The following is a 576,716-nucleotide window of genomic DNA, read 5'->3' as shown; positions in this document are numbered from 1 at the left end:
TAGTAAATGCTCAATGAACACTGAATATTTGAAGAATATGAGAAAGATTAACCATTCAGAAATTTTGGATCTAAAGAGTTGATACCATTACATGTTTGTTTCCAAAAATGTTTATGCAGTATCTATTAAATATCAGGGGGTCCCACAGTGCTGGGAAACTGAATTTTTTTTAAAAAATCAGCAAGACAGGAACACTGTACTCAAGTAATAAACTATATAGAGTGCTATGCAAAATACAACTAAGTTTAAAGCAGTGGGAACTCAGGCTGAATTCAGAGAACACCTGAACCAGATCTTAGAAGTTAATTAGAATTAGAACAAGCATGAAAGAAGAAATAGAGGGACTTTCCTGGTGGCCCAGTGGCTAAGACTCCATGCTCCCAGTGCAGGGGGACTGAGTTTGATCTCTGGTCAGGGAACTAGATTCCGAATGCCACAACAAAGATCGAAAATCCTGTGTGCCACAATTAAGACCTGACAGAACCAAATAAATAAATATTTTTAAAATAAAAGTATCAATTAAAAGAAGAAGAAGAAGAAATAGAGATTCTAAGAAGGTGAAATCTCAGCAGTAAAGCAAGGCAAGCAAGATTTATCAAAAACAGGAGATAAGGAATAAGTAATAGAAACACCAGACTTTAAATCTTTAAAAAACTGTAACACTTTATTTAAAGATTTGCTTATTTGTTTGTTTCCTTAATGTGGGATGGGCAATACTGCCTGTACCATTCAAGGATAAAAAGAAGTAAAGCAGGTTTGTGAAAGTGTTAGTCACTCAGTTGTGTATGACGCTTTGTGGCCCCATAGACTGTAGCCCACCAGGCTTCTCTGTCCATGGAATTTTCCAGACAAGAATACGGGAGTGGGTTTCCATTCACTTCTCCAGGGGATCAAACCCGGATCTTCCACATTGCAGGCAGATTCTTTACCTTCTGAGTCACCAAGGAATCCCAAAGAAGGTTTAAATAATATGTAATCTGATGAAAAATATTGTTTAGTGGTTTAGATTTTATATTAATTTGCTAGGGCTGCCTGAACAAAGTACCACAGACTGGAGAATTTAAACAACACTTATATTCTCACAATTCTGGAGGCTAGAAGTCCAAGATCTATATTTTAGCACGGTTGATTTCTTCTGAGATCTCTCTGGTTTATAGGTGACTGTCTTCTCCCTGTGATCTTCCTACTGTGTGTATCTATGTCCTAATCTCTTTTTATGAGGACAACAGCCATATTGGATGAAAGTGAAAGTGAAAATATTAGTCGATCAGTTGAGTCAACAGTTTGTGACCTCAGGGGTTGTAACCCACCAGTCTCCTCTGTCCTTGGAATTTTCCAGGCATGAATACTGGAGTTGGTTACCATTCCCTTATCCAGGGGATCCTCCTGATACACACACAATCTATAGACAGAAAACAGCAGCAAGTCAAGAAAAATGTATTCTTGATTTCTCCCTGTTCTGCCTTAACGTGGGGTGGGCAATGTGCCTGAACATTTTCAGGGAGGGAAAGAAATGTAAAGAAGGTACTTTAAGTACCTAGAAACAATATAAATGTAAATCATAAAGCAGTAAAGCTGGGGAAAACTTAAAGGTTATGGGGCCACATTCCTTCTCATTCTACTGAGGAAAATAAAGCCCTAAAGGCTCAGGGTCTCCTCTTGAATGACTCATTTAATGATCACTACCCCAGTTAACTGGGACTTCCCAGGTGGCACAGTTGGTAAAGAATCCACCTGCCAATGCTGGAAATGCGAGCAAAGCAAGTTCGATCCCTGGGATGAGAAGATCCCCTGGAGGAGGAAATGGCAACCACTCCAGCATTCTTGCCTGGAGAATTCCATGGACAGAGGAGCTTACAAGGTAACAGGCCTTGGAGTCCAAAATGTCAGACAAGACTGAGCACACACGCATGCAGTCCAGTTAACTATATTTTAAAGAAACATGAAGTTTTTAAAGAACTTTGAATTTTGTGTGGGCTTAGTTTATGTGGGCTTCCCTTGTGTGGGCTTCCCTTGTGTGGGCTTCCCTGGTGGCTCAGCTGGCAAAGAATCGTCCTGCAATGCGGGAGACCTGGGTTTGATCCCTGGGTTGGGAAGATCCCCTGGAGAAGGGAAAGGCTGCCCATTCCAGTATTCTGGCCTGGAGAATTCCATGAACTGTATAGTCCATGGGGTCGCAAAGAGTCGGACACAACTGATCAACTTTCACTTTCTTTCACACTTTCGTAGTGTATGTAACTTTAAAGTATTGGATTGGCCTAAAAGTTCGTTTGGGTTTTTCCATAATGGAAATACTATAGTACCATTTTTCCATAATGCATGTTCTGGCCAACCCAATATAAGGCTGTAGATGAATTCTGAATATATTTACCTAGACCTGCGCAGTCCATTTCAGCAGCTATTAGTTGATAGGTCTACTTGGATTTAAATTATTAACATTAACGTTAAATAAAATTAAAAATTCAGTGCCCCTATCACACTTCAAGAACAAGTATGGTTAGTAGCTACTATATTGTGCAGTGTAGATACAGAATAGTTGTGCCATTACACAAAGTTCTGTTGGACAGTGGCAGTCCAGAATATTCTGGAAATCAGGTAGCAACTTCTTCTAAAATGTCTAAGGAAGCTCAGCTTTATAATTCTCTGAAATTATAAAATATAACAGGTGGCTCATTTCAATTACAAACACTTCATGTATTTTCTGGCAGAAAGAAGCTCCTTTTAAATTTTACTTTCACATTTTTCAGTTTCCCTTTGACCTTCATCAAAGTCAAATTAAACTTGATTTTTGAAAGACAAAAAAAAGTCACATTACTAAATTTAATCAATGTATAACATTTTTTAACAATCCAAAATGGCCCCACATAAATTCTAGATTATTCCAAAAACTTTCCTTTCCTAAAGAAACTCTGTGAATTTTCCTCCATTTCTGAAATACTGTGGTCAAGTCTGTGAATGGAAGGAGATTATTTACTATTTTATCTAAATTTGACTTATCCATGAGAAATTCCTTTACTTGCATGCAAATTTTAAACTAAGAAATTAAAATCATGAAGACTGCTCCTAAATTTATGAAGAATTATAGAACAACATGAAACACACAAAAATGAATCACTTTATTTTTTAGCAAGAATATTATTCGATGAAGTTTACATTTTCATAGAGGAAAAGAATGTTATGAGAGGTAAGAGGTGTATTGAAACAATGATCAGGTGAGATTTGCCTTAAGAGCAGGTTTGAGAGCCCAGATGTTGTTCAGTTGCTCAGTCTGTCCAACTCTTTGTGACCCCATAGACTGCAGCACGCTAGGTTTCCCTCTCCTCACCATCTCCCAGAGTTTACTCAAACTCATGTCCATTGAATCGGTGATGCCATCCAACTGTCTCATTCTCTGTTGCCCCTTCTCCTCCCGCCTTCAGTCTTTCCCAGCATCAGGGTCTTTCCTAATAAGTCACCTCTTAGCATCAGGTGGCCAAAGTATTGGAGATTCAGCTTCAGCATCAGTCCTTCTAACGAATATTCAGGGTTAATTTCCTTGAGTATTCCTCAAAGGGGAGTATTCGTGTCCTCAGCAACAGCTGAAGATACAGACCCCAGAACCAGACCTACAAGACCACAGTCTCTGTGGAAGAAGCACGGGAATTTGAATTTTTAAGTGCTCCCAGGGTAATTCTTCCATCTAACAAAATTTGAGAGGAATGTGAATGTTGAAATCTAACTGAAGTCTCTTATATTTGGCTTAATATCTACAGAAGTAATTAGCTATTCTGGTCATATGAGTTTTGTATCCAGGCATGAAGAGTCCCTTATAGAGCAGATATTATTAAATGTATTGTTTTTCTTTTTGGAAACAGGAATAGTAACTTTAGCTTTCAGTATAATTAGAAAGTTGGAATATCCTACACACTGCTGATTGCTATATAACTGCATGCCCAATTACGTGATCCTTTTGGAGCATCTAAATGTCACTCTGTTGTACTTCTGCAACGGTTAAAAAAAAAAAAGACCCTAAAGGGATATCAATCAAGGATACACCCTGTAGCCTCCCATGAGGGCTAAATGAGTGCCTACTATGTGCCTGGAACTCATCCACATTTAGGAATGCATTTCATTGCATTCCTAAAACCCAGCCAATGCAACACTGAGCCCCACGTTGCACCGGTGAGCAAGGAAGCAAGAAGTCCCCAGAGAATCTCATTAACATCCTGAGATATGGTCACTGTCTGAGTCATCATCTACTCTCAGGGAAAAAGGGGTGGATATTGCACTTAGAACTTCCTTCCACCTGCTAAATCATTTTACTTAAAAGTGCCCTCAGTGTTTCTGGCAGAGTCCAAAGACTGCTGAGTAACAAGTACTTTTCTTCCCTTTTTTTTCCCAGAAGCCTGAGCCCTCTTCATCTGTTGATTGCTGTTCAAATAAAGTGAAATGATGACAGGAGTAGGCTAAGTGAGCTCATTCTATTCTCTTTTTTAAATACTAAGGAGAGGATCTATCACCCATTTGAAAGACATTCAATCCCTGAAAACAGGATCTTAACGCTTCATCAAAGCTTGAAGAAGCCTAAGGAAATTTTGGAAAGTAGCCAATTAGGTGTGTCTGTTCAGTTTGATGGTTTCCCCTTCTCTCTCCTTCACTTCTTTTATCCTCAGCTGTCTGACTTTCTTTATCGTTAGCGAAACAGCAGCCAAGGAGCCTGAGGCTATAAGTAGGATCTAAGAGATACCCTTGAAAACAACTGGAGACCAACTCCTTGACATAGATTGCACATCACAGACTTTACCCTGATCCTGGTCAGTCAGATTACTAAGCACTATTAAGCACAATGCAGGAGATGCAAGAGATGTGGTTTCCATCCCTGGGTGGGGAAGATTCCCTGGGGTAGGAAATGGCAACCCACTCCAGTATTCTTGCTGGGAGTTTCCAAGGACCGAGGAATCTAGTGGGCTACAGTCCAGGGGGTCGCAAAGAATTGGAGACAACTGAATGACTGAGCACACATACACATTAAGCACAAACCCAAGGGGAAAATTGAGGATTATCAGAGAAAACTTTTGTCACTACCAGAAGGGGAAAAAAATCCTCTGAATGCATGCAAGTATTGGGTTGTTGTTTGTTTTATTTTTTTCCTCCCTTCTTAGACCATAAGCTTCTTGGAGGTAAAAATATTTCATGCATCTCTTCAACCTTGGTAGACACAGGGATGGCTCATGGTAAATGTTCAAAAACGACACAAGGAATAAATGGGAACTCATTAATGCACGCAAGTGTTGTCCTTACGCTACTTTAAAGAGTCCTTTTTAAATTTTTGTTTGTTTGATTGTGGTTCCAGAGCCAGAAATGTCAATTTCTATTTCAGTTTATCCTTCCGTACCTCGCAATTAGACTATTGCAATTTTCCTCTAGTTAAGTGCTCAGAGTCTTTTATCCTCAGTACTACATACAACACTGAATTGATCTTCTCTAAAGTATTGCTTTAATCATGCTAATTCTCTGCAGAGAAACCTTGTTTGACTCCTCGTTCTGTGGCAAATAAAGTCTGAAACTCCACATCCAACATTCAAGACATCTTATTCATCAGCCAAATTTCTCCTTTCACCTTTGTTCCCTCATTTAGCCAGTGTTCTTCCAGACGGAGGCAGTGATTTTGCATCAGTCTACAAACATGCCCTCAGATATCCATTTCATGATATTTGTTCATCAACAAAAATTTACCCAAGGCCTCTTGCTAGCAAAGAATTGTGCTAGATGTCCTGTAAACTTATACTTGCTTTGTTTTCCTCAGTAAAACAATATGGCATTTCTCTAGTGTTAATTTAAAGGGGATCTACTGTGAGTCTCATTATAGACAGAAGGTTCCCTTTGTATCCATTCTTATTTCCCTATGTGCATATCTCTCCTTTTTTCAACATAATAATGTTTTGCTTGTGATTTGCTATAAGAAAAATCATTGTGAGATAGATGTTGTTTAGAGCGCTAGGAAATTGAAACTGCTTCCATACTGAAAACTGACTGTGAATCAATAAAAATAGAAATCTATAAAAACATAAAGTGGAAACAAAAGGAGATAGAGATGACATTTTCCAAAAATTTTGCATCAGGACATACTATATCAGGTTTCATGATGTGTAACTTTTGGAACATTTTACACCATATTTAAAATTACAATCATGTCAGAAATAAAAATCTTTAGAACTCACTGAACAAGAGAGTTTTCAGTGTTGAATCACTCGGAATTCAAAAACATAAATATGTATCAGCAGAGGGTATTGGATATATCAAACACCAAAGAAAATTTTAATATCTTTTCTTATAACAATTATTGTCTACTTATCTCTAGGTGAAACAAAATGAGTATTTATCTCAGAAATAGTGGAAAGTCCCATATAGCAGTTATAATCATATGAGTAATAGCAATAATTATTGTAAAGAAATATTAGTGATTCCAATTATTTTCCTGCCAACTTTTCCCTCATTCAGTGGTTTTCAGAGGTCTTTGTTGGACTTAGAAAAACTCTAAATATTAGAATATATATTCACCAAAGACCAACACTTCCAAAAATTCAAAATATGCTTTATTTGTGAGTTTCAAAAGGCTCTAAGGGATGTTTATCCATCCAATTCATTTAATAAATATTTATTTGATACCTATTATAGTCCAGGTATTAAGCTAAAACTCTTTGCAACCCCATGGACTGTAGCCACCAGGCTCCTCTGTCCATGGGATCCTCCAGGCAAGAATACTGGAGTGGGTTGCCAGGGGATTTTCCTGACTCAGGGATTGAGCCTGGGTCTCCTGAATCACAGGCAGATTCTTTACAGTCTGAGTCACCAAGGAAGCCCCTATATTTTGAAACAGCTTACTAAATCATGTGAAAATTAGAAACTGATGAGGTAGTATCTATGGCATATTTGAACAATGAGCTTTTGGCCACTGAGAACATTTGTACATCAGAGAACTGTAGTTAAAACCATCAGCTTTACACTCAGTCATATGGGGTTCAAACAGATTCTTAGTCTTACTCTCTGCGTGACCTAAGCAGGTCATTTAACCTCTCTGGTCTACTAAGTTTCTTCCCCTGAAGAGTAAGAATTTAAGGACATAGACCTTGTGAGATTGTTTTGATGATAAAACATTTTCTGACACAAGCTAATCGCTCTGTAAATAATTTTGTTGGGTTTTTGCTGTTGTTGTTGCTGCTACTGTTAGCAGTGGAAGTGACTGCATTTCAAAAGTAGTGCTGAGGACTTCCCTGGTGGTTCAGTGGTGAAGAATCTGGCTTGCAATGCAGGGGAAGTGAGTTCAATTCCTGGTCAAGGACTAAGATCTCACAGGCCTCAGAGCAGTTAAGCCCATGCACCACAATGACAAACTCACTTGCCACAACTAGAGTCCATACACTACAAGAGAAGATCCCGATGACACAACAGAAGATCCTGCATACTGCAGCTAAGACCCGATGCAGCCAAAAAAGAGGAGCACTGAGTTCTGAAGTACCTCCTACCAAGAGGAGAAGGACCTGTATGTCAGCTAAATGGAACAGTAAGCAAGTGAAAAGAGGTTTGAAAGAGTTTATATTTTTTTAAAAAGGTAATTCTCTCTTCTCCTATTGGTTCCCTATTGGGACACTGGCCTGAGAAGAGATGGAAGATAAGGCAAGGTTGGGAAAATTAAAATTGTAATACTCTCCATCCAATACAGACTGGGATTTTCAGTTCTTAGACTAGAAAGACCGTGGTGTCTAGAAACAATGCTGAATTCAAGTACAAGCAGCAAAAACTTTACTGTGGGGGGAAAGTACATATCAACTCTATTTCTCCAGGTTTGATTCACATGTACTGAGCATCTCAGCAATTTTGAAGAGTCTCTCTCTCTCTCACACACACACAATACACCTATTCTCTATACCAAAGGGAACCAGTAAACTAAGGAGTTCTTTTGCAAAATGAGGGGATATTTTTTCCTTTTTCAATAATTAAAATCTATTCCAGACTCATTATTTTATTCTTCAGAATTGTCATTACTGTTGACCAGAGATTAAAAATTTTAAAGAAAATCACTTTTATCTGGTTGATGGAGCTCTGTAGACAGAAGTGTTAGTTCATATTCATTTGAGCAACTAACAATTCAAATAAAAAATACACTGTGCCAGTATATTTCATCTACTCTATGTCAATACTCTGAAAAATGTAGAGATCAAAATGACTATGTTGAAATCCTTAGGTGATTCTATCCATTTTCTTTTCTTCCATCTTTATTGAGATATAATTGACAAATAACACTGTGTGAGTATAAAGTATATAGGGTGTTGATTTGATACATTCATATATTGTGAACTGATTACTACCATAGCATTAGCTAACATCTCCATCATATCACATAATTACCAGTTCTTTCTTATGGTGAGAACGTTTAAGATCTACTCCCTTAGCTACTGGCAAGTATGTAATATAGTATTGTTGACTATAATTACCATGTCCTACATTAGATCCTCAGAACTTATTCATCTTACAACTGGAAATTTGTACACTTTGACCAATCTCTCTCCATTTCCCCCACTCCTCAGCCCCTGTGAACTACCATTCAAGTTACCTATTTCTGTGAGTTTGGCTTCTTAGATTCTGCATAATTGTGAGACCATACAGTATTTGTCTTTCTCTGGCTTATTTCACTCAGCACAATGCTCTCAAGGTCAATCTATATCATAGCAAATGGAAGGACTTCCTTCTTTCTTGTGGCTGAGTAATATTTCACCATGCTATGTATGAATATATACCACATGTGTGTGCTAAGTTGCTTCAGTCATGTCTGATTCTGTGCAACCCCTTGGACTGTAGCCCATCAGGCTCTTCTGTCCATGGGGTTCTCCAGGCAAGAGTATTGGAGTGGGTTGCCATGCCATCTTCCCAATCCATGGAATGAACCCAGATCTCTAGTGTCCCCTGCATTGGCTGGCAGGTTCTTTACCACTGTTCATCTGGGAAAACTCATCAATATATACCGCATCTTCTCTATCCACTGTTCCATTGATGGACCCTTAGGTTATTTCCATATCTTAGATGTTATGAATAATGTTGCAATAAACATGGGAGTGCATATGTCTCTTTGAGATACTGAGTTCATTTCCTTCAGATATATATCCATAAGTGCAACTTATCTATCTTGTGGTAATTCTATTTTCAGTTTTTTGAGGAACTTCCATTTTGTTTTCCATCGCTGCACCAACAGTGCACAAGAGTTTGTTCACCTTCAAAACTGACATATTCCAAATGATACTGGCCAGACAAGCCATGCTCAAAGAACCAAATATCCAAGATGTAAGGTCTCTTAGCTAAGATTTGAGTAACCAAGAAACAAACAAACTAAAGCAAATCCCCCAGGTGTGTGAAGCTTCACGAGGTAAGAAAGGAGAAGAACATTCACCTAGCATCATTACTTACAGATATTTTACATAAATGTCCCTAATATCCAGAAAAGTTGAGTGTAGACTTGATTTCCAGCTCTGTTAAGTGAATTTAAGCTAATCATCTCATATTGCCAAGCACTGTTTCTCAATTTTAGGCCACCTACAACAGAATCACCTAGAATACTTATTAAAAATGAAAGTTTATGGGCCCCACCCTGGAATAACTGAAGTAGAATGTCCGCAGAGTAGCCCCCATAAATCTGAATTTTTGGCAGACTTCCTTTGATAATTCTCATGTACAAGAAATTTGAGAACAAACATGTTTGGATTTCAATTCCACGTTCCAAAAGATAAAGCATTTCAATGTAAAAATAGTTGTTGAGCATCTGCCATGCACCTTATTTTGTGCTAAGTGGTATTGGCCCAATTTTTACCCTCGAGAAGCTTACAACAGTATGAGAATGAAAATCCAGGATGCAGTCAAGCCAAGAAGTAATGTATTGGTGGCAACAGGGATGCAGCAAGACAGAATGGGTAAGAAAGACACTGCAGAGGTAGATTTTACATGATGTGGTAGTTGCTTGGGTATAGGAAGCTCAGAAAGGTCAAAGATGACTGAAGTATAGAACTGGTGCACTAGAAAAACAACAGCCTCAGGGTGAGAGGTTAAATATTCCAGGAAGACACTATTTGCAACTTGACTAAGGGCACTCAACACACATCAGGGCTAGAGATTTGGAAGATTTAATATAATAATAGAGATAATAAATAAAGTTGTCGTTACAAATGAGACCTCAAAAGGAGAAAGAAAACAAAGGTTGAAGGACAAAATGTTAGTCAATGTTTACGTTTAAGGGGACGTGGAAAACTTCAGCTGAGAAGACTTCTATGATGCGCAGATGGTGTTAAACATTTTCTTTGTGCCCCATTATATCTTTAATCTCTACCATAGTGCCTGCCAAACGGTTTCACTTTTTCTTATTTACCTGCCTGTCTCCATTATTAGACTATGAGCTTTTTAATGGCTGAGTTAAGCACTATATTCATCTCTCAATCGCCAGCCCTAGTTTTGAAACTTAGACATCATGGGTTCCCAAAGGGTAAAGGGATTAAAAGATGGCGAGGTGGATGAATGGATGGAAAGATGAGTGATGGATATACTGTGACGGAGACAGGGTGGAGGGTGAGAGAGAGAGAGCAAGCCAGAACAGGGCTATAAAGGTAAGGAAAGAAAGAATTTAAATTTTACAACATGTTGATAAAATAAAATTAACACAAAAAACCTACAATATCTCTCCTCACCTCTAAAATGTTATAAATTTACATTATAGGGTTCAAAGCACAAGCTGGAATCAAGATTGCTGGGAAAAATATCAATAACCTCAGATATGCAGATGACACCACCCTTATGGCAGAAAGCAAAGAGGAACTAAAGAGCCTCTTGATGAAAATGAAAGAGAGTGAACAGCTGGCTTAAAACTCAACATACAAAAAACTAAGATCATGACATCCAGTCCCATCACTTCATGGCAAATAGATGGGAAAACAATGGAAACTGACAGACTTTTTCTTGGGCTCCAGAATCACTGCAGATGGTGACTGCAGTCACACAGTTAAAAGACACTTGCTCCTTTGAAGAAAAGCTATGACAAATCTAGACAGCATATTAAAAAGCAGAGACATTACTTTGCCAACAAACATCATCTAATCAAAGCTATGGTTTTTCCAGTAGTCATGTATGGATGTGGCAGTTGAACTATAAAGAAGGCTGAGGGCCAAAAAAATTTATTCTTTTGAACTGTGGTGTTGGAGAAGACTCTTGAGAGTCCCTTGAGCTGCAAGGAGATCAAACCAGTCAATCCTAAAGGAAATCAGTCCTGAATAGTCACTGGAAGGACTAACACTGAAGCTAAAGCTCCAATACTTTGGCTACCTGATGCGAAGAGCCAGCTCTTTGAAAAAGACCCTGATGCTGGGAAACATTGAAGACAGGAGGAGGAGGGGACGACAGACGATGAGATGGTTGGATGGCATCACCAACTCAACATGAGTTTGAGCAAGCTCCGGGAGATGGGGAAGGACAGGGAAGCCTGGTGTGCTGCAGTCCATGGGGTCACAAAAAGTTGGCCATGACCGAGCAACTGAACAACACAGGGTTCAGAAGTTAACTGTCTTAAAAGTACCTCATGAGTTTATTGTTTATGTATGATTTTTCCTGATAATTCTAAATATATCCAGAATTTCAGAATCCAAACTCTTCTCACTTCTAATATTTTGCTTCAAGACACCATCAGTTCTCTCACCTGAGTTGTTGCAAATTTCCCCTACATGATTTCTCTGCTTCTACCCTTGGCTCTCTATAGGCTCTTTCTCAAAACAGCGTCCAGAACAGTCCTTGGCAAACAGAAGTCAACTCTTCCCATTCCTCTACTCAAACCCTTCGATGATTTCCCATCTCACTTAACGTTAAGCCAAAGTCTTTAAAATGGAACACAATGCCCCACCTGATTTCCCACTCTTCTCAAACCCCACCCCAAAATACTGCATCTCCATCCTCATCTCCTTCACCTCTCCCCACTGCTGTGTCTTCCAGTCCCACTGACCTCCTCGTTATTTCTCCAGCATTCCAAGCATGCTTCTGCTTCAGGAACTCTGCACTTGGAGTTTACTCAGCCTGGAATTCTCTCTCCCCAGATATCCACCTGGTTCACCCCCTCATCTCCTTTGCTCAATTGGTAACTTCTCCTGAGGACTTCTCAGTGAAGTCTTCCCTTTCACCCCCATTTAAAATCGTAACCTGTCCAGCACTCCCTCTGCTCCTTCTCTGTTATTTTTCTCCATAGCACATTTCATTATTTAACATACTTTTTTCTCTTTAAAAAATGTTTTTTATTTTGTATTGGAGTATAGTTGATTAACCCAGTGTCGTATTAGTTCCAGGTGTAAACAAAAGTGATTCAGTTATACAGATAGGTGTATCTACTTATTTAAATTATTTTCCCATTTAGGTTGTTACATAATATCAAGCAGAGTTCCCTGTGCTATACAGTGGGTCCTTGTTGGTTCTCCATTTTAAATATAGCTGACATCCTTTATATTTGTCCATTTCGGTCCCTACATCTGCAAATCCTATTCATCCTCCAAAACCCTCCAGAACTTTGCTACAGGTCCTCCCTTACAGCGGTGACCCCCAACGTTCTCTCCAGTTTCTGAAATCTCTCAGACTTGACTATGTACGATATCTGTTGTTTTTTTTTTTTTACAAACACTCAGTTACAGACACATTGCTACTCTAAGTGACCAGGTTTTCACTTGCTTCTCCCCCTTCAGCAGAGCTGTTAGTGCCTTGAAAGCAAACACCATCAGATGATTCTTTGTAGAATCTCTCTTACCACTCAACACAGGCCTAAACAGATAGCAGGGTTTAGTTTCAATAAATATTTTAAGGAAAGCATAGATACTATGAACAATGCTGATTACCAGTTACAGAATTATTCCCACATGGCAGGCATAGTAACTGAGGAAATGATGTGGCATTATCACCACTTTACAGGTGAGAATTGAGTGACCGGCCCAAAATCTTCAGTCTGTAGGAGGTGAGCAAAGTACAGGACCTAGACCTAGTTCTGTTTAACTCCTCTGTCCACCTTCCAGTCCTCCTCCATCACTTCTCCAAAACTAGTAACTTCTGTTCATTAAGTACTACTATGAACCAAGTACAATGCCGGCCACTACACATGTTTTCTCACTTCACTCTCAAAACTGCACCATGGGGTAGATATCATCAACCTTGTCTCACAAATGAGAAAACTGTAGCGCAGCGTGTTAAGCACCTTGGCTAAGAACCTACCCTAAGTGACAGTGTGACAGTGCTAAATAGTCAACTCAACTAAAATAATCTTATCAATTATGCAGGTGCTGCTTTGCCATTTGGACGTACACCAGTTGGAAGGAAGAATTACACCCTGAATTCTCAGGGGCTTGTTGGAGCTTATGTAGCTCCTATCAGTAATTTCCAGTAATCTCAGAAATTGCCTCACTCTGTAGCCTATTCCTGTCTCTTAATCTTTTATCGACTCCTGGCATTTAACTTCTGCAACAGGAGAAAAATGAATCAACAGGGTGATGACAAACTCAAAGGAGATGTTCATAACCCCGTTTGTTTTGGCAAGGTTTAATTTTCAACTAGAATAAGTGTGTTTCCTTCTCTCCTTTGTATGTTTGTGGTATTTTGTGTGTATGTGAGAGAGGGAGAGAGAACAGAGAGAAGGACGGATAGACGGAGGGTTGGCTCCTGTTCGATTTCTTTATTTCCGAATCTGAAATTGGCTCAGTGGTAAAGAATCCACCTGCCAGTGCAGGAAACTTGGGTTCAATCCTAGGGTTGGGAAGATGCCCTGGAGGAGGAAATGGCAACTCACTCCAGTATTCTTGCCTGGAGAATCCCATGGACAGAGGAGCCTGGCGGGCTATAGTCCATGAGGTCACAAAGAGTCAGACATGACTTAATCGCTACACAACAACAACAACAGACCTTGTAAAACCCCAACTTACCAGTACGGTGATAGTCAAGGAGTACCCCATGAGGTGTTGCTTCAGGAGGCTCTCTGAAGCCTGTTTCTGACTGATTGAGAGATTGGGGGACAAAATTCAAATTCTGCACTTAAGAAATCAGAACCCTAGTCTTCAAAAGGGGATGCCTTTGAGAAGAGAAAAAATTTAGAATGAAAGGAAGATTTGCTGAGCAAAGAACAATGACTCCAAGACAGAGAGAGAGAGAGAACCTAATTACATCTCTCAAACTTGCAATTCAGTTGCCTGGCTGTTAATTCAAACTGATGAACTTTCCTCCATTGAGCGCTGTGAGTACTGAGCCAGTTCAGTCGTGTCTGACTCTTTGGGACCCCATGGACTGCAGCCCACCAGGCTCCTCAGTCCGTGGGATTCTCCAGGCAAGAATGCTGCAGTGGGTTACCATGCCCTTCTCCAGGGGATCTTCCCGACCCAGGGATTGAACCAGCGTCTCTTGTGTCTCCTGCTTTGGCAGGTGGGCTCTTTACCACTAGTGCCACCAAAGTATTAGTAAAACTAGGTCATTCCTCAAGTCCTGCCTATGGCCAGGTTGTGGTGTTTTGGGGGTTTGGGGATTGTGTGTGTGTGTGTGTGTGTGTGTGTGTGTGTGTGTGTGTGTTTGCACGCGTGCACGCGCTTAGAATAGCTTCAGCACAGCACTTTGATCATATCAAACCACCCCTTTGATAGTATCACAGAAAAGTAATACAGCTTATTTGTTTACACAACACTCCAAAGGTCTTAGGGCCCCTCCCTTCTATTCTTCCAACCTTGTTTTTCTGCACACCACTACTCCCTCCCCTGCCAGGGTGAGAGGATCGGACTGAAACAGGAGGATTTCTGAAGCCTCTTTATCCTCAGATCAAGTGGAAGCAGTTATAAAAGACCTCTTGAATTAGAAAAAAATAGTTTTTGCTTTAGTGTTCAAATTATAAGTACATGAGGGCAGCCTGCTTTTCAGATTTGATTCTTTAGAATCAGTTACATGACTCTTGAGAATCTGTTAGTTAAAATTGTAACTAGAAATACAAATACAATAAAATAGAAGAAAAGGAGAGGAATGATGGAAGACAGGAGATTATAAAAGGGAAAGAGAGAGAGGAGATGAATAACAAGTTCTTTCTGTTAGAAGGCAGGTTGTACTTTTTATGTTGTTCACTCCTGCCATCTCGTGGTTACTATGCAGTAATGCGTGCATCAGATGTGTGAAATCACAAAACAATAGAACTTCTGAAATAAAAACGTGATAGATTCACCCAACCTCTGTGACAAGTTCCACCCCTTTCTCTGGTCTAGACATGACTGTGAATGGTCTGTATCTGTTAACGTCCACTGCATTTCACTACAGAGCCAAGGCTCCAAAGATGAAATCAAGTCTAAGAAGTTTCATGATTTCCACTTTGCCAGTGTCTCACATTGAGCAAGTTCCCAGAAAAGTTAGATTCCGGAATTCTAGGATTTCAAAAAGTTCCTTTTTCTAAATACTGAGTGAACCAATAAAACTCCATTCCTTACAAAATAATATTAAGCTCAAGAGAAAATATACGAATAAAACAGAACTGTAGTTTCTAGTCACTGATTCAATAATCAAAAATAACCCCTGCCTTTTTCATGCTTGATAGAAAAAATACCTCAATCATACTTAATATCATCTTTACTTTTAATTTTTTTTCAATTTTTCTTTTTAATAATCTTGCTTCAAAACTTTGTTCTGGAGGTCAAGCCTTTTCCATTGCAGGAGAGGCTCCTCTGTCCTCTACCTTCTGAGGCTCTTGGTTAAGACACTCCCTACCCACCCAAATCTGTAATAAAAAACAGATTAATAAAAGAACATGCTGTGCTAAGTCATGTCCAACTCTTTGCAGCCCACCAGGTTCCTCTGTCCATGGGGTTGTCCAAGCAAGAATACTGGAGTGGGTTGCCGTTTCCTTCTCCAGGGGATCTTCCCAACCCAGGGATCGAACTCGGGTCTCCTGCATTGCAGGCAGATTCTTTACTGTCTGAACCACCAGAAAAGCCCAAAGGGAGAACAAGCACAGGTTTAAAACATGCACACCGCCTGTACACACAAGAGATTCTCAGGAAAACTAAGTGACTCCCCAAAATGGCCCAAGCTAACGCCTTAAATACCACCTCTGAAGAAGAAGTGAAGTCGCTCAGTCGTGTACGACTCTTTGCGACCCCGTGGACTGTAGCCTACCAGGCTCCTCCATCCATGGGATTCTCCAGGGAAGAATATTGGAGTGGGCTGCCATTTCCTTCTCCAGGGGATCTTCCCGACCCAGGGATCGAACCCGGGTCTCCCACATTGGAGACAGACGCTTTAACCTCTAAGCCACCAGGGACAAAAGAAGACCTTGGGGTAGGGTGTGGTTATGGGAGATTACTAGGAAAAGCACAACAAACAAGGATAAGTTTGTTATGCAGATTTAAGTTGATGCCTTCTCCATTGAAAAGAGTTTCTGGAGATTTAGATCATCCTCTCCTCCTGGTGGACTTCCCTGGTGGCTCAGATGGTAAAGCATCTGCCCACAGTGTGGGAGACCCAGGTTTAATCCCTGGGTCAGGAAGATCTCCTGGAGGAGGAAATGGCAACCCACTCCAGTATTCTTGCATGGAAAACTCCAAAGATGGAGACGCCTGGTAGGCTACAGTCCATGGGGTTGCAAAGAGTTGGACACAACTGAGCGTCTTCATTTTCTTTCCTTTTTCTCTTCCTGGTAGAAAGAGGGAAATGAAAGTGAAACTGTTAGTCACTCAGTCCAGTCTGACTGTTTGCAACCCCATGGACTGTAGCCTTCCAGGCTCCTCTGTCCATGGGATTCTCCAGGCAAAATACTGGAATGGGTTGTCATACCCGGTGGCTCAGATGATAAAGCATCTGCCTGTAATGCGGGAGACCCGAGTTCGATCCCTGGGTTGGGAAGATCCCCTGGAGAAGGAAATGGCAACCCACTCCAGTACCTTTGCCTGGAAAATTCCATGGATGGAGGAGCCTGGTAGGCTACAATCCATGAGGTCGCAGAGTCAGACATGACTGGGCGACTTCAATAAGTCACTAAGTCACTACCCTTCTCCAGGGGATCTTTGCGACCCAGAAACTGTACCTGGGTCTCCTGCATTGCAGGCAGATTCTTTACCATCTGAGCCACCAGGGAAGCCCCAGAAAGAGGGAGGTATTCTTAAAATGGACATTTCCCTTAGAAATGTAAATGTCTCCTACAAAAGGATAACTTCTACTCAGATTGCCGAGTTTCACTTGTGTCTGCGGTTTCTTAAAAAGAACCAACTCAAAGTAATCCATATGCCACAGAGATCTATTTAGGGGTAGGGTGTATTTTGCTCCCTTCCACCATATTAGTGGTCATCAGGCCATTGTAGGACATTCTGTTGCAAAGTCAGATGTGCAGACTCAGCTGCTTTGTTGGAGGCTTGAGTAGCGCTGTGAAGATAGTCAGCACACTGCAGAAACAGCTGAGGGGCCATGAGATAGTCTTACCAGAGTTGGATACCCATGGTGAGGAGCCTGATCTTTGCAAACAAGGTACTAGAAGCACTGTTTCTACCTTTTTAAGGGGGAAAAACACAAGGAAAGCTAGACTGAGAAGTAATGAGCTGCAAGCATGACTGACTCGCTCTCTGAAAGAGTTTTGAAAAGGCATAAACCATTCCCAGGTTTAGACATGTGGATGACAAGCACAGAGATGGAAAGTGACAGGCTGAACCAGAGAAGCTCAAGGCACATTTTTAAAAAGAGAATTTGGGGAGGGGTTCGGGGTATTTGACTTAGATGTTGTCAACCAAGAACCCCAGAAGGCTGCAAATAAGAGTTTATTTGGAGTCTTAGGAATTGCAATTCGGGAGACACAGATTCGGGTAAAACCCAGAGTGTTGAGCAAAGGGAAAGAGGCAGAGGTTTATAAAGGCAAAGGCCACAAGGTTGTTAAAGCTTCTGGCAGGAATTATTCTGGCTGATTCTGGCTCAAGAAAGGAAATGATATCCTTAAGGGATAGGCTGTCACAAGTTATTCAGGTCTAAGGACTTCTCTGGTTGCTCAGATAGTAAAGAATCTGCCTGCAATGTGGGAGACCCAGGTTCTATCCCCGGGTCAGGAAGATCCCCTGCAATGGCTACCCACTCCAGTATTCTTGCCTGGAGAATTCCATGACAGGGGAGCCTGACGGGCTACCATCCATAGGGTTGCAAAAAGCTGGACATGACTGAGCAACTAACATATACACACACAACAAGGGGACCAATAAGTACTTTGAGTTCTGAAAAATTGGATACATATTCTGGATGCCTGGGTTAAGACCAGATGTGGTCAAATTTCAGATTCCAACCAGCTGAAGTGTGCCAAGGTCACACTTCCTCAGTAGCTTTGCAAGTTCATTTTAGAGAACTTTCTTAGCAACACTGACTAATGGAAGCCTATCTGAGATATTAGGTTGTGGGCATCAAAATTGGAAGAAGTAAAGGCGCATACATTAGAAAACAGAGCAGGCAGTTTATTAATATTTCATAGGCACCCCTATAAGGTTTCACAGTTCACAAAGAGCTTTGCATGCACTTCCTCATTCAACCTCAAAGTCTCCTGGGCAAATGACAAACTATGTTCTTATTTTATAGATGAGGGGAAATTGCCTTAGCAAAGTTAAGTGTCTTGCCCAAGGTCACATGGCTGGCCAGAACAAGCATTCAAACATAGAGGGGGAAAAAAAAAGAAAGGAAAATTTTAGATACAAAATTCCTTTAAAAGATGTGGGAGATAAGGCTGACAGAGTTTAAAGAAAGACTTAATTCTGATCAAGAGTTTTAATGAATTGTTATTCCACTCTCTCGCAGTAATTGCCTACTCTTGTGAGAGTTTTAAACCAAGTATTTTAGTCTGCAAAGCAAAAACAAAATTAAGCAGACAACATGAAAGGAGGAAAAGTCAAGAAGCTGGAAAATCTGTCAGATTAATATAAATCCTAGAGAAATGACACCTAAATAATCAGACTGTTTCTAAAACAATTGTTCTTTTTCCTATAACCTCTCAGCTTTTTTTTAAATGCACAATGTAAGAACTGTGAACTGGGTGTTTTTCAGTGTCTCACTGAGGACTCTAGCACATGAGGCAACCTCTCAGAGAGCTCCTAGGAACTGCTCTGAAGTGGTAAAGGAGAAGCCAGTGTATTTATGTATAGCCGAGTCTCCTGCATTGGAGGCAGATTCTTTACCTGTCTGAGCCATTGGGGAAGCACCAAGGTGTAGGTCCCGGGCCAGGAGTCTTCCTGCCAATTCAGGAGCCACAGGAGAAGCAGGTTCAATCCCTGGGCTGGGAAGACCTGTTAGAGGAGGAAATGGCAATTCACTCCAGTATTCTTGCCAGGATAATGCCATGGACAGAGGAGCTCAGCAGGCTAAAGTTCATGGGGTCAGAGTCAGGCACAACTGAAGTGACTGAGCGCATGCACACACACACACACACACACGTGTATATATATATGTGTGTGTGTGCGTATGTATATATATGTGAATTTTGGCTTTGGAGAACGTACTGTCAAGATCTCAGTGAAGAGTTATTGGTAGTCATGAGGATCAGATATCTTAGTCAATGATTTTAGTGCTTTTCTAGGTAAGGGAAGATGCAGCAATCTGAGCTTGTTGAAATTATTCCTTATATACACATTTTAGCCATCAAGGGGCCCATATATCCAAAACAGAATGCTTTATCTTGAATTCTTTTCAGGGTATACTTGTAGGTCAGGACTGTAGTGGCTAACAACCTGATCCTTGTAGAACTGGAATGGCAGGCAGCACTGTTTGCTTATAAACTTTGGCCTTGCTCTAAATCTTGGCCTGGGGATATAAGGTAAGGTACACAGAGTTCATCTTAAGTGATAGCAATCGAAGGGGAGCAGAATAGAACACCCCAAACTATGTCACTTTGGCACATGAGTTACTTTGAGCTAAAGGCAATTGACCCAACAGACTCAGGGAAAGCTTTTATCTCTTGCTTAACTGCCTAAAAGATTTCAGGGACTTCCCTGATGGTCCAGTGGTTAAGAATCCGTCTGCCAAGGCAGAGAACCCCAGTACAATCTCTGATCCAGGAAAATCCCATGTGCTGCAGGGCAACAAAGCCCGTGTGCCACAGCTGCTGAGTCCAGGCTCTAGAGCCTGTGCTCTGCAATGAGGAGAAGCCACTGCAATGAGAAGCCTACGCACTGCAGCTAGAGAGGAGCTGCTGTCGCTGCAACTAGGGAAAGCCCACGTGCAACAAGGAAGCACCGCGCGTGCACCACAACAAGGGCCCAGCACAGCCAAAAGTGTTTAAAAATTAATGAGAAGAAGAATAATAATTATGAATCCTAGACCAGAAAAAGAGCTATTAAAGTAGCTTTCTTTTCCCCAAAAAAACTTATATGTCTAGGGGGGTAAACTTCTGATTACCAAAAGTCTAGTCTTTTCATCTGTGAGTTACCCTCCACCCCTTTGAGGCCCCAGGCCCTTTACCATTCCTTAACTCGGGATAGAATACAAGCTTCAATTGCCCAACTTGAGTCATTGCCCTGGAGTCATATCTTTTGAACTCCTGCTTGTATAAAATTTGTTTTTCTCCTATTTATCTGCTCTATGTCTGTGTGTGTATATATATGATGTATGTATGTACTTTATAAAATAAGGCTTTTCCTTCTCAATCATTATATGCTGGAATTCTGAACTAGCAGAGGCTGAGCAATGAAAGAGAAAATTCACTTTTAATTACTTGTGTTCATTCACCTCATAATAGATTTAATCTTTTTCTTCATTATTTTACCATAAAGGCACAAGGTTTCTTTCATATGCTAGCTGTAGAAGAAATGTAGAATTGTCTTACTAAAAATAAGAGTGATTAGCCCCTATAGACAAGTTTGAGCACTCCTGTGTACATTTTGGCAGATATAATGAAGCCCAGGAAGAGTTCTAGAAAACCTGGATGAGAACAAGTTTCTGGATATTCTGAAAGCAGTGGTAATGAGCCATGTTCTCAGACACAACAATTAAAATATGATCTCAGGAGCAGCCTCAATCAGTCCTAGACTTCTTGAACCAGACTGGCAGTGCTAGATTTGGATTTTAATGCACCGGTGTTATGGTGTGAGATGTACTCAAACACTGAGCCACCAGTAAAAGACACTTATGTGGCTATTACTGAATGATTAAAAAAAAAAAAAAACCCAACTAGCATTATTAAATGCCTTTTCTTTTAGCTGGAGATAAATCCTTGAGGATAGTGTTTAAAACTTACTTTTGAAAGGACCCAATGAAAGTGTTTTCCCATGAATAAAGCAGAATCCGACTTGCATTATTCAAAGTACTCTATCATAATTAATCTGAAATCCTTGATCTCTATGTAAACTTAACAGCAATGGAATAAAACAACAGGAAAATGAATCTCTCACTTTATTATTCAGGAGCGGCAATACATAGTCATTATTCACAGATCAGTTTCTTCTGAGACCAAAACAATTAAGTCTGTAGAAACTCAGTTCTGCAGAGTGTGCGGCAGAAATAAATAATCTACCCTAAAAATGAGCAACATCACAATATTGGCTTGGCTGCTCAATTTCTTTACAACAGAGGCAGATCCTTTTGTCCCCCAGCCTTCCAAACTACTAAATGAGGATGACTTGACACACAGAATCTTCTGTACCTCATACAGGAGCTGACAGAATTAACTGTGCGCCCAGTAGATTGACGACTTTCAGGTGCTGCTATTAGAGGCATGGCTGTTCCCCTGTCTTGGGTTGCCTCATCTCACTGGCATGGGGGCTCTAGGAGAAAGCTTTGGGTTTGAACATGATTCGGGATTAAAAACCTCTAGTAATTACCAGCTGTGTGATTTGGAAAACTTTCTTTTTAGTCTTAGCCTTAATCTCTTCACCTGTAAAAAGAGGGTAATAATATCCTCAGCTCCCTGGCTGACTGGGGAGGGAGCGAGAATAAAAGAATGTGTGTAAAACGTGTGGGTCAGAGCCTGGCATGTGGTCCACCCTCAGAGCGCATGGGCTGGATATATCTCCCAGCACACTGGGTTGGTGGGCCAAGCTTACTGCTCCTCCTCCGTGACCTGTGTAGGACTGCAAGGAAACTATCCCGCCACTTGTCATCTTTGCTCCCTCTACTCCACACACCACCTGTAGTCCACCAGCTTCCTCTGTCTGTGGGTTTCCCAGGCAAGAGTACTAGAGTGGGAAGCCATCCCCTTCTCCAGGGGATCTTCCCAACTCAGGGACTGAACCCAGGTCTTCTGCCTTGCAGGCAGATTCCTTACCTTCTGAGTCACCAGGGAAGCCCTAGGAGTAGAAGATACCACAGAAGATAAATCAGCTTCAACTTAAAGTGGATATTGGAGTTCCCAGAATGTATCTGCCATTACCCATCTCCATAGGGAATTCTTCTCTGGTCTTGACCTTCTGTCGTCTCTCCAGTGCGATTCATCTTAGGTGCCTATCTACCCCTCCCCTTCACCATTACCCTGCTACTTACGTACACACTTCCCAATTCCTCATTTTTATTCAGAACAGTAGCAATTTAAGTTCACTCCTCCCACCATCCAGGTCAATCTTTGTAGACCCAAAAAATTATCAACAGGCCCTGCTAAACAAAGAAGCATCTATTTTGTAGGGGTTTTTCCAGCTTTATTGAGATATAATTGACATACAACACTGTGTAAATTCAGGGTGTATAATTTGATGATTCAGTATATGTATTATTGTGAAATGATTATCACCATAGGGCTAGATAACACCTCCATTACCTGATGTAATCACTATTATTTTGTGTGTGTGGTTTAGAACACTTAAGATTTACTCTCTTAGTAACATTCAAGTATATAATACAGTACTGTTAACTATAGTCACCATACTCTCTGTCTCTCTTTGACTTTTTATTTTACTTAGTAAAATGTCCCCATGACCCATATAAATTGACACAAATAGAGGATTTCTTTCTTTCTCATGGCTGAATACTTCACTGTACAACCAGTCAGGCCTCTGTATCCATGTATTTCGCATCTGGGAATTCAACTAACTGCATATTGAAAATATCCAAAAAATAATCATTCTAAAATTCAAAACAAGGAAGCCTGGAGTTTGCTTCATGCTGGAAATTATTTACATAGCATTTATACTATAAATGCTTCTTTGCAATCCTGACACTCAGCAAGTATTAGTTGACTTTTGAATGAAAAAAGAATCTCTGCTATTGAGAAAGGAAAGATTGCTGGCATTATCTCTTTCACCACCACTAGGACTAAGTAGAAAGCAAATTAAATATTTACTCTTCTGTTGCAACCATTACTTTCTTTTGAAAATCTTGGACTCTCAATGAAGTCACATTGTAGCTTGTCTAAGAAGCTCTGGTGAGACCTTCTCCTGGTTTCCAGTAGAAGACAGACGAATGCAAAAGAGAGATGACACAGCGTGTTGTGTAGTAACCAGAAAATGGGCTTCTAGACTGAGCACTGGGTGAGCCATCAAAGTGGTTTAAGGAGACAGTGGTTTAAGGAGCCTGGTGGGCTACAGTGCTTGGGGTCACAAAGAGTACAACACGACTGAAGCAGCTTAGCACGGGGCAAGGAGGCCGCAAGGAGTCAGGCGACCGTCAGGTTGCCTGGGGTCAAGCCCTGGATCTGCCATTTACATCTTTGTGACCACAGTAAGTTACTTAACCTCCCTAGGCCTCAGGTTCCTCATCTGTAAAATTAGATTAAAACGATCAATAGAATCTACTTCATAGGGTAGTTATGGGAACCGAAAGAGTTAGTATATGTTGAGCACTAAGGTAGGGTAACAGGCACATGATGGTAACAATTCTAGCTTCAGCACCGTGCCAAGCTCTTCGTATATGGTAGCTAAGCGTGGTCTGTAAGTTGAAAGGACTGAACAAGATACTTTTAAAAAGCCTTTTGAGCTCCACCACTTCTAGTGATTTTAAGTAGACTAATTGAGATTACAGACAATAAGAACTCATGATTTTATTTTCATCCCTAGTTTGAAGATGAGAAAAATCGACACTTTGGGAAGTTATGTGACTTGTTCGTCCAAGACACAAGATAGTGAAGTCACAAACCTAGGGGTTATGAATGCAAGATAGCTTTCTTAATTCAAATTGCACTGCCTCTCTACTATATCTCCTAATAATTCTGCTTCCTGGTATTTGTACTGATTATTTCTCAAAGCATGTCCTGTATATTTTCCCATTTGGTGCTCACTCACAACTTTCTGAAGATACCTGATGGTAAGCCCATGCGGTGAAGCTCCAAAGGCCAGTGCTGACCAGATGCCCATAGGCACTGTGCGATTTACTGCATGTTTTTTGGGAGGAAAGCCATTTAAGTGCCCTGATCCTCAGTGTCCTCAATTGTAAACTAAAATAATTGGGCTAGACAATCTCTACTGTTTCTTCTGGATTAAAAAAATATTTTTTTCTCAGTGCTCAATTGCATATTGTCACTTCCTTAAATCATCATTATGGACCAAGCCCTTCAGAAGATTGCCCCCCAGGTCATACCACCAATTAGCTAATCAAATAGAACAAGAATTGACCCGCTCCTATATGGATGTATTTTAAGGTGATTGCTTTATTAATAATGTGGACTTCAAGTCCAAACCATTCTCATTCTTTGAGTCAGTACAACTATTATCAAAATCCATACATTGTGTTTGTAAAGACCAGTGGCTGATGAGAACGCTTTCTGCAACAACATTCTAAAAATAGCCCTGGGGTGAGCACAAGCTTGCCCTGAAATTTTAAGATTTACCACAAGAGGGCAGAGCTGATTCAATCCTGGATCTCTCTCTCTCTCTCTCTCTCTCTCTCTCTCTCTCTCTCTCTTTCTCTCTCTGTCTTTTTTTTAAGGTGTTAAAAGGGTCACACAGTAGCAGTGTAGACAATAGCATAAATTGGTAAAATTTGTTTTCAAAAACAGCATGTTCCTTTTGCAAGAGTCATGAAAATTTTCATGTGTAATTCATCTCATTAAAATGTTTCCATAAAGTAGGAATCCTTAAAAAAAGTAAAAAGCAATACACAGGAAAATGGTCTTTGTGACATTTCCTACACTAGCTTTTTAAAGTAGAAATAATCTAAATGTCTTTGTAGACTTAGTGAAATAAATAAATCGTATATCAAGCTGGTGGAATACAGTGCAGCTCTTTTATGAATATTTAGATGACTAAGGTATTAACATACTTATGCTAGATTAAGTAAAAAGCAAAGAATATAAAGTTTAATTTATTCTGGATTGAAGGTATGTAAAAATCATGATTGCTTATTCAGTGGGACCAGAATGAGCCAAAGAAAAATGAAAACCATCCTTTTTATTGGAAGGTAGAATTATAGGTAATTTCTTATATACAGTATTATTTATAGTGTCATGTATGCCATTATTTTAATCCTTTTGCCTGTAACAGAATCAGCGTTGAGTATTCCACATTTTTAGGGTTTTCTTCAAAACATTTTCACCTGAATTGCCAAGAATAGCAGACAAGGCTAGTTTCTACTTAATCTCCATTAAGGATGAAAGAGACAGACATGAAAAGGATAATTGAGCAGGAAGACAAAGGGAGCCCAGGTCTTTAAAGGTGTGAACTGTTCTGCCTGCCCTGGATGATGGCCTCTGGACTAGTTGAGTGAACAAATTGAACACATTTGTGTAAGACCCTACAGTTATGAAGCCAAGCAGAACCATAATTGTTACACCATGAAAGGAAACTACAGAAATATGAAGCCATCCCAGGAATGTGAAGAATAGCACAATCAGCTTGAAGGACAGTCATGCACATGCAAGGACTGGAAAGGTAATTCTGGGAGACACTCCTCAAGGAGCCTCTTTATAAAGTACAACTACCAGGAGACTTCTTTTATTTCACATTATGATGCAGAGTTGAAAACTTTTAAGATCTCAGAGTAGCTTCCTCCTTTGATTGGTGCCAATTTTTCCATTTTTGGTGTAGTAGAAAAAGTGCATCCCTTTAAAAAATCCACTCCTAATTTATAGCTGCATGAACACTCAAGTGACATTTAAATAATGCTCCTTATAGTATTGTTACAATAACACGCAAGCAACATGTAAGTGTCCAATAAGGGAATAAAGACATTATGGTATTATATACCAAAGCTTTGGGATACTATACAACTTTTTTAGGTTCTAACCTGTAGATTGGAGAAGGAAATGGCAACCCACTCCATTATTCTTGCCTGGAGAATTCCACGAACAGAGGAGCCTGGCAGGCTACAGCCCATGGGGTCATAAAGGGTTGGACAGGACTGAGCGACTATCATTCACTCACTCAACCTGTAGATGCCTCCAAGGTTCATTGTTAATGTTAAAGAGCAAGTAGCCAAGATATGACCCCACTTACTGAAAATAAATTGATTAGCTATGTCTCTTAAAAAGCATAAAGAGAAGACTGAAATTATTCACCATTCATAGGGCTTACTTCTGAGAGAGGAATGCTCTGCCTGCATTTCTACTGTTTGATTATGTACAATTGTGACTTGTGTGGTTTGAGGATTTTTCATAGACACATTCTGCACTCTCCTCAAATGGGCTTGTTTTGACAGTGTTTTGACCCCACTTTGTTAAATACAAACATGTTGTATATATTTCTATAAAACTTGGTTTTGAACATGATGCCTTTGAGAAACATTTTTGAAAAGGGGAAAGCATGATTGTATGAGAAAAGTAAGTAATCTAAAAAGTTGTTTGTATTTAAATAAAATCCAATGGAGTGAACACTTCTTGCTACAATCCTGGTCCCCTAGTAGAAATTCTAGCATAGAAGCTGGGTCACCAGGGGACATATGTTTACCTATGGCTGATCCATGTTGGTGTATGGCAGAAACCAACACAATATCATAAAACAATTATCCTCCCATTAAAAATAATTTTTTAAAGTAAAAAGAAAGAAAGAAAACGCTTAGCCAATGTTAAATGATATAACCCAGAATTTGAGAAGATGTGAATAAACAGACTATCCCCTTTATACTGGAAAAAAAAAAAAAAAAAAACTGGGTTGCCACACCATCCCTGATCCTGAGCCCCCACCCTCTTGCATTTCCAAAGGAAGACACTGGGTTGGGGTGTTTTTGCCCCATGCCTCCTAGGCAGAGGGCTTTCTTAGTGGCTCAGATGGTAAAAACTCTGCCTGCAATGCAGCAGACCCGGGTTTAATCCCTGGGTTGGAAAGATCCCCTGGAGAAGGGAATGGCAACCCACTCCAGTATTCTTTCTTGGAGAATTCCATGAACAGTGGAGCCTGGCAGGCTACAGCCCACGGGGTCACAAAGAGTTGGACACGACTGAGCTACTAACCTTTTTTCCCTAGGCAGAAGGGGCACTTGCTAGCTGAGGTCCCTGACACACCAGCTGAGAGTCCGCAGCAGCCAAGGTAATGAGATGCTGATCCATCCCCCAGGAGCCCAGCATCTCCGTCAGCCTTCCCTCCCCACCACCCCGCTGCCTGCTTCAACAATAAAGGAAATCAATGCATGTGTTGCACAAACCTCGAGTGTTCTGTGTCACCAGTAATTTCTGTCTATATTGCTTGCCCTTCGAATCCTGAACTCAGGAGTTTTATAATTAACCTTGACTCAGAATAAGACAGCCACACAAATGTCATTTGATATTACTGATTATTTAGGGATAAAGAGAGGAACGAAGGGACAGATGGACTCCAGGATCAAAAAAATGCAGCTTCAAATCCAGGCTTAATGCCTGTGGTCCTCTGGCAACTAAATCCTTTGGTTCCCTATCCGTAAAGTGTAGTATGGTGGCCTGAAAAGTGCACTCCCCTCCCAAAGACATCCACGTCTGAATGCCTGGACATATTTATTACTTTATAGGGCAAAATATAAGATGATGAAATAATGTGACCAACCTTCCATTTTAGTGTGGTTACCACAATCATATTTTGGAGACTTGCTTAAAGGTGGGAAAGGGATGAGATCTGATGATGTTAAGCTATTCTTGAAGTAATCTGCCTGAATGACCTCAAGGCACTGGTAATAGTCACCTGACACTCTTTCGGTTCCAACTAGAGTAACTTGTATGAAAAACATTCACTACTGTGCTGAGACGAAGCAGTCATTCAGTAATGAACGGCGTGTCCAAGCCTTCTTCTATTTTGCCCTCATAGCAATCACACAAGGGGTTATTTTAAAGATACTGTAGATGAAGACATAGAGGCTCAGGATGCTTAAGTGACTTATCTAAGGACTCAAGGCTAATACATGGCAGTCAAGTCCGATCCAGATTGGTGTGTCTTCCATATCGGGCCCTCTGAACCATTGCCCCATACTGCTCGCAGTCTCTGAAAATTCAATTGGGATCCAGACATCCGGATGGCAGAGATGCAGAGGGAATTCAAACGCAGGAGAACAAATGCCTTCCAAACCTTCAATTCTATGTTGCTCATTCATTTCAATTCAATTCATTGTTCTCCAAAATAGGGCAAACCTATGGAACCAGAGCTAACTCAGGGTAAATCTGACAGCAGGGAGTGAGCGAGGTGACATGGGCACTGCGGATCCCTGAGATACTTGACTTCCATTCCCATTCACAGGCAGTGTCTACCACATTATTTAGGATAATTAACTATGAGTCCCAAAGGATTATGATCATTCCAACTCTTTTGCCTCTCTGATGCGGTGAGGATGAGTTTGGGAGAAATGATGAAGTATCTCTGTGAAAATGAATTCCTCAGGCCAAGTTCCCACTATGCATCCACCTTTAATTCTATTTTTCTCTCCCATCCTCCTTGATAATGTCATCATTTTAATAAGATTTCTGAGGATAAAGATCTCCAGAGGAACTTGTATTAAGCAATTACCCCAGGGACCAGCAAACACAAGCCCATGATATTTACTTAAACTTCTCAATTCCGTGGATATGTCAAGGTCTTTATAAACAGAACTGACTTTTTCAGGGTTGGTAAATTAGTGCCGTGTCCAGAATAATTATTTTCACAAGGGAAATGATATGCCCTTATTTTTCATACTGTTCGTTGGTGACAGGGGCCATTTCAAGTAATTTACAAAATAAATTCTGAAAATTGTATGGAAATAGTGTCTAGGTGAAATTATTATTTCTCTTTCACTATATCTCTTTCATGCAGTAAAAATTTATTTTTGTGTCATGAATATTGAACAAAGAATAAGATCTACAGGACCTATGCTCAAGATAAAAATAACTATCTTCCTCTTTGATGGATTTTGTTTCCAAGTGTTTAACAAGGCAAGAACATGAGAAAAGGACTTGCAATTGGAAAGTGGGGTGATTGCAAAGATACCCATGTGGGTTCATATCACTTATAGCAAACTGAATAGGGAATAACAACTGATTTTGGATAATTCTGTGGCAAAAGTTTTGCTTGGTGGTGAAAAGAAGAAACTACTTTTAGATTTTTTATTCAGAAAAAGAGATCTTATCCACAAATCTCATTCCTAGGTATAAATCCAAAATAATAAAAGTAGGAACTCAAACCAATGTCCATAGCAACATTATTCACAATAGTCAAAAGGTGGAAACAACACAAATGTCCATCAAGAGATGATTGGATTACAAAATGTGCTACATATACACACCAGAATGTTAATCAGCATTAAAAATGAGTGAAATTTTCATAAATGCTACAACACAGAGGGACCGTGAAAATACTACTCTTGGTGAAGAAAGTCAGACATATAAGGGTAAATATTGCTTTATTCAACTTATATGAGGTAACTAGAATACGGAAATTCATGAAGACAGAAAGTAGAACAGAGGTTAACAGGTTCTGAGAGGAGTGTAGGGAGGGAGTTACTATTTAATGGTTACAGGGAAGTGATGATTGTTATATATTGTTAACGTATTTCAGTTCAGTCGCTCAGTCCTGTCGGACTCTGCAACCCCATGAATCGCAGCACACCAGGCCTCCCTATCCATCACCAACTCCCAGAGCTTACCCAAACTCACGTCCATCGAGTCGGTGATGCCATCCAGTCCTCTCATCCTCTGTCACCCCTTCTCCTTCTGCCCCCGATCCCTCCCAGCATCAGGGTCTTTTCCAATGAGTCAACTCTTCGCATGAGGTGGTCAAAGTATTGGAGTTTCAGCTTAGCGTCAGTCCTTCCAATGAACACTCAGGACTCATCTCCTTTAGGATGAACTGGTTGAATCTCCTTGCAGTCCAAGGAACTCTCAAGAGTCTTCGCCAACACCACAGTTCAAAAGTATCAATTTTTCGGTGCTCAGCTTTCTTCACAGTCCAACTCTCATATCCGTACATGACCACTGGAAAAACCATAGCCTTGACTAGATGGACCTTTGTTGGCAAAGGAATGTCTCTGCTTTTCAATATGCTGTCTAGGTTGGTCACAACTTTCCTTCCAAGGAGAAAGCGTCTTTTAATTTCATGGCTGCAGTCACCATCTGCAGTGATTTTGGAGTTCGAAAAAGTAAAGTCAGCTACTGTTTCCATTGTTTCCCCATCTATTTGCCATGAGGTGTTGGGACCAGATGCCATGATTTTAGTTTTCTGAATGTTGAGTTGTAAGCCAAATTTTTCACTCTCCTCTTTCACTTTCATCAAGAGGTTAATGTTTTTAGTGCCACTGAATTATGAACTTACAGTTAAAATGAAAAATATTGCGTTGTGTATATTTCACCATGATAGATTTTTTTAAAAGAGATCTTATCTATTTCACCCTGAAAAGATTTAGACTCTACATAATGTAGAGGCAGTTGCTCTGGGACTATGAATTGCAACAAAGTGAGTCATGAATGCTTGCATGCTCAGTCATGCCAGACTCTTTGCAACCTCATGAACGGTAGCCTGTCTGCCAAGCTCTTCTGTTCATGGGACTCTCGAGGCAATAATTCTGGGGTGGGTCCCCATTTCCTTCTCTAGGGGATCTTCCTGACCCTAGGGATCAAATCAGCATCCCCTGCGTCCCCTGCATGGGCAAGCAAATTCTTCACCACTGTGCCACCTGGGCAGCTCCTGGTTATAGAGGCATTGAAGGACCAGCTTACAGCTTTTTAAAATTAATGAATCCTTGAAGAATCTTCTGGAAGTGATGTGCTCCTCCCAGGTCAGGGCAGAGCAGACAACACTGTGTGCAATTTGTGGGACAGGGATTGTGGCTTCCTGAAGTCTCCCCATTGACCTCTCTGAGATAGCAGTCATGAGACTCAAAGAACTCTGGAGCCAGCTATGGAGGAAGTCACATGACTTTCAGTAAAGGAAGGGGAGTCTCACTGGCACGTGACCCCCCCAGTTCTCTTAAGGTCTAGAGAAACTCTGAAATCACAGATGGGACAACAGAACAGAAGAACCACTATCAGTCCAACAGCTCATGGACTCATGAGTGCAATCTCAGCTTCGTCTAAACTAAGCCTCTTTCTCGTAACCTAGGATCACAAACAGTGAATGGTAATCAAATCAGCACGAAGGCTAAAGAATTAAATGATATGACTTCATCTCTTGAAAATATTGAATCATGTTAATAAGCTATTTCATTCATCTTTGGGTCCATTTTTGAGACGTGTCTGCACAGAGCTCTTTTTTTTTTTTTTAAGGAAAACTTAATAATATCCTTTCTGAATAAAAAGAGGATTTTGTTTTGTATCCGGTTATAATTTGAAAAGGAACAATGAAAATTATACATTTGGAATAATGTAGGAAATAAACACCCCTTCATTACTGGTCACAAAGTTCTATTTTTATACGACTAGTTAATGCTTACTATTCTCTCTGAAATTTCTAGAGTTGGCAGCACTTTCATGTATTTAGTAGAAATTGGTACTTTATAATCTTGGGATGAGAAGTGTAACAAATTTGAAAAGTTTTAAATAATAATTTTCTTTGTTTCCGCCTCTCATCTTATTAAGCGTCCAGCTTCTATGTTGATTCATTCTTAACAGATCAAATAATAAAAGCATCTGAATGCAGACTATTCCTATTGCATTTCTTTTAAACATACAAATCAGCATCTAGAGACGAAAAGAAAAAGAAAAAGAAAATCCAACATGACTTGTATATTTAAACTGTTAAGATAAATAATGGATCCCTTTGAGATTTTTGTGAATATAGAGTGCCACCAAGTCAAATGACACGTGTAATTAAGCCTAGTCTAGCCACAGTCTTTGACCATTCCCAAATCTAAAGAAAATGCTGTGTTTTATTGTAAGTTCATAGTCATCCTTTCATAGACTCTAATAAATCCAGCCTGACAGAGGTTGTGGTAAGAACATTTAGCCCTCCAAGCACAACATCCCATATTCATTGTCCTGCTGATCTCATTTTTAAATAGTCTGTGTGTAGTACTTTCTTTCCCTCCTGAGTTAAAGACCATAGGAAAGATGGTCTAAGAAACACTTCGAAAGTTTTCCATCACACTTTGTTTAGAATTCAGTGAGTGCATAGTCAACCAAGATTTGGTGCATTTATACTAAGATAAGACTGACACTTTTTACTGTGACAACAACTAGAAATCAATGTGATCGTTTACAGTTTTATTTAACTCCTTGCTGTCTCTTTTATAAGCTATAATTGTAGTACGATCTGTAGATCTTCTTCAGAAAAATCTTTAAACGCCTCCCTTTGGATAATCTGAGAGGTGGTACAATTGAGCAGTACTTTCCAAAAAGTAGCGTGTGTTCCACTGCTGAGGTGCAAGCTGATTTCACAGGAGCATAGTCAGATTTCTATAGTAGTCGTGTTTTCATTTTCATGGTTTTCTTATCTCTACACTGCATCTCCATTTATAGTAGAAATACAACTTCCTGAATTTGCTTCTTAATAGTTTTATGTGAATTAAGAATGGATATAGGAGCTTCTCTTATGGTCCAGTGGCTAAGAGTCTGCCTTGCAATGCAAGGAACACTGGTTTGATCCCTGGTCCAGGAAGATCCCAGAAAAATCTCTGTTATTTCTAAGACCAGTCCATCTGAGACATTTTGTTATAGCCGCCTAGATAGACCAAGACACGCACTATGAAGGTGTCTGAGGGGTGGCCTCCCAGACCCAAGTCCGGGCTCAGACTGAGGGAGTGTCCGTCCCTCAGCCAGCCCAACCTGGATAAACCCAGACCTTTGATTTGCCACTCTGGTGGCCAGTGGGAGCCTGAGACTGTGCATATAGACCCCTCATCCCTGCTAGAAAACATGTGTGAATGAAGGTGAGCCAACACATCATCTTTGCCTGACTTGGAGAATGTATCCTTATTTCCAGAGGAAGAGAGGACACTGTTCCTAAGGCAAAGCTTTGCAGCCCAGCAACCACGTGAGTATTGAGTCCACAAATCCCTTCTCCACCGGATCCAGATGCAAAGAAGCTGGGAGGAGAATAGTCATCTCTCCTTTCTCATATATTATTGAGCAGTCTATGCCCTTCTGCATACACACACACAAATGATCATATTAGTCCAATTGGATTAGTTCAATGCATATCATTTTTAAACCTCTGGGAAAAGACGGGGAATACTTCCCCTTTGTTTTCAGAAAATCTGATTGAAGCAGATCATACATATGTTTGCAAAGGATAAAGAGCCAGATTAATTTAAATAGATGAAGCTACAGGGAGCATTAGTCACAGACATCATTCATTAACAAAAGCCATCTGAAAAAATGAGAATAAAAAGTCGTCAATGGGTAGTTGAAATTCATTAAAATATATACCCTAATCTACAGTCCTTACATAGCAAATCCCAAGGTAAACCTAGTTATAAAATCAAATCCTATTGTACCATTTTTTAATACTAAATCCCAGGATAAATTTATTAATAGTTGTAAAATTCAAACTCTAGTGTAAAAGAAAATTATTAAATATGTTAAAAATTAAGTATAAATTTAATAAATACAGAATGGCATGAGTAACAGAAATGAAATCAAATATTCTGACCATTCCTTTATTTATATATATTTTCTGTTCTTGAAAATAAAAACCAAATTTTTATGAATCTCACATTCATTAGTAGTTGTTGTTAAATTAAGTAGCACTTCCAAATGAATATGTTAGCCTTAGAACCACTGGGTCTGTATATAGTCTTTTTTAGTGAATTACAGCAAAACCATAACCACAGAATCTTAAATTGGCTGGGTCATTGGATGGGACTCTGAAATCTTTTACTACCAGGGTTATTTGTTGTGATGCTCTTAATTATAACTGTACTTAATGTGTTTATAACTGTACTTAATGTGCTTCAGTGCTTCCTTAAAACTAAGATTATTCTTTATTTAGGAGCATACCGAAATTTCAGTTTCAATTATACAGTTTGCTTTGTTTTGTTTTTTTTCCTCAGAACACAGATATAGAGTATCTTTAACCCTGTTAAACCGAGACAATGCAATATTGCTACATTTCCAGAAGGGAAGACAATAGATTTCCATCCATGATGGATGACATTTAAAAATCTCTGTGTCCTCTCGGCCTTCTAAATACATGTGGCTAACAACATGAAAGAAAAGAGGCAGAGAAGAAATAAAGACTAAGGGAAAGAATTGAGGCAGAATGACAGGCTCATTAAAATGTGCAGAAAGCATCTCAGACTCCCTCGAGAAAGCTGTTATCATGAAATAATCACATTGACGAACATGGAAAGAGTGGACTCCGGCAGGGGCCTTCTATTGCACCCAAGAAGTTGGTGATTATATCCTGGAAATATGACCTTGTGAAAGCCTGGCTGTTTTGTTGCTTAATAGAGTTCACAGAGAATGCTTGTCTCCAAAATGAGATTTCTCCCCTATTCACTGTGCGGCCTGGGCATCTTGACAGGATGAGCAGGGGGCCATTTCTCCTAATCAAGGGAGGGGTGGCAACCCCTGGGGGCAGAAATTGTAAGCAATCAAGCTCAACTTTTGCAGGAAGAGCTCTTGCCTTCTGCTCAGATGTCAAATGGTCATAAAAGAAGGGATAAGGGAAGCTACTAGAATTTGGTGGAAATAGCATAATAAGTCAGATAGACCCATTTTTCTTAGCAATTACCCCATTTCTCTCTCTGAGGCTGTGAGAAATATTCCTTTGCTGCTTGAGCAACCTATCTATGTAGACTCTTCAGCTCTTTAAATTGAAATCTTTGTTGGTCATTCCAATTTCTCCCTCTGTTAGTTCAAAAATCTTACATATAGTTTAATCCAAAAACACAGACAAGGCTTTCTGAATTGTTGCACTGAATGAAGTGTTTTTCCTCTTGTTGCAGCAGGACTGTAAGACAATGGAAAAGACAATGGGGCTGGCGGAGGGTGGGGGCGGGTAGTAAATGAAATAGTACAGCCCACGTGTGAGGGGGCCTTTGGAAAACTCCAGTTCTGAGTTTGTAAACAGGGACAACAGTAAACAATCCCAAACACTAATGGTTTCTGGTTTAACATAATCTATTTTTTAAATGAAAAAGTAAATAGAAAAAAAAAAAGTACTCTAGGATTCCTTTACTATTTTCTCAACTATGTATTTGTATGTGCTCATACATATAAATATAAATGCATTAAAAAGATCAGAAAATGATATTCTGCTATTAATAATGACTACTTTTAGGATACAGTCAGCTGGAGTGGAATTAGAGGAGGAGTGAAAACAGACTAACTTAATAATCCTGATTATAGTTCTTCCTTGCTTGAAATACTCCCGCAGGAGTATACTCTTGTATTACCTGTGAAAACTAATCAGTACTTTTAAAAAATGGAAAAAATGTGGTTCATCCACAACAGAATCTGGGTATGACTGTGAAATAGAATGCTATATAGACTCAAGGATTCCCCTTTAACCACGGGGAACTCTAAATTGAACATTCCCACCACGGAGGTTCTATCCGCATAGAGAGTTTCTCGGAGGGTAAGTCAGAGATCCATACATGCTTCAAGACCACAGATCTTGGATATTTGTTTATCAAAATGAAAGTGTTAGTCACTCAGTCGTGTCTGACTCTGCAAACCCATGGACTATAGTTCACCAGGCTCCTCTGTCCATAGAATTCTCCAGGCAAGAATACTGGACTGGGTTGCCATTCCCTCCTCCAGGAGATTGTCCCAATCCAGGAATTGAATTCAAGTCGCCTGCATTGCAGGCAGATTCTTTACCATCTGAGCCATAATCAAATAATATTTTCTCAGGAAGCTCCCAAAATATTCCCACGACAATATTACAAGAGGTCTTCCAGTGCCTTCTAACTCTGTTAATTGCATGCCAACCCCACTGAACTATGAAAATTCAGGACAATTTTGATTGACAGACCTGGTGTGATTTCCCTGTTGTGGGTTATACACCCTGTGTATTAGAGATCTAAGAAAAGACTCATTTGAACCGTCATATTTCTTCATACCAAAACTTCGACAGTCTTCAGTGTGGGACCTATATATTGAGCAGTTCAGGACATGTCCTGGGGATTAACACAGCACACTTTCTAACATAAGACTAAAAAGCTGCCTAATGAATCTCCTAGAGCACTTGCAAACACAAGTTAAGAAACAACTAAAACAAGAAAAAAAAAGAAACCCACTGAAAATATTGGCAATTGTGGGTTTTCAGCCTGAGAATTAAGCTCCAGATTTTAGTGCACCCTGGAGTCAGTAAGGTCCTGCGGATATTTTTGTTTGTTACAGGCCTGTGTTATACTAGCGATGTAGTGTTGGGTGGCAAGAAAGACAGGAAACATTCCTAACTAAAGCCAGGCATCCAAGGTTCTCTCATCATCCTCTCGTCAAATTCAAGGGGCAAATTCATACCATGCATGCCATGTGCAGCTTCTAGAACAGAGGGACAAATTGTCCCAAATGTTTAAAATCCTTTCAGCTGAATCCATTATATGAATATCTGACAATTATGAACTAAGTCTCATTTAGCATGCTCGGATGCTCTCACTTAAGGCAATAATTACTGAAAAGAATGAGTTGTATAAACCTCTTTCCCAGCACGTTGGTTGACAGGACACCCCACTGGCTATAATGCAACCCTCAGGCAGAGCTTTTTATATTCAATGTTGAAAAATTATCCCTTGTAAATGGCAGATTGAGAATTTTCACTGTCAATCTTGCTTTCCACTCAGCTACATTTCCATTTCACAGAACATCTTGGATCTAACTCAGGGAGGTCCCTAAAAATATAGAGCAAGAATAAATCCAAAAAGCGGAACAAAGTCTGATGACAAGAACCTCTCTGCTAGATCAATGACAGGAAAATCTCCTTTCGGCGAAAATTGTTTCAAAGGGTGTCTTTCAAACCCTAAGGTAATACCCTGCATCCAGGGCAAGAATATCAAGAGCAGTGAGGGTTGGAAGGATTTCACCTCCAGGACAAGAACTGTGTTTGCACTATACATCAGGGGTCACATTGCAGAAATACATAGAGTTTAAAGCTGCAAGGTACTGTTCCAAGTCATCTAATCTGACCCACTGTGGATATTTCCATCCAAATGGAAATTCAAACTCCATGTGATTACTCTTCATAATGTGTCATTCACAGCCTCCTGAAAGGTGTCTTTAATGTTGGGCAGCTGTCACCCCATTTTCTTAATCATGAGCCACAACTTGAAGCCTTTTAATTTCGACCCATTTTCCCCTCCAGAGCCACATAACCCAGCTGATTTTGAGGTATAAACTTCCCCAGCTAAGCTATATAATCACATTCTTTTTGCATACATGCTCAGTCGTGTCCAACTCTTTGTGATCCCACGGACTGTAGCTTCCCTGGCTTTTCTGTCCATAAAATTTTTGAGGCAAGAATACTGGAGTGGGTTGCTATTTCCTTCTCCAGGGGATACTTCCGGTCCAGGGATCAAACCTGCAACTCTGCATCTCCTGCATCAGCAGGTGGATTCCATAAAATCACACAACTCCCCCTTAAAAATGTTATAAGTCATGGCATTGTTTGATGTGGAATAAGTTAAAAGCAATTTTAAATGACTTTCATTTTTATATATTATTAAATATTCTATTAGAAAGTTTATTATCCTCATGAATAACAAGTAAACATGCAAAAATAAATTCTTATTTTTCCTTGCTTATCAAATCCTATAAACTAGGTAGTTTACTTTAATCATGTGAGAAAATGCATTTAAATTGTACTAGGTATATATATATACATGGTTTGGTGAAAGACTGAATCTTGAACTAAAGATTAAATTTTAAATACCTGTTTCAGTTAAGAAGCATGTTATTTAGGCACTTGGGATAGAATGATGAAGAGTATGCAGAGTCAGTCCCCACCTCTGGGATTCTGATTCATTTTTTCAGGAATAAGTCTCTAGAGTTGTATTTTGTTAAATCCACTCAGGAGAGTCAACTGCACACCAGGCTGACACCACCAGTAGTTGGTAAGTGCAGGGTGTCTACACTGAACGAACTGCAGATTTAAATTATTCACGCAGCATATTTGCAATACCTATATCTGACAAGGAACCCATATCCAGAATATACAAAGAATTCTTACAGAAAATTTTAAATGAGACAAGCACAGTTAGAAAACTTGCAAAATCCCCCATGGACATAAAAGAGAATATCCAAGTAGCCAATAAAAGGGTTGCCACTTCATTAGTCATCACAGGAATGCAATCTAAAGCACATTGTAATAACACCTCATAGCCACCAGAATGGCCAAAATGAATAAGCCAGACAACACCAAGTCCTGTTCTAGAATGAAGAATAACTCGAATTTTCATCTGCTGTTGATGGAAACATAAGTCTTCTTCGGAAGACAGTTTGGCAGCATCAGGTAGAGCTGACTGGATCTATGTCCTATAGCAATTCCTCTTCTGTGAGTATGTACCTTCCTCTGTGAGTACATATTTTCACCATAAAACACGTGGAATAATATTATGTACTATTCACTATAGCCAAAAACTGCAAATAACTCAGTCCCTCAGCAGTAAAAAGGATAAATAAACTGAAGTATATTCATTTATGGAGATACCGTATAGCAATGAAAATGAGCAAACTATTACTGCATCCAAAAACATGAATAAATCTCACAATGTCGAGCAGATGTGAGACAGAAAAAGAGTATATTCTGTCATGGTTCAATTTTATGAAAATCAAAAGCAAGCAAAACACATCTACAGTGTCAGAAGTCGAGACAGTGGTTAGCCCTGGGGGAGAAAGTGACTGGGAGAGGGCATAAGAGAGGTCTCTGCACTGTTGGTTAGATTTTGGTTTTTTATTTGGGGGCTAATTATATGAGTTTGCTCATTTTTTGGAAATTCACACTTAGGATCTTATATTTTTCTGAAGGCAGTCACAGTTCAAAAACATTTATTGATGACTCCTGATAGTAAAAATAATAGCCCAGGGGGGAGGACTATAGCTATGAAGCTGCTTCATCTGTAACCAGGCGGGTAAGCTCAGTTCAGGAGGATACTGGGCCCAAGGTGCCTCTTCCAATTCCACTTTGCTCATAACAAAGTTGGTCCCATGAATCCCTGATTCCTATAGCTCTTCCTCAATTGCTTCAAAATCTGGAAAACTGAGGTGCTCTTCATATGACCCTCAAATCCCAATACAAAGGCATTTTATTGTTTCAGAGTTTGTGTGTTACCAAAAACATGGGAAATTCAGCATGATCACGGTATACAGGAAATGACAGATCGTGAAGACAGAACTGAAGGGGCAACTGGAAGATGGATTGTGAAGGATATTTTACACCATAATAAAGAAGGTTTATTCTTTATGGTTGGCAGTGAGAAGACTATGGAAATCCATAAGCAAGGTAATGAGATAATTGGATTTCTTTTGAACTTATTCACTCTAGTAATAAAGCTATGGATTAAATAATAATTGTACCATTTATAAGGAAATTCAGTCAATGAGCTATATTATGCCATATAGTACAATATTTAAGCATAAAGAAGACTTGGATTTAAATTCTTACACTGCAATTAGTTATCCAACCTTCGTCCTCTCATGTTTAATCATCTTCTATGCAATAATTCCTGGCTCAAAATGTTGACTTGAAGGCTAATTAAATGAGAAACTAGATGCAAACAGGTAGCAATGAATAATAATGGTATTTGTTAGTCGTCAAACATTTGAGATATTCATTGTCACGTCCAATATATGATGTTTAGGGTAATCATTAGTATAGCAATGCTGTTCAACTTCAACCCGTGCTGTCCATCAAAATGATTCATGAAGTTTCTGAAAATAAATCTGTCCAGGTCCCTTGTCAAGATTCTGATTCAGTGATTCTGTGGGGGCCCTAAGCATCTGTGTGTACTTTAGATTCCACAGATATTCCACAGATGCACAGACACAGTCACAAGAATACTTAATTAGCATGTGGGAGATTAAACACTACTTTCAGATCCCCTGGAGAAGGAAATGACAACCCACTCCAGTATTCTTGCCTGGAGAATCCCATGGACAGAGGAATCTGGCAGGCTACGGTCCATGGGGTTGCAAAGATTTGGACACAACTGAGTGACTAACACACTTCAGATTCATTAGTGATATGTCTTGTATATAAATATGTATATATATATATATATATATACACATAAATAACATAGCAGTTGGCTTAGAGTTCATGTCTCTGTACCTCAGCTTCCATAATCACAATGTGAAGAAATATGAATAGCAGTTTTGTTCAAAACAAATACCATGACAGAGGCAGACCTGTAGCTTAATATAATAACACATGCATGTAAGACCAGGAAGGCTAAGGTGTGTTCAGAGGAAGGGATCCTGGTGAGGCGATGAAACAGTATCTATACAGGTTAGTCCATAATTCACACATATAAATGAGTCAGAGGTCAAGATGTTCCGGTCAGTCAGGAACCAAGAAGAAAAGGAAAAATTGGTGCCTTCCTGGAGGATCAGAGCAAACAGAAGGCGAGTGAGAGACAAGGAGGAATGGATGACCTGAAGATTCCCAAAGCTGGAAGTCAAGGTAGATGGTCAAAAGCCAGGCAGGTCAGCAGGAACCAGATGACTTACAAGTAAGATGAGCAGAACAGATACGAGGTATGAGCAAAAAGGAGAGCTGGCAGGAAGCCTCCTATACTCTTCCTGTTGTAGCAGGAACCAATCTAGGCTTGAAGGTGAAAGCAAGTGAATGCATGAAAATAGAGGAGGCAAAGTTTATGGAAGCAGGAATAATACAAAATCTCTGATGAATAACACTAGACATCTACAAAGATGCAAAAACATGGAGAGATGCTATTAGCATTCAATACTACTAAAACAAATTTATATTCAAGAAGCTATGACACATGACGAAATATATCAGAGTAATGTGATTTAAAAAGAAAAATGGACCCCACACTCCCCCAGGGTGAGCCAGCCGCCGCCCCAGAGTGACCCTCCCGGGGCAGGAAGCGCCAGATGAGCCCACTGTGAGGCCGCCGTGGGGGAAGCGAGGGTTCCCAATCCCACCTCCCCTCCTAAGTGAAGGAGCTGAGGCCCCAAGACTAGTGGAGAAAGGAACCCAGCCAGCAAGCAAGCTCACACCGCGTGCAGGACGTGCAGGGCTCGGGGCGCCGCATGTCCCACCATCGTGAAAGTCGCTCAGTCATGTCCAACTCATTGCGACCCCATGGACTTCTCCAGGCCATGGAATTCTCCAAGCCAGAATACTGGAGCTGGTAGCCTTTCCCTTCTCCGGGGTATCCTGGGTATCTTCCCAACCCGGGGATCGAACCCACGTCTCCCTCATTGCAGGCGGATTCTTTACCAGCTGAGCCACAAGGGAAGCCCAAGGATACTGGAGTGGGTAGCCTATCCCTCCCCTCCAGCAGATCTTCCCGACCCAGGAATCGAACCGGCGTCTCCTGCATTGCAGGCGGATTCTTTACCAATTGAGCTATCAGGGAAGCCACACCATGGTAGCTGACAGCGAAGATGAGGAACCTGAAGTCTTCTTCATCCGGGACTCCTTGGTCCAGCTCACCGATCTGGCGGTGGGACTATCTGGCGGGAGCTCTTTTCCGCTCTGCACGCACTTACCTTTGGCATTGGCGGTGACAGCACGCAGCATGGGCTGTGGTGTCGGGGGAACGGAACCGGGAGCTGGAACACCTCCGCCCCTAGACGGTGGTGGTCTGCGTGGGTACCAACAACCGCCGGCGCACCGCAGAGCAGGTGACTGGCGGCATCAAGGTCATAGTGCAACTGGTGAACCCGGCGGCAGCCCCAGGCATGGACTCACGGTGCTGGGCCTGCTTACTCGGGGCCAGCGCCCCAACCCACTTCAAGAGAAAAACCGACGGGTGATTGAGCCCGTACTGGGCAGCTCTGGTTGGCCACCTACGGGCCCACTTCCTGGATGCAGATCCTGGCTTGGTGCACCCAGATGGTACCATCAGCCACCGTGACACGTATGACTACCTGCACCTGAGCTTTCTGGGGTACACACCTGTGTGCCGGGCCCTGCACTCCTTGCTTCTGCATTGCTAGCCCAAGACCAGGAACAGGGTGGTGCCCCGCTGCTGGAATCCACCCCCTAAGCATCTTCTTTTCCTGCAACATTAAATTTTCATTTTTCAGTCCCACCCCCAAAAAATGGAACACAGAGAGTAATTTCACTCATTCATTCAACCAAATAACAATAATTGAAAGTCTTCCATTGTCAAGTCTTGTGCTAAGCACTAGGTATATGAGGACAAAAACAGAGCCTTTGGGACTTCCCTGGTGGTCCAGCGGTTAAGATTCTGCCTGCAGGGGACACAGGTTCGATTCCTGGTCTGGGAAGATTCCACATGCTCTGGGGCAACTAAACCTGTGAGCTGCAGCTACTGAAGCCCATGCGCGCTGGAGCCTGTGCTCCGCAACAAGAGAAGCCACTGCACTGCGAAGGTGGAGCACATCGATTGGACTGTAGCCCACAAGCAGCAACGAAGACCCAGCATGGCCAAAAATGAATAAATATAATTTTTTAAAATACAGTATTCAAGGATCTTACTATCTAGCAGGAGCAACAAAGATGGAATTATGTGACATATTCAGTTCTATGACACAGTTAATATCAGAGTGTCAGGGAGGACTTCCCAGTGTGAAGCTTTGAAGAACTCACAGGCATTAGTTATATAACCCACTGTGAATGAACAGCATGTTCAAGAACAAGACGGCAAGGAGGGTGCGGCATGTTTGAGGGCTTGGAAGTAATTCAATGTGGCTGCAACATATGCTGTGAGGTTGGGAGGAATGGAAAGTTGAGGCTGCAGAGATAGACAGGGGACCACTAATGAAAGGCCATGTTAAAATGTTTGGATTTTCTCCAAAATATAATTTTCTCTGACTTTGTCATTTTAAGTATCATATCCAAGGATCTTGCAGCAGACAAAATGAAATGGAAAACCAAATAACATATGAATTCAGCCATGCAATTATCCGTGTGTGGTCAAATAGGAATTCTAGTTAAAAATAAACTAGTTTAGACCCAGTCCTGAAAATATAAAGGAGCCTCTTTTGGGGGGAGTCAGATACAGCTGCAATGCATACATCAAACTTATTTCGTCGCTTCAGGATTTGGTGTTGCAAAGTCATCTTAAGAAAGTCTACAGATATCACACTTAGGCCTCTAGACAAATCTAACTCTATTTGGCATTAATTTTTAAAAATAAATACAGACTTTATAACATCTTTGAAAATGAAGGATGGGGAGAATAAAGAATTATTATATCAAACAAGAAGAATGTGTTGATTTAACAACAAAATGGTTAGAGGTCAGTGTTTTTTGACAGGCATACCTTTTCAACTATCTTAAGATATGTCAGTTGAGGGAACAGTCCCAGTTAAGACTATAATGAAATTATTTAGGAATTTTACCCTCTTTTTTAGCCACACATTCACTAATCAATTTTTTTCTCTCTTATTCTTAGGATGCTGGGGGGAAAATCTACAACTGCGTGGTTTGAAGACACCACAAATTTAAGATCTGCAGCTTCGACTGGGCTCCATGCCCTGACCAGCATTTCTTAGTCTGCTCTTTTTCTTATTTCTCCCAGCACCTACGCTAAACATTCACCTCTTTCCCAAGTCTTCCTGCTCACTTATGGCAAACTGTCTTGTTCTTACTGGATGTAGGAACTGAGTATGAGAGATTACATACACAGTTGACTAAAGATTGTGAGATCAGCAGATATCCAAGGAAAACTCCCACATTGAGAGATAACTGACAGGGCTGACAAGGAGCCTTAGAGAAGGCTGAAAAAAGGAAAATTAGGAGGCAACCAGAAATTTTAGTGTTACAAAGCCCATACAAAGCCCACTTGATACTGAGAGATCAAATATGTTAAGTGTCAAAGGGTTCACTGAATGTAGCAATATAATGATCATGGTAAATAGTGACCTTATTTCAAATAATTTCAATGGAGCAATGAGAATAGAAATCAGATTCTAGTTGACTGAACAGCAAATGAGAGAGACAGGAAAAAGCAAGTACATAATCTTCCTTCAAGAAGTTTGTCTGTGGGGACTTCCCTGGTGGTCCAGTGGTTGGGAGCCTGCCTGCCAATATGGGGGACATGGGTTCAATCCCTGGTCTGGCGGGATTCCACTTGCTGAGAAGCAGCTGAGCCTGTGTGCCTCAACTACTGAACTGGTGCTCTAGAGCCCACCAGTCCTGAAACCTAGAGCCCATGCTCCACAACAAGAGAAGCCACCACAATGAGATGCCCGTGCACCACAGTGAAGAGTAGCCCCTTCTCACCACAACTAGAGAGAGCCCGCATATAGCAATAAAGACCCAGTGCAGCCAAAAATAATACATATAAATAAATAGGTGTATAATTTTTTTAATGGCATTTCATCATGAAAAAGAAGGTTGTCTATGAAACAGAAAGATGTCATGACTGATTTAAAAGGACAGAGGACTAAAGGAAGCTTTCACTGTGGATACGGCGATGGTGGTGAAGGTAAGCAGAGGTGATTAGGAGGTGGCAGAGGTGATGGTGAAGATGGTAGATGTGAAGAGGGTAGAGTGTAGCAGTCGTGGTGGGCTTGGAGATGATGAAAATGGTGGAGGTGGCAGAGGCAGCAAAGGTGGTGATGTAGATAGATGCTGAGGCAGTGGTGGTGGTGGTGTAAGTGATGATGGATGTGGGGATGGTGGTTTTAGTTAAGATGGTGATGGTTGTGGTAGCAGTGACAGTAGAAACGGAAACGGTAGTTTTAAATATAGAAAATCCTTGAGCATGTTTATCTACTAAGATGAAAGAACCAGTAGGAGAGAGAATATAAAAAAAAAAAAAGAAAAAGGATGGAGCTGGTTCCGAAGAATAATAGGACAAGGAGGTTAGAGCGCAGGTGGAGGAACTAAATTGCAACACCATCTTCCAGAGGTAAAATTCCCATAAGGAACTACCTCAGGTCTCCAAATGTGTCATAGATTTCCATGCCTCTCGGCCTCTGCACAGGTGCTATTCCTTTAGCCGAGAACACCCTTTCCCTCCCTCATCTTCTGCATATTACTTCTATTTTTCTTTTCCTTCAAAATGGAATTTCATATCTATCCCTTTCAGGAAGACTTTTCTAATCCCCTCCTCCAGTTTCATAGGATTCCAAATCTCTGGGCTTCCATAATATGTGGGACTTTTCATACTATTTGTAATTGTTCTAGTTCCTGCTAGAATGTAAGATTCATGACAGCAGATACCATATTTCATTAGATTTTCATTTATTAATTCAACTAAATTAATATACCACTACTACTAATAATAAAAATCTGTTGAGCACTGACCACATGCCAAACAATAGTGGGCAAATTTCAACCCATCTCCTGTTTTCATGAACACAGTCATACCCAATCAGCTGCTTTCACACTCCATCAGCAAGTTGAGCAGTTGAAACAGAAACTGTATGATCCTCAGATCCTAGTGTTTTACAAGCTGATCCAAAGTAGAAAAAATTTGACAACCTCTGGTTTAATCAACAGAGATGTTATACTGAATCAGCCTTGTCCCACGGGAGTCTGCACTTCAGTTGGAGATATAGGCAAAGATAGCACAATGCGGTAAGTATTTTATTTTATTTTTTTATTATTATTTTTTAATTAGTTGGAGACTAATTACTTCACAATATTTCAGTGGGTTTTGTCATACATTGACATGAATCAGCCATAGAGTTACACGTATTCCCCATCCCGATCCCCCCTCCCACCTCCCTCTCCACCCGACTCCTCTGGGTCTTCCCAGCCCACCAGGCCCGAGCACTTGTCTCATGCATTCAACCTGGGCTGGTGATCTGTTTCACCATAGATAATATACATGTTTCGATGCTATTCTCTCGAAACATCCCACCCTTGCCTTCTCCCATAGAGTCCAAAAGTCTGTTCTGTACATCTGTGTCTCTTTTTCTGTTTTGCATATAGGGTTATCATTACCATCTTTCTAAATTCCGTATATATGTGTTAGTAAGCTGTAATGTTCTTTATCTTTCTGGCTTACTTCACTCTGTATAATGGGCTCCAGTTTCATCCATCTCATTAGAACTGATTCAAATGAATTCTTTTTAACGGCTGAGTAATATTCCATGGTGTATAGGTACCACAGCTTCCTTATCCATTCGTCTGCTTATGGGCATCTGGGTTGCTTCCATGTCCTGGCTATTATAAACAGTGCTGCGATGAACATTGGGGTGCATGTGTCTCTTTCAGATCTGGATTCCTCAGTGTGTATGCCCAGAAGTGGTATTGCTGGGTCATATGGCAGTTCTATTTCCAGTTTTTTAAGAAATCTCCACACTGTTTTCCATAGTGGCTGTACTAGTTTGCATTCCCACCAAGAGTGTAAGAGGGTTCCCTTTTCTCCACACCCTCTCCAGCATTTATTGCGTGTAGACTTTTGGATAGCAGCCATCCTGACTGGCGTGTAATGGTACCTCATTGTGGTTTTGATTTGCATTTCTCTAATAATGAGTGATGTTGAGCATCTTTTCATGTGTTTGTTTATTAGCCATCTGTATGTCTTCTTTGGAGAAATGTCTGTTTAGATCTTTGGCCCATTTTTTGATTGGGTCGTTTATTTTTCTGGAATTGAGTTTCAGGAGTTGCTTGTATATTTTTGAGATTAATCCTTTGTCTGTTTCTTCATTTGCTATTATTTTCTCCCAATCTGAAGGCTGTCTTTTCACCTTACTTATAGTTTCCTTTGTAGTACAGAAGCTTTTAAGTTTCATTAGGTCCTATTTGTTTAGTTTTGCTTTTATTTCCAATATTCTGGGAGGTGGGTCATAGAAGATCCTGCTGAGATTTATATACATAAATCTCAGCAGGATCCTCTATGTGGTAAGTATTTTAATAGTGGAAATGAAGTGTACTATGGGAGCACCTTGGAGAAATACTTATCTAAAGTTTGGGAGATCAGGGATTCTGCATATCTAATATCTAACACTAGTTAGCAAATTAATAGTGGACCAGTTTTTCGTTTTTTGTTTTGAAGGGAAGAAATCACTTAGGACATGAAATATTCCAGTATAATACTAAGGGATATGGTTGAGACAGCATTCCAAAAGACTGCTGATATTTCCACTATAAGGGAACTAAATTAAGATCTCATTTAATCACTACATCCAGCTCACTACAAAGCTCAATTATCCAAGTCTTTCAGACTCGTATCCTGTTCCAAAGAGGTAAGACTCCAGCTAGGGTCTCCCCAGTAATAAAATAGAAACTCTGGTTTAGCTACTGAGACTGAAACTTTAGTTATAACATTTGCTGAGACTTGAGAGACCTACATAAAATTTTTAGTCTTCTTTTGATTCCTTCCAGAAGATTTTATTGTGATTTTTCAAGGCCTAACCTAAAAACATGACCTTAATAGCCTCTTGATCTCTCTTTCTTTTACACACACACACACACACACACTCACTCACACTCCTATGTTATACTCAGTATTATCTCACACATGATACATACATCTATATATATATATATATGTATATATATATATATACTATATACACACAATATACAATGTATGTATGTCTACATCCTTCTCTTATACAAGATAATCTCATATCTTTAAGAAATACGTTCATATTCAAATCTAATAGTACAAATTTTTATATAGATTTATCCTATATCAGAGAGGGCGAACAGGTTCTCTGGAAGGGCTGCTGTGGCACTGTGCTGAGAAACTTGTGAGGTCACCTTTGAGCACATAAGAACTAGGGAACAATAATCCTTTAGCGATGTTGACCTTGGATACCAGAGGTGAAATGTGAACATGGGTCAATTTATTTGCCATCCCTGTCCCTTAAGAATTTCAAACAGGAGCTTCCCCGGTGGCTCAGTGGTAAAGAATCCACCTGTAGGAGACACGGGTTCGATCCCTGGTCCAGGAAGATCCCACATGCCTCGGAGCTACTAAGCCCATGCACCACAATTGAGCTGTGTTCTAGAGCCTGGGAGCCACGTGACAAACCACTGAAGCCCATGTGTCCTAGAGCCTGTGCTCCTCAACAAAAGAAGCCTTCACAGAGTAACCTGAGCACCGCAGCTAGAGAGTAGCCTCCACTTGCTGCAAGCAGAGAAAAGCTTGCACAGCAATAAAGATCCAGCACACCCAAAAGACAAACAAATAGCATCATAAAAAAAGAATTTCAAACATTCATAAATTTGTTAAAATGCAATCTTGCTCGAGCTTGCCACAGGGAAATGAGCAGTGGCTTGCTCTCCCAAGAACTGAGGCAGGTGGAAAAGTTCTTGTTTGAGACAACCTTGATGGAGAAGATAAGAATGATAACTTACATTTGCAAAGTACTTAATTGATTCCAAAGTAACTTCATGGATCTTATCTCACTGAATCTCACAACTTCCTTTACTTTATAGATTTCAAAGCTGAAGACAGTAGGGCTAAGCAGTGGTTCACTCATGGACATGTGGAAATTTTGACATATATTAAACACAGAGAGTTTGACCCCCAGTTTTGATACTTTCAGGGACAAAGGGCACCATACTAGGTTATTAGTGGTACTCACTATTCTGAAGTTAAGGATGATTAGGTGTAACTACACATTATTTTACTCATTCACGAAATCAACATTCATCAAGTTCCTACTGTATGCAAGTCATGATCACAGAGATTATGAAAATTTATTTGAAATGTTGTCAAAAGATGGTTTGCAGAAACATATTATAGTATAAGGCAAGAACTTATTACAAGTGTTTGTTTAAATGGTCAGTGAAGGAAAGTTACAAGGCCCAAAAGAGCCTGGAGTTAAAACTCCCCTTCAGGTCCTCCCCACCATTCTATGCAAAACAAAGAACTCTCACCTGAAGAAAAAAATGGACATTAAGGTTGATTATGCCCAGGTCCCAGCTAGTCCAGCCTCTGGTTTATCTCCAAAATTCCTTGCCCCAGCCATTTAAGAGATAACTACTCCAAACAACCTTGGAAAAGAACTGGCCCCCTTAAGACAGTAACTTTCCACATACATGCCTATATACACTTACTCTTTTCTTGGATAACCACAGCAGCTCGCTAATCTGACTTCTGCCCCTTCTCGCCTCAGTAAAGGTGATCTGTTCCTGTAAAGTGCCAATCTCCCTTCTTCTGAACCTCGCCTTCTCTCTCTTACCTTACAGTCAATGTAATAAACGTATAACTATCACCTCCCATGGGCACTGTTCTAGGTGCCAGAGACACAAATAAGGAAAAAAAAAAAATCCCTAATGCTCGAAGGCATTTTTTTTCTTCATTTGCTTAATTCCCAGTCATTCTAATACTGCTTTGACTTCCATACACATCACCTGGGCAGTGTGTTACACCTGAGAATTTGAGTTATTTGATTTAGAATAGGCTCCAGAAACCCAAAGTTTTAACAAGTCCCAAAATATCTCTGTGGCAGTTGGTACTGCTCCATGAGCTTCACCATGAAAAAGGCATCATTAAGCCTCTCAAAGAATCATACTATTGTGTAAAATGCAGGACCCTGGCTTGCTGGTTTCCAGTCTGCTAGTCTCCAAATAAATGAATACCTAGGGTGTTCTTCCATTCAGGCCTCTATGATCAGTGCCAGTTTGAAATAGTTCGTACACTGAAAATATGAACTCCATAAACCTTAAAAATTTGGTGATGATGGTCTATATCTATACCTGAGTCTGTTCTAATGTGTTATCTATAAATATGTGTGTAAAACCACATGGTACAAAATACACAGTGCTTTCACATTTTTCAACACTTCTCAAATAATCTTTAAATATAATGCCTTGATTACACTCTTACACTCACATATGCATAATCAACAATCTTGGGAACTGCTCTAATCCTTTCACACCTGTATCTTAAAAACTTGCTATTTTCCTACTTATTTTTCCTTTAACAATGAACTTGATAGCCCTATCTTATTGATTTACTTTGCAGAAAATTTTAAAAGATAATCATTTTAATTTCATGTAAAATTAAAAAGGTCTTTTGCATGAAACCATGCACTGCACATAAATACTTACATCCTAGCAGACAACTGCATATTGCAGCCATATGATATAATGCCACAAAGCTGTTAAAATGATTGTGTAGCAGAATAATCAATAACAGATAAAATCACATAATGAGAGGGTAACAGGTAGGAAGGCCAGAGGTCCCCAAGCGGCAGGAGGAAATAAGCTGCAAGTGGCAGACATTTTTTTTCCCTTCTCTGTTGGTTAAACCAGTTCTGTCTAAGACTAGCCTTTATTTCCTCTTCTCAAACCTTGGGCTGATAATGGCTCAACAAACCAGCATTCACGCCAATTGTTTTATGTTTGGGGATGACATATCTTGTGCCATTCTATCTCAAAAATGCATATTGTGGGAGAGGGGCCTGGTGAAACGCCCTCAGCCTTGAGGTGCCTCTCTTATCTGATTAGCAGCTTGCTAACAGACATAAAGGATCTGCCTGCAATGCAGGAGCTACAGGAGACACAGGTTTGATCCATGGGTCAAGGAAGATCCCCTGGAGAAGGGCATGGCAACCCACTCCAGTACTCTTGCCTGGAGAATCCCAAGGACAGAGGAGACTGCTGGGCTACAGTCCATGGGGTCGCAAAGAGTCAGACACGACTGAAGCAACTTTAGCACGCACGCACAACTGACATAAAATGCCTTGCTAAAAACTAGCAAGAGGGCATTTTACTGTCCCCTTCTGGTGTCAGAAGCTTTCCCTATCCCTGTTATACTTTAATAAAACTTTGCTACACCAAAAGCTCCAAGTACTCAAGCCTCATCTTTGACCCCAGATTGAAATTCTCTCCTTCAGTGATCACAACTCCCAGCGTAACACATGGCTCGCAGCAGTAACCTTTCAAAATGAAGTTCTGTGGAAAAATCAAGTTGCAAAGCGTTAACAAAAATTGCATAATTAGGGAATTCCATGGAAATGGCAACCACTCCAGTACTCTAGCCTGGAAAATCCCATGGGTGGAGGAGACTGGTAGGCTACAGTCCATTGGATCGCAAAGAGTCGGATACGATGAGCAGCTTCACTGGGCTGGTGGCTTCCTGTGGCTAAGATTCTGCGCTCCCATTGCAGGGGACGTTGAGTCCAATCCTTTATCTCATCAGAGAACTAAGATCCCATATGTCTCGTGATAAGGTCAAAAAAAAAAAAAAAAAAGCCACAAACCATATAACATACAGATGTAAACATATATAATACAGACGTTCATTAAAAATGTAGTAAAATTTATAATAATAGTCACCTCAGAAAATGGGATACAAGTGATTTTAATTTTTCTGGGTTTTTTTTTTTTTTTGCACTTATGAATTTTCTAAATTTTCTGTAGTATATTTGTGATCAGAAAAAGGTACTATTTAAGAAGACAGTATATTCAATAGTTTTATTTTATTTTAAAAGTTACATAAGATGAATATTCACGTGAATGTTATTTATCTTTGAGTGAGAGATTACAAATGATTTTTTTTTCTCCTTGGTGATTTTCTATATTTTTAACTTTTCTATAATATGCTTGTATATTTTTACTGTAAAGAATAAAATAAAAAAGAAAGAATAAAATAAAAAAGAATTACAAGGAAAATCCAGCATTGAACTAACAAATTATTCTCCAAAGGTAGAAACATTAAAACATTGGGTATTTGGGGGCAATAAGAGCTTTTAGGGCACACACAGACTTCACTTTGAGTATCTGAAGTCAGTAATCTCTGGCCTCACTATTTCTTCCCTTAAATTAAAAGAATTTTTTATCTAAGAACAAATTCCTTTGGGAAAGATATAGTAATTGCTCCCAGAGTACTAAGTAAAGATTATTGTGAAAGCAATAAAAAATAAATTTTCTAAAACACAAAAATTAAAAGATACACAAAAATAGGCTCCCAATATAATTTTGATAAGAAAATCTAAATTGAATAATGGCTTTACAGAACTAAAATATAGACTTATGAAGCCACTGTCAAATCTAAGTTCAACTGGGAAGTTGGGGGTATTTGGACACATCATGCATTAATGAAAACCCATTTCTGCAAAGAGGCCACTAGGCCCTTCTCACTGCAAAGGTTATTGAATGGATTTGACGCACACATTTGGGCCTTAATAAAAGTAATAACTTTGATCTCTGGGTTGGGAAGATCCCCTGAAGAAGGGAAATGCTACCCACGCCAGTATCTGGCCTGGAGAATTCCAAGGACTGTATTAGTTCCTGGGGTCGCAAAGAGTTGGACACGACTGAGTGACTTTCACTGTCATTTTCAGGTGGCTCTAGCGGTAAAGAACCCGCCTGCCAACGCAGGAGATGTAAGAGATGTGATTCGGAAGATCCCCTGGAGAAGGGATAGGCTACCCACTCCAATATTCTTGGGCTTCCCTGGTGCCTCAGACTGTAAAGAATCCTCCTGCAATGAGGGAGACTTGGGTTTACTCCCTGGGTTGGGAAGATCCCCTGGAGATGGGCATGGCAACCCATTCCATTATTCTTGCCTGGAGAATCCCATGGACAGAGGAGCCTGCTGGGTTACAGTCCATGGGGTCGCAAAAAAGTCAGACACGATTAGAAATGACTTAGCACAGCACACAGCAAAAGGAATAACAGTGTGGTCATGAGGACCTTCATATTAAACTGGCAGACATGACTGAAGCCTCAAAATGAGAAGAGATTCCCTGTCCCCTTTGACAAGACACTGTTGCTTTGGTGATGGTTTGCTGGCCTCTGGCTGAGCATCTTCAGATGGCTTTAGTTTGTGGGGACAAGCTAAGACATGTTGGAACCACTCTCCTCACACAGCAACCTGACTAAAGAAAACCCCTTACATTTAAGAACAAATTATCCACTTTTTTACAAAAAAAAAAAAAAAAAACCCAAAAAACAAAAAACTCCGTGGCTTGGAAGCTGTCTATGTGATGAAAACTCTCAAATGTTTACCTCCAACCTCTAACCTTCAGACTTCAACTCCATAGCACCATTTAGATGCCTGATTATTATTTAACATTTCACATGACCAAAACAGGAACTAACCATTTCTTTCCATTCTCATCCCAACCATCACAATCACATCTTGACCTATCAAAGAAAATTATACCCCTGTTCACTCAGTTATTCAGATCAAAATCCTTGGCATCCTCACCACATTGCCTATTTTAACTTCTCTAAGACACTTAGCACCTGACTGGTTTGTTTGTTTATACATCTCTTTATCTGACCCCACTTGCTGTGCTGTGCTTACTCGCTCAGTACCACTCTTTGGGACTCCACGGACTGTAACCCAGCAGGCTCCTCTGTCCATGGGATTCTCCAGGCAAGAATACTGGAGTGGGTTGCCATGCCCTCCTCCAGGGGATCTTCCCAACCCAGGGAGTGAATACAGGTCTCCCTCATTGCAGGAGAATTCAGTCTGAACCACCAGGGAAGCCCAAGAATACTGAAGTGGGTAGCCTATCCCTTCTTCGGGGGCTTTTCCCGACCTAGGAGTCGAATCAGGGTCTCCTGCATCGCAGGCGGGTTCTTTACCAGCTAAGCTACCCAGTAAGCCCCTGACCCCATTAGAGTATCAGATTTTGCACAGTAGAAATGAAAACTATTTCGTTCACCGCCACACTTCTAGCACCTAAAACAGTGCCTGATATACAATAGGTACTCAAAGAAAAGTTAGTCACTGATCCTGTCTCATCCTATGGCACCAGATTCTTATTTTAGAATTTTCAACAATATTCTGAAGAATGTGATGTGGTTGTAGACTACTTACTTCCCCTGGGCATTTGGTTCTTCATTTATAAGATGAAGGATGTTAAATAACCTGCACATTTCCATTTATGCTAAAACTTCATAACTGTGATTCAAGCTTACATGAATTATAAACTAATCCTCTTCCACTCAATTCACTATTGATTTCCACTTAGCTCCTTCTTGCTGTCATAAATAAGACTATACATAGTCATAGTTCTCAAAGCACTTCTGTTTCCAATATTTCCTTTGACACCTCAGACTCCGGGAGCTATACTTATTACTTATGTTTAACCAGTGAAGAAGTACAGGTTCGGAGATGGTATACATGTTGTTCAAACTCACCATGCATCTCCTCTCACTAAACCAATCTGTTGTGAATAAAAGTTGCTGGCTTGGCTAAGACTTTAAACATTCTATAGTCTCACTGTAGACCTAGGAATTATAATAAATAATTTTTCTTCAAAATATTTTAAATAAATATTCATCAGCATGTATGTGGCTTGAGGGAATCTAACACAGGTTTCCAATCTTCCCAAGGATTTTGATTAGGCTTTCTATAAGAGAAGACAAAGTTACTGGTATGTTTGAGTTGAGTGACAAAAGTTGAGCGGATCCACTCCCTGTCTACCTTGCCATAGCATCTAATATTTCTCCTATTTGACTATTTCTTTGAATAAAGGCATTGCCTCCAGAAAGTCCCAGCAGTGAATAGGAACACAGAATAACCAGAAATACTTGGGTCCAAATCCACACTCCACCATTTACTAGTGCTGTTATTGTAAACAAGTCATGGACTTTCTTTTCTTCATCAGTAAAGAATGACAGCTTAAGGAAAATGTAACAATTATATTAGATGACATAAACTGGTGTCTGGCACATAATATACACAGCAAAAGTGAGTTCCTCTCCGTTCAGGTAACTTAGAGGAGTTACAGCAACCTAATCAAACTTTAACAAACATGCCTTAAGGAAATGGAAAGAGGAAAAGGAAAAACAAATTAAGTCTCAAATGTGGTACTGAGTAAATGCTGCTCAATGAATAAATAAATTATAATCAAGTTCTAGCCCTATATATTTAAGGCAGTGAAGAACTGAACTTCAAATATTCTTAGCACAAGACAATTACAGTTTATCTCCATAAAAGAAAAGCTGGCATTTCTTTGCAATCACTTTAACTGAATTTGTTTTCCTTTAATTCTGGGTTCCTGAAAGGACCATGTGGCTTCTGTGCATCATTTGAAACTTCCCAACTTGTAAGCTGGTTATTTAACATTATTCTTAAGTCTAGAGAAACCAAACAAGAATTTTCTTTAGTTTCGCACCTGCCTGGATGCCCGCACTGGTCTCTATTTAAATCTAGAATCTAGGAAGAAACAAGTAGGTCAGGGAGAAAGACTTTTTTTTTTAAACCCAAGAACAGAGGAAGCATGACTGACACATCTCAAAGGCTGGTAAGTAGGCGATCTTTTAAAGTCCTTTCCATCTCCACGATTCTATAAACCTCCAGGAGGTTTCTTCTAAAATGAATTCTACAACACTTTCTATAATTACACTGCATTCTTGCAACATGTCCAGGGAAGTGTGAGTTCAGAGGTTTGTGCTTTGATGTTGGTCGAAAGGTATTTATTGTATTCTTTGGATCCCCAAGGAATGAATCTCCAATCACTTTACCCTGGGGGCCCATCTGCCTCTGCCTCAGAAAGATGTAACCAGTTCCATGGTGAAGATCTTTAGTAGAGCTGAACGTTCTTGATGGGGCTGCACGGGGCTCTTGGAACGTCGGAGGGAAGAGAAACTTCCCACCAGTCGCTGCCAAGTCCCACCTTCCCAGGAAAGCAGGTAGTGGGGCTGATGGATTAGTTTTGCATTTGGACCGACCCACGAATTGGAAGGGCTTTCTTCCTTGTGCCGCCGTTTCCTTCCGCCTTACCTAAAATCAGTGCGAATTTTCTCTCTATTGCACTGCTGCCGCTGGGGCATTTTACTTGGTTTTTAAAGCCCAATCGCTATTATCTCCTGAGAGGTAGAAAGTGACCACGTTTATCCTCGGGGTCAGGAAATTCGGACACTGACACCTTGTTTAGACGAGGCGCCCAAGGTCGAGGAGAGGCTGCAGGTAAGTCTTGGCCCTGAATTTTGGGCAGTGTTTCCTTAGCTGCTTCACACAGGCTGCGGTCGCGAGAGGAAATTTTCCCCGGTAGAGGCGGTCCTCAAGGGCACCTCAGGGCCACGCCGCGGGGTTCAAAGGTTTGCATCTCCCGCGCGGGGACCGGGTATTGCTTCACCCGGTGAGTGAAGAGCGCGAGGCGGACTCCAGCCTCAGTGACCCCGGGCATCCGCTCGCGCGCGAGAAGGAGGTCGCGCAGCGCACACCTTCCCGCCCTTGGCCCGGCCTCCCTTCGCCGGCGAGAAGCCGCAGCCTCCGCAGTGCACCGCCCCAGCGGCTTCGGGAAACGAGCCCGCGGCGAAGGCGGCTGGGGGCCTGGGCGACCGAGCCCGAGCCTGCGGGTCGGCGGTCGCCGGAGCAGGAGCCCGCCGCCGCGCCCCTCCTACTGGTCCCCAGCCCACTGGTGCCCGCCCTTCTCCCCACGCGGTTCGCGGCCCGGCGGCTGCAGAGGCCGAGGGGCCGCCGCCCGGATCCCAGCGCGCGGGCGGCGAAGGCACCACGTGTCCGGCCCGGGCAGGCGCGGGCGGAGCGGGCAGTGCCCGGCTCCCGGAGCCCGAGCGCACACCCGCGGCGGCGCCGGGTCCCGTCCGCACCCGACGCCGGCCCAGCCGCGCCCCGGCCTCCCGGGCGCGTGCGGATGCCTCCTCCTGGACGGCGCGATGGGGCCTTTCTGGGAGAGAAAGGGTAAGAATGGACATCTGTGAGGGCTCTGCAGGCAGTGCCTACCGGCGCCGGAGGGCGACTGATGCTCTGTGGTCCAGAGCGGGCGGAGATGGATGCTCGGGCCCCGGGCGCCGCCCCTTCCAGTGGTGGGGGCGGGGCGCGGGTGGTATCCAGGGTGCTCGGGCACCCGCCGAGAAGGTGGTGGAAAATGCGAACTTTCGGCAGAGGAAGGCAGCTGGGACAGCGTCCCGGTTTGATTGGTTTTTGAGATGATTGAGCTGGACTTCTTGTTGAAACAGGAGAGGCTGACCAGGCGGTCGGTTGGGCGGGGGGGTGGGTGGGGGGGTGTTCCTTTAGTAATTGTTGGCAGAAGTGGGGCTTGAAAAGGGTGCCTTTTGATAAAGAAGATTCAGTAAAGAATTGATGGTATCCAGAAAGAAAGCCTCAGGCGATCTCTCCAGCGGCACGGGTGGGTGCAGAGTCCCCAGAGCACACTTGTCAAGTTTCTCCTCCCTTGGGGATTTTCACGAGATTATTTGGTGAGGAGGGAGGACATTTTTCATCAGTGTGTTAGAAGGGCTCAGTTGATGAGCTCAAAAAATCCTCATACTGGATGGCATCTTCTTGCTGGGTGAATTTAAAATAGGAGTGAATTGTAGAGAGCTGGAAGGTTGAATTGGTGCGTGGGAGAAGATTTTTAAAGCTTTAAGTGGAAGAAGCCACTTGGTGTAAACCGCTTTCCTATTGTCTTTCTCTGGTTCTTCAGTGTTGAGCAAGTAGTGACATCAGGGAAAGCGGGAAAGTCCACTGCTAGGTTCCTGGAAGGTTCTATGGTTCTGACCCCAGACCCTGGGCAGCAGAAGCAAAGAGCCGTTTCAGGGTCCTGAGTCTTGCTTCTCAGAAAAGAGCCAAATTTGAACCCCGCAGTTCAAAATTTTCAGCTTTAAGTTTCTGCTGCAGCACTTGGCTGGGCATATATTACAGATGTTTGCTTCTTCTTCTTCAAAAGATGTTTTAGAGGCAAAGGAAGTCAAGTCATCACAGTGCCAAGTTTTCTCCACTTGTGCTTTTGGGAGAGCAGCAACATTTGTCCCCTTGAGAGATGAGGGAAATCGTGTTTTTTACTTGCCACACTTTAGAGCAGCAGTGTATTATCATAATGCAACATTTGGTTTCCTAATTTATGAGACAATGACACTATTTTAATGCAAAATACTTTATAACACACCGTTCAATCCTTGTTGATCTCCACATATTTAAATCAAATTTTATTAACTTGATTTGCATGCAGTAGTCTTTAAAATGGTATTATAATTGAGTCCAAGTAATTATATGGGTACTTAAATGCTGGTGTCCTATAAAATAGTTCAGATCTTCTCTTTTATAGATGAGCTGCTGAGTCTGGCAGAGAGTAAGTAAGTAGTCCAAGACTATGAATTATGGCAAACTTAGAACCAGCCATCTCCTAGCACCCAGTCCTGTGGTTTTCTCACATTTTAGTAAAAGTGTGTAAGAGATAAGCTTAAAAGAGTAATCTTACAATTGGCCTGATGGGCAGTGCTTAGAGATGGGGGTGAAAGGGTCTGTGACTATAACTAGGTAGCATGAAGGAAATCTTTGTCATGATGGAAAGGTTATGTATCTTGATTGTGATGATGGTTATATAACCATGGTTATATATATATGTGTGTGTGTGTGTGTGTGTGTGTGTGTGTGTGTGTGGTGTATATATATATATATGTACATAGATATATATACATGAAAGTGAAAGTGTTAGTCACTCAGTCATGTCCGACTCTTTGGGACACACCAAGTTCCTCTGTCCATGGAATTCTTCAGACAAGAATACTGGAGTCAGTAGCCATTCCCTTCTCTGGGGGAATCTTCCCAACCCTGGGATCAAACCTGGGTCTCCTGCATTGCAAGCAGATTCTTTTTTGTCTGAGCCACCAGGGAAGCCTATATATATGACTCTTTATCCCATATATATATATATATAGGATTAAGTGTCATAGAGCTGTGAACACACATTGCACTAACTCAGTCTCCTACTTTTGATATTGTACTGTACTATGTAAGATAGACTCACTGGGGGAAATTGGACAAAAGGCATATAGGAATTCTCTGTACTATCTTTACAACATCCCATGAATCTATCATTATTTCAAAATAAAAGCATTTTTAAAAAGTCATTTTGTAAGTACATCAAATTCCAAAGCATGTTTCTCCATGGGAGAAGGCATGATTTCCAGAATTTCAGTTACTCTGGTGTCCTTGACAATGTTTATTATTTCTAAATACAAATTGTAATTCTCTTAATACTATCATTTAAATTGACACACTTCTTTTTTTTTTTCACTTGAGCCTTCATCTAAGGAGTAATATCCATGTAATATCAGGTTGAGGTATTATGTTGCATGTCCCAAAATATGTAAAAATAGAAATATAACTTTATTTTATTTTATTTAGAAATATAACTTTAAAGAGACTTATCCACCTAAATCACCACCACCCTGGGAATGCTGTGTAATGTTAAGGCTTTGAGAAGTGTTCCAGGGAGTGATGAGGGAGGCAAGCCCAGCTCTGCAGAACAGCTCATGATCGGTGCTGCAGAGGGAGAGAGAACTAGGTTGCCCCACATCCATTTGAGAAATGGCCTCTCATTACTTCTAGAAAAAGACAGTTTTCATTAAGCTTTTTAAATTATAAAATATTCCTAAAATAACTTCAAGTCTTTACCAGAGTGGAGCATCTCAGCAAGAAAATAGCAGTTAGAAGCTATATTTGGTTTTCATTTCTATAATTTATGATAATAATTATTCAAGTTGTCTCCCAGGCTTAATCACCAAGTCATCAGTATGTGGGATTTTTCTGTCTCTCTTTTCAGATCGTGTTAACTCATTTTGCTTAAACTGTGTGGCCTTTGGTTTGCTATAGAGCTGTCTTTGAAAACAACCCATGGATTGGAAAACCTTGGCGTACTCAAAGTGAATTTTTAAAAATGGTATGAAAAAAGATAGGTACTTAAGTGTGTCAGAATCGCAACAGTATTATTAAAATGCATCCCTAAAAAAATGCTTTTAAGGAACTTTAACTCATTGTGCCTTTGCTAATTCTAAAATCAACTTTGTGCAAAGTCACTTCAGTTGTGTCTGACTCCTTCCAACCCCATGGATTTTAGCCAGCCAACCTCCTCTGTTCATGGGATTTTCCAGGCAAGAGTACTGAAGTGGGTTGCCACGCCCTTCTCCAAAATGAACTTTGGTGATCATAAAACTTCAGTGAGAATGTTCACTCATCAGGAAGGAAAAAAAAAAAAGCATTTTCTTTTAACAAAAGCATTCTTCAGGGCCATGATTTTTTTATTTAAATAATCTGTCTTCAAACATTAAAATGATCTATTGCCTTGTTCTTAACTTTGCTTCTCAAGAAACATAAGCATATCTCTTGGACAACTTAAAAAAATCTTCCTGAACCTTCCAGCCAACAACTTCCAGATTTGAGAGGAAGCAATATTGATTCTTCGACTGTGACTGAATCAACATAAGGAGAAATAAACTCAGTCGTATCCCAACTCCCGCAGTTATTTCTGACCCTTTGTTTTTTAAAATTTTTAATTACCTACAAAATCAGATGGGATTATTTTGAATACATGGCAATTTTTCAAAATCATTTTTCTTACCCCTCCACCAATATGGATAGAAAAGTCAGAAATTGTATTAGAATAGATTCATTCATAGGTCTATACTAGACTTCACCATGCTTGCCGCCTCATTTTAGAATTAGTTTGCCACAGCATTCAGTTCAGTTCAGTTCAGTCGCTCAGTCGTGTCCGACTCTTTGCGACCCCATGAATCGCAGCACGCCAGGCCTCCCTGTCCATCACCAGCTCCCGGAGTTTACTCAAACTCATGCCCATCGAGTCAGTGATGCCATCCAGCCCTCTCATCCTCTGTCGTCCCCTTCTCCTCCTGCCCCCAATCCCTCCCAGCATCAGGGTCTTTTCCAATGAGTCAACTCTTCCCATGAGGTGGCCAAAATACTGGAGTTTCAGCTTCAGCATCAGTCCTTCCAATGAACACCCAGGACTGATCTCCTTTAGGATGGACTGGTTGGATCTCCTTGGAGTCCAAGGGACTCTCAAGAGTCTTCTCCAACACCACAGTTCAAAAGCGTCAATTTTTCAGTGCTCAGCTTTCTTCACAGTCCAACTCTCACATCCATACATGACCATTGGAAAAACCATAGCCTTGACCAGATGGACCTTTGTTGGCAAAGTAAAGTCTCTGCTTTTTAATATGCTATCTAGGTTGGTCATAACTTTCCTTCCAAGGAGAAAGTGTCTTTTAATTTCATGGTTGCAGTCACCATCTGCAGTGATTTTGGAGCCCAAAAAAATAAAGTCTGACACTGTTTCCAATGTCTCCACATCTATTTCCCATGAGGTGATGGGACCAGATGCCATGATCTTAGTTTTCTGAATGTTGAGCTTTAAGCCAACTTTTTCACTTTCCTCTTTCACTTTCATCAAGAGGCTTTTTAGTTCCTCTTCACTTTCTGCCATAAGGGTGCTGTCATTTGCATATCTGAGGTTATTGATATTTCTCCCGGCAATCTTGATTCCAGCTTATGCTTCTTTCAGCCAAGCGTTTCTCATTATGTACTCTGCATATCAGTTAAATAAGCAGGGTGACAATATACAGCCTTGACGTACTCCTTTTCCTATTTGGAACCAGTCTGTTGTTCCATGCCCATTTCCAACTGTTGCTTCCTGACCTGCATACAGGTTTCTCAAGAGGCAGGTCAGATGGTCTGGTATTCCCATCTCTTTCAGAATTTTCTACAGTTTATTGTGATCCACAAAGTCGAAGTCTTTGGCATAGTCAATAAAGCAGAAATAGATGTTTTTCTGGAACTCTCTTGCTTTTTCGATGATCCAGCAGATATTGGCAATTTGATCCCTGGTTCCTCTGCCTTTTCTAAAACCAACTTGAACATTTGGAAGTTCTCGGTTCACGTATTGCTGAAGCCTGGCTTGGAGAATTTTGAGCATTACTTTACTAGAGTGTGAGATGAGTGCAGTTGTGCGGTAGTTTGAGCATTCTTTCGGATTGCCTTTCTTAGGGATTGCCACAGTGTGATGGGATTTAAAAACAAAGATGAGGTGTTTCTCCTTCTATACTGATGTTGGAACAATCGCTGCCACGTGTCCGATGATTTCATCCTCATCTCTAATTTCTTTAGTTTGTGGAAAGTTGATCAAAGATAAGGCAGAGTATCTGGCTTATTTGAATACCAAAGTATTCAAAATGTTGATCTATGTGGAGTGTGATCATATCCCAACCTATACTCATTGACTCTATATCATATCTAGTTCAGTATTTTGCCCTAGCTGCATGGCAGGCACACAGTAAACATTTTAAAAAGAAAATTTAAAAGAATAATTAAAACTGTTAGCTAAAAAACCCATGTGTCACAGTGTAATGTGTTTTTCACTGATAATTTCATGTCCTACGCTGAATGCTGAGCAGAACTTCAGAATGCATTTAGCACACAAAAATATGCATTTATAAAGTGCCCCTATAACTTAATGTCCAAATAGGATAAATGCAGTGTGCAAACTCCATAAGAGCAAAGATTTTTGTTCCTATTTCACTCCCAGCACCTAGAACAGTACTTGGCAACAGCATGTTTCTAATAAATGTTTTCAAATGAATGAGTAAATGATACAAGACATGTATATATACACATAAGTGTATTCACATTTTTGAGAATATATTAACATTAATTTCAAAATTCAGCTCTAGGTTATTTCCCCATATGGTCTTTTGAATTGCCAGATTGTGGTTAAAGTGAGTACTTCTAGTGTAAGGGCTGCCCATGCCTTCATTGGGATTTTCCTTATATTGAGATAAAATTTGAACTCATCTAATTGTAATGTCTGACTGTCACCTAGTCAGAAATTCTCAGCAGTGATATGTGAAACCTTGTCAGATGCCTCACCCAAGGTCACATGTCCCAGGCTGGCACCCAGTGGGTCAGATTCATTCTAAAATTGTATTTTGTTTTGTTTTAAAATCAGGAATGTGTGTGTATGTGCTCAGTTATGTCTGACTTTTTGCGACCCCATGGGCTGTAGCCCGCTAGGCTCTACTGATCATGGAATTTTCCAGGCAAGAATACTGGGGTGGATTGCCAGCTCCTTCTCCAGGGAATCTTCTGACCCAGGGAGCAAACCTGAGTCTCCTGAGTCTTCTGCACTGGCAGGTGGATTCTTTACCACTGAGCCACCTTCAACCCAGGAGAGTATTCATTAACAAAAAGTTGCAGTTAAATTTTTTAAAGTCACAATGATTCACATAAAAATCCCAGATTTCTGACTTCCCTGGGAAAATAACATCATTTAGAGCTGAGAAGTGGCAGCTGGGGCACAACCTTCTCTATTCACAGTGCTCCTTACCATTCCGTTTGATAGTATACTGGGCCATTTGGCTTATTTGTGTTAAGTGCCTGGTCTAAGTAAACTTCTGTATTTGCAACATCTGATAATGTCTCAGATTTACTAATTTTAACCCTATTTGTAAAAAAAAAAAAAAAAAAGACTAGACTTGCTAAGTTATTCTTTGGAGACCAAGCTAATTTCTGAATATTCTTTGCTTTTTCAAGTGCTCAGAAGCCATCTTTTTATTAATTTGTTTCAGAATATTGTCTAATATTTTATGTTGGTTTTAGAGACTATTCCTTCTAATTTGTGAAAATCAAAACTATGTATTTTATTTCTAGATTTTTATGCTCTTCACATCTCTCTTCATCTCCAGATTCTTCAATGGCACTAAAAATATTATAATCCTGTTTGTAAAAGGTGAGATTATAATGTCCAGGACATAGTTTGTCAAATGAACTAAATGCCTTATGAGAAGCTAGTAGCATTAATTTGCTTGAGTTTTAGTATCCTTTCCAAATTTTATTCTGTGATTTTTAGTTTGGAGATCATTTTACTTGACAGAAAAGCAAAAGAGTAGCTATAAACTTCCATCTTCTCATAGCTATCCATCATCCACCAATATTAAAAGAACTGTAACAAGTAGTGACTGTACATTTTTCTGTCTCTTCTCCCTTCCAACATAATTAAAGAGAATATTTTTCTCATTCTTAATATTTTTGCAAGTCACAGTTCAAAATTAGATTCCAGTCTTTCTGTTACTTGGAGAAGGACATGGCAACCTATTCCAGTATTCCTGCTGGGAAAATCCCATGAACAGAAGAGCCTGGTGGGCTACAGTCCATGGGGTCGCAACGAGTCGGACAACTGAAGTGATTTAGCACACTTCCTGATACTACGGAAGTATTGCTGCATCAAGTGTGCCTGGGAGCATAACCTTGGATTTTTCAATTTTTCACATAATAATAATAGTATGTATTATCATAATATTTAGCTCAGATTTTAAACTGAGCCATTTTGTCTGATACATGGTGATGATGTAAGGGAAAGATTACAAAATAAATATTCTGAGTGACCCTCTGAATTGAATCTGTAAGATGAATACAGGAAGGAAAGGGCGTGACAAGTTATTTAATTCTCTGAAACTATGGAATAAAATATGAACTTACTCTCAGAAGTGCATGTATTTTCTTATTCCCTGAAGAAAACTTCAAACCTTTGGTAACCCAACCACAGTCAGTTACCTGAGTTTAAAACCATAAAAATCAATTTAAGTTCAACTTGCTAACACTGAGCATTTCCTTCCCAAGGGCAGAGCTGACATCCTTTGTAGAACAAATGAAGAATGGGTTGAAAGGTAATATTAACCTGTCCTCTCCCTTCTTTCTTGGTTTAACCTATGCCCAGGGAAACTCAAATCATAATTCCATCAATTTCACACCATTAATACGCATTAAATTAACTTTAAAAGGTAGGGTATAATAGTTTGAATGAGTTGGAACCATTAAACCTAATGACACTTAAATGCATTTATCAGAGTGATGCATGTCTTTAAAAGGGCCATTATGTTTTTCCATAAGATAGAAGGGGTTTGAAAGTGTAAACTTTATTTTATCCAGCTGAACATTTGTGCAGGGTATTCACTTGACCCTTAAAACATATGAAAATGGAAGATCGCTCCCATTAAGTTATTTCTTGCATTTCAGCCTAAGCGGGATGTTTCCTGTACCTCCCAAAAGGCTGAGTGCGTTCGGCGCTTTGTCCATGGTGCTGAAACTGGCGGTACCTTTAGGGGCCTCACCACAGGATGAGATAGAAAGGGGGAAAAAAGAATTGACATTTCTTCCAGTTAAGGACTTATAAAAATAAAAATATTGACTTAGAAATGAACCCATTGTTCAACTTTATAATCAGCATAGCAAGAAAATTTGCACATCTTTACAAGTTTATGTATTTGAACAGTGAGCAAAATGAAGGCTGAATTAGCAAATATTTGTTTTTAACTAATTTGAAGTACAGCTTGGGAATTTCTGCCATTTTTTCCCACACTTCTTTTATTCATTAAAGTATGCCTATAGCTATAATATTTGACTTTTGTCCATCTCTATTTGTTTTTCAAAAACTCTTAATTTTGGATCTTCGTAAGCCCATAATGTTGTTTTGTCTCTGTGACTTTTATTACAATAAATACTTTGGGCATTCTCCCTATAATTTTAAGGGCTTCCCTGGTGGCTCAGGGGTAAAGAATCCACCTGCAGTGCAAAAGATGTGGGTTTGATTCCTGGATCCGGAAGATCTCCAGTACTCCTGCCTGGAGAATCCCATGGACAGAGGAGCCTGGCAGGCTACAGTCCATAGGATTGCAAAGAGTTGGATGTGACTGAAACAACTGAGCATGCACTCACATACAATTTTAAACCACAGGACAGCCATACATCTTCAAATAGCAGACCAATATTTGAATGGGCCAGTATTTGAATTGTAGTATAGAGAACACTTATTATCAGTTACAGTTTAAGTCAGTGAATGTTATTGTTGTTGTTCAATCCCCAAGTTGTGTCTGACTCTCTGCAACCCCATGGACACACCAGGCCTCCCTGTCCCTCATGATCTACTGGAGTTTGCCCAAGTTCATGTCCATTGTATCGCGAATGCCATCCAACCCTCTTATCCTCTGTCACCCTCTTCTTCTGCCTTCAACAAAAAATTCGGATATATGCCTCTGACCCTGAAAAACCTAAAATTGAATAATTATTGTGTGTACTTGTAAAATAACACAAGCAGTATATATCTTTAAAATTTAAGCTCATTGAGGGACTGGATCTGCTTGCCATTTTCACTACTTTGTTAAATGAATTAGAATATGAGTGAATGATTAACTGCAAAGCTGGCTAGAATTGGTGGCACCATTCAAATGTCATTGATTTACAGTTACTTTCTTTAGAGGAGGCATGCATGCTCTAGTTACCAAGTTATAGAAATTGATATACATTTGTCTATTTGTCTCAGTGCGCTAAATTACCAAGAGTAAAATTAATGGCTAATATCATTTTAAATATGAGGCATTTTTAATGTTTATCTGTGTCACTTCACTACAACTATTATAATTCTCTTTTTATAAATGAGGAAAGTTAAATGACTTTAAGTAATCCAGGCAACAGTAATGCAGGATCCGAACTCAGAACTATGCCTGAACTTTTAGCCATGACTTTACCAAAACCCCAACATATTTTTGAGCATTCTGGCACCTTTGTAAATTCCATGTCATCATACAGATTCTAGCTCTTGGGAAATCTTTCTCTTGACCTGTTTATGAAAGGTTTCTTACCTTCACAACCTTCCTTTTTTAGCTAGCAGTAAAGAAATCACTTTTTCCCGTCTTTATAGCTGCAAAAGGAAGGTTTATTTATAGTGAAGAGCACAAAAGCCCAGATCCAGAGGAGTCCTTTGAGTTTATATGGAAGTAGAGAAAAAAGTGACAAAGTTGTAAAAGAATAGTTAGGCTCCCAGTTGAGAATTTTTTGGGGGGAGTTACAGGGGGCTAGCTACAGAGCAATAATAATTTTCTGGCTGTTGATTTGTTCTCTCTTCTTTTTGGAGTGAAATAGCTGTGGCATGAGTTTCAGCCAAAGTCTTGAGGAAAAATGTTCCAGACAAAGTGACATTTTTTTCCCCTAACAAGACCAATATCAAACTGAGGGTGTAGACCAATTCTTTTTTATGCAATCATATTAGACTTATTTATAGAAGTTTCTTTAAGAAATCTGCTAGGTCACTTTTTCACACTGTTTCCCAATCTGATATTTCTTGTATTTATGTTGCATTTTTAAGATAAAAAACTTTTAAATCCATCATCTATTGTTTAGCTGTCACCACTGATCAATACTGAATTTTGTCCATAAAATTCATCAATAATCTTGAACTCAATTAAAAAGTCATAGTATTGGTCACATTCCATAAAAGAGTACTAAGAAAATAGACTTGGTAGAGTGGTTGTTTTAAGCACATACAATTGTTACCATTCATAAATTTGCATTCTGATATCCAGCTGAGAAACTTTAAAATGGAAAATAAATGAAACCCAGTAGAGCTGAAAACATTCCGTGTCCTGGCAATACATAAACATTTATTTCCCTCATTGGAAAAGGCAAAAGCAGTCTGATTATCTGATTTTCCTTGCTGAAATAATGATAAAGTTATGTGTTAGGTGAAGTGACTGATATATTATTTATGTGCTCATCAATAAATATCTACAGAGACTTATAAATTAAAGATAGGAAGGGTTGATCACTGCTCTAAAGCCTTTGGCCCCAGTCATTCATTGAATTGTGTAATCTGTTATATAATTTTCCCATATAAAGAGGAAAGAAAACTTCGTCATAAAGTTTGAGGAAAACAAACTTCATCAACTGTATAGATAGTGATAATATGAGATATTTTTAGATTTTTTTAAATTAAGATTAAATAGTAATCATCTGCTTTATAATGAAAAATCATCTCCTGTGTAATGAAAATCAGCATTAAAAATGATTTGAAATTAAATTTCTCCTATACTTTAAAACATAGGCTAACATATGAATAAGTCACATTGTTAGGTTTTTTCCTCTTCATGTCCTTAACTTCATTGCATTTTTCATTCCATTGTGCTCTGCCTTGATCTATATTTCACTGCCCTAAGGAATTTCTTTCTTTCTTTGCCTTCCTGCTTTCATCTGCCAGTGAAAATTCTGTACACTAGGGAGAAGAAAGAGGTGGAAAAAATTCAAAGACATATCCTTGACTTCCTTAATGGACATTCACAAGAAGTGGAAATTTTCTTTTCGCAATGCCTCTAATATATTTTCAAAGGAGATGAGAGAGCGTTAATGTGACCACAAATTTTGAACCGTTCAAATTTACACATTCACCTTGTGGCTTGTTTTACTGGTACACAGGGGAGGTCCCACCTCTGGGACTTATTTTTTTCCCCATCAGGGTATTTTAAGCTTTGTCAGACTGCATCAGTGTTTTCTAGAGCTAGCAGGAATGCAAACTGCACTTTTAGCATTAGCATTCTACTTAGAACAAAGGGAGGCGCCTGGAAGCCCTACACCCCAGTGCAGATTCCTCTGGTTTCCGTAGAAAGGGTGGTAGCCGAAAGGGTGGTAGCCGTGGCCATCTAACCCTTGGGTTCATTTAAACACTCTTGGCTCCAGAAGCCTCCAGAGCTCTTTACATTTGCCTGAGCCAGTGCTTTTGATTATTTCTCCTTACTGATAGGTAAGTTTGCTTGTGGTGATGAAGGAGGAATATTGGTTTTGCTAGGGGGTTATATTTTGGGCCAAAGATTTGTCAAAAAGTATTAAGGAAGGTGTGGTTAACTTAACCACATTTCACAAAATGTTGGTGATTTTTCCAGAGAAGCCTAGTTTTACCGTTGTAAGGAATCTGAAGAAATTCTAAGATTCCAAGTGAAGAATTTACACTGCCTGATTTATGATTCTTGCAAAGAAATTACAAATGTCTTAAGAAAATATTAACCTTTGTTGTCATTTCGGTAGAAGGTAGCTTTCTTTTTATCAAGCCATAATAAAATAACTTCCTGTGTTCTTCATCATGAGTGTCTCTGATCTGTTGACAGGAAGGAACTGCTAATGAGAGTGGCATATTGTCATTCCTACAATTGCCAAATAGACAGCAGTTGAGTGATTGAGTTTCAGTGAATTTCTATCCAGAGTTTATGACAGACTCCATAATTTTATCCTGCAGGCTTTGTTTTAGAATGTAACTGAGTAATAATACTCTTGATCTAGAAGCATTTTAATTAAACTATTTTGAATGTGACATGTTAGTTGTTTTGAGGTTGTGCAAATTGAATGCTTCTGTAGCATATGAGAGTTTACACATGCTGTCCTGACTAGGAGCTGTCAGAGATTATGGCTAAAGTGTCTTCCTGCTGTTAAGTAGAAATGCTGTATTATTTGTTGCTAGACTATCTAGTATGCAGATTTAAAAAAATAATGACCATGAATTTAATAATCTGATTTACAAGTTGATGGAGACTCTTGCAAGAGAAATGTAAATTCAAATATAGCCGTTTTATTATAGGTTCCAGTCCCAGCTGACTAAGTGAATGTCAGTTGAGCCCCCAACTCAGCAAGGAAAGTGAAAGTGAAAGTCGCTGAGTCGTGTCCAACTCTTTGCGACCCCGTGGACTACGCAGTCCATGGGATTCTCTAGGTCAGAATACTGGAGTGGGTAGCCGTTCCCTTCTCCAAGGGATCATCCCAACCCAGGGATTGAACCCAGGTCTCCCGCATTGCAGGTGCATTCTTTACCAGCTGAGCCACCAGGGAAGCCAGTCTCAGCAAGGAAGAGAGGGTTATTTCCTGCTGAAATAAGGCAGCTTTCTTTCCAGTAAGACTTACACTGTTTTTGCAGACGTTAAGAAATCTGTCACAAAGATGATGATGATTGTTACCATCCGAGTCATCTCTTTGCTAAGAACATAAACCGCTATCATACTTGTGCTGTGCCTAATTCTTCACACTCAGCCAGTACCCTGAACTTCATCTTATGTGAAGTTGTGTGTGTGCATGCGTGTGTGTATGTGCGCTTAGGTGGTCTGTTGTGTCTGACTTTGGACCCCATGGACTGTAGCCCTCCAGGCTCCTCTGTCCATGGGGATTCTCCAAGCAAGAATACTGGAGTGGGCTGCCATTCTCTCCTCTATGTGAAGTTACATTCTTTTGCAACTGCAAAAGAATAATGCCCTCTTTGTGGATGGAAACAAACTAAATGTTTTCCAACCTTAGCTGCAGAGTAGAATCATAGAAGCCCCAGGCCTTCTTTTTTTTTAAGTTTCTCAAGTAATTCAAAGATGTAGTCAAGGCTGAGAACCACCACTTTGAAAAGAATTATCTTCCTGCATAATTTTTTCAAATCTTTTGAAAATGGTCTCCCATCTACCCTAGGCAGCAATAGCAGATACTAAAGTGATTTATCTAGTTTTGAGGAGTGAGCAGGAGCAGGGGATTATCAAATTTAATCTAATAATCTTGAGTTCAGAGCATGTCAAATTTAAGCTCATAAGGCTGTAAATGTATTTAGCCTTGAGAATGCAAAGTAAGATGTTTTATCTAAATGCTGGTTTTTTTGAAGTCAGATGTGGAAAAGTAAAATTAAAAAGTGTTCAATTTTACTTTTCTGTGTCCATATCTGTAATTAAGTATACAAAACAGTGTTTTGAGTTGTTCAGTAGCATTAATCACACTTTTATCCCTGAGACCCATTTCAGTCTGTAGTTTGGAAACACCCAAGCCAGTTTCTGTATCTAGAACAAATGTCTAGAGGGCAACTGAAAGAGTTCAAGAGGTAGTGCATGTTAAAATGTCTAGTAAGGTGCCTGACACACAGCGAATGGTTAATCTAAATTAGTTTTCCCCTTCCTTCTTCAGATTATTAATATTAACATTAAAATATCCAGATTAACCTTTAGACAATAACTATGGAAAAACTATTATGTCACCTATAGTAGGTTAATTCTTCTCTGTTTTTTTCTTTTAAGTGGGTTAATTCAAAGCTTTGCCTGGAATAAGATGTGTATTTCTTTATAATTTATTTTATAATAAAGAAAGGAATTCAGAGTAGCTAAGAAGTCACGCATAAAGTGCAAGGTTTATTAATTTGCCCATATGTTATTAAAAAAAGGAAAAGGAAGTGATTAAAATTCACCTTTATTTTGGTATAATGGCAAACATGCTGTTATTTGTTTTACAATTTGCAATTATGTGAGTGCTCTCATCATTTTTGTTGTTGAAAAGGTTCTGGGGATTAATTTATGTATATTGTTTTCTTTTTTTCTTTTTAAGTGTCATGAATTCTTTTAGTTTTGTGAACAACCCTTGCTATTTATTGGCACAAGTTCTTTAAAGGGCTTCCCACTCAAATCTTAAGTCATGTGTGCACTACTTGCCTGTATCCAGTGAAATACACATTTTTGCTCTGTTTTCCTTTATCTTCCTTAATAGAGAAGGGGAAGAGAGAGAGAGGTATTTTCCTACAACATATGCTGTGAGATCTCAATCAATTTAAATGTTGATAACAATGAGCTGCTGCCAAAGCAATCCACTCAATGCCAACCTGACATGCTCTTAACTACACAGAAAATCTCATTCTCTCTTGGGTACCCTGTATACAACTCAATTTATTAAGAAAATATTTGTCATTTTTAATCATATGATTTCGAGACATCAAGCTGTAAATCTTTTTTTTTTTTTTAAGCTGTAAATCTTAATACAGAAATTGCTTTTTCTATTTCAGTTGAATTCTCAAAGTTGTATATCAAAAACCTGACTGTATTGTGAAATTGGTGGAGAAGGAAATGGCCACCCACTCCAGTATTCTTGCCTGGAGAATTCCATGAACAGAGGAGCCTGGCAGGCTACATACAGTCCATGGGGTTGCAAAGAGTCAGACATGACTGAGTGACGAAGATTACATTACATTACATTACATTACATTATTATTGTGAAATTGGAGTCAGCTGCTGTTGAGACAGAGAATCCAGAATCTAAGTTGCTCAACTACAGTTTATTAAATACACAGCAACCTTGAACTCACAGACATTCTTGATATCTGTTCTCATAATCATACCTAACTACAGGAGAACTTAATTTGTTAATGTCAGTAACTGTTGTCCTGAGATAACTGACTATGAATCCATCTCAGACATATGCAGAAGTGGGTACAGGAAGAGTTACTTCTAAAATTCATTTTTGTTTCTTTGTTTAATTTTTTAATATTCAGGACTGATATTAAATAGATGGTGCAGGGGAAAAGTGCAATCTGATATTTAAAAAAATGTTTTCATTCCTATTCTTAAATTACATAGCACATTTTAACACCCAATTTATTAGTTTATTTTGACTTCATCAATGAGTTTTTCAAAAAGGTTTACACTAATGGCTCCTTTTTATTAATAATTCAAGTAGGGGAGGAATACCCTATGCTCATTTTAAAAATTAAATATTAATAAAGTCCCCACAGCATCTTGAATGCATATTAACTCATAAGCCTAAATCAGCCTCTTCATGCAAGAAGCATAAACTAATTTATATAAGTAAATAAATGTGACATGAACTCTCCCTAAATTGAATTAGAGAAGGTTTTATTTTCATGTTTCAGAAAATAATATTTCTGAAATGTGTAAGACTAGTTGGAAACTTTTCAAGCGTTGTAATTATTCTTCAGTTGTTTTAGGGTAAAGTGCAATTGGCCTAATTCATGTGGCCAAAAAGTAAATTGCAGTGGAACTGGGTACCCACTGGAGCATCGCTGTAAGAATATGTCTGAAGAAGGCCATCTGCCGTCTTCATTGAGCTTCCTTCCAGCCCCCAGGAAAGGAGATTCTTTGAGGTTTAGGCTGAGTGTACTTCTCAGAGGACACATCTAAGAAAATGCTCTGTGTGTATATATTCCTTCTATCTCTAATGGTATGAATAATGAATAAGAAGCTTATGAAATATGCACTCACATAGCTTTCCTCTCTTTTATTAAAAAAAAAAAACTCTGCCACACCCCTGAGAAATTTGAAATAAAATTTGTTTTGAACTTAATATGACTTTACAATAAAGAATGGTTTTCTACCTATAAATTTGAGTTCACTATATCAAAAGGAATAATTGTGAAGGGAAAAACCAACATTACACTTGAAGTCAGTATTTTCATACTTAATTACTATGCTATAAATTGCAAAAAGCCAGTAGCTCATTCAGAAGATTTATAATTTGGGACATGTTACCTCAATCAGTTCATTAAAAGGAATCTGTAGATTCATTTATTCATTTATCATTTATTCATTTAACCTTACAGCATAAAAAGGAGAAATTCTATATTAAGATTCCTTTTGATACCTACATAAAGTAAAGAAATTCTCTCTCACTCGCTCTTTTTAGAGAAAAATAGAAATAAAATAATTGCATTATACCTAGAATGATATTATATATGGAAGGAAAGGAGAGGGAGACAAAGGAAGAAAAGAAAGGAAGGAAACAAGGTGTTTGCTAAAAACTGATATCCTGGCAGGGATAGGGCAGATGTTCTTTAATTTAAAATTTCATTTAGAGATAGTCTACTTAAACACCAATGATAGAAGTGAATCACCATTTTTATGTTCACCCAATAGTACTCGCATAACCAAAAATAATTTCACAATAGCCTCATTAAAAATAGTATTATAGGGAAAAAATCATACTAAGGTTCAAGAGGTGTTTAGAAATTAAATGAGCTAATAAACATGAAAATGATTTGTAAAACTAAACTTTATATGCTAATATTATTATGGTTATCTTTTCCTGGAATTTTCATTTTGTAAGTGTGAAAAGTCTGACTTTTTAAATTTCTTTAAAATAGAATCTTACCTTTTTAATATTCAGTTCAATAATTATTGTAATTATTATTGATGTATACATAGAGATGTTGGTAGTAGCCAATAACAAGTTATTTCTACATCATGTTTCTTTGATGCAGAATTTTATTTATTAGAGTTCTGTTCATAATTCCATTACTATAACTAATTTTTCTTTCATTTAGCCTAATCCTCTATGTTTATACTGAAAATAGATGTACTTTTGATAAACATTCATCAGCTATTAAAGGTTTAAATAAAGTCTTTGCACAAGCTTGTATGGATTGCCCATATTTTAAACCTGTAGTTAGGATCCAGGCTCATTCTACAGTACTTACGGAAAGACAGTGGTAATCAAGGCATACACACTTATTTAGGCTAATAAACAAATGTTCTTTATATAGAAACTGTAAAGTCAATGGATATGCCCTTCTCTTGAGTCAGTAATAGCCTCTGGCTGCCTTTCATTTTCTTGGGCAGGTTGGGCAAGAGAACCAGGAAAAGGAACCAACCCAAAGAAGTTTCTGCTGGTACAATCTCTAACTTGCACTCCAGAAATCAAAATATATGGTGTTTGAATAAAACATCATATTGTATTAAATCAGAAGTGACAGTGTTTTCCACTTAAAATTCAACACATTGGTATGTTTTATAGAATACTGCTGCATGAATATAATCTACTTAATCAGATTTTATAAGCATTTTTGCCACGACCAATAAATATCTTCATTCTCATAGATCAGTTGCTTCATAGAGTAATTACATAAGTAAGGGAAATAAACCTACATTTCCATTACCTGATAAAACTTTTGCTCTGTTTTCAATGTCTCCTCTTCTCTAGGCACTCAAATATTTGTCATGCGGATGAATTTCAGTCCATTTGTACCTAAAATCTAACATAACTGAATTAAATGCACACATTTCCTATGTTCACAAAATGCACATAATAAAAATTGAGGAGGATTTCAAGTTATAAGTTACTGAGCTTGAGTTTTCAGCACAGTCCTTTCCACTGTAACTTTTTCAAAGGACTATCCAATTTGGAAATAAAATATTTACCATTCATTGTTGCCCTAGCATAGTCTGAGCTGGGAAATGAACTGCATACATCTTGAGAATCTCTAAAACATATTCGTCTTTGCCAGAAGTGGTCTGAAAGAGCAGGATATTCTTGCCATTTTAAATAATTCCATGAAGTCTGTGATTGTGGCTTCATTTTTCTTGTTGGAAAATTATGGAGTGACATTGCCCCCAAAACCACCTCTTACCCCCTATTCTCCTAGCACATATATGCACATACAAAGGTGGTAGAATCACACTGTATGCTGGGTTGAGGTTTTCAAGAAAGCATGCAGAGTAATATTTTATGCAGAGTAATAGTATGCACCTAGAGCCAGGCATCCTGGAATGCAAAGTCAAGTGGATCTTAGGAAGCATCACTACGAATAAAGCTAGTGGAGGTGATGGAATTCCAGTGATGCACTCAATATGCCAGCAAATTTGGAAAACTCAGCAGTGGCCACAGGACTGGAAAAGGTCAGTTTTCACTCCAATCCCAAAGAAAGGCAATGCCAAAGGATGCTCAAACTACCGCACAATTGCACTCATCTCACATGCTAATAAAGTAATACTCAAAATTCTCCAAGCCAAGATTCAACAGTACATGAACTGTGAACTTCCAAATGTTCAAGCTGGATTTAGAAAAGGCAGAGGAACCAGAGATCTAATTGCCAACATCCATTGGATCATCGAAAAAGCAATAGTGCCAGAAAAACATCTACTTCTGCTTTATTGACTATGCCAAAGTCTTTGACTGTGTGGACCACAACAAACTGGAAAATTCTTGAAAAGATGGGAATACCAGACCACCTGACCTGCCTCTTGAGAAATCTGTATGCAGGTCAGGAAGCAACAGTTAGAACTGGATATGGGACAATAGACTGGTTCCAAATTGGGAAAGGAGTACATCAAGGCTGTATATTGTCACCCTGCTTATTTAACTTATATGCAGAGTACATCGTGAGAAATGCTGGGCCGGATGAAGCACAAGTTGGAATCAAGATTGCTGGGAAACATATCAATAATCTTAGATATGCAGATGACACCACACTTTATGGCAGAAAGCAAAGAACTAAAGGGTCTTACGATGAAAGTGAAAGAGGAGAGTGAAAAAGTTGGCTTAAAACTCAACTTTCAGAAAATTAAGATCATGGCATCTGGTCCCATCACGTCATGGCAAATAGATGGGGAAACAATGGAAACCGTGAAAGACTTTATTTTGGGGGCTCCAAAATCACCGCAGCTGGTGATTGCAACCATGAAATTAAAAGACACTTGCTCCTTGGAAGAGAAGTTATGACCAACCTAGACAGCATATTAAAAAGCAGAGACATTACTTTGAAAAAAGGTCCATTTTGTCAAAGCTGTGGTTTTTCCAGTAATCATGTATGGATGTGAGAGTTGCACTATAAAGAAAGCTGAGCGCCGAAGAATTGATGCTTTTGAACTGTGGTGTTAGAGGACTGTTGAGAGTCCCTTGGACTGCAAGGAGATCCAACCAGTCCATCCTAAAGGAGATCAGTCCTGAATATTCAGTGAAAGGACTGATGCTGAAGCTGCAACTTCAATTCTTTGGCCACCTGACGTGAAGAGCTGACTCATTTGAAAAGACTCTGATGCTGGGAAAGATTGAAGGCAGGAGAAGAAGGGGACGACAGAAGATGAGATGGTTGGACAGCATCACCGACTCGATGGACATGAGTTTGAGTAAACTCCGGAAGTTGGTGATGGACAGGGAAGCCCGGTGTGCTGCAGTCCATGGGATCGCAGAGTCGGACACGACTGAGAGACTGTACTGAACTGAACTGATGCAGGGTAAACAACAAACAATAATAATAAAGCTCAGATTATCTTTGAAAATTCTTTAAAATGACTGTAGGTTCACCATTTAGCCAGTTTCCTTTTAACATCGGAACAGGTCATGTTTTTACAATTAGTTAAATAGCAGATGAACTTCTTCGTTTATAGTTAGAACCCTTGTATAAAAATATTTGTGTCTTCAGACCCTAGAAACACACATGATTCAGTGAGTTGTGAGAACTAAAGAATAGCAAATTCACATCTCCCATTTCATTTTAACTCCCAGGCCTAAGCTGGAAAATGCCTACACTATTAAAACTTTCTCTCCCTCTTTCTCAAATTGGATAGCTGAGTTTGATTGATTTAAATGAGAATGTGACAAGACAGGATTCTTTTGCCAAAAAGTCCATTAACCTCCTAGGATTACAGAGCTCATGGTGTCAGACAAACTCTCACTTAAGGGTTTCCTGGGAAGCATTAACACATGCAATGCACTTGCGCCTTGGCATAAAAATGATATGAACTGGAGTGCCATTTCTACCAGATATGTCAATTTGGACAAGATAACTTTAAGACTTTGAGCTTCAGTTTTCTTAATTTTCAATTGTATATGAATTATAATACCCACTTGAGGCATCTGTTTAGGGTTAAATGAGAGAATTTTTAATAAATGTACTGTAGTGTGTACCATAAATGTTAGCTATTGATATAATCAGGGGATAAGAATAAGGATTCCTTAAGGCCTTTTTTTTTTTAAAGCTGTTACCTTTTTTTAAACAAACCACCAGAGGGTGGTAGAGAACAAATAGTCTGTATACATTGTTCCAGGTGCTATCTCTGTGAAATTACCACGATCTTGTCCTCGTATTACATCTATCTACCTGTTCTATCCCGTTTCCCAGGTGACTCGGTGGTAAAGAAGCCACCCGCTAGGCAGGAGACACAGGCTTGATCCCTGAGTGGGGAGGATCCCCTGGAGAAGGAAATGACACCCTATTCCTGGCAAGTATTCTTTCCCAAGGGATCTTCCCGACCCAGGGATAGAACCTGGGTCTCCTGCATTGCAGGCAGATTCTTTATGGTCTGAGCCACCAGGGAAGCCTATGTAGTGTTTTAAGTGATGGGAAATATTTCAGGTTCTATGTAAAACACAAATGGATGCATCTTTGTGATACTGTCAAAAGATACCAAATGGATGGTAGTGAAGTTTTAGTGCGTTTCTTGTTTATTTAGGGAGTGCAGGTCATTACGCATGCCTGCTCAGTTGCTCGGTCGGTCTGACTTTTTGCAACCACAGGGACTGTAGCCCACTAGGCTCCTCTCTCCCTGGGACTCTCCAGTCAATACTACTGGAGTGAGTGGCCATTTCCTCCTATGGGCCATTGTAAAAACAATTTAAGTAAACACACTTGAAATATATCTAAGGAGTTTCAAGCTGCTACATCTTTTTACTCTCTGTTTTATGCAAGGATTGTGTATGAAAGTCAACATTATCATTATAGCATATGAATTCTGGGTAACAATGAGCTGGGATGTGTAACTTAGAGAGTAAGCTGGAAATTCCCTGGTGGCCCAGTGGTTAGGACTCTGCTCCTCCACTGCTGCGAGCCTGGGTTCGATCCCTGGAGAGTGAACTAAGATCCTCTGGTATGGCCCCCCCAAAAAAATTTATAGAGAGTAAGTTAAAACAAGATCATTGAGATTGAGGAGAAGGAACACAAGATATTATGTGATTCTAATCTATTTGGCTCAGCAATAAAGAATCCGCCTGCAATGCAGCAGATACAAGAGACACAGGTTTGATCCTTGGATTGGGAAGATCCCCTGGAAGAGGAAATGGCAATCCACTCCAGTATTCTTTCCTGAAAGATCTCATGGACAGAGGAGGAGCCTGGTGGGCTCCAGTCCCCCAAATCCACTCTTTGGGGTCACAAAGAGTTAGACACAGCTGACCACAGAGGAGGAGAATCTATTTTCCAAAGGTTACAAGTTCATAAAAAATGTAGATAATAATATTAATGGATTTGTACCCAAAATTAGAGTTCATGCTATATTTGCAAACATATAATGTTCAGACTTTATAGAGCAATGGTTCTCAATCAGGGACAATTTTGTGCTCCATGGGGCATTTGGGAATGTCTGGAGACATTTTTGATTTGTCAAAAGGTGGATAAGGACAGTCGTGGGGGTGATGCTACTAGAATCTAGTGAGTAGAGGGTGGAGATGCTGCTAAATGTCATACAATGAAAGGACAGGCCCCACAGCAGAGAATTACCAGGCCAAATATGTTAATAGTGCCGCTGTTCAGAAACCCTGGAAGAAAGCCATGGACTTTCAAAGACTCTTGGTGCATCACTGGATGTTTTCCATTTCTATCCCAAGTCCACACTGGTAGTGTCAAGAAGAGCTCTCTACTGAGAAGCACAGCAGTTGGCTTGGCGTTCATCTTCCATTTCTAAAGCAGCAGATTTTCCAATGTTTCCATTTAAAGATTGTGCCATTTTCACTCAGTTTGTGATGGGTATTAAATGTGCTTTGGAAACTTACAAGCTCTCAGTAAAGACAATTAGCAGAAAACAAAAACAAGAGAGCAGGTGTCTAGCTTTTCTTCCCCCCAAATGACTTTAATGCAATCAAAAATGGGAAGTGTGAATAAAGCTGCTTTGTGTTTCAAGTAGGAGCATTTGGAAGTATTGGTATAATGCCTTCGGGACATGAAGTCTTCAGTTACACGATCACTTACTTAGAAATGTGATGAAGTGTGAAGAAACTGAACCAGCAGGAGGAATCATTTAAATTTTTAAAAAATCTCAAAAATAGTTTCATAGAGCATGTATGTGGCTACAAATCAGCTGGCATATGTAGGAGAGACTTTGAGTTTAACTGTCACAAATCCACTGACTTCTCTTATTAGTAGCTAAAAGAGAGCCATAGGAGAAGAAGGTAATTTATCTACGTTATTGAGCTGATTTGGAGGGAAAATGGAAGTTCTCACTTTTAAACTATAATTACACTTGATTTGCCTATTTCCAATCCAACCAAAAAATAAAACATAAATTTCAAAAATGGGTAAAGCAAATCTGTCTTCCCAATTGAATCTTCAATACTTGAAAACCTTCGATTGTAATTACATTTACTAGGAAACTGTTCAGATTGACTACTTTATCCAGCTAATTTATGCTGGTGTAGAGACCTATCCTGTCCAATATGGTAGTATTAACCATGTGGTTATAATGAAGCCCTTGAAGTGTGGCTGGGCTAAATTGAGATCTGTTGTAGTTGTGAAGTACAAACTGGAATGTGAAGACTTTTCCAAAAGAGAAAACTTTCATTAACGATTTTTATATGGATGATATGCTTTTTTGGGGGTTTTGTCCCATGCCACACAGCTTGCTGTATCTTAGTTCTCTGATCAGGGGTTGAACCTGGGCCCTCAGCAGTAAAAGCTCAGAGTCCTAAACCACTGGATTCCAAGGAATTCCTGACATGTTGATGTGACAATATTTTGGATATGCTGAGTTGAATTAAATATATTTTAAAGTCAAATTACTCTTTTTTAATGCTGCTGCTAGAAGATTTAAAGTACATTTATAATACTGTATATAAAAGTATATTTATAATACTGATTATTTTTATTGAACACTGCTGGCCTAGACCATTCAGGTTTTAATTGAGTAATCACTTGAGCTTCCCTGGTGGCTCAGACTATAAAGAATATGCCTGCAGTGTGGGAGACCTGGGTGTGATCCCTGGGTCAGGGAAGATTCCCTGGAGAAGGAAATGGTAACCGACTCCAGTGTTCTTGCCTGGAGAATTCCATGAACAGAGGAGCCTGGTGGGCTATAGTCTAGGAGGTCGCAAAGAGCCGGACATAACTGAGCAACTAACACTTCATGATTAAATGAGCATGTGAGAAATTATGACTATATGAGAGGGAAATGCATAAGAATACATGGGTTGCTAATCATTCTACTACGCAGTACCATCTTCCTAGTGTTAACGACCATTTGCAGCCTACAGGAACCTTCTGCTTTCACCAGACAGGCTCTTCCCAACCTTCCTTCCTACAGCTAGTGCTCTCTCTGTTTTTCAGCTTACAAGGCTCCCTTTGTCTGAGATACCTCCCCTGCCTCATCTTTACTTCATTCTTCAAGATCTAACTCAAAAACACTCCTTCTTCATAGGTGGTTTTCCCCAAATGCAAGTGGCCTTCTCCATTTCTGAACTCTTCAGCATCTAACCTGTACCAGCCTTCCTCGAAGTATGCTTCTTCTAACACTGGAATTGCCAGAGTTATGTTTTCTAAGAAAAAACGTTCCATGGTTAAATAAATGAGTTAGGGAAACACTGACTTAAATGAAGTCAATTGGTGTCTTTTACTGCAGGATTTCTCAGGGCCCTTAATGGCTTAATATGTTTTGAGAATTTTTAAAGAGCCACTTGGTATATAGCATTTCCTAGTCCTTGTTGAGGATGGACTATATTTTTTTCACCAAGAATTTTATAGGACTGAGTTACTAGCAACACATTTTGAGAAGTAATGCATATACCGCTAATCAGCACATATTCCATTGTGGCTTTTTTTCCTCCTTTGATTCCAGCCATTACATATATTGTGTGCCTTTAAATTTTCAAATTTTTATTTGTTGTTTCCTAACATATATTGTATGTGATTCATTGAAGCCAGAAATAATCTTGGTTAGCCCTTTGCAAAATTACTGAATTACTTCAGTAATTGTTGATTTAACTTAATATATTAAGTGATCATACTTAATACTTACTTTGCACAATATTTGCACATTACTTTCAAATTTAAACCGTTAGGTAGTGGTGCAGGACAGTCTAACCTGTTCAGTGTGGAAAAGCATCAGCAACACGAAACAAAGCCAATAAACACATGCAGGATTTATTTGAGGACAAAGGGTGTAGAATCTTGAGAGTATGAGCTGGGAGTCAAATCAAAGACTAGAAAATGGGAGCAGAAAAGAGAATTCTAAGTAAAAAAAAATACATGGTGAAGGAAAGACAAAGATGGATAATAAAGTATCACCAAAAATATTTTTGGACTTCCCTGTAGCTCAGATAGTAAAGAATCTGTCTGCAATGCAGAAGACCCTGATTTGATCCCTGGGTCAGGAAGACCCTCAGAAGAAGGGAATGGCAACCCACTCTAGTATTCTTGCCTGGAGAATCCTGTGGACAGAGGAGCCTGGCAGGCTACAGGGCTACAGTCCGTGGGGTCACAAAGAGTCGGATAGGACTGAGCGATTAACATTACACTACTACACTACAGAGATATTTTAATTGTGATGTAAAAAGCACCTCCATCAGATGTTGGTTTGCCTTATGTTAACTGTGACTCATTTTTTCAAAAATATGCCCTCAGTGACCAAATTTAAAAGCCTAATTGATTCATTACAATTATATACATATGCATTGACTAATCAAAATTAGAATATTTTAAGCCAGCCATAAGAGTTAAATGGGATACCTAATAAATGTCACATTAGGTGTGATCCAGAGACTTTTCTATTCTATTCTGTCCTTTATTGTTCCTATCTCTGCCCTAATGTTCTTGTTTTATTCATATATATTTATGAACGTGACCTTCCCACCCCCAGGTAGAGTATGAGTGAGGGAGACTGAGAAGGTTTTATACCTGTTTATATTTCTGATGCCTGGCCTAATTCATTTATATTTGTGGACCGCCTGACAGTGGCTTTATGCATCATGTTGAAGAAGGGGGTAGCTATTTGCTTGATTTCCTCCTAAAAAATCAAGAGTATCTCAGGATCCAAATTCTCCTTAATAACCCCCTGATAAATGTCATCCATGACTTTTCTGTATGGCAGATGTCTTAATCAATTTTTATCAATAAGTGTATATTTATAATCTGTTTACAATATTTGACACAGGTGCTTTGGAAGGGTAAAAAGAAAGTAAAATACATATTTCTTTGCTTTTAGGATTGAGAGGAAAATGCAAACAGATAAATAGAAAACAAATGGAGAATGGGTGCTAAATTCTGTGGCGCATATACTTCAGAAAGGGGGGAACTGAAAGCAGGTTGGGATACAAAGAAATTTTGCAAAGTAACGAAAAAATTTGCTTGCAAATTTTGCAAGGTAACAAATTTGCTTGCAAATTTTTGCAGGCAGAAAGTAAAGTCCACTTTCTGCCTGCCAGTGCAGGAGATGCAAGTTCTATCCCTGGGTTGGAAAGATCCCCTGGAGAAGGAAATGGCAACTTGCTCCAGTATTCTTGCCTGGAGAAGAGGAGCCTGGTGGGGTGGCAAAAGAATCTGACCTGATTAAGTGACCAAATGACAGTGAAGCCAAGGCCATGAGAGACCAGAGGGCCCAAGAAGATTTTTGAGGAGGGGATCTACAGGACAAATCCTATGCTAATAAATCCTGTTCTAGAGTCCTATATAGACTAAATTCGTATAGAGAGGCAGATATAGATTATAGTGAAGGAGAGGCTACATAAGGAAGACCACGTAGGAGACCATCGGCTTTAGCCTACATTGCGACCCCATGGACTAGCTGACCAGGCTTCTCTGTCCATGGGATTCCCCAGGCAAGAGTATTGGAGTGGGTTGCAATTTCTTTCTCTAGGGGATCTTACGAATCATAGATATTTGTAAATATTTATGCAGGCAGAGGTGAAGAGCTCTTATGAATCTGGCAATGGGGTTGTGATTGGTAAAACTTACTGTTCTCTGTGTACAAAAGAGCAAATTCAAAATGGGCCATTGTGAAATAACAGTGCTGCTTTTATTGACTGTGTGGGCTCCTCGTTGAAAACAGACAATATAAGTAAACATGTAGGCAGTGAAATGCACCAAAGAGCTATCCGATTTCACAGCCTCTACCCTTGTTACCCTGGAGAACCTCAAACTGCAGTCATTACTAGAAGTCTTATAGGTGCTGGGGCAACCAAGAAGTGACCGATTGTCAAGCTGTTTGTTATCTCCTATACAATGGCCAAACTGGAAATTCCCTTGGCTAGTTTTCTCTCATTGCCCAAATGGAAGTCCATTGTGGAGTAGACTTGGGCAATACTCTGTTACTGAAAGTAAACATAAGGCTCACCCACATCATTGGGAAAGTTGGCAAACAGGATCTAATAATCACTGTTTGGTAAACCCAGTATTTTTCCATCCTTACAAATGGATCTGAAAACACAAGTGCTTGGTGACCACAAAATGACATATACATTCTGTGTGGGTAGGACTCCTTTGCCAAATGTTAAGCTATTGTGTTTAAAAGAGGTCAAGCAGGTGAATACAAGGTTCAAAGAAAATGTAGTTCTTCACAACGTCTATGAGCTTGGAGTGGATGTAAATAACAAGCATATTGGTTTAATGGGTAATAGTATTAGCGCTAATCTCCAAATGAAGAGAGAAGTTCCTGACCTGCCCAAGCAGGAAATGCCCCCTCTGAGTTTCAGTACCTCCATCTTAATTGCCATTGAGAGAGCCAGCAGCTTCAGTTAAAACCTTGGCTTTTTTGACATTTTTGCCACACTTACCTCTCTTTACAACATATCAAACAACCCCCTTTGTCTTTGTGAATTAAAAACTTCAGCAGATTTTGTGGAAGACTGCTTAATAGCACTGAAGAAAGCAGATGAAATGCACTGGTTGGAGCATTAAACAGGGCAGACACGGCCCTCCTTCGTGGGTTACCTGTGTAAGAGCCTGTTTAAAAGCTTGGTCAGTGAGAACATCACAGGTTCAGGCCTATAAGTGAGAATCCAGAGAGACCTGAAGATGTTGTTTAGCCATTTAGTCGTGTCCCATTCTTTTGCGACCCCATGGACTGTAGCCCGCCAGGCTCCTCTGTTCATGGGATTTCGCAGGCAAATACTAGAGCGGGTTGCCGTTTCCTTCTCCAGGGGATCTTCCCAACCCAAGAATCGAACACGCGTCTCCTCCGTTGGCAGGTGGGTTCTTTACCTCTGAGCCACCTGGGAAGCCCACCTGAAGGTGTTAATTAGCCTTAAATTTGTCCTGCACCTCTGCATCATTGAGATGTTAGACCTACTCTCCAAACGGCATTATTTTCCACTCTGACTTACTGGTGAGTGCAGAAAGAAACCCAAAGGTAGCATCCTTCAGTAGGATCAGACAAAATGAGGGATAGTATTGTGATGGAGAATTTTAGGGAAAGTCTTTTCATTTATTATAATAATGTTATTTAAAACTGCGTATATCACGTTTGGGGATATTCGTAAAGAAGGTGCATCCCAGAGTTTAAAATTATTGGATATAAATATAGACCCAACAATGAACATGCCTTAAAAGCATATGAAGTCAAAGAACCTGACATGTTTATTAATCCCTTTGGAGGGCTGCTGCAGTAAAATCCTGCGGATGCTTCCCAGTTGGCTGGAGAATAGGATTGCGCCAAGGTTTCAGGTTGAAAAGCCTCACACAGCTCTCTAGGCAAGGAAGTTTGGCACTGGTGCTGAAAAACTACAAAGACATATTCCCCAATATTTATCATATGATTTATATTCTGCAGTGATTTCCAGTTTCAATGGCAACAGTGGAAAGGAATAGATGAAGTCAGGTTATAGGAATAGAATGCTGGAGAAAGGGCTTGAATATCTAATGCACATTTCTATGGACGGCCCAATGCCAGGAGTATATAACGGCAGACCTGCTGTCAACCTTTTCTTTTTAAAACTCCCCAGAATAAACACATTACCCTTTGGCAAAAAGAACATCAGAAAACCTCAGCTTTGAAGGAGAACCATATTCCTTCTGATAAAAAATGAAACAGGATTTTCTGTTCAAACCACTTCTATAAATCACCATGATCTCTGGCTGTGTTTGTAAATGATGGATAAGTGATTAGTCTGCAGTAAAGTGTCAAACTAGAACTACTATAGCAAAATAAAGTGAAGGGAATAGATTTCCCACCGTTCACGGCTGTTGTTCCTTCCTTTAGTTTGTGATGCTTATAGAAACAGCAGCACTCTGGAAAGTAATTCAAGGGATTCAACCAAGGGGAAAAAGACTTGTTTGATTCTCACTTGACCGTATTTCTTATTTTAAAGAAAAAATACAGCATATGTTCTATATCAACAGGTAGAATTCTTTTGCCTTTTTTTTTTTCTGTGTTTTTATTCTTGCTTTATCTTAAAATGTGCTTCCCTTGTGGCTCAGCTGGTAAAGAATCCGCCTGCAATGCGGAAGAACTGGGTTTGATCCCTGGTTTTGGGAAGATCCCCTGGAGAAGGGAAAGGCTACCCACTCCAGTATTCCGGCCTGGAGAATTCCATGGACTGTGTAGTCCACGGGGTCAAAAAGAGTCAGACATGACTGAGTGACTTCACTTTTCACTATCTTAAAATATAGCTTAAAGCTAGAAATTGAAGTATGAATATTAAACAGGTCATGTTGTTATCCTATAAGTGTTAAAATGATCATATTTTATTTTGCTATTTAAAAGTTGCTCCAAAGGATGCAGTATGACTTAATATTTGAATGGAGTTCTTCATTCTACCTTTATTCTCCATGGCCATGTAACAGTCTAAACACTGCTTAGGACAGTGTGCAAGGGCAGAGTGAAATAAAAAATCACACCTGCTACCAAGGCAAACTATTTAAATTTCTCCCAATATTTACAGAAGTTCTTGGTACACAGCCAAGAAAGGCTCAATGAATATTTATTGAATAAATAAAATCAGTTATTTATAAAAAGTCTGGAATTCACAGGATAGGATTCTCAGCCGTAAAAGTAATACCCTGTAAGGCAGTTTTTAGATGGACTTACAGAAACTGCCTAATTATTATTTTCTTTGGCTCCATTGTATTTAGTGATGAATAATTTTCTTATTTTAAAACAATATTTTTCAGATACCCATTACTGCATAGTGAAAAGCCAAAAATAAGAACTAGAAGGTTCTTAAGCCTATATTTATTCCCCATTTGCAATATTTCACAGTTCTTTTCTTTAGGAATACTTCTAAATTTAGGACTCTGTGGAGAGAGATTCTGACATTAGCGCAGGGAGGGGGAAAAAAAGCAATTTATATGCAAAGAAAAACAGTTGTTTACCATGGGAGATGGTAAACAGCTTATGCATACTAGTTTTAACAAATTCACACTTCTATACTTAGTATTTCTTTACTTAGTATTTTTATATACTTAGGAAACTGGCTGCTCTCAAGTGTGTTTTAAAAGGATTTATCATGTGGAGTTTTCTAATATTCTCTTCCCAATTAACTATTTATTAAAAATCTTTCTAAGTTCCAAAATAGATCTGCTAAAATCCTATATTTATTTGAAAAAGTTGCATTTTCCTGAGTTTATTGTAACAATAAAAATATAGCAATGCAAATGTATGAATATTTTAAAGTATAAATGCCACTGTCTTTTAAAAAAATAAATCCTAATCTAGAATTATTTTCAGTTTTAATACTAAAAGTCAAATAATTGGTAGGGAAAAGCAAGAGAAAAACTGTAAGGAAGAATCATGGGAATACTTTTGCAAAGGCAATTCTTTGAATTCTTACTCAAGAGAAGTGAGTTCATTAAAATAATGAAGCTAACTAAGCTTATTATTTTATAATGAATAAGATAAAATATATGTTTTTTCTGTGGCAGAAGTTTTCAAGTTCTACCAGTTTGGAAGTCACTATTTCACTTGATCATTAAATTCTTCTGAATTGCCCTTCAATTCATGTTACAAACCCGAAAGCTAACATAGCTCTGTGTTCACCATATCTTTAATATGGCTTTATCTTTCCATAATACTAGCCACCCGTATAGTTCCAGCAGAAACTATTTCAAAGCCAAAAATCATTTTGTTCTACTTCACACCCAAGATGAAATTCCATGACTCTAACAAAGTCGATTTTTCAATGAATACATCTGGAGGGCAACAGGAACTGGATGGTGGTTGGAGAGATGGAAGTTAGAGATTGAGAAATGTTGTAAAGAGAAGGAGCAACAGTGGAGAAAGTCAAAGGTAGAATGCAAGGATTAGACCACGTGAGATCTTGTAAGTCAAAAGTAAGTGTATGAACTTTATCTCGAGGGCGTGGTGAGCACCGAAGTGTTTCAACTGGGGCTGGGGGATACAGGGTAGGGGCTGATGAGATTTGTCAAAAACATCATTCTGGCTATTTTAAAATGGACCGAAGGGACAAGTCTGCGCACTTGGTTAGAAATCCAGGCAGTCAGAAATGGTAGAAAAATGAACACATTTTAAGGATAATTACGAGATAGAGCAGATGTGAGTTAAGTTCCAGTTCGTTGTAAAGGTGATGGTGAGAGAAGAGCTGAGAGTTCGTCCAGCTTCCTGAGTCTGCACAATGATATCATTTATTAATTTCAGGAACTCAGGAAAAAAAGTTCCACCTTAAGAGGAAGTACGATGGATTCAATTTGGAATATAGTGAGTTTTGGACCCTGAGATATCCAGATGGGATAGTTATGGAATAAAAAATTTATAAAATTTATGGAAGATCTGTGTATAAATAGTAATTGAAGCAATTGAAAAGAAAGTTATTACCTGGGGAACAGTAGGATGAAAGAGTAAGAGGATCAGGGCTAGGCTGAGGAACACCAATATTTAAGAAACAGACTAAAAGGATACTGGGTCAATAGGTAAAAACAGGAGGTTCTGTTATGGAAGGAAAGTGGGTTTCAAAAATGCAGGAGCGTTTAATTGTGCCAGAGACTGATGAGAGATGAAGATTAAGGTAAAAACCAGTCATTAGAATTAACCACACAGGAATGATTTGTGACTTTGGGCAAGAGCTGTTTGGTAGAATGGTGGGTATAAGTGCATTAGTGGGTTAGGTGAAGAAGCAAGAAAGGTATGAGACCTGGGAATATCTACTTTTTTTAAAGAAGTTTTATGATGAATGGGGAGAACCAATGGGTAATACTAGAATGATACAAAAGTTCAGAGAGTTGTTTCCTTGGGAAAGGTTTCAGGATGTTTAAATGCTGATGTGAAGTGTCTGATAGAAAAGTAGGTTACAGTTATCCAAAAAAAGAAGCAAGTATAATAGCTAGTAATAACAGCTAACACTCACTGAATGCTTCATATATACTAGGCACTCTTCCAAGTTCTTCATATGTAGTAACTCCTCTGACGCTCTCCAGTAGGCACTGTGATTATTCCATTTTGTAGATAAGGAAATAGAAACCTGGAGAGTTAGAAGGACTAACTGATGGAATAACTTTGCTTAAGAAGTGGAAAAGCCCAGCTAAAGGAATTACCCTTGTACAGAAGAGAGACAGACCCGGACATGGGAAGAATGGGGTGGCGGCAGGTGAATTTATAGGTCTGGAAGCAGGAGATTGAGCGAGTTCTCTGAATAGCTTCTAATTTGTCAGTCAACCAGGATGGAAGGGTATTTGCACAGCAGGAGATGGAGTAGTAGACTGGTAGGTTTGAAGCACCAAAAAGATGTCAGATAGACTCTATAAAGATTAAGAGGGGATGCAGTGCTATTAAGACCATCCAAGAAGATCCAGAAGACTTGGTGTTGAGTCAGCCATGGAGATTTAGAAGACTTCAGGAAAAAACCAAATGGGTCAGGGGCATAGGGAAGGACAGGGGATGAGTAAGAGGTGTCCAGCCATTTGATGGGGACTTGAACCTTCTTTAGAAGTAGGGTATGCTGCTGCTGCTGCTGCTAAGTCGCTTCAGTCGTGTCCGACTCTGTGCGACCCCATAGACGGCAGCCTACCAGGCTCCCCCATCCCTGGGATTCTCCAGGCAAGAACACCGGAGTGGGTTGCCATGAAGTAGGGTATAAATATACTTAATTAATTAGGTAGACAGGGGATGGATGGTGTCCAAAGATAAAAAGTTAAAGAATAGATCTTGCCTCTCTTGGTAAACGTCACATTGCACTTTAAAGTATGTGGGTTATTTTCAAGTATTATTTGATACTGATTTCAAACATAATTCCACATTGATAAGAGAACAGACTCTGTATGATTTCAATACCTTTAGGCCATGAAATTTTTGCACCATGTTTTATGTCCCTGGATAGGTTCCAGTGCCTCCTGGTTTACGGCCTATGGGAACTTGAATAGAATTTGTATCCTGCTATTTTGTGAAAATTGTATAAATCTGAATTATGTTGAATTGGTTCATAGTGCTTTTCAGGTCTACTGGGTCCTTCTACTTTTCTGTCTATTCATTCTATTAATTTCTGAGAGCTTTCATGTTGAAACTCCAACTAAAAATCTTATCTACTTAAAAATAATTGTAATATATAGTGGAACTATATGTAACTTTGCATTTTCCAAGTCTCCTGTAAATGTGTTGTCATATTTTCATAATTTAAAAAATAAAAATGGAGAAAAAATAGATCTTGGTAAAGTGGTATATGGCAACTGTACCTCTGCTTAGCTTTTCTGTAGACTAAGAAACTGCTCAAGAAGTCTATTAATTTCAAAAATACACCTTGGAATATATAAGGTAGGACTATCAGAACATGACTTTACCATATGACTGCCGATGACTTACCTTGCTTGTCTACAGTGACTCAGCAGGTAAAGAGGTGAAAGGAGCTTGGAACTATTGTCTTTTGAACCACAAAAGTGAGTATTATTCTATACCCACTGAGTACCGATTCTATTCATTGGCATTCAGTTACGTGTAGCCTTAAACTATGAAAGTTTTCTGAAAGTGCTCAAAGTTTCAATAAACGCAATACTAAGGCAATCCCAAAGAATGCTCAAACTACCTCACAATTGCACTCATCTCACACGCTAGTAAAGTAATGCTCAAAATTCTCCAAGCCAGGCTTCAGCAATATGTGAACCGAGAACTTCCAGATGTTCAAGCTGGATTTAGAAAAGGCAGAGGAACCAGAGATCAAATTGCCAACATCTGCTGGATCATCGAAAAAGCAAGAGAATTTCAGAAACACATCTATTTCTGCTTTATTGACTATGCCAAAGCCTTTGACTGTGTGGACCACAACAAACTGTGGAAAATTCTGAAAGAGATGGGAATATCAGACCACCTGACCTGCCTCTTGAGAAACCTACATGCAGGTCAGAAAGCAACAGTTAGAACTGGACATGGAACAACAGACTGGTTCCGGACAGGAAAAGGAGTACATCAAGGCTGTATATTGTCACCCTGCTCATTTAACTCATACACAGAGTACATCATAAGAAACGCTGGGCTGGAAGAAGCACAAGCTGGAGGCAAGATTGCCAGGAGAAATATCAATAACCTCAGATATGCAGATGACACCACCCTTATGGCAGAAAGTGAAGAGGAACTAAAAAACCTCTTGATGAAAGTAAAAGAGAAGAGTGAAAAAGTTGGCTTAAAGCTCAGCATTCAGAAAACTAAGATCATGGCATCTGGTCCCATCACCTCAATGGAAACAGATGCGGAAACAGAGGAAACAATGTCAGACTATTTTGGGGGGCTCCAAAATCATTGCATGTGGTGATTGAAGCCATGAAATTAAAAGACGCTTACTCCTTGGAAGGAAAGTTACGACCAACCTAGATAGCATATTAAAAAGTAGAGATATTACTTTGCCAACAAAGGTCCATCTGGTCAAGGCTATGGTTTTTCCAGTGGTCATATATGGATGTGAGAGTTGGACTGTGAAGAAAGCTGAGCGCCGAAGAATTGATGCTTTTGAACTGTGGTGTTGGAGAAGACTGTTGAGAGTCCCTTGGACTGCAAGGAGATCCAACCAGTCCGTCCTAAAGGAGATCAGTCCTGAGTGTTCATTGGAAGGACTGATGCTGAAGCTGAAACTCCAGTACTTTGGCCACCTCATGCGAAGAGTTGACTCATTGGAAAAGACCCTGATGCTGGGAGGGATTGGGGGCAGGAGGAGAAGGGGGCGAGAGAGGATAAGATGGCTGGATGGCATCACCGACTCGATGCACATGTGTTTGCGTAAACTCCGGGAGTTGGTCTTGGACAGGGAGGCCTGGCGAGCTGCGATTCATGGGGTCACAAAGTTGGACACGACTGAGTGACTGAACTGAACTGGTTTGTTTTATGAAGACAACTTTGTTGCAAACCAAAGAAACTTGAGGTATCAGAATAGAAATTTACCAGTGAACCAACAGGTGGCAGTATAATACAGTGTTCTTGAATTTTTAAATAATTTAATTAACAATTAAGGCTGCAGAAGTCTTTCAAACTGGACAAAAGGTGGAGGCAGAAGGTAGACAAAGTGAGGGAGGGGAAGGGAGTGGAAAGAAGGGAGGAGAGAGCAAGAGGAAGGAATTCTGAAGGAGCCAAAATTGCAATAGTACTTATTCATCCCCAAAAATTCACCCCTGGAAGTCTCAGAGTCCAGTCTGATTCACATGCTGGCAAGCCCTGGGGACTGTCATCTTTCATGGTGTTAACACAGTAACAGTGTAACAGCTGATGGCTGTATCCATATCTTTGTTAACTAGACTGTGAGATACTTGAAGACAGGTAACACTGTTAATTTTTTAATGCTCTGGAACCAGTGCCTAAGCTAGTGTCTGACTCAGAATAGGAATAAAATAAACATCAATGGGTGAATGAATGTATGACTGAATGAATGATAGATATCTGGCCATTTATCATGCCGTCGGCTCTAACCTTTCCCAGCCACCTTTGGGAAGAAAAGTCCTGTCATCTTCTTTTCTAATGAAAAGTTGTTTCTCACTTTATATCTCATAAATCATCTGGGTGAAATTTATCATTTTCCTTTAATAACATTAAAATAAAAATCATTAGGATGAGCATGCAAATCAAGCAGGAGGCAACAGTAGTGTTGGAATGGCTTGGTCCTAAGGGAAAGAAGATATCTATGAAATCCCAACCGTGTGCTACATAAATGATAGAGTTTGCATGGATTCTTATCTGATCCTTACAACAGTAGTATGAACAAATTATTGTTATTAAGTCCTCTTATAGGTGAGAAAATGAGGATGAGAAAAGTTAATTTGTCCAGAAACACTAACAGGTGCAACTTGATCTTTCTTCTTTCCTTCCTTCCTTCCTCCCTTCCTTCTTTTTTTGAACTAACATTAGTCAAAGGTTTATTACCTGCTGAGTCCCAGAGGGGTTAAAAACTTGTCTAAGGTCATGCAGTGAGAAAGAGGCAGAGGACTCAAATCTGACCTCTAGGACTTGAGAATTCATGTCCTTTATTAAAGTGCATTTTTCCATCACAAATCTCTTTGCAGACTTTGGGAACCTCATTTCACATTCTTGCTCTCCTTTGAATTAGCATCACGTTATGGCAAGCTAGTACCTATGCTTTTGGATAGAAAAGGACACAATGTTTCTACCAGCCTACCAACCTGGAGTCATTTCTCCAGTCTGGACTTCCTAACTTTCCCCTATCAGCTCTTCCTGAAACTTTTGGCTAGTGTAATTGACACCAGGGACTTGAGAAGCCAGGCTTGTGCTCTGAACTTCCAGCAGCAGCCCCAGCTGTTAGTCAACAAGCTGAGAGCATCCTATCTCAGAGGATTCGTGCCCAATCAGAAGACAAACAGCAGGTATTCTATGAGAGAACAGTCGGTATTAGCCTACCACAGTCATCCAAAAATAGCCAGATATGATGGCATTGAAGGCCTAAAATGCCATATGTCACTTAGAATTATATTCTCATTTTAACAGTGCTATTTTTGATGCACAGTAGATCAGCCTGAAAGCAAATACACGAAAATGCTAACAGAAGGAATATGGATAATTGATGTTGGGGCAATGAGATGATGAGTAATATTTTTCTTTTATTTGTCAAAATTTTGACTGTGTGGTTTTAGTACCTTTAAAAATAAAACATTAAATTTATCTTTTTAAAAGCATTCTTTTCTCTCTGATGAAATAGCTAGAGAGGACAGATGAAACATAGGCAGGTGAAACAACACAGACCAGATTCCCAATTCTGGATTTATCTTTCTACAGACTTTTCTGCAGTGGATTGGAAAAGAGCTGCAACTACATTGTTGTTGTTTAGTCACTACGTCGTGTCTGACTCTTTGTGACCCCCTGGACTGTACCCTACCAGGCTCCTCTGTCCATGAAATTCTCCAGGCAGGAATACTGGAGTGGGTTTCCATTTCCTTCTCCAGGGGATCTTCCCCACCTAGGGATCCATCCCAGGTCTCCTACATACCACTGAACCACCAGGGCAGCTACATAGCAAGGACTGAGTTTATTCACTAGATCACATGATTTCTGGTGGTTAAGGAAAATGGTTCATAGGAATGGCCTAGGAGGTGGAAATAGAGCAGAAATCAAATGTGTCCTCAGCTCCACAACTGCAGAAGTAATCCCTCCAACCCCCTCCAGCCAGCAGTGTAGCTGGCAGGAGTTTCCAGGTTTCCCCTGGGCTCCTGTAGCTGCCATTATAGTAGTTGGCCTCTAGGGGCGCTCTGCTCCATTTTGCAATACCGCTCTTGTCCTTCGAGTAGACAATCTCAAAATCCTCCTCTTTCCCCCCAGTCTTTTAGCAGAAATAAAGGCAGAATTATTGTTAAAAAATATAAAAGCGCATTTGCTAGAAAACTGAAGGGAAAGCAAATTCAAGGAAATAAATGATATAAGGGAGAACAGATTATTTTATCTTAATGTAACAACTCTAACCACAGACCTGCTTTCTGAGAGTCCAGATTATAACATTTTCTTCTAAGCCTAGACTGCTGTGGATGCTGAATGAGTCCATCAGTGCTGCTCAGCTGAGGGACCTGTTCTGCCCCTGCCAGGTCTGAGGAGAATCTCAGCCTTCACTCCTCATCTCTCTAGGTAATCCCAAGTGGGTTCAGGCAGCTTTTTTAAAGGCCCCGTCCTGATCACACTTTCTGGTTTTCCTTGGTCTCCTAGGAAAGAAAGACCCAGAATTCAGCCTCTGGATTTAGGCCTTCCTATGTCGACCTCACAGATAACTTCCTCCGCCTTTTCTGGAAGTCTGGAGATCCACGCATCTCCCTGTCTTGTCCCATCATTTGAAGCATCTCAAAGCTCAGTTTGTCCTATCTGAGTGGCATCCTTGACGCTCATACTTTCTGGGCATCTTAATCTCCATCATTCTAATCTACTGTCCCAATAAGCATACAACTACTTGTCCATCTATGTTTCCCCAGTTTGTTCGATACAATCATCATACCTGTGTCTTTGGCTAATATCGTCCTCTATTCTCACAAGTGGACAAAAGGCCACAAACAGCAGACAGCTTTGGGGAGGATTACCTCATGTCTGCTGCCCCACCAGGCAAGCAGAAGACTGTATCCTTACCACCCTTCAGAGCCTCCAACCCCCAGCCTCTGCCTCCCCACCTGGACTTTCCCTGCATGCCTGTTCTTCACCTGAGAGCTCCCTCTGACTGAAGACTCCTTTGCAGGGCCGAGATAACTGACACACTCTGAACCCAGCGAATGTTCCAGCCAGCCTTGCCTCAGGTACCCGCTCCCCCGATTGCTCCAGATACTCTCTGGACCCCCTCCTCAGGGAGCGACCTCGCAGAATTCTACCCATTACAGTTTCACAACATCAAAATCCCTTAACCGTATAGTAACAACAACACATACGAGAAGAGGAGGGTTGAATCACTCACACAGGCTCTTACGGGAAAGCAGGCAGCTCTCTCCCTGGTTAAGAAAAATATGGGTCTCCACCCCACCACAAAAAAAAAAAAAGAAGAAAAATCCCAGGATGCCCCAGAATGCAGTTTCTTTTCTCCATGACGTGTTGTAAAGCACGTCAGCTGCTCCTTGTTGCCGTGCAGATCACCCAACATCGGGTCACGGAGACAGCCGGCGGCGCTGGCTCACCCCGCCGACAGGATTAGGAGCGTGCTTTGTCAGCCCTGACTGAGGCCGAGGGAGCCCCCAGCACACGCAGGTGAGCTCAGAGGCAGAGCGAGCGAATGAATGTGGGGGACCGGGAGGTGTCTTGGTTGAATGGTACAGACATTTTTTTTCTTTTCCTCTGTGGCCGTGCATTTGTACATTTGTATTGTCATTTCTGTGAAGTTTGCAGTCTGGGGGCTTCCTGTCAAGAAAAACCTGTCCTTTATGACTTATCTGGTTTCAGAGATTGATGAACGACATGCACATCTCAGGATTTTTGGCGGGAGGGGGGGGGCGTCAAATAAGATTATACATGTGAAAGAGCTCGGAAAATAGAAAGTTGTGTGCACATGAAAGGTACGAATCATTTAATTGCAAATTTCACATAAGCCAAGCAGCAATTAATTTACCCCAGATTTGGGCACATAATTACATAAACACATCCCTTGTCTCCCAATCTGCCATACCCTATCTCCTGTTCTTCCTAGGTCTGGGCAGGGGTATTATTTATAATCTCGAAGGATTCCAACCTTCGAAGTAGTTATTTTCTTTAAAAAAATCAGCATTCTAGTCATTTCTAAAGGAAAAGCCACAAAATTCGAAAACCAGAGGATAAGTATTGAAGTAGAGGATATTTTTGAGCAGATCAGAGCTGACTATATTATACTGTATTAGATTATCTCTCTTTGATGGTATGATCCTAATGTTATAAGACACTTCTCTTAATGACGTGAGAAACACTTGAGTGAAATTAAAGGCAAGACAGATATTAGCATTTGTAAAACTCGCCTTTTAGAACAGCATAAAAACAGGCTTGGGTTCCAAAAGTACAGAGCTAAGAGGCGTTTGAACACTAAATCACCAGCCTTTCCCTCAGCAGGTTGCTATGGTGACAGCAGGACTACAGCCCAGCCTCTCAAGGCCTGCACTTCTGCAGGAAAAGGCTTTCACTGAACACATGTTGGATTTTTTTAAGGCACACACCCCATCATCAAATACAAAGCCATATTGGAGGCAGCTTTATCTGAGTCATTTTCTAAACAGAAGTTGTATCAATGTTCTCTATCTTGTACTGTTGGGCCCCTTAAGGGGTTAGAGAATTCACTCATTCATGATTCATTCATTTGACTGTTAAATATGGAGTGCCTACGGTGTCAGGTGGAGAAGGAGATGGTAACCCACTCCAGTATTCTTGCCTGGAGAATTCCATGGACAGAGGAGCCTGGCAGGCAAGAGTCCACAGGGTCACAAAGAGTCAGACACGACTGAACGACTTTCACTCACTCATGGCGTCAGGACCTGTACTAGGCACTGCTTACATCCCTGGTGAAGACAGACAAATATGTAGGGGATTCTGATACAAAATCATAACAGCTCTTCCGGGGTGAATTGCGTACAGGTGTCCTGGAAGTATGTAAGGACTTATCTTTTGGGGAGATCAAGGGAGGTTTCCTGAAAGAAGGTGTTTCTAAAATGAAAGTTAATGTATCTTTAGGAGTTGAGGAGGATGGGTAGTGGGGTACAAGAAATGCTCTAGACAAAAGGACCAACTCTGTGCAGTAGTCTGGAGGGAAAAGAGAACATGATACTTGCTGAGAACTGCAAGTTCTACAATTTGAGGGGTATCCATTTGTATGTGGAGGGGGAGTGGCAGGGGCAGTGGATGGAGGGGGTGGTGGTGGTAGGACTGGTGAGGGGAGGAGGGATCTCTGAAGAGCTGTGGAAAGAAATGAGATGGGAGACATACACAAAGCCAGACCATGAAAGGCCTTTATGCCACATTAAGGAGTTTGAATATTACTTGGAGGACAACTGGGAAATCATTAGTGAGTTGTAATAAAGAAGCATGGCTAGAAAGGCCTTGTGGAAAAATTGCAAAACTGGCAAGAGAGAAATGAGAGGCAAAGTTGGAAGGAAGACAACTTTAGTTAGACCACTATTGTAATAATCCAGGACATTTGTGGTTTCGTCTCTAAGTGAAGATAATGCAGTCAAACAGAGGCTAGAAGTAATCAGATCCAAGACATTATTTCTAGGGTAGCATGAAGATCATTTGTGGTTTCTGCTATTGGGGGCCATAGGAAGGAGAAGTCAAGAATGTAAAGTTCTGACTTGTACAACTCAGTGGAGGGTGTTTCTGCTTTCATGCTCCCAGATTTAATTCTCAAGAGGGACCTCAGAAACACCTTAATAGTTTGACATTAACAGTTCGATCCTATCTCACAGTGTATGTCCTTGGGCTCAGAATTTGGGCTCAGAATTGTAGGAATGATTCTGGAATGTCACTTTCCTGAAGCCTGTATCTGAGACAGCTATGAGCTGTATAAAAGTATGAATTAATCACCCCTCTCTGACAAAATAAGGAATCTTAAGATTATCAACTTCACTGCTTAAGAGAGCCAAGTAAATCGAAAAGACACGAAGATGTAAGTAATAAAACTTCTTTATGGATATAGAGGAGGCAAATTGATTTCATTAATCCTCTGATTTCAAGCTTTTTCTGGACTCACTGTACATTCCTAGACTTGAAAGTTGAAGACTCAGAAAAAATACTTTTTGGAGGACAAACAAGATGGTTCAGGTTCCGATACCATCTTCAAGGATCATGGCCCTCCCGTCCTCCCTAGAACACTGGGTGTAACACCCAGACTCTTCTCCATCCACATTGCTACTTAGAATATTCTCCAATTCTGAAATAAAGGGCCTCTAAATTATTATATGCAGACTTGCGTTATCAGATAAAACTGAAGTGTAATAAGTCAAGGCCCAGGACCCACACGATGGATGATCCTTATTCGAGGTCCTCAGTTGGACAGGTTTTAGAGCTTTTTTTTTTTTTTTAAACATATTTGTCTTTCTCAAATGGTTTTTCTGTCATGTAAGAGGATGCAGCAAATACTGAATGTAAGAGCTGGATGAGACTTCACTGCCCTTTGGAAAGTTCTGTTCAAACAGTAGGTATAGCTGGGTTTTTTTAATCCTCTTAGCTATACTTGACGAGGGTGTTATTATTATTACCCCTCAAATTTAATGAGCATAAATTTGTAGTTGAGAGAGGTCAAGAACTGTAGGCATATAAGCACTTCGCTAGAAGGGAGAGGAGTGCTGCCCCGAACCGGTTTTCTAAGTTCGAGTGAGGCGTCGCCAGAGCCGCGCGCGGAGCACTGATTGCCGGCAGGCGGGCGGCGGTGGTTCGGAGCTGGAGAGGGGGGCAGCCCGGCTTCCCAAGCCAGCGGTTCCTTCCCTGCGGCTGCGCCGCGCCGCCAACGCCAGGCCCTTCTGATGCAAACCCCCCGAGGAGGAGCGCAGCCTCCGAGAGCCTGGAACCCAGATGCGGTGTCAGGCCTGCAGCACTGGCTTGCCGGGGGTCCGGGTGGAGGGCGACCCACCCCGTCTCTCCGGCGAGGTAATTGTGCTGGAAGCTGGACGCGGACAGAAAACCCGGAGGGCGGGGAGGGGCCGCGAGGCAAAAACTTTCCCCTGGTACAGGTTGGTTCTCCGTGATGTCACAGCTCTTCTGGGCTCTCCTCTCCCACGAGCCCCCCCCTTTGAACCTTATACCAGGCGCCCAAAGCGGGGTGTTGGGCTTCTCCGGGCTGAAGGATGCTCGGAGCCTCTGTCCGCGACCCCTCTTAGGGTCGGGCTCGGCCGAGCGGGAGAGGCGCGCAGACCTGGGAGGAGAGCCCGCGGCCAGTCGGGCTGGCGGGACGCGCCGAGGAGTCTCCTCAGGGGCCGGCAGGTGAGGGAGGTCGCGGGAGAGGGCGGCGTGACGGCAGCCGCGGTGGCACCACGTGTCCGGCCGGGGCGGGGCGGGGGGCCGGGCGCGCCCTCCGAGCCCAGCGCGAGCGGCGGCGGCGGCGCGTCGGCCCCGCTGCAGCGGCCGCCCGCGGCGCGCTCCGGCTCAGCATCGTCTCCTCGACCCCGGTGCCCGCAGGTGCCACCTCCTGGACGGCGGCAGCGGCGGCGCGAGGAGCCGGCGGGCGGCAGCGCGATGGGACCCCTTCGGGAGACCAAGGTAAGGAGGGCACGTCCGGAGGGCTCGATGGCTGTGTCAGCGAGCGCCGGAGGGAGAGGAGAGGTGGGCACTGCGGGGAGGGACGTGGATCAGGTGAGAGCTGGAGGGGTGACCTTTAGGATTGCGGTGGACGGGGACGAGGGGGTGGCGGGCGCGATAAGAAGGCAGGGACTGTCGCCCAGGTGATGAGATCCGAGACCCGGGAGATGGGGAGGTAGTACTGTGTTTGGAGGGTTGACACTGAGGATTAAAAAGATGGACTCCGAAGGGTTAATCCCATCCCCTGAAATTGGAGATTTGGGATCTAGCTCTCAATCGTCGTCCTCCGTGTGTGATGTGACTAAAAAGGATTTGATGTATTGGTGAGTGAGAAATAAGGGCTCCAGCATCGGTTCAGGGTCCGCCTGGTGCCCAGCGGAGCGGCTGGCGTCTGATACCCGCCGGGTGACAGCAGAGATTCCAGGCTGGGTGCGGCTTTCGCCCCTGGATAGGGCGGGTGCCTGAGCGACCTGGGGAGTTACCCACGGCTGGGACTTCCCCTTCAATTCCTGCACTGTGAGGGCCTCCCAGAGGTGTTTACTTTGGCAGCGACCCTTCCTGGTAAGCCGCGTGGAAATGAGCAGGAGGTCACGTTTCCACACAGTATTCGTTACCTAATCCAAAGCCCTTTTTCAGTTGCAGAGGTTGGAGGGAGCGGTGGGTTTTTTCCTGCAGAGAGCTCGTCCTGGGAATCCATTTTCATGAGGAAGGGTGGGGGTGACCCTGACCGACCAGCTCTTGACTGCAGGCCCCCGTTCTGCATCTAGGTGAGGTGCAGCAGTCTTGGCTGAGCATCTCTGCCTCTTTTAGCTTCAGTTTCCTCATCTGTAAATAGGGACTCAAATTAGTGTTCTCTCTGTGGCCTCCGTTGTTGGAAAGATTAAACAAAATGATGCCTGGGAAAGCACTTTGAAAATGGGAAAATATTGCTGAAATACTGCTTTGGGGGCATTTTCAAAGCCCTCTGCATTTGATGCTGTGTTTTGAAGGAGAGAGAGGGAGAAAAAATGTCTTCATCTGAGTGTCCTGTAAGGAAAACAAAAGCTAAACATGATGAGAAAGGCGGAGCCATCTTACCCGGTATTGAATTTTTGTTTGCTTTTCTGTTGGCAACAAGCCTTGTGTACCAGGATATTAATGAATAATTAAAATCCTGGCCGGAAAAGGGGGGGCATTTGAAAGATAAGGCTGCATGATCTATCTGCGGAAAACTGTTTCAGGTGTAGGGGTCTGCTTTGTCAGGAGACAGGAAAACAGAAGTCAGATTGTCACAGCTAATTCAGGGAAAGCAAAATGGAAGTCTGGAGGAAATCAAGTAATAGTCGGAGTGTGCTGTGAGTTATAAAGAGCCTTTGAGAGAGCTGAAAGCTTGAATGTGCTAGGCAAAGCCAGAGTGGCAAGGTGAGTTAGGCGTGGGAGAAAGGAATAGCTTTCCTGCTAGCAGCTGAAAGTGTGTGTGTGTGTGTGTGTGTGTGTGTGTGTGTATACACACATCCATGCTGCAGTGTGTGATCTTCAATAAATTACAAGGCTTAGCTCAGTAGAAGAGTTTTGGAGCTCATTTGAGCTACTGAAACAAGGACTGCTCTGTGAAGATTTAATATTCAGAAATGTGGCTCTGCAGACGCTGAGCCCAGAAGGAGCAGACTGGAGTTCAGAGGGGGCAACAAGTGTCCTTTTGTTTTCTCTCTGATGTCCGACTTGGAGAAGGAGCTGAGAGTACAGCATCACGAGAAGGAGATTGCCCGAAGCCGGATTCCCCGCTTGATTCTTCGGCCCCATCTGCCTCAGCAGCAGTACAAGGTGTCCCCAGCTTCTGAGTCTCCCTTCTCGGAGGAAGAGAGCAGAGAGTTCAACCCCAGCAGCTCTGGGCGCTCAGCGAGGACCGTGAGCAGCAACAGCTTCTGCTCAGGTACGATACCCACGGGAACGGCGGCCGGAAGTGAGCGCACTGCGCTGCGTTGTGAGGGGACCTGGAGCGGGCCCCTTAGAGTCTCAGAGCAGATGTCTGTTATTAGGATGAATAGTATGAGGTTGCATCTTTTTGACTCTTTTGACCTACGGATACAGCAGTTTCAAACGGTTCAACAGGTTCAACAGGTTCAAATGGTTCAAATTCGACGGAATGTCATCCCTGTTTTTATGTTATTCTAATTGATAATTTTCTTTTTGAAATCCTAACTTCTTTTCTCTATGACTATTTGTAAATTGTATTTCTTGGTTAAATCTGGAAAACTTAGCTTACATTTTGTGCAAGCAATCTTTGTAAGCCTGGGTACTTCTGTTTCTGAAATTCCCAAAGATAAAGCAAGTCCTAATGAATGAGGTCAAGATCAAGGTGGTTTATATTCCAGTACTGGCTTGACCTGTATTTTAGAGGGAAAGAACACAGGCTTTGAACTTACAGACCTGGCCTTTCTACGAACCCTTACAAGGTGTGGGACTTTGGGCAAGTTGCTTAACCTCCTTAAGCCTCAGTTGTTACATCCATAAAATGGGATGATAATACCTACCTTGTAGAGTAGCTGAGAGGTTGAAAGAGACTATGTACTTATATGTATTCCTAGCGCAGGGCCTGCCCTGCAGAGTTGCTTGAGAAATGATGATTCTTAATACAAGAACACATGTCAGTTTTGATACATGTTTAAGGAAGTTTCCTTAGAGCTGTGAGCATATTTGGTAAAGGCACAGATCCCTTGCAGCTCCTAGAGCTGCTGCCATTTATCGATCGACAGAGTCTGTTATACAAACTGAAGCACATGACCTAGAAGGACTTATAGTCTTTGAAAAGCATTAGGAATTTGGGTAAAATTTAAAGGAGTGACTGTCTTATGATTCATGAAGAATGTTTCACAAAGGATAACTCTTAGAATTTATTTAGGGAAAATGTAATCTGAAGATTAACACATGCATGAAAAGGGACAGTTGATTCAAGGTGCTATGATTAATGCCCTAATGAAGCAGGATACAATATTCCATTGTAGTTAGTACCGGTGATTACATTTTCAGGGATTTTAGAAGTGTAACTTTAGATTTATTATATACTTTCACTAAATAATTCCACCCAGTACATAAGTTGTATATTAGAAATACTGTGCTGCCTATTTTTAAATCCTTTTCTCCATAATGCCTCAGATTCTCTGTTTGATTTTGAAAATATTATATCAAAACATTATATTTTAAAACTGATTATTGCTGAATCCAGTGTAAAATGGAGACCCACTGATGGTTTGCTTGACCTTCTCCCAGGAAGAAAACAAAAGGAAAACTATTGGAGCTGTAAAGATTCCTGGAACTCAAAGTGGTGTTTGCAGAATGTAATGCTGTTTACTTTCACTCCCTTTTCAAACTCAGGAATCATTCTTGCTGGATGTGGATGAACCCAAGGGACTATCATTTCATACTGACACAGCTTTGTTTGAGTAACTCAAGTCCACATTTATTCCTGAAATTCTCTCCACATCATCACCTTCTGTCTGACTGACTTTAGCATGAGCAGTGTTACCAGCAAAAAAGAAAAAGTTGGTCAAAACAAAAGAAAGAGCCCCAGTCAGATCTTCAAAAATATATTTGGCAAACAGATAAAGTTGTTAATTTCAGCCATGAATCATTCTTTCCAAGACCCACTTCCTGGATCAACCCTTCTTCCCAGGAGCCCTGTCTCCCACTAAGGCCATAATGCTGTACATGAAAATCGAAAGTAAATATTGATCCTTCTGCCATTAACTAGCTGAGAATTGAGTGGCACAAGTGTCTAATGACTGGTGTCTATAAACCTACCTTTTGATCTTCAGTCTTGCATCTTGCCTCCAGATAAGACTCTCTCTGTTCTGAGGTCTCATCTTCCTGCTTGGCAGTTCCCCAAGGTTTGGGTTGGTGCCTTGTCATTCTTTACTTTCCTCTCCTAAGAGCCCTGGTAGAACCCCATGATGACTTTTGAGTGCTTTGTGCTGACTAAAATTGACAGGAGCAAGGTCTTTGGGGGGGCGTGTTAATGATGCTTTCAGAGGTCAGTTAGTGGATGAGAAATAAATGGGTTTAGTGCTATGGGGAGTATTAAAGCTGCAGGCAGTGAAGTTGAGAATGTAAAACACATCCAACCAGCAGGGGGAAATAGCTGGTTTTAATCCAGCCACTTTAATGCTGAAGCTACAAAATATGTTGGTTTTCATGGCAGTTAAGTCAGAGACCGAAGTACATGCAAATCATAAAAATACCATCCCTTGCTACAATGAAACTCAAATAACATAGAGATATCATCTGTTACTGCCATAACTTCCTAACTTTACTGTGATCATTCTGCATTAGTTTGTTTTCTTTATTATAAATCATCACCTTCCACTAACGTGAAAGAGGGCAAGCAGTTAGAGGGATTCTTGCAATCTGGTGGTGAAATGAGAGAGAACGTTGTTGCTCGAACACAATGCAATTTAATTTGAAAATTACAGTTTTAAAACTGCAAACTAGATTCTTTCTCTAAATCTGTATCAAAGGTTGTATAAATTATGAAGAGCATCAGATATCCTAAGATACTCAGTTTTTAAAAAAATAGTTCATTGAGTTTATATAAAGTTAAATTTACTTATTATAAAGGATTATCCTTTATTTTGAGAGTCTGGCTTTCCTATCATTTGTATTATAACAAAAAATCCTGACAGTGGTTGGAGTCATACTTCAGCAAAATAAATGACAACTCCATGTTGAAATGTCCTCCACCTCCACCCTCACGTTTTTCCTTTAATTTTGCTGATCTATGAAATTAAAAGCCAAGCACTATTTTCCGAGTGACCTGTCCATTTTTTACCTACTTTCTTCCTTCCCTCTCTCGACTGCCTTCTCCCTTTTCTTCCCACGGGAGCCTTGACAGGAACATTTAATGATTTGATATTCTCTATGCTAATTTGTCTGTTGTCTCTATCTCATTTCAGAGGGAAGAAGTTGTATGTGACCTTTCGCAATTCATTTGGGGTGTGTCCCCAAAGAGCTCTTCTCTTAATAGCTTCTTATTAGCAGAATTTCTCTGAAGAGATGCATGTGCTTTGTGCGTTTCATCAGCACGTGTGTTTCTGCACTTGGACATCATCCTCCTGTTAAACGAGTTTATTCTTTTATTCTATTCAGTCTATTACAGTTTGTATTTGAACTTCGTGGGGTCGCAAAGAGTCGGATACGACTGAGCGAGTGAACTGAACTGAACTGTGACCTCAGGTGGGCGCAGTTAAGCTTATATTGTGTTGGAGGCCAGGCCCTCTTTTGTGTGTATGGCAAAGAAAAACCTGCATTCTTAAAAAATGTTGACTAATGCTTTCGTAAAAAAAATACCTAAGGAAGTACTGTTTAAAAAGTTAATAGGAAAAAAAAAAAAAAACCTGCTTTCATGTCCTCTCTTTTATTTTTTGTCAGTTTTTTTAACCAATGTTCTCTCATAAAATCACCCTGTCTTCCTTCCATCTCCCTCCCCTCCCCGCGTCTCTTGTTTTAACATGCCCATGAGAAGTGACAAAACCCATGTCTGTGATTTGTGGCCTGGGTGTGGCCCACTGAACCTAGGCCTCTGTCCGTTTTTCTCCTCCCCCACCTCCCCGCCTTTTTTGTTGTTGCTAGTGCATTGCGTTTGTGTGTTTATCCTTGTGGCCACAACTCCGGCCACTATTAGGAGCTCTGATGACCTGGGTGTCACTTATAGCAGTCACCTGACGTGATCAGCAGCATGCCACGCAGTTCTCTTTGCTTAGTTGAGGCAGTAATTACCCCGTGGAACTGGGAGGCAGATGGATTGCTGGGCTTTAGGCTAGTTCTCCTTGGGGTGCCTTGTAAACATGGCAGGTGGGGGAAATGATGCATACAGTACCCTGATGGTTTTATGGGAGACCAGTGATTGCTCTGAGTTATTTCCGTGTTTCTAATGTGCACACACATACACAGTCAAGTGTATGGCCTAACCCATTAAGCATGTGCCAGATCAATCAGCTGAATGGACAGCATCTGAGAAACTGATTCTTTGCAGTCTAATCCTGAGTAAGGTGTTTGCAGAAATAACTTTGGTAGTTATAGTGGCTGAGAAGAACTCCGCCTTTGGGCGCAGTGACCTAGAGGTAATCATTGTGGCTGTTTGTGGGAAGAACAATTACAGCAAATTACAACCTGACTAGTGCCCTGCCAAGGCATGATAATGCCTCCAAAAATCTGCTTGGCCTTGCCAAACAGAAATATTTCTGCTATGCTTTTGTCCAGTTGAGGAAACTTGGCATCTGGATAGAGTGAGCCTTTGAATATAATGATCAGAATTGAGATGAACTGATTAAACTGAAGTGAGCTGCAGTACTGAATAACACTATAATTGAATGACTGTCAACCTGCTGTGAAGAAAAAAAAAACTAAAACCCTAAGAATTTGGTATCATTTTAATGAGAATGGGACCTCGGCTCTGTTGCATGATACATGTTTCTGATGCTTAGCTGCCTCAGCATCAGGAGTAAGTATCTAATGAAATAGGTTGCAAATGAAGGGCACATAGACAGTGCTTCTTTGAGGATGCAGTAACTGCAGTTAGGGGGACAGGAGCAAAATTTTTTTGTCATTTAATAAAAAAAAATTATTTAGTGTGAACAGTAAAATGTTGGAGTTGGACCATGCCTGAGAGCAAATCATGGTACTTCCTGTGAACATCTTTTATGCTGTAGAATTCTCATGTCTGTGACATTGTTTATCACTTCAAAGTGTGGTGTTTGTCTACTGTCAGATCACTATGAAAGCTGGTTTAAAATGCAGATGCCTTGGCACTACCCTAGCTTGTTATTCCAGGATGGAAGGACCCAGGAATCTGTATTTATAGATTTTCTGGATGAGTTTTACCTTATGACGTCTGAGTCTCTCTATTTTGTGGTCTGTGTGTGTTTAGGGATTTTGTATGAGGGATGTGAGGGATATGCCCCAGTGGCATCCCAAGATGAACAAGGATCAAAAAAGCAGAAGTGGTGGCCAGCCAAGCTGTTTAAACCCATGGCATGGGACAAGGAAAATGCTTCCACAGTTCCTGGAAATTACAACTTCTCAGTCTGTATTTACAATTCCCATGCCAATAGTCTTAGCGATAGTATTGTTTATGTCTACAAAGTAGCTTAGCTTGTGTTCAGTTGGTAGAGAAGCTAAAGGGAGGAGAAAGCAGTTCCTCCCTCTATTTTCCTGGATAACCCTCCTTCTGGATATACTATCTGTGGCCAGACTTTTAATTCTTTTGCATTTACTTATTTTGGCATTAGGATGATTTGAGGTACATCGGAAGCAGTTGTACTGGGTACATCATGAATGTGCCCTAAACACCCAGTAGGTTCACTGAGAGAGATGGAAAAAAAAAAAGAGAAACTGAGGCCTGGGAGTAGCAAGACATTCAGCTTTTTGCAAGCTTCCATAAAAACGTATTAATCTAATAAGCATTTATTCCGTGCCTGCTAAGGATCAGGCTACGGGTACAGAGATGAATAAAACACAGGGATTGGAAAAATCAAGTATTTTACTGCCTTCACCCTAATAAAATATCAATAAATGGGATGACATGTTTGGAGGCATTTCCCACACAGCTGCCTTTATCTCAGTAATTTTGTATCTGGTCATTTTTACCCACACCCACTTGACACACAACCACTCCTTCCTTGTAATTTGAGTTTGTTGTTCTGTTTATTATCTGCACTGGCCTCTCACAGTTCATAAGCTCAAGGGTTCAAAGAAGCAGCATTTGTTAGTGTGGTGTAGTAGATAAACATGAGCCTTGGCATCAGCAGACCTGAGTTAAAAGCATGAAATAAGATTAGAAAGGTGAGCAGGGCCAGAGCAGGAAAGGCTTTATTCACCTAGTGAAAAGCTTGATCCCTGAGGTCCAAGGTCCACACAGGAAGTGGACCAATAACATAAAGAGTGAGGCCACTTGGATAGATGACAATTGGTTTGGACTCTAGAACTGGACAGTGTGTGCCCCTTCTAACAATAGTCAGAGTTTTAAAATTCAGCGCTTTTTCCCCTCCCAGTATATGGATCAAATAACATACATAAGTAGCTGGATTTGGCTCTTGGACTGCCATTTTGCGATTCCTTAAAAGCCTCCAGAGCCACTGAAGGGCTTTCCCCAGGGAAGGGTTTTCTGGTTTATGACTAGATTTATAATTTAGAAAAATCTTTCTGATTACATGTGGGAGATTGGATAGGAGGAGACAGGGAATGATGGTGAGAGCCTGCCTGGTTTGAAGGCCATTATGGTGACAGTCTAAGTGAAAAATGATAAAATAATAAGTGTGAGGACTGAAGCCAGAATGTATGTGTCTTAGTCACCAGTTTCAAGTGGAATGGGTCTAAATTTCCACTGGATGAACCCAAATGAAGTAGCAGGGCTGGGGAGGAGGATGAGTCAGGTGAATGGACTCAGATTAGGCTTTGCTGCACTGGAGATAAAGGTCTGGAGCTATGAAGAGAAGTCAGAGATGTTCATAGCTGAAGTCAGGCAAGGGATTTAACAGCTTTCCCTGCCATCTTAAAGTAAAGCATCGTGTGAAACCTTTTGTGAACAGACACGGCATAAAGCGAAGAAGCGGTCACCTTAGGACATGTCCTGCTAATGGAAGTTGTTAGTCACTCAGTCGTGTCCGACTCTTTGTGACCCCTTGGACTGTAGCCCTCCAGGGTCCTCTGTCCACGGAATTCTCCAGGCAAAAATACTGGGCTGGGTTGCCATGCCCTCATCCAGGGGATATAATCGGTTTATTACATGAAAGAAACATTCCTGTCCAGAAGAGTTCAGTGTCTCTAATTATCAGAAGGAGTCATCAGTGTAAGAGGACAGACCCCCAGTGCTGTGACAGCTAGAGGAGAGCTCTCTTGCTAAGAAAGTCAGAAAATATCCCACTCCAGAGTTGGTACTTGGAAGCCAGGAGAAAAAAATAGCCATCCAGTTTATGTTTTCTTTGTGTGTGTATATGTAAGTGTGCGAAGTGTGTGTGAGGTGCGTGTGTGTGGTAACTGGTATGTGTATGTGTATATATCTGTACAGACAAGACTGCTGGGTGCGCCTGTACTGTTAGCTGGCTTTGCTTTCACCCGCACGAGGTAACGGCACCAAACCTCCGCTGCCCTCGGGCTTGGACTGTGGCATCTCCTGCTTTGGAGACAGTCGGGCCCCACGTCTCCCGGAGCAGAGACCCTCCCAGCTGCTCCGCGCACTGCTGGGTGGTCAAGGTGCCCGCCCTCTGCTCATCGCCTGGGTTATACTGCTCCCGCTCCAGGAGGCCAGTCATGTCAGGCTGACTGCTGTCTCTTTTTAGAGAACCCGAACCAAACTTCCCAGTGCTTATGATGGGAGGTCACCCAGCTCTCACCCACAGCTGGTAGAAACCCATCCTTCAGCTTTTACCTGCTTAACCTGAATCTTCCCAGCACGCCTTCTCTTCCCAGCTGGCCCTGCTTCATTCTCTTCTCTTTAGCGTGGGAGTCCCTGAAGATAGGATTCCTCTTAGATGTTGACCCAGCCCTCAGAATTCTTGAGACCCTGTGGACCCTAACCTGCCCTTCTAGTTATCCTGAGGTGTGTTTGAGGGTTATCTTTTCTTTAATGCTAATGATTATATGTTTTCAATTCAAAACTAAGATCCACGTGCAAACACATATGTCAGAGTAGATATAGTCACATTTATATTGCTTTTTGCCAAAGTGAGATCCTGCTTTAGTGACCCGTGATCCTTTCTAAGGAAGTATTTATCAAACACCTATTGTGGACAAGGTGCTATCCTGGGAGCTGAACAAGAGTGATGAACAGCCCTGACAGGACTCCTGCCCTCCAAGAGTGTGTATTCTAGGCAGTACCTGTGCCTGTGACTGCTTTTCAGTCCAGAGAGGTGCCCCCATTCACTGTACTGACAGCTCGTGTTCCACCGGACGGAGGGCTTCATTTATTCAGCCCTTTTTCTGTGGATGGACATTTCATCTCTGAGGCTAACTTTTCAAAATTCAGAGTTTCATTTACTGAATGTCACTGAAACTAACTTTATTCCTGAGCATCTCTCTCTTTTCTGTGTTTGTATCTTTTGTTAAAACGAATACCCTGATTCATATATATTCTCTAAAACAAAATCTTTCTTTTTCCCCAAATAGATCAAGATGTAGAAATTAGACTGTGTGATAAGCATTGTTTTTTCCTTAACGTGCTTCAACACTTCTCCATTGTAATGCCTTACTGCTTCTTGACTGACACCATCTTCAAATGCTCAATGTGGGAAAAAACAGAAAGGATGGGGAAAAGATTCGCCTTGCTACGAGAGTGTCTGCCTCTGTCCATGGAAGTTTTCCAGGCAAGAAATACTAGAGTGGGCTGCCGTTTCCTTCTGCAGGGGATCTTCCCAACCCCGGGATTGAACCCGCATCCCTTACATCTCCTGCATTGGCAGGAAGGCTGTTTACCACTTGTGCCACCTGGAAAGGGGTTTGCTGCAAGAGAGCTCACTGTAATTCAGGTGTCCTAAGAGTGGTTTCCCTGGTGGCTCAGACGGTAAAGCGTCTGCCTGCAGTGCGGGAGACCCGGGTTCGACCCCTCGGTCAGAAGGATCCCCTGGAGCAGGAAATGGCAACCCTCTCCAGTGTTCTTGCCTGGAAAATCCCATGGACAGAAGAACCTGGTAGGTTACAGTCCATGGCGTCCCAAAGAGTTGAACACGACTGAGCGACTTCACTTTCTTTCTTAAGAGTGGTTTGGGGTTTCCTTGTTATAAGGTTTTCAAAAGATCAAAAGATAGCTTCTCTGCCTGACTCTGTGCGTGTCTTCTTTCCTTAATATCTGCCAGCTCCCTTCCCACCCTGCCTTTCCCTCTCTGCTATCTTCTCCCAACAAAGAAGCTTTAAAAAAACAGTCTTTATAAATGCATAGTTTAGAAGCTGCAAATAAACTCATGTTACTAAGGAGAGGGAAGATCAGAAGCATTAATAACATCCCTATTTTGGAAAGATCATAACCCTGTGAAAGAAAGAGCAGGAGAAATAAAAGCTTGAGAGACAGAAGAATTCCCCACCCACCTCCTGGGGCTCACCTGTCTCCTGGCAGTGACTGAGCCACCCTGGTTCCCAATTTCAGCCTTGGCTGCTCCCTCACCAAAACGCCTAGCTAAATGTGTCATTATGCTATGCTGACTGTTTGGACCAACTTGTTTTCCCTTCTGAAATCCCCCCGTGGTTGCTCCTACAAACGAGACAATTTGGCGCTTGGTGGAAAACCAAGTAGAAGCCTTTGTTTCAGAGAAAGCACAGGTCCCGTGAAGAGACCGACTCGCCTCACCTTGCTTCACTACAGATCCTCTTTTGCTGCCCAGGGCTGCACCAGAATGACTTTTATGGGAGCACTCGAGGCTCCAAAATAGCTCAGAAATCCCGGGAATGTTTATATGGGAAATGATTATTTTGTCTCCAAGAAACCAGGGAAACTTTGATTAAATAATTTCTCCGCTCTCTGCTTGGTTTTTGTAGACGTAGGTTACGTGTCTTAGCGGAGGTGTCACTCCAATTGCTCTAACAAGTTCCCCTCCATCAGCACGTACATATGCTCGTGTTTACACATCCTTCAGAGTAAATAAGCGCCCTTTGACCCCCTCATCGCCTTGCAGCTGCCGTTCTACTTCCCTGTTCCTCTTCACGAGCAAAACTTCATCACATCCTATCTCCGTAATCTGTCCTTGTCAAGCCTGGGAGTGACCACGTTAGCAGATCTGACATTCTCTTGTCCGCCTTCATTTTCCTTGATTTTCCAGTGTGACTCAGTACAGCTGAACAAGCCTCTTTCTTAGGAGAGATTTTCCTCCTTGGCTCCTTTGGTTCCCCCCTTTGAGTGCCCCTGTTGGCTGTGTCCTGCCCCTTCCCGCCTCACAGTGCCCCTGTGCCTCAGTTCCCAGGCCTCTCCTCTTCCTGCCCTCCCCAAGGGCTCGGCTCTTTAAATCCCTCACTTGTAGGAAGGTGATGCTCTCCAGTCCAACCTCTCCTCTGAGACTTGTGTGCGCACAAAGTCACTTCAGTCATGTCTGACTCTGTGCAACCCCATGGGCTGCAGCCCGCCAGGCTCCTTATCCATGGGATTCTCCAGGCAAGAATACTGGAGTGGGTTGCCACACTCTCCTCTAGGGGATTTTCCCCCACCCAGGGCTTGAACTCACGTCTCTCAAGTCTCTTGCATTGGCAGTGGTGTTCTTCACTGCTAGTGCCACCTGGGAAGCACCCTCTAGGCTTTAGGCTCACATATCCAGCTGCCTATTTGATATCTCCAGTGTCCCAGTTAATTTGTGCCTCAGATTTAACATATATCAAAAGCAGAATTCCTTTTTGTGGAGGGAGGGTGAGCTGGGTCTTTCTTGTAGCACGTGGACTCTTCATCGACCCTTCGTTGTGGCATGCATGTTCAATAGTTGTGGTACACGTGTTTGGTAGTTGTTATATGTGGACTCTCTATTTGTGGCACATAGGCTTAATTACCCTGCAGCATGTTGGGTATTAGTTCCCTGCCTAGGGATGGAACCTGCATCTCCTGCATTGGAAGGCATATTCCTAGCCACTGGACCACCAGGGAAGTCCCATCAGAAACAGAGTTCTTAATTTCACCCTCTGTAAACTCATAAACCCATTTTTCTCCAACTCAGAAATGACCATCGTATTCTCTGTTGCTTAAGCAAAGAACCTGGAAGGTATTCTTGACCTCCTACTTTTCATTGTCATAACCAATGTATCCCCTATCCATCTCCTTTTCTCAATTTTCACTACTACCGCCTCAGTCAAACCACTGTCATCTCTCATTGCTACTATGCAGTGGTCTCTGTGTGAGTTTACTGCTTCCATGCCTTCATTCCTAAAGGGGTTACACAGCATAGGTGTCCAGGAGAAGACTCTGGAATTGACCTCTTTGAATTCATGCCCACGGCTTACTGTGGCCTCAGGGAGGTGGCTTTGTAGTGCGAGTTTTGTACGCCCGTCTAATTCAGTTCAGTTCAGTTACTCAGTCGTGTCCGACTCTTTGCAACCCCATGGACTGCAGTACATCTTGCTAGTGCCTGTCTCAAAGAGGATATTAGATTAAGTTAATTAAATTGCATTAAAGGTTTAGTGTTCTAAACATGCCTGATACTTAGTAGGCACTCAATAAATATTAGTGAGACCTAATATCACTAATATAGTCTGTTCTCCACAGGCTAAATGGTTGTCCTTTCTTGCTTAATGCACATGATAGCTTCCATTGCACTTGAGATAAACGTAGGGTTCTGGCCTATAGTCCTGCTCATGCTTGGACTTCCGCCTCCCTTCATCCTTATCATCAGTCCTCTGTCCTCACATTTTGCTGGCCTCTTCTTAATTTCTTCGGTGTACCAGACTCCTTGTTGTTCCCTCTTCCTGGGCTTTTCTCTTCCCTGCCTTTTCCATGATTGATTCCTTCTCACTTTTTTGATCTCAGTTCGAATTACCTCTTTACGACCTTCCATGACAACCTGTCTAATGAAACACCTTCCCATCTCCCACCCAGCTACTCTAAATCACCTAGTTTGTTTTGTTAACAGTACATCACAATCAAAATTTCATCCCTATGTTGTTTTTTTTCACTTGCTTATTAACTGTCTCTACCACTAGAATGTGAACTCCTTGAGGACAAGGATCTTAGAGTCTTGGTTATCATTACATTTTCAATATCTTGGGGACTATCTGCCATGCAATAGGAAATCAGTAATTATTTGTGGGATGGATGGATGGATGAATGAGATTCTTACACTTTAACATTGGCAATTGTGTAGGGTCACATTGTATAATGCTGAAGCAAAATTAGGGTGGAGCCTTGTACACTTATGAATTCTCACTCCAAAAAATGCTGAAATTAGGTGAGGGACTAGAATTGCAAATTTTGCTACTGAAAACCTACAGTGCAAAATTATCTGAGCAGCATGCATTAAACAGTCACTGTATTGAAGCAAAAACTGAAAACAAGTAAGAGTTTCTTGTCTCAAATCTTATGGTCTGTTTATAATGAGATGGCTTCTTTCTAACAGCTTCCTTTGTCTGTTTTTAATTTGAGCATTCCCCAAATTTCTGCTGTTTCCTCTTGGAACAAACGTAGGTAGAAAAATTTAGAAAACAGCTCATGGTGGTAAGAAAAACAGGGACTGCAGAGTCAGACAAACCTGAGTTTGAATCTTTGAATTCATCCCTTACTAGCTGTGTGACTGGATTTCTTACCTGTCCAAGCCTTAGTTTTCCCACGTATAAAAATGAGATATTATTAAAATTATATGATAAACCTAGTATTCTTGCCACATGATAGCTATGCAATAAATGTTACTTTATCTTACCTACATCCTTTCAGAGCATTTGAATAGTTTTTAGTAAGAATTTCACAGGGTTCAGATTAACCATGAGTTTAAACTATGACATTTTACTTGTCTCCCATCAGACTATCTTCAGAAATGTCAATGTCTGGAGCAGTAAATTATTGTTCAGTTGCTCAGTCATGTCTGACTCTTTTCAACCCCATGGACTGCAGCATGCCAGGCTCCTCTGTCCTCCACTGTCTCCTGGAGTTTGCTCAAATTTATATCCATTGAGTTTTTGATGCCATCCAACCATCTCATCCTCTGTCACCCCCTTCTCCTCCTGCCTGACCAGTAAACAGTAAATATTTCCTGAGCAGTAAATAGTAACACCTATAACAGTGTCTGGCACATGGTAGATACTCAGTAAGTATTTGTTGAGCAAATGAGTAAGCTGTCTGTAAAAACTTTTGCCATTCATGAGAATCAACTAGATTTCTATATAGTTTGATGTTTCTTTAAAATGGAAATGATTCTTCCTCCAAATTATTCAGCTGAACACTGAACAGCATCAAACCATAACTGAATGTTTCAAGACCTTATGGCACAAAACCACATTTTCCTCCGCCTGCTGTTATTTTTAAGTTCTTCTGGAATTGTTTAGTTCAGCATTTTGGAAAACCAATGAGCTCTGAGAACTAAATTCAAAAATGAACAAGAAGTTTTAGAGATGTTTCTTGGACTTTGAAGACATATTTTATCAGTAATCTTTAGATTACAAGGAAGTTGAAGTTGGGACTTGGTCATCATAATTGTCACCAAATGTGTTGGATAGCACTGGTTGTTAGGCACCTTAAATATCAGTAAATATGCACACCATTGGGCAATCCTAATATTTTAAAATGTGGGTTAAATATATATAACCCTGGCTTCCCTGGTAGCTTAGCTGGTAAAGAATCTGCCCGCAATTCAGGAGACCCAGGTTTGGTTTCTGGGTCAGGAAGATCCCCTGGAGAAGGGATCGGCTACCTACTCCAGTATTCATGGGCTTCCCTGGTGGCTTAGACGGTAAAGAATCTGCCTGCAATGTGGGAGACCTGGGTTTGATCGCTGGATTGGGAAGATCCCCTGGAGGAGGGCATGGCAATCCACTCCAGTATTCTTGCCTGGAGAATCCCCATGGACAAAGGGTCTTGGCGGGTTACAGTCCAGGGAGTGGCAAAGAGTTGGACATGACTAAGCGATTAAACACAGCACAGCACATGTATATGTATAGGGGCTTCCCAAATGGTGCTAGTGGTAAAGAACCTGCCTGGCAATGCCGGAGACAGGCGCAGGTTTGAGCCCTGAGTCGGAAAGATCCCCGGGAGGAGAGCTTGGCAACCCACTCCAGTATTCTTGCCTGGGGAATCCCGTAGACAAAGGAGCCTGGTAGGCTACAGTCCATAGGGTCTCAAAGAGTTGGACATAATATAGCACACACACACACATATACATATATGTATATATTCACTTTGCAGAAAATATTCATTGCTTTCAAATTTTCATCAGAAAAGCATTAACAAGTAATATGGAAAGGATAGATTTCCTAAAAATTAAGAAAACAATAACAGCATCTAACCTTACACTGCATTTTAAAATGAATTGCAGATGGATTTAATATGTATGAAAACTGAAATTATAACAATCTAGAAGAAAGTATGAAAGTTGCTCAGTTGTGTCCAACTCTTTGTGACCCCATGGACTATAGTCAATGGAATTGTCTAGGCCAGAATACTAGTGTGGTTAGCCTTTCCCTTCTCCAACAGAAGAAAGTATAGGTAATATTTAATTGATCCTGGAGTTAATAATGACATTCTAAGCATTAAGGCATTGATAGAAATCACAAAGGAAAATGTGGAGAGATTTGACAACTAGAAATAGAAAAGGTTGGTTGTCAAAAACATTTTAAACTAAAAGCCAACAATAAATTCGGTGAACTATGCTGAAGGACTGTGCCTTCCATATGTAAGAATTTCTTACAGATCAATAAGAATTCCTGGATACCTTAATAGAAAAATTTTCAAAAACATGCACAATACATAGGATAAGTAAAAAAAAGACCAGCAAACATATGAGAGACATTAAGCCTCACTGATAAATACATGCAAGCTAAAACATCAGAAATACATTTTTCATATTAACTTGGCAAAAATGCAAACAAACTAGTATTCATTACTAGCATGAATTTAATAAGTAGGGTACTCTCATATGATAATAATAGGAATATAAATTGCCTGAAATTTCTCAGAAGTCTTAGTAATTTTGCTTTTAGAGATATGTTCTATGACGTAATAAAAAAATGTGACCAGAGATTTATCTGTAAAATATGTTATTAAAACAATTTCAATGATAGAAAATTGCAAACAACCTAAAAAAACCCTTCAAGAGGGAATTGATTTTTGGAAATACTGTGTTCCTGTTTTAAACAGTTACTCATTTAAAAATAATATTTTTGAGAAATTAAATAACATATTTTGAAACTTTTAGAAACATACCCAAAGAAAGATGAATACTATAGTAAATCCTAAGATGCTGCTTGTCCGTTCTATCTAGATTAAGTAATAGCAAGATGTTGTCGTATTTGCTGCATCTATCTCTTTCTTTTTTACTTTGCTGAAACATTTTAAAGCTTATATCCAGACATCATGCCATTTCATGTCCATACCTTAGCACTCATTTCTCTAAAAAATGAACATTTTCTTGCAAAAATTAGGCCATTTTCATTACTAACACATTTAACATAATTCCTTGGTACTATCGAGAACACTGAAATAGCCCCAGTCATCTCAAAAGTGTCTGTTTCCTTCCTCATGGCATTATTTAAACCAGAAGCCAACAAACTTTTCTGAAAAGGACCAGATAGTAAATAATTTCAGCTTTGCTGGCCAGATGATCTCTGTTGTAATTATTCACCTCTGTTTTTGTGCTTGAAAGCCACAGTCCATACCATGTAAAGGATTGGGCTGTTTTCCAGTAACATTTGATTTACAAAAGCAGGCAGCGAACAGGATTTGACCTTCAGGCTGCGGTTTGCCAACCCCTGATTTAACTCATTCCTGTTCTCCATATTGTGCGGTGGACATTAGCTTTAAAGCTTGATTAGATTCAGGGGCAGTTCTTTTGTGGCAAGAATCCTTCATGGGGAATGCCACGTGCTTCATCTCATAGCCCATCAGAAGGAACATAGTGTCCATTGCCCCACTGTCAGTCATGCTAAGGATACTCAGTGGGTACAAATGGATAAGACTTGATCCCTCTACTACAGGCTCTCCATCTGCCTTTTGTCTAATGGTTTCATCCATTGTGTTTGTTGCCTAAATCTGTTATTCCATTAGAAATAATTGCAAAATTCACCCTTGTGCAACATGGGTTTGAACTGCATGAGTTCACTTATACTCAGACTTTTTAAAATAAATATGTACTGTGAACTAAGATTTATTGAATCCTTGAATGTAGAACTGCATACATGGTAGATCAACTGCTACGTTTTACTTGGGTTTTCTACTGCATGGGGTCTGCACCCCCAACCACCAACCACCCATGTGTTCAAGGGTCAACCATAGTAACTTTCTATCATTCCATCTTACTTTCATTAACCAGAATGCTTCTGTAAGAAAGAACTTTCCAATATCAGTGAGTTAAGTTATCCTAAAATACAGATTGTCCAGTAACAGCTTTTACAATCAGGATATTTTTTGTTTCCTCTTAATTGTCAAATTTAAGTATAAAAATTGGCCCCTTGGTCACTTCCAATGATTTCAGCAGGTTGAGATTTTGGGGGTGTTTAAATGACCTTTCTTTTTTGGGGGGTTTATTTTGTAAGATTATGAACTCATAGATTTTTAAAATATATCCAATGATTATCAGTCATTTGCATTTATTATTATTTCTGATGCTCCAATTATTCCATCTTTGGCCAATGGGACCCCTTTGTTTTGGTTCCTACTAGTCTTAAAAGCTTCTTTCTGTCTAACCTAACAAATTCCAGGGAAAATTTTTCAATTAACAGAGTAAAGAAACTATAATGTATGTTGAAATTTTTAAAAAACAGAAAACAAGCAAGCAAGTAAATAATATGCAGAAAAAATCAGTAAGAAATATACCAAATAGTTAAATATTTCTTATTGGCAGTACAATTCTAGGAAACTATTATCTCTTTATTTTTTTTTACTTCTTTGTACTTTTCTGTATGCTAGATGTTTTGCATTAAAGAGTATTACTTTTATAATGTAAAAACCCAACAGAATATTTTCTTTAACTTAACAAGTTTCTTTAGTACATTTAAAATAATATACAAATTATTTTAAAAGGTGCTTTTATGAACTTTCTTTGGAATTGTAAGTAGAGTAATTGTACAATTTTTAGCTGTATCCCATATTCTCAAAGAGCTTATAATATAAAGAGAGAAGAAAATGGATTAAAAAATCATTATTTAACAACCTCCAAGCTCTAAAACTACATTAGATATTTGTTTCTCCCATCTGTCTTTATAGACCTTAAAATTTTTTTCCCTTAAAATCAATTTGGAAACGAGTTAGTAGTATATTTCTTACAGCACTTGAGGTGGGTCACAACTTCTGGAGGTTCCTAGATCTGTAAATATTTTTCTATTATCCTTAATTCTGTGGGTTGACATATTCAAAGAAAATAAACAGGAACAAATCAATGAAAGAACTTATTCCTCAGTATAAATAAAAGTGAATATTCATTGGAAGGATTGATGCTGAACCTGAAGCTTCAATACTTTGGCCACCTGAATTGAATAACCAATTGCAGGGAAAGATTGAAGACAAAAAGAGAAGGGGACGGCAGAGGTTGAGATGGTTAGATAACATCACCAACTCAATGGACATGAATCTGAGCAAACTCTGGGAGATAGTGGAGGACAGAGGAGCTTGGTATGCTGTAGTTCATGGGGTCGCAAAGAGTTGAACACAACTTGGGGACACAACCACAGCAGCAAAAATAAGTGAAAGGGGACATATAAATTAGTCTCCTTCACTGCAGGTGGTGATCATTTGGCCTTGTCAAGGGTCACTTTACCCTGAGATCCACTGGGGGCCATCCTGGACTTATTTAAGTGGAATTTTAAATTGTTGACCCCGGAAGGAAATCTTCTCAAATGGATCACGCTGTAAAACATGGAAAGTGCTCCTGTTGCATGTCTATTCTTAAAATGAAATTATACTTACCATGAATAATGCCATGAGAAAGAAACGTAAATGCTTAACTATGTAAGAGCTGGTGTGGGTGTATGTTTAAGCGTGTTTTAAGAGAAAAACCCCTTTTCAGTAGAAGTGACAATCTCCTCCACTCTCTTTCTAAAGCCTTGGAGCAAAGCTTTTCTTAAAACCAAGTTGAAATGTTCTTACTTTTCTCAGGCATTCTGGAAATTTAAAACAACCCACACTTTTCTGGGTAAATCATTCAGGATTTCTGCCATTTCCTGCCCAGAAACAGTTTCTTCGTGGTATCCTCTTAGAAATTTCTGTCACTGATAATTCCTTTATACTAACATAAGTAATGAGAGCTGTACTTCTACAAGACAGATTTAACAGTCAAAATCACAGCAGGAAATAGAAGCATGAAGTATTTACTGAAGCAGGTTTAATAAATAAATCTATTTATTTATTAGATAAATAAATGTGCTGGATCCACATGTAGTTTGGCACGTAGTAAGATTAGACTTGAACAACCAAAGAACGTCAACTTGACTGTTCTTAGAATCTTGGAATAAATGTGAACTAAGACTATTTTACATAGAATTTTGGAAAGGAAGGACTGGTGGTCTGCTTCCAGCTATGATCATGAAGTTAAAAAGGAAGAGAGGAAGAGGAGGGAAGGGGAAGGGGAGGAAAGGAAGGGCCCTAAACAAGACCTGTGGAAAAAAAGAACCACTTCTTCAGTGCTGTGCAGAGGAAAACACCTCAGGTGCCACAGTTAACCAGGTGACTCTGATACTGAATTTCTGTTGTTTTTGCTTGGGTCTTAGTTTGCATAACTTAAAGTGTAGTCTCTGCAGTAGGAAAATTAATGGCCCCACCCTTTCCAAAACTAGATTCCTTTGTCAGTATTGGTTCCATTAGACAAAACAGGCAAATACCCCAAACTTCTCTCATAACTCGGTTTTTCTGGGGTATGGATTTGCCTTAACAGGCTTACCAATTTATAAGAACTGTGCGCTGAGAGTGATATTTACCAACTCCCTTTATTTGCTTATAAGCTCCATCAGTATGGGGGCTGAGTACATTCCTGTGGCTGATTCAGTGCCAAGACTCGACATATATTTGTTTAACTAATGAGAGACGATGTCTCATATTCCCATCATTTCCCCCTCAATATGAAGTGTAATACCAGACAGTTAAGAGATGATAAATGAATACTAGTTTACTAGGTGGTGATTCAAATGCTATATGAGGTACCCAAAGTTAAAGATTTATTTAGGTATTCATCTTCTCAATCCCTGCCCTGGAGATAACGGCTGTAAATTTTGATGACAGTTGAGACATACATGCCAGGTGAAAAACTGCTGCTGCCTTCCATAAACTGCTACCATTCTGAATAATTTTGGTCCCTAATTTTTAATCAGATCTGTAGTCCTTGAAATGACTAGTACTGAAAACATGGCATGCACACGTTCCTTCTTGTTTAATTCTGGCTAAATGATAGTAGAACGAACAAAACACATTCGTTTTCTATTTAAATTACAGTTTTGACAGTGTTTCTCAGTACTGGAAATTGTTTAATTTTGTCCCTTGGAGTCAGAGTTCTCAAGAAAAATTGCTTTCGAGGGTAGAGAATCTGAAGCGTGATTTTCGTTCATTTGGGCCATCTCTCTTTCAAAAGAAGTAACTTATGGAACTGCCTCATAAGCTTTTAAAGACAATAGGTAATTTTGGATGATTAGACTTCATTCGTTTGGGTTTATCTGCTTTGGGATAGGAATCAGGAAGCAGGCTCTCCTGAGGCCATGTGCAGATCTGTGGAGCCTTGTAAAAGTACTGGAAACTGTCTTTGCACCTTAAGAAAGGAGCTCAGATTTCTTTGGACCGAAGCATGGGACAGGCAAAGGTAAGAAGCCAAGGACAATAGTGAAATAGCTGAGCTGTAGCAGCCAAGAGGATTCTCATCACTTTGTGATTCAGAGCCACCATTTCTTCAATTCAAGAACATAGCACATTTAAAAGAGCAGCAAAGACAGAAGGTATGAACTGTGCACTAAAAACCATTTACTTCCAGAAATGGACCACTGAGATCCGATATAGACTATTATGTCCAAAAGTCTAAAAGGATACATCATTTTACTAATGCCAAGTTCACTTTGTTCTAGAAGTTGGGATATTTCATAACAAAAATTGAAATAAAAGCCAAAAATGAAACAATGGTAATTGCTTTTTAGATGGATTCTCTAGTCATGTTAATTCAGGCAACCAGTATATTTTTTTCAGTCCTAGTTCTGTTTCTGTCTTCATTCAATCCATGAAGTTTTATGATAGTCTTTGATAGATGGCAAATTATTTTAGTTCCTTTAATATTTATAAAAGTATAATAGTCCTAAAAGTTATTAGTACCAAATTCATTTAGTAGTATTCATTAGTACTATTCATTTTTTTGCCTACTTAGTTACTAAAATAGCTCTGATGTCAAAATATTTCCATATAATAAAGAATTTTTCAGCAATGAAAATTTACCACTAATTGATTATTTTGAGTAGACATACTTTTAAGTAACGCTGATTGGCTTTACATTCCATGCACTTCTCCTCAACACAGTATAAATGAATTAATCAACCACTATAAACATTTAATAGATATGGAAAGAACTTACAGGAATCAGCAATGTAGCTTTCTTGTTTGCTTACTAAGCATTTACAAGGTCACTGCATATTATGCATATTAACTTATAATAATAACTATGGTAGTTAATATATAGCTTGAAAGTTAAGGGAACATTTCTGATTTGAATATTATTTTTATTTTACCCATTTATCCCAGACAGCAAGCTATCTGATTGATGTCCTTTTGGTTTGGATAGGTGCGTTCGATGATAAAACAGAATCACTGCCTTCTGCTTCCTTGAACCCCTGAAATCAGCTGTCTTCTCCTTCAAACTCTGGCAACCAACTGATGGGTCCAGTCATTGAAAACTGGGCGTGGTCGATAACATTCAAGCAGCTTTCTCCTAATACAGAAAACCCTGAGGAATTCATATCAATAATTCTGAATTGCTCTGACAAATGTTTTGTTACTAACCCCATCAGAAATCTGTGGATGAATTTAAACCAGAAGTATACTGCCTAAAGCCCTAAAACAGACAGGCATAATTTAGGTTTGGACAACAGGAATGTCACAGAAATATTTGTGATCCAAAAGTCTTAACAGGGTTTTGCCTTAGAAACTGTTCTTTGATTGTTGATATTTCCTTTGTTAACGTGATTGGCCAGAATATGGAAAATAAAAGGCAAGTCATCCACAGGAGTTAGCCTGCGCCTCCTGAGCAGAGAACGTGCGTGTGAGCGCGCGTGGGCATGGCTCGCTGCCTGGCTCCCCTGCACCACCATTGATTTCCTCTTCCTCATTAAACACTCGTCGATTCCTGTCTTCCAGATGACACAGGCTGCCCTAGTAGCCAGTCAGTATCGCCTGTGAAGACGCCCTCCGATGCTGGGAACAGCCCCATTGGCTTTTGCCCTGGAAGTGATGAAGACTTTACCAGAAAGAAATGCACAGTTGGAATGGTTGGTGAGGGAAGCCTCCAGTCAGCGCGACACAAGAAGGAACCGAAGTCAGGCCTTGTAAAGCCAGGTAAGTGGCCTTACTCTTCATGTTCTCATCAGAGCCGCATGACTGGAGTGATTTCACATGAAATTTGAAATGAAGCCCCTGGATATCAGCATGAGGAACACTAATGCAGTACCTAATACCCAGAAATCTCTCTCTCTCTCTTTTTTTTTTAAATAAAGAGGTGGAGCAGAGAGTGGAATCTTTCCTATACTAGTTGTTAATTGAGAATGCATAGTGACATATGTGTCTACTATAAAGACATGTTAAAAAGGGAGGAAATTTGAAGAAATGTTAACTGAATGGTCTAACAGACATTTAAACTATATAATTAAGTCTAGCATAAATTATACTAAGAAATTACTTGGTATCATCTAAAGTATGCACAGCTTATGAAAAGAACAGGTTACCTTGAGGCAGATCTGTAAGGCTGGGAGTGCTTGCTGACCTAGCTATTTTATTTGCTTTTTTTAAGACTGAAATATGAGTATGCTGCTGTATGTGTGTGTGTGTGTATGTATATATATAGAATGTTCAATAATGACAAAATAGTAAAAGCTTTGAGATGAAATGGAGATCATTATTACAGTGAATAAGATGCCATGAACATCAGAACAGTTCTCAGAATTTGCAATATATCAATAATATTTTACATCTCAAAAATATATACAGTGTATGAGCAAATAAAGTTTTAGTGAAACTAAAGTTATAACTTGAAAGTAAAAGGACCTGAATATTGGCATTAAGAGACAACCCCCTATTGCCTTATTTTCTTCAATATCACCAGTTGTGCTATACATATTAATGAGCCTGAAAAGACAGATTAATGGCTTGCATGAGTTCCATTCTTTACATTTGTCTTCTAATTTCTGTTTGGTGATGACATTTTTGTGCAAGGAGCTGTAGGTGGCTTTATTTCAATGGAGTCAAAGCTTGGTCCTTGTCTGCTTCCATTGGAAGGTCCTACATCTACTTCCTCTCTCTCTGCTTTTGTTCTTCATGAATAATTGATATGCAGAGCATATCTTAATGAATTATTCTTCATCTTGCTTTTGGTCAATCAAAGAAAATGTCGTTTAGTCTGAGAGCAAAATTTAAATTGTGTGAGGAAGAAATCCTTTATTTCCTGTTGGTTCCTGGTAAATGTCAGTCAAGTGTTGAATTTGTTAGTTGTCTTTTGCTTTGGTGTAATATGAAAAAGAAAGGAAATGATACACAGTGGAGAAGACAGCATAGGAGAAGATGGGTATTATAAAAAAGATGTTGAGTACCCCTTTTTATGCTTTTTATGCTCTTTTATATACTTAAGACAGAGACAGTGAGTTAAAGAACGTCACATAGTTATTGTATTGTTGTTGTTATTAAGTCGCTAAGTTGTGTCCGAATGTAATTATAGTCAAGAAATAAACCATTACCTTGTGTATTCAGAAACTAGAATGTCCTTCCTCTCTTCCCCAGCTCAGCTGTCCTTTTAAAAAATTAAGATAATTCACATACTATAAAATTCACCCCTTTAAAGTATACATTTCCATGGTATTTAGTATATTCAAAAGATTGTACAAACATCACCACTGTCCAATTTCAGGGCATTTTTATATCCCTCCAAAGAAACCCATACCCATGAGATGTCACTGTCCACTCTTCCTTTCTCCCAGCCCCTGGCAACCACTTACTTGCCCTCTGTCTGATTTGCCTGTTCTGGACATCACATATAATGGCATCATACAATCTATGGCCTTTTGTGTTCGGCTTCTTTTGCTTAGCATGATGTTTTCAAGGTTCATGCACTAGCCCGTCATTCTTTTTATGGCTCAGTAATATTCTGTTGTATGAATATACCACATTTTAAAGTAGACTTTTGGTGAGTGATTTTGGGCATACAGAAAAATTGAGCACCCAGTACAGGGTTCCCCTATCCCCTACCATATCTCATATCTCGTACCACTACCTCCAGCTTCCCCTGTTATTAACATCTTGGCTTAGTGTGGTGGCACACCATGCTTTGCTTATCCGTTCACAGTTGACAGATATTTGGGTTGTTTCTACTTTGGACCTATTGTGAATAATGGTGGCATGAAGAGTCACATACAAGTTTTTGTACAGACTTTCAGTTCTCTTGGGTGTATACCTAAGACTGAAATTTCAAAGTCATATGGTAACTCTATGTTTAACCCTTTGAGGAACTGCCAAACTTTTTCCCCTAATGGCTGTACCACTTTACATACCACCAGCAATGTCTAAGGGTTTCAATTTCTCCACATCCTTATCAACAGTTGTTATTGTCTATCCTTTTGGTTATACTTACTCTAGTGAGTGTGGAGCAGTATTTCATTGTGCTTTTGATTTCCATTTCCCCGCTGGCTAAAGATGACGAGCTCCTTTTCATGTGCGTATTGACTGTTCGTGTATCTTCCTTGGAGAAATGTTCTCAGTTTTCTTCTAGCCAGTTGGGAGCAGTCACCAATAGATTCTGCTTCTGCAGCATACAGGATGTGAGTTTAAGAACAGAAGCCCTGTCATCCTCTTTTTGTATTCCTAGCACACAGGGTCCGGTGTGTATCGAGGGCACAGTCGACATTGGTTGACCTCAACAGCAAAGGTAGGCTATGGCATTGAGAATGCAAAATGCTGCAGGAAAGAGTGTCAGCTTCAGGGATTGCAAAGAAAAAATAGATTTTTATTGTGAAGATATTGTAGGATTTGAATGCAACTTGAAATTATTTTATTTCCGTTATTCACCACCCGCCACCTCCCCTGATCCCCACCTCATTCTCTAAACTTTTTACAGTGGTGACTATACAAATAAACAGTGAAACAAGAGACGAGTGTGGTGAAGCAAGAACAAACTAAGTTAAATGGCCGTTAAGATTATCCTGGCCTTCCCTGGTGGCTCAGATGGTAAAGAATTCGCCTGTGATGTGGGAGACCTGGGTTCGATCCCTGGGTTGGGAAGATCCTCTGGTGGAGGGCACGGCAACCCACTCCAGTATTCTTGCTTGGAGAATCCCAAGGACAGAGGAGCCTGGCAGACTACAATGCATGGGATCACGAAGAGTCGGACACGACTGAGTGACTAACACTTTCACTTTCATTTCAAGATTATTCTTGCCCTTCCTTGTTTCAGTGATCACCATGGGCTCGGTCACTTCAGTCATGTCTGACTCTTTGTGGCTATATGCACTGTAGTCCTCCAGGCTTCCTGTCCATGGGATTCTCCAAGCAAGAATGCTGGAGTGGGTTGCCATTTCCTCCTCCAGGGGATCTTCCCGATCCAGGGATAGAACTCATGTCTCCTGCACTGCAGGCGGATTCTTCACTGCTAAGGTCCAGAGGAAGCCTTGTTTCAATAATCATCATAAGAATAATCATATCTTAATGTAAGGTTAAAAACCCTATGTGTATGCACGGAATTCACCCTGAGCAAGTCTTGGTTCCTACAGAAGATACTTGTTGAAGATCAGCTACTTGTCTTGCTGAGGATGTTTAAGTAGAAAGTACAAGCAAAAAGCCTAAAAAGGAGGGGGGAGGGAGGGAGGAAGGGAGGGAGGAAAAGAAGGAAGGAGGAAAGAAAGGAAACACGAGTTGTTTATGCTATTTCGATAATAATGGATCCTTTGAGAATCCTGAAGGCCATGGACCCATACTCAAGAAAAATATGCACAAAATATCACATACTATTTCTGAGGTTTTATGGGCCCCCTTTATTAGGATTTTTGACTCCTAGTTAATAACCCCTGCCCAGAGGCAGAGCCTGAAATAGCACCTTTGTCAACTGCTTTGTCAACTGCTAAGCAGTGCTGACCTCATGATCTTTTGATTTATTTGCATTTGGTCAAGGTCACAAGGGTCCCCAAAGTGTATTTTTTAGTTGCCTGAGATTTCTAATGTCATCACTAAAAGGAGTTGCTTGAGCTTTTGAATGGGTCCCTATCTGTACAGTGGTGTGGTGGTTTAGTCGTGTCCGACTCTTGCGACCCAATGGACTGTAGCCTGCCAAGCTCCTCTGTCCATGGGATACTCCAGGCAAGGATACTGGAGTGGGTGGCCATCTCCTTCTCCAATCTGTAGGGTAAGCTCTTTGTATTTAAAACAGTCTGCACTGGTACCTATAGCTCTCTGACCTTTCAGCAGAATAAACCTGTCAGTCTCATAATTAAGAAGAGAGGAAATTCTGGACACAAGGGTCTTGGGTTACTCCAAAATGTATAAAATGCAGAGAATGTGTCGTTTAAACCACAAGAAGATACTGCTCACTGGTTATTAAAATGGCCCATCTCCTCCGCAGCCCCAGGTGACCATCTCCCCTCAGCCTAAACTCATCTTCCACTCTTGATGTGCGCTCTACTTTTTTAAAATAAATCAACTCATTAGAACCAATACCAGTTTATTAAAATAGCAAGCAATTAGTGTCTCCTACACAGATGCTCCAGGGCCCTTTAACATTAACCTGGGCCCATTTAATTTTAGGTCTGTTGTTCTAGATTCTGGAAACTGCTGTTCACCTTGGAAAGGAGTTATTGAAATGCCCCCTTTGGTCATTCAGATAAAGAGCTAGTAATGTTGTATGTGTGTGTGTGTTCTTAGTCACTCAGTCCTGTCCAACTCTTTGCAACTTCATGGACTGTAGCCCCCCAAACTCCTCTGTCCATGGGGATTCTCCAGGCAAGAACACTGGAGTGGGTTGCCATTCCCTCCTCCAGGGATCATCCCAACCCAGGGATCAAACCCGCATCTCCTGCATTGACAGGCAGATTCTTTACCACTGAGCCACCTGGGAAGCTCCATAGTAATGTTGACTGGGTACCTAATGCAGAAGGAGAAGGAATTGTGTCACACGATGCCAGGAAGAGCTTAGTAAGGTAAGCTGAGCATGCCCGCACTCCCCAGCAGGGCACCATGACATGCACAGCATGAAAGCCCTGCCTTCTTCTAGGCAGGACTCGTGCTGGAACTTCTTGGAGGCAGTGCGCCTTCTGTCATTTTGGCTTCTATCACTTAATGCAGGTTTAATTATAAGTTGTCACCAAAGAGCAAAAGAAAACAACCCTGCGGTCAGTTGGATAATGGCTTTGCCTTTTCCATGTTTTCATGAGTCAACTCAGCAGACGTTCAAGACTGCATCTCTAGAACGTAATACAATTGTCTGTCATGACACAGGTGTGCAGGAAATCCTTCAATGAGAATGGAATTATTTTTAGTGTGGGAGGAGCGTGGGAAAGATAGGCAGAGGTGACCTCAGCATCATCCTTGCTCTTGGGAACCTTATCATTCAAGACAGGTAACTGTACAATAAAGCTGAGCTATAGTACAGATTAAAAGGAAGGGAATGAAGGCATGCTGATAGGGAACTTTTTATAATAATGAGTTTTTATTGGAATATACTTGATTTACAATGTTGTGCTAGCTTCTGCTGTACGGCTGAGTGAATTATTTATACATATACATGCTGTGCTATGCTAAGTCGCTTCGTTTGTGTCTGACTCTGCAACCCTATGGACTATAGCCCCTCCCCCAGCTCCTCTGTCCATGGGATTCTCCGGGCAAGAACACTGGAGTGGGTTGCTGTGCCCTCCTCCAGGGGATCTTCCTGGCCCAGGAATCGAACCCGCGTCTCTTATGTCTCCTGCATTGGCAGGCAGGTTCTTTACCACTGGTGCCACCTGGGAAGCCCATGCATATACATATATTCTCTCTTTTTCAGATTCTTTTCCTATATAGGTCATTACAATGTGCTGAGTAGAATTCCCTGTGCTGTAGAGTAGGTAGGTCCTTTTTAGTTATCTATTTTATGTGTGTAAATAGTAGTGTATGGGCTTCCCAGGTGGCATTAGTGGTAAAGAATCCGCCTGCCAATGCAGGAGACATAAGAGACGTGGGTTCCATCCCTGGGTCTGGAAGATCCCCTGGAGTAGGAAATGGCAATCAACTCCAGTATTGTTGCCTGGAGAATCCTATGGACAGAGGAGCCTGGCAGGCTACAGTCCACAGGGTCACAAAAAGTTGGACATGACTGAAGCAGCTTAGCACACGTGCCTGCAATAGTAGTGTGTATATGTCAATCCCAATACTTTTTGAGAGATCTGCATTGTTAGCGTTCCTTCTCTCAGATGCTTATCCTGATTTTAGTCCACAGTCAGTTTTCCTGATGAGATTGTTGTCACCCAGAAAGGAAAGTTTTTAATTGGATTTCTGCGCTAGAACATTAAATGATTTCCCTGGGCCCCTTTAATGCTTGATTGTCTACTTGGGGAGCATCTTAGCCCAAAGGAGAAAAAGACCCAGTCGGTACCTGTTCTACAAATGCAAGGACTAAATCCTTCCTACACAAGGCTTGTGGGAGAGCTGGGGAAACAACTACACAATTTGAACAAATAATTAGAAAAAGTGAAAGGGAGGGGAAAAAAAACACCTGCTGTTTAAGGAGGTAGATCAAGAGCAAATGGTTAGGGTCACTATAATTGAAAAGAAATCCACATTTAGAAACTGAAATGTTGAAATCTGCATGTGAAGGATGTCACCGCCGCCACCAGCATTCAGACTCGGTTGGTATTCCCCTGTCATCAGACACCACCCAGGCTATTGAAATCAGAAACCTGGCCAGATGAACTGTTATAACCTCACCGCAGTAACAGAGGATGGGTGACTTTAAAAAGACAATTTCCCACTTTCAGAGGCATTTGCTAGAAAACTCAGAAGGCACCAACTGGATTGGTGATTAATCAACACTGGTTTCGGTAGACAGAGGCTCTTTCGCAGACAGCCAATGGCCTGCAGGTGTCCCCGTGCTTATCAGGGGCATCGTCCCTTTGACTTCAAAGTTAGTCCTGTCAAATAAAAGGGTCAATGTACAGGGTGGGGCGTGAGCAGGGCATATGTTCTTACAATAACTTGACTACAAAGAGGAGACTCAAGAACTTAGCTTACAGTTCTCCGCAGGTTACTCAGCTTGTGATTTCTTGGGGGGGAGGGTGTGAATGGATGGCGGGGCGGGGCTGCGGGGACACTTACTAAGCACCAGACTCAGGAGTCCAGCATACCGAGTTCACACTTTCATACCACCTCTTTGTAACTGTGCACTCTTCAGCTACCTGTAATCTTCCAGAAACTTTGTGTTTGGCATCTTCAGAATGGGTTATTGTGTCCATTAAACAGATTAAAGAATGCAAAATGCCCAGCGTTCCATCTGGCACAAAGCAATGCCTTAGTAAATGTTCATAACTGTCATTCGTTGCTCTTAAAATAGTTATCAGAGATTCCTTGTACTTTGTTTACAGGAAAATCCTTGAAACTATCACACAGAACTTACATTTATTAAAACAAAATTCTAGCATGTTCTCCCAGTTCACATAAAACAGGAGGAGTGTTTGCTATTGGAGGACACTGGAGAGAGCATGAGTTGATTGACAGATGATGGTTTGACAATGAGAAAAGAGAAAATATGAAAGGGAAAATATGAAAAAAGCAAACAGAAGACCACTAAAATGCATAATGGCCTATTAAATGTTTTGTAGCACTTGTGTGTGTATATATGTGCTCAGTTGTATCCGACTCTTTGTGACCCCATGGGCTGTTGCCTGCCAGGCTCCTCTGTCCCGTGGGATTTCCCAGGCAAGAATACTGAAGTGAGTTGCCATTCCCTACTCCAGGAAATCTTCCTGACCCCGCATCTCTTGCATCTCCTGCATTGGCAGGCACATTCTTTATCACTGGCACCACATGAGAGGCTTCTTGTAGCACTAATGCAATAGTTAATGTTCTAGAAACAGACTGAGTCATTGTGATGGTGTAGTTGGCAGAAAATGATGTGTATGAAGGCAGGAAAATTCCTGAAGCATTTTAGAAATATTTTCATAGAATGGAAAAATTAAAATTTTAGTGTTAAAAGAGATTTGGGTTATATGGAAACATTCTGCATTCTTTGGCGGGCAGTGCTTTTCTAATAGCTTTTAGTTTCAATCAAAGCTCTTTCAGCTGCAAAGCCCAATCTCAAATAAAGTCTTTAGTCTGTTTCAGATGCTAAACATATCTGGAAGACTATATTAGATGTAATCGTGTGCTTGCATGACTCTGAAATTTGATTAAAAATTGTTGTAGCTCATATTTATTGAGCCTTGACTGTCCCAGGCAAAATTCCAAGGACTTCACTCATTTAATCCTCATATCAGTGTGAGAAGGGGGTATCATTGTCCCCTCTTTTACAGATGGAGAAACTGTGCCATAGAGACACTAATTCATGCGAGGTCACAGTCTGTAAATGGATTCTAAACAGGATAGTTTTGCTTTTGACTCTTAACTACCACACTGGTTTGTAAGGTCCAACGTCAAAGGAATAATTTTAATTGTAACAGGGAAGTATGACAATTGAGAAAGATGAGTTGATATGAGACAGGGATTTTTTTAAAAAATATCTGTGGAGCCCTATAGATTAGCTGGTATAGTCCATATACATATTATGCTGGCTGCTGCTAACCAAATCAATGAACCTCAATGTAACTTCAATGAAATACAGAAAACTGAACACAGGAGGCTATTTGGATGCAGATCAGGAAAATAAACCATGAAGATGTCACCATCAAAGAATGTTAAGGTCTTCAGAGTTTTCCCCTTAATCATGACCTACTTCTTTCTCTACTTGTCACAGTGTTTTATGTGCCGCCCTGTGTGTCGTCAATAGTTTCATAAACAATGATTACGTTTTGCCAACTTACACAGGAGCTTTTGCACTGATACCGAAGTGGATCTCTGAAACTTTCACTCTGAGAGAAAAAATGTTCCCCTAGGAATCAGCACAAAATGTTTTACGATGAACTGCTGTATAATCTCCCTCTTCTCTCCAGCAGAGACCAGACCGGTAGGGAAAAAAAGCTTAACTGTGATGAGGAGCCCTGGGTGTTTATCTTTATGGCAGGGTTACTTACATATTTACTGTCATGCCTTTCTCCCATCTGTGCCTTTGATGGTACACCCAATCAATGTAATGGGGCCAAATGGTCTGCTAATGGTTTTCCCATAAGAATTAGTGAGTTATAATCCTCTTCTTCTCAGAGGTGACTGCTGTCCATATCCCAGGTCTACTGGGATTTATTACACCTACAGTGTTATAGCTACCAATTTGGGGGCCCGCCAGATGCTTCCTAAGTGCTCTAATGTGTTGAGAACAAAGCGTTAGTGGTATCTCACACATAGCAGATGCCCCAGAAGACCACACACCCACCATTAAAGGTTTTTATCGACTACCAGCCCAACAGAAATAAACCTGAAAATTTCTTTTACACACAAACCTATAAACTAAGAGTTATAAATCATACAGATATATGCTTTAGGTTGGGCTTCGCCCCCGCCCCCTGCCAATTGAGAAGAGTTTATTGAGGCGACTGCATGCACAGAAATGGGCTTAATTAAGGAAACCCAACCAGTATGGGGCTTCCCAAGTGGCGCTAGGGGTAAAGAACTCGCTTGCCAATGCAGGAGACATAAGAGACATGAGTTTGATCCCTGGGTCGGCAAGATCCCCTGGAGGAGGGCATGGCGACCCACTCCAGTATTCTCGCCTGGAGAATCCCAGGGACAGGGGAGCCTGAAGCGTTATAGTTCAAAGGATTGCAAAGAGTCAGATACGACTGAAGCAACTTAGCACCTAGCACAACCAGTACGGGGATGGAGCAGCTTGGAGCCCTTCCCTGTTGTGAAGAGGCCAGAGGAAGGTCGAGATACCAGAGCCCAGAGCCAGAGAATTCGCAGGCTGCATGTGAGGGAACCATGCACTTTGGTAGCAAAGTGTTAGTCGCTTAGTCGTGTCTGACTCTTTGCAACGCTGTGGACTGTAGTCCATGGCATGCTGCAGTCCACGAGGTCAAAAAGAGACACGACTGAGCTGACTGGCTGGACTGTAGTCTACTAGGCCCCTCTGTCCATGGGATTTCCAAGGCAACGTTACTGGATTGGGTTGCCATGCCCCCTCCAGGGAAGCTTCACGACTCAGGGATCGAACCCGGGTCTCCCACATTGTGGGCAGATTCTTTACCATCTGAGCCACTAGGGAAATCCAGCAAAACAATGCCTCTAACAAGAGAGGAGGTGGAGGGGACTTCTGACTTCTCTGTCTTCTTTGTGTATAATTAGGTGGGTGGCGTTTGGGTGGACTGGGCTACTGATGAAAGTTATGTGTTGAACCAAACTTATGTAAGTTTGTTGGGGTGATTCAGTGAGTTACGGTCTTCTACCACCTGAACCTGTGTCTAACAACAGCCAAGGTTCAGCAGTAGGCACTGTGGATGCCGGCCATGTTTAAGTGAGGTGAGCTTCAGGAAACTAGCTACGGTGGACTTACAATCCAAGCCATTTTGAATTCAAGTCCATTACATGGACTGGAATGTTTGTGGCTTTGCAGGAAGGTGATTGCTGTGTAGGAGTCTAAAAGGCAGCAATCCTCACTTCACCACCTGTAAGGATTCTGCTCAGCTTCAGTTTGAATCCCGGCTATACACTGATGAACCAGCTTTCACTCATTCACTCAACAAGTATTGATAAAGCATTTATTCTGTGCTGACACCATTGTTCCAGGCTTTTGGGACAGAGGAGGGGACAAACAGACAAGATGCCTGTTCTCTTGGAACCTGCCTGATATAGGGAGATGGCTGATACACAAGCAGACAAACAAGATAAGTTCAGATAGTGACACGTAAAACAAGGTAATGCTATAGCCGGTGATGAGCGTTGGGCTGGGAGAGTCTGGGGAGGTGACATTTGAGCTGAGAACTTAGTCATATTCCTTTGCACTTGTGGAGGGTTTGCGGGGACAGTGAGCGAAGCGGTGAGCTAGGAAGAGGAAAGAGTAGTTGCAAGTGAAGTCTGCATCAAGCAATGGGAACCTACTGGCCAGTTTTAAGAGAGACATAATTTAATATATGGGTTTCCCAGGTGGCTCAGTGATGAAGAATCTGCCCGCCAATGCAGGAGTCACAGGAGACGTGGGTTCGATCCCTAGGTCAGGAAAATTCCCTGGACAGAGGAGCCTGGTGGGCTACAGTCCATAGAGCACAGAGTCAGACACAACTGAGCATGCTCTCAACGCAACACAATTTAGTGTGTATGTTCAAGGCCCTTTTGGTTGCTGTGTGGAGCTTGCATTATCAATAGGTGAAACTGGAAGCAGGTTAATGAAGGAGAGGCAGTGAAAACAGAGCCAAGTGTAGGAGACAGTGTATATGAGTGAATACAAGGTCCTGCATTTTCCTAATGAGATTAAAAACATTTTATTTGCTCACCTGAGTAAACCTTTAGAGATGGATGAAATAGTCAATAGCTGGTAGGTTTTTTAAATTTATTTTTTTAGTTAAACATACAAATGTATACTCTGTTATTTATTTAGAAGTAGGGATCTTGTTATTCATCATTAATATAAAAAATTTATGACCCTCCTCCTCCCTGGAGCTAGTTTTCAACTCGGGTGTCTTTTCTAGAGCAAGTTATCTTCACTTCTGCCCAATTTGTTTGATACAAAGCCATTTTGAATTCATATCTGGAGCTCTCATTGGACATTATTTTTGAGCCTGCGAGTACTGTGAGGGTAACTGTTAAGTTAATGTATAAGAGGCTCCCAGCCAGAGGTTAAAAACTAGACAGAAGCTGATCTTCATCATAAAACAGTCCCTAGGTGTTTGGAAGACCGAGGCCGGTAGGCAGCATGTCAGGTCGGCTGTCCTCCTCCAGGAAGAAGGAAGGGAGAGAGGGACCAGGGGATACTCACCCAATCATTTTAGGGTCAGGGCACAGAAGTGGCACATGTCATTTCCAATTATATCCCAGGACATCTTGGTCAGCTGGGCATCTATTATTATGGAAGAAGGAAAGAATGGGGCTGGACATGGGAGGACAGCTAGCAGACCATCACAGCACCCACGGGGAGCATGGGGGCAGGTGGTTTTTCTGTTCCCCTGTAGAGGCAATGTCAGTATCAGTCAATACCCAAAGCTATTCAGTTACTAAGTCCAGTTAGCAAAGAGAGTACAGTTTTTTTTCAATCTCCATAACTTAACCTTTGACTATTGCTATTTAATAGCAGAGGCAGCAGAGCATGAGATTGTTGGATGGCATCACCGATTCAGTGGCCATGAACTTGGGCAGACTCAGGGAGACAGTGAGGGACAAGGGAGACCTGGCGTGCTGCGGTCCACGGGATTGCAAATAGTCAGACACGACTTATCGACTGAACAGCATTGCTATTTAAATTGATCTTTAAAAAAGGCTGGAGGAGTCATACCACAGGAATAATGACAAAATCTGACTTTGATTTCTTGGCCCCCTCCATTTTAAACAATTCCGTCAGTCGACCCCTGAAGGCAGCCCAAAACAATACTGATTGAGGTCGATTCAGTCCCATGTGTCTTTTTCAAATGACACTTTTTGTTCAAAGAAGGTAATTATAAGAGAGAGCTCTATAATAAGAGGCTTTGGAAAGACTTTAAAATAAGGAGCTTTCTTTTGTGTGAGGTAATTGTGGGAAGGGAGTGCCTCACCTTATATTTAGGTATTGAATAGGGTGTACCACGTCACTTGCCAAGCAGTGGGAGGCAGGGGAGTTCACATGCTGGATAGTTTCTTTTGTAAATATGAGGAAATGGTTTCTCTTTTGTCATATAGAGAAACAATTAATACTTATCTTTCTCATGTTGATGTGAGAATCATAACATGTTACGTATGTAACGAAGTACAGGCCTACCTTAGAGATTTTATGGATTTGGTTCCAGACCACTGCAGTCAAGTGAATATTGCAATGAAGTGAGTCACATGAATTTTTTGGTTTCCTAGAGTATATAAAAGTTATATTTACACTCTACTGTAGTATATGAAATGTGCAATAGCATTGGGTCTAAAAATATATACATTTAAAAATACTTTATGCTATCATATGCAGATCATCATCTGACAACTCACAGTACCACATACCTTCAATTTTTTTTAAAAAAGGCAGTATCTGCGAAGTACAATACAGTAAAACACAGTAAGGTGAGATATGCCTGTATGTGTATCGAGTAAATACTGCACGACGCTGAGAGGTAAACGTGCATGTCCTATACCTTTGGAAAAATCAGTGTCAGCATTTGGCAAGTGTTTGTAGTTACAGTATCTTCCTGTTGTGCAGTGTGTGCTCAGTAAATGATCATTGCAGTTATTAAATGAGCAAAGTTTACAAATAGCACAACTTTAAGGTATTTGAATGGTCGCTTACCATCTTGTTTGCATTGGTCCTATTTTACCACCATTACCTTCTTAGTAAGAATTATTCTAATATAATAAATGGCTTTTCTGGAAGCTTAATAAACATCTTTGCTCTAAGCAAACTCCTGTTTGGAAACACTGTGCCAACAGTTGTCTTAGACAGCCTTCAATTCCATTTTCTCCCTTCAGAACAGCGATTGTCTCCTGGTCCTCCCTCCCCGGGAGGACTGTGAAGTGCTTTGCATATTTAAATAGTTGGAAGTCAGGAAGTACACTGAGTATTTTCCTCAAAGTGTCACGTGCTTGCCATTACCATGTAGGAATGTGTTGGGTTTTGATGTGATTTCTTCCTCGCTCTTTGGGATATAATCACTGTCGAAAGACTCGTAAGTGTTGCTCCATAATTGTCAAAGATTAGCCTTGACTGTTCTGTAAGCCTTTACCTCTGTTTGACAGTTTGATGCTTCCTTAAATGCTTTGTGTCCATTCATGAGGGTGATGGTTTCATTTGAAATGCTGCAGTCACCAAGGAGAAGCTCTTGTGCTCTCTCCTGATTGGCCAGCCTCCCCTCTGCCTCCTGTTGCTATGGTGCCCAGCAGAGTAACTTCCTTGCCCTGTACAAGTAGGAGGCTCGGTCTCCATGGATACCCCACTCTGAGACTGTACTCCACGGAGAGATGAGCTGAGCTGCACATACTGTATTTCTGCACAAGACATACCCCAGCCTGAGGTGGGAGGCTGTTTGCAGAGGCAGTGTTTGCCATGAAAGTCTACGGAGCTTATCTTCTAAGTAAGTCATATTAGTCACAGTAAGTAAATAATTATATTGGATCCCAGAGGATATGTTCTTTGTGTATATGTGTGTGTCAAGTTACTTGTGGTAGGCTAAAAATGTAGTCTGGAAACAAATTTTCAACTCTGTCTACCTTTCAGATATCCTGAATGCAGAGTCTGAAACTAAACTTTGAAAACACACACCTATATTGTTTTAAATACCCCTTGACATTTGTGAATCTGTCATTTGTGAATCTGCCATTTGAGGCAAAGGGGAAAAGATGGACATGGATGATTACATTTTAGAATGCTCTCCTAACTCTGAGCCTTGCATGCTGCATTTGTAAATGCAGAGCTTGTCCTTCCCCAGTGACGTGCTATGGGAATAGACGAACGAAGGCACAATTAATGCTAATTGGCCCTGCAGAGAGTGTGCGATGGGGCCTCTGTGTCGGCTGAGACTCAATGTATTTATTATCAAGAATGATCTTGCTTATGTGCTCATCTCTGCCAGTTCACCATGGAAATTACTCAGAGACCATCTCTCTAACCAGTTTTAATTTATTTTTCTCATATAGTGTTCAGAAAAAATTCAGAAACTCTTCAGGTCCATGGAATTGGGATGGGGAAGAATTTTGTTTTTATTAATGATTTGCTCTAACACTTCCGCTTTATTGTACCTTCCAAAAACATAAGGGTTGGGTTTGCAATGTTTAAAGCACATGAGTCATCTTAGAGCAGTTTTCATCTGTTGGGTGAATGATTAATGCCTGTGGTGCTAAAATTAATGAGTGGAAACAAAAGACTATATGTATGGTCACCCCAACTTTAGTTCAATAATTCTAAAATTACATTAAATTAGATCTTCAGACTGTCCACAGTAGGTAGCTGGCTCTAGACAAAAAGCAGAATATACACTGTATTGGTATAAGAGTGATTCACTTTTAGTATATAGAACAGTGAGCACAGAATGTCACATTAGATTGTAAATGTCTCTTATTTTCTGTACTCATGACTAACCATTCATGCAGAGGAGAACCAGTGTAATGTCATCTCTTCCAGCTGTTAGTCATGGTTCAATTTTAATTCCCTCAAATGGTGAAAAGTTACCACCCTTTGAGGATGTGAATGTCCTGGTGACACCTCTGGCTCTGATTTTGTCACTGAGGTCAGGCTTTAGGTCACTGTCTTAATATTTTATAAATATAATTTCCACTCATCAAAGGGGCAGCAGACAAATAAAGGTTCATGATACACTCTGTAGTGATCATGGCTTTAAAGACATGGAAACAATGTCCACGACACTTTCTGCAAAGTTTTTCACCTCCTTAGTTGTGGCTCAGTTGGTAAAGAATCTGCTTGCAATGAGAGACCTGGGTTCAATCCCTGGGTTGGGAAGATCCCCTGGAGAAGGGAAAGGCTACCCACTCCAGTATTCTGGCCTGGAGAATTCTATGGACTTTATAGTCCGTGGGGTTACAAAGAGTCGCACACAACTGAGCGACTTTCACTTTCACTTCCGGTATTATAGGTTCCACTTCCTGTTTTCAGTGTGCCTGTGACAAATTCTCCTGCCCATCTCTGCAAACCAGCAGAGTATGGGATTTTTTTCAACCTCAAAATATCGGAATTTGCTCTCTGTTTCCTCATCTATATCAGTTCAGTTTAGTCCAGGTCAGTCGTTCAGTCATGTCCGACTCTTTTGGACCCCATGAACCTCAGCATGCCAGACCTCCCTGTCCCTCATCTATATAGTGAACTAATAATAGTACCTATGACATTAGGCTGCTTTTGAAAATTCAGTGACATCATCAGTAGCCCATGACATATACTAAATAGTCACTGCTGTTGTATTATGATTACTGTAAGCATCATTATCATTTCTACAATGGCTTGTAGTTAAGGGAGGGTGTATCGAAGAGCCTGAACAGTTCTTTGGTTTGATTCCATTCAGCTTATCAGATTTCCTGGCAAATGCTAAGAACCTAACCATGCTCTTGGTGCTCGGTTTTCTGATGGGAATTATGACATTCAGTGCACTTGAAAATGTAGACAACAAAACAAAACGTGCGATGTGCAGTAGTTTTTTCTTTTCAGATGTGTGGCTTTCTGTTTTTGTCAGATGGCCGTATCTAGATCTACATAATGAAATGTTTGCCAATTCATTTTGCTGCCACTAACAGATATGTAAGATTCCACGACAGATATGTAAGCTAAAAGGGGCTGGGCCGTAGCTAAGTGTAGTTAATATTTATACCTTGTATTAAAAATGTGACATTTAAAAACTTAGGTTCCGATTCTAAGCTCACTTCCTTTCCTGAAAGGCTTTCCATTCAGTGTGCGATAAATGACATATTTTGAATGAGAGCTGTTTCATTAAGTTGAGTTTTGGGAGTGATGAGAAAGGAAAGGAAGGGAAATGATTGATTAATCTGTACAAAAATAGGCCCCATGCTGGGGTTTTTCTTTTTGCACTAATCCTCTGTGACATCTGAACCAAAAAAAAGAGTAAAACCAATGCCATATGTGCCGAGCCTGCTGGTGCTGATTTTAAAGCGCATGAAGAGTTGACCCAGATAATATTTTGCAGTTTTATTTTCATTACAATGTCATTTTCATTTTCCATTTCTTCTTTCTGGCCTGTTCTCTTCCTTCCATCTGTTTGCCCTGGAAAGAACGTGGCATGTGGAATAAGGGCTATACCAATTTTGCTTGAATGGAGAAAAAGGGGAGGACATTTGTAGAAGGCAATTTAATAGGTCTCTAGAGGGTGGGGATCTGGGACTCACTATATTTCCAAACACAGAGCTAAATATATTTTGCTAAACCTAATTTCAGATGCAATATCACTCAAGTAATGAAGCTAGAATAAGCCTTCTCTTGGAATATTTCAAGGCAAAAATCAAATCCATAGCAACATCCCACTAGCACAGCGACCTTTTATCTGTATGACACTGGTCTGTGACCAACATAATCCCCGCTTTCCTTTTCCATTGACTTCAGTCAGACAGGCACACGCTCCGATGATGCACAATTTGTCGAGCGTTTGTTAGGTGACCAGTGCTGCTGTCATGAGTTGGGGATCACGTCCTTCTGTTGACATCTGAGGAGCATTCTGAGGTCTCAGTGGCAGTTCTGTTTCCTGAGTCCTTTTGTATCCAAGAGAGTTTACAGCAGTTTCAGAGGGAGGGGTGTTCCCTCGTCCTGTGTGGTGGCAATATTATTCAGGGAAATGATCTTCCCGCAGTTTTGGCTTCTTGTGCTCACCCCTGTGGCTGAGATAACGCAGGCTCTGCAAGCCTCTGCCAGGAAGATCTGATTTCTGCCCAGGCGACTGGCGGGCCTGACCGTTCTTGAGAGATGGAGGCTGTGCCTGAACCTGATCCTGGGTTCCTACCTGACTTCAGTGCTTCCCCCTGGCGTTTGTAGAGGAGGCAGAGGATACAGGCTGAAAGGCTCTGGCGCGTCTTAGTGCAGTGGAGAGCAGTAATTCAGGGTCTGTGGGCAATGCCGTGGTCTCCTGCATGGCTGAGCCCGGCTTACCAGGGGTGGTGGAGGGGTTTTGTCTGTGCGGAGCTGGGGCCTTCTTGAGTTTGGGATGAGATTCTCCAGCTTTGCATTTCCATCCTTTCTTTTCTCTCCTGCCTCAGTCACCACTTACAGATGTGGACCCAGTGTGTGCATACGTGCTAAGTTGCTTCAGTCGTGTCCAACTCTGTGCGATCCCACGGACTGTAGCCCGTCAGGCTCCTCAGTCCATGGGCTTCTCCAGGCAGCCCAGTCACGCTCCTCATTTGTCGCTTCAGCAACTCTTTATCGATGTGCCAGCCAGTGAGCCAGGCACCGGGATACAACAGTAAGCCAGGGGCTCCACATACGTGTGTGTTTCTGGGGAAAGAGCTGAGTCCTCTGAGTACACGGAGGAGGACCATGGAACCCAGACTTTGGGGTTCTGGGAAGTAATGCTAGATTGACACTTATAAATGGTAAAACCAGGTTTTTAAGTGTGAAGACGCTCAGGGATCTGAATTTTACATACCATTGCTGTTAACTTTATTACTATGTACTTCCTTGTTGTGTTTTACCTGCTAAGTCACGTCCCATTCTTTTAAGACCCCCAGGGACTGTAGCCCGCCAGGCTCCTCTGTCCATGGGACTTCCCAAGCAAGAATAACGGAGTAGGTCGCCATTTCCTTCTCCAGGGAATCTTCCTGACCCAGGGCTCCAACCCAAGTCTCCTGCATTGGCAGGTGGATTCTTTACTGCTGAGTCACCAGGGAAGCCCCGTGTACTTCCTCTGAAGGTTTTAAAAAGTTCTATTGTCATGGTTCCCATGTTGTAGTTAACATGACTCTTTCCTCTACTAGGATGTGAGCCTCTTTAGGATGTGGACCATGTTTTTTCCCCATCTTTCCTTCCTTTCATTCTTTCCATCCTCCACATTTGTTTCTTATTTTAAATTATTTATGCTGCCTTATTTCTTTCCTTTTAATTATTATGTATTTAACATACTGCCCATAAAGAACAGATATAACATGTAAGCTATGCCGTGCTGTGCCATGCTGAGTTGCCCAGTCGTGTCAGACTCTCTGTGACCCCATGGACTATAGCCCCCCAGGCTCCTCTGTCCATGGGATTCTTCAGGCAAGAATGCTGGAGTGGATTTCTGTTCCCTCCTCCAAGGGATCTTCCCGACCTAGAAAGCTAATCCACATGTCTTACATCTCCTGCATTGGCAGGTGGGTTCTTTTCCGCTAGTGCCACTTGGAAAGCCCATATGCAAGCTACAGAGAATGATAAAGCAGGCACTGTGACCCGCCTTCCACTCTAAGAATTACTACCACTGAAGCTGCCTACAGGCTCTTCCAGATCCCATTCTTGGCCTTTCCCCAGAGGTAACCACTACATTGAAATGTGTGTTTTATCAATTCCTTTCATTTTAAAGCTAATTTCTACCACCTTAGGTATGTGCCCCTACAAATATGTTGGAGCCCAAGGGTAAAATTCAAACATGGAGCCATTTGCCTTTGTGCTCTCCCTAAGTTGCACAGGGCCTGGAACTTAAGAGGTCCTCATTGGATGTTTGTGGACAGATGGATATGCCCTCCTAGAGCCTGGAAGATATCTTTGTGATGCTATACACCAAGGAGATACTGGAATTCAGTTTTAGTCAGTTTATTCCTTTTGAGCCGTGTTGATTTTCTTCCTTTGGGATGCTTATGGATGTAGGTCACAGAAATGAGTCACATACTGTTTAATTGTTTGGGGAGACTTCCTACTTGGGCTTCCCTGGGGGCTCAGTGGTAAAGAATCCACCTGCCAATGCAGGAGATGTGGGTTATATCCCTGAGTCAGGAATCTCCCCTAGAGAAGGAAATGGCAACCCACTCCAGTATTCTTGCCTGGGAAATCCCATGGACAGAGAAGCCTCGTGGGCTATAGTCCATGGGGTTGCAAAGACTCAGACACAACTTAGCAACTAAACAACAAACAACTTCCTACTTATCCTCTTCATTTCACTGCCATGCAGACAACTGTCCAGTGGTCCTAAAGAGAGTGGCCTTAATGTTCTTTTCATAATCTGCTTTGCTTTTCCATTCCATTGTGGCTTTTCTTAGAACAGTGTGGAAAGGGGAGGAGAGAGGTGGAGAGACTCAGGAACACTGAGTACACTTGAATTAAAAGTTAACTTGCATCGGGGGGATGGGGCAGAGGAGCCGGGCAAGCAAAGGGTTGGCCAGGGAACGCGTGCTCCGTGCCAGACGTCACTTTGAGTTGAGAGCCTGGGGAAGGTTCCATTAAACAAATCCATGGAAATGCAGAGCATAATTTGTGTGCAGAGCATAATCTGATGGTGAGAGAGCTTCATTCTTTTTAAATGCCAGGCACCACACAAGAACCAGCAGAGAACATTTTCAGGGAGACATTCAAAAACATTTTGTTCAGAAGCTTGAGAGTCTCGGTAGTTTTCAGTGGGTTAAACAATGGGGTGAGGTGACCTTTGGAGCTTGCTGCTAGGAGCTCAGCTTGTTTGCAGAATGCCTGGCCTCTGCCCAGGAAGCACCCAGCTCTGAAGGCGCAGTGGGAGCATGGCGTCTGGGTGAAGTCCCCTCCCCGGAGGTGCCAGGCTCTGCTGGCCTTGATCAGGTGTCCCAGGGCAAGAGTGCAAGAGCTGGTTCACCTGCCTCACACCTGCTTTCCTCCTAGCCCGTCCCTCCGCTCATCCAGATATCCTCTTTTGTGTTGCCAGATCCTTGCCCAGGAACATGCCCACGTGACTTCATTTTTCCCTCTCTCCCGGATTTTCACTTTAATTTCTTGAACACACGTCTGAATTTAAACAAACCCCATGAGACCTTCCATTGCTCCATTTGCTTGCTTTTGTTCTAAGACTCTGTACAGATGCCAGGAATTGCCAGAATTTACCCAGCTTGTTTTAATTTTGTTGACATTTGTGCTTGCAAATAAAAAATATTTGCGTTAAAGATTGATCGCGTGTTCCGTTGCTCAGTCATGTCTGATTCTTTGTGACCCCATGGACTGTAGCCTGCCAGGCTCCTCTGACCATGGAATTTTCCAGGGAAGAATACTGGAGTGGGTTGCCATTTCCTTCTCCAGGGGATCTTCCTGACCCAGGGATCAAACCCCGGTCTCCTGCATGGACAGGTGGATTCTTTACTACTGCACCACCTGGGAAGCCCACTTACAGCCTACTCTCCAGAAAATATCACACAGTGGTCAAGGTGGCATTGATCTTGGAGCATGTCAATCCATCCTGATTAGAGAATTCAATTTTTCACATGGTCCTCGAGCCATATGAGAAACATTTTTTCCTTTCACTTGGCAGAGATAATTACTGGTTTTTTCCCTCTTTTTGGTTGTGTGGAAAACATACAGGTGGCCATTTCAGTTGTTCGTTTGTGTGGGTAGCACTGCAAGTGTGTAACATAAGATCAATCTGAACATGTTAGTCGCTCAGTCGTGTCCGATTCTTTGTCATCCCGTGGACTATAGCCCACCAGACTCCTCTGTCCATGTAATTCTCCAGGCAAAAGTACTAGAGTGGGTTTCCATTCCCTTTTCCAGGGGATCCTCCCAACCCAGGGATTAAACCTGGGTCTTCTGCATTGCAGGCAAATTCTTTACCATCTGAGCCACCAGGGAAGCCCAGTGTAAGATGAGGTATCTCTTAATATTTAACTTGCTTTGTGCTTTTCCTGTTTTAAATCCTTTTGTATAACTAGGGTTTTAAATGATTTTGAATCTATGCAGTTACCTTTGTGAACCTAAGAGCTGTGTGGAGAGAAACTCTGTAGGCAGGCTCTTTCCCCCTCAGATACAGCCCAGCTCCAAACTGTAATAGTCACCTTCCTGGCCTTCCCACCTCCGTCCCTCCTGCAGACTTCACTGCTGCAAGATCTCCATAAAACATCACTCTGTTCATAATAACACCCTGTTCAAAACTCGCCATGGCTCCTTCTTGCCTTCAGAGTAAAGGACCTTGTTGTTCAGTCGCTAAGTCAGGTCCAACTTTCTGCAGCACGCCAGGCTTTCCTGTCCTTCACTATCTCCCAGAGTTAGCTCAAACACATGTCCATTGAGTCAGTGATGCTATTCAACCATCTCATCCTCTCCTCCCTCTTTTCCTTTTGCCTTCAGTCTTTCCCAGCATAGGCCCTTAGCATAGCTTTACATTCTTCAACTCTCTTCACCTCACCTCTTTGGCTGCATTTTCTCATCTGATCAGTATATCCCAGCCAAAGAAGGAGTTCGATATATTCTAAATATGCCCTGTGTTTTCCTTCCTCTGGGTTTCAGTTCATACCACCTGCTTCACCGCAAGTCTGCTCCCTTCTGCACCCCCAGCACTTGATCGTGTTCTCCCGACTGCTCAAGGCATCTCTCCCTTGACATTGTCCCTGCCTTCTTCTGCTCACACAGCCGAGAGGATTTCCTCCTCCTCTGTGGCCCCCTAATGCCCTCTCTCCGTCTTGCACTCAGCATGTCATCTCATCTCCTAGTTGTGTGTCTCTGAACCGTGTTTCCTCCTGAGAAGAGCCTTGAGCCCTGGAACATACTTCTCCTTGTTTCTTCCCCCAGTGCCTGTGCACTGCTCAACACACATTTGAATTGAATGCTATCATTTTGGTTTCCAGTTCTTAGATCATTGTGAATTCTGATGACAAGGTCCCAAGCAGAGTGGACAAAGAAGAAAGCCAACTCTGGAGTCAGACTGACCAGCTCTGCTGTTACCAGCTCCGTGACTTGGAGCAAGTTTCATCACCACTCAGAACCTCAGTTTCTTCTTTTACACCCTGTGTCTCTTTAGATTCAAGAAAATATCAGAGGTAGATGAAGTAGGCTTTTAGTACACAGCAGCTAGTAACATTCGTGTCTGACCCTGTGATCTGTTGTATTAGTTATCCCTTCAAGGTCTGTGTAATCTCTAGTCTGCCATCAGCACCAGGCCATCCATGCTTTCATCTGTGTCATTAATAAAGCATGTTAAATAGGGTAAGGGCAGATGCAAAGCCAGGTGACCCGTTACTAGAGATTTCCCTCGAGGTTGGCAGGCAATCCATTAGTCAGCATCCTTTGGGTCCTGAACCTTACTATCATCCAGTTCCCATGGCAGCCTTGCTCATAAGATTTTGCGAAGTGTTGTGACCAGTCGCCTGCTGAATTCCAGGTAACCCATTTATGCGGCCGCCCCAAATCATAACTCTGTCAGGAAAAGAATGAAAAAAAATTATTTTAAGACAGAGGTCTTCCCAAACTGCATGGGTTTTGCATGCTTAATTTGAGGCTGAAAACTTAAATTTTAAGAAATTTAGGCATATGGGTAGGTAGGCATACGTGTGTACACAGTTACTTCCGTTGTATCTGACTCTATGCAACCCTATAAACCGTAGCCCACCAGGCTCCTCTGTCCATGGGATTCTCCAGGCAAGAATACTAAAGTTGGTTGCCATGCCCCGCTCCAGGGGACTTTCCCAACCCAGGGATCAAACCCACATCTCCTGCATTGCAGGTGGATTCCTTACCACTGCCACCACCTCGGAAGCCCTATTGGTAGGTAGGATTGGAGGGAATATTTATCCTAACTGTAAATAACAATGGACTGTCAACCCAAACTGGAAGGAGAGAAAGAGGAAGGTAACTCAGTCGAGAGCCTTTCCAGGCGCCCTTGCTGAATACTGAGTACGGAGGAACTTTCAGTGTTATGAAATCTTTCAAGGCCACAGCAGCTACTGTGTATTCAGCGCTGCATTAGACACGGGTGCAGTCATAGAGGAGCCCTCAAGGAGCTGACAATGGGCTGGGGAATTACAGACGGTTGCCGAGCAATGAAATGAGTGCTCATTAAAATTCTGGGTGGGGTGAGAGCATAAAGAAAGGGCTTCTGATCTCTTTCCTGAAGGAGTTAAAGGTCAAGGCTAAGCTGAGACCTGAAGAACAGGTAGTAGTTAGCCAGGCCCAGAGGGAAAGAAAAATCGTCCATCTAGGTGAAGGGAATGGTTTTTGTGAAAATTGGGAGTCCAGAGATGGTTGTGCTGCCTTCCAGAAATGTCGATGGTTCCACCAGCCGTGGTGCAGTTGTGGCAGTCAGGACGGATTCTACGGACGGCTTGTAGATCATGCATTGAAGTTTGGACTTTATCTTCAGGACACGAGCACCATTACGGGTTTCAACAGGGGAAGCACCTAATGAGATTTATGCTCTGGAGCAGCGTTGGAAGATGGAGTGCTCAGGGCCACGATGAGCAGCTGGATCACAGTGGGTGGTGGTGTCATAATTCTGGCAAGAAATGATCATGGCCTGGGGTGGAGCATTTAGGATGTGAAGAAGCAGACAGATCACGGAAGTTACTACAGACAGATTCGAGTAGATGGCTGCAATCTATAGTTAAATATTGAAAACCAGAGTCATTTACTGTAGTGGTTCTCAGACTTTAGCATGCATAAAAGATCGCCTGGGCGTTTGTAAAAATGTGTGTTACAGGAATGACTTGAGGAAATGTTAGTGGGCAGATTTGGGATGTGAGTCAAGAATCTGTGTTTTCAGCAAGTATCCAGGTGACCCTGATGCAGACGGGCCTTAGTCCACACCGTCAAAACCTCCTCTCTATGAGAGGTTTTAAACTGGCAGTCTCTTAAGTGTATCCATGATATGTTAACTTCTCATTTAAGAATGAAGAGTCGATCCTATTTTTAAAAATTTATTCATTTAATTTTTTATTTTTGGCTGTGCTGGGCCTTTGTTGCTGCACCGGCTTTTTCTCTGGTTGCCGTGAGCTGGCCTCTCGTTGTGCTGGCTTCTCTTGCTGTGGAGCACAGACTCTAGGGCGCTGGGGCTTCAGTAGCCGCGGCCCTTTGAGTTATTGCAATCCCAGGCGCTGAAGCAGGGGCTCTTAGTTGTAGCTCACAGGCTTAACTGCTCTGAGGCATGTGGGATCCTCCCGAATCAAGGATGGAACCCGTGTCTCCTGCATTGGCAGGCAGATTCTTTACCACTGCACCATCAGGAAAGCCCCAATCCTATTATTTTTGTTGAGAATAGGTGATGGGTTCAGGTGCTAAAAAAAATTTTAAAAGAGCTGTCTCCTGGCCAGTGTGGTCTGTGTTCACTAATTCTTTGCTCTCTGGTAAGGGATGCAGGGCTTCCCAGGTAGCTCGGTGGTAAGGAATCCACCTTCAATGCAGGAGATGCAGGTTTGATCCCTGAGTTGGGAAGATCTCCGGAGGAGCAAATGGCAACCCACTTCATTATTCTTGCCTGGGAAATCCCATGGACAGAGGAGCCTGGTGGGCTACGGTTCATGGAGTTGCAAAGAGTCAGACACGATTTAGTGACTAAAACAAGGGAGACAGAACAAAGGGTGATAATCTGATTAAGACCTCCTACAGCAGATGGTTTGTAAATGAATTTTCAAAGGTTTCAGCAAGCCCTTTGCTTGAGCAAGCCAGCAACCACTTATGAGGAAAATAAAATGTCCCCAGCTCTTACTGAAGGTGTGCATTCTTAGTGTTCAGGGCATATTTTGATGCCTGTTATTGTGGTATTTCTCAAGCTTAAATGTCCACCTTCAAATTCCAGCTTCACTATATACAAGCTGTGTAATCTTGAGCAAGTTACCTGTTCTCTCCTTCTGTCATCTGTAAAATGGGAGTAAAATTGTACCTATCTCAGAGACTTGATATGTATTAGATGAGAATATGTGTACAGCACATTGACAGCATATGAACATAATAAGCCATTTCTAACCACTACTGAGATCTGTAATAAATTCATCACTTGAATTAAGAATTTCATCATGTAATAAAGTCTTCACCTTCTTATTTAAGTCATGGTGCTTTTAAAAAAACACATTTATGGAGCCCATAGGCAAGAATGCTTCAAGAAACTTAATATTTAGCAACACATCCCAAACATGGAGTTAAGTCAGCCAATAAGTAATAATGCTGAATATTAATACATGAATAGTAATATTAATGCACTTATCACAGTCCCCATTATGTCACTGAATCCTTATAATGGTCCCATACGACCAGCATGGGATGCCTTTTTAGAGTGAAGAAACTGAGTCGTAAAGAGGTTAATCAGTCACCAAGGTCACACTGGCATTAAGTGAAAGATCAGATATCTTCTCTCAGAACCAGCAATGCTAGACTCTGCTTTTAACCACAGACGTTAAATACGTACTGTCAGTTACATGAAGCACAGTTAGTAACACTCAGTATTATGCCAAGTAAAATCAGAAATTGACTCATTTTGAGTGTGAGATATTTAGAAAATTATTCCCAAAATGTATGCTGTGGTGTGTAGCTATATTTTAAATCAGAGGCAAGCCGGCTGCTCTGTTTCTCAGAGGCAGCCATTCAGGAAGCCAATACATGTGATCTCAGTCAGAGGGTGTATTAGAATGATTCCCAAGCTTTAGTGTTCAGATACCTGAAGGGCTTGTTAAAATAGGAGCTTCCCAGGTGGCTCACCAGGTTCAGAGTCTGCCTGCAATGGAAAAGACACAGGAGACGTGGGTTCGATCCCTGGGTTGGGAAGATCCCTGGGAGGAGGGCACAGCAGCCCCCTCCAGTATTCTTACCTGGAGAATCCCATGAACTGTGGAGCCTGGTGGGCTAAGGTCCATGGGGTTGCTAAGAGTTGGAGACAACTGAAGCGACTGAGCACGCACCCCTGCAGAGGCAGGGTTGCTGACTGAGTAGGCAGGTCTGAGTTGCTGACTCTGTAGGTCTGGGGTGGGGCCTGAGAATCTGCATTCCTGGTAAGTTCCCAGGTGATGCTGCTGCTGCTGGTTTGGAACCACACTGTGAAAACCACTGTCTTAGAGGAATGGGAAGACGGTTGGTGACTTTAGGGGCAGAGGGTGGTTTAAAGTCTACCCTATAATCACCAGACCTGCTTCACCAGCCTAATTACTTAAATTCACAAAGATGTTCTGAAGCAACAGAATGTCAGCTCTAGCATGTAGATGCTTAGATGCAAATCAGAAGATGGTCTTCTTTACTTCGGTTTTAACATTTCTAGAGCAGAGTAGTTGCTTTCTAATATAGAGACTTTTGTATAGTAGCTCCCCTGTCTCTTGGAGAAGGAAATGACAACCCACTCCAGTATTATTGTCTGGAGAATCCCATGGGCAGATGAACCTGGCTAGCTACAGTCCATGGCGTCACAAGAGTCAGACACGACTTAGTGACTAAACCACCACCCCCTTCTCTAAAACAGCAGGACCTGATTTAAGACTCAGTTATGTATTCAGATGGAGAAGGAAATGGCAACCCACTCCAGTACTCTTGCCTGGACAATCCCATGAATGGAGGAGCCTGGTAGGCTACAGTGCATGGGGTTGCAAAGAGTTGGACACGACTGAGCGACATCCCTTCACTTACATGTGCAGAACTTCACCTGTGATGCAAACCCATCATTTGGTCTTAAAACTAGTTACTTAACTATTAATAAGTTCTGGGCTGTGTTAAGCCATTACCTGTCCCCCTCCTCTGCCCTTTGAGGGGCAAGGGCTTTCTCCCTTTATGGGGTTGTATGCACAGTCTAGTAAACTCAGTCGGTTTCTCACATTCATGGACTGGTCTCATTGTCTAAGCTAAGGGGCGGGGTCATAGCTAAACCCAGTAGGACATCAGGTAATTCTTGAGATTTTAGGGTTGCTCCAGGTCAGAATGACACCAGGGCAAAGAATCACCTTGGGCATGTTGTATCCTAAAAATGAGGTAGGGTAAAGCAGAATCTGGTTTTATGTTTAACTCTTGATTCTTCTTAACAATGAGAGGGAAGGGATATGAAGATAAACGTGTAAGCATAAATGACCCACAGAGCATTTTCTTTTGTCCGTAGACTATATAACAAAGAAGTAGATTTACTCTTTTGATATTTTTCTTTGGAGGATTTGAGCCTCTGGAAATGCAAGTGGATGCTTATCAGAATGCAAAACCTAGCTAGATGAGTAACTGGAATTAACTGAACTAATTTTCTCATCATCAGAAGAATTAAGACATAAATTATGGAATAAGTCATACAGTAGACTATTATACAGTTGTCAAATGAACGTACTATAACTATATGGAGTATTTTAGCAACATAATTTTGAGTGGAAAATTTCCCAAATATTGTACATATCATGATAACTTGTTTATTAAAAAGTGAAAAATAGATGAAACAAGAAAAAAAATTTGCCATTTGGAAATTCAAATAGATGTGATCGCTCTTTGAAAAAATGAAAACCAGGAAATGGTGAACAGGCAATAGGAAGAAGAAGTAGATGTAAGTTGGTGTCAACAATCTAGTGTTTGTGATGAGGATGGTTTCTTCATTTATTATATTAACTGTGAAGAAATAAACAAAAACATAAATAAAGAAACTAGTTAGTAAATAAAAATAAAGGTAGTCTTGCATGAGTCAATGAGGAGTGTGTGTCAAGAACAAAGGAATTTGATTAATCCAGTTCTGTGCCTCTGAGACTCATATTTCAATGCGGACAGCAGATGGGAAAATAGCTTTCTGGGTTGCAGAGAAAATAACGCAGCCCCACTCTCCAGGTCCAGGCTTGAGTCTCTGCAGCGCTCTGTGACCCCAAGTCTCGGCCACTGCCTCTCCCCTTGTCTCAGTCTGTACAGCTTATCAGCAGAGATCACTCAGGAGCGGGGGAGATCAGTAGATCATCGAAGATTGTCAGTAGAGTCACTTCAGACAAACCTAAAGGCTATAGTGTCCCTGGAGTAGGAAAAACATAGATGTTTCCTTTTCTTTCCTATCCACCTGCCTGAGAAAGGTCACATTTACATGTTTTCTCAGAGAAGCAAAGGTAGGAGTTCTAGAAATGGAAAAGATCTGTATCCCACCAAACTTTGGCACTGTGCCTTAGAAGGATTTTCAACTCACCTGGGTCTAAACTGCCTTGATGGCCTCGTTCCCGATGCTGCCTCCCCTCCCGCTGCAGCGCTGCTGTCTCCTTCTGCCGCCCCTTCACCCCGGACGCGTCTCCACACTCCTCCTGCTGCAGTCTCCAGAGAGTCGAGAATGGTTTCCAGAGCTCGCTGGTTCACTGAGCATCTCCTGGGACTGCAATCCTTCCAGGAGGGAACAGTGTTTTCCTTTGTTGAGCTCTTTTAGCACCTAATGTATCTCCCTCCTAAGACTCCTGCCTCTTTCTGAAGAAAGAGGTTCAGCATCTCAACACGACATTTACTAGGTGTGCAGAGGAGCTGACGAAATCTCACCCCCGTGGAGATGCTGCATCCTGAGTGTGTATTTGTGAGCCCCCCGGCCCTGCAGGAAGGTTCGATGGTTAGCTGTCTGTTGTTTAATGTGCTTGAGGCTGTCCTGTGAAATTGGAAGATTCAGTCAATACAGCCAGGTCTGAGGATTTCCTCAATTTAGAATCTAAAGGGAGGAGGCAGAATCTTTACCATCCTCTGGGAGAATCTTCTCTTTATTTTCTTGCTTGTTTTGAATCCTTGCTCATGACTACACCCCACACTAAAGCCTCACCTCACTCCTGCTCTGTGCTCCCCACCTCACTCTTGGTCCGTGCTCCCCGCCTCACTCCCGCTCCGGGCTCCCCGCCTCACTCCCGGTCGGTGCTCCCCACCTCACTCTTGGTCCGTGCTCCCCGCCTCACTCCCGCTCCGGGCTCCCCGCCTCACTCCCGGTCGGGGCTCCCCGCCTCACTCCCGGTCGGTGCTCCCCGCCTCACTCCCGCTCCGGGCTCCCCTCCTCACTCCCGGTCGGTGCTCCCCACCTCACTCCCGGTCGGTGCTCCCCGCCTCACTCCCGGTCGGGGCTCCCCACCTCACTCCCGCTCCGGGCTCCCCTCCTCACTCCCGGTCGGTGCTCCCCGCCTCACTCCCGGTCTGTGCTCCCCGCCTCACTCCCGGTCGGGGCTCCCCGCCTCACTCCCGCTCCGGGCTCCCCTCCTCACTCCCAGTCGGTGCTCCCCACCTCACTCCCGCTCCGGGCTCCTCTCCTCACTCCCGGTCGGTGCTCCCCGCCTCACTCCCGGTCGGTGCTCCCCACCTCATTCCCGGTCGGTGCTCCCCACCTCACTCCCGCTCCGGGCTCCCCTCCTCACTCCCAGTCGGTGCTCCCCGCCTCACTCCCGGTCGGTGCTCCCCACCTCACTCCCGGTCGGTGCTCCCCACCTCACTCCCTGTCTGTGCTCCCCACCTCACTCCCGCTCCGGGCTCCCCACCTCACTCCCGGTCGGTGCTCCCCGCCTCACTCCCGCTCCGGGCTCCCCTCCTCACTCCCGGTCGGTGCTACCCACCTCACTCCCGGTCGGTGCTCCCCACCTCACTCCCTGTCTGTGCTCCCCACCTCACTCCCGCTCCGGGCTCCCCACCTCACTCCCGGTCGGTGCTCCCCGCCTCACTCCCGCTCCGGGCTCCCCTCCTCACTCCCGGTCGGTGCTACCCACCTCACTCCCGGTCGGTGCTCCCCACCTCACTCCCTGTCTGTGCTCCCCACCTCACTCCCGCTCCGGGCTCCCCACCTCACTCCCGGTCGGTGCTCCCCACCTCACTCCCGCTCCGGGCTCCCCACCTCACTCCCGCTCCGGGCTCCCCGCCTCACTCCCGGTCGGTGCTCCCCACCTCACTCCTGCTCCGGGCTCCCCACCTCACTCCCCCTCTGGGCCCCAAGTCCTCTCCGACTGGGCCCATTATGTATTGGGACCCAGATGTGATTCAGAGAGGGAGATCATGAGAAGAAAAATCAAAATCATAGCAGTATTTGTAAGTTCTTACCAAGCACCTGGCCCTCCTTTTTACGTGCTTTACCTATACTAGTTTACATAACCCTTTCAACAACTCCGTAAGACAGCTGCCATTACCATTCTCTGTCCACAGAAGGCACAGAGCGGCCAAGTGCCATTCCCAAGGTCACAGCTAGTGACAGGCTACTGAACTGTGTTACCTCATAGAAAGTGAAGAGAGACAACTTCATGGGGATTGAAAATGCTAGAGAGAGAGAGGATAAATTATTCAGGAATCAAGGTGAAAGGATGTCACAGTATTCGAAGTGGAGCAAGGCCAACGTGCTGACAGGATCCAGTGATGTAGTTCCCGAGGCAGACGGGTTAGATGGAGTGAAGAGAAGGGTCAGGGCTGCTGCGACCTCAGGAGAGCGGAGGGTGAGCCGGCCTCCGGGGTGCTGGGCGGCGGGCTCCCCGCGGCTGGGAGCGGCTGGGAGCGGAGAGCGGACCCCGATCGGTGGCCCCGTCTCACGTGGCGGCGCCCGTGAGGAAGAGGCCGGGAGGCCGTGGAGACCTTTCGGTCTTGGAGTTTATTTTAGAAACTGTGCTTAAAGACAGAGTGAGGTTTAGAAAGAAAGAAAGAAATGCTGTTTTAGCAGCCTGCTGTGCGTCTCTGCAGCAAATTGTAAATTATGTCATCTTCTTCCTTAGCAAGTGGGTGATTTTGTTCCATTCATGGTCTCGGACTGCTTGCGGAGAGCAGGGCCTTGCTAAGCGTGGAAAGTCAGGGGACTCTGAACAAGACCCATCGCTCATCCTTCCCCCTTATATCCTGCAGCCCAGACAAGGATCCGAGCCCTGCTCTGCTCTGTAGCCTTAGTGACACGCCAGTCCCCAGTTCTCCGCCCCACACACCCCTTCACCACCTCCTTCCTCCCCGTCAGCTGTCTCCACAGCGACACCCCTGCTCCGAACCCACCACTGCCACCTTGAGTCCTGCTTTTTCCCTGATTTAGGTTTTCCTGCCAGACACGGAGGGCAGGCACCTCATTTCGGTAAACACTGGATAAACACGTCTCCTTAAATAGAAGCAGCAGGCTCACCAGCTGGCTTTTTTTCCCTAAGTGGCAGCAACTCAGTTGAATAAACTTGACAAGTCAAAGATGAGGAACATGTAAGAGTGAAAAATTCTTCAAGGAGGATTGGCTTGTGTTGTTCCCAGGCCCGCAGGATAATCGGTGTGGATGCAGTTCATGGCCCGTGTGGAGGCCGCCCTTCCCAGACCTGCTTAGCGGAAGGCCGTGTGGCCGAGGGTTGCCCTTCAAGCCCCTCCTCTTAAGGGCCTGCGCCCGACGCTGCTTCATTGTGGGAGGCTCTGCATGCATGTGTGTTTCCTTGGTTTCACTTGGCATGTCAGCCAGGGACAACTCGAGCCTCCCAGAGGGTTGGGGCTGATGGGATGACCCAGTGGAGAGCTGGCTGGGCTGTGAGCTGTCTCAGTGTTGGATGATTGCTGATACCCCCAAGTCCAAAGTGCTCAGCCCTTCCTCTTTAAAACTGGATTATGAGGACTTCAAAGCATGGATAAACTGCTAAGTGTCCCACTGGCTTTATAAACCGACTTGTGTGCACATGAGCTTGGCTGGAACTGGTGCCTTCTATATGTCCCCCTTTCCTTCCAATCCCCTGAGAATGCATCTAGCTCAGGAACGTGCTTCTGGAGGGCTGCGAGGGCAGAGATCACTCTGTAAGTTTGACTCCTCTCTCCTGTCTGCCTTGCCCTCGAGTGAAGCCCTCTTCTGCTCACTTGCCTTCCACTTGCCATGGAAGAAAGCTCTTGAGTTTGACCAAACTGGAGAGAGATTCCCTGCTCTCTGTATCTTTGGAGATCTCCTCCTCACAGTGTGGTCCATGACCATCTGCTGCACAATCATCTATGGTAATTACTTAAAATGCTGATTCCTGGGTCACCCTCCTTCCCAGCCTTCTAAAGGAATTTCTGAATGAGGCCCAGAAATCACTTCCCAGGTCACCCTTATGCACAGTAAGTTTTAGAAATCATAGCATTATTAATAATTATTATCAGATTAATATTTATGAGCATGTCAAGCACTTACCATGTATTTCACTTCCCATTCATTTCAACTTCACCACAACTCTACAGGGTAGAAATCACCACCTAGAGCAGGGCCTGACACATGGCACACAGCAGATGCTCCATACATTTTTATTAAACAATAAGTTAACCTTAAATATATGTGTGTGTGTGTGTACATATATATCTCAGTTCAGTTCAGTTCAGTCACTCAGTTGTGCTCAACTCTTCATGACTCCATGGACTGCATTTTGCCAGGCTTTCCTTCTAAATTATTCAGTTCAGTTATGTTCAGTCATGCAGTCATGTCTGACTCTTTGCAAGTCCATGGACTGCAGCATGCCAGGCCTCCCTGTCCAACACCAGCTCCCGGAATCTAATCAAACTCATGTCCATGAATGATGGACAGTGATGCCATCTAACCATTTCATCCTCTGTTGTCCCCTTCTCCTGCCTTCAATCTTTCCCAGAATCAGGGTCTTTTCAAACTGGTTAGTTCTTTGCATCAGGTGGCCAAAGTATTGGAGTTTCAGCTTCAGCATCAGTCCTTCCAATGAATATTCAGGACTGATTTCCTTTAAGATGGACTGATTGGATCTCCTTGCAGTCCAAGGGACTCTCAAGAGTCTTCTCCAATACCACAGTTCAAAAGCATCAATTTTTCAGCACTCAACTTTATAGTCCAACTCTCACATCCATACATGACTTCTGAAAAAACCATAGCTTTGACTAGATGGACCTTTGTTGGTAAAGTAATGTCTCTGCTTTTTAATATGCTCTCTAGGTTGGTCATAACTTTTCTTCCAAGGAGCAATCATCTTTTAATTTCATGGCTGCAGTCACCATCTGTAGTGATTTTAGAGCCCCCAAAAATAAAGTCTCTCACCTGTTTCCATTGTTTCCCCATCTATTTGCCATGAAGTGATGGGACCAGATGCCATGATCTGAGTTCTCTGAATGTTGAGTTTTAAGCCAACATTTTCATTCTCCTCTTTCACTTTCATCAAGAGACTCTTTAGTTCTTCTTTACTTTCTGCCATAAGAGTGGTGTTATCTGCATATCTGATGTTATTGATATTTCTTCCGGCAATCTTGATTCCAGTTTGTGCTTCATCCAGCCCCGCATTTCGCATGATGTACTCTGCATATAAGTTAAATAAGCAGGGTGACAATATACAGCCTTAGCGTACTCCTTTCCCGATTTGAAACCAGTCCATCGTTCCATGTCCAGTTCTAACTGTTGCTTCCTGACCTGCATACAGATTTCTCAGGAGGCAGGTCAGGTGGTCTGGTATTTCCGTCTCTTTAAGAATTTTCCACAGTTTTTTGTGATCCACACAGTCAAAGGCTTTGGCATAGTCAATAAAGCAGAAGTAGATGTTTTTCTGGCACTCATCCAACAGATGTTTTACACACACACACACACACACACACACACACACACACACATATGCCTACTTCCTACCTGCTAAGTCATTTCAGTCATGTCAGATTCTTTGCAATATGGCTTATAACTTACCAGGCTCCTCTGTTCATGGGCTTCTCTGGGCAAGAACACTGGAGCAAGTAGCCATACCCTCCTCCAGGGGATTTTTCCAACCCAGGCATCGAGCCCTAGTCTGTTACGTCACATCCTACATTTAGGTTCTTTACCACTAGTGCCATCTATGAAGCCCATATACATACACACAGACACACACATATCCTCCATAAATAAATAAGGAAACTAAGGTTTACAGAGGTTAAAAACACTTGGCCAAGAGCACATGGCTAGTGAGAGGTGGAGCCAGGCTTTGTAAAGCCTTCTTTGGGTATAGTTTGTTGGTGTGTGAACTTACAGGCTGGCGCCCCCTTCTGGGCATGCTGAGCTGTGCATGGCAGTGGTGCCAGAGGACCCCAGGGGCATCTGATTGGCCTTAGATTGAACTGATTGATCTCTATCATTCACCTCTTGGCCATCTCTGATAAATCGGCAGGATCACATTTATTAGTAATGAAGATAACAGGCCCAGGGAACTTGGATGATTGTTCACGAAGCCAAACGGACCCATTCTCCTGCCCTGTACTCTGCTGAAGTTGACCAATGCAGTGTCTTAATTTTCCTGGGAGGTGAGTTAGAAGGATGCTAGTTATATCCTCAGGCCCTGTGGGAGATTAATAAGCTTTTTGCCCTGGTCAGAAATGTTCACTTTCTCTTCCCTTCTGGAAGTTTATTTATACTCTGCTCTTTGCTTATCATTTCTTCCATCCACTTTTCTTGGTTGGCAGGTAGATTGTATTTCTGCCAAATACAGGTAGCTGAGCCAGGCCAAGATAAAGGAGCGAACCTGATGGTGTTATCCTTGACCTGTTGGCCCTCTATGCCTCCTCTCCCATTCTCCCCCCCTCCCTTTCTCAGGGGACTGGCCTTTGCCAAGACATGAGCTGTTGTAAAGTTGTGTGCATTCTCCCTGGGCTTTTCTGAAAGCAGGCTTCTAATGCAGGAGCAACTCTAGAGATTTTTGGAGGCCATCCATGAGGAGTTTGTTTTAGGACCATGGATTTTTTTTTGTAATATAATCTGATTTATTTATTTATTTTTGGCTGTGCTGGGTCCTCGTTGCTGTGTGGGCTTTTTCTCTAGTTGTAATGAGCGGGAGCTACTCCTCATTGCAGGGCGCAGGGTTCTCATTTCTGTGGCTTCTTTTGTTACACAGCACAGGCTCCAGGGGTCTGGCCTTCAGTTGCTGTGGCACATGGGCTCTAGAGCACAGACTCAGTAGTTGTGATGCACTGACTTAGTTGCTTCTCGGCATGTGGGATCTTCCTGGACCAGGGATCGAACCAGTGTCCCTTGCATTTCGAGGCAGATTCTTAACCACTGGACCACCAGGGAAGCTCAGGACTGTGGATCTTTATTACATACTCTATTGTGTACACACACGCGTACACACATACGGTTAAAAATAGAAACATGCTCTCCACTGAGGGAAGACCACCACTTGTAAAGAGTGACTATAAAAATGCCTGACTCAAGTGAGATAAAGCATTTCCTGTTGTGGGGGCTTTTTAAGGGAACGATGCCTGAAAAAGCCCTCTTCCAGTCCTCAAGCCACGGTACCAGTAATTCTAGTTAGAAATAATTCTAGCTAGTAATAATAATTCTACTTAGAAATATTAATAGCTTTCCTGTAATGAGTGCTTGCTGTGTGCCAGGTACTGTCTTCATTTCTTTTCCTGCTTCACCTAATCCCCACAGTCCCTTAGCACTACCTACTCTTAATATTTTCATCCCTGTTTTACAGATGAGGAAACTGAGGCAGAGAGAGGGTAAACAGCTTGCTCGAGGCTCCACGGAGTTAACGGAAGAGCCATAATTCAAACCCAAGTGTCTTGACTCCCAAACCCTCATAATACTGCATTATATGGTGTGATTACTTTTATTATGATGATTTGCCTTCAAAGTCTTAGACTTTCAAGGAGAAAATCAATTGTCCATAATTGTACTATTCCCCTACCTATAATTTTTATAACAAGAGTAATACATGCACGTGGTTAGAAAAACCAGATGGCCCAGGAAGTTATAAAATGAAAATAAGAGTCTCTTTATATCCTCATTGTCCTATTTTCAAGGGAAACCATTATTACCAGATCTCTTTTTGTTCCTCAAGAAAAATGTTCTATACATGTAGCAGGTTATACATGATTTAAAGATTTATTTACAGAGAAGCAAGTATGCCACACCCACACTTCTGTATCTTGCTTTTCTGGTCGAGTAATAGATCTTTTCATCTCAGCACACACAGGTGCATGTCACCCCTTTTCATGATTGTAGAGTATCCATTTAGTTTGCTGTACTGCCTGACTTAAGCTGTCAGTATTAATGGACAATTCACTTGTCTTTTGGGATGCTTATGTGCAGGATAAGTTCCCAGCAGTCAGTTTTCTTTTCCATGCACATTGCGCCAATTCACACTAGTGTTTTGCCCCAAACCCTTAACAGAACCAGTGTTATCAAACTCTTGACATTTTTTTTTCCAATCTGATAAAAAAAATCTTTTTTATTTCCATTCTTAATTTTATAAGTGAGATTGTATGGCATTTCAGGTGTATCGGTTGTTTGTTTTTCTCTGTCTACCATCTGACTGTTCATGTCCTTTGCTCATTTTTCTGTTCTTTTTTTCTCTCTTTTTTTCCTAATTTGTTTGAGCTTTTGGTAAATTAAGAAAATTAGCCCTTTATCTATAAATATGTTATAAATATTTTCATTCAGTTTATTTATCTTTGACTCTGCCATTTTATTTTCATGTAGTTAGATTTATGTTTATAGTTATGTAGTTAGATTTATCAATACAAAATTGTTCACTTCTACATCAGACGTGATCTGATATATCAGATCATGTCTTCCTGAAAGGTTGTAAGTACCTTTTCCATTTTATAATTACAGAAAGGATTTATCTTCATTCTGATTGATGTTCGTATGAAACTGCCATATATTTAAAAGCATATATAAACATTTATAAACAGAAGTTCAAATTTCAAGTATGTAGAAGTGAATAATTTTGTATTGATAAATCTAACTACATAACTATAAACATAAAGTCTTAGTACATAAAAATACAATAGACTCAAAGACAAATAATAAACTGGAAGAAAATATTTATAACATATTTATAGATATATTTCAATCAATTTGTTGATCTTTAGATCAAATATTCCCTTTCTGACACAAATACCTATGGAAGTTTTGGGATTAGTTTGCAATAACTAAAACAAAACTCCTTTTTCGGCTGTGAAGCATGTTTTGGATTCCTTGGCTGGGCCCCCAGAGCTAGGCTCTGCAGCTGAGAGTCAGTGCTGCTGAACAGACTTGGAGTAGCTTCATCTGTAATTACACATGTCCACTGCTCCAGCTGCTCCTTAATAGCGTGCTTGGCCTTAGTGAAAATGGCTCCTCTCCCTTCCCTAGAGACCTTTAAATAGAAGATCTGTGTATCTGTGTGTGGGGACAGGGGATGGGAAGATGAATTGATGGGAGTCTGGGTTTTTTTTTAATTTGCTGATTCTGTTTGAGGTGGAGATATAGGTGGCCAATCTGAATTAATCTGATTGTTTTGTGATAACAAAGGATAAAGGAAGGTTTGGGGTTGCTTGAAGGAGTGGTTTAGGATGGCGTTATTACCACTTCGTAGACGTTAGGAGTTCTCTGTTCTCAGAGGCCTGTGTGATATTCTGATGAATGAGGAATCCACAGTGTCCTGAAAGCAGGCAAAAATAATAATGTCCTAAGAGACTGGATCACAGACAGTGTTTAAAAAAAAATACATCTAGTTATCGGTAAATTTTGCCCATATTTTTTGTTTCCATTTTCCCTTCCTTCTCTAATTCCCAGCCTTACCATCACATGCACAGAATGCTCATTACCCTAAGGTTATGAATAAAAGTAAGGCCTCTCAAGAGGATCCAGCAGCACCACTGAACAAAAGCCCACAGAGCTTCTGCAGGCCGGCTAGCGCAGCTCCTTTATGGCCGGGAGGCGCTGTCTGCTGCCCAGTGTGTGTGATCACCGGACATCAGCCTTGCAGGGCATCTCAAAGGCCATCAAGTGCATCCTCCCTTTCAGTCCTGGGGTCCTGCTCCACCTATCCCGGTACCTGATCGAAGACAGTATTGATGAGGATATTGACTTGGATATGCACATTTTAAAATTCCCTTCAGCTTTTCAAGCACAGCTCTTCAGTGGCCAAATATTTTTCCCTGTGCTTTGCTGAAGCAGTCCGTGTGACATCAGAGATTTACCAATAGGTGTCTACATACCAGCAGATGGGGGCAAATACTTCCTTGTCCCTCAAAACTGCTTTAGGCTCATGCCATCCAAAAGATTCCTATGGAATATATATTAAAAGTCTTAAAATGAGTATACACTTTGGTTTAAATGTTCTACTTTTAGGAATTTATTCTAAGGAAATAATCAAACAAGAATGTAAATCTGTATGCTCCAGGGTACCCATTAAGCCCACGTGGATTTAAGAGCAGGCGCTCTGGGGTTAGGCGGCTTGGTTTCCCTCTTGGATCCATTTCTTATTGTGTCACCTGCTATGTGTCACTCAGCTTCTCTCCCTTATCTCTAAAATGGACTGATAGCTGTCCCTACCACATAGAGTCTGTCCTGTCATGAAAAATAAGTGACTTAACATGTAAAAGATGCTCAGGATGGTTTCTGGTACATAATGTTTGCTATTAATGATAGAAAAATGGACGTGGCCTGCATATTCATTGATTCAATAAAACAAAATGTGCCATGTTGTAAAGTTATTCATATATTAAAAGAAAAACAATTAGGTTACATAATAATGTATTAAGTATGAATGCTGAATAGTTATATACCAAAAGGTTATTTTTTGGTGATGGAATTACAGACTATATTTTCCCCTCTGGATCATTGCCGTTTTCTAAATCTTCCACAAAAGAAATGCATAGTATAATAAAAGTTGTCTTTTTAAGTCCTGCAGAGTAATAATAACAGCTAACATTTATTGGGTGCTTACAACAGATCAGGTGTTTTTCTGAGACAGGAGGTAGATACTTATTGCTTACAATAACCCCATGAGGTGGGTGCTATGATTATCAATCTCCATTTACAGATTAAGAAATCAAGGCAGAGTGAGGTGAAGTAATGTGCCTACTATGTCTTCCATCTCATAAGCAGTAGAGGTGGGATTTAAACCTGGGCTGCCTGACTCAGGGCTTTTGTTTTTAGGTTAGGAACTCTCTTTGTATGATTCTAGTAACCCACAAGAGCATTGAACTACATACCCCCTGCAATCACCTAGTTGTATACACGGTTTAAAGGGAATACATAAAGAGTGCCTGTCCTTCTTGGTATCTTTGTTGCAGCTAATAGATACATAAGAGGTTTTCAGGTCTCCAGCTGTCCTCTTAGTTATCCTGTTTAGTAAATGGGGAGAATATATTCAGATGCCATAGTAAAATTGATTTTTCTGTATATACCTTTTTTAAAAAGAGTGCATTGATTTTACATAACAATAAGCAAACTGTAAATAGTTTATATTTTTAAAAGTCATCAACAGAAATAGATAAGTAGCATTTACATTCCTCACTATAATATTACTCAGATAGTCCTGAATACAGTTGTACCCTGGATGGGCCTTCTCAGTATCTTTCTGATGTGCACAAGATAAGTTAGAAAAACACAGAATCAAAGTGCCCTAAGGCCTTGCAAACACTAACAAGTCAATATATTGAGTACCAGTAGCAATAAATTTAGAACAAGGTGGTCCCTTCAGTTCAGGGTACATAATTACTGCAGAGGGGCTTCCCTGGTGGTGCCAGTGGTAAAGAACCCACCTGCCAGTGCAGGAGACATAAGAGAAGCGGGTTTGATCCTGGGGCAAGAAGATGCCCTGCAGGAGGGCATGACAACCCACTCTAGTTTTATTGCCCAGAGAATCCCATGGACAGAGGAGCCTGGTAGACTACAGTCCATGGGGTCAGGGTTACAAACAGCCAGACAAGACTGAAGCAACTTAGCACACACACACACACACACACACACACACACACACACACACATTTCAGGTCAGAGGCATCGTTAAATAACAATGGATTTTCAGCAAACGTCTGTTTCTGTTCTAGAATTTCCATTCTTATGCAGGCAGTTAAATTATATTGATGGGTCTTTGCATACCTTTTAAAGAATGAAAATTGGGTGTCTCAGAGTAATAATTTTACATCAGAAAATAATATCTTACCCCTGATGGCTGCAACCACAGGACCTATTTTTGAAAATCATCCACCTTTATCATTTTATAACCAACCTGGTAATTTGCTAGCAGACAAAGTTGGAGTAGACTGTCAGGACTACTGTGTTCCTGGGTAGCGTTACCAATCATGAGTCCTTGAAACTGTGAAATACTATAGTTTAGCCAACGCATTACTCAGAGGCAACTAATTAAGTTCAAGGAGCTTCTGGGAGTTCATTACATCATTAGACAAAGTCTCTGAAATCCAGAAGGAATAGCCAGCCCCGGTTCTGATAAACTGCTACCTTAATCCTCCCAGAATTCTGCTGGGAGCTGGGATTCACAGCTGTCATCTGCCCTAAGGGGTCCTTCCTGATCTCTTTTCCAGAAGAGGCTGACCTTCCCAAGAGGTCGTAGAAACGAGACAAGGGATCTTTCTCTTTGCCTTGCTGTTACTTGCTTCCCCCTTCAGCAAAACTAAAACACGCCGTCAGTAACAGCATCTGTTCACCAGTGGGCTGCTCTGACCGCCTCTTGTCCTCGTGGCTCATCTTGGCTGTCGGGGAGATGGTAGTTTATTCAAGAACCTCCCCAGCTCCCGCTTCTTTTACGGTCTTCTTGGGACATGTTATCATGGGGGTAGCATGGGGATTTGGTCCTGGACAGAATTCATCACCCACAAGCCTTAGGCAAATAAATCAGCTTTTGTTTCCTCAACAGTAGAAGACAAGATTAATATCTGCCTTACAAAGATGTCAAGATTAATAGGTCAAGGAATAGAAAGAATCTTGAACAAGGGCCTGGAACCTAGTAGGTTCTCAATAAAGAGTCACAATCATCAGGACTTCGGTGGTTAAAGTTCTGTGCATCCAAAGCAGGGGGCATGGGTTTGACCCCTGGTTGGGGAACTAAGCTCCTACATGCACACAATGCAGCCTAAAAAATAAAATTAAATTAAAAATAAATGATTACTAGTCACTGCCTATCAGAAACTCAAGGGATTTCGATTATTCATATTTTCCTCAATCAGAAATGTGATCTGGTTCTGAGTTCTAGGCCAGAAGAGTCACAAATTGTGGCATAGGAGTTGAGAAACAAGATCAAATAAAATTGTGTACCTCGATTGATTTTTCCAAAAGCATTTGGAATTTCATCTTAAAAAAAAAAATCTCTTTTTTTTCTTCCTGTTGTCCTGTTACCTCTTCCAAGCCCCTGAACTTTCAGGCAATCCATGAAATGTTTTTATTACTACTATTTCAAAACTTTGTTTTGTTAAAAATGAATTTATGTTAATTATTCCACCACACAGCATGTTTTCAATTATACACTGAACCCTAGTCTGTACTTAAAACGTACTGTGATCTTTGTAAACTAATAAACAACCCTTCCACCCACCCCCAAAAACTGTGGTTTCAAATTTCAATTATCATTCACAGGTTCCATCACTGGTCACTGTGAACTTTTTTCGCAGCTCTCTGGAAATGTTAAGTTCCTGCTGTTCTGTTAAGGTTGTGTTCTTCATAGAAAAGCTGCAGCTGCGGTCAGAGAAGTGGAGGATCAGATAGCGGGGCCTGGAGCTGTTATCTGGAGCGCTGGCTTTCCTCCTATTTCGAGCCGGTTGATTATCTCCAGACACTAACGTGCCAAATTCAAGTATGGCTAGCCGACTGCAAAGCCGAAAGATAAACTCTCCTGGAAAAACCGCTCTGGGGCTGACAAGCATGCTTTTCATGCTGCCGAAACGTTGGGGTCGGGGCGTTCCTGTTCCGGGCGCGCCGGGGGAACCGGGAGGGAGCGGCGGGCGCTGTCTCCCGACCGGGTGACCGCAGCTCGTCCGCGGGAAGCCCGGCATCTATGAAACCGGCCTCCCGGTGCTTCCAGGCTGTGTTTAGGCGGCGCCGTCGTCATGCCTGCGCCTCCTCTCGTCGGCTTTGAGGAAAACGCTGGGAGCCTGGGAGCGCTGGAACCCCGCCACGGGCTGCGTCCGTGTGCAAACGCGGGAGCCGGGGACCTCAGAGGGCAGGGCATCGGCCGGCGGGCTCTCGGGTTGCGAGCTTCCTGCCCTTCATGCTTCTCCCCCGCCTTTGTTTTTTCAGGTAGTGAAGCCGATTTTAGCTCCTCGAGCAGCACCGGCAGCATCTCGGCTCCTGAGGTCCCCATGTCTGCCGCCGGGAGCAAGCGGTCCTCTTTCTCACGCAAGTAGGCCCGCCTCCAGCTCCCGCTCTGCCCTCGTTAAGACGCGATGCGCGGGTGGCTTACCTGCCCGTAACCTGTTTTCCTAGACACCTGGCTTTACTGCTGTCTATTTCCGTTTCATGGTTCTTCAGTGAGTGGGGTTGGGGTTGGTGGCGGTTTCCAGTGATTCACGGTTGGTACTTTGCCCAGCCTGACCTGCCGTGGTCACGTGGCTGGCCCCACGTGCGCCCATGCGGGGCTCCCCCCTCATCCCGTCCCCGTCCGGCCCCCAGCCGTGTGCTCACCTGGGGATCAGGCTGGCTGTCTCCCACTTCCCACCCAGCCTACCGCTTCCTGAATCTGTCCTCTTGGCTGCAAAGCCTCTGACTTCACCCTTTCTTGCCTCTAGTTGAGCTTCCATTTTGTGAAAGAAGCATGGTGACCCTCTGGGCCACCCCCAATATTCACTTGGGGAAGGGGTGAAGAAGGTATAAAGTTCATAGGTCGCGATGCCCCCCACCTCCCAAAAGAAGAAGTCTAACACAATAGTGACCTGTGTGGGCTCTTGGTTGGAATGCCGGCACCACCAACCCCAGTCAGCTTCTCTATGCCTGAGTGTCCTCCTCTGGAAAGTAGGGTAACAGTCATACCCACATTGTAGGGTTTATTTGTTGTTGTTTAGTTGCTGAGTCGTGTCTGATTCTTTTGTGACCCCATGGACTGAAGCCTGCCAGGCTCCTCTGTCCATGAGATTTCCCAGGCAAGAATACTGGAGTGGGTTGCCATTTCCTTCTCCAGAGGATCTTCCCCATCCTAGGTATTGAACCCTCATCTCCTTCTTTGGCAAGCCGGTTCTTTACTGCTGAGCCCCCTGGGAAGCCCTGTAGGGTTTATAGTTAGGGTTAAATTAGTTAATTGAGTGAAGTGTGTTTACTGTGTTTGAAGCACAGTAAACATCAGCTTGCCATCGGTGCTGTTTGGATTGGGGGAGAGAAGGACCATGAGGAAAAAGGGGGCCACCGTTCACATTTGGTGGGACAGGTTGTCAGCCCCAGGATTCTCTGCTGCCATCTGTAGCTTCATTTATTCAATTAGAATTTATTGAGCATCTATTATGAGGCAGTTTCTAGAGATATGGCAGTAAACAAAACTTAGGAGAACTATATTTGTTCTAGGAGAGAAAGATTATGCATGTAAATAATATAAATATTTTTTTAAAAACATGCAGAAAAGGGACACAGAGACCCACAGTGTGTGGTATATTCTGAACAGGCTGGTTCTGGGAGACTCTGTGATGAGGTGAGCTCTGGGCAGAGACCTGAACAAAGCGATGGAGTGAGTCACATGACCCTGGGGGTGACTGGTCCCTTGACTGTCCTGGGCCACAGTGTCCAAATGTGTAAGAAGGAGGTTGGACCACATGATTCTTAAGGTCCCTTTTCTGGAGAAAAGCTGTTTAGTTTCTAACTGCTTGCATTTCCAGGACTGAGCAAGCAAATGTTTCCCACTTCTCTTGGGTGAGCAGAAGATGTAGCTAATATTTATAAAGGGATCTGAGGGCCACAGTGCAGAGTTTTATTGTTAAAAACAAAGCTGAAGCCAGACAAACTTGTAACTAAATAGTGAAGTCTGCAGTGAAGAATAATTGTTCTATCTCCAAATACCATGTAATTTGGAAATAAAGTGCCTCTGGGATCACAGGATGAGAATATAAACATTCTCTGTACAGATCAGATGTGGCTTGCTCTGAGAATAAGCCATTTACCTCACCCATTCAAGGAGTTAGCACATACCCATGGTGCAAGGCATCAAAGAACAGAGAAGCAAAAGAAAAAAGAAATGGCCTGAGGAGCAAACCAATTTTAATAAGCATTTCAAAGGGATTTGAGTCTGTCGTTAAATTCCAATGTCAGGTATACTGACTGACTTAGAGAAAATATTCTAGTCTGGAACCCATGAATTCCCTCAGTGATGAAAAATTGATGTTTTAAACATAAAATAGCTTAATATAATTATGTGCAAATCAGATACATGCTTAATAGACAGGAAATTGAAATAGGCAAGTGTTCTGTCCATTATGCTCACTTTTTTAAAATCTGACCCAGGAACAGACAGAGCACCATCAGTAGATTTCTGGGATGGAATGGTGCGGGTGTTTCATGTAATCTGTGTGTTCTAGAAGACCACGTGTTGAGGACAACTCCTCTGGATGGGCTGGTTCAGTTCAGTTCAGTTCAGTTGCTCAGTCGTGTCCCACTCTTTGTGATCCCATGGACTGCAGCATGCCAGGCCTCCCTGTCCATCACCAACTTCTGTAGCTTACTCAAACTCATGTCCATTGAGTCGGAGATGCCATCCAACTATCTCATCCTCTGTCGTCCCCTTCTCCTCCCACCTTCAATCTTTCCCGGTATCCACACTAAACTTTTAAAGAGCTTATGATCCTTTTGGACTTCCCAGGTGGCGGCAGTGGTCAAGAATCCGCCTGCCAATGCAGGAGTTATAAGAGAAGCAGGTGCCATCACTGGGTCAGGATCCCCTGGAGGAGGGCATGGCAACCCACTTCAGTATTCTTGCCTGGAGAATCCCATGGACAGAGGAGCCTGGTGGGCCATAATCCATTGGGTCACAAAGAGTCGGGCGTGACTAAAGCAACGTAGTGCCTGCACACACACACACACACACACACACACACACACACACACACACACACACACACACACACACACACACACACACACACACACACTCCTTTTAATTGATTCACGCCTCCTGTAATAAATGAATTTTCTCTGTGGAGAATTAGATCCTGGGAGGAAGGCTAGCGGGAACATTTGGTGAAGAGGTGGGGGAAATGAGGGATAGGTGGAGCTGGAGAGAATTCTTTTTTTTTAATTTATGGGCTGTGCTGGGTCTTGGTTGTGGCACACAGGATCTTCATTGCCATGTATGGGATCTTAAGTTGCAGCATGCGGGATCTAGTTCCCTGACTAGGAATTGAAGTGGTAAAGAGCCTTCCTGCCAATGTGGGAGACATAAGAGATGTGGGTTTGATCCCTGGTTTGGGCAGATTCCCTGGAGGAGGGCACAGCAACCCACTCCAGTATTCTTGTCTGGAGAATCCCATGGACAGAGGAGCCTGGCAGGCCACAGTCCATGGGGTGGCAAAAATTCAGCTACAACGGAAGTGACTTAGCACGCAGCACATCCCTGCCTTAGGATCGAGGCATCTCAGCCACTCAAGCACCAGGAAGTCCTGAAGAGAATATTTTTGACAGGTGATTTCACAAACAAAGGAAACGGCAACCCACAGAGGAGTCTGGCAGGCTGCAGTCTACGGGGTCACCGCACAACTGGAGGACCAGCACTTTCACACTTCACAAACAAAACTTGGAAGATTTACAGACGACCTCCTCTTCGAAGAAGCCAACTCGCTGGTCTTTCTGAGAAATTCTCCTTCTTAAGCCAAAACTCTAATCTGACTAGAGGCACCTAGAAGTGAAAAGAAAAAAAAAAAAAAGCTCAGGATTTGGAGTCAGATGGACCTGGGTTTGACTTGAGCATCTATCATTTATTAGGTACAAGAAAGACCCAGAACTCCCAGCCTCAGTTTCCTGTTCTGGAAAATGGGGTGATAATGGCATTTACCTTCCTGATTTAAATGAACTGAGAGATCTTTGCTACCCTGTGGACTAGCCCGCCAGGCTCCTCTGTCCATGGGGGTTCTCCAGAAAAGAATACTGCAGTGGGATGCCATGCCCTTCTCTAAGGGATCCTCTTGACACAGGGATTGAATCTGTGTCTCTTACGTCCCTGTATTGGCCGGCAGTTTCTTTACCACCAGCGCCACCTGAGAAGCCTCTTAACACACTGCCCAGAACTCAGGAAAAGAGTCATTAGATGGTTATTTTTAGTCAGTAGTGACAAAAATAATACTAGTGAACGGGCAAGATGCTGGTGCTGCTGTGGCCGACGGTGGTGGTGGTGGTGGCGATGGTGATTATTGTATCAGTTTGCTCAGGCTGTTATAACAAAAAAACACAGACTGAGGAGCTCTAAACAGCAGAGATCCACTTTCCACTATTGCGGAGGCTGGAAATCCAAGATCAAGCTGTTGGCGGGACCGGCTTCTTGCGGCAGCCCCTCTCCTTGACTTGTAGATGCCCATCTCGTCCTTCTCTCCTCATAGTCTTTTCTCTGTGTCTGTGTCCAAATTCCCTCTTCCTATAAGCACACTAGTCAAACTGGATTGAGGCCCACCCTAGCACATTGTTTTAACAGAAATACCCTTTTTAAAGCCCTATTTCCAAATAGTCACATTCTTAGGTGCTGGGAGTCAGAGCTTCCACCTGTGAATTGGAGGGGGACACTGTTCAGCCTGTAACAATGGTGATGGAGATGGTGAGGGCAAGGGTGAGGATGTTACCTGAAGGAAAGGGCAAGGGCTGGGGAAGGGAGATTTCCCTGGGCACCTTATGAGGATCCCGTCTTCACCTCCCCGTTTCTCTCATTTCCAGTTACTGGTTCAGGTTTGCAGGAAGGGGCATGTGGTAGCAGAATTCTCTCTCTCTGTGGACTGCATTCGTCTTGTCCACCAAACCAAGGGACTTGGGGAGGGCTACGAAGGTGGCATCAAATTTGCCTGTGCACGGCCTTGACAAGCATGGAATCCTGTTTCTCCCTTGAAATGTTTTTTGTTTTTTTTCTTATCATCATCCATGATGAGTTTGTACCCACATAAGTTAGCATTTGAACTAAACTAAATGTAAGGGACAGAATTGATCATTTAAGGCATGCAGTTTCTTTTTTAAATGTTAGCTCTTACAAACAGTCTAGTAACTCATTTCCTGAAATATATTTCAAGACTCGATTGTACTTGAGTAGTGTTTGATAGCTTGAAGAGTTTTTGCTTTATTTTGTATAGCAGATGAGTTCTTACAAAATCCTCACCTTATTTAATTTGTATGTCACTAATCATACATCTTAGTGCAAGCACCAAGTTGGTGGTGAATTCTTCAGGTTATTAACCACATACCTAGCCAGTAGCTAGTATACCTGTTTACAAACCTAAAACAATATATTCCATTTGTGGAAAGCTGGAGACATATCTGTAGAGTTAAGAGACCTGGATTTAAATCCCAGTTGAGTTGTGAGTTCTTGGACCAGTTTTTTTCTTTTTTCCCCTGCTTGCATGTGTGCTAAGTTGCTTCAGCCGAGTCCAACTCTTTGTGACCCCTTGGAGTGTAGCCTGCCAGGCTCTTCTGTCCATGGGATTCTCCAGGCAAGAATATTGAAGTGGGTTGCTATGCACTCCCCCAGGGGATCTTCCCAACCTAGGGATAGAAAATGAGTCTCTTTCATCTCTTGCATTAGCAGGCGGGTTCTTTACTACTAGCATCACCTGGAAAGCCCTTTCCCCCCTGCTGAGCTTCATTTATTTCTCATAACTTGAGTACTTCCCATACTTCACGTAATATAAAAAAGAAAGTGATCATCTGACTAGCCTTACTGTCATAAATCTTGTTGCTGTGATGGTCAAAGTTAAGTGAAACAATGTTCATAACACCCTTGCAACAGAGCTTGGGTTGCAGAAGGTTCTTGGTGAAGAATTCCCTGGATCAACATGAGGGGTACCGCTTTACTTTTTCTCCTAACTTGTAATGGTTAACCCTCTACATTTCTCATAGTCACATGAAAAAATAGTCAGGCCAGTTGGTGCCAGACTTAGAAGTAAAGCAGAGAGAAGCACCTCCCAAGGCAGAGAACATGTTCTTTCCTGCCCCACCCCTACCACAGAGTTGCTGAAGTTGGTTTGTCACAAAGCCATCAGCCCATCTGTTCCATATAAAGTGTCCCCTTTCACAAAAAAAAAAGGAGGCAGAGTCCATTTGGATGATTTCAAAAGGAAAGAACTTTTTAACTTTAGAATTTCATGATGTTTCATTTATATGTGATTTACTGGGTTGAGTGCTAGTTCAAATTGTATTAGATTTTAAGTAATTGCAGTTTTGGAGCCAAGTAGACCCCAAGTGCACACACTTATACTGACATTCATTCGTGTTTCTTAGTGAGATGTGTCTGTTGGATACACTTGCAATCAAAATTGCAAAGAGAGACTGTCAAAAAGCAGCCCTGCTCTATGAAGAGTATCGTTTTCCCTTTTACTTCCTTGTAACGTCATCAAGATATATTCCTGACATAGATGTACTATCCTATTTAAGTAATTTCTACATTCTTAAGATGCTTCCTTACTTTGCATTGTTGTTGTTGTTTAGTCACTGTGTCCGACTCTTTGTGACCCCATGGACTCTAGTCCGCCAGGCCCCTCTGTCTATGGGATTTCCCAGGCAAGAATACTGGAGTGGGTTGCCATTTCCTTCTCCAAGGGATCTTCCTGACCCAGGGATCAAACTCATGTTTCCTGCATTGGCAGGCAGATTCTTTACCACTGAGCCACCAAGAAAGCCCATCCCTTACACTGTTTTGTATGTATACTCAGTCATGTCCAACTCTTCGCTACCCCATGGACTGTAGCCCGCTAGGCTCCTCTGTCCATGGAATTCTCCAGGCATGAATACTGGAGTGTGTTGCCATTTCCTTCTTCAGGGGATCTTCCCGACCCAGGGATCAGACCCACATCTCTTGCATCTCCTGCATTGACAGGCAGATTCTTTACCACTGTGCCACCTGGGAAGCCCCATTCCTAACACTAGGGAGTGTCAAATCTATGGAACTAGATTCACAGGAAAGTTCAAACAAGATTATCCAAATATAGTACCTTGCAGTTGAATTGCCCTTAACAGCTTATCCAGTGTATTGAACATGCATTCTTTATTTCCACATCACCTCTGTGAAAGTTATCATATCTCCCCAATAGTAAGTGGCTTACTTGCTAAGTTCCTAGTAAGTGGCAGTGCCAGGACTTCAACCCAGTTCATTCACTTAGCAGTCATTTAGGGAGAACCTACCTGTGCTGGGAGGTAGTGGGGATGTAAGAGCACAAGCTATATTTCTGCCCTCAGGATGCCCTAGTCTGGTGGGAAGGACAGACAAGCCCACCATGGTGATGCACTGTGATAAGTTCCATGGTGAAGTCTGCACAGCGGGGTGGGAAGCACCAGGCGATGGCAACTACACCAGCCTAGAGAAGGAAGAGTCCAGAGAAGGCTGCTTGGAGAAGGTTCCCATTCATCTTGAAGTAGGAGGTATCCAGAGGCTCAGAATAGGGAGCAGAAGAACATTCTAGATAGAGAAAATAAATTCAAAATTAAAAGGATGATGGAGAGTATGGACCATCAGGAAATTAAATTGTCTGGAATGCAGGGGAAGGGGGGAAGAGGGGCAGAGAGCGGATGGGTTGAATGCCGTGGTGTGGGGATGGGATCAGACCTTGTGAGCTGTATTAAATAGTCTGGATGCTTTTCTGGAAGCTGAATGGCTATGAAGAGGCCAGTGACACTCAAGTTGCGCATTGGAAAAGCTGCTTTCACCGCAGGGACAGCCTCCTTGCTGAGAGGGCAAGACAAGAGGCAGGGAAAGAAAAGGGGTAATATTTCAGCAGTCCAGTGATAAAGATTTTCGTGCTAAGTCACTGGGGGCTTCCCAGGTGGCTCAGTGGTGAAGAACCCACCTGCCAATGCCAATTCAGGAGATGTGGGTGCCATCCCTGGGTTGGGAAGATCCCCTGGAGGAGGAAATGGCAACCCATTCTAGTATTCTTGCTGGGAAATCCCATGAACAGAGGAGCCTGGTGGGCTTCAGTCCACAGCATCCAAAAGAGTTGGACACAACTCAGCAACTAAAAGAACCACAAGTCATTGGGAGTAGAAAGAAAAAGAAAGCATATAGGTGGTTAAAATTATAGACTATACATTTATGTGGGTTATATTTATCTGTCCTGATTTTTCCTTCTTCCTTCTGGGTGATCTCCTTCTCCCTGATCCTCCAAATGATCCACCCCAGTTTTCTGACCCAACATGAACAAAACCCGAATATTTTAAAGTAGAAACAGGTATACTGAAATAGACGCCACATCTTTAAAACAGCCTCTGGAACAGAAACTAAACCAAAGCAACCTTTTACATGGTTTGTGTTCTTAGCAGGCAGCTGGGTTTAATCCAAAACAAGCTTTATGGTCAGAAACTATTTGAAAGAACAGCAGAGGGAGGGAGCCCTGTGCTGACAACACAGGAGAGAAAATATCTCGGGCAGGTGGGAAGGAGGCACTCATAAAGCCAAGTTGCTCTAGTTGACCCCTTTCAACCCTATAGGTTGGATTTCCTCGGTGGTGACTAGGTTTAAGAAGGAATAGAACGTTCGCACCTGGGTGTCCCCGGCCCCAGGGATTCTAACAAGCTTCATGCTTCTCTCCCAGTCGAGGTCCCCACGGGCGGAGCAATGGAGCTTCGTCCTACAAGTCTGGCAACAGCCCACCGTCCCCGCGGGAGAAGGACCTTCTGGCCATGCTTTGCAGGAACCAGCTGAGTCCCGTGAACATCCACCCCAGTTATGCGCCTTCTTCCCCCAGCAGCAGCAACTCCGGCTCCTACAAAGGAAGCGACTGTAGTCCTGTCATGAGGTGAGTGCCGTCTGTCTCCCGGCCCATGGTTCTTAGTTTGTCCTACTTGTAAGCCTCTCTTTAAGAAAAGAAAAAGGAAAAAAAAAAAAAAAATATATATATATATATATATATATATATATATATATAACTAGCGATGACTTCCCTGGTGGCTCAGTGGTAAAGAATTCTGCCTGCCAAGCAGGAGAGTCAGATTCGATTCCTGAGTCGGGAAGATCCCCTGGCGGAGGGCATGGCAACCCACTCCAGTACTCTTGCCTGGCGAATCCACCAGGACAGAGGAGCCGTGGGGTTGCAGAGAGTCGGACACGACTGAGAGACTGAGCGTGCACGCATCCAGCTCTCAATCCCCTGCCTTGTTCTGCAATATGACACATCTCTTTCCTTTCCCACACTCAGTAACAGTCCTTCAAGGGCTGCTGCAGGAAGGACAGGAGCCACAGTTTCTAATAAGGTTCAGCAGTCCCAGGAATTACTGGCTAGGCAGGAGAAATGGTCCAGCAGCAGTAGGATGGTCCTATGCATTTCCCTCCGAATGGGGAAGGGTCATTCGTATGTTTGCCGGTTCATTCAAACACCAGATGTTTATTGAGTACCATGCTGTGTCCAGTGCTGTGTGAAGCACTGGGAATAGAGCCATAAACAACAGAGGTCCCTGTGCTGATGCTCAGAGGAGAAGAAAAACAGTAGCCATCTACTGACAGAAATGCATTAGGATTATTCTGCAAATACCTGTCATTCTGTGTAAAAGCTGGGAACTGGGAATTCCTTGGCGGTCCAGTGGTTAAAGACTTTGCCTTCCAGTGCAGGGGAGTGCAGGGTCAGTCCCTGGTCAGGGAGCTAAGATCCCACATGCCTTGCAGCCAAAACATAAAAACAGAAGCAATACTGTAATGAATTCAATAGTGACTTTTAAAACAGTCTGCATTAAAAAAAAAAGTCTTAAAAAAAGGTGGACACGGGATCCATTTGGCGGGGTCAAAGGAGGCCTCTCTGAAAAAGCGAAATTGAAATGAGATCTGAAGGTCAAGCAAGGAATGAATTAGTCCCTGGAAGGCACGAGGTTGCAGAAAAAAGGACCTGCACATCCAGATGGGCCCGAGCAGGCCAGTTGGGAACTGGATGCTGGGCATGGGCCATCCTGGATGGAGCGCAGGCTCAGGGCCAGCAGGGCGAATGCGGGGGCTTGGCGCGGGTCCCGAATTAGGGAAGAAGCTGCCAGCCCTCCTTCTTCCGTCTTCCTCCTCCGGGGCGTCCAGGTCTCATAGTCAGCTCTCTTAGAGCAGGAGGGATGCCCCACTCTCGGCCAGGCCTGACAGGGGCCAGGTTCCAGTGAAGGAAGCTTCACAGAGCACCGGACGCCTCTCTTACAAACCCTATCTGGTGCAAGTAGACCAGCCCTTTTCCCTTAAAAAGAAGGAAACTTTCTACCAAATCAGCACACTCACATCAGGGACTGATTTCAGAACAATCTGAATTCAACCAACAACAATCAAGATCTTTAGGCAAGTGGCACATTGTGTGGAACCAAGGTCATCTCGCTCCCTTCCTGCCCCCACTCATTGTCCTTTAACATAGCAGCCTCTTACTCTGAACTGACAGGCGGGTCTCCGGACAATTGTGCATTATTTTACAGGAGTTCGTCCCTAAACCACAGAAAATCGCCCACTCCTGGCCCCACCCCTTTGACAAAGCCCCGCCCCCAATCTTCCCAGTTTTGCGCAGTCCTAAGAGTGGCAGGTGGGTGACTATCCCCCTTCTGAAGTGAAGGGAAGAGAAGTGAAAGTCGCTCAGTCATGTCTGACTCTGCGACCCCATGGACTGTAGCCTGCCAGGCTCTTCTGTCCACGGAATTTTCCAGGCAAGAATACTGGAGTGGGTAGCTGTTCCCTTCTCCAGGGGATCTTCCGAACTCAGGGATTGAACCCAGTTCTCTGCCGCACTGTAGGTGGATTCTTTACTGTCTGAACCAGCAGGGAAGCCCAAGAAGACTGGAGTGGGTAGCTTATCCCTTCTCCAGAGGATCTTCCCAACCCAGGGATCAAAGTGAGGCTTTAAGATCCCAGCACACAGCTGCCATTTCTTCTCAAGCTGTTTAAGCTGTGCCTTGACTTTTCTTTTTTATAGAAAAAGTAATATTTCATTTACTTGGATTGTTTCAGGCGGTCTGGAAGGTACATGTCCTGTGGTGAAAATCATGGTGTCAAAGCCCCAAATCCAGAGCAGTACTTGACTCCTCTGCAGCAGAAAGAGGTTACGGTGAGACACCTGAAGACCAAGCTCAAGGAGTCTGAGCGCCGACTGCACGAGAGGTGAATGCGCATTCCTTGCAGGCCGTGGTTTAGAACGCTTTCTTTTTCCATAAAGTGAAATGTGAACCCACGCTATAGAAAAGAAGAAAAATGACTTCATTTAATTTTTGTCGAATTTCTTAAATCAGTCTCTCAGAAGAGTCATTTGATAATCCTGAGTGATTTGACTCTTTCAGGAGTTCAGGGAACCCTCCTGGGTTGGAAGGGACCCTCTGCTTTTTCTGGGTGTGTCTAGCTTTGACGTGAAGAGCTGGGTGTGTGTGGAGCTATTTTTAAAGGACAGAACACTTGCAGGAACAATGCCGTACTTCCAGTAGAGTGGGTCACACACAGTTGGCCCCTATGAAGCCCTGTTTATCTGTGTCAGAGAGTAGATGGCCCTGTGTATTGTGATTCCTGCAAGCTATTTCTGTGCTGAAGGAAAAGGTTCATTATTCTTGGCCAAGTGTTACGGTAGTTTAAAAAAAGAAAAACAACAGCCCAAGCTTAAGAGATCTTATCTCACAGAGAAAAGACCTTTGACATCTTGGGACAGGCCAGATTTTCTGCTTGTGATGGTTTTCTTGGTGGTTTTTCTGAGAGCTCTGACCAGGGTTGACGGTGACATGAGTCAGATCCTACTTTCTGGAAGTCTTGGTTTATGTTTTGAGGAATCTTTGGGACGGTTTGAATCTTTGGGAGGGAGGTGTGGAAAGGCAGTGAAACTAGAGAATAATCAAACCTAAACTTAAAGAAGCAATACACACAACATCTTTTCACATATTTCAGGATCCTGACTATGTGCTCTTGTCATATTCACTGAGAGAATGAGGACTTACATTTATATTGATTAGGAAGAAACTGTATGTAAGGAAAAAAATTTTTTGACAAATATCTAGAAATACTGTCCTGTGAAGAAACTAAGCGTTCCCTTCAGTGTAGGATGAATCTAATGTCATCCTGCCTGAGAAGAGAGAGAATTATCAACATTTCATAAAGTCCTTGCAACATGTAACATTTTATGATTTAAAAAAAAATTTAAGTCATCATTGGAATATGATCAGAACTGTTTTGCAGTGCTAAAGCTTATCAGTCTGGCTTCTGCCTTTGACACATAATTAAAAGTGATATGGACTTTCCTTCCACAAATTATTTTGTGGACATACAAAAGAATAGGCTATGGAGATTAAAGCAGGCTAAGAGACTCTAATGTGTTCTAATAAAATAATTTCCAATATTAAGTACAGGACTGCCTTGGAGATATTGCAGGTTTGGTTCCAGACCACTGCAATAAAGCAAATTGCTATAAAGTGAGTTATATGAAATTTTTCACTTCTTAACACATATAAAAGTTGTTTTACTACTTTTAAGTAGAGTCTATTAAGTGTGCAATAGCATTATACCTAAAAAAAAATGTACAAACCTTAATTTAAAAATATCCTAATTGCTAAAAAATGCTAACCAGTGTCTGACAAAGCAGGGTTGCCACAAACCTTCAATTGTAAAAGACATAGTATCTACAAAGCATGATAAGGCAAAGTGCAATAAAACTAGTCTGTCTGAATTAAACAGAGGATAATGCTTGAAAGATGGCTCAGACCATAAAGAATATGCCTGCAATGCGGGAGACCTGGGTTCAGTCCCTGGGTTGGGAAGTTTTCCTGGACGAGGGCATGGCAACCCACTCCAGTGTTCTTCCCTGGAGAATCCCATGGACAGAGGAGCCTGGTGGGTTACAGTCTATGGGGGTCACAAAGAGTCAGACACGACTGAGTGACTAAGCACGATGCTTGAAAAAGGAGAGAAAAACAATCATAGCAAAATTTTTATTCTGATTCTATTTACTGTTATTATTTTAGCTATTTTACAATTAAAAGGGGGCAGTTCTGGGCTAATATCTTCAAAAGAAAGAAAAAAAAAAAAAAAACCCGAAACTTACCTAACCTGTGTGCTTGCAGTGGGAAAGCATGGGCTGCAGGCGGGGTGTCAGAGTTGGCCTTTTTTTTTTCTCCTGAGCCTCGCTTGTCTTCCGGCTCTAGGGAGAGTGAGATCGTGGAGCTTAAGTCCCAGCTGGCCCGAATGCGCGAGGACTGGATCGAGGAGGAGTGCCACCGGGTGGAGGCCCAGCTGGCCCTCAAGGAGGCCCGGAAGGAGATCAAGCAGCTCAAACAGGTCATCGAAACGATGCGGAGCAGCCTGGCCGATAAAGACAAAGGCATTCAGAAATATTTTGTGGACATCAACATTCAGAACAAGAAGCTGGAGTCGCTCCTCCAGAGCATGGAGATGGCGCACAGCGGCTCGCTGAGGGACGAGCTGTGCCTCGACTTCCCCTGTGAGTCCCCGGAGAAGGGCTTGGTCCTCGGCGCGGCCTTGGGGCCGACGGAGGATGCTCTGTCCTCGGAGGAGCCGGCCACGGAGGAAGGGGCCGACAGCGAGCTGCTGGGGGCAGACGGCGCGGCCCCCGTCGAGGATGTGTTGGAGGAGCTGGTGACAGGCGCCATCCCGGAGCCGGAGCTGCCCGGCGCCGAGGTCGTGGCGCTGGGCGGCGAGGCGGCGGCGGTGGGCCGCGGAGGGCGCCGCGCGGTGGCGGAGCGGGCGGTGCAGACCGACGTGGTGCCCTACAGCCCGGCCTTCTCCGAGCTCCTCCGGCACGTGCTCCGGCTGCAGGACCCCTGTCCCTCCTCCAGCGCCGCGACGCCCGACGAGGAGTCCGGGGACGACTCGACCGATAGCTTCCCGGAGCCCATCTCCGCCTTCGTGGTCGATTTAACTCCCCGGAATCCCAACTCGGCCATCCTGTTGTCTCCTGTGGAGACCCCGTCCCCCGCGGCCGGTCCCGAGGAGCGTGGGAACCGCCTCATGAGAGAGCTGGATTTTGCGGGCTCGGAAGCAGCGGCAGTGGAGGAGGTGAGGCCAGACGGCCCGGGCCCACTGGCCCGCGCGGGGGGCATGGCCGGGCGCTACTGGAGCCGCAGCTTCCTGGTGGATCTGCTGGCCGTGGGGGCCCCCGTGGTCCCCACGGTGCTGTGGGCGTTCAGTACTCAGAGGGGGGGCACGGATCCCCTGTACAACATCGGGGCCCTGCTGCGGGGCTGCTGCGCCGTGGCCCTGCACTCGCTCCGCCGCACCACCGAGCACATCAGAACCTAAAGAGACGATGTGGCTTCGGGGGCCGGGGGGGGGGGTGCCGCCTGCCCCGCCCGGTGCGGAAGGTGCCCGGTGGAGAAGCCGCGGGGTCGACCGGTGGCGGGCCTGGGTTCTGTCGTTCTTTGCTCCTCGGTATTTGATTTGCACTATATTTAGTTGAAAGCCTGTTCCCTGTTGAAAACCGGAGGTATCTTCAAAGGCGTGGAGGCCTGGTTCGAGTCAATGTCCCACCGGTGTGATAGAGAAAGCATGTTCGTGACCCTGCCCTTGTTGTCCGAGGTACCCGTGCTTATTATCCTAGTGGTTCAGGAAGAGAAAATGCAGAGTTTGCACTTTCAAGACAGCTTCTGTAAGGCTGGCATGCTATCTCCTTGCTTCGCTTTGTGCCGTTCTTCAAAAATGTGTATTTGTTAACAGCATTCCAGTGGTCTTGTGCATAGCAGGGGACTGTAACCAAAAATAAAAATGTATTTGTGTAATGGGTTTGAAGAAGTCTTGAATAGCTCTTTAGTGTCTTACTTGGGGTTGATAAGGTTTGAGTGTTTGCAGTTGTTTATTTTTAATTAAGTGTAGCTCCAGAGTCTGAAATGGCTTGTGTGTTCCTAAACCTGGTAATTGATGAAACTGTATGTAAGGTTTACATTGTATTAACTTATTTTTTTGCTTATTCTATATAGTGTTTTGTTGAAAATCGTTTGTAACCACACACTTCAGCATGATGAAAATAAAGATTAGTGTTTCCATTGAAATAAATGTTCTATCCTCCTATAAAATAACTCTCTCTGTGATTTTACTTCTGCATATGGTAAGAAAGACTATATGGATGGCACACCCTTCCATCTTTAACAGTAGGAGCTGTAAAAGTGGAATTAAATGATAAAGAGGGGGAAATAATTGTTCAAAAAAGGTGAGGACTTCCCACTCTTATCTTTTAAAAAGCATTATTTTCTGGGCTTCCCTGGTGGCTCAGTGGTAAAGAATCTGCCTGCCAATGCAGGAGACACGGGTTCGATCCCTGATCTGGGACGATCCCACAAGCCATGGAGCAGTTAAGTCCTTGTGCCACAACTATTGAGCCTCTGCTCTAGATCCTGGAAACTGCAACTACTGAGCCGAAGCCCTATAACTACCGAAGCTCGAGAGCCCTAGAATCCCATGCTCTGCCACAAGAGAAGCCACTACAAGGTGAAGTCTAAGTACTGCAGCGCAGCTGTAGAGTAGCCCCTGCTTGCCACAACCAGAGAAAAGCATGTGAAGCAATGAAGACCCAGCACAGCCAAAAATAGAAATAAATGAAAACTACAATTAGAAAAATGTTTACAAAGCATTATTTCTGAGTAAAAGTAGCTTTGATTGTCTGCTCTGAAGTTATCCGGACACTTGTTTGCCCCCATGTTGGGTTGGCCACAAAGTTGTTCATGTTTTTTCATAAGATGTAACAGAAGAAACCAATCGAACTTTTGGCCAACCCTGTACTTATTCAGATATACTGAGTGTTTTCAGGAATTTGGGTTGATTTTGTTTGAAAGCATGCTAGGGGTTCAGAAAGGGAGGAGATACCGCACCATTTGGCTCCTGCCCTTGGAGTAATAGGGTGAGGGTGGGTGGCTGGAAGGGGTGAGATAGTATCAAATCTGTATTATTTCATTTGTTCTTTACACCAGCCTTGAGAGGTGGGTATTATTCCATTTTACAGTTAAGGGAGCTGAGCCTTAAAAGAGGTAAATTGCTCAGAATGTCATCATTCATCTCTAGAAGCCAAGGTTTCAAGTGTGCAAAGCACATGCCTTTTCCACTTTGCACACGAAGGGAAGAGACTGGAGAATATCCTAAGTTTTCACCCAGAAACAATTCTTCCATGGCACTCAATCAGCTTTGTGGGCTAAGTTGCTTCAGTCATGTCCGACTCTTTGCGACCCCATGGTCACATGTAACCCACCAGGCTCCTCTGTCCATGGGATTCTCCTGGCAAGAATACTGGAGTGGGTTGCCATGCCCTCAGACATACTATATTTTTGCTGACTATGTCTCAGTGCCCATCTCCCCCACTAAGATATTAGGGATCTGTGTTCTGTTTTATTCACAGACAAATGTCAAGAACTTAGAACGGTAGGTGGCACATAGTAGGGAGTTCTAATCAGAGCTGTTGAATGAATTCATCAAACAAATACTTATTGGGTGCTCTCATCCTAGACACCTTGCTAGGTCTACTATCAATAGTGAAGGGGACAGACAAGGATTCTGCCCTCAGGGAGCTTACATTCTATCTGTGAAAGACACAGAACATGCCATCGGATGAACAAGTTAACTGAATAATGGTAAGTGCTTCCAAGAAAATAAGATGTTTTGACCAAGAGGTTTGGGGGTAAAGGCAGGGAACACATATCTGAAGGAATACCAACAATGTTAGTGTTAATGGATGAAAGAGAGCCAATCAGTGAAGATATGGGAGGTAATGTTGCAGAAAGAACAGAGGCAAAGTTCCTGAGGCAGAAAAGGGCTTGATATGTTAGAGGGACATCAAGGAGGCCAATGTGTCTAAAGCAGAGTGAGGGGGAAAGAGGTGGTTGAGAATTGGAAGACAAGCTAGTTCATACGGGGCCATGCAAACCGTGGGAGGGTTGCTTTAAATTTATTCCCAGAGCAGTGAGAAATATTAACAGACTTTATACAGGGCAATGATATAATCTGATTTTTCTCATTCTTTTTTTAAATAAACTCTGCGTCTGCTCTGTGCAGGATGTTCAGGAGCAGGAGTGGCAGCAGGAAGACCATTGTGATAGTCCGTGTGAGTGATGATGACAATTTGGAGGTAGAAGTGGATACAGAGATTAAGTTGAACAATTAAAGATATATCTTGAAAACTGATGTGATTTGCTGATAGGTGGAATATGGGGAGGAGATGAGGTAGGGTTTAAGGAAGAGAAATTAAGGATGTCTCACAGGTGTTTGACTTGAACATCTGGCTCAAAAGTGGTGTCATTTACTGAGAATGGAAAAGTTCAAGAGAAACAAGTTTAGAACAATAAATTTGAGATGTCTATTAAATATCTGTGTGGAAATGTCAAGAGAGCAATTGCATGTATGAATGTGAAAATCACAGGCGTCATCAGGACCAGAGTTCTTCAGCGTTCACATACTATGTAAAACCGTGGGATGGATGAAATCATCCAGGGAGAGTGTAAAGAGGAGAAGGCTGGGAACTGAGTCCTGTGGTGCTTCCACATCTACATAGAGGTAGAGGATGAAGGACCAACAAAACATCTGGAGAGAGGCAGCCCAAAGGCAGGAGGAAAACTTGGTGAAGGCAGGATCCTGAAAACCAAGAGCAGAGAATGGTCAACTGTGTTGAAGTCCTATTGGAAGCTGAGTAGCATGAGAACAGATAGATGTCCACTGGCTTTGACAACTAAGTGACTTAGTGACTGTGGAGATTATTTTCTTTGCAAAAATGGGAATTGAAGCCGGATGGGAGTAGGTTGGAAAGTGAATGGAAGAGAGGAAGAATCAATGTGTGCAGCTAACTTATTTTGAAGTTTTACTGTGAAGAAGAGGAGGGCTGTGGGTAGTAATTATAAGGGGATATGAGTTGCAAGGATTTTTTTTTTTTCCAAAACAGAGAAGAAATAATTTTTGTACACTTTTGTGATTGAGCCAATGAAGAAAGAAACTGATGACCTAGGAGAGAAAGAATTAACTGAAGGAGGGAAGTCCTTGGGAAGTGAGAAGGGATAGGATGGAGCCATGGAGAGAAGTGGGCTGTCTTGGATAGTCAGTCCATTTCTTCCGTGGGACACACATACGCCTCAGGGACACACGTGGGCTCTCACACAGCACACGCTCAGTAGCAGAGGGACTTGGCAGAAATGAAAGGAAAGCTGTTTCTGGAAGTGAATAATCGGAAGCCTCCCAAAATAATGAACCATGCTGACTCAGGTCCCTTCCTGCAGCCCAGCCCAGACCAACACCTAGATACAGTCATCTTCCTTACAATCCCTCCCTCTGTTGTTTATTTTTTGTCATTGCCAAGTTAAGCATTTTTAAGAAAAATTACAAGAGTGCTTTTGGTATCCACGTGTTGCTACAGAAACGAATAGAACCACATAAACTCAGCACTGTCCTCCTTCATCAGTTCAAGATGGATGGAAAGATGGGTTCTGGTGAAGGAGAATTCTCCATGAACTACAAATGTTCATGTTGATTATCACATTGGAGGCAGCTAATCACAAACAGCAACTTGTTTTGTTGTCTTAATGACCTGTATGTTTTTAAAATGTAAACCAGAAGACTCACAGAAAGTTAATTCATTGAAACACTGGACACTGTACAACATGTGTTATACACATGGAAACAAATTTGTGCAAAGGTAAAACAGGAGAACTTGGAACAGTTATTTGGGTTATTCCATTTTTTTTTTCTCCCCACTTCCTTCCTCCACCATCTCCTCCTCCTCCTTTTCCAGGGTTTCACTATGTATAGTCTATGGAAAATTACTGCTTTTATTCAGAACAAAGTGTCTTACAAATGAGTCCCTCAGAGTAAATAAAAGATGGAACACAGCCTGCGTTTCGGAAGTCCAAGGCGTTGGCCAGTTTTGTGGACAGGATCATCTGACCCCACAGAAAAAAGCACCTCAAAGTTGCTTTCCATAATTTGGGTGCCTGTGATGTACACACAGGAAAATGGAAAAAGGAGAATAATTCTACTCTATTGAACAAACTGCTGCCCCATCAAAGCAAATGTTAAACATTTCCTACAGTTTTGTGTGCAAACATTTCAATTTACAAGAAATGATTTTTCCCAAAGGGATAGGCTGACCTTTCCAATTTGAGCTGTTCAGAAAGGAGGAAAAAAAAAAATGCAATACACTCAGATGCCAAGCGTTTCTGACATTTGTGGCAGAAGAAAAAGGAAGTCTGTGATTTGTGTTTGTCTTAGGCCCTGCCTTAGTAGTGGTTGGGTCGGATATGTTTTTCTCTTGAGGATTTTTCATTTTAAAAGTTTTGGGGTGGTTTCTGACTTCCATTTTGGCTCAGTGAGCTCTTTTACAAAATTCACTTATTCCCAGTGTTGCCAGGCAAAATGTGTACAATGAAGCAGTAACCTGGGCCATTAGAAACCGCAGTTTACAGAAATCAAGTCTTGAAAGAATGTCAACAAACCCCCAATGGTCCTGGAAAATCAATTAGAAATCCAAATAGAATACAAGTTTCTATCAGGTAGTTTTCCCGTCCTCTTCCCTGGAGGATAATTGCTTTACAATGAACCCAGATCCTATTTTACAGAGTGAAGTAAGTCAGGTAGTTATTTTTAAACCACAGGAAGGCAGGTTCCACTTTGACCGCTGATTCTCCCTCAGTCACAATGATTTTGGTAGCTAATGGTTATACAAAGATCTCAAAGAATTTTAAAATTTAAAAAAGGTTTAGATGCTACTCAAAAGAGTTTGTGATAAAATGCTGGAATATTTCAGCAATGTTTATGTTCTGCATGGCATGTCTCTCTCAAAATAATTTTTCAACATTAAAGAAAACCTAATACACAGAACACACAAAAGTGCAGATCTGGGAACAGGACACCAGGCCTGGAGACCTCCCATTTGCCTCTCTCTCATCTCCTGCGGTGGTTCCAGGGTCACCTCTGAGAACAGTTTGAAAGCCAGTTCACCATATACCAGCTTTTTGAAAACTGCCAGTTCATCTAAGAGTTCCTGGGGGTAACCCTCAGTTCATTGGAAGAGTAAGTACCCTGGATAACGCTGAAGGACTCCATCCTCTACTGCCCTAAACAATTGAATGCCTAATGTCGATGTTTCCTGCTTAATGGCAATGTTTTCTAACCATTTCTCACAGAACTTTGTTGGCATTCTCCGTTGATTTGACTGGGAAGAGGATCTCTCGTTCCATCTACAGAGGCCATGGAGGCATCTGGGATTATGGATGTGAAATGATGATGTAAAACCACAGTCCAGGCTCCCCTGTGTCTGTGTGTGTGTTAGTCAGTCAGTCACGTCTGACTGTTCGACTATAATCCGCCAGGCTCCTCTGTCCATGGAATTCTCCAGGCAAGAATACTGGAATGGGTTGCCTTTCCCTTCTCCAGGAGACTTTCCCCACCCAGTGATGGAATCCAGGTCTGCCGCATTGCAGGCATATTCTTTACCATCTGAGCCGCCGGAGAAGCCCAGGCTCCCCTACTGAATGCTATTAAAGGCAGGTATCAGAATTTTTCTCCTCGTGGCCACAGAGTTCCTCCCTGTGGCAATCTTACCTGACTCACCTTCAGAGATATTTTCACTCTTGTTCCTTGAAAATTATCACTTCTGATCAAAGCTATTTGAATAACTGAAAAATTAAGTTTGCTAGACCATAGCTTTAATAGACTATGAACAACTGCATTAACAACCATTAACAACAGCAATATTTCACTAATTTGATGGTGAATAAGATCCTTCCTCTCTTTCCTTGCAATCAAATAGCTAACAGTGTTTTAAGTAGTTTGGTAGCCTCACTTTCTACAGTAAACAATAGGTGTTGGCATTTTAAACTGACGTTTAATTTTTCTGAACCAGGATGTTATTTCTGACTTGGTTGTATGGAGAAAATGCAAAATGAAAGCAGTCTTAATAATTTTCACACTGTGCTGTGCGGCGCTGTCTCTCGGTCGTGTACGACTCTTTGTGACCCCATGGACTGTAGCCTGCCAGGCTCCTCTATCCGTGGGATTTTCCAGGCAAGATTACTGGAGTGGGTTAACATGCCTTCCTCCAAGGAATCTTCCTGACCTAGGGATAGAATCCACATCTTGTACGCCTCCTGCTTTGGCAGACATGTTCTTGCCACTAGCGCCATTTAAGTAAGAACTAGATAGGAATTCCTAAAAGCTCACTCTTTGGCAGCTCAGTTTCATCAAGAGAAGAGAGGCTTTGGAAATCATAGTCCACTTAGAAGGTTGACTAACCACTAAAAACCTGCTCTCAAAGCTTACTGTTCTCTTTTAAATTAAGCTGGCACACAATGCCTTTCTAAGCTTTAGTTTCCTTACACAGGCAGTGGGGATAATGTTCACCTTCCTGGATTACGAGGAGTCGTTCACTGACAGTTAAAATTCATAGGTGGTGCCGAGCACCAGGGAAATGTGTCTTCTTACTATAGGTCAACTTAAAGGTGTCTAAGAGTGAACTCATTTAAGATCAGTCAGCTTTCCCCTCTGCTCAGGGAAAGGGCTGCAACATCAATGGGTGGTGTGATGTACGGGAGGTGTGCCCAGGATCCCACGAGGAAGTGTGTGCAGGGGCTCGTAAAGAAGCGTGTAGAGGAGCCCACAACACCTACCACTGCCGAGCACCTGTTATGTGTGCATCAGGCACTGAACTGAACACTGTCTCGGCTAATCCTTAAATCCACTCCTCCATTTAAAAGATTTGCAACTGCAGGAACTTTAACACTGCTGCATCTCTATAGCAGCTGGAGAACTCTGAGACGCTCTCAAAATGGATGTGATCAGAGTGGTAAATAGGCAAAGTCCCTGCAGAAACAGCCATGGAAGTTCCCTGATAAGGGAAGGTGGAGATTGACTTGGGTCAGCACAGACTTCTGGCAAGAGTTTCTCTATAACACTCCAGCTTGTGATTACAGTGTCCACAGCAGCTCTGCAAGGGTAGAAATCTGTTGTATGGGGTGGAGGACAGGCAGGCTCCTAGAAAATTGTCTCTTTCTAGCCCTAGGAGATTGAGGCTTCTGGTAAAAAAGCATCTGATACTCCCGAAACTTACTCTGGTTACTGAGCAGTCCAATGGCCGTGACAAACGGACCCTGAAGATAAAAGGTAGAAAGCCAAGCAAACAAACTATTGCTAGCTGTTGATATAACCTTGGAGCAGCCTTGGGTGCATTAAAGAAAATGGAAGTAAATGACACAAAGGAAAAAGGCTGTCTTTGATATGAGGGGAGAGCAACTTAAATTTTAAAAATCTGTGTAAATGGGAAAAACAACTTACTAGCTACCAAAATAAACCCTTCATGGACCTACCATCTTCTTTACAACTTGGCTGTTAGGCACAAGGAGGCCTAGTTTTGGCCTATTCTCAGCTTTCAGTGGGCGTTTCTCACAACTAAAATCATTTCTAGCTTTTTGATTTAGAGAAAGAGTTGTGTCACTCTTCCTTTCTTTTGAGCATTCAGAGGAGCCATTGTAGTTTTAAACTTGCCTAGTTTCAATATTCCCATGTCACAGGAAATAGGGAGGTGGGAGGAGAGGGAGAAAGGCAGTGGAAGGGCTAGTCGGGGAAGCAGGCAGAACACACACACTCATCCATTAAATTTGCTGTCTTATATGGGTGTGGTTCACACCCCTAAAACACAACAAATATAATAATGAAACAGTTTGAAATATTGTGAAAATACTGAAATGTAAAAGAGGTGAGCAAAGGCTATTGGAAAAATGGCGCTGATGAACTTGTTCAGCACACGGTTGCCACAAGCCTTCAATTTGTTAAAAATACACTATCTGCAAAGCGCAATAAAGCAAAGTGTAATAAAACAAGGTGCACCTATACTGACAAAACTTCGGCTTTTTGGAACATTTTAGCTGTGGTTAGATTTATCCCGTTGTAGTAGCTTGTAGAGTGGTGCTGAAGATCAATCCAGACGCCAGTTTCCATAGCTACCACCTGCTTCCCAAGCACCAATCTTCATCCAGGAATGGTCACTGCCCCGGCAAGTGCATGTCAAAAATGAGGAATTCAGATGCTGAGTATTGACTCAAAGATGCCACTAAAACAGAGCCAGGATTCAACTAGAGGATGAATCCTGAATTTTTTACTTCTACTAATAAGCTCCTAAAACTGATAATCCTTTGCTAAAATTAAGGAAACAAAAACAGAAACCATAAACTTAGAAGCTAAAGGAACCAGTTTGCTACTATAAAGGGCTTATCATATGTCTGGCTTCTATTGGGACAATATACCCAGTTTAATACAAGAATCTAGTTTACACCAACAGAGGTCCAAAAATATAAGAATTCAATCTATTCTTTCCATGAGAAAAATCTCTTTCTTCCTAATTAATCATACGGACTGTGACTTCTATCCAGTCATTACTTCTAAATAAAAATTAAAAAACAAAAAAAGTCACACATGAAAATCATGAACAAAGCAGATTTCAATACTTGTCCACTCTGCAGAAAAGCAGTAAAAACCAATTGTACTAAGGGAAAATTAGCCTTTATGAACCTCCAATTTAGAGAAATCACGTAGCATTCCCATAATAACTAAAAATAAATAAATGCAAAAGACATAAAATAATTCATTTTTATTACAAATTTGAGTCTAATTCTATTTAATTGGGAGTTCACTGGCAAAAACTCTCTAATAACCATAACTGAAAATAGAGCTTGGGACTCTAACAGGAAGCTTTTAACCAAAGTTAAATTTCCACCAATTTCACTCTGCTGTACATCTGAAACTTACACAACATTGTAAATGAACAGTACTCCAATAAAAATTTTAAGAAAATAAAAAAACAACTGCATTTAGTCTAGATGCTTAGGCTAAGAACTTAAGGAGTTTATTGTATAGTTTGTGATTTTACTATGAAATATCACTTTAATTCCAATGAATTAGCAGTATTTGGCCTGTATTTATGACATTTAAAAAACTCACAAAATGTTAATTTTGGGCAGCAACTTTTAAGAAAGTAAAAATCTTTTAATTCCAAAGCCAAAGAAGGTCAGGCTGGATGTATTTTAATTGAGGAGACAAAATTAATGAGATTTTAAACTATCAAATCTACATTTTTCCCTATGAACACAGTCTATATCTATTTCCTGAAAACTATTTTGGAGCTTGTCAACATCCAAAAATAGAAGTATTATTATTCCTATCTTGGTTTAATAAATCAACGTTACCTTAGTCAACAACACAGGTAACTTGCATTATGTCATATTATACAAAACTGATACAGAAATCATCTAAAAGCTTTGAAACGGTAGAACTGAAGGCTTTGTGCATTTGTAAATTAATGGCTTTTGGCAGAGAGGAGCTAAGTTACTTAAAGATACCATAACATCGTAAAATCTACAATGACAGGGGAAAACTACAAATACTAGCTTTTAAAACTCACAAATTATAATAATGTAAAACAAATTTGCCATTTTAGCTGATTTTCAGTATGTTTATACATGCAATATAAATTACAAATAAGTAAAACATTACAACACCATCTAAAAGAAAACGATGTATAAAATGTTTGTGATAAATAAAATTATTGCATTTAATGTCATTTTCTTGAAAACTGAAATGACCAGATGCCTTAATGAACGCCAGTTGAAGTCAGAGCAAATATATGCCAACACCAGCTTCTGACAATAGAAATAAGTCAAAGCCCTGCAAGTCTGTCTGATTTAGGTTGGGTAATCAAGGAAACAAACAAATAGTTAAAATTATTTATTTTAACATTATGCACATTGAAGGAAAGTACTATAGACAGCAGAATTCTTTCCCATCACAGAATTATTTACACCCACTGAATTAGCTAGAAACACTAGCTTGAAGAGGTACTGATATATTCCATTTGTAATAATTTCTCTACAACAAACAACTGTCTTACACTTGGAACACGTTGAAGAAAATATGGTCTCATAAGTCCTTTTTGTTCTCTGAGTCTCAATCACTAAGAGTTCAGGGGACTTTGAGAGAATCCTGGTGTCCTGGCTGGCTGATGAATGCATTAAAATCAAGCAGGGTATTTGTATTCTGAAAATACTCTTGGCTCCATACAAATGCTGCTTGGGTTGTAGAGCTCACATTTCTCCCACTGGCACTATGACATCTGAAGAACATTGGTTATGAAAGTTTCACACCAATTTTATTTTGTTCCTTCTTCATTAGCCGCTGGGCTTCCTTTTCCATTTTCTTCCTTTGCTGTTCTGCTGCTCTCTTTTCTCTGTCTGCTATCTTCTGCTGCCTGAAAAGAAGCATATTTTTACTTTTAGAGAACACTACACAGGTAAAATGGCAAATAAGGTCCAGAAAGAAACAGCACTTCCCTTCTACTATCATCAAATGTAAGTTTAAAAAGTCTTCATTCTTCTCACTGCTTTGAAAATTTCAAGGATTTTCAAAATAGTACTTTTAATCCTTAGAACATGACTTACAAAATAAAAAAGGTATTATCTCTGTTTTAAGAATAACTAAAATGGGGCATTCAGGCTAAGTAAAACGGCCAAAGTCATAAGATTAAGTATAAGGCTAAGAACCTATATCTCCTGACTCCTTTTCAGGTTATTTTCACTAAAACACTGTTTCCATTGGACCACATCTCCTTTTGTGGATTTAGGATTAAATATCCTGCTATGATAATAGTTAAAAGCTTGTCAGCTCAAGGATATCAAGAACACAGATGTACAGAGCACAATGCAAAAAGAAAACGCAAAGACATACCTTCCAACTAGAAACTAGAATTCTAAGCATTAAAATTTAACTAGCTCTACTAATGAAGGGCTTCCCTCATAGCTCAGTTGGTAAAGAATCCGCCTGCAATGCAGGAAACCCCAGTTCGATTCCTAGGTCAGGAAGATCTGCTGAGAAGGGATAGGCTACCCACTCCAGTATTCTCGGGCTTCCCTTGTGGCTCAGCTGGTAAAGAATCTGCCTGCAATGCGGGAGACCTGGGTTTGATTGCTGGGTTGGGAAGATCCCCTGGAGAAGGAAATGGCAACCCACTCCAGTATTCTGGCCTGGAGAATCCCATGGACTGTGTAGGCCACGGGGTCGCAAAGAGTGAGACATGACTGAGCGACTTTCACTTCACTTCACTCATGAAGGGACAGACGGTGAAAATTTAATAATTACACTTGTGAAGTGTCTTCCCCCAGTCTCTCCCTAACTCCAATGATACAGAACCACTAAACACTTCTATCTTTATTGATTTGTTTAATTGAACTATAGTTGATTTACAATGTTGTTAATCTCTACTGTTCAGCAAAGTGATTTAGTTACATATACGCACATATATATACTTTTTAATATTCTTTTCCATTATGGTTTATCACAGGATACTGAATGTAGTCTGTGTACTATACAGGGGACCTTATTGTTTACCCATTCTATATAATAGTTTCCATCTGCTGATCTCAGACTCCCGATCCACACCCCACTCCAGCACCAAAGTCTGTTCTTTATGTCTGTGAGTCTGTTTCTACTTCGTAGGTGGGTTCATTTGTGTCATATTTTATTTGTTATTTAAATGATGTTTTGATGTGTACCACTGTTAGTCATTACTGAATTTGTTACAACATTGCTTGCTTTGCGTTTTGGTTTTCTGGCCACATCGAGCCCACATCCCTGCATAGGAAGGCCAAGTGTTAACCTCGGGACCAGCAGGGAAGCCCCTGTGTTACACTTCAGATTCCACATGTAAGTGCACTCTTTATTGACTGACTTGTATGGAAAGTGGGGACAGGAATAGGGTAATGAAAGAGGAGAAAGGAGGACAGAAGCTGGTGCTGGACCTGAAGGCTCGGGGTCTGAGACAGGAGGTCAAGCAGCACGCGAGGTGAGGGAGGAGGCTGCAGGGCACAGAATAGGCAGCACTGGGCTGCACACGGAAAGCCTGCCGTGGGTTACCCACGCGGGAGCTCAAAGCCGGCTGCAGCGAGTCAGAGGTACATATGTGACTCTCAGTCACACTTATAAACGGGAGTAAGCAGAGGCACGGATGACCAAAATTCAACAAAGTAGACAGACTTATTTTAGGCAACATTTTGACCATCACCACCACCTAATTAAAATTTCAAAAGAATAGTTTTAAAAAATCTACTTTTCACTAGCTCTGTTTACTTTCAAGCAAAGCTGATAATACGCACTAAAAACATCAAAATGTCAGTGGCAGAAAAAAGAAAAAGAATTATAAAAGGCTTGCTAGGTTACAAACAAATAAGATAATCCAGCTCAGACCTAGTTACCAGCCGAAATATAAGCATCAACAATTAATCTTCCTGGTACCAGAGGCAACTTGGACATTACTGCTGACAAAATATGTTTTTCTTGTCCAGATACATGTCTGGAATGACTAAAGTACCAGAATCTTTTTCCTTAATGATACCGATGATGGTACTGGTAGTATTTGAAGTAGCAATGGGAAACAGGCTAGGTGAGAAGCCATGGATTACTTTTAAAATTCTCAGTGTTCTCCTGGGGGTGGTAACAACATATGGAAGCCTCCAGGTGTCGTTGGCTCTACTTATGCAACTTGCAGCATGAAGCATGTCTATTACTGACTAATAGTCTCCGCCTCCCAAGCTGTCGTTTCAAAAGCATGGAGTTTGCAGGGGGGGTTTGTCTTGTTTTGTTCAGGGTGCAAGATGACAGGGTGAAAAAGAGATGGTTTTTATACCGTGAATGTTCAGCTATGATCAGTGAACTGACAAACTCTACAGTGCTGTCATTAAGATGATTGGATTCAAAATGAATAGCCCTTTTCTTTATCCTTGTTGTTGATAAACCAATCATCACTAGAATCCTAATTCCAAAATGTTCTAAAAATACTCAGACTTCTATGATATATCCAAAAGAAACAGAGTTTAAAAAAGTGACATCTTTTTTTGACAATTCATGGAACATAAATGTTGCTGTTTCCAATTTTAAAACTGAATGATTATCCTTTATACTGAATGATTATCAAACAGGAACTAAATATTTAAAACTTTCACACCTTTACTGACTTTTATAATGTGACCTCCTTCTGTTTAAAAAAAAAAAAAAATGCTGAAAAAAGTACTGACAAGACCAAAAAAAGTCAGTCTTAACTCTCAGTTACTTAACTGCACCCTCTGCTGGCTACTCAAGGTAATTATAATTTATTGGTAAACACAGGAAAGGAAAATACAAAAATGAAATCAGTTGTTTTAAGATGGTCAGATAAGGGTAATTCATTTTCTATCCCAATTATAAAAACCATATTTGAAGAAAACATACTGCTATATTTTACTTTATCATCTTTAAAATGCAAAAGTAATTCAGATACATTTACACAGAGTTTATATCGATGATAAACAGTCACAAACTCTCAAGGTAAATTTTCTTTTTACTTTTGGATCTAATGTGCTAGTAGCAAGGATTAAGTTTACTGTTCACAAAAACAAAGAAAAAAAGAACATAACCAACAAAAACAAACTTGTAAACCTCCAGAAAAAGTATCTTCTGTAGAGTAGGCTGTAAGTATTATGACTTACGTTATCTACCTCAGGGTTTTCAAGTACCTCAGGTGAAACACACAGACAAATGTAGAGAGTAACACAAATTATTTTCAAATAGCAGTGCTGGGGACTTTTCTGGTGGTCCAGTGGTTACGAATCTGCCTGCCAATGCAGGAGACTTGGGTTTGATCCTGGGTTGGAAAGATGCCCTGGAGAAGGAAATGGCAACACACTCCAGTGTTCTTGCCTGGGAAATCTCATGGATGGAGGAGCTTGACAGGCTACAGTCCTTGGGATCGAAAAGAGCTGGAGACAACTTAGCGACTGAGCACACAGCACGGGGAACTAAGATCCCACATGCCCCGGGGCAACTAAACCCGAGTACTGCAACAGAGTCCAACCGCTGCAAGCAGAGATCCCGCATGCAGCAGCTACGACCGGACACAACCAGAAAAACACAGCGGTGCTATTCACTAGTATGCTTGAATGAGCAGTGCTGGTCTATGCTAGACCACGGGGAAACAAAACTAAAGGTATAATTTCTGACCTAGAGAAAATATTCATATATAGTCGTGACTCACATTTCATAGCAGGACATTTCAAGAGATATACATTATAGGGAATGAAGCATAAAGCATATACTACAATATGGTGTCTGTATGTAGACAATCTCCTTCTTCGTTAGTAAATTATTCTTTTGTATCTATAATGCTTTAAATTGTTGGTTTCCATGAGGTTTTAATCATATAAAATAGCACATGTAGTCTGAAATACAAAAAAACTATCCAAGATTATCTAGGGTTCAAATGAGAAGGAAGAAAAATAGAACATTTGGCAAAAGATACTTTCTTGACCTTAAGTGTAACATGAACAAAACCGGTTCTACTCTGGCGGCAGTGCAAATATTACTCAGATACCTCAGAACTTCTTCGGCTTGCCAGGCCGCATCTTCTTCTTCTTCCCAAGCATTGGTGTTTTCCTGCCAGGTATCTAAGTCACCTAATTCAGGCTACAATAAAACAAAACAAAACAAAATTACAACAATCAAGAGCCATTCTTGCTGGCTTACACGGAAAACAGTCTACCTGCAGTCTGGAGTGCAGAAGACCCAGGTTCGATCCCCGGGTCAGGAAGATCTCCCGGAAAAGGAAACAGTAACCTGCTCCAGTATTCTTGCCTGGAGAATCCCACAGACAGACGAGCCTGGCGAGCCCCAGTCCATGGGGTCACAAAGAGTCAGACACGACTGAGTGGACTAACTTCGCTTCATCCTTTTTCCACTCAGTGGTCAAGAAGAGTATATATTTTAAAGCATAACTCAGACCTCATCACTGACCTGTGTCTTCTTCACTTTCTTATCACATCCTCTCCAGGATCAAATGACTGCCCCTGGTGTGCCTGGAACCAAGGGGCTTCCTGAGACGCATGACCTTCCATACGAAGTCTTAGCAAGTCCAGCTTTCTTCCTGTTTCATGTTTTAAAGGATATTCCTTTAACATACTAACTTCTCCTTTACTTTACTTTCCTTAACTTCCCCTTTGCTTTCCTAACTTTTCCTTTACTTTCTCCTACTTTAGTTTGGAAAAAGTAAGAATAGGACATTTCTTCTGTTTCTCTCTCTTGAGTAAGAAGAAGGAGTGTGTAAGTGGGGGAAAGAGGAGAGGCTGACCCCACACGGGATTAGAGATGCTTGACTGAACTACTCTTGTGCTGGGGAGGTGAACTGGAAGAACCTACGTTTCCAACCTAGTACAGTCATCTCCCTTTAAGCGCAAGTAATTTTCTAGACTTCTGAACCGCACCTATTGTCTGACAAAAATGACAAGTCTGGAAAAGTTTACTCTTTACTGGAGTACTTTTGTATTGCGCTTCCTTCTGCCTGTCTTACTGTCTTCCCTGACACCATTAGGCTGGCCACACTACCTTCCACTATTCCCCAGGCCAGGCCTCTAAGTTCACTTTTTCCTTCCACAAACCATTGAAAATGCTCATTCTGGAATGTTTAGTTAGTGAGGAAATAATTAAATGCATAAGATAACTGCATAAAATAAGCTGTGCATAAAATAATCAAAACATATCAATACTGGGGATGGGTTTGGATAGTGATGCGTTTTAAAAATTTCAAAGCTGGATCTGATGGCCTCCAAGGTTGAAAACATAAACCTTCACTACTTTTGTCCTTAAAAGTGTTGTATTTAAGTCAAATCCATTTTAAGTTAAACCACACTTTAAATGTACATACAAGTCTTTAACTTAACAATTCATAATTTACTTAAAAATAAGCTGTTATTAAGGTTAAATTTTAGTAATCTCTTTAAAGGTCATATTTTTATATTTTCACATTTTGTCTCCATCTTTTATGTGTGCAATGGACTCTGATCTTAGTATCTGATGTAATTTAGAGTCTCATAAAAGGACAGGGTTGGCAACTGCTCTTGATCTGCTAAACCAGTTTCAAAGTCATACAAATACTATGTTCAAGTCATTTTAATTTTTTTCTTTTTCCTTAAAGGAAACAGAAATGAAAAAAAAAGCTCTTGTCTAGATACCATTAACACACTTACAGATTGATGAATGAAAGGCATATCTTGTGTAGCTGCTAGTCTACTAGAGAAGCCTGTGCTACCATCTGGGATGCCAAAATTTAATGGTTCTCGCTTCTTAATGATGATCTGAAAGAGTAATTGAAATAGAATTACAGAAACATTTTACACACCATTCTATAAAAAGAGACAAATGAATTAACTGACCAAAGCATTTTATAATTAAATATGTTCTACCTTTCTTTCCTGTTCTATACTTTCTTAAAGCATATCCTCTGGTAGGATAGGGTACACTACCATAGGGTCCTACCATAAGTATAACCAGTTCTCTAAGCATGTGGCTATCTATGAACATATTAACTCTTTCAAGCTACTAGTATTACCTTTGTACTTTAAAAGTACTTTCATTTTAATTTATTAAGGTATTACTTGTAATATACTAAGTTCCTATTAAGAGCAGCAAAAGACTTTCAAAGCAAAAAGCATTCATCTACTAAGAAATTCACTTAAAACTCCTTGAAAAATATACAACCCAATGCTTTTCAGCACTGAGACATTTGGACAACTCAATAAAAACAACTATGTTGTTATTATACTATGTCAATGTTATCAGCCTTGAACATCTAAAAATAAAGGCACAGCTGAAACTGACTGGAAGGTGGAAGAGGGTGAAAACCCTATTAGAGAAATACAGAATAAACAGTGTCCTCATTTTATGAAATATATTCATAAGAAACATTTTCAATGCTTGATTGAATAAGAAATGGCACTTCGAGTAATTTTTTTTTTTTTTGGAAACAGCAGGATGACTGATGAGGTAGACTGGACTAACACCATTATGTTATGAAATGGGCGTAAGGGTGGTATGAAATAAACCCCCATTACCACAGTGTGAAGTTGGTAGACAATACCTGTGACTGGCCTAGGAATAGCAAGATAAGAATACTGTATACAGATAAACAGAAAAAGTTTTGAGTGGCTGCTTCTAGTAGAACTGGTTTGAAGAACGATGGGGCAGAAGTCTATTGCTTTTCATTATAAGCTCTTCTATACTCTTTAATTTAAAAATAAATTTTAAATGTACATGTACTATTTTGATAAAAAGAAAGAAAAATGCTTAGCCATTGTTCTTTTTCTAATTCCCTGCATATTGAAGTGACTGTCCACATTCAATTCAAAAGGGATAAAATAAAGTGTGAATGACTACGCAAACCCACAGTTACCCTAAATTCTCAGAGCCCTGCATCAGTTCGATAATGTTATAAACAATGGATACTATCAGTATTATCAGTTTGTAGATATCACTATCTATGAATTCTTCTAAGACTAGAACTGTATCTTATTCAGTTTAGTCCCCACAGCAGAGACTGGAGTCTAGAATCTGACATACAGGAGGATTTCTATGAACGCTTAGATACAATTTTAAAAGATGTGGGGGTACAATTTACCAGATTTATGGCCAGCTCACTTGAATATATAAACTTCTCTAATATGACAGAAAACACAATTGATAGTTAGAAATAGGCTTTCTATCAAATACTAAGTAGACTGTCTAGTTTTAATTGTAGGAATCTGAAGAGCAGTTTAACAGTTTAATTTCCAAGAGCACACATCTTTAACGTACCTTCTGGGTTTTCCTTATAGTTGGTGTCATGTCCTTAAAATAGTCAGGTTCCAGTGGTTCTAAAGCATTTTGTTGTGTTGCCACATTCCCATTCCCTCCTTCAATCTTGACACTTGTGGGTGCATCCTCATCCCAGGAAGTCCACTCTTCTACATCTGTCTAAATTTAAATGATCAGCACTGTCAGTCAAAAATTTCATCATTCATTACAAAAATGAGCTTTCTAAAACAGTGGTTTTTTCAAAATTTTTTGACCAATGGGAAAATATACATTTTATGCCAGATAGCAAAACTTGATCAAAAGTTAAGAAAGAAACACTCTGTGAATTAGACATTCTGTTTCAACCATTAAAATAAAAAAAAGCCAAACAAAGCAAAAGAAAATGCTTCGAAAACTGAACTGACATGAGAACTACAGCCCACAGAAAGAGGACTGGAACTTACAATCTATCCCTAACTAGGTTTACTGCCTGATAAAACAATAAATAACAATATTTCTTATAGGATTTAAATAAGATAGAGTCCCAAACATAACATTCAAAAAAATCCATGAAATAACTTGAAATTATTCAGCAAAAAAGGAATCAACAAATTTCAACTTGAATGGAAAAAGTCAAGCGACAGACACCAATCCCAAGATGATACAAATGATGGAATTATCTAAGGTTTTAAATATGTTATTGGAAAAATGCTCCAATAAGCAACAGCAAACACTCTTAAAACCAATGAAAAAAATAGAAAATCTCAGCAGAGAAATAGAAAATAAAGAATAAAGTTAAAATTTTAGAATAAAGAAATTTAACAATAAAACAATAAAAATCCTGACCATGACTACCAAATTAATTTCATGACATATTAATGGTTTGCAACCCAGTTTGAAAAATATGCTTCAGGAATACTTATCCAATGTACAAAAAAAGTTTTACCTGTTTGGGAACTGATGAATAATCAACTGTAGTTGGCAAAGTTATTTGGTCTCCACTTAATTTCCGTCCTCTACCAGATCTAAAACAAAAATATGAAATAATTTATTTCAAGAAACCACCAAAACAAGCATAAGCAAAAGCATTACAGACAGTAACTTAAGATTTACAGAGGTCTTCTGCAGCTTTGAATTATTTACTTTAATAATTAACAGTTGTTCGTTAATATATGAAAAGAAAGGCATATATCAGATATCTTTTCAATGTTTTTAAATACTGGACCAGAATTACACAGTGCTTTTTGGCTTAGGATTCAGAATTAGAGTCAAACTCAGGATGACTAGAAAGCCAAAAACAAAACCAGAAACTGGTTTCAAATCACAGTCCTGAGAGTTCTGTGAGTTCTGTAGGTGATGCTCTGGGATACCTATGCTGTTTTAACCAGGGTGGCCTGGCTTTTTTTGTTTTACATAGTTGGTTTCTTATTAAGATTACTATTAAACTATTAAAAAGTTTGAAAATCACTGGGTTGAATTGTAAACTGTACCCAGTAACTTTTAAGGATTAGTGAAGTATTACACTAAACAAGATAGGTATTGTCATAGAGTTGTTAAGAGCATGGGCAATGGAATCTGTGGAAACCATGGTTTTCAAAGTTACTTCTATTAATTATGAATCTAGTCAGAATTACCTATGTCTGAGCCTCAGTATCCTCATCTGTAAAAGGGAGGTACTCAAACTGACCTTTGCAAGGTTGTTGTGAGGATTTAACTGACATATTTAAAATAGACACGTGCCTGTTTTTTAATGATATTAAAAATGATAGCTATTACAAATGATTAGTCACTTGCTTCATGTCAAATAATCTATGAAACACCTGCTTAGAGCTAGTTGGTAAAGTCAGCTAAGTTTAGAAATCCTATTTTATTTGTTTAAAGGATGAATAAAAAAGTATTATAGTCTACTTCCTAAATTTATGATGTAAACCTGTATTTTAGAGCACATGATCTATGTTCCTTCTGACAATTAAGAAAAGCTTATTCAAACAAAAGGTCAGTTTTCTTTAAAATTGAACATACAATCAATCCTAAATATCCTTACACTGACAAGAGAAATTTATAGTGATAATGCATGTGTATATGTTCAGTCATGTCTGGCTCTTTGTATCCCCATGGACTGTAGCCTGCTAGGCTCTGCTGTCCATGGACTTTTCCAGGCAAGGATAATGGAACAGGTTGCCATTTCCTACTCCAGAGATCTTCCCCACCCAGGGATGGAACTCACATCTCCTGCATTGCAGGTGGATTCTTTACCACTGAGATACCAGGGAAACTCATATAGATGATAGAACTTTGCAATAACTTATACTAAAAGTAACCTATATTCAACAAAAGTTTTTGGAAAGAACAGATGCAAAGAGAAAAACACCTAGAATTTATCACCACAGTTAAAACAACTTATTCCTTTCAACCTCTAGTCTCCTGGCATTAATACCCATTCTCATCCTGCTTTAACCTAGTTACTTTCTGGTCATGCTACTTCTAACAATAAATTCTACACCACTTAATCCTCAGAGTTTTAGTAGTTATAAAATGGCCCTTTAGTCACAGAATACATTTCCTAGCCTCCCTTGCAGCAGGTCCCTAAGCTCTGGACAGTAGGCTGTGAACAGAATTATGTGTACTTTCTAAATCATATCCACTAAAAAAGAGAGCTGACTACCTTCCATTTCCTCTTTTACTCTATCCAACTCTTGCTGTGTAGGTACTTTTTTCACAGTACTCTAGGTCAAAAGAAATACCTAACAGTTCCACTGATTAAGCATATAGGCCCAAATAATACTTTGTATGTCCTACCTGCTTAGTAGCCATTAGAAAAAACACATATGAAATTAAAGAAAAAATATTTTCATTTTATTCTTTAATAACTACAATTACTTACTAATAGAATGTGTGTACCTGTTGGATACTGTATAGCCTCTCAAGCCTTGGAATCAGACTGGATTCTGTCAGCTTCATTTTCTGTTCCATGTTAATTCTGGTTTAGTGCTTGCTCTTAATTACAACCTAAAATCCTAGCTTTGTAAAGATAGGTCACCCCAAATACAAGTAAACAAAAACTTATCTCAAATATACAAGAACATCATCAAAAGTAATACTGTAGGGTCTAATGTTACAAACGTGAACTACCCTGAGCCCACAGATTGTATAGTGTTCAACAGACATTATCACATTTGGTGTGTTTTGTTAGAAATTTAGAGCACCCTTCGGTACCCCTGTGAGAGTAATGTGAGCCCTGAAGTGCCCTGGCACACCATTCAGGAACTGCATCTCCTGGGTATAGCAGAATGACAAAACAGAAGGAACTCAAGTCTCTGAATGACTTACTGAAGCAGAAGGACTTACCTAGCCTGCACTTCCTGTACATTCTGGAAAGTTATTTAAGAGTTCAAAAAAAAAAGAAAGAAAATTTATTTTCTTTGGGGATTTTCCTGTTAAACTTTTCTTTTTCCAATATAAACATAACACTCATAATGTACTACTATGTGAAGAAATACCTACGCCTAATTCCACCTAATCATCTTGAAAATATCCTGATAATAAAACAATTATGTACATAAAAACTTTGTGATGATTATAATATGAAAGTTGGTTTGCTTATCTCTGAAATTCTACAGTACAGCTATATTAATGGAAGATGTAAAAATCTGATGAAAAGATCTGAACCTCTACTTTCTAGATCTGAAAAAACATGTAAAAATCTGAGAAAATATTTTAAAAAAATACTAGAGATTAATGCATGAATACTGCAATCAAGATACTTAGCTTAAATATAATATGCCCTGCCTTTTTGAAGTTATGAAGGTATCCGAAATTAGCAAGAAGGTAACCAGATCAATCTGAACATAAAATTTCTATACCTGCATATTAATCTCTTTAGGAATGAGAATACTGTTGCTAGGCAGGTACAAACTTTAAATAACCGAAACTGTGTGATAGCCATGATGGAAATCAAAACCTGTGGAAAAAAGCACAAAAATAAATGCATTAGGGTGATTTCATAAGCTATATTTATGTTCTGAAGTCAACCTGAAAAGTCCTATTTTGAACTGTAAAAATCAGACATATTTTTACTTTCCTTTAGACAGCACAAATAAAACACAGTAAATTTAAAAATTAAAATGTAAATCATATTGACAAGAAAGTTCTGAAGAGTTTTCAACAGTTGAGAGGAAAAACACCTTTTCAAAATATTCTGAGTGGTTTTCTAAGTTGTACTTAAATATTTATTTACAATTTATTTATAACTTGTTTTCTAGTAAAAAAATCAAAGAGTATGAAACAGGATGTACTGAGTCTTCCTTACCTTTTGAAATTTGAATCATATGAACATAGTAATACTCTTCAAAATATTTTTAAACTTTCAACTTCTAGATGCATTTCATTACACCCATTTTATAGATGAGGAAATTAAGAGAGGTCAAGTAACTTAAAAGTACACAGTTAACAAGCTAGAACTATAGATATCATCTAGTCCAGGGGCTCACGCATACTTAAAGGAACACTGAAAAATGGGCCCACCCCCAGCAAATCTATTAAATCATATTCTCTGAGGGGTAAAGTCCAGTTACAGTCAAAAAGCCAACAAAGGAGATAAAAAATACTCAACTGAAAAGCAAAAGAAGGTTAAAATATTTCAATGTCAGAGAGTAGATTTTTAGGGAAAATATTATTAGCAGGCATAAAAATGCTCATTTCATAATGATAAAGGGGTCAGTTAATCAAAAGTACATAACAATCCAAAATTTATGTCCCTAACAACAAATTATGCCAATATCAGAAAAGAGAGGTGACATTACCAGAGCCTGCAAATATGAAAAGGATATTGAGAAGATATTACTTTACGCCTATATTTGATAAGGTGAAATCGACAAATTCTTTGAAAGAAACAGTTATGAAAACACAGCAAGAAGAGATAACTTGAATATCTCTAAATTTATTAAAGATATTGAATTTATAGTTAAAAATACCCTAAGCCCAGATGGTTTCATGAGTGAATTCTATCAAATACTTAAGAAGTAGTGCCAATTCTATACAAACTGCCAGAAAACTGAAGGGAAGGGATTATTTATTAACTCACTTTGAGGCTAGCAATATGCTAATACTAATCTAGACCAAAGACATTACCAGAAAAGAAAACTGAAGATCAATATCTTATGAACATAGATACAAAACTCCTTAAAAACTCACAACCAACTAGAAATAGAAAGGAACTTTATCAACCTGACCAAGGACACCTATGAAAAGCCTATAGTAATTTGATACTTAACAGTGAAAAACTGGTTACTTCCCACCAGCACATCTGCTTTTGCCATTTCTGCTCAACACTATGGCCACTGCAATCAAGCAAGAAAAGAAAATAAGATTCAAATTGGAAAGGAAGCATTCAGATTGGAAAGGAAGAAGTAAAATTGTATCTATACTCTACATAGAAAATTCAGTGGAATCTATAATCAACAGTATTTTTATATGTAGCAACAACAAACAATCACAAACTAAAATTCTAAGAAATCTGTAAGAGTACAAAAAATACGAAGTACTTAGGGACAAATCTAATGAAAAATATATATATTGCAAACTATAAAATATTGCTGAGAGAAATTTAAAGAACCTTATTAACTTTTACAAAGATCTTTCAGGGCTCAAAGACTTGATACTATTAAGATAGCAAATCATTCTAAACTGAACTACAAATTCAATGAAATCCCAATCAAAATCTCAGGAGGCTTTTTCCTCTAAAATTCGATAAGCTAATTCTAAGATTCATATAGAAATATAAAGGATCTATAATGGTCAAACAATGTTGAAAAAGATTAAAGCAGGTGGGCTAATACTACCTGATTCTAAGATATGTTATAAAGCTGCAGTAATCAAAATGGTATAGTACTGGAGTCAAATGATAAACAGATTGATAAACAGATCAATGGAACAAATGGAAGGTACAGAAACAGGCCCATAAAATATGAAGAACTGAAATTTATGAAGATGTAAAAGCCATTCAGTGGAGAAAAGAGTTTTTTTGACAAAAAGTACAGGAAAAACTGGATATCCATATGCAAAAAAAAAAAAGCCACCAAAACCTGAAGAACTATAATCCATATTTCATGCCATTTACAAAAAATACTCAAAATGGATCACAGATGTAAATATAAAACCTAAAATTACAAAACTGCTGGAGAAACAAAATTGAACAAAATCTTTGTGACCTGGGTTAGGAAAAGATTTTTTTAGATAATGACACCAAAAGTACAACTCATTAAAAGAAAATGGATATGGAGAAGGAATGGCAACCCACTCCAGTATTCCTGCCTGGAAAAGTCCATGGACGGAGGAGCCTGGCGGGCTGCAGTCCATGGGATTACATGACTGAGCATGTGTGCACGAGGGTGGAGGGAGATGAAGATGGGTTGGTAGAAATAAAGTGATAGAACTAAAAAAAAAAAAAGAAAGAAAATGGATAAACAGGGCTTCATCAAAATTAAAAATTTATATATATATTTTCCATTTTGTACCACAGCTATTTCTATATACTGTATTCATCCAGCACAATCCTTCCTGTGAGGATCTTGTTCATGATACCTTGCCAGTTACTGTTTGCAAAGTAAGAACTGGAAGAAAGATTTGATTGCTTCCATACAAGTAGAATAATCTGAACAAATAAGATGATGAATAAAAGCTTCATTTTAAGGCTGATTTGTCAAGGATTAAACTCAACCAAAAGAAAGCAAACTTCCTAAATGAAGATTTAGAATTTTCAGAAAAAAATATAAACAAAAAAGATAGCTAGGAAAGAAACTGCAAAGCATGTGGCACTAGGCGGAAAAGGGGAAAGAGTTGAGGAGACCCTCTATCAGGATGTTTGAAGGAAGAAGATGTTTAGAATTTACGGACTGGGGCAGAGTCAGTCTCAGCATTTATATGAATGAAGATTTGAGAATAAGTTTCATGTGGAGTTTTGGTAACAATGGTCATCACCCTGCCATAGATATTGCTACATATCATTGTACAATAAGTATTTGTCAATGTGAATGACTAACTGTGCCTACAAATAAAATCTAAAGCTTTGTTTCAACAGTAAATTGTCAAGTGGGACTATTACTGACACCAGAACAGAATTCTTTCCCTAGCAATTAAAAATATCTTCATTTTATGAAAAATTTGCTTTTATGATTAATAAAAGAGAAAAACTAATATTCACTGACCAGCTACTATGTGCCAAGCACTAGGTATCACTAGGTATTCTTTCAACCCATAAAGCCATTTTATGAGATAGATACTATTGTTCTCTTTTCATAGAATTGAAGAACAAAGAATAAGCTCATGTTTTCACAGCCAATGATCTAGATTCAAACCTAGGTCTACTTAACTCAAACACCAAGAATACCTCACTAACAATAAACTATCTTAGCAATTCAATGATGGTATTATAATTTTCAAGATTAATTTTCTGACCAACTGCAACTAAAATGCTGGGAAATGCAATCAAGTTAACCACATCAAGCAACATTTTTTATTTTATCAATTACACTGATTTGAAGCCAGGAATATTCTTTGGGATCTGTGTTTACTCAATGTTCCAATCCAGTTCAAGCATCTACTTTGTAACAGATACAGCTACCCTGGGTGATGGGGAATACTACTGACTCAGTACACAGAAACACTGTTCATTGCTCAAGTGTCAAAAGCTAGTGACAATGCAAGGAAAGGACTAGGAAGGCAGAGTCCCATCAGTCTTGCTCAGTTTGGTTATTTCTAGGTCTTAGCCACTGGTAGGTATTCAAGTATTTGTTAAATGAAGGGAAATTAATGGTAGGTATTCAAATATTTGTTAAATGAAGGGAAATTATCATTCCTTGAGCACTCAATATAGTTCGAGACCATCTATTTTGTTTCTATAGCCCCATGGGAATCCTAACAACAAAGGAGGTGAATTTCACTATTCCCATTTAACAGATGAGGCTCAATTACTAGTGAAACTCACATTCACTCACCCAGAAGTTAAAGAGACTGACCCCAAAGTCAAGGTTCTTCCCACACCACATCCCATTTAAGAGACCTCTTTGACACTCAATGCCTCAGTTGATTTTTGAAATGCTCTCTAGATCACTAATCTGAGAAGTACACATCGTAGGCAACCGGCATTTTGACTGCTTCAAACTACTTACTAGGACTGAGAAATGCTAATACAATTTTAAAATTAAGATTTCCTTAAAAATTACTACAAAAATACAAAAACCTGAGATAAAAGCCAAAATAAGTATCAAGACCTTCAGGGCTTATGGACAAATAATCTCTCTAGGAAATCAATAGCAATGACAGCTTGGCTATGTCAAGTGAAAAAGATTCACCTACAATTTTAAAAAAGAATGCTGCATTAGAATCTGAAAGATTAAATGTACCTTTCCTTCCTGTAATTCCATATAAACTGCTTTTCTGTAGAGTCACTATATCATACTATGTCATAAATCGTTAAATAAGCCAAGGCAAAATCTATGTTGGTACACACTAAACAAGTCATTAATTGCTGAATTTCTGAAACGATAGTTCTGAATTTTCTTAATACCAAAATCTGAAACTCCAGTATGATCTACTTCAGTACAGAAATCCTCAAATTAAGTTTGTAACTCTCTAAAGTAGGTTATGGTATATCGCAAGGCTCCAAAAATAAAACCACCTGACCTCACTCAAATTTGAAAAACCAAAGTTCATTAGCGGCAAGAGAAAGGGCAAAAGTAGAATGTGAGAGCAGGTGGTAAAGTTCAACACCGGGCCGCCTCTGGCAACTCAAAGCCAGACCCTCAAACACCACCGAGGCTCTTACAAAGGCAAAGTAGTCTCCTGAGAGGCTCAAAAGGAACGAGTTTCAAAACTAAAATGCTTTAACTTCAGATTACCCACCTGAAATTAATTGATGGAAAAAAAAGAAATCATACCCACTGTACAGATGCAAAAATCGACAGAAGCGTTTTAGGTTACACAATCCGACGCCATACGTGCGGCGTTCGGTGAAACGCTCTCAATTGCTCCAAGTGGGTGTCCAGTGGGCTGGGATTTGGATTTTGGAAAAATCTGCCTGGGAAGGAGTAAGGCCTGTAGAGAAAGGGCAGGAAGAAGGTGCAGATTTCCCCTTGGGGGGCAGATATGAGGAGAGGGGAGACTCCGGGCCGGGGCGCCGCCAGCCGGTCTCCCACACGGGAGAAGCATGATGAGTGCTGCTTGACCCGGGCCCGCTCCGGGTCGCAGGTCCCTCACCCCAGAGGTCACCCTGACCCGGAAGCAGTATCCTAGAGTGGCAGTCGGCCTGGGTTGGGGGGAAGACCGGGTGAAAGAAAAGGAAGGTGGGAGGGCGGGAAGTGCGGGCCAGAGACGAGAGCTAACCCGAGAAGAGCAGAGGACAACCCCGCCCCGCACCCCACCACACCGGGTCCCGATCGGGATGGGGATGGGGGAGGGAAGCCCCTCGAGGGCGCGCGAGCCGCACACACTCACCTGCCCCTCCCCCTCCCCGCCCGCCCGGCGGAGGCTCCGAGCTGCCGCGAGCCGCGCGCGCACACAAGGCGCGCGCACGCGCGCTGCCGGTCGCTTCCTCTAGCTCGCGCTCCGCCGGTTCAGTCCCAGCCCCGCTCATTCAAAGCCGGGCGCGCGCTCTGTCTCAGCCGCCGCTGCCTCCGCGCAGCTGCCATAGCCGCCCCCTACTCGGGAAACCCTCCCCCCGTCCCACCTCCTGCCCCTCCTCCTTCGCTCCAGAAGGCGGCTCTCAGGAGTCCCAAGCTCTCACTTCCGCACCCCGCCCCAGGTCCTGTCTGGCCCAATAGGCAAGAGGTTGTGGGTCGGCGTCGGGGCTGAGAACCAATGAGCACTGGGGGGCGGGCCGAGCGGCGGCGGCTGGCGTGGCAGCTGCGGGGGCTGTGCTGGGAGTAGGTTTTTTTGTGACCGTTGCTGGCAGTGCAGCCTGCATTTTTTGTGGAGTGGCTGCACTGGTCCCGTGTTGCTCTACTTTCTGTGCAGAGTGCCTCCGCTCCAAACCATACCCCTTTTTGTTAAACCCACAGAATCCCCTTACCAGACGGAACCAAGAGAAATAAAATACGTATTTAGATTGCGAATGAGGGAGTCCCATGTGTCGGGATATTGGACCTGGGTAGGCCAGATCTCATTCAATCTACAGCTCTACAGGTGCGGAACCCTGAGTTTAATTCAGAATTTAGGCTCCTGCAAGTAATTTTTGGTGGAATTTCCTTTAACTGGGAGTTAAAAAGTGTCATTTCACCATGTCCTTGCCTTTGTTCCTCTCTTGCTTACCGAGTTAGTCTTTCTTCAAACTAAGGTGTTTTCTGTGATTTTCCCTTTGAAGCCTGATTGTTGTTTGTTTCTTTTCATGCCGGTTGCTACTAAAGGGCTAAGATGCTTTGATGTTGTGGGTATGGGGCCCTGAAGTAACTGCTTCACTGTTGTAAAGTGATCGGTGAGGGAGGTTAGAAATTTATGTAGTCAAAGACTTAAAACTGTTCTTGCAAATTGTTCCCCAACCAGCCTTTTTTCTCCTTGTATTTGGCTACCACTATTCTTGTTCTGGTGATGGACAGGGAGGCCTGGCGTGCTGCGGTTCATGGGGTTGCAAAGAGTTGGACACGACTGAGCGACTGAACTGAACTGAACTGATAATTCTTGTTCTGTTACCCTAACCAACACTTATCTCCCTATTTTACTTTATAGTATTAATATCTTCACCCCTTCTACCCTCCAAATCCGTACCACATTTCTATTAATTTAACTTGTTTATACTCAAGAGGGGAAGAAAGAGAATGTTTATGACTTTGTTCTGGATTTATTGTATGTAACAACCTTGAATAAGGTATTATATTCCTAAACCTCATTTTGCTCATCAGTGAAATGGATGTAATAGTGCCTACTTCATGGTCAAAGCTTACAAAGCTCTTAGAGCAGGACCTGGTGTATAGCAAGTGTTCTTAAATAAGAGCTGTTATTACTACATTACCACTACATCATTCCTAGTAACCATAGCTCCTGAAGTCCACTCTGCACTCCACAGTCCCTTAAACACCTGTTCTAGCCCTTAATTTAGTCAAATGCCTAAATTCCAATATTCAAAATTTCTAGAATTTTTTTTGATTCCCCAAATCCAGTCATCCAGACTAGTTTACATCTTGATACGAACGTATTTTCAAAATGCTTTTCCTTAGTGATGTGTGTATTTGCTTCAAGCTATTTATTATTATTTGTTGTTGTTGTTGTTCAGTGGCTAAGTCATGTCCGAATCTGCCACCCCATGGACTGCAGCATGCCAGGCTCCTCTGTCTTTTCTTCTTTTTAAAAATTATTTGTCAGTTTTCTTTATTAAAGTTTCCATTTGCAAATGAAGCAAAACAAAAGATACATATTTTTCTAGAAACAAATAATGAATATTTGTTTTCCAGCACAATAAGAAAACAAACAGAAATCTTGCTAAAGACTGCAAACTTAAAATTTGCTTTAAAAATACCTACTTGGTGGTGGTGGTTTAATTGCTAAGTTCTATCTGACTCTTGCGAGCCCCATGTACTGTAGCCTGTCAGGCTCCTCTGTCCATGGGATTTCCCAGGCAAGAATACTGGAGTGGGTTGCCGTTTCCTTCTCCAGAGTAACTTCCCAACCCAGGGATTGAACCCACGTCTCCTGCATTGGCAGATGGATTCTCCACTGCTGAGCCATCAGGGAAAATTACCTATAAAGGAATATTTAAAAGTCATCATTAGTTGTTGAGCATTAATCCCATAACTGGGAATTAAGACTTGATAATTTGAGGTCTTGCTTGGGGACCACTCTTGGGAGTGTGCAGTTTGAAGTCCTGTCCTCTGCCCTAGTCTTGGGTGGAGTAGGGATGGGGACCACCAAATGTCAGGTGGGAGGAGCATAAGGGATAGAACCTGCTATGTGAGATATCTCTTTTTGGATTGCCTCTCTTTCATATGTGTGTGCATGTGAAGTCACATCAGTCATTTCCAACTCTTTGTGACCCTATGGACCTTAGATTGCCAGGCTCCTCTGACCCTGGGATTCTCCAGACAAGAATACTGGAGTGGGTTGCCCTCCTCCAGGGCATCTCCCCAACCCAGAGATGGAACCCGAGTTTCTTATGACTCCTGCATTGGCAGGCAGGTTCTTTACCACTAGCACCACCTGAGAAGCCCTCTCTTTCATGGGGTACAACTAGCTCTGCTTGGTCTGTGTCAGGACCATTTTGCCCACGTTAGGCTTCTGATTTGCCTGCCCAGTTCCCAATCACCAGCTTGATTTTTTCATTCTTTCAGCTTCCAACACACCACTTAGTCTCCAAGTTCAAAGCCTGGGTAGGCTTCCCTATTCTGAACTCCCCAGGTTCTGAGTAGTGTCTTGACAACTGATCTCTCATCCTGCCTGGGAGGTAGGGCAGCCCGTGCATACACAGTGTAAGGCTTCCAGATCTTCCCCAACTCAGTTCCCCGACTTTTCATTAAAGGAATGGTTTTTCCTCAAGCACAATCATAGACCCGTTGTCCTGACATTTGTGTGCTCAGTCGCTCAGTCATGCCCAACTTTTTGAGACCCCATAGCCCACTAGGCTCCTCTGTCCATGGGATTTTCCAGGCAAGCATACTGGAGTAGGTTGCCATTTCCTACTTCAGGGGATCTTCCTGATCCAGGGACTGAGTCCATGTCTTTTGCATCTCCTGCAGATTCTTTACCACTGTGCCACCTGGAAAGCACAGTTCTGACATTAATGAATTTTTATTGATGAGCAGCTGTTCATGGTTGAATACAGATCATAAAGTCACATTCATTTCTTGATCAAGCAAAACAAAACCTTACAGCTTATAGAGTGACAGTTTTGAACAGATACATCTGAAAGCAAAGAATTATCTGGAGATAATTCTAATGGATTGATCTACTGATATTTCTGTCCACAGAATTTTGCTTGGCTTGCTTTCAAAATGGTACATTTTAATATTATGGAAAACCCTAATTTATTTTTTGATATACAAAATTACTATTGCTTAATAGAGACAAAAACCCTGAAGCAGCTTTTTAATTTCTTTTTTATTAAAAGAAAATTAACATTCTGTGAAACATTTAAATAAATATTTTTCATCATAGTTATTTCTATAGCATAGCTTCAATTAGTAGTAATTTTTATTGCTAAATACAGGAAGATCCAAGGTTTAAGAATAATTAAGAGTTTACCAGGTCCCTTCAGAAGATGTCTGGATAGGAATGGAGAGAAATCATTTATTAGATTAGACATAATCTAGTCATAGATTAGAAGTAAATTCATATAAAAAATGGTATGAACTCTTCACTGTTATGTTTCAATAGAGAGGTTCAGCTATGTAATACCCCTTCGCGCTGTCCATATTGTTATTAGAGCTATAATATAGTTCAGCTTTATTATGAGGTAAGTAGACTTGATCTGAGCAAGTCTGGTGATCTAATGCCATTTATTATTTCTAATGATAAATATGTTGAGATGCATTCAACCAATATAATTTTACAGTTTATAATTTATCCTGTATGTGAATTGAAAACTAAAAAATTAAATAGGGAAATCACTAGTTAAGACTTGATGTTTTCACTGTCGTGGGCCTAGGCTCGATTCCTGGTCCAGGAGCTATGATCTTGCAAGCTGCATAGCACAGCCAAAAAAAAAAAATATTAATAATAAGAAAACAACACTGAATCAATAATGAAAGCCTAATTGATGCTACAGCATGATAGACATTGTGGTTTTGATCTTGAACAAATTTGAGCCTTTTCTGCAAAATTAGGTTAATCATTCCTGCCTTATGGATTTTTTTTGCAAAGTAAGGGGCATAACATACATGGAAATGTGTTGGAAACAAAGCAATAAAATCAATGAAAGCTTTTAGGTGTACAAGACAAGGACTAAGTCCTTCCAGTGTGAGGTGAGTGTATGTTCCTCGGTTCTGTCTCATCACAACAAAGATTTGGAGTGACCGACATTAAAGCCCTCGGTGTGTCACAGCTCTCGGTCTTGGACAGACCGTGTTATAGCTGTCAGGTCTCAAACAGACTGTGTTATAGCTCTTAGACAAATCAGCGTTACAGCTCTATTTTATTTAGAAAATAGCAGGAAAATACATCTTCAAGGCGTGAGGGCATGTCGACCCACAGACGTGAAGAGTGCCCCAGTGCGCGGGAGAGAGACCGACCCCTGGCCCTTTGGCTCCTCTTTTTATACGTCTTTTCCTCTCCCTGGGCCTGCCCTATGTAAATTGGGCTAGCCAGGAGTGTTGTTCTACCTGAGATCCTCAGATCTTCCTTAGTTCTGTTTTTGCGGGCTTTTCCCTTCCTTATCTTTTAGCCACCGCCATTCTGGACTGTTTCCTATTCTAACTACCTAACACAAGGAACACAGAGATGAATTTTCTGTCATTAGCAACTGGAACTAGACATATTTATCAGTAATGTGTTACAAAGGTGAAAAGAGGAGGAAACACTCAGCTTTGAAGCTAAGCTCTGAGTTCACCCCCCACCTCCTTTGCTTCCTTAGCTTTAAAGACATGGGGTGAAAGAGCAGTTGTTAGAACAAAAACACCTTCAACCCTCTTCTTCCTTCTCTGGTCTTTTCCTTATTACTTATGGTATATTTTTCTCATAATAGCATCCATTGCCACATTTTGTCCATTTTTTCTTCTCAGTGTCTATTATCTATTATCTTAGCATACCAGGATTATGGTAATGATCTTTGATCTTCTAATTCAGCTTGGTGCTTCACTGCACGATTAATACAAATATTTTTCAAGCACATACTTCTTCATGCTAAAGCTTCTGTTCAAAATAAAGAGAGAGTTGCTGTTGTCCATCAATTCAAATTCACCTTAGGAGGATATGTGTCTTGACTTTTGCTTTTCAATTTCTTAATTTCAAACTGCTGCTCTTGGATCTTTCTCTGACCACCTCTGGCCCTTTAAAATATTAGACATAGCAACACTTCTTGTTAAAGGGACTTGTTTGTATATGATGCACATTTCTTACAGTGAAAACTACTTACCTCCTCACAATGGAATATGTATTCCTTGCTCTAATTTTTATATGAAATTAAACCTTTTATAAGTGAGAATTTAATCCATATTATCCTCATCCTAGAACTTTCTAGTATAAAGAACTTAATTTATTTTCCCTCTTCCTAGGAAGAATTTACATGTATAAAGGATCATCTGATTAAATACATAAATTATTCTGAAGAAAAGCCAAAGGAAAATACTCTTGCCACATAGCCATACACACTCAAGTATCTTGCCCAAAAGGAATCATCTTTTTCTGCTCATAGGCACAGGACCCATTACCATGGAAACTGTAACTAGTGGTCTCTAACTGGGTGTGAATTTTATACAGTTATTTGAAATACTCAGGCATCAAGTCAGGATAAAGTGCAATTTCTGTAATATATATTTTGGTAGGATGCTTTTTATCTCAAAAATCTTACTGAAGAAAAGTTTCATCATACTCTCTATTCATTTACGTAATTAAACAGTCTACTCAACACTTCCCATGGGCACAGTGTGTGCTAAGCATGTTAGAGGAGTTGAAAGTACCTTAACCGAAAGTAATTTCTCTAGTAAAATCAGTTTCTCATGGGTAAACAGGATTCCTGGAGGAACAGTTTTTCCTAAGAGCTTTTTTAATTTTAGCAAGATCTGATCATAATAACTAGATTGGTATATCAGAGCCTGCAAGTAATGTGGGAAGAGGTTTGTAGCTGGGCAGACTGCCTACAGTATCCAGGTACCCGCTGTAACCCCAGACAGCAGGCCCCTTCTTTTTGGTCTTAAAGATGCTGTCTGCAGCTACTTTCAGGGAAGGCAAAGTCAGGGGAGATAAATCTTAATGTTTCTTTCATTGGAGCTTGGACACTTCTTTTCAGCTAGTGCCAACCTGAAGAAACTGAAAATGCCTACTAATGAGAATGGTGTGACCCTCCAATGGTTTTCCCAAACCAAATACACCATGGATTCAGGTCACGGGTTAAGCATCTCAGTTTTGGAGGATACACATAATAATTTCAAAGATGTATGTGCTGGGGCTTCCCTGATGGCTCAGTGGTAAAGAATCTGCCTGCTGATGCAGGAGACACGGGTTCGATCCCTGGTCGAGGAAGATCCCACATGTCTCGGAGCAACTAAGCCTGTGTGCCACAACTACTGAGCCTGTGCTCTAGAGCCCGAGAGCTGCAGCTATGAAGTCCTTGCTCCCTAGAGTCAGTGCTCTGCAACAAGAAACCACCACAATGAAAAGCTCACATACCTCTCAACTAGAGTGTAACTCCCACTCTCCACACGTAGAGAAAGCCCGTGCAGCAGCGAAGACCCAGCACAACCCCAAATAAATAAAATTATTTGAAAAAAAGTGCATGTGATGATCTCAAATAATTATCTCAAAATAAAAAGGTTAAAAATATATGTGCAATTTGAAACAATTTTTTTTTTTTTTTTTTTACCCCGGCATTGTCTCTGCCTATCTTCCCTTGTAGGGAGGATGCATTCCCTATTTTCTTGTTCTGCTCACATTTTTCCTGATGAAGCCAGGAGACATATCAGTTAGGACTGGGTCTCTGGTCAAGCAGCAATGCAACCCTGAAAGAGCAAAGGCTGGTATTGTCAGGGACCGAAACTCTTTTCAGCTCAGTTCCCTACACCTTCCCCAAAGGGGCTGGCGTTTGCCCTCCTGGTCCAAGGAGGCACCCTGCTCTGTGCAGCAGGAAAGACAGGAAAGGCTGGAGAAAGGCAAAGGAATGCATCACAGCCATCTTTTAAGGTAAGTTTCTAGAATATGCCACAAGATTACTTCTGTTTTCATAACTCACTGTACCCAAGTTGGTCACTCCTCACTGCACTCAATGATGAGAAATAGTCTCTTCTTCATGGTACTGTGCCCACCAATGATTCTAATAAGACTCGAATTGTGTTCATTACGTGCTAGGCACTGTTCTGGTGTAATAAGAAGCCTAATGGGCCAGCGATTGACATAATATAGGCAACATTACAGTCGTAACAATCATAGGAGTGGCCACCCATTACTGAGAGCTTACCACCTGTTGGGCATTGTGTTAGATGCCTTATGCATGGTGTAGTCAGTCCTCAGATTGGTCCACATAGCAAGGTAGATATTTTCCATATTATACAGGTGAAGAAACTGAAGATAAAGGAGACTAAGAATTTGCCTGAGGGCACAGAGGTGGTAAAACATAAACCTACAATTTGAACAGGAATTTGGACCTAAATATGTTTTTCTAAAAACTCTCTTCACAGTGAAACACTTTGTCCTACTTGGGGAAAAGTGGGAGGCAATTAAATATTGGAGCTGGGATCTGGAGTTAGATTTGAATCTCAGCTTTACTGTTAAAAGCCCTGTGAACTGGGACATTTGATTTAATCTTTTAGGTTTTGTTTCCTAATCTGGAAAAGGGGATAATAAGTTAATAGTAAAAATGTAAGGAAAGCATCCATGTAGAACACTCAGTGTAGTAAGGATGTGGTAAATCTCCAATTATTATTATTAGTAGTAGTAGTGGCATTTTAGATAGCACTCTTTAGGATAAAGTGGACAAGAGGTAAAATTAGATGTACTACCCAGAAATCACTGCAATGATCAAAAGGTGATGGAACTTAGAAAAGAGTAGACAGTTGTACAAGAATAAATGTTTCACTTATTATCAGAAATACAGGAAGATATTATTACCTCCTTATTCTCTCTTCCTTACATTGACCAAGATGGGAACATCATATTGATTTACTTTATGAATTTTTCAGATCCTGAAGAAACAATGTTAATATACAAAGTATTTTTTAATGACTTGCTCAACAGCTAAGTAGCCACTTTTTACATTAAAAAGTATTTTTAAAAATTTAAACACAAATTTGTAAGGCAGAATTGTTCAGAGAAACATTACCAGCTTATGAATGAAGGCTATATAAAGACATATTGCCCATGGATTTTTAACAGTTAAGCATTTTAAAAAGTCTTAGTTAAAACTGCAATTTTTCTGGCACAAATAATTATTGATATGTACTATAATAACTGTTGGAGTAGGAAATGGCAACCTACTCCAGCATTCTTGCCAGTAAAATTCCATGGACAGAAGAGCCTGGTGGGCTACAGTTCACGGGGTTGTGAAGAGTTGGACACGACTGAGCAACTGAGCACATAATCATTATAGTAATTTTAGGAAAAATTTTAAAAGCAGACAGCCAGAAACCTAGAGAAATTAAATCAGAAATTTTTAACAAAGTCTGTGGCTAAGAAGCAAATTTTTAGAAATTCCCTTTACTCTCAAATGATTTGTCTAGAGAAATCCAGTCCTCTTCAAACTGAGTTCCCCTGAGATTATGGTGAATATTTCTATCCCAGATCTTTTCCCGTTTCTTGTCCTATCTCTGTTCCCCTCAGGATTGAGGAGTATCAAAGAAAGAGTGGGGACTAAAACCAAGCAGAACCCTGTGGAGTCTTCCCAGGTATAAAAGTCCCTTCACATCCCCCCTTTCTTTTTTGTAGAAGAAACGCTTTAGGCTCCTAGGCCTTCCCTATGTTCCAAAGAGCAAACTGGAGAAGTTAATGATAAGAACAGTAGAGTCACAAGACTCCTAGTCTCTCCTGAAGGAATATATAAAACAATGTGATGCATATCTATGAGTTGCTCAGTAAAATCTAAGTCACCCCCACCCAGTGGAGGAGAGTGACTGCATGCTAGCCACAAGCACGTACACCCCAGGCTGGAGCCAGACAGTTGAAGAGTGAGATTCCTGAAACATCACTCTGTTACTTCACCACCAGCCAATGAGTCAGAATGTCCATGAGCTGATGAGGCATCCTGAGACCCTGTTATCTTCATCCTAATTATCTTCCCTAACCCTTGATTAAAAGTCACTGGGGAGTTCTGAGCTGCCCTTTCTCTTTGCTTGCCACCCTGCAAAGAAACCCTTATATGTTGCAAACACCTCCTGTCAGAGTTTGGTTTTCTGTGCCACAGGCCCAGGAACCCTTGCTCTGTTATATTAGAACAGTTCTTTATTGAAAATCTATGGAAAATATTTTTAAAAATCCAGTGGACTGAATACAGCTTGAGGTAAGGAAAGCCTATAGCTAGTGATCAATTTTGTGGCTTCCACAGTGTTTAGATGTGAAGATTTCTGCATCTCTTCCAGAAGCCAAATGTAGGAATTTGTTCCTTAGGTGTCACAATTGTAGTTCTTGGAATTTAGTTTTCCAAGCAAAAGGAAGTGTTGTGAAATGGAGAGTACATTGGATTTTCATTAGGACATCTGGTTTTTAAGTCTTTCTTGTCAGTCTCTCTCTCTCTTCCTCATTTTAGTGGTAGAGTTTTCTCACCTCTCTGGGGTTGGAACTGAGGGCATTATTAGTGTCCTCAATCAACAAGTGGTGTGGTCTCATCACTGCTCTCTGGACATGAAAGCTGTTCCTCATGGAGTGGACTGGTGCTCCAGTAACATCAGATGGCTGCTGCTTCTTTTTTTTTTTTTTTTAATTGGAGCATAGTTGCTTACAGTGTTGTGTTAGTTTCTGCTATACAACCAAGTGAATCAGCCATGTGTATACATATTTGTTGTTGTTTAGCCTCTCAGTCATCGTGTCCAACTCTTTTTGACCCATATACTGTAGCCTGCCAGACTCCTCTGTCCATGGGATTTTCCAGGCAAGAATACTGGAGTGGGTTGCCATTTCCTCCTCCAGAGGATCTTCCCGACCCCGGGATTGAACCCCCAAGTCTCTGCATCTCCTTCATCGCAAGGGGATTCTTTACTGCTGAGCCACCAGTACCCCCTCCCTTTTGGACTTCACTCCCACCCCCCATCCCACCTCTCCAGGTCATCAACAGACCACAGAGCTGAGCTTTCGGCGCAGGGCTAGCCATCTGTCTGGCACACGGCCGTGCCCATACGGCAGACAGCTTCCTGATTTCCCCAAGCTCCGTGCGGCATTCATACACTGAACACTGAGTCTGCATCTACCAGTCTCAGACATCTCATACGAAGGCAACAAAAATGTTGAGTAAGGAAGAGCCTCACTACCTCCAAGGAACTCGCCATCTCGTGGTGTTTCAGCCTTCGTTCTTACCCCCCACTTTCTGTCAGAACGCTCTTACTTGACTAATCTCATGTTTATCTCACCACTTATTTCAGGCATGATCGTCTTCTGGAATCTGTCCCTCACCCATCTCCATTCTCACAGGACCCCTCCCTCCAGCCGTGCCCCTCCACCGTACCCCTCCAGCACCCCACGTCTCTCTCCTGGGTACCACATCACACCTCCTTGTATTGCATATCACCTTTTCTGCGACTATTTCCCCAACTACCCTGCAGACTCTTGGAAGGTGAGGACAGCATCTGATTCCTTTAGTCTTCTCACTAGAATGCCTGTTATCAAGTAAATATACAAAAGTAAATATATACAAAGATATCTGGATTTATTACATGGTAAGTTAATAACTTTTCTGTTTAGCAAGATTAGCAACGACTGGGGGTGAGCATTCTAGGGAATGGTACCCTGTAGAAAGCATTCTGGGACTCGCTGGATGCTCCTAGCTGTTCCACATGCTTCCTGAGGGTCACTTGCTGGAAGGTGACTTGTGAATGTCACTTCTCCTTGCTCTTGACACGGTCACAAAACCTTGATTAGAGTTATTCTTCTAAACTGAGCATTTCCTTTAGACTTTTCTGAGTAGAAAGTGCAATTTTTATAGTATGAGAGCTTTTGGTTAACTTAACTATGGTAATTTGAGGCTTTTTTGCACTCTCTAATTTTCTCTCTTGAAAATAAGTATCTCTTTTGGTGTAATCTTGGGTTGCAGGAGGTCACACTCTTAGTGACAGTTTTGAGTGGGAAGAAGGGGTTAGCAGAGGAGTTTGGATTTGTTCAAACAAAGGACACCAGGAAAGCTCTTCTTAGAAGACTGGCCAGGGGTGGTAGACTCAGAAATCTAGCATAATCTAGAATCCCTGGGATTTCTGTGGATCTGAAAAATAGCAACTTTGTCTGAAAAAAGGGGGGGGCGGGCGCAGTTTAAAACAATCTCATTTCTCCAAAATCTTTAGAAATTAAAATGGCTTAGATCATTGGAAATTAGAGCCTTATGAGGATAGAGAAAAACAGATCACCTGGTACAATATAAAAATTCAGAATGCTTTCAACCTGATCTAGAGAAATTGAGTCAAAACTAGACAGCTCTTTCAACTCTTTATAAAGGATTTTATGGTCTGTTGGGACAGCAACTTGGAGGTGGTATATCTGCTTACAAATCAAATATTTCTAAAAGTTTTAAAAATGAAATAACATACAAACACAAGGAAGCAAAAGAAATTTATATTTTGAAGAAATTTGATTTTTGTGATTAAAGCTAAGTAATACATTTTATATATTATAAAAATATTTTTAGCATATTTTCTTGAAAACATTAGACTTTTTATTGGTGTGCAACAAAACAGTTCCTAAATAAGCAGTTTCTATATTTGTGTTTTCAACTTGTTCTTCAGAATAGCACTTCAGTTGCTTCCTGAAAAGCAAAACAATACAATTTTTAAGAACATAAAGTGTGATTTTAAAATATGCTTAATTAATTTTAACTTTGTTACTATTGCATGGAATGGTTAATAAGACAAAAATCAATATTTCAGAGTTTACCAATTTAAGTTGCTCTTGTGTGGAACTGTGGAGAGAGAACAGTGGTTCTTATACATTGTAGTTTTCACATTCAAGTTTTCTTATTTTATTTAGTATAATTTCACAACTCTCTTAAAAGTAAAATACTGTTAATTCAGAATGCAAAGTTATTAGAAAAGAAAAACAGAATTTCATCAACAGTTGCTATGATCTGAACATGTGAGTGTGCGCTGTGTCCGACTCTTTGCAATCCCATGGACTGTGGCCCGCCAGGCTCCACCGTCCACGGAATGGCAAGAATACTGGAGTGGGTGGCCATTTGCTTCTCCAGGGGATTTTTCCCACCCCAGAATCGAACCTACCCAGGAATCTCTTAAGTCTCCTGCATTGGCAGGCAGATTCTTTACCAATAGCGCCACTTGGGAAACCCCATCTGAATGGGAAAAAAAGTGAAAGTCGCTCAGTTGTGTGTCCGACTCTTTGCGACCCCATGAACTATACAGTCCATGGAATTCTCCAGGCCAGAATACTGCAGTAGGTAGCCTTTCCCTTCTCCAGGGGATCTTCCCAACCCAGGGATTGAACCCAGGTCTCCTACATTGCAGGTGGAATCTTTACCAGCTGAGCCACCAGGGAAGCCTCACCTCAAATTCATGTTTTAAAACCTAATGTCCAGTGTGATGGGATTAGGGTGCTTTTGATAGGTGCTTAGGTCTTGAGGGCAGAGCTTCCATGAACACGATTAGTATTCTTATAAGAGACTCCACAGAACTTCCCAGCCCTTTCGACCACATAAAGATACAGAGGAAGTCTGTGACCCAGAAGAGGGCTCTTATTTGACCATGCTGCACCCTGATTTCAGACTTCTGGCCTCCAGAAGTGTGAGAAAGAAATTCCTGTTGTTCTTAAGCCATTCAATCTTTGGTATTTTATTATAGCAGACTGAAAGGACTAAGACAGTGTTTAAGTCTTCTCATGTCTTAATTGAAGAATTATGGATTATTTAGTAGCAAAGGGGAAGCTGTTAACTTTTTCATCTGGGAAAAAAGTCCTAAAAAACACCAAGAACAATATCATTTACCAATGACTTGAAAATAGGGTTTTCTGAATTTTGTAAAATTCCAAAGTTGTAAGATACAGGTAGGGAGAAAGTCAGTGAAGATAATTAGGAAAAAATGTGTTTAATGAAGAAACACAAAATGTACACATATAATAATACTGTACAAATATAATAATAATAAGCAGTACTTATACTTTGTATTTTAATACTTCTTGGAAGAAAGAAATGAACTTAAGCAGTACCTATCACATTATTATAAAATGGACAGCAAGTTTTATTCTTACTAGAGTTCTGGGGACAAGAAAACTGGCATTAAAATACAATAACTTGTGTGCTGCTCTTTACCTTTGATCCCTCAGCTCCAGACCCATCTTCTCTATTATCTATAAGAGGCAGGGTTGGGACTTTTCAAATTATGTTTCTCCCTTGACAGCTGGTTTCTAATTAGTTTCTACCAGGAGGAGGGAAGAACAGATTATTTCTTCCTGAAGCCCCAGGCTCCAGTTGTTCTGCCACTCTCCCAGAAAGGCAGCCTTATTGTTTCCCTTCATCCTGACTTTTTTTTTTTTTTAAATTTTAAATTTAGTCTTGGCTTTTAGTACTGAAATACTTCATTCTCCTTCTAAATTATTCAGTTCAGTTAGGTTCAGTCATTCAGTCATGTCTGACTCTTTGCAAGTCCATGGACTGCAGCATGCCAGGCCTCCCTGTCCATCACCAACTCCCAGAGTTTACTCAAACTCATGTCCATTGAGTCGGTGATGCCATCCAACCATCTCAACTTCTGTCGTCCCCTTCTCCAACCTTCAATATTTCCCAGCATCAGGGTCTTTTCAAATGAGTCAGTTCTTTGCATCAGGTGACCAAAGTATTGGAGTTTCAGCTTCAGCATCAGTCCTTCCAATGAATAGCAGGACTGGTTTCCTTTAAGATGGACTGGTTGGATCTCCTTGCAGTCCAGTGGACTCTCAAGAGTCTTCTCCAACACCATAGTTCAAAAGCATCAATTCTTCGGCGCTCAGCTTTCTCTGTAGTCCAACTCTCACATCCATACATGATTACTGAAAAAACCATAGCTTTGACTAGACGAACCTTTGTTGGCAAAGTAATGCCTCTGCTTTTTAATATGCTGTCTTGGTTGGTCATGACTTTTCTTCCAAGGAGCAAGTGTCTTTTAATTTCATGGCTGCAGTCACCATCTGCAATGATTTTGGAGCCCCCCAAAATAAAGTCTGTCACTGTTTCCATTGTTTCCCATCTATTTGCCATGAAGTGATGGGACCAGATGCCATGATCTTAGTTTTCTGAATGTTGAGTTTTAAGCCAAATTTTTCACTCTCCTCTTTCACTTTCATGAAGAGGCTCTTTAGTTTTTCTTTTACTTTCTGCCATAAGGGTGGTGTCATCTGCATATCTCAGGTGATTGATATTTCTCCCAGCAATCTTGATTCCAGCTTGTGCTTCATCCAGTTCAGCATTTCTCATGATGTACTCTGCATATAAGTTAAATAAGCAGAGTGACAATATACAGCCTTGACGTACTCCTTTTCCCATTTGGAACCAGTCTGTTGTTCCATGTCCAGTTCTAACTGTTGACCTGCATACAGATTTCTCAGGAGGCAGGTCAGGTGGTCTGGTATTCCCATCTCTTCAAGAATTTTCCACTGTTTGTTGTGATCCACACAGTCAAAGGCTTTGGCACAGTCAATAAAGCAGAAATAGATGTTTTTCTGGAACTCTCTTGCTTTTTTGATGATCCAGTGGATGTTGGCAATTTGATCTCTGGTTCCTCTGCCTTTTCTAAAACCAGCTTGAACATCTGGAAGTTCACAGTTCACGTATTACTGAAGCCTGGCTTGGAGAATTTTGAGCATTACTTTACTAGCGTGTGAGATGAGTGCAACTGTGTGGTAGTTTGAGCATTCTTTGGGATTGCCTTTCTTTGGGATTGGAATGAAAACTGGCCTTTTCCAGTCCTGTGGCCACTGCTGAGTTTTCCAAATTTGCTGGCATACTGAGTGCAGCACTTTCACTGCATCATCTTTCAGGATTTGAAATAGCTCAACTGGAATTCCATCACCTCCACTAGCTTTGTTCATAGTGATGCTTTCTAAGGCCCACTTGACTTTGCATTCCAGGATGTCTGGCTCTAGGTGAGTGATCACATCATCATGATTATCTGGGTCGTGAAAATCTTTTTTGTACAGTTCTTCTGTGTATTCTTGCCACCTCTTCTTAATATCTTCTGCTTCTGTTAGGTCCATAACATTTCTGTCCTTTATCGAACTCATCTTTGCATGAAATGTTCCCTTCATATCTCTAATTTTCTTGAAGAGATCTCTAGTCTTTCCCATTTTATTGTTTTCCTCTATTTCTTTGATCGTTCACTGAGGAAGGCTTTCTTACCTCTCCTTGCTGTTCTTTGGAACTCTGCATTCAAATGGGAATATCTTTCCTTTTCTCCTTTGCCTTTCACGTCTCTTCTTTTCACTGCTATTTGTAAGGCCTCCTCAGACAACCATTTTGCCTTTTTTGCATTTCTTTTTCTTGGGGATGGTCTTGATCCCTGCTCTTGGACAATGTCATGAACCTCCATCCATTGTTCTTCAGGCACTCTGTCTATCAGTCTAATCCCTTGAATCTAGTTCTCACTTCCACTGTATAATCATAAGGAATTTGATTTAGGTCATACCTGAATGGTCTAGTGGTTTTCCCCACTTTCTTCAATTTAAGTCTGAATTTGGCAATAAGGAGTTCATGACCTGAGCCACAGTCAGCTCCCAGTCTTGTTTTTGCTGACTGTATAGGGCTTCTCCATCTTTGGCTGCAAAGAATATAATCAATCTGATTTTGGTGTTGACAATCTGGTGATGTCCATGTGTAGAGTCTTCTCTTGTGTTGTTGGGAGAGGGTGTTTGCCTTGACTAGTGTGTTCTCTTGGCAAAACTCTGTTAGTCTTTGACCTGCTTCATTCTGTACTCCAAGGCCAAATTTGCCTCAGGTATTTCTTGACATCCTATTTTTGCATTCCAGTCCCCTATAATGAAAAGGATATCTTTTTTGGGCATTAGTTCTAGAAGGTCTTGTAGGTCATAGAACTGTTCAACTTCAGCTTCTTCAGCATTACTGGTTGGGGCATAGACTTGGCTTACTGTGATACTGAATGGTTTGCTTTGGAAACAGAGTTCATTCTGTTGTTTTTGAGATTGCATCCAAGTACTGCATTTCAAACTCTTTTGTTGACTATGATGGCTACTCCATTTCTTCTTCTTCTTCTTCTTCTTTTTTTTTTTTTTTTTTGATGTCTGATCTTATTTATTTGTTACTCTTAGAACGTCTCATTTTTGACTGGACTCAGACTTAGAAGTAGAAGCTCTCAGAGACGACAGCCTCCGTCTCTTGGCAATCTGTTCCTGCCGTTTTTCTTTGGCCTCCTTCATTCTCTTGGCCAAAAGTTGAGCATATTCTGCAGCCTCTTCTTTGTTTTTCTTAGTATGCTGTTTCTTCAGAGCAATACGCCGGCGTTTGTGTTGCAGAACTCGTGGAGTCAGGAGACGCTGAATCTTGGGTGCTTTAGTCCTAGATTTCTTACCTTCTTTGTTTAGGGGCTTTCGCACAACATACTGGCGGACATCATCTTCTTTAGAGAGATTGAAAAGTTTGCGGATTCTGCTAGGTCTTTTGGGACCCAGGAGACGAGGCACTGTAGTATCAGTGAGTCCAGGAATATCCTTCTCCCCTTTTTCACGATGACCAAGTTGAGAACACTCAGATTGGCATCCACAATGCAACCCCGTACAGATTTGCGCTTTCTCTCTCCAGTCCTCCTTGGTCTGTAACAGGAATGCCCCTTACTCAGTAGCAGGAGAACTCGGCCATGGGTCAAGACACCCTGCTTCATGGGGAAACCCTGCTTATCATTCCCGCCACTGATTTGGACCACATAACCCTTCCATTCTTCACCCAGAGCATCAGCAGCAACTTCTGTGGCCATACACTTCTCGTAGAAGGTACGAAGTTTTCGTTCATCGTCCACTTCAATGAGCTTCTGGCAGCCAGTGGCCAGGAAAGAGATGTTCAGCTTCATTCTGAAGTGGCCAACAGCCACCGAGGTGCCACGAAAAAGAGCTACTCCATTTCTTCTAAGGGATTCTTGCCCACAGTAGTAAATATAATGGCCATCTGAGTTAAATTCACCCATTCCAGTCCATTTTAGTTTGCTGATTCCTAAAATATCAATGTTCACTCTTGCCAACTCCTGTTTGACCACTTCCAATTTGCTTTGATTCATGAACCTAACATTGCAGGTTCCTATGCAATATTGCTCTTTACAGCATCGGACCTTGCTTCCATCACCAGTCACATCCACAACTGGGTGTCGTCTTTGCTTTGGTTCTGTCTCTTCATTCTTTCTGGAGTTATTTCCCCACTGAGCTCCAGTAGCATATTGGGCACCGACTGACCCGGGGAGTTTATCTTTCAGTGTCCTATCTTTTTGCCTTTTCATACTGTTCATGGGGTTCTCAAGACAAGAATACTGAAGTGGTTTGCCATTCCCTTCTCCAGTGGACCACATTTTGTCAGAACTCTCCACCATGACCCGTCCATCTTGGTTGGCCCTACAAGTCACAGCTCATAGTTTCACTGAGTTAGACAAGGCTGTGGTGCATGTGATCAGATTGGTTAGTTTTCTGTGATCAAGGTTTTCAGTCTGTCTGCCCTCTGATGGAGAAAGATAAGAGGCTTATGGAAGCTTCCTGATGGGAGAGACTGACAGAGGCAGAAACTAAGTCTTGTTCTGATGGGCGGGGCTACACTCAGTAAATCTTTTTCTGTTGATGGGTGGGACTGTGTTCCCTCCCTGTTATTTGACCTGGGGCCAAACTATGAAGGAGGTAATGAAGATCATGGTGACCTCCTTCAAAATTGCCTCCTTCCCATGCATGCACTGCCACACTCAGTGCCCCCAGCCCTGCAGCAGGCCACCGCCGACCCCCACCTCTGCTGGGTGGGCAACAACTTTCTTAGTGGCTGAGACTGTCTTTGTGTCCATAGTGATGCCATGCTGCTGTCTTTATTCAGTAAACATTTTCTGATACTTTAGTATTTGGAGACAAACAGCATGTAGCATGCTTACCTAGAGTACGTTCAATGTCACAACTGCAGTCATAAATACTTCCAGGAGCAGCACGCTTCCCACCAGGCAGCTTATTACTGTAGTCACTCTCTGGGCAGCTGTGCCCACAGTGGATGCTTTGCTGTTGCTGCCGCCGCTGCTGCTACTGCCTGGGCTGGAGACAGACTGCGGGGCCAGGCTGAGAGGCCTGGACTCCACCCGAATGGTCTCATCCAGGATAAATTCAATCTTAAAATTTTTTCCTGGGGAGAAAAAAAATCAGCAGTGTTTGACTTCCTTTGATTATCTGCTTGTTTTCATACACTTCCAACTGGGTTTTCATCAACTTACAAATACTGTATAACCCCTAATAAAGTACTTTTGGAAACTGAGTCAAATGAATTGAAATATAAACAAGTGTAGAGAGGGTCTCAGAGTGAGAAGTGTTCTATCTGCTATAGTTAAATTCCCTGGTGGCTCAGATGGTCAAGAATCCACCTGCAATGCAGGAAACCCAGGTTCAATCCCTGGGTCATGAAAATCCCCTGGAGAAGGGAATGGCTACCCATTCCAGTATTCCTGCCTGGAGAATTCCATGGACAGAGGAGCCTGGTGGGCTACAGTCCATGGGGTCACAAAGAGTCGGACAGGGCTCAGCAACTAACACTTTCACTTTTATCTGCTCATCAGCTATGGACGGGAGGACCCTGGATAGATTTTCTTTCTGGAACCTCAATACCTACTTCTTAGGGGTTCTCTCCTAGTGCCCAGGACTGGTTGTTTGAAACAAAAGACAGTATGGAAGAGAGCTGAGGGTGCTGAGCCTTGTCTGATCATTTTACACTTGACCAAGGAGCAATGGAAAGACAGTTTATCACTTTTCTTGCATATGCTTTGTTGTTTTTACAGTTTTACAGTGGCTAATCTACAAACTGGCTAACCAATCTAAAAATCATGAAAAGATGACTATATTTGACCTTCCTTACTGTATACAAGCAGGGAACTGAAAGCCTACACTTCTTGGGAAAAAAGAAAGCAAGAAATAAGGAAGGAAGGAGGAAGGGAGGGAGGGAGGGAGGAAGAGAATTAGAAATAACAGATAGACACTCCAAGGGAAGCTTTGAACTCTAAAGGAAAATTTACTGGATAAAAGGAGAGCACTATTTTGTTATCATGAAAAGTGCCAAAATCTCCATTATTGCTTCAGCACTCCAGTGATCCCAGTTACTTTGGAACACTGCCACTGAAAGTGGTAGTATGAAGACCTTGATCCTCAGGTTGGGTCTTTGCCGCTGGGAACCTTCTGAGTCCACCTTCCTGGGGAGGTGGGCAACCTTCTCTCAGATGGCGTTCTTGCCAAGTGCCTCGTAGCCCATAGAGGGGTCCCATCATTTAGGCTGACTGTTGAAACTTACAGGACACTCCAGGTTCTTGCCCCAGAGCACAATGTTGAACTCATTGCCACCGGATTTCCATCAAACTCTAGGTTGAGATATTGCTGCCCAGTAGGAAGATCAAGCTTCTCTCTTTTAGAGTGATTTTAGCTTTTGCTATTTAGCTCTTATGAAAAAAAAAAATCCAGATTATTGTTAGAATTTCTTTAACTTCTCTGACTCTTTATTTTGGCTTTTTAAAGAGAATTTATTTTTGGCTGTGTTGGGTTTTCATTGCTGTGGTGAGCAGGGGCAACTCTCTAATTGCAGTGCAAGAGTTTCTCATTGTGGTGGTTTCTCTCGTTGCAGAGCACGGGCTCTAAAGCTCAAGCTCAGTAGTTATGGCGCACAGGCTTAGTTGCTCTGTGGCATGTGGAATCTTCCCGGATCAGGGATCAAACCCATCTCCTGCACTGGCACATGGATTCTTTACCACTGAGCCACCAGGAAAGCCCTATTGTGGCTTTTATTCTGACCTTTAGTATGTGTGTGTTTGAAAGAACACTGGTGAGGAAAGTGAGGGCTGAGATAAAACTTTTTCAGGAGTTAGGGCCTAAAAGGTCCTAAATGAGCCCCGGGTTGAGGTAAACAGAGTAATGTTGGTCTGTCTCCAACACAGAGAGTCTATTTCCTTCTTTTTGACATTGATTCATCTGTCATCACTAGAGACCTATTTTTTGGACAAATCATTTTTGCCATAGTAGAAAGGCTTTTACCAATTGAAGCTATGCCATCAGTCCACACGGAAATAATATAAAAAATCTCACTGTGGGAGTTGTGACTATATTTACGTTAACCATGTTGAAGAGATCATGAGTATACTTCATGAGAACTCACAGGAGACATTTGTTCTGATCTCAGAGCAAATTGTAATTCATCAGAGCGACTGTTCTATCTTCAGAGAGCCATGAATCATGGAAATGCTCCTGTTTTCTCCTTTGCATTGGCTTATAGAAAGACTAGAACCTACTTTCCAGCCCAACTCTGAACTCCAGCATGGGACATTAAAATTACCTGACACTATCTTACCTTCGCTTTTCTTGAACTGAAAGCTCTATATATTAAATTTCCTTGCTATATATATAAAATGTAATTCTCACATAGTGAGAAAATATAGAAAAATTACACATGGATGAGAAAGAAAATATGAATCATTATATAATTTTGATCTACATCCTCAAATTACCTGTTTTAATTTTCTTAATTGCTTATTTTACTTTTCACCTTGTTTTGCATATTAGGTATATGTAAGCTAGACATTCTGATTTCTATAATTTATTGACCATAGTAGTATAGACCACTTCGTTCATTAAAAGGAAATTATAATTATCCTTATTTATGGATATACATGTGAGGATCCAAAATAGTACACTCACCTGTTCTAAGAAGAGTAAGATCTGTGTAGTTGGCCCAACAGCTGCTAAATGGAATTGTTGTGTTTCCACTAAGTCCGCTGATTTGGTTATTATTGGAGTCCTTTAGTATGGCCTTCAAAGCCAGTGCAGTAATCCCAACTGATACACAATTACCCTAAAGAAAAAAAGAGTAGAGAATTACAACAATTGGCCTGTTACCATGCTTTTTTTGTTTTTCCCTAAAAAAAGATATATGGAACTTTATCTTTTTAAATGTCTCATTTCAAATTTTACATCTACAGAAGCTCCTTTTCCTACACAAAGAGTTCAAATAACAAGTTGTGGAACAAGTTCACAGAAAAGGCACATTTTAAAAACAGTAAAAGAAAAAAAATAAAATAAAAACAGTAAAAGATGATATTCATAGATAACATTCCAAATTTGAAGAGGCAGTGCCATTCCCAGGTTGCTGGTATACTAGGATTAGTGAAGCTGGCTCACCCTCCAGAATTGATAAGTTCATTCATCCGCTTAAATAAATCTCTGAGTTATAACTTACGTCGGAATCTTCTGCCTTTACTGACGGCTGTTGAGAAAATGGCTGTCCCAGCTGTGTTGCCACCGGCTGAGTGATCACTGAGAGCGAAGACACGAGGGCCACATGATGAACAGGAAATAAAAGCCTTCCAACCGGTTGGGCAGTCACCTGTGAATGGTCATGAGCCATAGAGTGGTTATCACATGATAAACTATATTCAGTAGCAAACTCGTTTTAGCCAGGCTACATGTAACATTCACTGTTAAAAGTATGTTCAAGGCGTGAAGTCAATATTATTACAATATTTCCTCTAGAGCATATTCATGAAGCACTGTTGTAAATAATCAAAGCAAAGCACATTTTATACCAATAAATACTTTTTTAGAAGATACACTCCTTTTTCAACTACTTTATGATTTTGGCAATACTGTAAAAAAATAGGCAACAATTAGAAAGACATGTACTGTACTGAAATAGAAGAACAGTTAAAATAAGAAAGAAGCAATGTTTTAAATAGTAAAATGCATCTTTCTAGTTGCATTTTTCTTACCTTAGCCCAGCCAGAATCACTGGGACTGGGGATTGGATCGGTAATAGACATGGAAGAGACATTAAATCCGAGGATACTATTGGTTTTTCCTAAAATTACAGCTTGTCCAAGAGAACCAGCAATTTCTTGGAGTTCAGATAACTGCATCTGACCTATGAGGAAAGTGTTATGACACATGGACTGTAAGAATATGGAATAGTGAGAACGTGTGAGAATATTCTACTTTAGTTTTTGTTTGTGCCATTTGCTCCATCCACATTAAAGAATTCTACAGCTTTCTAACTGTATCTGAGTTAAACATGACAAAGTCATACTAAGGAGGTCAGGAAAATAAAAAACTCTGTAGAATATATATATATATATATATATATATATATATATATATATATATATATTTTTTAGCTAGAATTGAAGAAAAGAAAACAAAGGTGATAATATAATTTCAAGACAAATGAGTGAGAGCATGCGGGAAAAATGTTTCTTAATTTGATACTTTCCTATGTCATTCTTTCTTTAGAAGTGAAGCACTCTCATGTATGTCTATCATCAAATATTATTTTTTTTAAAAAATAGAGTGTTAATTGCAGAATGGAAGGATAATTAGCATCATCGAATTTATAGTATATAGTAATGAGTGGCTAACATTATCATTAAATTACCAACAAAAATGTTCCTTGCTGTGGACATTGACAATTTCCAAGGTTAATTCTAACACTGCAGGTAGTTTCTGTTCCCTTTTTGTAGCTTTGCAGTTCCTTGTAAACCTACTTCCCCCGCTAAGGCCCCTTACCTTGTGAAGGGGCACCTCTTGCCAGAGAAGCCTGGAACTCTCCTTGAACCCTTCTACTTCACCTGTCCCCCACATATAATCAGTTCTCAATTTCTAATTCTCTTTGACTCCACTGCCCAAATCCTAGTAAACCCATCAGCAGCAGAGATACAAAAACAGCTTTCAAACTGGCTTCCTGGCATCCATTCCTCTTGCATTCTGTTTTACACACTGCAGTCAGCACAACTAAGAAACAACTACAGAGTGAAGCCCATCAGAAAGAGAAAATCAAACACTGTTTATTAATGCATATATATGGAACCTAGAAAAATGGTATTGATGAACCTATTTGCAGGGCAGAAACAGAGGCACAGACATAGAGAACGGACTTGTGGACATAGAGGGAGAAGGAGGGTGGGATGAATGGAGAGAGTATCACTGGCATATATACCCTACCATGTGTGAAATAGCTAGTGGGAAGTTGTCACAGAGCATAGTGCTCTGTGATGACCTAGAAGACTGGAACCTGTGATAACTTAAGATGGGTGGAATGGGAGAGTGGGAGGGGGGCTCAAGAAGGAGGGGATATATACACACATATATACATATGTATCCCCTCCTTAGGGTAGTATTAAAGAATGATCTAATCATTGGACAATTGCCTCATCTCCCAGGTCTAATCAGAACCTGCTTAATCATCTAATCAGATCATGCTTAAAATTTTGCATGCTAGGCTTCAGCATTATGAGAACCAAAAACTTCCAGATATACAAGTTGGATTTAGAAAAGGCAGAGTGACCAGAGATTTAAATTGCCAACATTCGTTGGTTCATAGAGAAAGAAAGGAAATTCCAGGAAAACATCTACCTCTCTTTTATCAACTACACTAAAGCCTTTGACTGTGTGGATCATAAAATACTGTGGAAAACTCTTAAAGAGATGAGGATACCAACCATCTTACCTGTCTCCTGAGAAACCTGTATGCAGGTCAAGAAGCAAAAGTTAGAACCCTGTATGGAACAATCGATTGGTTCAGGATTGAGAAAGCAGTACAACAGGGATGTCTGCTGTCACCATGTTTATTTTACCTGTACACTGAGCACATCATGAGAAATGCTGAGCTAGATGAGTTGCAAGCTAGAATTAGGATAGGTGGGAGAAATATCAACGACCTTAGATGTGTGGATGATACCACTCTAATGGCAGAAAGTGAAGAGGAACTGAAGATCCTCTTGATGAGAGTGAAGGAGGAGAATGAAAAAGTTGGCTTAAAACTAAATATTAAAAAAAACTAAGATTATGTCATCTAGTACCATTACTTCATGCATACAGAAGGGGGAAAGGTGGAACTAGTGACAGATTTCCTCTTCTTGGGCTCTAAAATCACTGCAGACAGTGATTGCAGCCATGAAATCAGAAGACATTAGCTTCTTGGCAGGAAAGCTATGATAAACCTAGACAGTGTGTTGAAAAGCTGATACATTACTCTGCTGTCAAAGGTTCCTATAGTCAAGGTTATGGTCTTCCCAGTGGTCATGTACTGTTGTGAGAGCTGGACTGCAAAGAAGGCAGACTGCCAAAGAATTGTTGCCTTCGAACTGTGGTGCTGAAAAAGACTCCTGAGTGTCCCTTGGACAGCAAGGAGATCAAACCAGTCAATATTAAGGGAAATCAACTCTGAATACTCATTGGAAGGACTGATGCTGGAGCTGAAGCTCCAGTATTTTGGTCACCTGGTGTGAATAGTCGACTCATTGGAAAAGTCCCTGATGCTGGGAAAACGTCAGAGGATGAGATGGCTGGTTGGTATCACTGATGCAATGGACATGAAACTGGGCAAACTCTGGGAGATGGTGATGGACAGGGAGGCCTGGCGTGCTGCACTCTATGGGGTCACAAAGACTTGGACATGACTGGGCGACTGAACAACAATAACTGGCTGATTCGTGATGTCATACAGCAGAAACTAATACAACATTATAAAATCAATTATATTCCAATGAAAAAGAAACCAAAAAATTAAAAACAACAACAACAACAACCGCAGCCAATGTTTTGGTGTACTGTTCCTATGTCTCTAGCACCTCCCCTACCCAGACTCATGCCCTGAGGGCTTCAGTCACCAAGCTTCTCCCATCAAGGCGAGGCCCTCAAGCTTAGCGTGCTCAGGAGGCAGTGCTCTCGGGCAAAAGTCCTCACGTGCCACTGAAAATCACAGTCTCGGGTGTTTTTAGTCCCAGTCCATTTTAAAGGCCTGTTCTGGTTGATTCAGTCTCTTCCGGATAAATGGCAGTCTTTCAGACTCTCCCCACCCACACACTCGCCAGAAAGATGGCTTTCTGGTTACGGGCAGCTGTACGAAGATGCTTCACACCCATACACTGCTACGACCATCTTCCTCGCTGGTTTTGGTGCAGGGTGGCACGTCTGACCTGTCGGCATGGTTAACAGGTTCTCTCTGACCATCTGACATGTGAAGGCATCCATTTCTGCTGACTTCCAGCTAGAAACCAAAGACTTTCACTTGAAGAGCTGTTTTTCCTGACATTACTCTTTGTCCGGAAATCCCCTCAGTACTTAAGCAACCACTTTCTAGGACACCTGGAAACTTCTGGATGTCCTAACACTTTGTGAAGGCTGTGAGGGGCCAGAAGTACTCCTCCATGCTTATCTTTCTTGCCACTTTCCAAAATTTTGCTGTGATGTCACTCCTTGCCAGGTTGTAGGACTCTCCTTGAGACCTCAAGTCCTAATTCAGTTTGACTTTTAGAAACAAGCTGTTAGCCTATCTTTCCTCCTGCCCCTATTTCCATCTTCTTAAACTGCAGTGTGCCTATATCTGGGTATCTAAATATCCAATTTATATCTAAATCTGGCTAGCAAGATAAAACTAATTTTAGGGAATGGAGGGTAGGAGAGGTTGTATGTAAAGCAATTTAGATTACATACAGGAAATAAATCATAGTTTCTTTTGACATTAGAGTGGCTAGTGTAGTAGGTACTGGACCTCAATACATTTAAGGGCTTACCAGGGATTTTTTTATATATATATACACAGACCTGTATCTGAACCTGATGCAACTCCTGGACTAAGTTAGAGACTATGTTGATTTTAAAGCCCTGACCCTGTAGATATAAGGAAACCCAAGGCTGACGAAGGAGAGTAACCTATGACTGGGTAGATAGTGAAAGTCGCTCAGTCGTGTCTGACTCTTTGTGACCCCATGGACTATACAGTCTATGGAATTCTCCAGGCCAGACTACTAGAGTGGATAGCCATTCCCTTTTCCTGGGGATCTTCTCAACCCAGGGATAGAACCCAGGTCTCCCACATTGCAGGTGAATTCTTTACCAGCTGAGCCACCAGGGAAGCTCTGGAATATCTGGTTGCAAACACAAGCTTGTGCTTCCTATTTCCTTCAACAGAGAGCTGATCAGTACTTCCTTCCATTCATGCAAGTCTTTTCACAGGCTGATGCCCACAAGGGAGGAAGCTTTGGCCTGCCTAACTGGTAGAATTCCAGAAGAGCAACATGGCAGGTGCATGGGGTTAACGCTTGGAAGCCAACCTCCTGGGGAAATGAGTGATGACTCTAGTGCCAGAAGATGAGAATACTCAGTACCTAAGTGGACACATAAGAGAGCCTGGGAGTTGAATGAAACAGATGCTTAACAGGAATGGGGTAGATGAGGATTTTCTGAGTCTGAACTTTATACAACATGGAGACTCTCTTTAAGAATAAGTCTTACATGTACAACTTTTATAATAATAGTCAATTATTTGACCACATTATTAAGTGGACCCTTCTTTCAGGGTCTTGAAAGTTAAAGCCCATCCCAGGACTTGTACAAGTAAAGGGACTTGAAGCTTAAGCTGGATGCTAATCTTCCTCCTACAGAGACCCAGATCTCATCTACTTGGAGAGGCGTATGCCTAGACACTTGTGCTTGACCACCAGGGACAACAGCATGGAATTACAGCTGAGAACATGATTGCATGTCAAGAGGCCAGAAAAGTTCAGTTGCACCACAGAGAGGTTCAGGCAGAGCAGAGAAGACCACCCACCCTGTCACAGAAATTATAAGGACAAGAGGGTGACGAGAGGGTCTGAGGTCAAGAAAGCCCCTTGACATTCAGATACCAACTTGAAAAGATGGAGAGGAAGAAAATCTCAAGGTCTGAACATTTAACCAAATGCTCAACCAGAGTCAGCCTAAGGAAACCATAATTTAAGCCACCAAAGTTACCTTTGATGGCGTAGCTGAGCTTATTTTGATCTCTGATACCTAGAAAATAGGGTATAGTGAGTGAGGGACAGAGAAAGGGGTGATGGCTAGTAAGGCTGATTAGGTCATTCACAGAAATGAAGGACAGGACATATTCTTGCACATTTGTACTTACTAGTATAAACAGGTGACTTTAGAAATCCAACCTACTACTCCACCTCTCAGAATCTCCAAGGGTTTATTTATCTCCCTTAGGAAGACCCCTACTGTCCTTCTCTTGGCTTACAAAGAGGAGAACCTCTATTGGTTTCCCACGATCTAGCACCTGTCTACCTCTCAACCTCGTCTCCAGCAGCTTGTTCTTCCTGGAACCTTCTGCTGCAGATCTTCTGGGTCCTTTCCAGTTCTTCAATTGGACCAAACTCGCACTACCTATTTCCTCAGCTCCAGTATTCTTACCACCCACTTTGACCAACTCTTTTCATCCTGAATGTCTCAACTATAAGGTCACTTCCTTAGGTCATTTTTTGGATCTTTCGTTAGGTCAAATCCTATTGTGGAAGTAATTAATTGCCACAATAACAAAATAGAGGTTGAAGTTTCTTCATAATTCAAAAGAGTTTGGGATTACAGGAGTAGAGCAGAGAAAAGGGTCTCCAGGTCCTTAGAGGGTTCAGGATGCGGGGTTGGTGGGATTTCCTGAGGCCTGGCTTACCAAGCCTCAATAGTGTTATTTACGGATGTGGTTTTGGTAATGACATTACCCTTTCTCAAGTGTCTACTTTTCATACCTGCAGTGTCATTGGTTACAAACCGAGGGGGAGGATCACCAATCTCCAGCTCAACCATGAGCTCCATGGATCTCTTCCTCCGCGGGCTCTCCCCTCGTATTACTTTGCTGACACGGATTTTGTCACTTGGTATCTTTAGGAACAAGGCAAGATTTCTAACCAGATTATGAGAGCTATAAAAGTCATCCTCTGTTACAGCAGGTAATTGGAAAGAGACAAATATGACTGCAGTGGTATGAACTTCAACAGGTATAGTTCCTTTAACCAAAAGGTAAAGCATCTGGTAGGTTCTATCAAAGTAGTTTTCACCAAGGACAGTGGAATTCAGGTTAGGAAGTAATTGCTCTATAAAGGAAAAAAAGCCAAAATAGAACAGTTAAATTTATTTATATTATCATAATTACCATGCAGTATTTAATATTTGTTTAAAATGTAGGAAATTCTGTAAAAGTTCAATATTATCATTCTTTCACAGGAAAATGTGCATATTAAAAGCAAAAACATTTATAGAACTGACATGCAAAATTAGTCAATTTTTAAAATAAGACCATTAATAATAATTATGTATTAAATTTAGTTTAGAAAACAACTAGCTATAGACACATACTCATGAGAAATAAAATCTAATTATAATTATAAATCTAATTTATATATAAATTATAAAATCTAATTATAAACTAGAAATTTATGTTGTAACACTATTTACTTTTTCAGAATTTTAAAGCCTTGACTAAGGGCATTTTGTAATTAAAAAATGTAGCCATTTAGTTTATGCAGTGCTATATACAAGCTCTTAAGGAAAACTGATGATTCAGCCTTTTATTTTTACTAAGGACAAAAGTATATAATATAAATACAGTTTATATGAAAAGATCTCAGAAGGATCTTATATCAAAAACAAAAGTTTACATTTCAGATTGAAAACCCTTCAATTAATGTAAAACAAATTCTTCTAGGGCACTGAATTTTTGTAAAAGTGATGAGATTATATATACATATATATGTGTAATTAATAAATATATATAAATGATTTTTAGGGCAGAGAATAAAAAATATCCAAGAAGTAATAAATCCACTAACACATACTGAACACAAAGTCTGACTGTACAATAATACTGGAATGTGGTATGAAGCTTCTTACCACATTTCATAGTGGGGCATACTGAGGAAAAGAAATTAGAATCTTAGAAAAAAGAGATTATTTCTTACTAATGTAATAGACATTCAAAGCAATGGCATTAAGAAGCCATTTCATTATTACTATATTTTTTTTTTTTAACATCTACTAGTATAAGTTCTACTTGCAATTTGGCTTAAGCATTCCATGAATCTGAAGCGTGTGCTTTTGTATTATAAATTGAAAGTGTTCTCAAGCTACCATTAGAGATGCATATATCACTTATTCTAGATAACTTTCTCATGCCTTCACATTTTGGGCATCTAAAGAGATATGTACAGAGTCATAATACAGGGTTATTATTTATCATTCCAAGTGTCAAAGCAAAATGTTTGTCTAAAAACAATGCTATTTCAGAAAAAATTTTCTAAAAGGGCAGTGGTGGTATTGTTTTGTAGACTTCTATAATCAATTCCCTTTAACTAATTTATTAAGTTCTGCCTGTTGATATTCTTTCTATTTCTTTGACTTGAATGATAGAGTACTTTGTATGAAAAGTATTGTGCTTTTTTTAAAAAGAGTTAAAATTTATAAAAATTAAGCTGCAAATAGGTGCAATCATTTGTATGTAAAAATAACACTGACTCTCCTAATTTACAAGGAGGCCATGGAGCATAACAAAGTGCGTGGGTTATAGAGCTAGACTCTATGTATTCAGTACCTTGCTCTGCCCCTACCAGCTTTGATATTGCTCTGGACTGGTTGTGTCCCCCCACTCAAATTCACATATGGTAGCCATAACCCCCAATGTGACAGGATTTTGAGATGAGGTCTTTGCAAAGTAATTAGGTTTAGATGAAGTCGTGAGGGTGGGCATTTCATGATGAATTAAGCCTTTATAAGAAGGGACACCAGAGAACTCGTGCTCTCTCCAGCCCCTCTCTGCCACCTGAGATTACAGTGAGAAGGCAGCCATCTGCAAGTATTCAGAACCAGACCATAATGGTATCCTGATCTCACAGCCTCCGGAATAGTAAAAAAATAAATTTCTGTTTTTAAGCCATCTAGTTTATGGCATTTTGTTATGGCAGCCTGAGCTAAGGCAGAGACCTTGGCAAATTACTTCACCCCCCCACCCCCCCGTGTCTCAGTTTACCCATCTGTGCCTACCTCAGAGGGTTATTATAGGACATAGGAACAGCAAGTTATTATATACAAAGCACTTAGCACAGTGCCTGACACATAGCAACGTCTCTGGAAATAGCAGCTATTCATATTAGTAGAAGTAGGACTTGCTTCACAGACAGTAATGATTATGGGTTATTCATTCATACTCACTTGCCTAGCTTCTATTATGATCTACAGCATACACTGATGTAATCGTTAACCAAGATTAGGGGGTGCAGCTAAAATATGATGATAAGTAGCACATGTGGAAAGGAGTGGACTGGCTTTATTAGGACTCTGTTTAACAAAAAGACTTCCAGGAGCAGAGATAAATCCCGGTTTTGCAACACTGGTAAATGCACAAGTTAGCTTCTGTCATATATTTCCTTTAAATCCAGAGTTTACTTCACATATTTATTTCACGGTGTTCAATTGGTGTTACGCTAAGTTTCTCGGCAATACTTCTGGTGACTACCAATGAAGTTAGGTTCTAACCTCTATGAAAGAGAGGTGAAGCAAAATAGGGTAAAAATTCTAAGTGAAATCTCTTCTGTATGCAGGAATAACTGAACTAAATGTGTAGCATATAAATGTTCCCGGGGCAAAGGAATAGCCATACAGACTTTTATCTGCAGATTTGCAGATAGATAAGAATTCCATCAGGTGGGATCTTTCAGGGCACACATGTTCTAAAGGAACACATCTTAGTGTGCGGTGGACCATGGGTAAACATTTATTTTCTCTGTATTATTCAAGGGCTAAGGAACTTAAAATATTAATAATGAAACACTATGAAAAATTGTATACACCATTAAGTACATATACAATGTATGCTGTATTTTTCTGAGCAAATACCTGTATACTGTTGTCTAGTAAGTTCACAATGTTTCTGTTGGGAGTTCCACACTGTATCTTGGGGGCAGACCAGTGTATTGTTCACATAGACATCCAAACGCTGACGTGTGGGGAAAAAAATTCCTACCAGAACAGCCTGTTAAAAATAAACAACATTTTTACATCTAAAGAGAACAATGAAACAGAATACTTAGAACTTAGCACTTCAAAAATATTCTTTATACATGCCTTCCATAGAATATTAAAACAAAGTTTTATGGATTTAGGGTAAATATTAAAACTAAAAACTTTAAACAGATTTACATTCAACATGGGATTGCGAGGTGTTGGACATGACTGAAGCAACTTAGCATGCATACAGGCATGCAAGGTGTGTGTGAATTCATGGAAAGGACTTCCCATGTGGTGCAGGGGTAAAGAATCTGCCTGCCAATGCAGGAGAAGCAAGAGACTTGGTTTCGATCCCTGGGTCAGGAAGATCCCCTAGAGAAGGAAATGGCAACTCACTCCAATATTCCTGCCTGGGAAATCCCATGGACAGAGAAGCCTGGTGGGCTACAGTTCATAGAGTCTCAAAGAGTAAGACATGACTGAGCGATTGAGCATGCACGCATTCATAGGAAAGAATGTAATGTAAGAAAAAATACTAGAGGACAACCTCTATTTTAAAGAAAGAATTCCTTTTAAAGATGACATTCAACACAGGCTTTCAACTCCAGGGGCAGGGGAACTGGAAACGTTAGCAGTACTCTTCTGTACAATGCATCCACACAAAATTAGGTACTTAATGTTGAAAACACTGCTTATCTCTGAGAAAATCTTGTTAGTAAGATTAAAGAAAAATCAGTCAAAATAACTATTCTGATTAACTGTGGGTCATCCTTCATGTTCATTCCCCATATTTCATGTTATCAGATAAAGTAAGGAGACTTGGCTTTTGCAAAGTTGGGGCAGAATTTACAAGAAATCTGATAAGCTACATGTAAATATTCTCTTTCACTCAAAAAATTGAGTCCCTTTCTGATTCAGGCACTATTTTAGCAACTTTCAAAAGTCCCTGCCCTCTTTGAGCTTACATTCTAGAATAGGGAGAGACAATAAATAATAGAAATAATGAAAATTAGAGTATGAAGCATGCTAAAAGGTGAGAAGTGCCATAGGAAAAAAGGAAAGTTAGATCAGAGTCTGAGTAACTGGGTGAGCCAGCAGGGAGGGGTGGTCAGGGTAGGCCTACAAAGGAGAGAGTTGAGGAAGTTGGGAGTAGAATGTAGAATGTTCCAGGCAGACATACCATCATCGGAAACGCAGGCCCAGAAGGTAAGATGTCTGGTGTGGTGAGGAATAGCAAGGGGCCCAGCATGGCTGGGGGAGAAGTCAGAGTACTAAGGGGTGGGGGAGATTTTCAGGTGCCCCGTAGACCATTGTGAGGACTCCGGCTCTTGTACGGAGACAATGGGGAAATTACTGCAGGTTTGGGGCACAGGCGTGACCTGCTCTGACCTGTGTTTTTGAAGGTATCTCAGTGGTTACTGAGAACAGACCACAGAGGAGGCAAAGGCAGAGCAGGAGGAGGAGTTGGGAGGGAACTGCCTTACTCCAGGGAGGAGATAATGTTGGCTCAAGCTGGACAGGAGCACTGGAGGTGAGGAGTGGTCAGATTCTGGACATTTCGCAGGAACACTCAATAGGATTTGCAGATGGGCTAGATGAGGAATGTGAGAGAAAGAGAGGAATAAAGAATGATTCCAAGGTTTTATCTCAAGCAGCTGAAAGGATGGAAATGCTCTCGCCATTCTCAAGGGTCTCCTTTCCTTACTCCTCTCTCTGCATCGTCTCATACTCATTACTGATGAGTATCAGTTCCTGATACTCTGGGAATTCTGAGTCTCATATTCTTAGGAAAAAAATCTATAGTATGAGACTTCTACTTAGCCTCATACTCTTTTCCCACTGACATAGCATAAAGTTAATTATTCCAGCAGAATTCATTTTACAGCAAAGAGCTGACATTATTGAAGAGATTTTAGATAATGTGTTGTGATCTCTGAAGTAAGTTCCAAAGGTGTATTTCTGACATATATAAATAATAGCAGCATGGAAGAATGGCAATATAATCCTAAAGGACCAGTTTTAGATGCATGCTGTTTTTATGTAGAAGTTCAGGTTTGCTTATTAATCATTCAAATCATAGGACCCACTGTCACACCTCAGATGTAGCAGAACAAGCCAGTACATATGGGGAGAGGTGTTGGAACTCCTGTGTGCTCTCAGGCTGATAAAACTGTCTGGATTCACAGTATTCTTAGTGGTACCCAACTGACAGGAGGTACCTACTAAAAGTGGTGCCCTAGTGAAAGGTTCCTGAAAAGGAGCTCTAAGGCTGATGATGTTCCAGAGGACAAGGAAGGAAGTAAAGTCCTTAGCGGATAGAAATATATGCAAATAACACTAATAACTCTTTTTTAAGCCTTTGATTTTTTAAGTTTATTCATTAATTTTTCCTGGCCACACTATATGGCATACAGGATCTTAGTTCCCCAAAGCCTTGAGTCTAAACCACTGGACTGCCAGGGAGTTCCCCAGTAATTCTTTTTTTTTTTGGTTTTTAGACTTTTTAAAATAAATTACTTCAAAATAACTGAACAGAAATAATCTTCATAGAATTACTGAAAGACAAAATGCATTTCCTGACAAAGTCAATAAATGAAATAATTTTTATTATTTTTTACATACCTATCAATAATTTATTTATTTATTTACAATATTTTTTTATTTTATATTGGCATATAGTTGGTTAACAGTGTTGTGTTAGTTTCAGATAGACACATGTATATGTACAATTGAATCAATCACTTTGCTACACACCTGGAACCAATAATAAAATAAGAAATTATTTCTATCTTGACTTACCTTGTCATGGTCAACATTAAGCAACATTAGTCGAAGATTCTGAGGACTGGTGCCCGTGAAGTAGACCTCATAAGATTTGCCCAGAGCCACGATGCTGTGAAACAGGGACAGTCTTCTCTGGCATGTGTACCCGGCACACCAGCCATGATCCTGTGGGCCTATATCCACACAAATGAAAGTTCATGCTCCATATTATGAATATCACTAGTGCAAAGCCTGAAGTGTAATTGTATTCAAAGTAAATTGCAGTGGTCAAATTCAGTATTTACAGTCATTATCCGTCTACCCGTCCATTCAGTGATCTAAGCTATTTCTCAAGCCTTGCCTTAAAAAAGAAGGTAGGGGTCTTTTCTGATGGTTCAGTGGTTAAGAATCCACCTGATAATGTGGGGGACACAGATATGATCCTTGGTCTGGGAAGATTCCCACATGCCATGGGGAAACTAAGCCCGGGTACCTTAACTATTGAGCCTGTGCACTGTAGAGTCCATGCTCCACAAGAAGAAAACCCACTTGAACAAGAAAACTGTGCACCACAACTAGAGAGCAGCCCACGCTCGCTGCAACTAGAGAAAGCCCATGCACAGCAACAAGAATCTGTGCATGGCAACAAAAATCTGTGCATGCAACAGTCACAGTGTGGCCAATAAATAAATAAATAAAAACTCTGGACGGACTTTAAACAAACGAAAAAGGGTGACATGAAAAGATTTTTTTTTTTTTAAGGAAAGCAAGGAAGCAACTCCCTCTCTACTATCCTTACTTTTAGACAGCCCAGGGTCAGAAGGTGAATTAATATGTTGAGGATCTGCATTGGAAGGTTATTAAAGGAAAGAGCAGATTTATTTATATATCTACTTTAATAATCATGTTTGAGTCCAGGCCCCACAGTGAGGAAGAAAATGCTTGATGCTTTCTCCTGTTTCTCCTATCAAATGTGACTTTGGGTGGGGAACCAACTTTCTCAAATCATTTATTGAGAAATACACTGTAACAGAGCTAATTTGCTAAAAATACAGCTTGTACCTAGAAAATACACACATTTCAATGTCCAAATCACTGATGTATTAATTATTTCTTTCACACTCATTTGTTCAATAGTTAATTTGTTAACTTGACAAACTTTTAAGTGTGTTTTTATTGCCTTTAACATTCCTTCATGTTATTTTAATATTTTTGTTAATGAGGATAGGTACTATTGGAGGGTCAACATCATAAATGAACAGAAGAAATGTGAAAAATAACATTCCATTAAACTCTCTCAAAAGCCAAAAGAAAGTGGACAATTTCATCTGAATTTAGACATTTCCAGAACACATGTAACATGACTTGTAAGAAACTTCTCTATTGCACTTCAGTTTTAAAGTGGCTGGAATTACATATATATACACAGCAGTGAGATATGGAATGATGAATTTTCTTGATGTATTTATTCATTCAGTTCAGTTGCTCAGTCATGTCCGACACTTTGCCACCCCATGAATCACAGCATGCCAGGCCTCCCTGTCCATCACCAACTTCCAGAGTTTACTCAGACTCATGTCCATTGAGTTGATGATGCCATCCAGCCATCTCATCCTCTGTCATCCCCTTCTCTTCCTGCCCCCAATCCCTCCCAGCATCAGAATTTTTTCCAATGAGTCAACTCTTCGCATGAGGTGGCCAAAGTATTGGAGTTTCAGCTTCAGCATCAATCCTTCCAATGAACACTCAGGACTGATCTCCTTTAGGATGAACTGGTTGGATCTCCTTGCAGTCCAAGGGACTCTCAAGAGTCTTCTCCAACACCACAGTTCAAAGCATCAATTTTTCGGCACTCAGCTTTCTTCACAGTCCAACTCTCACATCCATACATGGCTACTGGAAAAACCATAGCCTTGACTAGACAGACCTTTCTTGGCAAAATAATGTCTCTGCTTTTTAATATGCTATTGGTCATAACTTTCCTTTCAAGCAGTAAGCATCTTTTAATCTCATGGCTGCAATCACCATCTGCAGTGATTTTGGAGCCCAAAAATATAAAGTCTCTCACTGTTTCCACTGTTTCCCCATCTGTTTCCCATGAGGTGATGGGACCAGATGCCATGATCTTAGTTTTCTGAATGTTGAATTTTAAGCCAACTTTTTCACTCTCCTCTTTCACTTTCATCAAGAGGCTTTTTAGTTCCTCTTCACTTTCTGCCAAAAGGGTGGTGTCATCTGCATATCTGAGGTTATTGATATTTCTCCCGGCAATCTTGATTCCAGCGTGTGCTTCTTCCAGCCCAGTGTTTCTCATGATGTACTCTGCATATAAGTTAAATAAGCAGGGTAACAATATACAGCCTTGACGTACTCCTTTTCCTATTTGGGACCAGTCTGTTGTCCCATGTCCAGTTCTAACTGTTGCTTCCTGACCTGCATACAGGTTTCTCAAGAGGCAGGTCAGGTGGTCTGGTATGCCCATCTCTTTCACAATTTTCCACAGTTTATTGTGATCTACACAGTCAAGATGATCAGTTCTGGGTGTCCATTGGAAGGACTTATGCTGAAGCTGAAACTCCAGTACTTTGGCCACCTCATGCGAAGAGCTGACTTATTGGAAAAGACCCTGATGCTGGGAGGGATTGGGGGCAGGAGGAGAAGGGGATGACAGAGGATGAGATGGCTGGGTGGCATCACTGACTCAGTGGGCATGAGTTTGAGTAAACTCTGGGAGTTGGTGATGGACAGGGAGGCCTGGCGTGTGTGACTCATGGGGTCGCAAAGAGTCAGACATGACTGAGCGACTGAACTGAACTGGACTGAACACAGTCAAAGGCTTTGGCGTAGTCAATAAAGCAGAAATAGATGTTTTTCTGGAACTCTCTTGCTTTCTCGATGATCCAACAGATGTTGGCAATTTGATCTCTGGTTCCTCTGCCTTTTCTAAAACCAGCTTGAACATCTGGAAGTTCATGGTTCACGTATTGCTGAAGCCTGGCTTGGAGAATTTTGAGCATTACTTTACTAGCGTGTGAGATGAGTGCAACTGTGTGGTAGTTTGAGCATTCTTTGGCATTGCCTTTCTTTGGGATTGGAATAAAAACTGGCCTTTTCCAGTCCTATGGCCACTGCTGAGTTTTCCAAATTTGCTGGCATACTGAGTGCAGCACTTTTACTGCATCATCTTTCAGGATTTGAAATAGCTCAACTGGAATTCCATCACCTCCACTAGCTTTGTTCGTAGTGATGCTTTCTAAGGCCCACTTGACTTCGCATTCCAGGATGTCTGGCTCTAGGTGAGTGATCACACCATCATGATTATCTGGGTCGTGAAGATCTTTTTTGTATAGTTCTTCTGTGTATTCTTGTCACCTCTTTTTAATATCTTCTGCTTCTGTTAGGTCCATAACATTTCTGTCCTTTATCGAACTCATCTTTGCATGAAATGTTCCCTTGGCATCTCTAATTTTCTTGTATGAACAGTATGAGCAGTATTTATTCATTAGTTTTGCTCAATTTCCTAGCTTGCTTGGAATGATCAATATTTATAACTGAACTTTGATTGAATTTTACATCAATATAAACTTCTGAAGCTCAAATAGAGCATAACATATCCCTTAGCATTAAAAACATAAATCCTGCTTTTAAATAAACCTTCTTTGTGGGTTTTGGACACAAACATTTCTATGTATAAAATAGAAATTTTAGAATAACATAAGCCATATTTTAAAAACAAATAAAATTGAGGGAAACTTTAGTGGTATGTACAAATTTTATCTTGGAATTTTTTCTTTCCACCTAGTAGAGACATCCCAAGCTTCAATAATCCTTCTAACACTCTCATAATTTTTGCCACATTGTTATTATTTATCATTAAACTATATTCTCATGAAACTGACGTGCATGTGTGCTAAGTCAGTTTAGTCACGTCCAACTCTTTGTGACCCTATGGACTGTGGCCCACCAGGCTCCTCTGTCCATGGGATTCTCCAGGCAAGAATACTGGAGTGGGTTGCCATCCCCTCCTCCAGGGGATCTTCTCAGCCCAGGGATCAAACACACATCTCATGCCTCTTGCATTGGCAGGTGGGTTCTTTACCCTGAGACAGTCACTTTTTAAAATTTAAATTTACTTAAAAGAGAAATGTCATATCACTATTATAAATGGAAAACTTGTATTGCCTTTCAGGAAAAGCAAAATGTAAAAATAAATAGAATAAAATCTTTCCCCATATAAAACAGAGCAATTTGAACACCTCTTCATTAGTCACTTACTGGTTTAAAATTCTTTCCATGATTTCTCTGCTTTATAAAATCTGAAAGGTAGAATTTGAAACTGAGTTGACTGTAGGTCATAGAAACCAGGCAAATTATATGTTGGAGCAGAATTGAGGGGCGACTTAAAATCATGTAACTGACATACCTCATCCTAGTCTCTTCAACAAGTTAAAAAAATGAACTTGCAGGGTACTGGCTATTTGGGGAATCTCAGAGTATTCTGGTACATGTTGTGGCATTTCCAGGACAGAGAGATCTTTCTGATCCTGGTTACGTGCCCCTTCAGCATTTCAAAGACTCTAAGCATGAATAGGGACTAACATTTGAGCCCCCAATGCCACTTCAGGGGTATACAGTGAGTCCTTGCCCTCTGTTTTAAGTAGCTTTTAGAACTTCACCTGTTTATTCTAAAACTCTTGGACACCAGAGTTGATCTGAATCCTCAGGAGACCATTGCTTTCCATTATATGAGAGCCGCCAAGGACTAGCATGGAAGGGACCTAGACTCTGGAGCTTGACAGATAGTCTTCACAGTCAAAGAAATCAGGATGGAGAAAAACCAAAGCCAAACAGAAAACCCCACAACACACTGATACAAGATTCAGTCTTCCAAGGATTCATGAAAATGAAAGGTGTGGGTTGACACTGTTCATTCTCAAGTATTACAAATATCACATTATCAGTTTTTTAATTTATGTAAGGAAAATTGGGGGTTCTTTTTTGCAGACATTCAGATCAATTTTTTCTTAAATGTATTTATGCCACATTCATACCTATTAAGATCACTCAAGGCATCCTTCTTCCTCTTCTTTTAATGGTTAGTTTGGAGTTATTGCCTGCTTTCTAATGGGAGGGGTACTGCTGAAGAGTCAAGTCTCTTTCCCTTCCTTAGATCTTTCTTACAATCAGAAGGCAAGGAAGTTCAGATGTTTGCTAGTTCTTTGTGATAGATAATTTATGAGATATGTCCACGAATGTAATAAAGAGTGAATGCTTTGAGTAACTCTAGTTGATTTACATTGAATACCTACCATTAATGAGATCAACATAACCATTGCTCACTATAGCAACCGGGGAGAGTCTTCGAGTTTCTGTGTCGGAATCCAGGCTTTCGATAACCATCATCGCATATTCCATCCCAAAGCACCGATAGCCCTGCCATTCTGAAATGTATTTACAGGTTGAATCTCTAATGATTCCTGGAAATGGGAGAAAACACATTTATTAATGAAACAGAATCTCCTTACAAAAGCATTCACATATTATCTTTTGCTTGTACATATGATTAATAAGTACAAAATACACATTAGAGTACATCAATCATTAAAAATAAAAGATAAAAAAATAAAAAAATAAAAATAAAAGATATATTTTGTTCCATGAACCTGAAGACTAACAGAATAAGATCCAACAAACCTTTATAAGGTGCTTTTTCAGTGACAGGAATTCTACTTCCGTTTGGGAATGTGAGCATCACCTTAGGAATTCTATAATCTCCAATTCCAAACTGGCTATTTCCGTTCCATTCATATTCTGCTTCAGGTATCACTGAACCAGAATTCCCCAGGAAGGAGCCATCCATATCTTTAAGTAAAGATTTCCTTTTGGCATCACAAACCATATCTACACAATCTGACGGATTCACCTTACTGTGGAGAAAAGGTGAAATGCATAAATACTTAGATTTAGTAAACCTCCCTATTTCTAGAGAGTATTTGAATATACTTGCATATTTGATTAAAGTACCACAACATTGTTTGATTGAATCTTATTTCAGACAGGATTCAAAGTGGGACCAAGTAGCATATATAATTAGTATTGTAATGAGACCTGCTTTCCCATTGTATTGATTTGGTCTATTATTATGAATTCATTAACATTTCAAAAGGACAGTTTATACCTGTGAGAAAAAAATTAGAATTCCATTTTGCTATTTTATATTTTGTTGAATGATATATTTCATATTTGTGCATTGCTCAAAATATACTAACACTGCTCAAAGAGTAGGTAAATTACTCAGTAGTGCAGACATATAAAATCCTTGTGTTGGTAGGGAAGTCTTAATATTTTTCCCTTACTTTTCTTCTTTTTAATAGTTCTTTAAGAATTATAAATGTGCTGCATGTTTCCTATAAAATAAATCCTTAATAAAATCTCAGTCCACTTCACCTTTCTATCCCAAATTCTTAGGCTTATCAACAATTATAGATTAGTATATATTCTTGTAGGTTTTTGTCTATGTATATACAAGCAGATATATTTAAATTATAATTTTTACACTACATATTTTAATAATCATTCTGTAGATATACAAACCATAAGAGATGAAATATTATAAACCCATCATGCAGTTCAATCATAGATGGAATTCTGCTTTCATCTTGAGTCACCTGGAGTGTTAACTGTTATTAGGTATAATAATAAAAATGGTTGCTTAATTTGCAATGTACTAGACATTGTATATACATGGTATATAGTGTACTTACACTATATGATATATACAATGGGGAAATAAAATTATATTCCAGAGTTATAGCAACAAAATACTATCTAGTAGACCTGAGCTTTTTGCTAAAAAAGACATGAAACTATAAATTATTCCTCACTCTACTCTATTAGTTTTGGAGATGATTTGAATATCTATTTCTGTAGGTTATGTGTCTTTGTGTTCAAGTGTGTGCAGAGTGTTTTTGTGAGCAAGTCTGTGAATGGAGTGCCCAGTGGCACTCTTACATTATAGTGTTGGGCTCCATCTTACTTCAGGTTCCAAAGAAACAGAACCTGAGATGTGGATTTTTGTTCAAGTGAGTTATAAAGAGAGTCCTCAATAAGGAAAGGAGAGAAGAGAGAAGGAGAGAAGCCATATACAGCAAGGGAAAGAAAAGGGGGACAACTATGGTCTACATACCAGCTTCAATATGATCTCAACAGAACCTCTGGATCATGAATTATACCCAGAGGGGTTCTACCTCTTCTTGTATAATCATTTTTTTTATGGACTGCAAGAAGGTGGTAGTAGGGAGAGCTTTAGCCTCTCAGAGTGATTCCTGTTCGAATAATCTTCTGGAAAAGCAGGCAAATGCAGGTCATTACTGGCCAACATTTAGAGCATTTGAGGACTGGATGAGCTACCTAGTAAAAGGGATCTGGGATTGTGCCAACAGTATCCCAATAAAAGTACAGAATTCAAAGACATATTTTAAAACATAATGTTTTCTCCATGACCTAGATATTAAAATTATATATGAAATCTGAAAGATTCAATGATAACTAAATAGGAGCTAATAGCTCCTATTAGCTATTAGGAGGGAAGAGCCTCCAGCGAGCCAAAAAACACTTCGGTTTAATAATAATTGAGGAGATACAGGGTTTTCATCAAAATAAGATCAGATGAAGTCAAACTAATTATGAAATACTGCATTTCTCTGAAAAGATGTCTATCTAATTAGCATTATTTCTTGTCTTCTCTCTGTACTGAAAATGGTCAAAGAGCTCTAATGGAAATTTTCTTTCCTCCGGTAGCTTCTTACATCTAAATTTCTGGTCTGTCCATCTTATGAAGAATAGCAGTTATTGGCTATATTCTTTCAAGACTTAGGATCTAAGTGGTTCAACTTCTAGAAATATTCTGACACCAACTGACCTTTGTGATTGAAAAAAATCATCATTCTGCATATTTTGCATATTCTCAGAAAATTTTCTGCATACTCTCAATCACAATGACTATAATGACTCTCATTTAATTTCCAAATATACACTGCGGTGCATATAATAAGATATTTGGAAAGCAAAAGGAAATAAAAGAGGTAAGGAAAAGAGAAGAAATGATAGACATGACTTTAATTTCTAATGACTATTAATGGAGAGATCTTAATGTACAAATACGCTTTGGACTCGGTCTGTTATCTTTCATGTTTAAAGATGGTGTTATTTATGATACACGAGCAGAAAAGCTTGAGAAAATACACATAATAAGGCCTAGATTCTTCAACTTACCTGAAGGCATAGATATATTAGACACTTTCATAATGCCAATTAAAATTTCATAGACATGAACATTTACTTTAAATATAGCAACTTTCTCAGATCTATGGCAGGGAAATAAAACAATGGAAAACTGTGATGACAGGGAAGAAGAAGCTTAATTTTCACATATTTTACCTTAAATCAGGCCTATGGATAAATACTTTTGAGTGTTCAGTAGTGTCAACCAGCTGTATGTTCTTCACATGGATTGGATGCTGTAAATCCTCATTTAAAGGGTTAGTAATGAATATTACATTAGTTTCACCTGAACAAACATTTTTAAATCCAACAAACGTTGTATCTAAAATAAAAATAATAGGAAAATGATTATCTGTTTGTAGAGAAAGTATTGAATCAGTTTTGTTTCAAATCTATTGCACCAAACATCATTTAACACTACCTTGAACACAGAGCTCTTACGTGTCAGATAAGTGTTAGTCACTCAGTCATGTCTGACTCTCTGCAACCCCATGGACTATAGCCCACTTGGCTCCTCTGTCTTTGGGATTCTCCAGGCAAGAATACTGGAGCGGGTTGCCATTCTCTTCTCCAGGAGATCTTCCTGATCCAGGGATCAAACCCGAGTCTCCTGCACTGCAGGCGGACTTTTTACTCTCTGAGCTACCAGGGAAGCCCATGTGTCAGGTAAGGCCACCACTATTTGTGGACTAAATCCACACCATTGAGTAGTCTTCTCTTGTATTTTCTCTGAGCTTGGCATATTTTCTCTGTGATTTGCTTTAGACAATGGGACAAGAGCAATATAAACAGATCTGAAAAGAGCTTGCATATGAAGGCTCACTCTCTCGGTACTTTGGGGGAATTCTGTGATTATCAGCATGTGAATAAGCCTAGGAGATGTTTGGTTCAATCATTCCCATTATTCCATCAAGGGCCAGCACCAATCACCAGACATGCAGGTGAAACTATCCCAGACTAAGCAGTCCTTAAGACATCTTGTAAAATGATAGCAGCTCAGTGAACAGTTCTAGGTAAGATTAGCAGAACTACTCAGCTGAACAAAGCCTAGACTGCCAAGCCACAGAATCATGACCTAATAAATGGTTGTTTAAATGCTCTGAATTTGGAGGATGGTTTGTTATGCAGCAAAGGATAACTGAAACACTATTGCTCCCTTGGTTTTACTGCAAATATTATGTGCTCCAAAGATAAAACTGATTGCTCTTTTGCACTTAAAATTTCATTACTCAAAACCTAAAACAGTAAAAAGTGGCTCAAAAAAATTCTCTAATTAGCTATGTGTTATCTACTACCCTGCTTGATTATATTTTCTTGTAAGAAAATATTTCATATGCATGAATATAAACCTGTAGAATAATATTTACCAAATATTGCAGCAGTAGATGCTGTTCATACACTATGCAGATATCCTTTATTGGTCTTAAACCTATGTGGCATGTTAAGCAATTTTTGACGAGGTTATCCACATTACAAAGTGAAAGTCACTCAGTCATGTCTGACTCTTTGCAACCCCAAGGACTTCACAGTTCATGAAATTCTCTAGGCCAGAATATTGGAGTGGGTAGCCTTTCCCTTCTCCAGAGGATCTTCCCAACCCAGGGATCGAATCCAGGTCTCCCACATTGCAGGTGAATTCTTTACCAGCTGAGCCATAAGGGAAGCCCATCAACAAAGACTTAGACATCTAAGTTTTTGACATACTATGTCTCATAATTTTAATTCCTAAAAATGTGAAACAAATTGTCATCATTTCCCCAACTCTGTCCTCACTATGCACTGACTGTGCTCCTCAATGGGCCGTGAGTCTGGTTCTCATGATGGTCCGACCTTGGTCCTCACATCAGCTTGTCTCTTGTCCTCACTAGGGCCTGGAACTCATCCCCCAGAGCCTGACACCAGTCCTTTCTATGGCCTGATTCTTTGCCTAGCAAATGCCTCGCTTTATGCCTCACTACAGCCTGAAAGTTTTCCTCACCGAAGCCTGATTCTTTGGCTTACTGGGGCCTGACTCCTTTTCTCACTAAAGCCTGAATGACTCCTCACTGGGACCTGATTTTGGTCCTCACTATGGCCTGACTCTCGTCCACCTTGTTGCAAGACTCTCATACTCATTATGGCTGACTCTCAAGCTCACCAGGGTCTGACCCTAATCCTCACTTTGGCCTGACGCTTACCCTCACTATAGCCTCACTCTGGTTCTGACCATGGACAAATGATGATAATTTGTTCTCCATTTCTAGGAATTAAAATTATGAGGAACAGTATGTCAAGACTTAGGTGTCTAAGTTATTGACCTGATTTCTTTGAGGGGTCACTGGTTAAAGTTTTCACGAAAGGGAGACTTGCTAAACTGAAGTAGAGAATGGTTCAGTGTATTTAATGTGAAAAATGAAAATACTTGGTATATTCTCTATATGAATTTGGATATAACTATTTTATATTTTTAAGGATGCACCCTGGTTCAGTGAAAAAGCAGCGGATTTTTAAGTCAAGAGATCTTGATTCTAATCGTAGCTCTGCCAAAAGCAGTGGAAGTTTGGGAAAACATTTAAGTTCTATGAACCAAAATTTTTTCAGCTGTAAAAGGTTCTAATAAAATATAACCCAAATGATACAAAAGGGCATTCCAATTTAGAGAAACGAAGTAATAGTAAATCATTATACCAGTGCCTTTTCTGTTGTTTGCGAAGGAAAATGTAATGTCAATTCTTTAATACATACACAAATTTGGCCAGGAAACCATTTTAAAATTTTTCTGGCCACATCACGTACAAAGTCCTAACCACTGAACTGCCAGGGAACTCCCCAGGGAACCATTCTTGAAATTGACTCTGATGTCTAGTTTCTTTGCTTGCTATATTGAGCAGATTACTTTAATCATTATTTTTTTTAACTAACAATGAAATTACTAGTTATATTCTACATAGTCTTTGCATAACTTAATTGAGTAGATTTTCAAAGACCATGTTTAAACTTGCCTGAGATGTCCAAAAGACCACTGATGGAGTTATAACTCATGATCCCTGCATGGGGTTTCCGAGGCGCCATGTTGTGTGCTGAAGAAAAGGTAGGCCAGCAAATCCCACTTCTCCCACCTTTTTTAAAAAGAAGAAAGTCAATGAAATTTGAATATGCACTCTTATGAACCCCCAAATCAAAAGTTCTAAAATCTTTACCTGATGGAGGTCTAGAACTTCGATGGGCAGCAGAAAGCTCAATATTGGGATCATCATTAGTTAGGACATCAGAGCAATTAAATTCAGGGCTACTTCCAACAATTAGGGAGTTCTATTTAAAAAAGATCAAAAGGTAAGCTTTAATAACAACTTTTCTTAAAACATGACAACGAATAGTACTGAATTCCACTGTAGCAGAGCACAAGCTATATAACTTTGAGAAGTGGATCATTCAGTAAACCAAGATGCAAAAGATGTGATTTCTACCCTGAGTGGATGACACTCAAAGCAGGAGTGGGGAGACAGGCATATAAATAATTATATATAATGGCATGTTGTGTTTCTATGACAGCAATTTGTGCAGGGAACAGTAGCAACAAAAAGAGGACAAAGTGTCAAAACTACCTAAGCCGGTTCAGGAGACTTCATAGTATGAGTGAAAATTAAACTAACTGTGGCAAGATTAATAGGTGATAAGCAAGAAGAGATGAGGGAAGGAGCGGGGAGAGGGAAGGATGGAGAGATTCCTGGCAGAAGACGATGGGCACAGAAACAGGAGGTATGACTAGAAGGGCGAAGAAGTCGAGAAAACCATTTGTATTCAGTAATTTTACCCTTTTCAGAGTTGTTCTTTCTGCTTTGTGTGGCTGCATTCAATTTTTACCTTAATTTGCACCGTTTTACTGGAAATCTTGTGAGATACAGCAGATGGCATGTAAATCATTGAAAAAATGGCCATTCCATTGTCAATCAGGGTCACATTGTAGATATGCACACTCTCCGTGGTCTGTAATAGAATTTGTAGGTTACACAGTACAGAATACAATCATTAAAGAAAATAAACAATCACTTTTTGGGGATCCATTTACCTGAAAATAAATTCCATAATCCCAGCATGACCAAATGGTAAATCCCTGTATAAGCGAACATCCAGGAAGGCCATCTTGGTTCATATAGATACCAAATAAACCTCCATGGGCTTCATTGTCAAACCACTTTTCCAGAGAATTAGACTGACCTTTGAAGGAAATATAGAAGCAAAGAATTAACATCATCAATCAAATGACAGTTATAAGCAGTATTGGTTAAAGTTGAAATTCTTTTAAAAATTAAATTCTGATGCAAGTTTTAATAAGATAATCAAATATTTGCATGGCTCAGCCATTTATGGTTTACTTTATTTAGCATTTTTTCTCATCTAATTTGTCTCTTCACTGTTACTCAGAATAATTATATACTCATTTGCAAAAGTTTGACTTAGAGCTAGTACCCTTAACTTATTATATCTGATTAAAGTTAAGTTTCCTTAGAAAGATTATGAAGTTTGGATTCAAACAAAGCTAAACTGAAAAATACAATGATACCACTTGTTGCCTATCAATTTTGCTGGTTTCTTCTGATTATCCCTTTGTCAAGTTAAGGGTCACTTCCTTAAAAAGCTTTCTCTGACAACCTGATTCAAAGTAGCACTTCAGGGGGACTTTCCTAGTGGTCCAGTGGCTAAGACTCCATGCTTCAAATGCAGAGGGAGGAGGTTCAAGCCCCAGTTGGGGAACTAGATTCTGCACGCTGCAACTAAAAGATCCCACACGCTGCAACTAAGACCTGGTGCAGTCAAATAAATAAGCAAATATTAAAACAAAGACAAAAACGAGGTAGCACCTCAGTCACTTAACATGGCATTACATTTTTTTTCACTTTGATGTTTAATTACCACTTCTTTGTGAATTATTCATCTCCTCTCTTCTATTAGAAATAAGCTTCATGAGAGAAGGAACTGTGTCTAGCTCCTTCACTGCCGGATTCCTAAAGCCTAGAAAGTAATGAAGAGGTAGGTGCTCATCAACTATTTCTTGAATTAATGCATGCATGATCTTGGGAAAGATGTTTAAAATTTTATAGTTTCAGTTTCCTCATATATAAAAAATTTTAATGCCTAATTCAGGATTGTTTCAAAATGAAATAATCAAATGAAGTTTGGATTCAAACAAAGCTAAACTGAAAAATACAATGATACCACTTGTTGCCTATCAATTTTGCTGGTTTCTTCTGATTATCCCTTTGTCAAGTTAAGGGTCACTTCCTTAAAAAGCTTTCTCTGACAACCTGATTCAAAGTAGCACTTCAGGGGGACTTTCCTAGTGGTCCAGTGGCTAAGACTCCATGCTTCAAATGCAGAGGGAGGAGGTTCAAGCCTTCCATAATAATGGAAGTTATATCCATTATTAATATACAGGATAATTAAAGTGGATTTTCATGAAAGTTTTACTTATGGAAAAACCAGAGCAGTGACCTTAAACCCCCCCTCCTAACCAGGCATAAATTTAAGGATTCCTTATAAAGAGGAGCACCATCTCCTAAATTGTACCAGCTCTCTTGTCCAAGTTCCCCAAGATCTCACTTCCTCCATCTTCTACTGCTTTTTCCTTCTTCCTTTGAGACTGACATTTCACCTATGGTCAGTTTGCCTGATTTCTGTTTTGTTTTCTACCTAAGAAGCTGTATTCATGTCTACACCTTGTTTCTGCACAGAGTAGCCCCATGGACAAGCATGGCTTCACCTCTGGACCCACTTGTGTCAGAGTTCCCTTTCCAGCATCCCAGCCCCTCACTTGTCTGGGACATGAATTGTGTAAATTGATGTTGCATCCCAGGAACTTAAATCTTCAATTTCTTTGTGACGTCTCATTTTTCAATAGCTTTAAATCTAAAACCTCCTTATAAACACTTCCAATTATTTTGGAAGATCAACATAGTCAGTAAAAATGTATTACATGGCATTGTACATATTAGTAAATACTCATATTCACAGGTCATATTTTGATTTAAACAGACCCACAACAACACTTCAAATAAATTTTAAAAATTACATATTTTAAAATTTTAAGTCAAAGAAAAGCCACCTTTAAGCTGTTGGGAACTACAATATTTAAAAGGAGCATACATCAAGGAATCAGTTAAACTTGTGCCAAAGTTGTTTTATTCCTTCAAAATGTATTTTGCACAAAAACAGAATTAGCTAAAGTCCAATATTTTTTGAATTTATAGAAAAAATGTTTACTCAAAGAATTTCAGAGATGTAAAAAATATCAGCTGTAGAAGGGCTATACATTTTTCAGAGAAAATTCCATTTCCTTTAGCTAAGTTTCCCAAGAGGTAAGGCCTGCAGTTCTCTTATTCTATTTTTTTTTATTCAATAATTAATTTACCTGGTTTAGAAGTCAAGAGGTTACAAAAATTTATACAGTAGTAAGTGACCAGGCACCCTGTTCCTACTTACCTTCAGTGACTTTTTGCTTTAACACTTTCAGTGTTTCTTTATGTAAATGCATTTACTCTTTGTGTGTGTGTGTGTGTCTGTGTGTCTGTGTGGGTTAGTCAGTTGCTCAGTCATATCCGACTCTTGGTGACCCCATGGACTGTAGCTTGCCAGGCTCATCTGTCCATGGAATTCTCCAGGCAAGAATACTGGAGTGGGTTGCCATGCCCTTCTCCAGGGGATCTTCTCAATCCAGGGACTAAAGCCAAGTCTCCCCCATTGTCGGCAGAGTCTTAACCATCTCAGGCACCTGAGAAACCCGCACAGACCACATACAGTCGTTTCTTCCCTTTCTTCCACAAAACATACTATACACAAAGCAGTTTTACATACACTGTTCTGCAACCTCCTCTTATCATTTTAGAATATCCTGGTGATTTCTCCATGCTAATACATAGATATGCATCTTTTCCCTTCTTTTTTAGAGGGGTATGTGTCCCAACGTTTGGCTTTCTATAACTAGCTCACAATAACTGGACACGGTAGCTTTCAGTTTTTCGCCAGTACAGACAACGCTGTGATGAATAACCTTGTTCACAAATCTTTTTCTCACTGTTGTAGAAGCAACTGTTAGATTATAGGAAGTAGAAATGTTGCTTCAAAGGTAAATGCCTCTATAATTTTGGTAGCTCTTGTCAGATTCCCCTTTGGAAGGGTTATATCACTGTGTGAAGAGTAATGTGGGTGAAGGAGGAGAAGAAAATCGGTTTTAATTTTTTCTTTAAACCCAATATTTTATAGAAAAATTTTGTTTGTTGAGTTCTTTCAGTGCCCAGGAAGAGACAATATTACATATTCAATGGACAAACAATAATTATTTATATTACACATTCAACTGACAAACAATAATTATTTATTTCTAACAAATTTGGACAAGATATTTCCTAATTATAATGACCCAAAGACTTACTTGAGCAAAGTTCACCATCGATGCGGTATCCAACCCTTCCAAATCCAGCCACTACATTATTTTGTAAGACTGTATTGGTCCCTCTATTTATCTAGTACAATGATAAAGAAAATGCTTTAGGTCAGGCTTTTACACAATTACACAATGAGAGTAGGTATGCAACATACACCGGTAAATTAATTACCACAATGCTTTCTGAAGTAAAAATTTAATTCATTATTCACCCACATTCAGATTTATAATACAAATGAAGTACTGAAATTACCTTAGGTTCTTGGTGTAAACCCACCACTAGATACTATACCTCAGTCTTCATTAGAAAAGTACATTGAAGTACATTTCAGTCACAAAATCCACTGGATGTGGTTCAATATTGACAAGCCATACACAAAATTCCAGTATTATAGCAAGATTACAAAAATTTTGTCACTCTTTTTGGTTATATTCTGTCACCAATTTGATTAGTTAAGAAAAAGGCAACTAAGGCCATCATAGTGGGTCATTAAATTCAGTAGAAGCCTTCATTAGTTTAAAGAAAATTGGCTATAATAAAAACAGGGTTAGAACAAGCATTAGGTAATTACTAAACAATTTTATTTTATGAGCCAAATCAGAGTGGTAGAAATGAAAAGTATAAAGCATAGAAGGTTTATTTCTTGTCTAATAGTATCAGCAAAACAGACAAAATCTAACTGAAAGCATATTAAACACCCTTATCTTTAAAGATGATAAAAATAGTCAAATACAATTCATAAAAGTAAAATAAGTGTCTTTCAAAAGATATAACTAACTTTGACATTTGGTTACATTCTAACATCTATAAACAGATGAAAAGAAAACATTATTACCTCATAAATGTATACTAAGGCCCAGACTTCTGGATTTTGCTTTAAGGTGATTATTAACAGTTGCACAAAAACAAAATTCAATCCCTATCCTATCTTTCAAAGTGAGCTATTTTTAATACCTTTCCCTTCCTATGGCTTAAGTAAGCAAAATAAAAATAAAAGGAAGCTGTCTTTCCTCCAAATCTTCCTTCTGTACTATTTTCTTGTTCACAATCTCACTCTACATCTAAACAAATAGCTAAAGTAACTGAAGAAACTTCAAGGGAAATAGGGTCCAATTAGTAATATCTGATAAGAGTAAATAACCTTGCATATAGAAGAATTTTAGATGAAAATGAATTTTAGACCTTTTATATAAGTCTATCATTCTAATTTTTCATATAAGGAAGGAAACTAAATTCAGAGTTAAACACTGTAATATGTGTAAGGCATTCAAACAATTAGCAGTAGAGAAACCATGTATGGAGCTTGAAAGCAGTCATTAATGTTGGAGAAGCAAGGTAATAAAGGAAAACTACTTAAACCATAGGAAACCAACACAGAAAAATCTAATGGCTACTGGAGCTCACATTTTTAAAAAATTGGAGTATAATTGCTTTATCATATTGTGTTGGTTTCTGCTGTAGGACAAAGTGAATCAGCTATATGTATACAAATATCCCCCCTACTTGGAACCCCCCCAACTCTCCCATCTCACCCTTCTAGATCATTACAGAGCACTGAGCTGATTTCCGTGTTACACCACAGGCTCCCACTCTCTCTCTCTTTCACACATGGTAATTTACAATCTTTAAATTTGTTCATACTACCTCAATTGCGGCATGCCAGAGAGTGGAACCCAGGTCTTCTCTGTTCTGATAGGTTCCTGGCCAAACGGAAAGAGTAACCAGGTTTCCTCGGACTCTGCTGGCATCCCCCCATATTCTTATGCCTGGAAAAAAATAAAATCCCCCCAATGCGTATAAATTTGTAATGAGTATTATGGAGAATGTTGTTCATTTCTTCCATGAAATAAGTTCTAGTTTGAGCCTGACAAACGAACTTCTTCAGTTTTAGAGCAAATCCTCTAAACTCTTTGATAGTCTACCTCTTTAACAAATTTCCTGAAATAGAATTTTCTGGGGTATTTGTTAAATATGCGGGTTCACAGGCTCCACCCTAGATTTTAACAAACACACACACATACTGTATACACCTTCATTGCGTTTGTATTATGCTTTAGACTGATATTCAAGAAAGGTTAATTCCCTACAATCAAACTTACTTTTTATAAAATAATAGCATTTATTTGTGAATAATCTGTTTGATTGATATGTGAGAAGTATGTTAAAAGTCATAGTAATTTAAAATATTGGTGATTAGATAACTCACATAAGATCACCATCTGGTAAATATTTCTAGAGCTGTACTGTCCATAGCTATATATGACTACTTATATGTAAAGTAAGTACAATTAAATTAAATATAATCAAACTTAAAAATACACCTTATCAGTCACATTAGCCACATTTCAAGTGTTCAATGGCCACATGCAGTTTAGCAATTCCCATGTTAGCACAAACTTAGGCCATTTCCATTTTTGCAGAAAGACCAATTGGACACCGTGGCTCCAAAGCTTGCATACAAGGCTATCTCAGAAAGACAGATTATTGGACCAAAATATTATCATATTACCTTCCCCCACTGTAAAGTGAATGACATTATCATCTATGTCCAATCCATCTGTCCCAAATACACCAATTGCAGGGGAAAAGGCATTGTGAAAAGCACAGCCTCGAACATAAGATGAGCCACGTTCTTGAATCTATAAAACATTGAGATTCAGTAAACATTTAAAGAATAAAACTAAAGTATATTTAAAGAAAAAAATCAAAGTAGGTGATTTTCAGGAAACAAATCTTGATAAATAAAATACTCAGTTTATATTCCATGAAAGGATATGATTTCCCAGGAGATCTTTTAATCCTAGGAAATTGCTATATACTTCAATTTATGATTAAATAAAGCAAAAAAAAATTTGCTTACTTTAAAAGTGAATTAAAAATTCTCCAGTGCTTCTTCTATGCATTTATATTTTATCACTACTTATAAAATGCAAAGAAATTAAAAATTATTTTTCAGAATAATTTATTATATGATGACCAGGGATTTTTTTTTAACCATGTAAGTTGATACTCTAGGCAAGGGATTCAAATTTAAATATCTGTAGGAAAACAGTCAATGAATAGTTTAGGGGTTTCAACTTCAAACCTACATGATTATTTTTTTTTAATTTTATTTATTTATTTTTATTGACATATAGTTGATTTATCATGTTGTGTTAGTTTAAAGTGTAAGCAGAGTGATTCAGTTACACACATATATCTATTCTTTTTCATAGTTTTTTCCATTATAGGAATTATGACAAGAATATTGACCATAGTTTCCTTTGCTATACTGCAGGTCCCTGTTGTTTATCTATTTGACATTCAGTAGTGTGTATATGTTAATCCCAGACTCCCAATTTATCTCCTCCCCAATAATATATGTACATATTTTATTTAAACACTTTATTTTATATTGGAGAGAAGTTGGTTACAATGTTGTGTGAGTTTCAGATGTACAGCAAAGTGATTCAGTTACACATACATGTACCAATTCTTTTTCAAATAAGAAATATACTCTTTCGCATTTTTTCTCAAGTCACCAGCCCTCTAGGCATATTTATCTGGGAAATATATCTCCCCAGATAAATATGCCTTTTGACAGAGGCATGGATATTCAGACAGGCTTTTCATTTGAGAAACTTAAGCAGTACTCACTTTGTTTAACAGTAACTATTTGGACATATTTTTGGTCACTGTAAAGCAAAGCAGAGATGGGAAATACTATCATAGATCTTCAATTTTTCTACCTCCTGTGCTCCATTTCCTTTTTTTTTTTTCCTTACTGGCCTTAAATAAATGAATGACATGGTTGGAGTCAAATGGTTCCAACATGACATGCATGACATGCATGACATGGTTAGACTCCTGCTGTAAGTCTAAAAATGTTAATGGGAAATATAGCTAAGAAATTTTTATCATATTAAATTTAGTTTTAGAAATTCTAAGATATAGCTACTAAGTAAATTTAAATGAAAATAAATTAAAATATTTAATTTTGAGTATAAGTAAAAATTTAAAATAAAGTACAAACCTGTCCGAGGTTAAGAAATGTTACAGCATATCTTGGGTCTGTGCTATCTCTGAAGCCTTCTTGACCACTGTGATAAAATTCCACATTACTTATTCTTGCATTTCCTGGTGGGGAAGAGTTACACATTTTTTTTCTTTGAAACTGAATAAAAATTTTTGAAAAACTATGAAAGTTCTAGTAATTTTCCAAATTACAAATTTGTTTTCAATTTTTTCAAGGAAATTACATTCATTTTTTGTTCTTTTAATCCAAATAAGGTAATGTTTCTAAAGTTGTTTTTTCACTGCCCTTCCAAAAACCTCTTTAGACATTTTTTTCTAAATAGCATCCATTCTCCATGAAATTTTAATATCACAGATGTGCTACACATTGGTGTTGCAAAGAGTCAGACACAACCTAGCAACTGAACAACTACATTTCTGTCACTGTATAGTGGCCCTTTGGAGGACCATAAACTGTTTAAGCTTTTTTTGCCCCCAAGAGTCAGTTTACACCTGTCGGTATTATACTGTCCCTGTTAAGAATGCATGACATGAGATACAAGTTATAATTTACCTGACATTTCAATTTTGATGCTCCAAAGAGCTTTTTAAAGACATTATCTTTACATAATTTTTTCCGGAATATGCACTGTGAAGTATCTGCAGATCGAGTTTGTCATAAGTGCCACTGAAGTGACAAAAAGCAATTTCATAGATTATTAGGAACAGCCATAACAATCTGTGAGAGCTGACTCTATGTCAAGTTCTGTACTAAGTGCTTAACAGGCAATGTTTAATTCTCATACATCTATGAGTCAGGAACTCTGATTATCCCTGTCTTTTATACAGGTTAACTGGGGCACAATGATTCATGTCTGAAAAAAAAACCACTAGAGAATATTCCTTGTTTCAAAAACTGATATCTAATGAAATGCATTGGAGAAGAGTTATTTTACACTAGAAGGGAAATTGATTTCTGTCTGGAAATCCATGAGCCGGCATTTGGATATATGGTGAAGAACATAAGAAGCTCATAATGATACTAATAAGAAAACAAAACTAAAACTCCTTGTCACTTTCAGAGGATGATTGGGAACCAATTCATTATTTTGAAAACCAATAAATAAAAGGAAAGAATTCAACATTTTTTCTATATAAACTATCCTTCGAGGCGGTCAAACAGTTGTCTGGGGAAGCTTCTCTTTATAGAAATATTCAAGATTATAAAAGATGAGGGAATGGTAGTGTTACCTTTTTAAACCTCAATGATTTAATAGATCCAGGCAACGATTATTAATAATTGTTAACTTCACAAAAGGAAGAACAATTATATATTATGTGCCTATTAATGGAAAAACAACTACCAGTCGTGAGGAATTCTTGCCTAAAAATTGAGTCTGGGTCTGGTCATTTTACTAGTTCTAAATTTGCTACTTGTTCATAGAGAATACAAAGGAGGCAGGGGCATGTTAAATTCTAGGGGTGCATCAATAATTGGGGCTATTGGAGACACTATATGACAGAAGACCTAGCTTCTTTTATTAGTAAATTACAAGGGAAGAAAATTGAATCAGGGATTTAATATTCATAACCAGTTGCGATATGGATCTATTTAGAGTCCAACTTGAACAAAAAGTCAAAGAGAAAGAAGGAAATAAAGAAAGGAAGGGGAAAAAAAGAAAGAAGAGGAAAATGGGAAAGGGGAGGAGGAAAGAAGAGGGAGTGGGAGGGAGGAAGAAAGGAGGAAGGGGAAGAAGGAATGAACTGGAGAATTCTGAATAGTCGTTTGATGTTTAGAAATTATAGCTAAGATTTTAAAATCTGATTCTTACAGATGTTTTTAAAGATGTCTTTTAGATTCACACACTGAAATATCTCTAGATGCATATGTGGTTGCTTCATTCATAACAGTCAAGATACAGAAGCAACCCAACTGTCCATCGATGGATGAAAGGATAAAGATGTGAGACACCCTCCCCTCTATCTGTCTAAAACATTCCACTGTATACTATATACTATATACTGTATATACTGTATATACTGTATACTATATACTATATACTATATATATATATATATATATATATATATACTATATATCACATCATTCAGCCATGAGTAAGAAAGAAGGAAATTCTGTCATTTGGGACAACATGGATGGACCTGGAGGGAATTACACTAAATGAGATAAGTCAGAGAAAGATAAACTCTGTATGATCTCATTTATATGCTGAATCTTAAAAAGCTTCTGCATATAAATGAAATGGACTCGGGTTTGATCCCTGGGTCAGGAAGAGCCCCCGGAGAAGGAAATGGCAATCTGCTCCAGTATTCTTGCATGGAGAATTCCATGGACAGAGGAGCCTGGCAGGCTACAGTCTTTGGCATCGTGAAGAGTCGGACACGACTGAGCGACTAACATATACAAGAAAGCTGAACCAATGAAAACAGAATAGAAAGGTGGTTATCAGGATCTGTGGGGTGGGAGAAATAGGGGAGCTATTTAAGGGTATAAACTTGCAACTAGTAGATAAATAAGTCCTGGAGATCCAATGTACAGCATAGGGAAACAGTAAAAATACCATACTATAAACTTCAAAGTTGCTAAGAGACTGGGTCTTAATTGTGCCCACCACAACCAAAGAAATAATAATTATATGACACGACAGAGATGTTAGTTAACACTACTGTGGTAATCAAATGAAAATATATAAAAGTATCAAATCAACATACTATACACCTGAAACTCACACAATATTATGTGTCCATTATATCTTAAAAAATATATGCCTGCTGCTTCAAAATAATCTGGGGCTTGAAGAAAGTGAGTGAACACATAGATAAAACAAGATTGGCCAAAGCTGATACTTGTGATAATTGGTGATGATAAGCATTATACATTTCTCTATTTTTAATATATGTTAGAAATTCTCCTTCACACAAGAATAACAGATTGGTTGTGCTTGTTATGAATTGATCTGTCTTTGAGTGTGATGGTAGGTGGGCTTCCCAGGTGGCACTAGTGGGAAAGAACCTGCCTGCCAATGCAGGAGATATAAGAGATGCAGGCAGGTTCGATCCCTGGCCTGGGAAGATCCCCTGGAGGAGGGCATGGCAACCCACTCCAGGATTCTTGCCTGGAGAATTCCATGGACAGAGGAACCTGGTGGGCTACCAGTCCATAGGATCACAGAGTTGGACACGACTGAAGCAACTTAGCACCAGGCATGTGACAGAGGGTAAGCTGTTACCTAAGGTCATTGTTAATTTGATAATTATTTTGTCTATGAAGATAAAATTAGAAGAATAATGTTAGGAATTTGGTTCTGGAGGGTGGTACCTGGACTATATAATACATATCAAGGCTCTATTTTTCAGTGTTAAAAACAATACATCAGGCCCAAAACAGAGTCCCTTTTGCTAAGCCCTGCACCACCAAACAGACTTAACAGTTTCAGCTCTCCTGAAATGGAATCTTAAACCAGCCCATCAGGAATTGCCTGATCAGCATTGACTAGGTAATCTGCTTGCTAAACCTCTGCTCCCCCTACGTGAAAAGTAGCCTTGCAATTGCCAATCCTCTTTTTGCCTAGAATAACTACCTTGTTGCTACTTCCTTCTGCCTATAAAAGTCTTCTGTTTTGCACAGCTCTTTGATGCTCCTTTGTGTTTGTTAGATTGGCTGCCGCCCCATTCATGTATCCTTGAATAAAGCTAATGAGATCTTTAAAATTTACTCAGTTGGATATATATATTTTTAACACAAATGATCCTATAAAGGAGTGAGGATTATTTAAGAATTAAACATGGAAGAGACCATGCTATATTTCATTCAGAAAAATAAACTGAACCTGTACTAACCTTTAAAAGTCACCATATTTTCAGTGAAGGAACTGACTAGGACGCGTGCACCAAAAGATTCCTTCAACCAACCTGGATAATCCTCACCAAGTATTTTGATGTTCCTACTCAGTATCCCAACGTCGGCGGCTAATGTGTAGCTCTGACTAGTTCCAGGAACATGGTATCTTTCAGCTGCAGCAGAAGGACAGTTAGATTATTACCAACACTGAGAAATATCTGTCTTTATTAGTTTCTTCGCAGCTTACAGGCCACATAACTTTCTAATATGCCAAAAGTCAGAACAAATACATGAATTGACTCGAGATACACGCTTAAATGTACACAGATGGCAGCTAGAAATTACACCTTTTTATTTATAAAAAATAATCAAATGTAGTTATTCTATTTATACCAAACCAATTACTATAATTGCTTAGGAAGTTATTGTTCCATAGGTATTTTGTGATCACTTCAAATTATACATAAAAATATACTTGTAAGGCAAGTTGGGGAGATTACTGTAATTTTAACAGATGAGGAAATGAGATAGAGAAGTAAAAGAACTTGCCTATGGCCACATGAAGGCTCAATAACACATAGATATTACCTCTCCTGATGCTTAAACCTTGGTTAGCTCTGCCTTTCCTGTGATATGTTTTGTACCAAACACAATTCTTTATAAATATGTAGTATATCCTATTTATCAAACACAGTCTGTACATTTACATTTTCATGATTTAAAAACCTAACCTAAATTACATTCTACATTTCAAGAGATCTCACTCAAAACTTTAAGACAAGCAGGTACATTCAAACAGAGAGAAGTAACTGGTACTTTAAATGAAAGAATCTATACTATCAAACTTCAAAAACTATCTCATGATTAAAATATTCTTCAAAGAAGTCCTTTACTTTTGATTTAAAGAAAAAATACGTGATATAGAATGATAAACACATGCTTCTATCAAAATACTGCTTTAAAAAGTTTCTTTTTTCATGCAGGTCAGATATCCACCAGTGTATCATGCCGTCTCAGCTGAGATTCTCAGGAACATCAGAAGTACCTGAATGGCTTTTCTAACATTACACTCCTGTCTGCTTCCACCTCCTGCGATTCAGATGAAGGCAGCATGTGAAATGAGGATTCCCTGGTGGCTAAGACAGTAAAGAATCCACCTACTCTGCAGGATACCTGGATTTGATCCCTGGGTGGTGAAGATTCCCTGGAGGAAGGCATGGCAACCCACTCCAGTATCCTTGCCTGGAGAATCCCCATAGACAGAGGAGCCTGACAGGCTACCGTCCGGGGCTCGCAGAGTTGGACATGACTGAGCGGCTAAGCACAGCATGTGAAATGGGAAAAGCCCGGGGTGCTGGGAAGGCCCTGATTCTACAAGCTGGAAGATCCCCTCCAAGTGATTCTGATCAATTCCTTCTCTCCTTGAGAATCAGAGCTTACCATTTTGCGGTAGTTTGTCTAAATGCAGTTACCACTGAGGAATGTGTCAGTGAAACCAATCAGGGCAAAGATGCTCTTGGACCAAGGCTTCTCAAATTTCAGTGTGCATGAGTATGTCTAGAAGCTTGCTTAAAACAGAAAGTGCAAGCTTATCCCATGGAATATAATGGTTACCGCCGAATATTTGCTGGATAAACGAATACATATAGCAGGAACTCTTGGCAGCCAACACATGAAGAGTAGCACCCTCTGGGTACCACTGCCAATCTCCCTGAAATGCACCTATAAAATAATTGTGAGCTAGTTCATCAAATAATTGCAAGTACAGAGAAGAGGACTAAAATGTGACTTTTTCAAGACATTTTAATGATATAGCTATTTGGTTAAAGAACAGCCACTCACCAAAGTGGGTGTAGGAAAGGGTATCATTGAGAATGAGAATTTTGTGATCATGCAGGACTTTAACGATGCTTCTAGTTTCCGTCTGGTGGAAATCATAGCTTGTGGTTGTTATGACAATCTCTTCACCCTCCTTAGAAAAATTCCAAATTCAAGACAATTTTAAAAAATAGGCTTATATCTCTTAATAACTATTAAGTAATTCTAATTTAACTTACATTGGTTACAACCATAGTATTATCAGAGAAAACAAACCATACCTTTAGGTTTCTAAAATAAATATGCTTTAGTTTGATATCAAGAATTCTATATTCTGAATTATGTCAACATTTCCTCAAGTTGAATTCAGTCATTTAATATACATTTTTAAAATTAGATAGATCAAAGCAAATATATTTGTATTTTTATTAAAAATTGCTCAGAATAATATTCTTAAGACTTAAAAAAATTTCCCCCAGATTTTTTTACACACTCAACTATCACTGGATATTCCTGAAAGGTGAGAAACGCAGAGAAAAGTGACAAGTACAGGGTCAAGTCTTAGAATCTCTATCATATATGATAAGTTCCTCTTTGTCATGCAAGCCTCTGCTCAACTATACTTGCAGAGGAGGAAAAAGATGTTTTTCTTCTACTCTTCCAAGTTCTCAGCTGTGACCCCTGTAACAAAAGACTGAATAACAGGAGAAAAGGGTATAAATTTTATCCAGTGTAAGTTTTATATGACAGAAGACTTGAAGGAATTGTTAAACCTGAGCACACACACACAAAAAAAATTATTTATTTATTAAATTTACTGATGCGCTGAGTCTTTGTGGCTGCACGCAGGCCTTCTCTAGTTGTGGCAAGCGAGGCTATTCTCCAGTTGCAGTGCATGGGCTTCCCATTGCGGTGGCTTCTCTTGCGGCAGGGACCAGGCTCTAGGGCACATGGGCTTCACAAGTTACAGCTCTTGGGCTCAGTTGTCGCAACCTGGGTTGCTCCAGAATGCAGGTTCAGTAGTTGGGGTGCACGGGCTTAGTTGCCCCACAGCATGTGGAATCATCCCATACCAGGGATTGAACCCATGTCCCCTGTTTTGGCAGGCAGATTCTTAACTACTGGACCACAAACCTGAGCATTTTTATGGAACAGTGGGGAGTACAGGGAAAATGTGATAGGGTGTGAGCTAAGTGTAGGAAACTGGGATAAACAGCGACACTTGTCCATTCTGATTCCTCTCTGCGTCTCTTTGTCTTTAGAGCTGAGGATGGTCTTTTCTTCCAGGTATAGGGTGGGCAACTTTCACATGAAGGTTTTATGACCTGCTTCAGGGAAAGGTCAGAAAGTCCTCCTGCACGTGCAGAAATGTTTCAGCTTAAAATAGTCAATATTTTGGGGTAGCAAGTCCTGAATCCTGTCACACCTTTGACAGGCCTTCTTTGGCAACTCAATTTAATGTCATCTGCCACCCTCTACATGGCAGTCTCTATCACACCTGATTTATTTCCTTCATTATGAAGATTATGATCTAAAATTAACACATTTATTTATTCATTTAGTGTCTGCCTCTCCCACCTCAATGCAATTTCCTCTCTATTTTGACCAGCTTCTTCACAAATGATACCTCTGTGCCTAGAAAATGTTTGACACTCAGCTAAATATTAACTGCATAAATAATATGCATAAAATATTAACTGGATAAGTAATAATAAATTCTAATTGGATAATGGGGATATTTAAATCATTTCATCACCTTTAAAAAGTAATCACATCTCAACTATCACAATTATCCCATGCAAACCTATGAATGTAGTAGAGATTGGAATTGCCACTATTCATATTCTACCAAAATCTCTTACTTAACATAGGCCTTTTTTGAATATCACTAGGCTTAGCAGCAGCAGCAGACATCAAGATCTGGTTTCTTTACAAACACTTAATGTGTAAGATCACAAATTAGAAGCAAATCTCAGACAAGTGAGATAACACAAAAGTACATTTTAAAAAAATTCCTTTTTCTGTTTGCCAAGAATTTGTAAACAATTTTTTTTACCCCCAAACCTTCATATTTTCCTTTTGTAACTTATACATAACGTTCTTTATATATTCTGAAGACCCTCTGACACCACAATTTTTAAATGCCTGCCGTCAAAGTCAGATTTTCGAGTGCAAGCTAAAACATTCATTGTAAAACACACATTTCTTGCCTGGATAATCATGTGAGAAAATAAATGTCCATGAAAATAAAGACGAAACCTTTTTAAGTTGACCCACTGCATGTTTTTACTTCCCCCCACAGAGCAATTCCTCTACCTGCCAATCCACAGCATCCATCAGAGAGAGGACTTTGGAACCTGCCTTTGCAGTTTCTGAGAGCTTAGTTTTATATATCGAATGTGGAATTCCATGAAGGTCCAGTTCACCAAACACCCCTGGAGGAGAAAAATCCACTCCTATTTATTTACCATACAGAACTGAGTTAGGTGCTAGTATAAAATGAAACAATAGATATATTTCAATAAATGATTGAACATTTTAGAATTAATGCAAAGGATTAGGGTTATCTGCTCAGGGCTATAGAAGAAGGCTTTGGCTCTCTGACCCATTGCTAGGAATCCGGTCCCTAGAAATTAAATCCAGTACACAAGGATACAGGAATGAGGATGCTTAATACAACAATATTTGGAAACGTTAGAAAAACTAGAATTAATCTAAATGTACACCAATAGCATAATGAAAGAGTAAATTAGAATATATTATAATACTGTGGTGTAATATGCCATAAAAAGGAAGAGTTTTATATGTAAGTATCGATCTGGAAAGATGTTCATATGTTAACAAGAAAACCCACAGTAATATATTTAGCTTGACCATGTTTTTGTATAAGGCTTCAAGTCATTTTATGTAATATGAATATAGACCTAGATAAAAAGCATGAAAAGAACATGAAGAAACTGCTAATGTTAGTTCCCTCATGCAGAGAGGAGAACTGGTAAGATGTATGTCTTTTCTTGACATTGTTCTGTGTTGTTAGAGTATTTTTGAAATTAAAAAATAAGCACATAAAAGCACTAATTTTTTTTAAGGTTACATTTATCTGCCTCGGGAAATTTTTCTTTTTCTTTTTTCTTTTCTTTATCCCACACTGTGTGGTATTTTAGTTCTCCGACTAGGGATCAAACCTACAGCCCTTGCCCAAGAAGCAAAGTCTTAACCAACTGAACCCCCAAGGAAGTCCCAGGAAACTTTTAAGATTTGAATTTGTCTGTCTCAGAAGAGCTAGCTCAATTTTAAGCCATTTAAAAAATCCCCTTACTTACTATCACTGTTTTAGAAATTGTACATTAGAGTGAGTGAAGCACATTTACTGAGTTGGTTAAAAAGTTCATTTTTGGTTTTTTCATAAGATAGTATGGGGGAAAAAGATTTGAACAAATGAGCCTTAATGGCCAACACAGCATGTATCTTTTAAGTAAAGATGCAGTGGTGATTTGAGAGAATAGCATTGAACCATGTATATTATACATGAAATAGATCGCCAGTCCAGGTTCAATGCACGAGACAGGGTGCTCAGGGCTGGTGCACTGGGATGACCCGGAGGGATGGGATGGGGAGGGAGGTGGGAAGGGGGGTTCAGGATGGGGAACACATGTACACCCATGGCTGATTCATGTCAATGTATGGCAAAAACCCCTACAATATTGTAATTAGCCTCCAATTAAAATAAATAAATTTAAAAAAGATGCAGTGGTATTAATAAAAGCGGTTATTTACTGGGACCAACGGAGAAGGCAATGGCACCCCACTCCAGTACTCTTGCCTGGAAAATCCCATGGATGGAGGAGCCTGGTAGGCTGCAGTCCATGGGGTCGCTAAGAGTTGGACACGACTGAGCGACTTTACTTTCATGCATTGGAGAAGAAAATGGCAACCCACTCCAGTGTTTTTGCCTGGAGAATCCCAGGGATGGCAGAGCCTAGTGGGCTGCCATCGATGGAGTCGCACAGGGTCGGACACGACTGAAGCAACTTAGCAGCAGCAGAAGCACTGGGACCAAGTTAAACCCTCTCAGGTCCATTGCTTTCTAGGCTCAAGTGGGAATCTGTACAACCACACACATGCAACTGGAAAATTAAAACACAGCAATAGTTACAACTGGATAACTGACAGCAGAGTCAACTGATCCACAGATTACTAATACTGGGTAGGAATAATGTGCAGGAAAGTGACCTTTTAGGGGAAAAGTCCTAAAGTATGAAAAACATTATTGTTTCTACAAAAGAAAGATTATGAAGAAAACCACATCAGAGAAATAATCTACATATGGAGTGATCAATGTTAGTTTTGTAATAAATTACATTTTGGTATAGAATTTAATGTGGCATGATTTAATTTTTTAAAATGTCGGCAACTTTTATAACCCATTACTACAAATCAGTGTTTGTAAAAACTTCTAATACTGCAACATTATGAACTAAGGGCAAGCCTATTAGTGCTCTATGTTTTAAAGCAAATTCTCAAAACACAATTCTTTTGGTATCTGGGAGCACATACCTAAGACCTTGGATCCTTGATTTGGTCCTTCTGGAAGAGCCCACTCTGGAGTAGAATGATTCCCTCTCAGAACAATCTGTAATTCTCCTTTGAAAGGATTGTCTTCCCAGCCACCGATTAATCTACCTCCCTGCAGTGAAGCAGAAAGTTGTTAATACTTAGAAACTGAGCAGGAAAATCTTCCCCATAAAAAAGGAATTAGGAAGGCTTGCAGACTCCCCTAATGAAAACAAATGAACTGTGGTTTTACAAAAAACAGTATTGTAACTAGAAGCGATCTTAATTTAACTCCTCCACTTTGGGATAGGCAATTTAAATTATTTTGTCCAAGGTCAAATTTAACCTCTACTTGTCAGAACTGGACCTAAAACTGAGACCTCCTGACACCTAAACTAATGCCATTTGAACAGATCACACTGTATCTTAAAATAATGCAGCATATATAAAGTATATTCTTTTCATTTTTGTTCAGTTGCTATGACTTTTTTGTGACCCCATGGGCTGTACCCCACTAGGCTTCTATGTCCATGGAATTCTGCAGGCAAGAAGACTGGAATGGGTTGCCATTTCCTTCTCCAGGGGATTTTCCCGACTCAGGGATACAACTCGTGTCTCCTGCATTGTAGGCAGATTCGTTACTGCTGAGTTACTGGGGAAGCCAAGCTATGCTATTCATGAGCCATCACTGTTAATAAAACTTGCTATTACTAAATGGTTTCTGATTCTATGCCAGGTATAACATGCAAGGCTTTACATATTTTATATCATTTAACCTTGACACTAAACCCATGAATTGGAATTATTATCCTCGTTTCATAGATGATAAAACTGATGTGGAAAGAAGTCAAATAACTTAACCTGTTACCCAACAATTTAACAATGAAGTAAGGATTCAACTGTAGTGGTAACTTCCCTCTAGTCTCTGCATCTAACCAAAATATCACATATCTTTCAAGCTTTAAAGGCCTAGTTTTATGAAAGAAAGGCTCCCACTTATTTTTTAGTGGTGCTTAATAGCTTTTGGTTAAGCTATTCTTTTAAATGAACACCAATAAAACACTGACAGAACAATTAAATTGATTAAACTACTACATATTCAAGACCATCTGAGGTTTATGAGAGAACGAGGTGATTATTTCAAACAACTGAAATATTTTTCTTAGTCTGCTCCTGGTTTTCATAATCCCTTCTACATCCATTCATCTTAAGAAATACTGTTCACTTTTTTTTTTTAAGGTTTAAAATCTCTTTTTTCCCCAGAACTCCAGGGAATTCTCTGTTAGTTGCAGCAAGCTGTGAGTTTAGTTTTACCTAACAATGATATAAATTATTTTAAAGGACAAAATGAGGAGACCTCACACTACAAAGTAGCAGGATAATTCCCACGTAAGGAAGGTGTTGTTAAAATGTAAAGGAGAGCAGAAACATAAGTTCAATGTATTGAACTTAGGCTTGCATTTCATGGGGTAGAGCCAGTTGTGTTTCAATTCACATCAATTGAATATGCTTTCTTATAATCTGTTCAGTAAATCTCCAACATTTTAGCACTTGGCTAGTAAGGGTGAAAGTTACAAGACCCTCAGTCTTACCTGCAGCGATATGTAGGTAGCATTCAGAACAACTTTTCTGTAAGAAGACCCTGCAGCTCCTACATTATGTTTATCTTCCAATTCTAGAACCCCCCAAATAACAAGCCTTTCCATTGGTGGAATCTCTGTGTCTGCTACAATCCATGTTCCTATAAAACAAGACTTCAATGTAAGGAATATAACGTAATCCATGGACTATAGACTATAGATAAAACACGGACAGCCTTATCGGTGAGTCCTAATTTTGAAGTTAGTGAGTCTTTTTTCCATATAATATAGCATCCAGGACACAAGAATGGAACCCGCCTCTTCACATTTTCTTTCTCCAGGAACATGGCAGGTACTCAGTAAAATTTGTTTTTATGGTTGAATGTGTAAACAAATTCAATGTGTAACAGTATCTACCCTAACTGCTAAGTACTGTGGCATCTATCCTAAAGGTGATAAACACAAACATTTTATTTATTTACACTTATGCATTTACCTTCAGGAATAACAACATTTGCTCCTGGGTAAGGTATGGTATAATTATTTTCTCGAGATGATTGCCAAAAAGAATTATTCGACCATAAGCTGAAAAGAGAAAAGAAATATTTCCATTTAGTATTATCTCTGTTTATTTAATAAGCATCTCTTTAGGCTGTAGCACTATACTAGATGTTTTGGGGATAATAGAATGCAAATTAGTCTGTAATTTCACTGACAAGCTAAGGTATGCAATTAGTAAAAGACTCAACACGCATAACTACATAAGAGATTTTTCTCCATTGAGGAAAACTATCTGAATCACTTTTTCCCCTACTAAAGCCTTACTGTGATACCCTAATTTTGTCTATCACATGAATAATGTGATTTCTTTAGAAGATTTCTTTTTAAAAACTTTTTAATTTTATACTGAAGCATAGTTGATTAGCAATGTTGTGATGGTTTCAGGTGTACAGCAAAGTGATCCAGTTATACATATACATGTACCTATTCTTTTTCAAATTCTTTACCCATTTAGGTTGTTACATCATATGGAGCAGAGTTCTCTGTGTTAACAGTACGTCCTTGTTAGTTACCTACTTTAAATAGAGCAGTGTGTGCACAGGTGGAAAAGTGAAAAAAAAATGCATCCTTTGTCCATTTACAGATTCTTAGATATGGTGCTATTTCAGAGGAAAGTGACAAGAGGCCATATAGTTGGCTAGATTTTGTGAAGGAGGCCTGGAAGAATGGTCTCTGAATTGGCAAGGATGGGTCAATGAGAGTAAGCCCCTGGGCTGGGGGCACAAATAGCAGTCTATAACCAGAGTGAAAAGTGTTATGTTAAATTGAAATAAATATGGAAAGTGTGCGGCTTTCCAGGTGGCGCCAGTGGTAAAGAATCCTCCTGCCAGTGCAGGAGATGCAAGAGACACAGGTTCAATCCCTGGATTCAGAAGATCCCCTGGAGAAGGAAATGGCAACTCACTTCTTATTCTTGCCTGGAAAATTCCATGGACAAAGGAACCTGGTGGGCTACGTTCCATGGGGTTGCAGAGTCAGACACGACTGACCATGCATGCGTAGCACAGCATATGGAAAGTGTGTTGGAGGAGACACCATCTCTACTTACCATCACTATGCCTGCTAGAAACTATCTCAGGACAAACTGTTACAAACCATATGATTACACAGTTGAGGGTATTTTCCTGTTTAAAATGATCACAGAGGTTGTTCTCCTGCCTGAGTAAGAAATTTAAAAATTTTTCTGATACTAATGCAGGAAGTCTAAAGAATAACCAATACAGTTTGTTTGGTTAAAAGTATATTTTTATGACACATTTTAATTACTCGGGTGTATTACTAAAAAATTTTGTCTTCATGGGTTTAAAACAGAAGTTAGCGGATCATTTAGGATTATTTATACTTACAATAATACATTTTTTCATGAAGCCATCTCAATGAAGGTTGTTTAAAGGTTATATCTATCTAACTGAATAACTGATCAGCATTGTGCAGATTCAATAGTTGAATTCATCTACTTTTCTCAAGCCTTTCAGTCTTATGCCCAGCAGCACTCATACTACATGCTATGTATGCTTCTAATTGCCCATTGTTATGATCAGTAAAGCCTAATACCTCTTGGACTAAGCACTTGTGTGTTGTGTAGCTGGGACTGAATATTCTATCCCTGAGGCACAATTTTGGATCAAGAGTCTATTTGTTCTCACTGATGCTGTTGCTGGTTAATCGCTCAGTCGTGTTCAACTCTTTGTGACTCTGGGATACAGCCCACCATGCTCCTCTGTCCATGGGATTCTCCAGGCAACATTACTGGAGGGGGTTGCCATGCCCTTCTCCAGGGAATCTTCCCGACCCAGGGATCGAACCCAGGTCTCCTGCATTGCAGGGAGGTTCTTTACCCCTGAGCCACCAGGGAAGCCTTCTCTCACTGATAGCTATCTGCAAAATACAAACTAACAAGTCCAACTGCAACTACTTCTAGTGAGCAGAACTCATACTGTGGGAGGAAAAAAAGGATCCTATGGTATATACATGAAGTGTATGTTATGGGGGCAGGGGCCACATTCTGTTGTTCTCAACCTAATCTCAGTGCTCAACATAGTGCCTGGAACATGGCAGGTACTCAGTAAAAAAATTTTTTATGGTTGAATGTGTAAACAAATTCAATTATTATTCTTTTGTGCAACAGTTATCACAGTATCTATATATTTTGAAATTATAATTCACTTAATAAATAATATTGATTTGTACTTGATGTGCAGTACTGGGCTCTTACATGCCTACTGATTGTTAATTTTTATCATTACCAACATTATTTTTATGGTTATTACTTGCCTGTAGGGGATGCAATATACATCAAATCAGCATCATGCCTTTAAAGGTCTTAAAGACTAGTACTGTCATGTACTAGGACCACCATATATGGTAATTACTATAATATGAGGTAGAAAGTGATGTTTCATATGAGAAATATAGGTAAAGGGTTTTACAAGTTTCAAGGATAGAAAAATTATTTTTAACTAGGAGCGTTAACATATATTTAGGAAATCAAATATCTGAAATAAAATTAAACAAGCTGTATTATGAGATTTGACCAAGCCAGTCTCTGTAAAAAATGATACAAATGAATTTTATTTACAAAATGGAAACAGACTCACAGACACAGAAAACAAATTTATGGTTACCAAAGGGAAAAAGGGGTAAGAGGGATAAATTAGGAGTTTGGGATTAGCAGAAATACACTACTATGTATAAAATAATAAAGTCCTCCTGTATAGCAAGGGAATTACATACAATATCTTGTAATAAACTGTAATGGAAAAGAATATGAAAAATATATATGTATAACTGAATCACTTTGCTATACACCAGAAACTAGAACAACATTATAAATCATCTATACTTCAATAAAAAATAAACACACACACACACACACAGACACGAAAAGACTTATTCTAGAGAAAGAAATGCCACCTGCTAAGAAAGCATTGCTTCCCTGGTAGCTCAGCTGGGAAAGAATCTGCCTGCAATGCAGGAGAGCCTGGTTTGATTCCTGGGTCAGGAAGATGCCCTGGAGAAGGGACAGGCTGCCCCCTCCAGTATTCTTGAGCTTCCGTGGTGGCTCGGACAGTAAAGAAACCGCCTGCAATGTGGGAGATCTGGGTTCAATCCCTAGATTGGGAAGATCCCCTGGAGGAGGGCATGGCAACCCACTCCAGTATTCTTGCCTGGAGAATCCCCATGAAGAGAGAAGCTGTAGCCTGGAGGGCTACCGTCCATGGGGCTGAAAAGAGTCAGACACGGCTGGGCAACCAAACACAGCATAGCACAAGAAAGCCCTGGATCAATGAGGAGACAGTTTCTGGTGCTGCTCTGAGCGTGTCATCGGAAGTTTTGTGATCTCAGGTAATTCATTTAAGGTCTTTGGGCTTCAGCTACCTCATCAAATAATAAGGGAGTTGGTCTAATAATTTTGATCTAACATTCTGCAAGTATGAGATTCCCAGTAACTTTCACACATAACTTTTGTGAGATTTTTCCATCTTGTCATCACGGTGGCTGTAATGCTCAAGTGAAGCAATGCGTGTGGAAGTGTTTTGGGACCCTCCGTGCAGGAGGAGGGCACAGTATCTCAGCCAGGATGACAGCGGAAAAGGATGCTGTCAGGAACTGCTGAAGCGTATTAATGAACAGAAGGCCTGTATACTTATATGTGGCTGGTCGCTTCCTGGGAATTGGTTTTCTTGACGGAGGATGCACAGGAAAGCAATCCTGGAGAACACAGCAATAAGCTTGGAAATTAATAATAACGTCCTTCACATCAGGATCCAGAGTCCCAGAAATGGACTGGCTCTGATGGAGGTCATTTTTTCCTGACACTGGAAGTGAAAATAAAAGCAGTTTAAACTAACATGATGATCAAAGCATTTAAATGTAAACAAAATCATGGCAGTTTGAAAATACTCTTTAGATAGTAACTTAGTATAATTCAAATGTATGGAATAGGTATGAAGAAATTCCAACAAAATGCACATCTGAGAAGAAGTAGAGTCAAAGTATCTTGATGAAAACAAATATTTGAGAACTCAGACTGTATTCTTAAATATTTTTATTTTCCAAAATAGTTAAATAATAAAAATGGAAACAAAATATATGACAGTGCATTGTACTCATTTCCTCTAATTTTGTAAAATAAATGTTGGAGTTAATTATGAAGGATGGTGCTACCTCCAAGCATAAAACGTAAGTTCTTAATTCAATTCAAGGCCTTTTCCAGCATAAATTTAGTCTCCATTCTTTAATTCAACAAACACTCATTAAATCCTGCTGTATACAAGGCACTATATAATGCATTTGCCCATTGAGCCACTATTCTCCTCCTTTAGATGAAGCAATAAATAAATCACTTTTGCCTACTAAATACATACCCAGGTAATACAGAGTACTAGTGTTTGCTTCAAGGTGCCAGTCTCCATTCTTGCTAGTATTCCAATTCAATGGATTTGAAGAGCCATTCCTCATATCAATGATATTAAACATATCAGGATTTTGAGTGAAGTTATGAGATATGATTACATAATCTTCTTCCTATTAAAGTTATTAAAGTTTATTTTAGATGTTAATATTCTGCATAATATACACTCATTTTGATGACTGGAATCACTTACCCCCTACATTAAAAGTTAAGTTTTGGTTTAGTTTGTTTCTCATTTTGCATTTGTATTTTGTTTAACATTTTATCTGTCTATGGCAATAATGCTAAGTTTATCACAAAGGCAGTGAAAGTTTTTCCTTCTCTCTCTCTATATATACATACATATACACATACATATGCATACATTCAGAGGATATTTAATTTCTATAATATTTCAAAACACCTGAAACAGTGCTAGGCATTTTTTTGTTTGTTTTTTTTTTGGTTGCCCATGTAGCATAAACAGAAGAATGTGAACGGGAAGGAAAATACCCAATTCAGGAAACTGGTGACCATTAGCGGTAGAGAGTGAGGGCTGATATCAGAGTAAGCCATGCAGAGGACTCCCACTTCATTCAAAAATATTTATTTCTTTTAAAAAATCTTAAGTAAAGAGTCACAGAATGTTACAGAATATTCGATTCAGATAGCTAGGTAGTGGGTATATGGGATTTAGGCCTGCTATTTTCTGTAATTTTTTGTATCTGCTGTATTTCACAATACAAATAATAAAGCCCTTAACTGTATTCCAAAACATCATAAGTACTCAATAAATGTCAGCTATTATCAGGGATATAATAAGCTTAGTACTACAGGAATGTGGCAGAAAGATCACTTACTTCTGATTTTTGAAGAAGGAGTTTTTTGGCTTGCTTCTGAGATTTAAGATGGGTCATGAGAAGTGTCATGTGAGGCAAGGACAGTCTGGGTCTCACAATTGGTGTGAGTGGGCTGAGTTAGAATAATATGCAACATAAATGATCAGAAGATGGATTATGCAACTCTTTATTTACCTTAAATCCATAGAATGTTGATGTATACGATATGTTGGTTATGTGATCTACACCTTTAAAATACCAGTTAATGTGTTTTGCATTTGGAATCAGAGCCATCCAGCCAGACATATGAGTCAGTCGTTTCTTCTGAAAGGGAACAATGCTTGTGCCTATAGGACATAAACAAACAATAGTAATCTGCCTCTAGAAAATTTCTTCTCTTATGGGTAAGTGCAAAGGTAAATACTAGTCTAGTCAATGGAAGTCTCTAACGGAGGAGGCAATGGCACCCCACTCCAGTACTCTTGCCTGGAAAATCCCATGGACGGAAGAGCCTGGTAGGCTGCAGTCCATGGGGTTGCTAAGAGTCAGACACGACTGAGGGACTTCACTTTCACTTTTCATTTTCATGCACTGGAGAAGGAAATGGCAACCCACTCCAGTGTTCTTGCCTGGAGAATCCCAGGGATGGGGGAGCCTGGTGGGCTGCTGTCTATGGGGTCGCACAGAGTCGGACACAAGTGAAGTTACTTAGTAGCAGCAGCAGCAATGGAAGTCTCTAAAGAGATCAGTATAGCATTTCATTACTTATGTTCTAAATGTCTTTGTTGACCTGAAGGCCCCAACACTTAATATCACACTTAACTGAAACATAAAATGTTTTCTCACTTGGAATTTTGAATTGATATGGAGCTTATACTCCCTGGGGAAAAATAAAATTGAAATATGATGACATAATGACTAAGACAAAAGTGCTGAGATATATCAATACAGTTTTAAAAATATCACTGATCTGAAATATAACTCCATTTCTATTCTTCTTCAAAATCCTTATTTGCAGAGTATGTAAATATATGTCCTAAACATTGTTAGATTCTCTCATACTTGCTGTGTTAATAAAAATCAGCCTAGTGAGTATGAATGGAAATCTTTGATTGATAGTGCTTAGGGAACTATGCTACAAGCAGCCTCTAACATTGGCCATGATACTCTAAATTTTGTGAATGACAAACCTGGAACCTGAACTATCTGTTATGGGAAAAAGATTTAATCTGAGAGAATGCCTGACATCTTTGGGTGAAGATTTGAAAAGATCTCTCACAATATAAAGGAAAAAAAATCTCTGATTAATTAATTACATTTCTTCCTCTCCCTTCTTTCATTTTTGATTGAATTTTACATTAAATTTGCAACCTCGTCCCTTTCCAAATTAGGAGGAAAAAGTCAGAAGTGAGATTACAAAACAGACTATCAAGCACACACAGCTATACTTAGAATGGATAATCAACAAGGTCCTAATGCACAACACACGGTACTCTGCTTATTGTTATGTGGCAGCCTGGATGGGAGGGGAATTTGGAGGAGAATGGATACATGTATATGCATGACTGAGTCCCTTAGAGGTCCACCTGAAATTATCACAACATTGTTAATTGGCTATACTCCAATATAAAGCAAAAATTTTTAGAAAACAACAAAAGCACACCAAAGTTAAAAAAAAAAAAAAATGAACAAAGCAAAAATAAACTGTCATTCTTTTCCTTTGGGGATGTGTACATGCATGCTAAGTCGCTTCAGCTGTGTCTGACTCTTTGTGACCCCATGGACTGTAGCCCGCCAGGCTTCTCTATCTATGGGATTCTCCAGGCAAGAATACTAGAGTGGGTTGCCACACCCTTCTCCAGGGGGTTTTCCCAACCCAGGGACCGAACCTGGGTCTTCTGCATTGCAGGTGGGTTCTTTATCATCTGAGCCACTAGGGAATAAAGCAAAACAAATTCCAATATCAAGGATGAACATATTCTTAGGCTTATGAATTACCATTAAGTTTTGAAGAGCCCATGACCAGAGGCACTAAAAAGTTTAAAAAGATATGCGGTATATGAGAAGGACTATGATAATTTGGATTATTCAGCAAATATCCATTCCTCTCCTCTCCTTGAAGGCAGAATACACTTTCCAGTTCTGTTGATATTGGGTGAATTCTTTGGCCCAGGAACTATTAGCAGAACTGACACCGCAAAGACTTGAAAAGTGCTTGCTGGGTGAAACACACCCTCTGAGCCTCTGTCACTGCAATGCAAAGAGACTCCTCTAGAAGAATAGTGGGTAGCGCACTAAGGTGACGTTTGGCATACATAGAAAAAGTATATAGATCTTGGGGACATAGATTTCATTCAAGTTACCCAAGTGGAAACTTGCTACTTCTCACCTATTTCCTAGATCCAAGCCAATTCACAGACTGAAAACACCTAACACTGAGTGGGAGAAATCTAGCCATTTATGGGGCTGTGCCTACTAGGGAGAGCAAACTATCCAAACCTTCCAAGAGTTGTTAGTTTCTGGATCTGAACCGATACAAACCCTCAAAGACTCTAAATGCCACCATGGTCAACCCGCTGGAGTGGCAGCTTACAAAGGCCAGGCCATAGAATGAGTCTTTGCTTGTCTCATGGCTGGTCCATTGAGGCCACTGGGTCATCTTAGGGTTATTCCTCCAGTTGCAAAATATATAGTGGGAATAGATATAGAACTCTGTTTGAAGAAAGAGCAGAGGTTGAAATGCTCACAAGAAATATCCTACCAAAAGGATCTAATACTATGGGGTGGGCTAACAAAACACCAGCATGTCCTGATGGATTTGACATAGCTGTAGTTTTAGCAGCCATAGTATTACTGGTATAATCATACTACATGTTTTCAAAATTCATTTGGCTTACATTAAGATACATAATTTTAGTTTCAAATTGCAAGTTTCTACCTTGTAAATATCAATGAACATGGAAATTTGGAAACACTGTCATCAAGAAGCTGTATCATTTAGATTTATGCAGAAAATGTGGCAAACTATATTTGGGAATCATGTTTAGCAAATCTTTGATGCACCAATGCTTTTCCTATTTTCCAAAATCTGCAGTCTATCAGAACAGTGTATAGGAGAGTAGATTAATTGTAGATGTTTTAACTAATGAGGCTTCCAGCTGGCTAAGTGGTAAAGAATCCACCTGCCAATGCAGGAGATGCAAGTGATGTGGATTCAATCCCTGGGTTGGGAAGGTCCCCTGGAGCAGGAAATGGCAACCCACTTAGGGCCCTTGCCTGGAAAACCCTGTGGACAGAGGAGCTTGGTGGGCTACAGTTCATGGGTCACAAAGAGTTGAACACAACTGAGCAACTGAGAACACACACATTTTAACCAATAATTCAGACAGATGGTGGATGTGTGTATAAAGGGGTGGATGGAATGATATATAGATCGGAGCCAGTCCAGTCATAACAGGTCAGACATGAGGAAAATAGACATATTTAGTAACTGGAAGAGTTCCTAATGAAGGGAAGGAAAATCAGGTAGGAAGGACTCAGTTAACACTTTAGGAACCATACTTGCCCCTGCCACCACCTTAACAAGATAGTAAATTAAAAACAATTGCAAGCCCTTGAGGGGGGAAAATATAGAAAATAAAGCCACAACAAAAAATCTGAGAGATGTGATGATTAGGATTCCTACCAATCTCCATTTAACTTGCTTGTCTGGCTGGTGCAAATGCCAGATGGATCATGAATAATGATGGTAAATTAATGCAATCTCATCAGGCAACGATGTCAAGCACATGTGGTGTTCCACATATAGTATCTTTACTCAAACGACTCAGTAAATCAACAGCCTCTGGCACCTGGGGTGCAGCCAGGCACCTAGCAGATGCACCCCCATCCTACATCAATCAGCAAAGATAATCAAAATAATTTGCTTTCAGGGGCAGAAACAATGATGTATTTTCACGGTCTTAATCCAAAAGCTATGCCAACTATCCTGCCCTCTGTCACAATATTGGCTATGGTTGCATGCTGCTGAGTTCCTCAGTTGTGTCTGACTCTCTGTGACCTCATGGTGTAGTCTGCCAGGCTCCTCTGTCCATGGGATTCTCCAGGCAAGAATACTGGAGTATCCTCCAGGGGATCTTCCTGACCCAGGGATCAAACCCAGGCCTCCTGCACTGCAGGCAGATTCTTCACCAGGGGAGCCCATGATATTGGGGTGCCTTAATCAGCAGAAGTCATGCTCGTCCACGCATTTACTCAATACTCCTCATAAGTCGTTTTGGGCTGTGTTATTAGTTTCCTGCCTGGCTTCTGACTGATAGCAACATTATTCTTTTTCCAGTGTTCTAAATAAGTGAGTGACAACTCAGGAAGAGGATGATGAAAATTGAAGAAAACATATTTAAATGAGTGGTTCACATGATTACATTCCACTTACCAAAGGAGTCTGACAGAACCACATCCTTTTCAAGCAGGGACCCTGGAGAAGGCTTGTTGAATGCTAGCCGGTGGAAGCTGACCGAGGCGTCACAGACAGACCCGGGGAACCCTATGCTCCACTCTGCTTCTTGAGTGCAGTGAGAAGGGTCCAGCAGAGGGCTGTGTGGGATGACGGTGTGTCCTTTGTGACCTAGGAAATGGACGCAAACAGCACGTTTTATGTCAGAAAACTAAAAAGCCAAACTGTCTACAACATATGCTTACTATGCTCCAGAGTGCCACCAATACAATCGAAAAGTCTTGGCTCATTTTTTTCTTTTTTTGTCATGGAGTAAGGGGCCCTCCTAAAAAGGCTTTACAATGGACTCTGCTCAGGGAGCTTATCATGAACATAGCAGAAATACGGGATGTGAAGAGCCCATGAGAAACACAGTAGGGGATGGGATGGGGAATAAGTAACTTGGTCAAGGACACAAGGAAGGATGTAAATCCAGGCTGTCTGACCATAAAGCCTGGGCTCTCAACAGAGAGTCTGTCAACAAACATTAAGAATCTACGCTGAGGGACATGCCTACTGGTCCAGTGCCTAGGACTGCATGCTCCCAAAGCAGGGGGCCCAGGTTTGATCTGTAGTGAGGGACCTAGATCACCAAATGCCCCAACTAAGAGTTCATATGCCTCAAATAAAGATCCTGTATGTTACAGCTAAGACCTGGCACAATCTAACACATAAATATTTTTAAAAAAAGAGTCTAAGTTGAATTAAGGAATTAAGGTCAATAAAACTCTGTATATTGGGATTATCCAAATGTTCTCCTTCTTAAAGCCACAATTAGAATAGGAAACAAATCAACAACTATAGGTGAGTATTCAGTCTGTTTGACTATTGAGATGAAACTTCTTTCAAAGGCTTTCAAAAATATTTGTTAATATCTGTAGGTTTACTTGTCAGTCATTTCTCTTTTATAAGGTATTATGCAGAATCATACACACACACACATCCTTCCTATCTTATTTAGCCAAATTGTTATTGTTGTTTAGTCGCTAAGTCTTGTCCGACTCTTTTGCTACCCCATGGACTGTAGCCCTCCAGGCTCCTCTGTCCATAGGATTTCCCAGGCAAGAATAATGGAATGGGTTGCCATTTCCTTCTTCAGGGTATCTTCCCAACCCATGGATCGAACTTGTGTCTCCTGCGTTGGCAGGCAGACTCTTTACCACTGAGCCACCAGGGAAGCCAAGTTGTTATCATTAAAATTTTATAAAAATGCTAAATTCTAGAAATCATATTTACAGAAATATCTGAACTTCAGATGGTAGAAAAGTTTAACCTACAAAGAATGTTGAATTTTGTACTAGAGTTCACATATTCTTCAAACCAATTCCAAATTCAGAATTTAGATTGGAAAGAAAAAAGCTAACAGTAGGCCTGTGACTTACTACTTCCCTCTAAAGTACTTGAACAGGATGTATCCAGTCTGTCTACATTGCTTATGTAAATAAACCCGGAATTTATACGTCTATGGGCCTGACTGGCTGGAGAATTTGGGTAGTCATGTAATTAACTGAATAAAAGATAGAGTCATTCTCAGACTGATATGGCTTTCTTTTGTGATCCCTAATTCCATAAATATTGTTTAAAATTTGCTATTAACTCAAAACCAAAGTGCAAATGCTGGGGGAAAAAGGACATACACAGAGGCTGCATCTGATAGCTTTGGACTTCTCCAGAAAAGGATGTGTCATCTGTGACTAGTGCTGACCTACATCTTTAAGTCATTAGGAAAGTTTGGTACCAGGTAAGATTAGTGATTCATTCAAATATGCTATGACAATTCAACTCCATGTTGACAAGAGAAAAATACATTTCCAAAATATTTTGTCAGAAATGAAAATATCACCTTACCTGTAAGTGAACCATCAACATCAATCAGTACCACTTCATGTTCCCATCGAAAGCCAGCCTTGTTCGGTGTGTGAGAATACTGGATGCCAGCGAATTTTGCACTCCACCCTCCACATCTGTGGTTACAAACACCTGTGATGGATGTCACTCCCAAAGCTGCACAGCCGGGACGGTCAAAGTTCATGAAGTGTACGGAAGACACAGTCAATCCTTCACTAAACGGGAGAACCAGGCCTTTTGTCGTGCAAAATGCAGACCCCATCCCCAGTTCATCAAGATGACCAACTATTTTGGCATTTTTAATCAGTGCTCCATTGGTTTCACCCCATCCTCCAACGTAAGGAGCCAGGATCCTCTTTGTTTCAATTCCAGCCTCGTAATTATTTACCATTACAAAGTTATGGAACTGAAGGGCACCTCCGTTGACCCATTCGGCTCCTTTTTGACAATTCCAAGTTGTGAGTGAATGAAATACTGCAGGCAGTGGCACCGAAGAAGTACATGATCCTGTCTGCATGGGGAAATATTCTTCAAAGATCCACAATCCAAACCAACCTTGAGAATGAACAGTGTTGTTAAAGAATTCTCCAAGAGGGACTCTTTTTTGGCAAATGTTTCGGTCATAGGATGGCCCATCAGGGTGGTTGTTCATTCGGTACCAAAAGCCAAAGTGAGTGCCACCAGCAGCCGCGTTGTGCCGTATGGTGTTGTTTGGATTGGTCACCCAAAATGCAGCTGGAGTCACATCGTCATTCAGAAGACTAGTACTCTGACGTACAAACACTGCCAAGTTATATTGCAGGATATTGCCGTGTTCAATGCCGTCTTCTATAAAAAATGCTCCTCCCCTGATATCATATATAATATTCCTCTCGACCAGAAGGTGATGTGTGTTATGGATAGTAATAGCCCTGTTATAGGTCTGGTGAATTGCACAGCCTTTTACATAAGATTTAAACTGTAAATCTCCAAGCAGGTGCCAATGTATTGGATATCGTCCCAACCGGAATGCCTGACCAGCATGGAATATCTGTTAAGCCCAGAAATCACAGCTATTCATTGATACACATAGAGTTTGCCTGGCTCATACTTTCTTGCTTCAAAATAATATCCACTTTCACATTAACTATTATTAATGCATTGATCTCTCCCATATTATTCCTGTTTATCATTTTAAAATGTTCTTTAACCCCCAACCCACCTTGTTTCATTCAATATATTAATATAACAGCCTCTGTGTGCTCATGCTTTTTATCAAATGAATGAATGAATGAAAGCCATCTTCAACTCTTCTGCTTTTCACCTGACTCCGTTATGGAATTTCAGTGTTGAGCAAAACACAATCTCTTAAAATACTTCTTTTTCTCCTTTTAATCCTAACTTAATTATAAGAAATATTTCCTGAATATTTATCAAGTGCCAGATATTGTGCTAAATGTCATACGCATGATCACACTCTTTACTACAGTCCTAGGAAGCAGCCACTCATCATAAGCTTCACTTTATAGATGAAGAAGGTGAAATTTAGAAATGCTGAGGGTCTATTTCATGGTCACAAGGCTCCACTTAAACCCACTGGTCTGATTATAGAGTTGGTGTTCTTATTAACCACTCTGCTATACTTTCAAAGGTCTACAATCCACCGGATGTGAAGGGCCAACTCATGGGAAACAACCTGATGCTGGGAAAGATGCAAGGCAAAAGGAGAAGCGGGCAACAGAGGATCAAATAATTATACAGCACCACTAACTCAATGGACATGAATCTGAGCAAACTCCAGGAGATAGTGAAGGACAGGAGAGCCTGGCATACTGCAGTCCACGGAGTTGCAAAGAGTCAGACACGACTTAGTGACTGAAAAACCAAAATGATCTAATAATCTAAGACAGAAGACACCTCTGTGTGTGTGTATGTGTGTGTATCTGTGAAATATAATCTTATGAGGTTTGGAAATAAAATGTTAGGGCATCCATTTATTTTCATTCTTCATATAAAAATAAAACTTAACTATTACTAATATTTACTATACAGGTCAACCCTGGTAACCTCACTTAGTCCATATCCAGAAGTTACACGTGTGTAACATAACCTAGGAGGAGGAGAGTTTTACCAAATGTAGCCATTGACTCTGCCACCCTTACTACAGTTGGGTGTTCCCAATTTAACAGATTTATGGATTTTACTATCCTTCCTTCCTTCATACCCTCCTTCCTTTTATTGAATACTTGAGAAATACTATGCTAAACCCAGATTATATAGACTGAGATACAGAGGAGCTCCTGATATCTTAGACATAACTTGCATATTTTTCTTTTATTTATGTATTTGTTCAATTTATAGTCAATTAAGAATCTGCTATGTACCAAGCACTGCTCCAGCTACAGAGGAATCAGTAGAAAACTAGAAGGACTGCTTATGTTCTAGAAGAAGAGATTAAATATATATATATATATATATATATATATCTGGAGTTATGAGTTAATAAAGAAAAATAGGCAGCTCTTTAAAACAAAGGTGGTGAGGCACGGCCTCTCTGAAGAGATACATCTGAGAAGAGATCTGACTGAGATGAGTGTGAACACGGAAGTACCTGGCAGAGAAGCACTCTAAGGAAAATGAAGAGCAAGTGGGAAGAACTGAGCTAGGAATGTGCCTGACGTGGTCACCTGATGCAGGGAGGCCTATGTGGCCAGCATGGTGGGAGCCAAGGGCAGTTCACACGAGACAGCAAGGGGCCAGAGTGCGGTCAGATGGTGTGGCTCCTCTGGGAAGAGCGTGGACATTTTGTTTTAAGTGTATTGTGAAGCTACTGAAGAGTTTTGAACACAGTGTGGCAAGATCTGATTCACACTTTAAAGCCTGAACTTTGTCCATGCATCTGTTCTTTATGTCTTTGTCTCCATCGCTGCCCTGCAAACAAGTTCATCAGTACCATCTTTCTAGATTTCATATGCATGCATTAATATATGATATTTGTCTTCCTCTTTCTGACTTACTTCACTCTGGATAATAGGCTCTAGGGAGATGGGAGAGGGGTTCAGGAAGGAGGAGACACATGTATACCTGTGGGTGATTCATGGGGATGTATGGCAGAAACCAACACAATATTGTAAACCAATTATTCTCCAATAAAAAAATCAAAAATAAAAAAGCTGAACTTTGGCTGTGGTGTGGAGATTCTGTTGCAGAAAAGGTGGAGGCAGGAAGACCAGTTAGGAGAAAAGCATAGTAGTCCAGGTGAGAGGTGATGGTGGTTTGGGTTTGGAAACAGGTGGCGTGCTGGAAAAATAATGGATTCAGGACACACTACTTTGGGATAGAATTTGTTAATGAATTTGACATGGGGTGGGTATAAGAAAAAGAGAGAAACAAAATTTTGGCATGATGATATACATGAATAACAGATGTATTGACACTGTTTATTTATATGTCTCTTCTACCAAACATTATTATAAGCAGCATCTGGCAAAAAGCAGGTGCTCAATACAAACTCATTGTATAGATAACTTTGGACAAACCATTAATAATAGTGCCTCTTACCTCCACATATTCAATCCTTCCAGTTACCATGTTAGCACCAGGTATAGGAGCATGAAGCATAATGCAGCCTCCAAACTGGTCACTTCCTATTTCTTCTCCAAACTTTCCTTGGAGACATGTCTGTGTAGCAAATTCACCTTTAAAAATAATTTTTAAGATACAACAAAGGAAAACTGAGTCAAAATTCTCTCGTTATATAAAGACTTCTTTTCACACCTAGTCATATCTTTTTATTTGTATATAATTTTAATCTTATCCTAGGACATAATTGTTTGCATCCACGTTATCCCTCCTCTGCACAGTAAGGAAGGTAAGTGCCTTGTCTTGTTCACCTTCGCATCCCCTAAAGTGCTTACTCTGCTGTCCTGTGCTTAGTCGCTCAGCTGTGTCCGACTCTCTGTGATCCCACTATAGCCTTCCAGGCTCTCCTGTCCATAGAGGACTCGCCAGGCAAGAATACTGGAGTGGGGATGCCCTCTCCAGGGGATCCTCCCAAATCAGCGATCAAACCCAGGTCTCCCGCATTGCAGGCAGATTCTTTACTGTCTGAGCTACCAGAGAAGCCCACAAGTACTTACTTTAGTATCTTTCAAAGATACTAGATAAATATTTGAATGGCTGAATGAATGCTGATAAAGGTATTTTGCTTTATTGTCTCTGAATTTGTTTTTCACAACATTTGGGATTAATGTAGTTGATACAATCTTACACTGGTACAAGATTAGAACATGCATTATTTCACTTAATTCTTACAACAATAGGTTGGCAAAACAGGGAGTATTTTTATATAAAACAGGATGAAACTAGGTTTACAATGGACATAGTGAGATGATGCAGATGAACTGGAATCAGAATGCAGGTCACTTGACATTGAATCCAGTGAGCTTTGTCTTATGCTTCCCACTGAAGAAAAGGCTGTACCTAAGGTGGACCAGTTATTATTCGACTACTTATAGGATTGTAATGGCAGTGGGCTTCCCCGGTGGCTCAGCGGTAAAGAATCTGCCTGCCAATGCAGGAGACACAGGTTTGATCCCCTGGAGAAGGAAATGGCAATCCATTCCAGTATTCTTGCCTGGAGAATCCCATGGACGGGGAGCCTAGCCGGCTGCAGTCCACAGGGTCTCAAAGAGTCGGACACGACTTAGCAATTAACCAACAACAACAACAGTAGTAGTGATCACATAAAATATTTAAAAAGACTTAAATGCACTGTGCTTCCTAGCTTTACACATTTATATAGTTATACATGCTGCAGCTGCTGCTAAGTCGCCTCAGTCGTGTCCGACTCTGTGCGATCCCATAGACGGCAGGCAGCTCACCAGGCTCTGCCGTCCCTGGGATTCTCCAGGCAAGAATACTGGAGCAGGTTGCCATTTCCTTCTCCAATGCATGAAAGTGAAAAGTGAAAGTGAAGTCCCTCAGTCGTGTCTGACTCTTAGCGACCCCATGCTCTGCAGCCTACCAGGCTCCTCCGTCCATGGGATTTTCCAGGCAAGAGTACTGGAGTGGGGTGCCAGTGCCTTCTCCAATACTTATACATAGTTTTATGTAAACATATATACACACATATGTATATGTGCATGTGGGCATGCTAAGTCACTTCAGTCGTGTCCAACTCTTTGCAGTGCTATGGATTGGAGCCTCCCAGGCTCCTTTATCCATGGGATTCTTCAGCAAGAATACTGGAGTAGATTGCCACATCCTCCTCCAGGGGATCTTCCCGACCCAGGGATGGAACCTGCTTTTTCTGCAGCTCCTGCACTGCAGGTGGATTCTTTACTGCTGAGCTACCAGGGAAGTCCATATACATATGTATATATTATATATCTCTGAGAACTATGGTAAGTTAAGGATAGCCATAGAACCAGTCCCAACTATTGACACCTGAGTAGAAGAGACACATATCCCTTCAGGACCAAAGTAACTAACTACTGGTGCTTAACTTCCCAGCCTTCTGATCTCTTGTCTCAGAGACCATGGAAACCCATGTAGGGATGAAGCCTCCATCAACCCAGACCCTGGAAAATTACAGTGATCAGAGCCCTGCTGTTGACTCATACTAGACATATGTAGCATAAATAAGAAATAAACCTTTACCATTTTAACTCACTAAAATTTGGGGCTTATTTATTGCCAGTGCATAACCAAGTCTATTAGTTCTGAACAGGAGCTTATTTTGCCCACAGGGAGTATTTCTGCAATGTCTGGAAACATTTAAGTTGACACACTAAGGCTATTAAAGTTACCTGTGTCAAACCCATCAGGACATGCTGGGATTTTGCTGTTCCACTCCACATTGTCAGATCCTCTTATTAAAATATTTCTTGTAAGAATTCCAATTTCTGCTCTTGCTTCAAAAAGAGTTCCATCAGGGAGGGTGACAGTGATCCCCAAGTGTGTGTAATTCAGTGGATCAGTGAGCGTTATATTCCTGCCATCAGCAGATACAGATGCAATGGTCCTTTTTTCATTTTCTCGTTGGCTGTGTCTGTAAAAATTTTAACCACAAGCTCTCGGAATTAATATAAATTAATACACTATTGTTTTGGTGTATTTGTTTTATTCTATTTTGAAAACTTCATCTATAAAATAGGGGAAAATGTTTATGTCATACAGTATGCTGAAGAGGAATTTGAAGATGGTGTTTTACTCTCTCTAAAGTATTCAAAAGAACAACTCCTTACAGCTTTGAGGATCACACACAGTGGCTCTCAACCAAGGGTGATTTTACCACCCTGGGGACATTTGGCAATGCCTGGACACATTTTTGGTTGTCATAACGCAGTAGGGTGGGAGGTGTTGTGTTGATGTTGGTGTCGGTGGTGTTGGTATTGGTGGTGGTGGTATTGGTGGTGTTGTTGTTGATGGTGTTGGTATTGGTGATGGTGGTGTTCATATTAGTGATGGTGTTGGTGGTGGTGGTATTGGTGGTGGTGGTGTTGGTGGTGTTGGTACTGGTGGTGTTGTTGTTGATGGTGTTGGTATTGGTGTTGGTGTTGGTGGTGTTGGTATTGGTGGTGGTGATGTTGGTATTGGTGGTGGTGTTGGTATTGATGGTGGTGGTGTTGGTGGTGTTGGTACTGGTGGTGGTGGTGTTGATGGTGTTGGTATTGGTGGTGGTGTTGGTGGTGTTGGTATTGTGTTGGTGGTGTTGGTGGTATTGGTGTCAGTGGTGTTGGTATTGGTGGTGGTGGTGTTGGTGGTATTAGTGTCAGTGGTGTTGGTATTGGTGGTGGTGGTGTTGGTATTGGTGGTGGTGGTGTTGGTTGTGTTGGTATTGGTGGTGGTGGTGGTGGTGGTGGTGGTGTTAGTATTGGTGGTGGTGGTGTTAGTATTGGTGGTGGTGGTGTTGGCATTGGTGGTGGTGGTGGTGGTGTTGGTACTGGTGGTATCGGTGGTGGTGGTGTTAGTATTGGTGGTGGTGATGTTAGTATTGGTGGTGGTGGTGTTGGTATTGGTGGTGGTGGTGTTGGCATTGGTGGTGGTGTTGGTGGTGTTGGTACTGGTGGTGGTGGTGGTATCGGTGGTGGTGGTGTTGGTATTGGTGGTGGTGATGTTGGTATTGGTGGTGGTGTTGGTGGTGTTGGTATTGATGGTGGTGGTGTTGGTGGTGTTGGTACTGGTGGTGGTGGTGTTGATGGTGTTGGTATTGGTGGTGGTGTTGGTGGTGTTGGTGGTGTTGGTATTGGTGGTGGTGATGTTGGTATTGGTGGTGGTGTTGGTGGTGTTGGTATTGATGGTGGTGGTGTTGGTACTGGTGGTGGTGGTGTTGATGGTGTTGGTATTGGTGGTGGTGTTTGTGGTGTTGGTATTGGTGGTGGTGGTGTTGGTGGTGTTGGTATTGGTGGTGGTGTTGGTGGTGTTGGTGGTGTTGGTATTGGTGGTGGTGATGTTGGTATTGGTGGTGGTGTTGGTGGTGTTGGTATTGATGGTGGTGGTGTTGGTGGTGTTGGTACTGGTGGTGGTGGTGTTGATGGTGTTGGTATTGGTGGTGGTGTTGGTGGTGTTGGTGGTGTTGGTATTGGTGGTGGTGATGTTGGTATTGGTGGTGGTGTTGGTGGTGTTGGTATTGATGGTGGTGGTGTTGGTGGTGTTGGTACTGGTGGTGGTGGTGTTGATGGTGTTGGTATTGGTGGTGGTGTTGGTGGTGTTGGTGGTGTTGGTATTGGTGGTGATGGTGGTGGTATTGGTGTCAGTGGTGTTGGTATTGGTGTTGGTGGTGTTGGTGGTATTAGTGTCAGTGGTGTTGGTATTGGTGCTGGTGGTGTTGGTATTGGTGGTGGTGGTGTTGGTTGTGTTGGTATTGGTGGTGGTGGTGGTGGTATTGGTGGTGGTGTTAGTATTGGTGGTGGTGGTGTTGGTATTGGTGGTGTTGGTGTTGGTATTGGTGGTGGTGGTGTTGGCATTGGTGGTGGTGTTGGTGGTGTTGGTACTGGTGGTGGTGGTGGTGGTATCAGTGGTGGTGGTGGTGGTATTGGTGGTGGTGGTGTTGGCATTGGTAGTGGTGTTGGTGGTGTTGGTGTTGGTGGTGGTGGTGTTGGCATTGGTGGTGGTGTTGGTGGTGTTGGTACTGGTGGTGGTGGTGGTATCGGTGGTGGTGGTGTTGGTATTGGTGGTGGTGGTGTTGGCATTGGTGGTGGTGTTGGTGGTGTTGGTATTGGTGGTGGTGGTGTTGGCATTGGTGGTGGTGTTGGTGGTGTTGGTACTGGTGGTGGTGGTGGTGGTATCGGTGGTGGTGGTGTTGCTCCTAGTAGGTAGTGGCTGAGGATGTTCCCAAACCTCCTGTGATACACAACAAAGAATGACCCTGTCTAAAACATCAATAGTGCTGAGGTTGGCAAAACCCTTACAGAGGGAGTCCACTGGAGGTTCCAGAGCAGGGAAAAGAAATGACTGAGGTGAGCTCAGGAGGTCTCATTCTACCCATTCCTCCCACACACCCCAAGTTCCAGCAAAAGGACTGGCCAAATCGATAATATACACATTCATGTTCTGAGTTCTTCCAACAAACATTTATTGAGTGTCTAGGAGGATATGACAACCGACTCCAATATTCTTGCCTGGAAATTCCATGGACAGAGGAAATTCTATGAACAGAGGTGGGCTATAGTTCACAGGCTCGCAAAGAGTCAAACACTCCTTAGCCACTGGACAAGAACAAGCCTGTTTTCTAGACTCAGAGTTAAGTACTGGGAGTTGGGTACCAAGCAATGGTGCCCCTAACTTCAGAGAGACACGTGTTTCTACGGCTGATTTTGTGTTTTATCTACTAACGTGTGTGACTGATGCTGTTGACAGAGGTGCCTTTAGGGGAGTTATCAATGTATCTTCCTGACACTGCTTTTTGATTTCTCTCTTCCTTGGCAAATCTTTCTCCTCCTTTAACTACAAGGTCAAATAACAATGTTGCATGTGAACTAGATTGTAAAGCACCTCTCTCAACTTCCCCAGCTCTTCCTCTGGATTCCCGATAAGCACTTCCTGACGCCCCACTAGCACTCACTGTTACCACATTGCAGACCTATCACCCATTTACTTCTTTCTCCTTCCCATAGCTGTCTGCTCCTCTAGATAAGGCACCCGTTGAATCATTCTGTATACTGAGTACCTGTCACAACTCAGTCATAGATGTGACTGGCTGATCAAATCAATGCAGAATAAATTCCTGAGAGAAGAAGGTAAAGGAATGGAACCCAAATAAGAAGATGATGGAATATTCCAGTGTGAGGGACTGGGAGTCTAAATTCAACTGAAAGTAAGGAAAGCTGGTGGAAGAAGCATTTCAAGGGCAGAACCCAAAGAACTTGGTGATGTGCAGGAAGCGAAGACAGCTGATAGTCAGAAGGTTACTAGGAAAAATTTCAAGAAGATGAAAATTAGATTGTAGGGTTTAAGGGAAAAAATGGAAAGTGAGATTGAAATGGAAGAAATGGGCATGGTATTTAAGTGATTCAATAATTGAGAGAGAGAAAGGGAGGGGGAGAGAGGAGGCGTGGAGAGAGACAGAAAAGCTTGATGTTACAAGAGACCAAAGTTAGTTCTTTTCCAAGATGGTAAGTGGATGGAAAGACACAATTCCCAAAGACCCAAGGAAGGAATTAGAGGGGCAGGGGGGAGGGGGAAGTGGAGACTAAGAATGTTTGAATAGGGTCTATCAATAATATTACAAGATCCCTCAGGTGATTTGGACTAACCTCTCCTAATTCTCTTAGATTCAGATGATACAGAGATGATATTTTTAGAAAAGATCTCAAAAGGATTTTTATATGTTTTGGTTTTTAGTCACTAAGTCATCTCCGACTCTTGTGACCCCACGGGCTGTAGCCCGCCAGGCTCCTCTGTCCATGGGATTCTCCAGGCAAGAACACTGAAGTAGGCTGCCGTTTCACCTAAATGCACCTTTCCTTCCTTGGTAATAATATCCACACATATAGCACTAACTTTGAGCCAAGTTCCACTCTGTTTTACACATATTAACTCATTTAATCCCTACAATAACTCTGAGATACATACTAACAGCATTCCAATTTCAATGAAGCACAGAGCGGCAAAATAATATGGCATTAGGCCTGGTAAGTGGTATTACCAGGGGTTGGATATAGGTCAACTAACTTTAGAAGTAGTATTCTTAACCACCTGCTTTGCAAACACTCAAATAGGATTTACAAATGAAATAGTGAACAACTAATTAGATTTGGTGGGAAATTCCTAAATTCTTGTTTATTAAAACTTTGCTTTGTTGTTCAGTCACTCAGTCATGTCTGACTCTTTGCAACCCATAAGTTCTAAACTTACTTTTCTGTCACCTGGAAAAGCTATGAGGACTTCCTATTCTATAAGTAAGCCCTGTCATTTTGCTGCTTTTTAACTTTGCCATTATATCATCCCAAGGGCAGAGAAAAAAAAAAGAGGGTGCTTATAAAGCCAAGTATATATTTAACTCTTCCTAACATCTGCAAGTCTATTTTTAACTTGGAAAGGGACAAATTCAAAATGCCATCTTGAATTTTAATTTTAAATTGAGTCACAATCTTAATACAACTTAGCTGTTTCTTGTCATAAATTACTATTTGTTCCCTGATCCACATAACTATATCCAATTTTGCTATTACATAATTTGAATAATAAAGCAAAAATAAAGCTTCTTTTGCTTTATCTCCCCACCAGAATTCTTGGTGTAGCTATATTAGTTTTGTTCCTTGTATTTCTTATTTGCCAAAATATATAATTAAACAGTAATTAAGGGCCATAAGCAGTTTCATGATAAAATGTCAGACATCAAAGGTCATGTTAATCATTACTTACACTATAATTTCATCCCTATCATTCAATCATTACTAACAATTTTGCTCCATGGGAACCACTGCCAAGACTGTAAGATTAAAAAGACTTAACTAGCTGCTTTCAACTGTGCTCCTTGGTGACCCCAAACAAAGAAGCTCATTTACATTTTTGCATGCATTGATGTACTCAGCTAAAGCTCTCACTCAGAGGTTTTCTTTTTTTTTTTAATTGGAGTATAATTGCTTTCAATGTTGTGTTAATTTCTGCTGTACAATGTGAATCAGCCATAAGTATACATATATCCCCTTCTTCTTGAATCTCTCTCCCACCCTACCCTGATTCCACCCCTCTAGGTCATCACAGAGCAGTGAGGTGAGCTCCCTGGGCTATACAGCTTCCCAGAGCCCGTCTATTTCACACGTGCTCATGTGTATATGTCAGTGCTACCCTCCCAGTTCGGTACACCCTCCATTTCCCCACTGTGTCCACATGTCCATTTCGACGTCTATGTCTCTATTCCTGCCCTGCAAAAAGAAATCATCTGTACCATCTTTCTAGATTCCAAATTCATACACTAATATATGGTATTTGTTTTTCTCTTTCTGACTTACTGTACTCTATATGACATCATTCAGAGGTTTTCAAATACCTTTTAGTAGCAGAATGCTCTTGTCAAATGAAATCTTACGTGGGAACTGAACCATGAAAAATGACTAAATCTTTTATTAGTATATATTTATACTTTTTCTTATGGTAAATTCAATTAAAACTCGCACTGGGGATCAACTCAATGTTAATATCTGACAAATAAATATTTGGCTGTCCCGGCTTCTTTACTTGAGGTTTCAAATTTAAATTAAATGGCTGTGGACCTCCTGAGTCATACCTTTTTTACACAGTTACAAATTTCTATTCTAAGTCAAAATTATCAGATCCAGAAGATACCATACCTGTGTCCTGTGCTTGCAATTACAATCTTATCTCCTGGTTTCCATGTTACTGCTTCTTGTAAAATCAAAGTCCGTTCCCCTGCCTTTGCAGTATGAGCCAAACGAGTCCAGATCACAGGAAGAGGCAGACCTGGAACCAACATACAAACCAGCTGAGAGCTTCCTCAGGTATGTCTTCTGGAATATTAAGAGTTTTATGCATTTTAATCTCCTGGATTGAATAACTTTTTGAGAAGATGCATTTTAACTTAGCATCTTATACCTTTCTCCAAAAAAAAATTTAGAGTACTTGCTTTATAAAAGTAAGTCACATTTGTAATAACATGTATGGGTCTACACATTTTGTAAAAGTCCTTCTGCAATGATATATTTCATGTATGACAATCTCCTTTATATAAACTCAGTATAAATGGCATCATTTTGCTGTTTAGTCCCTCAGTTACGTCCGACTCTCTGAGACCCCATGGACTGTAGCCCACCAGGCTCCTCTGTCCATGGGATTTCCCAGGCAAGAATACTGGAGTGGGTAGCCATTTCCTTCTCCAGAATGGTATGATACTCTTGATAAAAAGGCCAGAGGCATACATTGATAAAATGGGCAAGGCCTATTACCTTTGTCTTTGTTGATAGGAGTTGCTTAAATTGATAATCTGGAGACAAATGAAATGTGTAAATTTCTGAAAATTTTATTAGTGTATATATTTAGCCCAATGCAAGACATATATGGTCAATCAGGTATCATGTTTATATATTATAAACTTATAAAAAAAAGTAGATTATTACAATAAAGAGGGCATCCCAGGTGGCACTAGTGGTAAAGAACCCACCTGCCAATGCAGGAGACATAAGACATGTGGGTTCGATTCCTGGGTTGGGAAGATCTTCTGGAAGAAGGCATGGCAACCCACTCCAGCATTCTTGCCTGGAGAATCCCATGGACAGACGAGCCCAGTGGGCTACAGTCCATAGGGTCACACAGAGTCACACCCGACTGCAGTGACTTAGCCGCACGCACATTACAATAGAGAAGACTTCATTTAAAAAGGTTCACACCATACTTCCTTTAAACAATGCTACCCTGACACCACAAACAGGATTACAATAGCTTTTATTTGCTGATAATTTTCCAGAATATAGTTACAGAAAAGTGCAACTATAAATTTATAGTTGTATGTTAGAAAGAGCCCATTTTAAAATACAAATGGAAGACGTGACAATTTTTGCTTCCAGACTTAATGCTTTTCTATTCAGATAAGATGAATAAAGAAAACAATCAATATGAACTGTCTCAAGTGCCAAATTAGGCAAACAATGTGATGGAAGGGCTTTTCAGGAGTGACCTCGGGTGTGTCTCGGTGCTCTGTAGGGGTTGACCTGGCCTGTGTGAAGGAGGGAAGAGATAAAGGGGGGTAAAGAGAGAATAATACATAAAGACAGGAGAAGCTTGGCAAGGCTGCGTTTAGAGAGTTATCCGGATGATTATCTCTGGCTTCTTGGCTAGTCTCTCCTGGACCAATTCCCTGAGCCATACCATGCAGATCCAGGATTCCTTCCCTCACAGCCAGCGTTTTGGCGCCATATACTGGGAGTTCAGGAGACCTCAGGTGCCCGTGCAAGGTAATGACCGCCCTGTGTTGAAATGGGGCTGCTTCTGTCCCAATCTGCAAGGGATTTCACGAGCATCACTCAGAAAGTTGAAACTCATTAGCCACGATTCTCATCACCCAAAAGCAAATTCCTTCCTTCTCTCCCCTCTTTTGAGAATGGACTACTCCATTCTCAGTATGAAGAGAAAGATAAACCTTACATTTTCCTCCAAAAGATAAACCTTACATTTTCTAGTCAGTCAAATACACTGTGCCAGACCTTTGGAAAGGATACTGATTGACTTTGGCCACATACAGCTCAGAGGTAATTTTTTTTTTTTGCACTGTTTAAATTTCTGCTCTCCAAAAGTATGCTTTATCTTTGCATTAAAAGCACAAAAATATTCTGAAAAACTTTTACAATCCAGAAAAAAAGACTTTATGCTAAGAACTGAGATCTACAAAAAGATAAATTGGTGAGAGTCTAGCATAATTAACTGTCCATTTCACACATGATATTTTAGAAAGAAATGGAGAGAGGTTATCAATAAACACAGTTCAAGTTATCTCAAATACCTGCAGAACACCTCCATCTGTAATTAGAATATTTTCTGCCTGGAGTTCAATGTCAGCTTCATGAAATATTAGAGTTCCACCTAAAAGCCATACAATTTTGAAATATATTACAAGGAAAATTCATATTAAAATCTATTTATTAAATTATACATTAAAACTTTGATTTCTTATTCCGATCTGCTTTTTCTATTCATGTTACTTCACTTTGGTTCTTTGGCAATATGAAGTAAAATCAAACCCCAAACCAGATCATTTTCCCTTGATCATTTGTTATTTTAAATGCTACTAAATAGTGCAGCTACAGTTTCTAGTTCTACAAACAGAGGACCTCAAATTTGAATTAAGAACAAAAAATTGAAAGAAAAGAAAAACACTTTTTATAGAAAGTATTGTAATATCAACATTAGCACCGAACTTTTATCCACTAATTTGCACCAGCAATAGCTATAGCCTATGATTAGCATAATTAAAGAATGTGCTGGGATACATTTTTTAAGAGACTCATGTAGATTTGTGGACAGTAAAACTTCACTTGTCCAAATGTTCAATAGTTATTAACTTCAAAGAAGTGAAACACTACTATTATACCCAGGATTTGAAACAAAAACAAAATGCAAAGGTCTTTGATTAGGTAAGACCATTATGGCAAAGCTTTATATATTGAATCTCCAAGTGTTTTACTCTTGCCAATTATTCTTTCTTTTATACACAGTTGTAACAGCTCTGGTTATTTAATTTTCTGTATTAAAAATAGAATATTAAGAAACAATGAGAACTTTGGGTAACAGCTGAAAGCAGGTTCACAGGCAAAGGTTAAACCACAATCTGACATCCAACAGGAGCAAGAGGTCATTTAGTATAGAATTTAACAAATCTCCAAGGTTTTTACAATCCCCAGGACCCACTATACTAGTTTTTCTAAATAGGAAATACTGTTTTACAGTTTAATTCACTCCATGTGGATTCACTTACACATATACACACACAAACACATACAGTTATCGAAACAAAAGTTTCAGGAAATATTTAACTTTAAAACATGCTTACCCATATGAGTGTGGTACACTCTGATGTTTTCTATTCTATTTTATTAAAACATTCTGGTGGAAACACAGTAAATAATTTCATAACCACAAATGGATAATAACACTCAATTTAATAAATTCAGCACTACACTCTGAATTTGAAACATCATATAACTCTGTTCATAATCATGAATCTTGATTAAATTAACCTCACAGAACCATTTCACAGGCAGAGTCTTAGAAACAGATTTTCAGACATTTACCTTGAATAAGCAACATTTTCAGGATGGGGGTATTTTGATCCAGCAAAATTGTCTGTCCTTTTGTAATAACAACTAGGGAGCCTTCCTCTGGGGGAGATTTTCCTCCCCATGAGGAGTTGGAGGACCAAGTGTCCACATACAGGAAGTCAGCATTAGCCTGTAACAGAACACAAGAGACTTTAAAAATTTAATTCAGAGATTTCATCATTTAATTTCTCAAAACGAAGAAATCTAAGACAATGAACATCTTCATTAATAATAAAGTATAACCTACTTTAAATACATTAGAACTGCCAGTTGATTCATTTCACAATAATAAAAAACTTTAAAAATCTATTACCAATTACCCGCAACCCAGAAAAATCAGAAATCTGAAATTATAAACATTTTAGTAATAAGTAAAAAAAAAAAAAAAAAAAACCTACTTTAAATTTATTACAGTCACATCTCAGTTATTTTTTGGAGAAATTAACAAAGTAAAAAGTGCGTTACTAGTGACTTCACTTCCCATAAGGCCAGTTTTTCTACTGCTGAGACTACTCTATGCCACAGCATTGTTACCCGTTTGGCCAGGCCGGTGCTTCTGAGGCTGACGTGGACTGGAGCCCACCCTGAAGGAGTGTGGGCATTTGTCATGCAGATGATACATGTCTTGTTGGAATAATCAACATCACATGTGGCTTCAGCTACGGTAACGAGAACATCCTCTACATTTTCACTGTAAAGTAAAAAGGAGGAAAACAAAACATTGATGTTTTTCTCAAATTTCTGGGTCACACTGACAAACATTATTACTTGTATTATTGAAAAAATAATGGTCTTACCCCATGAGCTATCAAGTACAGACTGACACTTTTTTCAGTAGTAAAACTTTAAAATATTTGTTGAGAAAAAAGTAAACAAAGAGATTAAGAGGTTGGGAAATAAAACTGTATAGCAAGTACTGCAGCATTGGAGAAAAAATGTTTGGGTTCAAATTATTGAGAGATTCTACATTCTTCTCCAAAATGGCACTTTAATGAGAGACTTTCTGTGATCATTTTGTTTAGCTGGCATTCTTGCCATATTCACAGACTTTGGGACTTAACCCTTGTGTAAAAATGCAAGTCCAAGGTAGCTATAAGTATGTGAGGAATTAGCTTTGCCTGCTATGATTTAAATGATCTGGGGTTTTGAAGTCAGTCTTAACTACTTGAAGGATGATGGCAGTGCAGTACATAAGTTTGAGCTCAAATAATGAACATGTTTAGGAAGAAGGAATTTAAATAGTGACAATGAAATGGATCTGATGCTTGAAGAGATGTATCATTCAACCAATGAAGTAGATGATGGTTGGAAATGAGACTTGGGGGAAAGCATAACAGGAAAGTGATTTATATTTGTGATGTTACTAGGATCTGGGGAAAATCAGTATCTTCTTTAATTTTAGTTTTCTAACCATAAAATGGGATTTTAAAATATCTAAGAAAGTAAGCCAGGAAGATTCTATGGAGTAGGAAGGTTTCTGACACAGAGTATGTAGTCAGTAAATAGTAGTGTGGCTTTTCAGCAGATGGGTACACATTGTAAGGTGCTCAGTCGCTCAGCCGCGTTAGACTCTTTGCAAACCCATGGACCTAGCTCGCCGGGCTCGAGTTTCCATCTCCTCCTCATTCCGACCCAGGGGTCACACCCATATCTCTTGCAGCTCCTGCACCGGCAGGCAGATTCCTTACCGCTGTGCCACGTGGGAAACCCAGGTACACATTGTTGTTTGTTGTTTAGTCACTAAATCGTGTCTGACTGTTTTGCAACTCCATGGACTGTGGCCTCCAGGCTCCTCTGTCCAGGGGATTTCCCCAGGCAAGAATACTGCAGTGGGTTGCCATTTCCTTCTCCGGGCACACATTATTTGACTATATTTAAACACTGTCCTGGCACATGAGAAAGCAGGTATAATGGCTTGAGTCTGGAAAGACGCATTCATGCACGTGTAATGTGAAGACGGTACCTGAAGCCTGACCCCAAGACTGTGAGTCTGGTGCCCCCTGCTGTACTGCCTCTCCTGGGAGCTATTTTGGTGATGAACGGCGTCAGTGACATGTTGTATCTAAAAGGAGCCGTGGACCGAGAGGAATCCTTCCCGTTGACCACATTCACTTCACAGGCTTGCTCGGGTCCCCTCCCTGTGATAGGAGGACATCAAACTGAGTTCAGTTCTGCCATCAGGCCCTTACTCATGTCCAAAACCCCCAAATATTTTCCATCAGACCTTCCGTCACCAAAGTCACTTTCACTGGCTATACGTGAGTTAATAAGGATGTCTAGCAATAGTCAAAAACTTCACAAAATAAATGCACATTATCACCAGAGGAAAAACCCTTAGATCCTTCCTCAGAGCCTCTTACTACAGATGATTCTACAAATCTGCCTGTTTAGTTTTCCAGTCCTAGAGGATTCAACACTGCAAATTAGAAAGGAACAAAGAAACATAGCAGGTGACCTGACAGTGGCAAGGGGTGGCAGTTAAAAGCAAGGTAAGAGACAGAAAAACTACAGAAATGCAATTCAAAAATGTTGGGAAAAAAGCAGAGCTCGTGTTAAGGCAAGCAAATCTTGACAGATCTTGATAGCATTGCTGCATTTTAAAAAAAAAATCAGAATACCAACTCTGATGTTAAAATGATAAACAAGCCCAGTCACAAAATGTTACATTTTCTTAAATATTCTTTAAGAAATCAGAAGAAGCAAAAATGTTTAGAAAAGCTTCATCAAATTTTGTTAATGCTTTTTAAAAATGTTTATATATAAACCATATCCTTTATTCATCTGTATTAGTCTCTTTGGTTCTTCTTAAATTTTGCTAGAAAATTAAGGTTTGTTGTGTACTTAAGATACTCGATATTTAAACTTCACAATAGCCCATTGAATTAGGGTTAATATTATCTCCTTTCAGTAGCTGGACAAATTGAAGCAGAAAGGAGTTGGGTCACTTAGCTGAGATGACAGTGGTAGGACAAATTCAGGGGCTCCTTAGAGGGCAGGCTTTTAACCATTAAAGAAAAATAAGTAAGAGTGGACTTCCCTGGTGGTCCACTGGTTAATAATCCACTTGTCAGTGCAGGAGACGTGGGTTCCGGCCCTGGTCTAAGCCTGTGAACCCCAACTACGGAGCCCGCGTGCCCCTGCAGCCTGCGCTCCACAGCCAGAGAAGCCCCCGCAATGAGAAGCCTGCGCACCGCAAGGAAGGGCAGCTCCTGCTGGCCCCAACTGGCGAAGGCCTGTGCAAAGTGCAATGAAGACCCAGTGCAGCCAAAAGTAAATAAATAATAATAAAAAAAAATAAGAGTAATAATAATAGCAAATCACGTATCATGTTTCGGATATCATTCTATCCACTTTACATACATTGGCTTATCAAGCCTCACAATAAGTAGGCTAATGTGATTATTTTCCTTTTACAGAGGAGGCAACCAAGGCACAGAGAGGTTGAATAACTTGCTCAAAGACACAGCCTGGACTTGAATCTTGACAATGAGTTACCAGAATTCACTGCCTTCATAACCATTATACTATATATATGTATACTATATATACGGTATACCGTGCCATATACACTATCCTAACTTTAAGGAAAAGCTAATACGCCAATAGGTACTAAAAACTTGGTTTCCATTTGGTATTCTCCCTATGTAATAAACCAAAAAACTGCTATTTGTTACAAACAGTTCATTCTAACTCAAATATCATGAATCTTGGAGAATACACAAGGGTAGAAAACAAAATTCTGAAGAAACTGCTGAAAATCAGGAAATCCATAAAGTTGATTCAATTGCTCTAATAAACACAAAACCTTGATAAAAAATAAACTCAGACTGATCTCTATAAAATTGAACAGTTCTGAGACTGCCATTCTTTTTCTGACTGTTCGTGCATGCTAAGCTGCTTCAGTCATGTCTGACTCTGTGCGACGCTATGGACCATAGCCCGCCAGGCTCCTCTGTCCATGGGATTCTCCAGGCAAGAACACTGGAGGGGGTTGCCATTCTCTCCTCCAGAGGACTACTTACCATTACTTGGCGGAATTTCACATAATAATGTTGTGCGATTAGATTTCAGTCTGTCGACTGCACATTTTGAGCCACACACTAACACAACTGAATTTTGTGGATTAAACCCAGTGCCTGTCACAGTCATGGTTTGACCACCACCGAAGCTCCCTAGTGAAGACACGTAAGAAGGAAAGACAAAGTTAATGAAAAGAAAACCTCATCTGTACATATATTTAACACCTGAAATGGAAGCTAATTTCATTAAATGAAAAGATCCTTAGAACTGGAAATTTTTATATTATTGCAACAGAATCTCTTTTGATTGTAGTGTTTTAAAACCCTCGCTGAGTAAATGTCACATTTAGTCATTTATTTAAACTACCTCTAGGAATTTAAATTTTATTTAATAGAAATGTCACAAAGAATTTTAGTAGTCAAAACACAAATGTAAAATTACTATTTTAGTTAAAAGTACATTGGTTATAATTTCTTAAGGTTTTCAACCACTAAAATAATTTTCAAACAGAAAAAGATATTTCTTTATGTAGACATAATTATATGTCAGTGATATTTGAAGTTTTAAAAAAATATTTCCACATATAATCTGGACATTTCCAATAGTATTAAAATTTAAATATATTCTATAGCATGAAGAGAAATATAGGCATTAAACAAATATTTTGAAATGGTGGGTACCTTTGCATGCTTATTTACTTGATGCATAAACAAAAATATTTTAATGTGCTACAAGAACTATACATTTTAGCAGGGTTGGAAGAATATGTTTCTTTCTAAATAAGTATCTACTGAAACAATATTAAATATTTCTAGGCTCTGGCACATTCATGCCTACCTTGGCTTGGATGAATATTGTCAATAGTAAGTGGGTACTTAAATACAACTGTGGACATAGCAAAACCTTTTGTTTTGTGATGCATCGTAACAGGAAAAGTGCCACCAGCATGATCTCCAACAATGCATTGCAATACAGTATCATTGACCATGGTCACATTACACTGCATGTTGCTTATCATCACCGAAATTTCCAAGATGTCAATACCAAAATTAGATCCAGTGATCTGAATTTCAGTCTCAGGAGGACCTTAAAAAGAAAGGCAGACCATTATCTCTCCTATACATATACATACCTAAACTCTAATACTTAGATATGCATTTAAAGATACACCTATTCACCTACATAAACAAAATTATATCTAGTATTTTAAAATTAATATTAATATGAACAATAATATGAACAATACATGTCATATACATTTTGGCTATAATTTCATTGCAGTCTTTGGTATCTTAACTGTAAGATATTTATATCAATGTTTATTATTTTCCAATGCATCTGTCCATTCTACAGATGGAAGTTATAAGTTACTCATAATTCAGGTTAATGGGAAAGAGAGAATAAAATAGAGAAGATCTAGAGTCAGGAAGAAAGGACAAATGCCTCAAAGATGAAATGAATGCCTGAGTAGCGGGTGGTGGGTTAGAGTATATTTCAGGGATGAAATTTACTTTTTAAAATTTTTGGTACTTTCTTGATATTTGCAACCCTTCTGAGGAATGAACTATTTTTTCTTCACTCAGATATTTTCAATATATATGACTTGATAAACAAATCATGATATATAAATAATTAGGTGTAAGATAATCAATACAGAAATAAGGAATTAAAGACTTGGATGAATGTTGACGTTAATGCCTTGAATAAATGAAACTGGAATAAAGTATTTCAATCCTTCTGTTCCCTTCCTTCCTTCTTTTGACAAAAGCATTGAGGGCATTACACACATGGAATTTTTCACAGGTCATCCAAACACATACTTATATACCTAAACAATAAGTGAATAGATATTAATCAACATAACTTGTTACAAATGCAGAATCACCAAGTAGTAGTTTGTTTTTAATTCAACTAGTGATAGTAAAAATAACCATATAACTGACCATAGTAAGCATCACTGAAATGTAAGTCATCATTTTAAAGATCATAGATATTAATGAGATCTTTCATGTTAAGAATAGTTTTAGGATATAAGATTTTAAAATGTTTTAAGGTCTTAAAGTTTTAATCTTGTCTGGTATTTGCACTTTTCAAAAGGAAGCATTGTTCTAAGAATGATCTATACCTTGTGTATCTTCAGTAAATAAAATAGCTCAGTTCTCACTTGTCTACAAGTCTCTTCTATCTTCAAATACACTGCTTTCAAAGATACATTCAAAGTGAGATGAGACAGAAATGGTTCATGGAAATAAGGAGCATATGTCAATATCTAGTTCTTCATTTGCAGTGATTACAAATATATGGGGGAAGTATGCCATTGTTATTGCTAATATTTACTTTTTAAAATTCTAAATGAGAAAACTTGATGTCTAACAGAAAATTTCAATAGCAAGCTTGTTGAAAGCAGAGAATACATCTTACCCATGACACTGTAAACTAACAAAGACTTTTTTTTTAAAGGCCAACATTTAATAAGTTCTTTATTAAAGGAACTTTTAAGTGGCATTTTATGAATGAACTTCTATTTATGAGAAAGGTATCTGCATGTATAAGGAAACTGATATTTTAAGAAACTTAACCAAAGTTTCACCACTGAAAAGTAGAAAAGCGAAGATGTGAACCCAGGTATCCAGGCCATGTTCTCAGCCATGAGACTACAGCTGCCTCTCCAGAATTCATTACATGATCATAAGCATTCCAGCAGCTTGAAGATGATCAGAAACAGCACAGCACAGTGACAAAGGATCAAGAAGGCACTCCATCAGTTCTTAGCTTAGAAAAACAACTCACGCTAAATAATTAAGTAAATACTATTTTATAATACTTTTTTCCCATCCGAATGGGCCAGTTACCCCATTAGAAGAATTTTGTTGTGTTAATAATCAACTAAAGTTTCATGGAAACGAAAGAACAACTACTTATGAATTTTAACAGGTATTTCCTATGCTGTATCAACAGTAATGACACAAACTAATGACCAATTTTATCCATAGATATCCATCTATTTCTTCTTCATTACAAAATTAGTTCAAGTTCATGGGGATTTTGTTTTAAAATAGAAGTGGGAGTTTCACTACAATTATGATCTCAAGAATGCACAAAAATAATCACAAAATAGACACCATGCGCTGTGCTTAGTCGCTGAGTTGTGTACAATTCTTTGTGACCCCATGGACTCCTCTATCTATGGGGATTCTCCAGGCAAGAATACTGGAGCGGGTTGCCATGCCCTCCTCCAGGGGATCTTCCAGACCCAGGGATCAAACCCAGGTCTCCCTCATTGCAGGCAGATTCTTTACTGTCTGAGCCACCAGGGAAACCCAAGAAATATCAAATATACAAAAAATAATCATAAAACAGAGACTATACAGAACTCAAATCCTACATATTGATTAAGAGTATTGTCTAAAAACAATCCTAATGATCACTTGTAAACATTATTTCAATTCTATGCTAATAAATACTACTGATCATATTATATCAAGACACCCAAAAGGCAGGTCTTAGAGTACCTGTACTTGGGACAATTCCTTTGAGGAGAGGAGTATCTTCCAAGGCATACATAAATGACAGAGGTGGGTACGCGACTGCATTCACAGAGATCTTCACACTGACCCTTCCAGCTGTCCCTGCCGGAGTACGGCAGTGGATGTCACTGGAATTGACAGAAAGGATTTGACAAGGTTCATCCCCAACAGTGACTGTGGTGTTGCCTGGAGAGAAGCCATTTCCTGTGACCATCAGGGTAGTTCCACCCCCAATGCTTCCAGAAGTCGGGGTGACAGAGGCTACTGCAGGGCTGCTGACAGTCAAGTTTCCCAGAGCCAAGCCTTTTGTTGCCACCACCACACTAAGAGAATGAAGTCCAGCCGGAAGGGGAGTCACGAGAACAGTGATGTTATTTTCATTAACATCGATTGCTCTGAACTGTTGGTTTCCAATGAAAACAGAAATGTCCTCCAAGACAGCGCCAAAGCCTTCCCCTTCAATAAGAACTTTTTCAGATCCTTGGATAGAGTTTGGGAAGATTCTTGTCACAAATGCAGCGATGCTTTCTAGGTAGGAAAAGCTGCAGTTCCCCTGACACTGAGCAGGCACCCCGTGGATTCGGAGATTTACCTCCACAAGCTGTTGGGGTGCAGGAGATGTTTCACATTCAATGGCTGTATAATTCACTGACAGAACTTTACAAGGAAAATGACCCATCAGGACTTGTGCACCAGCAGAAGAAACTGCAAACCCAGAGCCTTTTATGGTCACTTTGGTCATTCCTGTAGTTGACCCTGCACTTGGTAATATCATGGCGATGCTTGGCAAAAGTACAAACCGCCTATCAAATTCACTGGGCAGTGTGTTGATGGCAATGCCCAGGTTGTAGACAGTTACTGTGACAGTTTCCCTGATGCCGACATCCATTGAGTTTTGAGGGTCAATACGACACACAATGAAATTGTTACTACTTTCTTCTACAACACAGGGATAGCTACCAATTTTAACCTGAAAGTAAAATGAACAGATGAACAAGTCAATACATTACTCTAACATGAACTTAAATTTTGTATAAGCAATGACTAAATTTGAAAAATTGATCATGTGAAAACTTTTTATTCATAAAATTAATTTGGGAGACTGATTAAGGTATATTTTGGATTAACCTTAAAACTAAACTATGAGGACTTCCCTGGTAGCCCAGTGGCTGGAACTCCAGGCCCCCAGTGCAGGGGGCCTGGGTTTGATCCCTGGTTGAGAAACTAGATCCCACATGCCACAACTAAGACTCAGAGCAGCCAAATAAATAAATAAATATTTTTTTAAAACCCCTAAACTATGATCATACACAAATATTCATAGCTACATTATTGATAATAACCCAAAAGGTGAAAAGAACCCAAATATCCATGAACAAATGGGTGGATAAATAAACTGTATACGTTATGCAATGGAATATCATTCAGCCAAAAAATAAATGAAGTACTGCTACATGGTACATCGTGGATGAACCTTGAAAATGCTATGCTTAGTGAATACAGCTAGTCACAAATGACCACATATTCTATGATTCTATTTATAAGAATATTCACAATAGGCAAATCCACAGAGAGAGAAAGATTCATGGTTGTCTAGGTAGGGCTAGAGGTATGGAGGGGATGCAGATAATACCTAAGGGTCATGGGGTTCCTTTTTGGAGTAATGAAAACATTCTAAAATTGACCATATTAATGGATACACAACTCTGTGAAGATACTAAAAGCTTCTGAATTTTGCACATTAAATAGATGCATTGTATAGTATATGAATTATATCACAATTAAGCTGCTGTAAATTAAACTATGAGGTTATGGATGAAACATCTTCCTTGTATGCATATACAGAAATAAAAAGAAGATCTTTAAAGTCTTACCTTATTAGCACATGTGAGATTACTGAAGCCACGTCCAGTAATTGTTATCAATTCATTTAGTGTTCCGATGGATGGACTAATGTGGCTTATAGATGGTGAAAGACAACTCGAAAGCTCAAAGAGCAATCTCTCTGAATTTTCAACCCTGGTACTGTTCAGGTCACACAAGGGTTCTCTTGCTTGGCAGCCTGACACCGAGCTTCCCAAGTGCAAACTCACGGGTCTGCCTTTAAACAAAAGAACTGCTTGTAAGTCATGGATAAAATTCTAAAACAAGAACTGTTTTCAGGCTATGTTATTTTGATGATGGTGGTTTATATTCTGGTAAATCCTTTTTATTTTTCAAATGACAAGAGAAGCCCCAGGCACTGCAAAGTTAAAAGACCTGGACAAAGATGATATGGTTAAGAGTGAATATAAGATTAATTTTTCAATTTCTCTAAGGCCAGATCCTATGGGGAAAATAAAATAATAACATTAGCTCACATTTTAATATATTTTCAGACACTCACAGAGTATCAGAACTTTTTCACATTACATCTCCTTTGAGGCACATGAGGATTCTGCAGATTGGCAGGACAATATTAACATGATCCTCATTTTATAGAATAAGTGCTAGCCTCAGAGCAGTCCTGACCCATTCAAGGTCATGTGGCTAGTAAGAGACAGTCAGACCCAGTCATCTGCCTCCTACTTGAGAAAGATTGCATACCCCCTGGGTTTCCATCTTTAATTGAAGTGACAGGGTTTCCATCTTTAACCTTCTTACCCTGAGCATATGTAGCTTCAGTGCCCCCCACAAACACGTGCAGGGGAATGTGACTGGTTTCAGCTGGTAAAACGTTAATGACTCCTTGGAGAAAAATGGAGCGAGCCTCATCAACATACCCGCTGCTATAATAATGGATTCCAGGTGAAGTAAACTGGTAAGAAAATGAACCTGCCATAAAATGAGATTGTACATAACAAATACAAGCAATTAATGCATCTTTGAAAATAAATTTGAAATGATCCTTCAAACACACATACAGATGACAGGTTTTCAAGCATATGATATTTCAACAGAAGTGTAAGGTAATGACTATCAAAAGACCATAAAATGGCTATAAAAGAGCTGTCCTGTATAATGAAATTCTATTCCATGAAGGCAAGATCCAGCATTAATTTTTCTAGAAAAAACATGTGATATCTGGCATAACTTACTGACTCCTACAGAAAAACTCAACAGGCAATGAAAAATAGTTCGTGTTCTTGAATAAGAAGTTCAAACTGCTACACATGAAGAACAAAATAGGCAGTCTAAAAGGCACATTGTACACTAAGTTGTCCTGGAAGACTGATTTTAAAGCTGATTTTAATCAACAGAAATTCATTACTTGCTGCCAGACTGGAATCATTAAAACATATATTTCTTTGTATTTTGCTTGTTTCAATATATTTTTCTGGTTAATTATTTCAGAATGAAAAGAGATATATTTCTGATATCAAAACTCAACTCTGATGTACAAAATACCTTGCAGGCATTCATTAAGAATATTTTATAAATTTTAAGTATTTTGTGATAACAATAAAATGTCAACTAAACCACATCCTGTATTTGTATATATTATTTATGCAAAAGTATTTTAAATCTAAAGAAATTTTTTTTTTATTATATTTAGGAAAAACAAACATGATGCAAAATGCAGCAAAGTGGAAACATACCTGATGCAGATTTTTCTCTTTCATTGGTAAATCCTTTGCCATCATAAATTACACTTCCAGGACTGGAGACAGAGAAAACGCTGTATCCTATTCCCCTGAGATACGGATGTGCTTGCCAACGCCATGTCACTGTGTCTCCCACAGACACATTTAAGACTGATGGTGACCAGGCATAACCTAATCCATGTACTGGGAGCAATTAAGTCATATTTTTTTAAAGAAAAAAGGAGAAGTAGGAAAAATTCTTGATAACTATCTTTGCAAATATTGTCCTTTTATATAGCCACTAGTGAAAAAAAGTTCAATTAACATTATAAAATTTTTATGTGTCTAACTCAAACACATAATAAAAATAAACATAAATAATGGAAAGTGAGATAATGTGAAGCTAAGAAAAAGATAAATCACACCACTTCAAAACTGATGACGAACAGACAGTTTGCAAAAAATTAGAGTCAATAAACAAAATTGTTCAGAAATATCACATGGGGTATTTTTAAAAGCTATGATCAATTCTTTAAAATCAAAAATTTTCTCAGGCGTTGAGGCATGAAAATTCTACATAATTTCAATTTGGATATTTATTTAGAAACCCACAATGGGAAACAAACTATAGTAATTCAGAAGGTTCTGTATGGCAATAAAACCAAATGGCAATTCCTAAACTTGGAAATTTTAAACCTAGCCTTCTTAGACTCAAGTCTACCACTGATTCATATGTGGTCCCCTATGTCAAATGGATAAATTCCAGACAAACTATAAACAAATTATATAAAGAAATAACAATATTATGCTCTGAATACTCTGAAATATTATAAGTAAAAATCTAAATTCCAAGGTAACATGCTTCCATTATTTACAATATATAAAGGCCATCTTATACCTGAATCTTCCCCACTGTTGGTAATCCTGAATACATTCCCTGTTGAATGTAGAACACATTTTATGACAGTTTCTGATGATGATGTCACATTGCAAGGGAAGGACCCTGGAAAGAATAAAGATGGGGGAAAAAACATTTTCTTAAATAGTTTTTGAGAAATACAGAGATGAAGTATAAGTAGTGGATAGTCAAAGCCCTACAAAAGCTCCAATTACACAGTAGGATCTTTGGTACTTTTTTCTGATAGTAATTATGTTTGAGTACTGATTGGTTTTAGAACAGAGATCTCTCATTTAAAGTGTTTGACACACATTAAATATTCAGACTATTTATTGGAGATGATGAAGGACAGTGCAGCCTGGAGTGCTGCAATCCATGGGGTTGCAAAGAGTTGGACACAACTGAGCTACTGAACAACAATAACAAACAATCGAAATAAAAAAGTTAGTTTCTTTTTTACCAGTTAACCAAATACAGTTAACCTTTTATACATTAATAGAAAATATGAAGCTTCCATGACAGAGTATTTGTGTAATAACTCAGCACCCACAGCGCATCCTTTAAGATGAGAAATACGATAACAGCCCTCCTGTGAGGATGAAACTATTACCTAAAAGCACAGTGTTCTCAGTTGGGATCGTGCTGAATCCCAAACCCATTAGAGTGATTTCAGTTCCACCATATAAGGAGCCTTTCTGTGGAAACATGTTGGTCACTTCCAAAATATACTGTATAGAAGCACTTAACTTGTCTCTGCAAAAGAAAAATTAATAGCTATTTCAAGGAGTCTTCCATACGGTCATGTTGCTTAACTCTACTTAGGACATGATTCATTTACCAGAAAATAACTGAATATCTAATTAGACATTACTTTTTCAAACTAGATAATCTTATAACTAGCATGACTTCAATTTGGTTTTATAATATACATATATAATAGCTGTTTCCCTAAATGTGAAAATTAGACTTCTGAAAATCCCATGGCAGAAGAATTTGAGATGGAAGATACTAAAATATTATGGGAAAATATGGTTATGAGGATTGAGGTCACAAGAAAGACAAGAAATCCTTTAAAATACTTTCCTCACTAGAACAGAACATAAAGGCAGCATAATCTATAAAAGAATAGTAACGAAATTCCATACATTTAATGTCCATAGGGTCGCAAAGAGTTGGACACAACTGAAGTGACTTAGCACCCAGCACACGAAATAAGTAATTACTATTTTCTGCAATCGATTTGAATTTATCATGCTATATTTGTTGGAAATTTGTCATGATCTCCCTTCCCACTATTTCAAGGTTTATTTCATTTTTCCCCCCAATATATCCATTAGGAGGCCTTCAAAATGTATAATGCTTTCCTGACCCGACACACAGAATAACTTCCACATCCTGGCTCCCACCATAACTCATTTGAGTCTTTGTGTTAACTTTTTATCAAACTTCTTCTTCATAACTGAATAGGTAATTTTTGAACCACCGCTCAAATACCCAGTTTTGTATGCTGTGAATTCTGCCTATTGTATCATCAAGCTAAAGCACAAGACAACAGCTCTTCTAGAACCATGTGAACTCTGCCCTGAAAATCCAAGAGATGGAAACAGTCCTGAGGTTATGTTTAGTGTCACTCATCTCTTTTCACCTCCCACAAAATCCTCCTGCAATGATTTCTCCTTCTATTCTGACATCAGTTTTACTTGTCTTTTTTTAATCCCTAAATTACAGTTTCCTCTTTTTCTGAGTATTCTAAACCAGTAACCTCCTTATGATAGAACTAAAATTTTACCAGTTGACAAGCAACTTCAGGTAGGAAAATACTAAACACGGAAAATACCAAACACCTACTTGAAGGACTTCCCAGGTGGCGCTAGTGGTAAATAACCCATTTGCCAATGCAGGAGACATAAGAGCTGAGGGTTCGATCCCTGGGTTGGGAAGATTCCCTGGAGAAGGAAATGGCAACTCACTTCAGTGAGTTCTTGCCTGGAAAATCCCACGGACAGAGAAGCCTGATGGGCTACGGGCCACAGGATTGCAAAGAGTCAGACATGACTGAAGTGATTTAGTAGGAATCACCTAAAGGAAAACCAGTTGGAGGCAGATTCCTTCCATCCTCTCCCTCATCTGCCAGCTCCTACCCATTTCTTGGCTTAATTGTCAGTTTTTCAGAGAACTCTTCCCAGTCCCTCAGAAAAAGTCAGCTCTCTCTATTGCTCTTGGGACCTCTTATCCATGGCATTTTTCACATTTATGATCAAGTTATTGATATAATCTGTTTGAAATCTGCCTTCCAAACAAAACTGTGGGCATCATTAAGGTGGGGAACATGCATGCATGCATGCTCAGTCATGTCATGACTAAGTCATGACTTTGCGACCCCATGGATTGTAGCCTCGCCAGGCTCCTCTGTCCATGGAATTCTCCAGACAAGAACACTGGAGCCATTTCCTCCAGGAAATGGGTTGCCATTTCCTCCTCCAGGGGATCTTCCTGACCCAGGAATCAAACCTCCGTCTCCTGCATTGGCAGGTGGATTCTTTACCACTGCGCCACCTGAGAAGCTCTAAGGTGGGAGACACATGCCTCTTATTCGCCACTATAAAATCCAGGGCTAAAAAAGTGTCTACCCCTAGAAACTGCCTGACAGTATTTCCAGAATGAACTAAAATCATGTGACATATACATAAACCTAGTTCTGCAGAGAATCTTACAGCCTAATCCAAGTGGTGTTGGTCTCAACCTAAGCATCATATTGCATTTTATGAGATATTTTCAGAATCTTTTGTAAAGGGAATTCTAGAAAGGTGAAGAAATCAATTGAAATATTACCAGGTTTAATTACTGCTTCTCTTCCTATCCCAATATCTTAGTACCATGTGTTCCATGACTCTATCAAGTTTACGTCATTACCATACCTTGTTGATGCAAAACCCCAGTTTCTGACTTCGACATAGATATCATGTTTTCCAGGAGACAACTTGGGCAAAAGGCATCTAATATCTGTGAAATTCCGGTGAAGGACCTGGCAGGATTTACCTCCAACGTAGACCTCCATGTTTTGTGTCAGTTCATTTCCAAAGTTATAACCCTTAATCATTAAATTATCTTCTCCTATTATTTTGAAAGAAAAGAAAATTTTACAAAAAGAGACCATGTATTATATAGTACAAAATTTGAATATGAAGTAAACCAACTCATCTTATCTTTCATTGGATTTAGGACATCCTACCATTTTCACCCTTATGGCAGAGAGTGAAGAGGAACTAAAAAGCCCCTTGATGAAAGTGAAAGAGGAGAGTGAAAAAGTTGGCTTAAAGCTTAACATTCAGAAAACTAAGATCATGGCATCTGGTCCCATCACCTCATGGGAAATAGATGCGGAGACAGTGGAAACAGTGTCAGACTTCATTTTTTGGGGCTCCAAAATCACTGCGGATGGTGACTGCAGCCATGAAATTAAAAGACGCTTACTCCTTGGAAGGAAAGTTATGACCAACCTAGATAGCATATTAAAAAGCAGAGACATTACTTTGCCAACAAAGGTCCGTCTGGTCAAGGCTATGGTTTTTCCGGTGGTCATGTATGAATGTGACAGTTGGACTGTGAAGAAAGCTGAGCGCCGAAAAATTGATGCTTTTGAACTATGGTGTTGGAGAAGACTCTTGAGAGTCCCTTGGACTGCAAGGAGAATCAACCAGTCCATCCTAAAGGAGATCAGTCCTGGGTGTTCTTTGGAAGGACTGATGCTGAAGCTGAAACTCCAGTACTTTGGCCACCTCATGCAAAGAGTTGACTCATTGGAAAAGACCCTGATGCTGGGAGGGATTGGGGGCAGGAGGAGAAGGGGGCGACAGAGGATGAGATGGCTGGATGGCATCACCGACTCGATGGGCATGAGTTTGAGTAAACTCCAGGAGTTGGTGATGGACAGGGAGGCCTGGCGTGTGCGATTCATGGGGTCGCAAAGAGTCGGACACGACTGAGCGGCTGAACTGAACCACTTTCAGAGGTAAAAGAATCAATGAAATCAATGAAAGAACTAATAACTGCCAGAGGGAGATAAAATTCATGTTCAGTTGTTTAACGGGGAAAAGAAGATGGCAAAGAATTTTTTTAAAAATTTATATCTTTCTTCTTCTTGCAAATGTTCAAAGTTATATAATAAACAGACCAGTTCACGGTTAAAAAAGAAAACCTGTGACCTCCTGCCACTCACCATCCCCCGAAGTTTGCCCAAGTTCATGTCCATTGCATCAGACAAATACATATATTGTCCAATGCACTGGACATACACATATATATCAAATGACTAATTTTATTGAAGGATTCCTTACCCAGTATTGTCCGTACTTTTGGACTAAAATCGGTTATAACTGGAGTCTGTAAACAATTATAACTATAAGCATTTTTTGCTGTGGCTTGAACTCCGCTGGTAATAACTGAAATATCAACTGTACCCTCAATTCTCTGAAACAAGAGGAAAAAATAAAACAATTAGCAAACATTAAATATTAAGATACAGAAATTCAATGGCTAAAAGCAAAAAGAATCTCTCAAAATAAACTTTTAAAGATTTTTTTCCCCAAAGTCATGAATCAGAGTTAATTATCAGATACTTTGAAAGTTGTGATGTCAAAGGAGGAAAGTTATTGTATCAAATGTAGGTTATATGTTTAAATTCTTAGATAAAGGTATAAGATATAGTGGTTTTGTGGGTGCTTATGATCAATTCAAATACATCTACATTACTGGATTCCCCAGGGTTGTTCAATGTTTTGGACAAGTGATTCTCTAATTAATAAAGCATATTATACTAAATGTTTTGAGTTTTTTGCTCTTAAAATAGGCTTGAATGAAACATTTATTCCTCTTCATGGATAAAGGACATTATTGTATCTTTTGTTGACATGGTTCCAGAATCCAAGACTGAAACCTAAGAAAAATAAGTGATGCTTTCACTGATACAGCACACAATTCCCAATTAGGAAAAACAGTTTTCCCAGCATCTAGTATTTACTTAGTTCTCACTCAGTGTTTAACTGGATGACATAATTTAAATGAAGTTTTAATTTGCTATATCCCCCAGATTCTTATCGCCATCATTCAGTCCAATGCATGCTCAAATTCGGGGCTTCCTTGGTAGTTCAGCTGGTTAAGAATCCACCTGCATTGCAAGAGATCCCTGTTTGATTCCTAGGTTGGGAAGATCCGCTGGAGAAGGAATAGGCTATCCACTCCAGTATTCTTGGGCTTCCCTGGTTGCTCAGCTGGTAAAGAATCCGCTTGCAATGTGGGAGACCTGGGTTCGATCCCGGAGTTCGGAAGATCCCCTGGAGAAGGGACTAGCTACCCACTCCAATATTCTGGCCTGGAGAATTCTATGGACAAAGGAGCCTGGCAGGCTACAGTCCATGGGGTCACAAAGAGCTGGACACGACTGAGCAACTTTCACATATCAACTACATAATAGTATCTACAGTTAATTGTCTATAGCCTTAGATATTAATGACTTAATTCATCATCCTTCTGCAAACAGTAAGTAAAACAGTTTTGGTTTAAATTTAAACACTTTTTAAAAATAGAGGAACAATGATTGGTCTTAAAATGTAAAATTCCATGGGAAAACTCACATTTTGTGTGTTTTGTCAACAAACTGAAACTTTAACCCATTTAAAGTATTTATATATTCCTTTAAGAGACCCAAAATGTCTAGAGTTGCCTCCCTGAACTTTTTATACTACTTATTACTGGTATATTTTTTCATCCTTGGATTTTCCTTGTCAACTCCCATTCATCATCCTTCCACCTCTGACAAGACATGAACTTGCTCATGAAACTCTTCCTGACATCCTCTCCCCACTGTATTTTATCTTCACTTGTGTGTTTACTTTTATTATTTCAAATGAAACACACTATATAACATTAGTTTATGTGTCTCTCTTCCTCAATGATGCTAAGTATCTAGATTGTGGAGATAATATTTTGTATTTGGATCTTAGCAGAAAGATGTTGAAGAACTAATTGTTAAAGAACATTATGAACCTCTGCACTCGTTAGGTAAATAAGGCATTTGTTTCACCCTCTACTGAGGTGCTCTTTAATTCACACAATTTCAGAGTTAGAAAAAAAATGACCAAAACTGGATGCCTTACTTTTGGTGTTCTGCAGGTTATTTTATTCAAATCCCCTTCAATTACATTGCAGGTTTCACTTCCGACTAATACATTTGAATATTCATGAAAGCCAAATCCAGATACAGTCAGAAGAGTACCACCTTCATTAGTAAAAACACAAAATCAAGTAACAACAGAAACACAATAGGTTAACAATAACAAAAAGACACTTTGGCAGTAATCTAACTCATCATTCTAGAATTGTCTAATCATCCAAGAGATGGGTTGACAAGTAGATCAAGGACCACATAGCCTGAGCTCCAGAGTCTGGAATTGAAAAGAGGCTGGGCTAAGTGATTGAATGAAATAACACAGATTCACAACTAACATTTGCTTTTGGACATTACTAGCAGCAACTGCTATTTTCCACAGTGTCTTCTTCATCCTAAAGAGAAATTATGCTATTTGTATTTATTCAACTAGTGGGAAATGAGAGTGAATTACTTTTTAAGTAAATTAAAAATCCCAACAAAATAAAAATAACTTAAAATATAAACACAGAACGTATCCCAAAGATCAAAGCCAAAGCACAAAATTCAAAACTAAGCATTATCAAACAAACAAGCAAACAAAACACAAAAAAATTACAGCAAGACTGGAAAAATGTGTTATTTTCTTTCATCTTCTGCATCAGCCTCCCTTTCCCCGATTTATTCCTGGAACTTTTTCTGGGTCAAGTAGCTCCACTGAGACTGTGATTACAAATGGAGCAGTTGGTAAGCAGAATAATAACTAATAAATCTTATCTTGACATAATTAATGAGCTTGTTATAGGAACATGTAATAATTGATGATATTAATTCAATAACCTAAGATGTAGTAGAAGCAGTCACCCTGACTTGTGCTTCATAAGAAACAAAAGAATTAGTCATCCAGGGAATCACTGTGCGTTCCGAAGGAGGTGTCTCCTTTGTTCTGAACGAGGAAGGTTTGGAGTCCTCTCCCTTCACCCTGTTCTAGAAATAGTTTCATGAAATGAATGATGGAAATATAGGCAATTTTCCTTTGTTTGGAACAATTAACTGTTACCTGCGAGGCTTCCAGAAGCAGGCAAGATGTGTGAGATCTGACTCTGATAAATGAAGTGGAATCCCTTCTCCTCTGCATTCCATGCTAGGCCAACATCAGCGACGGACACAGCAACTGGGAAACTTCCAGCACTTCCCTTCAGAATCTGGCACTGGATCTCATTTTCTTGTGATAAAAGAAGAAAAAAAAGGTCAAGAAATGCTTTTGTTGGATAAAATTACTGAAATTTTATGTTTGCAAATATAAAAGTGGCCTTCATTTTTATATTCCAAAGAAACATATCTGAGGAAAACTACTCATATATTAATGGGAGGAAAACCTTTATAATCTACCTAATGCTGTGAATCAGACCCTCCCAGAAAAAGGGTAAGGTAAAATAATAATGAGGGCAGAGTAAACAACTTGCTCCTGAGAACTACTGTGGCTAAAAAGTTACTATAATAACAATTTTAAATCCTAATATATAAGGTAATTTATATCAATAATTTAAAGATTTTGGTCCAATACATTGTTTATGTCACAAACTGAGTAAAAAGACTAGGTTTCAACAAGAAAAGTGATCAAAAGCTAAGTGAAAACCTATTTTTCATTTAGATCAGTATATGTGGGCTTATAGTACAGTGCACATCATCACCGTCATTGTTATTATGATATACAATATAATAATATTGACTATTTGATGCCAAGAATCCACAGAAGATGTAAATTAAAAACAATTTAAATGAGGAACTTCCCTGGTGGTCTAGTAGTTAAAACTCTGTGCTTCTAAGGCAGGAGGCACAGGCTCAGTCCCTGGTCAGGGAACGAAGATCCCCATGCCATATGGTGCAAAAGAAAAAGACTGAAATGATATAGAATTTGTTTATATAATCTAAATTTATTAAAATTAAGAAAAATAACTAGGATTATGAACTAGAATTTTTAGGTAAAAAAATAGTTATGTTCCTCATTTCCATGAATAGAAAGTACAATGATATTTAAATTCTATATTAATGCATAGAGGTTCCTTTGGACTAGAAGTGCAGGAAGATGGCTATGTCCTCTTGCTATGACTAATGTGACATTTTCAAAGCATGAGCAGAGAGGATCACGGAATATCAGAGCAGCAATCTATGCGTTTTTGTGTTCCAGAGATATACCAAAGAAGGAAAGACTTTGTGTAATCTCTTTATGAGGAGAAAAAGAACAAAAATCAACTGTTACGGATAGAGGTACTGTAGAACAGTGCAAGAGTTAGTCTGTGGTTATAACCAAAGATTAAAAAGATAGGGTATCTATCTAGAGCAGTTTGCCAAGTTCATGACCCCAAAGGTACATAGGAAAACTATTATTGTAACACTGATCTTTGATTCTATTATCTCTTACAGAAAAGCAATTATACTCAAAAATAATCATTTTAAAAGAACCTACCACTCACAGAAAGAAGAGAGCAACCTGCTGGCCCAACTGAGACTGAGACAGGTGAACTAGGAGAAAATCCTGAACCCGAGATGGTTAGAATTGTGTTTTCTTCATAGGACCCTGAAAATGATAAATATAAATGACAATATTAAAATGACAAAACATAGAATCTGTTGCTTTTAAATCAGATATTTCTTAGAGGCAAATGACCCTACCTTCTAAAAGATATAAATAATAAGCCTTTAAGCAAGCAGGGAAAAAAGACATTTATTTAGCAATGGTATTTTTTTTCCCATTTTATTACTGCACATTGCTTCATGTTTGGAATCTGTGTGTTGATAGAGATTAGTGGAAAGAATTATCTGACTCAAAGTATGGAATGATGTAAGCAAAGGAAAATTATTCTTATGACAAAGAAATTAAACAGACATCCCCATGTGGTAACTCAGACTATGACAGAACTGCCATCACAAATTCAAGAAAAAAAGAATAAACTATACAAGTAGTATAGTGATATGATTACTTTAGCTGGAGTGACACCAATCCTAAAGTGCCTGGGGTATTCCAGGCTTATCCTCTCTGGCCCAGCATCTTATACTGAATGTTCTCCATTGACTCTGAAGTTATCCAGGTTTGCTCGATACATGAAATGGTCACCCTACTTATGTAACATCACACACAACATAGATTTCACATGGATTTAAATAGCTAAGAATGAAAAATCAAAACTTCAAAATTTTAGAAAAAAACATAGTCAAATATCTTTAAGGCTTTCATGTAGAGATGGATTTGGTAAGATACAAAAAGCCACAGTTAACCATAAAGGAAAGCATATATAAATTAAATGTTTCCATGAACAAGATACTAAAACAAATCATAAGTGATACACTAGGAAGATACGTGCAAAGAATCGACAACCATAATACCCAGTGCAAGTTGATAGAAAAAAGACAATCTAGTAAATGGATATAAAATGTTAACAAGCAATTTGCAGAAGAAGAAGTAATCTAAATGTCCAAGAAACATAGATGTTCCTGTGGATTACTAACCAAGGAATAGACAACGTAAAAACAATGATGAGATAACTTCTTACACTCATCAGATTGACCAAAATTAGAAAACTCATATTACTAACTGTTGGCAAGGGTGTGGATAATATGACGTTCTCATACCCACTGGAGGTACAGTCAGTTAGGGGAGCAATTTGGTCATCTAATGAAGTGAATACACATATACCTAGTAATCTACATGGAGGATGCAAATCCTAAAGAAGTTGTAGCATATATGTTATAGTAGATTTTCATAAGAAAGTTCAATACAGTCATGGGCAAAAACAAAAAAACTTGTAAACAGTCTAAATGTCCATCAATAGAGGAACAAATAAATTGGTTTATCTACGAAGTATTTTAAACTGATTAATTACATATGCATAAAACCATATATTTCTCAAAACAAATGCTGAATGACAAAAGTAAGGTGGAAATGATATTTACAATGAAATAGCTCATGGATAAACTTAAAAAGTGGAAAAATCACCATGTCTGTGTTATACACAAAGGGTAATTAAAATGGCATGGAAGAATACAGACAAAATTAATTATTGTGCTTGCCGCTGGGGAAGGTGGCAGGGCACCAGCTCTGAGCATAGTGCTTAGAGACAGCTATAGCTGTTCCTATATTTTTTTCTGATGACTTGAAGTAACTATGACAAGTGTTAACAGCTGCTAAATATTCATGGAGGAGAAAATGGGTGTTTTTAATAGCATTATTTATACTTATTTTTTTTTTATTAGTTTACATTTAAAATGCGGCAAAAGGTGCTTCACGTTAACTGAGTAGGAAATATTATTTCCAAGAATTAAAAGTGGAAGTCCATTACAAAATACAAAGATGTATTCAAGAACAAGAATACCAAAGTGGAATTCAAAAGTGGAAATCCATTACAAAATACAAAGATGGATTAAAAAATAAGAATATCAAAGGACTAAAACCAAATTAAAGTTCATGAAATCTTTATTCTTGAGAGTTCTGAAGGTTTTACAGTAGTGATACTAACTTTGGGATAACATGAATTTATATATAATACTATAAAAAGATATTAGTATAATAATTACATTAAAAAGTATTATAACAATTATAACGCTATGATAAAAGTCTGAAGAATATATTCTTTCAACATAACAATGTGATATTTTAAAGATTTCAATGGGTTTTTTTGCTTGCTGATATAATTAGCAGGTGAGTTTTCCTACTAGCCATCAATACTAAATAAGTGATTACAGTATCTGAGCTTATCTTTCTGTCTGAAAAAAAGCCATCCCTTACAATCCTTAGTCATTCTGTTTATTTCAACCCTTGGGAGTTCAGACATAAAGTGTAATCACATTTTTTAAAAGTAATCACATACCATGAAGGTGTTTCATGATGGTTCCCTCTAGACTGAGTTCTTGGCAATAATTTTTCTCTCTCTTATTCTCAAATCTAGGGCCTAATTATTTTCTTTTATTAAACAGCAGCTGTCCTGTTACTGACGTTTTAGTACTATGTCTCCTAGAAGAAGTGGTCTCATATGATGAAAGATTCTAGAAAAAACCCTCGCTAGTAGTTTAACAAAACTGCCTCAATATCAGAAATCTTAGATATTGATTTTAACTTGGTGAACGGGGAAAAGTAGAATACTAGTGAGTCCAGTGTCAACAGTGATACTTTTCCCGAAGGAAATTAATGATCTTTCCATAACTTTCTGATTTGATACATTTTTTTCTATGTAGAGCTGTCTGCTTAACCACTATCAGAGTTTACATTTATTGCTAATTGTCTTCCACCCTGCACTCCAAATTCGAAAGCAAGAGATTACCTTGGGAAGGGTTTATGGCCAGGATTTGAGGAGTAGCTGTGGGTTCCCATGTAAACCCACAGTTGCCTGAACATTTAGCTGGAATTTCATTGACATAGACTTCAACCTACAAATAAACAAACACAGGGATAAGAGAGGTAGCCTGGTTAGACGAATATATGTAGGATGTAGAAAAGTCATGGAGTTTCGCTTGTTTGCTAGTTTCCAAAATTTATTCTACTCATACTTTTTGTTTTGACACTTCATTGACTCATTCAGCAAATGTGTCCATTATATCAGGCACAGCTGTAAATGGATAAGTACATTTAACAAAACAGATGACATTCCTGTTGTCACCCAACTTACACTCTAGCAGAGATAGGACACAGAGTTGCATAAGGCTAAAAACTTACCAAAAAAAGTCAATGCACATTATGCCCTGGAGGTAATTAGTGCTATGGATAAAAACAAAGGTTGCTCTTGAGAAAATCACCTAAACTCCTTACTCTTTATCTTTAACACCCTCTCAGTAAGTGGTAGGTTAATAATCGCTTTACAGAAATATGACAAAGATTAAATGAAAGGATATATTTTCAAATACTAACAGCAAAGCTTAAAATCCATTTTTATCATAAAGAAGATGTTAATAATTTTCCCAAAAGTCATGAAATATTATTGAATTGATCCTCTGTTAACAAATAGTCACATGAATATAAAGATGTCATCTGTTCAGTTTTACTGGGTCTTTAATTTATTACAAAATAGTTATATGTTTAAAATTATGAATAAACTTTCTTTTCTTGTGTGTGTGTGTTTAAAACATTTTACTTTATTTATTTAGTTTTTCATTTATTTTTATTAGTTGGAGGCTAATTACTTTACAATATTGTAGTGGTTTTTGTCATACATTGACATGAATCAGCCGTGGATTTACATGTGTTCCCCATCCCGATCCCCCCTCCCACCTCCCTCTCCACCCGATTAGTGCATCCCAATGTTCATTGCAGTACTATTTATAATAGCCAGGACATGGAAGCAACCTAGATGCCCATCAGCAGATGAATGGATAAGGAAGCTGTGGTACATATACACTATGGAATATTACTCAGCCATTAAAAAGAATTCATTTGAATCAGTTCTAATGAGATGGATGAAACTGGAGCCCATTATACAGAGTGAAGTAAGCCAGAAAGATAAAGACCAATACAGTATACTAACGCATATATATGGAATTTAGAAAGATGGTAACGATAACCCTATATGCAAAACAGAAAATGAATAAATTTTCAAAAATACCTGTGGTTGTCTGCTGGGTGTACGAAGTAGGTCTCCCAGTACACGCTGTCTGAATAAACCACCTTCCTTTATCCTTGTAACTGTCATGTTAGCATTTTCTCCAAAAACGTTGGAATCATTTATCTATTTTTAGATAAGATTATTTCACTAGAAATGTTATGATAAGTATGACCACACTAGTTTTTCTTTTTAAATTTAAGCATGGCTAAAAGTGAAATGTCAGAAAATGAAAATACTTCAAAACCGTTTGGTCACATTTTTGAAAAAAGAAGCCTCTTCAAAAATGATCATAATCTGTCAAAGAAAAAACTGGTAACATCATTGCATTATCATATATTGCCGCAATCACAACTTGAATTAAATGACTACAATTAACTCGAATATTTAGAATAAAATATGTCTGAGAAACACGAATTTATGAATATGATTTTGTCAAAATATTCTATGCTCTTTCTGAAAAATGACCATTTTGATAAATGATTCTTTAAATAATTGAAAAAATGTGGTCTTCTTTCCACCCAAGACTCAATGTTTCCCCTTTCACAGTTTTGGCCTCTGACTACCCCTGGTTTTGCATCTACTGATGAGATTATATTTTCTGATAATGGTAAAAATGAAACCAAATCAGATCAATATGCATACTTTGGTCATTCCAAAGCTGCACTGCTAACATGGCAGCCTTCCCATGCATACAGAGGCTAGAAAAGAGATAGGAGTCTTCGTGGTGGGTCTGTGGGAGCCAAAGTGACCAGGAGCAGAAATAATGAATAAGGTCAGGGAAGAACGAAGGGAAGAGTGTGCAGACACCAGCAGAGGTACCAAGGGGACATCAGTCATTATTCAATTCTGTCTCAGTTACAGAATTTTCTAATTCTAGTTTCAGGACATGTGCTTTCTTAAAATAAGGCCCACATCTGTATAACATCCATACAGTCTAAGTATGGCATATTATATTCTACGTTTATATACTTTTTTTTGAGTCTCCTCTGCCATTTTCCAAAAGCAGTTTTGTATTTTTTCCCACCTTTTGTCAAGGACATCTTTCCAGGTGAATATATGTGGGTCTATACATGGCTGCACAGTATTCATGCCAAGTTTGTGTCATTTTAACAACTATTTTTCTCTTGATGAGGATTTAGATTTCTAGGGTTTTTTTTTTTTTTTTTACTATTACAAATAACGCTGCATTGACTAACTCTGTACCTATCTCTTTTCCTATTTGTATTATTATTTCAGTAGAATGGAGTTATAGATTTGAAATGGCTGAATCATAAGGTATACACAACTAAATTATCCTCCCAAATGGCCTTACTGATTTTACTGTCTCACCAATAGTAGGTGAGGATAAGAGGGCCTCTCACGCTCTCATCATCACTAGAAAGCATACTTTTGATGTCTACCATCTGAGCCCAAAGTCTCTTCCAGACCTTTCACCTTCACGTATTCTAAATGTGACTTTACTCCCGTACTCCCAAGCACACTCTAAGCAAAAGTTATTAGATGAACACTTAAAAGTGTGGTTCTGTTATGAACTTGAAAAGGTCATCTTTGGAACCAGAAGACTATCCAAGGACCCAGAAAACAGCTCTAGTGAAAAGATAGAATTATAGACAGCACGACAGATTATGCTTGGCCCCCCATAGAGTATATCCCTAGTACACCCTCTCCCTTACACAATGCCTTCCCTCACAGTTTACACAGATTTAGTTCTGAGACTGGCCCTGTCTGTGCTCTTCCTTCCCCTGTCAAGGGTCTTCTAATCCATAGATTCCTGAACTTCCCCCATAGAATGTCAGGCATAAAGCACCAACAGCTGTTCTCCACAAAAGAGAATGCCTGGTCAACTTAATTTTGAACAATCTTCTTTCCCTCAATTTCCTTTTATGGAAAGGAATGGGAAGGAATTCCTTCAATGTTTAGTCTATCATTTGCATTTTTAAAATACACACAGTCTCCAGGTCTCTTTGGCACCAGGCAGGGTGCAAATCAGCAAAGAAAACAGAAGAAAACAAAACCCAGGTGACGTGAGGGAACCTGCAGGAGAGGCTGCTTTCCACACGTGCTTCTCCACTTGACGCGCCATGAGTATCCAGCACAGCCTCCCTCTCGGGTCACTGAGACTTGTCCCACTTCTTCTAGACTCTGGAGAGCAAACTGCAAATCTGCAGCCGACACAGCAGCGGGGATACCTGCGCTCGCGGAAGGACAGCAGACAGTGGGAATCAAAAATTCACAAAACCCTGGTCACTCTTGTGCATGCTAAGCTGCTTCAGTTGTGCCTGACTCTCTGCGAACCTATGGACTGTAGCCCGCCAGGCTCCTCTGTCCATGGGATTCTCCAGGCAAGAATACTGGAGTGGGTTGCCATGCCCTCCTCCAGGGGATCTTCCCCACCCAGGGATCGAACACACATCTCTTATGACTCCTGCATTGCAGGCAGACTCTTTACTGCTGAGCCGTTGGGGAAGACCCATGGTCACCTTTAACATTCATGAGATGTATTTTATCACTTGTAAACCAACTGTTCTCCTCTAATATGGAAAAAAATGAAATTTCCATATTGCTTATGCAACAAATTTACATATTTTTTAGAAACAAAAATTACATGAGTAATGTACCTCAGACATTGATCCTTGGCTCAAATACTTAAAAAAAAAAAAGCAATTTTATAGGTAACCAATAAGCTATGGACATAAAAGAGAAACAAACTTTTGGGAATTTAACCTAGGATATCTGGTGAGGTGATGAAGAAAACCTGAAAATTTCATTTGTTCTCAATAATTTAGCTTCACATTAATGAAGATTTCAACTCTACAAATTACATAAAGAAATAACATTAAAAAGACATACACTGAAATGTTTATGATGGTTATTTAGATCAGTATAGTTCAACTGATACACAGACCAAAGTTATGGACTTTTTCATGTACCTGTGAGAACATGTCCATAAGCGTGAATGTCAAAGCTGCCACTGAGAGGTGGAGATGCTGCTTGACTCCTTTGAATACGAATCTTTGACTCCCCAGGCCAATTATTTCCTCTATAAACAGACTCATTCTCTGTCTCATTTGTGATTCTCTAATTTCCAAAATAAATATTGATAAAATGATTAAATATAACAATGGCGAACACGATTTCTATTTCACCGGGGTACAGTCCTGTGACATGACATAAATGAGCCTCAGGTATTCAGGACTCGCCAGAACATTAAGGAGAGTCACATAAATCAACATAGGCCATACCGACATGGCTGCGCTAATGAGGCTCAAGTCAACGCGGTCATCTGCGCAGCAATCAGCTGGAACCACAGTAATACCTCATTAATTCAGAGAGTGCCCGCCATCACTCAAGGAGCAAATATTTATTGAGCAGGCATTCTGTTCAAGGTACATTGCTAATCACATTGGGTGGTGAGGCAAAGAAATAGGAAACATGGTCTTGGCCATCAAAAAATTAAAACCCTTTTTGGAGAAATCACATCCAGAAACTTGAAAACTTAACTAATGATATAAAGAAATATATGGTCAATACAGTGCCTAATCCAGACTCAGGAAATACCTGTCTAATGTTAATTAAGTGCCAATGTTAAGTGCCAAGTGACAGAAGCAATGTGTGAGATAAACATTCATAGATTGTAACTCTAATAGTGAAGATGATACTCTCCGGCTGCTGATCCCTGTTAACCTTGTGGAATTTAAAGTTAGAAGTCCTATAGCCCACACAAATGAGCAAATGTAAGTCCCAAAAGACATGCGCAAGAATGTTCAGAGCAGCTTTATTTATAACAATCCCAAACTTGAAATAGTGCAAAAGCCCATCAACAGAATAGATAAATTGTTGTACGTTAACACCATGGAATACTGTACAGTGAAAAAGAACAAACTTCAGCTAGCTGTAGGCAACAACATGAATCTCATAATATCAAACAAAAGAATACATAGTGTATTATTATTGATATGATGAGTTAAAAAAGCAAAACCAACAAATGTTGGTAAAGTTAAAATAGTAGTTATCTAGGGCGGTGGGCAAATAATCCAATGACAAGGAAAAGGCACAAAGAAGGCTCTCAGGGGTCTAATGATTTTCTTTATCTTGAAGTGATTACATGAGTGCCTTTACTTTGTAATAAGTCATGAACTTTGGGGAGGTTGCAGGATACAAGAGCAACACACAAAAACCAATCATATTTTTATGTGAAAATAACAAGCATGGAGAAACTGAACTTAATATAAGATCCATGACAACTGACCTCAAAGAAAATGAAACACTTATATATAAATGTAACAAAACGTATACTGAATCTGACCTGAAATTACAAAATGCTGGTAAATGTAACCAAAAAGTTAAATATGTTGGGGAAAAAAGACAAAGAAGACCAAATATATGGAGAGACAAATTGTGTTCATAGATTAGAAGACTCAATATGGAAAAGGTGTCAATTTCCCTCCAAAAGAATATATTGGCTTAATGCAATTCTTATCAAAATAGCAGCAAGATTTTTGTAGGTATTGATAAGCTTATTTCAAAATGTGTATGGAAAGACACAGGATCTAGAATAGCTAAAACAATTTTTCACAGTAAGAGTAAAGTGAGAAGAATCACTCTACCCAGTGTTAGGGCTCACTACACAGCTACAGTAATCAAGAGGGTGTGGTATTCATTGATGGAAGGAATGATACACAGAACAATGGGACAGAAGAGAGAAAAGTGAAAGTGAAAGTCGCTCACCCGGGTCCGACTCTTTGTGATCCCACGGACTATACAGTCCAAGGAATTCTCCAGGCCAGAATACTGGAGTGGAATCCAGAAATATATCCACACAAATATGCCCAACTGACTTTTTTTTTATACAGATACCAAAGTAATTCAAATGGAGAAAGGATAGCTTTTTCAATAAATGGTGCTAGAGCAACCAGAGGGATAAGCAAACAAGCGAACCTGGACCTAGAACTTCGTATCTTATACAAAAGTTAACTCAGAATGGATCATGGCCTTAGGTGTAAAATGCACAGCTATATAACTTTCAGGGGAAGCAAAGAAGACTATTTAGGACTTAGGGCTAAGAGCAGAGTTCTTAGACTTGAAACCAAAAGCACCATTCATAGAAGAAAATACTTGATAAACAGACTCATCAAATTAAGATTGTTGCTCTGTGAAAGACCTCATGAAGATCATGAAAAGGCAAGGTACAGACTGGGAGAAAATATTTGCAAACCACACAGCTGACAAAGGACTTCCATCTAGCATACAGAAAGACCTAAAAAACTCAGCGATAGGAAGACAGTCCAATTAGAAAATGGGCAAAAGGCATGAACCGGTATCACAGAAGGACATATGTGGTGTTTGACATTATTAGCCATCAGGGAATGCAAATTAAGACCAAAATGAGCTAACAGTATATACCACATCAGAAAGGCTAGAATAAAAATTAGTGATAATGCTAGATGCTGGCATATTTGTACACACAATGGATCACTCATACATTGCTAATGGGAATGTAAAATGGTGCACCCACTCTGGAAAAGAGTATAGTAGTTTCTTATAAAGCTGTACCTGTGTTTATCACATGACCCCATAATTACACTGTTGGGCAATTAACTCAGAAAATGAAAACTTATGTCACATGGAAACCCACAGATGAATGTTCATAGCAACTCTATTCAAGCAGCCAAAACCTGGAAACAACTCAAATGTCCTTCAAGAATTAAGTGGTTAAATAGACTTATGGTGCATCCATACTATTAAACACCATTCAGCAATCAAAATGAACAAACTATTAATATATACAACAATTTGGAGAGATCTTGACAGAATTACTCAGAGTGAAAAAAGTCAATATCAAAAGACTTAATGCTAGCATGATTATATAAAGTCTAATTCCATTTATATAACATTGTAGATGCCACAATTACAAAGACAATTAGTGGTTGCCAGATATAAGACAATGGCAAAGGGAGGTAGGTGGTGTGACTCTATATGAAAGTGTATCCATTGGGATTCTCAGGATGAAACTGTTCTGTGGTGGTCAGCTGAATCTATACATACAATAAAAAACTGTGTAAGGATCATACACATACACACCACACACAAATGAAAGCATGTAGAACTGATAACATCCAAATAAGGTTGGTAAACTGTGTCAAAGTCAATTTTCCTGTTGTGCTATTATGTTATGCTTATAGATGCTACCATTGGGGGATAATGGGTGAAAGGTATGGGAATATTCCTGTATTAATTCTTACAACTGCACATGAGTCTACAATGATCTCAAAGTTAGTTTTTAAAACAATTCATTCATGTGGACATTTAAGTATGTGCACATACACATAGGATACATTTTGTTAGACAGCTCAGACTGAAAAACATAAGATGTTTATCTTAGAGCTACTAAGACTAAAACATTGGATCTGGATGGGGTAAAAGCAATTTTTGTGGAACACATAGTTTTTTAGTCTTTTAAATCATAAGACTGTTAACAGGAAGTTCTTTGTGAGACTCAAATTATAATATTTAATTATTATTTAACCTTGAATTTTGAATGCATTATACTTGGCTTTGGTTTGCTGTGGGAAATTATATAACTAATTGCATATTTTGTAAAAATTTAATGGAAAAATACTTCTCATAATTGTAACATTTAACACAGATCTCATACTCAAACAGTAACTGTTTAGATCCTTTTGGAATTATGGAAAACCATCTCTTCCCCTTCTATCAATTTTGATACAAAGAATAAACAGTGTTTATAACAGAAACAATTTAACAACCTAATGTAGATATTTTCTTTCAATAATCTGTGTTCAAAGGTCTTTATTGGGAGAGCCTACAGCTTTTTATTTTACATCAACAGAGAAATCTCTAGCTAGCTGATTTAAAACTTAAATCTGGCTAGCTGATTCTTAAGGTTATTTCCTCTTTTTTCCCCATAGATACAGTTCTTTAAAAAATTTTAATGTTTAAAGTGAATTTTTGTGGTCAATGTGAAAATTCATGCTCAATTTCAAGCCTCTAAATCTTCATTTAATCCTTAGAATAACTGTCTTGTCTTATTAAAAGATATCTAATCTGCATCATCTATTCATAATAATGTTAAATTTACATTTACTAGGTTAAAGCTAATGTTTCATAAGTCGAAATAGTTACTTGTAACATTCTAAGCTTACCTGCCCAAAACTCACAGCCATCATAGGTATGTTATAACTGCAATTATATGATGTCATGGTGACAGAATACTGGTTAGTTATTCTTGATCCATTACTTTTGGTTTGCTTCACCTGAAAGTCCTTTAAAAATATTCCTTTATCTGCTAATGCTGGAAGTCTTCTCTTTGACGTTACTAAAGAATACAAAGAAACAAAATAATGGGAGATAAAATTGCATAGCTTCTGCTGCTAAAAAAAAAAAAGCATCAAATAATATACATGTGTCATGGACTAAACTGTTTAAAATAAACTTTTAGAAAGAAGACCTTAAGGCAAGTAGTTTGTGAGTCTTGGCGAGAACATAAAGCTTTGAAGTCTTTTGATATATGAGTCTCTTTGGGTAATTAAACAAAATACTGAAAAGCCACCAAGCTCTGCGCTCCATGCAGCCCTCTGCTGGCCACTTAGTTTTGCTCTTGTCGTAGGTCCTTGAATATGCTCACTAGGACCTTTAACTCTTTAAACCAGCACAAATCAGCCGTCTTCTGGGCTCCGCCAATCACAAAGTAGGTCCAGGGATAGTGGATTCAAAAGGAGGGATTCTTACAGTAATAGCAACATTACTGTAATCAATATTCTTACAGTAATGTAAGAATAGTAACATTTAGTTTTAAAATAGTTCCAAAGAAAAGGATTCCAAAGCTCTTCTGAAATATGGTAAAAGTCACTTTTTAAGGTGACTGTTTGGAATTAGGTTGATTTTTTTTTTTTTTTTTTTTTTAAAGACTGGGCTTCCTTGTGGCTCAGCTGGTAAAGAATCCACCTGCAATGTGGAATACCTGGGTACAATCCCTGGGTAGGGAAGATCCCCTGGAGAAGGGAAAGGCTACCCACTCCAGTATTCTGGCCTGGAGAATTTCATGAACTGTATAGTCCATGGGGTCGCAAACAGTCGGACATAACTGAGTGACCTTCACTTTCACTTTTCTGAAGACTGCAGTTTAATTTTTATTATCTTATTAGCACATTTCACATTATGAGTCTATTAACATAACTAGAAAGAAATACTAAAACTATCAGAAATAACATTTTCATTTACAGCTTTACTAATTATCACAATAAAGTCCATGGAAAGTTTCAGCTCATTCTTACTAGACAGATGTCAACAGCAATAGTTGCCTTTTAGGAACAGATCTCTAGCTTGGTGATTCATTTCTCAAAAATCAAACTAGGCAAAATTAGAATGTTTTCCACAGCGTGGTGGTGGTTAGTTGCTCAGTCATGTCTGACTCTTTGTGACCCCATGGACTGTAGCCCACCAGGCTTTTCTGTCCATGGGGATTCTCCAGGCAAGAGTACTGGAGTTGGTTGCTATGCCCTCCTCTATGGGATCTTCCCAACCCAGGGATTGAACCCAGGTGTTTCCTGTATTGCAGGCAGATTCTTTACCGACTGAGTCACCCTTCCACAGTGTACTTATCTATAAATAGAATCCAGAATTATAAAGCTAATTCCTGCTATAATGACAAAGTTTACAATAAGGATGCTTTCATCTTTAGGATAATCCCCAGCCCTATTCATTAAAAACATGATTTAAACCACAATACTATTGAGATGAAACAAATTAATATTTCTATCTAAGCTACAGAATATAAATAACATCTATGATGAGATTTTAGTACAAAATAGGTTTACAAGGTTTAAGTTTTAGATATGAAATGATACTATGTACCATCCGATGTTGTCATTGTAGGTGTCTGTCCAATGTATACAATATCCACATAGAAAGACTGTGATTCTGATGCTTTCTGCAAGCTAATCCTCTGAAGAGAAAAACTGGTCCCAGTGTATTTGGTCTGTATGAGATCCAGAAGGTCTATACACGTGTAGGTCCAGCTGAAATATGGTTGTTTAATTAGATGTACAGTTCAGTTACAATGTTTAATGTAAACCAATACACTATGAAACACATTAAAATCTTAAAGAAGAAAAGTCTTTCTTTTCCCACAAGAAGACCATAAGTGTGGCACAGTTCAATGGCACAGCAAAGGGACAGCAGGCAGAAACCTACACTGGCAGGGAAAGATTTAATGTTGCAAAGATAGCTTTTATTTGTAGCCTTGGCAGTAGACATAGGAATGTAAAGCAACATTCTACAGTGACAAGTAAGTCAACTTCAACTAGGAACATGCACCTTGGTGGAAAGCGTATAGAAATAAGACACAAGAATGAAGAAATCATTTTGCTAAAAAATACATTTTTCAGGGATATAACAGTGAATTCAGCCAATAATAAGAGGCAAGACTGTAACTTGATAATACTTCCAAAAGAGCTCAGTGGAGTTCCACTGTCCACTATAACTAAGGGACAAACAATGCAAAAGTTATTAATCCATACAAATGGTTGCACAGTACCTTCTAAATGTATAATTTAGATTCAGAGTTCCGTTAAATATTAACTGCATTGAAATCTCATAAATTACATAAGCAATTCAGGAACTGGAGTTTGCAATAAAGAGAGAAATACTGCCATTCAAATAACTAAGTACAGTTTAACAATAACCTTTGCATCAGCTACCGATGAACTGGTTAACTGGTTAGTTTGAGCACTTTCTACTCTCATTTTGAAACTCCGTGGTTTGCAAATTCATCACGGAATTCATTTCTAGTGCATCAAAGCTCAGACTGCATCATTTTAGAAAATTATATGCAGAACTACATTAAGTTAAAGTGCTCTTTAAATTAAAAAAGTGCTTTGGGATTCTAAGTAGACTTCCATGACTAATTATATGATTCTGAAGTTCTAAAAACTACTTAGGAAAAAATGGCCCACTGAGCCAGACCCTTTATAAGAGAAATGGAGGCTACAGATGATATCAAAACTTAAGCAAACAGCACATTCTGTGTTTTGGGACTAGATAATTTCATTTTCTAAAGGAAAACCAGATTTTACCTTTGGGATTTTGAAGCTTGATTTACAGCTACAAACATCACTGGTTTTGGAGGGTTAGACAACAAACAACATTTGAGAAAAAATGGCATTTTTTGATACTAACAATGTACTGAAAATAAACTAATGCTAACACAGTCTATAAATGGACTGTCTTACATACATAAAAGCAGATCTAGAGACACCGGCTAGGAGCAGGAGAATTTACTTTGCCTTCATTGGTAACATTAATAGTTTTTAACCAGAGAATCATCCTCTTTTAAAGCGTGATATTTTTGTTGAAAGATCTTGTGGCATGTAGGGTAAAGGAAGCTCATTAATTTCACCAAATGTAATGTATCTTCACATTAATGCTCAGCTAAAGGGAGGACTGCAGGCTAAAGGGAGGACTACTTAGCGATGTGCCCAGTGATGGTTGGACTAACATGGAAGAACTGAGACCTGTAAAATCTCCCAAAATTCCGCTGCAATAAGAAGAATGAAATGCATATAGGTGGTGGTGATCAAAATTAAAATTGTGATTCCATAGTTCAATTTGGGCATGAAGAATGTCCCTTCAAGAAGGACTTTTGCTTCACAATGATTCATCACAGATTACCCCTGATTTGAATCAAACCGAGTATGATGCAGTGGAATATATTCCTTCCGTGCACAGGCTTTCCATGCCCCTTGCCTATTAACGTGGAGAAGGCTGCCTTGACACTTGGCGTTGCTTCCCTCCTGTGTGACGGCTAATGGAGAGTGGCTGTGGCCTCTCCAGATTCAACAATTACCCTAGGGAATTGCAGGATTGTTCTCAGTCACGTCATTCATTCCAGGAGCTAACTCTGGTCCCATTTTATATATTGGATTAAACTGTTGTAAAAGCCTCAAAGATACATTTATCCATGGGAGGGAAACCAACACCTTCTTCAATACTCTGTCTCTTTCTATGTCTCTGCCTCCTTCTTTTTCTGCCTATCTTCTTCATCTTCTGTGAAAAACAAAGATAAAGTGAAAAAGTGAAAGTGAGAGTCACCCAGTTGTGTCTGAATCTTTGTGACCTCACGGACTGTAGCCTACCAGGCTCCTCTGTCCATGGAATTCTCCAGGCAAGAATACTGGAGTGGGTTGCCATTCCACTCTCCAAGGGATCTTCCTGACCCAGGGATCAAAGCCAGGTCTCCTGTGTGGGCAGATTCTTTATTATCTGAGTCACCAGGGAAGCCCCAGACAAGATGGATCAAATGAATAAAACATGTCAAAAGTGCAAACATAAGAGCCATACTCTTGTTTAATCAACGTCACTGGAGAGTGAAATCTGAACTGTCAGTAAAAGGACATTTTTCAAAGCATTAATTCAGGAAGATTACTTTTCTTTTGTTAAGGTGGGGAGGAATTGGTTTTTACTCATTTTAAGTTTTTCTTGGAAAACAAGACTCAAGAGTGTCCTGCAACTTTCTCAGAGAGCAGCTTCCTATAGTTCTGTGCCAACACTGTCCACTTCATACACAGAGCTCCCTCAGCTCTCTGCCCTTCGGAGTCCACTTCAAGTTTACCAAACTTCAGTATCTGATGAACTTTCTGTCTTTGTGTATAAAAAATTTTTCTTTCTTTACATCCTATGAAAGCATGATTCTAGATTTATTCCTGGGGTAAAACATAAATAAGTATCTTTTAATGCTTAGTTCAACAATTTAAGGAATATTCAGTGGCAGACTTTTCATGTGTCCTGAACCATTCTTTGAAGGGTTCTTCTTAAATATTTCCTCTTTGACAAACATCTCTTGGGTACCTACATTTCAACTATGGCTTCCTACCTCATGATTAGAGATTCTGACACCATGGCCTAAAATTGGTTCCCAGTTGCCCCCACTTCATCTAACAGCAGAAGATCTGAAGGTCATTAGGGCTATATGCTCAGGATATGATGCCAGAAGGCTATGCGTGAAATACAACATTTTTTTTTTTTTGAAAACCAAAGACTATAACTTCCCTTCTTTTCTTAATAAAAGGTCATCCCACTTCTGTAAGGAGAAATCTATGAGCACTGGCAAAACTTTAAAACTTTCAAATTAATCTGTAAAGCAATTATCCTTCAATAAAAAAAAGTTAACTAAAAAAATACATACAAGGGAGAAAGGAAGGAAAGAAGGGAGGAAGGAAGGAAATAAGGGAGGAAAAAAGGAAACATAATAACGGTACATTTTAGGAGCTCACCATAGATATTTACATTGGCACAATAATGTGAATGCTAAACATGATTTTAACTAAATATATAAGATATAACAACAACAACAACAAAAGCTGGGCTGGGGCACAGAAGTGCAGCGTATCATTAGCTACTGCATCCAAGCCCACAATTCTGACTGGCTCTGTCTGCTCCACTCACCTGTCTGGTCCCATCCTGTCACGGCTCCTGTCATCAGGCCAGTGGGCGCATCTTGTTTTCTCCTGATGGAATTCAGGGAGCACCAACAGGCAACTCTGGTTTTCTCCTTACATCACCCCTTTTCTCCCATTTATGGGAGATACCTCTAAAAAGTTTTCTTAAATCTTTAACAAATAAAATTCTCCTTATAGTCCAATATATTTCTATGTGTTTTGGAGTTTACACATTTCTGATGGTATGAAATCAAAAGCTGATCCCTTCATTTTGAAAACAGTGTTTGGATGATCAAGAAAGCCGGAAACCTGAAATGGCAGGGCTGGGGAGCAGTTTCTTTGTCCAGCAGTAAAGTCCTCCATCAAGATCCCCTTTTCAGGAATTTGTGGTGGTCCAGTGGTTAAGATTGTATGCTACAGTCTACAGGGTTGCAAAAAGTTGGACATGACTGAGGACTGAGCGACTAATGCTTTCTTTTCTCCCTTTGGTATATCCATCAAAATATATTATTTTCTCCATTCACACATTCACTTTTTTTTCAGTGATCAGTCTAATAATGTGATAAAGCAGTCTCTACCTTCCTTCACTAACTAGAAACACTATTAGATTTAATAATATATAACTTAAATTCTAAAGTTTACCATTGCTTTGTCTTTTAAATGGTCATGGATGATGAAAGAAACAATTTTTATTTTCATAATCTACAGATTATTTTTGGCACAACTACTTCTGTAAGGAAACTTATGTAGAAGACAGAAAAATCGTGGTTAGACCCAGGGTGCACAAGATTTCTCAAAAACAAACAAACAAGAAATGAATTTATATTCATAGTTTACATACTATAGTATAAAGTTTTCAAATTCACAGTGCAACTTACTTGTTTCCATATGCAAACTTGAATGTAAATTGTGTATCAGTGCTTCTAGTAATCTTGCTTGTGTCTTGGTATTGAAATTTTAGACCAATATAATTTGCCAGGAATCCTTTGTATGCTAAACATAACTACATAGAAAATATTTAAAAATTAGTAAAAATATCTTACTATTAAGTTTTTTTTAGAAATTCAAATTAATTCAATACAATCCAATAAATGTCTACTGAGCTTTTTTAATACAAAATATATCAGAACATAGAGGAAGGAATGATTAACTTTAGACAATCAGATGCAGAAGAATTAGGAAGATTTTACAGAAGAGGAAGTGGAATTGATGTGACCTCACAATGAATGATTCTTCTATTGTTTTCTTAGATATTATTTCCTTAAGAAAAGGAAATAATTCACTCTCTCTAGTCATAGAGCTATGTAAGGATGAAGGTCAACTCTGAACACTTCAGTGAATTAAAAACCCTTTACACACATAAAGAAGACAGAAGCATTCAGGTAGATTAACTAGGATGTGAAAGGAGCTGAGCATTTACAGATGGATGTGTTACCATCATGCGTGCTAAGGAGCCTCAGTCGTGTCCAGCTCTGTGACCCCATGGACTATAGCTTGCCAGGCTCCTTTGTCCATGGGAGTCTCCAGGCAAGAACACTGGAGTGGGTTGCCAGACCCTCCTCCAGGGTATTCCTAACCCTGGGATCAAAGCTGTGTCTCCTGTGTCTCCTGCATTGACAGGCGTATTCTTTACCACTAGCGCCACCTGGAAAGTCCTGTTATCATACAAAACTCATTAAATACTAATTTTAATTCTCCATAACTCCTTAAGAATGCCAGATATATCTAAAATTTAAAAGTTTAGAACATGTGTTACAACAACTGGATAATTTTTTAAAAATAGAAAGGGTAAATCTATGATCTCTTGGCTTAGATGTGTGTAATACTTATCCTAAAACTGGCATTTCCTCTGTGATTTTCTTTCACTTTTTCCTGAGTAGATACCCAAAATCACTATAAATGCAATCCATTTTTGTTTCTTCTTAAATATTGAAGAGATTATATATTTTTAATTGCTTTACTATTTACACTAATGCGCAAATAATTTTTTTCCCGAAATTATAAGATAAAGCAGAATACATGTGTGTGGCACTACATATTTTTTAAAATGTATTTATTTATTTTAGTTGGAGGATTATTACTTTGCAACATCGTGGTGGCCTGTCCCATACATCAACATGAATCAGCCACAGGCATACACATGACCCCTCTCTCCTGAACCTCCTCCCACCTCCCTCCCCACTGCATCCCCTCCAGGTTGTCACAGAGCACCAGCTTTGGGTTTCCTGCATCATACATCAAACTCCCACTGGCTATCTATTTTACATATGGTAATGTATATGTTTCAATGCTATTCTCTGAAAGCAGCCCACCCTCTCCTTCTCCCTGTGTCCAGAAGTCTGTTCTTTTTTTTTTTTTTTTTTTCCCCGCCCATCCCCTTCCAGAAGTCTGTTCTTTATGTCTGTGCTTCGAAATTTCTTTATTTGAGAATCAGCAGAAGAGGAAATCGCAAGCACCCAGAATGGGAAGCATGGTGCGAGGTCAATGTGATGAGATTTCACATGACAAGCAATTTTCCTTGTCTCAAAATTTCAAGAAATTTTATTACCAAGGTATTTTACAAATTCAATTAGCATATCATTTTGTTGAGCTTACCTGATTATAAGGAAATAATAAAATGTCTCCATATGGTAGTCTGTTTGGTTTAACATCTGCTGAGTCAAAAAGAACAGCTGGGTTTTTCAGGGAATAACGACCACAGTAAGCATCCGTTTCAGCTGTCTTTTGCCCTCTATTAGTATGTTCCTACAGAAATAATAATATTTCAAATGAAAACATGGTTTATTTTTCTGATTTATTCCCCAGCATCTTCAGCTAAGTCATCCAAGTTCCAACTCAGATCCCACTATTTCCCAAACTGCTTTAACTTGAAATGTTTCCTCTCTTCTTTGAAAGTCTAAGGCTCTCATTCTATGTCATTCACTTAGATCCATAATCGTAGAATCCCTGTACCTGTATTTGACTATTTCCGAAGCCCTACATTTCCCTTTATATTATGAAATCCCTAGGGACATTTATTCACTCCTTTCACAGATGATTTTTAGTGTTCACTCTGTGCCAGATGTTGGCTTGTGTGTTCATTTGCTTGTTTTCTGTTTAATCTCCAGGGTTCAAGGAGCGAAGCACCCTATCCGTACACACAGGAGCCCACCAGCCTGGGACAAAGGAACCGAGGATTAAAAAACTAGGCCTGAAGGGAGGTGTCTAATTCACATAATGGTATTAAAAAAGATGACTCAGGAGAGGAGACAAATGGATTGCTATCTAAAAGAAAAGGGGAGCTAAGCAGCTTTAGAGAGAGGGTTAAAATATATGCAGAGAAGCAGGGATGTGAGAGAGTGGTGCTGGGAAACTCAGAGTCAAGGTAACGTGAGTCAAGAATGTGTGTTATGATGATGACTGTACATGAAGTAGGAAAGGAGTATAATGTAAATTACTTGTTCAGTTTCCTTGTCTGCAAGTATCACATTCAGGACAGAAGAATTTGAATACATGTATATTTATTAAATCAAGTTGAAAACATAGCCCATTAAATGATTTTCCCTTTTCACTAATATATCTGTTTGCATAAAGCATGACATATGTGTTATATATATGTGTGTGTGTATATGTATATATATATATATATATATACATATGTATATGTGTGTATATATATACACACACATAAAAGGACTCATTTATTTCTGGAGTACTGATCTGAATTGAATAACTTGCCTAAATATTTCTTATTCCTAAGGTATTTACTTGGAAATGGTGAATATCTGGCTTCCTTGAGTCTTCAAAATAAGAATTAGGAAGATAAGTGTATTTTAAATTTATCACTGTAAATCAAAGAAAAATCTTTGTATTTTACAAAGAAGTAAATATGCCTTGGCCTCATACTAACTGACCAGAGGGTGATCTCAAAAAGCGATGGAAGAAATTCACTATATAATGCTCTACTGCAAATTATATTCTCTGAAGCCATGAGGAAAAAGAATATACTCTGAATCTAAGAAAGCAAACAAAAAACCCTACAGATCTCACATTTACCCATCTTGCCTACTTTCTCTTGATTAAGAAAATTCATATGTGGTAGAAATATTGCTTTTACAAATGAATCATTTTATAATGAAGGAAGATGCTAGAACCTTATCAATAAACATATAACAAAATTATATTTGTAAGTTGACTTTAAATGATAAAGGAATTAATGCTAATCAAAAAATGACAAAATTCCGAACATTTATATGAATTCTTATCTTGTCCATTCCGAGGTTAATTAAACATTCCATACCAGGTTAAAATCAGTTTCATAATCTCTGAAGTATTTCACAACAAATCCTTCTTCAAAATTTGCAATTTGTGGTGGACACTTACTGCTAACCATGTCTTCCACTGCTGCCTGAAACTAAATTAATAATAATTAATAAATAATAACTAAAGCTTTAGTAATTTCTTTATGAAGGGTTAGAACATTAGTAATTTTACTACTAATTCTAATTAGTTTTAAAGGAACAATTTCATAAGATAATTCCCATGTTAGTCATAATTATGAGGTCATTTCCTAAGTAATTTTTAAGTTTATATATGATAATTTCAGTATTATGACTGTTTCAAGATTTTTATTTTAGGGAATTCCCTGATGGTCCAGCAGTTAGGACTCGGCACTTTTACTGTCAAGGGCCTGAGTTTGATCTCTGGCCAGTGAACTAAGATCCTATGAGATGCCTGGCATGGCCCAAAATTTTTTTTAATTAAAAAAAAAGATTTTTATATTAGAATGTCAATAGTTACATCCAACTGGCTGATCTTAGCTTATTTAGTTATTACATACTGTAGGCATATTTGTTTAGCAGTTTTTTTAAAGCATCAATGAGGTAAAACTAAGTGAATTAGCCCCTCATTAAACAGTTCCAAATAAATAACTTTCCCAATCAAATGAAAAATTAACTGGAAAAAAAAAATATATATACTCCAATGCATTGTTTCTCAAAAGAAGAAATACAGATTCTGCAATCCTTTAATATTTAAGAAAAAATCTGGATAATACAGGAATTGGCACACATTCATGAGGTCTATAATTTCCACACTGTTATTTCTCTGGCAAAGCATACATATTTAGAATTAAAGATTGAAATAGTGTATGATCTTTAGTCATCAAACAAATATTAACTCACAGTCATTGTACAGGCAGCTGTGGAAATGCAGTAACTCACAAGCAAGCATTCCTGATGAGCAGACGCCCCATATACAGATACGCGGACCCTGTTGGCACAGACCTAAGAACTCCCCGTTCATTCCCTCTGTCACTGTGGTATCTCCCACTTCTCTGCTTGCTATGAGTTGGCTCTAACCCATCATGCCCCCAGGAGGTGTATTACCACTCCTTAAAATGTATTTTTGTAGAAGGCTGATGTTTAAGTAGCTTTCTGTTTGAAAAATGAACACAGCATACTTCAGCTTCTGATGACTGCGGCGTCAGAGGCCTAGAAGTGATCCCATCCCAGCTGAGTGTGAAGGTGTTCAAACTGGGTTTTCCTTTGGTTTGTTCTGTAATAGTCAGCGTGACATTGTTCCCTTCAAATACTTCATAACTGAGCAGATCAAAGTCTCCTGCAATGAAGTACCAAACAGAATTTGAGGCAGTCAATTAAGTACCAATATAGCCATAAAAGAAACTCAGATTTAACAAAACTGGTTTTATTTGGAATTGTATTATCACACACACAAAAAAAAGGATGAACGGAGAAGATGTAGATCCTCAAATCTGAGATTTAGCCATAGTAGAAATAGCAAAATAGCAGATAAAGGGCTATATATGTTAAGGTTCTGTTTTTGTAGCGTAAAAGGACATTTGAAAGATAAACAGAAGTTGGCGTTGGAATCAAGAGGTAAAAATCAATGGGCAATAGAATGTTCCAAAAATCCTTTTATTTTTGTTCCAGTACCATCATTATTGTGTAAAGGGCTAGGCTGGGAACTGCTCTTTTCCTCAGATACAAATAGAGTACAAAGGTGAATCACAGGAAACAGTCTCATGCCTGTGAGGCTTGTTTATATCATCTCACTTTGAGAGAAATCAGGCTTTGTCCTCAGATGTTTCTCTTCACTGGGAAGATGCTTTAACAATGGAATCCTATTGACTTTCTCTGTTGAGTAAAGTCCAAGAATTTGCCCAGTTATGATTTTAGTACCATATTTGTTAAGGTTTCTACTGAACCTTTAAAGTTTCTCTTAGATCTAAAAACATGTTTCTGAGAGAACAAAGATAACAATATCTTTATTTATATAGCATTTTGACAAGATAACCTATGGGAAATTTTTAGAACTTCCTGTTAAACAAAATTCTCTACTCAGCAATGAAATTAACAATTTCATACAATGAAACATAAACATTGAAGTAACATTTTACTTATATCAATTAGAAAATAGTGATTGCTCCAAAAAAAAAAAAAAAAGCAACTTCTTCGGGGATCTATTATATGAGCCAGAAATCCCAAATACCCAAAGAAAGAAAGAAAGTGTTAGTTGCTCAGTCCTGTCCAACTCCTTGCAACCCCATGGACTGTAGCCCTCCAGGCTCCTCTATCCATGGAGTTTTCCAGGCAAGAATACTGGAATGGGTTGCCATTTCCTTCTCCAGGGGATCTTCCTGACTCAGGGATCAAAGCCGAGTCTCCTCCATTGCAGGCAGGCTCTTAACTGTCTGAGACACCAAACTGGTTGCTAAATTTGGCTTCAAGACTTGAAAATGTAATTGGAAGCTAATAGTTATTACTTAAAAAGTGTAAAGAGATCAAATAATTTTTTAAAATGCTACATTAAATACAGGTGCACTGCTTTTTTTGTTTTGTTTTGTTTTTATTGCTTTGTTGTTTTTATTGCTCACTGCAGCATTCCTTGGGGATTTTAATATTCTAATGGGTTTTATAAGTCTTCAAGGAGAAGGTGTGGTATGCAGTGCTTCCTATGTGGGTTTGACCACAGAATCCTTTCAATGGGCAAGATCTGGCCAGACTAAGTGTCTCCTGAGAAATACTGATTTACTTAAATTTCATTTCCAGAATTAAATATCTTCACTGATTTTTACTAAATATAAAGTAGATTATTACTAATAGTGTATTTGTAGTCTATAGTGTAGTATATTTCTCATGCATTTGGGGCTATATACTCCTTGAAATACAACTAAAATTTAAATTACAATATAAAAATTTAACTATTTAATTTCTGTTTCTCCTGAAGTTGATCAACACTATGAATCCACTTCCTTTCTCCTCTCATTTTATGGTGCTTTTACCTTTTTCAATGGAGGTGCACAGGATACAAATTTGTTTCCTAGAAAAAACATTATGGAACTTCAAAATGAAATACATGCTTACCTCTAGTTGATATAAAGGTTATCAGGTAAACATAGCTTCGGGGGTCTTGTGTTCTTATTACTTGCACTGTGTCCGGTTTTATAGACCAGAGGTCATTTAAGGCTGACTGCAGTATGAACTCAGAAGCATCAGCAGGTAGCCAGACTTTGCACGAAATGAAACAAAATTAAAAAGTCAAATGATTAGGAACTTTAATCAGGAAAAAATGGGTTGCAATCTCTGTACTACCACAGCCAGCAGTGATGTCTCATATTTGAATTTTTTAAAGTACCTACCGTCTGTATCATAAGTTATTACTTCATGAAATTATGTCCTGAAAGATTCAAATTCAATATTATTGACTACTTAATTGGATTGTGATCTATTGAGGACAGGGCTTATATTTTATTGTTTTAATACTCCCATGGTAATAAGCATCCCATGTGGCAAACAGTAAGTATTTATCAATATTTACTTATTGAAATGATAGAAGTAGGAAAAATTATTTTTTTGGATTTATTATAAAATAAGAAATACAATATCTTTATTAACAGATAAACTCATGTCTCATAGGTCTATCGCTTAATTTGAGAAATTAAAAGAAATGATTACCTGTCTGTAATGATAAATTTAATTTCTATTAACTTATACCTGTGAGTTGAAGATATGTTTTTGTGTGTTTAAATATGCATTTATCAAGATCCTTACAGAAGAAAATGACAGTATATACCTGAAAGTTGTTTTTATTGATGCCATTTTCTATCCCAGTCTGAGGAGTTTTCTTCATAGTAGGACTTTGCTTCTTTACCTAGCATACTATTAAAACTGTATTTTCCAGATAGTAGAATTTGACTAAAGCAAATACCTTTTTAAAATTTTGTCTATACATAAAGAGAAATAAAGCCTACCTCATTTTTTACAACTTACCAGTTTTTTCCATGTTATAGATCAATCTATACTGGTAAAGTGAACATAAATTAGCTTCCACACATGGGCCGGTTACCATGACCTTCTGCACTTCATTAGTTGCATGAGTTGTTTCCCAGTTTTCCAATGTTATAACCTATTCCCCAATTTAAAAAAACGATCTATTTACTATATGGAAAAATACATTTTTTAAAAGCATCATAAATCAGCTACTGAATGCCTCTATAGTTTATTGTAAACAATAAACTATTTTAAAGTGTAAGTCATCAAATAACAGGCTCTTTATAATTACAGATATTCCAAGGTACAATTTAATAATTTCCCATGACTGCTTCCCCTTCAAACAGTATCTTACCTAGTACAGTTAATAACCAAATAGAGTTCTATCTTTGAACATTTGCTTTCTTTAAGGTGGATCTATAATCATGGCCAACCTGTACTTCCTGGACAACTGTTGATTGGGATTTGATGACCTGTTCTTCACTCACTGCATCTTCTGTTTGTTGTTCAGTATAGACACTTTTATATTGGTACAGTCCAACATCCACAAAAGCACTTAGTCTGTACTCTTGTAGCAAGATTTCAATGTAATATCTGGAAAATAGAATAACTAAAGATTGGAGCTTTTTCTCCAGAGCACTTATCATGAATTTTGCTTTCAATGAATAAAATTTCTACATGATCTAAAATACCTGTCCGTTAAATGATTTATATTGTCCCCAGGTGGTGCTAGTGGTAAAGAACCGGCTTGCCTATGCAGGAGATGTAAGAGACGTGGGTTTGATCCCTGGGTCAGAAAGATCCCCTGGAGGAGGGCATGACAACCCACTCCAGTATTCTTGCCTGGAGAATCCCAAGGACAGAGGCGCCTGGCGGGCTATAGTCCAGAGGGTTGCAAAGAGTCAGACACGACTGACGCGACTAGCACACATGCATTCCTGATTTTAACTATCAAAAGATTTCACAGCAGTTTGCTAAAAGAAAATGAGTTGTGTAAGATATCTGCATTAGAGATAAAGAAAATGACTAATTCACTCAGCTTTGTCAATAAATATTTACTGAAAGAGATACTACCCTCTATCCTCAAGGAGCTGAAAACAATTACATTGTAGATTATAACAAACTTCCTGACATAAAATACAGGCGATACAAGAGGTTAAAGCACTGTAATGTGTTTAGGAAAATGTCAGGTAGGCTCAGACATACCATCTATTTTGTATCTGAGTGGTTGTATGTGTCAGGGATGAAACTCTTACTTTAAGTTCCTTAAACATCATCTCTACTTGTAACTTGGGAAATAAACCACTGCCTCAGGAAACTTTTACTGATTAGACTGATGACAGCCCTCCAACAAGCCAGATGAGAGTCACACCTTAAATCTGGAATTCTTGATTCCTGAGGTCCTCTGCCCATCATCCCACTGCCTATTCAGAATTAGCTGTTCACCCACCAGTTGTTACAGGCGAGTGCAAAGCTACTATTGTGTGTGTGCTCAGTCGCTCAGTTGTGTCCGGCTCTTTGGGACCCTGTGGACTATGGCCCACCAGGCTCCTCTGTCCATGAGATTTCCCAGGCAAGAATACTGGAGTGGGTTGCCATTTTTCCCTCCAGGGGATCTTTTCCCTAAGTCTCTATCAGGGTCACCATTGCTCCCATCCTTGAAGAGGCCAGCTAGGAGTTCCTTTAAATGGCCTCACATTATTCAGCAAATACTCTTGTATATGGAGAAAAAGTGTCCACGGTTCATGAAAGACTGTGAATGAAGTGCATTTTTTATCTCCCATTTGGCAAGGAGATGGGGCCCTGGGTCATTTCCTCCACAGGACTGATACTGGAGGATTATGTCAGGCTTTTAGCTGCCCTGAGAACCTGTTTGCCATCTCTGCCAAATCAAGGTGGGCAATACTAACTAGGGAGCATGACTTGAAGAAGTGAAGTGAAGTGGAAGTCGCACAGTCGTGTCCTACTCTTTGTGACCCCATGGAATATGGCAGTCCATGGAATTCTCCAGGCCAGAAGAGTAGGTAGCCTTTTCCTTCTCCAGGGGATCTTCCCAACCCAGGGATCGAACTCAGGTCTCCTGTATTGCAGATGGATTCTTTACCAGCTGAGCCACAAGGGAAGCCCGGACTCGGAAAAGAACCATTAAATTCTGTATCCTTATTGGCAGCTTAAATATATTTTAAGGCACTTTCTACATGCTAGCACTTCACAGACATTACTCTATTTAATTGTCACAAAATCCTATAAATACATATATTATTGTTTGTTCACATGAATTACAGAAACTACGAATTTTAAAGACTGAAAAATTATTTAAAAGTTAGCAACTGAGGTAGGATTCAAATAGAAAGGGGGGTGACCCAAGACACATGCACGTAGAGGTAGGCTGTATTATTTGAGTAAAATGAATGGGCAAGACAAGTTATCTTCGAAAAGGTCCCAGGGACCACTGTGCAACAAACCAGCCATGTGGCCTCAATTTCAAAACTCACAGGCATCATTATTCCTGCCAATGTGTAAATTCCAAGCTAGTTTGCAGAAGCACAGATAACTAGGCAGCAGGTGTATTACAAGCCACCTTCATGCAAGCTCTGTGCTCTTGTCAAGCAGGTGAATTGAACTCATTTTCCAAGGTCAAAGCAAAGCCTGAAGGTGTATTGACACTGAATAGCAATAGAAATTAACAAGGTACTCCATTTACTCTGAATTGGCCTGGCGATCTTGGGTAAAGAAGAAAAGGCTTACCTATATAAAGCAGTGATCGTAGAAGGGGGAAGAGAAAAAGAATGGAATGCTTATTATTCCTAAGACTTCAGTGAGAACATTCAGTGTAGTTTCTCTCAGGTACCATTGACCCCAACCCTCTCTGACCAACTCCATGATGCTTCCTAAGAGCATAATCTAATCAATATCTGGAAGGGTGATGTGCTGAAATGAGAAACAAAACTCTTCCCACCAGGAAGCGAAGTCCAGGATGTCCCTGGTGGTCCAGTGGTTAAGAATCCACCTGCCAAAGCAGAGGACACAGGTTTGATCCCTGGTCCTGGAACATCCCACATACCTCAGGACAACTAAGCCCATGTGCCACAACTACCAATGCCACACTCCATAGAGCCTGAGAGCTTCAACTACTGAAGCCTGTGTGTCTCGAGCCGGTGCTCTGCAACAAGAGAAGTCACCGCAACGAAAAACCTGCGCACCGTGACGAAGAGAGCCCCTGTCTGCTGCAACTAGAGAGAGCCTGAGTGCAGCAAGAAGGACCCAGTGCAGCCAAAAAAAAAAAAAAAAAGGAGTGAAGTCTGTCTTCACCCACTAAATCTAAGTCTAGCCTTTTGCTTTAGTCACTGAGATATTAGCAAATGTGATATAAGCAGAGCTTAATAAGCCTCTGTGCATGAGGAATTGCCCTCTTGACTGCTGGGACACTGCAACAGCCTGTCAGGACAGACCCTGTGGCTTGAGACATCCTAGATACCTCAGTTCCTGCCGGGCCAGCCGAGACTACAGATATGTGAACAAGGCAATCCTGGACCATTAATCACCAACTAACATAGCCAGGGTCAAAAGAACTACCCAGAAAATCACAAAATTGGGTTGCTTCAAGCTACTAAATCTGGGGGAATGGTTTCTTATGCAGCAAAACCTAACAAATACAAATGGCAAATGGAAGGTAATTTACATGAACCTCTTGATGTTCTCCACGTAACAGCTATTTTGCATATATCACATTTTTTACCTCCCTATTTTCTAGGAATCCTGAAGGGTTTTTTGAATGGGATTATTAGCTATTTGAATAATATCGTCATTTTTCTCTCTGAAATTGGACCTTTCAGCACTAAAAAATGTACCACTTAAGGGCAGGGAGTATGTTTTAATATCTTTAGTTAAATTTCCAGTACTTGGCCCAGGGTCTGAAATAAATCATGAGAATATTAAATATATATTAACTGTGGTACCAATCAATGTGGTTTTGTGGTTTTTATCCAGCAACAGAGAAAATAGGAGCAGAGAACTTGATGGCTGGAATGACTGAAAGGTCCTAGTAAGAAACTGAAGCAGGATTAAGTAAATTTCACAAAATTATAATTTCTATAACAGGAATAATTTAGATTTCAAATTTCCCTAGTTAGCTGAATGCCAGTATTCTTGAGAATATAGGAACAAAATGTAACAAAATTATGGAGAACAGCAAATTCCAAATTGAACCAATAAATTAGTATCACTTCCACCAACAAAACAAATTGAAAATATTTTTATATATAAACTCTTGGTTTTTAAATATCACACAATAGCTTAAAGAAAAGAAAAACATCTTACTCTTTTCCTTCTTGAAGATGAATATCATCTGACCTCTGTGTTGGGCTGGAAAAATAATTGTTGGCATTGGAAGAATGATAGGCAATCCTCACCTTATTCCAAAAAGACAGAGAAAGAGAGGGGGGGAAGGGAGAGACAGAAAAGAACTTACTAATAAACCTTTTCAGCATTTATTTATCATTTATTATTTCTCTCAGCCTTAGACCTTTTATGAACAGAAAAACATGAAAATACTTCATATTTTTCTTCTAATATATTATTCATGATGAAAAGGATCTTAAAAAATTACCAAAGCTCACTTCACTCCTTGCAACCTTAATGAACATCAACCACACTATTCCGTGAACACACACAGATCATAGCTTTTCCACAATTAGAACTGCAAGTTGGAAATTTAAAGATCCACACTGGGAGGAAGATTGTTTATTGTTAAATAAAACATTCTTTTCTTCTGCAGAGAACTTTGAGGGACTTAATCCAAATGAGATCATTAAAAAGAGATCTGAAAGATGCCAAAGATCACTAAATGGGTCTGCATTCTACAAAGGGAAGACTTTGGACTTCCCAACAGAAATAACTATACTGTCTTTAAAAGAAACAAGCTGAAAAACTACTGCAAAATTGGAATTCATATGTTATAGGGAGGAATTTAAACTTGTTCATCCAGTCTGAGAAACAACCTTGCCATATATGTAGTGAGTGAATATTCTTTTGATCTGTTAATTTCACATTTGTGAAATGGTCCTAAAGAAATAACATAAAACATGTAATAATGTAATGAACACAAATGTTCAGCAGAGTTTTATTTGTGATCATAGAATCTCAGAAGTTAAAAACATACCAGTATGGGGGAAGTTACTTAAGTTTAGTAACTCATGCAATAACATACTATTTAGTCATCAACATTGCATCATAAAAGCTATTTAATAATATGTGAAAAGACTAATACATGAAAAAAATGACTATAAAGTTGGATGCATGATCCATTTATGTAAAAAATAAAATATAGACAAAAGGAGATAAAACACTTTAATCTCATGACCAAGTAATAGTGAAAAAGATCTAGGTAGAATAGTGAAATATTTGTACTCCTCTCCAAATTTCCTATGGGTGATTATAATTCTTTCAGTATAAAAATAATCTTCAATTTTGAAGGAAACGTATACTTTTTCTTAGGGAGAATTTAGGTATGGAAAAACATTTTCTTTTAGGCATTAGGTTTTCTATAATGACTTTATGGCTCATATCACATGTGTTAAAGTAGCCAAGGACCCACCACATAAATTCTTTAGTATATTCATTGGTTTTAGTGTAGCATAAATGGGACATATATAAAGGTTATCATATTGTTTCTATAACATCAAGTGGTATGCTGTGGCTTCCCTACCTTATCTTCTGGAAGTCCAGTCTGGCTGAAATAAAGAGCATAACGGTCATCACCTTTGATGTAGAATCTATAAATGTCAGATTCTGGAGCCACCAAAAATCCACTGAAACGTGCAACAAATGTGTCTTGTTCCATGGGCCAAACATAGGAAGCTGAATCTGCCCAGCTGGCACCCATGTACCCTGGAGTTTTTTCACTGTATTCAAGAATCTCTTCAAGACGTACTGGCCGGCTATTATTCCACACCTCAAGCATTAGACCTCTCCCTCCTGAACATAATAAAAGAAGGCTTTCATCAGAATTTTGATGCAGTATCTCAGTAACTTTTACTTGGTTAGTGCTTATAGATACTCTATTTTTATTCACATTTTTAGAGTATATATATAAACAAAATAATTATATATATCTCTACATGTACCCAGAGGACAGAGTGCTATTAAGACAGTCTACAATTTATTTATTATTTCATACATCTAAACCTCTGATTCTACATTATATAAAATGAGTATGATATTATGACTTGCGTGAATGCTATGGAGATTATATATTACATATATATATATATATATGGTGATGGTGAAGTCACTCAGTCATGTCTGACTCTCCGCGACCCCATGGACTGTAGCCTACCATGCTCCGCCGTCCATGGGATTTTCCAGGCAAGAGTATTGGAGTGGGTTGCCATTTCCTTCTCCAGAGGATATTCCTGACCAAGAGATCGAACCTGGGTCTCCCACATTGTAGGCACAGATGCTTTACAATCTAAGCCACCAGGGAAGTCCTATATATATATATATATATGCACACATATATATGTAAAGTACCTGGTACATAGTGAATGCCTTACATAAGATAGTATTAATATCACTATTATTTTTGATAAGACTGATATTGCTTTATGTAGTCAACACTCAAAACTTCAAGATTCAGACTATTAGACTACAAGACATTCATCCTGATTATTATTTCTAATAAAAGTTACTCAATTAATGGCTCAATGAACACACACTGTTTGCCTTAGGTTTCTGTTATGCTTTTCTTCTTTTTAACATTACTCTGTGTTGTAGGATTTCATCTCCTTCTTGGACAGAATCAGAGAGAGAACATTCTCATTTAAAGTAAACTTACACTTGCCAGATTGAGGGCAAGAGCAGAAGCGGGCGACAGAGGATGAGCTAGTTGGATGGCATCCTTGACTCAATGGACATGAGTTTGAGCAAACTCAGGGAGATAGTGAAGGACAGGAAAGTCCTTCCTTTTTGGCCTGCTGCAGTTCATGGGGTCACAAAGAGTCGGACATGACTTCGCGACTGAACAGCAACACTTGCCAGTGTTATTTTTTCCTAATTATAATGGAGCCATCTCATTTTTTATTTTTGTTCCTTAAAATACAACAACAATCAGGTGCCCGCTTCCTCCCACAGCTTAGGCTTGGCTGGAATGTCTGAATGTGGAAAATAACGACTGCAACTCTTCCCCTGAGTTTGGTTTGAGAAAGCTTGAGCACGTCAACCTTTTTAAGCAACAGCAAGCTCTGGTATACATAACTTTTTAAAAAGTAATCAATTATAAATATCAAAATTCTCCTCTTAAACTGGTCATTTTAAAAATATTCAAGAGCTTTCCTTGTGGCTCAGTGGTAAAGAATCTGCCTGCCAACTCAGGAGACACGGGTTCGATCCCTGATCCAGGATGATCCCACATGCTGCAGAGCAACAGCCCGTGATCCATAACTATTGAGTCTGTGTGCTATAGCCTGGGAGTCATGACTCCTGAGAACACGTGCCACAACTCCTGGAGGTTATGTGCCCTAGATCCCGTGCTCTGCAACAAGAGAAGCCACCAAAGTGAAGCCTGTGCACTGCAACTAGAGAGCTGCAGTGTGGAAGGAAATGGCAACCCATTCCGGTGTTCTTGCCTGGAAAATCCCATGGACAGAGAGCCTAGTGGGCTGCAGCTCATGGGGTCTCAAAGAACTGGACATGACTGAGTGACTAAACCACCACCACCTGCTCACCGCAACTAGAGACAAGCCTGTACAGCAATGAAGATCCAACACGGCCATAAATAAATAGATAAAATCATCTTTTAAAATATCATTCAAAACAAAGACATTTAAAAGGTTAATAAGCTGAATTTATTTGGCTTCAAACACCAACCAATGACACAATTATAAACCGATTTCACTGGGTGCACAAGATGAGACACAAAATCCACGTGCACACATGCACAGTATCACGGGGCTCTAGTTTCAGACCTCAAAGCCCTCAGCTGCACTTTCAATGGCCACAGGTGAAAAATCTGAAAAGACTCTTGAGTTCCATTTCTCCCATTCCCTGTGATCACACCTATATCATTCTAGATAAGGATTTAACCTCTGCCATTTGAGAAGAAATAAAGAGCCTCTGATGAAAGTGAAAGAGGAGAGTGAAAAAGCTGGCTTAAAACTCAACATTCAGAAAATTAAGATCATGCCATCTGGTCCCATCACTTCATGGCAAATAGATGGAGCAACAATGGAACCAGTGAGAGACTTTATTATCTTGTGCTCCAAAATCACTGCAGATGGTGACTGCAGCCATGAAATTAAACGACACTTCCTCTTTGGATGATAAGCTATGGCCAACCTAGACAGCATATTAAAAAGCAGAGACATTACTTTGCCCACAAAGGTCTGTCTAGTCAAAGCTAAGGTTTTTCCAGTAGTCATGTATAGATGTGAGAGTTGGACTGTAAAGAAAGCTGAGAGCAGAAGAATTGATGCTTTTGAACTGTGGTGTTGGAGAAGACTCTTGAGAGTCCCTTGAACTGTAAGGAGAACAAACCAATCCATCCTAAAGGAAATCAGTCCAGAATATTCATTGGAAGGACTGATGCTGAAGCTGAAACTCCAATATTTTGGCTACCTGATGCAAAGAACTGACTCCTTGGAAAAGACCCTGATGCTGGGAAAGGTTGAAGGCAGGAGGAGAAGAGGACGACAGAGGATGAGATGGTTGGATGACATCACCGACTTGAAGGACATGAGTTTGAGCAAGCTCTGGGAGTTGGTGACGGACAGGGAAGCCTGGCGTGCTACGGTCCATAAGGTCGCAAAGAGTCAGACACGACTGAGCAACTGAACTGAACTGATTTATTTTTTAACTAGGAAAAAAGCATTTAAAATGTTTTCATTAGCCTGTACCAACATTTAGCAACAATCATTTGATTTGAAATAAAAATACCTTCATACTCTATCAATAGAACTTTCACATAATGTCTGAGAAATTTAGGCCAGGTTTACCTCCACTCATATAGCCTTGATTCATCTAATTTAATAGAAATATTTCATAATCCAGAAATAAAAGAAAAACTAAGAAGAAATTTATCATTCTCACTACAAATTGTAAAAAGCTCAGATAGTATTTTTTCTTACTATGTTATGGGCTGAATGTTTGGGTCCCTCAAAACTAAAATGTTGAAACCTAATGAAACCTAACGCCCAATCTGATGGTATTAGGAGGTGTGGCCTGTGGGGAGTGTTCAGACCATGGGAGTACAGCCCTCACGAATGGGATTAGTGCCCTTATGAGAGACCCCACAGAGCCCCCCAGCCCTGCGAACGCCTAATCTACGAGGAACAGATTCTCATCAGATACCTAATCTGCCAGTGCCATGATCTTGGATTCCTAGCCTCCAGAATCTTGAGAAATCAATGGTGTTTATAAGCTACTCAGTTCATGATATTTTGTTACAGCAGCCTGAACAGACTAAGACACTACAGATATCTGTCGGTAATATTCCTCTTATGCAAATATAGAAATGGTCTTTCTCTCCAATGGTGACTTACCTGGATATATAGTTCTGAGAATATCAGGTTTAGGGGGTGTTTTACAACATATGCTATTTTCTGTGACGTTCAAAATATGACAGGCTTGACCTACAGAGAAGGAAGGGCAGAGCCATTATTACAGAGCTTCAGAATGCAAACCACACCAGCTTAAGTTGGAGTGCTTTTTCAATTAGAACCAGGATGCACAAGCAAGAGGTAAAGCTGAAGGGTCTTCATTTCCTTTACATGTTCTCCATCAAAGCTTATCACTCATTAATTGTACTTTAGTTGTACATTAGTTGTATTTCCACAAGGCAACATTTTGCTGGCAAAATCTCACAAATCTGAGTTAGAATATTTCATAATTTCTGAGAAACAAAAGTTTATTAAAATGATGTCACTGTAAACTATTTTATCTGGGTCCAAAGTGAAGCCTTATATGTTTTATTCCCTGGAGAAAAGTTTCTGAATAAATCAGTGATGCTTAAAATTTACAAAAGTAGATGATTCTAGTCTTCTTAGGATAATAGTGGTTTTGTTCAAGTTTTTTAAATAAAAACAAAAAGGATAATAATTTTAAAATAAATTTATAATAATTTCACAGACAGATGGAAACCAAAACAGACAAGGTTTCAAATAAGAATGATTATCATAATCCATAAGCACAATTAGACTTAAGTAAGAGTTTACGTTTTAGACTCCCAAGTGCTCCTCACAGTGCTTCATGAAAGGTCAAGTCAACCTTCATTAACTATTTACTGACATGGAAATAATCCATGAATACAGAAGTAAGGGAAATGGAGGAAAGTATCTTTGCCAAGTTTTGTTTGGTGGCCTGGAAAATGTACACTTCAATACAACCTTTCACTATTTGAATGCTTTGTGGATGCAAGATCACTGAACTCTAAAACAGCATATTTTAACAATATTTTAAACCAACTTAACTCATTTTTCTTGGAGCAAAGGAAAGATACAAAAACCAATCATTTTCAAGAAATTATTGAGGATTCAAAATCTCAAATCTGGCTGCACTTTAATGGCAAAGAAATACTGTAAAAAAACTTAACATGTAATCTTCGTATATCAGCTGTATCATAATGTCAGATGTAAAACATACAAATTCAAAATTGTTTATGTTCCTGTTTTTAATATTTAAAAGGTAGTAAAACAGAATAACATATTATATGAAATGTTAAAATCTTTTGGCCTATGCAGGTGGCCAGGAAGAATTCATGGGATAGGAAAGATGTCCTCTGAATGCTACACAAGGCTGCTTTCTGTGAATTTCTTTTCTTGAAATCACATTTTGGCTAGCTCATCAGCAGATTCCTTAAAAGTAGAAATCACCTGAGCAGAAGGCTCGATCAGAAAAATTACATGCCATGTACTTGGACAGACGTCCTGTCCTTTGTCCATCAAGGTAGGTAAGGTCATTTTAACTCAGTGAGAAGATCCCCATTATACATTCATTCCCAACCTCCCATTTGAGCTGCCTAGCTCCCTACCTTTGAGCAGATCTGGACCAGACGTATGAAAGTGATGCACAACCAGAGAATCAAGCCCAACGTACATTTGTAAATCAATTAATGCTCTTTCTAAGGCCAACAGAATCTGTAATTACTGATGTCCAGACAAGGCAGAGTATATGACAAAGGGATGAGGAGTCTCCCGAAATGCCACTTTAAATTTCCCTGTAATTATCTAACCCATTAAGAAATAGTAACAGCTCAGAGAGGTAATTTGAAAGTCTATTAAATAGAGGTTATGTGTGTCTTTGGCGTGGCGAGCAATTTGTTGATGGCAGCCATGATGCTGACCTCAGAGCCCAAACCCTGGTCACATGAGGCTGCAAGGAGCAGTTCTCACTGGAAAATCGCAGTGGGAAAAGCATCAAGCTCCAGGAGCAAATGCCCATCTGGAAACACCAGTTCATAAATTAAGACATTAATTGAGCACAGCTACTATTTTTCACAGAAATAATTAAAGGAAGTATTCATTCTTTTATTAAAAAATCATGAAAAATACCTCCAACTAAAACTCGGACTGGGAAATCTGTCTGATCAAAGAACCGTCCACTGATGGCTAGCGAGGTGCCGCCTTGAGTGCTTCCTTGTGAAGGTGAAATCCTAGTGATCTCTGGCATGGGGAGGGGAAGGACAAGAAGTAAAATGTTATGAATATTCCACATAAACATAAAGATTTGCCTTTTACAAATTTTCCAAATTACCTAGCCATAGCAAATAACATAGTGAAGGTACTGGATTACCAAAGGAATGAAGCAGGTGTTTCATTCTTCTGTCTCTGATGCAGTCTTCAAATAAGACAATAAACATGGCTTCACACAGACCTGCATCTCCTGGGGACCAAGGGTTAGTGGTAACTGGTACCAAACAGACACTGGTAATGGAAGGATCCAGAGAACAGGAAAACCTGGGCTGAGCATAGATGTTTGTTTCCAAAAGAAAACAGGAAGGCAAGAGAACAACCTCTTCTCTATGCTCTTCAAAAATGAAATCTTTCTTATATTTATGGACCAACATCTTAAATTTTTCTCACATACTAATACATTAACTATGATTGGAATGCTTGCAGCTTTGTATATGAGTCTTACGTATACTAGTAAAATAGACTATATATACTATATATAGTGTATATATATATATATATACACACTAGTAAAATACATCGTACATTCTTTTAAAAATTTACTCTTATTAGTTCACTCTATCAAATGAACTATTTTTTTCCATAGGAGTTTCAAATTACATAAAATAGACTTCTGTAGCCTAGACAGTAAAGAATATGCCTGCATTGCAGGAGACCTGGGTTCCATCCCTGGTTTGGTAAGACCCTTTGGAGAAGGGAATAGCAACCCACTCTGGTATTCTTACCTGGAGAATCCCATAGACAGAGGAGACTGGCAGGCTACAGTCCACGGGGTCACAAAGAGTCAGACACGACTAATACTTTCATGCTAAGTTTCACAGTAAGTTTCCAGAAAAAGCCAGGATAGATCACATTTGATGGATTCCAAGGCACACATTTTTTTTTATTTTTGAACATCTTTCATGTCTGAATCACCCTAGGCCTGGCACTGAGATTTCTTTAAATTGAAATAAATTATGATCTCCTTGAGGAATCTTTTGGACCACACTGAGAGCATAAATCTCCAAGAGTGCTGGTTTGTGGGTTTAAATTGACAGCAGAGATTTTTTTTTTCCTTCCTTGATCAACATCCCAAGTTGAGATGCTTAAGTTTCCCTGCTGTCTCTCTTAGTGAGATAAGTTTATTTCTCAATCAACCTGACACCAGAAATGTGGTTTTTGGCTACAGATCTTGGCTTTTTGTAGATCCTGGCTTAATGTCAGGGCTTCCTACTGCACTCCTTATCTTGGGTGTTTTTTTGTTCTTAGAACAACATAAAATAATATAGTACATGTTACAATCATTGTTGTACTTGATTTGATGAAACAAAGTATATGCACTTCTCTTCCCCTGCCTTCCCCTCACACAGAAAGGTCACATACCTGCATATGTTTGAAACATTGATATTTTATTGAGAGAAGAAACAAAATATGCCATTTTTTCTGGTAAACTCCTGTTTAAAAAAAAGTAAAAATTCTTGCTTTAAAAAATGACCTTTATTTTAGGAAATTTTCTTTTATTTCAGTGATAGAAATCATATCAAAATTTACAAAGGAACAAGAAAGAACTTTTGAGGAAAATAAAGATGTTCTATAGCCTGGTGTATTAAATCCACAAATACCCCAAACACATTTGCCAGCACTCACTGCACATTTAAAATATGCACCTTTTATTATATGCAAATTATAGTTCAATAAAGTAAGAATTTGTATTAACATAAAAAATAAACACACAGGAAGACTGCCCTTCATAAAAGCTGGGTTCTATGGATGACCATCTGGGGCTCTCTGTGCTCTTATGACCCATTTAGTGATAGAGTAACTAACATCATTGAACTCTTACCAGGTACGCTAAAATTTTTAATTTTTTAAGCTTCTAATTACTATGCTATTTAATTCTGTATCAATCCCATGAGGTAGGTAATACTCAGAGAAATTTCTTCTTAGTCAAGATCAGTGATTTCTCTGGCAATCCAGTGGTTAAGACTTTGCCCTTCCAATGCAGGGGGCATGGGTTTGGTCCCTGGCCAGGGAACCAAAATCCCACATGCCGTGCAGCATGGCCAAAAAATTAAAAAAAAAAAATTAGTCGACTGTTTTCTTAGTCAAGATCACTAAGACAGTAGCAGAAATGGAATCTGAACCAGGCTGTTTTGAGTTCAGAGCCCTGGGTACTACACAGTTCTCCTCTCTAGCCACTAACTTATATGAGATACAAAGGATGAGTGCAAGTTCACAGCAGTCCACCACAATTAAGTCACCCTTAATAAACACAGAGCCTATTCATGTTTTTAATAGATACATACTTGGACTTCCATAGCCTAAAGGGCTACGAATGGAAAGAATATGATCCTAAAATTGAGTGCTTTCTCTTAATTACCTCAATTAAATTCATAATTAGAAAAGTTAAGATATTCTAATGTTATCTAAAGACTCCAAACTCATTCATCATAATTATAGCACAATGAACTAGAATCTACAAGGATAATGGAAATCTTGTGCTGGAGACCAACAGTCAACTCCCTATGAATCTAACACAGGCATTATAATGTGCATTTGCAAAGCTAAAGAGTCCCTGAAAATATGCTATGCTAAATTAGTTATTTAAGAAGTTCACACTGGATTTTAAATGTTTATATTATAAGCCTTTCAGTTGATTTCTTAAAAACCTAAAATGAAGCCAGTTCCAACAATGTCTGTGGTCAGATCCTGTCTCTGAAAAATTAACTCTGCTTTTTAAGCTGGTGGGGAAATTGCCTCCTGAAATAAAATTTGAATGTAATTTATTTGGTATGACACTGAGGTGATTTTCACTAATTCATTGATAATAACTAGGCATTTCTCAATTAAGAGAGTCTCATCTAAACCTTATCAGTTTAGAACAGCTGTTATTTGAACTTGGGGTAATAGAAGAGGGAAGGCTGCCCATTAAAAGAAATACAGAATGCATACAACATTGTAAATCAACTATACTTCAACAAATTTTCTTTTTAAAAGTAATACAAAATAGATGTTACACGGTCTCCAGTTGGTTCATCTGATATTCAGGAATGCTCCAGAAATTTGTAAAATATGGATTTTATTAATTATAAAACGACAACATTTAAAAAATGCCATGTAACCTTAAAACTAGATTTTTAAGTAGTAAATATTGTATTTTTAACAATCACCTTAAATTAAGACTGTTTTATATAGAAATACAATTTCTTAAACTCTGAGACACTAATACAAAAGGAAATTCATTGGCTTAAAACAGGAAACAGTGATTATAAGTCAAGATCACAGAATTAACAATTTTATGCAATAATTTTGCCTATATAAGTACAAATTTTCTAATTTGGGGGGTATGTTAATGCTGTATCTTGACTTATGTATACCTATCAATCACAATCAAGCTCAATCACTCAAATCTTCTATTTTTGAATAATGATTTCTCTGAGAGACATATGATGGATTTGGCAATTAGCACCTCTCATTCAGACTTGGAACTAAGAATTCACTTTTCTCACCTTAGGAAGAATGACATTGAGAGCACAAAGGAACCATATATAGTTCACAAAATCATTTAAATCTTGATATCATTGCTTCTAACATGTTTTGCTAATATTTCAATAAAATCCTATTGTCCGATCTTATCAAGTTATAATTAAGTAGGCCATGTCCTTACAGAAAAATCACAGTTAAGTCATGGGACTAAGTCACTGTCCCATGTAAATCATAAAGATAAATCTTAGTACTGTTTAATATCACCCACTCTGGCTTTATCTTGAATTATAAAATTCTTCAAGATTTTAGTGCAGTATATATTACTCTATAATAAAGTGTCCAGTGGTTAGGACTTGGCACTTAAAGAAATTCCCTGATGGTGATTGAGTGGTTAGGACTTGGCACTTTCACCTGCCGGAGCCTAGGTTCAATCCCTGGTTGGGGAACTAAGATTCTACAAGCCACGAGTCATAGTCAAAAAGTAATAATAATAAAAACTTAAAAAAAAATACAATCCCTGGGCTTTGGGAACCCAAAATTTTTTAAAAAGTGTGCCTCAATTTCTTCACTGAAAAATGGTACTAATAGTACACATTCCATAAGGTTGTTTTGATACTCATTAATGGCTTAAAACAGGGCAGGTACACAGTAAGTCTCAAATTTAAGTATTATGGTTACTATTATTATAAATAATATTAAAAATAACTAATTTAAAAAAATGTCCATCCCAGGTTTATAACTTGGAAGTAAACCTACTGACTTTAGGTGTCTAAAGCTAGCTCATCTGTAAATACAGTGGTAATGGATTTAGTTTCACCAACTCAACTGCATTTCTATACATGCAGAGACCAAATCTCACCCTTCTCTTGCAGCCTGTAAACAATAAAGAGGAATAACATCTACTTTGATTATAATATTGCCACTCTTTCCAAACTTCTAATCACTGAGTCTCTCTTCAGAGACAAAAAAAATCAACAATTTTTCATCATCAGTCTACTACAACTATATTAGTATTGGATGGCTAAATGATGTGACTTATTCTGATTTCAATCAGCCAGTTCACTTTCCCAACAGGAGATGCTATGACATTTTGGGAAGAACAATTTAGGTTTGGCACATCATGGTGCTGCCCATAAAAGGCCAGCAGCATGCTCCAATGACTGGAAGGGCCAACAAATGCCCCCCACACACCCTTGCAAATGCTCCAAGAGTGGGGTGATCCCCCCACAGTAGAGATCCTGGGTCAGGGTGTTAAACAGTGATGAGATGTGGTTCTGTGACTGGAACCCTCCATCGGTCATGGCAAAGCACTGGATGAAAGGCTCAGGTCCTGGAGTCAGACTGCCTGGGTTCACATTCCACCTGTTTCCTGCCAGCTGAATATCCCTAGGCAAATCACCTAATGTTCCTAAGTCTCGTTTTCCCAGTGTGCAACACGGGATAGGTGAAAACATCCAGTTTATAGGTTCTCTGGGAGTATCAAGCTAGATAATATATGTAAAGTGCTTAAGGCCATGCCTGCCACTAAAGGTTCTTTATTATATCTATCAGACTTGCAACATGTGTTGAGATTTGCATATTCTTGTATTTCTATAATTGTGTGATGGTCTTTCTGACTGAAATTAGGGTATCTGGAAATAAGTTCTAGTTTTACTAGAAATCATAAATATAAGTTATTTAATATTGGTATGAGAATGAACGATTAAAAGCTGTAACTACTATCTTTCACAATTCCATTTGTCCTGATACTTTAAGAGAACATCAGTATAAGATAATATTAACCATGAAGCTTTATTTATTCTTACATTCAGAAAAAATTTAATTAGTTATCAAAACAATTTTATAAACAAGAAGGGCTACAAAACATAAAATGACACTTGTTTCATATCACAATCAAAGATTTTTTTTATTTATTGTTTTAAGTAATGCTAGATTTCCCAGCAACTGAAAGGCCATGTCTGAGACACAAATTACTAGTGAACAGGAGTTACAGACTCTTTAAATGTTAATTTGGGTAAAGTGATTAATTTTTTTGGAAAGTAATTAAGCTTTTAATCTAGGGATATATAGCACAAAGTAAATATACACTTTTATTTTATTTTCCCAGTTGAATCAATTATGAAAATTATTATTTACAAAATGATCTACCTTCCATAATCACTATCCAAGATGAAGCTGACATTGTGATGACCTGGAATTAATTAAAATACACAATCAATTAAATTCTCAATCACAGGAGAATAATAACTATATATTATAAAGCTGATTTTAAAGCAAAGAAAATTAACACCGTAATTATGCAACCATCTACTAATCCTCAAAGAAATGAAAATGAAATATCTTAAAGAAACACCTACTACTTTAAGATATACAAATTAGATGTCTCAAGGTTCTAACCAGGAAAACCTCACAAAGTATAATAACGAATGAAGAATAAAAGAACATATATGTAATCATATTGCCCTCGATTTTCTTTCATTCATTTAACAGCTATTTAATTTCAGTGATGGGCTGAGAGGTGCAGGGTGAGCACACGGTTTGCTCTTCTCAAAGAGCACGCTGTCAAATGGAGGATATAGTCAGTCAAAAGCAAGGACACAGAGAACTGAAAACTGTGATAAAGCTATCAAGGAAAAGGAGAACGAACATTGAGAATGTAAAGCTGGGGATCAGGCTTTTTTGAAGACAAGACATTTTATCTGAAACTTTCAGGACCGGAAACTTGCAAAGGCTGTGAGGCAGAAGGAATGTGTGTGTGTGTGTGTGTGTATGTTTGTGTTCGTGTGTGTGCATGCGCACGCGTGTTAGTCACTCAGTCGTGTCCACGTAGACTGTAGCCCACTAGGCTCCTCTGTCCATAAAATTCTCCAGGCAAGAATACTGGAGTGGGTTGCCATTCCCTTCTCCAGGGGATCTTCCCAACCCAGGGATTGAGCCTGGATCTCCTGCATTTCAGGTGGATTCTTTACCGTCTGAGCCACCAGAAACGCCTGAGGCAGAAGGAATAAAGCTCATTAACTAATTAAAATGTTTATGATTCTGAAGTACATAGAGCAAGGAGTAAAAAGCAGAGTAAAATTAAAGCTACAGGTAAACAGCTAAATTAGTAATGGAATCACTTAAATGACAGAAGAAATGAAAAAAGAGACACTTGAAGACACTTCAGTGTAAATCTTAGAAAAAGGTAATTCATACATGCTTACGTGATGCTGCAAAAAAACCACGGTAAACAGGAAGTGTTAATGTTTAAAAAAGGGATGAGGCTACAGGAGAGGTCTAAGAGAATACCAAACAAGGAAATACAGTCAGGCATTGCTGAAAACTATGATAATTGATGATCAACACTTACCAATGTAAGTTCCACTCGTCTTACAAACCATAGAACCCATGTCTCCATTTGGGTGATCTAGTTTTAGACCATACCTAATAAAATACGCATTTTAATTTCAAAGTTTACATTGACATTAAAGTTTTAAAATATTGTGTTTCCCTCAAAAAATCTTATGAATTTCAGAATATGTATCAGTACAGAAACTGTTGCTACAACAAAGATTTTTATAAAATATTTTCCAATCTTAGCTGAAGTTATTTGAATAAATATTTCCCAATCTTAGCTGAAGCTATTTGAATAAATATTTCCCAGTCTTTGTTGAAGTTATTTAAAAATTAAATATTTTGTCATTAATTTGGTCATCCCCATTGATATTCCTTTTAAAGAATTTAAAACACTACCAAGTGAAACAATTATTTGATAAAGGTATTCCTCAAAATAATTTAAACAACAGTTTATATCATAATACACTGGAGATAGTGGATATCAGGTTATATCTAACTATATCGAGACTGATAAATTACATAATACACTGGAGATAGTGGATATCAGGTTATATCTAACTATATCAAGACTGATAAATTACTATATCAAATATTATAATTTATACTGTGTTATAAAGCATTTGGCTATCCAATATTGCTAGAAATTACTATTTAAATCTAGTATGCTTATATCTACTATTTATTTTTCTAAAGAAAATTATTTGAATTACTTACAAATTATCAGATTGTGATATGAGAAGTTCACAGGGCATTCCTCCAATATAAACTCTGTATAAATATTTTATTGGAAAAGATCAAGTTGTGTTTAATATATTGTTTCAAAATGCTCTCTTCCCACCAAGCTTACTGCCACCTTATTTTTTTTCTCCCAATCACTTAATAGTATCCATCATTCATTCACTCAACAAACATCTACTGACCACTTATTATGTTACAGATTTTGCTCTAGATGCTGGAGCACATCAGTGAGCCAAGATCTCTGCCATTATAGGACTGACAATCTAACTGGGGAAGAATGACAATAAACATGATAACATAACATATTTGGTGTGTTACAAAGTGATTAATACTATAGTGATAGCAAATGTAGATAATGGGGACTCTTCCATCTGAAGTTCAATTAATTCTAATACAAAATATAATTTTGTAGTTAAGTTTCATATGAATTAAATAAGGCTCACGTCTCAGAAAGTAATTGGGATGAAAAGAATGTCTAGTAGGATCAGTGCCAATGAAATGGGAACAAGAAGCTGAGAAGGATTAGAAGCCGAGAGGAAAATCTGCCTTCACATTTCTTTCTCCAGCTGACTAGATTGACCTATTACTTTAAGGCTGATAGAACCTAGTGATACTGGAGGCTTGTAGCTAACTGACAGCTATCACATTCTTTGCAATACCAGACTAAATCCCCAGCTTCTGGGACAGCAAACCCAGATACAAAATAAGGCCAGATACAAGCCTGAATTATAGAAAATAGCATGTCTGCTAGCAGAGAACTTTGAACTTTTTAATATACTTTTCATACAAATTCTTTCATTTGATCATTATATCAGGTTATAAAGAAAGTAAACTGAATTACTATGCCTATTACAGAAATGTATGAGTTCATATTCTCTTTCTAACTGTTAGGTAGTTAGAATAGGGAAAAGGAGTCCAGAATGGCAGTGGCTAAAAGACCTGGAAGGGAAAAGCCCACGAAAACAGAACAAAGGAAGGTCAAAGGACCGGAGTGAGAACCTCAGGTAAAACAAACAGCACTCCTGGCTGGCCCAATTTACGTAGGACAGGCCCAGGGAGAGAGAAACATATAAAAAGAAGAGCCAAAGCTAGCTCGCTCTCCCCCCCCCCCCCCCCCCCACCTGCACGCTCAGGCGCTCTTCTCTTCACGTCTTTGGGTTGACATGCCCTCACGCCTCGAAGATGGATTTTCCTGCTATTACCTAAATAAAATAGAGCTGTAACACTGAGCTGTAACACTGATTTGTCTAAGAGCTATAACACGGTCCATTCGAGACCTGAGAGCTATAGCACAGTCGTCCAAGACCCAAGATCTGTGACACGCGAGGGGGCTTTAAAGTCCGTCACTCCACATCTTTGCTGCCAGCGTTTACAGCATCACTACATTTAGTCCTGGCAGCTTGTGCGTTAGTACTTACACATTAGTAACTAGTATCCTTCCATTTTACAGATGAAGAGGCTGAGCCAGGGAGGATGAGCAGCCTGCCCAAGCCTGCAGCCAGGAAGGGGCAGAGCAGGAATTCAAACCTAGAAAGCTCTGCTCCAGGTACATTCTTAACCACACCCTGTAATTCCTACAGTGGTGTGGGTTTGCCTCCTATTTGCCCTTAAATACATATATTTAATTTTTTTTTCTCACTCTTTTAGACCAAAAGCTCCTTTAGTGGGCACTAGGTCCTTGAGTCATTTGCAAGTCCTCTATCATTTGCACCTGGTCTGAATGTGGAGATTTGGCCAAACTGACAAAGCTTGTGAGAAGCAGAAGCAGCTTGGGTGCTAGGTCTCCTGACTTCTGTCAAGACTCAGCCCATTCACTGCTCCCACCTACACAATTCAGGCACAACAGAGTGCCTTGAAGGCTCCAGTGTCTCAATGAATGTGACAGAAATGAGATAAAAGCAGTTCTAAAACCTTTGCCTATAGATCAATGTGTGATTTTTCCCCCTACATTTATATGTATTAATAGTATTTCAGTGTTACCAGAGAATAGGGGCTAGGCAGCCTGCTCTAAGGTCTCTTCTGACTGTGTTTCTGTGATTTCATCAAATAATTTCTATCCATTCCTTTGTACTAAAGAGAAGTAAATCTCAACTACAGAGGAGGAAAAAAGGAATCACTTGAAAGTTAAACTTTCTATTTCCTGGCATCATTAGGGAAAGGATGACAGAAAGTCTGCTTTAAGAAATGAAAAATAAAACATTCACAATACTCAACTATACAGAAATAGACAAAATACTTAACACTAAACGGTTCATATAAAATGTTAAATATTTGTTTATTTTAGTAGTCCTTTTATTTTATATAAGGAATCAATAAAAATATTTCTAGAATATTATAGATTCATGCAAAGGTGACTTAATTGAGAGCTCTGCCCCATAGAATGCTAGACAAATCATCTTTATTTCTTTTAGCAAAACCTTTCAAATTGCATGTTTTATAAAATTATGTATACATATATACATATATGTGTGCTGAATATTAATTTATCCATTTACCCATTTTATACATGTTTTCAGTAAGCATGAAGTATCTTGGAAACTATGATTTGATTCTGTGTGAATTGGTTACCAGAATATAGAGGCTCGGTAGCCTAATCTCTGAAGTCTTATCTGACTGTGATTCTGTGAATTCAAGAAATAATATCTATCGATTCCTTTGTGTTAAAGAGAAGTAAATTTCAACTACAGAGGAAATGAGCAGGACTTCCAGTCTTTTAAGGCAGGACGGAGATAACCCCACCAACGCTGCAGGAAGTTATATTAACTCTAGAGACATTGCTATTTCCTGCCCAACATGTGGACAATACTTTTGGTAACCAGCAATGTTACCATCTGGTACAAAGTTAGAACATGGAGGAATTAGGATTCAAATCCTAGCCTGTTAGTACATTATTGACTTTTTTGTTTCAGCTCTCTCCCATACACATGTGCAGTAGAAAAAGTGCCAAAATGCCTGTTGGAAACTTGGGTTCTCCTCCTGACCTTTACTAAGCCATGGACCTCCAGGCTTCAGAGGTTTTTTTTTTTTTTTTTTCTTTAATATGTGCAAAATGAGGCAGTTAGATTAAGTAATAAAGTTCTCCAGTAATGAAGTTCTGTGATTTCAGCTCAATTACTATTAGACTTCTTCCATGTACCTCCTATTAATAAAGTCCATCATAGAAAAATAAGCAGTTCTGTTCGGCCAAAAGAGAAAAGTATATTGGCCATGGTTTCTGCTTTTTTTGACTTTTTATTTTGTATTGGAATATAGCTGATTAACAATGATGGCCATTGTTTCTATGTCAATGAACTATGCAACAGTCTATTTTTCCTTGCATAATATGGCTGGAAAATACTGGGAATCTCATCACATTGTAGTGGTTTTTAATATCATTGAACCCATTATTCATGGGATATCACATCTCATCTATGAGTTATAAGAATATTTTTGTTTCCACATCAAAAACTTACCTCAAAATCCTCACATTTTTCCCATTTGAGCTTAGTGCTGTATTACTTCCATAGACATCAGTGAAGATTCTGCCTCGGATTGTTATTAGTGTACCTAAAAGCAAACAGGGAAAAAATTCAGTGTAAGATCATCTATCCATATATCCATACATTTAATATTAAAACTTTACAGATCTTCCCAATAAAACCAGCATTCAGACACTTACATCTTGTGTTCACTATATCGTTTAGAACTGCTCTGAAAGTTCTAGTAGAAAAATAAACCATAAATAAATATGTATAGTATTAAAGAGGTATCTATAAGTATTTATAGCTTAAGAGGTGTTTCTTGGAAGATAGGATGAATTATTCAATAAATATTGCTTGGGTCATAGGTGATTTATTTGAGAAAACGTAAATAAGATCCTACTTTATACCAAAAAATGAAGTAAATTCTAGGTGAAATAAAAATTAAATATAAATAATAAAACCACAAAAACCCTTGGAAACTAAGCAAAAATTTATGTAGTAAATTTATGTAGTGTTTATATAGTCAGAATAGTGGAATCCTGACTATAAAATGAAGGGAGCATAAAATGAAGGGAGACATAACAAAGGTTAAGATCTATAGATTTAATAATAAAAATTAAGTGATGACAGAAACATCATTAACAGATTTAAAAAGCAAATAATAAATTAAAAAATATTTCCCATCAATGTGACATATATATGACATACAGTCTTAAAATACAAATAATTCTTGTAACTTAATATGGAAATAAATAACTAGCCTTAAATTAGCAAAGGGATGAATTGGTAACTTGTGAGAGAAGAATAAAAATCTTTAATAAATACAAAATTAATTACATAAATCAAAGAAGTGGAAAAATTCGGAAAAAACCCTATAATACTTTTCACATAAATTCTTTTTACGTGAAAAGGAAAAGGAGAAAAGCCCTTCTGCCTCCCATACACAATGTCCACTGAGCTTGGAGGAAGTGAAGCCAGGGTCAGCCCCCTAGGGGCTGGTGTAGGAGTAGATTTTTCACATAAATTCTTGAAAATACAGAGTACTTAGAATTGTCAAGGTTTAATAAGAAGGACATTCTCACACATTCCAGTTGGAATTACAAACTGATGCAACTATAGTTATTATAAAAAACATTGGAAGCCAACTAACACTCAATAGAGGGAAAGTTTAATATATTATAATAGATTCAGATGCAGTTATTAAAAAACATTAAACAATCTTTATTTTATAATCAGAAAATGCTATTTATAAATTTTTAGGTATTATATATTTTATATACTAAAAATTAATTACTATAAACCAAAAAAAGATATTTTGGTTGTTATATAACAGACCTGGAGTTCCAGATAAAGGCGTGATGCTCCTTATTGTTGGAGTTCTGAAACTTTTTGCCTGCAAAATAATACTGTTGATAAGCAATCTTATCTCTATCTTGTTCCTAGTTTTATGAAATAGCTCTGCTTCTTTCATTACTTTATATTTGAACAACAACCATAATATGAGCATGAAAATATTCTTTTTTATATATAAGAAATAGAGTTTAGAATATTACTCTGATTATTCAAATTTTTTTTCCCTGTCCCTAAAAATCATCTTTCATTTCAAAGTGCTTCTTTTTTAAGGTTTCAAATTCAATCAACCTTTTGTCATCAGTGTAAGTCAAACCACAGTAATAAAGCTGTCAAGTAAAGACTTTTAAGAATTTGGTGAAATAAAATTAAAGAAAACCTACATGGGTTTTCACCCTTTATGGGTTACACTCATAAAAAAAAAATAGTAAGGCATTTTTCAAAAACATAGAAGCAAAACTTGGGAAGAGTTCATCAAAATAAGTTTTAGTAACTAAGCTCATGATAACTCCCCAGAGTTACTTAGACCACCACCAGACACATTAGTAAAATCAACATTTTATTAATCATTGGCTATTATTATTCAATCAAGTAAACATATGCCAACTTTATTTGAAAATAAAAAATGAAAAATAATTAGCACAAAAGGGAAATGTACTATAATTGAAAAAAAAATTAATTCTGAACAGGTAAAAAGCAGAACTGATGGACAGATAAAGATTCCTCAATGACTGGGGTACATGCAGATCAAAATCCACACCTAGAAGCAAATAATACAGGAGAAAACAAGCTATAAATAGATCAAGAAGAGTCCATCTGCACAAAGTAAAGGGTGCTTCAGAAAATGGAAGAGGACAGGAACATGGGCAGGATTTTAAAGGAATAATTGAAGTTTTTGGAGAAGCAATATTGCTGGTAGAGAATAGGATGACCTCTGCATGGATACAAAAATTATACAAGCAAAATAACCTAGCATGAAGTAGACTCTCAGTGAATGGCAGCTATCTCCCTCCCTACCCCTTCTCATTCAGGAACAACCTAAAAGAAAGATGCTCAGGTACTTGAAGCAAAAGGACTTTTTTTTTTTTTTTTTCCAGACTGCCAATAAGAGATAAATTTTGAACTTTGAGGCTAAGGATGACTTTGGACTCATTCTTTCACACTTTGGAAATGCTTGATGGAGAATCTATGTAAAAGTAGTAAGAAGTAAAACACCCAGTCAAAATACCACTTTTTAAATTTTTTTTATTTTGAGCAAAACACCACTTTTAGAGGTAGAATAATAGAGAAGGTAGAGGAAGAGAAGCTAGAAGAACTGCCAAATTGTGTGCAAATCAATCTAAGTCAAAGTATACTCATATAAATTATATCTGAGCAAAAAATAAATGAAGAGTGCATATTAAACAACAGATTAGTTACTATTATAATTTGAGGAGACAGATCAGAAACAGATTTTCAATTTAATACACCATCAGCAAAGAATCAGTGAAGATGGCAGAGAAAATTATTTTATAGAAAATAGAAAAAGAAGATAGAAGATTCTGAAAATTAAGAATAATTAACCTGAAATACAACAGCAGTCAAGGATAACGATTTATCATGATAAATGAAATATCATGAAAATGATAAAATTAGAAAATAGTATGAGAATTAGATGCTACAAATGTGTAATTTTGTAATGGGTTTTAAACAATTCAATAAAAGTGTGCAAAAGTTATTGGTCCTCAGTAAGAACAAAAAGAGTGAGCACTTAGAGACTTTAAAGCAACTGGACATTGCTGTCAGGCTTTCGTTGTATTTTACATGATACCGAGCCATGTTATGAATACTGATCTAAAAGATGGTGTGTGTGTCCAACTCTGCGACACCATGGACTGTGGCCGGCCAAGCCTTTCTGTCCACGGGATTCTCCAGGCAAGAACACTGGAGTCAGTTGCCATTTACTCCTCCAGGGGACCTTCCCGAACTGCCCCAAGGAGCAAACCCATCCTGTGTCTCCTGCACTGGCAGACAGATTCTTTACCACTGCACCACCTGGGAAGCAACTAAAAGCTGGGCACATCTAACTGAGAAGGAGGAGTGGGAGGATATATGTGTTGGAGGTGGGAAGGGGTAGCAGATTTATTTCAAACATGGCTATCATCTCCTCTCCCCATATCCTCACCTGCAATGTGTCTTTGCAGCTCTTCTTAGTGGGAGCCATGAAAACAGACTGGCTTGGAACTTTGGCCGCTAGAATGTGGTACAAGCAGCATGACATTTTTGAGACTAGGTCTAAAGGCTCCCTGCATACTTCTACTCTTCTGAGGAATCCCTGCCTCTAGTATCTGATAAGTTGGGCTACTTTGTGGAGGGCAGAGACACTACACAGAACAAAGTCTAATTAGCTGGATTGTTTCAGCTGAAGCCCTCCAAAGTACCCAGTCCTGCCTAACCCACAGCTGACCACAGACACAGGAGTAAGTTCAGCAGAGACCAGTCTAGCTCTGTCCAGAAGAGCCACACAGCTGACCCATGAATACATAAACAATATGAACAGTTGCTGCTTGAAGCTACTAAGCTTGGGAATTGTGTTATGCAATACTAGTGAATAGATACAGGAAAACAGATGTTAAAATCTCAGCCTACATTGTAAGAATAAACCAGATAATAAACTTTAAAGACTCAGAACTAGCAATAAACATATTTCTTAATAAGCCTATTATTTAGAAATATCACAACAGATAATATGAAAATATCACAACAGATAATACTTCTACATACACTAAAATTAATACTCTTCGGATTTCCCTGGTGGTCCAATGGTTAAGAATTTGCTTACCAATGCAGGGAATACAGGTTCGATCCCTGGTCTAGGAAAATCCCACAGGCTTCGAGGCAACTAAGTCCATGCGCCACAATCACTGAAGCCCCTGCACTGCAGTGAAGAGGAGCCTCCGTCTGCTAGAGAAGGTCAGTGCAGCAACAAAGACCCAGTGCAACCAAAATAAATGTCTTTTCAATTTTTTAAAACCATAAAAAATTCTTCTTGTTTAGAAATACAACAATAAAAAGTTATTGAAAGTGGGGGAATGTGGAGAATGAGCATGAGGTGGAGTGAGTAGTCAAGAAGGTCCTGTTTGTTTTAATTAACCTTGTAGAACCAGTTCAGTTTTTCATTATGTAGAACTATAAATTTGTTAAATAAAAAAAATTTGATTTTCTATATTACATTTTCAGACCATACACCACTAAAATTAGAAATTATTAAAAGACAAAAATAATATAAGAAGATTCAGTTGCATGGCATTAAATCTCTTATTTTTGTCTTAATCAGAGAAAAAGTACAGAGCAACAGTCAGCAAATATAACCTGCGCTCCTGCTAAGTGCTGAATGTTATGCTTATTTTAGGGACAAAACATTGAATAAAACCCTCTGAGAAAAATACATTAAAATATAATCACTGCACAGTGGATTAGGTGCTAAAATAGTAATAAATGGAATATATAGATAAAACACTATATAGTAATAACTATGTGCTGGTTCTTCCTGATCACCTTATTAATATCATTTCATCCTCTATTTTACATGATGCGATGAGATAATCTCCATTTTACATATCTCCATTTTATAGAAAATGAAGAGACCGAGGCAGAGTTTCACTATGACCAAGTCAGAATAGATAATGAAGCCTGTATATGAACCCTGATTAGCACTGAGCCACTATACAGTTGAGGAACACAAGGGAAATCACTTAGCTGTCTGCACGGGAGAGTTTTCAGAGTCCTGAGCAAAGAGAAGGACTCGCTAAGCAGAACTGAGTAGGATGTATGGGTCCTTGGTCAGGGGGAATGTTAGGAGACAGTGCTGGAAACCATTAGCTCCAGACTATGAAGTAAGAGAGGAAACCTACAGACAATGGGTAAAGGAGAGATACTGAGCGGGGGAAAGACATAAAAACATGCGTGGTTTTGAACACGGCATCTGAATAGTGCCATCAAAAAGGATGGAGAGGCCAACGGGCCACAGCGATAGTGGGTGAGAAATGACAAGACCAGAACTGGAACCAAGGGTATGACGGGAAAGAAGATAAGGGGACGATGAACTTCAGAGCTAAGCTGGAGGGTAAGATCATCATGGTTTGGTTTCTGAATAGCTCTGGAGATGAAGATGAAGGCAAGGAAGACACTAAGTATGTAAGAGGCTTCTAGCTTGAGACGTGTGATAAATTTCAGAAATTTTCCAGTAGTCATGTACGGATGTGAGAGTTGGACCATAAAGATGGCTGAGTGCTGAAGAACTGATGCTTTTGAACTGTGGTGTTGGAGAAGACTCTTGAGAGTACCTTGGACTGAAAGGAGATCCAACCAGTCCATCCTAAAGGAAATCAGTCCGGAATATTCTTTGGAAAGACTGATGCCAAAGCTGAAACTCCAATACTTTGGCCACCTGATGCAAAGAACTGACTCATTGGAAAAGACCCTGATGCTGGCAAAGATTGAAGGCAGGAGGAGAAGGGGACAACAGAGGATGAGATAGTTGGCTGGCATCACTAACTCGAGGGACATGAGTTTGAGCCAACTCCAGGATTTGGCGATGGACAGGGAAGCCTGGCATGCTGCAGTTCACGAGGTTGCAAAGAGCTGGACACGACTGAGCAACTGAATTGAAGTTTAAGGAGGAATACTAAATGTCCAATTTGAGATTAGTTGAATTGAGGTTGCTTTGGAGCCATTTAGGTGTTTTATTCTGGCAAAAAAAAGATGGCTCCCAATTTAGGAAGAGAAAAGTGAGCCAGAGATATTTGGGAATCATATGTTTGAGAATCATAGTCTCTTCTTGAGGACAGAAGTCATTACTAATTTCCTCAGCATTTTGTCTTATATTGGAATATTATAGCACTCAGTAATCGACAACTTAAAACATAAATACAAATTTGAATTACATGAGATGGTCTGTAGAAGAAAATATTATGAACACCTATATTTAGGGTAACTAAATTTTGAATGGTTTTAGTCTACATGCAGTCACATTTGCGCTCACTACATCAGAAAATACAAGGAAAGAGAAAATAATTATGTTTCTATTTAAAATGAAGATGAGGAACTTGCCTGGTGGTCCAGTGGCTAAGACTCCATGCTCCCAAATCAGGGGGCTTGGGTTTGAACCCTGGTCAGGGAACTAGATCCCCCACATGCCACAACTAAGAGTTCTCAAGCCACAGCTAAAGATTATGCATGCCACAACTAAAAAAACCCCAAAAAACCAAAAAAACCACATGCTGCAACTAAGACCCACTATAGTCAAATAAATAAATATTTTAAAAAATAAAATGACGCTGAGTCTGATGAAAACAGAAAAAGGGAAATCAAAGTAAGAGCAGAAATGGAGAAAGTGAAAAAACAGTACGAACAAGAAAACAATTTGAAAGTAAAAAAGCTGAATTCATTAACAAAATTAATTTGAAAAGCAAAACAGGAAATGGTAAGATTTCATTACTATAGAAGATAATTTAAACTGGGTGAAATTATCCTTAGCTAGATGCTAGTAAATTTTTTAATGTGGAAACAGATAACAATTTGTAAATTAAAAAATAAAAACCCAGTTCTGAAAGAAACCAAGTACAAGATCAATTACACGTAAGTGAGAGAGAAAATGCCACCTACGCTGAAGATGCAGGCCCGGCTGCTGACGTGACCTTTGCAGGTATTATTTTCTGTAACAGGAACCCCATCCACACTGACTCTAACAGTGTAGGAATCTTCTGGCATTGCTCTGGAAGGCAAATGGAAAATACATACAGAATGCAAAACTCTGTTATTTAATGTATAACATTCATGAAAAATACCACCCCAGACTACATGTCATTTTGGTAAAAAAAAAAAAAAAAGTGTCTGAAAGTCTAACTGTTGTATGTGTGTGCATGCATGCTAAGTCACTGTTGTACAACTGTGCTGTTGTAGAATTAAATTCAAAATTAATTGTGCTTCTGTGCAATTCAATTCAATTCTATATTATGGAAAGATGCTCTCCATCCTGAACTCTACTGCAAATTCTCACATCATGGATCTCAGGCAAATGCTTATTCTAACCAATGCACCAGTCATTGAGAAGAAAATAATAAAAATCATTTAAAATTGTAACATATCACATTGGTACAATTATTTTATGCTTTGCTTTTTAAAAAGTTTTAATCATGTTTCTCCCTAAGTAAGCTGCAAAACAGTCAACAAGTCTAATACGGATAGAATCCTCTGGAAAACAGGCTACCTGTCTCAGTATTCAAAGTGGCCATTTAAAATGATTAATTTTTCTCCTAAGTTGCTAATAACAAACATCAATTTGAGTTGATAGTAAAGAACTTGAAATGTCAATCTACGAAATGATCATCTTTAATCTTAATGAGCATGTCAAGATTCTGAACAAAATTAATCAAATCAGACAGGAAGGTATAATTTTGATATTTTGAGGAGCATCATTACAATTTAATAGTGGCCATTTATCTTCTAAAAGAGATCAATAATGATTAGATAATAGTTCTAATAACCTAGGAAAGGATATAGAACACATTTTGATCATGCCAGTATGTGGAAAGAGTACTATAAGTGAATCTATTAAAGATATAAAAGTCTAAACATCATGAAGTCAAAAATAATAACTGATAATCAGAAAAATATTATTGTAATTGCCAGTGATAAAACTATTATAAAAAATAATATGTATAACTGTGGTTCTGATATGACGAAAATGATGTTATTAAAGACACTTTACAGCATACCTAGTATAACATGTAATATGGGTTGAATGACTTGAATCTTTTTCTACATCACAAGAAATTGATCGGAAAGAAGAAATTAACTGCACTCTGTTTCCCAATTCAGCATTGTCAACTCCATAGTTAAACTGGTTTGCTTGAGCAAAACCTGGAAGAGTAAAAACACTCAATTATTATTAATGGAACTCTGTTTTCAAGGATTTAAGAATTATCATTTTGTATTGAATCACCAAGTGAATAAGGAAGAGTATTGATATAAGCAGTTAATCTACTTCACATTTACCCCTGTGATTGCAATCTGCTTTGAAAACACAAAAATTAGCCTATAATTAATTAATTCATGAAAGCAATGCTTTCAAATCTATTATCTGTCAGGTGTTGTTAAAGGCATTGGAATCAAATGGCTTATATCCTACTAATGGGAGAGATGGGTGAAGAAATAAAGAATATACAAATATGTACCACCAGATGTTGTATCTGGTGGGGATAACTACTGTGAAGACAGTAGGCAAAGGGGCACAGAAAGAGCAGACAAAGTGAACAGGATTTTATAAGGCATGTGGGGGTGAGGGGGGTCTTTACCTTGAGTACCTATAAAGCAAAATCTGAGGTAAGGACTTGCAGGTAGAGAGTTTGAGAGTTGATCCCTTAGGGACACGAGAGAAGAAAACCTGCAGAAGAAAATCTGGACTCCACTGAAGGCAGCTGGGGCTGAAAGACTTTTAAGGAAAATACAGACAACCTCTCAGAAGCAAAGAATCAATGAGAAGAAGCATATATTCATCAAACTCTTTCCCATTCACTGAGAGTTCCCCATGGGGGAAATGATTTTTCCTGCACTTTCAGGCTGCACATAGGTATATGCCATCTAGGCTCCAATGCCACTGCATCCATGAAGCCCTGGGACAAAGACACACTGTGGGACCTGGAGGCGAGAGCTGGAAGCATGGATTGAGTCAGGGTACACAGGGAACGTTTTGCCACAGCTGTGCCTAGAATAAGAGGTGGGAACCAGGATGTGCGGCTGAGTAAAAAAGGCATCTGATAGACTCCTTGTGCCATACAGGTATGCTCATGAATGCCAAGTCACTTCAGTTGTGTCTGACTCGGCAACGCTATGGATTGTACCCTGTCAGGCTCCTCTGTCCATGGGGTTCTCCAGGCTAGAATACTGGAATGCCCTGCTACGCCCTTCTCCAGCAGACCTTCCCGACCCAGGGATCGAACCCGTGTCTCTTACATCTCCCGCTTGGGCAGGTGGGTTGTTTACCACTAGTGCCACCTGGAAAACCCACAGATATGCTCAGACCCTACATTTGAAGTAGAATGCATTATCAAGTCTACCAGACAGTGGTCAGCTAAGAGCTCTGCTAAAGATGTAATAGAGGGACTTTCCTGGTGATCCAGTGGTTAAGAATTCACCATCCAGTGCAGGGTACAAGGGTTCAATCCCTGGTCAGGAAACTAAGATCACATCTGCCTTGGGGCAACTAAGATCTAATGCAGCCAAATAAATAAGTAGAATATTTTCTAAAAGCTTTAACACAACAGGGTTAATGGGACAAGCAACAGGCCTCACCAATTGGCCCTGAGGCTACAATTCATATTTGTTTGACCTCTCTCAGCCATTGTACTTTCCCTACCCGTAAGCCAGAACTTCAGCTGATGGAGTGATGCTAACCTTCATCGTGAGGATCTGAGCCCTTTTTTTTTCTTCCCCATGTGTGGTTGTGGCTGCTGCCTATGCCTATTGACAGTGATCACTGCACATGGAAGCCAAGAGACGCCCCAAGAATACCACAAATTCCAGACACACTCCTCCTTCTCTATATTAAGGAAAAGCAACCCTGCCTCTTCAGGATCATCAGAACTGACTATCTCTAGCAATCCACTGCTTACGTTTGCTGAATTCAAACTGACAGGACAGTAGTGGTAGTTTCAGTTCAGTGGAACCCAGACCGGGATCCCTGCCAGAAGCATCCTCTATCTGGAAACTCAGACCCAGAACCCAGGAGAACCTAAAATTGCAAGGACAGAAGGCACAGATTCAATCTTTTGATTACTGGAAGTGGTAAGGACAGGGAGTAACCCTTCATTCCCAGCTCCATGTACCCATCTGTTGGGAAACAACAGTTTCAGACCTGCCTCTGGCTCAGTGCCTTTGGCTCTGATGACGGACAGCGTCCCACCTCACAGGATGTTGTTCCCAAGCTGGGCTCTTAGTCTTGCCAGCTGTAGGCTGTTCCATCATTCTGTTGGGCCACATGTTTCAGGATGATGCAAGGTTCATGGTCATGTGCCCATTATCACAACTTTTTCACTATAAAATACGTTCCTTGTTCTGAGACCCTATTTTGTGAAATCTTATGGCTCTTTATGGAATTTCATGGTATTTTGTGGAATTATACTCTCAGAAGATGAGGCCAGCAAAGGGACTATAGAAAGAGAAGGCAAAAGCCTTCTGTGGAGCGGGTGTCAGTACCAGCAGTAACAAATCTCTGCTTGTCCACGAGGGAAGGAAAGTGATGCAGCTGACATGACTGAGTGACTGGGTGGAATTCTCGAGGATGGTCCCTACTGAGACTAGCCTACGTGCTGGTCTCTGCTACTGACAGGGCAGGTAGTCAGCAGCAGCAGTAGGTGGCTTAGTGCTGGTGAAAAGAGATCCCGAGTGTTGGCCCATGCATAGCCTTCCCCCACGGCCCTCTGTTCACAGGCTCATCGGACAAGCATTCAAGTAGCCAAGGAGAGAAGCTTCTGAGCAAGTCATCCAGTCAACCCAGGTGTTCTGCTATCTCTGTCTCATGGAACTTAACCTGAGACCTATAGGTTTGCAGCCTTCCCTGGTGGCTCAGAGGGTGAAGAATCTGCCTGCAGTGTGGGAGACCTGGGTTCGATCCCTGGGTCACTGTGTCAGAGGTTCATCCAATGCCAGGGCCATGAACTAGAGCTGTGGGAACACTGCATGCCAGGGCACAGTGCCGTTTACAGGAGAGGGTGTCTGGACCCTGACGTCTTGGGCTGGAATCTCAGCTTCAGTGATTCCTTGCTGTCTGAACCTGAGCTTAGCTTTAGACATAAACTCTCTTAGTCGTTTTTCATCAGAAAAATGACCATAATAATCTACTTAGCAGGAATTACCAGGAAGACTAGATGAGGCCTCATATATGGTACTTGACATAGTGCCTGGCTCCTAGGTTAAGAGCTCAGTTGATACTCAGTTGATATATACTATATATTAAGTCAGCCTTCCCAGCTGGCTTTAGTAGTAAAGAACCCACCTGTCAACGCAGGAGGCATAAGAGATTCGGGTTCGATCCCTGGGTTGGGAAGATCCCCTAGAGGAGGAAATGGCAACCCACTCTAGTACTCTTGCCTGGAAAATTCCATGGACAGAGGAGCCTGGCAGGCTACGGTCCATAGGGTCGCAAAGAGTCAAATATAACTAAAGCAACTTAGCATGCATACATGCGTATTTTAAGTCACAAAATATTGATAGTTATTATTAGTGAGATTCCCTGGTGGCTCAGACGATAAAGTTCTGCTTGCAATGTGGGAGATCCGGGTTCGATCCCTGGGTTTGGAAGATTCCCTGGAGAAGGAAATGGCAACCCACTCCAGTACTCTTCCTTAGAAAATTCCATGGATGGAGGAGCCTGGTGGGCTACAGTCCATGGGGTTGCAAAGAGTCGGACACGAGTGAGCGACTTCACTTCACTTTAATATACTTTAAAAATAATAACAAAACATATAATTGAGAGGCCAGGATCTGAACCATGACTGTGATGCCAACCTGGCACCCTTGTGATATTCAGAGAAAAATAATATTTAAAAAAGCACATTACAAAGCTATTCCCAGTTATCCAATGTAACTTCCTCTAGAACCTATGTTCTTAGCACCTCTTCTTTATAGGTAGAAAAAGTAAGCAGAAACTAAACAAAGGGTAAGGATTTTAATAAACTTCTTCTCTTCTTCTAAACTTAAAACTTAACCAAAAAGGACTCATTCAATATAGGCTAAAGTACAAACATATCAATTTGACATGTGAAAGATACCTGCAGTGAGTCTGCAATCTAGGAAGGCAGTTACTGCTCAAATGGAATTTTGAGAAGATACATGAAAACACAGAAAAGCAAACTACTTGCAAAGCCACTTTTTCCTTTTGCCAATTTCTGCTTATCTCTGTACTTCACATTGAGTTTGGAACACTCAGACGGGCTGCTGGCCACTAACTAAAGAACAGTTTTACTTGTGCTGTGGCTCAGGATGAGATATGTGTACTTACTTTCCTGTTAGGCACACGTCACATCAATGATACGGTAATATCAGATATGTTCTTCAGCATTTCTATGACAAATACAAGTCTAAAAAATAACACCAACAAAAGATGATATTGTTTTTAGCTTAGGAATTGTTTCAATGTGTTTTACATATATGTCTCATATATATGTGACATATACATGTGCTCAGTCGGGTCTGACTCTTTGCGACCCTGCGGACTGTAGCCTGCCAGGCTCCTCTGACCATGGAATTTCCCAAGCAAGAATACTGGAATCGGTTGCCATTTCCTACTCCAGGGGATCTTCCCGACCCAGGGATTGAATCCACGCTCCTGCATCTCCTACACTGACAGGTAGATTCTTTACCACTGAGCAACTGAGAAGCCCTATGATATATGTGTGTGTGTGTGTGTGTGTGTGTGTGTGTGTATTCCTGATATATATATGAAAATATGAACCAACTCAGTAAGATTTGTAAATATTCCCATTATAAATTTTGGTGAAAAAACTATAGAAATATTTCTAACTTATTAGCTACTTCCAAAGAGTTAAAAGGCAATAGAAATGAATAAGCTTTAAAAAAGAATTCTAATTTAAAAGTATAATTCTAAATAAGTCATTGGGTATAAAGAAGATACCTCTGGAAATACTCCAAAGCACAAAGATTACATGAAAGGTTGGGTGTACCCTGGAAACAGAAAAGGTGGAGGCTTCAGATGGAAATTCCTGACATGTTGATGTATTTTTTTCCTTTTTTTAGAAGAACTGGAGACAAGACTAGCCAGGCACGCAGTCCTGGGTCTCCTGATAGCAGCCTGTGCTATTACCATGAAAAAATGTGTGTGCTGTCACAGCCAGCAGTTGTTATGAACAATGCAGGCTGTTTTGATTCCTCTAGTTTAAAAAATAAAAAAAAGCAGTGTTGAGAAAGTACAAACCCACTTAAAATCTGTAACATTCAAAACAATGGGAAAAATGATGCAGTGTGATGGAGGAGAACTTCTAAAGAAGGAAACTATCCCCATAAGATAAATGCAAAAGGATAATAAAAATAAAATGGCTCTAATTTATGGGGCAGATATTATATACCAGTGTCTTAGACACATCATCCTTTTCAATATTCACAATAGCCCCAACAGGTAGAAATTAATAGCCCATTTCATTGATGAGGAAGCCAAGGCTTAGAGAGGAAATTTGCCCCAGTCCCCTAGTGGGAAGTGGCAAAGTTGGAGCTGAAAGCCAGTTGGACCTGACTAAAGTCTATGTGCTTTCCATAATATTATAAAACTTATATAATTCACCACTTCAGTTAAACAAAAATATACCTGCTAGATGTTGTAATAGGGAAATATCTAGAAAACAACAAAAGTAAAATGTTATACCTTCCAGTTGATTTTTTTAACAAAGACAACTGAGAAATACAGGAATGAATATCAAGAAATAAACACAATTAAGTCAGAAACACTCCAGAACTTATCAAAATAACACTCCTCATTAAATCCATCATCTTAGAAGGAGATACAATGATTTCTACAATCATGCCACTGCTCAAAACACTTTTACTTGGGCAGCATAACTGTAAAACTATATAACTTTGACTCCTGAAGATAGACTGTAGAAGAAAGTAAAGCACTAGCAAATTTTTTTTCCAAATTTTTACCTGTAAAGTTCATTATGTGTGGAAATAGACAAAAGCCATTTGAATACAAAAAAATACTAGCAATAGATCTTTCTGGAAGGTGGAATTTCAGAGAACTCAAGTTAAATATTTCTATATTTTACTTTTTCATATCGTTGACTGCTATAAAAATTTTAAAAGCTATATGGTACCAACATTCAGGTGATCAAGTATTTAAAAACTCATTACCAACATTTAGGTGATAGAGTATTTAAAATCCCATTAAAATCACAGTTCTTCTATGATTAATAAATCATCTCTGTATTCAATTCTAAACATGGAGTCTGGGTCAGACACCACCCTGACAGGTTAAAGTAGTTCCTCCAAATAAATTTTGTTCGGGTACCACAGTCTCACAGACTTGGAGATCTGGTGTGTTTTGTTAATTCATTATCATTACCTTAGATACATTCTGTATATATCATGGGCCTCAAACAGTATTTAGACTCGCCTTTGAGAAAGACATAAGCTGTCACAGCTTTAGTCACCTACTGAGTATGGTTAAAGCAAGGACAGGGAAGACGTACCAGAGTGGGCAGAGGCACCTGCAATTCAAATAGGATTTAACTATTCTATAATTCTCGGCCAGAAGCATCCAGAAATACAGACTGATGGGAAAACTAGAGAAACCAGAAATTTGTCATGACATTTTGTGCTTCATAAGTAAGAGGACTACTCCTGAGCCTCAGAAAGTTCACCAAAGAGAAAAGGTTATAGCGAGATGAACAAGGATGTTCCTCCAAAATGCCTTAAGAATGGAACGGTTTGTTTTGTTTTTCCCTATTTCTAACTAGGGATGATGTGAGTCTATGTACCTAAACTCAAGCCATGGTTCCTGGATCACAAAAAGTATGTGTACTAAGCCGCTTCAGTGGCATCCGACTCTTTGTGACCTTGTGGACCAGGTCGCAGCAGGCTCCTCTGTCCATGGGATTCTCTCCATAGCTTAGCAGGCTCCTCTGTCCATGGGATTCTCCAGGCAAGAATACTGGAGTGGGTGGTCGTACCCTCCTCCAGAGGATCTTCCCAACCCAGGGGGATTAAAACCCCATCTCTTACATCTCTTGCATTGGCAGGCAGGTTCTTTACCCCTAGCACCACCTGGGAAGCCCCCAGAAAAAGTGTAGGTATTTATTTATTTATTTTTATTGGAGCTAATTGCTTTATAATGTGTTGGTTTCTGCTGTGCAACACCACAAATCAGTCAAAATTATATATATATATATATATATACATATATATATATATATATATACACACACACATACACACACACACATACACACATATATATCCCTCCCTCCTGAGTCTCCCACCCACCCCATCCCACCCCTCTAGGTAGTCACAGAGCACCAGGCTGGGCTCCCTGTGTTAATATTGCAGCTTCCCACTTTTAAGGCAGAAGGAAATAGCTGAGCAGTTTTATTGTTTTGTTTTGTTTGGGGAGTTTCTCTCATGGCATTTAACTCTCTGTTAAAAATCCAGCACTATCTAAGCAAATATTAACAGCAATAAACACTACAAGGGAACTATGGATAAAGACATTTTTTAAAGTCTTTAACAAACACATTGTCTCCAGGTGTCTAACTCTTAAAAAAAATAAAAAACAACCAAAAACACACTTTAATTCAAAATATACTGTTCACAATTTAGAGGCACAAACCATTTCAAGTACATAATTGAGAGATTAAAATTCTACAGAAATTTTAGTTAGAAATATTGAAAGACACTTCAGTACATAAGACAGAACTGTTAAATATCTTGCCTTGTTAAATCTCTGACTCCAAAAAATTCCCATTTCACTTCTTAAAGACTAAATAAAAGTTTTTTTTAGTAATATTCTTTAAAAACGTTTTCTTTCCCATCCTTCAAAAACTCATAACCATCTGAATACTACCATCACTTAGATTATAAAGGCTGGATAGCTAAACAAACCATGTATTTTTACTTAACTCAAGAAACATTTGCTCATTAAATATATTCTGTAATTGCCTACTTTGTTTCCATCCCAAGACCAGGCAAGGAGAAAGTCATACATAACCCATGTTCTGATGAAGTATATGATAAGGAATGGGTGGCAGAAGAAGGGATCCAAAGTTTTGCTTTCAATTGTCTTTCTCCCTTCCTAACCGTTCTACTTCTGCATCACACTCCCTTACTAACATCCTACTCCCTTGAACTTCACAAATGTTTTATTTAATATAAAAATAAATGTGATTAGACCCATGAAGAACAAAGTAAGTAACTGCAGAGTGGGTTAAAGATGTTCCTTTCAATTCAGTCATTATAGTCCAGATCCTGGAGTTAAGCAAGTAATTATAATACAAATTCAGATGGTCAGGTTGATAGAGACTCTCAGGGGTTTCCTTAGGTGTGAAAGACGATAAAGTTTTCCTACTCTGGCCAAATAGAGAAGCAACTCTAGTAGATTTAAAAGAAAAACAAAACAAAACAAAACCCATCAGTCTCGAAATGTGAATGTCTTTAAAATACCTCAACCTTGGTGAAAAATAAAAGGCAACCATACCTTCTCCTTTGATAGTCAGCCTTGTTGCTCCATTTATGCTCCCATATTTAGGTATTATTTCTGTGATTTTGGGAATTAGTTTAGAGCCATCTGAAAAATATGAAAGTACAGTAGAAGTAAAAGCCTCAAGTACTTCATTTCAAGCATCAAATGTTGTGCTACAAATTACAACGGTGTAAGAAAATCATCATGGAGATTACAGGACAGAAAGTAAATACTTATGTTTTATTTTTGGTTCTATTACTAACCAATGACCAGACAGGGAGTTAAGTCTTTAACTTAGTTAATACTCATTGGCCTCATGTAGCGCACTATCTTACCTGCTACAAAGAGAAATAATACATGATCATTTTCAGCATTCGTACCTATCATATTAAACATTTATTAGACCCTTAATTGCATACAGTGCTCTGCTAGATGCAGTTACATAACTACAGCTATCAGCCCACACAGCAGCAGACAAGGCTGGAGAAACAGTTCTGTGGAGAAAGAGGTGATTATCAACGCCCCTAAGAAAAGGTAAGTTGAAAGAATAGTCCAGCTACAGAAAGGAATGGTGTGTTTTCAGAAGAAACTGTTTTCTGTGACAGAGTTAAGACTTCAGGGAAGATCATTTCTGAAGCTTTCTGAGGATAGTGAGTTCTCAATGTAAAGGTCACTAACTCATTCAATAAACAGTGTTAGGTTCCTGGGCATTGAAAACTGTGTGACATTCCGAACTTTTCCAAAAGCTCAACTTAGTAGAGTGACAGAAGAGAGCACGGGGCGAAGTGAGTAAGAAGGGGCATTTCATCCACACTGCTTGGGTCTACTGGCTGTTTGAAAGAAGAGTGTACCTGCTGTGTCTGGGAGAGCAAACATGAATTAGCTAGACTGGACAAACCAGGGGCAAGATGGACTTCTAGGCCAAGAGTGGTGTCTTTGCAAACACAGGGATGAGTGAGCAGATTTCTTTGGGGAACTGGAATTGATGCTTCAAAATAACTCAAAAGTTACAGGATGGTTTAAGGGATTTATTTTCTGCTTAAACTGTACAGGTAATTATTCCGTCCAGTAACACATTCTCAGAATAGGTGGAAAAATTTAAGTGACAAAAAGGAAAAACCACAGAAATTTGAAATGGACGACCGAGAAAAAGTTTAAAAATTATGATTTAATTCATTCCTGCCTGAGAAAAGTTTAGTGTGGCAAACTTCACCTACAGTGGCAAAAACTCTCCAGCGTAAAGAAGACTGTCTCCCCCCTCCAAGACCCAATGACTCTGCCCTTGACGTTTGTCTTGGTCAAGAGTTCCAAGGCCACACCTGCTTCAGGCACATTTGTAACTTGGAGCAGTCCCCAGCCAAGAGGAGGAACTCCAGCCAGCAGGCTGGATCCCATCTCCTAGCCGCGCTGCTCCTCGCCTATCTCAGGTTCACCCTCCCCGTTATCTCCACGGCCAACTCCAGTTTCTTATCTTATCAAGGCTCTTCCCGGCCCTCTCCTGGGTATTACTTTGAAGGCACAGGGCAGCTGCCCCAGGAAATGACTGACACCCGCCACAAAGACCCATTCCTGTCCTGCTAGGAGACTGTCCTTCTTTAATGGGGAAGGAACCCAAAACGAGTGAGAAGGAGGGGTTCAATTGCACCCTCCACTCCCAGCCAAGTGAAAAAGATGAAAGTGTTAGTTCCTCAGTCATGTCCAACTCTCTGCGACCCCATGAGTGAGAAGGAGGGGTTGGATTGCACCCTCCACTCCCAGCCAAGTGAAAAAGATGAAAGTGTTAGTTGCTCAGTCATGTCCGACTCTCTGCGACCCCATGGACTGAGGCCCACCAGGCTCCTCTGTCCATGGAGATTCTCCAGCCAAGAATACTGGAGTGGGTTGCCATGCCCTCCTTCAGGGAATCTTCCCGACCCAGGGATCGAACCCAGGTTCCCGCATTGCAGGCGGGGTCTTTACCGTCTGAGGCAACAGGGAAGCCCACCCGCAGCCAAACTGCAGTCTATTTTGCAAGTGAGTCACCACGGATGAAAGGGGTGAGGTTCCATAATTCAAAGAGCACCTCTGATGGCAAGAGCAATCTGTCTCCGATTGTCCTTCTGTGGCAGCGTGTCTGTCTCTGCTTAATCCTGCGTCCCAGGCTTCCTAAACCTAGTCCCCAGAATCTCCAGCAGTTACCACCCTCAGCCCCTTGACCTAGGCGGACCCCGGGAGCGTCTACGCCAACCTCTCCTGCTTGCCTTCCCGGTGCCCCAACTGAGTTACCTGTGTGGGGCTCTGCGATGCTCAGGAGCAGCCCCCAGAGGCCGCAGGTCCCCCAAAGCCACAGGTGTCCCATCGCAGCGCCGGCTGCGCCGAGTGCACGCCCGCGACTCGCCTGGAGCTCGGCCCGCGTCCCTGCTCCGCCGGCTGGCGCGCCCGCCTGGTCCAGGCGCGCAGGCGGACCCGCCGCCCGGGGGCCGCCCCACGCCCGCCGCGCCCCGCCCCGCCGCAGACGCGCACCCTTCACCCGGCGCCCAGCGCCCTGGCCGGTCGGTCACCACCGAACCTCCGCACTCACACTTGAGGGCTGGTGCCGCGAGGCTGTCTCCACAGGTCCAACAACCCCACGTTTTCTTCGCAAGAGAGCTCCAGCGGCAAGTGTTCTGTCAACCCGGCCTTTTCTCCCTCCCGCTGTTACCCTCCTCCCACATCCCTGTCCTTCCTCCCTTCCTTCCAACCTTCCTTGGCTCCTTCCCCACCCCCCCAACCCGGCCATTTCTGGACCTGTACTTTTTCATCTGCCTGTCTGTCTTGGCTATTAATCACCCCTAGGTGAGCCTGAAAGTCCACCTAAGACGCAAACCCTAAGACAGTTCCCCCTTCACATGCTTGTAATTTCGTGCTCTCCCTTTAATAAATCATCCTGCTGAGGTTTGTTGATCTCTGGGCACGTTCCCACCCCACAAACAGGCGCCTTAGAGACTTCAACTCACAAAAGTTCCATAAGGACTGTTACTGTGATTATGACCCCCATGCTCACACGCCCTAACTGAGGCGAATTTTAGGTTACTTGCCCAAAGCCATACAAACCTAAGTGTCGACCCATACTTGAGCCCAGAAACTTCAGAGCCAGGGTTTTTATGCCCTGCACTGGTTCCTATTCTGCAGACTTCAATGCTTAGGACATACTTAAACTTTATTTTTAATGAAATAAAAATGTCATTATTTATTGAAATTTTGCCTTTAAATTGGCATTCTGTATTTTTATTTACTAAATTTGACAACTCGACTTGGAAAGAGAGAACTCTAAAATAAGTGAAATAAATAAAATTAGAAATAAAAAAAGAGCAAGATTCCTTGCTCTTCAGGAATCTCAGCGGGGTTAAATGTTTTTGCTATTATTAGATTCAGTTAATTATAGTCATCTTATAATTTAAGGGACTGTCAGTTACTCTGCTGAAAGCAATGCCTGCATAGGTATCCTGACCTTCCTTTCTTCTCCTGGAAATCGCGGTAGCTCCTGGCACTGTTGACATCTTTCTTGAAGTTCTGTTCCTCCTAACACGCTTGGGTTTCTTCCTGTTTCTCCAGTTATTTCTATCTAATGTTTTTCTCATCCATCATCTTCTGAAAATTGATATTAATGCAGGGTTTCTTTTTTTACTCTTCCCCTCTTCTATCCAGAAGCAGACCAATGAGCAGAAAATTATCTAATTGAATGCCAATTTGCTAATTAATGATTTGCCAAATTTATTAAATTTAAAGATTGTAGTGTTAATTTAGTTCAGTTCAGTCGCTTAGTCATGTCTGACTCTTTGTGACCCCATGGACTGCAGCACTCTAGGCCTTCCTGTCCATCACCAACTCCCGGAGTTTATTCAAACTCATGTCCATTGAGTCGGTGATGCCATCCAACCATCTCATCCTCTGTTGTCCCCTTTTCCTCCTGCCTTCAGTCTTTCCCAACATCGGTGTCTTTTCCAGTGAATCAGCTCTTCACATCGGGTGGCCAAAGTATTGGAGTTTCAGCTTTAGCATCAGTCTTTCCAATTAATATTCAGGACTGATTTCCTTTAGGATGGACTGGTTGGATCTCCATGCAGTCCAAGGGACTCTGAAGAGTCTTTTCCAATACCACAGTTCAAAAGCATCAATTCTTTGGTGCGCTGCTTTCTTTATAGCCCAGCTCTCACATCCATACATGACTACTGGAAAAATCATAGCTTTGACCAGACGGACCTTTGTTGGCAAAGTAATGTCTCTGCTTTTTAATTTGTTGTCTCGGTTGGTCATAGCTTTCCTTCCAAGGAGTAAGCGTCTTTAAATTTCATGGCTGCAGTCACCATCTGCCATGATTTTGGAGCCCCTCAAAATAAAGTCTGCAACTGTTTCCACTGTTTCTCCATCTATTTACCATGAAGTGATGGGAGCAGATGCCATGATCTTAGCTTTCTGAATGTTGAACTTTAAGCCAACTTTTTCACTCTCCTCTTTCACTTTCATTAAGAGGCTCTTGAGTTCTTCACTTTCTGCCATAAGGGTGGTGTCATTTGCATATCTGAGGTTATTGATATTTCTCCCGGCAATCTTGATTCCAGTTTGTGCTTCATCCAGTCCAGCATTTCTCATGATGTACTCTGCATATATGTTAAATAAGTAGGGTGACAATATACAGCCTTGACCTACTTCTTTTCCTATTTGGAACCAGTCTATTGTTCCATGTCCAGTTCTAACTGTTGCTTCCTGACTTGCATACAGCTTTCTCAAGAGGCAGGTCAGGTGGTCTGGTATTCACATCTCTTCCAGAATTCTCCACAGTTTATTGTGATACACACAGTCAAAGGCTTTGGCATGGTTAATAAAGCAGAAGTAGATATTTTTCTGGAACTCTCTTGCTTTTTCGATGACCTAGCGGATGTTGGCAGTTTGATCTCTGGTTTCTCTACCTTTTCTAAAACCACCTTGAACATCTGGAAGTTCACGATTCACATATTGGTGAAGCCTGGCTTGGAGAATTTTAAGCATTACTTTGCTAGCGTGTGAGATGAGTGCAATTGTGCGGTAGTTTGAGTATTCTTTGGGATTGCCTTTCTTTGGGATTGGAATGAAAACTGACCATTTCCAATCTTTGGCCACTGCTGAGTTCTCCAAATTTGCTGGCATATTGAGTGCAGCACTTTCACAGCATCATCTTTCAGGATTTGAAATAGCTCAACTGGAATTCCATCACCTCCACTAGTTTTGTTCATAGTGATGCTTCCTAAGCCCCACTTGACTTCACATTTAGGGTGTCTGGCTCTAGGTGAGTGATCACACCATCATGATTAAATGGGTCATGAAGATCTTTTTTCTACAGTTCTTCTGTGTATTCTTCCCACCTCTTCTAAATATCTTCTGCTTCTATTAGGTCCATACCATTTTTGTCCTTTATTGAGCCCATCTTTGCCTGAAATGTTCCCTTGGTATCTCTAATTTTCTTGAAGAGATCTCTAGTCTTTCCCATTCTATTGTTTTTCTCTATATCTTTGCATTGATCACTGAGGAATAGAGCAATAATTAACAGCTTTAACAAAAATGCTCACTTTAGGTTATTAGCTATGAAATTTGTAGACATATTGGAGAAGGAAATGGCAACCCACTCCAGTATTCTTGCCTGGAGAATTCCATGGACAGAGGAGCTTGGCAGGCAACAGTCCCTGGGGTCGCAAGAGTTGGACACGACCTAGTGACAAAACCACCGTGTAAAAGTATATATTTCAATATCAATAACCAAAATAAAAAGTAATGGAATTTCTTTATGGAATTGTTTGGTTAATTTTGATTTATTTCTGGCACTTTCAAGTTAAAATTAAATGATCTAAATTAAATTTTGATGACTTCACTAAAAAGTGAATTCAATTTTATTCAAAATTTCAATTTTTGCACAGGCTTTTAAATTTTTTAATTTAAATGGACTATGAGGCAGAGGCTAAAAGATACAAAAGAGGATATTTAAAATGCTTTTAGTGTTAAAAAGTAGAAAATGTCATTAAAAATATGGAATAAGTTAGAAGTAGGTGAAAAATCTTGTTACAGACATATGCTGATGTTGTGGTTTCTAATCAGGAGTTGTTGAAATAGGCACACTTTCTTGAAGGAAGAATCTATATTGTTTATAACAAAAAGGAAAACTTTTCTAGCTTTTCAGTATATCAATAAAGTGTTTAGGGACCTCATTTTATTTATTTCTGTTTGCCAAACTTTTAACAGTTTTAAGACTCTGTCATAAAATTCTTCGAGTATCTCCACCAGCAAATGGTGTACAGTATTTAATATATAAAGTGATCATTTCTATTGTGTTTTATTTCATTTTTCTACTTTAATTTATGCTAACCACACATGGTCCTTTTGGGATTATAATCATCCCTCCCAGATATCTTTACTTCCTGTACACCTAGTCTTGTAACAAGTTAGCTATATATGTAAGTATGTAATAAATATTCCCTCACAGCTCAGTTGGTAAAGAATCCACCTGCAATGCAGGAGACCCTGGTTCAATTCCTGGATCAGGAAGATCCCCTGAAGAAGGGATAGGCTACCCACTCCAGTTTTATTGGGCTTCCCTGGTGGCTCAGATGGTAAAGAATCCGCCTTCAGGAGAGCCTGGAAAATTCCATGGACTGTATAGTCATGGGGTCGCAAAGAGTCAGACACAACTGAGCAACTTTCGCTTCACATATATAAATATAAATATATGCATATATGTGTACATAATAAATACACATATCCATATATATGTGACACTGTGAATATCACATAATATAAAAAATGTGTGTATAATTTTTGTATATATGTCATCATCAGTAACCAAAATGAAGCAGTCTTATTCAAGTTACTCAGTATTTATGTTAAACCACATTAATTTAATTTAGCTAACTTGGCAAATTAGTCATTCAACAAGTTGATTATTTGGCTAGTTGGCTTTAGGAAAATTGATATTTCAACAAATAGTCTGCTTTCCTGTCACGTAATGCCTAAATTTCTTAAAGAGCCTATGTAAATGTAAATGCTGTGATTTACATTTATAGATTTTTTTACTCAATTTTTTTTGATTTAATGAGCATCTTTAATATTTCTGTTATAAATAGTACATATTTATGTGGTAAATCAATGTCCTAAAAAATATCACAGCAGGGAGATTTGTAATCTTAAATTGTTAACATGGTGGTGGTTTAGTTGCGAAGTCGTGTCCGAGTCTTGCGACCCCAGGGCCATGTAGCCTGCAGGCTCCTCTGTCCATGGGATTCTCTAGGCAAGGATACTGGAGTGGGTTGCCATTTCCTTCTCCAGGTGATCTTCCCTACCCAGGAATCAAAACTGGGTCTCCTGTACTGCAGGCAGATTCTTTACCAACTGAGCTATGAGGAAAGCCCTGAATTGTTAACATCAGTCAGTTCAGTTCAGTTCAGTCGCTCAGTCGTGTCCGACTCTTTGTGACCCCATGAATTGCAGCATGCCAGGCCTCCCTGTCCATCGCCAACTCCCGGAGTTGACTTAGACTCACGCCCATTGAGTCGGTGATGCCATCCAGCCATCTCATCCTTTGTCGTCCCCTCCTCCTCCAGCCCCCAATCCCTCCCAGCATCAGGGTATTTTCCTCTTCGCATGAGGTGGCCAAAGTACTGGAGTTTCAGTTTCAGCATCAGTCCCTTCAATGAACACCCAGGACTGATCTCTTTTAGGATGGACTGGTTGGATCTCCTTGCAGTCCAAGGGATCCTCAAGAGTCTTCTCCAACACCACAGTTCAAAAGCATCAATTTTTCAGCGCTCAGCTTTCTTCACAGTCAAACTCTCACATCCATAGTGATGTGAGAGTCCAACTCTCACATCACTAGAAGGACCTTTGTTGGCAAAGTTATGTCTCTGCTTTTTAATATGCTGTTTAGGTTGGTCATAACTTTCCTTCCAAGCAATAAGCGTCTTTTAATTTCATGGCTGCAGTCACCATCTGCAGTGATTTTGGAGCCCCCCAAAATGAAGTCTGACACTGTTTCCACTATCTCCCCATCTCTTTCCCATGAGGTGATGGGAGCAGATGCCGTGATCTTAGTTTTCTGAATGTTAAACTTTAAGCCAACTTTTTCACTCTCGTCTTTCACTTTCATCAAGAGGCTTTTTAGTTTCTCTTCACTCTCTGCCATAACGGTGGTGTCATCTGCATATCGGGGGTTATTGATATTTCTCCCGGCAATCTTGATTCCAGCTTGTGCTTCTTCCAGCCCAGCGTTTCTCATGATGTACTCTGCATATATGTTAAATAAGCAGGGTGACAATATACAGTCTTGACCTACTCCTTTTCCTATTTGGAACCAGTCTGTTGTTCCATGTCCAGTTCTAACTGTTGCTTCCTGACTTGCATACAGCTTTCTCAGGAGGCAGGTCAGGTGGTCTGGTATTCCCATCTCTTCCAGAATTCTCCACAGTTTATTGTGATCCACACAGTCAAAGGCTTTGGCGTAGTCAATAAAGCAGAAATAGATGTTTTTCTGGAATTCTCTTGCTTTTTCGATGATCCAGCGGGTATTGGCAATTTGATCTCTGATTCCTCTGCCTTTTCTAAAACCAGCTTGAACATCTGGAAGTTCTCAGTTCACGTATTGCTGAAGCCTGGCTTGGAGAATTTTGAGCATTACATTACTAGCGTGAGAGATGAGTGCAATTGTGCGGTAGTTTGAGCATTCTTTGGGATTGCCTTTCTTAGGGATTGGAATGAAAACTGACCTTTTCCAGTCCTGTGGCCACTGCTGAGTTCTCCAAATTTGCTGGCATATTGAGTGCAGCACTTTCACAGCATCATCTTTCAGGATTTGAAATAGCTTAGCTGGAATTCCATCATATCCACTAGCTTTGTTCGTAGTGATGCTTTCTAAGGCCCACTTGACTTCACATTTAGGATGTCTGGCTCTAGGTGAGTGATCACACCATCATGATTATCTGAGACATGAAGATCTTTTTTGAACAGTTCTCCTGTGTATTCTTGCCACCTCTTCTTAATATCTTCTGCTTCTGTTAGGTCCATACCATTTCTGTCCTTTATCGAACCCATCTTTGCCTGAAATGTTCCCTTGATATCTCTAATTTTCTTGAAGAGATCTCTACTCTTTCCCATTCTGTTGTTTTCCTCTATTTCTTTGCACTGATTGCTGAGGAAGGCTTTCTTATCTCTCCTGGCTGTTTTTTGGAACTCTGCATTCAAATGGGAATATCTTTTCTCTTCTCCTTTGCTTTTCACTTCTCTTCATTTCACAGCTATTTGTAAGGCCACCTCAGACAACCATTTTGCCTTTTTGTATTTCTTTTGCATGGGGATGGTCCTGATCCCTGTCTTCTGTACAGTGTCATGAACCTCCGTCTATAGTTCATCAGGCACTCTGTCTATCAGATCTAGTCCCTTAAATCTATTTCTCACTTCCACTATATAGTCATAAGGGATTTGATTTAGGTCATACCTGAATGGTCTAGTGGTTTTCCCTACTTTCTTCAGTTTAAGTCTGAATTTGGCAGTAAGGAGTTCATGACCTGAGCCACAGTCAGCTCCCGGTCTTGTTTTTGCTGACTGTATAGAGCTTCTCCATCTTTGGCTGCAAAGAATATAATCAATCTGATTTTGGTGTTGACCATCTGGTGATGTCCATGTGTAAAGTCTTCTCTTGTGTTGTTGGAAGAGGGTGTTTGCTATGACCAGTGGGTTCTCTTGGCAAAACTCTATTAGCCTTTGCCCTGCTTCATTCTGTACTCCAAGGCCAAATTTGCCTGTTTCTCCAGGTGTTTCTTGACTTCCTACATTTGCATTCCAGTCCCCTATAATGAAAAGGACATCTTTTTTGGGTGTTAGTTCTAAAAGGTCTTGTAGGTCTTCATAGAACCGTTCAACTTCAGCTTCTTCAGCATTACTGGTTGGGGCATAGGCTTGGATTACCGTGATATTGAATGGTTTGCCTTGGAAACAAACAGAGCTCATTCTGTCATTTTTGAGATTGCATCCAAGTACTGCATTTTGGACTCTTTTGTTGACCATGATGGCTACTCCATTTCTTCTAAGGGATTCCTGCTCACAGTAGTAGATATAATGGTCATCTGAGTTAAATTCACCCATTCCAGTCCATTTTAGTTCCCTGATTCCTAGAATGTCGACATTCACTCTTGCCATCTCCTGTTTGACCACTTCCAATTTGCCTTGATTCATGGACCTAACATTCTAGGTTCCTATGCAATATTGCTCTTTATAGCATCGGACCTTGCTTCTATCACCAGTCACATCCATAACTGGGTATTGTTTTTGCCTTGGCTCCATCCCTTCATTCTTTCTGGAGTTATTTCTCCATTGATCTCCAGTAGCATATTGGAGAGACCTGGGAGTTCCGACCTGGGGAGTTCCTCTTTCAGTATCCTATCATTTTGCCTTCTCATGCTGTTCATGGGGTTCTCAAGGCAAGAATACTGAAGTGGTTTGCCATTCCCTTCTCCAAATAATTATAAGTAGATGGAAATTTATATAACCAAGATGTCAGATTAGAACCAGAAAAAGTGGTTATGTGGCTTACAGGACTAATGATTTATTAATAGACTCTTTAGAATCTTTAAACCTTTACAATACAGACTCATCATGAAACATGGACATGAGGAAACATGAAAAGGGAATCCTAACTACCAAATCACTTGCTTCTTTTGCAAGTTTTTTAAAAAAAATCTAGCTCTAACAAAAACAGCCTATGGGGCAACCATCATGGGAGTATGACTTGTGGAGTCTCATAGGGCCCCATGTTTGGATTAGTGCTCTGCTGTCACCATCTTGAAATCCTTAATACTTTTTGAATGAGGGAGAATCCCTATTTTCATTTTGTCTGAGATCTCATGATTATGTAGATGGTCCTGCCTGCCCTTATGATTAAAAAAAAGGCAAGTTTTAAACCTGTTGATTCTTTGTTTTAAACATAACCAGAAAAAGGGATAACTTTTGCATAACTGGAAGGAATAAGGAATTCATTGATTTGGAAAATGAGCTGTGTGTTGAATGCTGATTTTGAATCTAGACTGAACTGAAAGATGGTGAACAAAATGAAGTGCTTACAAAACAGTAAATCTACCTTCAACAATTATTCAGTATACTAGGCATAAGAAGGTGGCAGTAATTTTTTAAAAATCTCTTTTCTTATAGAACTTACATTTTTAGTGGAAACAGACAATAAACAAAATAAATGAGTAAAATATAATTTACAGTATGTTAGAAAATACATGCTAGAGAGAAAAAATAAATCAGGGAAGAACAGAATTATGTGTGTGTGAGTGTAGGATGTAATGGAGTTTTAGATAGGATGAACAGGAAGTTGTCACGGAGAAAGTGAATTTTGAGTGCAGATCCGAAGGTCTGTAGTGAGTAGCTTAGCCACATGGATATCTGGGAGAAGAGCAATCTAGGCAACTGGGAGAACAAATGGCAGTGGGTAAGGAGGTGTCTGGTGTGTAAGGGGCAGGAAAGCCAGAGTGGCCCGAGTGGCAAGAACAAGCAGAGTGCTGGGAGACGTGAGAAGCAATGAGAGGAGGGACAGGTCATGGAGGATCATTGCTTTGACTCTGAGTGGGATGGGAATCCACTGAAGAATACTGAGCTGAAATGTGACATGGGTTCCAATTTATGTTTTCAACACCCAGCTGCTGTTTTGTTGTACAGGGGCAAGGGTGGATGCAAGGAGATCACTTCGATGGCTAGGGCAAATAACCTGGGCAAGCAAGGGGTAGCTTGGACCAGGATGGGAACAGTGTTGGTGGTGCAAAGGGGTCAGATTCTGGATGTATCTGAGAGCTGGGTTAACAGAATTTGCTGACAGGGAGTACAGAGAGTAAGAGACAAAAAGGAGAAGTCGGACATGACTGCAAGGGTTTGGGTCTTAATACCCAGGGATATGGGGGCCATTAACTGCTGGGGAAGAATGTTGAAGGGGTGGATTTGAGAGAGTGCATCAAGAGCCCGTGTTTTAAAAACAGTGAGACCAACTGTGATCACCTAGAGAGCAGAATATAGATGAAAACATGAAAAGATCTGAAGCCTGAGCCTTGGAAAACTCCAATGCTTATTAGTAGGAAAGAAGAAGAAAAACAAAACTGACTGAGGAGGAGTGGTCAGAGAGGACACAGAAAAATCAGGTGAGAGTATTGTCTGGGAAGCCAAGTAGAGATGTTAAGGAGGAAGTAATAACCACCAATTGTTGCTGCTATGTCAAGCAAGAAGAGTATGGAGAATCGCTTTTGGATTGAACAATGTGGAGCTCATTGGACACTGACAAGAACAGTTTCAGTAAACTGGTGGGGGTGAAATCCTGATTGGAATGGTTCCTGAAAGAATAGGCAGGAATTGGAGATCATCTTAGAGTCTACCTGTCACAATAAGCTAGAAGAGTTGGGGAATCAATAGCCCAGGGGTAAATAAAGTCACTGCAGCAAGCCAGGGTTGTGATCTTAAATTGAAATGAAATCAATGAGAATGGTGCTTTTTTTTTTTTTTTCCTCCAGCTACTTGAAGTGTGCAGGTGCAGACTTTCTGAGCAGGCAACTTTGGGCAAACTAGTGGTTTTACTCTCTAGACTTGAAGTCATTTTCCTACACTAAGATGACACTGTCAGCAGCAGCATTCTCAGATAAAAAGTCAGGAATCTAGAAAGATAGGGGTAAAGAGGCTCTAAAACCTACTGATGAACAAGCCTTTGTTCTCAAGTAAGCCTGTGGGTTTGTTTTCTGTTGCCTTGGGAATCTGGGGGTCTGTTGTTTGAAGTAGACAGTTGTTATTTGGGGAGCACTCTTATTTCTCCCTTTTAAAAATAGCATCCCAGTTTCTCCTTTGTGGAATGATTTCGTTCTCACTAGATATAGTCTGTTGAGTCAAAGTGTGTTTGTGTGTGTGTGTGTGTGTGTGTGGAGGGGGGCAAGGGGTCGTAATGATCCAGAGTAAGCCAATCAGATTCTCCCAGGAGCTTGACTCTTGACCAGAGGAACACAGAGCATAAATGCTGGAGTTTGTTCATTGCCTCGGAAGTGACCTGAACAGATTGTTCACACAAGGATTGTTTCAGAGGTTTTTTCCCTTGCAGTCTTAGAAAATGCCTTAGTTTCTCCCTGTTTTCCACATTTTGACTTGCCTGGTGTTTCCTATGATAATGTGAGTTTTAGATATTCTTCCTATAAATTTCCATAGTGCTATAGTTTGCCAATCAGGTACTATTGTTTGTAACCTCCCCAAAATTCTAATTAACAAAAATATTGATAAATCATGCTTTTCAAGGGGGATGGGGAAGTTTTGTATTCCCTCTCTTTAATTCTCCTATTTTCCTTATTTGTCAGGATGGGAAAAGTAACCACTATGTATTGCATTGTAACCACTATGCAATATTTGATAAAAAGGCATGTTCACTTATGTAAAAGAAAAACTCTAGATTAGCCATCCTTAACCTTTTTGGTACTAGGAACCAGTTTCATGGAAGACAATTTTTACACAGACTCAGGGAGGGGGAATGGTCTCTAGATGATTCAAGCACATTACATTTATTGTGCACTTTATTATTCTTTCATCAGCTCCACCTCAGATCATCAGGCATCAGATCCTGAAGGTTAGGGGCCCCTAATCTAGATGTTTTTAGCTAGCTAGAAGTGTCATCATTGTTGTCTTCTATGGCAAAAGTACTTTTTTCTTGAACAAATTTTGGAAAACAAACAGCATTAGTAATAGTAAATGAGCCATATTGACACCTAGCTATATGAACTGATAGTAGAAATTAGCCCTATATCATGGCTTAAATGTTTGTTCTACATGCTTATTTTTATTATATATGAATTGAAAGAAACAAACCATCTTATAAGAGTATAACTTGCTTGAAATGCCTGGAAAATGCAGTGCTGGGTGAAATCATTTAGTAAGATGGCAGTGTTCTCAGAGGGCTGAATCACTTGGTAATTCTGCGTTTTTCCAAAACCCTATGTATATTGACATATGGAAGCTATATTGAGCCTCAGTTTTTTTAGTCACTAGGTTATTAAGCCTCCCTTCCTCAAATAACTATCTATAAGGTGGAATAATTCTAGCTGAGAAAATTTTTTCTAGTACAGAACTGAGAACATGTCAATCACCTATGAGCCTTTGCCAAGAGGTAATAAATGTTTTGAGGCAGAAAAGAAGCTATTGATCCTGACTTTATATTATGAAATGTTTCACAGTATTTCCTGATCAAGTAGGTGGTGATGGTTTGCAATTTGTCCATATGCCCTCTTCCCTCCCTTTTAAAACAAATAGCAAATAAGGTTGAGTGAGAAAAAAAAAATACCTGGAAAGGAACAAAAATCCAGTGTCAGTCGTGGTAGCAAATGAGGGGGAAGGGAATGTGAGATGAGCTTGGAAAGAGAGGCAGGGGCAAATCAGAAAGGCTTTTTGGAACTCAAGTAAGGAGGTGTCCAACTTGAAGTAGAGGTAGGTGACTTACTTGATTCATGTTTCAGAAAGTGCACTGTAGCTCCTCTGTGTGAAGGGATTAAATTGGAGACAAGGAGGGAAATGAGACCAGTTTACCAGTTTAGGATGCTATTTTAGTGGTCTGAACTAGAGATGGTGAAGATGGAACTAGAATGGCAGGATTGGAATTGTGAAAAGATGGGCAGATTGTTGGGTATGGGTTGGAGATAGCACTGCTATTAGCTTGTGGAATTATATTTTGGAGTGGATTTATGGGGTAAGGGATACCTGCGATGCTCTGGGTTTTGAGTGTTAATTCTTGGTGCATGGTGATGCCATTTACTATGAGGTGGAAAGCCTGGAGCAGGTTCTGTTCTGGGGCAGGGGATCTATACTCCTATTGGGCCAACTTGAGTTCAAGGCACCAGGTAGGAGAAGGGTTGCTTAGATGTTAAGGGCTCAGGCTGCGGAGGCTGAGTTGCCTGGGCTCCGTTCTGCAGTCTGCCACTCGGAAGCTGGAAACCTTGGACAAGCTATCCAACAGTCTTGTGCCTCAGGTTTTTTTTTTTTTTATGTAAAATGAAAATAACACAACTTACCTGATAGTGTTGTTTAGAGAAATAAGGGATTTAGTAAATAGAAATGTGCCTAGCATATGGTAAGCCCTCAACAAATGCTAACTATCCTTACAAACTAACTGTAAATGTGAAGTACCTGAACAAATGTGGAGTTATTCGGCAGCATGTAGATAGAATTTAAAGCCACAAGAATGGCTGAGATCCTTGAGGGCAGATGTTCATGAATTCGACTGGGAAAAAGTTACAACTTTATTTTCACTTTCATCTAAGTGAAAATTTGCATTTCCTTCAATTATTAGCGTGGACGACAAACCAGAGTATTGTTATCAGTATCTGCAATTTGTAACCCAAGGAAAGCATAGATATTTCAATATTTTCACATGTTATTACAGTTGTTGGTGATATCATATTGTCATTTATGCCCATCACTTCTTAAAGGAATTATTAAACCCACAATAAGACCAACATGACTACACTTTGTCTTAGACACTTGTATGTTAGTTAAAGTGATGGGATACAAAGGTTACACTGGTGGTGTTTGTTTGTTTGTTTTAATAGACTACTTTTTAGAGTAGTTTTAGGTTCACAAAACAGAGTGGAAGGTACAGGGATTTCCCACATATCCCCTGTGCCTCCATATGTCCTCTCCCCTATTATCAACATTCCCCACCAGAGTGACACATTTGTTACAATTAATGAAACTACTTGGGCTCACTTCATGGAAAATAGATGGGGAAACAGTGGAGACAGTGGCAGACTTTATTCTTTCATGCTCCTAAATGACTGCAGATGGTGACTGCACCCATGAAATTTAAAGACGCTTACTCCTTGGAAGGAAAGTTATGACCAACCGAGACAGCATATTAAAAAGCAGAAACATTACTTTGCCAACAAAGGTCCGTCTAGTCAAGGCTATGGTTTTTCCAGTAGTCATGTACGGATGTGAGAGTTGGACTATAAAGAAAACTGAACGCTGAAGAGTTGATGCTTTTGAGCTGTGGTGTTGGAGAAGACTCTTGAGTGTCCCTTGGACTGCAAGGAGATCCAATCAGTTCATCCTAAAGGAAATCAGTCCTGAATATTCATTGGAAGGACTGATATTGAAGCAGAAACTCCAATACTTTGGCCATCCGATGCGAAGAACTGACTCATTTGAAAAGACCCTGATGCTGGGAAAGACTGAAGGCAGGAGGAGGAGGGGACGACAGAGGATGAGATGGTTGGATGGCATCACCAACTCAATGGATATGAGTTTGAGTAACCTCTGGGAGCTGGTGATGGACAGGGAAGCCTGGCGTGCTGCAGTCCATGGGGTCGCAAAGAGTCGGACAAAACTGAGCAACTGAACTGAACTGAACTGAATTGAACATTGACTCATTGTCGCCTGAAGTCCATAGTTTAGGGTTTCACTCAAAGTATTGAACTTTCTGTGGACTTGGACAAATTTTTATGGCATGCACACACCACTAAAGTTTTGCACAGAGCAGTTTCACTGCCATGTAAATCCTCTGTACTCCTATTCATCTCTCCCTCCCCCCAGTCCCTAACAACCATTGATCATTTTACCATCTCCATAGTTTTGCCTTTTTCAGAATATCATATAGGTGGAATCATAAAGTATGTAGTCAGATTGGTTTCTTTCACTTGATAACATGGATTTAAGTTTCTTCTATGTCTTTCTATGACTTGATAGTTCATTTCTTTTGAGCACTGAATAATATTCTATTGTCTAAATGTACCATGGTTTATTTATCCATTCACTTAGTAAAAGACATCTTGTGTATTAGTCACTCAGTCATGTCTGACTCTGCGATCCCATGGACTATACCCCACCAGGCTCCTCTGTCCATGGAATTCTCCGGGCAAGAATAGTGGAGTGGGTTGCCATTCCCTTCTCCAGGGGATCTTCCCAACCAGGGATCGAACCTGGGTCTCCTGCACTGCAGGCAGTTTCTTTAACATCTGAGCCACCAGGGAAGCCAGAGGACATCTTAATTGCTTCCCAGTTTGGGCAGTTATGAATAAAGTCATGGTAAACATTGTGTGAAGGTTTTTATGTGGGTATAACGGACACAACTGAGTGACTTCACTTTCACTTTTCACTTTCATGCACTGGAGAAGGAAATGGCGGCCCACTCCAGTGTTCTTGCCTGGAGAGTCCGAGGGACGGGAGCCTGGTAGGCTGCCGTCCACGGGATCACACAGAGTTGGACACGACTGACGTGACTTAGCAGCAGCAACACTTCCTTTAGGTAGATACCAAGGAGTGTGATTGCTAGATCATGTGGTAGGAGTATGTTTAATTTTGTAAAAAACCATCAAACTGTTTTCCAAAGTGCCTGAGTTCCTATCAGGAATGAGTGAGGGTTCCTGTGGCTTCGGGTCTTCCCCAGTATTTGGTGTTGTCAGTATTCTGGATTTTGACCATTCTATTAGGTGTGTAACGCTGTCATAATTGTCTGAACCTGCATTTCTCTGATGACAGATAATGTAGAACATCTTTTTCATATGCTTATTTGCCAGCTGTGTTATCTTCTCTGGGGGGTGTGTGTTAAGGTTTTTGGCCCATTTGAAAATCAAGTTGTTTGTTTTCTTGTTGTTGAATTTTAGGAGTTCTTCAGATATTTTAGATTATTCATCCTTCATTGGAAATATCTTTTGCAAGTATTTTTCTCCCAGTCTGTGGCTTAACTTTTTGTTCTCTTGACAGAGTCTTTTGCAATGCAGAAATTTTAAATTTGTATGAAGTCTAGTTTATCAGTTAGTTCTTCTGTGCCACCACAGTGTTTTAATTTTTAAAAAATTCTTGTAAACAGCAGGTTTTTTCATGCAAGAAAATCTCAAGAGGAAGAGCTAAGATACTCCCAAAACTTGGATTTACCATTTAACAAAATTCTTTTCTCTAACATCCTATAAAGAGATAATTTAGTTTAACAATGTTCACTGAAAATGTTCAGGTTGGCTTTTGGACTGAAACGGAAGAGAAATTGTAGGAAGAGTTCATCCAATTAAGGACATGACAGCTGGTTGACCCTCAAGCTGAACCCGGGCAACCTGAGGCTCCTCATCCCCACCCTGTCTTTGGAATATACGTTCTGCCCACTGTTCCCACTTTGGGAGCCGTTTTCAAAGATGTCGTAAATTTGAGAAAATAAGATGTTGAGACCATCTGGACTCAATATATGACCGACCCCAGTTAAGGCCTCCACATAAACTTTTAAGGTTGGGGGGTAGAAGTCCATAAATCTACTTGTCTTGCAGCCACCCAAGATAAGCCTCACATGTAAGCTCCTTTGCTTGTTAAACTGTCCACCTACCAATCTGGAGTGATCTGCCTTTTTCCTCAGTTTCTCCTTGCCCTCCATGAATGGGGGCCAGTTTCAGATTTCAGCTGGTTAACTCCCAAGGTTTCAGACCAACAGAAATCTAGCAAAGGTTCTAATGCCAGATGTTTTGATACATTGTAGAATTATTGAAATATCTTAGCATCTTGAAATAAGCAATAGAGGAGTTGACAGCCCCAGCATTCTCCTTGCATATGCACCTGGAAGAAGAATTCTTATTTTGTGAGTCTCTTTTGGAAACAATCAGGGCTTTGGACGTGTTGGAAATGGTGAAAGGTTGTCTTATTGCTCTGTTTTTTAAAAATTATTTTTCCAAACAAATCTTCAACTGGAAAAAAGACTTGTACTTCTTACATCAGGGGTCCCCAAACCCCAGGCCACAGACAAGTAACTAGTCAATGACCTGTTAGGAACTGGGCCACACAGCAGAAGGTGAGCAGCGGGAAAGCGAGCAAAGCTTCAACTGTGTTTACAACTGTTCCCCATTGCACATATTACTACCTGAACTCCGCCTCCTGCCAGATCAGCCGTGGCATTAGATTCTCATAGGGGCGCGAACCCTACTGTGACCTGTGCATGGGAGGGACCTAGGTTGTGACTACTTATGAAAGTCTGATGCCTGATGATCTGAGGTAGAGCTGAGGCCATGATGCTGGCACTAGGGAGCAGCTGCAAATACATTGTCATTAGTACAACAGACATAATGCTCTTGAATCATCTTCAAATCATTTTCCCTCTCCCCAGTCTGTGGAAAAATCATCTTTCATGAAACCAGTTCCTAGGGCCAAGAAGATTGGGGACCACTGCCTTACCTGACCAGTCACAGCAAGGCATGGTATGTATCCGGAATTGCTACCTTAACAGAAAAGGAAGCATCTCACGATACCATCACTTCTTGTTTTCTACACAGACATGCACTGGGAATGCAAACCCTTCTTGAAGTCTTGTGAGAACCTTTGCCAACCACCATCAAAGTCATCAGTATTAACCTCTGATAATCCCTCTGAATCATGAATTTTAAAAATTGCCAATAAAAGGACCAGGATATTAAATGTATGTTTACCAAATAGTTCACTGGCTTTCCTGGAGAGCAATACCTAAGTGCTTCTTTGAATTAAGGACAGTTGCTTTAATTTTTCTGAAAGAAAAGAAATTCCACAGTCAGAATACCTTGAAAAGAATGATTTATCCATGTGCTGCCTTACCTGGCAGTTATTTTTAACCATGTGAATGAGATAAAGTTTTCATTTCAAGCCTATTATGTTTTCTACTTAAAAAAAATATTGTAAGCTCTCTAGAATTAGCAGCTGATTGGGAAGACCAGAATAGAGGCTGACATCCTTTCCAAACTGAAATGCTAAGGATGGGCTTTACTCTGAGATGGTTATCAATTTTTCTAAAAAAAGAAGTCCATGAACACCTAGAAACTACAGAGGACTCCTTCAGAAGTTACTTCTATCTCAATGGTATTAAATCTGAACTACAGATCTAAAACCCTTTTCTTCCTGATATAAACTCTATTAAAGATTTTGTCCTAGCTTACAGTCTTTGATCTTAGGACTGAATCTTACTATAGTTAAACACAAAAAGCCTTTGAGAATTCTGGTGTTCTTTGAGACAAGATTTTTTTTTTTTTTGGCCTTTTCAAGTGAGGTAAAGAAGCTTTAACTCCATTTGCAAATATATATATACCTTAACCAGTCAAGATTTTTGATACTTGCAACCATTAAAACAAAAATTTGAAATTGAAGGAATTTCTGACATACCATGTATGATATGTTGTCCTTTTGAAAATCACCTCACAATTTAATGTCATTTTACAAGTTAAGAGAGAACTTGAATAAGCCTTTACACTGATATTTAAAATAATAAGACATGAAGCTTACCTGTATTTGAAATGCATTGCCTTATTTCTGTTTTAATAAAGAGGAATATCATTCATTTATTTGGAAATATCTTACAATTACATTTCAGTACAGTTTTCTGTGTAATTCTAAAATGTTTATTTTTTGCATTTAAATATGCTATTCTGGGAGAGAGTTCATAGGCTTCACTTTACTGCTAAAAACGGTTAAGAACCCTTGATTTAGGGAGAGGTTACAGGTAGAGGAAAAAAATTGAGTCACGTGATTAGGATTTGAGACTTAACAATTAGAGGTCTAGCAGAAGAGGAGTTAGCCTTCTCTAGTGGCTCAGTGGTGGAGAATCCATCTGCCAATGCAGGAGATATAGGTTCAATCCCTGGGTTGGGAAGATCTCCTGGAGAAGGAAATGGCAACCCACCCCAGTACCCTGGCCTAGGAAATCTCATGGACGGAGGAGCTTGGTGGACTATAGTCCATAGGATGGCGGAAGAGTTGGACATGACTTAGTGACTAAACAACAACAACAACAAGAGAAGTTAGCAAACAGACTGAAAGACAGCAGCCATAAGTTAGGAGGAAAATCATACAGTTTTGTAGAATGGAAATCACGAAGAATGTGTCCAAGGAAGGAGAGTGGTCACTTATTATAATGTTGCCAAGAGGTTGATTAAAGTAGTTTCCCTTAACCTTGACATGAATAGCTTCATTGGGATATAATTCCCATGAGTAAATGAGTGCCAGATGAAGAAGTGGAGACAGTACCTACAGACAACTCAGTGATGAAGCCTGCCTCACTGTGAATGGGAGCAGAGAAATGGGGCAGTTCCTGGGATCTGTGATCAAGAAATGGTTTTTATAAAAGAGGGGACCTACTTGGCTAAACGACTGTGCTGCTAGGGAGAAACTTCAGATGAAAGAGAGGGGGACAAATGCAGGAAGGCAGACATTGAGAAAGAGAGAGAAGCACAGAGCAGAGACAGAGGAAAGGCTGGACACATGGGTACAGGTTCAGGAAGGCTGATAGGTTTAGTGATGAATGATGAGGATGCTTTTTCTATGATCCAGCGGATGTTGGCAATTTGATCTCTGGTTCCTCTGTCCTTTCTAAATCCAGCTTGAACATCTGGAAGTTCACGGTTCATGTACTGTTGAAGCCTGGCTTGGAGAATTTTTTGTTAGCGTGTGGAATGAGTGCAGTTTTGCAAAAGAGTTCCAGAAAAAGCAAGAGAATTCCAGGAAAACATCTGCATCTGCTTTATTGATTATGCCAAAGCCTTTGACTGTGTAGATCACAACAAAAAGGCTTTGACTATGTAGATCACAACAAACTGGAAAATTCTTAAAGAGATGGGAATACCACACTACCTAACCTGCCTCCTGAGAAACCTGTATGCAGGTCAAGAAGTAACAGTTAGAACTGGACATGGAACAACAGATTGGTTCCAAATAGGAAAAGGAGTACATCAAGGCTGTATATTGTCACCCTGCTTATTTAACTTATATGCAGAGTAAATCAAGCAAAATACCAGACTGGATGAAGCACAAGCTGGAATCAAGATTGTCAGGAGAAAGATCTATAACCTCAGATACGCAGATGACACCACATTTATGGCAGATAGCGAAGAGGAACTAAAGAGCTTCTTGGTGAAAGTGAAAGAGAGAGTGAAAAACCTGGCTTAAAACTCAATATTCAAAAAACAAAAATCATGGCATCCGGTCCCATCATGTCATGGCAAATAGATGGAGAAACAGTGAGAGACTTCATTTTTGGGGGTTCCAAAATCACTGCAGATGGTGACTTCAGCCATAAAATTAAAAGATGCTTGCTCCTTGGAAGAAAAGCTATGACAAACCTAGACAGCATATTAAAAAGCAGAGACATTACTTTGCCAACAAAGGTCCATCTAGTCAAAGCTATGGTTTTTCCAGTAGTCATGCATGGATGTGAGAGTTGGACTATAAAGAAAACTGAGCACCAAAGAATTGATGCTTCTGAACTGTGGCGTTGGAGAAGACTCCTGAGAGTCCCTGACTTCAAGGAGATCAAACCAGTTGATCCTAAAGGAAATCAGTCCAGAATATTCTTTGGAAAGACTTATGCTGAAGCTGAAGCTCCAATACCTTGGCCACCTGATGTGAAGAACTGATTCCTTGGAAAAGACCCTGATGCTGGGAAATACTGAAGGCAGGAGGAGAAGGGGACAACAGAGGATAAGATGGTTGGATGGCCTCACTGACTTGATGGACATGAGTTTGAGCAAGCTCCAGAAGCTGGTGATGGACAGGTATGCCTGGTGTGCTGCAGTTCATGGGGTCGCAAAGAGTCGGACACGACTGAGTGGCTGAACTGAACTGAACTAATGAAGGTGCTTGTCTGATTGCTGAATTCTTGTCTGATTGCAGCTGTTCCTTGATAAAGCATGAGGCAGTGTTGTTCAGGAAAGGAGGGTAAAATAGGCATTTCAGGGGCGCGGGCAATGTATAGATTAGCAAAGCGTAGGAGGATTCTTGGGCAGTGAAAAGTGTTCATTGAGATTTGTGATCATTACTTGTTTTCAGAATTTTACTTTGAAAAATTTCAAACGTATCTGAAATAAGTATTTACATCCCCTTCCCTTAGATTAGCATGTTCTTTCTCTCTCTTCATATTTAATATACATACACTTCTGTTGTTGAACTGTTTGAGTCAGTTGCAATGTGACAGGCTTCCCTGGTGGCTCTGACAGTTAAGAATCTGCATGTAACGCAGGAGATCTGGGTTCAATTCCTGGGTCAAGAAGATCCCCTGGAGCAGGGCATGGCAACCCACTCCGGTATTCTTGCCTGGAGAATTCTATGGACAGAGGAGCCTGACCCCAGTCCATGGGGTCGCAAAAGAGGCAAGACACAATTGAGCAACTAACACACATACTGCAATGTGACACTTTGCCCCTAAATGCTTCACTGGGGAATAAGGTCTTTCTACTTGAATACAAAGGTAACACTCAGGAATTTTAACAGTGATACCACAGTTCATTTTCCAAGTTTTCTATTTTGCCCTAATAATGTTCTTAATAGTTGTGTTTTGTGTGTTTACACGTTGCTTTAAATACTAATGTCTCTTCATTGTCTTTTAACATGGAACGGTTCCTGGCTTTTGTTTCTTTCCTTTTTCTTTTTTTAGTCTTTCATTCCTTCTTGACATTAACGTTTTTGAAAAGGTCATGCCAGTTGTTTTTGAGAATGTTGTCATTGCTGTTTTAGAGTGAAATTTAGAGAAGGGTTGTGTGATTTTCCTCAGTAAAATTCAGGTGTTCAGGTGCACACAGGGAGGAAGCCCTTGGGGTAATTAGGTTTAATCTGGACTGTGTGTGATTAGAAAAAAAAGAAGAGAGAAGTTCAGGGTCACTGTAAGGGAGTTCTGTTGATAAACCATGAAATCTAAGCAGGTGGAGAGGGAAGAGAGAACATGAAGGGCGTGATGGATAATAATGTTCGAAAGGTCACCAATTGGCTGGAAGTCTCTACGAAGTCTCTAAAAAGTGAATGAATTGTATCAGGAACATAGGAAATGCAGCTGGTCAATGAAAACATCTGTGCTTTTACATGAACTAGGTCTGCTGAAAGCCCAGTGCTTATGGATGGGGTAAAATATGGGAGATAGATCCCATACACAGAATTGTTTTATGAGCCCCATTACTAGGGAGAAAAATACAGCATATGTTTAAAGACTTGTAAAAGTCTTTTACCGTAACTCTGACTTTATGTCACATCTCAGAAGAGGAATGCCCATAATTCTCATTCTTTATTATACTCCTGGCATCCTTAGCAGAAAGGAGATGTGTTGTTGACAGACGTCTGTCATGTAGAACATTTAAGTGACTAATGAAGTCATTAAGCTCAATAATGGTAAAACTGAGAGGAAGACCAGAGCGCCCACACACATACGGTATTAGCCATGCTGCTGCTAAGTCACTTCAGTCGTGTCTGACTCTCTGCGACCCCGTCCCTGGGATTCTCCAGGCAAGGACACTGGAGTGGGTTGCCATTTCCTTTTCCAATGCATAAAAGTGAAAAGTGAAAGTGAAGTCGCTCAGTTGTTTCCGACTCTTCACGGCTCCATGGACTGTAGCCTACCAGGCTCCTCTGTCCATGGGATTTTCCAGGCAAGAGTACTGGAGTGGGGTGCCATTGCCTTCTCCGTTAGCCATGCTGCTGCTAAGTCACTTCAGTCGTGTCCGACTCTGTGCGACCCCATCCCTGGGGTTCTCCAGGCAAGAACACTGGAGTGCTGAACACTCCCCAAATCACATGATGTGTGTGTGCATACATGCTAAGTTGCGTCTAACTCTTTGCAACCCCAAGGACTGTAGCCCGCCAGGCTCCTCTGTCCATGGAATTCTCCAGGCAAGAAAACAGGAGTGGGTTACCATCCCCTTCTCCAGGGGATCTTCTCACCCAGGGATCCAGTCTGTGTCTCTTTACATCCCCTGCATTGGCAGGCAGGTTCTTCACCACTAGTGCCATCTGTTGTTGTTCAATCATTCATTCGTGTCCAATTCTTTGCAACCCCATGGACTGCAGCATGCCAGGCTTCCCTGTCCTTCACCGTCTTCTGGAGATTACTCAAACTCATGTCCATTGAGTCGGTGATGCCATCCAACTATCTCATCCTCTGTCGTCCCCTTCTCCTCCTGGCTTCAATCTTTCCCAGCGTCAGGGTCTTTTCTAATGAGTTGGTTCTTTGCAACAGGTGGCCAAAGTATTGGAGCTTCAGCTTCAGCATCAATATTCAGGGTTGATTTCCTTTAGGATGGACTGGTTGGATCTCCTTGCAGTCCAAGGGACTCTCAAGAGTCTTCACCAACACCACAGTTCAAAAGCATCAATTCTTTGGTATTCAGCCTTCTTTATAGTCCAGCTCTCACATCCATACATGACTTCTGGAGAAACCATAGCTTTGACTAGACGGACCTTTATTGACAAATTCTCTGCTTTTTAATATACTGTCTAGGTTTGTCATAGCTTTTCTTCCAAGGAGCAAGCGTCTTTTAATCTCATGGCTGCAGTCACCATCTGCCGTGATTTTGGAGCCCAAGAAAATGAAGTCTCTCACTGTTTCCCAGTGTTTTCCCACCTATTTGTCATGAAGTGATGGGACTGGATGCCATGATCTTCGTTTTTTGAATACTTAGTTTTAACCCAGCTTTTCCACTGTCCTCTTTCACCTTCATCAAGAGGCTCTTTAGTTCCTCTTCGCCTTCTGCCATAAGGGTGTTGTTATCTGCGTATCTGAGGTTACTGATATTTCTCCTGGCAATCTTGATTCCAGCTTGTGCTTCATCCAGTCTGGCATTTTGCATCATGTACTCTGCATTTAAGTTAAAGAAGCAGGGTGACAATATGCAACTTTAACATACTGCTTTCCCCATTTTGAACCAGTCCGGCGTTGTTCCATGTCCAGTTCTAACTGTCGCTTCTTGACCTGCATACAGGTTTCTCAGGAGGCAGGTGTGATGGTCTGGTATTCCCATCTCTTTAAGAATTTTCCAGTTTGTTGTCATCCACGCAGTTAAAGGCTTTTCAGCATAGTTAGTGAAGCAGATGTTTTTCTGAAATTCTGTTGCTTTTTCTGTGATCCAGCGGATGTTGGCAATTTGATCTCTGGTTCCTCTGCCTTTTCTAAATCCAGCTTGAACATCTGGAAGTTCTCAGTTCATGTACTCTTGAAACCTAGCTTGGATAATTTTAAGCATTACTTTGCTAATGTGAAATGAGTGCAATTGTGTGATAGTTTGAAGATTCTTTGGCATTGCCTTCCTTTGGGATTGGAATGAAAACTGACCTTTATAGTCCTGTGGCCACTGCTGAGTTTTCCAAATCTGCTGGCATCAGTATTGCTACCTAAGTCACCTGCACATCACACAAAGTGAAAGTGAAGTCACTCAGTCGTGTCTGACTCTTTGCGACCCCATGGACTGTAGCCTACCAGACTTCTCTGTCCATGGGATTTTCCAGGCAAGCGTACTGGAGTGGGTTGCCATTTCCTTCTCCAGAGGATCTTCCTGACCCAGGGATCAAACCCAGGTCTCCCACATTGCAGGCAGACACTTTACCCTCTGAGCCACCAGGGAAGCACATCACACAGGCTGCAGTTTAATGGACATCTCTATTTCAATTACTCTATTTAGTGACTCTTATGCTGCCAAAGCCCAACTTTGATATAAGAAGCTGTCTAGGAAGGATAAATTCTTAAAGCTGTGCCCTCCACAAATAATTTTAGAATACAAAGGTATAAAGTAACTGGAAAACCTATATTATCACTAAATTCTGGTGGTCCCAGGCACAAAGCCAAAGCATTTATAGATATGATGAGTATCAGCTCCAGTATCAAAACTGTTTTATGAGCAACAATCCACCATGCGTGCAGATTCTATCTACCTTTATTCATTGGCTTTCTTCACTGTTATCACAAGCCAGCATTCATTTGGAACTATATGAGGCTCGATTTATGTATATAAATATATATATATATATACACATATACTTCTGGGGGAGGTAATGGCAACCCACTCCACTATTCTTGCCTGGAGAATCCCATGAACAGAGGAACCTGGAAAGCTACAGTCTATAGGATCACAAAGAGTCAGACATTGCTAAAGTGACTTTGCACTTCATGACATGCATATATATATTTTAACAAAGTTACATTGTAAGGGAAAAAATATGAATATTCTTTTAAAAGGGCTTTCTGAGAGAGGAGCATAGTGATGGAAAATGTACTGGAAACTATTAAGAATTTACATACTGTGCTTTTTTGATAAAATAGTTGAAATAGAATTATTTCAGTTGTGCTATTTAAATCAATTTGCTGTCTGAATTACTAAATTGGCTTCAGAAAATGATCCCAGTAAAATAATATCTACATTATTATTATCCCACTAAAATAGCATCTCAGTGTAGCTTCATCTTAATATATACCAGAAGCACATTCTGAGGTCTTTATATTAGGTTTTAATTCAATTGCATTATCATCTTGAAAAAGCTGACTGGCCTGGATTTGGGCCTGTTGACATGAGAACATATTTCAGTGAGCCCCAGAGAGGATCAAAGTATAGGCTTCAACTGCCCCCTGGTGACTGATCAGCAGAATAACCAAATATAATTCAAAATCTGGAATAAACAGGTTTTCTCCTTTGCCATTTATCTATTCATTTAAAAGAATATATTAGGAATTCTATTACGCACTCTGTTACGCATTGAATATCAAAAGATAAGTGGGATACAGATTTGTGTCATAGTAAAATCAGGGTGAAAAGATAATTTCAGCTCTCCCTGCTAAGTGCCATTATAGTGATTTTTTTCTATTCTGATCAAGTTATTATGTAGGTCTTTATATTTGTAGGCATTCTTATGGCAATTAATATTACTTGGAAATTCCTGAAAAATAAAAGCATCTTTCTACACAAGTGTAATACTTGTATCAAAACAAATCTAGAATACACATAGTAAATAATTACATATTTCTAGTTTTTCCTAGGCCTTTCCAGGTAGCTCAGCGTGAAGAATATGCCTGCAGTGCAGGAGAGGCGGAGATGCGAGTTCAATCCCTAGGTCGAGATGATCCCCCAGAGGAGTAAATGGTAATCTACTCCAGTGTTCTTGCATGGGAAATCCCATGGACAGAAGAGCCCAGCAGGCTACAGTCTACGGGGTTGTACAAGAGTTGGACTGAGCAACTGAACAGTTTTTCCTAGGAATAACATGAATCTGTATTTTTTTTTCTGATTTACCCATATTGCTTTTTATAATTATCCTACTAATAATGTCTACAGTTTTAAAAATTATTTTCATTCTCTCCAGGTCAGCATTATCAGATCTATTAAGCAGATGAAGAAACTGAGGCAGAAGTCAGCCTTACCTGATAATTCAGTGTAATAGATGAGATCACAACTCAAATTGTCTAATTGTACTTGTTAAGTTTTCTTGGCAGATTCATCCAATGACTTTTGTGTGGTTTCTGATGATAAATATGAGGGGTCTTATGAAGCCACTGAGTAACATGAGATAGTCATTTACGAGAAGGGTTAAACCACATGCTGGATCATTTCCAACATCAGCTACTGAGCAGCTGTCACAATTCTCTTGAGTTAGATGGAGTCTTTTTTCAAGTTATGTAAGTCCCATATCCAATTACCAATCCCCAACATCACCCAGGCCCAGGCTTGGCACTGCTCAACCAAATGATACTCTTGTGGTGCCAGAGCAAAGCGATTACATAAATAATTTACTTGGGTCTTCTTTAATCCTATACAAGAGAAGCTTATGGTAATCCTAATTAGTATTTTACTCACCCACAGTCATGTAACAGTAATCTCCTAATGAATTTTCAACACTGAGCATGAAAGGGTGCAAAACTTTTAAAAGATGTATTCCTAATTTAACATAAATCAATGATGTGAGTCAAGCTATATACAAAGTTGGTTTATTTGAAAGATATCAATGGTTCTAGATGAAAACTACAGGATAATTTCTAAGAGGTCAAAAATAAAAATCAAAAAACCTAGAGATAGTGGGGAATTTCTCGATATTATCATTTTAAAGCTAGGCTCTTTAGTATTTTGAATTATTATTTTCAAGTCAGCTATTTTTGTTTCATTTCGAAATATTTTCCATTTTTCTCATATTTTCTTTTGAGCTATTAAACTAGTATCTTTATAAGCAATTTGCTTTCATATACAATACTATGAAATAAAATCCAATTGTTCAATATTTATGTACCACTTAAGATTGTTTCATTTTTGAATAACTGGTAGCATAATGGTGAATATAACTATTATTACTTTGGATCATTGCTTTATAAGAAATGAAGTGAAACAAAATCTTTTGGGACAGTTTTATAATTCTGTGTGTCTTGGACTCAAGTTTTCATAATTAAGTCCAGTTCGTTCAATGACTACACTTAAAACATAAATTCATCAGAAATTTGTATCTCTAGAGCATGATCCAAAAATTAACATGAATGCATTACTCAACTGCACTGTACTGCTACCTTCCTTTTTCACTCCCATGTTTGTTCACTAGTTCATTCATGTGTTAACTGCTTTGTCCATTCACCCACAAATAAGTACCATACAAAATTAAGTTATGTTTTCTCCCCTCCAGGAGTTGCTCAAGTGGGAAAACCACTGTGCTGAAATCAGGAACAGGTGCTTCTCATAGAAAAAGTGGTCGGGAATCAGCACAGAGCAAGAAACGTCAGAATATTCTGGCAATAAGCTGAATTCTGGAAGGCAAGTAGGAATGAGTTATGTAAGAGGGCTACCCAGTTTGGTGCATTTTCTACTGTATTAAGAGATATAGCAACTTGACCCTTTTGGGGACTCTTAACCAGAGAAATAAGTAAATGGCAGTTCAAGAGGAGCCTAGATGATATGGCTGAGCTTGAACTTTACCTATTGAGAAATTACAGGTAGGGGAATAAAAATGACCAGACTTGAATTTTAGTAAGGTCACTTAGGCAGTAATGTGGAAGATATATTGGAGGAGGCATGGAGCAACTGAAGCGAGGAAATATTAAGAGCCTACTGCAGTAATCTGGGTTTGAACTTAAGAGGGCCTAAGAGGGCAGGTAGTTGACAATTTACAATCTTGTGACACTCAAAATGGTCTTGATTAGCAGCATGAGCACATTTGAGAAGCCTGTCTGAAATACACAATCTTGTGCCATATTCCTTACCTTTAGAATCAATGTTTTAACAAGTAATCTGGTGGCTCAAATGGTAAAGAATATGTCTGCAATGCAGGACACCTGGGTTCAATCCCTGGGTCGAAAAGATCCCCTGGAGAAGGGAGTGGCTACCCACTCCAGTATTCTTGCCTGGCGAATCCCAGAGGAGGCTGGTGGGCTGCAGTCCATGAGGTTGCAAAGAGTCGGACATGACTGAGCAACTAACACTTTCAGGTAATCTGTATGTCTGGGAGAATCATTCAGACAGAATAGAAACACAGTATGGGCAGTTACTGGAGACAAAAAAAAAAAAAAAAAATCACTCTTAGGTGTGGTCAGTTTGAGGTGTTTATGGAACATTCAAGGAAGCTGCTCCATAGCAGTTGAGTACATGGATCCTGAGGCTGGGTTGGAGATGCAGTTTACCATTTATCAATCTGTTAGTATTTGAAGCCATGGTCTGACCCAAGTTTCCTGGAATCTGCCCAGGAAATCATATCATTAGGCAGAGGGCCCAGAGGGAGCACTAAGAAACATCATTATTTAAAGTTCCATATAGCAAAAGGTATCCACAAGAAACAGGAGGAGGTTCCAGTGGGAGGTCTAAACAACGTGAGAAGTGGGAAGAGTTCCAAGTGGCAGGATGATCAACATTCTCATTTTCCAGCAGAGATCACATAAGAACAGACAAAGTTCATGCATTTGGCAATCTTGATGTCAAAGTAAAGCTATGGGTGGAGATTATTTCCCATTAGTTCGTTCTTGACCTTAGTATGTGGGGATGCAATTTAGTTTCTGCTTTCAAAGTTCAGATGAGTAGAGTATGTGAGAGGAGCTTGGTATGCAGCCACTTTGCAAATGTTCTCTCTTCCAGTAAGATGGTAAATTCTTTGAGGAATAAGGAAGGCACATAAAGATGAGTAAGACCCAGTCCTAACCCTCAGCGTTTATAACAAATAAGAAATAAGGTATCCATAGTACAAGATGGGACATATATTATAAAATATAGGGATTCAAAAGAGGCATATACTACATCCAAACAATCAGAAGAAGCTGCTTACTTCCCCTAAATTGTTAGTACAGAAATGTGCTTACTTAACATATTTACATACTTAACACTTAAACTATATTAATTGCTGACTTTTCTCTCAACAAATCTGATGAATTATTAATAAAGTCCCATTTATTCCAAAATCCAAGGAAACTTCAAACCCATTCATGAGATATTTATTAAAATAACACATTTAGGGAAAAAAATCAATACAATGTATACATCATTACTGAAAACTGTATACCATCATACAAAAAAGGATTTTAGTTTGGGAAGTCGATTCCTAATTTATGGCAAGTTTTACTTTAGAAATAAAACCACAAAACAACACAATCTAATTCAATCTTAAAGGCTGGCATGCTGAGCAAGGAATGTTCTTATTCTTTGTAGGAGTTCCTTCTTTACACTGTCAGGTACCAGGGCTGAAATATAAAAATAAAAACATAAGACAATTCCAATTAATATCTATCAATTTGAGATCTGGTACTTTATTCAGGATTACCAAGTGAAATTTCTAAGTAACCCTCATGCTTCAAAAAAAAGACATCTGAGAAAATAAAGTATATTTGAAATTTATTGTTTGAAAGAACTATCCAATATCTAAAAATATACTGCACATGTGAAAATTCTTTAGGAATAGAAAAGGCCTTTCTGAAAGCGAGGCTATAAAAGATTGCTAAATCTGATTCAAATGCAACTTCATAAGCCTGGTTAAAATCAAACAAAAAAACAGAGAAAGCACTCTTACAAAAACAGGGTAAACTCTCTACTATACAATTTCTTCAACTTGATATGACAAAGATCAGCAGGCTTACAGAAAAATGATGAAAGGAGAAGCACACAGTTCTTGAATGTCAAAAGAACTTAATCTCACAACAGAAATGAAAATTAAAACTACCATTCAGATAGCATGTTTTACCAATCAGACTGGCTCAAATCCAAAGGTCACTAATATATGTATTGGCAAGACTTAGGGAAAATTGGCCCTGTTACATTGGCTGGTGAGAGAATAAACTGATACAGCATATTTGGGGAGATAATTTGGTGATACTGTATTGAAATAAATGCATATATTCTCTTGAATCAACAAAGATGCAAAAGCTTCAACAATAGTTGTTTCTGTCATATGTTCATATTTCAAATCTTGAATCATGTGACTGACTATACTACCTACTCTGAATATTAAACCAAAAATGGGGAAATGGGAGTTCCCTGGTGGCCTAGTGGTTAGGACTGCAGGCTTCACTGCCATGTGGCCCAGGTTCATTCCCTTGTTGGGGAACTGAGATCCCAGAAGCAGCAAGGCACAGCCAAAAAAACGAGGGGGGAAAAAGCCCTGATCCTTGAAACTTAATATTAAATGTCAGTTATTAAATCTACACTATTTCCCCCCTTTCTAGCTACTAATAAATAAGGACAAGAAGGAATTAACTTTAACCTCTCATGTTATTTGCTTGAATCCAGAGGAAATGAAATATTCAGATATAGTTCAATATTTCTACAAAAAATTCCACAAATGACAGAAATGAAATAAGACAGATACTTCTTTTTATAAATTTAGTATAAACCTGCCAAATAAGGACTACATAATTAAGTCCACTGGAAATGTGATCAATATGTATATTAAATATACTTGTACTCAAAATTATGATGACTGAGAACAGATCAGCTGCCTTGGGGTTACGGATGAGGTATGACTATAAAGGAATAGCTTGAGGGAGTCTTTTAGAACGAATCTATACATAGTATAAAGTTCACAGAACTGACACTAAAAAGGGTCAATTTTACCATATGTTAATTTAAAAAATACTTTCTTAACAATAAAAAGAAAATATTTATTTTTACTTTTCTTTTTTGCTAATTCTCTAGCAGGGGAGCTATAAGGGATTGAAATATCCAACACACAAGCACTGAAGGAAATACAGAGATAATTTCTGCCCTGTTAACAGATTTACTTCTTAAATGTTAACAGATTAAGCATAAATTACAGAAGAAAAGTAGAAACAAAATATAGAAATTCATTTAAAAATATATATCCATGGGGAGGGCAATAAGTACTGCCCCCGCCCTGAAATATGACTGACTGACAAAGTTATGTTTTAAAAGACGGTTGGAAAGGACCATGGGATGCGGTAGCTCTTTCCAGGTGGTAGCAATTCAGGGGCCTAGTATTCTCTAGTAATAATTTACTTTTCGTACTTCAATTCTTTTTACTTTTTCTGTGTGAAGAAACAACTAATGGTCTAATTTACCTGCTTCCACTTATAACTACAACCACCCCCTACCGCCTTCCTCAAAATAAATGAAAATAATCTAGTTACACGTAATTATTACATATAGACTTAACATTATTTCCTGTTTCTTTTGGTTTCCCTTAACAAGGCATTAAAGGGAGAAATTAAGAAGGCAGCTGAAGTGTGAGTCTTAAACATGAATTACCCAATCATGAAGTTATGGAGCTACCAGATTCTTAATTAGACATACAAGAAGACAATTTTGTTTATTTTTAATAAGGAAAGTGAGCCATGACTCAGGGGTTGGTGTAAAACACTAAATTATTAAACATCAGGCTAAACTTTACAAATCCTAGCTTCCGGTAATATTTGCCTCTATAAAAAAATCCCAAATTTTAGAAATCTGTTTTAACAACCATATCAACTTACAGGGGTATATTGTTTTAAGAGTACAAAACATTTTACACCTCATTTGTTACTCAAAACTGTGCAAGAAAGTTGGCGAGGCAACTATAACTCTTCCCAAAGAGAAGATGCAAGTATACCCACATAATTTTAGAAAGAGTGCTTTTCCTTGTTAAAAAAAAAAAAAGAAAACCTGAACCAGCAAAAGAGAAAACAAATCATGTCTTAGCCCACATTTCCTTTCACACAATTTGTATTCCTTACCTCTGCCTTTTGGTGTGATTTCAGCCACCAAGTCATCAACAGTAACGTGTTCTAGTCCCTTTTCTTTAATTACCTCTTATGCAAAAGCAAAAAACAAATCATATCATTTAAAATCATTATCTGTAAGAAAGATTTTCATAGAGGAAGGGTTAAGATCATGTTTTTAGAGTCCAGACTGGTCTTTAAAAAAAAAAAAAAAAAAGAGGACACTTCTTTTTTTCTTTCTAATGAAGATTTAGTTCAATCTTAAACACAGCATGTATTCACCAGGTCCAAAACATAAGACAAATAGTTGTAACAAGCAGAATGAATTTGAACTGTAAATTCAAATTGCCCAAAATTAAAATATGGAACAACTCCTTTGCTCCTTTCTCTTCTCTATGCTGGACCAAGAGGAGGAGGAGGAAAGGAGTTAGCACTTACTGGACCCTTATTATGTGCTGGGTGCTTTGCAATATTTAATATTCATGATTATCTAATCACCTGGGCATTTTTCCACTTTGAAAGTGAGGAAAGTGATGCTTAAAAATTAAGTAACTCATTCAAACACAACTTGAAATACAGTTCCAGTCTTACACCGAAGGTCTATATGACCTTAAAGTCTATGCTTTTGTTAATTTGGCACATTGCCTTCTTTGGATTAATGTATCAAGTCTCTATTATCATTACTATTTGTAGAAACCATTACAATGAGAATTCATTATAAATATCCAGAATTCCATCATGCCAAAAGCTGAGCCAGAAAGGAAGGAGGCTCACCTTAGTGATTTGTCGAATCTAGCTAATGGCATCATCATCAATACCCAGTAATTTAACAAGCTTCTATTTTATAATTTAAAAAATATAAGTAATTTTCTAAGAGCTTTTATAGATGATTTTTTTTCAAAAATAACACTAGTAAAGACAGGAGATAAAATTTCTATAAGTCTGCCAGCCATAACATGCTCAATATGTTACTAAGAAAAACTAACTAGGAATCACTAATGTTTCACTTCCAGTAGGCACACTGAGAAAGGTGGGATATTTCATGCCAGAGGAAATCTTGCCTCAATTGTTTTAAGAGAAACACAAAGAAACATTTCTAAAATTTAAGGAACAGGTCTACATATGATCACTCAGTGCAAGTAGTCTATACAACATGATTCAATTTTCTATTTGTGTAAAACTATGCTTGAGCACTCTCAATATATCTTAAAATACTGATTATAATTTTTTCTAGTGAATTTCAGACCCACACAGTTGAGAGCAGTGAAATTAGCTTATCTTCTGAATGAAACTGATTACCTTTACAGTGTGCCTTCAACTGATCCTTCCAGCCACATTCAATTAATTTAGCTCTCAGCAACTCTTTGAGGCTGTTGAAAAAGAAGCGTTTCCAAATTAAACTACAGCAGCGTACCGTATCTTAGATAGGAATGTTTGAAGCAAAGCTTCACTGTTCAATGAAAAATCCCCTGCCTCTGGTTACAAAACTTTTAATTTAACCATGATCTAATCTTGGTTCTATCACTAAAAAGTTCTTTGATCTTATGTGAGTCATTTAAATGCTGAGCCTCATTTTCATCATTAATAAAATTCAGTCAAGTGGATAGGACACAATACTTCATAAGAAACCCAACTTGGGTCTTCTTAAACACTTTCTACTTCCCTCCACCACAGGAATATTGTGGGTTTTGTACAACTTCAAAAGGATATTAGTTGAGTTTGAAGCAGCTGTACTTTTGAAAGCTTCAAATCCCAGAATCCATTCTTTAACTACAAATTCTTAACCGTTAACTATCTTACTGCCCCATTATCCCTCAACCTTATAGACTTCCCCCTCCCTTTTTCTCATTAGCCTTCTAAATTATACACTGGCTATGTTATGTGTTGGTAGCTCAGTCATGTCTGACTCTCTGTGACCCCATGGACTGTAGCCTGCCAGGCTCCTCTGTCCATGGAGTTCTCTAGGCAAGAATACTGGAGTGGATAGACATTCCTTTCTCCAGGGGATCTTCCCGACCCAGGGATCGAACCCACGTGTTCTGCATTGCAGGCAGATTCTTTTTTTTTTTTTTTTTAATATTATTTTATTAGTTGGAGGCCAATCACTTTACAACATTTCAGTGGGTTTTGTCATACATTGACATGAATCAGCCATATAGTTACATGTATTCCCCATCCCGATCCCCCCTCCCACCTCCCTCCCCACCCGACTCCTCAGGGTCCTCCCAGTGCACCAGGCCGTCTGAACCACCAAGGAAGAATTTTATTTAGTACATTAACTATGGTATTTCATTAATTCTAAGACTGTACTTTCCCACATTTTAACAATCCAGTCATTGGCCTGCCTATCATAATTTAATTGGCAGTATTTTCTTTTCTTAATGGTTAGAAAAATAACAGTATGTATTACAACTAATGACATCATGGGTGCAAAAAAAATTTTATCTTCTGCAAAACCTACTGTTATAAAGCCTCAACCTTCAACCTAAATCATCTCATTTCTAAGCTTAAACATGTCGAGTCCCAAGCCAAACTGCTTCTTTTTCAATATTCCTAACATCCACTGCGTGGCATTTCCATCTTGATGTTTAATCAAGTAATTTAATCTTAACAGGGCCAAAACCCAACTCTTGCTTCTCTTCCACCTCAAGCTGTTCTTACCAGAAAGGCAACTCCATTCGTCTTGGTGCTCAGGCTAGAAACCTTGGCAGCCTCCTTCACTCAGTAATTTTGATAACACTAATATCCAATCTGTAAGCACATCCTATTGGTTCCAGTTTTTAAACACATACCTGAAATTCAAATGCTTTTCACCACCTCTGCCATTACGAGACAGTGCAGGCCGCCATCTTCTCGTGACTGGACTGCCGCCAGAGCCTGCTGACTTGCTCCCACCACTTCCCCTGTACACTTCCTTCTCCTCTCCCAGCTCAAAACCCTCCAGGGGCTCCCAGTTCACTCAGAATGCAATGCAGGTCTTTGCTATAGCCTAAGTGACCCTGCATGGCGTGCCCTCTCCTCAGTGATGTCTCGGACTTTACTGTTTCTCTCCCTTACCCAACGGACTCGGTCTCAGTGGCTTCCACGGGTTCCTCGAAAGGCCAGGCAAGGGGATGTCCTGGCAGTGCAGTGGTTAGGACTCGGTGCTTTTTGCAGGGCCCTGGCTTCCATCCCTGAGAAGGGACTAAGGTCCCACAAGGTGTGTGAAATGCCGCCAAAGAAAAAGAAAAGAGCCAAGCAAGCTGTCTCAGGACCATGGCTCTTGAGTCTCCCCACTCCCTCAAATCTTTCTGATCTCTTTATCAGTGAGGTCTACATTTTTTCCTTTCTATAACACACCTGATTATTCTCTGCTTTATTTTTCCTCTAGAACTTCTCACCATCTGACACATTGCACATGTATTTTCTGTCTCCTTCCATGAAAATGTAAGCAGTATAAAAGAACAGACTTCATTTTGTTCACTATTCTATCTTCAGACCTTAGCAGGACATGGCAAATGGTAGAAACTCAGTAACTTAAAGCTACGTGAATGAAGACAAATGAAAACAATAATACATAATCCCCTACAGCCATTCCTGGCAATACTATCCTCTTGGTTTCCCAAGGCACTGTTCTAGAGGCTTTCTTCTTCCTCATTATCATCGGTTGTTGATTTTACTTAAAAAAAAAAAAAACTTAAGTTCTTTCCTTTTTTGCTATTTTACTTTTAGCCTGATATTATCTTCTGCAATCTATCTTTAGTCCTTCAAATCTCCTTCACACTGCCAAAATAACATTCCTAAAGTGCAACATGATCTAGTCAGTCTCTTAAAATTTTTTAGTGCCTCCCACCACCCAAGGATAAGTCAACAAATGTTTTTGCAAACCTACCACCTATTTTTCTGCCATTTCTTTGACAGTAAAAACACTCTACAACTCCGGTGTAAGAAATCTGGGTAAGGGCTCTAGCAATGGAAATGTGAGCTAGGCAAGGGGGATCATGAATGGCCTATTACTGAACAAGGATGTAACCAAGTTAAGTCCATTGCTGAAACTACTAGGAGAAAAGTAGTCTTAGCTGGAGATGTAAGTTTTGAGCTCCTAATTCCTGCAACCTTGTGCGTAATGCCTTCTGGAAAATAAAGCCAACAGAGGAAAGCAGATACGAGAGAGGAAAATAAAGACATATTCTTGGTGACAGTTTTTGAGAGACTGGACCCAGTGGTGCTTGAAGCACCTTCAAACCCTAGACTTCTAGTTACACAATATTATACATTTCCATTACTTGAGCTAGTTTCTTATCCTTTTTAATGGAAAGATTTCTGATTATACAAAAACCACATTTCTCCTATCCACTGTCTTTCACATTTTAATTGCACAGTTCTCCCAGAATATTATAATATTAGAACAAATTTCTTTGACTTTGCATATTTGTTTCCATCTGCCCAGACTGTCCTTTCTCTTTTACTGTGCTGGGGAACCACTAATTCTTCTCTGCCAGATGAAGTAACACTTCCATCATTCTGGGAGACTTCACTGATCATCTTAAACTCCAGGTAGAAGCTGGAAGTTCCCTCTTAGGCTTCTCTCATACAATTTATCACCCTGCTCCTGGAAGCCTTTTCTGATTCTTTAGCCTCTCCTCTGCACTTGCAAACCTGTTCGTTCTTCAGATGTTTACTTGGCAAATTATGTGCTAGGTGATGATGCTGGGTATACAGCTTCTGCTGTGGAGGAACTCAGATCCTACTTATATAAACTAGCAAAGTAGGCCAGTGTAATACAAAGTAATTAAATGCTATGACAGAACAAGGTATTTGGGAATTAACAGATTCCTGGAAGAGATGATATTTAAATTAAAACCTGATAATGAGCTCGAATCAGTTAAAGACGGGGGGAAAGAAGAATATTTCAGAGAGTAAGAACAGCAAATGCACTCTGAGGATATGAGAACCTGGTAACTGAAACTGGTTCCATTATGTTGACTCTCTGTTAAAAACTGGGCAACATTTTATCTCCAATGGCAGTTGTTTGGGTATGTATTTTTCTTTTCCCTTAGACTACACATTTTTTGAGAGAGAGTCACTTCCTGTTCATCTTTGAACATGATTCACTTCCATCCAAGTCTTGCCATATTGAACAGACCTAAGCATTTTTTTAAAATTGATGTTAGGAATTGAAGTTTTGGATAATCTCAATTTTCTGTAATTATTTCTACTAACATCAGTATTGTTACTTGATAACTAGATTCTTGTAATATAACAAAATTATAGTTTAAAGATGTTAAATGTAATTTTTTACCACAATCTATTACTTACCGTTCTCTTTCTCCAGTTTCTATCAACTTTTGGTTAATCGCTGCTCTCATCTGCGCATCTTTGTTCATCTTGCTAACCTGAACATCAACATGTATTTTCAGATACAGAACACTTACGAAGCACTGTCTTCTAAATCCTCTAGGCTAGCACCTCAACACATGTAACAGTCTATCAACTGAAGGGGTGATAAATTTCAGCAATGTGTTGACAATGTCATTACTCTCAATATTATTTACTGTTTCCCAAGAAGTCATAATGATGAACTTTACAATTCTCCCCCCCCATATACCCTTCATTAAGTCTTTGGATAATAACAATTACTGTACATTTATTAAATGCATACGTGCCTGGCACTGAGCTAAAGTGTTTTTATCTCACTTAATTCCCAGATCTTATTCTTTTATGTAAGTAGTATTAACACAGTTTATATTTTACAGGTGAGGAAACTGAGGAACCAAGATAGAAAAGTGAACTCAGATACTGTGACCCCAGAAGCCCCCAAATACTCTAACAGCACATAATAACTGACTGTTAATCATTTCTGCCTCTTAATTAAATGCATTCAAAATTTGGGGGAAGCTATATAACCTGAATATCAATAAAAGATTAAGTACAGTTGGTGACAAAATTTCCAGGTAAGGCTCTTAATCGCTTTACTCTTCACTAGGATGTACAGAATTACAACCGCCAAACTAGCTGTGTGTGGGTGTGTATGTTCTTTATCAAAACTTGCAGGTTGGGATAAAGAAAAAAGAAATCTCAAATAAATTCCTAACTTAGAAAATTCTCAATTTTCAGTAAAAACAGACAACCAAAACGATGTAGAAATAGGAGGAAGGTTAAGTTATAAAACTTGGAATAAGCTAACGTTACCCTACTTATCTGTCACTAACTTGAGAACTTTTGTCGTCTCCCAACTCGCCGCCTATAAGAAACCTGAGAGTGGCGGTGAGTTTTCAGAGTTGTGTGTTTTTTTTTTTTTTTTTTTTTTTTTTAATGCAACAGGAAAAGGAGGTTGAGAAAGAACTAGGATATTTTTGCTTCTGCAGTTGGAGGCTAACATTTTCAAAATAACACTAAGGTCTACAGTCAGTACCTTCCCTAGAATACTGAATTTGATCTTGCCTTCGCCCCGACACTACGGATAGTGACCTTGGACAAGTCAGTTCTTAAAGGCCTCAGTTTTCTCACTGGTAAAACAAGGGCGCTAGGGGATCCCTCCCAGTTCAGACATTCTTTGGGAAAACAGAATAGGGCGGAGACAGCGGGAGAGGCGGGAGGGGAGGAGCCAGAAAACAAAGCGAGGACTGGCTTCAGGCCAACTCCGGTAGCACGCCCTGTCGGAGAGCCCTACAGGCCCGCGAGCGCGGGTCGGGGAAGCTAACGAAAGACAGCACATCAAAAGGAGCCTGGGCTGGGCCCGGGTCCCGGCCCTGAGGACCACGGGCATAGCTCACCACCATCACCGCGGGCGAGGGCCGTCCCTTCCCAGCGACGAAATGACCCTTGCGCTGACGACCGTTACCTACCACACTCTTCGGCTGCCCGGACCTAGACCCTCAGTAGCTCGGGCACCTAAGCACACAGAAAGCTAGCACACGCATTTCCGGGGCGGGGTCTCGCCACCCTGCCTATAAAGTGAGAATTTAACTAGCGCGGGCCGCCTCCTGGTCGCTCAGCCTTCTGGGTAAGAGAGTCCAGCTCCTGCTGTCGCACGGCCATTAAGTTCCCGAAAGACTACATATCCCAGAATGCAACAGAAGCAACTTTCTCGCGGGCACTACATTTCCCAGAAGGCACGCTACGCCGCAGTGTTTTCTGGGATGAGAACCACGCCGCCTCCAAGCCACGGTGCTACCGGGGAAGCGCGGACCTTTCAACGAGAGCTTTACTAATTCTCACGCTGGGCGCCTGGAAGGCGATGGAGGTAGCCGCTAATTGCTCCCTGCGGGTGAAGAGACCTCTGCTGGATCCCCGCTTCGAGGGTTACAAGCTCTCCCTCGAGCCGCTGCCCTCTTACCAGCTGGAACTTGACGCAGGTGGGAAGCGGCGGCACCCTCTCGCACTCTGTTCCGTTCCCCTTTCTTGTTTCCTTCGGCGCGACCCGTCGTGCATTTTCTTCTTTGCTAGCCAGGCGACTGTGGCTTTTCTCACGGTCAAGGCGAGCTGGGGTTGACCATGGCTTTCTTCGGAGAATGACGCCCATCCCCGACCCCCAACGGAGCCGCCTTCGAGTGGCTCTGGCGTAGCAGGACCGTGGGTTCCGTGGGCTCTGCTGCCCGGGCTCCGAGAGCCTGCCCGGGGTACTGCCGAGGCCCCACCCGCCTATCGGTCCTGGTCTGATCCTTGCTGCAGAGAGTGCTCAGGACAGGCTTTGCTCTTGGAGCATCCTCTGTGTACGTTGAGAAGCCACACCTCTTTGGAGGACCTGCTCCTGTCCTCTGGCTAAGACCCAATTCTTAGAAGAGAAACTCCACTGCAGTTATAGGCTCTGTCAGATTGAGGACTCTGTCGTAGATTTCATCTCGAGAAAAAAATGGAGAAGAGTTGGTTTAGTACCCACACTTCTACTACTTACTTTGTTTATCTATCGGTGACGGGAATAATCGCCCCCGTTTTTACGATGTAACGAGTGGCATTTTTGTTGACGATAAAGAGCCCAGAGATTGCATTTTTAATACGCAACCCTGCTGATTCTGATTCATGTTGTCAGTGGATCACACCTTGAGCGATAATCTAGAGTTAATAGGTTTTATAGTATCAAGCAAGGGTTTATTCGTTTAATGGATAAACTATACAAACTCAGCAACCTCTCTTGAGAGCCTGTTTTATGTTACATGCTGATACAATCAAGATGAATATGATACAGTAATGTAAAGTTGCTATTGTCTAGCTAGGAAGAAAAGTGTAAGCCTATAATTACAAGAGGATGTGGTAAGGCAGTGATCGGGATATGTACAAAACATAGTGATGGTGTTTCCATGTTTGTCAAACCAGCTAGAGACATCTAGGAAACCTTCCTGAGGGAGTTGATATCTCAGTTGGGCTTTAAACAATAGGTAGGAGTTGATCAGGGTAAGAGAAAATGAGCTTGCTGTTTCTTTTCATTCCTTCTCCCACCTTATATAAATAAACGATAACTCCATGTTAATTAGCCTTGCATTAAAAAACCACCTCAAAACTCAGTGGCTCAAAACAGCAAGCAGTTATTAGTGCTTATAAGTCTCCAGTGTTAGCTAGTCATGACTCGGCTTTCTCATACATTTGGGGTTCTCTGGCTTATAGGCTGCTGTAAGGTGATTTCAGATGGTGTCCTCTTGGTTTGCCTCCATGTGGTCTCTCATCCAGCAGGCTGCCACAGGCTTATTCCAAGAGACAAGCAGTGCACAAGAGTTTTTTCAGGCTCTGCTCACAGTAAGTTTGTTGTTGTTCCCCTGGCCAAAGCAAGTAGTATAATCAAGCGCAGATTGGGTATGTATGGGAAGACTTCTAATGCCGGTTGTCATAGTCATTTGTGCTTTAGTCATCTTTGATGTATTTCTTTCTTTTTTTTTTTTAAATCTCTGTAGGGAAAGAGCAAATTAGCCAAGATCAGCAAATTAGTAGAGGTCAGGCTCTCGCCCCACAGCCTCGCTCTTGCCCCACGTTTTGTAAACACGTGGTTGTGTAACAGCTGAGATCATTTCTTGCACTCTGCCCGTGCAGTGCCCCATATAAGCAGCACCTGAGAAGTGTCCGCTAGGTCAGCCGTGAGAGGAGAGGATACAGTGTGCCTGTTTCTACGGCTGCCGTGCCAGTCAGGAGACGATAAACGTGTCTGCCATTCCTACAAGTCCTTGAGTTTTCTTCCATCATCCCTGCTCATGCCTTACCTACCATGGGTTCAACAGTGTGCAGTGAGGAACAGCGAGACAATCACCTATTCAGTTTCTCAGCAAAGCCTGTCAACTCAAAATCTTGTCTTCTCCATGCCTCTACCCTGGTCCAAATCATTAATATCTCTCACCTGAATGATAGTACCTTCCTGACGAGTCTTCCTACTTTCGATTTTGGGCACCTTCCTTCTACTCTCTTTAAGGTAGTACTTGTGATGGTTTTTCATTCTTTTTTTATTTAATATTTGTTTCCTCCACTAGACTGAGCTCCGTGGATACAGTGGTGTTTCTCTCTTGCTCAGTGCTCACTCTGTAGAGACAGTGGTTGGCATAGTGGATACTCAGTACATCAGCTGAGTGAAGAAGAGAAGTTGTTGAGGTCATTCCATTCCTGGGAAAGCATGAGCAAATGGGAAACAGTTAGACTTTGTGCAGGGCACTACTGCAGTGCTGTTTTGCAGGAACAAAAAAATCTTCTGGGAGAGTGAGAAGATTTAGGTAGGTGAAGGCACTTTTTATCTTTGGCTTTTTTTTTTATCCTGTGAGTCAGTGTTTCCCAGACTTTTCCATGGGCAATTACCAAGTAAAGCTCAGCTGTCATAGATTTACCGGCTTTTTAATTTCCTTCGTGGAGCTGTTTCTTAAAAACTATCATGTCCTCACCCACCTTTTCATAATCAAAAGGATATTTTGACACCAAGAAAGCAGGAAGCAAAATATCACAATAAATATTCCTTTTAATTGAGTACATTGACTTTGTGAAAAACTAAGATATTCTTTTTCTCCCTCATTTCGCCAGTATTGGTCTTAGATTATTGTTTGGGATGCACAGGTGGAGGTGATGAGGTGTTATTTACCTTAAGGTCTTAAGTAGAGAAGGGAAATCGCTCAATTGGGGATTGAATAGTTCAGTCTTCAGGTCTTTCCCTGTGGCTCAGAGGCAAAGAATCTGCCTGCCAGTGCAGGAGACATGGGTTCGATCCCTGGGTCGGGAAGATCCCCTGAAGGAGGAAGTGATAACCGACTCTAGTATTCTTGCCTGGGAAATCACATGGACAGAGACACCTGGCAGGCTACAGTCTATGGGGTTGCAAAAGAATTGGACACGTCTTAGCAACTAAACCACGAGTTCACTCCTAGGCTCTGGGAGATTGAGTTTGGATGATGAGGGGAGTGGAGACAGGGAGACCAGTTTGGAGGCTTTGTGGTAGTTCACATGAGCAGCTTTCATTAAGAATCACTTGCGGTTGATGAAGAAAAGGTTGATTCTTTTAAAAGCAGCCATTTCTAGAGAGATTGTGAGATGATTGAGCTGCTCCTCATGATGGTTTGATTTCTTTTATAACCAGCCGAGGGGGGCTCAAGTGAATTCAGCAAACTGTTGGCAGGCTCCTCTGGTGTGTGACGCTCTGCATTTGAGCTGTGAGAATGAAGGTGGGGTGTCTGGACTCGAGGAGCTCAGAGCATTGAGTTTTATTCTCTTGTCTTATGTGTTGTTAAGTTGCTCTAAAACCTGCTATGCTACCCTCTGTGACATTGCATAAATAGTAAATGTCACTCTGTCTTTTTCTATCTCAAAGGAGTAAGCAAGAAAAATCTTTTGTATAAAATGTAACTACCCTTTGACCCAGCACTTCCATTTCTGAGCATTTCTCTTACATTTTTTTTCCCCCTAGACTCTCCACTTAGTAACTGTATATATTTTCACTTAGCTAACTCATACTCCATCCTTTCATCTTGGTTTACAAGAAAGTCAGATTCCTTTCGTGACTGTTAGAACCTATACTATAAAATCTGTACAAATTAGAATATGTACTTTTCCATAGACCGATTCTTCACAGACTTTATCAAATTTCTCAGCATTTGGTATCTGTTTTCTCTACTAAGACTATTCTCTGTTGAGAGTCCTGTATCCATCTTTTTCAGTGTTTCATCTCTGGGGCTGAAGCATGATTGATTAGTAGCAGATGATTTTATATCACACACAACATTAAACAACTTTTGTTGTTGTTCATTCACTCCGTTGTGTCTGACTCTTTGGGACCCCATGGACTACAACACGCCAGGCTTCCCTGTCTTTCATTATCTCCCAGAGTTTTCTCTAGTTCATGTCCGTTGAGTCCATGATGTTATCTAACCATCTCATCCTCTGTCGCCCTCTTGTCCTCCTGTCCTCAGTCTTTCCCAGCATCAGGAACTATTCCAGTGAGTTGGCTCTTCACATCTGGTGGCCAAAGTATTGGGAGTTTCAGCATCAGTCCTTCCAATGAATATTCGGGGTTAATTTCCTTTAGGATTGACTGCTTTGATCTCCTTGCTGTCCCCAGGACTCATAAGATTCTTCTCCAGCACCATAATTTGAAAGCATTAGTTCTTTGGCACTCAGCCTTCTTTAAGGTCCAACTCTCACTTCGGTACATGACTGCTGGAAAAACCATAGCTTTGATTAGATGGACCTGTGTTGGCAAAGTGATGCCTTTGTGTTTTAAATATGCTGTCTAGGTTTGTCATAGCTTTTCTTCCAACGAGCAAGCGTCTTAATTTCATGACTGCAGGAACCATCCGCAGTGATTTTGGAGCCCAAGAAAATATAGCCTGTCACTGTTTCCATTGTTTCTCCATCTATTTGCCATGAAATGATGGGACCAGATGCCATAATCTTAGTTTTGAATGTTGAGTTTTAAGCCAGCTTTTTCACACTGCTCATTCACCTTCATCAAGAGGTTCTTTAGTTCCTCTTCATTTTCTTCCATGAGGGTGGTATCAACTGCATATGTGAGGTTATTGGTATTTCTCCCAGCAGTCTTGATTCCACTTTGTACTTCATCCAGCCTGGCATTTCGCATGATGTACTCTGCATATAAGTTAAATAAGCAGGGTCACAGTTCACAGCCTTGACGTACTCCTTTCCCAATTCTAAACCAGTCTGTTGTTCCATGTCTGGTTCTAACTGTTGCTTCTTGATGTGCATATAGGTTTCTCAGGAGGTGGGTAGGGTGCTCTGGTATTCCTATCTCTAAGAATTTTCCACAGTTTGTAGTGATCCACATAGTCAAAGGCTTTATTGTAGTCAATGAAGCAAAAGTAGATGTTCTTCTGGAATTCTCTTGCTTTTTTATGTGCTCCATCGGATGTTGGCAATTTGATTTCTGGATTGAGTTTCTGAATCCAGCTTGTACATGTGGAAGTTCTTGGTACATGTATTGTTGAAGCCTAACTTGAAGGATTTTGAACATTACCTTGCTACATGTGGGGCTTCCCTTGTGACTAAGAATCCACCTGCAGTGTGGGAGACTTGGGTTTGATCCCTGGGTTGGGAAGATCCCCTGGAGAAGGGAAAGGGTATCCACTCCAGTATTCTGGCCTGGAGAATTCCATGGACTGTGTAGTCCATGGGATCACAGAGAGTTGGACACGACTAAGCAACTTTCACTTTCGCTTGCTACATGTGAAATGAGTGCAATTGTGTGGTAGTTTGAACATTCTTTGACATTGCCTTTCTTTGGGATTGGAATGTGGCCAGTCATGTGGCCACTACTGAGTTTTCCAAATTTGCTGGCATATTAATTGCAGCCCTTTAACAGCTTTACTGAGATATAAATGACAATAATCTACAGATATTTAAGTGTATAGTTAGTTTAGACATGTGTCCCTATACAGTTAGGAAGTCATTGCCACAATCAAGAAATTAAACTTAGCCATCATCCCCAGAATTTCCCTTGTTACTTTTTGTATCTGGCCCAGAGTTAGTCAGGAGGGAACAGTTCAGTTCAGTTCAGTCGCTCAGTTGTGTCCAACTCTTCGTGACCCCATGAATTGCAGCACGCCAGGCCTCCCTGTCCATCACCAACTCCTGGAGTTGACTCAGATTCACGCCCATCGAGTCAGTGATGCCATCTAGCCATCTCATTCACTGTCGTCCCCTTCTCCTACTGCCCCAATCCCTCCCAGCATCAGGGTCTTTTCCAACAAGTCAACTCTTGGCATGAGGTGGCCAAAGTACTGGAGTTTCAGCTTCAGCATCAGTCCTTCCAATGAACACCCAGGACTGATCTCCTTTAGGATGAACTGGTTGGATCTCCTTGCAGTCCAAGGGACTCTCAAGAGTCTTCTCCAACACTATAGTTCAAAAGCATCAATTTTTCTGCACTCAGCTTTCTTCACAGTCCACCTCTCACATCCGTACATGACCACTGGAAAAACCATAGCCTTGACCAGATGGACCTTTGTTGGCAAAGTAATGTCTCTGCTTTTTAATTTGCTGTCTAGGTTGGTCATAACTTTCCTTCCAAGGAGTAAGCGTCTTTTAATTTCATGGCTGCAGTCACCATCTGCAGTGATTTTGGAGCCCCCCAAAATGAAGTCTGACACTGTTTCCACTGTCTCCCCATCTGTTTCCCATGAGGTGATGGGAGCCGATGCCATGATCTTAGTTTTCTGAATGTTAAGCTTTAAGTCAACTTTTTCACTCTCCTCTTTCACTTTCATCAAGAGACTTTTCAGTTCCTCTTCACTCTCTGCCATAAGGGTGGTGTCATCTTCATATCTGAGGTTATTGATATTTCTCCCAGCAATGTTAATTCCAGCTGTGCTTCTTCCAGCCCAGCGTTTCTCATGATGTACTCTGCATATAAGTTAAAAAAGCAGGATGAAAATATACAGCCTTGACGTACTCCTTTTCCTATTTGGAACCAGTCTGTTGTCCCATGTCCAGTTCTAACTGTTGCTTCCTGACCTGCATAGAGATTTCTCAAGAGGCAGGTCAGGTGGTCTGGTATTCCCATCTCCTTCAGAATTTTCCACAGTTTATTGTGATCCACACAGTCGAAGGCTTTGGCGTAGTCAGTAAAACAGAAATAGATGTTTTTCTGGAACTCTCTTGCTTTTTCGATGATCCAACGGATGTTGGCAATTTGATCTCTGGTTCTTCTGCCTTTTCTAAAACCAGCTTGAACGTTTGGAAGTTCTCGGTTCACATATTGCTGAAGCCTGGCCTGGAGAATTTTGAGCATTACTTTACTAGTGTGTGAGATGAGTGCAATTGTGCGGTAGTTTGAGCATTCTTTGGGATTGCCTTTCTTAGGGATTGGAATGAAAATGGACCTTTTCCAGTCCTGTGGCCACTGCTGAGTTTCCCAAATTTGCCGACATATTGAGTGCAGCACTTTCACAGCATCATCTCAGGGTTTGAAATAGCTCGACTGGAATTTCATCACATCCACTAGCTTTAGGAGGGAACAGGGAGGAAGAAAAACGCTCTGCTTGTAGCCCATACTGCATACTGGAGTGGGTTGCCATTTCCTTCTCCAGGGAACTTTCCAACCCAGGGATCAACCCAGCTCTTCTGCACTGGCAGGCAGATTTTACTTTTTTTTTTTTAAACCACTGAGCTACCCGGGATGCCCCTAAGGTTTATAATGTACATCTTTAAATTATTACATGGTGCATTCAAATGATATTTTATTATTTCATGTATAGTTTTAAGAACCTTACAAAAGTATACTTCCATTTCTCTCCTTTATGCTTTGTCATGCATTTTACTTTTACATATTACTATCAACTTACGTTGTTGTTCAGTCTCTTAAGTTGTGTCCGATTCTTTGGGACCTCATGGACGCCAGGCTTCCCTGTCCTTCCCCATCTCCTGGAGTTTGCTCAAACTCACGTCCATTGAGTTGTTGATGCCATCCAACCATCTTAGCCTCTGTCGCCCCCTTCTCCTCCTGCTCTCAATCTTTCCCAGCATCAGGGTCTTTTCCCCTGAGTTGGCTCTTCACATCAGGTGGCCAAAGGATTGGAACTTCAGCATCAGTCCTTCCAGTAAGTATTCAGTGTTGATATCCTTGAGGATTGACTGTTTTGATCTCCTTGCTGTCCAAGGGACTCTCAAGTCTTCTCTAGCACCACAATTTGAAAGGATCAAATCTTAGGCACTCAACATTTTGTTTAAATAGTTAATGATCTCTTAAAGAGATTAAAAGTAGGGGAAAAAAATCTTAACATATTTACTCCTATAGTTGCCATTTTTGGTGCCCTTCGTTCCTTTATGTCGATCCATAGTGTTATCTGTATAATTTTCCTCTGCCTGAAGGACTTTTAATATTATAGTGTGGGTCTTCTGGTTATGAAATATTTCAGCTTTTGTGTGTCTAAAAACATTTTGCCTTGGTTTTCAAGATATTTTTTGCCACGTACAGAATTCTAGGATGATGGGTTTTTTTTTTCTTCTTCAGTACTTTAAAGATTTTACCCCTGTGTCTTATTACTTTTATTGTTTCTCATGAGAAATCACATGTTATCCTTTGTTCTTTTATGCATGATCTCTCTTTTTCCTCTGGCTGTTTTTAAGATTTTTCTCTTTCATGCTGATTTAGAGTGGTTTGATTGTATTGTGTGTTGATATGGTTTTCCTCATGATTCTTGTGCTTACGGTTTGCTGAACTTCCTAGATCCCTGAATTTATAGTTTTCATCAGTTTTGGCAAGTTTTCAGCCATTATTTCTTCTACTCTTTTTTTTTTTTCCCTCTCTGTTTTCTTCTTTAAGGAATCTAGTTACCCATTATTTATTTATTTATTCATTTTTGGCTGTGCTGGCTCTTCGTTGTTGCCTGCAGTCTTTCTCTAGTTTCAGAGCACAGGCTGTAGGTACGTCGTGGGCTTCAGTGGTTGCAGCCCATGGGCTCAAGAGTTGCAGCTCACAGCTCTAGAGTTCAGGCTCAGCAGTTGTGGACATGGGCTTAGCAGCCTTGCGGCACGTGGGATCTTCCCGAATGGGGATTAAACCACTGTCCCCTGCTTTGGCAGGTGGGTTCTTAACCGCTGGGCCTGCAGGGAATTCCTCGTTACCCATTTTTAGATTATGAGAAGTTAAACCCGAGCTCGTCAATGCTGTGTTTATTTTTTCTGTTTGTTGTTTTGTTTTTGTTTGTTTTCGGCCATGCTGTGCGGCTTGCAGGATCTTAGTTTTCCAACCAGGCAGCCTGTGCCCTCTAAAGCAGTAGCAGAGTCTTAAACACTGGACTGTCAGCGAAGTCTATTAAGTCTGTTTCATTTTGGATAGTTTCTATTTTCATGCCTTTAATTTCACTCTTCTTTTCCAATGTCTATTCTGTCATTAATTCCATCCAGTGTATTTTTCATCTTAGTTTTCATCTCTCAAAGTTTGATTTAAATGATTTTAATTTCCTTCATGTCTCTAGTTGTCATTATGAACATTTGGAATGTACTTTACTGTTTTATCCTGCTAATTATAACTTCTGTGACCATTATCTGTTGGCATCTGTTGATAGATTATTCTCTTCATTATGGGTTTTGTTTTCTTTCCTCTTTGTAAACCTGGTAATCTTTGGATGCAAAAAGTTGTGAATTTTACCCTATCAGGTGTAAGACACTTTTGTATCCTTATAAATCATCTTAAACTTTGTTCTGTGATGCAGCTGAGTTACTTGGATTAATTACATTAACTTCCCTGGGTCTTGTTTTTTTTATTTTGTTTAGCCAGGTCTGGAGCAGTGCTGAGTTTGTGGCTGAGACAGGACTGTTCTGAGTACCCGGCCATGAGTTAGGAGTTCGCTCTGCTCTACCTAATGGGAATGGTCACCGCTCCCAGCCTTGTGTGAGTTCCCATCGCTACTCCCTCTAGTCCCTTCAGTTGGTCCTTTCCCTGGCCTGAGTGGTTTCCTCAGACATGTGCCATTAGTCGTCTGCTGAATATTTGAGAGAGGCCCTCTGCAGATCTCCGGAGTCCCCTCTCTGCAGCTCTCCTCTCTGGTACTCTGCCTGATGAACCGTAGCTGCCTTGGTCTCCCCAGACTCCAGTTCAGGCTCCTGGACCCAGGCAGTCGGTCACGTTCTCCTTCACTCGCCCCGCTTTGTGCTGTGGGCTGGACACTCAGGGCGCTAAGCCGGGCCTGGTAGGGCTGACCTCATTGGTTTCTCATCTCTTAAGGACCACTGTCCCCAGTTGCCTGTAGTCTCATGGCTTGAAAGTTACTGTTTTATATAATTTTGTCAGATTTATTTTGCCTTACTGGTTGTTTCTGAGAGAAGGATAAATCTGGTCACTACTATTCCATCTTGGCTGCTCAATACATGTTTTTAAGTGAGAGAGTCATTTCTGTAGAATATTAGAGCTGGAAATAAAATTGAAATGGATTCATGAGCATAATGAGAAAATGGGAGTGTAGACTGTTTTTTTAGAGAAGTTTGAGATATACAGGGCAGAAAAGAGCTCTGCTTTGAGTGCAGAGCAGAGGAAACCATTCTCAGGTGTTTTGTGAGTGCAGAGTTTTTGACATATTTAGGTGAAGGAAAAGGGGCCAGTGAAAAGGAGATAACCATCTTGGCAAATAGATGGGGAAACAGTGGCTGACTTTTTTTGGGGGGCTCCAAAATCACTGCAGATGGTGATTGCAGCCATGAAATTAAAAGACATTTACTCCTTGGAAGGAAAGGTATGACCAACCTAGACAGAATATTAAAAAGCAGAGGCATTACTTTTTACAAAGGTCCGTGTAGTCAAGGCTATGGTTTTTCCAGTGATCATGTATGGATGTGAGAGTTGGACTATGAAGAAAACTGAGCACTGAAGAATTGATGCTTTTGAACTGTGGTGTTGGAGAAGACTCTTGAGAGTCCCTTGGACTGCAAGGAGATCCAACCAGTCCATCCTAAAGGAGATCAGTCCTGGGTGTTCATTAGTAGGACTGATTTTGAAGCTGAAGCTCCAATACTTTGGCCACCTCATGCGAAGAGCTGACTCATTTGAAAAGACCCTGATGCTGGGAAAGATTGAGGGCAGGAGGAGAAGGGGATGACAGAGGATGAGATGGTTGAATGGCATCACCGACTCAATGGAGATGGGTTTGGGTGGACTCCGGGAGTTGATGATGGACAGGGAGGCCTGGCATGCTGTGGTTCATGGGTTCACAAAGAGTCGGACACAACTGAGAGACTGAACTGAAACAAACTAAAGGGGCCAGTGAAAAGGAGATAACCTGAGGAAGGGCCCAGAAGAGGCAGAAGAGAAGGAAATCATCAACAGCTATGTGAAAATTAGCCTTGGAAGGGAGAAGAGGAACAGGGAAATTAAAAATTAACACTCTTCTTAGGCATCTTATAGCAAATGCTTCACATGTTTTTAATATAAACCTGTCAATATTATAAGTATTGTTCACTTCTATGACAGGTGAGAAAGCAGGGTAGACAATTAGTTAACATACCCTTAAGCTGCTCATCAGAGGCTAACCTGACCCAAAAGCACATACTCTTCTTGGTCCCTGGGCTGTTTCTTCAAGGCAAGGAGAATAAAAGCTGGTTAAAAAAATTTTAGACAATAATTAAAATAAAGGGAGAGAAGAGCCATGTAACCCTTGTTTTGTGTAAGTTTACTATAAAATCCATGCATACTCTTCTGGAGGAAAATTTTGGGGAAAGCAGATCTAAGTATGATGGTACAGAAGCATTATATAAAAGAGTTTAGCGGGAGCAGTACTGCTAAATCTAGCCTTGCCTTGTTCTATACATTTGCTTCAGAACTAGCTATACAAACTTGTACTCTTGCTTCTTTACATCTTTATATGAAAAGAGCAGACTCAGCAACTAGGTGAAAAGAAGATAAATGGTCTAAGAAGTGACCTTTGTAAAGTAATTCAGCCTAATTGTATATTATAGAAGACAAGAAGCTGTAATTGTGGCCATCCTTAGCATCCTTTGGACAGGGATCATATCTGTTTTATTTACCAGTATTTGCTCAATGCCAAACACCATGTCTGGCCCATGATAGACATTCAGTAAATGAATTTGTGAATGAAAATCTATAGATTTTTGAGGTCCCATGCATGCTAAATAAGAAAGTTAGGTAAAGATTAAGGGAGATTCCCCTCTTGTTAGGCTCCAAGTGCTTTTTAAAAGAATAAGAAAAAAGGCTTTTCCAGCAGGGCTCTTGTAGTATATTTCCAATAATAAAATAGTTTACTACACCGACTTCTTAGTTCTTTGTTAAAGAGGTCGCTCATCTTCAGTCAACTCACAGAGCCAAGCTAGCTTGGAGACTCCTAGCCGTCCTTTCCTCCTGTAGGCTCCGTAGGAGAACCCTGCCAGTGGTTAAGCTCTGTCACATTCTGGATGTTGCTTTGCTCCTTTCATTTCCTCTACCTGCCTTTACCTGCAGTAAATTTAAGTATTTAATGTGCCCTTTTCTTGCGTCCTAATAAATCACACAAATTAATGTTGTCAGAATGCAGCAAGACTGAGTCTGTTTCATGGTTTCCTAACACGGTTTTCCAGATCTGTACATTCACAGTCGAGTACACATTTGTGCTAAGGCAAAGGGCTAAGTCTCTGGCTTGCTGAGGATTGCCCAGGTCTTTGACTCAAGTATGAAGGAAATGTATGTGTTGTATCCTTGCCTCATGTTACTGCTTTGCGCCATTATGTTAGCGTGTACACTTCCTGCAGTATCAAGTTTAATCCACACAGTGGTGCTAGGAAACCAGGAATTGATGATTGTTTCTAATCAGCGTGTATGTATTTTTAGCTTCCATATAAAATAAACACTTCCTGGAGTTACGTAATAAGTTTCCTCAGCCCATATCAAATCCAGCATAAAGTTACAATGATTTTTCCTCTGGTAGGTCTCTAAACCTCAGCCATTCTTACCTGGATGACTGCAGTAGCATCCTGGTGGCTCTTCCTGGGTTTCCTTTGCTCTGCTCTGTTTTCCGTCTTTAGTTATAAGTAAACCTTTTGTAAATTTGAATCTGGACCTTACTCTCCTACTTAAAAGCTCATACATGAATTATTACATTGAGTTTATCAGCAAAGATGAATATCGCAAGGCCTTTGGGATCCACCTTCTGCCCAGTTCTCTAGCTTCATGCATCTGTAGCCTTTCCTTTTGCAGTTCTCCTTGTGATAAGTGGTGTGTGTGTGTGTGCGCGTGCGCGCGCTCTTTGTGTGTGCGTGCTCAGTCAAGTTGGACTCTCTGACTTGTTTTTTTGAAATCGGGATTGTTCTTCTTTCTACTTTTGCCTGCGTGTGAGTGTGTGTTGGGTACTTTGTGTGTGTGCGCTCAGTCAAGTCCGACTCTGACTTATTTTTTTGAAATCAAGTTTTTCCTTCTACTTTTGTCTGCTGTCCTTTAGCCAGTGATAAGTAGGGGTGTGTGTGTGTGTGTGTGTGTGTAGGCAGGCATATTTAAGTTAGCTCTAGCCAGTGATAAGTAGGGGTGTGTGTGTGTGTGTGTAGGCATATTTAAGTTAGCTCTAGCCAGTGATAAGTAGGGGTGTGTGTGTGTGTGTGTGTGTGTGTGTGTAGGCATATTTAAGTTAGCTCTAGCCAGTGATAAGTAGGGGTGTGTGTGTGTGTGTGTGTGTGTGTGTGTGTGTGTGTGTGTGTGTGTGTAGGCATATTTAAGTTAGCTCTAGCCAGTGATAAGTAGGGTGGGTGTGTGTGTGCGTGCAGGCATATTTAAGTTAACTCTACCTTACCCTTTGTGTGTGTATGCACATGCATGCTCAGTCAAGTCAGACTCTTTGCAACCCTATGGACTGTAGCCCGCCAGGCTCCTCTATCCATGGGATTTCCCAGGCAAGAATATTGGATCCGGTTGCCATTTCCTGCTCCAGGGGATCTTCTCGACCCAGGGATCCAACCTGTGTCCCTTTGGCTCAAACTTTTGAAAGCCTTCATTAATCTCCCCAAGTAGATCATCCAGTAATTTTTCTCTGTAAAATTTATTGCAATTTAATTCTATATTTATTTGATTAATTATATACATATTTACATTTACATGGGTCTTCCCTCGTAGCTCAGCTAGTAAAGAATCCACTTGCAAAGCAGGAGACCTGGGTTCGAACCCTGGTTTGGGAAGATCTCTTAGCGAAGGGAAAGGCTACCCACTCCAGTATTCTGGCCTGGAGAAGTCCATGGACAGTATAGTCCATGGGATCGCAAAGAGTCAAACATGACTGATCAACTTTCACTTCACTTCACTTACATATATATATATATATATATATATATATATAATGTATTTATTTGATTATTTGCCTAATGTCCATTTCCGCACTGGATCACAAGTGTTAAGAAGATAGATTCTGTGATCTTCTGACTTTTAAAATATTTGCTGAATAAATGTAAGTCAGCCAGTACTCAGGATAGGTATTAGAAGCAGGGACAGGTGAACATTTGGGAAAAAAAGATGAAAATACTTGCAATCAGAATATAGTAAGGTGAGTTTCATAATGAAGGTAAAGTACTGGCCTAGTGTAGTCCATTTATGTATTTCCTTTTGGAACAGAAATTAATTCTAGGTCATGGGCAGCCCTGAACTACAAGGGTTTCTGTCTACATAGAAGAGAAGGAGAAGTGGGAGACAGATTTAAAATTGTAGAAACAGCTAAGAAAGTAGATCTTATAAGTTCTTATAATAAGAAGAGTTGTAACTATGTGAGTTGATGGATGTATGTGTTAAATAAACTTACTTGGTAATCATTTCACAATACATTTATCATTATGTTGTATACGTTAAACTTATACAGTGTTGTATATCAATTATATCTCAATAAAACTGGAAAAAAGTAAAATTATGGAAGTCTCTAATGTCCTAGTGGAAAAAAAAGCACTGTTCTTTCAGTAGGAAACCTTGTTTCTGTTCCAGATATGATATTGTTTTGTTCTGTACTCTTGGGAAAGATGAGGTATAACATTAGAGTAGTCACCATTTACACATCATTTGTTTCCATTGTTATATAATGAGATAATAAAAACATTCTCTTTATTTCTTAACATGTAGTAAAAATGAATGAGGTAATAAGAAAGGATTTTTAAAAGTACAAAAACACTTTATAATGTAGTGCACTTAATATTTGCCCAGAAGACAGAGACTCTTTCAATTTTAGAATTTCTCTGTTCTTTTTATTTATAATTACAAGGCTGCTGCTGCTAAGTCGCTTCGGTTGTGTCTGACTCTGTGCGGCCCCATAGGCGGCAGTCTACCAGGCTCTGCCGTCCTGGGATTCTCCAGGCAAGAACACTGGAGTGGGTTGCCCTTTCCTTCTCCAACAAGGAAGAGGTACCTAAAGGAAAAGAGTGTGGTGTGCAAAGCTCTATTTCCCACAGCACTGTACTCTAACTTCTGTAAGGGAATGGCCTTGTCAGTTTGATTCATCGTTTACCCTTTGCACACAGTGCCTAGTTGGGGCCCAGAAATTGTTTTTGAATGAATAATATAAGTAAATTGTCCTGAAGGCCTTGGTAACTAGTGTTCCTTTTTTTTTTTTTTTTAAACTTTGTTGGCAGAAAAGAACAATCTGAGCAAAACTCTTGGTGTTTATATTTATTTTTCTTATATTTCAGCTGTGGCAGAAGTAAAACTTCGAGATGATCAATATACACTGGAACACATGCATGCCTTTGGAATGTATAATTACCTACACTGTGACCCATGGTATCAAGACAGTGTCTACTACATTGATAACCTTGGAAGAATTATGAATTTAACAGTGATGCTGGTAAGAAAAAGATCTATAATATTAGGATTTTTCCAATAAATTTGATCCTTAGTTTTCATTTTTCATCTGATGGCCACAGAATTGAGGTACACATACCTTTAATATATGGAATCGTATCATCAGTTTGTATAAAACTTCATTTTGTTTAATTCAACTTTAATTTTTCCCTTCATTCCTGTTACTTTAACTTATTCCCTTCTACTCCTACCAAGGCAACTACTTAATTTATTTTATATCTCAATATTGATATAACTGTTCATGTCTGCTTGTTCTATGTGAATTAGCCCTGACGATGACAGTGGATTTATCTGTGTTTTCCTTTTGGTTAACTTTTGCATTATGTATTTTTAAGTATGTTAATTGAGAGTAGATCTCTTAGGATTGTTTTGTCTGCTGTGAATCTGTCCTTTTAGTGTTATAAAATATCCCTGTTTACCTCTGGGCTTTGGGAATAATTTCTGTCTTGAAATCTTCTGATATTTAATATAGCTGTCCTGGCTTTTTGTTTGTTTAATTAGTATTTGTCCTTTCCTATTCTTTTTCTTTGAGTTTGTATGTGTTAGTATTTTTAAAATGGGCCTTGTAAAGAGCATGTAGTTAGGTCTTGTTTTTTAATCCAGAATGACAATCTATGTCCTTTAATTGGCTTAGTACATTTATATTTAATTACTGTTACGGTTGAGTTTATGTTACCATTTTGCTAATTCTCCCTGTTTTGTCCCATCAGTTTTTTTGTTCCTTTGTGTCCCTCTTGTCCCTCTTTTTCTTTTAAAAAATTTTTTTATTAAAATTCTGCTTTATTTTCTCTTTTTGTTTTTTATTTAAACCTGCTTGTGTTATTGACTGTGAGGACTACTCCATTTCTTCTAAAGGATTCTTGCCCACAGTAGTAGATATAATGGTCATTGAATTAAATTCACCCATTCTGGTCCATTTGAATTCACTGATTCCTAAAATGTCGATGTTCACTCTTGCTGTCTCCTGTTTAACCACTTCCGATTTACCTTGATTCATGGACATAACATTCCAGGTTCCTACGCAGTATTGTTCTTTAAAGCATCAGACTTTACTTTCACCACCAGTCAAATCCACAACTGGGTGTCGTTTCTGCTTTGACTCAGCCTCTTCATTCCTTCTGGAGCTATTTCTCCACTCTTCTTCAGTAGCATATTGGTCACCTACCGACCTGGAGAGTTCATCTTTCAGTGTCATGTCCTTTTGCCTTTTCATACTGTTCATGGGGTTCTCAAGACAAGAATACTGAAGTGGTTTGCCATTGCCTTCTCCTGTTGGACCATGTTTTGTCAGAACTCTCCACCATGACCCGTCCATCTTGGGTGGCCTTACATGGCATGGCTCACTCATAGTTTCATTGAGTTAGACAAGGTTGTGATCCATGTGATCAGTTTGGTTAGTTTTCTGTGATTGTGGTTTTCATTCTGTCTTCTGTCTGATGGATAAGAGGCTTGTGCAAGCTTCCTGATGGCAGGGACTGGCTGTGGGGGAAAGTGGGTCTTGCCTTTGGTGGGCAAGGCCATGCTTAATTCAGTTCAGTTCAGTTGCTCAGTCGTGTCCGACTCTTTGCGGCCCCATGGATAGCAGCATGCCAGGTTTCCCTATCTATCACCAACTACTGGAACTTACTCAGACTCATTTCTATTGAGTTGGTGATGCCATCCAACCATCTCATCCTCTGTCGTCCCCTTCTCCTCCTGCCTTCTATCTTTCCCAGCATCAGGGTCTTTTCCAATGAGTCAGTTCTCCCCATCAGGTGGCCAAAGTATTGGAGTTTCAGCTTCAACATCAGTCCTTCCAGTGAATATTCTGGATTGATTTTCTTTAGGATGGACTGGTTGGATCTCCTTGCAGTCCAGAGACTCTCAAGATTCTTCTCCAACACCACAGTTCAAAAGCATCAATTCTTCGGGTCTCAGCTTTCTTTATGGTCCAACTCTCACATCTGTACACAACTACTGGAAAAACCATAGCTTGACTAGACGGACCTTTGTTGGTTTAGTAATGTTTCTGCTTTTTTATGCTGTTTGGATTGGTCATAGCTTTTCTTCCAAGAAGCAAGTGTCTTTTAATTTCATGCTGCAGTCACCATTTGCAGTGATTTTGGAGCCCAAAGAAATAAAGTCTCTCAGTATTTCCATTGTTTCCCCATCTGTTTGCCATGAAGTGGTGGGACCAGATGCCTCGATCTTTGTTTTCTGAATGTTGAGTTTTAAGCCAACTTTTTCACTCTCCTCTTTCAATTTCATCAAGAGGCTCTTTATTTCCTCTTCATTTTCTGACATAAGGGTGGTGTCATCTGCATATATGAGGTTATTGATATTTCTCCTAGCAATCTTGATTCCAGCTTGTTGCTTCATCGAACCAGCATTTCACATGATGTACTCTGCATATAAGTTAAATAAACAGGGTGACAATATACAGCCTTGGAGAAGGAAATGGCAACCCACCCCAGTATTCTTGCCTGGAGAATCCCATGGACAGAGGAGCCTGGCAGACTACAGTCCACGGGGTTGCAGAGAGTCGGACACAACTGAATAACTGAGCACTACAATATACAGCCTTGACATATTCCTTTCCTGATTTGGAACCAGTCTGTTGTTCCATGTACAGTTCTAACTGTTGCTTATTGTCTGCATACAGGTTTCTCAGGAGGCAGGTCAGGTGATTTGTTGTGATCCACGCAGTCAAAGGCTTTGGCGTAGACAACAAAGCAGAAGTAGATGTTTTTCTGGAACTCTCTTGCTTTTTCAGCGATCCAGCGGATGTTGGCAATTTGATCTCTGGTTCCTCTGCCTTTTCTAAATCCAGCTTCAAAATCTGGAAGTTCATGGTTCACATATTGCTGAAGCCTGTCTTGGAGAATTTTGAGCATTACTTTGCTAGCGTGTGAAATGAGTGCAATTGTACGGTAGTTTGAGCATTCTTTGGCATTGCCTTTCTTTGGGAATGGAATGAAAACTAACCTTTTCCAGTGCTGTGGCCACCGCTGAGTTTTCCAAATTTGCTGGCATGTTGAGTGCAGCACTTTCACAGCATCATCTTTCAGGATTTGAAATAGCTCAACTGGAATTCCATCACCTCCACTAGCTTTATTCCTAATGATGCTTCATAAGGCCCACTTGACTTCGTATTCCAGGATGTCTGGCTCTGGGTGACTGATCACACCATTCTGGTTATCTGAGTCATGAAAGGCCATGCTTAGGAAATCTTTAATTTTCTGCTGACAGGTGGTACTGTGTTCCCTCCTTATAGTTTGGCCTGAGGCCAGGCTATGGTAGGGGTAATGGCAGTAATGGGGACCTCCTTCAAAAAGACTTATGCCAGCACACTCAGGACTGTTGGAGTCAGCTCCTAGGATAGTCAGTGCCCCTGACCCTGCGGCAGGCCACTGTGACCTGCGCCTCTGCCAGAGACTCTGCCTCAGTCCCGTGTGGGGTCACTCCTCCTTTCTCCTGGTGCACAAAAGGTTTCCTTGTGGTATTTTTAATTGTTAGTGTAGGGATTGTCGTACTCATCCTTAACTTATCCTTCTTTTCTTTTAATTAATATTCTGCTTAAAAACAATGTAAAAACCCTACAGTAATATAATTCATTTACTTCCCTTTCTGTCTTTTGAGCTATTGTCATACATTTTGCTTCTTCATATGTTGTAAACTTCATAATACATTGTTAATGTACTTGCTTTAAGTAATCAGTGGTCTGTTAATAGTTTCCTGACTGCTCCTTGCTCTTTCCAGCTTTCTTGTATATTTCATCTACAGAATTTATTTGCTCTTAACACTAAATTAAGTCCTTAAATATTTCCTTTATGGCAAGGAACACACTTTTTAACATGTAATTTTAGAATAGGTAATGCATTCATGTGATTTAAAAAACAAAAAATTTAAAAAGATATTTAGTAAAGTCTTTCTGACCCTGTTTTTATCTGTCCTTTCCCTCTATTACTTCTTTTGACTAGTTTTTTGGTATATTTTTCCAGAGGTAGATTTGTGTGTGTGTGTATGTGTTTGATTTTTATTTTTCTGGCAAGTATAAGCATAATGTGATATATTTGTTTAAAAAAATACAAACTCTTCACCTTGGCGACTGTAGCCTATAATGCCCTTTTCTCCAGCTGTGTCTTTCACCACTTTTTACCCCGCATTCGAACGACACCATGTTACTAAGACCTGCCCTGTGTCCCTCTGCCTCTAGCCCTTTACCTTCTCTGATTTCTGCATCGGACTGCTTCACAGTCTTCACTTAAGTTTCAGCTAACCATTTCATCCAGGAAGCTTGCCCTGAGGTTTTCCCTGTCCTCCTCCAGGATATTCAGACCATTAGTCTCAGATCTGCATGGACTGTGAGTTTATTTGCATAGGGCTAGATAATAAATGGTACAGGGTTTATGGATCAGACAGTCTTAAGTCACAGTTGCTCAGTTTTGCTATAGTAGTGTGAAAATAGCAATTCACAATATGTAAACAGTGAAGTGTGGCTGCATTCCAGTAAAACTCTATTTACAAAGACAACAGGCCAATTTTTAGGCTTATGGAGTATAACTTGCCGATCCTTGATCTAGGCTGTGTGTCTTATATTTTTATCATCCTAGCAGCCAACAGAAGTCTTAATCAGTGTGTTTATAAAATGGGTAACAGTTCCTTAAAGCTTGCTGGCTTTACACTTTTGATATGATCTTATTATTTCTTCTTCAGGTAAAAGTGAGTCTGGTTTGTTGAGATAGTATTACTGAATAAGAAATATTTATTTCTCTTCAACAAACATTTATTGAATACTGCTACCTGTCACCATTTAAGTGAGGATAGTTGTAGAAATAGTGTGGAGGAGGAAATAGTTTACTACTATGCATGGTCAAGAAAGGGATGCCAACAGGGTCACAGGGCCAAAAGCTTGGTTTTATCAGTTCACTCATTGATAATCATGATTTTGGATACTAATTCCAATTCAAATCACAGGATTGGAAATTTAGAGAATTAAAGTTCATGACTGCATTTGAAATACCATAGATAAGTAGTGTGGCCTACTTATCAGTATCTTTTTCTTCTATTGAAAAGTTTCCTTAGGAAATAAAATTATTTTATTTGGTGGCTTTTTTTCTGTAATTTTTTTTTGATAGCTTACTTACATGGAATCAGAGCAAAGACTGATACATCTTTGATTCCTTATTCTGTCCCATTGTCTAGCTTCTAATAATTCATTATAGTTCCTTATTTGGCTTACTGTCTCTTTGCCTATCTGTTGACTCATTAAAGACACTGTATACACATACACTGTATATACACCATGTACTGGGAAAGTGTGTACAGGCCAGGTAGCTTGTACACATACATGTTTACTCTGTTGCCCATATATGATCATACACAGCCATACTCTGCATATGCATAGTTAGCATTTTATTGTGTTTTTTAAATTTAAGGACTCGTATATTTTTTAGAGTCTGTTATGCTTTGTTTCAGAAGACAAATCTAAAATCTGGATAGTTTTTAAGAATATTGACTTACGGAGCCTCAGTCTAATTTATACTGTTCACTTGACATTCAAAATGTTTGTTGGATATGCAGTATATGTTATGCATTATTGTAGGCACTGAGAGTGCTGCAGTGTACAAAATAAAGTCTCTTCTAGTTTAATAATTTCCAGTAGAATGTGAACTGATCTGCTTCCTTTCCTTGCTTTCCCAATTTGAACTTGACATTGAAACAACAACCTTTTTTGTATGTTTGTACTTGTTCAAAGCAATGTACATCTTTCTAAATGTGGTCTACATTCAAATATGTTTAACTTCCTAGTAAAATTAGAAAGATTACCACCCCACCCCCCCCCCACCGGAAAGCAAATACGGAAGCCATAGTTTTGAATGCATGACTTCTGGGAGAATTTCTGCAAGTGGCGTTCTGTCCTGGTCTTCAGTTGTCACTCTCATCCCTGAACTCTTCTAGCACTTCATGTGTATTCTCTTTTAGGCAATTGGATTACAAAGTCCTTTTAACTATTTAGTTGAAAAGACATAAAATACACTCTAAATATAGTTTATTAGCTCTTCTATCAAGAAGAACTACATTTATCTATATACCTTTTCCCCCCCCAACTAGTAAGTGACAGCTGTATGCTTGAGTGAGAATCCCCTGACCTGAACGCTAGTTTCTGTAGGTCATATCTCCTGGGCTGCCAGATGTCCCCAGAGAGGAGTCCTCTGGTTTCTTGTCTGAGAGGTTTAAGGCCTGATTGTGGCTTTCTGCTATCCAAAGAAAAGAAAAGAATTTGTAGTCTCATCTTTTGCATTCCTCTGTTTTCTTTCTTTTGTGTCCTTCACTCCTGTAGTTACTGGGCCTGAAGGCCGGAGTCAGTCTAATTAAAACTTTCAGTGGAGAAATCTCGTCTTTTGATAGAGTGAGTTAGTTTATATTAATTTGGGGAGAATTGGCATTTTTGCGAACTTTCTTTTTTATTATATTTTGTTTTATGTCCTTAAAGTAAGATTTTTATCATTTTCCTTTGGTCTTATGCTCAAGTTTAATTTTGACTATTTTATGGTTTTTGCCTCTCGTTAGTATAGTTTTTTCTGTTTTCGTTCCTAGAGGTTTATTGATAAAGACTATTTGTTCTATAAGCAGTCACCTTAATTGATAATTCAGTGATTTTTACCTGTTCCCATTTAGGCTTTCAAAATTGATAGTTCCATCATTAGCAAAAGGAAATGGTTTTGTCTCTCCTTTTCTAGTATTTGTGAAAGTAGAAAAAACATTCCTGTGTCATTTCCTTTTTGTCATCTTGAAGAACCTCTGAGACAGTGTTGAATAATAATGGGGATTGCAAGTATCTCTGTTTACCTTTTGATTTTAATTGTAATGGCTTTTTTTTTTCTTGGACTTTCTATTTTATTTATTTATTTTTTTATTAGTTGGAGGCTAATTACTTCACAACATTTCAGTGGGTTTTGTCATACATTGACATGAATCAGCCATAGAGTTACACGTATTCCCCATCCCGATCCCCCCTCCCACCTCCCTCTCCACCCGACTCCTCTGGGTCCTCCCAGTGCACCAGGCTCGAGCACTTGACTCATGCATCCCACCTGGGCTGGTGGTCTGTTTCACCATAGATAATGTACATGCTGTTCTTTCGAAACATCCCACCCTCACCTTCTCCCCCAGAGTTCAAAAGTCTGTTCTGTACTTCTGTGTCTCTTTTTCTGTTTTGCATATAGGGTTATCATTACCATCTTTCTAAATTCCATATATATGTGTTAGTATGCTGTAATGTTCTTTATCTTTCTGGCTTACTTCACTCTGTATAATAGGCTCCAGTTTCATCCATCTCATTAGAACTGATTCAAATGAATTCTTTTTAACGGCTGAGTAATATTCCATGGTGTATATGTACCACAGCTTCCTTATCCATTCATCTGCTGATGGGCATCTAGGTTGCTTCCATGTCCTGGCTATTATAAACAGTGCTGCGATGAACATTGGGGTACATGTGTCTCTTTCAGATCTGGTTTCCTCAATGTGTATGCCCAGAAGTGGTATTGCTGGGTCATATGGCAGTTCTATTTCCAGTTTTTTAAGAAATCTCCACACTGTTCTCCATATCGGCTGTACTAGTTTGCATTACCACCAACAGTGTAAGAGGGTTCCCTTTTCTCCACACCCTCTCCAGCATTTATTGTTTGTAGACTTTTGGATAGCAGCCATCCTGACTGGCGTGTAATGGTACCTCATTGAGGTTTTGATTTGCATTTCTCTGATAATGAGTGATGTTGAGCATCTTTTCATGTGTTTGTTAGCCATCTGTATGTCTTTGGAGAAATGTCTGTTTAGTTCTTTGGCCCATTTTTTGATTGGGTCACTTATTTTTCTGGAATTGAGCTTCAGGAGTTGCTTGTATATTTTTGAGATTAATCCTTTATCTGTTTCTTCATTTACTATTATTTTCTCCCAATCTGAGGGCTGTCTTTTCACCTTACTTATAGTTTCCTTTGTAGTGCAGAAGCTTTTAAGCTTTCATTAGGTCCCATTTTTTTAGTTTTGCTTTTATTTCCAATATTCTGGGAGGTGGGTCCTAGAGGATCTTGCTGAGATTTATGTCAGAGAGTGTAATGGCTTTTAAATGACTTTGATACTCACTATTGGTTTTAGATAGCTCAGTTGGTAAAGAATCCACCTGCAGTGCAGGAGACCTGAGTTTGATCTCTGGGTTGGGAAGATCCCTGGAGAAGAGAGAGTCTACCCACTCCAGTATTCTTGGACTTCCCTTGTGGCTCAGCTGGTAAAGAATCTGCCCGCAATGCAGGAGACCTGAGTTCTGATCCCTGGGAGAAGGAAAAGGCTACCTACTTCAGTATTCTGGCCTGGAGAATTCCAGGGAATTCCATAGCCTCGCAAAGAGTCGGACATGACTGAGTGACTTTCACTTTATTGTTATAAACTTGCTTCTTTCAGTTTCTATTGAATATTTTTATTATGCCTGATGAATTTTATTGTGTGCCTTTTCAGAACCCACCTATTGTTAATGATTGTGTGTTTTTATTATCAGTGTAGTAAATTAAATTGGTATAGTTTAAAAAATTCCTTAATTCCTTAAGTTCTGCAAATACGTTATTTTAGGTTAGAATGCATTATTCTTTTGATAAATTGTTGAATTCTATTTGCTGACATTTTATTTATAATATTTGTATTTGTTTTCACAAGTTATAAATTTTTTTATTTTGATTTTGTTGATAACAGACTGATTAAAGTTTTGTTGGCTTCCTTGAACTGTAGAGTTTTCTGGAACTGAAATAGTTTAGAATTGGAGTAATCTACTCTTTATATATTAAATAAAAATTCTCTTCAGACCTGATATATATCCTGTTCTTTTTAATGGTAATTCTCTAACCACCTATCCAGTTTATTCTATTGTAATTGGTTTACTCAAACTCTGTTTCATGGGTTGTACTGTATATTTTTGCTAGAAAAAAAAAATTATCTTTTCTCTTTTTCCTTTCATTTTCCTTAATCAAACTTTACAAGGATATCATTATTATTTTATTTTTAAAGGACCATATTTGGGATTGTTTTAGTTTTCTGCTTAAGTCAGCTTTTTGTCTTTGGTTTTCAAACTGTATTGCACATGAGAATCATTTGGAGCAATTGATCAAAACAAAAAGCTAATTTCAGGTTGTGGTTCCCAAAGATTCTGATTCAGTTTGTTATGGTTGGTTGTGCTCTGGGAATCTTCATTTTATCAAACATCCTAGATGACTTAGCTTCTGGTTTGGTGACCAAGTTTTGTGAAACTCTGCCCCAGTGGTATAGAAGAATACGACACTATTATTTTTTTGATCAGCAACGAAGGAAATCAGCTAGCTCTTTGAATTATGTTGGGAGCAGGTGGAGAGTATTGGCTGCTGTGGTTATACATTGGCTTTTTTTTTTTTAAGTAGAAAACAGCTCTTCCATACCTTTTATTGTCTGATTTTTTTTTTTAAGTCAAAGGCACACATGCACAAATCTCAGGGAGGTTTTTATTTGTGGCTGATTTACAAAAATGACCATCTTTGTTAATTTGGGCTAAACATTATTGTGGTCACAGTGAATGAAGGCTGTGGGGCCTAAGAAAGGAAATCCACGTTGTTTAACCTTTCGATTTTTGTCCAGAGCCAGCAGGTGGCAGCAGGGCAACACAGCTTTATGGGGGCGTTGTACTGACAAGGTCCCAGCCAGCTTAATTTGTGGGGTGTGTGTTCAGTTGCTCAGGTGTCAGACTGCAGCCCGCCAGGCTCCTCTGTCCATGGATTCTCCAGGCAAGAATACTGGAGTGGATTGCCATTTCCTTCTCAGGGGATCTTCCCAACCCAGGGATCGAACCTGCTTCTCCTGCGTTTCCTGCATTGGCAGGAGGATTCTTTACCACTGAACTACCTGGGAATCTCAGCCACAAGCCACTGAGCCAACTTGTGGTTTAATTTCAGTCCTTAATTTCAGAAAAATGTCAGTTGAGAGGAAGTTCACTTAGGAAGTAGAAAAATTCCAGTTCCTTAGAAAAGCAAAAACAAAGGGGAAAAAGTGTTTAAAATTTGATTCTTTATTATATTGTCATTTTATCATATTAGGGCTTGTTTTAAAGTACTGTGTTCTGTTTCTTAATATTTAAAGGATTAATTCTGTCCTAATTTCTTTTATCTGAAAAACTCATGTTTTTATTAGTAAAGAAGAGCATCGTCTTGTGGTGCCTCTTTAAATTGCATGTAAAGGTCCAGAGGAGAGTTACTGGATTCCATCTGAAGCATGCACTTGTGAGGCTGTGTCTCAGAGTTATTGGTTACAGCTACTTGCTAGTCCAGCTTAGTTATTTAGCAGTATATTCTTATCTAGACCTGAGTCCAGCTTATGTTCTACAGTTGAGTTTACTAGCAGGGAGCCAGTGATTTATCTGGTTAAAGAAAAATGAGAGGTGTAAAGTTCTTGGAACTGTGTGTGCTTAATACATTACTGAAAGCTTTGTGGTACATAAAGACATTACTTAATCAAATTACAATTAATTTAAAACACCTTTTCTTACAGTTCTAGCAAAAAAAAAGTGGGGGAAAGAAGAAGGATATAGTAAGATTTCATTCCCTTCCAAATAGATATTAGTGATGAAAGTCTTTCTCTAGAAAAATATCACTCCCTTTTAAAAGGGCAAGTTTTTAAATATCAGTGTCTTATAGTAAATGGCATCCTTGTTTAGTTTGACCATTTTTTTTAAACTTAAGTAGTGTTTTCTATAAATGTACATGCATTAGAAAAAAGCTCTGTTAGTTCAGACCTTGTCTTCTTGTAGCTGTAACTAAGAGATCTCCAACTGTTTTAAGATGTTTTCATAAATACATGGTTTATGTATTAGTACTAATTTGCTGTTTGTTTAGAGTGTCCTTTTACACAATATGTGGACAGTGAGATTTTTATAATATGTTTTATTGACTCAGGAATCTAATTAAAATACCATATAATGTATTAGCCTGAAAGAAAAACTGAGTATAGTAGTTTTGTTCATACTAGAGGGATTTTTTTGGGGGGGAGGTGTTACTCTATAAGTTGCGTTCACTTCTGATGTATTATTTGTTTAGAAAAACTTGAGAATTGATTTCTTCTCAAGAAAGTGTGGAATATAGGAAAGACCAACTTTTGGAGTGCAGTCAACCAAAATTTGAATATTGGCCCTGCCATTTCTAGCAGTGGAGTTATAGGCAAATTATTTAATTTTTTTGAACAGAGCTTTTTATCTTCTTCAAGTGGGATAATAATTTCAACTTAATAAGGTTTGGAAATAATTAAATGAGATGGCAGAAGTCAAAGCACTTATTTAATACAATACTGTACATTATTATCATTCAAGAAGTACTCCATCTATCATTGAAATTTTCATTCTTCCACAATTCAGCTGTGTAATGTTATCTCAGAATGATTGTCAACAGCTTTGAACATAGTAATGTTAACTTTTTTTTTTGACTGAAAGAAGAAAATGGTTGGTTGGGACCAGGACATTATAGATGCTAGTTACATAAAGATTTATTATTAAGATGCTGTAAAACTGTTAATGGTGGGTATTCAGAAGTAATTTAGTACTCTAATTTGATTTATTAATGCAGAAGAAAATATTTTGTTGCCTACAGTCCATTTAAAATTAAAACGTACTCTGAAAATTAGGTTTCAAAAATCAGGAGCATTTTAGGTTCTTTCATATAAACTATCATTTGACTTTGACATAACTGTGTGTTTTCTTTTGCATTTTTAATTATTTTTGGCTTCACATTTGTATATTTGAATATCTTAATCATTATATTGGATTTTGCACTCATTTATCTGATAATCATAGTCCATGGGGTCGCAGAGTCAGACACGACTGAGCGACTTTCACATTCATATCCAATAATCAGATGCCTAGCAGTCTCAGTTATGTGAGGCCTTGTATTTAAAAGAAAATGGCTTAAAGCCATCTTTAGGATGGAGCATGAAATGAAGAATGATCCTTTCCTAACAACGGTTCCCTAGCTTAGATGTTGTGAAGGGCATGGAGTGGGGGAAACCACTAGAAACTTTGCTTTGAAACAACTATTTTGAGGAAGAAGTTGCATTTTATTTTAACTTATTCATATCTTTTAATTATGTATATCACATGTAAATTATTCAGTGTTTTAAAAAAAAAAAGTCAAGCAATGTATTGAAGCAGTAATGGAAATTTTCCCTTAACGACCAGTCTCCTTTACCACCAGATCTCGTTTTCTTTTCTAATAGTAAACACTAGAATAGCCCGATCTGTCTATAGCTTACTCTGTGCTGTGATATCACAGTGTTTGTTCCAACATAGATGGATTTATGTGTTTTCTGCATCTGCATTTATTTTTTTTTTTCAGTCATTATCTTGAAGATCTTTTTAATGTCTTATAAATCTACTCAGGGGACTTAGTGGTCTGATAGTTAAGACTTTGCCTTTCAGTGAAGGGAGTGCAGGTTTTCAATCCCTGGGCAGGGAGCCAAGATCCCACATGCCTCACAGACAAAAAACATAAAACAGAAGCAATATTATAACAAATTCAACAAAGACTTTAAAAATGGTCCACATAAAAAAAATCTTTAAAAAATTAACTCTACTTTAGTATAACTAAGTTATTTGGTATTCCAAATAATGGTTGTTCCAGTTAACCATTGTGTGCCAGTGCACTGCAGACAGAGATGCCAGGTACATGTTTATATTTGAACACACTGGATTTATTACTTTGTGAAGCAGAGGAGGGATGTGTATGATGGGGAACCACACGGTGTCTCAGTAAGAGGATGTTAGAAAGGCCATTGTAGGATTAGGCTTGTATTAGATGGTTTGGGGAGAGGATTTTGGAACTGGGGCTTTGCTCTGGGTTGGCCACTGTTAGCAAATGGGATATTTCCATGATGGGTATCTTAATAAGTCTTGTCCAGAAGGAGGGAAGACTGGACCAGGGCTTAAGCTGCGATTAGTAATATTGGCATGGGTTAGGATCCTATTTGAGGCTTTGACAACATTCATATTTTATGTGTATTCAGTTACCATTATGGAGTGATGCTGTTTTAGTCTTGTTTGGTCATAATGACAAAGTGTCCTCGTCAGACTGTGTCCTCCTCTGATGATGCTGTTCTGTGAAATTGTTTATCAGGAAAATATAGCTGTTAGTGTCACATCACGTCAGTTCAGTTCAGTCGCTCAGTCATGTCCGACTCTTTGCGACGCTGTGAATCGCAGCACACCAGGCCTCCCTGTCCATCACCAACTCCCAGAGTTTACTCAAACTCATGTCCATCGAGTAGGTGATGCATCCAGCCATCTCATCCTCTGTCATCCCCTTCTCCTCCTGCCCCCAATCCCTCCCAGCATCAGGGTCTTTTCCAATGAGTCAGCTCTTCACATGAGGTGGCCAAAGTATTGGAGTTTCAGCTTCAGCATTAGTCCTTCCAATGAACACCCAGGACTGATCTCCTTTAGGATGGACTGGTTGAATCTCTTTGCAGTCCAAGGGACTCTCAAGAGTTTTCTCCAACACCACCGTTCAAAAGCATCAATTTTTCAGCACTCAGCTTTCTTCACAGTCCAAATCTCACATCCATACATGACCACTGGAAAAACTATAGCCTTGACCAGACGGACCTTTGTTGGCAAAGAAATGTCTCTGCTTTTTAATATGCTATCTAGGTTGGTCATAACTTTACTTCCAAGCAGTAAGTGTCTTTTAATTTCATGGCTGCAATCACCATCTGCAGTGATTTTGGATCTCAAAAAAATAGTCTTTCACTGTTTCCACTGTTTCCCCATCTGTTTCCCATGAAGTGATGGGACCAGATGCCATGATCTTAGTTTTCTGAATGTTGAGCTTTAAGCCAACTTTTTCACTCTCCTCTTTCACTTTCATCAAGAGGCTTTTCAATTCCTTTTCACTTTCTGCCATAAGGGTGGTGTCATCTTCATATCTGAGGTTATTGATATTTCTCCCTGCAATCTTGATTCCAGCTTGTGCTTCTTCCAGCCCAGCATTTCTCATGATGTACTCTGCATATAAGTTAAATAAGCAGGGTGACAATATACAGCCTTGACGTACTCCTTTTCCTATTTGGAACCAGTCTGTTGTCCCATGTCCAGTTCTAACTGTTGCTTCCTGACCTGCATATAGATTTCTCAAGAGGTGGGTCAGTGGTCTGGTATTCCCATATCTTTCAGAATTTTCCACAGTTTATTGTGATCCACACAGTCAAAGGCTTTGGCATAGTCGAGAAAGCAGAAATAGATGTTTTTCTGGAACTCTCTTGCTTTTTTGATGATCCAATGGATGTTGGCTATTTGATCTCTGGTTCCTCTGCCTTTTCTAAAACCAGCTTGAACATCTGGAAGTTCACGGTTCACATATTGCTGAAGCCTGACTTGGAGAATTTTGAGCATTTACTAGCATGAGAGATGAGTGCAACTGTGCAGTAGTTTGAGCATTCTTTGGGATTGCCTTTCTTTGGGATTGGAGTGAAAACTGACCTTTTCCAGTCCTGTGGTCACTGCTGAGTTTTCCAAATTTGCCGACATACTGAGTGCAGCACTTTCACAGCATCATCTTTCAGTATTTGAAATAGCTCAACTGGAATTCCATCACCTCCACTAGCTTTGTTCATAATGATGCTTTCTAAGGCCCACCTGACTTCACATCCCAGGATGTCTGGCTGTAGGTGAGTGATCACACCATCATGATTATCTGAGTCTTGAAGATCATTTTTGTATTGTTGTTCTGTGTATTCTTGCCACCTCTTCTTAATATCTTCTGCTTCTGTTAGATCCATAACATTTCTGTCCTTTATTGAACCCATCTTTGCATGAAATGTTCCATTGGTATCTCTAGTTCTCTTGAAGAGATCGCTAGTCTTTCCCATTCTGTTGTTTTCCTCTATTTCTTTGCATTGATCACTGAGGAAGGCTTTCTTATCTCTCCTGGCTATTCTTTGGAACTCTGCATTCAGATGGGAATATCTTTCCTTTTCTCCTTTGCTTTTCGCTTCGCTTCTTTTCACAGCTATTTGTAAGGCCTCCTCTGACAACCATTTTGCTTTTTTGCATTTCTTCCATGGGGATGGTCTTGATCCCTGTCTTCTGTACAATGTCATGAACCTCCGTCCATAGTTCATCAGGCACTCTGTCTATCAGATCTAGTCCCTTAAATCTATTTCTCACTTCCACTATATAGTCATAAGGGATTTGATTTAGGTCATACCTGAATGATCTAGTGGTTTTCCCTACTTTCTTCAATTTAAGTCTGAATTTGGCATAAGGAGTTCATGATCTGAGCCACAGTCAGCTCCCGGTCTTGTTTTTGCTGACTGTATAGAGCTTCTCCATCTTTGGCTGCAAAGAATATAATCAATCTGATTTTGGTGTTGACTATCTGGTGATGTCCATGTGTAGAGTCTTCTCTTGTGTTGTTGGAAGAGGGTGTTGCTATGATCAGTGCGTTCTCTTGGCAAGACTCTATTAGCCTTTGCCCTGCTTCATTCTGTACTCCAAGGCCAAATTTGCCTGTTTCTCCAGCTGTTTCTTGACTTCCTACTTTTGCATTCCAGTCCCCTATGATGAAAAGGACGTCTTATGAGTTAGTGTCACTAGCTCATAGCAAAACCAAGTCCTCGCTGATACTACCAGGCTAGCATTGGATGTCAGGTGCTGCTATTCTCTTCCTCACTATTGATAAATGACTAGATTGTATCTTAGTTTTTATTAGCACATTTTGTCATTTTCATCATTAAACATTCTTGTTATGTGGATCTTAGTGTACATCTGCAAGTTTTCTAGAAGTGGAATTGTATTTGTTGTTGTTTAGTCACTAAGTCATGTCCAACTCTGTTGAGACACCATGGGCTGTATCCTGCCAGCCTCCTCTGTCCATGGGATTCTCCAGGCAAGAATACTGGAGTGGGTAGCCAGACTGTTCTCTGGAGGATCTTCCCAGCCCAGGGATAGAACCCGTGTCTCCTGCATGGACAGGCAGATTCTTTACCACTGAGCCACCTGGGAAACCCACTAAAGGGTGTATAGCACATCATAAAATTTGATTTATAATCATTGTGAAAAGCCTATACTCTGTTCCTATCAACAGGGCACTTTAGCCAAGAATAGAGATTAACAGTCTAAGATTTTATTATTATAGTCTAATATCATATTATTTTAATCCTTTTTTTTTTTTTTTTTACTATGATAAAAAAAAAGATAACCTTGTCATTCTTGTCGAGTTTTAAAGACACTTTGTATGTTATTGGTACTGTGTTATATTTGTGGCAAGTATTCGTCTTCCTGCCTCCTGTATGTCTTTTATTTACTCATAAGAAGGCTTTCTCCACCCTGAGATTATTTAAACAATCTTCTAACAAAGCGACTTTACTTTTCCCTTAAAACATTTAGATTATTGATCTATCTGGAATAAGGAATGTTTTTGTATAATTTTTTCCCTAAAATTCCCTAATGTTCCACTAGTATTTGTTGACTAGTCCATTTCTTTCACAGTAATTGGAAATTCAACATCATGTTTTAAATGCCTACACAGGCATTAGCTTGCAGTAAAATTTCTCCTACTTGCCTTTCACTTAACTGACTGGATTAATTGATATTCTCTATTCTCTTTTAATAACGTACTGACTGAAGACGACAGTAAGCTTGATGTGTGTTGCTAGTAGGCTACTCAGTTCTCTGCTGTTATAATTCTGCTTCTGCTAGCTGAGTTTTACATCAGTAATAATCAGATTTTCTCATCCTAAAAACTTGTCAACTGTGTTTGTTGACACATTTTCATTTAATGCAGTATTATATAAATCAGTAAAACAAAAGTACAAAAAGAAGGAAAGGTGCCCTTTTAAAGATAACAAAATTGCATGCTTTAGAAAGAAACAATGGGTCACTAAAAACCTTGAGGCTAATAAGGACATGGTTTAATTAATTAAATCTTTCTTAGTGTATGTGTATATATATTAATCTAAACAGTTCTAGGAGCAGGGAATGAAATACATGAAAAGTGAAAGTCACTCAGTCGTGTCCAGCTCTTTGTGACCCTATGGACTATACAGTCCATGGAATTCTCCAGGCCAGAATACTGGAGTGGGTAGCCCCTCTTTTGTCCAGGGGATCTTCCCAACCAAGGGATTGAATCCAGGTCTCCCACATTTCAGGCGGATTCTTTACCAACTGAGCCACCAGAGAAGCCCTAAAATATGTGAGTCAAGGATTATTTCTGTACTGCAGGAAAACCTGTTAACTAAAAACTAAGACAACAATAAAAATCTAATACAGTTTGGTGTATGAGGGGAAGTTTATTTTCTGAGTTGTAACCCTTTTTTATGTATTTTCTTGTAAAACATTTTAATGATGTAATCCATCTTACTACTTTACATTATGGGCTACCCAGATGGTTCAGTAGTAAAGAATCCACCTGCCAGTTCAGGAGATATGCAAGAGACACGGATTGGATCTCTGGGTCGGGAAGATCACTTGGAAGAGGAAATAGCCAGCTACTCCCGTATTTTTGCCTGAAAAAAATCCCATGGAGAGAGGAGCCTGGTGGGCCACAATCCGTGGGGTCACAGAGAGTCGGACACGACTGAGCATGAAGCACGAGACACTATAAAGCATGAGACACTATATTTATAAGGAGACACTAAATTTATAACATATTTAAAAATGTGTTAACAAAAACACAAGTTGTTAATGCATAACGTAGCCTTTTCATACCATAGACATGTCTGTGTAGGAATTTAGAGCATGATGTGGTATTTCCAACTAGTTAAAAATACTGATCGTTAATTTTAGACTTAAGAATGAGGACTAGATTACTGCATTGCATTAGTTATCTATCACTGTGTAATAACTTACTTCGGGACTTAGTAACTTGGAGCAGTAAGCGTTTGTCATCTCACGGTTTCAGTGAGAAATCAGAATGGCTTAGCTAGTTGGTTCCCTCTCAAGATTTCTCAAGAGAGCGGAGCCAAGATGCCAGCCACACCCACAGTGATCCGAAAGCCTGACTAGAGCTGAAGGGTATGCTTCAGAACTTCGCTCACGGGCTGCTGGTGGTGGTCAGGAGCCCTGAGCGCCTCCTCCAGTGGGCCTGCCGCATGCAATCGAAGAGAAGAGCAAGGTGCGAGATGCAGGCTTGTAGGACCTAACCTCACAGTCACACGCCGTCACCTCTGTTTCTTACAAGTGAGCCGGTGGGATAGCTCGCACTCAAGCAGGGGACTGGGGCACCCACCTGTGAAGAGGAGAGTCACCAGTGCACTGCTGGTATTTTTATTTTGTGCATTTTTGTGTCAAGGAGAGGGAGGGATTCATTCATAATCTTCTGCTTCTGTTTAGGACACTGCCTTAGGAAAACCACGAGAGGTGTTTCGACTTCCTACAGATTTGACAGCATGTGACAATCGCCTTTGCGCATCCATCCATTTCACATCTTCTACCTGGGTTACCTTGTCAGATGGAACTGGAAGACTGTATCTCATTGGAACAGGTGAACGTGGAAATGGTGCTTCTGAAAAATGGGAGGTGAGTTGTTTTTCTTTAGACTTAATGCTGAATCTGGAAAGTATATGCAAGTTAGATCTTAGTGATTTTGAAATAACACCTTTTTAAGGATGGTTTACATGTGACCTCTTGATTTTTATAAATATAGTGCTTTGGATATCTTTTAAATTATAAAATGTTTACCTTTTATGAAACTGATATAGTAGTTATTCCTGTTTTGATCTGGGGTGAGTGCAGTTGTCAAGAATTGCATTTGTTTTTCAGCAAATACCAGTTGAATGCTTTGTAAGTATAAAGCGGTATCTTAAGCATTGACCTTGCTACCTTTGTTTTTGTAAAGAGTTGGCCAGAGAATTACATTGTCATGTCTTTTCTCCTTTTCTCATGTTTTATTCTCAAATATATTTACAAGCCTAGCATACTTCTACTGCACCACTTGGCTATCTGATATGTTTAAACTAGTCAAATAGTAACTTTACCAGAATATTCCATATTTAGAAAAATATACCATAGCATCAGTTCAGTCATTCAGTCGTGTCCGACTCTGAGACCCCATAGACTGCAGCACGCCAGGCTTCCCTGTCCATCACCAACTCCGGGGCTTACTCAAACTCATGTCCATAGAGTCAGTGATGCCATCCAACCATCTCATCCTCTGTCATGCCCTTCTCCTCCTGCCTTCCGTCTTTCCCAGCATCAGGGTCTTTTCCAATGAGTCAGTGCTTTGTATCAGGTGGCCAAAGTATTGAAGTTTTAGCTTCAGCATCAGTCCTTTCAATGAATATTCAGGACTGATTTCCTTTAGGATGGACTGGTTGGATCTCCTTGCAGTCCAAGGGACTCTCAGGAGTCTTCTCCAACACCACAGTTGAAAAGCATCAATTCTTTGGCCCTCAGCTTTCTTTATAGTCCAACTCTAACATCCATACGTGACTACTGGAAAAACCATAGCTTTGACTAGATGAACCTTTGTTGACAAAGTAATGTCTCTGTTTTTTAATATGATATCTAGGTTGGTCATCGCTTTTCTTCCAAGGAACAAGCATCTTTTAATTTCATGGCTGCAGTCACCATCTGCAGTGATTTTGGAGCCCAAAAAGTAAAGTCTCTCACTGTTTACGTTGTTTCTCCATCTTTTTCCCATGAAGTGGTGGGACCGGTTGCCATGTTCTTAGTTTTATGAATGTTGAGTTTTAAGCCAACTTTTTCACTCTTCTCTGTCTCCTCTTTCACTTTCTTCAAGAGGCTCTTTAGTTCTTTGCTTTCTGCCATAAGGGTGGTGTATTCTGCATATCTGAGGTTATTGATATTTCTCCCGGTAATTTTGATCCCAGCTTGTGCTTCATTCAGCCTGGCATTTCTCATGATGTACTCTGCATGAAAGTTAAATAAGCAGGGTGACAATATACAGCCTTGACGTACTCCTTCCTGATTTGGAACCAGTCTGTTGTTCCATGTCCAGTTCTAACTGTTGCTTCCTGACCTGCATACAGATTTCTCAAGAGGCAGTCAGGTGGTCTGGTATTCCCATCACTTGAATTTTCCACAGTTTGTTGTGATCCACACAGTCAAAGGCTTTGGTGTAGTCAATAAGGCAGAAGTAGATGTTTTTCTGGTATTCTCTTGCTTTTTTGATGATCCAGCAGATGTTGGCAATTTGATCTCTGGTTCCTCTGCCGTTTCTACATCCAGCTTAAGCATTTGGAAGTTCATGATTCACGTACTGTTGAAGCCTGGCTTGGAGAATTTTGAGCATTACTTTACTAGCGTGTGAGATGAGTGCAATTGTGAGGTAGTTTGAACATTCTTTGGCATTGTCTTTCTTTGGGATTGGAATGAAAACTGACCTTTTCCAGTCCTGTGGCCACTACTGAGTTTTCCAAATTTGCTGGCATATTGAGTGCAGCACTTTCACAGCATCATCTTTCAGGATTTGAAATAGCTCAACTGGAATTCCATCACCTCCACTAGCTTTGTTCATAGTGATGCTTCCTAAGGCCCATTTGACTTCACATTCCAGGAATCTGGCTCTAGGTGAGTGTTCACACCATCGTGGTTATCTGGGTCGTGAAGATCGTTTTTGTATTGTTCTTCTCTGTATTCTTGCCACCTCTTAATATCTTCTGCTTCTGTTAGGTCAATACCATTTCTGTCCTTTATTGTGCCCATCTTTGCATGAAATTTTCCCTTGGTATCTCTGATTTTCTTGAAGGGATCTCTCATCGTTCCCATTCTGTTGTTTTCCTCTATTTCTTTGCACTGATCACTGAAGAAAGCTGTCTTATCTCTCCATGCTGTTCTTTCGAACTCTGCATTCAGATGGGTGTATCTTTCCTTTTCTCATTTGCCTTTAGCTTCTCTTCTTTTCTCAGCTGTTTGTAAGGCCTCCTCAGACAACCATTTTGCCTTTTTGCATTTCTTTTTCTTGGGGATGGCCTTGATCCCTGTCTCTTGTACAAGGTCATGAACCTCTGTCCAGTGTTCTTCAGGCACTCGGTCTATCAGATCTAATCCCTTGAATCTATTTGTCACTTTCACTGTATAATCACATAACGAATTTGATTTATAACTGTAATTATGTACCAATCTCCAAGATGCCATTTTTACTTCAGTTTTTTTAAAACAATGTAACAGGCTTAAATCTGAGGGGCAGGTTTGGATTTTAGTAATAATGTGAAATTAGTTTCTTCAGAGCCACAGGTTTGAAAAGTAGACAGAGTGACACTGAGTTGTGCTAATAAGTACAACGTGGTTTGCTGCCTTCTAAATTTCAGCAGGTGGCCTTTCGTTCTAGGTAGCTAAAGAGATACGAATTTAATATTTTACATCTTATAAAACATATTTATCAGACCCACAGGTGCCTGTAGACACTGGGCTTTAATTATTTGAGAAAAACCAACAAGCCTTAGTGGTTTACCTTTCTTATTGTTATACCAAATGCTGCACTACCAAATTGCGGTATGTTCAAAAAGCTAAACAAAAACACAGTGAAATACGAGAACAAGAGCCTATTTATAGGAAACCTTTGCAGTCAGTCGCAGTTTTAAACATTCTGTTCCTGCCTCCAATAAATTTTTCTTTTCTTTTTTACTGAGGATGTGTGGTATAAAGCACCCAGCTACCTGAAACAGTTGAAAAGAATTTGGAGAATGATGGACAGGAATGATATGAATGAAAATGTGTCTGATATCAAGCTATGTGGATTCTGTTGGTTTTCAGTAGGAAGAAACACATTGACCCTCTTCACCTTCAGATTAGAAATAACACCACATAGTCCATCAGAAGAAAATTCATATGGGTTTATGATTCATTCAGTTTCTGCTATGTGTATATCCTTGGCCCATATTAGGCCTTCAATAATATTTTAAAAATAAATTAAAATTTTAAATTTATTCCATATCCTCTTCAGTATATATACTGCCATAATGAATTCAGTCCTCTCTGGAGAGGTTATGGGGGGGAAGTTATGGGACCAGGGCATTAACTGAAGTGGAAGGGATACTGCCGGGTATTGGTCACTTTGAGAGAAATAACTTAGAGTTTTGGGACTTTGCGGGAATTGGTGTAAGAGAGGAGGCTAAAGGTGGAAGTGATGGGGGCATGGTATGGCATAAGGGGGCCCAGCCAGCGTGGTGTTGATGACTGAAATGTAGAAAGAGAAATGAAAGAAGGCAGGGAATGTGTGGCTCTAACGTGATGGGAGTGCTGTTTATCAACAGTTTCACAATTGATTTGCCAGGCTTGTCGGAGGACTGGAAACATCAGCCTCAGGGTTGTTAAAAGTCCTGACATGGTCCTTCTGGCCTCACTCACAGGAGAGAGAAGGAGCGGGAGGAAACAGTAAACTGGCTGCCTGGACTTGGCAAAACTCAACTGTTGTTTCTCCCTACTCTTATTTCCTCTTGTCTCCCAAGCAAAAACAAAACCCACTTAACCAAAAATATGTCTGTCTTCTCTTCTCAATTTTGGGTATTTAAGAGAGGGCCTGCCCTCCCCTCACCTATGGAAGAATTTAGAATTGATTCCAAAGGTCTGCTATTTGAATAATTTTGGCAGAGTTGCTCAAACACAAAGGGAAATTAATGACCATAAAGCACACTTTTCTTTTTCCTGAACTCTAGTTATAACTTGCAATGTTTTGTTAGATTTGGTGTACAGTAGTGATTGAGTTTTATATATATATTTATATTCTTTTCCATTGTAGTTTATTTCAAAGTGTTGAATATCGTTCCCTATGTTATACAGTGGGACCTTTTTGTTTATCTGTTTTATATATGGTAGTTTGTATCTGCTAATCCCAAATTCCCAATTTTTCCCTCTTCCCCTTTGGTAACTATAAGTTTGTTTTCTGAGTTTTTTCCTGTTTTGTAAATAAGTTAATTTGTATCATATTTTAGATTTCACATATAAGTGATATCATATGATATTGTCTTTCTCTGTCTGGCTTATTTTACTTAAGCTTGATAATCTCTAGGTCTATTCGTGTTGCTGCAGATGGTGTTATTTATTCTTTTTATGGCTCAATAGTGTTCCTTTGTATGTATACCACATCTTTATCCATTCATCTGTCTGTCGATAGACATTTAGATTACTTCCATGTCTTGGCTGTTAGCTGCTGTGAGCATTGGGGTAAAGCCCCCTTTTCTTTATAAGGCTTTCAGGTAGCAGCCCACATGAGGGGATTCCAGATACAGGTTTAAAAAGGAAAAAAGAGCTAATTCTAGTGTTTCAGTTAGATTTGTATTCAGCTATTTATTTTTTCATTTATTTGAAAGACTTGTTTAGAAATCAGCCTTAAAACCTTTCCTATTCAGTATTTAACAAAAATATAACAGTCTTTTAGATTATGTGTTGTAAGAAGAATTTGATAAGACTTTGTACATCTTTCCATGATTTGATTTGTTTTTTTTTTTTAGAAGAAATTTAAGGATTTAACAGTTAGTGGAATTATCTTTTTAGATGAAATAAGATCTCTGTTTTTGAACAGTAAGAAAGTTTTCATGATTTGTTCTCTAGTTCCTTTGACTCTCTGTAAATTTCTAGAAAACAAACAACAAAGCAAACCAAAAACAACAGGAAAGCAAGCATACACACACGTATATATAACAGTATTCAGAGACTAAGAAGAAGGCAGAAATAAATTAGATATGAGATATGATTAACATATTAATGTATATCATATAATGTATAAGATAATATATAACATAAATGGATGGATATAATATTATATGATATATTAATATATCTCAATAAATTAGATATGATATCTAATAAATTAGATATGAGACAGGGGAAGAGATGCAGTAAGAGAATATTGACCTCATTTCCTCTGTATGGAGCACTGTTTTTCACTTGGCAATTCTTTTCTAGATTGCTTTCCTTTGTAAATGCCATTTGGAGGCCCTGTTGTTTTCTGTGAGTACTGATCAGTTTTCTCTGTTAAACAAGTAGATATTTTCTAAAAGTTATTTCTTTAAGCAGTATTTTAAACTTGTAAGCTTTTTATTTCAGGGCTTTTTTGTTCTTGTGTCCTTGCAGTAAACAGTATCCAAATTACTTACCAGATTGTCAGAATTCTGTGTATTTCCTCTGTGCTCAATGCATTCATGTAATACGTTTTTGTGAATGCCATCTTTTTTTCTTTTTTGTAGATTGTATTTAATGAAGAACTTGGAAATCCTTTTATCATAATTCACAGTATCTCATTGCTGAAAGCTGAAGAACATTCAATAGCTACTCTCCTCCTTCGAATAGAAAAAGAGGAATTGGCTATGAAAGGAAGTGGTTTCTATGTTTCCTTGGAGTGGGTCACTATTAGTAAGAAATATGAAGGTAAAACAACAAAATTCTGATCTTTCTGCAGTGGTTGCCATAATTCAATAGGTTTTGAAATGCAAAGCTGTTCCTGTAAATGCTGTTTGCTTTTTCTTAGGCATTGTGTTGTGATTCTAATACCTGCTACCCATTGGAATGAATATTTATAGGTAGTTTCTCCTTAGGTATGGATTATAAAAAAAAAATTATGTGCTTCCACAGTTGAATACACCTTTTGTGTAAAAGGAGACACTATTACATATTTTGGAAGAATTTAACATGTTTTTAATGTATACAAAAATACCTGTTAATATGTAACATTAAGCACAAGATTTGTTCTTTGAAATATTTAGTGTAATTTGTTCTTCCCAGTGTTGTACTTTTATCTCTAGAGGAACACAATAACTTAAATCTTTAGATTAGATGTTGGAAACTTTCTGTGAAGGGCTAGATGGTAACCATATGACCTGTTACAGTTATTCAACTAGGATCTTGTGCTGCAAAAGCAGTTGTAGATGAAGGCATAAATGAATGAGTATAGCTGTTTGTTTTTTAACACTGACGTTTGAATTTTATATAATTTTGCATGTATTTAAATATTCTTTTGATTTTTTTTGAACCATTTAAAAATGTAAAATGTATTCTTTAGCTCAAAGGTCATAGTTTGCAGATCTCTGCTTTAGATAAATAAAAGCTTTGGTTTTTAAATTAAGGTCCATAACATGGGAGAAATCACCATGGGTGTTCTTCCTTCTCTAAGACTCTTGGTTCCATGACAGCTTTAGCTCAGTCCACAGTGGCACTTGGCTGCAGCTCCTTGGCTTCCATTCTCTTCATCTTTGTTTCCTTCATTCAGCTGGACAGTTATATTTAGACTCACCTTTCTTTTTTTCTCTCCAGCCAATTTTAATTATTGTAATTGTAGAAATGTTCTTTCTGTGGTTCACTTTAACTTTTCTGGATGTTTCAGTTCCTTTTTTCCCTGAATTACTAATATAATTGTGTTACTTTTTATTTTCTAATAAATATAACAGAGCAGTGTTGTATTTCTAGACTGTGTTGAGTGAAACATTTGATAAATTATATTTTGTGGTCAAGTAAGTTTGAAAATGTAGGCATACAATAGCCACATTTCACATTAAGCATAGTTAAGTTTCTAAAAATCTTGAGTAAAAAAAGAAAATGTAATTTTGATCCAGCCTTTCCCAACCCATTTAGCCATGGAATTCACTTGAGACCCACTGTTTTCTATCCCACATGTTGGGAAAAACCATCCTATAAAATACAGAGTGTCTAAGTTTGGGTCTTTGGAGCCAGGTAGGACTCTGCCTTGCATGTACCTATGAAAGAAAAATAGTAATTTTTACTTCATAAAATGAAAAGTCTATTCTTAAATATATATGAAGTGAATGTGTGAAGCTAGGTGAGGATTTAGAGAGAAAAATGACATATTTTAGAATGGGTTGTATTAGGTATGTGTACGTATTATGGGAAGGATTGAGGGCAGAAGGAGAAGAGGTTGTCAGAGGATGGGATGGCTGGATGACATCACTGATGCAGTAGAGATAAAGTTGGGAAAACTTCGGGAGATGGTGAGGGACAGGGAGGCCTGGCATGCTGCAGTTCGTGGGGTCACAAAGAGTTGGACCGACTGGGTGACTGAACAACAACAACATAGTATTATGCATAACTCATGATGTTTAGTTATGATTTTTTGACTACTCAGTGTGAAGCTTATAAGTACTACCCACTGTAATAAACATTTTGTTATCAAAAGTAACAATGTTAAGTAAAGGTATGGACTCAAATGTTTGAGTACTTTTAAAGCAAAAAAAAGAAAAAAAAAAACGCTTACTTTCATAGAATAAATTCAGTTAGTTTACCAGAAAATTTCAGAATGCAGTTAGTTTTTCCTATCTTTAAAATTGTAAGTACAATTATTTATATTATATGGCAAATAGATCTATATCTGAATGTATATAAAAATTATTTCTACCGTAAAAGTTATTTCATTTTAAGAAAACCTGCTAATGGGCAGAAAATTGTCCACACCACACTTTTTCCATTACCGTCAGTTTGTGACTCTGTCAGAAGACACCTCTCATATATGGGCTGAGAAAGTAGACAGGCTGTAGTCAAGGAATGGGTATATTTTTCAGAGGTTGATGTTCAGGTAAGTAAGTCACTTTTACAATTTAGAGCCCTGCTGTCCAATAGAAATTTTTCCAAAATGGACATGTTTGCGTGTGAGCCACTCAGTGTGATAGCAGCTAGGTATGTGTGGCTTTTGAACACTTAAAGTGTGGCTTGTGTGGCTGGAGAAGTGAATGTCCATTTTTACTTAATTAAACAGCTACCATGGCCAGTGGCTACCACATTAGACATCACAACCAAGAACAAATTTCATCAGACCCATTTTTGAGATTTTATTTACAGAATATTAGGTTGTAAATTTTTTTATCCTTTTATAAAAAGATACCTATAGTCTGCTTTTTAATAGTACATTAAAAATATTTAATTTAAATTAGAATTATATTTGAATATTTTCAGATATTTTTATTATAGTTTTTTGTTAATAATTTTCTTGTTCTAAAATGCTTTATTTTCTCGCAGATAATAAAAAATATGAAATGGCTAAGTGTAATATTCTCCGTGGGAAGTCCGTGCCACATTATGCCGCTATTGAGCCTGATGGGAACGGTCTGATGATTGTCTCCTACAAGTCCTTTACATTTGTTCAAGCTGGTCAGGATCTTGAAGAAAGTAAGGATGAAAACATGTCCGAGGAAATCAAAGGTAATTTTACTTTGAATCTCCATAGAACTCCTGTGTAAAATAGATCTGACTTGTCCTCTTAGCTGGGTTATGAGTTTTACCAGGTCAAGATTGCCACTGAATTTTTCTTTGTTTTCCTTTATATTTCCCAAAATAGCCTTTCATAAAATATGCCACTTAGGTAGTGTGAACTGGTTAAATTTAATACTTTCCATAATTAACAAAAATGTTTTTTAAATTCTATGTATTATCTTACCTGATTAGATATTTAACAAATACTTAATGAATAAACAAATACTGATGTCTATTTGTTGTTATTTGAAAATACAGCATATTAGTATTATAGATAGTAATTTTTAAAAATAAGGTAACCTCTCTTCATATGAAAGTGAAAGTTGCTCAGTTGCGTCCAACTCTTTGCGACCCCATGACATATAGTCCATGGAATTCTCCAGGCCAGAATATTGGAGTGGGTAGCCTTTCCCTTCTCCAGGGGACCTTCCCGACCCAGGAATCAAACCGGGCTCTCCTGCATTGCAGGTGGATTCTTTATCAACTGAGCTATGAGGGAAGCCTGTTGAAATAGGTGTGAAGGGGCTTATAGTCTCTCTCTTCATATAGGTATGCTAATTACGTGTTCTTCCCTTTCATACTGAACTGAAAGAAGTTCCTAGGGGGTAGAATCACTTGAGTTTTCTCAGTCTTGGATGACTGAATGAAGGTAATGTTTTAGAATAAAAAGGACTTTCAGAAGAAGTTTATATTTGTATGCAAAGAATTCATGTTCTAAATATTCAGGATAACATTTCTCTATAATCATTGCTGTTCATATTTCTGATATTTATAGTCGGAGAATAGTATATTTTATTTAACAGATTTGCACAGTATTTAACAATCATATGTATTACTCTTTGAAGCTACCCTTTTTATTACTTTAACAACTTAATTATTTAAAATAAAAATCAGTTTCACTGTTTTTATGTACTTACATAGCTCTTTAGGGTCTCCCTGATAACTCAGCTGGTAAAGAATCCACCTGCAATGTGGGAGACCTGGGTTCAGTTCCTGGGTTGGGAAGATCCCCTGGAGAAGGGAAAGGCTACCCACTCCAGTATTCTGGCCTGGAGAAGTCCATGGACTCTATAGTTCATGGGGTCACAAAGAGTTGGACACTACTGAGCAACTTTCATTTTCACACAGCTCTTTAAAAAATAAATTTGTTGAAAAATATTTGAAAATATTTTTATAGTAAATACTTGAAAATTATTTTCTCCAGGTTTATAAATATGAACACCTGAATATAAGAGTTGTGTATGGTGGCCTTTTACTTCCCCTCTTAACAGCTTACTTTCCTCACAAGTGATTTTTTTCACAAGATCCCTTTCTGAATAAACTCTACTGCTTTGTCTTAGTTATAATGTTAAACTCTCCTGGAGCTTAGCCAGAGTAGCTATTTGTAATACTAGACCACATGCCCTTTAGGACTCCTTTGGTGACTGGTTGAGGAAGAATGAAGGACTGCCTTCATCCTTGGAACCAGTGTGCCTAGTAGCTAGGCCCATGTGCTTCCAAGACAGATTTGCAGCCTAGTTGGAACACATCATGTTCTTGTTTTTTTTGTTTTTTGGAACACATGTTTTTAAATCACTAGCCACTAGCGTTTCTTTCGTTGACATCTCACGTTATGTTTGAATTCCTCCTGAATTTGTTCTTCTCTTTTAATGTAAACCACTTCCATTTAGTGTAAACCCTTCAATTTTTCTGTTTTCCTTCTAACAAATGGCCCTTACTTAACTTCTTGTACCTACTTCCTCTTGGGAAATTTCTTCTGTATTGATTTTAATATCATCAGACTTTCACAATAAGAAAGGAGAATGGTTGTAACTTTAAAATTATGGATAGTTTGTTAATTAGCATGCTTTCTTTTAAGCTCTCTTCTGAGTATATATGCTGGTTTCATTTTCTGTAAACTTCAGTTAGACTGATATTACTTATTACCTGGGCTTCCCAGGTGTCTCAGTGATAAAGAACCTATCTGTCAGTGCAGGAGACACAGGTTCGATCTCTGGTTCTGGAAGATCCCCTGGAGAAGGAAATGGCAACCCACTCTAGTATTCTTGCCTGAGAAATCCCATGGACAGAGGAGCCTGGTGGGTCACAAAGGAGTCAGACTTGACTTAATGACTAAACAACACCAATGTTATGTTTCTTTCTGATGAGTGAGTAGACAGATTAATGTTTATGGATGCTATTGAGCAAATATTTGTCCATTTTACATTTACGCCCTGCTTTCTTACTTCATGGTTATAGTATTGCGGGCCTAAAAGTGTTTCTTAGGTAGATAGCTTTTTAGGAGCCAAGCATAGGGGATAGTGAAGGAGGTGAAAGGAGGATTCTTTTACTGGGAACTTAGACTAAATATACTGACAGCCCATCAATTTGCTATGAAATTACCTTCATATTGTGGGGATAAAATAGCCAATACTTTTATAAGGAAAATATATCTTTTATTTTTGTGTGTATGTCTGTCCCACCAAATAGTTGTAGTCTCCTGTATCACAGAGTTACTACATTGCCCAAACAGTGGCAAATCAAGGTTGTGATGAAAGTTTCAGGCAGGGTTTATGACATATTTGGTATTCTTTTAACTTGGAGTCCTGTGTGTGTGTGTGTGTGTGTATGCATGCACGCGTGCTTGGAATCCTGTGTGTGTGTGTAAGAGGAAGAGGGAGAAGCAGGGATACTGGGAGGTAGGGAATAAAGAGTTGCTATGATTTGTATTTTATGAGTGCATATCTTCTAGGGCATTAAGTAAGCCTGGAACAGGGAAGTGTCAAGTGTGATTGCTACAACATTTTGAGTGAAAATTCCCCAAGGAGATCTCTATGTATTTGTTCATAATTTTTTGTGAGAAGATCACTAGAAAAGATGCTAGATAGGTGTTCTTTTGTATGTTCTAGTTTCTGATTTTGTATGTTATGTTGTAGTCTCTGTTTTTTTTTTTTTTTATTACATAATACATTTTTCTTTCCCAAAGAACCTCTGTATTACTGGCAACAGACTGAAGATGATTTGACAGTAACAATACAACTTCCAGAAGACTGTACTAAGGAAGACATTCAAATCCAGTTTTTGCCTGATTCTGTCAACATTGTACTGAAGGGTCAGAGGTTTTTGGAAGGCAATCTCTTTTCATCTATTGATCATGAAAGCAGTACATGGATAATTAAAGAAAATAATAGGTATTTTTTTTTTAGTTTTATTTATATTTGAAATTTTACCTTTTATTATTTTACTTTTTTCTTTTTATCCTTTCTGCAGTGATTACATCAAGGGGGAATAGGCTCATCGATACTGCTGATTATTTTTCTTAGGATAGATTAAAAATGGAATTACTGTGTCAAAGAGCACGGCTGTAGTTAAGGTTAAAGATACTAGCTTAGTTATTATTTGCATTATATTGTCATGCTTTTCATTTCAGCTTTGGATACAATAGAGTAATAATAATAATAAATGGTTGAAAATGGCTATTTGAATTTTCACATTTTAAACTTTTTAATGGAAATAATTTTTTTCTACTGACTTTTAATTTGCTAACTAGATATTATATTCCTGTGCTTACTGTTCATTGTTCAGTCACTCAGTCTTATCGAACTCTTTGCAACCCAATGGACTCCAGCATACCAGGCTTCCCTGTCCTTGGCCATCTCCCAGAGGTTGCTTATACTCATGTCCATTAAATCGGTGATGCCATCCAACCATCTTATCCTCTGTCATCCTCTTCTCCTGCCTTCTGTCTTTCCCAGCATCGGGGTCTTTTCTAAGGAGTCAACTCTTCGCTTCAGGTGGCCAAAGTATTGGAGCTTCAGCTTCAGCATCAGTCCTTTCAATGAATATTCAGGGCTGAGTTCCTTTAGAATTGCCTGGTTTGATCTCCTTGCTGTCCAAGGGACTCTCAAGAGTCTTCTTCAACACCATAGTTCAAAAGCATCAATTCTTCCATGCTCAGCCTTCTTCATGGTCCAACTCTCACATCCGTACATTACTACTGGAAAAACCATAGCTTTGACTAGATGTACCTTTGTCTGCCAAGTCATGTCTCTGCTTTTTAATACACTGTCTGAGTTTGTCATAGCTTTTCTTCCAAGGAGCACGCATCTTTTAATTTCATGGCTGCAATCACCATCTGTAGTGATTTTGGAGCCCAAGAAAATAAAGTCTGTCACTGTTTCTGTTGTTTCCCCATCTATTTGCTATGAAGTGATGGGATCAGATGCCATGATTTTAGTTTTTTGAATGTTGAGTTTTAACGCAGCTTTTTCGCTCTCCTCTTTCACTTTCATCAAGAGGCTCTTCAGTTCCTCTTCACTTTCTGCCAATAAGGGTGGTGTTATCTGCATATCTGAGGTTATTGATGTTTGTCTTGGCAATCTTGATTCCAACTTGTGCTTCACCCAGCCTGGCATTTTGCATCATGTACTCTGCATTTAAAGTTAAATAAACAGGTGACAGTATACATCCTTGTCTTACTCCTTTTCCAGTTTTGAACCAGTCAGTTGTTTTATGTCTGGTTCTGATTGTTGCTTCTTTACCCACAGACAGGTTTCTCAGAAGACAGGTAAGGTGGTCTGGTATTCACATCTCTTTAAGAATTTTCCACAGTTTGTTGTGATCCACACAGTCAAAGGCTTTAGTGTAGTTAGTGAAATCAAGTGAATCTTGATATGAATCTAAATGCTGAGAGTCTAAGAACTGTATATCTAATTCACAAAGTTTTTTAGGTTTTAAATTGAACAGATATCCTGAAATCATTTTATTAATGGAGATAATAAATTGGTGGAGATAATTAATGGAGATAATAATTTGGTGACTTGGTTATATTTTTTATATATATTGTTTAAAAAACTCTATATCCAAAAGGTTCTTTTAAAAATATTTTATATTTCCATATATTCTATTTAAACATATCTCACTAGTGTGTGCGATTTGAGGATAGCATTTTTAAACTGGCAAGCCAGCTGGAACATACTGTTAAATATAAGTCATCAAGCAGTAACTGAGCCAAGATTTAGGAGAACTGGACTATATGCAAAAATAGATTCAACATTTAACACATGAACATAGACCAGTATTGTTTTTCCATGAAATTTGAGGTACTTAATTACTATTTAATGTTACAAAATATAATTACAGTGATGTGTGTGTGGTATCATTGGTTTAAAACACATGATATTTTTATATTATTCATCTCATTTTTAATAGTTAATGTTCTAACTTTGAAAGAATTTGCTAACTAATCTGTATTATGTATGGAGTTATGTATTCCTTTTTGCTTGGATGGTAGGATGTGATTCTAGTTTTAAAATGTAGAAATGCATATATGCTAAAAGAGTGACTGAATATGCAAATTTAATGATGGTTCATAAATTCTTTATAAACCAAGACTGTATGAACTTGTTGACTTCTTTAGGTAGCAGCTGACTAAGAACAGTATTTATACATTCTGGTCAGTAGATACAAGTTCTTTAATAGTTATTTACGTATATTTTTTCAGAGAGGCAGAATAGTGCAATAGTGAGAAACATGAACTTGGAGCCAGACTTCTTCACTAGCTTGTGACCTGGGCAAGTTACTTAGCTTCTCAGTGCTTGTTTTGTTATTTGTAAAGTGGAGATGCTAATAGTACTTACTTACTTTGTGGTGAGCCATAAATGAGTTAAAATATGTAAAGTGCTTAAGATAGCACCTAGCATGTGGTAAGCATTAGGTAACTATAAGCTGCTGACATTGTTTTTATCATCATTAATCATCCTCATCTTTTGAGATTAGCTTTCTTCTTCGAAGATATAACTATATCTGGGCATTATTAATTGTGGTGGTAATTTTTAATGCTAATGATAGAAACTCATTATGTAAGAAAGATATTTTGTATAGTCTCTTTAAATAAAAGTAGTTTTAGAAAATTTTAAAGTGCTGTAGTTAATTCATGAGGTGGTGATAATAGCCTTGAAAATAGCTGAATAGATAACATGTTCTATTTGATAATTATGATAATAGTTGTTATTGTGTTCTTGCAATTGTTTCCTTGCAATTGAGTTCCAGGGCATGGGTTAGTATGACCCATGTGTACCAGAGATGGCACGTGGAAAAGGTTGCTTTGCCGTGGAACAGGCGCTACCACCCCCACTTTTCTCTGTATCACCACAAGATATTGGATTCTCTTTCCTGGTCAGGAGGCGCATGGGCAATTCCCTATCCCATGGCCACAGTCAGCCCTGACTCGCCTCTCTCCCCTTTCCCGCTATATTAGTCCTTAATCTTAGGGTTCCCTTATGGGTTCTTTTTTTTATTGATTTAAGCTGCCTGATCTTTAGTAATCATATTATGACTACTAGTTTGGTGATAGTGAAGGTAATTGTTGGCTCCACACACAGAGAGATACCTTTAGTTATAGGCCCTTTCCAGTTAACTTTATGTGCCCATCACTCCACCTCCGTTCCCCAGTAAAATAACTCATAGGTACATGCTGCTTATATTTCCATTACTTAAGATTGATAACACTCAGCACACCTGAACTGCAGAAGTTCTTTCTGAGGGTGATTTGACTCTTGCCTGTCAGTCCCGTGGTATTTTCTTATTTGTTAAGTCTACCTTGTTTACGCCTGGATTATAGGTTTTCCATCATACTAAAATGAACATGATTTTTGGTAAAACATTCTCTGGACACCAGATGGATAATTTCTACGGAAGATTCTTCTGTTTGATATTGGTTGTATAGTTTGTGTAACTGCTTAATGTAACATAACTTTCCTCATTTTACACATCTAGCTTGGAGATTTCCTTGATGAAGAAGAACGAAGGCATGACATGGCCAGAACTAGTGGTCGGTGATAAACAAGGAGAGTTTATAAGAGACTCAGCTCAGTGTGCTGCAATAGCCGAACGTTTGATGCATCTGACCTCTGATGAACTGGTAAGCAATTGCAATCGTAGTGGGACTTCCCAAGGATTCAGAAGAATGTGGGGATTATACCACATTATTTTGCTTTTCCTAATGTAAAAGACATTAGGTCTTACTGACTAGTGTTTGAATATCGCTTGAAATTCTAATATTCCCTATTCACTAACTGAATACATATATGTGTTGTGGGCATGTTGTACATTCAGGGTAGGTGTGCATGCATGTGTGTATGTATATGTGTATCTCTTGGTCTCTCAATATATGTAGAGAGAAAAGGAGATATGTAATTGATCCTTGAACAATGCAGGAGTTAGGGGGCCCACCCTGTACACTCAAAAATCTGAGTATAACTTATAGTTGGTCTTCTAAATCTGCTGTTCCACATCCTCAGATTCAACCAGTTGCATATTATGTATTTCTGTAGTGTGTATTTTAAGTTCAGTCGCTCCATCATATCCAGCTCTTTGCAACCCCATGGACTGCAGAACGCCAGGCTTCCCTGTCCTTCACCAGCTCCCGGTGCTTGCTCAGACTCATGTCCTTGAGTCAGTGATGCCATCCAATCATCTCATCCTCTGTCATCCCCTTCTTCTCCTGCATTGTCTTATAAGTTAGACCCTTCCAGTTCAAAGCCATGTTGTTCAGGTGTCAACTGTATCTGCCTATATATCTGTATTCTCCTTTAGAAGAATTGACTGACCATTATTGACAGGGACAGAATTTTGATTTTATACCCTACTTTGCTAATAATCTGTTTGTAATCATTGACATTTTTTTGGTGATCTTAGAATATCACAAGGGGTGTGTATATATACATACTACATATAACTATGGTTTTTTGTTGAATATGTTCCTCCTCTGATAACATTTAAGATAATGTTAAGAATTTGAACAAATACAGCAGTACACTAGAACTTCAGTTATCTTCATTTACCAGATCTTACATCAGCACATTTAAAATGTCTGACTTATTGCCATCTGGAATTATAGCAATGAGGAGGGTTGTATAAAGAAGTATTTATACTGTAGAGTTAGTTGCATCCTAAGATAGAAAAGAAAGATTAGAATATTGAAAGTAAATGTCTCTGACAAAAGAAAACATGACCAAAATGGAGAAACCATGTTTCACATTTTCCAGCATAATGGAGAATTTCAAGAATCACTGAAATTTTGTGTACGACTACAACTACAGAACTTTGATTTCATAGCCTTGTTACAAGTCATGTCACAAGACTGCATTTCTCTATGCTCATTCATTCAGCAAGTATTTATTGTGATAGTGCTCTGGGGATATAATTATAGAGACAGTAATGGAGGTTTGTTGTGAAATTGTAGATAATTGCTACTAACTGCCTTTTAAACTTGATGATTTCAAATGAATGTTGTTAAATGACTAAGTTATTTATGCCTGAATACTAGTGTATTTGTTAGTTTTAAAATGACAGAATTTTGTCATCTCTAACTGAAGGCAGTTTTTGCTTTTCAAATTTTTATACCTTTTCTTGCCTTACTACATTGATTAGAACCTCTAATCCACAGTAAAATAAAATTACTTTTTTACATACTGCTGGTTTGATTTACTGGTATTATTGAAGAGCTTTACATCTCTGTGAGGAATATTGGGGTCTATAATTTTTGTTTTGTTTCTTTACTTTTTGTATGTGGATAATGCTGAGTTCATAAAATGAATAGGAAAGTGTTTCTGTCTTCTGTTTCTGGAAGAGATTGTAGACTTGGCATTATATCTTCTTTAATGTTCGATGGAAGTTGCCAGTGAAACTGTCTGGAGTTATCTTTTTTGAAGGTTTTAAACCATAAATTTAAGTTGTTTAGTAGATATTTTGGGCATTTATTTCAATCGACTTTATTTTTCTTCTTTTTTTTTCAGTTTCCAGTTTTGTTCATTTCTGTTATGACATTTATTACTTTCTCTTTGCCTGTTTTGGATTTATTTTGCTTTTTTTTTGAGGGTGAAAGCTTATATGATTTTTTTTTTTTTAATCTTCCTTTTTTAATGAAAACATTTAATGCTGTACACTTCCTTCTAAATACTACATTAGCTGCATCCTCCAGATTTTCTGCCTGTTTGTTTAATCCCATTAGTGATTGATTTGATTTGTTGCTGGCTTTCAGTTTTTTGCCTGGCTGGTTTATTCTTTGTCTGTTCTTAAACCTATGGCAGAACTTTTCACATATTTAGCTAAAAATGTGGAATGTTTACCAGGGTTTCTCCTCCTGTGTAGGCCCTGATTTCTAATTTTTGTCTCCAAGTACCTTGACTATTGTCAAATTCAGCTTCTTAGCCTTTTATCCACTGCTTTCCCTTGTCTTTTTCAGCTCAGCTTGAAATAGCACATACTTGAGGAAACAGCCCGGAGTCTTGGGTTTTCTTTGCTTTCTCTTTCCTCTGTAGTCTTCTCTTTCTCAGTACTGGCTGCCTCAGTAGTCCTTAGCTTTTAATTCTTGCCCTCTTATTTCTAGTGTTAGTTGCTCTGATTCTTTGGGACCCCATGGAGTCTAGCCCACTGAGCTACTCTCTCCATGGAATTTACCAGGCGAGAATAGCAGTGTGAGTTGCCATTTCCTGCTCCAGGGGACCTTCCCTTCCCAAGGATCAAACCTGCATTTCCCGTATTGCATGCAGATTCTTAGCTAAACCCCTAGGGAAGCCCCATTTGAGTAACTGAAAGGGAGGGAGGGAGAGTACCTTCTGTTCTGCTGGTTGTACGTATCTTCTTGAGTCACTGTAACAGAATGCGTGCAGACATGCTAAGTCAACTTCAGTCGTGTCCAACTCTTTGCAACCCTATGGACTGTAGCTCGCCAGGCTCCTCTGTCCATGGGATTCTCCAGGCAAGAATACTAGAGTGGATAGCCATTCCCTTCTCCAGGGATCGAACCCAAGTCTCTTATGTGTCTTGCATTGGCAGGAGGGTACATGACCACTATAACCACCTGGAAAGCCCATGGCCCAGCTAATTGCTGGAATTACCTTCTAACCAGCCACTGTAATCATTGTTTTCTGTGATATTTAGAATGGAGCAGACAACCATAGCTAACTGGCTCTATATTTCAGCTGGAAATGGACAGATCTGATAATGTCGGTAACTGAGACATTTAGTTTCAGACCCTTGAGGGTTCTTAAATTCTGAATAACATGACTGTATTTTGGCAAACTAGGTATGTGGACATTTTATCAGTTGCTATAGAATTGTATTTCTGTTACATGCATGTGAATATACAATTTATAACTTGAGTAATCCTTTTTCACTCTTTGAGAGAAAAACATCAAACAGTGATTTTTGCAGACAGTGAAACATACTAAAATCAGTGATTCCATTTATCTCTGCATTTAACTTCTTTTAACTATACCTCTATGTTTTTATTTGGGTGGATATTTGTGTGTGTGTTTTAATGTTGATTCTAGAGATTATGGTGTACGTCTTCAACTTATGAACATGTGTCTTCAACTCATATTTGAGTTCATTTAACTCATGTCTTGGGAACTTTATAGTATAATTCCGTTCCTTCATCCTTTTTATTACTTTTGTCATTTTATTTCTACCTTAAATAAACTTTTAATATGTTGCAACTTTAGTCACATTTCTTTTAAAGATATTAAAAACTCCATGTGGAAAAGTCTTGAGTTGATCCAAGTATTTGTCATTTCCTCTTTCACACTGTTTATTCAGATTTCCATCTGATGTCATTTTTTTCCTGCTGAAGAATTTTATTTATCATTTCTTGCATTGTATTCTGCTGGATAAATTCTTTATGCTGGATGATTCTTTTGTTTTTCTGCAGACATGCATGCGCAAAAATGCATGACTTTCTTCTTTCAAAGCTATTTTTCTTAAGTGTGTAAGACACTGTTGACAGGTTTTTTACGTTTCAGAACTTCAAGCATACTCCATTGTTTTTTGGCTTGTATAGTTTCTAATAAATCAACTATCCTTTGTAACTTTGTTCCTCTATTTGTACTATGATTTCCTCTTTTGACCACTTTAAAATTTTCTCTTTATTAGAGAATGATTTTACTTTTCTTATTTTCAGCAATTTCATTGTAATGTGACTTACTGTGATTTTTTTTTTTCTTAATGTTTGTTATGCTTGAGATTCTTTGACCTGTAAGATTATCATTTTCAAGTTTGAAAAAAAATTGCCATTATTTCTTCAAATTTTTTTTATTCTTCTTGAATCCTTAAATACTTATATGTTAGACCATTTGATATGGTTCCATAGGCCACTGGGGTTCTTATTTTCTGTGTCTGTTTTTAGTTTTTGTTTTCTCTGTGCTTCATTTTTAGATGGACTCTTTTATCTTTTACTCGGGTTTCCCTGGTGGCTCAGGCAGTAAAGAATCACACCTGTAGTGTGGGAGACCTAGGTTTCATCCCTGGGTTGGGAAGATCTCCTGAAGTGAATGGCCACCTGCTTACTCTTGCCTGGAGAATCCCCATGGACAGAAGATCCTGGTGGTCTACAGTCCATGGGACCGTAGAGTCAGACACTACTGACTCAGCACAGCACATATTACTGTTTTAGAGAGACTGTTGCATTTTAAATAGATTCAGACTTACTGGTTGTCTTTTCTTCTGCCATGTCTAATCAGCTGTCAGTACCATCTATGTTGTTTTCCGTTTCAGATGTTGTATTTTTATATCTAGAATTTCAGTTTAGTTCTTTTTTATATCTTCTGTATTTCTCAATGTTTGTTTTTCTTTATATTTTTGAGTATATAGAACATGTTTGTAATAGCTGTTTTCATATCTTTTTCGGCTGGTTCTATCAGTTTACTATTTTTGTGACTATTTTTGTTTAAGTTTTTATTGGTCCTGAGTCTGAAATTTAATATTTCATTATTTCTGTAATCTCAACATCTTTAAAAATGAAAACATTAATTCTCTTATTGTTGTTTATTTTCTTTTCTGGTCCAAGAATCCAAATCCAGATAAAGATAAACCTCCTTGTAATGCTCAAGAGTTAGAAGAATGTGATATTTTCTTTGAAGAGAACTTCAGTTTATGCAGATTTGATGGCAATACATTAAAAACTACTCATGTGGTAAGTTCTTGATAATTTATAAAAATTTGTGAATAAAGAGAAGTTATTCAGATGAGATGATAAGTGATTGATTAAATACTATTTTGCAAGGATAGATTGATTGGCATTTACTGTCTGACAAATTTCTTCGTTTCTTGAAGTAGCCATCTTTTGACACCATCACCCATAATTAAACAGTGTTGTATGTTTGGTACTACTGCATAGTGATGTCTTTCAGTGGTTTTTTTTCTGTGCAGGTTTTTTATATGTAGTTGTGCCTGCAATATATGACAACTTAATGTCTAACTGTTCCTCTCCTTCACTGTCCTTTTGTAATATTTTTTAGATACTTAACTTTTCTTAAACTAATAGCTGGATATTATGATACTCAAAGGAATTACAGAAAGGAGCATTTCTGGATTATACCTGTGTAGAGAAGTGATGTGGAATGGCATAAGATCAGTGGGTAGAAAAAGGTGTCATTGAAGCTTGTTTCAGAATTACTTAGTCTTAATTTCTACATCTGCTGTGCCCTCCACCCCATCAACATATAACACAAATAACTTCTGAAAAGCACAGAGATAACATTTTGCTTACCACAGTGTACCTAACACCTGCCAAGGGTTCTGATTCTGATAGGTGCTTAAAAACATTTTAAGACTGATCTGTTGGTGACAGTCATAAAAATAAAAATGGTTTCAGTTACATCTTGGATCTCAAGAAATTTGCATGTACTTTTATGTCTCCTGTTCTTTTTCAGTCACTCTTCTAATTGAACAGAGTTCTTGATCATATTATTTTATGCAATCTGGTCACTGATCCAAAGCCCAGATGATCAAAGTTCTTAGGTTTTCTTGGCATTTTGCTTCTTAGATGTTTTTTAGTTCTGACATAATCTCATAGATAACTCCCTTAATTGTGAGTAAAGAAGAGCCATTACACACTCTTACTGCCTTGGGTTAGATTTTAGAAAATTATTCTAAGTACTACTGATGAAAAACTCTTGAACCTTGACCAACTGTAGACTATTTATTCTTAAAGAATCTGGCCTTTCTTCCTAAATTTATAGTCCTAGGAGCTATAACTTTTAGATACTGTTTCCTACCTAACTTTTATAGAGAAGGCACCTGATCTTAGATGTCATAAAATGTTACTGTTTTAGCTTAGCTTCTCTGAGAATTTCACTTCATTGTAGTATAGTAGTGCTAAGTAGTATTGATCAGTAGTTTAATCTTGGTCACTGAGAGGCATCTAGTTAATGATACTGCTCGCTATTTTGTTTGTTTAACATACTATAAGTTAAAACCAAGGACTAATAGAAGGGGACTGAAATAAAACCTTTATTACTGAAAGATTAGGGTACCAATGCCCTGTCTGCTGACTAAATCCTAGAATTTAGCAAATAGCACCTAACCTTTGTCACAGGCAGTGCCAAACCAGATCTGGCTGACACTGGTGGGGCACTGGAAGCATCCTATTCTCTGAGGCCTCTAGCTCCCTAGAGGAAAAAGTTGATAGAGCAGAGAAGAATATACTTGGAATTTTCTTCTTACATTTACCACCCAAATGTCACTTCATTCCTTAAGGATTTATAAAGGTGAGGTGTTATAGCTGTGGACCTTCTCAGTGTCATAGAAATATACATCAGGAGTGGGAAAGAAGTAAAATACATAATAAACAGGGATAATCCTTCTAACTTTGGAAAAAAAAAAGTTGGATCTGTAGAACTGTATTTCATCTTTTTATTTTGCTAATCTGTTAGGCTATAGTAGGTGAGGTTTACATGAGATCAAAGATAGAGCCAGTATTAGAAACTAGATCTGTGGACTTTCCGGATATTTCACCATAATTTTCACTAAATATCAGGATCATAAATTATAATTTCAAGATTCTAAACCACTACAGTCTGAATAAAATGTGTTCCCATAGAGCATGAATGATAGACTTATTATAAGCAGGTCCTATCTTTGGAAAGTTAAGAAATATATAAACAATCCCTCATTACATGAGTTTATAGGGACAAAATTAAATATTGCAGCATTTTTTTACATACTTTAAATATTTAATCAGTTCAATGTTAATATCTCATTTAAGTATAATAATGTATTCTGCTCCTTTGTTATAAATTAATTGACCAGATATAGATGGATTTATTTCTGGGCTGTCTGTTTTATTCCATTGATCTATGCATCTGTTTTTATGCCAATATTTTACTGTTTTGATTATTATAGTTTTGCATTATAGTTTGAAATCAAGGAGCATGATGCTTCCATCTTTGTTCTGTTTCTCAGGATTGCTTTAGCTGTTTGGGGTTTTTGTGGTTCCATACAAATTTTAGGATTGTTTTATTTTTGTGAAAAATGCCATTGGAATTTTAGAGAGATTGCATTGAATCTGTAGATTGCTTTGGGTAGTATGGACATATTAACATTATTAATTCTTACAGTCCATGAGCACATTTATTTATGTTTTCAGTTTGTTTCATCATGTCTTACAGTTGACTTTCACCTCCCTGATTAAATGTATTCCTGGGTATTTTTTTCTTTTGGATACAATTGTAAATAGGGTTATATTCTTAATTTCTCTTTCTGATAGTTCATTATTAGTGTATAGAAATGTAACAGATACCTGTATATTTTTGTATCATGCAACGTTACTGAATTTGTGTATTAGTTCTGACAGTGTTTTGGTGAAATCTGTAGTGTTTTGTAGATACAATATCATATCCTATCTGTAAAGTGACAGTTTTACTTCTTTTCAGTTTGGACGTCTTTTTTCTTGCCTAATTGCTCTTCTAAGACTTTCAATAGTATATTTAATAGAAGTGGCAAGAGTGGCTATCTTTGTTCTTGATCTTAGAACAAAGCTTTCAACTTTTTACCATTGAGTATGATGTTAAATGGGGGCTTGTCATGTATGGCTTTTATTATGTAAGGGTAAGTTTCTTCTTGAGGGTTTTTAAATAAACACACAAGGGGTTTATTTCAGTAAACCCTTCAGTAAAGGGACGCTGAATTTTGTCAAGTGCTTTCTGTGTCTGTTGAGATGATAGTATGATTTTTATCCTTCATTTTGTTACCATAGTATGTGATTGCATTTATTGATCTGCAGCTACTCAGCCATCATTGTGGCCCTGGAATAATTAAACACTTCATGTTGTATCATCCTTTTAATGTATTATTGAATTTGACTTGCTAGGCTTTTCTTGGTTTTTTCATCTGTGTTCATCAGGGATATTGGTCTGTAGATTGCTGTTTTGTGGTGTTATTGTCTGGTTGGTATCAAGGTAATGCTGAGCTAGCAAAATTAGTTATGATGTGTCCCCTACTCTTCCCCCTCCCCAAAAAGAGTTTGAAAAGAACTAATATTAATTCTTCTTTAGATGTTCAGTAGAATTCACCAGTGAAGCTACCTGGTCCTGGACTTTTGTTTGTCGAGAGATTTTGATTACTCCTTGCTAGTAATTGGCCTGTTCAGATTTTCTGTTTCTTCATGATTCAGTTTTGGTGATTTGTTCATTTCCTCTAGGTTGCCCAGTTTGTTAGCATAAAATTGTTCATAGCAGTTTCTTACACTTTGTTGAATGTCTGTGGTATGAGTTGTAACATCTCCTTCATTTCTGATTTCATTTCTTTTTCTTGGCACATCTACCTGAAGCATTTTTAATTTTGTGTATTTTTTTTCAAGAAATCCATTCTTAGTTTTATTGATCTTTTCATTGTCTTTTAAGTCTCTTATTTCATTCATTTTTACTTGGATATTTTTTGTTTTTTCCTTCCTTCTACTAACTTTGAACTTGGTTAATTTTTAGTCCCTTGAGATGTACAAGTTAGGTTATTTGAGATCGTTCTTATTGTAGGCAGTTATTGGAATGAATTTCCCTCTCAGAACTGCTTTTGCTGTGTTCCGTAAATTTTGGTGTATTGAAATCACATTGAATTTAATCTCCACGTATTTGTAAATGTTTGAGTTTTCTTCTTATAGTTGATATCAAGTTTTTTGTGGTCACAAAAGATCCTAATACTATTCAGTTTTGTTAAATTTATTAATTCTTGTTTTTTAGCCTAACATGATCTATCCTGTAGGATGTGCCATGCATGCTTGAAAAGAATGTTTATTCTGTTGCCTTTGGGTGGAGTGTTCTGTTTATATCTTTTAAGGCCATATGGTTTAATGTATCTTTTAAGGCCAATAGTTGCTTATTAATTTTATGTCTGGATAATAAGTGCATTGGTGAAGGTGGCTTATTGAAGTCCCCTATTATTATTGTATTGCTGTCTCTTTCTCATTTTAGGTCTGTTAATGTTTGCTTTATATAGACAGGTGTGCTCCTATGTTTGGTTCATAAATATGTACAAATTTTTGTTGGATTGACCCTCTTATTATTATATAGTGACCTTCATTGGGCCTTATTGTAGTCTTTGTGTTAAAGTGTATTTTGTCTGACATAATTGAGCTACCTCCACTTTGTTTTGGTTTGCCTGGAATATCTTTTTCCATCTCTTTGCTTTTAGTCTTCGTGTTTCCTTCTATGCAGTGAGTCTCTCATAGGCAGCATATAAATGGTTCAGGTTTTTTAGTTCATTCATCCAGTCTTTTGATTGATGGTTTTATTTTAATCAATTTACATTTAAAGTAATTATTAAGAATGTATTTTCTGTTCTGAAGTTGCTCTTTTCCTTTCTTCTTCTGTTGATTACTTCTTTTGCAATTTAATTTTTTTTCTCCAGTAGTATATATAGATTCCTTTATCTTCTTTATATTTACTTGAGGTTTTTGCTTTGTTGTTACCATGAAGCTTACATAAAACGACTTACATTTATAACACTCTATTTTAAGTTTATAACAACTTAAGTTTGAACAATTCTAAAGCTCTACAACCCCTGCCCCATGTTTTGTTTCTGATCTCACAGTTTACATCTTTTTATCTTGTTTGTGTGTTAGTTGCTTAGTCATGTCTGACTTTTTGCGACCCCATGGACTGTAGCCTGCCAGGCTCCTCCATCCTTGGGATTTTCCAGGCAGGAATACTGGAGTGGGTTGCCATTTCCTTCTCCTGGGGATCTTCCCAACCAGGGACTGAACGTGGGCCTCCTGCATTGCAGGCAGACTCCTTACATCTGAGCCACCAGGGAAGCCCATTTATCTTGCTTATCCCTCAGTAAATTGTTGTATCTTTGTTTTTACTACTTTTGTCATCCTGTCTTTATAAATTAACCCACATCCTTTACAACCTAGATAATTCAGAATTTTACTATATTCTATACATTTGCCAGTGAAATATATACTTTTATGATTTTCTACTAATTAGCTCCATTTTGTTTCAGCTTAAAGAAGTTTCATTGACATATCTTATTAGGCCAGTCTATTGGTGATGTACTATTTCAGTTTTTGCCTGTCTGGAAAATTCTTTCTCTCTCCTCCTGTTCTGAATGACAACTTTGCCAGGTAGAGTACTCTTGGCTGGAAGATTTTTCCTTTCAGCACTTTGAAAGTATTGTGCTACTTCCTTCTGGTCTCCATAGTTTCTGAAAAAATCTGCTCATAGTCTATGGGGTTCCCTTGTATGTAAAAAGTTTTTCTCTTGCTTCACCTCTTTAACTTTTGATGCATTAATTACAAGGTGTCTTGTGGGTCCGACTTTGGTGTCTTCATATTTGGAACTCTATGGGCCTCCTGGGTCTGATTATCTGTTTCCTTACCCAAATAATGGAACATTGCCACCATTCTGTCTTCAAATAAGTTTTCTGTCACTTTTTCTCTCTCTTCTCCTTCTGGGGTTCCATAATGTAAAAGTTAGTCTGCTTGATATTGTCCCTTAAGCTGTCTTCACTTTTTTCATTCTTTTTCCTTTTTGCTGCTCTGATTAAGTGAGTTGGACTAGCCTAAGTTTGACCTCAGGAATCCTTTTGTGTCTTTTCATCTTCAGTTTATTCAGTTATTGCATTCTTCAGCTCTGTGACTTTTGACACTTTCTTTGATCTTCTAAAGCGTTATTGAAGTTCTCACTTTGTTCGTTCCTACTTCTCAGTCTCGATGGGCATCTTTATGACCATTATTTTGAATTATCAGTTAAATCACTTACTGCTGTATCATTAAGGTCTCTTTCTGAGGTTTTATCTTGTTTTTCCCTTTGAAACATATTCCTCTGTTTCTTCATTTTCCTTGACTTGCTGTGTTGGTTTCTGTCCATTAAATAAAATAGCCACCTCTTCCAGTTAAAGAAGTGGTCTTTTAAAGGAGATGAAGCTTAATTGTTACACTCTGCCCCTAGTTCTTTGTTGCCTCTCAAACTTTGTGATTGTCCAAGCATCTTATTTTGGCTTTCAGTAGTTGAGGGTGTGTCAAGACCTATTAGTGTCCCAAAATGGAGGATCTCAGTCAGCACCTAAATTCAGTCTGATTGGAAGCCAGACCCTCAGACATCAGCTTTTATTTATTTTTTTCATTTATTTTTATTAGTTGAGGCTAATTACTTTACCATATTGTAATGGGTCTTGTCTTACATTGACATGAATCAGCCATGGATTTACATGTATTCCCCATCCCGATCCCCCCTCCCACCTCCCTCTCTACCCAATCCCTCTGGGTCTTCCCAGTGCACCAGCCCCGAGCACTTGTCTCATGCATCCCACCTGGGCTGGTGATCTGTTTCACCCTTGATAATATACATGTTTCGATGCTGTTCTCTTGAAACATCCCACCCTCGCCTCCCACAGAGTCTAAAAGTCTGTTCTGTACATCTGTGTCTCTTTTCCTGTTTTGCATATAGGGTTATCATTACCATCTTTCTAAATTCCATATATATGTGTTAGTATGCTGTAATGTTCTTTATCTTTCTGGCTTACTTCACTCTGTATAATGGACTCCAGTTTCATCCATCTCATTAGAACTGATTCAAATGAATTCTTTTTAATGGCTGAGTAATATTCCATGGTGTATATGTACCACAGCTTCCTTATCCATTCATCTGCTGATGGGCATCTAGGTTGCTTCCATGTCCTGGCTATTATAAACAGTGCTGCGATGAACATTGGGGTGCACATGTCTCTTTCAGATCTGGTTTTCTCGGTGTGTATGCCCAGAAGTGGGATTGCTGGGTCATATGGCAGTTGTATTTCCAGTTTTTTAAGAAATCTCCACACTGTTTTCCATAGTGGCTGTATTAGTTTGCATTCCCACCAACAGTGTAAGAGGGTTCCCTTTTCTCCACACCCTCTACAGCATTTATTGCGTGTAGACTTTTGGATAGCAGCCATCCTGACTGGCATATAATGGTACCTCATTATGGTTTTGATTTGCATTTTTCTGATGATGAGTGATGTTGAGCATCTTTTCATGTGTTTGTTAGCCATCTGTAAGACATCAGCTTTTAAAGTATGCAAATACGTACAGTCCTGTGGACTGCAAACATAAGTCCCGCTGTCCACCAGAACCAGATGATCTAGAGGTGTACCCTGGGCAACAGTCACAAAAATTGGGGCACCAGATGAGTATACAAGCTCATTTCCTAGAAATACCAGTGACTTAGAGTAAGGCAGAGGGAATGTGCAAAGATGGCAACCACTGACCTCAGCCTCCAAAAAGCAACTCAGTAATCTTTTAGATACGTCACACCAGAAGCCTATCACTACTCTGAAGCTCTAGGACAGGCAAAGAGTCCTTTTTCACAGAAAGACTGGGAGTGTATCTTGACATCTGCATTAAGCCCTGATGGTGGTAGCCAACCTGCAACTGTCTCTAATTGCTATAGTCCCACAGTACCAGGAACACAAATCTCACTGACTACCAGACCCAGGCCAACAGTGAGCATCCCCTGGGCAGCAGCCACAAAAACCAGGGTACTAGATGGGAAAGCAGGGGCACCAGATGTGTGTACAAGGTTCTGTCTGGGAGATACTGGTGCTCTGAAGAGATGCAGAGGGAGAGTGCAGGAGATGGCACTTCCTGGCCTCTGTCCCTAAAGTGTATTTCAGTAGGCTCCTAGACGGGTGTTGAATTAAAAGCTCGCCCCTCCTTCATGGGGCGAGTATCCTTTTTCATTGCTATCTTTTTTTTTTTTTTTTTTTTTTTTTTTTTTGTATATAAAACACCCATAGTATGTGGGGCTTTTATTTATTTATTTTTTTTTTAATATTATTTTATTAGTTGGAGGCCAATCACTTTACAACATTTCAGTGGGTTTTGTCATACATTGACATGAATCAGCCATATAGTTACATGTATTCCCCATCCCGATCCCCCTTCATTGCTATCTTGAACCAGTATCTCAGTTGAGTTAAACTTGAGGCCAAAGTTTTTTTTATATAATGACAAGCATTTTGATTTTTCTATTATTAGTCACTTTTTATGAATATAGGCCAAGATTCAGTGAAATAAAAATGCATAAATGTTGATGTTTGGGAATAAGTGGACTGATAATAACTGGAACATCTCCAACAAATAATACTCAGTCCATCTTTTCAAAAACAGATTTGGTAGGTCAGTGTATTGTGTGCAAGTCAAGGTCTAGCTGGTTAAATGTAGCTTGTACAAAAATAGTGTCTTGTTATACCCAAGAGGTACCACTTGGCTTGTCATTGGGCAAAGGAATGAAGGAGGCTCTATTATTTTGGCTATTCAGAAGTACATCCATTTTAGGCTTCAAATACTTGGGTAATTTGTACTCTTTTCTGCAGTGTTTATTTCAAGTTTCTCTTCATTTGTTGTGACTTTGGACAGTTTGAAATTCCCTACACATGGAAAGGTCAGTGTATGTCCTAATTTTAGAGAAGAAAAAGCACTAAAACAGAAAGGTCATGACTCTATATTGTAAATGACAGGTTTCCCAAAATATAAATTCCCTCAATGAAATGTAAATCAGGGTTAGAATATGGCATTTGGAAAATAACATGTTAAATGAATATATGTAGCAACATAAAAGAGAAATATTAAATTTCAGAACTGAAGAAGAAAAGTAATGAGATGTGATCACTGGGGTGTAAAGCTCAAATCAGAATTTAGATATAGTTGAAAATGAATTATTTTTGCTTTTTTCCACAATATTAACCACTAGCCAGATAGCTTTCAAGCAGTTAAAATGTGGCTAGTTTGAGATGTACTGTAAGTGTGAAGTATACAACCAGACTTTGAAAACTTATCATGAAAAATAGAATATGAGATATGTTGTTAATAATGACTTTTTATATGAATATTCATGTTGAAATGATAATTGATTAGTTAAGCAAAATGCATTTATTAAAATTAATATATCCCATTTCTCTTAACTTTTTAATATGACTACTAGAAAACTTAAAATTTTGTAAGTATCTTACATTTTATTACTGCCAGACAGCACTGATCTATAGAGATGAAATTAAATACAGCCTTTTGTTCAATCAAAAGGTGACAGGATGTTTTTAAAAAATTAAACTACAGTGAATTTTGCAGATCATGTGGTGTTTGTCATTCACTGCTTAAAACCTGAGAATGAAACAGCTGAAAAGAATATTTGTAACTTATAAGTCATTGAGACAGTAAGCAGAGGAACAGGAAATAGTTCATTTAGATTAATATCATTAAGAAAAATAGTAGAAATTGCATGTATTCTGTATACTGATTCTTTCAAAAAGATATTAAGAATAGGATCAGAGTTTATAGAGGAAGGAGATACATTTAGAAAGTATCTAAATCAGTGGTTCTCCAGCTTTCAAGCTCCTTGGGGTACTGAATTTATAATTTATTTGATTACATCAAATTTGACTATAGTAGCAATGAAGCTGTGTAATAATTCCCCTGCTTTTATGATCAGAGTAGATGTATATCTGTTACAGTGTCTGAAAATGGAAGGAGACATATCCTACTGCTAGTAACTACAGGATGGACCTGAATCTTACCACTAGATTGATGTAGAGGTGTTCTCTTCTGGAAGAGTTACCAACCACCAGAGCACCCTTCAAGCAGCTGACTATGAATCAACTTCTTCCCTGGAAGTAGTCTGCACCCCTGTCCCCAATTCTTCCTAATTACCAGGCAGTAAAGTAGGGGACTGTTCATTGCCTGATTTACCATTCAGTTTGATCTGCATGTTTGTTACCAGTCTCCACAGATATCACTCAGATTGTATAAACTGAACCATCAGTTCAGTTCAGTTCAGTCGCTCAGTCGTGTCCGACTCTTTGCGACCCCATGAATCTCAGCACGCCAGGCCTCCCTGCCCATCACAAACTCCCGGAGTTTACTCAAACTCATGTGCATCGAGTCAGTGATGCCATCCAGCCATCTCACCCTCTGTCGTCCCCTTCTCCTCCTGCCCCCAATCCCTCCCAGCATCAGGGTCTTTTCCAACGAGTCAACTCTTTGCATGAGGTGGCCAAAGTACTGGAGTTTCTTCAGCATCAGTCCTTCCAATGAACACCCAGGACTGATCTCCTTTAGGATGGACTGGTTGGATCTCCTTGCTGTCCAAGGGACTCTCAAGAGTCTTCTCCAACATCACAGTTCAAAAACATCAATTCTTTGGCGCTCAGCTTTCTTCACAGTCCAACTCTCACATCCATACATGACCACCGGAAAAACCGTAGCCTTGACTAGACGGACCTTTGTTGGCAAAGTAATGTTTCTGCTTTTTAATATGCTCTCTAGGTTGACCATAACTTTCCTTCCAAACAGTAAGCATCTTTTAATTTCATGGCTGCAATCACTATCTGCAGTGATTTTGGAGCCCCCCAAAATAAAGTCTGACACTGTTTCCACTGTTTCCCCATCTGTTTCCCATGAAGTGATGGGACCAGATGCCATGATCTTAGTTTTCTGAATGTTGAGTTTTAAGCCAACTACTTCACTCTAATCTTTCACTTTCATCAAGAGGCTTTTTAGTTCCTCTTCACTTTCTGCCAGAAGGGTGGTGTCATCTGCATATCTGAGGTTATTGATATTTCTCCCGGCAGTCTTGATTCCAGCTTGTGCTTCTTCCATCCCAGCGTTTCTCATGATGTACTCTGCATATAAGTTAAATAGGCAGGGTGACAATATACAGCCTTGATGTACTCCTTTTCCTGTCCTGAACCAGTCTGTTGTTCCATGTCCAGTTCTAACTGTTGTTTCCTGACCTGCATACAGGTTTCTCAAGAGGTAGGTCAGGTGGTCTGGTTATCCCATCTCTTTCAGAATTTTCCACAGTTTATTGTGATCTACACAGTCGAAGGCTTTGGCGTAGTCAATAAAGCAGAAATGGATGTTTTTCTGGAACTCTCTTGCTTTTTCGATGATCCGATGGATATTGGCAATTTGATCTCTGGTTCCTCTGCCTTTTCTAAAACCAGCTTGAACATCTGGAAGTTCACGGTTCATGTATTGCTGAAGCCTGACTTGGAGAATTTTGAGCATTTACTAGCATGAGAGATGAGTGCAATTGTGCAGTAGTTTGAGCATTCTTTGGGATTGCCTTTCTTTGGGATTGGAGTGAAAGCTGACCTTTTCCAGTCCTGTGGTCACTGCTGAGTTTTCCTCAACTAGTTAACCTAATACAACTTGACCTAATACAAATTGAGGTCAGCCAGCTACAGCATGTACATATTTTCAAGTATAAATGGAAAAAGTACCTACAGAGACCATGTACTGGGCTATAAACAAGTCTGAATAAATTTTAAAAGACTGGTTATCTCTAACCACAATGAAGTTAGTGAGAAGTTAGTTTAAGAATACACACACACACACGCATCAAAAAAATCCCTACACAATGGGAAATTAAAACTCCTAACCTTATAAATAAGAATGGATCAAAGAAAAAGAGTAAAGGATATTAGAAAATATGTTAAACTGAAACAAAATAGTGTAACTTATCAAATTAAATGGAATCAAGTTTAAATGGTAGTTTGAGAAAAATTAATTGGTTTAAATACATTTATCAGAGGAGAGGTGCTACAAACCAATTACCTGTTTTCACCTAAGAAGCTAGAAAAAGAGGAATAAACTAAACCCATAATTAATAGATAAAATAATAAGAGAAAAATGAATAAAATACAAAATGGATAAATAATGAAAAAAATGAAATCAAAATGGGTAACTTAAAAGATTAATAAAACTGATAAATTGATATAAAGGCTGACAGAAAATAGAGGAGAGTGAACATATAACAAAATACAAGAGAGGAACCATTACTACAATTCTATAAACATTAAACAGACAGAGAGTATTTTGAAGTACTTTTGCCAAAAAATTCAACAGCTTGGATGGAATGGATTAATATATGAAGGACAGCAATGAGCAACACAACATAAAGAGGAAACAAAATTAGAATGGCTTTGTATCTGCTAACAAAGCTAAACTCAATTAAAACTCTTCCCACAAAAAAAACTCCAGATACAGGTATTTTCAGCGATACATTTTACCAAACAGTTAAAGAACAGATAATACTCACCCTATACAAACTCTATCAGAAAATAAAACCTCTCAATTCAGAGGGCAGCATTACTGTTATTTGAAGAACAATAATTACAAGAAAACCATAGACTAATATCCCTTATGAATATAGAAATAAAAATCCCTAAAATAATGCTCGTTTCAATTTTTTAAAAATTAAATGATAAGACTGAACATATTAACAGAATACAGGACAAAATCCACATAATCAAAGCACATGCCCAAAAAAGTACTTAAATTCACGATTCATGTAGCACCTCTCCTCTGATAAATGTATTTAAACCAATAAATTCATGATTAAAATGGTAAAAATCTCAGCAGACTAGACTATAAGTGAGTTCCTCAACCTATGAAAACCCTAATATTATATTTAATAGTAAACTACTCAGTCTTTCTTCCTAGAACCAAGAATAAAATGAAGGATTGTGCTCTCATCATTGAAATTCAACATTGCATCTGATGTCGTACTTAGCACATTAAGACAAGAAAAAGAATTCTAACTATCTTTATTTAGTCATTATCCTATACATGAATATACTTATCTACCAAAAAGCACTAGAAAAAGAGAATTTATAAAAGTTACAATATAAAGTCAATGAACTTCACTTCTATGTAAAAGACAAAACATATTGGGGATCTCAAAAAGTATACTTTAATTACAATGGCTTCCATAATATGAAATAATGTTATTAAACTGAACACTAAAAGCTTTGAAATATCGCCATGAAACAAGAAGACACACCTAAGTAAATGGAGACATACAATGTCCATGAATGACATAACATTATTAAGGTATCAATTCTCAAGTTGGCCTACAAATTAAATGCAATTCCAATAAAAATCTGAGCAAATATTTCTGTACAAATTGAAAAGCTGACTGTAAAGTTTTTTCAAAAACAAAACCAATTTAGGAAAATAAAAACAAAGGTCAAGACTAGAACTATCTGACAGCAAGACTACTACAAAGCTTTAGAAATCAAGCCAGTATAGCACTCTCTAAACAAAGGATCAGCAAACTTTTACTTAAAGGGTCAGATAGTAAATGCTTCAGGGCTAAGGGCCATATGATCTCTTTTAAAACCACTCAACTGTTTATACAGTATATAAGCAGCCACAGACAATACACAAATAAATGTCTATAGTTTTTATTCCAACAAAACTCTTTAGCAATCAGGTGGGGACAGGTAACCAGTAGGTTACTTATCCTGTTCTAGATACAAACCATTTGCCACAGACATGTACTACAAATATCTCTTCCTCACTGCACATTTCCTTCTATACTCTCATAATGTTATCTTTTGATAAACAGATATTCTGAATTTTGATCCAACTGAACACGTTTTTTAATGCTACCGCATAATTGCACTCATCTCACACACTAGTAAAGTAATGCTCAAAATTCTCCAAGCCAGGCTTCAGCAATACGTGAACCGTAAACTTCCAGATGTTCAAGCTGGTTTTAGAAAAGGCAGAGGAACCAGAGATCAAATTGCCAATATCCACCGGATCATCGAAAAAGCAAGAGAGTTCCAGAAAAACATCTATTTCTGCTTTATTGACTACGCCAAAGCCTTCGACTGTGTAGATCACAGTAAACTGTGGAAAATTCTGAAAGATGGGAATACCAGACCACCTGACCTACCTCTTGAGAAACCTGTATGCAGGTCAGGAAACAACAGTTAGAACTGGACATGGAACAACAGACTGGTTCAGGACAGGAAAAGGAGTACATCAAGGCTGTATGTTGTCACCCTACCTATTTAACTTATATGCAGAGTACATCATGAGAAACGCTGGGATGGAAGAAGCACAAGCTGGAATCAAGACTGCCGGGAGAAATATCAATAACCTCAGATATGCAGATGACACCACCCTTCTGGCAGAAAGTGAAGAGGAACTAAAAAGCCTCTTGATGAAAGTGAAAGATGAGAGTGAAGAAGTTGGCTTAACACTCAACATTCAGAAAACTAAGATCATGGCATCTGGTCCCATCACTTCATGGGAAATAGATGGGGAAACAGTGGAAACTGTGTCAGACTTTATTTTGGGGGGCTCCAAAATCACTGCAGATAGTGATTGCAGCCATGAAATTAAAAGATGCTTGCTGTTTGGAAGGAAAGTTATGACCAACCTAGAGAGCATATTAAAAAGCAGAAACATTACTTTGCCAACAAAGGTCCGTCTAATCAAGGCTACAGTTTTTCTGGTGGTCATGTATGGCTGTGAGAGGTGGACTGTGAAGAAAGCTGAGTGCTGAAAAATTGATGCTTTTGAACTGTGGTGTTGGAGAAGACTCTTGAGAGTCCCTTGGACAGCAAGGAGATCCAACCAGTCTGTCCATCCTAAAGAAGATCAGTCCTGGGTGTTCATTGGAAGGACTGATGCTGAAGCTGAAACTCCAGTACTTTGGCCACCTCATGCAAAGAGTTGACTCGTTGGAAAAGACCCTGATGCTGGGAGGGATTGGGGGCAGGAGGAGAAGGGGACGACAGAGGGTGAGATGGCTGGATGGCATCACTGACTCGATGCACATGAGTTTGAGTAAACTCTGGGAGTTGGTGATGGACAGGGAGGCCTGGCATGCTGCGATTCATGGGGTCGCAAAGAGTTGGACACGACTGAGCGACTGAACTGAACTAGTTGAGGGGTGTTTTTTTGTAATTATTATCAGAGTTGATGTATAATATTGTAAATTAGTTTCAAGTGTACAGCAAAGTGATTCAGTTACACATATACATATATCCTTTTTCAGATTTGTATTCCATTTAGATTATTACAGAATATTGAGTAGAGTTCCCTGTGCAATACAGTAGGTCCTTGGAGTTTATTTTAAATATAGTAGTGTGTATTTATCAAAACCAAGCTCCCAAATTCTTCTCCCTCCCCCACCTTTTCCTTTTGGTAACTATAGTTTGTTTGCTAAACCTATAAGTGTTTTCTGTTTTCTAAGGAAGTTCATTTGTGTCGTTTTTTTAGATTTCACATATAAGTGATATATTGTTTTTCTCTGTCTTCACTTAGTATGATAATCTCCATCCATGTTGCTGCAAATGGCATTATTTCATCATCTTAGTGGAATATTCCATTGTATATATGTACCACATTTTCTTTATCCATTCGTCTGTTCATGGACATTTAGGTCCTTCCATGTCTTGGCTATTGTAAACAACGCTGCAGTGAACATCAGAGTGCATGCATCCTTTCTAACCATGGGTTTCTCTGGATATTTGCCCAGGAGTAGGATTGCTGGATCATATGGTAGCTCTGTTTTTACTTTTTAAGGAATCCCCATACTGTTCATCATAGTGGCTGCACCAGTTTACATTCCCACCCACAATGTAGGAGAGCTCCCTTTTCTCCATACCTTCTCCAACATTTATTATTTGTAGATTTTTAATGAAGACCATTCTGACTAGTGTGAGGTGATACCTCATTGTTTTGATTTGCACTTCTCTAATAATTAGTGATGTTGAGCTTCTTTTCATGTGCCTCTTAGCCATTTCTATGTCTTCTTTTCTCTCTCTCTCTTCTTTGAATGCACAGCTTACAGGATCTTAGTTCCCTGACCATAGATTGAACTTGGGCCCCTGGGAGTGGGAGTGCTGAGTCCTAACCACTGTACTGCCAGGAAATTCCCTGTATGCCTTCTTTGGAGTAATGTCTATTTAGATCTTCTGCCCATTTTTTGATTGGGTTGTTTGTTTTTTTGCTATTGAACTGCCTGAGCTGTTTGTAAATTTTGGAGATTAAGCCCTTGTTGGTTGCATTGTTTGCATGTATTTTCTCCCATTCTGTGAACTGTCCTTTCATTTTGTTTATAGTTTCCTTTGCCGTGCAAAAGTTTTTGAGTTTAATTAGGTCCCCTTTGTTTATTTTTGTTTTCTGTTTCTTATTTATTTTAAAATAATAAAATATTTATTATTTTACTTTGAAAATTTATTTTCAAAATATTTATTTATTTTACTTTGAAAAAGATATTGCTGCAATTTATGTCTGAGTGTTCTGCCTATGTTTTCCTCTGAGTTTTATAGTACGTGGTCTTATATTTTGGTCTTTAATTCATTTTGAATTTATTTTTGTATGTGGTGTTAAAAAATGTTCTAGTTGCATTCTTTTACATTTAGATGTCCAGTTTTCCCAGCACCACTTATAAGAGACTGTGTTTTCTCCACTGTATATTCTTGTCTCCTTTGAAGTGAAAGTCACTCAGTTGTGTCTGACTCTTTGTGACCCCATGGGCCCCAATTCTCTATCCATGGGGTTCTCCAGGCAAGAATAATGGAGTGGATTGCCATTTCCTTCTCCGGAGGATCTTCTTGACCTAGGGATTGAACCGGGTCTCCTGCATTGCAGGCAAATTCTTTATTGTCTGAGCTACCAGGAAAGCCCAAAAGTTTCCTGAGACCTCTTCCTTCGCTGCTGTTTTTTGAGGCCCAAGAAGATCGTGCTGTTTTCTGTGTTAATACATTATGTGTGCTGTGTAAGGTATAGTTTGGGTGAGGCAGAAAAGGAAAGATGACCTCAACAGAAGTAGGTTACCTTTATTCAGGGAAAGAGGGGTGACAGTTGGCCTAACGACCAGGCTGAGCGCCGATAGGGATCAGGGAGGTTTCATACTTATAGGGAGGTTTGTGGAAGTGATAAGGGAAACGTTAATCAGGCGGGATGTTTTGAGTATTCTTTTGTTGAGATGACATTTGTAGTTGGGCAGGGGGTGATAATAAGTCTTCTGGGCAGGTGTAGGGGGTAGAAAGTTTCCGGAGAGGGGGCGATAAGTCTTCTGGGCACGTGTAGGGGGTGGAAGGTTTCTGGACAGGGGGCGATAAGTCTGAGCACGTGTATGGGGTGGAAGGTTTCTGGACAGGGGTTGATAAGTCCCAGATAGATGCAACCGGCCTGGAGCACCAGGGTGAAACTAAAGTTCTGTTTTGTTTTCTCCGAAGTTAGATGATTCAGCAAGGGACCTTTGAGACTTTGGTTCTGAAATCATAAAAAAAAAATGGGGAAAAGGGCGCCGTGTCTCTCTGGCTACTTCCTGCTGGACAGGGGCGACGGTTTTGCGTCTGGAATGGAGGATCATCCTAGGGCCCAGGGTCTCATTTTTCTGAGCTTGGGGTGAGGCTCTCGAGAAGAAGAATGGTCTTGACCTGATCTTGAGAGATGGCCTGAATCCGTTCTTGGAGAAACCTTTGAAAGAGATTGAAGAGACTTGGTCCAAATAAGAGGAATAGAATGATAAGTACCAATGGTCCCAGGAAAGGGAGCAACCAAGGGAGGATCTGTTGGAACAGGTTTTGGGGAGGGTAAAGGTTTTGAAACTCTTTCCTGCAGCGTTCATTTCTGTCTCTCAGTTCTTTGACTCTGCCCTGGACTATGCCCATTACATTAACAAACTAGCAGCAGTCCTCTCCTAGGAAAAGGCAGGTCCCTCCCTTCTCTGCGGTGAGAAGGTCTAGGGCTCGCCTATTTTGTAGGGCCACAGAAGCTAATGAGTTAATTTGTCTTTGGATTGAAAGGAAGGACTCCACCACCTGTTCCATGTCCTCATTAAGTTCTTGGGACAGCTTGTAGTAGAAATGGGCAGAGGTCGAGATGCCTCCAATCCCGGTGCCTCGGGCTGCTGCTGTGCCAGTCCCAATCAGGACGGGGGCTATGACAGCTCGTCTTTTCCTGTGGGAAAGTTCCCCTTGGGGGTAAACTATTTGTTCTACCTCCTCTTCTTTGAGGAATGTTAGGCCTGGGGTCAGGAAGACCAAGATGCAGGGTCCAGGGAGTGTAAGGGGAGGCATGAATATGCATAGGTCCCACAGAGAATGAAGATTCCCGGATTGGTGCAATTATTTGTGCTGTTCCAGGGAACCCAAGTGGAACAGAGGAGGGAGCGGAGTTTCTAAGACCAGTGTAGTTGGGACTAGAGTAGTCAATACAGGTCAGGTTTGAAGAGGCTGAGAGTAGGACATTGTCAGAGACTGGCCCAATGAGTTGTGTAGTTTTCTGTTGGGAAGGGGAGGTATAGTTGCCCTGTGACAGCCAGGTTGAGGGTAAGGGACTTGGTATGTGTGGTGAGGGAGACAGTGACATGCATATCCAGCACTGGGATGTGTGTTGTGTGTACTGGAAGAATTGGAAGGAAGAGTTGAGAAGGCAGGTAAGGTGTTGGTTGCCAGAGGGAGGTTTTAGGAGAGGCCATAATTGGGAAAGGAGGTCTAGGCATTTATAAGGCTCAGGGGTCACCTGTAACCAGGAAGTTATGTTCTTTATGATTTGTTCTTGTTTCTTTTCCCGATTTTGATCTAGTTCCCCGCCCCCAGCTGAGTACCCCCAGTGGGTAATGGGATAGAAACATATGTTTCTTCCATTTGGCTTATGGCAGGTACTCACGAAACTCCCTCTCTTTTGCACTTTAACAGTGAGTAGGTATTTGGACTTCCCGCCCTCGAGGTTCATGGTGCATGGTTTTGGAGCTGTTTTATAACATGAGGAATGAACTTAGGGATAAATGTCTGAGCAGGGGCAGGGAGTGGCCAGAAGGCTGGGGAGTGCAGCAAGGATAAGAAGCAGAGGAGTCATGGGCTGTTAGTTAGGCAGTGCAGAGGAAATAGCGCCCTAGGAGCAGAGCACAGCTAGCAATGTAGGCGATACCCACGGAAAGACGAAGGATAGGTGGCCAGTCCTGAGGGGAGACAGTTACTAGGCCTATAGCAAGGACTAAGATTAGGAGTACAGTTATTGTTAGAGAGACAGGGAGAGGCCAGTCAGGGCGAGGGGCAGAAGGCCCCAAGTTGGTGGTGGTTTGAATCTGAGGAGGAACAGTGCTCATTAGGATGTAGAATGATGTAGAGAATGAGAGCAAAGAAATCAATTTCGTCTGGAGTCAGGTTGTAGAAGGTTCCCTGGAGCCACAGTTGAGACACCAGTGTAGTCAGGTCTTTGAAGGAGGTTCCTGTCGGGGCGCTGGTCCAGAGGTCTTGTAGTAGTTGGGTCAGGAACAGTTGTAGGTTGAAAAGAGTCCAAGTCATTCAGTGTCCTCTCAGATGGTTGACAGGGGTTGTCTCCTGGTGAATTTTAAGGTGGGTCCTGTGAGGGAGACCTGATAGGTGTCATTTAAGGAGGGCAGCGCAGGATTGGAGGTGACCTGTTTTAGGCGAGAGAGGTGTACCCAGGAGATGATCTTTTCGAGTTTAGCTGCAGTTGGGGTAAGGAGAATGATTTTGAATGGTCCCTGCCACTTTGGGGTTAGGTCCCCCTGGGGACTATCAGACAGACAGACCATGTCCCCAATTTGTAAAGGGGGCAGGGAGGCTTGGGGGGCAGGGGCAGGCAAGTTGTGGTTGACGTATTTCCAGAGGGCATTGCGGAGTTGTGCCAGCAGAGGGGAGTGTGGGAAGCTTGGTATGAGAGGAGGTTCAGGGGGGAGTCCAGGAGGAAGCACCTCAAAGGGGCTCAGCCCCAGGGGCTTTTTGGGCAAAGCCCGTATTCTGAGGAGAACAATTGGCAAAAGTTTAGTCCAGTCCAGATGTACCTCCAGGGTTAGTTTGGTAAGGGTTTCTTTGATTATTCTATTCCTCCTTTCTACCTTTCCTGAGGACTGGGGACGGTATGGAATGTGAAATTTCCAGGGTATCTGTAAGAATTGGACAAGTTGTTGGGTGACCTTGGATGTAAATTCCGGGCCATTATCAGACTGTAGGGATGAAGGCAGGCCAAACCTGGGGATAATTTCTGTGAGGAGGATTTGGGCCACGGTGTGGGCTCTTTTGTTTGTAGTGGGAAATGCTTCTACCCATCCTGAAAAGGTGTCCACAAGGACTAGTAGGTATCTGACTCTCCGGACCTGGTGCATATGCGTAAAGTCTATCTGCTGATCCAATGCTGGGAGGCTGCCGTGCATTTGATGGGTTGGAAAGGATGTCGGTTTAAGGTTGGAATTGGGGTTAGTACATTGACATGTTTGACAGGAGCGGGTAAGGTTATCTAAATATTGTTGGTCAGCATTGGATATGGGGAAGTGGTTATGGAGGAACTGTTGGAGTGTCTTGGATGAGGGATGAAAAAGTGAGTGTAGATAAGAGAGGATTTCTCTGGTGGTGGGAGGGTCAGGTGGAGTCAGAGCTAAAATGACAGGGCACTGGAGGGAAGGATGGGACAGGGCTATCTCCTTTGCCTTCTGGTCTGCAGCATTGTTGTAGGCTGATATGAGACTTCCCTTTCGATGTCCCCTACAGTGGAGGATGGTGGCTTTGTTTGGTAAGAGTGCTACCTCTAGAAGTTTGTGGATCAGGTCTGAATTAATAATGGGGGATCCCTTTTGGGTTAGGAAACCTCTTTCTCTCCATATTAGGATGTTTGAGTGAAGTATGTTATAGGCATATTTGGAGTCTGTGTGGATGTTAACCCTTAGATTTTTAGCCAGAGTTAAAGCTCTGGTGAGAGCTATCAGTTCTGCCTGTTGGGAGTTGGTGTGAGGTGGCAGCGGTGAAGCTTCAATTGTCTGGGTTCCGTGATTGTGACGAAGGTCCCCCTGGATGATGGCATATCCTGCTGCAAAGGGGAGGGATTTTTGAGAGCTGCCATCAACGAACCAGTGTGGGGTGTCTGGGTCTAGGATGGGCTGATCTGTTAATGTTGGAAGGGGTTTTGGGTAAGATCTACTGTTAGGCTGCAGCTATGTAGGAGGGAGTCTGTTGTAGAGGACATGGGTAATAAGCTGGAAGGGTTAAGGGGAGAGCAGGGGGAGAATGAGAGCTGAGGGTCGAGGAGAAAGGCATGTAGGACCTGTACCCTGGAAGGGGGAAGGGAGAGGAAAGCCCGATGTGATAGCAAGTCTCGGAAGGTGTGTGGAGAACAGACTGTTAAAGGGGCATGTCTAGACAGTTTATTTGCTTCGGGTACAAGGGCTGTGATAGCAGCCATGGCCTACATGCAGGGAGGGCACCCCTTGGTCACCATGTCCAGCTGTTTTGATAGATAGGCTATGGGAGCCCAGGTGTCTCCAGCCCGCTGACATAGAAACGCCAGGGCCTGTCCTTGGTTGGAATGTACAAAGAGAAGAATGGTCTGGTGTGATCTGGCAGGTTGAGAGTTGGCACTCAGAGGAGGCTCTGGGTGAGCTGGCGAAGAGGATTGGCCAGCGAGGAAGGATTAAAGAGGGGCTCATCCAGACATCCTTTAGTTGCCTCATAGAGCGGCTTTGCAATGAGGGAGAAGTTGGGAATCCAGATACGGAATATATTTAGGAGCCGAGGATAGACAGGAGTTCCCTTTTTGTTTTTGGAAGTGGACAGTTAATTAAGGCCTGGATTCTATCTAGGGGAATAGTTCCTTGTTGATGGGATATGGAAAGCCCCAGGTAGGTGACTTTTGTCTGGACTATTTGGGCCTTAGATTGGGATACCCAATAACTCCAGGATCCCAGGGCCCCAAGGAGTTTGGCAGTATATTGGAGGCAGAGTTTTCGGGTTGGGCTACAAAGGAGGAGGTCATCTACATATTAGAGGAGATGACTCGGGGCTAGGTCGACCCTCTGTAGGTCCTTTTGTAAAGCCTGTCCAAAAAAGTGGAGACTGTCTCTGAACCCCTGGGGGAGAACTGTCCATGTTAGCTGTTGGGAAATGTGAGTCTCGGGGTCTTGCCAGGTGAAGGCGAAAAGGGATTGAGAGAGGGGTTGGAGGGGGAAGGTGAAAAAAGCGTCTTTGAGATCTAATACTGTGAAGTGGGTTGCAGTGGGGGTATGGTAGACAGAAGGGTGTAAGGGTTAGGGACTACTGGGAATGTCGGCATAATAGCCTCATTGATTTTTCTCAGGTCCTGGACCAGTCTCCTAGAGTTTGGTCCCTTTCTTACTGCCAGAATAAGGGTGTTGTGTGGTGAATGGGTAGGAATTAGGATAGAGGCTTGAAGAAAACGGTCTGTGATAGGCTTAAGTCCCTTGTGGGTGTCTGGGGTGAGGGAGTACTGTGTTGGGTGATTATAATTGAGGGGTATTTTAGGATAATGTGGACTGGGGGATGGCTATGGATGGGTGACCAGTGTCCCAGACTTGGGGGTCTAAGGCAGGTAGATCCAAGGGAAGGTCAGGGGTGAGGGATAGGGACTGTCCAGGTGCCATCTGCATGCAGATTACAGAGACTGTATCGAAGTGGGGTATGGTAATAAAGACCCCCAATTTGGATAACAAATCTCTCCCTAGGAGCATCATTGGGCACTGAGGCATTACGAGGAATGAGTGTATAAGGGTTGATTTTCCAAATTGACAGAGTAATGGAGGGCTGATTTTTGGCCTTAGGGGAACTCCAGAGACCCCCTTGATTGTGATTTCTGAGTCTTCAGTTGGGCCAGAGTAGGAAGTTGAGAGAGAGAAAGTGGCTCCACTGTCTGCTATAACAGAGGTCTTTTTTCCAGCCACTACCCCGTCTACCCTAAGTTCTGAGCTCGTGTTCAGGACACGGGCCGGGGGGGCTGGAACCTGGGCCCCGTCATTGGAACAACTCTCATAGAGTTGGGCTGGGGTTCTTGGGAGAAGGGGGGATCTCCTCAGATGTGCCAGGGCGTCCCTGTGGACATTCCACTCTCCAGGTCTGGGAGGTGGAGACCCCCCCAGGGGTGCCAGGGCGTCCCTGGGGACAGTCCATCTTCCAGTGTCCCTATTGGCCACAGGTTGGGCATGCTTTTATGGGGGGCCGCGGGTTTGGGCCTATCTTTGCCCAGTGTCCTGACTGGTTGCATCAGAAGCAGGGTACGGGGGGAGTCTTAAGCCCCGTTCTGGGATGACTTGGGCCAGGCTGATCTCTTCCCTTAATTGCTGCTGCCAAAAAGGCACATTTAGCTTTTCTCTCACCTTCTTTTTCTCTTTTAGCCTCCTCCTCTCTATTATTGAACACCTTAAAGGCTACTTCTAGAAGGTCTCTTTGGGGGTCTCAGGGCCCTTTTCTAGTTGTCGAAGCTTGCATCTGATGTTGGGGGCAGATTGGCTGATGACTTGAACGTGAAGGTAGAGTAACCCAGCAGGGGTAGTAATATCTAGGTTGGTATACTTCTGGACTGCCTCTGTGAGGCGTGCCAAGAATAAGGCTGGATTTTCGTCTGCCCCTTGGATAATTTCTCTGACTTTATCATAATTGACATGGATATGAGTATTTTTCTGCATTCCTTCCAGAATGCAGGTGATCATATGATTGAGTCTCCTGATACCTGGGTCACCAGGCTGGTAAGTCCAGTGGGCATCTAACTGAGGCACCACCTCATCAGCAACTGGGCTGTCCCAGTCTTGGTTATGTAAATGATCATCATGGGCTTTTGCCGCTTGCCAGATACGGTCTTTTTCGTCTGGGGTGAGAGTGGCATTTAGGATATAATAGACGTCACTCCATGTGAGGTTATAGGCCTGGGAGAGTCTCGGGAATTCTTTTCTGTATCTGGTAGGATTTTCAGAAAATGGTCCTAACTTTTCTTCTATCTGGCTCATATCTGACAATGAAAATGGCACGTGGACTTGGGTGGGGCCCTCTGGTCCTGCCACCTCTCTCAAGGGAAACGTGTGCTGGGCACGTGACCCTGTGGCAGGGGGGAGGAAAGGGGGAAATGGGGAGTCGGGGAGATGGGGTAGTGGGGTTGAGGGGGAGTCAGAAGAGGTTTCGGTGCCAGTGAGTGAGTTGGATGAAGGGGAAGGAGAGGCTTGGCGGGGTGGTGGGTAGGGAGGGGGCTCGTCCACAAGGTTGAACTCCGGGGGTGCAGAAGGTTGCGGTCTTCGGTTAGTTGAGGAAGAAGAGCCCTTTTGCTTGGGAGGCAAGGTGCATAGAAGGACCTCATGGGTGGAGCAGGCCTGGCCTAGGGAGGGCCTGCTCTGAAGGGCCCAAAAGGCTTGGGCGTAGGGGGTCTCTGACCACTTGCCATTCCGTTTAAGGAAGTCAGTGAGATTTTGGAAAATGTTAGTCAAATGTGCCGACTTCAGGCCAGCGGTCTTGATTGTCTAATTGGTATTGAGACCAAATCTGTGTACAGAGTTGTTTTAAGCAGTTAGCTTTGAGTTCAGTGAGTGAGAGTGGTTTGAAATTTTTGAGAACATAGGTCAGAGGGGAATCTTTTGGGACAGATTGACCAGACCCCATAATTGAAAGGCAAGTAGAGGCTCCTATTGGGAACTCAAGTCGTCACCCGTAGTCGCAATAGGAGTTATGAGAAGAGATCTCTGTGTCGAGTTGGAGCATCCCCCACCGTCGCCTACACAGTGGCCCTGGCCTGGGGGTCCCCGGGACCCAGAGAGGACTGAGTTCTAGGGGGCCTCTAGAACTCCATCCGGATCGGATCTTACCTTAGTCTAGGGGCTGACTTGAGTGGAGTGTTGCATGTAGAGTGGTCGAATGGCAAGAGGTCCCTATTCTGGAGGTCGTCAGAGAGAGAGAGAGGAAAGGGGGTAAAGCCGAGGCCTGGGGGTACACAAAGCATCAATAAAACCTTAGCACAAGGCTTGCACCGCTCACGAAGGCACTAGGCGTCCATGAGGGGAACTCAAGAGCCCTGGCAGAAAAGTGAGCTCAGAGGATGTTCGTACTCCCAGACTCCGGGGAAAAGGGGAAAACAATGAGAGGGAGGGAGAGTGAGAGAGAGTGCCTCACCCCCTCTCGGGTTTCGGCACCAAGAACGTAGGGCATAGTTCCGGCGAGGCAGAAAAGGAAAGATAACCTCACCAGAAGTAGATTACCTTTATTCAAGCAAGGAGGGGCAACAGTCGGCCAAACGACCAGGCTGAGCACCGAGAGGGATCAGGGAGGCTTCATACTTATGGGGGGGTTTGTGGAAGCGATAAGGGAAATGTTAATCAGGCAGGATATTTTGAGTATTCTTTTGTTGAGATGACATTTGTAGTTGGGCAGGGGGCGATAAGTCTTCTGGGCAGGTGTAGGGGGTGGAAGGTTTCTGGAGAGGGGGCGATAAGTCTTCTGGGCAGGTGTAGGGGGTGGAAGGTTTCTGTACAGGGGTTGATAAGATGCAACCGGCCTGGAGCACCAGGGTGGAACTAAAGTTCTGTTTTGTTTTCTCCAAACTTAGATGATTCAGCAAAGGGCCTTTGAGACTGTTGTTCTCTTTTCTAGATCCAAAAGACTCCTTCATGCTGTGCTTAGTCACTCAGTCATGTCCGACTCTTTGCAACCCCATGGGTTCTGTAGCCCCATGGGGTTCTGTAGCTCCTGTGACCCCATGGGTTCTGTGGCCCCATGTGTAGCCCACCAGGCTTCTCTGTCCCTGGGGGATTCTCCAGGCAAAAATACTGGAATGGGTTGCCATGCCCTCCTCCAGGGGATCTTCCTGACCCAGGGATCAAACCCAGGTCTCCTGCATTGCAGGCAGATTCTTTGCCATCTGAGCCATCAGGGAAGCCCATGAATACTGGAGTGGGTAGCCTATCCCTTCTCCAGGGAATCTTCTCAACCCAGGGATTGAACCCTCCTCTTCTGAATTGGCTGACAGATTCTTTACCACTGAGCAACCTGGAAAAATCTTGTCTCTCTTGTAGGTTAACTGACCATAGGTGCATGGGTTATTTCTGGGCTTTCTCTCCTGCTCCATTGATCTGTATTTCTGTTCTTGCACTGGTACAACACTATTTTGATGACTGTAGCTTGCAGGATGGCCCAATCCCTCCAGCTCCATTTTTCTCGAGGTAGCTGTGGCTGCTCAGTGTCTTTTGTGACTTCATACAGATTTGAAGACTTTTTTTTGCTCTAGCTCTATGAAAAATGACATTGGTAATTTGGTAGAATTGCATTGAATCTGTGCATTGCTTTGGGTAGTATGGTCATTTTGGCAATACTGATTCTTTCAGTTCAAGAACATTGATATATCTTTCCATCTACTTGTGTCATCTTTGATTTCTTTCATCAGCATCTTACAGTTTTGGAGTATAGGTTTTTGTCTCCTGAGGTAGGTATTCCTAGTTTTTTATTCTTTATGATGCAGTGGTAAATGGGGTTGTTACTTTAATTTCTCTTTCTGATCCTTCTTTGTTAGTGTATAGAAATGCAACCGATCTTTATTAATTTTGTATCATGTAACTTAACATTCATGGATGAGCTTTAGCACTTTTCTGGTAGCATCTTTAGGATCTTTTATGTATAGTATCATGTCATCTGCAAACAGTGACAGTTTTACTACTACTTCACCATTTTGGATTCCTTTTATTTCTTTTTCTTCTCTGATTGCCATGGCTAGGACTTCCAAAACTGTGTTGAATAAAAGGAGAGAGAGTGGACATCCTTGTCTTGGTCCTGATCTTAGAGGAAATTCTTTCAACTTTTCACCATTGAGCATGATGTTAGCTGTAGGTTTGTCATTTATGGCCTTTATTATGTTGAGGCATGTTCCCTTTATGCCCACTTTTTGGAGGGTTTTTATCATAAAGTGTTGAATTTTGTTAAAAGCTTTTCCTGCATCTATGGAGATGATCATATGGTTCTTATTCTTCAGTTTGTTACTGTGGTGTATCACACTGATTGAATTGTGGTTATCGAAGAATCCTTTCATTCCTGGGATAACTTGCATTGGATTGTGTATTATCCTGTTAATGTGTTGTTTCTAATTGTGGCCTTTTCTTTTCCATTTGGAGAAGGTCCTTCAGCAGTTGTTGCAAAACTAGTCTCCCGGTGCTTTAATTACCTTTTTGAAGATCTTTCTAAGCATAGTCACATTCTGAGGTGCTGAGGGTTGGAACTTCAACATATGAATCTGGGAGGGGATACAACTCAGCCCATAACAGTATCCCTCACTTAGATTTCAGTAATCATTAACATTTTTTCTGTTTCTCCTTTTTTTTTTCTTTAAACATTCAGGAGTAAGTTGACAACACCATGCCCTTTTACCCCAGTGCCTCACATATATACTAAAAACATTTTCTTACAGAACCGCAATACAATACAATTAAGGAAATTTGATGTTGATATACATTAATACTTTTATCTCATATAGAGTTCATATTCAGATTTTAACAATTGCTCAAGTAACATACTTTACAGCAATTCCCCCCCCTCCCCCGCCCCAGCCATGATTCAGGATCCAGTCACATGTATCATGTTGCATCGAGTTGTGGTGTTTCTGTAGTCTCTCTTAGTTTGGAACATCCAATTAGGCAGCCTTATGACATTGACTTTGTTTTCTACTTTTTATAGACTATTTCTGTTTTCTGTTACTTCCTCAAGGTCAGATTCTGAGTTTGCATTTTTTCCAGGAACCTTATATAAATGATGTTTCACATTAGGAGGTACTTGGTTGATATTTACTGTTTTTCTCCTATTGTGGCATTAAATATGATTACATGGTGTCCACCAGGTTTCCCTGTTTTAAACTTATCTTCCCATTTGAATTAGTAAGTACTTTCTATGAATGTTAAAGTAGTCTTTGGAAAGGACTTAGATTTTGTCATTTCCCTATTTTTTTCCTGTCTATACTGACTTCCAATCTTGTCACATTTAGAAAAATGTCTAGGATCCTCACTGTATTTTATATATTCTAAATTGAGAGATCAGTGTACACATATAACATGAATATATCTGAAGCAAAAATTTCACAAAACAGTACTACCGTTGTGTGTGCTCAGTCCCTCAGGCATATCTAACTCTTTGTGACCCCATGGATTGTAGCCCATCAGGCTCCTCTGTCCATGGAATTTTCCAGGCAAGAATACTGGACTGGGTTGCCATTTCCTACTTCAGGTGGTCTTCAAACCCAGGGATGGAACCATGCAAATCTCTGACATCGCCTGCATTGGCAGGCAAATTCTTTACCACTGTGCCACCTGGGAAGCCCAGTGTAACATTGTAGTCACTCAGTCGTGTCTGAGTCTCTGACACCATGGACTGTAGCACGCCAGCTGCCTCTATCCATGGAATTTTATGAGTAAAAGAACTGGAGTGGGTTGCCATTTTCTAATCCAGATGCTCTTCCTGACCCAGGGATTGAACCCTCATCTCCTTTGTTTTTTCTTTAAACATTCAGGAGTAAGTTGACAACACCATGCCCTTTTACCCCAGTGCCTCACATATATACTAAAAACATTTTCTTGCATTGGATGTTTCTTGCATCTCCATAGATGCAGAAATAGCTTTTAACAAAATTCAACACTTTATGATAAAAACCCTCCAAAAAGTGGGCATAATCCTCCTTGGCAGTTGGATTCTTTACCACTGACACCACCTGGGATATCCCATTCGTATTGTACAAGACATTTTTTAGTACTCTATTCCATACTATTTTTAATGAAGTAAAATAGAAAATTGTTTTCTTGGTCTAACTAAATTGATTGAGACCAATATTGAGACCATAGTTAAAAGTCATTGCTCTCCAATACTGACTGTCTCTCATTTTTTACCATTGTTTCTCCTAGCTTACTTTTATTAAGTCATACTGGCCTTAAAGTCAAGATTTTATAAAACTTTTTGGTAGTTTTCAGGCATCGATTTTAGACATTACCACACATGTACAACTTTCCAACACAACTGACCAAGCAGAATATACATTATCAGCTTCTTAACCACTTGAGTTTGAGGTTTCTTCCCCCATAAGGTGGGAATTCCTATGTAGTGAAGGTTAAATAGGATTAATTTGCTATGAAAAAGTAGAAATCAGTAAATCTTAAAATCTTTGTACAGAGATCCTAAAACCTTTGTAATTTCCTAAGTAATAAGAGCACTAGGTTTTTGGTCTTTGATCCTGGTTTCTAACATTGCTCTTAATTCCCTTGAAATTTCCTGGATGATAGGAATGGCTTTTACTCTAATGAGGCAGTACTTGGTGGATTCCTAGATAGTTTCATGATGGGAGCTGGTCAGCAGAAAGACCACACCAAGATCTGAAGATTGGAACTTTCAGCAGTAGCCTTCTCCTAACCTCCAGGAAGGAGAGAGAGATTGGAGACTGAGTTAATGATTGATCATGCTTATGTGATGAAATGTTTGTAAAAATCCCAAAAGGACAGAGCTTGTAAAACTTCTGAGTTGAGCACATGGAGATATACTAAGAGGGTGGTGTGCCTGACAAGGAAATGGAAGCTCTGTTCCCTTTTCTCAGTAGCTTCTGCTATGCATCTCTTCTATCTGAATGTTCTTAGTTATCCTTTATCATATCCTTTTATGGTAAACTAATAAATATAAGTGTTCCCCTGAATTCTGTGAGCCATTTTAACAAATTTTGAACCCAAGGAGAGGGTCTTTGGAATTCTTGATTTATGGCAAGTTGGGATTTGTGATTGGCATGTGCAGTGGGGGTGGTGGGGGAGCAGGGGAGTCTTGTGGGGCTGAGCACTTACCCGGTGGGATCTGATGCTGCCTCCACGTAGGACACCCACCTGGTGTCAGAGAACTGCTGGATATGTGAAAAAACCTATACATCTGTGTCAGAAATATTTTGAGTGTGGTAGTATTGTGAGAGAAAAGGAGAAATGGGGGGTGGGGGGTGTTTTTCCTTATTCATTAGATACAAATCAACTCAATACTTCATGGGTAGTAAGAACAGAGGTGTTGTTTTAGCCTCTAAGTCTTGTCGAACTCTTTTGCTACCCCATGGACTGTAGCCCACCAGGCTCCTCCGTCCATGGCAACAATACTGGAATGGGTTGCCATTTCCTTCTCTAGGGGGGATCTTCCTGACTCAGGAATCAAACCCAAGTCTCCTGTATTGGCAGATGGATTTTTTACCCGTGAGCCACCTGGGAAGCCCAAGAACAGAGTAAATTTTAGTCATTTATTCTATGTACAGAATATGAATTTGGAATTAAATTTTCATGTCATTAACTTTTTGGTCTGACCTCCCAAGAGATACATGATTTATGAATAGATAAAACCTTTTCCTTAAATACTGCTTTCCAGTTTAATTTGGTAATAACAGTGATTAAAGCTTGTTTAAATGTCTTCACTTTGACATATGATTTTCAGAAGTCTTTAATTGCTAAGTGAAGAGTATTGCAAAGAGAAGAAAAAGACAGTCAGTCGACTACTTGAAATTCATGTTCCAAGTTTTTCTATAGAGAATGAGTAAGTGAAGTCACTAAGTCATTTCTGACTCTTGGAACCACATGGATTGTAGCCAGCCAGGCTCCTCTGTCCATAGAATTCTCCAGGCAAGGATACTGGAGTGGGTTGCCATCCGTTCTCCTAACCCAGATCTCCTGCATTGCAGGCAGATTCTCTACCATCATTTTACTCTAATTGTCATCTTCACTGGTACTTCAAAGATAAATGCTACCTTTTCTATAATAAACATGAGAATAGAAGAAATGAGGATTTCTATTTTATTGGTCAAAGGGTTTTATGAATCTGAGAGTTTTTTTAAGGCAGTAAGATTGTTTGGCATTAACAAAGAATGAGTTTTTCAAATAAATTGTCTAGTATAAATTAATTCTTTGCATTTAAGTGCTAAAACTATCTTTAAGGCTTGTTTATAAAATGGAATCTTAGAAAATTTATTATTTACCCAAAATCTTATGTAGAGCATTCTGAAGAGAAAGTAGCATTTTATTGATTGTTGAATGTCATTAGCGTGAACATTAATTACCATGCTGTGATGTCTGTATAGTAAAACCCCTGGGACCATTTGATGTTAAGTCGGTTCTTTAAGTAGTCTCAGTCTACTGCATTAAAAAGTTCTGGTTCTGCATGGTTTTTATTTTTTCCACTGCTAATAAGCTGTTGGATACTGTTCTTACCTTTGACAGTGTCCTCCCCAACAGACATCCTTTTTCTTCTTTCTTATTTGCTGTTGCATTTTACTTTGACTTTTCTGCTGTACAACAAAGTGACTCTGTTATACACATATATTTTTTATGTTCTTTTCCATTGTTATTTATTCCAGGATATTGAATATAGTTCCCTGTGCTGTGTAGTAGGACCTTGATGTTTATTCATTCTATATGTAATAGTTTGCATCTGCCAGCCTCAAACTCCCAGTCTGTCCCTCGCCTATTCACCTTCCTCCTTGGCAACCACAAGCCTATTCTCTATGCCTGTGAATCTGTTTCTTTTTTGTAGATAGGATCGTTTATGCAGTTTTTGTTGTCACATATAAGTGATATCATATGGTATTTGTCTTTCTTTTTCTGACTTCACTTAGTATGATCATCTCTAATTGCATTCACGTTACTTCAGATGGCATCATTTCATTCATTTTTATGACTGAGTAGTATTCCATTGTATATATGTTCCACAGCTTTATCCATCCACCTGTTGATGGACACTTACATTGTTTCCATGCCTTGGCTGTTGTGAATGGTGCTTCTGTGAACGTCAGAGTGCACATATCTTTTTGAATTATAATTTTGTCTGGATATATGCCCAGGAGTAGGACTGCTAGATCGTATGGTAGTTCTGTTTTTGGTTTTCTGAGGAACCTCTATACTGTTTCCCGTAGTGGCTTCACCAGCTTACATTCCCACCAGCAGTGTAGCAGGGCTCCCCTTGCTCCACATCCTCTCTGGCATGTTTTTTGTACACTTTTTAATGATGGTCATTCTGACTGGCATGGGATGGTACCTCATTACAGTTTTGATTTGCGTTTCTCTAACAGTGATGTTAAGCATCTTTTCATGTGTCTATTGGCTGTCTGTATTTCTTCTTTGGAGAAATGTCTGTTTAGGCCTTCTTCCCATTTTTCAATTGGGTTCTTTGTTTTTTGTTGTTGTTAAGTTGTATGAGAAGCTTATATATTTTGGAAATTAAGTGCTTGTTGGTTGTATTGTTTGAAAATATTTTCTCTCATTCTGTGGGTTGTCCTTTGTTTATGGTTTCCTTCACCGTGCAAAGCTTGTAAGGGTCCATTTGTTTATTTTCATTGTTATTTCTTCTACCTAGGGAGACTGACCTAAGAAAAGATGGGTACAGTTTATGTTAGAGAATGTTTTGCCTATGATCTCTTCTAGAAGTTTTATGGTATCTTGTCTTATATTAAAGTCTTTAAACCATTTTATTTTTGTACATAGTGTTAGGGTGTGTTGTATCTTCATTTATTTACAGCTAACTTTTACAGCAACACTTGATGAAGAGATTGTCTTTCTCCTGTTTTATATTCATACCACTTTTGGTGAAGATTAATTGACCTTACGAATATGGGTTTATTTCTGGGTTCTTTATTCTGTTCCATTGATCTGTAGGTCTCTTTTTGTGCTAGTATCACACTGTTTTGATCACTATAGTTTTCTTGTATTGTCTGAAGTCTGGAAGGGTTATGTCTCCTGCTTTGTTCTTTTTCCTCAGTATTGCTTTGGCAATTTCTGGGGCTTTATGATTTCATATAAATTTTAGTCTATTTGTTGTAGTTCTGTGAAAAATATCATGGGTAATTTGATAGAGATTGCACTAAATCTGTAGATTGCTTTGAGAGTAGTATGGCCACTTTAACAATATTAATTTTTTCAATCCAAGAGCAAGATATATCTATTTCTTTGAATCATCTTCAGTTTCCTTTATTAATGTTTTATAATTTTCAGTGTGTAAATCTTTCACCTCCTTAGGCTTTTTCCTGAGTATTTTATTTTGGGGTTGTGATTTTAAAAGGTAGTTTTTAAAAATTTCCCTTCCTGATAATTTCATTGTTGGTGTAAAGAAATGCAACCAATTTTTATATGTTAATCTTATGCCCTGCTACCTTGCTGAATTCATTTATCAGTTCTAGTAGTTTTTTGTGTGGAATCTTCAGGGCTTTCTATATATAGTACCATGTGATCTGCATATAGTAACAGTTTTACCTCTTCCAATTTAGATACCTTTTATTTCTCTTTCTTGTCTGACTGCTGTGGCTAAGCATTCCAAGAGTAAAGAAAATAGAAATGGTGAGAGTGGGTATATCTTTGTCTTGTTACACATTCAAGCTGAAAGCTTTCAGCTTTTCACTGCTAAGTATTGCCTATGGGTTTGTCATAAATAACTTTTATTATGTTAAGATATATTCCCTCTATACCCACTTTGACAAGAGTTTTTTTTTAATCATAAATGGATGTTGAATTTTTGTCAGATGCTTTTCTTTTCCTGCATCTAATGAGATAACCATGTGGTTTTTGTGTCCTTTTTGTTGATGTGGTTGATATCACATTGATTGATTTGCGAATGTTGAGCCATCCCTGTGAACTTGGGATGAATCTACTTATGTCTTGTTGGTTTCTGTTTGCTAGTATTTTGTTGAGAACTTTTGCATCTATATTAGAGATATTGGTCTGTAATTTTCTGTTTTAATGTTATCTTTGTCTGGTTTTGGTGTCAGCATGATGATGACTTCATAGAATGTCTTTGAGAGTGTTCCCTCCTCTTCAGGTTCTTGGAAGAGCTTGAGAGGATTAGTAGGAGTCCTTTATATGTTTGGTAGAATTTGCCTGTGAAGCCATCTGGTCTTAGACTTTTGTTTGTAGAAAGTTTCTTTAGTACAGATTGTATTTCACTTTAGTGATTGGTCTGTTCAACTTGCCTATTTCTTTTTGATTGAGTTTTGGTGGGCAGTGCATTTCTAGAAAGTTGTCCATTTCTTCTAGGTTGTCGAATTTGTTGACATATAATTGTTCATAGTATTCTTTTATGTTTTTCTTTTTTGTATTTTTGCGGTATCCGTTGCAAAAATTTCTTATTTTATGTGGGTTCTCTCTCATTTCTTCCTGGTGAACATAGCCAGAAGTTTGCCAGTTTTGTTTACTCTTTCAAAGAACCAACTGTTGGTTTTATTGATTTTATTTCCTTTCTTTTGCTGAGTTTAAGTTTTGTTTGCTCTTTTTCTAATTCTTTTAGGTGGTAAGTTAGGTGGTTTATTTGAGACTTTTCTTGTATTTTTAGGAAGGTCTATATCTAAGAACTGTTCTAATAACTGCTTTTGCTGTATCCCATAGATTTTGTATGGTTGTGTTTTGACTATCATTTGTCTCAAGGTGTTTATTTCCTTTTTAATTTCCTCATTGACCCATGGCTTTTTTAGTAGTATGTTGTTTAGTCTCCATGTAATTTTTTTTCCTCATTTGTTTTCCTGTGGTTGATTTCTACTTTCATGCCATTGTGGTCAGCAAAGATGCTTGAGATAATTTTTATACTCATAAATTTGTTGAGTTTTGTACCCTAGTATATGGGCAGTTCTAGAGAATGTTCCATGTCTACTTGAAAAGAATGTGTATTCTGTATTTTTTGGATGTAATATCTTAAAAGTATTTTGGATTTAATTTGTTTAAAATTGCCAAATTCAGACTTAAATTGAGGAAAGAAGGGAAAACCACTAGACCATTCAGATATGATCTAAATCAAATCCCTTATGATTATACAGTGGAAGTGACAAATAGATTCAAGGGATTAGATCTGATAGAGTGCCTGAAGAACTATGGATGGAGGCTTGTGACATTGTACAGGAGGCAGTGATCAAGACCATTTCCAAGAAAAAGAAATGCGTAAAGCAAAATGGTTGTCTGAGGAGGCCTTACAGATAGCTGAGAAAAGAAAAGAAGTGAAAGGAAAAGGAGAAAAGGAAAGATATACTCATCTAAATGCAGAGTTCCAAAGAATAGCAAGGAGAGATAAGAAAGCCTTCCTCAGTGATCAGTGTGAAGAAATAGAGGAGAACAATAGAATGGGAAAGACTAGAGATCTCTTTAAGAAAATTAGAGATACTAAGGGAACATTTCATGCACAGATGGGTACAATAAAGGACAGAAATGATATGGACCTAACAGAAGCAGAAGATATTAAGAAGAGATGGCAAGAATACACAGAAGAACTATACAAAAAAGATCATCAAAAAAGATAGCCATGATGGTGTGATCACTCACCTAGAGCCAGACATCCTGGGATGTGAAGTCAAGTGGGCCTTAGAAAGCATCACTATGAACAAAGATAGTGAAGGTGCTGGGATTCCAGTTGAGCTATTTCAAATCCTAAAAGATGATGCTGTGAAAGTGCTGCACTCAATATGCCAACAAATTTGGAAAACTCAGCAGTGGCCACAATACTGGAAAAGGTCAGTTTTCATTCCAATCCCAAAGAAAGGCAATGCCAAAGAATGTTTAAACGACCACACCATTGTACTTGTCTCACACGCTAGCAATGTTCAAAATTCTCCAAGCCAGGCTTCGATAGTATGTGAAGCGTGAACTTCCAGATGTTCAAGCTGGATTTAGACAAACTAGAGGAATCAGAGATCAAATTGCCAACATCTGTTGGATCATCGAAAAAGCAAGAGTTCCAGAAAAACATCTACTTCTGCTTTATTGACTATGCCAAAACCTTTGACTGTGTGGATCACAACAAACTGTGGAAAATTCTTCAAGAGATGGGAATACCAGACCACCTAACCTGCCTCCTGAGAAATCTGTATACAGGTGAAGAACCAGCAGTTAGAACTGGACATGGAACAACAAACTGGTTCCAAGTCAGCAAGGGAGTAGGTCAAGGCTGTATACATCATGAGAAACGCCAGGCTGGATGAAGCACAAGCTAGAATCAAGATTGCCGGGAGAAATATCAACAACCTCAGATATACAGAGGGCACCACCCTTGTGGCAGAAAGCACAGAGGAAATAAAGAGCCTCTTGATGACAGTGAAAATGTTGGCTTAAAACTCAACATTCAGAAAACTAAAATTTTGGCATCTGATCCCATCACTTCATGGCAGATTAGACGGGGAAACAGTGAGAGACTTCACTTTTTTGGGCTGCGAAATAACTGCATATGGTGACTGCAGCCATGAAATTAAAAGACATTTGATCCTTGGAAGAAAACTTATGACCAACCTGGACAGCATATTAAAAAGCAGAGACATTACTTTGCTGACAGACGTCCATCTAGTCAAAGCTATGGTTTTTCCATTAGTCATGTATGGATGTGAAAGTTGGACTATAAGGAAAACTGAGCGCCGAAGAATTGATGCTTTTGAACTGTGGTGTTGGAGATCTTGAGAGTACCTTGGACTGCAAGGAGATCCAACCAGTCCATCCTGAAGGAAATCAGTCCTGAGTAAAGATTGGAAGGACTGATACTGAAGCTGAAACTCCAGTACTTTGGCCACCTGATGAGAAGAATTGACTTCATTGGAAAAGGTACTGATGCTGGGAAAGGTTGAAGGCGGGACGGAGAAGGGGACGGCAGAGGATGAGATGGTTGAATGGCATCACTGTCTCACTGGACATGAGTTTGAGCAAGCTCCAGGAGTTGATGATGGACAGGGAAGCTTGGCGTGCTGCAGTCCATGGGGTTGCAAAGAGTCATACATGACTGAGCGACTGAACTGATCTTAACTGTTCTATTGCGTGATTTAGGATATCCGTTGCTGTATTGATTTTCTGTCTAGAAGATCTGTACATTGATGTGAGAGGGGTGGTAAAGTCTCCTACTGTTGATATTATTATATTCCCATCAGTTTTCTCTTATGTCTGTTAGTATTTGTTTTCTGTATTTGGGTGTGCCTATATTAGGTGCTGACGAGTGTAAAATTTTCTTCTTGAATTGATCCTGATCCTTTTATCATTATGTAGTATCCTTCTTCATATAGGGTCCTTCTTTATGGCCTTTGTTCTGAAGTTTGTTTTGCTTGATATAAGTATTGCAACCCCTGCTTTCCTGTCATTTCTATTTGTATGAAATATCTTTTTCTATCCCCTCACTTTCAATCTGTGTCCTTTGCCCTACAGTGGGTCTTTTGTATGCAGCGTAATGTAGGCTCTTATTTTTTAACCCAGTCTACCATTCTGTGTCTTTTGATTGGAGCATTCAGTCCATTGACATTTAACTATGTATTTATTGCCATTTTAAACTTTGTTTTCCAGTTGATTCTGTGTTTCTTTGTTCTTTTTTCTTTCCTTTTTCCTTTTAGTGATTTGATGATTTCATTTTATAGTTGTGATTCTCTTTTTGGTTTTTATGAATCTATTGTATGTTTATGATTTGTGATTACCCTGTTTTTTCTTTCTTTTTTTTGGAATTACTAATTTTATTTTTCCCTAGGGCTCTTAAAACTCAGCTCCACCAAAGAACATGTCAGACTTCTGGAATAACAACTTTCCTGAGCTGTCACTCTTTTCAGGAGACAGAATTTATCAAATATCATAGTTCCAGGATGTCCCCACCCCATAAATCTAAACCAGTTAACAGAATCTTATCTTCTTAGGTCTTCATTGGAATCAAACAATCTATGTACATGCAACATAATCAAAGGAGCATAGACCATTTCCTGCCTTCCCCTGCTGAATGCATGTCTTTTTTTTCCCCAAAGGGTTTGTTACTAAGAACTGTTTTGAGTATCATACTTTCCAAAAAACCTGTCTACCAGTTCTGAATCTTGGCTTGGAATAAGGAATCTGTTATTCACAAAAGAATTTAACAGATATTCTCAGCTAATTATTCTCAGCCATGCACAAATTAAATTTTTTCACTCTACACCTGACATGGCTTTTCTTTAGTACTTCCTGTTTGCAAAAGTCAAACCCTATCTTTAAAAACCCCTTATAATTTCCGTGACCCAGAGAGGAAGGAGACTGGGGAAGAGCTGGCTTGTTGCATTGCAGATTCTGAAAAGGGCAGGTATTTACTTTTGAAGTCACTAAGTGGAAAAACAGCAAATATGTAAACTGCTTCCTACAGTTTCCCATTGCTTTAGACAATGGGTTCAGACATATTCTTAAAGTCTGTCCATACATTTCCTTACTCTCTTCACCCAGTTTCCTTACTTTGCCTACCCACATTTTATCATTTTGATGCCTTTTACATCTTTGTTTATGCTTTTGCTCTTCCTTGTGTTTATAATACACTTTCACAAATACATGCTTTTTCCTTTTTGACCTGTATACTGGCTTAAGTGGTTTACTTTGCAGTTGTGATTTCCTTTTTCTTATATCTTCTTCTTTTCTATTTAGAGAAGACCTTTCAGTATTTCTTTTAGGATAGCTTTAGTATTGCTGTACTCTCTTAGTTTCTGCTTCTCTGAGAAAGTCACTGTTTCTCCTATTTTAAATGATAGTCTTGCTGAGTATTCTAGGTTGCAGATTTTTCCCTTTGAATTGGACATCTTGTTCTTGATTCTTACAGGTTATTGCCCATGCCAAATAATATCTTATTTCCTTGCTGCTTCAAATGAATCATGTCTTTGCTGTTCTTCAGACATTTTCTACTTAGATTTTTCTGTTTCTGTAGCATCATATAAAAGTGCATGTAATTTTCATTGTACCTTTACACTTTTGCACTTCATTCACTTAATTAACTAATTAGCAAAATTAGTTTGCTCCAGTTTGTAATCTGATTTTGATTTCCTTTTATTTTGGACAGAATCCTTTAGTCTGGACTTTTAGAGGTTACAAGGAGCAGAGAAGACCTCTCATTATCTCAAGTCATAGATATTTATTGGGAACATACGTGGAGACTACACGGACTAGTGGAAACAATCTCTAGATCTCAGAGAAATAGATCATTCTATAAACAAATGCCTTTGCAAGTTAGACCTAAAAGAGAAGTGAAATTTCGTTTAGAAAAACAGACCACAGTTATGACGACAAAGTATTCTCCTTGTCTGGAGAATCAAGGGTCCCTTGCTGTTTGTGCTGTACTGTTACTATCACAACATCAACATCATGACGATGTTACCATCATCTTATTTGCTTTTCCTGCTCCTATCTGTTACTTACTTTATACTTCATATTATGATTTCTGCTTACTGTAGTCTCTCTGGGTATGTTTTTTGCTTCTTTTCTTTGCTGGCTGTATGAATGTGTTTATTGTTTATTTTTGGCATTTAGACTTAAAGAGAATTTATTGTTTTTGACCAGCTGTTATTCCGAGTGGGATGCACCTATCCAAAAAAAAAAAGAAACCCCGCATCTAACCATTTCATAAATCATTGGATAAAAGATGGTTTCCTTTTAGTTAATTATCTACCCTTGATTATGTTAGGAGAAGCCAAGGTGTGAGATCCTGTGGTTTGCCTACTTGGGTATAGGGAACCTTTTGTGGATTTTGAACTATCACTAGTCTGCTCATTGAAAGTGGTTTGCTTTCTATGCAAGTTTAAAACAGTAAGTAGGAGACTTCCAATTCAGTCTGGGGGGAAGGGACCTGGAAAGAATGTCATTCTGAATGTAACAACAAGAAAAGCCTGGATAATCTGGATAAAATAAAAAGCCTGGATAAAATCATTACTTAAAAAAAATTTATCAGAGATCTGAGGTTACATGATAACCAACAAGTTTGAAATAAAGGAAAAACAGGTGCCACCAAGAAGAGATTGTGTAGGAGAGCTGGTTCATCTAAACATGCGAAGAAGAAAGGTTTACCGTGTAAGTGGGTAAGAAGAATTCAACAAACCTCTAAAGGGCTTGGGGGAGCTAGCAAGAAGTATGGAACCCATGGGATTCACAGATCCTCTTTATGGACCTTGACCAGAGCCTGATGAGTAAGACTGGGGACAGGGGAAGACAGCAGGAAAGCAAGTAGTGAAAGCCTTAAGCTGATAAGGGAAGAACATCAAATCTTAGCATCTTAAGGGCTCAGAAGAATACCCACTGCAGCTGGGGGAAAATAAAATAATTTTTAAAACACCATCCCTATGTCTGGGGAGGGGCAGGAAATCAACAGTAGACTATTAAGATTCTTCTACCACTGAAGATGAGGGAGCACCACTGAAAAGGCTGAATATATATGAGCAGGAAAAAACTAGCAACTTTAGTAAAAATGAGCAGAACTGAAACCAAAGAGGGTGGAGGTGGGGTGGGATTAAAAAACAAACAAAATAGCAGCATCCAACAACTGTGGGGCAATAATCTAATAGTGTAACATACATCTAGTTGAAATCCCACTTACCAAAATAGACCATATTCTAGGCAATAAGATGTCAAGAAATCTAAGAGTAAGAATCAAACAGAATTTTCTCTGACCATAACATAATTAAATGAGAATAATAATTCTTTTCCTAGTTGAAGCTTCCATCTTGAACTAGGAGACGAGCAAACCAAATCTAAATCAAGTAGGAGAAAGGAAACTTACAAAGAGTAGAAATCTGTGAAACTGAAAACCAAAAATAATAAAACCAGTGAAATCATAAGCTGGTCCTTTGATAAGATCAAGATAGATAAAATAGTAGGCATAGTAACCAAGGAAAAAGACAACATAGATTACTATATCAGGAATAAAAATGGACACATCAGTACAAGTCCAAAAGATACTAATGTGTAATAATGGGATGTTAAAATAACTATTTTCATATATTTGACAATTTAAGTGAAGCTAATTTCTTGAAAGACAAGCATTACCTCAGTTCACTCAAAAAGAAATAGAAAGCCTTATTATATCTGTTAAAGAGGCTGAATTTACTGCTAGGAACCTTCTGACAAATCTCCAGACCTAGATTACTTCACTGGTATGCTATACCAAATGAAGAAAAAAATACCAATTCTGTACAAACTTCCAGAAAATAAAAGAGGAAGAAACCCTTCTTAACTTGTTTTATGAGGCCAGTATTACCCCTTTATAGCAAGGATATGGCAAGAAAAGAAAACTGGAAAAAAAACAACCAGTATCCCTCATGAATATAGGTGCAGAAGTCCACAATAAAACATTAGTAAATGAAGTCCAACCATAAGTAAAAAAGTTAATACATCATGACCAAGTATTATTTAGGGAATTAATTCAAGGCTGATTCATTAGCATTCAGATATCAGTCAGCATAAATAAGCATATCATCAGACTAAAGAAGAAAACTATTTGACCATTCTAGTGGATGCAGAAAAAGAATTGACAAAACTTAGCATCCATTAAATTTTTAGCAAACTAGGAGTTGAAGGTAATTGCCTCCTAGAAAAACCTAGATTTAACATCGTACTTCATGGTTAAAAAAAAAAAAAACAAAAAACAGTGCTTTCCCCTAAGACTGGTAACAGGCCAGGGTGTTTGCCCTCATTACTCCTCACCAGCGTCACGCTCAAACTCCAAGCTATTGCAGTGAGGCAAGAAATAGTAGTAAAAGGTATAAATAATTATCCGGAGATTCCAATAATGACCAGAGAAAAATGAAAACACTTTTTAGGTGTTAACTTAAAAGCAGTGTTTATATGCAGTTCCTTTCTGTACTCTTATATTGCAACTTTTGAATGGAATTATAAGTTTCTTTTCCTAATGTGGCCGCTGGCAATCTAATAAGTATCATACATCTTAAATGGTGTTAACTTTTTTATTTAGTTGTATGGATCTAGGAGTTTTAAAAACAAATTATAATAAACTAGTCTGATAATTTACTGTGAGACAAAACATTCCCTTTAAATGAGATGATTTAGACTTCTATCTTTATGTAGTAAGAGTGGTTTATTATAATTTGTTTTTAAAACTCCTAGATACTTGGCTTTGAGTATATTTAAAGTTTCTAGATCTTATTTAAGGAATAATTTGGTCACTTTGGAGGGGACAGATCCTCCAACTATTTGCTGAAACATATGTATCATAGAAAGCTATAAAACTGAAAGCAATAGAAATACAGTTGAGATTACAGAAAAAATGGAATTTGACAGTAAAACTTATGATAAAATGTAACATAAAAGGCCAGTTAGTTGGCGGTGATTTTGAAAGTAGACCTCACTTAGCTGTTGATTCTCAGGAGCAAAGGGACGCAAAGAGAAGAAATAGTCCGTGAACGCTGTGTGCCTTTTCCCCTTCTGTAGAGAACAAGCACTGGCCCCTCCAAATGCCCTATCCCCTGGCGTTGCTGGGGCCACACAGATTGGGCGGGTGTCTCTGGATTCTCCTGTGGCCAGTAGACTGGTGGAGAGCCGCCTCACGGCTTTCCCGGCTGAATGCAGATCAGGTCTCCACCTTTCATTTTAACCCAACATTTTATTCTCTAGTCTGCCCTAAAACCCACAGAAGCAATTTGGTATTAAGTATGCTGTGTATTTTATGTTCTCTATATTTGGTGTGATTTCTGTTATTTAGGCATTTTTAACTCTAGTAAACAGTATTTGTAATGAAAAATATTACTGCAACTTCTTTCCATTAAGAAAAGTATTCCTATGGATGGAATTCAATTATGAGTCTCAATCTGATGAGTTTGTATTAAAATGAATTCCTTTAGCCATCAATATTGCCATAAAAATTTTAACATAATAAACATTCTTTACATTTTACTATAAATAGACAGTATGAGGTTAATAACTTAAAAACAGATCTGAATTTTGAACCCCAGCATTGTGGTTTTTCTGTGTAGCCTAGAACAGGTAACTCAAGCTCTCTCAAGTATCTATAGAGTGACAGCCTTGTGGGTTATTGAGGTTAATATTTATAATATGCCTGGACATATAGAATGTGCTCATAAATCATAGTAGCTATCATTCTTGGTAGTTATTATTGCAAGTTAGCATTTGTAAACTTCATATTTGTATTGTGGCTTAAAATATATTCTCCTTATAAAATTGGTGCTTTATATTATGTTTTAAATGAGTTAGTGTATATATAGTGCAGTGGTTAAGAACATGGACTCTGGATTCAGTGGTAGCTGCAGGGCTTATTACCAGACTGACCTTGGGCAGGTTAACTGTCCTCAGCTTTAAGATAGACCTTACATTAGCACACTTCTCCCAGGGGCATTATGAAGAGGTAATGAGATTAGGTATGAAAAACATTTAGAACAGTTGCCGACATGTAGTTCTGTGTGTCAGTTGTCATTATTATTAATTACAATAATTTGTTGTTGAGTAAATGATTTTTTTTTGTTTGTTTTTGTCACTTTTGATTTTAGGTGAATCTTGGAAGCAACCAGTACCTTTTCTCTGTCATAGCGGATCCTAAAGAAATGCCCTGCTTCTGTTTGCGCCATGATGTTGATGCCCTGCTCTGGCAGCCACACTCCAGCAAACAAGATGATATGTGGGAGCATATTGCAACCTTCAATGCTTTAGGTATAAGCAAGCTCTTTGACAGCCTTTGACGTTATATCAAAAATTAGTCTTTTTTTTTTCTCTAAGTTTCTTTTTTTTGGTTTGTTTAAATTTGAGCTGTCCTAATTACAGTTGGATTGACTTGTGCTATAATTTGTGCTATAATTGTGCTTGTACATGGTTGATGAATGTTAGTACTTTTGGAACAGTAGGACTAATTTGTTTTTATGTTTGTGCAGAAGATCAGCACAGAATAGAAATCAGAGTGTTTTTCTAACCTCTTGAATCATTCTGATCAATTACTTGCTTATTCCAACTAAGCTGTACAGTATTAAGAGTATGAACAAGGGGCTTGGCAATACCCTACATGGAACTTGTATTCAGCTTTCTTCAGAGTAGTCTTCAGTAATCATAGAATTGCTCTAAGGTTAAAAAAGCACATTAGGAGACATCTTTCATGGAACTTAAGTGTGAGACAGAGCCATTGTAATGCAAACAGTTAGGGAAAATGGTGATGCAGAAATGAAATTTATTCTGTAGGATAAAAGGGAAAATACTGGTAGGGCTTAAAACATTTTGAACTACATAATTGTAGACTTATGCAATAGTTGATTTAATGTCAAAATACATTAGTATTATGTGGGAGAAATTTTTTATATGAATTAACCACAGCTATTGCTCTATTGAAAGGTTATTTTAAACTGCCAGCAGGAAGTAAAACTGTGCATTTTGATTGTTATATATGCACAACCCTAATTATAGAAGATATTTTTTCAATTGTCCCTTATAGTTAGTAATATAGTCTGTTAAAGTGGTTAATTCAGACTCCAAATGGATTTTTATGACCTGAAATAGTTTGATTGAATAATGTAGCCACATAATTTCTAGCCTTTCTACTAAAATTCCCAATTTTTTAAGTAAGAGGAAAGCTTTATCTTAATTTTCAGATCCTTCTTTTATATCCCTAAATCCTAGTTGAGTGGAATTCTATTATGCTTGAGTTAAATCAGCATTATATTAGATATGTAGTCTTGAGATGTTTTATGCATTATTTTGTCAAGATTAGCCTGGAGAGTTAATTATAAGCTCTCAAATAGGTGTCTGTGTCCCTCTACTTTTCCATCCTCAAGCCCTGCTTAGTTTTTTTAAAAAGCCAGCATTGGTCTGCCTGTGCTCGTGGTTCCTCTGGTCATTCATTGTTTGGTGAGGTCTCAATTTAATGTTATACTTGCTCTCTCACGTTTCAACATTCAGTAATCGTTTACCAACCTGAAAATTGCTGATTTATACTTTAGAATATAAAAGCCCTCTTAAGCTCTAAAGATAAATTTTTAAAAGATTATTTTTTCAAAGTTTAATGGGTTTTCAAAGGCTGTCCTAATGGAATTTTTAAATTAGATATTTGAATTTTCTTTTTGATTTTGTTTTGCTCTAAAGGCTCTACTTCTGAGAGGTGAAGTACAACAAATCCTGTTATAGTATTTGTGTTGTTTATAAAAATACCACTGATAATACACAAAGTGAGAACGCATTATGCACACACTTCTGAAATAACTTGTAATAACATCCTCTAAACATGTTCCCAGTTATTTTGGTAAGAAAAAAAGATGCCATCTCTGTGATTGATGTACTCGGTTGTTAAATTGTCATGTGTTTAATGTGTTAGATTTTGCTTTAATTATTTCTGGAAGTTATATGGGAACCATGTTGTGCTTTTCTTGAAGAGATGAATGAAACACTTTTTCCTTAAGAATTAGTGCTTTATTTTTGCACCATTTGGGAAAGATTGATTGTGGCTAGTCATTAATGGTTCAGAATTTTAACTATTGTTGAATATCTGTTGTGTGTATTTTTAGTCATTTCAATTTGTAATAAAATTAAGGAAATAGTAAATGTTAAATCACCATTTTTTCCCTTCTGTTTAATATATAGTTTTTCTTTTTTTGTCTCATATTTCTTGGCAGGCTATGTCCAAGCATCGAAGAGAGACAAAAAATTTTTTGCCTGTGCTCCAAATTACTCCTATGCAGCCCTTTGTGAATGCCTTCGACGAGTTTTCATCTACCGTCAGCCCACTCCCATGTCCACCGTACTTTACAATAGGAAGGAAGGCAGGCAAGTAGGGCAGGTTGCTAAGCAGCAAGTAGCAAGCCTAGAAACCAATGATCCTATTTTAGGCTTTCAAGCAACAAATGAGAGATTATTTGTCCTCACTACCAAAAACCTCTTTTTAATAAAGGTAAATACAGAAAATTAATTACTCCCAACACGTTGGTGTCTCGGTACTGCTGAAGTATTCAGTGGTAGCTGGAAGGCTGAGCAGTTTTGCTATAACCTGTTAAGTTTTACTGTGTTAAATAAAATTACCTGGTATGAATTTTTTTAAAGGATATTGGAAATATATTTGCAGTTATGGGTCTATAAACGCTATGGAATGAAGCTGCAAATTTAGAGAAAATAGCTTCTGTAAAAAAAATGTAAAGATAATATTAGCAAGTATAATTTTTTAAAAAACAGGCTAGAATCTCAACTTTTATATGAAAGATGTACAGTTCATTGTTTAAACAAAAATATCATGTATTCTGTTCGCTGATACAGTTTCTACTTCTATACCTATAGGATAATAGTTAATTCTTGTATATAATGTTAAATGGACCGAATAGCTAGTGTAGAGGGGGATATATAATGGGTACAGCAGGTCTAATATTGTTTTAAGTTTGCTGAAGAGACCTGAGGTGTGTTTTCAAAATAAGTATAGCTTTATTTTAACTTTTATAAATCCACTTGGTCTTCCACAGAATAGATAGAGATGATAGGTTCTACAAAGTGTAGCTCTTACCCATTGCTATATAACAAACCACTCAAAAACTTAGTGGTTTAAAACAGGATGTTTTATAATTTTTCATGGTTCACTGATTTGACTATCTCTGTTCTGCATGGCCTCTCCTCCTCCAGTAAGCTAGACTGTGTTTTTTTCCCATAACAGAGAAAACATTACAAGAGAGCAATTCCCTAATGTACAAGTTTATCAAGCCTGTACTTGCATCGTATTTGCTCATCTTCAGTTGAACAAAGCAAGTAGCCAAGTCTAGAGTCAGTGTGAGAGGTGAGCATACAAGGGTACAGATAGCAAGCAGGTGGAATGACACTGGAAGCCGTTAATATCACAGTGTACCATACAAATTATTTATCCTTGTAGTTCTCCCTGTAGTTCTACAGTTAAAAAAGTAATCCTATTTATACATTAAATATGTCTTGCCATGAATTTTAGTTTTTTACATTATTTTCTTGGATTTTTTTGGTGTGCATTTACCTGGGAAATGGTTTACTTTTAAACCGTTTTTGTATGTTTCTTACATAAATGTCAAATTTTTGTCAACTTTTACAATAGGAGAATTGAGATTTTAGTATGAGACAGACAGTAAAGAGATACAAGATTGGAAACCTTTGTTCCTACGTATCTCTTGCTTATCTAGACAAGTGTTTGGCTGGATTAAATTTTAGTGAAAGAAGGAAAACTAAGTTTGAGAGACAGAAAGGGAGGAAAAAGATGGGGATTACTTTCATGTTTCAGCACTTTGTCAGAATGCATTTTCCTGGAGAGAAGTATTGGGATACTTGCTACAAAGTTGGGGAAAGGCCTAAGAACTTGTAGACAGTGGAGTCCTAATAGTACTTTTTTTTTTTTTTCTAATAGTACTTTTAATACTAGGAAAGAGACAGACTAAATCACTATCAAGCACCATGAGATCATGAACAGAGGGGGGAAAAAATGTATGACTGGACCAAAAAACTGGTGATATTTCCAGAATTTTTTAGTTTCATTGTTTAATTCAATGAAACAAAGATTATTTAGATGGTGAACTATTAAAAGCTTTTGTTATGTGACAGATTTAAGTTTTCTTTAAAATTTACCTCAAAGATCATAAATACTCTTAGGGAATTTAAGAAAAATACAGATTAATGTGGTGCTTAACTAACCATATGACTATATATATAAATATATGCAAATTTCCATATGGTCGTCAATTTTCTTCCCTTTGTATATGTTATTTTTAACATGATTAATGTTGAATTGAAACCTATCAGGATTATTCATCCTAAATATTTTTGCATATTGGTCTCTGTTGAGTAATAGGGCTAGAGCAGTGATTCCAAGCCATGTTTTCTCAGAATGTTTCAAGAATTCCACAAACATTTAACTTAATTTAAACAATGTTTTAGCATTTAAATGAAGTATATACAAGTGCTATGAATGTAGTACCTTGTGTTTTACTGATTTTACCATAAATTATAAATGGGAATTTATAAACTGTTTGATAGTAATAAAATAATATTGTGTTTTTCATATGGAGTCATTTAACAGTATTCATTATCTCAACATGTTTAGTAGGCATCAGCTATGTACAAAAACATATTTTCAGTGCTAAGAATAATACAGTGTTAAGTTAAAAACAAAAAGTCTAGTAATTTCTAGGTGAAGTTTCTCTTTGAGTAAAAAAGTAGATGGGAGATTTGTGGAGCTGTTGTATTTGAAAGACATTTTACCAGGGATGGAACCTATACAAGAACAGACAAGAGAGTTGCCAGTGGAAAGGTTCAGAAAGAGGATAATAAAGTTATGAAATTAACCAAAGGAAAGGGTCATAAGAGACTACTGTGAACAATTTATAACACCAAGACTGAATCATGAGGAAATAGAAAATCTGAACAGGCCATTTACTAGTAGAGAGTTATCCAAAACCTCCCAACAAAAGACCAGGACCAGATGACTTCACTGATGAATTCTGGTGAACATTTAAAGAATTGATACCAGTTTCTACCCAAACTCTTCCAAAAAGTAGAAGAGGAGGGAACCCATCCAAACTCATTTGAGATGGCCAGCATTACCCTGATACGAGAACTACACCAGGATACCACAAATAAAGAAACTTAGAGGCCAGTATCTGTGGTGAACATAGATAGAAAAATCCTTAATAAAATACTAGCAAACCAAATTCAGCAATACATCTACAGGTTTACACACCATGATCAAGTGGGATTTAATCCAGAGACGTAAGGATGATTCAGTATCTGCTCATCAATGTGATCTACCACTTTAATGTAATGAAGGATAAAAATTATACAGTTAATAGATACAGAAAAAGCATTTGACAAATTTCAACATCCATTTATGATAAAAATTCTCAACAAAGTGGGTTTAGAGGGGACATACCTCAACATAATAAAGGCCATATTTAACAAGCCTACAGCTAACATCATATTTGATGATCAAAAAATTTTTTTCTGCTAAGGTCAGGAATAAGACAAGGATGCCTACTCTTGCCACTTTTATTCAACATAATACTGAAAATCCTACCCATAGCAATTAGGTGAAAGAAAAGGCATCCAAGTTGGAAAGGAAGAAGTAAAACTGTTACTGTCCACAGATGCCATGATGAATTAATGACTCTGCCAAAAACACACTTAGAGCCAATGACTTAGGTAAAGTTGCAGATAGAAATGTCAATATACAAAAATCTGTTGAGTTTCTGTACACTAATAACAAACTATCAGAGAGATAAAATAATCCCACTTACAATTGCTTTAAATAAGAATAAAATATTACAAATAAATTTAGCCAAGGGGATGAAAGACCTATACACTGGAAACTGTAAGACACTAATGAACAAAATTCATGAAGACACAAATAAATACAAAAGTATCACATGCTTGTGGATTGGAAGCAGTTGCTACTCAAAGCAGTCTATAGCTTTAATTCAATCCCTATTAAAGTTCTAATGGGATTTTTCACAAAAATAGAACCAACCTGAAATTTATATGGAACCACAAAACATAGCAAAAAGCCAAAGCACTCAACACATCATTGACTGGAGATGTATTAATGTGGTTTTAGAGAGTGATGGAATTACCATTATTGTGCAGAGTTGTTAGAGCTTAAAATTGATCAAGAGTTCATTAAACATTCACATTTTGCTCCGTTAGGCTTTTGTTCCAGTCTTGTATACAGTATAAATGTAAAATTTTCAGAATTGACACAATGCAAAATTTTGAGTGAAGAATTTTAAGTGAATTTTATGCAGATACTTTGAGCAACAAACATAGTAGTGTTTCAGAAGGCGATAGCTCTTCACAATATACTTCTGATTCAGACAGTGTGAACATTAGACCAACAAAAAGACAAAAAACTTTAGAGATTGATTCTGATACGGAAAGTGAAAACACTCTCATGGTGTTGGAGAGTGTTCCTTTGCCTCTGTAGAAGAGTAAAGACAACAGTTTACAAAAATTAGAAAACTTTACTGGTGTCAGGTGTAACTATTGATTGTAATAACCCCAAAAGTGTTAGTGAAATAACAAAATTAATTTTTGGTCAGCTAAAATAAATATCACTGTCCACAGGTGTTAGTTTGTGCAAAAATTCCCTGGTCAGTAATTAATTATGACAAACAGAGGTGGAGGCATCATGCTCCCTGATTTCAAACTGTGTTAAAAAGCTGCGGTAATCATACATAAAAAAATAAAATCATGGCATAAAAACAGAAACAAAGATCAATGAAACAGACTAGAGAGCTCAGAAATAAGCCTACTCATATATGGTCAACTAATTTACAACAAAAGAGCCAAAAATATATAAAGGGGATAGGACATTTTCTCCAATAAATGGTTTTGGCAAAACTGGACATTCACCTTCCCTGTCTTACACTATACACAGTAGCTCAAAACAGACTAAAGTCTATAATATAAGATCTGAAACCATAAAAGTCCTGGGAGAAAATATAGGTACTCAGCTCCTTGACATCAGTCTCAGCAATGTTTTTTTTTTTTTGGATCTGACACCAAAACCAAAGGCCACAAAAGCAAAAATAAATAAATGGAATTGTGTAAAATGAAAAAGATTCTGCAGAGTAAAAGATCCCATCACAATGAAAAGGCAGCCTACTGAATGGGAGAAAATCATCTATCTGATAAGGAGTTAATATCCAAGATAACTTACACAATTCAAAAATAAAAATCCAATTAAAAAATGAAGAAGATCTGAATATATTTCAAAAGACATACAAATGGTCAACAGATACATGAAAAGGAGTTTAGTGTCACTAATCATCAGGGAAATGCAAATCAAGACCACCATGAACTATCACCTCACATCTATCAATGGCTATTATTTAAAAAAAAACAGAAACAGGAAATGTGTCGGTAAGGAAGTAGAGAAAAAAGAACTCTAGTGCACAGTTGGTGAAAATGTAAGTTAGTGCAGCCACTATGAAAAGCAACATGGAGGCTCCTCAATCAAAAGTAGAACTTCCATATAATCCAACAAATCCACTTGTGGGTATTTATCTGAAGGAAACAAAAAGTAACTCAAAAAGATACATACCCACATGTTCAATCAAAAATGACAGAATAATCTATGTTTGTTTCCAAGGCAAATCATTTAACATCACAGTAATCCAAATCTATGCTCCAACCACTGATGCCAAAGAAGCTGATCAGTTCAGTGAAGACCTACAAGACCTCCTAGAACTAATACCCAAAAAAGATGTCCTGTTCATCATAGGGGATTGGAATGGAAAAGTAGAAAGTCAAGAGATACCTGGAGTAACAGGCAAGTTTGGCTTTGGAATACAAAATGACGCAGGACAAAGGCTAACAATTCTGCCAAGAGAATGCACTGGTCATAGCAAACACGGTTTTTCAACAACACAAGAGATGACTTTACACATGGACATCACCAAAGGGTCAATACCAAAATCAGATTGATTACATTCTTTGTAGCCAAAGGTGGAGAAGCTGTGTACAGTCAGCAAAAACAAGACCGGGAGCTGCCTGTAGCTCAGATCATGAGCCCCTTATTGAAAAATTCAGGCTTCAACTAAAGAAAGCAGGGAAAAACACTAGGCCAGTCAGGTACGACTTAGATCCCCTATGAATATACGGTGGAGGTGGTGAATAGATTCAAGGGATTAGATCTAGTAAACAATGCCTGAGGAACTGTAGGCAGAGATTCGTAAATTGGTCAGCAGGCAGTGAATATTATCGTCCCAAAGAAAAATAAATGCAAGAAGGCAAAGTGGACTGAGGAGGCTTTACAAGTAGCTGAGGAAAGAAAAGAAGCAAAAGGCAAGGAAGGAAGGGAAAGGTACACCCAGCTAAATGCAGAGTTCCAGAGAATGGCAAGGAGAGACAAGAAGGCATTCTTCAATGAACAATGCAAAGAAACAGGAAAAGAACAGAAGGGGAAAGACTAGAGATGTCGTCAAGTAAATTAGAAATATCAGAGGAATATTTCATCCAAAGATGGGCACAATAAAGGACAGAAATTAGGTGAAGACCTAATAGAAGCAGAGCAGATCAAGAAGAGATGGAAAGAATACAAAAAGAACTGTACAAAAAAGATCTTAATGACCCTGGTAACCATGATGGTGTGGTTACTCACCCAGAGTCACACATTCTGGAGTGTGAAGCCAAGGGGGCCTTAGGGAGCACTGCTACCAATAAAGCTAGTGGAGGTGATGTAATTCCAGTAGAGCTATTTAAAATCCTTAAAGATGATGCTAATAAAGTGCTGCACTTGATGATGTCAACAAATTTGGAAAACCTAGCAGTGGCCATAGGACTGAAAAAGGTCAATATTCATCCCAGTTCCCAAGAAGGGCAGTAGTAAAGAATGTTGAAACTGCTGGACAATTGCACTCATCTCCCATGCTAGTGAGGTTTTGCTCAAAATCCTGCATGCTAGGCTTCAGCCTTATGTGAACCAAGAACTTCCAGATGTTTCACCTGGGTTTAGAAAAGGCAAAGAAACCAGAGATCAAATTATCAACATTCACTGGATCATAGAGAAAGCAAGGGAATTCCAGAAAAGCACCTACCTCTGTTTCATTGACTATGCTAAAGCCTCTGTGTGGATCATAACTGAAAAATTCTTAAAGAGATACGGCCACTTTACCTGTCTCCTGAACAGGTCAAAAAGCAACAGTTAGAAGCTTATATGGAATATCATGGCATCCCATCACTTCATGGCAAATAGATGGGGAGACAGTGGAAACAGTGTCAGACTTTATTTTTTTGGGCTCCAAAATCACTGCAGATGGTGATTGCAGCCATGAAATTAAAAGACACTTACTTCTTGGAAGGAAAGTTATGACCAACCTAGATAGCATATTAAAAAGCAGACATTACTTTGTCAACAAAGGTCTGTCTAGTCAAGGCTATGGTTTTTCCAATAGTCATGTATGGATGTGAGAGTTGGACTGTGAAGAAAGCTGAGCGCCGAAAAATTGATGCTTTTGAACTATGGTGTTGGAGAAGACTCTTGAGAGTCCCTTGGACTACAAGATCCAACCAGTCCATCCTAAAGGAGATCAGTCCTGGGTGTTCATTGGAAGGACTGATGCTGAAGCTGAAACTCCAATACTTTCGCCACCTCATGTGAAGAGTTGACTCATTGGAAAATACCCTGATGTTTGGAGGGACTGGGGGCAGGAGGAGAAGGGGACGACAGAGGATGAGATGGCTGGATGGCATCACCGACTCGATGGGCATGAGTTTGAGTAAACTCCGGGAGTTTGTGATGGACACGGAGGCCTGGTGTACTGCAATTCATGGGGTCGCAAAGAGTCAGACATGACTGAGTGACTGAACTGAACTGAAATGATCCTCATTAGGGGAATGACTAAGTTGTAATGTTTTTACAGTTGAATCCTATATACTAGTGTTTATAAGAAGATTTTGGTTAAATCCCTCTTTATGGGTCTGAAAACTTCCTGACACTCATATATAAGGAATATTTTTTTTTCCTTTTCTCATGAAAGATGGAAGTCAATTCTAATATATTGACCATTGATTGACTGTAATATATCACTTTACAAGATTTGTGTGCTGTTTTCCAAGAAAATAAGTACTCTTGTGAGAAGTCTTGGTTCATAAAAACATGTTTTTCTGCTCTTTAATGCATCTATTAGAAAATAAGAGGAAAACACCCCTTAGTGTCTTAAAGGGAACAAGAAAACTGAGATGAATATCACCTGGGTTCCAGAGTTTCTTTCATGGTAAGGAAAAGGAGCCACCCTTTCACTTTGCTTTCAGCAAATATTTGGGTTTAAAAGCAGGCAAGTCACGTTTCAAGAGAAGTAACTTGTGTTGGATCCAGTGCCAGCCACATCATCCTGTGTCCCACCTGTCTTTCCCTTCAGCAGACTAGCCCAAGCATGTGTTATGGCTGTGTGTCAGAATGCAAGAGGGCAAGGTCAGTTGCACAAGCGTTTTTCAAGCTTCTGCTCATGTCACATTTTCTAACATCATATTAGCCAAAGCAAATCATAGTTCATTCCAAAGTCAGAGTGGAGTACTCTGAAAAGTTATGTGGCAAAGACATGAATACAGAAGAGGTGAAAAACTGGAAATATCTTTGACATCTTCCACATGTATCCATACTATTTCCCAGCAATATCATAGACTTCTAACCATTTTTCCACCCTGCTTCTTGGCACACACAAATCATATGGCACAGTGGGGCAGAAAAATCAGGTTGCTCTTGGCCAGAAGTGACCTTGGCTATCCAAGGGCCTAAATATCTAGGTAACTGGTAACCTATTGGCAGCACAGTGATGTAACGTCTATAAATAGGTGAATGCTTACATCGAAAGTACCGATTATGGCTAAGTGCTATACTCAATCTCAAGAAAGAAAACCACAATTATTGATAAAAAATTTAATTTAGAAAAATATACTGGGCCATTTAACCGGAAACCTATAATTATTACTATTTCAAATGGACATATATATTTAGCACTATATCAGCTTTTAAAATAAATTTTGTTGAAGTATAATTTACACACAATAAACTATGCCCATTTAACTTGTACAGTTGGATCATTTTAATGGACTATAAAGAAAGCTGACTGCAGAAGAATTGATGCTTTTGAACTGTGGTGTTGGAGAAGACTCTTGAGAGTCCCTTGGACTGCAAGGAGATCCAACCAGTCAATCCTAAAGGAGATCAGTCCTGGGTGTTCATTGGAAGGACTGATGTTGAAGCTGAAACTCCAAAACTTTGGCCACCTGATGCGGAGAGCTGACTCATTTGAAAAGACCCTGATGCTGGGAAAGATTGAGGGCAGGAGGAGAATGGGACGACAGAGGATGAGATGGTTGAATGGCATCATCAACTTGATGGACATGGGTTTGGGTAGACTCCGGGAGTTGGTGATGGACGGAGGCCTGGCATGTTGTGGTTCGTGGGGTCGCAAAGAGTTGGACACGACTGAGCGACTGAACTGAAGTATGTATTTTGATTTAAAAGTATTCATCTGTAATGATAATATATATTATATGTATATTCATTTTAAAGCCACTGCTATAAAATTAGTTGGAGTGGCCATATTAATATCACATGAAATCAGTTTCAGATCAAATAATACCAGGGATAAAGTCATTTCATGATAATGCAGGGATTAGTCATTTAAGAGGACATAATTCTTAATGTTTATACCCCTAAAATAACAAAGCTTCAAATGCAAAAAGTAAAGACTGGTGAAACTACAGGAATAAACAGGCAAATCAACATTTATAGTTGGAGATCTAAATACCCTTCTTTGAATTATTGATAAGTAGAAAGGCAACAAGGATATAGAAAATTCAAATAACACCATCAACCAAGTTGACCTGATTGACATTTACAGAAAGCATTACCAAATAACAACAAATAACATTCTTAGTATTCTTAAGAATAAACATTCTTAAGTGCAAACTTATATTTAACAAGGTCATATTCTGGGTCATAAAACAGTTCTCAATAAATAAAAAATGTCATACAAAGTATGTCCTCTGAGCAAAACAGAATTAAATTGGAAGTTAGTTACAGAAAGAACTTTGGGAAATCTGATATTTAGAAACTGCATAACACACTTCTAAATAGCTCAATGAAGAAATCAAACTAATTAGAAAGTATCCAAAATGAATGAAAATGACATATCAAAATGTGTGATGCTGCTAAAGCAGTATTTAAGGGGAAACTTATAGCACTAAATGCTTTTATTAGAAGAGAGATTTCAAATCAATAACCTTAGCTTTCACTTTAAGAAACTAAAAAAGGAAGAGTAAACTCTAAACCTAGAGTCAGTGATGAAAAACATAATAATATAGAGTAGAAGTCAGTGAAACAGGAAACAAAACATTTGAGGAAATCAATGAAACCAAGAGTTGGTTCATTGAAAAGACTGACGAAATGAATAAATATTTAGCCGGATCAGGAATAAAAGAGAGAAGATAAAAATGACCAATAATAGCAATGAGAGAGGTGAGCGAAATCACTACAAATTCTATAGATATTTAAATATGAGCAACTTTATACCAATAATTCAGACAACTTAGAAAATATGGACAAATTCTTTTAAAAAACACAGATGACCAAAGCTCAGTCAAGAAGAAATAGGTAACTTTAATTGCTTTATATCTATTTTTAAAATGGAATTTGTAGTTAAGAAACTTCCCACAAAGACTCACAGACCTGATGGCATGAAAGGTAAATTCTGGCAAACATTTGAAGAAGAAATATCAATTTTACACAAATTTCTTCCAGAAAATTGCAGAAGGAATACGCACAATTTATTCTATGAGGCCAACATTACTCTGATACCAAAACCAGGCAAAGATATACAATAAAAGCAATAGACCGATATATCCTGCATGAACATGAATGTAACAATTCAGAACACAATTTTAGCAAAATTAAAAAAAATAATATAAAGGCAGTAAGAAGGACAATACACCATGACCAGGTGGAGATTATCTGAGCAGTGCAAGTTTGGTTTAATATTTGAAATATATCCCAATGAAATTTACCATTTCAGTAGACAAGAAGAAAAAATAAATGTAAGATCTTTCAATAAATATAAAGAACACATTAAAGTCCAACACCCTTACTTCGAATCACAGCAAACTAGAAATGAAAGCGAACTTGCTTGACCTAATTAAAGGCTTCTACAGAAAGCTAACAGCATTATATTTAATGGGGAAAAATTAAATGTCATCCTTTCCTGCCTCTACCGTAAGGTTGAGAACAGGCCCAGAATGTCTGCTCTCATTGCTTATATTCAACATGGTACCAGAGGTTCCAACCAGAGCTGTCAGACAAGAAAAATAAAAGGAATCCAGATTGGAAAGGAAATAAAGCTCTCTTTATCCACAGGTGCCATGATCATTTATGAAGGAAATCATCTGGAATTTATAAGTAAAAACTATTGGAATGATAAGTGAGTTTATCAAAGTTGCAGGAAATAAGATCAATATATAAAATTCAGTTGCATTTCTATATACAGCAACAACCAGAAACTGACAATATAAAAAATAGCATTTACAATAGCACAGTGTTCATAAATCAGTAGAGTTGGTATTGATAAAATGTATCCCCAAGTTCCTAAGTTTGTCTATAGATTCAGTGTGATCAATCCTAGTAGGCTTTTTGTTTCCCTTCTTGGTAGAGTCCTTGCAAAGGACCTAGAATACCAAAAGTAGCAACAAAGAGTTCCTATACTACCAGACTTTAGGCTTATTATAAAGCTAGTAATCAAGTCAATGAGCAATGTGATATTAACATCAAGATAAACCAATTGATCCACAGAACAGAGTCTAGATATAGATGCATAAATGAATATCTATGGCCAATTAATTTTACCCAAAAATTAAGAATAATCTTTTCAACAAATGGTGCTGGAACAACTGGATATCTATTTTCGCCTTTGCAGTAGGCTGAAAAATAGTTACACAAAGGTATTAGGTTCTAACCCCTATAACCTGTGAATATTATTACCTTATATAGAAAAAGGGACTTTGTGAAAGTGATTATGTTAAGGATCTTCAGCTACACTGAGAGATTATCTTGGATTATCTAGACAGACCCTAAATTCAAATTGCAGTGTCCTTATAAGAGATTATAAACTCACCGAAGAGGCTGTGTGAAGATGGAGGCAGAGAATGATGTGTCCACAACCCAACATGCTGACAGCCACCAGAAATTAGAAGCAAAGAATGGATCCTCTCCCAGAATTTGCAGAGAGCATGGCCCCACTGACATCTTGACTTTAGACTTCTGTCCTCAGAACTGTGAGAGAATATATTTCTGTTGTTTTAAGTCACAAATTTTGAAGTAATTTGTTAGAGTAGCCATATGAGACCTAAAGCCTTGCACTGAAGTTAACTCAAAATGGGTCATAGATCTTAATGTAAAGCTTGAAACACTGACACTTCTAAATGATAACATAAAAGGACATCTTTGCAACTCTGAACTAGGCAAAGGTTTCTTGTGTGTAACACCAAAAGTGAGATCCATTAAAGAAGAAATTGATCATTGAACTTTGTCAAAATTAAGAAATTATGTTCTTGCAAGGATAGTCTTAAGAAAATGAAAAACAAGCCACAGACTGGGAGAAACTTTTGCACACACATATCTAATAAAGGACTAGTATCCAGAATATATAAAGAACAACCAAATTTCATAATAAGAAAATAATTAAATGAATAAAGTTTAAAAAAATGGGCCAAATTATTGAACACATCACATCAAAGAAGATATATGAATTGAAAGCAACCTCATGAAAATATACTCTTCATTATTAGTCATTAGGAAACTGCAAAATGAAAGCACAATGAGATAACACTATTGAAATGCCTCAGATTTAAGGCTGATCATACCAAGTTTTGACAGGATGTGAAGCATCTGAAATCTACACTGCTGGTGGGAGTGTAAAATGGTAGAATCATGTTAGAAAATAGCATTTTCTAAAATGTTAAATATACATCTATCATATGACTCAGTCTTTCCACTTACTCATTCTCTTATCCAAGAAAGGTGAAAGTATATATCCATGTACAGACTTGTACATAGCAGCATTACTTGTAATAGCCAAAGTTGAGAGCAAGCCAAATGGCTGGTGAATAGATAAATACATTGTTATATAGCTATACAGTAAAAATTGCTTGCTAAGTCACTTCTGTCGTATCCAACTCTTTATGATCCCATGGACTGTAGCCTGCCAGGTTCCTCTGTCCATGGAATTCTTCAGGCAAAGATAACCAGAGTGGGTTGCCATTTCCTCCTCCAGGGGATCCTCATGACCTGGGATCGAACCCATGTCTCATGTCTCCTGCATTGGCAGGCAGGTTCTTTACCACTAGCACCACCTGGGAAGCCCATGCAATAAACTGTTACTTGCCAAAAAAAAGCAAAGTATTAATACTATCAACAAGGATGAATCACAAAATAATTGTGCAGAGTGAAAAAAAAGGCCTAAAATGCACTGTATCATTAGATTCATATAAAATTCTATCAAGTAACAAATTTATATTAGAACCCAATAAATTTATATAAGTAGGAGGGGTCAAAGAAAAATTATAAAGAGATATAAGGAAACATTATGCGTAACAGATAATGTTCCTTAGCTTAATTATGGGATAGTTTCATGAGTGAATTCATAAGTCAAACTTTATTAAACAGTATATTTTAAACATGCAGTTTATGTCAATGATTCCTTAATCTACTAAAATTTTAATTTAAGGATTAGGTATTGAGTTTTATAAAAATTTTCTGTTGGTTTAATTATATGTTTTCATCATATTTCTGCTTTTACTAATAACATATTGAAATAGCATTGTAATATATACTTCCTCTGTCTGTGGTATCAGCATTCATTCCCCTTTAATTTGGTAGCAATACCATAATTTCTTTCTAAGACCATATATCTGCATTACTGACTCCACCCTTGGCACCATCACTTAAGGTTAAGTCAGTCAGTACTTTGTATCCCCCTGGTCATAATGATTGGCTCATAGACAGGCACTTGACCTACTTAGAATCAATGATTCACAGTGAGCATTTGCTGTGATTTCCAGGACAAGGGATTCCCCGGCATCTAAGATTGTAAAGAGTCTGCCTGCAAAGCAGGAGATCCGGGTTCAATCCCTGGGTCGGGAAGATCCCCTGGAGAAGGAAATGGCAACCCACTCCAATACTCTTGCCTGGAAAATCCCATGGATGGAGGAGCCTGGCAGGCTACAGTTCATGGGGTTGCGAAGAGTCAGACATGACTGAGTGACTTCCCTTTCTAGGACAAGGATTTGTCATTGAATGTGAGAATGAAGGAACAGAAACAAAATCAACCTATAGTAACTTACTGAAGTAAGGTGAGAACCTCTCAAAATATGGACGCATCAGCAGGATGGAGCTTAGAGGCTATTAGAGAGAAAATGGGCCTTAATTGTATCATCTAGTCCTACCTAGCAGTGCTTAAAGCTAGATCTATTCTTGGACTTTTGCGTAATATGAATCATTAAGTTCTCTTTTTGCTTCAGCCAGCTGGTCAAAAGAGGCCTGATTCCATGGTGAAAAATTATTTTCATCTATAGCTATACTTTTTACATTGAGATTTGGACTTTATTTTAGGTTGTTACCTCTAAGTTTATGGATGATATTTGTTACATTTTTCTCAGTAGCAACAGTAAACAGGGATTTAATAAATAACAAATGCTTTTTAAAATGGGAAAATTTTCCACTCTAAAGTTTTGCTATTCTCCTCAAAAATGTGTATTTATAGAAATAGACTTAGAAAGTAATTTCTTTGGTGCCAGGGAAGGGGGATTAAAGATTTATGGGATCTTTCAATCTTGAAACTGTATTTTCTGACTTTGACATTTTCCCTACGCCCATGCTACAAAAGAGAAAAAATCTGTAACATATTATATTTTTAAGCCATTTAGATTTTTTTCTACTCCTACAACAGATTTTTTAAAAGTATTTGAGATATACTTTCAGTGTTTGCCAAAATAGATTTCTTACTCCTGGAATAATGGTGCCAGGTGAATATTAAGAAGACTAGTATATTCTTAAAACATTAAAACAAACATTATTCCCTCATATGCCTTTTTTTAAAGAAAAATGTAGTTCAGCATGCAATGTTAATTCAGTCACTGAAATCACAAAACAAAGAACTTTCAAGGAACCTATATTCTCAGATCTTTTACTAAAGAGCAAATAGGTGTATTCAATGTTTTTTCTGTCTACAAATATACCAATTTACCAGAGGAACAATAAAGAAGGGTGAGGGTATCTTACTATAAGGTAATAAAAGCATGAAGCATATTCTTTTATAATGTTGATATAATACATTTTGCTGGGAGGCCCATTACTGGTGCTTCAGGAACCCAGTAGAATCAAATGTGAGAAAGAAAAAAAGAGAAATCAAGAACTATGAACAACATGTAAGCTGCTTTGGAAAATAGTCTAACAGCTCCTCAGAACTTTAGACATAGAGTTATCATATGACCCAGCAGTCCCATGCCTAGATATATACCCAAGAGAAATAAAAACATGTATACCGATGTGCACAGTAGCATCATTCATAATAGTCAAAAAGTATAAACAACTCAAATGGATGGATGGATAAATAATATGTGATACATTTACACAATAAAATACTATTCAACCACAAAAAGAATGAAGTACTGATACATATCATAACATGTATAAACCTTACAATAAGTGAAGAAAACCAGTTGCAATAGGCTCTACATTGTGTAATTTCATTTCTATGAGTAGGCAGATTTACAGAGATAAAGGAGATGAGTGGTAGTCAAGGACTGGGGAGAAACACGGAATAATTGCTAATGGGTATACATGTTGGGCAGAGGCAGGGGATGATGTAAATGCTTTAAAATTGATTGGTGGGAGGGGCTTCTCTGGCAGTCCAGTGGTTAAGACTCCACACTTTCCATGCAGGGGCGTGGTTCGATCCCTGGTTCGGGAACTAAGATCCCACAGGCTGTGTGGCAGGGCAAATAAAAAGAAACTGAGATTGATTGGGGTGACTGCACAACTCGGTGCCTACCGTAAAATCACTGACTTACATATTTTAAATAAATAGTGATATATCTCAATGCAAACTATCATAGAAACAACAACACAAGAAAAAGCCTGGAGTCATCTTCTGTGCTAAATATGTATGAGTTTTTAAAACCATATTGATATTTTTGCCTTCAGCTTGTTGAAGTATTTTATTTTTGAAGAAATTTGAAATTTTTGGTTAGGGAAATTGATAAAATCAAATTGTTCCTGTAATTTTATTGAGGGGGAAATGGTTAGATAAAGTGGTGATCCTCTCTCTTGCCAAAACTCTCATCTGAAATGCTTTTCCTGAATATTTTGAGGATTATTTGGGTGAAAGCACCCTCTTTATGTCAATGTCTTTGTTATAGTCTACTGATATTTATGTTTTATCTACAGCTAGTGAAGCTATAAGAAATGACAAGCCTATGAGCATTTTGTTCTTGATAACATGCAGAGCCTGTGAAAACCACAAAAAACCCACTATATTTCTGGTTTAGGATTGGAGTCTGCAAAATTCCAAGTACTAAACCCTACATCTTAAAAAGAAAGCCTATCTCTTGACTTCAAGACTGCAAAGACACATGGCCCATCTAAGTGATTTTGTTTTTAGAGGAAACTTTGATATGTAAAAAATTTTTTCTGAACATGTTGTAGTTTTAAAATAACATCTTTATTTAAGTTTATTGTTTATACATTTTTGTAATAGTGAAAACTACCATTGCTTACATGTCCAGAGTCTAATTGAAAATCATTGCAGAGGGCCTAGAAAAAATATCACGAATATAAGTAAGATATGAACCTACTAAGTTCCTTTGGACAAAGCGAAAGCATTAGTGAGAACATCCATGCAGTAGAGTTTCTCATGATCTAGAACTTCAAATTTTCTCTCTTCTTCCTCGATCTCTTTACCTACTTTCCTCTTTTCTTCTCCTCTTCCTCCTCCTCATTTCCGTGTCTGTCTGTCTGTCTCTCCCCAACCCTTTCCTCCCAGTGTCAGCCACAGTCTCAGCAAAGTTTCCTCCCTTCACTCAGGTACTCATCTGCTGAACACCTGCCAGGAGAGAGCCAATATCTAATAGAAAAATCTATCTGCACCAATAGAAAAACTAAGAGAGTGCATTTACTGTTGGTGTATTAAGCTGATCTCCTTAATACATAGAGACTTACTGGTTTATACCTCTGTTAACAAAGGCAATTTTTTATCAAAACATCCCATGTCAAAACCACTGTAAAAAACTAACACTCCTATAACAAAAGGTGAAGGTCTCAGATAATGAGAGGTGCTTGACATCTGAGCAGAGTACAGGGAAAACTGTTTGAAAGAGAAGGTTGGTGACAAAAGGGCCTGATGTCGTAATTACCGAGTCAGCTTTATTTTACACTACATGTGGGAGGAAACTCAGATAATTTTGTTGTGTGTAATTATGAAGACATCTATATCTATATTCATCAGTTAGTGACAATGGCTCAAAGTTGGTTGAGTTCAGCACCATAGCCATTATATGTGGGAAGAAAAAGATTCTCCAAAGAGAGCTATTTCCCAAGATTCAGCAAGCTTCAGGTACATTAGTTCATTTATCAAATATTTCTTGTGTTGTAACAATAGGTTTTCAGGTAATTTTGCTAGGTGCTAAGAATGATTAAAATGTAAACATAGATCTTCATGAAGTTTTGAACTTAATTCAGTGAGTCAGGTTTTTATTTTATTTTTTAGGTATTCCCCAATACCTACTCTGCACAGTGGGGAGAATGATGTGGTGAGGGCTATATGTTGAGTGTCTAGTTTTCAATGCAGGCTGGTTTCTTCAAAAGGTTTTATAATACTTTAAAGAATATATAGTAAGTCACTTTCATACAAATAAGTGCCATTCCAAGAGCACATTCCTTTGTTTGTAAGTTCAATTTGTTGATAAGTCCAACAAGGTTAGCCTAAGTACTAAACTAACACAGTCAGCTATATAGTACTGTAATAGGTTTATAATACTTTTTGCATAAGTAATACATTAAAAAACAAACACAAAGACATTTTTAATCTTCAGTACCTTGAAAAACAGTACAACAGTTGGCATACAGGGCCTGGGATCGAGTGAACAGGCAAGAAGAGATGCTGACTGGAGGAGGTAAAGGATGGGGGAGATGGTAGAGCGGAAGGATCGTCAGCAAGTGAAGATGGAGGGCAAGCTGCAACTCCACTCACGCCTGACACTGATGGAACACATGTTTGCATCTTTGAAAATTCACAACTTGAAGGTTTGTATATAGGGGACTTAACTGCACAATAGATAAGAATTATTTTGATAATTTGATATTGGGTGTTTAATGAGATTTTTTTTTTTTTTTTCCTGTAACTGACTGCTGGAGCTCACAGAAAGGAAACAAATGTTGCTAAGCAAAATCTCTGTTCCCACCATGCACTCCTGCTGCCTGCAGGGACTTTTAAAGGGAACTATAGGAAGTCTGGGGCTGGGAAGTAGTAAGTAGCATCACCGACTCAATGGGCATGAATTTGAGCAAACTCTGGCAGATAGTGAAAGACAGAGGAGCCTGGCATGCTGTAGTCCAAGGGGTCACAGATGACTCAATTGAACTTCAACAGTAGTGAGATTAAAGTAGTGCTGAAAAGTATATCTATATACTTCATCTGTAAAAGTGTGTAGACAACAGAGAAACTAGAGGCTTGAGAATGGCAAGAAGGCCATTATAACTGCAAAAGTTCATGAGAAATTGAGTTAGAGTAATGAGAAATAGATGGGGAAACAATGGAAACAGTGACAGACTTTATTTTCTTGAGCTCCAAAATTCCTGTAAATGGTGACTGCAGCCATGAAATTAAGACACTTGCTCCTTGGAAGAAAAACTGTGACAAACTTAGCGTATTAAAAAGCAGAGACATTACTTTGCCGACAAAGGTCCATATAGTCAAAGCTATGGTTTTCCCAGTAGTCATCTACGGATGTGAGAGTTGAACCATAAAGAAGGTTGAGCACTGAAGAATTAATGCTTTTGAACTGTGGTGTTGGTGAAGAGTCTTAAGAGTCCATTGGACAGTAAGGAGATCAATCAATTCTAAAGGAAATTATCCCTGAATATTCATTGGAAGAACTGATGCTGAAGCTCCAATACTTTGGCCTCCTGATGTGAAGAGATGACTCATTGGAAAAGATATTGATGCTAGGAAAGACTGAGGGCAGGAGGAGAAGGGGACAACAAGGGGATGAGATGGCTGAATGGCATCATTGACTCAGCAAACATGAGTTCAAACAAACTCTGGAAGATAGCAAAGGACAGGGAAGCCTAGCCGCTCACAGGGTTGCAAAGAATCAGACATGATTGGGTGACTGAACAACAATGACAGTGGCAGTCAAGAAGAGAGGACAGATAGATCATATTAGGGGACAGGAGAAAAGAAGGAAGAATAGAAATTTCCCTTTTATCATACATTCAGGATTAGGAACAAGTTGTAGAGGGAATAAACTGTCTTTAAATTTGGGACATGTTAAAAAGTGCAACATTTTGGAACCCTCCTACACTGTTGGTGGGAATGTATTAATAAATTGGTATAGTCTAAAAATTGGTATAGCCACTATGGAAAACAGCATGGAGTTCCCGCAAAAAACAAAAAACACCAAAAACTAGAGCTGCCATATGACCTGCAATTCCACTCACGGGCATGTATCTGCAAAAAACTATAATTCAAAAAGATATATGTATCCCAGTGTTCAATGCAGCATTATTTACAACAACCAAGACATGGAAGCAACCTAAATGTCCATCAACAGATGAATGGATAAAGATGTGGTGCATATACACAATGGAATACTACTGAGACATTAAAAAGAATCAAATAATGCATTTGCAGCAACATAGATGGACCTAGAGATTATCATACTAAGTGAAGTAAGTCATAAAAGAATACCATATGATATCACTTATTTGTGAACTCTAAAATATGACACAAAATAATAAATCTACAAAATAGAAACAACTCACAGAGAACAGTCTTGTGGCTGCCAAGGAGGTGGGGAGGGAGGGGGATGGATTGGGATTATGGGATTAGTAAATGCAAACTATATATTACATAGGGAATGGATAAGCAACAAAGTCCTACTGTATAGTACAGGCAATTGTATTCAATATCCTGTGATAAACCATAATGGAAAATAGTATGATTGTCTAACACTTTGCTGTATAGTAGAAATTAATGCAACATTGTTGATCAACATTGTTGATTCAATAAATTTTTAAAAGTTAAAAATTCAACCTTTTAAACTTCTTTGAATCTTTCTGTGATTTAAGGCAGAATTTGACCTTCAGAAACAACCAAACCTGTGGGATCTTAAAATAGAAGATAGACTATTAATACTATCTTAAACTTATGCATTCATCCAAAGGACAGGCTGATACCTTGGCCTTAACAGGCACAGGAGCCACAGGCATTTCAAAATCCTATTTCTTAAAGGTAATGACAATTTTAACTAATACTACCACCTACAATGCACCAGCCACTGTTCTATCACTTTACATATTTACTCTTTTCTCATAACAACCCTATTATTATTTCACAGAAGAGGAAATTGGAACACAGAAGTTAAGCAGCCTGCCTTAGTTAAACATTAGTTCTACAGTCGGTAAATGGCAGGGAAGTATAAACTCTAGCGAGTTTTTAGCAGCTACTTGTTAAATCTGCTTTGCATAGACAGTTGGAAACTTGTCCATATACTTCTTGCTGACCGTGATGATGATGATGTCTTATGTCATCTATGTCTTATGTCTCTCAGATTTTAAGCAGATAGAGTTTGGGTGCAAGTGTATTTCTCAATCATTGCTGGTTTTTTGCTTTTTTTTTTTCTTCACTATTGTCAGTCTTCCGTATCTTCAGAGACAGCAGCTTTGGGAAAGTGAGTAATCAAAACTACTCAAATCAATGGGAACATTTGGTTTATGATTTTTGAAGCTCGTGATTTCACCCCATGCTTGGTAGGATGTGTCTAGATAATTTCCACTGTGGTTTCCATAGCACTGCTTTTGAATTCCTTCCAAATGCATGCTTTTTAATGGTTTCCCCAGTGATCTGATGAGTGACTGACCCCAGCTGTATGATAATTCCTAATTAGGCCTAAAAGGGTTATTATAGTTTGGTACAATGAGAAGGAAAACTACTATCAGACTGTTTCTGAACAACCTTCCTTCTGGCAATGCTTTCTTCATATATATATATTTTTTACTTTCTTTTCTCCAAGTTTTACCTTTTTAAATTAATTTATTTATTTTTAAATGCTTCTTGATGTGTTTTAGTTCTCAAGGTATCACTTCAACTTGTGTTAAATCCTGGGCTAAAAGTACTTGTTTACTTAGCCAAAGACTTTGTTTTACAAATATAGCAGCCAGCTAAGCTCCCTGATTTACCTGGTGTCCATGAGTAATTCTAACAAAGCAGGAACACCTGTTGACCTATTTGCCAAGTGCCCACCATGGAGACAGTTGCAATGTCAGATTTTTGAGATGTGAGAACTTCCCTGGTGGGGATTTAACTAGTGGTTTTTACTGCATTCCTGATAGAACTCTGGAATGATGATTCATAAGAATTGAATCATTGTAGAGAATTAAGGAAAGGAATGGTGTACGCCATCTGTTCCTTAGCAAATGTTCTCACTTTGATGTTAACAAATATTGACCCCAGATCTGACAGCAGTATGAAAGGAAGTATGCCAACTTTTCAAACTGATGTGAAATTAGGAATTAAAGTCAGTTCATGATCATCAAACAACCAAATATAATGGACTGAGTAGGAAATGTGGTTTTTAATAAATAGGAGAATTCAGCATTGCCATAAACACTTTACTTTGTTCAAAGAGAAGCTTTTGGCAATTGTACTCCCTACGTTTCTCCAAGAATTGTATTGAAAAACCACATAAAAATAAAACTATTATGTATCGATATTCTTCTTCTTCAGCATTCAGAAAACTAAGATCATGGTATCCGGTCCCATCACTTCTTGGCAAATAGATGGGTAAACAGTGGAAATCATGGCTGACTTTATTTTGGGGGGGCTCCAAAATCACTGCAGATGGTGACTGCAGCCATGAAATTAAAAGACGGTTACTCCTTGGAAGAAAAGTTATGACCATCCTAGGCAGCATATTAAAAAGCAGAGACATTACTTTGCCAACAAGGGTCCGTATAGTCAAGGCTATGGTATTTCCAGTTGTCATGTGTGGATGTGAGAGTTGGACTATAAAGAAAGCAATGAAGAACTGATGCTTTTGAACTGTGGTGTTGGAGAAGACTCTTGAGAGTCTCTTGGACTGCAAGGAGATCCAGCCAGTCCATCCTAAAGGAAATCAGTCCTGAATATTTATTGGAAGGACTGATGTTTAAAGTGAAACGACTGAGCGACTGAACTGAACTTCACCCAGAAGGAAGGAATACGCTAAATGATCTCATTCTCTGAATAGTAATGCTAAGCTGGTTTTACCCATTCTGAGCTATAGAATCTTAATTGCAATAGGCATCCTAAAAAGAGTCTTTAACTTGTTACATTCATTGCTGTATTAGGATATTAATTACTAATTAATGATCACAAACTGTGGTTTTAAACAAAAAATTTATCTTAACAGATCTGGAGGTCAGAAATCCCAAATGGGTCTCACTGGTCTAAAATCAGGTTGTAGGGGAAAATATGTTTCTTGACTTTTCCAGCCTCTGGAGTCTGCCTGCTTCCCTTGAGTCAGAGCCTCTTCCATCTTCAGAGCCAGCAATTATTACAGGGAAGAACTGACTCCATATTGGATCTGTTCCTTTTACTTGAACCTGTAGCTTCCTGGTGCTTTTGTTCACTAAAAGGATACTGTCCATACATAATGACCTGCCTTGGGACACCTTGTCCCTCTGCCAGAATGTTAAAGCAAAATGCCTTTGTTCAGGACCCTGCCCACCTGTGGATGGCTATAGGAAGGATGATATTAACATATCCTCTCCCGGAGCTGGCCATTCTGGGAGACATTTGCAAGATTAATGGCCTTTTTACTTTATGTCCTCACCTCTCCCATCTCTGTTCTATACAAGAATCTGGCATCCAAACCCCACAAGATGGTTATTTTGAGACATTAGTCTGCCATTTCTCCATCAGTCAGCTTTCTGAGTACAGTCATATTCCTTGTCTTAATACCTCATCTCTTGGATTTATTATCCTGCGTGTGGTGAATAGAGCGAGCTTCGACTAGGAAATACAATGGTGTTGCAGTTTTTCTCCTTATGCATTACTCTGACACTGACTCTTTTTCTGCCTCTCCTACTTTTTGGGACCCTTTTGATTACATTGGAGCCACCTAGATAATCCATGATAATCCTGAGCTTCCCTGGTAGCTCAGATGGTAAAGAATATACCTGCAATTCAGGAGACCCAAGTTCAATCCTTTGGTTGGGAAGATCCCCTGGAGAAGGGGATGACTATCCACCCCAGTATTCTTGCCTGAAGAATTCTATGAACAGAGGAGTCTGGCAGGCTACAGTCCATGGGATCCCAGAGAGCTGGACACAACTGAGCAACTAACACTTTCACTTTGATTGAATAACCTTATTTTTATCAGCAATCATAATGTCTTTGCCTTGAGATGTAACATATTCACAGGTTCTAGAGATGAACATGTGGACATCTTTGTAGGTTCGGGGTCAGGGGGCACTAATCTACCAACTACAGCTGTTCACAGTCTGCTGCCTAGAGTATATAGATTTTTACATCCACATTTTAGGTTTAAGTTTTTTAAATTATTTTTATTTTCTTATTTTTGTTATCCATACACATACACAGACACACACACACACACATGTAAAGCAATCTCTATCTTAAATCCTGTTTGAATGAAGCACTGTATAAACAAAAATGTAAATATTTACCAAACATATTTCCTGTGATTATGATACAAATTCATACATAAAATGCTTACACACATGAATAATAAAAACCTAAAGATCACCCTCATATAAATAGGAAGACAGCAGATTAAAAATATTTCAAACCAATTTCTGGAAAACAGAAATTGGAAGAGGGTTGATAATGAAACAGGTAGAAAAAATGATAACTCCAATACATTATGAGCTTGCTGCTGAAGATTTAGGAACCAGTTTACCAAAAGAGAACCCCACGGAGGCTGTGGGATCAGACTGGGTGCGTGGGACAGTGAATGGGACTGAAATCAGAGGGATTAATTACATGTCCCTACACAAATTCAACCATGTTTGTAGGTGTCCCTGTTCACTATCTTGCTCACAGAGCAGAAGCAGACAGCTTTTTGCAAGGCACAAATGTTTATCGCCTTTTTTTAAGAAGGAAAAAAGAAAACTAGAAATAACTGTCTAGAGACAACTAAGGTTTTTGGTGAAGATTTTGGAGCTTCCAAGAAAATATTTCTTATTCTAGAATTTGAGGCAATTTGTAGCTGTGTAAATGGTTTTCTGATGGCTCACAATGAAGTGTATTATACTAACTGACATACTCTGAATTTCCTCACTAGAGTTCCAGTCAAAACTTCTATGTAGGACAGAAGACCTGGTTAGAAAAGGGACCAAGATACCCGATATTATAGAACATCCACAGTGGCAATCTGCCTATCTGTTTTCAAAAAAAAAAAAAAAAAAAAAAGGAAAACTTGTGGTGACAAATGTTGCTGTGGGAATCCATGTGACAATCAAAGGAAAGAATTTTCCAAAACTGAAGAAGCATCTTCAGACCAAAAGGATTCATCTAGTGTCCGGGGAAAAGAGTGTGGAAAAGACCCACACTAGGCGAGTATCATGAACTTTCAGAATACCAAGATTAAATGATGATCCTAAAAACTTCAAAGACAAAAATCCAAATCACTTACAAGGAACTAAGAGTTACATTCCCTTCCCCACAATTATACTAGAGAGTAGGAAATAATGGCAAAACAAATTTAAGATTCTGTCATGAGGTTATTTTCTATCTAGAAACTTGTATTCAACAAATTATCAGCTGAGGGCAGAAAATACATATGCTTTCTTGCATTTAAGTTCTGAGAAATTTGAATATTTGCTTAATAAGAATGCAGTCCCACAAGAAGAGAGAATAAACCATGAGGGGCAAGAGTGAAATAGTGAAAACAGTGGGCTCAACAGATAAAGTAGGAAGAAGGGCCTTGTGAGATCAGTGCCCAGCGGAGTAAGAGCAACCAATCCACTAAGGAAAGAGAAGGACAGAGGGCTCTAAGAGGGAGCGCTTCTAAAATAAAATTGGCTCAAACTTATGGAGAAGAAAATGGCAAACCACTCCAGTATTCTTGCCTGGGAAATCTCATGGACAGAGAAGCCTGGCAGGCTGCAGTCCACAGGGTCGCAAAAGGTTCAGACACGAATCCGTGACTAAACAACAATTCACCAGGAAAGGGGCACAATTCTTGAGGCACTATCCCTCTGTGTTCCCCCTTTGCCTGGCAAAGAAATAAAGCCACTCTTTCCTTGTCCTCCAAAAAAATAAAATAAAATTTGCTCAAACTTAGAAAAAGTCCAGAGTCAGAGTATACTAAATACAAATAAATAGAAATAAATATCCAACAAGAGGAGCCAAGATGGCGGAGGAGTAGGACAGGGAGACCACTTTCTCTCCTAGAAATTCATCAAAAGAATAACTGAACACAGAGCAAACTTCACAAAACAACTTCCGATCTCTAGCTGAGGTCACCAGGCGCCCAGAAAAGCAGCCCATTGTCTTCGAAAGGAGGTAGGACAAAATATAAAAGATAAAAAGTGAGACAAGAGAGCTAAGGACGGAGATCCGTCCCGGGAAGGGTCTTAATAGAGGACGTTTCCAGACACCGGGAAACCCCCGCACTGGCGGGTCTGGGGGAAGTGTTTGAATCTCGGAGTTTGAATCTGGCTGGGAGGGATAGAATAAATAAAACCCACAGATTACGAGCCTAAAAGCAACTCCCAGCAGAAAAGTACCCCAGACGCCCGCATCCGCAACCAGCAAGTGGGGGCAGAACGGAGAGGAGTGGGCGGCATTGCTTGGGGTAGGGTCTGGGGCCTGAGTGCCCTGAGGACAATCGGAGGGAGCTTTTGTGAGTTCCCAGCTTGAACTGTGGGAGAGCAAGAGAGAGAGAAAATTAACCGGCCCGAACACACTGCCGGCCGTTCGCAGAACAAAGGGACCGAGAAAGTCCTGAGAAGAGCTCGCAGGCTGCGGGCCGGCCCAGCCCCGCCGGAGGCAGGAGGCAGGGGGGAGGGGAAGGGGGCAGGCTCGGCCCCAAGGACCGCATCCCCTTCCACACTGCAAAGGGCCTCCGCCTTCTAATCAAAGACCTCCGGGGATTCTGGATGGTCGACATCCGCCGGGAGGGTCGTGGCTAGACACAGTACACGCACCGGGCCAGTGCGGGCGGCATTGGGGCTGGGGACGCGGAGGGCAGAAGGCGCACGCACCCGACTGGCGAGGCGGAAACTGAGGCTGGGATCGCGCTGGACAGAAGGCGTGCCGCACCTGGGGAGAGAGCGCCCGACAAGCGCCTGGCTGCCTGAGCCACTCTGGCGGCGTAGGGACAAACTGCAGGCGCAGCTTTGTGTTCCGCGCTTTTGTGAATCACCCGAGGGCTGGAACCGCCTGGAGCCTGAGCAGCCCAGACGGAGAAAATAGCGCCGGCCCCTCCCTGCAGCGCCAGCGACGGAACTAGCTACCTGAATAAGAATCCACCTCCGCCCACCTGTGTCAGGGCGGAAATTAGGCACGGAAGAAACCGGCAACAGAAGCCAAATAAACAAAGGGAACCGCTTCAGAAGGGACCGGTGCAACAGATTAAAATCCCTGAAGAAAACACCGACTTCACCGGAAAGACCTATAGATATAGAGAAGTATAAGCTGGAACGAGGAGATATCTGAAACTGAGCCGAACCCACACTGACCGAAACAGCTCCAGAGAAATTCCTAGATATATTTTTTTTTTCTTTCTTTTTTTTTTTTTTTTTTAAGTAAGAAAAAAAAAATTTTTTTTTTCTTTTTTCTCTTTTATTTTCCTTTAAAATTCCCTATTACTCCCCGATTACTCCTTAACTTTCATTTTCATAACATTTTTACGATTTTTTTTATTAGGTAAAACAATTTTTTTCTCTTTTTTTTTCTTTTCTTTTTTCTTCTTCTCTTCTATTTTCTATTTTTCATTTTCTCATTTCTTTTAAAGTCATCTAGTACTCCTCTTACTACTCCTTAATTTTCATTTTCAATACACTATAACCTTACAGGGAAAAAAAAAAGAAGAAGAGAAGCCATATTTTTAAACCAAACTTCATATATATTTCTAAAATTTTTTTTTTTTATGTTTTGGTTTTTGTTTTTAATATAGTATTTTTAAGAGTCTAACCTCTACTCTAGATTTTTAATTTTTGTTTTTCAGTATATGATATAAATTGTGAACATTTAAGAATCCAATATTCAGCTCCCATTTTTATTCAGGAGTGTGTTGATTATTCTCTCCCAATCTTGACTCTCTGTTTTCTACCTCAGAACACCTCTATTTCCTCCTTTCCCCTTCTCTTCCCAATCCAATTCTGTGAATCTTTGTGGGTGTCTGGGCTACGGAGAACACTCTGGGATCAGACAACTTCATAGATCTGTCTCTCTCCTCTTGAGTCCCCCTTTTTCTCCTCCTGCTCATCTCTATCTCCCTCCTCCCTCTCCCCTTCCTCATGTAACTCTGTGAACCTCTCTGGTGTCCCTAACGGGGGAGAAACTTTTCACCATTAACCTAGAAGTTTTGTTATCAGTGCTGTATGGTTGGAGAAGTCCTGAGACTACAGGAAGAATAAAACTGAAATCCAGAGGCAGGAGACTTAAGCCCAAAACCTGAGAACACCAGAAAACTCCTGACTACCTGGATCTTTAAGTAATAAGTGACCGTCCAAAAGCCTCCAAACCTACACTGAAACCAACCACCACCCAAGAGCCAATAAATTTTAGAGCAAGACATACCACGCAAATTCTCCAGTAACACAGAAACATAGCCCTGAACGTCAACACACAGACTACCCAAGGTCACACCTAACACATAAACCCGTCTCAAAACTCATTACTGGGCACTCCATTGCTCTCCAAAGAGAAGAAATCAAGATTCACGCAACAGAACAGTGACGCAAGCTTCGCTAATCAGGAAACCTTGACAAGCCAATCATCTAACCCCACCCACTGGGTAAAACCTCCACAATAAAAAGGAACCACAGACCTCCAGAATACAGAAAGCCCACTCCAGACACAGAAATCTAAACAAGATGAAAAGGCAAAGAAATACCCAACAGGTAAAGGAACATGAAAAAAGTCCACCAAGTCAAACAAAAGAGGAGGAGATAGGGAATCTACCTGAAAAAGAATTTAGAATAATGATAATAAAAATGATCCAAAATCTTGAAAGCAAAATGGAGTTACAGATAAATAGCCTGGAGACAAAGATTGAAAAGATGCAAGAAATGTTTAATAAAGACCTAGAAGAAATAAAAAAGAGTCAATTAAAAATGAATAATGCAATGAATGAGATCAAAAACACTCTGGAGGGAACCAAGAGTAGAATAACGGAGACAGAAGATAGGATAAGTGAGGTAGAAGATAGAATGGTGGAAATAAATGAAGCAGAGAGGAAAAAAAGAAAAAAGAATCAAAAGAAATGAGGACAACCTCAGGGACCTCTGGGACAATGTGAAACGCCCCAATATTCAAATCATAGGAATCCCAGAAGAAGAAGACAAAAAGAAAGGCCATGAGAAAATACTCGAGGAGATAATAGCTGAAAACTTCCCTAAAATGGGGAAGGAAATAGCCACCCAAGTCCAAGAAACCCAGAGAGTCCCAAACAGGATAAACCCAAGGTGAAACACCCCAAGACACATATTAATCAAATTAACAAAGATCAAACACAAAGAACAAATACTAAAAGCAGCAAGGGAGAAGCAACAAATAACACGCAAAGGGATTCCCATAAGGATAACAGCTGATCTATCAATAGAAACCCTCCAGGCCAGAAGGGAATGGCAGGACATACTGAAAGTAATGAAAGAGAATAACCTACAACCTAGATTACTGTACCCAGCAAAGATCTCATTCAGATACGAAGGAGAATTCAAAAGCTTTACAGACAAGCAAAAGCTGAGAGAATTCAGCACCACCAAACCAGCTCTTCAACAAATGCTAAAGGATCTTCTCTAGACAGGAAATGCAGAAAGGTTGAATAAACGTGAACCCAAAACAACAAAGTAAATGGCAATGGGTCCACACCTATCAATAATTACCTTAAATGTAAATGGGTTGAATGCCCCAACCAAAAGACAAAGATTGACTGAATGGATACAAAAACAAGACCCCTATATATGCTGTCTACAAGAGACCCACCTCAAAACCAGAGACACATACAGACTAAAAGTGAAGGGCTGGAAAAAAATATTTCACGCAAACGGAGACCAAAAGAAAGCAGGATTCGCAATACTCATATCAGATAAAATAGACTTTCAAATAAAGGATGTGAAAAGAGACAAAGAACACTACATAATGATCAAAGGATCAATCCAAGAAGAAGATATAACAATTATAAATATATATGCACCCAACATAGGAGCACCGCAATATGTACGGCAAACACTAACAAGTATGAAAGAGGAAATTAATAGTAACACAATAATAGTGGGAGACTTTAATACCCCACTCACAACTATGGATAGATCAACCATACAGAAAATCAATAAGGAAACACAAACCTTAAATAAAACAATGGACCAGCTAGACGTAGTTGATATCTATAGGACATTTCACCCCAAAACAATCAACTTCACCTTTTTCTCAAGTGCACACGGAACCTTCTCCAGAATAGATCACATCCTGGGCCATAAATCTGGTCTTGGAAAATTCAAAAAAATTGAAATCATTCCAGTCATCTTTTCTGACCACAGTGCAGTAAGATTAGATCTCAATTACAGGAAAAAAATTGTTAAAAATTCAAACATATGGAGGCTAAATAACACGCTTCTGAATAACCAACAAATCATAGAAGAAATCAAAAAAGAAATCAAAATATGTATAGAAACGAATGAAAATGAAAGCACAACAACCCAAAACCTATGGGACACTGTAAAAGCAGTGCTAAGGGGAAGGTTCATAGCATTACAGGCTTACATCAAGAAACAAGAAAAAAGCCAAATAAATAATCTAACTCTACACCTAAAGCAATTAGAGAAGGAAGAAATGAAGAACCCCAGGGTTAGCAGAAGGAAAGAAATCTTAAAAATTAGGGCAGAAATAAATGCAAAAGAAACTAAAGAGACCATAGCAAAAATCAACAAAGCTAAAAGCTGGTTTTTTGAAAAAATAAACAAAATTGACAAACCATTAGCAAGACTCATTAAGAAACAAAGAGAGAAGAACCAAACTAACAAAATTAGAAATGAAAATGGAGAGATCACAACAGACAACACTGAAATCCAAAGGATCATAAGAGACTACTACCAGCAGCTCTATGCCAATAAAATGGACAACTTGGATGAAATGGACAAATTCTTAGAAAAGTATAACTTTCCAAAACTGAACCAGGAAGAAATAGAAGATCTTAACAGAACCATCACAAGCAAGGAAATCGAAACTGTAATCAAAAATCTTCCAGCAAACAAAAGCCCAGGACCAGATGGCTTCACAGCTGAATTCTACCAAAAATTTAGAGAAGAGCTAACACCTATCTTACTCAAACTCTTCCAGAAAATTGCAGATGAAGGTAAACTTCCAAACTCATTCTATGAGGCCACCATCACCCTAATTCCAAAACCAGACAAAGATGCCACAAAAAAAGAAAACTACAGGCCAATATCACTGATGAACATAGATGCAAAAATCCTTAACAAAATTCTAGCAAACAGAATCCAACAACGTATTAAAAAAATCATACACCATGACCAAGTGGGCTTTATCGCAGGAATGCAAGGATTCTTTAATATCCGCAAATCGATCAACGTAATACACCACATTAACAAATTGGAAGATAAAAACCATATGATTATCTCAATAGATGCAGAGAAAGCCTTTGACAAAATTCAACACTCATTTATGATTAAAACTCTCCAGAAAGCAGGAATAGAGGGAACATACCGCAACATAATAAAAGCTATATATGACAAACCCACAGCAAGCATCACCCTCAATGGTGAAAAATTGAAAGCATTTCCTCTGAAATCAGGAACAAGACAAGGATGCCCACTCTCACCACTACTATTCAACATAGTGTTGGAAGTTTTGGCCACAGCAATAAGAGCAGAAAAAGACGAAAAAGGAATCCAGATAGGAAAAGAAGAAGTGAAACTCTCGCTGTTTGCAGATGACATGATCCTCTACATAGGAAACCCTAAAGACTCTTCCAGAAAATTACTAGAGCTAATCAATGAATATAGTAAAGTTGCAGGATATAAAATTAACACACAGAAATCCCTTGCATTCCTATATACTAACAATGAAAAAACAGAAAGAGAAATTAAGGAAACAATACCATTCACCATTGCAACAAAAAGAATAAAATACTTAGGAGTATATCTACCTAAAGAAACAAAAGACCTATACACAGAAGACTATAAAACGTTGATGAAAGAAATCAAAGAGGACACAAACAGATGGAGAAACATACCTTGTTCATGGATTGGAAGAATCAATATTGTCAAAATGGCTATTCTACCCAAAGCAATCTATAGATTCCATGCAATCCCTATCAAGCTACCAACGGTATTTTTCACAGAACTAGAACAAATAATTTCACAATTTGTATGGAAATACAAAAAACCTCGAATAGCCAAAGTAATCTTGAGAAAGAAGAATGGAACTGGAGGAATCAACCTGCCTGACCTCAGACTCTACTACAAAGCCACAGTCATCAAGACAGTATGGTACTGGCACAAAGACAGAAATATAGATCAATGGAACAGAATAGAAAGCCCAGAGATAAATCCACGAACCTATGGACACCTTATCTTTGACAAAGGAGGCAAGGATATGCAATGGAAAAAAGACAATCTCTTTAACAAGTGGTGCTGGGAAAACTGGTCAACCACTTGTAAAAGAATGAAACTAGAACACTTTCTAACACCATACACCAAAATAAACTCAAAATGGATTAAAGATCTAAATGTAAGACCAGAAACTCTAAAACTCCTAGAGGAGAACATAGGCAAAACACTCTCTGACATAAATCACAGCAAGATCTTCTATGACCCACCTCCCAGAATATTGGAAATAAAAGCAAAAATAAACAAATGGGACCTAATGAAAATTAAAAGCTTTTGCACAACAAAGGAAACTATAAGTAAGGTGAAAAGACAGCCCTCAGATTGGGAGAAAATAATAGCAAATGAGGAAACAGATAAAGGATTAATCTCAAAATATACAAGCAACTCCTGAAGCTCAATTCCAGAAAAATAAATGACCCAATCAAAAAATGGGCCAAAGAACTAAACAGACATTTCTCCAAAGAAGACATACAGATGGCTAACAAACACATGAAAAGATGCTCCACATCACTCATTATCAGAGAAATGCTAATCAAAACCACAATGAGGTACCATTACACGCCAGTCAGGATGGCTGCTATCCAAAAGTCTACAAGCAATAAATGCTGGAGAGGGTGTGGAGAAAAGGGAACCCTCTTACACTGTTGGTGGGAATGCAAACTAGTACAGCCACTATGGAAAACAGTGTGGAGATTTCTTAAAAAACTGGAAATAGAACTACCATATGACCCAGCAATACCACTTCTGGGCATACACACTGAGGAATCCAGATCTGAAAGAGACACGTGCACCCCAATGTTCATCGCTGCACTGTTTATAATAGCCAGGACATGGAAGCAACCTAGATGCCCATCAGCAGCTGAATGGATAAGGAAGCTGTGGTACATATACACCATGGAATATTACTCAGCCGTTAAAAAGAATTCATTTGAATCAGTTCTAATGAGATGGATGAAACTGGAGCCCATTATACAGAGTGAGGTGAGCCAGAAAGATAAAGAACATTACAGTATACTAACACATATATACGGAATTTAGAAAGATGGTAATGATGGCCCTATATGCAGGGCAGAAGAAGAGACGCAGAAGTACAGAACAGACTTTTGAACTCTGTGGGAGAAGGTGAGGGTGGGATGTTTCGAAAGAACAGCATGTATATTATCTGTGGTGAAACAGACCACCAGCCCAGGTGGGAGGCATGAGTCAAGTGCTCGGGCCTGTTGGGCTGGGAAGATCCAGAGGAATCGGGTGGAGAGGGAGGTGGGGTGGGAGACCGGGATGGGGAATTCGTGTAACTCTATGGCTGTTTCACATCAGTGTATGACAAAACCCACTGAAAAATAAAAAAACAAACAAACAACAACAACAACAACAAAAACACAGAGGAATTATGGTATTATCATAAAATTGAGTGTTATGCAGCCATTAAAAATGATTTTAGCAAAAACAAAAAAAAGAAAAAAAGAAAAAAAAAAGCAATAAATATCCAAAGAAATGGAGGAAAACAATGGAATGGGAAAGACTAGAGATATCTTCAAGAAAATCAGAGATACCAGGGAACATTTCATGCAAGGATGGGCACAAGAAAGGACAGAAGTGGTATGGACCTAACAGAAGCAGAAGATATTAAGAAGAGGTGGCAAGAATACACAGAAGAACTGTACAAAAAGACTTTTCATGACCCAGATAATCACGATGGTGTGATCACTCACGTAGAACCAGACATACTAGAATGTGAAGTCAAGTGGGCCTTAGAAAGCATCACTATGAACAAAGCTAGTGGAGGTGATGTAACTCCAGTTGAGCTATTTCAAATCCTGAAAGATGATGCTGTGAAAGTGCTGCAATTACTATGCCAGGAAATCTGGAAAACACAGCAGTGGCCACAGGACTGGAAAAGGTCAGTTTTCATTCCAATCCCAAAGAAAGGCAATCCCAAAGAATGCTCAAACTACTGCACAATTTCACTCATCTCACATGCTAGCAAAGTAATGCTCAAAATTCTCCAAGCCAGGCTTCAACAATATGTGAACCATGAGATTCCAGATGTCCAAGCTGGATTTAGAAAAGCTAAACGAACCAGAGATCAAATTGCCAACATCCACTGGGTCATCGAAAAAGCAAGAGAGTTCCAGAAAAACATCTATTTCTGCTTTATTGACTACGCCAAAGCCTTTGACTGTGTGGATCACAACAAACTGTGGAAAATTCTTCAAGAGATGGGAATACCAGACTACCTGACCTGCCTCCTGAGAAATGTGTATGCAGGTCAAGATGCAATAGTTAGAACTGGATATGGAACAACAGACTGGTTCCAAATAGGAAAAGGAGTACATAAAGGCTGTATATTGTCACCATGCTTATTTAACTTACATGCAGAGTACATCATGAGAAATCCCAGACTGGATGAAGCACAAGCTGGAATCAAGATTGCCAGGAGAAATATCAATAACCTCAGATAAGCAGATGATACCACACTTACGGCAGAAAGTAAAGAAGAACTAAAGAGCCTATTGATGAAAGTGAAAGAGCAGAGTGAAAAAGTTGGCTTAAAGCTCAACATTCAGAAAACTAAGATCACAGCATCCGGTCCCATCTCTTCATGGCAAATAGATGGGGAAACAGTAGCTGGCTTTATTTTTCTGGGCTCCAAAATCACTGCAGATGGTGATTGTAGCCATGAAATTAAAAGACGCTTACTCCTTTGAAGGAAAGTTATGACCAACCTAGACAGCATATTAAAAAGCAGAGACATTATTTTACTGACAAATGTCCATATAGTCAAAGCTATGGTTTGTCCAGTAGTCTTGTATGGATGTGAGAGTTGGGCTATAAAGAAAGCTGAGCGCTGAAGAATTGATGCTTTTGAACTGTGGTATTGGAGAAGACTCTTGAGAGTCACTTGGACAGCAAGGAGATCCAACCAGTCCATCCTAAAGGAGATAAGTCCGGAGTATTCATTGGAAGGAGTGATGCTGAAGCTGAAATTTTAAATCTTTGGCCATCTGATGGTAAGAACTGACTCATTTGAAAAGACCCTGATGCTGGGAAAAATTGAAGGCAGGAGGATAAGGGGATGACAGAGGATGAGATGGTTGGATGGCATCACTGACTCAATGAACATGAGTTTGGGTAAACCTCAGGAGTTGGTAATGGACAGGGAGGCCTGGCTTGCTGCAGTCCATGGAGTTGCAAAGAGTTGGATACAACTGAGCAACTGAATTGAACTGAACTGAACTGAAATACAAATAATGCAAGAGAGACAATTTCAAGTAGAATTCCTGAGGAAAAACCTGGAGAAGAAAGTCGTGGCTCATATGTGATAAGTGATACATGGCATGAATCACTCAGTAGTGTCTGACTCTTTGTTACCCCATGGACTGTAGCCTGTGAGGCTCCTCTGTCAATGAAATTCTTTAGCCAAGAATATTGGCATGGGTTACCATTTCCTTCTCCAGGAGATCTTTCCAACCCAGGGATGAAACCTGGGTTTCCCTCATTGCCGGCAGATTCTTCACCATCTGAGCCACCAGGGAGACCAGTGAAGTTAAGTATGTTAATCTTAATTTTCTCGTCAAGTGGCTTAAGTCAAGCTATTGTCCTCACTACGGAGGAAACACAATCCAAACACATTGCTTGAATTTTTAATGACAATGTCTATGTAATCATAAGTATAGAAATGATTTTTTTATTGGGTCTTAATTTTTAGAGACAAAACAAAAAAACCTGACTATGGTTGTCAGATACAAAGTAAATATTAACAATCTTGCTAAAGAGTCGCCAAAAGAGGATGGGATAAGAAGAGGGAAAAGTTGAGAAATGGCTGAGTGGAGTGTGGCGCTAATGTCCTTATCTCACAAAGCAGGGAGTCAGTAAGAGATAATGTTGAAAAGTATCCGGAGCATCTATTTTAAATTATTAAGATCACCAACAGAACAATTAAAAAATAATTGAGCCATGAATATCATACTCTATGAGGACTATAACAGATGCTGTGGATGCCCTACCCAAATTTCTATAGTCTACCCTGGAGTCTATCAGAGCCTGGTCCAGCACACACTGACCCAATGGTCTCCTGTGACTCTCTCTGTTGGAAATGGGGTTGGCCTGTGAGCTGAACAGGCCAGAAGTGTTGGGAAGATGGCCCAGGAATAATCTCTCAACCTCAGTGAGGATGAGATTCTGCTTTTACTGAGAAACCATCAAGCTGTCTTTTTTTAGAGCATCCCCTGAGATACTGGTCCAGTTGCTCACAGGGGTAACTCACACATTAATCTACCTTTCACTGGTTTTCCCTCCCTTCTGGGTTCCATTTATCATTCCATTCCTGTGCTTCCCAGAATTTCCCTCTCAAATAAACTGCTGCTGCTGCTGCTAAACCACTTCAGTCATGTCCGACTCTGTGCGACCCCATAGACAGCAGCCCACCAGGGTCCTCTGTCCCTGGGATTCTCCAGGTAAGAATAGTGTAGTGGGTTTCCATTTCCTTCTCCATCCTCAAATAAACTTCTTGTACATAAATTCTTGTCTCAAGGTCTGTTTGTAGCGAGAGCTAAACTATAAAATGTGATTTGAATCCTTTTTTTCTCCCCACACTCAGGAGTTGATATATATCATCTACACGAAATGGCACTTTGAGTATATTACACAGTTAGGATGAAAACCACTAGAACAAATTCAAACGGTAACATTAAAAGAGTTTTTCTCTGATGGAGTGAGAGGAGGGATGGGAGATTTTGCTTTTTATTACATAAGTGCCAAAGGGTATAAACAGACCATTTACAAAAGAAAAAACTAAAACATGTATAAAAATTTCTCAGCTTCCCTAGTTATCAAAGAAATATAACCATGAATTATTTTCCACTTATCAATTAGGAAATCCTTAAACACTTGGGTACACAGGTAACAAGGGTGAAGTGAAAGGAGTGCTTTTTTTTTATACAAGGTGAAGTGAAACAAGCACTTTTTCATACACTGCCAGAGAGATTTTAAACTTACATGATCTTCCTGAAAAAGCAATTGAGTGATTTGGTTAAGAGCTTTCATATTTTTAATACCCTCTAACTCTGTAATTTCTTGGGAACAATTCCAGATGATGAATCAAAACTACAAACATTCATCTATAAGGCTGAACTGTCATTTACAATTGTGAAAACTAAAATTATCTAAATACTCAAAATGTAGGAGAATTACAAGTAAATAGCATATATTCATATAATAAAATACTAGAAAGACATTAAATATCATGGTTTTGGAGAGTTTTCATTCACATAGGAAAATGTACCTGGTCTAAAGGTGAAGAAGACAGAATATAAAATTAGATATAATTTACCATCTCAAATATTTAAAACGTATCTATTTTTACAAAGACAAGAAAAAGATGCTATGTAACATTGTTACATTTTAGCTGGAATCAGACTTTGCAAGAGGACTTCACTGGAAAATTATCTTAATAAGATAATTATTAACCCCAAATTAACTATTTGGGATTTAGTTTTAATATTGAGATATACAGGTAACAGATGATGATTTGCAAATTTCTGGGTGTGAGAAAAATGGACTAAAACAATTTTTTTTTTGTATTGTTACTGAGAAGAGGCAAAGAGGATGAAGCCATGAGGTGTATGTCATGGCTGTGCCTCGGGACACACCCCCTACCAAACCTTTTGTATAATCCCCTCAACTCACATAATATGACTTTTGTGATTTTTTGGTCATCATGGTGTAAGTTTTGTATGCAGCGTTACACAGGTTTATGCAAGGATGCTGGGTCCCAATCACTGGAATTGTGGGGATAAGATAAACTTCCAGGAATTAGCTAATGTCTTTGGACAGGGCTTCCCTTGTGGCTCAGCTGGTAAAGAATCTGCCTGCAATGTGGGAGGCCTGGGTTCAATCCCCGGATTGGGAAGATCCCCTGGAGAAGGGAAAGGCTACCCACTCCAGTATTCTGGCCTGGAGAATTCCATGGACTGTATAGTCCATGGGGTCACAAAGAGTCAGACATGACTGAGCGACTTTCACTTTCACACTTGGAGGGGTGGCAGGCAGCTGCGAAGTCAGCTGTGTTCACCACTATACCACCAATTCTGTTAGCATGCAACTTTGGTTTTCACAGGTGACGGGTTCAGAAGTGGGGTTTAGGAAATTTCAACTATCCTGGAATCACCAGAGTTATACCTACATTGGATTTCCCTTATGGCTCAGCTGGTAAAGAATCTGCCTGCAGTGCGGGAGACCTGGATTCGATCCCTGGGTTGGGGAGATCCGCTGGAGAAGGGAAAGGCTACCCACTCCAGTATTCTGGCCTAGAGAATCCCATGGACCGCAGTCCATGCAGTCGCAAAGAGTCAGACACGGCTGAGCGACTTTCCCTTTCCCCTTCATCCCTACATTACAAACCGTATCAATCAAGGACTTAGGCTGTAAGTGATGGAGGCACCTGTTGGAAGGGTCGGAGCTACATGAACCAGAGGCCGTCTGGGACCAGGGATTTTGAACTAGAATTTAAACACCATTGACACATACACCCCCTTGGTGCTCTTTCCTTCTTAATGTATCTGCTTCATTCTCACTTGCTTCTCATTGGATTTCTCCATTTGCTGTGATGTGATTAGCATCAGTATTACATCCTACCAGCCTTGTGATTAACTTACTTTGGAAAAATTCCAGTGATGCCCTCGGATGCGCTCATCTTGGTTCATGTGCCCATCTCTTTGCAACCATTGTGGCTGAAAGAGCAAATTTCTCCAACGACTCAGCTGTGGAGTGGGAATTAGACCTGATAGTAGATTTCAGGAGGTCAAACGAAGCCCATGGGAGAATTCTGCACCTAACTTTGTCCCCAAAACACAAACAAGCAAGCAATAAAAAGTTCAAAGTTAACACAAAGAGTACAAAAAAAGTCGTGATTCAGAAATTTAAAGACCTTTCAGTTGGCTCCAGCAGAAATAGCTGAAACCATGGACTGAGGCCTGTTAACCCATGGGGCAATGGAGATCAGAGTATGGGGGTGCCAGCATTGAAGCAGAGTCATCCGCATTCTAAACCTGATAAAGGCATGCAGGGTAAGTTTCTAATATAGATCGACAACCAGAGGGTCATACAATACACAGTAATCAGCACATAGGAAATCTGCAAAACAAAGCCAATCCACTTCCCCAGCAATGCCGTGATTCTTAAAGTGGCCTTTGTCTCCTTGTAAGACAACTCTCTCACCTTTCCTCCTCCCCCTCTTACCTTTTGTCATCCTTTAAAAAAAAAAAAAATCCACTTCTGCACCTTTCCACTTGTCTTCAGGTTCTGCTCTTTGCTGGCAGTGGCTTATCACATTAACTCATCTGTGCTAATGTGTGACATCACCCAGGTAACAGAACCTCTTGTTGACTATTAAGGATGAATCTCCCTGTATCTAAACTCTGTTCCCCTGGGCTGAATTACTTTCCTTTAAAAGCCATCTATTTTTCATTAAAATGCTTGCAAATCCTTCGGGTTATTAGGTTTATGGCAGCCCCATTAAGCAGGACAAGAATGATTTATGTAAGAATTTAGTCCAGGATCTCTGTTTTGTTCAATAAAAATGCTGAGTCTACCCTGCTTTTTTAGCTCCTGTAGCCTTGCGTCACAGGAGTGTGTCTCTGTGACTTAAACAATTGCCCTAGTTTATTTCTCAGGAGGATGTCAGCCCTCCTTGGAATTGTTCAAGATTTACAGCCTGGAAAGCCAAGCTATGATGCTGTACCCCCTGCTGAGAGAGCGGGGGGGGGGGGGGGGGCGGGGGGGGGCTCTGGATCAGGACAGACTTCAGTAAAACTTCCAGATCTGCCCATGGTGGGCCTTATGACCTTGGGCGAGTCACTTACGAGCTAAAGTTTCCTCGACTGTAAAAGTGGGAATCATATCTCACTAAGACTGTTGTCCTGATTAAAAAAATACTGAGTGAACTCTGCCAGATTGCCGTGTCCATTCCTTGCCTTTCCCCTGCTCTGCGTCATAAGAAGGCTGACCCCTGAAAACTGCATTTCACAGGTTCCAAGCTTCTAACTGGAGTCAGCCAAGGGATTGGGGGTTATTCAAAGGGTCTGGGAACCAAGAAATAATAACCAGATGAGCAGAAAGAGCATATATCCTATTAATTTAAATATGTATTGATGGCATTAAGTATCATCCTCCTGAATGGAATGTGTTTTAAGAGTATTTCATTTAACCATATGGTGATCAATATTCTGTGGGCTTACAAACAGTTCATACTACTCAACAACAACCAAAAAAAAAAAAAAAAAAAAAAAAAACCCAAATGGGTAGAAGACATTTCTTCAAAGAAAATCAGATGGCCAATAAACACATGAAAAGATGCTCAACATCGCAAATTATTAGATAAATGCAAATCAAAACTACAATAAGGTACCACTTCACCCTGGGCAGTGTGAGGTCATCCACCATTAAAAATTCTACAGAAAACAAATTCTGGAGAGGGTGTGGCAAAAAGGGAGCCCTCCTACACTGTTGGTGGGAAAATAAATTGGCGCAGCCACTGTGGAAAACAGTATGGAGGAGCCCTCAGAAATCTAAAAACAGAATCAGCAAATGATCCAGCAATCCCACTGTGTCAGTGAGTGCAGAGAAAGAGACAGTGAGCCGGGCAGTCAGGCAAGAAAAGGGAAATACATTAGAGGGCAACGAGAGGGTGACTGGCCCTTAAGGAGAAACAGTGTCCTCCCTTTCTGACGGGGTCTTTCTTATACCCCACCAAAGGAAAATTCTCTGAAGGGATGGTTAATTTTTAGCCTGTAGTTGAGTCCTGTGGTCACGTAACCAGAGGTCTGTAATCTGATGGCTTCACAGCTTTGAGAAGGTAGGCACCAGTGAGAAAACAGAATGTCATTTGGGCAATTTAGTCAGTCCCAAGGATCACTGGGATTTTATTCTTTGTTTGTGAGGTCAACATAATGAGCTCTCTTAACAATGAGACCCCATGTGGGCCCTATCTGTCCAGGCCCTACCTGGACATATATCTGGACAAACCATACAAAAAGATGCATGCACCCCTGCATTCACGGCAGCACTATTCATAATAGCCAAGATGTGCAAACAACCGAAATGCCCATCAACACAAGAACAGGTGAAGAAGATGTGGTGCACATACACACTGCAATACTGCTCAGCGTTAAAGACAGTGAAATAATGCCATTGACAGCAACGTGGATGCAGCTAGAGATGATCATACTGAGTGAAGCAAGTCAGAGAAAGACAAATACAGCTCATAGGTGGAATCTAAAAGATGACATAAATGAACCTATCTATGAAACAGAATCAGGGACACAGAGAATAGACTGGTGGTTGCCAAGGGGGGTGGGGGTGGGAGAGAGTTAGAGTTTGGAATTAGATGCAAACTGGCACATATAGAATGAATAAACAAGGTCCTACTGTATAGCACAGGAGACTATATTCAGTATCCTGGGATAAAGCATAATGGAAAAGAATATAAAAAAGAATGTATACGTGTGTGTGTGTGTGTGTGTGTGTATAACTGAGTCATTTTGCTCTACAGCAGTAATTAACAACATTGAAGTTCAAATATACTTCAATTAAAAATGAATTTAAAAATATTCTGTGGGTTTCATTCACTATTATTATGCTGATATAGAAGTTGAAGGACTAACAGAGTTTCTGTTTCCCTATATTACTGTAGCAAAAGGTGATATATAATCAAACAGCACCCGATTTCCCCTTTGCCTGATTATTTACCTTTCCTTTACTGGCAGGTGCATCATGGAAATTGGAAGGATGCTGCCTGTCTGTGAAGCAAAGAATGTTGACCCTAAAGCCATCAGCCACTGCAACCTTGAGGGGCATTCTGGATTTCAAAAAGCAGGATACAGGCCCTACATAGTTAAGGTGCATAGCAAAGGAATAATTCAATAAGCCCCAACTCTCATGTCTTTCCATACATAGGAAAGCACTAAGATTATTAACTTGAGATGTCTGGGTTTTTTTGTAATTAGCCATAATATTTCTGTCTGACTACATGTTTGGGTTTCCCAGGTGGAGCTAATGGTAAAGAACTCTCCTGCCCATGCAGGAGACATGAAATGCGGGTTCAATCCCTGGGTTGCGAAGATCCCCTAAAGGAGGGCATGGCAACCCACTCCAGTATTCTTGCCTGGAGAATCCCATGGACAAGGAACCTGGTGTGCTATGATCCATAGGGTTGCACAGAGTCAGACACTACTGAAGTGACTTAGCATGCATGTGTTTGCTTTTTTAAGCAAAAACTCCTCTATATATTCTAGCTTTTCTCTTACCTCTTTGAAACAGTCCCTCAGAGCTATCTGAGAGACTGTATTCTGGGCTATTGTTCTCAGTAAGCCTGCCAAATTAAACATAATTCTCAACTTTCAGTTGTGGATTTTCCTTTCTGTCAACACACAGGACCCTACTGGAATACTTTATTATCATCGCCACACAGCCCTGCTTTACTTGTTCTCAGTTCATGGCAACAGTGGCCACTCAGCCTTCTGGGACGGCTATCTGAGTCACTGTGGACCCTTCCCAGTCTCTCACTGCCACGCCTGACTCATTTTGAAAGCATCTCCACCAAAACCTTACATTCCCCACAGCCGTGATCTCACACCAGGGCTTTCCCAACTTCAGCGCTGTTGACATTTTGGACTGGGAAAGTCACCCTTGTGGCAGCTGCCCTGTGTGTTGTGGCACGTTTAGCAGCACCCCGGGCATAGTGCCAGTAGCACTCCCCTTAATGCAATCCAAACATCCCCAGATATGGCCCAGTGTCTTCCTGGGGGACACTAATGTCCCCAGCTACCAATCACGGTCTTAGACTAGAATCTGGAGACTATTGAGAAAGCCTTTTACCTGAGACCTCTCATCTCCCTGTTGTTAGTAGATTGAATTTAATCTCTCATACAGTATATGAGGGTCTTGACAGCACAAAAAATCTTTTGAAAACTAGCTCCAACTTCTCTGCTCCTTAATTTCAGGTGTCCTATGACCTGATCTTAGTGGGAAAAAAACTCTGCCCATACTCCAGAACCTTCTAGGCCTCAGCACTTTTGCAGAGGTGGTTCCATCAGTCAGGATGCTTGGTGCACCTTTCTTTTGGCAAACTCCTGCTCATCCCTAAATGCTCAGGTGAAATATACCACTGTTACCATTTCCTGATGACTCCAAGCATAATTACTAACTGTCACTATTAACCAAGCTCTGAATGACAAGTTCCATCTAGCCAAAGCTATGGATGTCATGTATGGATGTGAGAGTTGGACTATAAAGAAAGCTGAGCACCAAAGAATTGATGCTTTTGAACTGTGGTGTTGGAGAAGACTCCTGAGAGTCCCTAGGACTTCAAGGAGATCAAACCAGTCAATCCTAAAGGAAATCAGTCCTGAATATTCATTGGAAGGACTGATGCTGAAGCTGAAACTCCAATACTTGGCCACCTGATGCGAAGAACTGACTCATTGGAAAAGATCCTGATGCTAGAAAAGATTGAGGGCGGGAGGAGAAGGGGATGACAGAGGATGAGATGGTTGGATGTCATCACTGACTCAATGGACATGAGTCTGAGCAAGCTCTGTGTGTTGATGATGAACAGGGAAGCCTGGCGTGCTACAATACAGTCCATGGGGTTGCAGAGAGTCAGACACAGCTGAACAACTTAACTGAACTGAAAATGACCCCATCTCCAGGTGACACCTGATGAGTTGCAAGCTGGGTTAAAACCTGAGATTCTTCCCTCATATAGTTTTTTACTTGGGAACAGAACACATTACATCTTTGTCTTTCTGGTGCCTGAAGCTGTCTGGACACTATAAAAAACTTGGAAGCTTTTGTTAGGAAAAATAAGGAGAGAAAAAAATGACACTGATGTGCAAGGAGGAGGAAAATATCAGGTCCTGATGAAATCCAACACCCTAGTTCCATACTCCTAAGACCCAATTTGTTGGTGAGATCCTAACATTCTTATAATACATCCTCCTTTTTGCTTTTGTTAACTTGAGTTTGGCTACTGGCACTCCCTAACAAGCATCCTACATATGGGCTGCACCATGATAGAAGAAAAAGAGGCCATTTTTTTTTACTGGTCTCAAAACAAACAAGATCAAAATTTAAGAGAGTGACAGGGACTTCCCTGGTAATCCAAGTAGTTAAGAATCTGTCTTTCAATTCAGCAGATGTGGGTTCAATCCCTGGTCAGGGAACTAAGATCCCCCAGGCTTCGGGGCAACTAAACCCAAGTGCCACAACAACAGAGAAGTCTGCAAGCCACAACTAAGACCTGATACAGCCAAATAAATAAATCCTTTAAAAAAGATAGTGACTTATTAAATAAGATCCTTTCCTGTCTCACCAGACATATTCAGGCAGAGGAGAAAATTTGGAATTTTACTTCAAATGCTCACTCTTATTAAGCCAGGAGACTTTTTAAAAAGATTTGCAAATTTTCCACTACTTAACCTTTGGAAGTCTCAAATCAATTTTAAGGGATCTTGTGAAAATTTAAACATTTATCATGACTGGTTTCTAGCTTCTACCTTATTTCCATTCTCCAGCTTTTTCTTTATATATAAATTTGACTTATTTCCCCCCGTTGTAACAAAGATGTTTGAACAAAGATCGAGAACACATATTTTCAAACCTCTTGCCACCTTGCTGATGGTTTGGCAGTTAAAAATATTTTAATTACTTGTGTTTTTGGTATGAATAAAAATGTGTTATATCAAGATGAATATATTTTCTGTTTAAAAACCAAACTAAAGAAATAGGACATGTGCCCCAAACAATGAAAATTAGTAAAGCTAAGTATAATACAGTGAACCTCTTGACATGGATCTGTGGGCTGCCAAATGAAGCACTGGATTAAAAAACAATTTTGCATGTGCTTAACCCATCTACAACTGGCTCTTTGCAGACCTTTTTTTTTTTTTATTGCTGAGACAGCAAGGACTTAGAATTTTTCCTTTTTTTAAGTTTTTATTTTGTATTGAGGTATAGCCAATTAACAACATTATGAGAGTTTTAGGTGGACAGCAAAGGGACTCAACCATACACATACATGTATCCATTCTCCCCACAAACTCCCCTCTCATCCAGGCTACTACATAACGCTAAGCAGAGCTCCATGCGCCATACAGTAGGTCCCTGTTGGTTACTCACTTTAAATATAGCAGTGTGTACATATAGCAGGGACTTAGCTTTTATTCTCACACTCTAGCACAGGGCCTGTCTACTTGTAGACATCCAATAAACTTTGGTTGAATGAAGAAAAATGTCCCAGGCTGTCGTCAGCTCTGTTGCTTGGTCTATGTCAAGGTTATAGTCGTAATCACTCTATTAGTCAAAGGCCAGTTCAGAAAACAGAGACTGTGTTATATATTTCAAACACAGGGGATCTAATACCACATGAGGACTCTGAAGTAAGCCAGAGGTAACATCTCCATGAAGAAGTCACTCCACCAGCGCCCCCTAGAGCCAGGGTAATGGGGTCAGCTTGCAGCTCAGAGCAGAGGCCACAAGGAGTGGAGCAGAACTTTGAAGAGGAGCAGGGCCCGGCGTGGCAGACGCTAGAGGCTCTGAGGGGCCGCAAGGGGGTGGATTCTGGGAGTGCCAGGGAAGCTGGGAACAAGAGCAACCGCTCCCGCTGAAGCAAAGCTGTCAGGAAGAGGAAAAGAGGCCAGAGATCGTTTTCTGTTTGTTCCTCCTTCTCCAGTCTCCCTCTAGCTCAATGTTTCTCCTCTAGGAGTGGATTTTGTTCTCCAGGAGACACTGGCGATATTTGGAGACATTCCTGGCTGGTGCAGCATCTACTGTCGAGACCAGGAAGCCTGCTAAACCTTCTACAGTTCAGGGCTCCCTGCTCTGTCTAGACAGTGGGACCACCTCCAACAAAGACTTATCCAGCCTGGAAGGTGATGGCACCAAGATGGTGAAAAAGATGGTCCCTGACCTAGCCCCCTCCCAAGGAACACAGCTACCAACTATCCAGGGATAAGACACCACTGGAAAAGTCCTAGAACACATGAGGGAGGCTTCGACTAGAAAGCATGGCAGGCAGAGCCGACGGTCCTGAGAAAAGCCAGTGGCGCAGTGGGCCATGGGACTGTGATCTGGCTTGACCACTTAAGGAGCTGGGTTCTGGCAAGACCACAGAGAGCAAGCTCTCCTGAGCTTAAGCTCAGTTTCCTGCTCAACCTAGGGGGGGTGTGGGGGGGACTAGTTTACAGCCCTACTCATTGCTGCGTGCAGCTCTCTCCTGCTTCTGACCAGAAAGCCCCCGGGACCACTTGGAGGCTGCACGGGCGGTAGGAGCTAATTCACAGTCCTGCTCACTCCTCAGGGTAGCTCCTGGCCCTGTCTGGCTGCAAAGCCTGGCCTGACCGCCTGGAAGGGAAGCAAACATGTATCTTGAGACAAGAGAAAATGAAAACTCAACATACCCAATCTTATGGAATACAGCAAAAGCAATGCTAAGAGGAAAATGGATGGGGATAAATGCTAAAATTAAGAAACCAGAAAGAACTCAAACAAATGCCCTAATTCTATGCCTTGAGGAACTAGAAAAAGAATAATCTAAGCCCAAACTTGGCAGAAGGAAAAAAAATAATAAGGATTAGAGCAAAAATAAATGAAATAGAACAGAAAAACAAGAGAAAAGATTTTAAAACATTAACAGTGAGTTCTTTTTTATAAGAAAAGACAAACTTATACCTAGACTAACCAAGGAAAAAAGAGAGGACTACAATCAAAACTATAAATAAAAAAGGAGACATTACAACTGATACTCAGAAATTGAAAGGATCATAAGAAATATTATGAACAACTATCCTCTATTTTACCTGGGGCCAAACAATGTCTCCTGACATTGTACATGAGACAGGGATTAAGATCATCCCCAAGAAAAGAAATGCAAAAAAGCAAAATGGTTGTCTGAGGAGGGCTTACAAATAGCTGTGAAAAGAAGAGAAGTGAAAAGCTGAGGAGAAAAGGAAAGATATACCCATTTGAATGCAGAGTTCCAAAGGATAGCAAGGAGAGATAAGAAACCCTTCCTCAGGGATCAGTGCAAAGAAATAGAGGAAAACAACAGAATGGGAAAGACTAGAGATCTCTTCAAGAAAATCAAAGACACCAAGGAAACATTTCATGCAAAGATGGGCACAACAAAGGACAGAAATGGTACGGATCTAACAGAAGCAGAAGATATTAAGAAGAGGTGGCAAGAATACACAGAAAACAATACAAAGAATATCTTCACAAACCAAATAATCACGATGGTATGATCACTCACCTAGAGCCAGACATCCTGGAATGTGAAGTCAAGTGGGCCTTAGGAAGCATCACTATGAACAAAGCTAGTGGAACTGATGGAATTCCAGTTGAGCGATTTCAAATCCTAAAAGATGACACTGTGAAAGTGCTGCACTCAATATGCCAACAAATTTGGAAAACTCAGCAGTGGCCACAGGACTGGAAAAGGTCAGTTTTCATTCCAATCCCAAAGAAAGGCAATGCCAAAGAATGCTCAAACTACCGCACAAATTCACTCATCTCACACACTAGCAAAGTAATGCTCAAATTTCTCCAAGCCAGGCTTCAATGGTACGTGAGCTGTGAACTTCCAGATGTTCAAGCTGGATTTAGAAAAGGAAGAGGAACCAGAGATCACATTGCCAACATTCCCTGGAACATTGAAAAAGCAAGAGAGTTCCAGAAAAACATCTATTTCTTCTTTATTGACTATGCCAAAGCCTTTGACTGTGTGGATCACAATAAACTGTGGAAAATTCTGAAGGAGACGGGAATACCAGACTACCTGACCTGCCTCTTGAGAAATCTGTATTCAGGTCAGGAAGTAACAGTTAGAACTGGACATGGAACAACAGACTGGTTCCAAATAGGGAAAGGAGTATGTCAAGGCTGTATATTGTCACCCTGCCTATTTAACTTATATGCAGAGTACATCATGAGAAACGCTGGGCTTGAAAAAGCACAAGCTGGAATCAAGATCAAGCTGGAAAAATATCAATAACCTCAGATATGCAGATGACACCACCCTTATGGCAAAACGTGAAGAGGAACTAAAGAGCCTCTTGATGAAAGTGAAAGGAGAGAGTGAAAATGTTGGCTTAAAACTCAACATTCAGAAAACTAAGATCATGGCATCTGGCCCCATCACTTCATGGCAAGTAGATGGGGAAACAGTGGAAACAGTGACAGACATTATTTTTAGGGGGAATCCAAAATCACTGCAGGTGGTGACTGCAGCCATGAATTTAAAAGACACTTGCTCCTTGGAAGAAAAGTTATGACCAACCTTGACATATTAAAAAGCAGAGACATTACTTTGCCAACAAAGGTCCATCTCATCAAGGCTATGGTTTTTCCAGTAGTCATGTATGGATGTGAGAGTTGGACTATAAAGAAAGCTGAGCACTGAGGAATTGATCCTTTTGAACTGTGGTGTTGGAGAAGACTCTTGAGAATCCCTTGGACTGCTCCAACCAGTCCGTCCTGAAAGAGATCAGTCCTGGGTGTTCATTGGAAGGACTGATGCTGAAGCTGAAACTCCAATACTTTGGCCACCTGATGCAAAGAAATGACTCATTGGAAAAGATCCTGATTCTGGGAAAGAGTGAAGGCAGGAGGAGAAGGGGATGACAGAGGATGAGATGGTTGGATGGCATCACCGACTCAATGGACACGAGTTTGAGTAAACTCCGGGAGTTGGTGATGGACAGGGAGGGATGGCATGCTGCAGCCCATGGGGTCGCAAAGTGTCAGACACGACTGAGAGACTGAACTGAACTGATACTCTATACAGAAGGTAGAGCACTGAAGAACTGATGCTTTTGAACTGTGGTGCTGGAGAAGACTCTTGAGGGTCCCTTGGACTGCAAGGATATCAAATTAGTCAATCCTAAAGGAAATTAACTTTGAATATTTGTTGGAAGAGCTGATCCTAAAGCTGAAGCTCCAATACTTTGGCTACCTGATATGAACAGTTGACTCATTGGAAAAGACCCTGATGCTTGAAAGATTGAAGGCAGGAGAAGGGGGTGACAGAGGATGAGATGGTTAGATGGCATCACCAACTCAATGGACACAAATTTGAGCAAACCCTGGGAGACTGGACAGGGAAGGCTGGAGTGCTGGAGTTCATGGGGTCTTAAACTGTCAGACATGACTTAGTGACTGAACACTAACAAAACATACTCCATCAACTGGACAACTTAGAAGACACTGAAAATTCCTGAAACCTACAACCTACCAACACTGAATCAGGAAGATATAGAAAAGCTGACCACACATGTTACTAGTAAGGAAATTTATCAGTGATTAAAAATTTTCCAAAGGAAAAAATTCCAGGACCAGACGGCCTTGCTGGTGAATTTTACCAAGTATTAAAAGAAGATCTAACGCTAATCATTCACAAACTCTTCCAAAATATCAAACACTGCCAAACAAATTTTACAAGACCAGCATTACCCTGATACCAAACCTACAAAAGCACATTCCAATAAAGACAACTACAGCCAAAATACTTGATGAATGTAGATGCAAAAAACTCAATAAAATTCTAGCAAAACAAATTCAGCAGCACATTAATAGGATCTTAAACAATGTTCAAATGAGATTTATTCCTGGGATGTAAGGATGATTTAACATATACAAATGAATACACATAATATGTCATATTAACAGAATGAAAGAATAAAACATATGATCATCTCAATAGATGTAGAAAAGTGTTTGACAAAATTAAACATCTGTTGATGATAAAAAAAATTAACAAATTAGGTATAAAAGAAATGCACCTCAATATAATGAAAGACATACATGATAAATCCACAGCTGACATCATACTCTTTATCCAAGTTTCTACATATGCAGATTCAACCAACTTCCAATTGTACAGTGCTGTACTATAGTATTTGATTTAAAAATCTGCTTATAAGTGGACCCACACAGTTCACACCTGTATTGTGAAAGGGTCAGCTACATTTGTGCATGCATGTGTGTGTGTGTGCATATATATAGCATAACCTAAATGAAAGGAGATGACAAGGCAGTTTGGAAGTGAAGTTTGCAGTGTCCTAGCCACATAGTATATGTCAGAGTCAAGCATAAAAGGAACCCAAAATAGAAAATGCAGAAAAAGCAAAACCCAAGAACAATGGGGATCAAGTGGAAGGAAGAAATGTTTTGGTTTATACATTTTTATTGCTAAAAAGAGCATTGGAAACTTAGTACTCTAATCTTAATCATTTTATAGTAAGAAAACCAAACCCCAGAGAAGCAAAATGAATGAAGGAAGGAAATTTCTTTCTTTGACAGGAATTTATAGATGAAAGAGTTGAAGAATCTTATATCCATTTCAGACACTAATTTTTTGTACTTACATTAGAAAAACAAATGAATATCTGAAAAGATTTAACATAAGCCTTTTAGGTGACATAAATTTATAGAAATATAAATGAAAGTTTCTGTCTTGGTATTTTTAGGACTATTTGAAGAAAGTGAAAAGGATCTGTTAAAAATACAGGGTTAAAAGTTTTGGTTAGCATTGCTATTCCTAAGAGTTGTTCATATAAAATTATAAAAAACATATGAGGTTGACTTTTTGTTAAGATTACACATACACACAGTTTTTGTCTTTCTCTGTCTGGCGTATTTCACTCAGGATAATGTCCTCAGGTATCAGCCACATTGTTGGTGGGAAAGTTAAGAATTAACTTACTTTACAAAACAGTATTTTCCCTGGATAAAGACACCAAAAAATGTACATAACTTCAATAATTTAGCCAGCAAATGTTTTTCATGGCATACAGATTGGTAATTAAAAAACCACTTTATGTATTTAGGGAGGCTTAATAAATAAATAAAAGAAAACCAAATTTTTCACTATTGGAGAAAGAAGTTACAAATAAGGAAAGGAGGAAGGCTAGAATATTTTGAAATCTGAGGTACTGGTGTGAACCTATTGCTTTTTAATACATGTACTCAAATAGACACAGAAATAAATTTGCTACATGTATGTTCATGCACTCCTGTGTATGCATGTATGCAACTAAGCTCTGTCTGCTCAGAGGATCTGAAACAAATAACAACCTGGTGATAATGATTATGCTTAGCATTCAAATCTTGCTTTCTGTGTACCATTCTCCAATATAATGAACCAGTGCTTCTGGGAAAAGTGCATATAAAATATAAATATAAAATATATGCAAGACTAACATGGAACATCTTATGGTTGCAGAAAATAAAGAAATACTTGATAAAAGATCCAGAGAGTGTCAAGTTGAAAACCACTGGAGCCAGTCTGAAAGAGCTTGCAATGACCAAAGCTGGAACAATTTGAGTAACCAAAAATAACACTGGTATTAGACTATATTTTAAAGAACAGAATAAAAATACATGAGTTCATGCTGATAGAAATACATTCTTGAATAAATAAATAAATAAAGGCGAAGGGACAGCTCTTCCT

The 576,716-nt window shown here is 39.5% G+C and overlaps 5 protein-coding genes, 1 non-coding gene and 2 pseudogenes across 18 annotated transcripts; 4 read left to right on the top strand and 4 right to left on the bottom strand.

The window, feature by feature from the left end:
- The first annotated feature begins 39,559 nt into the window (after positions 1-39,559).
- Positions 39,560-42,423, top strand: LOC136144715 (platelet-activating factor acetylhydrolase IB subunit alpha1-like; annotated as a pseudogene).
- Positions 42,424-98,774: 56,351 nt separating this feature from the next.
- SYBU (syntabulin) lies at positions 98,775-179,574 on the top strand. 9 transcript variants are annotated; one of them, XM_065903036.1, is made up of 9 exons: positions 98,775-98,789; positions 99,318-99,398; positions 101,148-101,349; positions 122,395-122,592; positions 125,108-125,167; positions 164,724-164,826; positions 173,177-173,380; positions 175,543-175,692; positions 177,711-179,574. In XM_065903036.1, the coding sequence occupies exons 2-9, from the start codon at positions 99,375-99,377 to the stop codon at positions 178,822-178,824; spliced, it is 2,055 nt and encodes a 684-aa protein (XP_065759108.1). In that variant the 5' UTR covers positions 98,775-98,789; positions 99,318-99,374; the 3' UTR covers positions 178,825-179,574. The 9 variants fall into 9 exon arrangements, with proteins under 9 accessions (XP_065759108.1, XP_065759107.1, XP_065759110.1 ...); XM_065903035.1 differs by having other exon boundaries at positions 101,145-101,349; XM_065903038.1 differs by lacking the exon at positions 125,108-125,167.
- Positions 150,494-150,565, top strand: LOC136145318 (small nucleolar RNA SNORD112). The gene has a single exon (XR_010658761.1). It is a non-coding gene; the product is annotated as a small nucleolar RNA SNORD112 (small nucleolar RNA).
- Positions 179,575-189,066: 9,492 nt separating the features above from the next.
- EBAG9 (estrogen receptor binding site associated antigen 9) lies at positions 189,067-206,862 on the bottom strand. Of its 3 annotated transcripts, none has more exons than XM_065903177.1 (7): positions 206,656-206,862; positions 201,027-201,124; positions 198,110-198,188; positions 197,185-197,343; positions 195,582-195,689; positions 193,934-194,025; positions 189,067-189,784 (listed from the first exon to the last, which is right to left on the bottom strand). In XM_065903177.1, the coding sequence occupies exons 2-7, from the start codon at positions 201,107-201,109 to the stop codon at positions 189,664-189,666; spliced, it is 642 nt and encodes a 213-aa protein (XP_065759249.1). In that variant the 5' UTR covers positions 201,110-201,124; positions 206,656-206,862; the 3' UTR covers positions 189,067-189,663. The 3 variants fall into 3 exon arrangements, with proteins under 3 accessions (XP_065759249.1, XP_065759250.1, XP_065759251.1); XM_065903178.1 differs by lacking the exon at positions 206,656-206,862 and adding an exon at positions 206,065-206,374; XM_065903179.1 differs by lacking the exon at positions 206,656-206,862 and adding an exon at positions 206,100-206,374.
- An 11,558-nt stretch (positions 206,863-218,420) lies between these two features.
- On the bottom strand, positions 218,421-386,715 carry PKHD1L1 (PKHD1 like 1). The gene is made up of 78 exons (XM_065903297.1): positions 386,588-386,715; positions 384,338-384,427; positions 375,855-375,999; positions 374,743-374,851; positions 369,082-369,139; positions 367,738-367,831; positions 364,262-364,315; positions 363,561-363,634; positions 362,360-362,402; positions 358,109-358,179; positions 356,606-356,716; positions 354,599-354,688; positions 350,770-351,038; positions 349,383-349,474; positions 345,497-345,656; positions 345,063-345,198; positions 344,157-344,300; positions 342,233-342,390; positions 341,072-341,185; positions 339,388-339,537; positions 337,671-337,795; positions 333,212-333,375; positions 331,501-331,673; positions 327,268-327,415; positions 326,372-326,526; positions 324,338-324,460; positions 323,063-323,168; positions 320,215-320,325; positions 318,805-318,969; positions 317,755-317,876; positions 315,937-316,069; positions 314,518-314,713; positions 312,210-312,352; positions 311,600-311,704; positions 310,717-310,905; positions 309,782-309,952; positions 309,013-309,239; positions 307,124-308,108; positions 304,449-304,697; positions 303,614-303,763; positions 301,555-301,729; positions 300,126-300,282; positions 299,565-299,721; positions 298,277-298,356; positions 297,646-297,775; positions 296,115-296,244; positions 290,127-290,368; positions 287,878-288,014; positions 284,338-285,367; positions 282,430-282,621; positions 278,190-278,341; positions 277,130-277,289; positions 276,409-276,580; positions 272,698-272,786; positions 272,214-272,362; positions 270,625-270,754; positions 268,384-268,502; positions 266,092-266,221; positions 264,249-264,422; positions 260,407-260,510; positions 258,904-259,033; positions 258,039-258,160; positions 256,382-256,472; positions 253,022-253,170; positions 252,817-252,939; positions 252,153-252,264; positions 251,955-252,071; positions 249,130-249,295; positions 246,385-246,617; positions 246,000-246,167; positions 240,727-240,884; positions 237,817-237,952; positions 234,678-235,022; positions 228,891-229,042; positions 228,362-228,508; positions 227,824-227,977; positions 225,036-225,277; positions 218,421-218,731 (listed from the first exon to the last, which is right to left on the bottom strand). Exons 1-77 carry the CDS (start codon positions 386,658-386,660, stop codon positions 225,036-225,038), a joined length of 12,729 nt encoding a protein of 4,242 aa, XP_065759369.1. The 5' UTR covers positions 386,661-386,715; the 3' UTR covers positions 218,421-218,731.
- LOC136144979 (small ribosomal subunit protein eS6-like) lies at positions 223,214-224,005 on the bottom strand (annotated as a pseudogene).
- Positions 386,716-413,017: 26,302 nt separating the features above from the next.
- On the bottom strand, positions 413,018-425,120 carry ENY2 (ENY2 transcription and export complex 2 subunit). Of its 3 annotated transcripts, XR_010658633.1 has the most exons (6): positions 424,973-425,120; positions 423,516-423,592; positions 419,517-419,587; positions 418,233-418,307; positions 414,288-415,751; positions 413,018-413,834 (listed from the first exon to the last, which is right to left on the bottom strand). XR_010658633.1 is itself a non-coding variant. In XM_065902650.1 (5 exons), the coding sequence occupies exons 1-5, from the start codon at positions 424,976-424,978 to the stop codon at positions 415,675-415,677; spliced, it is 306 nt and encodes a 101-aa protein (XP_065758722.1). In that variant the 5' UTR covers positions 424,979-425,120; the 3' UTR covers positions 413,018-415,674. The 3 variants fall into 3 exon arrangements, 2 of the variants coding, with proteins under 2 accessions (XP_065758722.1, XP_065758724.1); XM_065902650.1 differs by having other exon boundaries at positions 413,018-415,751; XM_065902652.1 differs by having other exon boundaries at positions 413,018-415,751; positions 425,045-425,120.
- Positions 425,121-425,347: 227 nt separating this feature from the next.
- Positions 425,348-527,645, top strand: NUDCD1 (NudC domain containing 1). Its single transcript, XM_065903335.1, has 10 exons — positions 425,348-425,554; positions 440,751-440,905; positions 459,290-459,475; positions 465,106-465,286; positions 467,882-468,064; positions 471,081-471,285; positions 474,872-475,016; positions 479,943-480,068; positions 523,161-523,320; positions 525,264-527,645. The coding sequence occupies exons 1-10, from the start codon at positions 425,437-425,439 to the stop codon at positions 525,554-525,556; spliced, it is 1,752 nt and encodes a 583-aa protein (XP_065759407.1). The 5' UTR covers positions 425,348-425,436; the 3' UTR covers positions 525,557-527,645.
- Positions 527,646-576,716: the final 49,071 nt, after the last annotated feature.

This window comes from Muntiacus reevesi, chromosome 12, assembly GCF_963930625.1.
Source record: "Muntiacus reevesi chromosome 12, mMunRee1.1, whole genome shotgun sequence".
NCBI lineage: Eukaryota > Metazoa > Chordata > Mammalia > Artiodactyla > Cervidae > Muntiacus > Muntiacus reevesi.
This window is presented reverse-complemented; position numbering and strand designations above follow the sequence as displayed.

Coding starts and splice junctions, on each gene's coding strand:
- SYBU (XM_065903035.1), top strand. CDS start 99,375: ATGGGACCCCTTCGGGAGACCAAG. Junction 122,593..125,107: donor GTCAGGCCTTGTAAAGCCAG/GTAAGTGGCCTT, acceptor TTGTATTCCTAG/CACACAGGGTCCGGTGTGTA. Junction 125,168..164,723: donor GGTTGACCTCAACAGCAAAG/GTAGGCTATGGC, acceptor TTGTTTTTTCAG/GTAGTGAAGCCGATTTTAGC.
- EBAG9 (XM_065903177.1), bottom strand. CDS start 201,109: ATGGCTATCACACAGTTTCGGTTATTTAAAGTTTGTACCTGCCTAGCA. Junction 197,344..198,109: donor ATTCATCAGTTCCCAAACAG/GTAAAACTTTTT, acceptor ATTTAAATTTAG/ACAGATGTAGAAGAGTGGAC. Junction 195,690..197,184: donor CTATAAGGAAAACCCAGAAG/GTACGTTAAAGA, acceptor TTACTCTTTCAG/ATCATCATTAAGAAGCGAGA.
- PKHD1L1 (XM_065903297.1), bottom strand. CDS start 386,660: ATGGGACACCTGTGGCTTTGGGGGACCTGCGGCCTCTGGGGGCTGCTC. Junction 351,039..354,598: donor TCTCAGAACTATATATCCAG/GTAAGTCACCAT, acceptor TATTATGTTCAG/GAGGGAGAGGTCTAATGCTT. Junction 310,906..311,599: donor CAACAGTGGGGAAGATTCAG/GTATAAGATGGC, acceptor AATTGCTCCCAG/TACATGGATTAGGTTATGCC.
- ENY2 (XM_065902650.1), bottom strand. Junction 419,588..423,515: donor GAAACTGGAGAAAGAGAACG/GTAAGTAATAGA, acceptor CTTTTTCAACAG/CCTCAAAGAGTTGCTGAGAG. Junction 415,752..418,232: donor AATCACACCAAAAGGCAGAG/GTAAGGAATACA, acceptor TTTATATTTCAG/CCCTGGTACCTGACAGTGTA.
- NUDCD1 (XM_065903335.1), top strand. CDS start 425,437: ATGGAGGTAGCCGCTAATTGCTCCCTGCGGGTGAAGAGACCTCTGCTG. Junction 459,476..465,105: donor GTGCTTCTGAAAAATGGGAG/GTGAGTTGTTTT, acceptor TCTTTTTTGTAG/ATTGTATTTAATGAAGAACT. Junction 480,069..523,160: donor CATTAAAAACTACTCATGTG/GTAAGTTCTTGA, acceptor TTTTGATTTTAG/GTGAATCTTGGAAGCAACCA.